At 44.7% G+C, this 539,446-nt stretch overlaps 1 protein-coding gene across 7 annotated transcripts; it reads right to left on the minus strand.

Annotated features, from left to right (window-relative positions):
- Nucleotides 1–82,685: 82,685 nt before the first annotated feature.
- On the minus strand, nt 82,686–437,100 carry LINGO1 (leucine rich repeat and Ig domain containing 1). 7 transcript variants are annotated; one of them, XM_058156706.1, is made up of 5 exons: nt 436,760–437,100; nt 403,449–403,660; nt 328,854–328,897; nt 215,414–215,484; nt 82,686–85,098 (listed from the first exon to the last, which is right to left on the minus strand). In XM_058156706.1, exon 5 carries the CDS (start codon nt 85,084–85,086, stop codon nt 83,242–83,244), a length of 1,845 nt encoding a protein of 614 aa, XP_058012689.1. In that variant the 5' UTR covers nt 85,087–85,098; nt 215,414–215,484; nt 328,854–328,897; nt 403,449–403,660; nt 436,760–437,100; the 3' UTR covers nt 82,686–83,241. The 7 variants fall into 7 exon arrangements, 6 of the variants coding, with proteins under 6 accessions (XP_058012689.1, XP_058012690.1, XP_058012691.1 ...); XM_058156707.1 differs by lacking the exon at nt 403,449–403,660; XM_058156708.1 differs by lacking the exons at nt 328,854–328,897; nt 403,449–403,660; nt 436,760–437,100 and adding an exon at nt 280,441–280,571.
- Nucleotides 437,101–539,446: the final 102,346 nt, after the last annotated feature.

The raw sequence follows: 539,446 nt of genomic DNA on the forward strand, positions 1-539,446 counted from the left end.
CCGCAGCTGGCACGCAGAGCCATAACTTTGGGCACACGAGCGTTACCCTAGCTCAGCTCCAGCATGCATGTGGGTGCTGGCCAGCTGATTTTCGGGCCTTCTGGGCCCACCAGAAGTCAGGAAAAGGGCCGTTTCTGGCCTCCGGAGGGACTCTGGGGGGTGGGGGGGAGGTTGTTTTTGCCCTCCCCAGGCTCCAAGAAAGGCTTTGGAGCCTCGGGAGGGCGAAAAACAGGCCTACCGGTAACCTTTTTGCCGTCGTGTGCCAAAAGCGGGGGAAGTGCGGGGGGGTTGTGCACACATGCGTGGGGGGGATTTAATTACGTGCCCACCCCCCGCACTCTCCTTGTTTTTGGCGTGCAACAGCAAAAAGGTTAGCCATCTCTGCCCTACACCATTTCAGACAAATGATTATCTAGTCTTTTCTTAAAAAACCTCCAGTGTTGGAGCCCCCCACAACTTCTAGTGGCAAGCTGTTCCACTCTTCGATTGATCTCACTGTCAGGAAATTTCTTCTTAATTCCAGGTTGCTTCTCTCCTTGATTAGTTTCCATCCATTGCTTCTTCTCTTGCCTTCTGGTGCTTTGGAAAATAAGTTGACCCCTTCTTCTTTGTGGCAGCCCCTTAAATACTGGAAGACCGCTATCATGTTGTCCCCCCCCAGTCCTCTGGCAGCGTGGAGTTTTTAATTGTTGCGGGGGGCTTTGTGGAATGTTGACATTCTTCTTTCCTCTAGACTAGCCAAACTCAAATCCGTTCTTCATATGTTTTAGTCTCCAGGCCTTTAATCATCTTCGTTGCTCTTCTCTGCATTTTTTCCAAAGTCTCAACAACTTTTTGTAATGTGAGGGCCAAAACTGGATGAAATATTCCAAGTGTGGTCTCACCAAGGCCTTACAAAGTGGCACTAACACTTCAGGTGATTTTGTTTCTACGCCTCTGTTTATATAGCCAAGGATTATATAAGCAGTAGAAAACCACACAACCCATGGCTAATGACCTGGACTTCCTTCTAAAACGGCAACAGAGCTGTCATATTTCATATAAGAAAAGGGAAAAGTTCCACGGGAAGCGAACATATTAAGAAGCACATTTAAATAACGCTATTTAATTTCATGTCAATGAGATCCACCTTTAAATTACACCAGAGTGTTTTTTTCCCCCTAGATCCTGCCTCCAACTTAAAAAAACAAACACACTGCTAAGCTTGAGTAGGGCCGCGCTACAGTGTGCAACTAATAACCAGCCCTATCAAGCTGGTTTCAGGATGGCCATCGGTTGTGTGTGTGTGTGTGTGTCCTGACAATGAGAACAATTAATCAGTGGAACAACTTGCCTCCAAGTTGTGGATACTCCAACACTGGAAGTTTTCAAAAGAGGTGAGACAACGGTTTGTCTGAAATGGTATAGGGCCATGATGGTGAACCTATGGCATGTGTGTCAGAAGTTGTTGTGGTCCGCCAGCAGCTTGCGGACCTGGCAGCAGAGTCAGACAGTGAGGAAGCTGGGGAGGACAATGGGCCAGTCCTGGAGTCAGGGGAAGGCTCAGATGAGGGGTCTGCGTCGGAGGCAGGGACGGGGCCAGGGCCATCTGGGAGCGATGCGCGGACTCCAGAGCCTCCAGAGGCAGATAGCAGAGAGGCAGAGGGACAGGAGGAGCCTGTTCCTAGTGCACACATGCAAAGAGCTGCCAGAAGGCAAGAGCAGCTGAAGCAAAAGGGATGCCTCAGGAGTAAGGCCAGGAGATGATTGGCCCCTCCCATAAGGCTTAAAAGAGCAGCAATGTAGGAAAGCAACGTTGATTTCCGTGCTTCTTGTCACTGTCTCTTGAACTTTGTGGGGTTTTTGCCAAGAAAAGCCTTTGGCAGGTTGCCAAAGACATCAAAGGTTGGTGATAAGGCTGAGGGACTGGTTATTAAGAATTTTGTTTTGGACGAAGCAGAGAATGAATTAATTCTCAGCTGTTTTAATAAAATAAGTTTGTTGAGGACTGAATTGTGTTTAGTAATCACTACTTGGGCCTTGGTCACAACAGAAGTGGCACGCAGAGCCATCTCTCTGGGCACATGAGCTGATGCCCATTGCCTTTCTGGATCCTGACATGCCAGCCAGCCGGTCTTCACCTGCGCAGGAGCACCGTAGAGCAGCCCCCTGGTGCGCATGTGTGCACTGAGAAGATGATCTTTCAGTTTCCGGTGTGCACATGCGTGCTGGCCACCTGGTCTTCCGGTTTCTGGCAAGCATGTGCATGCAAAGAACAGCTGGCCGGTGCGCATGCGCGGGCTGGAAACTAGAAGATCATCTTCCCGGTGCACACATGCGCACCGGGGCGGGGCGGGGCGGGCTGCACATGCAGGGTTCCACATGCGTGCACCCTCCTGTTCGCCAACACTGGTCTAGGGTTTCCTGCTACGAAGCAGGGGTTTGGACTAGCAGACCTCCGAGGTCCCTTCCGACTCTGTTATTCTGTTATTCTATTATTCTCTCTGTGTGTCTGTCGGTCTGTTTAATAGCAGGCTGACTGCTCGCAATTCAATCCAAGGCGAGTTTCTCTATTATACAAAAAAAAAAAAAAGAAAAGAAAAAGAAAAATTTCAGAGCAGAGCCTGGGTGACCCAGATACCGAGTGTGTAAATGAAAGGCTGGATTTTGCTGGTCCTTCAAAGGCCTGTCACGCTCGGGGTGTAGGAGATGCTCGTGCGAAAGCAGGCGTGCCTAGAAACCGAAATGGGGCTGCATTAAAAGATGAAAGAACCCTGAGCCAGCCTGCCAGGACATCTGTAAATGTATGCTGAGGGTTCGGCTGCCTCACTCGCCCGGCTGCCGGATGAAGCGCCGTAAACTAGCCTGATGCATCACTAATCACTTTTTCCTGCTCCTCTCCTGTTTCCTTATTGGAGGTTTCCTCCTTTTTCTTTCTTTTCCTGTCCCTCTTTGCCCAGACATCACCCGGCAATCAGGCCATGAGGGCGACTGCGGCGTTTTCCCGCGACTTAAGATTTAATGGGGCAGCTGCCATGATAGATGCTTTTTAATTTGGATTGTTTCCCCCTCCATACTTCCTGCGGTTGCCAGGAAATGAATGCGTCGGTTTGTAAATGTATTGGTGTAGGGGTGTGGTCAAATTAGGGTGTTGGCTGTGTTGGTACAATTGACCTTCCTTCCTTCCTTCCTTCCTTCCTTCCTTCCTTCCTTCCTTCCTTCCTTCCCTCCTTCCTCCCTCCCTCCCTCCCTCCCTGCTTTCTTTCTTTCTTTCTTTCTTTCTTTCTTTCTTTCTTTCTTTCTTTCTTTCTTTCCTTCCTTCCTTCCTTCCTTCCTTCCTTCCTTCCTTCCTTCCTTCCTTCCTTCCTCCTCCCTCCCTCCCTCCCTCCCTCTCCTGGCCTCCTTTCTCTCCCTCCCTTCTCTCCCTCCCTTCTCTCCCTCCCTTTTTCTCATCTCCCTTCCTCTTCCCCTCCCTTCCTCCTTCCCTCTCCCGACCTTACTACTCTCCCTCCCTTCTCTCCCCCCCTTCTTTCTTCTGTCCTTCCCCTGACAAACTTTTACACCTTAAAAAAACAACAACCCTACAAGAGACAAAGCTTGTAGGGCACTCTTGACTTTTTTGCACCAGACTCCGCGGATACTCCTGAACTGGTCTTGTTTCTTCCTTCGGTGCTGGCGCCCAGTCCTTCCTTACTTCCAAGTCATCTTTTGAAGGCATGAAGAAAACAGAGAAGAGATGGAGACTCAAGGCAACTGAATTGTTCTGTGACCTCTTGACCGCTGTCTTCCCTCTTTTCTGAACTGACGTCCAGGTAGATTGGTGGGGACTTTGTTGACTCCAGTCACTTCAATTTTTATGTTCCAGAAAACCACTTGAACTGCTGAAGCTAGAAAGCCAATGAGATTCCAGTTTGGATGCTGGGATTCCTGTGGATTCATCCCAGCCAGAAGACCATCTTCAATCATAACTCTCACCCGATAAACCATTTCCCCAACATATCAACATCTGCTCTAGCCGAACCTGGGTTGAAGGTCTTTTCAATGTTAAACGTCCTTTGTCCATTTGTCATTTTAATACCACGCACGTGGCCTGCATCGACTATTGGCCAGGGCTGGCGCGTTTGGAAAGACCATCCCGTAAGTCACTCAGACAGGCCTGATGTCCAGGATGAGGCAACGGCTATTAGCTCTGGGTGAAAGGATGGACTTTGGGGAAAAATAAAAATAAATTAAAAGAACTAAATCGGTGGATAATGGCATTTCTTGCAAATAAATGGCCAGAAGCTGCTCTGATGGGCCAGCTGGCCTTCCTTCCTTCCTTCCTTCCTTCCTTCCTTCCTTCCTTCCTTCCTTCCTTCCTTCCTTCCTTCCTTCCTTCCTTCCTTCCTTCCTTTCTCAGATCAGGAGTCTGGAGGTTAAACCGCACAATGAGGGAACAGAGAAGGCCTAACTTAATGGAGAGAAAAAGTGAGGTGTCATAATAGTAACCTTCCAATATTTGAGTGGGGTCAACCTATTCTCCAAACCAACTGAGGGCAATGGGTGGAAGATCACGAAAGAGAAATACAGTCTAGAACTAAGGAGACATTTCCTGCTGGTGAGAACAATTCATCAGCGGAAAAACTTTCCTTCTGAAGTTGTCGGTGCTCCATCACTGGAGGCTTTGAAGAAGACTGGACAGCCATTTGTCTGGAATGACACAGGGTCCTCTTACTTAAGCAGGCGTAGAAGACCTCCAAGGTCCTTCCAGCTCCGTTATTCTGTAATTATGTGGCTGTGAGCATCACTTGGCATACTATTGAGACATTAGAATTTTAGAGAACATTAGAGGCCTTTAGAATGTAGTACACAAGGACTATATAAATCCCATTTCTACAGGTAGGGTGTCCTTTCTTTAGTTCTGTGGTTTGATGGAAAAGCCCAATGATGGGTGAAACTTCATTAATCCTGCTTTCTTTTCTCAGTCACTTAGCAGACAGTGGTTACACAAAATAAATGTTATGATTCAGCTCAGTCCTTCTCTCCCACACACCCAGCCTGCCAAAGCGTCCTGTGAGACTGTGCTGGCTTACACGCTGCATGTTAAATGTTCATTTATTCTAATAAACGATGCCCTTGTGCTCTTTTTTTTTCAGTAGTTCTGGGAGTCATTGATTTAATTATTATTTTTGTAAAAAGAAAATACAATGAAATCTCTCCCTTGTTGGGTTCAAGGGTGCTGATCCTGCAACTGGTTCACCCGAAGAATCTGAGGCCTTTTATTAGCAGTGTTGAAAAGAAAAGCAAGAGAAAAGTGAAAGCCAAAAAAGTACTGGGGAGAAAAATTAATGGCTACATGAAAAAGTATCAGAAGGATATATATGTTCATATTTTTTTCCTATCAAAGGGGAAAAAAAACATATAAAGAACGGTTGCAGGAACTTTGTATGTCTAGTTTAATGAAAAGAAGGACTAGGAGAGACATGATAGCAGCGTTCAGGGGTTGCCACAAAGAAGAGGGAGTCAAGCTATTCTCCAAAGCACCTGAGGGCAGGACAAGAAGCAATGGGTGGAAACTAATCAAGGAGAGAAAATTCCTGACAGTTAGAACAATTAATCAGTGGAACAACTTGCTTCCAGAAGTTGTGAATGCTTCAACACTGGAAGTTTTTAAGAAGATGTTGGATAACCATTTGTCTGAAGTGGTGTCGGGTTTCCTGCCTAAGCAGGGGGTTGGACTAGAAGACCTCCAAGGTCCCTTCCAGCTCTGTTTCTGTTGTTCTGTTGCTGGAATTGGATATGTCTGGTTGCTGGAATTGGGTACATCAAGTTTAATGAAAAGAAGGACTAGGGGAGACATGATAGCAGCCTTCCAGTATTTGAGGGGTTGCCACAAAGAAGAGGGAGTCAAACTATTCTCCAAAGCACCTGAGGGCAGAACAAGAAGCAATGGGTGGAAACTAATCAAGGAGAGAAGCAACTTAGAACTAAGGAGAAATTTCCTGACAGTGAGAACAATTAACCAGGGGAACAACTTGCCTCCAGAAGGTGTGGTTGCTTCCATCACTGGAGGTCCCAAAAGTGGTTTTTCAAGAGGCAACTGGACTTTCTGGTTATTCTTTGAAGACATTTTGCTTCTCATCCAAGAAGCTTCTTCATCTCTAAAGAAGAAGAAGAAGAGCTGAAGAAGCTTCTTGGAGGAGAAGCGAAACGTCTTCAAAGAATAACCAGAAAGTCCAGTTGCCTCTTGAAAAACCACCTTTGGGACAACCGTGACCTGGAGGATTGAGAATCTCCATTGACATCCGTCATTGGAGGTTTTTAAGAATTGGATTGGACAACCATTTGCCTGAAATAGTATCGGATTTCCTGCTGGGAGTAGAAGGCCTCCAAGGTCCCTTCCAACTCTGTTATTATTATGATATTCTGCTAACATCATGAAGGAGAAAAGGTTCTTTGAGTGCAGGCAGGACTCAGTTCTTGGTGGCGTACAAGGACTAAAGGAAAATACCATGATTTAGTTGGGGGAATTCTGGGGGTTGAAGTCCACTCAGCTTAAAATTCACAGAGATTGAGAAATTCTGCACCGAGGGCTTCCTTGCTGAAGCTTACTGCTGAGACGACTAGATGTTTATTTTTCTGCATGGCTGGAAGAAGTCGATGACAACCGAATTAAGACCGATGTGATTATTCTATTTTATTTATCCTGTTTCGATTCTCCCTCTGAGAATCGACAACAACATCTGTTGCGGCGTGAATAGCAAATTGAAAACAACTGGTGTGGATGGGAGGGAACCGCACAAGGGGTGGGATGTTTAGAGGAGATCTAGACATTCTAGAAGAAAGGGTGGAGTGGAGGACAGCAACACCCATCCAGGGTGCCTGTGTTGGAGGATTAAAAAGAGGGGAAATGACTTTCTATAGAATCAGATGAACGTAAACCTACTAAAACTCCTGTCTGTTTGTCTGTTTGTAATTTTCAATTAGCTGAAATTCTGCATTGTAATAGCAATGGCAATAGCATAAGGGACACGTGGCTCAGTGGCTAAGACACTGAGCTTGTCAATGGTGGCGCAACAGGCTAATGCAGCCTATTATTAACAGCAACTGCTTGCAATATTGCAGGTTCAAGTCCCACCAGGCCCAAGGTTGACTCAGCCTTCCATCCTTAATAAGGTAGGTAAAATGAGGACCCAGATTGTTGGGGGCAATAAGTTGACTTTGTATATAGTATACAAATGGATGAAGACTATTGCTTGACATAGTGTAAGCCGCCCTGAGTCTTCGGAGAAGGGCGGGATATAAATGCAAAAAAAATAAAAATTGAAAGGTCGGCAGTTCAGCGGTTCGAATCCCTAGTGCTACGTAACAGGGTGACCTCCCGTTACTTGTCCCAGCTTCTGCCAATGTAGCAGTTTGAAAGCAGGTAAAAAATGCAAGTAGAAAAATACTACTGGTAGGAAGGCAACAGCGTTCCGTGCACCTTTGACATTTAGACATGCCAGTCACATGACCACGGAGACGTCTTCAGACAGCGCTGGCTCTTTGGCTTTGAAACGGAGATGAGCACTGCCCCTTAGAGTCGGGAAGGACTAGCACATATGTGCGAGGGGAACCTTTACCTTTACCTTTAATAGCAATAGCACTAGCAGTTAGACGTATATACCGCTTTACAGTGCTTTTACAGCCCTCTCTAAGTAGTTTACAGAGTCTGCCTCTTGCCCCTAACAATCTAGGTCCTCATTTTACCCACCTCAGAAGGAGTGGGTCAACCTTGAGCCTGATGAGATTCAAACTGCCAAATTTCAGGCAGCCAGCAATCAGTAGAAATAGCCTGCAGTACTGTGTTCTAACCACTGCGCCACCGTGGCTCATAATGCAACAGTTTTTGAGTCACGGTTTCTCAAATGCGCTAACTTAAGAAGAAACCATGCAAAATCTGGAACCCATTTCTCCTGTGGAATTAAAATTTCAAGGATGTTCCGACCAGTTTGTGTTTTGCAAGCCACAGTCCGTGATCATGATTTTTGAACCTCCTGGCCAACTTCCCGTAAGGATAGTCAACAGGGAAGGGCCAGGAAGTTGGAAGTTGGAAGCTGTGCTCATTTCTGCTGCTTTTGACCTGCCCCTGGCCATTCCGTTTATCTCTTCGGGTAAGTAAATATTGGCAAAGGATGACCCGACAGATCAGAGGTTATGTATTACCATCTGAATACTAAACCAGATGAGGTCTATAAAGGGAATAGCCTATCATTTTTATGGTAAATTAGCCGGGTGTTTTTTACCCCAGAAAAGGTCAGCACTGTCCCATTTCCTTCCTTTTTCCCCTGAAATTACCATTTCCCCCTTTTTACATTTTCAGTGCGGTTGCTTATTCCTAAAGATGGAGATTTCCACAATGTAGAATTGGGTGGATTCTCTCACACAGGCAACCAAAACAGATCTTACAGGACCGTGATGGCGAACCTCTGGCATGCGCGTCCGAAGTGGCACACAGAATCATGTCGCCTGGCACGTGCGGCGTCACCCATTCGTCTTCCGAGTTCCTGGCACACATGTTCGCGCGATGATCAGCTGGCCTTGTTACACGCAGCAGTGCCGAAAAGTAGAAGAGCTGGTCTTCCGTTTTCCTGCGTGAGCATGTGCCAGCTGATCGTCGCCTGCACATGTGTGCCAGAAACCCAGAAGAGTAGCTGGCTGAAACCGGAAGTTCGGTAGCTGAAACCAGAAGTTCTTTTTTGGGCGTGCGCATGTGCCCTGGGCAGCTCCTCTTCCGGGTTGTGGCCCAGACGCATGTGGTCCTTTTTCAGCACTCGGTGCCAAAAAGATTCACTATCATTGTTATAGGATGTGGGGAAGTGGAAGATCAGGCTAAGGACATATATAAAACCCCGTGAGGACCTTCAGTGCCAAAAAACTACACCAAAAAATGAGAAAAAGAGGCCAGCGAGTTAAAAAAGCACCTGCTGCAGTCCATGTTGTGAAAACAACATGAAGCTGAAATATCATATAATTAGGTTTTTGCTTGTTGTTTTAAATTGGAAAGGGAGGGAGAGAGGAGGAGGAGGAGAAGGGGGGAGAATTCCGAAGTGACATTGGGCATGAAAGAGGAAAACCTAACAGCTTCAAATATGTGCAAAGATTAGCATAATGGGAAAACTTTATCTCCTTCTATTTGCTGCTGTCTGATGCAGTAGGTTTATTCGGTGGTACCGATTATTATTATTGTTATTTGGTGGTTGTTTCCAGAAAAGGCAGAAGAGTAGCTAGAGAAAGCTAAAATTAATCTCTTGGAGAACCTTCTGGTTTTCTAGCTATCGTACGTCGTTTCTCCTGAGAATGTTCTCACTGCAGTTGTATTCATGGACACCAGCTGTCCCCAAATGAACGTCCTTCAGGACTGGATTGGAATTCCTGATGTGGCTACTTAAGAATTCCATTAATACCCCTTTATAAAACCCAAGTAAGACCACACCTGAAATGTTGCAACCAATTGTGGTCACCAGACTACAAAAAAAGATGTTGAGACTGTGGAAAAAGTTCAGAGAAGAGCAACGAAGATGATCAAAGGCCTGGAGACTAAACCAGATGAAGAACAACGGCTAGTCTAAAGAAAAGAAGAATTAGGGGTGACACGACAGTCATCCCATTGGTTACAACGTTGAGGGCTGGTAAGACCTTAAATCCAAAATGGAAGGTGGCTACCATCTCTCTTTTATTTAATTATAGGGCTGGAGTGACCAATGAATAATGGCAATTTCCCCAGTCTAAACAAGTACTATGGATGGCTAATCAAGGGGAGGAGCTGAGACATTAAATAAATTTACTTATCATGGACAGCTTCAGTTCCAACAGAGAGAAAAAAGAGAGAGAGAGAGAGAAAGAAAGAAAGAAAAGAAAGAAAGAAAAAGAAAAGAAAGAAAGAAAAAGAAAAAGAAAGAAAGAAAGAAAAGAGAGAGAGAGAGAGAGAGAGAGAGAGAGAAAGACATGGGTCTTGACCATCAAAGAAGAGAATGGAACAGTTCATTGGTTTCAACTCAACCAATTTCAGGATGGTTTGCATTTGCCATTGGATGTCTACACTCATCCCAAGGGTTGGCCATCTTCTCCACGTGTCCCTTTCATTTCTTTGGGGTCCAGTTTTAGGGCACACATTGCATGTACATTGCATTTTTTCGAGCTTGTTTACCTCTACTTTTGAGCATGTTGCTGTGTGATCGCAGCTGGAAGCTTCCATCTGTTCGTACCTTCCTCTCCCTGCAGGCCCAGCCCACGATGTCAAAGAAAACCACCGTGGATTTCTGTGAAAAAGGATTTCCAAGGCTCTCCAAAACGAACTTCACTGCGTTTGTCTTTGATCAGAGAACCTGCTCGAAAGCTAACATCTACTCGCGAAAGACGTTCTGAAAGATGAATGCAAATAAAGTATGTGTGTATTTGGGAAATGTAGAATTTAAAGGTCTATGCCTCCTCATTGTGGGAATCTACCTACCAAGTTTTTATTTTGTTGCACTTCTCCCCTTCCCTCCCCTCCCCTCCCCTCCCCTCCCATTCCCTTCTCTTCCCTCTTCTCTGCTCCCTCTTTTCCTCCCTCCCTGTTTTTATTTATTTATTTATTTATTTATATTTCATTTATTTTGTCACAACAGCATATATAAGCATAAGCATGAAACAACTATGCAATATATAAGCATATATATAAGCATAAGTATGTAATAACTATATTAATTGGATACAATCAAAGGGAACATTAGGACAGGAACGGTAGGCACATTGGTGCTCTTATGCACGCCCCTTACAGACCTCTTAGGAATGGGGTGAGGTCAATAGTAAACATTAATAAAATAAAATAAAATAATAATAAAATAATAATAAAATAGTAGTTTCCTCCCTGTCTGGCTGCCTTTCGCCCTCTGTTTCCTCCCTCCCTCCCTCCCTCCCTGTTTTCCTTCCTTCCTTCCTTCCTTCCTTCCTTCCTTCCTTCCTTCCTTCCTTCCTTCCTTCCTTCCTTCCTTCCTTCCGTCCATCCTTCCTTCATTCCCTCCCTCCCTCCCTCCTTCCTTCCTTCCTCCCTCCCTCCCTCTCTCCCTCCCTGTTTTCCTCCCTGCCTGCCTGCTTTCCTCCCTCTGTTTCCTCCCTCCTCCCTCCCTGTTTTCCTTCCTTCCTTCCTTCCTTCCTTCCTTCCTTCCTTCCTTCCTTCCTTCCTTCCTTCCTTCCTTTCTCCTCCTCCTTCCTTCCTTCCTTCATTCCTCCCTCCTCCTTCCTCCTCCTTCCTCCCTCCTCCTCTCCTCCCTCCTGTTTTCCTCCTCCTTCCTTCCTCCTCCCTCCTGTTTTCCTCCTCCTCCTCCCTGTTTTCCTTCCTTCCTTCCTTCCTTCCTTCCTTCCTCCCTCCTCCTCTCCCTCCCTCCCTTCCTTCCGTCCGTCCTTCCTTCCTTCCCTCCCTCCCTCCCTGCATTCTTCCTTCCTTCCTTCCTTCCTTCCTTCCTTCCTTCCTTCCTTCCTTCCTTCCTTCCTCCCTCCCTCCCTCCCTCCTTCCCTCCCTCCCTGTTTTCCTGCCTTTTCTTTTTTAATGGACATCATGTCCTGCATTGAAAGAACGAAGGAGCATCTTCCTTCTCCTTGATGATTCCTTAGGCAGTTTGTCGGAGGACTCAGGTCAATTAGCTTAGAAATAACTTCCGCCTCACCGCTCTCTGATATTTGGCTGTCCCTTATTGGTTTATTTAGCTGTTCTTAAGTGCTTTGACCAAGAGAGAAATTTAGCAATTTAGTAATGAGGGAGATGGCAGCTGATCCATCACAGCTTGGTTTTTAAAGATGGCTTCCAATATTGACTGAATATTGATTCAGGGCCAAATCATACAGGAACAGCATAACATCATACAAAATGAGTTTCACCACAGCGGACTTAGCAGTGTAGCAGACTTGTAAGGGACCTTGGAGGTCTTCTTGTCCAACCCTCTGCTCAGGCAGGAAACTTAGAGAATGACCTCTTTGTATCCTTTATTTCTGTCAAGAAATTGAGGCCACCACATCTCTTGCTAGCTTCACAACAACCCAGTGAGGGTTTTTAGGCTGAGATAGCTGACCTATTTTCCTGAGAATAAGAATTAAACCTAGATTAATCTATGATAACGCACACTTTGGGCGAACAGTTGATTTTTTTTCACAACTGGAAATGGTATCCAACGGTTTACTCAAAACGTTCTCTCCGTCTTCTTCTAGGCCACTCAGATGAGAAGAGCTGAGCTTGGGTTGTGTGTATGATTGCCACGTACCGATGAATTTCTTTACCTTGTCCAAATATTTTTTCCACTTCAGCTATTCCAACCATTATTAAATCTGCTGTTCCAAGGTTTCAGATGGAGATGAGGTTGACAGCTACCTTCAGCTAAGCCAACAAACCTTCCCTGCTCCACCGTGATTTGTCTTCAAATGAGACCGTCTAATTTGGTATGCGGATAACAGAGCATGTGCGCGCGCACCTCCATGCTCACATGCTGGAAAACAGCCCCATAAATCTCAAGTTACCATTAGAATTTCATGGGAACATAGATCTGAAATTTGGAATCTCATTATTCAACCAGGCATTAACTCACATCATTTCAGAGTCCAAAATAAGTTTTATAATTTATAGCAAGTTCAGCGTGAAGGCTCTCCGCTTAACAGATATATACTGGGGAGGAAGATGACGGACCTGTCACTCCAGCGCAGGTGAGTTAAGATGATGAAATAATTGGTAGATTGCCCATAAATTTATCGCGGGAAGCCGGGAAAGAGAGTTGTAACTCGGCTGGCACGGACAGCTGATGATCTGCGGAATCATGTCTCCAGATAGAAGATCTTGAAGGTTTCTGGTACAAGGGAAACATCGTGGCGTGTCTTTAGATCAGGTTGCATTTTACGCTTGTCAAAATTCTGGATGATTTTAGGATTTAGGTAATTGGGGAATGGATTAGTTAGAGACATATGAATCATGACAAACAGCACCGAGCCGCCAAGGTACTGCAGCCACCAAAAAGAGCCAACACAATCTTAGGATGCATTAACAAAGCGATGGAATCAGAAGTTGCCGGTGCTCCATCCCTGGAGGCGTTTAAGCAAAGATTGAAGAAGCATTAGCCTGAAATGATATGACATCTTCTGCTTGAGCAGCCGGTGTTGAAGCTGACCTGACCGAAGCCATTTTGAAGCTTTAGTGTTGGCACCCTGGAGCTGAGGAATGGAGGGGTGGGGGAGAGAAATAGAGAGAGTTGGGGTTTTATAGCCAAAACAAAAGACTTACTCCTGAGAAGCAAGGACATTCCTACAGGTGTCCAGAGAGAATGAGGAGGAGTGAAATTACCAGGCAACTAGACGGCGCCTTGGTTGGACCACGTGACTGATTGTTTAGGAAAGGAGGGGGGGAAACTTGTACTTTTAATTAGGTGAAAACTGTGGGATCCTTCAGAGTTGGTTTTCACCAGAACTGTGCCAATATGATCTATCCAATAAAACGTTTCTTTGAGGAATCTGCCTGCCTTGGAGTTTTGTTTGCTTTATGGGTGTATTACTTGGAACCCTGGCAGCGGGTTGGATTAGAAGACCTCCAAGGTCCCTTCCAACTTTGTTACTCTTTTAATCTGCAGGCTGGGAATGTAGGTTAAGAGACAGTGGATCTGGGGTGAAATGCTCCCAGTTCGGACCGGATCACCCGATCCAGTAGTGATCGTGGTGGTTGGTTAGAGAATTGGTAGCAAAAATCCCTGCCCTCCCCACCCCATGCCTAGCTGAGCCGCGCGATCATCGAGGTTTTTTTTACTTTTAAAAGCATTTTGTCTTCGGCTGAAAAAAGTAAAAAAAAAAAGCCTCTGATGATCGCATGGCTCAGCTGGGATCGTCAGAGTCTTTTAAAGGCATTTTTTCTACAACCTCTTTGAGGTTGTAGAAAAAATGCTTTTAAAAGAAAACAAAAGCCTCTGACTATCAGGCAACTCAGCTGGGATCATCAGAGCCTTTTAACAGCATTTTTTTACAACCTCTTCGGCCAAAGAGGTTGTAGAAAAAATGCTTTTAAAAGTAAAAAAAAAAAAAGTTGGCTACACCCGCCCAGTCACATTACCCCCAACACACACCAAGCCATGCCCGCAGAACCGGTAGTAACAAATTTTACATTTCACCCCTGCAATGGATGTAGACCAACGAATACCACTTCCATGTCCTCCTAACTTCATTCTTCCTTCGCTATCTTATCTTACTTCCTGTTACTTTGAGTCTCCTCCTAATCCATCAGAAAGACCTGCGTCCAGGACCAGCCATCTCTTGCTGGAGAAGATCCCCCCCGAATTTGATGTAGTATCAGTTGCTCCTTGCCTGGCTGTTGCAGCTGCCTCTAAGTCTTTGCCTGTCTCAGCTTCCATTAATATTCTCTCTCCCATTTCATGGGGGTAGCAGATTCTCGTGGCAGAATTAGCCCCATAAATATTCTTTCAGCCTTCCTGGGCTTCGCTGATAGCTTTCTGCTTCTCTACCATCATCCGGTTTTTGTTAACCCAACACGATTCCAGCCAAATGAAAAACAGTATTTCACGACTCTGTAATTTGCCAAGCAGTTGATTATGTGAGGAGGAGCCAGCGCCGAAGAGCTGATTATCTCCAAGAGTGGTTGCCAATAGTTCAGGCAACGTTGAACGGCGTTGCCGCACAACAGAACCTGGCTGAAAGTAGAACGCTGCCTTCTTTGGAGGAAACAGCCACTTCCTTTCCTTGAACGATAAGATGAAGAGTAAGGACACTGTAGGAGTGAAGAACATTAGGACTCACAAATTGGTGGTTTGAAGGCCAGTTTATAGTTCATTGGCTGTGGTCCCACTCCTTGACGTACAGCAGGGGTCCTCAAACTTTTTAAACAGGGGGCCAATTCATGGTCCCACAGACCATTGGGGGGCCCCGGACTGGCTGGGTGGGCGTGGCTAGGTGGTCATGTGACTGGGCGAGCGTGGCTAAGTGGTCATGTGACTGGATGGGCGTGGCCGATGTAGCAGTCCATTAAACAATACGCGCAAATTAAACTTTAATTTGTTAAGCTGGTTAGTGAAGGGATGTGGCTTTCTTGGGATATGTGCGAAGGAATTCTGTTTGTGTGTGTGTGTGTGTGTCTCCCTCCCTCTCTCTTTCTCTCTCTCAGCCTCCATTACCACTCTGCCGCCCAAAAAGTGGCTCAACAGGCTAATGCAGTCTGTTATTAACACACAGCTGCCTGCAAGTACAATTACTGCAGGTTCAAGTCCCACCAGGCCCAAGGTTGACTCAGCCTTCCATCCTTTATAAGGTAGGTAAAATGAGGACCCAGATTGTTGGGGGCAATAAGTTGACTTTGTATATAATATACAAATGGATGAGACTATTGCCTTACACAATGTAAGCCACCTGAGTCGTCGGAGAAGGGCGGGATATAAATTAAAAAAAAAAGAAGTCCGTTTTTGGCCTCCCAAGGCCTCCCCACGTCCTGTTTTTGGCCGCCTCAGCCTACAGAAGGTGGGTGGGGGGCCGGCGGGTAGGTGGGACAGTAGGTGGGGCAGCCTCATGGTCCTGCATGGGCTAGATTATTGGCTTAGATGGGCCATACCCGGCCTGCGAGAATCCCTGATGTAAAAAGCGGCAAGAAGTGTTTTTGCACAAAATTGGAAAGCAGAGAAAATACCCCTGAAAGGGGAAGTTATTAAAAAAAAAATTAAGCTGTGCAGAAATGAACAGATTAACTTTGGTGATTAAAGAAAGGGAGGATTCGGAATATTTTAAGATATGGGATCAATTTTACCATCGGTTAGAAAAAAAAGATATAGATAAGCAAATTGACAGTTATGTAAGAAAATGATAGGATTAGGATATTGTTCTTGTGAAAAAATTGTAATAGATTAAATTGAAGAAAGAAGAAAAAACAAAAAGATGGAGCCATGAAGAAAACACCGAGATGTCACACAGAAGGAATGACTGATGTATTAAATGTTTGTTTGTTTATTAAATAAAAAAATATATTCCAAAAAGAGAGAGAGAGAGAGAGAACCCCTGATGTACAGGGACAAAGAGAACAGACACACCAGAGAGCTTTCCATGGCCATCTCCAGCCAATCTGTTGACAATCCACCAGTAGAATAGAATAGAATAGAATTTTATTGGCCAAGTGTGATTGGACACACAAGGAATTTGTCTTTGGTGCATAGGCTCTCAGTGTACATAAAAGAAAAGATACCTTCATCAAGAATCATAAGGTACAACACTTAATGATAGTCATAGGAATAGAATAGAATAGAATAGAATAGAATAGAATAGAATAGAATTCTTTATTGGCCAAGTTTGATTGGACACACAAGGAATTTGTCTTGGTGCATATGCTCTCAGTGTACATAAAAGAAAAGATACGTTCAAGGTACAACATTTACAACACAATTGATGGTCAATATATCAATATAAATCATAAGGATTGCCAGCAACAAGTTATAGTCATACAGTCATAAGTGGAAAGAGATTGGTGATGGGAACTATGAAACGATTAATAGTAGTGCAGATTCAGTAAATAGTCTGACAGTGTTGATGGAATTATTTGTTTAGCAGAGTGATGGCCTTCGGGAAAAAACTGTCCTTGTGTCCAGTTGTTCTGGTGTGCAGTGCTCTATAGCGTCGTTTTGAGGGTAGGAGTTGAAACAGTTTATGTCCAGGATGCGAGGGATCTGCAAATATTTTCACGGCCCTCTTCTTGATTCGTGCAGTATACAGGTCCTCAATGGAAGGCAGGTTGGTAGCAATTATTTTTTCTGCAGTTCTAATTATCCTCTGAAGTCTGTGTCTGTCTTGTTGGGTTGCAGAACCGAACCAGACAGTTATAGAGGTGCAAATGACAGATTCAGTCCACCACTAGATTGTCTAGTAGCGTAGATAACCAACTAAATTTGACCTGGTATCCATTAGTATTCATTCATTATTTTAATCATGGATTTTTTTAAAAAAGAGAGAGATAGTCAAGCATTAGGTTTTGTTCCATTCCATTGTTGGTGAACTGGAACCAAGGAACATATAACTTAGTCAAGACGAAGACCACAGTTCAGAGTCTTGGAGGGTCTTGGGAGGGAGAGAGAAGAGAATGAGACCATCTTCCTCTCCTCTGAAAACCGAGGCTAAAAACAAACAAACACCCCCCCCCCCAAAAAAAAAACCAAAACATGTTTGTCTGTGTATATGAAATAATATTCTTTCACTGAATATTAAATTACCCATTGCTGTCACTAGATGGCACTGTGCCATGCCATCCGGTAAGAAAAATAAAACATGGCAGCAGATTTAACAGAACTTGACAAGTTATTTTAATCCAATTTTCTATCGTTGACGGTATATGCATAAGCAGAATCTATATGCTCAGAGGCAGTATATCTCTGCAGGCCAGGATAGGCAGACAGGAAATTTAGGCTGTGACAGGAAAGATAAATTGGGCTAAATAGAGTTTAGGCCTGAGCCAATCTTTATCCTCTACCTATCATGCATCAGAAATCGGTTTTCACCATCAGTGGATTTCCTATCACGACTTCTTTGATTTTCCCCTGGTTTTCGGTGGAAAATCATTGCGATGGGCTCTGTTTTTTCCCCCCAGCTCCGGATGGATCCCTCTCCCTCGACGATAGCAGGCGAAGCCATCGGCTGTCAAAGCTTTGACAAAAAGCAGCCATTTGCAACGTGGTCATATCTGTCAATAGCCATTATGGATGTTGTTGTTTGAAACCCCATTAAGCGCAGCAGCGTCGGCTGAACTCCCTTTCTGAAGAGGTTCTCCAGCCAGGCCTTGCGCTAAGGAAAAGGGCCCTTTCACGCTTGCATCACAGGGCAGCGGGAAGACTTCATGCCAGAGACGCCTCCTCGTGGGATTTAGCCTCGGCCGGTTGCGATGGAGAATCGCTGGCACTGTTATCACCCTTCAGGCCTTGGTGCAACTGGAGGGAGCCCGGGGTTCCCTTTGTGATCGTTTAAGGGGGGGCCTTTCAGAAGGAGGCTGCTGCAGGCAGGAGGAATAGGAAGAGTTTGAAAGCCCACCTCCCCTTCAACACGAAGCTGAGGGGCAGGGGGGATTTGAGCAATCTCTGGGTCTGAGGACCCCTTTGGAATTGGCGAGCACACTCACAAAATGGCAAGTCCTTTGCAAGAAGGCAAATTGACCTGCTCTGTGTACAGCTTTTTATGGAGCTGAAAATAAATTTCTGGCACTAAATATAAGCTAGAGATTGGTGCTCTTCTTCGCAGCGTTTCCTTCCTTCCTTCCTTCCTTCCTTCCTTCCTTCCTTCCTTCCTTCCTTCCTTCCTTCCTTCCTTCCTTCCTTCCTTCCTTTCTTCCTTCCTTCCTCCCTCCCTCTTTCTCTCTCTCTCCCTTCCTGCCTTCCTTCCTTCCTCCCTCCCTCCCTCTCTCTCTCTCTTCCTTCCTGCCTTCCTTCCTGCCTTCCTTCCTTCCTTCCTCCCTCTTTCTCTCTCTCTCCCTTCCTGCCTTCCTTCCTGCCTTCCTTCCTGCCTTCCTGCCTTCCTGCCTTCCTCCCTTCCTTCCTCCCTCTTTCTCTCTCTCTCCCTTCCTGCCTTCCTTCCTTCCTTCCTTCCTCCCTCTTTCTCTCTCTCTCCCTCCCTCCCTCCCTCCCTCCCTTCCTTCCTTCCTTCCTTCCTTCCTTCCTTCCTCCCTCTTTCTCTCTCTCTCCCTTCCTGCCTTCCTTCCTTCCTTTCTGCCTGCCTGCCTGCCTTCCTCCCTCCCTCCCTCCCTCCCTCCCTTCCAGCCTTCCTTCCTTCCTTCCTTCCTTCCTTCCTTCCTTCCTTCCTTCCTTCCTTCCTTCCTTCCTTCTTCTTTTTAATTAAAAGAATATTTTACAAAGTCAGCTGAGACAGAAGCCCTGATAGCCACCGAGGGAGATATCTTCCTCCTGAAGTTACATTTAGATCTAATAAATTCTACTCTAAGAGGACCCCAAGGAGCAAAAACAATCTTAGCACCCGGCTCCCTCACTGCTGAGCTGAAAGACTCTCCACCCATCCGGTCAGCTAAGGACCACGTGACCTGTGTCTACTCTTGGACTGGAATGAGCTGGAAGGAAGATTGTGGAAGCAGGCAAAAAATACATGTTGCCAAGCATGCATCTGTGTCCTGGTTAGTTGCGAATGGAGGTAAGGAGAAATGTTGGGTTGATGCAAAGCAACATCCATCTAGGCTTCCAAGCTTCATATCTTGAAGATTTTTCGGCTTCAGCTCCCAGAGTTTCCCATGCTGGCTGAGGGACTCTGGGAGTTGAAGTCCACAAATCTTAAAGTTGCCAAGGTTGGAGACCCCTGTTCTAGGATACAATAGAATTCTTCATTGGCCAAGTGTGATTGGACACACAAGGAATTTGTCTTGCTGCATATGCTCTCAGTGTACATAAAAGAAAAGATGCGTTCATCAAGAATCATAAGGTACAACACTTAATGATAGTCATAGGGTACAAATAAGCAATCAGGAAACAATATCAATATAAATCTTAAGGATACCAGCAACATGGTTACAGTCATACAGTCATAAGTGGGAGGAGATGGGTGATGGGAATGATGAGAAGATTAATAGTAGTGCAGATTCAGTAAATAGTTTGACAGTGTTGAGAGAATTAGTTGTTTAGCAGAGTGATGGCATGGGGTAAAAAAACTGCTCTTGGGTCTAGTTGTTCTGGTGTGCAGTGCTCTGTCGCTTCATTTTGAGGGTAGGAGTTGAAACAGTTTATGTCCAGGATGCGAGGGGTCTAGTGAGAGCAGACAAGATAGAATAGAATAGAATAGAATTTTTATTGGAAATAAAGAATTAGATGGGCTAATTAGAATTAGATGGTGGGATTCCTTTGGTGTAAAATATCTAATTACTCCAACCAGCTAACATCATCAGTTTTTTAACATTTTGGGCATTTAAATTAGTTTTTTAAGGGATGTTTTTAATTATTGTGTGTATTTATATTTTATCTGCCTGTTCACCACCCTGAGTCCTTCGGGAGAAGGGCGGTATACAAATTAAAATATTATTATTATTATTATTATTATTATTATTATTATTATTATTATTATTATTATTATTATTATTATTATTATTGCTAGTGCTATCACTGATGATGTTAGCTAGTTGGGTAATGAAACATCTGCAAGAAAACAACCAAGTTCTGAGAGCACCAAGGACCTCCCATTCCTCTCCCTCCTCCTCCTTGCAAATTCCGCTCTCTTCTAGCACTGATGATGTTACCTACTTTGAGTAATGAAACGTTTGCAAGGAAACAAGCGAGCTCCGAAAACACCAAGGACCCCACAGTCTTCTTTTTCCTCCTCCAAAATTCCACTCACTTCTAGCACTGATGAAGTTGTTGTGGTCTGCCAGCAGCCTGTGGAGCTGGCCGTGGAATCGGACAGTGAAGAGGCTGGGGAGGACAATGGGCCAGTCCTGGACTCTGGGGAGGGCTCTGCATCAGAAGCAGAGACGGGGCCAGGGCCATTTGGGAATGATGTGCGGACACCGGAGCCTCCAGAGACTGATAGTAGTGAGGCAGAGGAACAGGAGGAGCCTGTTCCTAGTGCACGCATGCAAAGAGCTGCCAGAAGGCAAGAGCAGCTGAAGCAAAAAGGACGACTCAGGAGTAAAGCCAGGAGATGATTGACCCCTCCCATAAGGCTTAAAAGAGCAGCAAAGGCTCTTGGGTTCTTTGTAGGAAAGCAACATTGCTACACTGGTACCTAAGGTATCTGGAGGATTTCCTGTTCCTGGTGTCCCGGCTTCATCTTCGGCTGCTGCCTCTGTTTTATCTGCCAGGCTTCCCGTTCTGCTGTTGCAGCTCCAGGCATAATCGATTCGCCCCCTTTCAAATATTTATGAAGCATTGATGGATTTCTCTGAGTCTGAAGCAGTAGCTTTCATGAAATTTGGTTTTATTAGCTGGAAAGTCAATATTTTCCCTGCACTGTCTTCGGATCCGGTGAGTTCCAAGCCACGTCTCCGCATCAGAAGCCGACAGATTTTTGACCGCTTTCCGTTAAAGCCATCCAGGAGATTGTGTCTGAAGAGCTGGAAAGATGCCCTGACGACTGGGGAGGGCCGATGCCTCAGGAGGAGCTGAAAAGAGGCAAAAAAAAAAAAAATGCTAGCCAAAAACCATATAGCAAAAATTAGCTTGGCTTTGAGAGCTTTATAAGTAGAGAGAGAGAGAGAGAGAGAAAAAAAAGAGGTTATTCCAGTGTTTTTTCCCCCCAGCAGGAAATGGAAGGGAAGGAGGGATTTAAAAACTCAGAGATGAATGGACTAATGGGGAGGAGGACACCCCCTTCCTTTGAAGCAGGGTTGGGGGTGGGAATCAAAAAATAACTTTTAAAGAATCCAGAGGCCTCCCACCACATTTGGTGGAAGGGATGAAGGCAGGGGTGGGCTGCGGGGAGTTTGCAGGGGTTCGGGAGAACCTCTAGCTAAGATTCTGTGCAGTTGGGAGAACCCCCAAATCCCATTCCTGGCTGGCCCCACCCACCCTGCTCCTCCCCTCCCAGGACTCCCCACGCGGCCCATTTTGGATACACGGCACATGCGGAGGCTCAGGGAGGACGAAAAATGGGCCTATCGGAAATTTGGGAAGAGGACCTCTGGAACCTGGGGAACCAAGGTGGCAAATATATATGCCTAATTCTCTTCCCTCTTCCGATTTTTTCCACAACAACAATCCTGTGAGGTGGGTTGGGCTGAGAGAGAGGGACTGCCTGAAAGTCACCCAGCCAGCTTTCATGCCTAAGGTGGGACTAGAACTCCCCGTCTCCTGGTGATTGGCCCAAAGTCACCCAATGGCTTTCATGCCTAAGGTGGGACTAGAACTCCCTGTCTCCTGGTGATTGGCCTAAAGTCACTCAGCCAGCTTTCATGCCTAAGGTGGGACTAGAACTTCCCATCTCCTAGTGATTGGCCCAAAGTCACCCAATGGCTTTCATGCCTAAGGTAGGACTAGAACTCCCCGTCTCCTGGTGATTGGCCCAAAGTCACCCAGCCGGCTTTCATTGCCTAAGGCAGGACTAGAACTCCCTGTCTCCTAGTTCACCACTAGACCAAACTGCCTCAAATTGGTTTGTTAGCCTTTTGCTGTTTCTCTGCCTGGCTTTAAAAAGGAAAACTTTTCACCTCTGCCCCCTTCCTCAAAGGAAGCTGAAGCACATAGTTCAATCTTCAATTATGCCAGACCTTCGTAGGGGTAACCGTCCTTTATCATTGATCTCGGATAGATCTCTATCCTTCAAAGAATTTGCCAATATCTCTCAGCTTCTCTCTCACCCAGCACAGCACTTCCCTCCCTGATCTAAGGCTGTAATAAAATCCTTCTTCTTTTTCTTTGTCCAACAACAACTGAGGCCCACTCAAAAATAAGTTGATCTCTTAATTTGGAGGGTTAGTTTTGTTTAGAGACCAGTTTCCTGTCTTGCTTTTCTGTCTGGCTTCAGTTAAGCAAGGTGCAGAAAGTTGATCGACCAAGCGGGAGATTGAGTAGGTGAGAGACCTGCGTGCGAAGGTGCATGAGAAAAAGAAGTGAGCATAGTTTAGAGAATGTTATGCCATGCTTGGGGTTGACTCCATCCCTTGAGTGATGTGAACCAGGGCTCTTTGTACAAGGGCAGCGGTCTTAATTAGTTGGATCCAGGATTAATCAGCTGTTAAAGTTGCTGAGCTTCTCGGATGGGAAAGCTGACAGCCTGGGTTTGAGAGCCAAGTGCTGCGGGATGGGGTGAGCTCCCGTCCCTCGCTGTAGCCGCTGCCCACCTAGCAGTTCAAAAAACAGGCAAATGCGAGTAGATTAATAGGTACCACTTTGGCGGGAAGGTAACAGTGTTCTGTGGGTCTTTGGCATATAGTCGTGCTGGCCACATGAACGGAAAGGGTCTTCGGACAACGCTGGCTCCCTTGGGAAACCTTTACCTTTAGGACTGTAGCTATCCGTGGTTTTTACAAGGGTTGTGTCGGGTGTAAACAAGAGCCACTTGTAAACCAGCTAAATAAACAACTGTTTTCTTCTCTTACCTACATTACAAGGATCTCTCCTGGCTGATCTCCTTTTCCTGGGAACGACCAGATCAGTTTTCATGGATCTTGGGGTTGGTCAAACTTTTATGGCTCAAGGACCTTAAACGAAGCCCACTGTTGAGCCCAACTTCTAGCCTAGCCGGCAGCCTCCCAACAGGTTTCATCCTGGAACACATGAGGTCAAATATATTTCCACAGGGGTGGCCCACTTTGTGACTATCGGCAGCCTCCGTTATGGTCATAACTCGAAGACCACCTCTACTTGATAACAACTGGGAAAAGAGCTCCCTGAAACAGATACTATCACCGTTCCAAGGGTAGGTTCCACTTACCTTTGCTACCGGTCTGCAACGGGAGCAAGGGCTTGCGCACTTCCCTCATGCGCGGCGCTTCTGTGCATGAGCAGAGCGTCCATGACGATGTCCGGGTGGGTTGGCGGAGCCTCCTGTTGCTATTACTATCGGTTCGCAAGATCCGGACCGAACTGGTAGCAACCCACCATTGCACCATTCCCTTTGAGTCTCCATTCCATTTCTATAAGGTCTCCTGCTCGAGCAGGGGGCTGGACTAGAAGACCTCCAAGATCCCTTCACACTCTGTGATTCTGTTATTCCGCTATTCTGTTATTCTATTATTCTGCTATTCTGCTATTCTGTTATTCTGTTATTCTTCTGTCCTTCTATTTTGCTATTTTGCTATTCTGTTATTCTACTATTCTGCTGTTGTGTCTTGCCCGCTCTCAGAGCAGCCGGGGCCTTCTTACCTGCTCCCGAACACTGAGGAATGTATGCCTCCCGGCCCCAGCCCTGACTCCATGCCCAGACAAACTGCAGAAGAAGGAGCATCTCCTGGCCCCAGCCCTGACTCCATGCCCAGGCAAACGGAGCAGCTAGACCCCTCCCCCTCCTCCACAGCATGTGAGCCTGAGGAGGGTTTATTCCCAACAGCTGCTGATTGGTGTGACCCTCGCATCAGAAGGCTGGATAGGCGGAGGCAACAGAAGGAAGGGAGGGGCAGGCCTTAATGAGTGCTGAGTCATGGAGCCACACCCCATGGCCTATATAAAGGATCTGCTTTCTGGCAGTCTCTGAGTCAGGCAAAGTCGAACTTATCTTGCTGAAGTCACTTACTGGTCTCCTGCCTGCTCTGAGGACTTTGCTAGGACTTTGGGCAGAGCTGCAGAGGCAAGCCTGATTCGGATTTCCCTGACCCGGCCGTCAGCGGAGGAGTGGGACACGACATCTGCTATTCCATTATTCCGCTATTTTGCTATTCTGTTATTCTATTATTCTGTTATTCTGTTATTCTGCTATTCTGCTATTCTGTTATTCTGTTATTCTTCTATTCTGCTATTTTGCTATTCTGTTATTCTGTTATTCCACTATTCTGCTATTCCGTTATTCCGCTATTTTGCTATTTTGCTATTCTGTTATTCTGCTATTTTGCTATTCTGTTATTCTGCTATTTTGCTATTCTGCTATTCTGTTATTCTGCTATTCTGTATGAAAGGGTTTCCTTCTTGAGGGGGTTGGGCTAGAAGATCTCCTAGTTCCCCCTTCAAACCCTGTTATTCTATGTTCTGTTTGGCAGGAGAAGTTCTGAAGATTGATTCTATTTTTGGCTTTCCCTCTCATGAAAAGTTTAGCAACGTTTCTGCGATGGAGAAGACAGAGCCACATATGACTCACACATCTCCAGCTCCGTATAAGATTAATTTCACCAGATTGCTGCAACCTAATTGGTACAGTAAGCCTTTTGTGCGGAACTGCTTAGTGGAGTTAGCCATATTTATTCGCCCGGCTTCAGATCAGACAGCTGTCCTGCTTCAGCTCAGAGCAGCGAGTTAAAAGCGCAATGGATGGTCCACTCTTACCCCTCTTCCCTTTTTAATGCCTTCCTTTTTTATTCTATTAAAACGTAGATTGGTGCGCGGAGAACCATTATCCGTTCCCAAGGAACAATGGTTGAGAAAGAGCAACAATAATATTTTACGACTTGTTATAGTTCGCTTTTAACGTTTAATTGGGAAATATAGTTTAATTGCAGAAGGGAAGCCATTGGTAAACCCTGTTTTGTAATTATTTGGCAGCCAAAAAAGGACAGCCAATTTTGGGTGGCATGGGAATGAATTGAGCCTGGTTAGAACTTGGAGGAGTTACCGCTAGGGAATATCAGGACTGGAGGTTGGAAATAAAGAAAAATCTTTTTTTTTTTTTAAAAGGATCTGTTCTCTTGTCAAGAGAAAATAACATGAACATGCCTACCAGGAGACACTAGTTTTTTTAGGAACCAAAAGGCTGCAAGAGAAACAGAAGCTAGTTTAGTTTTCCCACAATGTTCTGCATCTTCTCAAACAATTATCTCCAACTTGGTGGCATCCAGATTTCAACCCTCAGTATCCCCATTCAAGGATGTGCAATGAAAAGACAATTTCTACATATTTTAGAGCAGGGATCTCCAACCTTGGTCCCTTTAAGACTTGTGGACTTCAACTCCCAGAGTTCCTCAGCTGGCTGAGGGACTCTGGGAGTTGAAGTCCACAAGTCTTAAAGGGACCAAGGTTGGAGACCCCGGTTTTAGAGGACTGCCTAGCGCTCTCCTTTTCTCCATTATAAGTGTAGCACCACCAGAGGGTGCTGTTGTAACAACCTCCTCATGCTAACTGATGCAATTCTTCTTGGGGCCAAACTACGTGTTACCCTTTGCAATCCTCTCAAAGCCTGGTTTTTTTTTTGCACCTTGCTCTAATCTCCCGACCAAAAATAAACCAGTATGGAATATATTAATGATAAGTGGAACGACTTGCCTGCAGAAGTTGTGAATGCTCCAACACTGGACATTTTAAAGAAAATGTTGGATAACCATCTGTCTGAGATGGTTAGGGTTTCCTGCCTGGGCAGGGGGTTGGACTAGAAGGCCTCCAAGGTCCCTCCCAACTCGTTGTTGTTGTTGTTGTTGTTGTTGTTGTTGTTGTTGTTGTTATTGTTCCTCTTCCTCTTCCTCTTCCTCCTCCTCCTCCTCCTCCTCTTCTTCTTCTTCTTCTTCTTCTTCTTCTTCTTCTTCTTCTTCTTCTTCTTCTTCTTCTTCTTCTTCTTCTTCTTCTTCTTCTTCTTCTTCTTATTATTATTATTATTATTATTATTATTATTATTATTATTATTATTAACAGATCTGTTTCTCTGAAACAAAACCCTGGAAGAAGATTGTAATGATAATCCCGTTTCCCATTAAGCAGGAAGAACGTGGATTGCTAACTTCAGGAAAATGACCTAATTGTAAGAGCTGTTCCACCGAATAAACTGATCTGGGGATGCGATGGACTCTACAACTTCACCGGAGGTGATTCAATGGAAATTGGACTTCCTTTGGTTGGTCAAGCTGTTATTAGGCTCAAATAATCAGGACCATACACAAGATTGCACCACAGAAGATTTATTCAGATCTATACACAATGATCAATTAAATTTCAACACGAAATTGGCACCAGGTAAGGGTCAACAGAATTCAGGTGGGGTTGGATTTGGAGTGCTTGTGGGAACGCAACGACTCTAAGCTGATGACACCTTTAACTCCGTCCACCAACTCTGCTTGCTCTTCTTCTACATCTGTTGTGATAGATTCATGTCCTGGGCAGGACACTGAATTAAATGCTCTAACATTTAAACCCTCACCCTATCCCTATCCCTAACCCTCACCCTAACGCTCACCCTCACCCTCACACATACCCTCACCCTCACCCTCACCCTAACCCTCACCCTCACCCTCACCCTAACCCTCACCCTCACCCTAACCCTGAAGTAATTTCATTTCACAAGTAGGGCTCCTTCAAGGCTTTCTCTGGTGCCTTATAGCTGCACAATGGATGGTTGGAGGAGACATGCTTGTTGCATTGCTTTGGGTGGAGGTCCCAGTTTCAGAAAAGCCTTCTATGTGTGCAGAGATCTTTAAGTGGAAGCCCAAACCACATATCAATCATCAGATTCTCCGGCACCTAGCAAAATAACTTAATTCAAAAACTTCACGGAAAGAAATTCAAAGCATGCTGCAAATTTGTAGAAGCTCTGGGGATATAGGAAGATAGCTTCTAGCCCAGCATTTCTTCAGTCTCTTTTACAATTGCTGATTTATTTTCTTCTATTCCTGAAGCATGCTGTTTTTGGTCAATTTTGCTTCAATAATAGCCGTGTTTTCCTAATTTCCAATCCCTCCAGCAATTCAAAGGGAAATGGAATATGGTTTTTTTTCACAATACTGATAGCTCTTCATTCCACAAATACAGTATTAATTTGTTATTGCGACCTGCTTCCTCTCTTCTTTTTTTTATTATAAAACTCACATAATAAAACACCAATTTCGGGAGTAATCTTATCATCGGATCGGTGGTTCCTTTGGAAATTATTCTTTTTGTTACAATGCCCTAGATAAAAATAAAGACATTTTTGAAGAACGGAAGGGAGAAAACAAACAAACACACACACACCAGGTGCTTCTTCATAAACCTTTCTCTCTCTCACACACAAAGAAATGACAAGATATGTGAAATATGATTATAAATAGCCAAAGTTGAGGCAAATATTTGTTGGGTTGCTGAGAAACCCCAGGAAATGCTGTTCTCTGACTGGTATTTCGGCACATTAATTGTAGACAAGAACATTAAACATAAATTTGCTGCCTCTTGTTTTAGGAATTCTGGCTGGATGAAAATTGTCGGAGACGTGAGTCCTTCACAGCTTTCATAGACCATCTTGGGAAGAATTGTGGCTCCAGAAGACAACGGGCAGAGAAAAATGAATAATGGTATTTCCTCATTTAGTGTTTTTCTGTCTGTTGGAGAAAACGTCTGGAATATTTCTATCCTGATGCGCACATAAATTCTTCTGTGTCCAAACATGGCCTGTTTCCCCAGTAGGGAAGCGAAAACATTTCTTTTAGCCTTCAATGTTATCTTTTACCTCGTTGAAATGGGCATCTGATCAAAGCCCACCGCTTATAAAGTACTTGGTTGCGTAGGTTTTAATTCTCATTTCTTCGGACTTAATCCTTGCCAGATGATCTTCATCGATAGGAGGATATGCACATTTTAATTCATAATCCTAATTCATTCCTAATCCTGAAAATGTCTCTTTTGGATCTTTGGGTCCTTTATTCTCCTTAAAAAAATGATATCTCATCTCTAACCATTTTCCCCTTTCTCTCAGTTGGCTGAAGGTTCTCTGTTTTCGTCCAATAAACATCAGGAAATAAATCAATATATATATATATATAAAAGCAGGAGTTTATTTTATTTTATGCTTCAAGACATGTTTCAGAGAAAAAAGAATTAAGAATTTATCATCGGCCTTATGAGGGAGCTATGATGAAATGCTGCAGTATTGAGACACAATATTCACACAATAGTTCCCCATCATTGAAAAAAAATTCACAAGCTATCCTACAGAACGTTTAGTTAAACATCATTTTTTAATACGTATTTTTTTCAGTTGGGTGTGGGTGAAAGTAAGCTCGGTTCTTTAAATCTGCAGGAGAATCCTAACCCTCTTGAAAGCTTCTTCTCAGCTCTTGGATAACTCTCCAAAGTAGGCCATTTTTTAAATTATTCCCACTGGTATATTTATAATTCCCACAAAAAGAATTTCTCCAGAATGATTGCGAGAATTGCTTGCAAGATCTTAAGTGAGCCCTTGGTTTCTCCACAATCTTTGGTGACCCCTGGAGTTCTAGTGACTTTCACAGGAGAAGAAGACCTTCAGTGATGTGAAGGATTAAGATGGTTCTTCCTCAGTGGCTGTTTTTAGGAATATTCACTGGTTTTGTTTGTTTGTTTGTTAGTTTTTGCTTTGGTTTGCTCCAGAGGGAAGAGGTGATAGATTGCTGGTAACTTTTTATGTTAGGATGATAAGTTGCTAGAATTACTGTCTGGATGGGACCATTTCTCTCCTCATTGGATGCTCAGATCTCATTCTTCATTTCTGTCATTATGATTCCTTCTCCTTCTCCTCCTTCTCCTCTTTCTCCTTCTCCTTCTCCTTCTCCTTCTCCTTCTCCTTCTCCTTCTCCTTCTCCTTCTCTTTCTCCTTCTCCTTCTCTTTAATAATAATAATAATAATAATAATAATAATAATAATAATAATAATAATAATAATAATAATAATAATAATAATAATAATAATAATAATTTAATTTATAGACCGCCCTTCTCCCGAAGGACTCAGGGCGGTTTACAGCCACTATAAAAACAAAAAACAACATATACAATGCTAAAAACAACCCTTAAAAAAGATATTTTCTGGAAGACTTGGAAACCATTTGTGGACTTTGCGCTTGGAACATTGGACGCTTCAGTACCTGTACCTCGAGAACGTGGATTTTGGCAATCATGAGGATATATCCGAAGACCCAAATCTTCCTTTTATGTATAGCACAAGGGTGTAATAATGTATTTTCTTTTTGTTTGTTGCAAAAAAAATAATAATAATAAAAAAAAAAAACTTATTCAAATGGCCAATTTAAAATACAGTATCAACCCTATAAAATTAAGAATTTAGAACCCATATTTAAAAATTCAAGCCAGTCCAGCAAGGCGGAATAGATAGGTTTTAAGTTCGCGGCGAAAGGTCCTGAGGTCAGGTAGTTGTCGAAGTCCAGGGGGAAGCTCGTTCCACAGGGTAGGAGCCCCCACAGAGAAGGCCCTCCCCCTGGGGGCCGCCAGTTGACATTGCTTGGCTGACGGCACCCTAAGGAGTCCCTCTCTGTGAGAGTGGACCGGTCGCTGGGAGATAGACGATGGCAGTAGACGGTCCCGTAGGTATCCCGGTCCTAAGCCATGAAGCGCTTTAAAGGTAGTAACCAACACCTTGAAGCGCACCCGGAAGACAACAGGCAGCCAGTGCAGTCTGCGCAGGATAGGTGTTACATGGGAGCTCCGAACGGCTCGCTCAATAACCCGTGCAGCCGCATTCTGGACTAACTGGAGTCTCCGGGTGCTCTTCAAGGGGAGCCCCATGTAGAGAGCATTGCAATAGTCCAAGCGAGAAGTAACGAGAGCATGAGTGACCGTGCATAGGGCATCCCGGTCCAGGAAGGGGCGCAACTGGCGGATCAGGCGAACCTGATAGAAAGCTCTCCTGGAGATGGTCGTCAAGTGGTCTTCAAAAGACAACCGCCCATCCAGGAGCATGCCCAAGTTGCGCACCCTCTCCATCGGGGCCAATGACTTGCCCCCAACAGACATCTGAGAAGCTTTCTCCTTCTCTTCTCCTTCTCCTTCTCCTTCTCCCCCCCCCCACCATTGCCTTGGAAAGACAGAGTTTAACACTTATTGGAGGAGAGACAAGGAAGACCAAGGAGGCCCATGGAAAGTCTCAAGTTTTACTGTGGCTCCTGTCTCTATTGCAGAAGGAGAGATTTTCAGCGAATCCTGCTCAGATCCCCAGAGCAATTGACAGAAATATCACAGAAAGAGAATGAGTTGACCAAAGTATTGGTTCCTGTTTTGACTGTGGTTCTAGAAAAAAAAAATTCAATAGGCTGTCTTGGTGACATCCTCAACTTTATCCTTCTAATGGCCGGCACATAAGGCATCGATGGACATTGGATTCTTGGTTCCAGGAATTCTTCCAACCTAGAGCTTTCTAGATAATTGAAGCTACTAGAATCAACCTTGCTAGAGGAGGTTGCTATTTGCGATGAAAGTGGATTTTAGACCTACTCATTCCACATTCCATGTCACCTCTGGTTGGCCCTGAGCTTTGCGATTGGCACAGCCTGGGAATTACATGTCAACAAAGACATATGTTGGGTTGTTTCTTTTCGTGGCCATTCTTTTCTTGTTCACCATCTCAGCTCATCCCCACAGCAGCTGCGCTGACAGCTTGCACTGAGATGCAATGGATGGAAACTATCTGATACATTTATATCTGTCTATTATTAGAGATAATCAAATGGAAACCAGGAGATGGCATCGCCTGAACTGCCAGCTGTCCGTAGTTTCCGTGGGGGGATTTAGTGGAATGTCATGTACTTCCATAAGTATTCCAGAAGACAACCATTTGCTGGATCAAAGCCAGGAGAAGAGGGCTGTTAGGGGCATCTCAACTTCTGGAGACCCTTGTGATAAGTAAGTAAGGCCATTGGTTCATCTTGCGTAATATTATCTGCTCTAATTAGTAGAATCTGGCAGACCTCCTCCCCATTAGTTGCTAAATTGCTAAACATGTTGGCTGAACTCACAAAATATCAAACCAGGATCTCCAACTCTTGGCAACTTGAAGAGCTGTGGACATCAACTCCCAGAATTCCCCAGCTAGCCAGCTGGTCTGGGGAATTTTAGGAATTGAAATCCCCAGGTCTTAAAAGTTGCCAAGGTTGGACACCCCTGATCTAAACCATCCTGGAGTTTAATTGTGTAAACTCATCCAGCTTTTTATTCAACAAACTCAACCGCATATCATGGCTTGGGCTGATGTTCCATTTTTCTAAGCATAGGATAATGAATTGCCTAAGGCTTTCAAACGTCAGAATCTTATCCCAAATCAACATTGGTCAGGATGAAGTAGCCAGGGGCCTCCTGATTGTCCACACACTTCAACCTTCCACATTCAATTCCAAATTTCAGTTCGGGATCTATTCCCAGCGCATTTTTCATCCAGCCCAATCATTTCTGAATCAACACAATTCTTTTTTGATTTTCCTCCCCACCATATTCCCATTTCCCATATTCCCACCATATTCCCATTTTCCTCCCCACCAATATTCCTTCTGCTGCTCCCCTCACCCCACCAAGGTCTCTCCCCTTCTTCCACTTTCCTCAACCCCTTACACCAGGGCTCCGGGGAATGCGAAGCTATGAAATTATTTTGTAAACTCCGATAACATTTTTAATCAGGTCAACGTTGTTACTAGAAAGGAAAGCGATGGAGTTTCCTTATTGTGGTGGTGGTGGTGGGGAAGAGGACTTAAAAGAGAAGAGAGCAACTGTAACCACAACAACAAAAAAATGCATATAAATCCCCATTTATAGGGTGTAAAATGAATCTCCCTCCTGCTGTTTTCCTCTTGAGCATAAGTGACAAAGCTGGCTGTTAAAGACAAAGCTGGCTGTTAAAGAACCATGTAAGGATCTCCCCCTCCCTCCCTCTCTTTCTCCTTCTCTCTCTTTCTCCTTCTCTCTCTTTGTCTCTCTTTGTCTCCCTCCCTCTACCCTCCCTTCCTTCCTCCCTCCCTCTCCCTCTCCCTCTCCCCCTCTCTCTTTCTCTTTCTCTCTTTCTCTTTCTCCCCTCCTTCCCTCTCTTTCTTTCTCTCCCTCTCCCTCCTTCTCTCTCTCCCTCTCTCTCTTTGTCTCTCTCCCTCCCCCCTCTCTTTCCCTCTCCCTCTCCCTCTCTTTCTCTTTTCTCTTTCTCCCTCCTCTCTTTCTCTCTCCTCCCTCTTCCTTCCTCTCTCCCTTTCTCTCTCTCCCTCCCTCTCCCTCTCCCCCTCTCTTTCTCTCTCTCTCTCTCTCTCTTTCTCTCTCTCTCTCTCTCTCATTCCCCCCTCTCTCCCTCCCTCCTCCCTCTCTTTCTCTCTCCCTTCCTCCCTTCCTCTCCCTCCCTCCTTCTCCCCACCCCTTTCCCTCTCGTTTTAAAAAGCACCAGAGAGAAAGGAACAAACGTGCTGATTTAGACCTGAGGAGATCACAGGTATCTCAAATAAATCAGTTTCTAGGTGAGCAGATTTGTGACATCTTTGAAAATGGATTTTAGAGTCTTAGGGACAGCACCATTGGAGAACAGCATGAGGAAAGCGACGTGTGTGGAAACCCACTTTGGTTGGAGAGGGGTCTGCCAAAGGAAAACGGGGCCAAGACCTGATACACACACACACACACACACACACACACACACACACACACACACACTTGAAAAAGAATAGCTTCCATTGGGAAATGTGTGTTTTGAAAGTCAAGGAAAGGTACTCAACAATAAGGAGTACCCAGAAAAACAGTGTTCAAAAGTTTTAATTAATGAGATTTTTTTTGGTTTGAATTTATACCCCGCCTTTCTCCGAAGACTCAGGGCGGCTTACACTGTGTTAAACAATAGTCTTCATCCATTTGTATATTATATACAAAGTCAACTCAACTTTATTGCCCCCAACAATCTGGGTCCTCATTTTACCTACCTTATAAAGGATGGAAGGCTGAGTCAACCTTGGGCCTGGTGGGGCTTGAACCTGCAGTAATTGCAAGCAGCTGTGTTAATAACAGACAGACAGAGTCTGTTGAGCCACCATTTTGCGTTGGGGAAAAAAAATGGGTGTGCTTGTCATCCATCCTAAGGGGAAAGTAGGACAAACAGTTTCATTGAACCAACATATTTGGAGCTGAAGAGTCAGCCTTGGTGCTCTCTAAGCTTTTTGCGACGTTTGAAATTTTCTTGCAAACATATCATTATCAAACTAGATAACATCATTGGTGCGAGAAGGGAGTGGAGTTTGTGGGGGACGAGGAGGAGGAGGAGGAGGAGGAGGACGACTGTGGCATCCTTAGTGTTCTCTGACCTTGGTTATCTTCTTGCAGGCATTTCATCACCCAACTAGGTAACATCATCAGTGTTAGAAGGGAGGGAGGTTTGTGAAGAGGAAGAGTGCAGGAGGAGCAGGATGAGGAGAATTGTGGCCTCCTGGGTGTTCTCTGAGCTTGGTTGTCTTCTTGCAGGCATTTCACCACCCAGCTAGGGAACACCATCAGTGCTAGAAAGGAATGGTGCAAGCCACTGGTATGTAAACAGAAAGCAAGCCCTGCTCCCTCCTAGGACTGATGATGTTCCCTAGTTGGGTCATGAAAGATCTGCAAGAAAACCACCAAGCTCAGAGAACACCAAGGACCCCACATTCCTCCTCCTCATCTTCTTTCTCCTCTTCCTTCACTCTACAAACCCCATGACGGCCGTCTCCAGGAGGGCCTTCCACCAGGTTCGCCTGGTTTGGCAGTTGCGCCCCTTCCTTGATCGGGATGCCTTGTGCACAGTCACTCATGCGCTCGTTACCTCTCGCTTGGATTATTGTAATGCTCTCTACATGGGGCTCCCCCTGAAGTGCACTCGGAGGCTTCAGTTAGTCCAGAATGCAGCTGCGCGGGTGATAGAGGGAGCTCCGCGTAGCTCCCATGTAACACCGCTCCTGCGCAGACTGCACTGGCTACCTGTGGCCTTCTGGGTGCACTTTAAGGTGTTGGTTACGATCTTTAAAGCGCTCCATGGCTTAGGGCCCGGGTACTTACGGGACCGCCTGCTATTACCACATGCCTCCCACCGACCCGTACGCTCTCACAGAGAGGGACTTCTCAGGGTGCCGTCCGCCAAACAATGTCGGCTGGCGGCCCCCAGGGGAAGGGCTCTCTCTGTGGGGGCTCCCACACTCTGGAACGAGCTTCCCCCAGGCTTACGCCAAATACCTGACCTTCGGACTTTCCGCCGCGAACTGAAGACACACCTTTTTATTCGCGTGGGGCTGGCTTGAATTGAATTTTAAATTTTAAATTTTTATTAATTTTAAATGGGGTTTTTAGTGTAAGGTAATTTTTTAAATTCTCAGGCTAATTTAATAAGTTTTTTAAATTGCATTTTAATTGTATTTTGTATTGCTTGTTTTATTCTGCCTGTACACCGCCCTGAGTCCTTCGGGAGAAGGGCGGTATAAAAATCAAATAAATAAAATAAAAATAAATTCCCTCCTGGCATTGATGATGTTACCTAGTTGGGTAATGAATCATCTGCAGGAAAACCACCAAGCTCAGCGGGCACCAAGAACATCACAATTTCATCGTAGGAGGCGAATTTTTAAAAAAAATAAATCTTGGAGAAAGAGAGAAGTCACAGAACAACAAGAACAACAAAAAAAGTGCACTACTTGTCTCCCATATGGGCTATTAACCTCAGGCCCCACCCTGCCTAGTGAGGGTGGCTAACGCTGAACTGCCTAACTGCTTCCATCATATCTTGCTTGATCCTTCAGCCTATTTGCTAAAGCAGATTAGGAGCATTTGGAGGAAACAAATCAATGCCTTTTAAGAAGTTTAAGGGTTCATCAGCCATGGGTTCCATAAACAAGGAAGACAGGACTGGACATCAGGTGCACTCAAAGGCATTAGGGGGGAAATTTATCAAATTTATCCCAGGAAGCTTCCATTTTCTAGGTCACCGGCAGCCAGAACAAGCAGGAGACGTTGAGAAGAAGCTCTGGAGATATCTATCCTTTTTAATGACGACTAGCCTGGATCTGCATTGTTTTGGTTTTCCGCCTGTGCAACATTTATTAAAATGATTCTTTCGAGCTCCTGGTGCCTCTCTGCATCCAGATTACTCACAGAAGGGAGGGAGAAGAAGGTGGACAGAAGAGAATGAAATGTAGATCTATTTCCTAGACATTGGCTCCAAGCCAGCCAAGCTCAGCCTGAGCAGGACTGCAGCAAAAGCAAAAAGACTTATGAGGAAGGATAAGTGTATGGCAAAGCAACAATTTGAGAATTTGAGACAATCACAAACCTGTAGTCTTCAGAAGTTCATAAATCCCTTCAGGGATACTGTGGCTAAGTGCCTGGAGGAACATACTACTGTTGTGGCCTCTCCAGCCACCAGCAGAGCTGGCGGCAGACTCGGAGAATGAGGAGGTTGGGAAGGAACCTAGGCCAGTTCTGGAGTTTGGGGAAGGCTCTGATGGATGCTCTGCATCGGACGCAGAGATAGAGCCAGCTGCCTTTGGAGGATGAGATGAGTGAGGAGGAAGAACGGCTGGGGCCTGTTCCAGATGCACAAATGCGCAGAACAGTTAGGAGAGGAGAACAAAGGAGGACAAGGAGTCGACTCGGGAAGTAAAGCATACGTGGACGCTGAATGGCCCCTCCCTGGCTGGGGAATAAATAAGTGGAAAGGGGAGTGGTGGTTGTAGGAGACAACAGTTCGTATTTCTGAAGATTTTGCTCATTATGTTTCTTGCCACAAAGACTGCTTGTCAGAACTTAATTTGCAGCCTTTCAGCTGGGAGCTTCCAGTCTTGCAATTATCATAAGGAACTGATAAGGTCTGTTACTGCAGTTAACTCCTTGCAGGATCCTTGCCTGGACTTTTCGGTGGGTGAATGCCATTAATTCACAAGAGGTAAATAAAGAGGGTTTTTTTGTGTGTGACAAGGAGTCTGTTTCTTGCTTTTGCGAAGGCTGGGTCAGAACAACCACGGGCAACTAGCTAATTCTGGAGAGGTTGACTACTTCATTCATGATTTGTCCAGTATCCTCCTACGTACACATTGTGGTTCTTTGGAGAGGGTGTTGTTGTGCCTCGTCCTCCCTCCTCTCCTCAGCCGGGCCCCTCCCGTCTCATCCCGGGCCTGCTATCAGACTCGGAGTCTGATAGCAGGCCCGGGATGAGACGGGAGGGGCCCGGCTGAGGAGAGGAGGGAGGACGAGGCACAACAGGTGTATGGCAGGAAGGATGACCTCAAGCCTACACAGCTTGTGAGCTGCTAACCAGCCATATCAGTTAGACATTGTGACTTGCTGTGGTGTTGAGTTACTCTACTGTTTTAGCAAAACCAGATGCACAACCGACCACTGTGGGCTGCATTTCATTTTTCATTAGCCGTAAAGATTGTGGAGCATTAAACATCGCCTTCCCGAAGGAAACAAGAACACTGATTTGTATGGCATATGTGTGCGCTCATTTATAATGCATACACGCTAATTTGTCTCCGCAAGTGGCAACCTTTAGCTGATTTTGTCTGGGCCAGGAAGCTAAGCAGGGCCAGGTCTTTCTCTGAATGTGGCTGAGATACCTCCAGGGTTGTAGACTTGAGTGGCAAATTGAAAGAACATCCCAGAGGAAGGGAATTATCAATTGGTTCCGATGTGTCTCCAAGAAAGCTTCTTGTGAAGAAACCAGGAGTTAAACTGGACTTGAAAGAGATGTTACCTCTACACACCGATTTAGAAGCACTTGAATAATTCGACAGTGAAGTTTGGTACGTCCCACCCAAGCTGTTGTGACTCGTCCTCTCTCCTCTCCTCAGCCGGGCCCCTCCCGTCTCCAACTGGGCCTTTTATCAGACTCCGAGTCTGATAATGAAGATGAAAGGCCTGTCATGACTCCAGCCCCCAGCCCTGGCCCCATGCCCAGAGAGGATTCAAGGAGTGAAAGGAGAAGCCCAATAAACTTCACTCATACAGCGTGTGTTCCTTTGGCTCAGCCTTCAGAGCAGGAAGCCAGTCAGGTGGTGGAATTACCCGGGCCTACTCCCTCTGACCCCTCCCTTTCCCAGACGCTGACAGCAGATCCAGCTGAAGACAATTCAAAGTGGGTGGACCCTCGCTTCTGGAGATCTGAGAGGCGACGCCAGCAGAAGGAAGGGTGGCGTATAAAGGACCTGCTTTTGGCATTCCAACCTTGAGTCAAGCAAAGTCTTATTTAGTTTGCTGATATCGGACCCTATTGCTGAAGTCACAACTTGGACTCCTGCCTGCCCTGATAAACCTCGAAGGTGCTTGGCAAGCTGCAGGGGCTTTGTTGCCAAGTTTGATACGGACTTCCTTGACTCGTTCGTCGGAGTGGGGGTGGGACACGACACAAGCGGAGGAAAGTGGACAGTTGATTTATCGGACTGCTCATCTTGCCGTATTTGCTGACGATAGATAACTTCTTCCTTATCTCTATATACTTTATCAACTGGCCAAGAACTACATGAACATTGTCCCTGAATTCTCCAAAGCTCTTCCTCCAGTCGAGATTATGGATGGGGAGACATTTGGAGGATATTGGAAAGGGATTCCAGAAATGTTGAGAAGAGGCATAAAACAGATGTCAAAATGAGAGGCAATTGTCCCCAGAACTGTTTTTCAGATGCAGATCAGGGGTTAAATCCAGCAGGTTCTGACAGGTTCTAAAGAACCAGTAGCAGAAATTTTGAGCAGTTCGGAGAACCGGCAAATGCCACCTCCGGCTGGCCCCAGGAGTGGGGAAGGAATGGGGATTTTGCAGTATCCTTCCCCCAGGAGTGGGGTGAGAATGGAGATTTTGCAATATCCTTCCCCCTGGAGTGGGAAGGGAAGGGAGATTTTGCAGTATCCTTCCCCTGCCACGCCCCCCCAAGCCACGCCCAGAGAACCAGTGGGGAAAAATTTTGGATTTCACACCCCGCCCCCCATGCAGATCAATTCCTTCCAGCCCTGTCATTCCCCCCAACCTCCCCAGCCCTCCAGTCTGCAAAGAAACCTTCACTATTCATTGCAAGTCAAACAACCCGGTTTCGACTCTAATATTATTCAGAGGGAGAAAAGCAAGAGGCATTCAGAGAGACGGGGCTGCCCTTGTGTAGGGCACAAAGGAGGCAGAGCGTCGGGCAAGAACAGGAAAGTTATCAAACCTTGTCTATAGAGATGAAAAGGGCTTTCAGACAAATAGCTGAAATTACGCCCAATTGCTCCTTTGTCGGATCCCCGTATTGCTAGGCAGGACTTGAAAGAATTCTGTAGGTTCACCCCCCCCCCATTGGACCTGTGCATCACCTTATCGTCTTCTGGGACTAGATCAAGAAGGAGATAATCAGGGTTTATTGGCTTGAGATACATATTCTCGACTATATGCAATTTTCTCTTCCACTTCAAGGCTGAGAACAATTAAGGGGAAATAGAACACATTCATTCAATCCTTACCTGGTTTTGTGTGTGTGTGTGTGTGTGTGTGATCCACTTCTAAGCTTATTTCTTCATTCCATGAGATTTTGAAACCTGACTCATCTGTAAAAGGTTCTTTGGAAATAGCTCGCTTAGCTGCAGACATCACAAAGGCTACAAGAGAATTTATGGCTAGGTAGGGGGTGCCATCATGGGAGAAGGTACCAAGAAAAGGTTGAAGGATCTGCTGGAAAATGGCCTTCTCCATGCGGACTGCCAATGGTTTAATGTTTTATTTATTATTTATTTTATTTGTTTATATTTCTATACCGCCCTTCTCCCGAAGGACTCAGGGCGGTGTACAGCCATGTTAAAACAATTTTTACCAACACTAAAATAATTTAAAATGAAATATTTAAATTTAGGCTGACTCCTTAAAACCCATTTAAAATTCCCAATTAAAACTATCAGGCCAGTCCTGCACGATGAAACAGCCATGTTTTCAGCTCGTGTCGGAAAGTCCTGAGATCAGGGAGTTGGCGAATACCTGGTGGTAATTCGTTCCAGAGGGTTGGGGCCCCCACAGAGAAGGCCCTCCCCCTGGGGGTCACCAGGTGACATTGTCTAGCCGACGGCACCCCGAGGTAGGCCCACTCTATGGGAGCGCACTGGTCACTGGGAGGCCATCGGTCGCAGTAGGTGGTCCCATAAATAGCCAGGTCCCATGCCATGAAGCGTTTTTATTCCTCTGAAATTCCTTCCTTCCTTCCTTCCTTCCTTCCTTCCTTCCTTCCTTCCTTCCTTCCTTCCTTCCTTCCTTCCTTTCCTTTCCTTTCCTTTCCTTTCCTTCTTTCTTTCCTTTCTCCATCACCCAATCACTTCTTTTCTCCATCACTTCTTTTCTCTCCTTCCTTCCTTCCTTCCTTCCTTCCTTCCTTCCTTCCTTCCTTCCTTCCTTCCTTCCTTCCTTCCTTCCTTCCTTCCTTCCCTTTCCTTTCTCCATCACCCAATAAATGCATATCTCTTTCTGATGCTTCCTTTCCGATGCTAGAAACAGTATCTCAGCATCCTGTTTCCTGGCCCAACTTTGTCAAGCACTCTCCAAAATTGCAAGGCCCATCAACTCAGCTCCTAGACAATGGCCCTCACCCTGGAAGCGTTTGTGATGAGAGTCCTCTTGTTGCATCCAATACCTTTGTGGAGAGATTGAATCAATGCTTGAATGACAATGAGGGTTTTCAGCACCATTAGCGAAGAAAGGGGAGATGGCTCTCCATCAAAGACACGGTGGCATCCGCCTTAGTCTAAGTTATTGAAGAGGGTGTGTGTGTGGTGTGTTTCACGTGCGGGAAGAGAGAAGCTTCGAGTCCTGCAGTTTACAGAAACAGAAAAAACTTGGCACCAAAAAGGACCAGGGGCTTTTCTGAAAGGATCCTGAAGTCAATGAAGGATTAAAAAAAGAAGAAGCAACAAAATGAATAGGTTTGTTGGGTTTTATATGCTATGACAGAGCATATAAATGACAGAGCCAGTTGGAAGGTCTGAAGATCTGAAGCCTGGAATCTTCGCCCGTGTCTTACGATTCCTTGTTTACACAAAGGAAGATGGATTGTGGCAAGCGAGGCATCTCAATTAATTACGCAGGGATGTTTCCTAAGCATCGATCCCAAAGGATCATTTCCATGAAGGTGTCTCTCGTAAAACTCACAATGACTGTTATAGAAAAACCTGAATTCCCCTACTGAGGTAAAAGAAGAATAAAGAAGGGGGGGGTGGAGGAGAAGGAGGAAGAAGAGAAGAAGAAGGAGTGTTGGAGGAGGAGGAGGAGAAGGAGGAGAAGAAGGAGGAGGAGGAGTGTTGGGGGAGGAGTAGAAGAAGAAGGAGAAGGAGGAAGAAGAGGAGAAGAAGGAGTGCTGGAGAAGAAGGGGAAAGAGAAGAAGAAGAAGGAAGACAAGGAGAAGGAGGAGTGTTGGAGGAGGAGTAGAAGAAGGAGAAGGAGAAGGAGGAAGGAGAGGGAGAAGAAGAAGAAGAAGGAGAAGAAGAAGGAGGAGTGTAGAAGGAGGAGGAGAAGGACAAGAAGAAGGAGAAGGAGAAGAGGAGAAGAAGGAGCGTTGGAAAAGGAGGAGGAGAAGGAGAAGAAGGCAAGTTGGGGGAGGAGGAGAAGGAGAAGAAGACAAAGGGGAAGGAGAACGAGGAGGAGGAGGAGGAGGAGGAGGTGAAGGAGAAGAAGGAAGAAATGAATTCAGATAAACCGAGAACTAGATCCCAGCAAAACTGCCAGGACTTAGAATAAAGACTAAGGACAAGATCAAGTTGGAGTGGTAAAGAATTACATTTCCCCCTAAGTTCCAGCACTGATGAACTTAATATCTCAGTAGCTCCACCCTCCTTGCTTCAAAGAATCTGAAGCCAAAAGGGAGATGAGAGAAGACAGCAGGGGATGAACATATAGTAAGCCGAAGCCCATATGAGTACATACTAGGACCAAATATCTTTTTGGATGGAGGCCAGGAGGAGTAGGGCCCGTGAGGACCCATGTTGCAGAAAAACCTTCTGGAGAAGGTATGGAGCACCTCAATTAAAGCTGGGATTTTGCTCCAGTAAAGCCCTTGGTTTCTCCCCCATCTTTCCGACCATCACCGAGTGCTTGATTTATGGGGTAATCAATGTTCTTTTGCTTTTTTGGCTCCAGCTTCTAGCCCAGCAAGGTTCTTCTGGAGGAGAAGTGAGTGACAACTGCTTGTTTGCAAAAGGAGCCACTTCAGCTCCACTCCAAGAGGGGAAGGCAGAGGGAAAAGGCAGGCTATTTATAGTTCTCTCTACCTAACAATTTTTTATTAGTCATTCTTCCACCACTACCCTTTGCCCGCAATCCATCTGCTCTTGCTCGCTTCCTTCCCTTTGATGGAAAGGATCTTTCCAGCGGGCCCCCCTTTCCCCAATCTGAAATGGTACAAGCCACAAAGGTTTCTCACAGCTGGGCAGAGCTATTTCTAGGCGGGGTGGGGGGTTGGGGGAGGAACTATGCTTGGCTTTGGGGAGGGGTGCAGAAAGAAAGGGGCGGGGAAGATTCAAAGCTAATTGGATTAACAGAGCCTAGAACTAATCGTACCTATTGTCGCTATAGTTTCACCTCATGTAATAATTGTACCCTTTTGCTAGGTGGGAGAGGGCAATAGTCCTCAATTTATGACCATAGTTGGGACCTGAGTTTCTGTTGCTAAGCAAGATGGTTGTTAAGTGAATCGCGCCCGATTTTATGACCTTTTTCTCACAGCTGTTAACCGAATCATGGCAGTTGTTAAGTGAACCAGGCAGTCGTTAAGACGATCCGCCTTTCTCTGTTGACTTTGCCCGTTGGGAAGGCCACAGGTTGTCTAGTATTGAGCTAAATCTGAATAATCGTAGAATTCAAGGGCTGAAAAGGCCTTGGAGGTCTTCTAGACCCCCAAGGAGACCTTAGACAAACATCGAACCAAAGGTTGTCCAATCTATTCTTGAAAACCTCCAGGGATGGAGCCCCAGTAATCCCAGATTGTTGATTGATTGATTGGTTGGTTGGTTGATTGATTGAACTTCTGTGCCACCCATTGCACTAATACCTTGGGTAGCTTACAATCTAAATGTTTTCTAGCCGTAACACTCTCATTGACTCTCTCTTTCAGCCTAACATAGCAAGCAGGCCTATTCAAAAGACTGAATGGTAGGAGACCCAGGGGTTGGCTGCTGGGGGGTTCGCAGGGGTTCGGGAGAACCTCTAGCTAAGATTTTGTGCAGTTCAGAGAACCCCCCCAAATCCCACTCCTAGCTGGCCCCGCCCACCCTGCCCCACCCCTCCCCTCCTAGAAATCTCCATGCGCCTGTTTTGGAGGTAAGTGCAGGGCGTGCCTCCAGAGCCTGGGGAGGCCATTTTTGTCCTCCCGGAGGCTTGAGGAAAACCTCCAGAGCCCGGGGAGGGCAACCCCCCCCAACCATGGTGCAGGAGACTGACTAGGCCACGTCCACCCAGCAACCGGGCAGAGAACCCCTTGCTAAAATTTTTGAAGCCCACCCCTGAAGAGACCACATGACCTTGAGCTCTTTGGAGAAATATTTACAATTCTAGGAAGGTTTCTGTAAAATAATAATAATAATAATAATAATAATAATAATAATAATAATAATAATAATAATAATAATAATAATAATAATAATAATAGTAAAAGCTGGAAAGCGACTCCGGATAATCCATGAGAGTGAAATGGGACTTGTTAGGCCCAGCGCATGTATATTAAGTCCCTCTATTGAAGATGAAAACAGTCATCTTAGACTATCTCAGGAAGGATATTTCCAATTCTAGCAGCTGGTGGGACAAGACAACTGCCGAAGGAGTGGGAGACATCAATGGATTCTGGGGTGAATTTTATAGGAAGCGATTGTGAGAATTCTGTTCCCATCAGCTCATCTGGAAGGGACCGAAAATGCGAGCCAGTTGCAGTGGGCCTTCCCCCATCAAGTACTCACAACAGTGGGGAAAAATAGCGCGCCAATGAAATTTGCACCCAAACAGCGGCAGCCGTTTAACGAGAGAACTCGGAGAGGAATAATATCCCTGTTTCAAAGCCGGCGTTCAGGAAATCCGCTCATCAGGAAATGAAATCAGAAGGCTTTGCGATAAGAAGGAGATTCTTGGATCATTTGAGTTAATAGTTACACAAGAGAAAACCTTCTTATATTAAGAAAGAGTGAAAGTTTTATTTTTTTTAAAAAAAAGGAATATTCCACCCTGAAGGTCCATTCTGAAGAACTAGCCGGCTAAACGTAGCTGGGAAAGCAGAAAAGATTGAACAGGGTAATAAGAGTAACAGAGTTGGAAGGGACCTTGGAGGTCATCTAGTCCAATCCCCTGCTCAGGCAGGAAACTCAAATGGATATAATGAAAGAAAACAATAGGAGTTTTATTTTTACAATCATGTCAAACAATTCATTCAATGTACAGTTATATACAATTAGTCGGGCCTGCCCAGTCACCCACCCCCCCTTTTTAACACTCCCCTCTTCTACCTTCTTTTACTATCCAAACCTTCCTCTCCTTCTCTTATCTACATCTTCTCCTCCCTCCACCCTACACCTTCCTTCTCCCTCTTCTACCCCTCTTGCTTCCTCTTCTCCTCTTTCCTACCTCCTACTCTCTCTTTTCTCCCTCCCCACTGTTCTAAAATGGTAACTGGGCAGACCCGACCCTACATTAATTATATTTATACATCTTCAATAATCCCTGTACATTAACCATCACTCCATCTCTAGCCTCAACCCCAATTCCCTCCCCTTACCCCCACCCCCACCCCGACTTCCCAGAACAAAATGCAGGGTATCAAAACTAACAATCATAATCTAAAATAATTCCTAAATTATAATCTCTAGTCTCTCCACACTTAATCACACTCTCAATTCCCTCTCCTTCAGAAATATATCTAATACAAAATATTTCCTAAATTTACTCATATGCTATTTGATATTTTTATCTGATACTTATTCTGAATATAATTTTTACTAAAAAAAGAAAGAAAACAATAGGAGTTTTATTTTTACAATCATGTCAAACAATTCATTCAATGTACAGTTATATACAATTAGTCGGGCCTGCCCAGTCACCACCCCTTTTAACACTCCTCTTCTACCTTCTTTACTATCCAAACCTTCCTCTCCTTCTCTTATCTACATCTTCTCCTCCTCCACCCTACACCTTCCTTCTCCTCTTCTACCCCTCTTCCTTCCTCTTCTCCTCTTTCCTACCTCCTACTCTCTTTCTCCTCCCCACTGTTCTAAAATGGTATCTGGGCAGACCCGACCCTACATTAATTATATTTATACATCTTCAATAATCCCTGTACATTAACCATCACTCCATCTCTAGCCTCAACCCCCAATTCCCTCCCCTTACCCCCACCCCCACCCCGACTTCCCAGAACAAAATGCAGGGTATCAAAACTAACAATCATAATCTAAAATAATTCCTAAATTATAATCTCTAGTCTCCACACTTAATCACACTCTCAATTCCTCTCCTTCTCTTATCTACATCTTCTCCTCCTCCACCCTACACCTTCCTTCTCCTCTTCTACCCCTCTTCCTTCCTCTTCTCCTCTTTCCTACCTCCTACTCTCTTTCTCCCTCCCCACTGTTCTAAAATGGTAACTGGGCAGACCCGACCCTACATTAATTATATTTATACATCTTCAATAATCCCTGTACATTAACCATCACTCCATCTCTAGCCTCCACCCCAATTCCCTCCCCTTACCCCCACCCCCACCCCGACTTCCCAGAACAAAATGCAGGGTATCAAAACTAACAATCATAATCTAAAATAATTCCTAAATTATAATCTCTAGTCTCTCCACACTTAATCACACTCTCAATTCCCCTCTCCTTCAGAAATATATCTAATACAAAATATTTCCTAAATTTACTCATATGCTATTTGATATTTTTTATCTGATACTTATTCTGAATATAATTTTTTTACTAAAAAAAAAAAAGAAAGAAAACAATAGGACAGGAACGGTAGGCACGTTTGTGCTCTTATGCACGCCCCTTATGGACCTCTTAGGAATGGGGTGAGGTCAATAGCAGACAGTTTTTGGTTAAAGCTTTGGGGATTTTGGGAAGAGACCACAGAGTCAGGTAGTGTGTTCCAAGTGTTAATAACTCTGTTACAAAAGTCGTATTTTCTGCAATCAAGTTTGAAGCGGTTAACATTAAGTTTAAATCTATTCTTGAAAGCCTCCAGTGTGGGAGCAACCACAACTTCTGAAGGTCCATAAGTCTTTCCACTGGTTGGTTGTTCTCACTATCAGGAAGTTTCTCCTTAATCCCAGGTTGCTTGTCTACTCAGTGAGTTTCCATCCATTGTTTGGCAAATGAAGAACACACGAAAGCGTTTTACTAGGATTCAGACCCACTGAAGGTCAAGTCCCAACTTCAGCCATGAAGGTTTCCCATTGGAGGACGTGGGAACCAACCCTGTAGCTCGGTCTTCCTAGCTACACTAAGTCAGGGCTCTTCAAACTTGGCAACTTTAAGACTTGTGGACTTCAGCTCCCAGAATTCCTCAGCCAGCTTTGCTTTGCTGACTGAGGAACTCTGGGAGTTGAAGTCCACAAGTCTTAAAGTTGCCAAGGTTGGAGACCCCCTGCTCTAAGTGATTGTTGTCAAGATGCAACTGATGCCTTAGCAACATGCAGGAGACATTTACTTCCACAAAAAAACCTTTACTTACTACAAAAAAAGATGTTGAGACTTTGGAAAAGGTTCAGAGAAGAGCAACTAAGATGATCAAAGGCCTGGAGACTAAACAATATGAAGAACGGCTGCAGGTTTTGGGTTTGGCTAGTCTAAAGAAAAGAAGAATTAAGGGTGACATGATAGCAGTCTTCCAGTATTTGAGGAGCTGCCACAAAGACCAGGGGGGGTCAAATTATTCTCCACCAGAGGGCAGGACAAGCAATAATGGATGGAACCTAACCAAAGAGAGAAGCAACCTGGAATTAAGGAGAAGCTTCCTAACAGTGAGGACAATTCACCAGTGGAACAACTTGCCACCAGAAATTATGGGCACTCCATCACTGGAGGTTTTTAAGAAGAAACTGGACAATCACTTATCTGAAATGGTACAGGTTCTCCTGCTTGAGCAGGAAGCAGGACTAGAAGACTTCCAGGGTCCTTTCCAGATTCTATTCTATTCTATTCTATTCTATTCTATTCTATTCTATTCTATTCTATTCTATTCTATTCTATTCTATTCTATTCTTCATTCTTCTATTCTACTATCCTCTATTCTCCTCTCCTCTCCTCTCCTCTATTCTCCTCTCCTCTCCTCTCCTCTCCTCTCCTCTCCTCTCCTCTCCTCTCCTCTCCTCTCCTCTCCTCTCCTCTCCTCTCCTCTCCTCTCCTCTATTCTTCATTCTTCTATTCTACTCTACTCTACCTTAGTCTAGTCTACCCTAGCCTAGCCTACTGTATTCTATTCTATTCTATTCTATTCTATCCTATCCTATCCTATCCTATTCTATTCTATTCTATTCTATTCTATTCTATTCTATTCTATTCTATTCTATTCTATTCTATTCTATTCTATTCTATTCTATTCTATTAAAATGTACTCGGGCAGCTTAGAGAATGAAAAGGAAATGTGACAATTTCTTCTCCTTGAAGTTGTAGAGCTTCATTTGCTTTCCTTCTAAGCGAGGCGGAGGGCCTGGGGCAGTTGCTGGAATCTGGATGTTCGGCTTGCAGTCATAACTGAATCAGAAGCAGGGCCTCCATCTCAATAAACTAATATCCGACATGACTTCCCCTTTCTCGGGGACAATTTACAATTCCTACATAAACCATTTCCCGGCACGGATATTTTTTTTTCTGCCCCAACAATACACCTTCCTGTTCTATTTCCGCACCACCGAAAACCCAAGCAAGCGATTGAAATTCCAATCTGCAAAAATCTCAAGAAGATCGTTTTGCATGTTACGCTTACCGCCAATTATACATACGCAGAGCGGAACGATAATAATAGTTTGAAGAATTCGGGGGCTGGCGATGAGGCAGGGATTCCCATCGGCCATCATTGTGCAAAAGAGGAAGGCAGACGGCAACCGGAGCAGATTCCGTTTTATGAAATACAGGCAGTTGTCCTCGACTTACGGCCACAATGGAGCCCAACCTTTCTGTTGCTAAGTGAGACATCGCTTAAGTGAGTTTCACCCCATTTTACGACCTTTGCTTGTGCCCCAGTCATTCAGTGAATCGCTGCAGGCAAAAGGGTTCAATTATTTTGGGAACAGGAAGTCCTTGGTGGATGTAGGAAAGGATGGATTTAAAACTCCAGATTCTTGGAAGACCTTCCAGCCCTTTCCAGCCTCCCCCTGCTCACTCAGGTATCCGTGGGCATGCTGCTTTGAGCGCCTGTCAAAAATCAGCCTCGTTTGGAAATCAACTTGATTATGCCGCATCTACGGGTTCCTGTTAGCCTCACGGAGCATCTCTTTCCAGCAGTTTTACACAATGTCCACAGGATCAGTGAACCTCGTCAAAGCATGTGCTGAAACACTTAACCCTTTCGTCCCCAGACGATGCATGCGCAATGCCAGCAGCACATGGGGCAGGCTAGAAATAGGCACAAAGATTGAGTGTAGGAAGGGAGATTATATTATATCTGTCTATATCATCTATCTGTCTGTCTGTCCATCATTTATCGATCATCTATGTTCTCTCTCTCTCATCACTCTTTGTCTCTTCTCTCTCTCTCTCTCTCTCTCTCACTATCTCTCTATCTCTCTATCTGCTTATCTCTCTTTCTCTATATTTCTCTCTCTCATTTCTGTCATCTCTATCATCTATCTATCTATTTATCTATCTATCTATCTATCTATCTATCTATCTATCTATCTATCTATCTATCTATCTATCTATCTATCTATCTATCTATCTATCTATCTATCTATCTATCTATCATCTATCTATCATCTCCTACCTACATACATATCTATGATCTCTCTCTCTCTCTCTCTCTCTCCTCGCTCTCTATTTATCTATCTCTCCATCCATCCATTGATCCATCCATCATCTCTCTCTCTTTCTCTCTTTCTTTCTGTCTTTCTCTCTCTCTCTCTCTGTCTGTCTCTCCTTCCTTCCTTCCTTCCTTCCTTCCTTCCTTCCTTCCTTCCTTCCTTCCTTCCTCCCTCCCTCCCTTTCTTTTTCTTTCTTTCTTTCTTTCTTTCTTTCTTTCTTTCTTTCTTTCTTTCTTTCTCTGTCTCTCTCTCTCTCTTCAATTGAGTTCAATTTTTATTATGGTTCCGGAGCAGCACTTTTTGACCATTTTTCACGCTTACAACCATTGCAGCATCCCCCCCCACATGATCATGTGATCAAAACTCAGATGCTTAGCAACTGACTCACATTTATGACGGCCGCAGTGTCCCGGGGACACACGATCCCATTTGCAACCTTCTGATGAGCAAAGTCAACGGAGAAGCCAGATTTCCTTTAACGACCGTGTTGCTAATTTAACAACTGCAGTGACTCACTTAACGACGGTGGCAAGAGAGGTCATAAAATGTGGGCGAACCTCCCTTAGCAACTGTCTCGCTTAGCAGCAGATATCTGGGACTCAGCTGTGGTCGTGCGTCGGGGATTACCTATGATGGATTGTGCCATTCAGCGTATGCTGCTTCTGCCTGCCTGTTGCCTCCCTCACTTACAAAGGAAGATTTCATATAGATTTTATATGAATATATACGGTTTGTTTTCACCCATAAATTAATTTAGAGATGATTCTTCATTCCTCAAGTCAAATAGGATAAAACCACTTTTCTTTACTCACTGAAGCCTTGCATATTTTAAAAGAGGGGCAGAGCGAGACGGAACCGCAACATGTATTAATTAAAAAACAAAAAAACATGTGTCCAATTGAATATGGTTTTTAAATTTGAAACCTTCTTCAGCTCAACACAGCATCCTTAGAAAAATGAAGCAACGGATCGGATAAAAACGCTCTCCCTTGTTATTTGTCTTATATATTAGCAAGGCTCCACAATGATGTGATGGTAATTAAAAAAGAGAGAAAAGTACATCTAACATGATATTTAAAACTTCAAGATGAAGGATGTGATAAAACAAGAAGGCGGTTAAATATTTATCGCAGCCAGGATGGGATTTCCCACCCCCTACTTTCCTTCGGAGGGGGCCGGGGGTGGGGACCCTATATTAAAAAGATTGTACCTGGGGAAGATTTAGTACGATGGGAAGAAATTAAAACCCCCCAACAGGCAATTCTGCCAGCAGGCTATAAAATAACGCATAAGATGAGAATTGGGGTAAAGGACTGGGATCGGTTTGCTGAGACCACTGAAATCTTACAAGGTATAAGATTGTTAGAAAACCAGCCTAGAACAGAGAAGGAATTTCCTGACAATCAGAATAATTAACCAGTGGAACAGCTTGCCACCAGAAGTTGTAGGTGCTTCCTCACTGGAGGTTTCCAAGAAGAAATTGGACAACCATTTGTCTGAAATGGAATACGGTTTCCTGCCGGAATAGTGGGTTGGACTAGAGGACCTCCAAGGTCACCTCCAACTCTGTTGTTCTCTTATTCTGTGTTATTCTCTTAGTCTGTGTTATTCTGTTTGTTATTTTGTTATTCTGTATGAAAGGATCTCCTGCTTCAGCAGAGGGTTGGACTAGAAGACCTCCAAAGCCCCTCCCAACTCTGTCATTCTATAACTCTATATTTTTCTATTATTCTGCATTATTCTGTTTGCTATGCTCGCTATTCTATTGGTTATTCTGTTATTCTGTATGAAAGGGTCTCCTGCTTGAGCAAGAGACCCTTCCAACTCTGTTTTCCTGCTTTCTTTTGTATAGCAAGGCATCGACAGGAGAGGGAAAATGTCCAACAAGAGAAGATAATGGCCAGATTATTGAATGTTTATAGCTGCCATCTTGATTTTTTTTTAAAAAAAAAATTGAGTTTAGTGGCAGCCATTCCCAAGAAAGAGTGGCCAACTCAGGTTGGCCAAGTCTTAATTCTGGATTGATGTTCAACATCTGCTTCACCGCATTGGAACAGACCATTCGAGGCGGCCCCTGAAAATATTCCCAACTTTTCTTGAATGACACCAGCCTTGAGGATTCAATTACCGGGATCCCAAAGATAGATTTGACCCTACCCTGTAATTATAAACATTAGCTGAATCCAAGGAAGGAACAGAGAAGAAGTCTATTCCTTCAAAATCATTGCTGACCTCCGTTCAGCCCTAAGCTGATGTCCTAAGATACCAGGAACAACAGTTAGATAAAGATGTGTGTTCATTCTTAACTTCTTGGGAAGAAGCTGGACCATATGCCCAGGTGGGAATTTTGGGGTGAGGGGAGGAAGAACCTATGGATACATCCATCATTAGGCTGTCTCTCTGTGTTGTTTCTCCTTTGAAAAAGAACTCTGTTTTGTCCCAAACTCTTTGTTATATCAGTTTACAAACTTACAACGTTGAAATGCTAATGTGCTCATCATTGAACACAACCCAGCCTTAATATCCACAGAGCTAAACTGAAATATTGTTTCATTCATCCCTGGGTGAGTGACTTAGACTTGGAATAACTATTGTCACTTTAAATGCACACTAATCGGCATACATTGAAATGAAATTTCGTGCGCATGCAGCTCCGAAAGGGTCACCACCTCCAATATACACTACCTGAATATAGAATAGAATAGAATAACAATAGAATAGAATAACAATAGAAGAGAATAATAATAGAAGAGAAGAGAAGAGAAGAGGATAGCATAGCATAGCATAAGAATAGAAGAGAAGAGAAGAGAAGAGAAGACAAGAGGATAGCATAGCATAGCATAAGAATAGAATAGGATAGGATAGGATAGGATAGGATAGGATAGGATAGAATAGAATAGAATAGAATAGAATAGAATAGAATTCTTTATTGGCCAAGTGTGATTGGACCCACAAGGAATTTGTCTTCTGCATAGGCCGTCAGTGTACATAAAAGAAAAGATACATTCGTCAAGAATCATAAAGTACAACACTTAATGATAATCATATGGTACAAATAAGCAATCAAATCATATTAGGAAACAGTCAATATAAATCATAAGGATACCAGCAACAATATTACAGTCGTACAGTCATAAGTGGAAGGAGATGGGTGATGGGAACGATGAGAAGATTAATAGTAGTGTAGATTTAGTAAATAGTTTGACAGTGTTGAGGGAATTATTTGTTTAGCAGAGTGATGGCATTGGGGAAAAAACTGTTCTTGTGTCTAGTTGTTCTGGTGTGCAGTGCTCTATAGCGTCGTTTTGAGGGTAGGAGTTGAAACAGTTTATGTCCAGGATGCGAGGGGTCTGTAAATATTTTCACAGCCCTCTTTTTGACTCGTGCAGTATATAGGTCCTCAGTGGAAGGCAGGTTGGCATGACAATAATGTGACCAAAAAAATTGACAAAAATATAAGTAAATAAATAACAATGATGTGTATACCAACCTATATTAATGAAACAATACTGGTAGTCCTTGATTTACGATGGTAACTGAACTTGGAATTATGGTTGTAAGTCATTGCGGTCATTAAGTGGATCACCATGTAACCATCACCTGATTTTACAACCTTTTTTGTGGTGGTCGTTAAACAAACAGTGGGGCCGCTCAGCGAATAATTTCAAATAATTTAATTTGAAATTAAATTATTAATTTACTCCCATCGTAAGGGACTGGTCGTTAAACAAGGACTACCTGCATTGAGCCACATGGACTTTGAAAAAAACGGATGAAGTTTTGAAATACTCCTTAGCACTGATTCATCCTATTCTGGAAGTGACCATCAAGGTGATAATTGTCGGCAGTATTTAATTTATGAATTACACAATTAATGAGGCAATCACAGGGAAGCCGCAGAAGGTTCCGGATTTGGATCAAGGTGACTGTCAGGCCTGGAAACCATACTAGGCCTTAGGTTTCCAGACGCTGCCACATTTTTCCTCTGAGGGGAAGAAGGGGAGGTTGAGGGGTATGGTTACATTCTTCAAGCGGTCAAGGTCGGATTGTGTTCACATCTGCAGAAGGAGTGGCAACAAGAGGTTTCGAATAAAGTGGAAGAACGTGGGACCATGTGACCAGCAAAGGGGTTAGGGGGGTGGGACTCTTGGGGTTTGTATAACTGGGAAAAGAATCCGGAAGTTTCAGTTTTGGAATTTCACTCATCGTGTGCCAGTTTCCTCATGCTAGTAAAGAACTCTGAAAGACAATGGCTTCTGAGTTTTTTTTATGCAGAGGAGGTTTTTTTGGAACCTTGACAGTGACTTGGGTTCAAATCCTCTTTGGGTGTGGGAACCATCTCTTTCTCTTTCTTTTCAGGAACAGCAAGGCGTAAATGTAACAACAGCAACTGCAATACACAAACACACAAACACATTTCTGACGTTTTTATCTATTTCTTTCATAGAGGAACTTGACGGATCTGGAATTCTAATTTAACGTTGCATGTTTGTATAATTTCTTTTTTTGCCCGCTCCTCCTGATTTTGAATACAATGGGGGGTTTTGAAGGCTTCACCACCAGTTACACAAAGCGTGAATTTAGTGGCGTTAGCATATTCCGACTGCCTGGCTTTCAAATCCATCAGCCTTTCTTGAAAGGATCCAAAGCATTTGAATATCAAAAGTGAGGTTCAGCCGCCGAGAAGCATTCGGCTGCAATTAGGAACATCTGGCAGCCGTCTTAGAAGGTGGATTTCAAAATAAACATCATTTTTCTCGTCGCCACCCTGCATTTCACCAGGGATGGGGGGATCAAAGGAGAAAAGAGGGGAGACTGTGATGGCTTGAAGGATGTTCCAGGGGGACATCAAGGATGGGATCCATCTGGGTGCTACAAGAAAGTTGACAGCTTCAGGTTGAGTCAGCACAAGCAGAAAGACACGCTGCTTTGGTGTGTCTCTCCACTGTTGTGTAGATTGACACAAGACACATTTTTTTAAAGAAGCCCGACTTCCAGAAACGCTGCCCTTGTTTGTGTTGTGGCGGAATCATTCTTCTCAATAAAGGAAAACGTTAAGAAGGGGGCCTTTCTGCATTTGCAGCAGAAGAAATGAGATCTGCAAGAAACTTTTGGAGTCTGCTGCCTCTCATTAAGAAGTCCCGTTAGTTGCCTAATTAGTCTATGCCGTCCTTCTTCTGGTACTTGAGTCTATCCACCCCTTTCACCCAGGATCTGCTGCACTATTTCTCAACCTTCGCAACTTTAAGACATTTGATCATTTGGATGTCAACTCCCAGAATTCCTCCGCATAATAAGCTTTGCCTTCTGATGTTCCGCTTTGGATGGGATATTCAATAGATAGATAGAGGGATAGATAGATAGGTAGATAGATAGACAGACAGACAGATGATAGATGGATGGATGGATGGGGATGGAGATAGAGATAGATAAAAGATAGATGATAGCTAGCTAGCTAGAAGATAGATACATAGATAGACAGACAGACAGACAGATGATAGATGAATGGATGGATGGATGGTTGGATGGTTGGATGGTTGGATGGTTGGATGGTTGGATGGTTGGATGGTTGGATGGTTTATTTATTTATTTATTTATTAATTAAATTTCTAGACCGCCCTTCTCCCGAAGGACTCAGGGCGGTGTACAGCCTTATTAAAATACATAGATAGACAATAAATTTAAAATAATTTTAAAATGAAATATTTAACCGGCCAATTTAACTAAAAATAGCAAAACCAATTAAAATCAGTACAAAATTTAAAATTTAAAATTTGAAAAACTAAAAAATCTAATCCATGTTGGATGGAGATGGAGATAGATAGACAGATGTAGATTAGATAGATGAAGATAGCTAGATAGATCAAAATAGATAGATCAAGATAAATAATTCAGGATAGATAGATAGATCAAGATAAATAATCAAAGCAATAGATCAAGATAGATAGATCAAGATAGACAGATCAAGATAAATAAATAAATAAATAAAGATAGATAGATCAAAATAGATAGATCAAGATAAATAATTCAGGATAGATAGATAGATCAAGATAAATAATCAAAGCAATAGATCAAGATAGATAGATCAAGATAGACAGATCAAGATAAATAAATAAATAAATAAAGATAGATAGATCAAAATAGATCAAGACAGATAGATCAAGATAGGTAGATCAAGATAAATAATCAAAGCAATAGATCAAGATAGATAGATAGATCAAGATAGACAGATGAAGGCAAATAAATAAATAAAGATAGACCAAGGTAGATAGATCAAGATAAATAATCAAAGCAATAGATCAAGACAGACAGATCAAGATAAATCAATCAATAAATCAAGAGAGTCGGGCTGTTCTCCAAAGCACCTGAGGGTAGAACAAGAAGCAATGGGTGGAAACTGATCAAAGAAAGAAGCAACTTAGAACTAAGGAGAAATTTCCTGACAGTTAGAACAATTAATAAGCGGAACGACTTGCCTGCAGAAGTTGTGAATGCTCCAACACTGGAAATTTTTAAGAAAATGTTGGATAACCATCTGACTGAGATGGTGTAGGGTTTCCTGCCTGGGCAGGGGGTTGGACTAGAAGGCCTCCCTTCCAACTCTGTTGTTATATATATATATAAGATAGATAGATCAAGATAGATCAAGGTAGCATAGCTAGATCAAGATAGATGGATAGATAGTTGAAAGACATTTCTGAACATGCGAGGACTACCAATCCCAGCTGGGGAGTTCTGGGAGTTGAAGTCCATCCATCTTAAAACGGCCAAAGTTGAGAAGCATTGACTTAAAGGCTGATGCCCATCCTTGTATATCCCAGGGATGGAGGATTCAAAGAGGTTGTTGCAACTCTCTTTAGAGATAAGCACATACAGTAGGTTTCACATCAGGCTTTTGTTCTAAGGGATTTATTTCCTCCTTGTGCTGCCCTAGACGTAGGCCCAGACTTTCCTAATTCAAGCAAGCCCCTTCTCCACCCCACATCGCTCACCTTTGGGGAGGTCCCCCACCTCTGGCAACGTGCTCCTTTCCCAAAGCCAGCTCCCATTATGTTATCTGTCACTTTATTGGGGTTTCTGAGCCATTTATTTTTATGTCTATACATCGTAGTTGGCGAGCAGACGTTGGCCTGGGAGCATAAAACTGACAAGACAAGGTACCGGAGTGTGAAGAGTGTCACTGGAGCAGCCGCCTGTGAAATTAACATGATATCGAAAGCGTCAATGTTTATTTACTGGAAATATCTGGATGAAATGCAGGAGGCCGCGAAGGGCAGTGCCGAAAGGGGGAAGCTTGGTGTTTGCAGGAGGGCCAAAGGCCGGTTGGCCTCTAGTCCATCGCTGATGCTTCTGGGCCCACCCAACAACCCAACCTGGGGTTGTATCCTTATTGCAATCTCCGCTTCCTTCGTTGCGGCCGTCGTCCTTCGGAAGGGGAGAGTCGTGTCTCCATGCTCTAGGCAGAAATAGACCGAGAAACATAATCCATCACAAGTTTGCAGATATGGGAGGAAAGAGAGAAGGCCTGCAGCAGGGCGCTCAAAATGTTCTCAGATAGTGGATTTAGAGTCATATAATTAACCAAGTCTGAACAATAGCAATTGCACTTAAGACGTATAGGGATAATCTTCGGTTTATAAGAGTTTGCTTGGTGACCATTTAAAGTTACAAAAGTGACGTAAGACCATCGTTCACAGTTACAACCTTTCCAGCATCCCCTGGATCATGTGATCAAAATTCAGAATGGTCAAGTTGGAGTTGCCCGAAACGCTAAATCCAGTGGTGGGATTCAAGTCATTTAACAACCGGTTCTCTGCCCTAATGATTTCTTCCAACAACCAGTTTGCCAAACTGCTCAGACAGTTAACAACCGGTTCTCCCGAAGTGGTGCGAACTGGCTGAATCCCACCACTGGCTAAACCACAAATGAACCAAGAATAGTTAGCTTAGAGCAGGGGTCTCCAAAGTTGGCATCTTCAAAACTTGTGGACTTCAGATCTCAGAATTCTCCTCCTCCTCCTCCTCCTCCTCCTCCTCCTCCTCCTCCTCCTCCTCCTCCTCCTCCTCCTCCTCCTCCTCCTCCTCCTCCTCCTTCTCCTCCTCCTCTCTGCAAACCTCAGTCCCTTCTAGCACTGATTGTGGGAGCTGGAATCCACAAGTCTTCAAGTTGCCAAGTTTGGAGACCCCTGGCCTGGAGTATTGTCCAACCTGGTTGTTGCAAACAAGGTTGAGTCACAGTGGAATGAATGATACAAACTCCTGACCTTCTCTTGTTGAAACAAATGTGGTTCGGTTAACTGTGGAAAGCATTTGCGAAGCTCTCTTGCCAAGAATGGTTCTTCTCGTGGTTTCCTGGGAGACCACCACTCTACCTCCATAAACTGTTTCAACTATTCTTAACCAGCCCTGGGCTAGGAGCGTAGGCTTCCTGGTTTTCAAATCACTGGCTTCGTTAATAATTCACACTTCCCCCTTAGCTAGTTAAGGAGGTGGCAACTCGTAAAAACATTAATTTGCAACTTTGGAACACTACTATTCCTGATTTAGCCCTTGCTCGGGTATCTTCGATCGATACTGACTTAGCTATTAATTTTAGGCTACTTTACTCTGTGACTGAAGAAATGGAAAGGATTTCTTTGCTGAAATTAACAAATTGCGGCGCTGGGGAACGAAAAGGAGCCTCCATAATAACCATCCTTATATTCCGGGGGAAAAAAAAATATGCCAGCTTTTGTAGAACCATAAAATTAGAGGGAGCAATCATAAGGGGGAGGATATTAGGAAGCGTCAACCTTTATCAAAGTCCAAAGAAAAATATACCCCTGGATAAGTGATGTCCATTACCTGTAAGGTTAAGAAGATAAATTCCAGCAGTGTCAAAAAAAACAAGTTTCTTTTTGCTAGATTCTATTAGAAAAACTCACGAGAACACATGAAATCAAATAACTTCATTGCTCACCGAAACTGGAATACAAACACTGCTGTGTGGAACACCCTTATCCTTGGGATCCAGCAAGCTCCCCTACTTTTAACCTTCTGAAAAGCCGTAAAGGGATTGGCCTTCCCCTACCTCTAGATCCTGGAATTTTGGGTGAGGTTGTTGGAACCTGAGGACTGTATGATCTGATTGTGGGCCAGGCATCTGCTTCTCCTGGTTTTCTTGTTTCTGATCATTGTGAGTTGCATTCTAGAACAGTGATGGTGTTGTGTCTGTGCCCCCCGAGCCGGGCCTCCTGCCAGAAAGTGACTTGGAAAGCAAGGGAGAAGGGCCATCAGGACTTACCCCGGAAGCACCGGCTTCCCTAGCTCAGCTCCAGGAGCCAGAGGCAGGCCAGGTGGAGGAGGTAACGAGGCCTGTGTCCCCTGACTCTTTCCCCCCCAGGCTACGCCTCCAGACCCGGCTGATGGCAATCAGGCCTGGCTGGACCCTAGGTTTCGTAGGCAGGAGAGGCGGGAACAACAGAAGCAGGGGTGGGGCAGGCCTAGGAAGTGCTGAGTCATGGAGCCACACCCCCACAGGATATAAAAGCAGCAAGGGCAAGCAAATCAACTGCTTAACTAGAGCTGAAGTACTGTTTGTTCCTGGTTGACTCATCAAGAGAGATAACAGAGACACTTGGCAGACGCTCGCTAGTTTGCTGCCAGAGCTGATAGTGCCGGCTAATTAAGTCATCGCTCGGACTGAGGCGAGGGGGACAGAACAGACGGCTAACCTTTTTGCCGTTGCGTGCCAAAAGCGGGGGGAGTGCAGAAGGGGGTGTTTGCAGGCAGGCATGCCCAAATCCATAATGCAATGGCCCCGTGCGCACCCTGCCCCCCTTTGCATGCCTGCACGCATGACCCCCCCACGTGACCCCCATCTCCGCACATGCATGCACGACCCCCCACGTGACCCACGCGCATGTGGGTGTGACCACCCATGGCCCATTTTGGGTCTAGTAGGCCTCCTTGAAGCTTCCTGGGAACAAAAATGGGCCACAGGGGAGCACACCACACCACACACACCCCGTGCTCCCCCCCCATGCTCCCCCTGTGCATTGATGTGTGTCTCCTGCATGCACATCACCCCCGTGCCAGAGACCAGAAAGTCAGCTGGCTGGTGGGAGGCGCGCAGGCATGCTCGGTGGAGCTGAGCTGGGCAACAGCTCGCGTGCCCACAGAGAGGGCTCCCTATGCCACCTGTGCCATACATTCTAGGAGATAGCCAGCCATACCAACCTTTTCAGTGAATACATATTTGCACTTCAAGCTCACAACCTGGAAAGTCTGAGATAGATTGAATGTGGTGCACAAGCAGAGTAGCGTAACGCTGACAAGGGCTGATGGGATTGTGGTTGTCTCTCCTGACTTTCGCCCCAGTTCTGGGTAAGGCCATATCATTGCTACCACAAAGAAATGAGGGTTTAGGAAGCCTTTATCAGATAAGACTTTGCTCTCCAAATATCGTGTAGCACCCCAACAGTTGCAACTGCAGGGATCTGGAAAGTGAGACAGAGGAGCGGTTTGCCAGATATTTGGTGCTGCCGCTGTTTCCAGCAGAAATTTAAAAAAACCTAGGATAGGGTTTGGGGGAGGACCACCAAACCGTAGGACTCTGAATGGTGAACTATCTCCAAGAATCTTAAGAGAGAGAGAGAGAGAGAAAAAATCTCTATTACGTCTTAAAAACGGTCTATTTATAAATAACATAGGTATTGAGTTGCTTTGCTTCTCCCTCTCATTAGAGGGATGAGTTGGGAAACAATAAAATAAATTAAACCGGTGGTCACTTCAGGCTATTTGGAGTCTTCCTAAAACCAACTAGATTTTGGTAAGATCCCAGGATGGAAGGACCTGCGTTTTGGGCTAAAAGAACAACAGACTTGGAAGGGACTGCTCAAGCAGGAGACACAGTACTGTTTCAGACACAAATGGCCCTCCAATCTCTTCTTGAAAGTCTCTAGTGACGAAGCACCCACAACTTTTGGTGGCAAGCTGTTCCTCTGATTAATTGTTGTGTCAGGAAATTCCTCCTTAGTTCCAGGTTGCTTCTCTCCTTGATTACTTTCCATCCATTACTTCTTGTCCTGCTTTCAGGTGCTTTAGAGAAAAGGTTGACACCCCCCTCCTCTTCTTTGTGGCAGCTCCTCAAATATTGGAAGAAGCTATCATGTCAGCCCTAGTCCTTCTAGAGGCCAACCTTCCTTCTCCTTGAAGAACGGAGTTTCACTAAACCAGAATCCTCCTCTTCTTCTCCCGCCAGGAAGCGAGAGAACCTCTGCAACGTTGGCCAAAGCCTTCTTGTAACACAGCCCTGGGTTTCTCCTCCCTAAATGCAGTCCCAGAATAAACATAATTAACTCCAAGTCAATATCCTTCATGCAGGGCATGGTTCCTTCCTCAGGCATCTGAATGTCACCCTTGCAATTTTTCCGTCCCAAACATCTCACTCATTTATATTGTCAGGAATTGTTCATAGCAAAGCAAGAGAGAACGCCCCTTTCTGGAGACTGTTCAACCTTGGCATGGCTTTTAATCAACCATCCTAGGGAGAGAGAGAGAGAGAGAGAGAGAGAGGAAAAAAAAACCCACAGCTGTTCTGAGTTATCATGTTGTGCCAGGAAATAATATTTCTTTTCTGTTGCTTTGATCCAGCCTCAATGTTTTTAAGGCACGCATATTCTCCAAACGCCTTCACTACTCTACACATGGAGGGCTTGTGTTGCTCCCGAAATGGGTCCTAGCCTGGTGCCAAAGCCAATAAAGACCATCAAACATGCGTTTTCAGCTTCTTTTACTGGAGTCCTCCATCAAAAGGGTCTCAGCAGCTAAAAGAGCCAAGACCCTGAAGAGGGGGCCTCTGTGGCTCAGACTGCTAATGCAGTCTGTTATTAACAGCAGCTGCCTGCAATTACTGCAGGTTCTAGTCCCACCAGGCCCAAGGTTGACTCAGCCTTCCATCCTTTATAAGGTAAGTAAAATGGGGACCCAGATTGTTGGGGGCAATAAAAGTTGACTTTGTATATAATATATAAATGGATGAGACTATTGCTTAACATAGTGTAAGCCGCCCTGAATCTTCGGAGAAGGGCGGGATATAAATGCAAATTTAAAAAAAAGCCCAAATACAAATTTTATACAGCTATGATTAAGGAAGTTAAACACCCTAAGAATCAATCATAGGTTCCTTGACATGTTTGTTTTGATTGGAATCTTCTACTTTACCCTCCTTCTTCATACATTGCATGTTTATGTTAATAAGCTTTCTTAACAAAGGGGGTATGTCTTTTACAAGTATAGTAAGTTAGAGGTTACCAAAGTTTATAGCAATAGCCCTTAGACTTATATACCGCTTCACAGTGCTTCACAGCCCTCTCTAAGCGGTTTACAAAGTCAGCCTCTTACCCCCAACAATCTGGGTCTTCATTTTACCCACCTTGGAAGGATGGAAGGCTGAGTCAACCTTGAGCCGGTCAGGATTGAACTGCTGGCAGTGGGCACAGTAGCCTGCAATGCTTCATTGTAACCAAGGAGGGAGGAAGGAAGGAAGGAAGGAAGGAAGGAAGGAAGGAAGGAAGGTCGCCATGATGTAAAAAAGATGTTGAGACTCTAGAAAGAGTGCAGAGAAGAGCAACAAAGATGATTAGGGGACTGGAGGCTAAAACATATGAAGAATGGTTGCAGGAACTGGGTATGCCTAGTTTAACGAAAAGAAGGACTAAGGAAGACATGATAGGAGTGTTCCAATATCTCAGGGGTTGCCGCAAAGAAGAGGGAGTCGGGCTGTTCTCCAAAGCACCTGAGGGTAGAACAAGAAGCAATGGGTGGAAACTGATCAAAGAAAGAAGCAACTTAGAACTAAGGAGAAATTTCCTGACAGTTAGAACAATTAATAAGTGGAACGACTTGCCTTCAGAAGTTGTGAATGCTCCAACACTGGAAATTTTTAAGAAAATGTTGGATAACCATCTGACTGAGATGGTGTAGGGTTTCCTGCCTGGGCAGGGGGTTGGACTAGAAGGCCTCCAAGGTCCCTTCCAACTCTGTTGTTATGTTATGTTATAAAGGAAGCCAACCTCGAACTATTGAGAATGTAATTGCCAAACTGGCAATTACATTCAGCAGCCGGCAGTCAGAAGAAGTAGCCTGCAGTACTGCAATCTAACCATTGGCTACCTCGGCTCATGGCTTATATATCTATCTAGCATCCTTTTAACATTTCCTTCTAACTTGAAGCTTTCTTGTTGCTATGCAATGGTGTCCCACCATTCGTTACACTCCCCGCAGTTGCAACTTTCTGCCTTGGCAATTCCTTGAACCAGCTTTCCTAATTCCAACCTGAGACCATCACTCGACTTACGAACACAATTGGGACCAGAATGTCCATGGCTAAGGTGGCATTTGTTCAGTGACTCTATTCAGCGATCCTGACTTCCCTATTGACAGCGGAATTTGAAACGGGAGACCCGGGTGAGAGTAAGCGCTTCCCGATGTCCGTGTCTTAGCACATTCGGACCGCGTGCGTTGCTTCCTGCGCCAATCTGTTGCCCCTGCTGCCTCAGCATTCGCAAGATCTGTAACCAGAGTCGGGGACTTTGCCTGTAAGAAGATTAGATAAATTGCTGGATAGAGCTTTCTGTCACTACTGGGATGTCAAGGAGACTAAAAACCTGTCTTAATCTGAGCCTGACCTTTCTTAAGTTCATCCCACTCAATTGTCCTTGACTTTCAAGAGCTCTCCAGAGGTTTCGGCAGAGGCTTCGCCAACCCATCTGCAACCACGCTGTCAATCTTCTTCCACATGCAGAAGATATTCTCTCCATCTTCCCGATTGGAAAGTATCATATCGCTAAATATACCCAGCTGGGCAGAAAAAGCCACTTGTTTGTTCAGCTTCTCGTCCACCTGTTATTCTCCATCAAGGAATGCATGATGCAGAACTGAATAAGCCCTATCCCTCTTCCAGCAGGGTTTGCCTTGTTCTGAAGTGGCTATCCGTAGGGTTCTTTCATATTTTGAGACCGCACGACACCAAATGACTAAGTGCTTTGGATCAAGCAGTGGAGGAAAATAATTGCCTCCATATTTTTGCCCTGTTGGTGCTTCCTAAAAGTTTGATTGATCACAGTTGGGAATGAAATTTGAGCTAGATGAACTCTTTCTAATCCATCGAGGCAAAACCTTTGGTCCAGATAGCTTGGCATGGTTAATATGAATACAGCTTTAGATAAAGGTCCACGAGAGCTCCTTTGATGTCAGATGGAACCAGGAGACCCATTCAATGTTCCACCAAAGCGTAGGGTTCTTCTCAGATCCTCTTTGAGACTTTCCGTCCAACAGGTAACCACAACTAGCCTGACCTTAAAGTAAGGTTATCTTGTTTCCAACTTTGAGATATTTTGCTTCATAATTCTGGATGATCCAACTCAATTTTAAGGACAGGAGGATCTACCAAGGTATGACAGTTACAAGAACAATAATTCTCACCTCACTGGATGTTTGTCTTCTCATTGAAGCAAATGTAATTCTGAAAAGAGAAATACTCCCAAACTTGGAACGTGAACAAAAACAGATCTGATCATAAAAGACAGAGCAGAATGGGTTGAGGGTAGAAATTCTGTTCCTTTTTTTTTTTAGCAAACATAAGCAGTTTTAATGAATCCAAATTAATTTCACCAATTTGGCCTGAGCAGAACTCACTCTATGAGATATCCTTCCAACATCATTAGACTCAAACCCATCCAAAAGTTTTAGGGAAAATTCACTTAATCACTCTCAGCTCTGTAATTCAAATTTAGCCATTCATGAATTCCTAATCTGCTATTTGTAATTTGTTACCTGAATAATTAAGCAACTTGGGTCTCTTAAGCATAGAGAATATGTTGCCGTGATGTGCTTGTTTGGTTTAAATATTAAAAAATTGGGGAGTGCAAAGCCACAAATCACATATCTTTAAGTCATTAATAAACCACAAATCAAAGAAATTAGGCAGATTCAATCCAACAGGAAACAGTGTTCTCTAACGGTTAAAAAAAAAAGCAAATGCATAGATTTATCACGGGGAAATAATTCTTGAACCCAACTCACTCATCGGGTATAAATGTAAACAAAAAATAAATAAAAAAAAATCTTTAGCCGAATGCTTTTCCAATCTCCTATTTCCCTACCCTAACCTAGAAATAAGGAGAAATTTCCTGACAGCGAGAACCATCAACCCAGGGAACAGAAGTTGCCTTCGGAAATTGTGGGAGCTTCATCACTGGAGGCTTTCAAGAAGAGATTGGACTGCCATCTGTCAGAAATGGTGTAGGGTCTCCTGCTTGGGTGGGGGGGTTGGACTAGATGACCTCCAAGGTCCCTTCCAACTCTTTTACTCTGTAATCTGTAATATCCTTAGCCAATTTCCTCTAACAAAGTAGATCTGAATTGTACTTTGAGAGAAGTCTTACAGCAAGAACAGTTTGAGATCATAACCCATTATCTAGTGCAAGGGTCTCCAACTTTGGCAACTTTAAGCCTGGAGGACTTCAATTCCCAGAATTCCCTGGGAGCTTTGCTGGCTGGGGAATTCTGGGAGTTGAAGTCCTCCAGGCTTAAAGTTGCCAAGGTTGAAGACCCCTGATCTAGTGGGCTGTTGTGTTGTCTCTATCTGGTGTCGTGGTCCACCAGCCGCCTGCGGAGCTGGCAATTGAGTCGGAGAGTGATGAGGCTGAGGAAGAGCATGGGCCAGTCCTGGAGGCTTTCGAAGGCCTGAATGAGGGCTCTGCATTGGAGGCTGAGGTGGGGCCAGGGCCATCGGGGAATGAGGTGCAGACTCCAGAGCCTCCAGAGACTGACAATAGTGAGGCAGAGGAACAGGAGGAGTCTGTTCCTAATGCATGCATGAGAATGAAGTAATTCTCAGCTGCTCTAATAAAGTTTCTTTGTTTTTACATTGACTGAGTTTCCTACTACCTACTTGGGCCTGGGTCACAACGTCTGGGGTCTTCAAGTCCAGGCTGGAGAGCCATTTGTTGAGAAGATGTAGCTCTAGATACTTTGGTGTCAACCAGGGTGAGATTTATTTATTTATTTATTTATTTATTCGATTTTTATACCGCCCTTCTCCCGAAGGACTCAGGGCGGTGTACAGCCAAATAAAAAGCGCAATATATAAATTAAAACAAGACTAAAACAAACATATAACAAAATGGCCAAAAATTTAAAAAAATTTAAAACATTTAAAATAGTTTAAAAACCCTAAAAATATAAATAACCCCAGATTAAAATTTAATTAGGCCAGTCCTGCTTGTTCTACAGGATGTTCTCCAGGACCTCAGGACCGGTGAATCTTGGGCTTCCTCTTCGTCTTCAGCCCAGCCAACGTTTCACTTCCCATGACAAAGATACCAAAATCGATGAACTATGAAGTTGACTTTCTCCCCTCTGTAATGCATTCTTGGAGATAACATGGAAAGCAGTCAGCAGTCAAATGGCCCTGCGTTTGTAGTCGGTTATGAAGCCACAAGTTGGTAACCAGTGGTGTGCAAATCACACATTCCTGAGTACAACCTTGTCGAATCTCTCAGCTTTCTTCCGAACGGGAAGTGTTACTAATACTGTTTTGAAATAATAGCTATTATTACCCACACTTAATTCTCAGTGCCCCGAGGCTGCGTGTACGTATCAAAACAGAGACTTTGAAAACACAAGCCGTACAAAGGGATTAAACAAAGGAGAACATTTACACCATCAAGATCGGCAAAGATTTCACCTGAATTGGAATAAAAGAGAACCAGGTTGGGAGGGTGTCTATGTGTATGTGTGGGAGGGGGAGGGGGAGGGGGAGGATGTCTGTAAGGTACCAGCCAAAATCTTATTCCCAGATTTCGAAGGAAGCTTGGAGGCACAACATTGGATGGTTATTATTAGGTACAATTGATTAATTATGCTTCTGTCAGCAGTGGCTCTGATCTACAAAGGCCTTTAGTTATGCACATTGAGGCTTTGGAAATTTCACATCTCTGCTGCTACATTCACAGACATCATCATCATCATCATCATCATTTAACGATCCCATAATCCCTTGCGGGGTGGAGCCTGGGCAGCTGAATGGAGCTAGCAGTGTTTATTGGCCAGATGCCCTTCCTGACGCCAATGCGGAGTTTTGTTCAGCAGATATAGTCTCATTGTGCCCAGAGAGAGAAATATCTGCCTCTACCTAGGATCGAACTCACAGCCTCCTGATTGTGAGGCGAGGGCTCCACCTCTAGGCCACCGCACCACTCTGCTCCATTCACAGACATCCATCTTGTGAATTCCTACAAATGACACCAATTCCATAATCACTTCATCAATCAATTACATAGAGGAACAGCTGGCCATCGCACATTGCACGCAACGTCAACATGCGTGCAACGGGCAACTGACTGGCGCATGTGTGATCACAGGAACATGGAAGAGGAGCCTGAATTCTTCGCGGGATGGTTTTGCGTGCCGCTTCCGGCACACGTGCTTTGGGTTCGCCAACACTGAACTAGGCCATGCCCACCATGGCCACGCCCACCCAGCAACTGGGTAGAGAACCTCTTGCTAAAATTTGTGAAGCCCACCCCTGGGTGAGAGTTTCATCTCACCACTTTTTATGAGGTCAGCTCCAGGCACCCTTACAAACTCCTCCAAACCCCACATGGGATTCAAAGTGATGGCCAATCCTTCTAGGAGCCTCAGTACTTGTCACCAGCTTCGTTCGGTGGGCCCCAAAACCATCATAGATTGAGTCCTTATTATCATTCTTTTTTTTTTTTTAAAGGAAACAATTTTGAAAAGTCAGCTTTGAAAGCTAAAGAGGAGTGTAATTATTTATGCAGGCTGACAAGGGGTCGCGGGCTGAATGCAGAGGCTCTGCCTTGGTTTTATTTAAAATTGAAATGCCCTAGTTTTCTGCTTTCAATGGGGCTTCCTAGTTTTTTTTTTTTGTGTGTGTGCTGCATTAATTAGTTTAGCTGACTTTGGATCTGGGGAGCATGTGAGAAATACAGGAAAGGTAAGGACCTGGGAATCAGCAACTGCAGCAGGGGAAGGAATGAGTCACCAAAGACGAATGCCCAATGCTGAGGGTGCAAAATGGCAGGACCCGGAATATCAGGAATCATCAAAATGGCAGCCCCAACCCGCCATTTTGATCTTCCGTAGGATTCTGAACTTTGGAACTGCGGGGATGATCGTGTTGAGAAGCAAAAACTTGTTTTGATGGGGTGAACATCTGCCTGGAAATTCATATTTCAATTAGGAATTCACTGTAGATCTAATTAAAAAAAAATAATGGCACCCTCAAGCTGAACTTGACTCCTGAACTTCATGGGCACCATTCAAGCAACAAGATAGAAAAGTTTTATCCTGGAGTTTTAAAAAAATGTTCTGCACTCTGCTAAACAACTCATTCCCATAACACTGTCGAACTATTTTCTAAGACTGTATTGCAGGGGCAGGTTTCAAAACCTGTTGTTACCGGTTTGCTCATGGGCGCATGTGTGTGATGCTTCTGCGCATGCTCAGAAGCATCTGGACAGGTGGGTGGGGCCTCCTGCTGCCACCGCTACCAATTTGCCCGATTCGCCCAATTGGGGCGAACTGGTAGCAACCCACCACTGCTCTATTTATTTATTTATTTATTTATTTATTTCGATTTTTATACCGCCCTTCTCCCGAAGGACTCAGGGCGGTGTACAGCCAAGTAAAAATACTATATAAACATTAAAAGAGATTAAAAAACATATTATAATGTGGCCGAAATATTAAAACAATTTAAAATCTTAAAATATAAATAACCCCAATAAAATTTCAATCCAGTCCCGCTTGAATAAATAGGTGCGTTTTCAGCTCACGGCAAAAAGTCCGAAGATCAGGCACTTGACGTAAACCCGGGGGAAGTTCATTCCAGAGGGTAGGTGCTCCAACAGAGAAGGCCCTTCCCCTGGGGGCCGCCAGCCGACATTGCTTGGCGGACGGCACCCTGAGAAGTCCCTCTCTGTGTGAGCGTACGGGTCGGTGGGAGGCATGTGGTAACAGCAGGCGGTCCCGTAAGTACCTGGGTCCTAAGCCATGGAGTGCTTTAAAGGTGGTAACCAGAATCTTGAAGCGCACCCGAAAGACCACAGGAAGCCAGTGCAAACTGCGCAGGATTGGTGTTACATGGGAGCAACGAGTTTGCTATTCTTCTTCTCATCCTTCCTATTACTATCTCCTTCTACTTATGACTATAACCTTGTTGCTTGTATCTTTACTATTTATATTGTTTTATTTAGTTTCCTAGTATGATTTTGATTGCTTATTCAGTATCCTATGACTATCACTATGTGATGTATCTTATGATTCTTGAGGAATGTATTTTTTCTGTATGCTGAGAGCTTATGCTCTGAAGACAAATTCCTTGCGTGTCCAATCACACTTGGCCAATAAAGAATTCTTAAATAAAGAATTCTTTTTACATTTACATTTACATTCAATTAACCTACCATCTTAGCAGTTACTGTTCTCCCCACCCAATCACTATTCAGGCCCAACTGGGTGGAACTCCTACCGATTTCCCTATTTTTAAATATATTTGCTCATCGAAAAACAAAATGGCCAACAAATCCATGTTCGGTGCACACGTTTCAAAAATACCTTATTTGTGAAATTGGCCTCTAGGTCTACATATATTTCATCTCCCACAACCTGGAAACTTTCAGATTCGGGTTAATGTCAGGATGCCAAGTAACACCCCCAACGAAAGAAAACTCCGAAGCTTGAAGTTCCTCAAAGTTCCATTTTATTAGAGATGTCATACTGGCACATCTGGGAAAACCCGAATCTGAAAGTTTCCAGGTTTTCCTCACCCAAGTGAAAGTCCAAGTCCTGCCCAGCACCCACATGTCCATCACATGGTCCAATCAAAGCCCCATCCCAACTGGAGATGCCTCCGAGTCACACCCTTCCAGGTGCAGGGCTGGATGTCCTTGACTCTTTGAGAAAGGAATGTTGTTATGACTATATGTCACCCATACTCCACACAATCCCCCCCTCCCAGTTTCCCGCAGTAGTAAATGTGGCAGGCCTGAAGATCCAATGAAAAAGATGGCTTCCAGGCCTGACACTCTATAACAAAATGTGGAAAAATGAATAATAAAAAAAATGAAGACCACCTGTTCAGCGTCATTCAAACCATTAACATGAAAATCCATAATGACACAATCGCTAAGCATCTCTGCGAGAGTTACCCAATTAAAGTGATGTGCAGGAGAATTTGGGACAGATCAGAGAAAGGACTTCTTTAGATAACAGACAAAGGAGCTGGCAGGGACAAGACATGGCGATGGCCCCTGGCTCAGACGGTTTGAAAAACAGATTAAATGAATCCAGCGGCGGAAGGGAGATCAATACGCGAGTTTTGCTCCTGATGGCTATCTGTAAATATATGTTCAAAATATGTCAGTTAGGGAACGCAAACGCCAGAATGATGAAGTGTCTTTGAGTCTTTTTGTCATGTTCCAGAAGGATCTCGCTGGACCCGGTTGGAACCAGCATGGTGGTTTATGTGAGATTGTCCTTCTGTTCTACCCTGTTGTGTTCTTGTTTTGTGTGTTTCAAGACTGAAAGTACATCCTCTTCCCCAGGTGTGACCCAGAGAGCAGGAATTCAAGGGGAGTTTCTTTTGCAAGTTCATGATCACAAGCCTTGTGCTCTTAAAAGAGGTAGGGATATTCCACAACAGGGAGAATTTAAGTCAGAAAAATAAGCAAGCCCTTCAGTTTGTTTTTCACAGTTCTTCCAAACTCTTCGAGGTACAAACAGTAAATGAACAGGAACAAAAAACTAGCAAGACACAAGACAATTAACAGATTAACAGAGTTGGAAGGGACCTTGTAGGTCATCTAGCCCAACCACCCCCCCTGCCCTACACCATTTCTGACAAATGGCGGTCCAATCTCTTCCTGAAAGCCTCCAGTGATGAAGCTCCCACAACTTCTGAAGGCAACTTCTGTTCCATGGATTGATTGTTCTCACTGTCAGGAAATTTCTCCTTATTTCTAGGTTGAATCTCTTCTTGCTTAGTTTCCATCCATTATTACTTGTCTGGCCTTCAGGTGCTTTGGAGAATAACTTGACCCCCTCCTCTCTGTGGCAACCCCTCCAATATTGGAACATTGCTATCGTGTCACCCCTAGTCCTTCTTTCCATTAAACTAGCCTTGCCCAGTTCCTGCAAGCGTTCGTCATATGTTTTAGCCTCCGGTCCCCTAATCATCCTGGTTGCTCATCTCTGCACTTTTTTTTCTAGAGTCTCAACATCTTTTTTATAGTGTGGTGACCAAAACTGGATGCAGTATTCTAGGTGTGATCTTACTAAGGCTTTGTAGAGTGGTACCGTATTAGTACCTCATTTGATCTTGACTGTATCCCTCTGTTAATTAGACGATGGAGAAGTTAAAAGTCAAGAGAGGGAGATGAAAGAAGAATGACTGAATCCATTAGATGCTGATTAAAGTTGCTGAAAATCCTTTCTCACTGACCAGATGGGATGGAAGGGGCTTCTCCAGGCTAATTCCTGGAGTGGGCTTGTGACCTCATGGTTAGCTGGCTGACCTGAAGACCCTCTGAAGGAAGAAGGCAGAGAAGTAAATGGGTGGGATTGGTTATCCACCCCCCACCTTTCTCTCCCAATCTGTTTTGATGAAGCTCATAAATACCTCCAAGTCTGGCAGTTGGATTAGTTGCTGAAGACTATGCTTCTTTGCAGGATTAACTACATCCCTATTAATCTTTTTTTTTTTTTGAAAAAAAAATATTGGCTGGATTAATGCAAGCATATTTAACCCAGGCCCTGGTTAACAAACCACAAGTGCTAGATTGAAATGACAGGCAATAGCCCCCCGAGTCAATCTGATGATAGTTTATAGATTGGCCTCTTTACACAGTGTTCTAAGGCTCTTTTGGATTCTGAGGACATGCTAAGTTAAATTATTTGGCCTGGTTTCAGCCCAGCCTGACATGTTCTATGAATCCAGTCTTTGTGCAGTGATTATGTAACATAATGGAAGAATTAGAACACGTGATTTCGTTCAGTTTGCCGATCCATTTACCAGCTTGTACAATGGAGGTTGAAGTAGAGGAAGGAAGGAAGGAAGGAAGGAAGGAAAGGAAAGGAAAGGAAAGAAGGAAGGAAGAAGGAAGGAAGGAAGGAAGGGACGGAGGGGAGGGAATGGAGGGGAAGGAAAGAAGGTCCATTCAGTTCTGTTTTTATTTCTTCAAATTGTTTATTTATGTGTGTTGTGTCTGTGTTTACTGGAGCAGAATATTTCTTCGTCTTACCTCTATCGCATTATAGCCACAGACTCTTTCTTAGAATTTCATACAAAGCATTCAATGCCTGATTCCATTTCCTTTTCTGAAACTTTTCTGAAGAGTGAGAGATTCCTGCCTCTCTACTTCTGACTTGGGGCTGTCATTAGTCTGACATAAAAATAAATGGCAGCTTTAAGCAAAATGGAGCCCGCTCCCTCCTTCTCTCTCTTTGTGATATGAAATGGCTCTCTGCTCCCTCGTCGTCTTTCTTCTGTTCCCACTGTCTGCTTTAATCATGGTAGGGGGAAAAGGAGGGCAGAGGTGGGGAACTCTGCAAAGGAAAGATCACAACGGACCATATTTTGTCATGGATATGATAAATTGACTTTCATCAATTGCTCAGCAATCAAAGATTCAAAAGGTGTAATTTTTAATATCTGGGAAGGTCTGGGGCAGTCCTGCCTATCGTAGGACTACCTAATTTGCAGCTCGTCAAGACAAAAGGAACCATCATAAGAGAGAAAGGTATGCAAACAGAGGAGAAAAACCTGTAAATTGATCCATTTGTGAACTACTATTTGTCTAAGTTAAATTTCAGCACAGCTCAAAGGAAGAGAGGCTCTTTTGCCTGCTCTCTGCAGTTTCACGGTTGGAAGACACAGGAGAAACACAAATGGGGAAAGATCAAGGATGGGTTTCTGTCTTCATTCAAGAGATTTCTCTTCCCCTTTTGAATTCCAGCAAATTAAAGTCCTCCATCATCTGGAGAAGCTGAAAGAAAAGTGGCAAGCAGGAAAGAGGTCCCATTGCTGGAGTATGATGAAGCCCTCTCAACTTCATGAGAAGTTAATGAACTGCCTTGATCTCCCAGAGGAGGGAAGGCTGAAAGTCTGCAGATGGATCTGCTGGAGCAACTCAATACTCAAAGATGGATTGATCATGCATTCCCAGAGACATAGAACATGGAATCGTATGGCTGGAAGGAACCTCAGAGGTCTTCTATTCCAACCCTCTGTTCAAGGCAGGAGACCTTATACCAGTGATGGTGAAGCTTTTTGGCACTGAGTGCCAAAAAGGGAGCGTGCTCGTGCTTGTCAGGGCCACAACCAGGAAGAGGAACTACCCAGTGGGAATGCGCACGCCGGATAAGGTACTTCCAGTTTCCGGTGTGGACAGGCACACTGGCTTGCAGGTCTTCCGGTTACTGCTGCACATGTGCACATGCCGATCAGCTGGCTGGCATGTATGCTCATAATGGAAAATGGAAGACCAGCTCTTCCAGCTGTAGGAATTTAGCACCACCCCCCTCCTAGAAGAATGAAATATTTTAGAAAATATTTAAAAGGCAGAATATATTTCCCTGGATGAGAAATGGAGAAACATGTTTTAAAGACAAAGCAGCTCCCTGCAACTTCCTGCCACCCCCCACCTTTGTCAATGGGCCATTAAAGCCTCAACCAAGCTCACTCATTTCCCCCCACCTTTGTCAATGGGTCAGAGGTAGAAACTCATTCTCCCCACCTTTGTCAATGGCCCATCATCTGCAACATAATAGAACCCATCTAGCAACAGAAACTCACCACATGGCAAGGCTCAGGCAAGCTTGAGGGACAACCTACAATGTTAACTAAGACCCCTAGACCACCTGGGAGTTTGACAGCCAATCAGGATACTCTTCCTGTGCCCCAGAAAGTTCAAAGCTCAGAAAAAGCATAAAACCAGGGAGCACACAGGATCTCAGCCCCTTTTCTGTTCAGGAACTCAAGCCATGTGATCCTGACCACCATTAAACCATCTTTCCAAGCAGCCTCCATGTTTCCAGTGTCTTTGTCCCCACTTGGAACTGAACCCAGATGGATATTTCTTCCAACACAGCTTCCAGCACTGCTGCATGCACAAAAGCCAGCTGATCATCACGTGCGCATGCACACCAGAAACCTGGAGGAGGAGTGGGCGATGCCACGTGTGCAGGGCAACATGGCTTCACATGCCACTTCGGGCACGCATGCCATAGATTCACCATCACGGCCTTGTACCAACCAGATCAAATGGTTGTCCAGACTATCCTGAAAACATCCAAAAATGGAGACCCACAACTGAATTGATGGATTCCGATGGAACAATCCACAAGACAAAATGTTGATAAGACCAACTTCCAAGGCCTACAGATCCAAGTTTATGAGGCAAAATCCCAACCCCCTAAAACTGATGGATATGATGGATAAAATATGATGGAACAAACCCAAATTTTATTTGGAAGCCTCCAAAAAGCCGCTGGAGCCTTTTCTTAAAATTTCTGGAGTGGGCCCCTTTAGTTTTTCTGCCTCTGAGAAGATAATGGTACCAGCTCTCTGATATTTTGTAAATTTCCCTGAAAATTAAAGGGCAGTATAGACGTTTCCTGTTAAAACAATGCCGATCAATTTCCCATTTTCAAAGTTCATTAATTCAGAGTTAGACTAGCAGTACAAGTCAATGCATGTTTGCTTGGAGGCAGCCTTTTCTGAGGTCAGCAAGACTTAACAGTCTCAATAAAAAAATAAATACATTTATAAAAAAATACATTTATATAAAAAATATACATTTAAGATTATATTACCATTTTACCTATTCCATGTGTGTTCACCTACGAGTGTGATTTATGAAATGCTGGGTCTAGGACAGCAATCTGTTTTGATATGAGAGATTGCCTAACTGGTTTAATCATGTATTTCCTTACCAAATGGCTATAATTCTCTAACTCGGTGAACTAATCCTGGACTATTTGAGGCTGCATCAATCCTCTCTCCAGGTTGACTGTGTCATGGACTCAGGGCCCTAAATGAAATCAAATTTAGTTGATCTACCTTCGGGCTTTTTCAAGATGAGAATCCATTACAGAGCCCTGCCATGGTTGAGAAAATAAATTGGTACCACAAACTCTCTTAATTAGCTATTGCTTGGAGCACCCAGAATAGAACTGGCATTGACAGAAGAGAGTATTTGTAGCTCGGGGATGAGCTACAGGGTCCTTGGTGTTCTCTGAGCCTGGTTGTTTTCTTGCAAATATTTCATTACCCAACTAAGTAACATCATCAATACTAGTAGGGAGAGGAGGAGGAGGAGGAGGTGGAGGAGGAGGATTGTGGGGTTCTTGGTGTTCTCTGAGCTTGGTGGCTTTCTTGAAGACATTTCATTACTTTTTTTTTCTTTTTTCTTTTATGTACACTGAGAGCGTATGCACCAAAACAAATTCCTTGTGTGTCCAATCACATTTGGCCAATAAATTCTATTCTATTCTATTCTATTCTATTCTATTCTATTCTATTCTATTCTATTCTATTCTATTCTATTCTATTCTATTCTATTCTAAAGGTCCCTTCCAACTCTGTTATTCTATTCTATTCTATTCTATTCTATTCTATTCTATTCTATTCTATTCTATTCTATTCTATTCTATTCTATTCTATTCTATTCATTACCCAACTAGGGAACATCATCTAGAATGGGAATTTTTGGCTCGAAACAGCCCTTCGCGTTGCCTGTTTCTCCTTAAGGGTTTCGCCTCTGCTTTATTAGCCACAAACTTTTCTCCTCGGCTGGCCCTCCCCCAGTCTTTCTACCTGTCACATTGGCCATGGTCCCTCCGTCCCAGACCCTTCGCCAGGGTCCCTTCGTCAAAGTACAGTTCACGTCAGGTTTTTGGCTGCCCAGGACAATTCGCAGCCAGCCAATCGGTGCAGGGACTCGGGGGCTTTGGGAGTGGAAGAGTGGGGGCTGCAGTTCAGAGGGAGGCTCAGGAGGGCCAACAACACCCCCCACCCTTTGTCCAAAGTGCCTGAGACAAGGGCTGGTTCACATCTCTTTGCCACAAAAGATGGGGAGAGGGGGCTGTAGAGCAGGGGTCTCCAACCTTGGTCCCTTTAAGACTTGTGGACCTCAACTCCCAGCTTTGCTGGCTGAGGGCCTCTGGGAGTTGAAGTCCACAAGTCTTAAAGGGACCAAGGTTGGAGACCCCTGCTGTAGAGTGTGAGGGATCCGTCAGGTGGGGTTTCCAGGGCCTCTCCTTGTGGAAGAGGCGGCTGGGAGGGGGCAAAGGTATTTCACCCCCAACCGGGGCTGCCCTGGTTAGTAACGCTGGGAATGTTAGTAGTAACATTCTCATCGACAGTGCAAACCATTTGTATATAAACAGAGAGCAAAACCATACCCTTGTAGTACTGATGTTGTTATTTGGTTGGGTATTGAAATGAAAGGGCCCCACATGGTGGTGTATTTTCAGCTTCTTAGTGATCTCAACTGACGCTTTCCAATTTTGTCCTTTGATCAGGACTGTCATGCTGTAAAGTCCTTTGGACAAAAGTCCTCTGGAGGTGTAGAGTTGTCTGCTCTACGCAAAAACGAATTAGCTTCTTTAATTACAGTATTAAAAAGGGGGAACTGAAAGTCAATTACAAGAGTCCCGGTCAATTGCCCATATTAATAGCCATCCAGGCAAAAAACATGGATCTTTTGGCTCCTGCTCGTGAGCAGGCAACTGTTTTCACAGTTCTCAGATTATATATATATTTCGAAGTGCCTAAAAGAAAAAAAACAGGAGGAAATTTATAATAAGCTACTTTAGAGCCCTGAATTTGTGCACAGGACGCAATGCAATGTACCAACAAGGCTGTTGGGTTTCTATGGGGGCAGGACGATCCCCAAATCAAGGGGCTTACCCGCACCATTGCAAAAAAAGGGAGATAGTAACAGTCCATGTTGCATCACTCAAGAAAGGGAAACCCACGTTTTGCCAAACAATGGAAGTATCAACAATGTCCGAGCATTGCATTGTGCTGAAATCCATCCGCCAACCACCCATATGCATTTTCTCAAGTACTTTCATGTTTTAAAATAATTCAGGGTGATGATTGTTTGTCCTGGGGAGAGATAGAAAACTGCTGGACTTTGAGAGTCGGGTTAGGGTCAGAGTTTGAAGTAACAGACCCAACGCAATCAAAACTCTGAGGCCTCGATGTTCCTCAAAGTACAGATTTATTAGGCATGTCATACTGGCACATCTGGTGAAAACCCGACTCTGAAAGCCCCGTGGTTTTCCCCGCCCAAATTAAAAGTCAAAGTTCTTTCCCCCAATCCACAAATCCGTCACATGGTCCAATCCAGCCACAGTCCAAACTCCAGGTGATTTCAGTCCATGCCTCCCCAGGTGATGAGAAGGTGGGAATGTCCTTGGTGCCCAGAAGAAAGAATTTTATTTTGGCTACAAGTCCCCAGCTATCTCTACCTCCCTGCTCCTGTTCCCACAACTCTAACCAGCCCTGCTGTGGCAGCCTTGAAGATACTCCAAAAATGGCTTCAGGGTTGACAACAGCGGCCCCAACCTTTTGGGCATCAGGGATCAGTTCTGAGATTTTTCCTTGGGCTGGGGGGTGTGTGTCATGGTTTCACATGCAGCCTGCATCCCGTTTTGCTTGTATGCGTGGCCCAGTTTCTAGCATGCTGTGACCCAGTACTGGTCCACGGACTGGGGGTTGGCGATCCCTAAGCTAGAAGATGCTTTCCTCCCCATTGAGGTCCATTGTTGTCCAACTACAGGATTCTCCATCACTTTTAAGCCTTCCTCTGACTGTTCTCTAAAGGTCCTATACATTCCTTGGGAATCTATCACGGATTGTGAGAAGTCAGGGGGCCACCGTCCATTGGACAGATGGGAGATGATTGCATAGTGAAAGACATGATATTCATACAAAGTGTGTTCAACAAAGTGAGGTTGGGGATTGCCAGGTGCGATGGAGCTTCGGCTATTCTTTACGTGTCTGGCATGTGTGATGGATATTAAAAAAAATGGCTGGAGCTTTGATCATATTGGCGTGGCCATCATGATGCTTATCACCATACCTGTAGGCCTCTTGATAACTAAATAAGTTGTATTTGAAGGATCACCTCTCTCTATTATATCCATCTGGCCCACCAGGGTGGGAAGGTGGGGCATGTTGCAGGTCCCATGGACTGGAGATGTCCATCTGGTGGGGCCACGAAAAAGATGCCTTCTCAATGGTGGCTCCTTCTCTATGGACCATTCTTCCTCTTGAGGCGAGATTGCCTCCCATCTTGTTACTTCTCCAAAAGGTCATGGAAACATGGTTTTGTCAGCAGGCCTGGGGACCACGAATGGAGATGGGACTGATCAAGAGGTTGAATCTATCGGGTTGTGGGCGCCATGGAGTAGGTGGCTAAGTTGATGTTTTTTTGTGCTGTGGATTTTTAATGTAAGTTAGATTGCCTGTGAGTTGGGAAGCCATATCAATGTATTTCATAAATAAGTAAAGTTCAAGAGACCAAGTATGGGGCCGTGGTGAAAGAGTTGAACCAACCTACCTTTGGTTTACGAGAGTCAAGGTAGAGCAATCTTGAGTTTCCTTCTCAGTCTTTCCTGGAAGGAGATGTTTTGCTGATGGTCTTTGCTTACCTTCTCTGATGTCATCTCTGTGCTCCTCTAAAGATGGTGTTAGCTTGCCTGGTTACCAAGGAAGCAGTGATTAAGTCCTAGTGGACCAAACCAGAGCCAGAAGAAAGACCTCAGGAGGCCAGCAACACTCAACGGAAGAGGCTGCAGCCGATCCAAGAGTTCTCTTTGCTGCAAATGAAGCTTCTGATGGTTTTATTGCACACACCATGTGTGATGGTCCTCTACAGGTAGTCCTTGACTTACAACAATGATTAAGCCCAAAATTTGTGAGGCATATGAGCCTCGGTAGTGCAGTGGTTAGAGTGCAGTACTGCAGGCTACTTCTGCTGACTGCTAGCTGACTGCAATTCGGCAGTTCGAATCTCACCAGTCTCAAGGTTGACTCAGCCTTCCATCCTTCCAAGGTGGGTAAAATGGGGACCCAGATTGTTGGGGGCAATAGGCTGACTCTGTAAACCACTTAGGGAGGGCTGTAAAGCACTATGAAGTGGTATATAAGTCTAAGTGCTATTGCTATTGCTGAGTTTCCCCCCATTTTAGAGCCTTTCTTGCCTCAGTGAATCACTGCAATTGTTAGTAACATGGTTGTTAAATGAATCTGGCTTGACTTTGCTGGTCAGAAGGTCACAAAAGAGGAAGACGTGACCTCAGGACTATGCAAAAGTCATAAATACGAACCAGTTGCCAAGCTTCGGAATTTTGTTCATGGGGAATACTGTAATTGTGAAAAATAATCTTAGGTCATTTTTTCCCCCCAGTGCTGTTGTAACTTTGAACAGTCACTCCACAAACTGTGGTAAGTCGAGGACTACCTCCATTTAATGATGAACAGAATGGGTGCAGAGTTGAAAAGAAGCCAAGCTCTGGGACGCTGGCCAACTGTCGTTGGTGGCCACCTGGGCCTTCAGCAGTGATAGGCACCCATGGAAAGAAAGTACCAGCAAAGGGGCCGTGGTAGCTCAGGCTGGTAAGAAGCCTGTTATTAGAACACAGCAGCCTGCAATTACTGCAGGTTCAAGCCCGGCCCGAGGTTGACTCAGCCTTCCATCCTTTATAAGGTAGGTAAAATGAGGACCCAGATTGTTGGGGGGGGCAATAAGTTGACTTTGTAAAAATATACAAATAGAATGAGACTATTGCCTTACACACTGTAAGCCGCCCTGAGTCTTCGGAGAAGGGCGGGATATAAATGTAAACAAAAAAAAAATAAAAAAAATAAAAATAAAAGGATGTTTTTAGGATGTTGGTTGTACAGTGGTGGGATTCCTCCACCCACCTGATCACACCCCAAAAGAGAGTGATCCTTCATGTCTAAATCTTCTATCTTTGGCTTCATCGTTCCAAGAACAACTTCTATTTTAGGATTCTTCTGTCCATTTTTTTTTTAAAAAAACCCACTTCCCCATTTTGTATGCAGAAAATGCCAATATTACGTACCGTTTTCCTGCTCCTGCTTCAACAAAATATGCATTTTTAAAGAAAATCCGCCTGGATGTCTTGTCATGTTGCGATTTATTTGCCCTGATTTCATGGAGAGAGACAGGAATTATCACCTATAGTTCCGCCCGGCTCCCCCAGTCACAGTGAATTTCAGCACAAAAGCATGCTAATGTCCCATCTACACAAATGTTTTTGTTCCTTTTGGTGCATGCGTGCTGTTTATTTATTATTTGCCCTTGTTTGTGCCTATGGAGCAGTTCCGGTGAAATTTCACCGGGAGCAGAACCTGTGGTGCGAAATCAAATTTTCCTAATCTGCTGAAGAAAAGCGACGCAGAAAGAAAAGCGGATATAATTAAAATGCAATATTAATGAAGTGCCAAAAAAGAAAAAAGAAAAAAGGGAAATCATCAAATTGCCACTGGGTTTCAAGCATCGGTTGAACCGGGGCCGGGATAGCTCAGGCAATAGAGAAGCCTGTTATTTAAAACACAGAGCCTGCAATTTCTGCAGGTTCGAGCCCGGCCCAAGGTTGACTCAGCCTTCCACCCTTTATAAGGTAGGTAAAATGAGGACCCAGATTGTTGGGGGGGCAATAAGTTGACTTTGTAAAAATATACAAATAGAATGAGACTATTGCCTTATACACTGTAAGCCGCCCTGAGTCTTCGGAGAAGGGCGGGGTATAAATGTAAACAACAACAAAAAAAAACATCTTTGGGAGAAAATTCTCAATTGGTAAAAATGGGGTTAGAAGGTTTCCAGAAAGATTTTATATTGGCAAGCAACCCTCGACTTGCCGCCATTCATTGAGTGACTGTTCGCAGTTACGACACTGAAAAAAATGACTCACAACCTCTCCTTGCACTTATGACTCTTGTGGCATCCCCAAGATCATGTGGTCAAAATTTGGACACTTTTTGGAAACTGGTATGTATTTACAATGGTTTCAGTGTTGCAGGGTCACAATCTTATAACCAGCTTCCCACCAGCAAGTCAACGGGGAAAGCTGGATTCACCTAACAACTGCATGATTCACTTAACGACTCTGGTGATCTCCTTAACAACCATGGCAAAAAAAAAAAGGCTATGAGATCGGGCAAAAACTCCCTTAGCAACCACTTCGCTTAGCAACGGAGATTCTGCTCCCGGATTGTGATAGCAAATTGATGACCATCTAGACAACTCTTAAGAACTTTGATGGATTCAAACACAAATTACTTGTAATCAATTCAACTCATTAAGGAAAGGGGTATCTATTTGTAATCTAGGCACCTGCGGGAAAGAAAAAAAGAGACAGAAATGGATTTCCCTGAGCAGAATCAATCCATTGCTCTGAGGCAATTTATGACACAAGATCAGTTTTCACTCTGGGGGATGAGAGGTTGCAGTAGCAGAACCAAAAGAGAGCCATGATCTGCAGTTCTGGAGTTGAGAGACCACTTAATGGATAAATGTTAACCCTTCAACCCCCAGAGATGGTATTGCTTGGCTGGAGGAGATCAGAGGAACGGAAAGCTCTCCCCATTTTTCATGACGGCTCAGCGATGTCCATAGGAGATGTGGAATCTAAGACGATGGCCTTCACCATCTGGTCACTGTAGCCATCTTGACCATTTTTTTGAGAGTAGCCATTTGACTTTTACAAAAGCCATCCTGTCTATCCCTAGCCCAAGCTACCAGGTGATAGTAATCTATGTTGTGTCCCCAAAATTTTCAAAACACATTCATTTCGTTCTCCTTGGGAGCAACCTTACCTCAACCAGGCTACTTCCAAATCTACCAGTATATAGAACATTCCTAATTTTTGCCCTTCTGGCTGGGTTCTCCTTCAGCTTCTGCTTTAGGCTGCGTTTCCTACAGGCTCCATTAAGCAAAACACACCCACCCTGACCGAGACACTAAATATAGTCGCCCCCACCTATGACAATTCCTTTGGACTCCCTCCTCAGAAGACGTGAACCCAGGGAAGCTCCTACAGTCCAAGACTCTCTCTAAAGGCACTTTTTTTCTGGGCAACGTCATTTGCTCTTGTAATGCAGAAGCAGCTCACCAGGGAGCAAAATGCACGGAAGGCCAAACTAAATTAAACATACTTCCTGCAAAGGGAGTCAGGCTGGAGAAAAAAATATATATCCTGATTTAGCCTCTTTTGACAGCACCCCAGGGGTGGGCTGCTGGGGGTTCGCAGGGGTTCGGGAGAACCTCTACCTAAGATTCTCTGCAGTTCGGAGAACCCCCAAATCCCACTCCTGGCTGGTCCCACCCATCCTGCCCCACCCCTCCCAGGAGTCTCCATGTGGCCCGTTTTGGATGCAGGTAAGTGCAGGGCATGTGCGGAAGTTTGGGGGGACCAGAAACGGGCCCGTTTCTGGCCTTCAGAACCTGGGGAGGCTGTTTTCGCCCTCCCAGAGGTTCGAGGAAAGCCTCCAGAGCCTGGGGAGGGCAAAAACGTCGCCACTCAGTGGTGCAGGAGGCCGACTAGGCCAAGCCCACCATGTCCACGCCCACCCAGCAACCGGGCAGAAAACCCCTTGCTAACATTTTTTGAAGCCCACTCCTGCAGCCCCCACAATCAGCTCTTCCCCCTAAGGTCACGAGGGTCCTCGGCTACATTTGAATACCAAAATATCCAGAGCTTCCTGGATCCTTTTGAAAGGCGAGCAACGCTGTTTTGCGCCCGGCCGAACGGCTGCTTTTATCAATGGGGAAACGTGCTGAGGAAAACCAACCTTATTTTGTTCCTCTCTGGAACAGGCTGAGTCATTCGCAGCTCGCAAATGCAGAATGGGTGCCTTGAGACTTCCAGGGCCGGAATGGAAAATTCAGGCCAAGCAAGCAAGGTTAATGGAAGCCACAAAAAAGTTCCTCGCTTATTACATTAACATTTCATTTTTTTCCCCCTTCTCCTTTTTTAAAAAGGTCTTTTTTTGTTTAATGGAGGAAGGCGCCATTTCCCCATTAATCTGCACCTGGCAAGCAGAATGAACCGGTATTGGTTCAAAAGAAGGCTGGATGTGTAATTCCATATGATGCTAGTAGGAATTCTAAGAGTTTGCTAACCATTGGAGGTTAGCAATGCTAACTTATGGGGGCATTGATAGAAGAGAATATCTGCAGCTCAGGGATGAATGTGGGGGTCTTTGGTGCTCCCTGAGGTTGGTTGTTTCTTTGCAGATGTTTCATGGCCCAACTAGGTAACATCATCAGTTACTGCAAAAGAGTGAGGTTTGTTCTGAGCAAACGCTGTTCCGTTTTGGCATTGATGATGTTATCTAGCTGGGTCATGGAATGTCTGCAAGAAAACTACCAACCTCAGACAGTACCAAAGACACCCCCCCCCGGACTCAAATAGGATCCCAAATTTATTCTTTGCTGTAGGATATAACTAGAGAAGTTAGTCCCCCAAGCATTGACCAAGCTACCAGTATCCCACCCCATTAATTATGTTAGGTGGGAACCGTTAAAAGTGGAAGATCAGGGACAACTGCAGGTCCAAATACTCTCTCAGCAGATGGGAACATGGCAAGTAGAGCATCTTGAAATCATGGTCTTTAGCATGATGCTATCACCTGAAAAGCTCTCCAAGATCCATAGCAGAGACCATGAAGGTCCAAAGGTAGCTTGGCTATTGCAGATCAGATCAGATCAGATCATTCATTTATTGTTCATTGTTGCCTGTTCAGACTGTGGCTCACCCAGGTCTCAAGTTATGGAGATATTTCTCATCCCTTGTCACCTGGCCCTTTTTAACTGGAAGATCAAAGCTGGAGCTTTGACCACGCAAAGCAGATGTTCTACCACCCTACTACTATTCTCCCCTATGGAATTTAATCTGGTCTGGTGGAATATGGATAGCTTGAAGGTGATCTCCATCATGATGAAGAATTCCTTGATGAGGGAGGAGAAACACCATGGAGAGTAACAATGACAAGGAACCTCTGGTTCTTCCCATGTTGCTGAACCTAGCATCACACAAACCGGAAGTTCCTATTCCTACAGTATCATTTCAAGAAATTTGCCCACTGATATCAGAGGAGGCCCATATATCCAGCTCCCAACATCTCCTGCTATATTGGAGGAAGAGGTTGGGATTCCATCACACCATCTGGAACGCAATTGGTTCCAGGTATTCAATATGGACATATCATCCTTTCTTCTTGGATACCCATACTGTGTCTTAGCAATCAATTCAATTCAAGAAACCCAAATCAAAACCCAATCGTTCAAGAGAAACAGAACACTAATAAATTATATCCCCTTGAGGGGTACATTATATACATATATATCACATCCCCTTGAGGTTCCTTCGTTATTAATAGGTAATCCTTATTTCTATCTGAACTGAGCCACTCTGATCCAGGTTTGAAAGGAAGGACCAAAATAAAAGGAAGCGCACAGATCAAAAAGTCACGATGTTGCATTCCAACTAGCTATAGGAAATAGGTTTTTCTTTTTTATTATTTCAAGTTTTCATAAAAATCCGTAATTATTGAAATCAAAAGTTACAGAGGAAGTATGTAACTTTTTATGGTTTGTTGTTTTGAATTTTTGTTTTTTTTCAGTTTGCTGCTGTCTTTTAAGATCGGCACAGGAGTCCTTCAGAGTTGTGTCCTACAAACAGGGGAAGATTCTGGAGACGTCATCAGAACATTTTCACAAAGGAGGACAAGGAAAAGGAGGAGGAGGAGGAGGAGGAGGAGGAAGTAATGCGGGATTGTGGGGAGAGAAGGAGGGGGCTGGGAGAGCCGAGTGGAGAGAAGAGAGGTTGGCATTTGTGTTGACTGTTTGTAGTCACCGTCATCGTTTGATAAAAAAGAACACTGCCTGTCCTTAGTAGTGGTGTTTCTGTTCTCCGGTTCTTCATCCTCAGATCATTTTCATGTTGAACTTGCGCGGCGCATCAGCAGCGGAACTGATGCCTGCATCGGATTTCCGTGGGACATACTCGATTTCAATATTGTGCTTAGTGTTCCCTTTGCCTCTGCTCCAAAGGAAGAGGAGCACCAGGCAGAAGAGCACGACTCCCAGGAAGGAGATGAAGCCCATGGTGGTGGCAATGATGAGGGTCTTGATGTCGAAGGGGAAAGGCACGGTGGCACGCGTGCTGTTGGCATCGCTCTCGTTCGGCTGGTTGGAGATGAAAGCGAAGGTCTTATTGGGTTGGTGGGGCCAGTCGGGGGAATAACTGCGGACGTGCAGGTGAGCCAGCATGGTGTCGTTGCCTCCAGCATTGCTGGCGATGCATAGGTAGGTGCCATTGTCCTGAATCTGGGCATAGCGTACCTCCAGAGTGCCATCGGGGAAGACGGTGAGCCGCCCGTTGGTTTTGGTCGAGATGAGGTGCTTCCTTGGTGACAGCCACATGATGACCGGAGGTGGGTCTCCATCTGCACGGCAGATGAACTGCACGGTGTGGCCCTCGTCCACAAAGATCTGCTGGGGTTTGCGGTCCCGTATCCGCGACCGGCGACAAATGAAGTAGTTTGGCAGGAGTGCCTCGGAAAAATCCTTGAACTGTTTCCCCTGGACAAATTCAGGAGTCGCGCAGGTAGGTTGCCGCTTATTGAAGTTCAGCCTCCAGCGACGTCGGAAGATCCAGAGAAGTCGGCAGTCACAGGCCAAAGGATTATTATCTATGATAAGGGTTTCCAGATTCCCCACAGAATGGAAGGCTGATTCTTCCAGTGTGTTCAGAAGATTCCCTGAAACGTTCAAGATCCGCAAGTAGTTCAGGCCCCGGAAGGCATATGGTTCCACCACGGAGAGTTGTCCCCCCACCAACTGTATCTCCTGAAGCCTGAGTAGGTCGTGAAGCATGGAGCCTTCGATGCTGACAATGGGGTTGTAGGACAGGTTCAGAAACCTGAGATAGACGAGGTGCCTCAAGGAGACGTAAGGTACTGATGTCAGGTTGCAGTGGGTGATGGACAGAGATGTCAGGTTGAGTCCATACAGGCAGTTGGATGTCATGGTGTCTAGATAGGGCCAATGTGAAATCTCCAGGATCTTAAGTCGATACAGCCTTTTAAAGGAGTAATCCCTGATGGCGTTAATATTCAGGTGGCGCAGCTGTAGCACAATTAAGCCATGCAAGTGAGAAAGGGCTTCCGTTGGGATGGAGGTCAAGTTGCATTTCTCCAAGGTCAGATGTTCTAAACTGTTGAGGCCACTAAAAGCCCGGTGGGAAATATAGACAAGATCATTGTCCCCAACCTCCAAAGACTTGAGGTTGTACAAGTCCTGGAACATATAATCCAGAAGAATCACAATTTTGTTCTCACTAATGTCCAACTTGGTGAGGTTACTGAGTCCCGTAAATACCCCAAGGGGGATAAGTTTGAGCCGGTTGCTCCTAAGACCGAGAGTCCTGAGGTTGAAGAGGTTATTGAAAGCCCCGGGCTCAATGCCACTGATAATATTCTCGTTTAACTCCAACTCCTCCAAGTGAGGAAAATTGACAAACTCATCCTGGTTCAGAGTCTTGATGCGGTTTTTCCCCAAATCCAAGAGCTTGGTCTCGGTAGGGATGCCCTCAGGAACGGTCATGTATCGCTTCCGGTGGCAAGTCACCGAGCGTTCCTGGGCAGAGCAGTCACAGCGGGGTGGACAACCTGTGGCAGAGCCTGAGAGGATGGATCCCAACATCAAGATGAGAATCGGCTGCCAACAGGCCAAGATTGGGCAATACATGCTCCACTTCCCCGCCACCATCCTATCTTTTACCTGCAGAGGAGACAGGAGAGAAGAAAGAAAACAAGGGTGAAAAACCAGGGAGCTTGCTCATGTATTCAATCAATCAATCAATCAATCAATCAATCAAAACAGAGCTGGAAGGGACCTTGGAGGTCTTCTAGTCCAACCCCCTCCTCAAGCAGGAGACCCTACACCATTTCTGACAAATGGCAGTCCACTCTCTTCTTAAAAACCTCCAGTGATGAAGTACCCACAGCTTCTGAAAGAAAGCCATTCCGCTGGTTAATTGGTTCAATACATTAATCCAAAGATTAATTAAATACAAATAGTCCTCAAATTATAAATTCATTTAGCAACCGTTTGAAGACAACAGCCTTGGAAAAAAAGGGACTTACAACCTGTTGGTAAACACCCAGTCTGGCACAGAGGTGGGATCAAGCACAGGGTTATCCTGGAGTCACTGCACAACTGCAAAAAGGCTAAGACCAGCCTTCCCTAACTTTCTTGGAAACACATTTATCTTCTTTAAATCAAAATGAAATCGAATTTAACCATTGTCCCAACCTGAGCCATTCTCGTATTCCACCCCTGTGCGCTGGTTACCAGTACTCACATTAGAAGACAACAAATTCTCACTTGACTATGGTCAAGGGGCCTCTGTGGCTCAGACTGCTAAGACAGTCTGTTATTAACAGCAGCTGCCTGCAATTACTGCAGGTTCTAGTCCCACTAGTCCCAAGGTTGACTAAGCCTTCCATCCTTTATAAGGTAGGTAAAAAGAGGACCCAGATTGTTGGGGGCAATAAGTTGACTTTATATATAAATATACAAATAGAATGAAGACTATTGCTAACATAGTGTAAGCCACCCTGAGTCTTCAGAGAAGGGCGGGATATAAATGCAAATAAAAAAAAAAAAGGATGCTGAAGAAGGCTCTCCTTACTCACCCGGATAATGTGTATCTAATCACACGATTGAAATCCTATAGGCCAGCATGGAAAATTCACTTATCTACCCAGTTTAACTCCGTAATTGCCTGGAGAGAGGACTGGTCCAAGTTACTTTCTTGCAGCATGATCATTAATGATCCCTCTACCAAAACCACCTGCTTGTCAGCCCTGAAAACATTTTGGAAATCTTCAGGGCTCCCATCGCAAGGCCAGTTGCTGCTATGGGAACGTAAGTGGGGAGATAGGGATAACTGGGGGAATTGTAGCCAAAATAACATTCTTTCCCGTGGGAGCCAAGGACGTCCCCACCAGGTCTTTGGAAGAGTGGACCAAAGACAGCCAGAGGGGACTGTCACCTGATTGGACCATGTGATGGACATGTGACCTGGGGGCAAGAACTTTGGGTTTTGATTTGGGTGGGGAAAACCTCGGGCCCTTCAAAGTCAGGTTTTCACCAGCTGTGCCAATATGGCATTCCTAACAAATTCTTACTTTGAGGAAACTCCAGGCCTTGGAATTTTGATTGTGTTAGGTCTGTTACTTGAACTCCTGACACTAACCTGACTGTGCCGAACCTGAGGTTTTCCCCACCCAAATCAAACCCCAAAGTTCATGCCCTTAGGTCCCACATCCATCATTTAATCTGCCTTGCTCTATCTGGGCAAAATTAGATGTGACACCGGGAGACCTGCCTCTGCCTTGTATCAGCGGGGATGGAAAGATTCCCCTTGTTGTGATTGTGGTGCTGATATGCACATTATTAAACATATTGTGTGAGACTGCCCACGGCACGTGTTCTCTGGTTCTTTGGAAGATCTGCACGAAGCAGCACCAGAGGATAGCTGAACTGGACATCCAATTAGGGGGCCACTGCCGTAGCCCCATAGAGATTCTGGATATAATTATGTGGTGTGTGTGTGTGTGTGTGTGTGTGGTTTTACTTCTCTTTGTCATGTTCTCATCATATGTTAAATAACTCGGGGCTGAGAGACTGCTTATGTTCTCCGAGAAACCCTGTTCAGGGATCCTGTTGTGTCTGGTATATCAAATTATCTGGCAGAAGTGATGGCTTTGTCAAGGCTCACAATCCTATGACAGCTCCTTCGCCTTATCGGAGGGATGCTAACACGTGATGCCCTTTGACTTCTGGAGCCTCCATGTTTTATGTCGCTCAAGCTGCTACGAAGGATTGCGTGGTGTTGATATTGCCTATTGTCCCGATTCTGATCTGCAGCCCCAGGAGCCATGTTTATCTCCATTGTGATGTACATGTTCAGCATTCGCTGTGACTATTCCTTTTTATGGCCGGGGACGGGTGGAAGCAGCACGTTCCTGTTTGAGGTTTGGAGGGATGGAGACTGCCGAACACTATTTATGGCTCTTGACTATGTACGTTGCTTTCCTGGTGTCTATGTAGAATTTTTTCCCCTCATTCGAGAGAGATATATGGCTCCTGCTTCAATTTCTGCTGGAGACATGGTCCTGACAGTCCCAAAATACCAAAAAAAACCCTGATGTTCACAGAGAAAATTCTGTATTGGAGACCCTGCATTGTAAAATGTCAGCACACACCATGATCATAGTCCTCTTAAAGCAGGGGTCTCCAACCTTGGTCCCTTTAAGACTTGTGGACTTCAACGCCCAGAGTCCCTCAGCCAGCTTTGTCCACAAGGTTGAAGACCCTGTCTTAAAGAATATACCGTATTTTTCAGAGTATAAGATACACCTTTCCCCCCCTAAAAGGGGGTGAAAATTTGGGTGTGTCTTATACACAGAATGAAGCCCCCCCACCCTTTGGCCTCTGCCTCCCAGCAATTTACCTCCTTGCAGCAAGCAGCAAGAAGAAAAAGCCCATTTCGGCTTCCGCACAGCCTGATTAGCCCAAGTTGATTGTCCTTGGATGGCCTCCCGACTCTCAGCTGTTTCAGGCTGCAGGGATTGCCCGTTGCCTATTTGCTGCGCGGGCCTCTGCTGCTTGCTGCAAGGAGGTAAATTGCTGGGAGCAGATTTTTTTTTTCTTGGGCTAATCAAGCTATGCTGAAAACGAAAATGAAAGTACAGCAGGCTGTTTGCTGTTTGCTGCAACGAGGCAAAATTGCTGGGAGGCAGAGGCAGATTTATTTTTCTTGTTTTCCTCACCAAAAAAGGTAAGTGTGCCTTATAGTTCGGAGCGTCTTATACTCTGAAAAATACGGTAAGCAGTGACGGTCTTAATTCTTCATCCACCCATAAGATCATTGCTCTTATGAAATCAAGTAAAAGCACCTACTCTCTTCTCCCACTGAGTAGCAATGGAGCTATCCAACATCCACGCAAATGATAACTTGATGAGCTATCCCAAATGATAAGGGCATTGATAACTTCCCTCTGAGCTGATATCTTACTGGGTTTTAATTCCCTCAAATAACATCTGGAATACCACTGCCTCTTATCTACCTTACATATCCAAAGAATCAGAGAAGAGGGGGGAAAAAACCCCCCGGTTTCACAAACATCTTTTTCCTCTTGTTGTACTCATTTAGACCTGTCATCTTGCTGATAAGGGGATGTTGTTTTTGCAAGTGGGAGGGGGGAAAAAACAGAGAAGAAAGAACAGGCATTTTTTTTTTTAGGAGAGAAGGAAAGGAGAGGGAAGAAACCCAGCCTCGGACAGGTTAATAAACTTCCTAATGATTCCGAATCAGAACAGCGTAGTAGATACTACTCTAGACTATTTTACACCCTGACAAGTGGAAGGGAGCAGCAGTTGCGCTCTGTTGTTTTTTTGGTGTGTATGTGTGTGCACAGTTCTACACACACTTATAGGAGGGGTGAAATTCAGTTGCCTTCCCTACCAATTCGCAAATATGCCCACGCCGTTATCTGTGCATGCGCAAAGCCTTCTACGCATGCGCAGAGGCTTAACATGTCTCAAAAAAGCGACATCATGATGTCTGTGTGGTTGGGCGGAGCCTCCTGCAGCTGCCACTACCAGTTTCCCCGAACCGTATAGAACCGGCTGAATTCCACCCCTGACATTTATGTGGTCCTCCTCTTGCTAAGAATGATCGTTGTTATGTTCCTTAGGAATCACATCTATTGTAGTCTCTGTGTTGTTGAGAGAGAGAGAGAGAGAGAGAGAGAGACTGAAAGAAAGGAAGAGAGGAAGGAGAAACATCACTTGCCAAGGAAAATAGGGTCATCAAGGTTATCAAGAAGTCTAAGGGGGTCTAATTAAGACGAAATTCAAAGCTCATTATATTGAAGAGAACTTCAATGGATGTTGGAATGAAATGTTTCACCGACAGCTACTTGATGGAGAGCTAATCTTCCTCCACAGGAAGAGGAAGAGCGTACTTGTGATCCCTTGATCTAACAAGACCTCTACTTTTAAAAAGTGATGATTCATCCAACAGGATGATGAATTCCTAGAGTGGACTTCATTTCATTTGAACAGCAGAGGAACATAGTTCTGATTTACACACAGAAAAAGGAGAAAGAGCACAACTACTTCCTAATGCAGGAGAAACCTTCTCCCCACCCCAGTTCTCCTATGCAACACAGGAGCTGAGCCAGGTCTAACTTTGGGGTTGCAGCAGAAGACATCAGCAGGGAAGGTTCTATCAGCTTAACTCCACCAAACGTCCTATTGACCTCTCCAAACCAAAACTGTTGTTCGATCAGGCAGCCCCAGCATGAATGGTGACCTAGCAAGCTCCTTATCCGATTACAAACATCTTTTCTTGATCTACCTACATGAAGGTGGGGAGATGATTGAATGCATTCCATTTGGATCCCAGCTCCAAGTTCCACAGGACGGAACAACAACTGATCACCTCCTTTTAGCGGTCCACAATAGAAAGCATCCTCACTTATTCCATCACGGTATGGCATGCCGGTTTGACAGCCGTGGATAGAAAAACATTACAGAGGGTGGTGAGGACAGCACAAAACATCATGGGCTGTCCCCTGATACCACTAGGCGACATCGCTAGGGCTCGCTGCCTTAGAAGAGTGAGGAAAATTCTCAGGGACGACTCACACCTTGGTCACCACTTCTTCACCCTCCTACCGTTGGGAAGGAGATATAGAAGTATAGTCAGCCACACAAACAGGCTGAAGAACAGTTTTTAATCCGTGGGCTGTCAAACTCCTGAATGCGAAATAACATTATAACTACGTAGTATGATGGACTTGCAGGGCCGACGCAACGTGTAACATGTTCACACAGGTGCAGTAGGACTGGGTGTTTTGTTAATATGATTGATTGGGTTAGGGATTTTCTGTCTTCACTGTGAGTTGTATTGTGTTGGGGGAGGGTGCACTGAGGGAGCTTAACCAATCTCGTTGTCCGTATGTTGTGCGCTGGCAATAAAGATTTGAAATTGAAATTTCCAAGCTCTGAGTAGACCTGGAGAGTCTAAAGGACAACTTTGTGGACCTCTTTAGGGAAAAAGTACAGTAGAAAATCCATATGTGCAAACTGACCCGGTCCCGACGTATACCAGTGCCACTTGGTCGCTTCCTACTTTGATGTGATAACCTTGATGACTTTCATCTCTCCTTATGATAGTGGCCAACAATTTCTTTTCTGTATGCAGGAGCCGTTCCCTTCCTCTCCTTCCTTCTTAATCTTAATTTCCCAAAGTGAACAGATTCATTTCTTTCTGCCTGGTCTTCATGTCTTCCAGATTCTTTATTGTTGGTACTGCTCTTCCCTGATAAGTTCAGTGTCATTAATATATTTGAATATATTTATCCTCAGAAAGCCCTTGGATGGGAGACAAGGGCCACTATCTCATTTTCTTTTATTATCCTGGGCTTCATTTATCTGACAATGCACAAAAACAACATCTCAATACATTTAGATAATGAGATGTTGACGATAAAGACGGGGATTGTTTACAAAATGTGATGTCCTGAAGAGGCAGGTTGTACAAACTGCAATGGAGGTCACCAAGACAGGCTGGGACTATATTCTTCTGGCTCCAATCTCTCTCACCCTTGCTTATATCAAACTAACAGATCAAGAATAACATTGTTCTTGAGATACTTTGAGAGGGACACCTTCCTGCTTTACTCATTTATGCCCTTAGACCAGAGGAATATCTGTAGTTAATTTGTCTTATCCAGAAACTTCAAGATTTTTCCCTTTGAGGAAGGATGGGGCTGCCAACCTTCCTCAGAGGGGGTCACCCAGTGATGAGATTCAGCCAGTTTGCACCACTTCGGGAGAACCGCTTGTTAGCTTTCTGAGCAGTTTGGCAAACTGGTTGTTGGAAGAAATCATTAAGGCAGAGAACCAGTTGTTAAATTACTTGAATCCCACCACTGCGGTCACCCTATTCTCCAAAGTACTGAAGGCAGGAAAAGAAGGAATGGATGGAAACTAATCTAGGAGAGAAGCAATCTAGAACGAAGGAGAAATTTCCTGACAATGAGAACAATGAACCAGTGGAATGGCTTGTATCCCAAAGCTGTGAGTGCTCCATGACTGGAAGTTTTTCAAGAAGAGATTGGACAACCACTTGTCTGAAATAGTATAGAGTCTCCTGCTTGAGCAGGGGTTGGACTAGAAGATCTCCAAGGCCCCTTCCAACTCTATATTGTCACTGATCCTTCTCCTGAATCAAGTTGGTTTCTCCATTAAATGACTAGTCAAATATTATAACTTGATTTCTAATAGTTGGAACACAATCCAATACTGTCACATATTTCATGACACCAAGAATCTCTTTGTGCATTCCAGCTGTTTTGGATGTTGGTTATGACCAACCCGCACCTTCCTGATCCAATGGTTAGGACCCTCCATACCCCAATGGGCTATTTTGATTGTGAGGAACAGCAAAAACACCTTTTCCCATCCCTATTCCACATGTGAACTTCAATCAAATGCTGCTCTGAAAGAACCTGAGCCAAGGCACCCTTGAATGCCATGAGGTTTTGACACCAACTTGGACAATCCAGAATAGATCATTGCTTCCTTAGGTGTGTCCACAAAAGAATTGGGAGATGAATGGAGATCAAGAAACCAGGACAACTGGAAAGAGAGTCACAAAGAGGTTTGTTTTGCTATCTCGTGCAGCTTTCAAACAATTCAGACCAGAAAAGCTGGCTCTGAAGAGCTCCCAAGCAGGCCTGACATCCCGAAGAGCTGCGATGATCAGAAGAGGGCCAGCTGGACCCATCATCTGACTTGATGAATGGCCAATCTCTAAGTTCTCCAAGAATCCCTTTAGATGTCCATTCAAAAACAATGTGATAAAGAGACCGTGCATGGTAGACTTAGCAAGACAGCAACCATATGGCTTGCTTTACAGAAGAAACTCCTCTAACTAAAGGCTTGTCATGGACAGGTATCTCTGTGAAAATATCATTTTTATTTCTTGGATGAGCAACTCACTGCCGCCAAGCTCTCTTCTCAAGCTCAGGGGGCCTCTGACTGCAGATTTCAAGGCTAAATTTGGGTAATAAACCACACAACCCAGCTGTACTCATGTTTTCTGACCTTGGACAGGAAACAGATGAAAAATAAATAGATATAACTTAAAGAATCTTCCCTCAAAGCAAAAGAAGGAAGGAAAACAAGGTCTGGACTCCAGCCTCCTCCCCCAAGCCATCGTCACTATTACCATCAAAAAGACCCCCACATCAAGTTATAACAAATAATAGTTTCTAACTGATGCATGTAGGGACGCGGTGGCTCAGGGGCTAGGACGTTGAGCTTTTCAATCGAAAGGTCGGCAGCTCGGCGGTTCGAATCCCTAGTGCTGCCGTGTAATGGGGTGAGCTCCTGTTACTTTTCCCAGCTTCTGCCAACCTAGCAGTTTCGAAAGCACGTAAAATGCAAGTAGAAAAAATAGAGACCACCTTTGGTGGGAAGGGAAGAGTGTTCCGTGCGCCTTTGGCGTTGAGTCATGCCGGCCACATGTCCATGGAGATGTCTTCGGACAGCGCTGGCTCTTCGGCTTTGAAATGGAGATGAGCACCGCCCCCTAGAGTCAGGAACGACTAGCACGTATGTGCGAGGGGAACCTTTACCTTTACCTAACTGATGCATGTATGCACATAAACACTTGTAAACCTAAATAAGTGGCAGCACACTTTCATGTTTTGGAAATACGTAGCAAGAGAAGAGACTATTTGTAGCATAGGTTGAAATGGGGTCTCTGAGGTTGATTGTTGTTGGGTTTTTTTTTGCAGATGTTTCATTACCCAGCTAGGTAACACCATCAGTTTGGGTAATGAAATGTCTCCAAGAAAACCATGCTCAGAGAGCACCAAGGACCCCACAGTTCAACCCTGAGTTACAAATATGTTCTTCTACCGATAATCAAGTCATTAGATGTTTCATTACCCAAGTAGGTAACATCGTCAGTGCACTCATGACGTTACCTTCTTGGGTAATGAAACATCTGCAAAAAACACCACCAAATTCAGAGCGCACCAAGGCCTCCGGGTAATGTGGTCCTTCACCCACCAAGGAACATTAAATTCCAACACTGGAGTAACGAGTTACGGGACCGCCTGCTGTTACTTCACGCCTCCCACCGACCCGTACGCTCACACAGAGAGGGACTTCTCAGGGTGCCGTCCGCCAAACAATGTCGGCTGGCGGCCCCCAGGGGAAGATCCTTCTCTGTGGGGGCTCCTACTCTTTGGAATGAACTTCCCCCTGGTTTACGCCAAATACCTGACCTTCGGACCTTTCGCCGCGAACTGAAAACACATTTGTTTATTCGCGCGGGGCTTTCTTAAATTCTTAAATTGTTTAGATTTTGAATTTAAATTTTATTTATGTTTTAAATTGGGGTTTTTAGATTTTAAATATTTTAATTTTTCGGCCAATTGTATAATAAGTTTTTTAATTTAGTTTTTAATTGTACATTGTTTACTTTTATCTTGGCTGTACACCGCCCTGAGTCCTTCGGGAGAAGGGCGGTCTAGAAATCTAATAAAATAAATAAATAAATAAATAATAAATAGATGATATTACATAGGGAGACTACCCTCTCTCTACCAATCTCTCTTCAAAGTTATATGGCTGACTGACTCTCCAACTGAACTCCGGATGACTTATGGAATAAAAAGCATAATCAACCTATAATCCCCCCTCAAAAAATAATAATAACAACAACAACAACAACAACAACAACAACAACAACAGGATTGGAATGGACCTTGGAGGTCTTCTAGTCCAACCCCATGGCCAGGCAGGAGACCCTCTACCATTTCAGACAAATGGCTATCCAACATCTTAAAAACTTCCAGTGTTGGAGCATTCACAACTTCTGGAGGCAAGTTGTTCCACTGATTAATTGTTCTGACTGTCAGGAAATTTCTCCTTAGTTCTAAGTTGCTTCTCTCCTTGATTAGTTTCCACCCATTGCTTCTTGTTCTTCTGTCAGGTGCTTTAGAGAATAGTTTGACTCCCTCTTCTTTGTGGCAACCCCTGAGATATTGGAACACTGCTATCATGTCTCCCCTAGTCCTTCTTTTCATTAAACTAGACAAAAACAGTTCCTGCAACCGTTCTTCAAATTTCAGACCATATCTGATGAGCCCATGCCCATCCCAGAATTCCTGTAACTGACACACTGGCCCCAGTCCCTGGCTGAAGATTGAGATCTTCAAGGTCTTCTGAAGGTCCAGTAGATTTAGGGCCATCTGTGAAGGAAAGTTCTTCCAGAAAGAGGTTCCAAAACCAGAAGACGATGTTTCTAAGGATCTGCACTGCTTGAGGGAGAAGAGGTGGAACATATCTACCCGTTTGAATCCCTAGTCTAGGTCTCCTCTGTGAGCAGGGGGTTAGACTAGATCAGGGGTCTCCAACCTTGATCCCTTTAAGACTTGTGGACTTCAACTCCCAGAGTCCCTCAGCTGGCTGAGGAACTCTGGGAGTTGAAGTCCACAAGTCTTAAAGGGACCAAGGTTGGAGACCCCTGGACTAGAAGACCTCCAGTCTTATGATTCTGGAAGAAAGGAAGGAAGGAAGGAAGGAAGGAAGGAAGGAAGGAAGGAAGGAAGGAAGGAAGGAAGGGAGGGATAGATAATGGGTGAAAGCTGGTCAGAGGGAGATCCAACCAGGAATTAAGGAGAAATTTCCTGACAATCACTCAGTGTAACAGCTTGTCTCCTGGAGTTGGGTTCTCCATCACTGGAAGTCTTCAAGAAAAGATTGGAAAGTCATTTGTCCAGGATGGTATAAAGACTCCTGCCTTAGGTAAGGGGCTGGACTAGAAGATCTCCAAGGTCCTTTCCGGCCCGACAATTCTAGGGTCCTCTTTCTACTTAATCTTTGGAATGGAGACGCGTGTGAGACACACTTTATGATCTTGATTTGTCCTCTTCGATCGTTTCAGAAAACACCTTGACTGCAAGTTTTGAAAAAAAAATTCTACCTCTTAATTGCTTCCCAGTTCAGACTTCTGGGACCAAAGGTGAAGCCTGTGTAAGCATCGGTGAACCCTCCATGAAGGAGAAACTATGCTGACAAAGCACAATTGGGGCAGGACTTTGCTATTTATTTTTTTTTAAATGGAGAGAGTGAGAAAAATAGTCCCCAAACAAAGTTTTGGAGTCAGCTAATAAGGGTCTATCATAGATGACCTCTCTGAGGCTCAGCCCTGAACCATCTGCGTCCCTGAAGGATTTCATTTCTGACTTCAGCAGACCGTATGTGGTGGAAGAGCCAAAGAATAAATGAGAAGTGAGTTAGCAAATATGGAAAGAGTGCCGGGATACATCTTAGCTTCCTGTCTCACTACGGGTGGGCAGGTAAAGATGGAATCTCCGGGAAGAACAACCTTAATTTGGTATGTTTTGATTTTCTGCCTGCTCCTTCTGATGTTTGTCCTCTCTGCTGGTTTTCTGAGGAAAGAGCTAGACAGAAGATCTAGAACCTTCCTTCAAAAAGGAATAATTTGGGCAGAGATTGGGAACAAGGTATTGATGATGTTATCTAGTTCAGGGGTCTCCAACCTTGGTCCCTTTAAGACTTGTGGACTTCAACTCCCAGAGTTCCTCAGCCAGCTTTGCTGGCTGAGGGACTCTGGGAGTTGAAGTCCACAAGTCTTAAAGGGTCCAAGGTTGGAGACCCCTGATCTAGTTTGGTAATGAAATATATGCAAGGAAATAACCAAGCCCAGAAAGCACAAAGGATCCCATAGTTCTCCTCCTCCCCCCACTCTCTCCGCCCCCACAGCCTCCTTTCTCTACTAGCACTGATGATGTTATCTAGTTGGGTGAAGAAGCATCTGCAAGAAAACAACCAAGTTCAGTGAGCACCAAGGATCCCACACTGGGAACAAGGCTACACCAGTTATTAAAACAAATAATGCTGGATGGTTCTTATGCTACTTAAAAGATCCATCAGCGAGTTTTGCTAGAGAAATTACATTTTACTGCATATTGTTATGAACCAGCCAAGCTTCCTAGAAGAGGGGAACTTAACCCCCCAAGGTACCCTGGCCATGGTTGATGGCAAAACTGAAAATTAATCTCCGCATCTCCATTTTGGAATACCAATAACGGCCCTTAGGTCTGAACTTTCTGGTGCAGATGTTTGTGGTTATCCCGGTTAAATTAAATTTGATTGAACGTAGCTCTGTTTTGGAGATAAAGACTCCAGGTTTGCAAATAAATATTTAATATCCGTTCCTGCTGCTCCGAGAGACCTCAGGCTCAAGGCTAAGAATTCCTCTCGATAGCTGCAAAGCAGCAAAACAAAAAGAGAAAAAGACTTTCATTTCCAAAAACATTTAAGCCTCTGCTTTCCACACACCATTTATTTGCAGGCTGTGAGGACACCACCGGCTTAACTTGCTTACTGAATTAAGCCACTTTCAACAGACCCACATCAAAAGGATCTTGCTAGGAATCCCTGTTAAAGCTGATTTTCAGTATGGAATGTCTGCTAAATTGACCAGGGCACTGATGAAATGTTTGGAAGTCGAGGAGCCCTTCCTTCCTTCCTTCCTTCCTTCCTTCCTTCCTTCCTTCCTTCCTTCCTTCCTTCCTTCCTTCCTTCCTTCCTTCTTCCCTCCCTCCCTTCTTTTCCCTCCCTTCTTCCCTCCTTTTCTTTTCCTTCTCAATGCCTTTAAAGCTCCCAAATGTATTTGCAGAAATATATTTTAGAGTTTTGGCGCTGGGCTTCGTACCACCTGGACTTTACACATGCTGTGTATTTGTTTTAACCTAAGGAAGAAATGGTATGCTAAGGTCAGAGGGCAGGCGCCACAGATCCAGAAGCTAATGTGCTGGTGTGTGTGTGTGTGTGTTTTTGTGTTATTTGAACCTACTGTGCTTTCAATGGGTCTTTCCTTAAGTCTGGCAACTGTAGGATCGGCTCCCTTTGTAACCCTGGAGAGAAGTCTAAAGCAGTCAGTGGCACCAGATTGATCTTCCAAGATCCCAGGAGGATTGGACCAGATTGGCAGTGGAGATGTTCTCCAATATTTTCTTTCTCTCTTTCTCCCTTCCCTCCCTCTCTCCTCTCTCTCTCCCTCTTTCTGTCTTTCTCTCTCTCTCTCTCTCTCCCTCTCTTTTTCTCTCCCTCCCTCTTCTCTCTCTCTCTCCCCCCCTCTCCCCCCCCTCTCTCTCTGTGTTTGTAGGTACTTGATTATTGGTGTGTGATTGAAGGAGCGTAGGCATGCTTTTTACATCCTCTAACAATACGGTACACCCATTCCTTTCCTCCCCACTCCCCGTGTCTAATCTTTACTTCTTATGAACTCTGCTGAATTGAATTATTCTGTGGATCAATTCCACCCAACAACACAAGCTCCATTTGAATGTGTGTGCATCACTGTCTGTGTGTGTGTTTGTGTGTGTGTGTGGTTTCTTAATTACTTCAGCAATCTTCTGCTGGAACCATAATAAATATTTTACCAGAAGTAATCTGGATGCAAAAATGTCATAAACTGGTTGATTAAGAAACAACCCAAACCTAGGTGGGTTTTCTACAGGCTTTGAATTATGACTCCATTATCCCTGATTCTTGACCGAATTAGTGCCTTTGGGAACATCTTGAGGGCACCAGCTGCCTATTGCTGAAGTAGGTAAAACTGAAACTAAATGCCTTTCACGTTTAAAAAAAAAAAGATGTAAAATATAAATAAGGGCTCCAGATGCTGATATACCAAAAATGAAGATCCCTCTCTCCATATTGCTGTCCACTGTTGGATAAAAGCTGCTTCCATCATGAAGAAAAAATATTTCACTGGTGTTTCAAAACAGGTCATTTGGCGCACTGGGAAAGGGCGGTTAAACCAGTTCATATCAGTTGATCCTTAGTTCCGTGGCTGAACATTTATCTAAAAGAGGCACCCAGATACATGAAATGAATGGTTCAATTCCAATCGGTTCCTGCCTAGTTCTGGATCCTGGTTTATGGGGGTGGTGGGGAATGCAACTGTTCAGCTTCACTTCAAGCTGTTTTCTTCCTGATTAAGAGTTTGAAAAAAAATTTGGGAGATTTTTGTTATTGTATAGGTTGCCTGCGGCGAGAACTCTACATGCACAGAAATACATACATCAATCCCCATAACAGAAGAATGGAGGGGAAAAGTGATGGAGCCAGCAGAAATAATGGCAACATTTAATTAGAGGAAAGAACACATTCAGCTTTGTTTCAACTCAGATACCGCTTCTGGATTTTGTGCTCGACTTAGAACAAAGTAAAGCTGTATCAGACGCAGCTGTTATTAAGTTCAAAATCAGTTTAGTCTCAATCCCTGTACAATCCATTATAATTCCCAAAAGGAAAAATTGTGGCAGGAACTTTATCTTCTTCTTCAGTACATTTTGAATAATCCACCAAATTCTTATCCAAAAGACCTTAATTTTCTTGCAAGTCCACCAAATATGAAAATATGTAGCATCATCACAATCACACCTCCAACATTTCGCTTGGATATTAGGATACATACATGATAATTTTTTGGGATCTAAATGCCATCTATAAAACATCTTATAAAAATTTTCCCTTAAATTCTGTGCTTGTGTAAACTTAACATTTCTAACCCAAATTTTCTCCCATGTTTCCAACATTATTGGTTCCTGAATATTCTGTGCCCATTTTATCATACAATCCTTTACCAAATCCTTTTCCGAATCTATTTCAAGCAACACATTATACAATCTCTTTATATGCTCGTGGGTCTGATTTCTAATTTGCTTTATTAAATTTTCCTCCTTTGCATTATACCAATTTTTTGATCTTCTTTCCATCTAGCACTTATTTGCCCATATTGAAACCAAGTATAATTCCTCCCTTCTTCATTTAATACCTGTAATGATTTTAATTGCAATCTACCTCCTTCAGCATACAAAAGTTCTTTATATGTAATCATTTCCTGTTTCTGTTCTATATTTATATTCTCTATTGCATGTCTAGGGCTCGCCCATATAGGAATCTTATAATCTAATTTATAGGAATATTTATTCCAGACCAAAAGAGCACTTCTCAACACATGATTCTTAAAAGCCCTATCCACTTTTTTCCATAAAATAAGTACGCATGCCATCCATATAACAAGTCATAACCTTCTATATTCAAAATTCTTTCCTCTGTTAAGTTAAACCAGTCACTTATTACTGAGAGGGTTACTGCTTCATAATATAGTTTAAAATTAGGCATTCTTAAACCACCTCTTTCCCGTGAATCCTGTATTATTTTCATTTTAACCCTCGCCTTTTTACCCTGCCATATAAATTTATTAATCCCACTCTGCCAATCTTCCAAATTTTTATCCTTTTTAATTATAGGTATCATCTGGAACAGAAACAAAAATCTAGGTAACACATTCATTTTAATAGCCACAATCCTTCCCAATAGGGATAACTGCAATTTCTTCCAGCCATTCATATCATTCTGAACTTTTTGCCATAGCAAGTCATAATTATTCTTATAAAGTTTCTTGTTCGATGAGCTAATATAGACCCCTAAATATACTGGAAGAAAGAAGAGATACCTACAATAGAAGAATGGATATTGAAAGTTATTAACTTGGCTGAGATGGCTAAAATCTCAGCGTTTTTAAAAGACAATACGCAGGAAAGATATTTAATTGAATGGAAAAAATGGATTGATTATCTACAAAACAGATATCAGATTAAGAAATATCAGATTGCCTTTGAATAATTAGAAAGTTATTTTATCTAATGGGAGGGGTTGGGAGACTAAAAGCTTTGGATGTGGTTATTTGATTGACTTTACCTTGATTGACCCGGAAGCCGGGGTGGGGAGGGGGATGTTTTGTTTTTTTTTTTTTTTGGGAGGGAGGGGGAAAAAAGGGGGAAAATGTTTTTGTTTTTTTTAAAACTCTTTCAATAAAAAAAAAAAAAAAAAAAGCTGTATCAGACGCAGAGACCACTGGTGAGTTGCCCCCGGTTCGGACTGGTTCTATAGAACCGGTAGTAAAACCAGCAGGAGGCTCTGCCCACTGACCCAAATGTCATCAAAACTCTTCTGCACATGCGCGGGCATGATGCGAAGGTAAGTAGAGCCCACCCCTGGCGGAGACCCAAACTCATTGGTAGCCTCACATTGCAATGAACAAGGACATACATGGTTTTGCAGCTACTATGATTGTTGGACGAGCAGGTACAAAAACAGCCAGGGAAGTGACTGAAGCCTGGGAAATGGGGCCCCTTGTCAGTCAACAGGAGTGTTGATTTATCACCAGTTTATCAAGTATTTAGGCAAGGGCACAAGGAAGCAACAGTCAATGACTTATTAGCCAGCCATCAACACCCCAATCAACAACTAAAAAACCCACACCCAACAAGGCATCACACAGGGAATAGTATCAAGCACACTCTGCTGGAGAGAAGTTCCCTGAGGATGAGCTCCAGCACAAGTTCAAAACCTTGGAAGACTAAACCTCTGGTCTCATATTATATTATAATATTATATCATATTATATTATGATATAAACTGTAGTGGCGTAGTGGTTAGAATGCAGTACTGCAGGTTAACTCTACCGACTGCCAGTAGTTGGATTACGACTGGCTCAAAGTTGACTCACCCATCCCTTCTTCTGAGGTGGGTAAAATAAGGACCCAGATTGTTGGGAGCAAGAGGCTGACTCTGTAATCTGGTTAGAGAGGGCTGTAAAGCACTTCGAAGCAGTATAAAAGTCTAAGTGTTATCTTCCTTCCTTCCTTCCTTCCTTCCTTCCTTCCTTCCTTCCTTCCTTCCTTCCTTCCTTCCTTCCTTCCTTCCCTCCCTCCCTCCCAGAGGTTAAAATGCAGTGTTACAGGCTGACTCCGCCCACTGCTAGGAGTTTGATCCTGACTGGCTCAAGATTGACTCAGCCTTCCATCCTTCCGAGATTGGTTAAATGAGGACCCAGATTGTTGGGTGCAAGAGGCTGACTCTATAAACCGCTTAGAGAAGGACTGTAAAGCACTGTGAAGCTATATATAAGCGGTATATAAGTACTATTGCTACAATAACATTAATACAATTCTCTCTATATATCTATATATCTATATCTATATCTATATCTATTTATATATATGAAGAAAGCTGTTTTCTTTCTGCCCTGGTTTGGATCTTGAGCACTATTTTTGGAAACCACTTTCACCCCATTGTCTTCTCTAGCTCAGATGATGACTATCCATCCTATTTTGTTATGCACCTCAGGTACGCACCTCTAGATATTGTGCAATGTTTCACAAGCAATTGGCTAGACAGCTAGGGAAAGGCTGTGGTGAGGAGAGATCTCCTAAATATGAGGAAGGGAGCAGGACAAGGGGAATAAATCAATTTTATGTTGAGGAAAGAGCACGGTGTTCTGAGATAATGTCCTCTCGGCCTTTTGATGTTCTCCATATCTGCGAGACCAAAGCATTCTTTTTCACTGCAGTGCAGACGGGCTCCGTGTTTTCTATCAAGAGCAAAATGAGTTGGGAGAAAGATTTTTTTTTTTTAAAAAAAAGGAAAAACTAAAATTCTTCCAGGTTGCAAAAGGTAGAGAGGGCCGAGGAAGCTGTAGAATCATCTCCCATGAGAAACGCTGGCAGTTTTATCACTTGAGGCAAGTGGTTTAAAAACTAGGTTAGATAAAACGGAGGAGAAGTGATCTAAAAAGGGAACTGGAGGGAGGGGGCATCTTGCCTGCACTGAGGTTGGCTTGAAGCCTAAGCTAGCAGGTGGGCTGAGGAAGATGGGATCTGTGGTCCAACATATCAGGCGGCAACCAATTGTGGTCAGTTGTCTTTATGTTTGACCGGAAGGTCAATAGTGATAGATGCATGCTGTCAGATCAAATCTGTTTCCATGTGGTCCTTGTTGCTCTCTGAGCTTGGTTGCTAAGCTGAGGTTGATGTTGTTATCTAGTTGGGTCATGAAATGTCTGCAAGAAAACAACCAAGCCAGGGGTAAAATGCTGCCAGTTCGGAGCGGATCGGCCGATCCGGTAGCGATGGTAGCAGGTAGTTTGGAGAACCGGTAGCAAAAATCCCTGACACCCCCCCAACCCATGCCCAGCTGAGACACACGTAAAAAAAAGGATCGCGCGCCACAGATGATCATCCCCCCGTACTCTTCTACTTATTGCATGACTCCTTTTGGCATGTACTGTGCGCGCACACCTCACATTTGATGCGTGGTGTGCACTGCGCATGAGCAGCCAGCAAACTTGTAATAAACCGGTTCAGATTTCACCACTGAACAAAGCTCTGAGAGCAACAAGGACCCCACAGTCGTCTTTCTCCTCTCCTCTGCAAACTCCACTTCCTTTCTAGCCTTGATGACGTTACCTAGTTGGGCTATGAAACATCCACAAGAAAACAACCAAGCTCAAAGAGCAACAAGGACCTCACAGCTCAACCCTGAGTTACAAATATTCTCTTCCAGCAAACATATTTCCAGATCCTTTGCACAAAGTAGACATTTACAATTGAGCAGGAGTGGACGTCTTTTGTGTATAGAATGTGCCAATTTAAACTCCACTCCAGGATTTCCAACCTCTCAGGAGCTGCCACAAAGAAGAGGGAGTCCACCTATTCTCCAAAGCAGGGGTCTCCAACTTTGGCAACTTTAAGACTTGTGGACTTCAACTCCCAGAATCCCTCAGCCAACAAGTCTTAAAGTTGCCAAGGTTGGAGACCCCTGCTCCAAAGCATCTGAGGACAGGACAAGAAGCAACGGGTGGAAAGTAAGCAAGGAGAGAACCAAGCTAAAACTAAGGAGAACATTGGAACACTGGAAGTTCTTAAAAAGAGATTGGACAACTATTTGTCTGAAATGATATAGGGCAGTAATGGCCAACCTTTTCGGTTGGCACGCGGTTTGGTTCACGCTACAGATATTGCTTTGCAAACTATATGGGTGGGTTCGTATGGAATGGAATAACTCACCCTGGCCAACACAATACAGCTACCTTGCCATGGTCAATTCACTGTGGCCAACTCAATGCAGCCAACTCACTGCAGAACAACTCCTGGTGGTGCAATTTAACCATTCCATTTAGAAATGTTTTAATTTTTGTCACTTACATTTCATTTTGTCCTTCCTTTGGCACCCTTTTTTTAACAATCTTATTCCACCATTTCTTTGATATTAGTGGAACTCTTATCCCATGGCGAGTTGGACTAGATCTGAGTTCATATCGCATGCTAAGCCCACAACCAAGCAAGCCACATTAGGGGTTCAGCAGCTGTGTGGACCCCATCATTGCTTCAGAAGAAATCTTTTGGATCATCTGAACCAAATCCACGGTTGGAGGTAGACCCTGCATTGACTCAACCCATGATGGCTGATGATCCAGCAAGGGCAGCCAACCAGCATCAAGAGTACTGTTGAACGACTCTTGTTGTCAGATGCTTGTTGAGTCAGAATATATTTTCCTGAAGTTTCCTCTGACTATTTCTAGTCTCACTACAGGGAATAACACAGAACCTTTTTGCTCTTAGGCCAATCTTTCAATTATTTAAAGGCAGCCATCACATCTGCTCACGAAACCTTCTTTGCTCCAGACTAAATGCGCTCAGCTTCTCCACGCTTCTCCATCCAACTGAATTTCAACCTTTCTTTCCATCTAGTTTGCCCAGTTTGGACATGTTTCACTTTTTCTAGGTTTTTCCTAAAACCCAACACACCGTATTTGATTGCCAGATAATCTTCTCGATGACTGACATGGCACTAAAGCATCATGATGGGAATATAGGCGATCCTCAGCATATGACCACAATTGAGCCCACAATTTATGTTGCTAAGCGAGACAGTTGTTCACGAGAATTACAACCTTTCTTGCCACGGTTTCTTAAGTGGATCGCTGTGGTTGTGAAATCACGGGTGTCAATCTGGCTTCCCCGTTGCTTGTTGCAAAAGGTGATCGCACATGACCTTGGGACACTGCAACGGTCATAAATACGAGTCCGTTGCCAGATGTCCGAATTTTGATCACGTGACCATGGGCATGCTGCAACGGTCATAGGTCTGAAAGATAGACAGAAGTCTCTTTTTTTCCAAGGGCTGTTGTAGGGAGTTTGAAAAAGTAGAATATAAAATATAAAAGGAAAAGAAGCTTTTTCCTCTTGTGGCCCGCCAGCGGATATGGCAGCAGGTTTGGACAGTGAGGAGTTTGGGTAGGCCAGTCCTGGAATCTAGGGAAGGCTCTGATGAGGGCTCTGCTTCAGAGGCAGAGAGAGGGCCAGGGCCTTCTGACAGTTGTCACCTGCCTTCGGAGTCAGACATCAGTGAGGCAGAAGAACAGCTGGATGCTGTTCTCACTGCGCATGCACAGTGAGGAGAACGGAACAGCTAAGGAACAAGGGTCGACTCAGGAGTAAAACCACAGGTGGACGGTGAATGGCCCCTCCCATAGGGAATAAAGAGGAAAATGTTGGATAACCATCTGACTGAGATGGTGTAGGGTTTCCTGCCTGGGCAGGGGGTTGGACTAGAAGGCCTCCAAGGTCCCTTCCAACTCTGTTGTTATGTTATGTTAGGAGCGAAGGGGAGGGGAGTTTGCAGGAGTTCATTTGGGTGACGATCCGTTCCTGCATTCTTGCCAAGTGTTGTCTATTACAGTGTGGAGTCTGAAAGATATCGGCCTGGCCACTCTCCAAGCCTGATAAAGGTCGGTAATTGTGAACTATCTTGGAAGACTGTGGGAGAGGAAAGACTTTGCCGGAGAGGAATTCACTGTAAATTAAATAAAAGTGGTTTATCGGGACGAGGACTCGGCTTCGTGCTGCTGGGGAAGCCTAAGTCAGAACATTTTCCCTTCTCTTCTTCAGCGTGTTCTCCCTGAAAGCTGGGTTCCCCTCCCCTTCCTCTGCTTCTGCGAGAATTCACCTGAATCATTAAAAAAAAAAAAGGCCCCAGGGAATATCTAGAGAAAAAGGAGGGGATGAAAGGTGGAACTGGGAAGGAACGGAGTTGACAAGAAACAAGTATGATGGTGATGATAGCTATTCCGCCTTTGTGGTTATTTCCATAAATGTCTTTTCTCAGCCGGGTTGCTATTTGCGTTATCGATTGCTCCATCCATATTTGCTGTTATTGTTCCATTCCGCCATAAAATAGATGGGAGAAAAACAAACTGTGTTCGGCCACATTTGCTTCTGTTCATTCTTGGCACAGAATGCAACTGGTGGAAAAACACCGAATGGAAAACAAGAGATGAGTCGTCTTGTAGCTTTGGATTTAAACGCAGGTTTGCCAGAGGACGTCCGATTCGTTCATTTGGGGAAGAAATATTTCGACCATCCACGACCTGTCCTTTTCTCCAGCGTTGCTGAAAACAGATACTAGCCTCCTGGGTTCATACAGTAAGATAAACCAGTGTTTCTCTAACCTGGGCAGCTGGAAGATGCGTGGACTGGGGAATTCTGGGAGTTGAAGTCTGGGAGTTGAAGTCCACGCATCTTCCAGTGGTCCAGGTCAGTGGTGGGCTTCAACATTTTTTACTACCAGTTTGGTGGGCGTAGCAAGGGAAGGATACTGTAAAATCCCCATTTCCTCCCCATCAGCTGGGACTCGGGAGGCAGAGAATAAATGGGGGCGGGGCCAGTCAGAATTTTTACTACCGGTTCTCCGAACTACTCAAAATTTCCGCTACCGGTTCTCCAGAACTGGTGAGAACCTGCGGAAACCCACCTCTGGTCCAAGTTGGGAAACCCTAAGCGGGTTAATCAAAAATTATAGCGATTACATAACCTGCTAAACCCGTGTTTATGCCAAATGCTGGCTTAACATGATGGTCTGAATGTTGACAATGGCGAAGTTCCTCTGATAAGCTAAACCACAAACCATCAAGTGTAATCTTAGGCTAATCTTAGCTGTTAAAAAAGCTTAACCAAGCAGCCACAGATCCTTCCAGGTATGGCTTAGTGACCATTCAAAGTGACGACTCCAAAAGCTCCATTATGGTTGTACGTCGAGGACTGCCTTAAATCTGGCCATTTCTGAATGGGCTGCCGTTATTCTGAGGCACTTGAAAAGTTCAAGGCTGCCGTTATTCTGAGGCAGAACGGCAAACAACCAAGCCAAGGAGATATTTCTGTATTTCTTGGAAGGGCTGCGCAAATCTATTGTTTCATATATTGTTTTTCTGGTCCTTCAAAGGGGGAGAAGGGTTTGGAAGGTCACCCATCAACTAATTTTGTTCTGGCCTTGACAATTTTGTTAAGCTCTGGACTCTTCAGTTCTATCATGAATCATGTCTGTTTTTTTTCTTTTCTTTTTCTTTCCCGTTTGCATGAAGAATAAACCGAGTCTGTGCCTCTGGGATCAGCATTCAGCAGAAGAGACCAGTACGTGACAAGGATAAAAATCGCTTTAATGCTCATCTCTTTTTTTCCCCTCACCTTTCATCGATTGCTTTGGATGACGTGAGTTTACCACATGGCCAAGTTGCTTTCCCTTTTAGGAATGCCTGCGCTGGATGCTCTCATGTTATTGATGGCATCTTCTCTATGCTTTCTCGCCACCCTAATCATGGTCTTTCCTCCAGGGCTGCTCTGGATTACCAGACCACTGTTCGCCATGGGTGGCTCTCTTGGGAGAAGGTGAAATCAGTCACCAGAACCCATTATGGGCCTCCAAGTACCAATCAAATGACATTTGTGAGGTCCTCGGAGCTCTCCGAACTTAGCTGTTTTCATGCAGATGTTTCATTACCCAGCAAGGTAACACCATCAGTGCTGGAAAGGAGTGGGGTTTGCGGAGTGGAGGAGAAGGAGAAGGGGAGGAGAAGGAGGGAAAGGAAGAGGAGGAAGACTGTTGGGTCCTTAGTGCTCTCCGAGCTTGGTTGTTTTTATGCAGATGTTTCATTACCCAACGAGGGAACATCATCAGCGCTGGAAGGGAACAGAGTTTGCAGAGTGGAGAAGAAGCAGGAGGAGAAGGAGAAAGGGAGGAGAAGAAGGAAAAGGAAGAGGAGGAGGAGGACTGCGGGGCCCTTGGTGCTCTCTGAGCTTGGTTGTCTTCTTGCAGATGTTTCATTACCCAACTTTGTTTTGTTTATATACAGGTAGCTTGCTTGCAGATCAAAACCATAAATCACAAGTTCATTTTTTCCCCTCAATTTTTATGCCCAAAATCTATCGCAGGTTTCCAGTCATTAATAAACATAGATGGTATCTTTTCTCTAATCAAAGAAGTTGATTTATCAATTCCCTTGAGAGCTGTCAATTTCACCAACCATTCCTCCATAGTGTCAAATCTTTGCCTTTCGGCGCACGTAATAATCTCGCTGCAGTAATTATATATTGAAAAGAGCTTGCTCAGTCCTGGGCTTTGCCTAGCTGAGCTCTTTGGCTGCACGTAGACCAACAACACCCAAAACCTCACAGCTTGACGAGAGTAGACAATGTCAAAATACTTCCTTGCAGTGGCCTGATGAAATAATTCCCCATTGGAGAGCAATCCAGTTAAGGTGCTGGTTATGAAATTAACAGTAATTACATGAGAGGGAAAGTGGCTGTTTTGCATATTGATGAAAGTGGGGTGGAGGGAGGGAGGGAGGGAGGGAGGGAGAAACCCTGAAGAACTTCAGGGATGGGGGAAGCCATTCCAAATAAAAAAAGGGAGGAGAACCAGGTTGCTTCTACTTGTCCTGAAGAACTCACACCTGGTAGAAGGGACCACATCACTTAAAGCAAGATGGACTGCAGGTAGTCCTTGGCTTATGACTGCTTCTGTTGCAAGCTGCCTAGAGTCACCTTGTAAGAGCGATGGGTTGGAGACCTCTTCCCCCCCTCTCTATATGTCATATGTCACATACATACATATATACATACATACATACATATGTATGAATGGAAGATAGGTAGATAGGTAAATAGATGATAGATAGATAGATAGATAGATAGATAGATAGATAGATACATAGATAGATACATAGATAGATAGATAGATAAATAGACACACAGGTAGAGATATAGATAGATAGATAGATAGATAGATAGATAGATAGATAGATAGATAGATAGATAGACAGACAGACAAATAGACAGGTAGGTAGAGATAGAGATAGAGATAGATAGACAGGTAGATAGACAGACAAATAGACAGATAGATAGGTAGAGATAGAGAGATGGGTAGATAAACAGATGGATGGACGGAATGTATGTATGTATGTATGTATGTATTTATGTGTGTGCATATACACACACACACACACACACACACACACACACACACACACACACAAATGAATGAGATTTTTAAAAACACGACCTTCAGTTTGTAGCTGAATTAGCACAATTCCCAGCCTCAACTAAGCCCCCCACCCCCGCCCACCCCAGCCTCTGTTTCTGCCAACAGGGAGTGTAAATTTGGTTTTCTCTCAAAAGCCACCAGGGAAACTAATGAGGAAAACACAGCAGAGCGACCGGCAATGAAAAAGAGGAGATGAACAGAGAGAAAAAGGCTGCGGGAGAATACGAATCAGGAGGAAGGAAGAAAAAAAAAGAAAAGAAAAGAAGACATCTTTTGCAAATATCTCTCTACAAATGTGGCCAGATGTCTTTAAAGGTCAAATTTACAATACCCAGGAGTGCAGACAGGGTGTATATATAGAGTTATCAACCGGCAGGCGGGAAGATGGTGAATTAGCACCGTTTTGAACGTAGATCTCCAAGGCTTAAGACCGCAGTGCTGGGTCAGATCGGTTCCTTGTTACTTGGGAAGCTTTAAAAAAGTCTTGGTTGGGGCCAGGATGAAGAACAAACTTTGATATTTTTTTCCCGCCCCCCACCCTTCCCTGACAAGTCATTTAAACTAAATGGAGCTAATAGGATTACTCTGCGCTCATGCATCTAATCCTCTTCTTCTCTGGCTTTCAAATTAGAACATGTTAAGGCAAAGTGCCGGGGTCTTCTCAAAAGTCCCTTATGCAGTGGTGCAATTCAATTTTTTTTTTACTACCGGTTCTGTGGGCGTGGCTTGGTGGGCTTGGTGGGTGTGGCAGGGAAGAGATATTTCAAAATCTCCATTCCCTTCCCAGTCCTGGGGGAAGGATATTGCTAAATCTCCATTCCCTTCCCACTCCTGGGGGAAGGATATTGCAAAATCTCCATTCCCACCCCACTCTGGGGCTGGCCAGCCAGAGGTGGTATTCACCGGTTCTCCGAATTACTCAAAATTTCCGCTACCGGTTCTCCAGAACCTGTCAGAACCTGCTGGATTTCACCCCTGCCCTTGTAGCTTTGGAGAAGCATTTGATTTAATCTTTTTTTCCCCTTTTGATTTATCAGATCGATCAAAGCATGACCATTCCTTGGATTTTCAGATGGCGGGATGGTCCTGAATCTGGCATTGGGATTCCTGGTCAACCTTAATGGGGTTGATCCAGGAGGGAGCGCCTCTTCATAAAGAAACCACAGAGAAAAGAGGTCCTAGATTGGATGGAGCGCTAGAACCATATTCAGCCAAATAGGATTTCAACTTGCCTTCCCAATCAACATGGGAGAATCGGGGACAGAGGAGTGAGGCGTGGGATGTCCCAAAGGTATTTTCTCAAAAGGCAAGTGGCAAACAAAATCCAATTGCCTTTCGAAAAAACACCTTTGGGACCTGGATGACTTAGAGTCTCCATAGGCAAGAGACAGGATCATGACCATTATCCTCTGTATCTAACCCTAAAAAGAGTGATGATCAGCACCTAGAGCAGGGGTCTCCAACCTTGGCAACTTTAAGACTTGTGGACTTCAACTCCCAGAATTCCTCAGCCAGCTTTGCTTTAAGTCCACAAGTCTTAAAGTTGCCATTGGCTGAGGAATTCTGGGAGTTGAAGTCCACAAGTCTTAAAGTTGCCATTGGCTGAGGAATTCTGGGAGTTGAAGTCCACAAGTCTTAAAGTTGCCATTGGCTGAGGAATTCTGGGAGTTGAAGTCCACAAGTCTTAAAGTTGCCATTGGCTGAGGAATTCTGGGAGTTGAAGTCTACAAGTCTTAAAGTTGCCAAGGTTGGAGACCCCTGCTCCAAAGCATCTGAGGACAGGACAAGAAGCAACGGGTGGAAACTAAGCAAGGAGAGAACCAAGCTAAAACTAAGGAGAACATTGGTACACTGGAAGTTCTTAAGAAGAGATTGGACAACCATTTGTCTGAAATGATAGAGGGCGGTGATGGTCAACCTTTTCGGCACCGAGCACTTCGCACGCGGTTTGGTTCACGCAAGGTACCACGCTACAGATATTGCTTTGCAAACTATATGGGTGGGTTCATATGGAATGGGATAACTCACCCTGGCCAACACAACACAGCTTTGCTGGCTGAGGGATTCTGGGAGTTGAAGTCCACAAGTCTTAAAAGTTGCCAAGGTTGGAGACCCCTGCTCTAGAACTCCATCCCGTGGCTTGCACAAACACAACAGCGGAACAACTTGAATTGGCCTCTTTTTCCATGATTAGCAACTTGCCTGGAAAAGAACGCCAAGAAATGCCTGGAAGAGTCTTGCAAGAAGTCAGACCAACATGAACATCGGTGAGGGGGGTCCCTAGGTGGTTTTCTTGCAGATGTTTCATTACCAAACTAGGTAACATCATCAGTGCTAGGAGGGAGTGAGCTTTGGTCCTTTCTAGCACTGGTGATGTTCCCCAATTTGAGAATGAAAAATCTGCAAGAAAACAACCAAACTCAAAGAGTATCAAGACTCCACAGTCTTCCTCCTCCTCCTCCTCCTAAACCCCATTTCCTTTTAGTACTGATGATGCTCCCTAGCTGGAACGTCTAAATGAAAACGTCTGCATGAAAACCACCAAGCTCAGAGAGCACAAAGGACACCACCATAGTTCAACCCTGAGCTATGAATATAAAGGGCCTCTGGTGGCTCACCATACTAAGTCTGTCTGTTATCAACACAGCTGCTTGCAATTACTGCAAGTTCAAGTCCCACCAGGCCCAAGGTTGACTCAGCCTTCCATCCTTTATAAGGTAGGTAAAATGAGGACCCAGATTGTTGGGGGCAATAAAAGTTGACTTTGTATGTAGATATGTAGACAGTATGTAGATATGTAGACAGTGGATGAAGACTATTGCTTAACACAATGTAAGCCGCCCTGAGTCTTCGGAGAAGGGCGGGATAAAAATTCAAATAAATAAATAAATAAAATAAATTCTATATTCTCTTCTAGTTGGACATCATTCAAGATTCAAGACTGAAACTTCTCAAGCCACATCTGGAGAGGTCAAAATTGGATATATTAAAATAATAGCTCCCATTGGTTTTTCTATTTTTTTTCCTTTTTTTATTAAATCAATTTTTATTGACACCCCCCCACACACACACAGTTTATGAACCGAGTATTGGCCATATCATATCTCATACACTTTAACATATCCAAATACATTTTACTCAGTTACAATTTTTGTCAAAATATTCTTTTACCATATTTTAATCACAATCTTAATATTTCTATGCTCATTTATATAAACCACATCTTCTTTTGCCCTCAAGTTCAAATTTCTCCCTTTTCACTAATCTATATTATCTTTTATTGTTTTTAACTAATTCAATTTTTATCCTGATGTATTCAAACGTGTTTGGGGTTGTCTTTCTTCCATTTCATCTTTTTCGTTTTACAGCAATCTTTCTTCCCTTTCTCATTCCTCTCCCTTCCTTCTTTTATCCTTCCTACTTTCTTCTCTACTCTACTCTCCTTCTCTACATCCCCTTCCTTTCCCCCTCCTCCATTCTTCCTTCCACTCTAATTTTCTCTCCTACTCTTATTTCCCTTTCTTTCTTTCTTTCTTTCTTTCTTTCTTTCTTTCTTTCTTTCTTTCTTTCTTTCTGTCTTTCTTTCTTTCCTTCCTTCCTTCCTTCCTTCCTTCCTTCCTTCCTTCCTTCCTTCCTTCCTTCCTTCCTTCCTTCCTTCCTTCTCTCCTCTCCTCTCCTCTCCTCTCCTCTCCTCTCCTCTCCTCTCCTCTTCTCTCCTCTCCCTTTCTTCTGGTTTTTCTATTTTTGATCGCGTGTCTGTTTAACTCAGCACCTAGTAAGCTTTATTCAGAGAGATAAAAAGAAATCATTCATTTGAGGGCCTTTGTGCATTTCAGTTTGCAGCTTTGAATGTCTTAACCAACATCTGCTGGAGTCCTCAGCTCTTTATGGTTACTCATTAACATAGTTACATTTGTAATGTGCTAATATCATTAATATTTTAACTGCTGCTCTTTGATCGTTCTTATTGATTCGCTCTATAACTTCCTTTCTTGGTTTTGTCCTTTTGTACCTTCCTATTTCTTGTTCTGTTTGCTTACCGTAAGCCACAATGATTTAACAGAAAAGCAGAATATAAATATTTAAAGTAAAATAAACCAAACAGCTGAACAGGGCAAACACAGGAGAGGAGCAGTTTGTGTGCAGAGAAGATATTTCCACATTTAATATGGAATGTGGGGTAGAGAGGGAGGGAAACAAGACAGAAAATTTTTAAACAACGACACTCCTGGAACTGTGCAATAAATAATGCCAAGCAATAGAGCAATATTTATCTCAAGTTTGGCAACTTGTAGCTGTTGTCTCAAAGATGCTTTTCCAAAAGGGCAACTTTTGGACTTTTGTTTTTTTTCTCTTTGAAGATGTTTTGCTTCTCATCCAAGAAACTCCTTTAGTTCAGAACTGGCTTCTTGGATGAGAAGCGAAATGTCTTCAAAGAGTAAAAGCAGAAGTCCACTTGCCCTTTGGAGAAGCGTCTTTGGGACAACCATGACCTGGATGATTGAGAATCTCCGTAGACATTGAAGCGATCTCGACTTCAACTCCTAGAATTCCTTAGCCAACCACACCAGCCAAAGATATAAAAGTCAATGGGAATTAAGGTAAAGGTAAAGGTTCCCCTCGCACATATGTGCTAGTCGTCTCTGACTCTAGGGGGCGATGCTCATCTCCGTTTCAAAGCCGAAGAGCAAGCACTGTCCAAAGACATTTCCATGGTCATGTGGCCGGCATGACTCAACGCCAAAGGCGCACGGAATGCTGTTACCTTCCCACCAAAGGTGGTCCCTATTTTTCTACTTGCATTTTTTACCTGCTTTCGAACTGCTAGGTTGGCAGGAAGCTGGGACAAGCTCACCCCATTACATGGCACTAGGGATTAGAACCACTGAACTGCCGACCTTTCGATTGACAAGCTCAGGGTCTTAGCCACTGAGCCAATGGGAATTATGTTTTAATGAATTCAATTTTGATATCTTCAGAAGTAGTTTGAGAAGTTCCAGTCCGAACCTCGGTTAACTGATATCCATATTGGTCCAACATGCTGGCTGGGGAATTCTGGGAGTTGAAGTCCACCCATGTTGGAGTGATCAAGGTTGAGATACATTATATCCAAGGTGGGATGCCTTTATCCTCATCCCCTCCCCCCAAATACTGGATATGGTCCCATGAAGCCCTCACATTCAGTTATCGTTTAGAAGGCGATCAAAATCTGAATTCAATGTTGTTTGTCAAGAAATTGAAATCAAATAGAGATGTTGTCCCTGGCGTTGCTAAGAGATATGACTTTATATGGATTAGAGGGAAAAGATGGATGACCCTCCTGTCTTTTTTCTCTCCGCTATCAGCGTGGACCAATAAGCTGCTTCAAAATGAAACACCATCCTTCCTTGTCATTGATCTATAGGGCTTCATGTATTCTGCGGGTACTAAAGAGAAAACAGTGGCTGTTCTGGCATTTATTAGCATTTATTCAATTATGCAGGTCAGGGAGGCAATTAATGCTCACCTGCCTTGTCACATCAATTGTTCATCTATCCATCCATCTTTAGAGAGCCGGCGCTCACTTTGGAGACAGCCGAGGGCAAAGATGGGACTGAGGCCAGCTCAGGAATGGAAGGAGGGAGAAGGAAACTCAGACCAGGGTCTTTCTTACCAGGAAGAAAGTCAGGCTTCAAGAGAAGCCATTGGTCTTCACGGGGTGCTTGGGATGGAGACCTCATCAGAGCCAAAGTCACGGATTCAAGGTGCATCAACATTCCTGTAGAAAGGGTGCTAAAGGTTTTGCGTTGTTTGCTTTCTCTGCTTCATCATGAGATCTTGGCTTCTCAGCCTCCTTCCATGAGGTCTGGCAAGTTCCTGGTCATCTCATGAAGTTTTGGGAGTGGTTTGGAAGGTACCTCTTGAGACTGAATGGGGGGAAAAAAAATTCTCCCAGAGGGAAATTGCTACCCATTTTCAAACTTATATGCATGATGGTGAGGGTGTTCCAGAACCATTTTAACTGCAAATTCTTCCTTGGTAAAACTACAACATCAGAGCTGGAAGGGACCTTGGAGGTCTTCTAGTCCAACCCACTGCTCAGGCAGGAAACCCCTATTCCATTTCAGACAAATGTTTGTCCAGGTCAGGGGTCAGCAACCTGCGGCTCTGGAGCCGCATGTGGCTCTTTCATCCCTCTGCTGTGGCTCCCTGTCACTGGTTGGCTCCACAATTGATTGGTTAGGGTAGGTAGAGGAAAAAGGACGCCGCACTAGGAGGACTGTCTCTATGGTGGGGGAACTGGACTTCCGTTCGGCTCCAGAATTGAGTGGGGGGCTTCCAGTTAGGACCTTTGTGGCTCTTTGAGTGTTTAAGGTTGCCGACCCCTGGTCCAGGCTCTTCTTAAAAGCCTTCAATGATGGAGCTCCCACAACCTCTGGAGGCAAGCTGTTCCACTGGTTAATTGTTCTCACTGTCAGGAAATTCCTCCTTAATTCTAGGTTGCTTCTCTCCTTGATTAATTTCCATCCATTGCTTCTTGTCCTGCCTTCTGGTGCAACTCAAAAAATACATTTTCCTCCTCCCCACAACCCCTATTTTGGGTTCCTCTCCTCCTTTCTCCATAACAGACTGAAAGGGGAGAAATATCAACTCCAAATAAAATTGAGCTGACAACCTTTTTTCAGGATAATTTATTTATCTCCCCGTCTCCTGGAGAGTGAAACCATTATAACCCCTTCCTCATTCTCCCTCTGCCTCTTCCCTTTTCCCACCCCACCACACTTGGCGACCAAATTTATTCAGTTCTCACATTTATGACAACAACAGCATTCCCACGATCAAAATTCAGGAGCTTGGCAACAGCATGTATTGCCATCCCGAGATCATCTGATTGCTTTTTTCAACTTTCTCAGTCTTTGCTTCCTTATCAAGCAAAGTCAAATGAGGAAACTGGATTCACTTAACAATGGCAGCGATTGGTTTAACAACCGTGGCAAAAAAAAAAAAGTAGTAAAATCAGGCGCCACTCGCTTAACAATCCCTTTGCTTAACAAAGGAAATTCCAGTTCCAGTTGTGTTTGTAAGGTGAGAACTAGTGGCGTTAGTGGATTTAAATCCATCCTTTATTTTCTGCAGATGGCATATGTCAGAGTTTCTCCACCTGGGGGTGAGAAGTGAGCAACGCTAGGAGACATTTCTTTTTGTAGCCATGACAAGTGGCACTTGTTGAAGAAGCACCCAAAAAGAACTGCAGCTGGAAATTTATAAATAAATTTAGACTTTCAGAAAAGAATGATTTCTGAAGCTGAAAAAAATCACAAACTTGCCACTTGAAGATTGCAAGGTACAGCTTTAGTAGCATCTTCCGTTGGGGGAAAATTGTAGCCCACTTCGCTTCGCTTTGTCTCGATCTCTAAGCATAGTTCTAAAGCTTTAAAAAAAAATATCTTATTTCTTGCCGTAACGGTTATCTCTGGGTCCTTAATTCTTAGCCAAGGGAAAGCTTTTGCTAAAATGGGGGAATCAAAACTTGAGGAATTGAGAACATCCTATAACTGTGATGGCAAATCTATGCCACGCGGGCCCAAAGTGGCACATGAAGCCATGTCGCCCGGCACATGTCGCCCGGCCTTGCCTGTTTGTCTTCTGGTTTCTGGTGCTTATGCATGTGTGATGATCAGCTGTCCATCTTGCGTGTGGCAGTGCCGAAAACTGGTGTGCGCATACACGCCAGCCAGCTGATGGTCGGGTGCGCATGTGTGCCAGAAACCAGAAGTTCGGCTTTTCCAGAACGGGATCCCTTTGCACGCGCACGGCAGTGCCAAAAACCAGTTTGTGCTTGTACGCCAGCCAGCTGATAACAGCATGCTAGAACCCGGAAGTTCGGCTTTTCCGGAGCGTGGCCCCGAGGAGCATGCACATTTCTGCGTGATGTTTCTACGTGACCTTTTTGGACCACTTGGTGCTGTAAAGATTCGCCATCACTGTCCTATAAGCTAGGATGATGGTTCCCAACCTTTCTGGCTTGCGTGGCCCAGTTCTGAATGGGTCATGGCCCATTTCTGGGTTGTCGCAGCCAGGGGTGGGGGTGGGGAGTTGTGGATGCCTGAGCTGGGATATCTGAAACTGCCTGCAAGCGGACATCAATAAGGTGAGTTGGTTTTCGCGACATCTTCTGAAATATCTCCTAATCGCTCCCCGAAACTGTAGAGTGATTACAGAGAATTAGGGACCAGCCAAGCTGCATATCTTCTAAATTCCCTTCTTGATTGGTTTCCTCCATTGCTAATCAAGGAGAGAAGCAACCTTAGGATGAATGAGAAATTTCCTGACGGTGAGAACGTTGGTGGAACGTTTTGCCTTCAGAAGTTGTGAGTGCTTGACAATTGTCAAACATGGAATTTATTTTACCAGTGGTTGGAAGAAAGGGAAGGAGATGAAGAATGCACATTTGTATTTTTAAGCAAATTAAATACCCAGACAAAAACGGTGTTCATTAAAGCAGGGGTCTCCAACCTTGGCAATTTTAAGCCTGGAGGACTTCAACTCCCAGAATTCCTCAGCCAGCTTTGCTTCAATTCTGAGAGTTGAAGTCCGCCAGGCTTAAGGTTGCCAAGGTTGGAGACCCCTGCATTAAAGCGCTAAGAAATGTATTTAATAGAAAATCAATAAAAAATAGAAAACGGGGAAAAGAAAAAGAGGGGTCCCAGCCTATAGAATAGAATAGAATAGAATAGAATAGAATAGAATAGAATAGAATAGAATAGAATAGAATAGAATTCTTTATTGGCCAAGTGTGATTGGACACACAAGGAATTTGTCTTGGTGCATATGCTCTCAGTGTACATAAAAGAAAAGATACCTTCATTCATCAAAGTACAACACTTACAACACTTAATGATAGTCATAGGTAAACATAGTCAAGGTATAGCAGCCATGATGGTTACAATCTGTCTGCTTGTTTTTTTTTTTTATGTGTAATGAATATTGTTCATTGCTTGGTTTCCTGTATGCCTTATAATTATATTCCTATGTTGTTCTTGTTAGTTGTGAAGTCGTGTCCGACCCATCACGACCCCATGGACAACGTTCCTCCAGGCCTTCCTGTCCTCTACCATCCTCTGGAGTCCATTTAAACTCATGCCTACTGCTTCAGTGACCTTATTCTTATGTTACTACCAAATAAATATTTCCTTCAGATTAAAAGAAAAGAAAAGAAAAGAAAAGAAAAGAGGAAGTTGTGAGTGCGCCAACACTGGAGGTTTTTAAGAAGAAATTTAATAACTAGAACGGTATAAGGCCGTCAGCCTTGAGTAGGGGGTTGGACTAGAAGGCCTCCAAGGTCCCTTCCTGAATTCTGTTATTCTGTTTTGTTTCTCAGGATAAGTAATGGTTCAGTTGGATTTTTTTTTTTGCTTATGTAACAGCTCTTTTTTTCTCAAGGTCATCTCTCTAATTCGCTGCAGTGATGGAGTATGGGATTCAACTAGTGTGACCCTTCATATATTGCTTTGACAATCTTATCCACTTTGAAGTCCCCAGAGGTGTTAGATTTTGCCAACCTGTCCACGGGACCACAGAAGTAGGGGAAAGATGCTTTAGAACAGTAGTCCTTAAATCGTTTTAACCCCATTAGACCTCTTCTTGGTCTTGTACCATGGCATTACCCCCCCCCTCTCACACACACATAAAACTCTGTTGTTTCACACGAGGGTTTAATCCTCAGCAGTCCCAACCTGGATCCTCGCTTGGCTCACAAACCAAACAATTACAAATTGTTGCATGATCCCCCAGGATCTGCCCCAATTAACCCTGCTGCTTTAGAAGATGAAGAAAAAATAATTGCTACCAACCTGCCTTCCATTGAGGACCTGTATATTGCATGAGGAAAAAAGAGGGCTGTGAAAATATCTACAGACCCCTCGCATCCTGGACAGAAACTGTTTCAACTCCTACTCTCAAAATGACGCTATAGAGCACTGCACACCAGAACAACTAGACGCAAGAACAGTTTTTTCCCGAAGGCCATCGCTCTGCTAAACAAATAATTCCCTCAACACTGTCAAACCATTTACTAAATCTGCACTACTATTAATCTTCTCATCGTTTTCATCACCCATCTCCTTCCACTTATGACTGTATGACTGTAACTTTGTTGCTGGCAATCCTTATGATTTATATTGATATATTGACCATCATTTGTGTTGTAAATATTGTACCTTGATGAACGTATCTTTTCTTTTATGTACACTGAGAGCATATGCACCAAGACAAATTCCTTGTGTGTCCATTCACACTTGGCCAATAAAAAAATAAAAAAATAAAAAATAAATTCTATTCATATGTCACAAACTGAAGAACACCCTAGTGCAACGATGGTTAACCTTTTTGGTGCTGAGTGCCCAAAGCGCATGTATGTGCAAGAACCCCCAAAACGCAATGCGAGAACCCCCCTTGTGCATGCGCCCCACCCGCTCTGTTTTGGCTTCCAGGTTGGTGCAGGATGTGGGTGCGCCGTTTTGGCCCTGGAAAGAACCAACCTGGAAGCCAAAATGGAGTGCGGGGGGGGGAAGGTGCGTGAGCCCCCCCCCCAGTGCCTCGTTTTGGGCCCGGAAACCCTCCTGCACCAACTTGCACTTCCCCATGCATGTGTCCCACCTCCGGTGCATGTGTGCACATCCCCCATCCGTCCCACCCACCCCCGTGCATGCGCGGCAGAGACCTGAAGACCAGCTGGCTGGTGGGAGGTGTGTGTGTATGTGCAGTGGAGCTGGGCTGATGCGACAGCTGGTATGCCCAGAGAAATGGCTCTATGTGCCACCTGTGGCAAGCATGTCATAGGTTCACCATCACGTCCCTAGTGAGTATTATTGAAAAAGGAAAGCCAATGTGTGTTTTTGAGACCTTCCAACCCAATCCAGCAAACCCATCTAGAAACGACTCCGTTCCATAGACGGACTTCTCTCTATGTTGCCTATGTTCCCTCCTGGGGAAAAAATATATCGGATGTGTATCAAACGAACAAACAAAAACCAGGGTCTAGCAGGTTCTGACAGGTTCTGGAGAACCGGCAGCGGAAATTTTAAGCAGTTTGGAGAACCAGCAAATGCCACCTTTGGCTGGCCCCAGAGTGGGGAGGGAATGGAGATTTTGCAGGATCCTTCCCCCAGGAGTGAGGAGGGAATGGAGATTTTGCAGGATCCTTCCCCTGCCACGCCCATCAAGCCACACCCACCAAGCCACACCACACCGAGCAAGCCACGCCCACAGAACTGGTAGTAAAACAATTTGGATTTCACCACTGACAAAAACCCACTGTCTTATGCTGTAAAGGCACTAGTCCTCATGTTTCATTGGATTCCTTGCTGGGTTTTTATATCCTCCACATCTACCTTTTCCCTTTGATACTCTATAGACATTCAGTTAATCAAACTGGCCTTTCTTTTCTCCCTCTCTTGCTGGAATGACTTAAGTTTAGAACTGGAAGCAATAATCTTGCTAGATGGAGGAATATTTGCAACTTGCAATCTATACAGCAGTGCCAAGAAATGGTAACTCCCACTTTATTTTACAAATTAACAGAGTTAATCTTGGGGGTCTTGTAGGTCATCTAGTCCAACCCCCATCTCCACCGAAGCAAGAGATCCTACACCATTTCTGACAGATGACAGTCCAATCTCTTCTTGAAAGCCTCCAGGGATGAAGCTCCCACAACTTCCGAAGGCAACTTCCGTTCCCTGGGTTGATTGAAATTTCTCCTTATTTCTAGGTTGAATCTCTCCTTGATCAGTTTCCATCCATTATTACTTGTCTGGTCTTCCAGGTGCCTTGGAAAAGAGCGTGATCCCTACTTGCAGTACTTACTTCTTACAGTACTTCTGCTTACAGTAGGACAGCCTACTAACTGGAGTAGCTTGCCTTTAGCTTTAGAACATTGGGCTACAAGCAATACCCATGGTATTTTGAATTTCTGTTCCTTCAACCCTTCTCCGCATCGCTTCCATATGCAGTTAGGAAGATCAGTTGCACTCATTGGGAGAATAATGGGGACATCTGTGGAAATGGGGTGGGGGGTGAAGGTCAGAGGATGGCAGCTGCAACAGGACAGTCCCAGCCACTCTCTATGTCAGCCCCTCTTTGCAGAAGTCCCAGGGTGCGAATTTTAAGTCGCTGCCAGGCTCTTCTGCTAGCTGCAGTGTAATCTGAGCTCTGGACGAGTGAGAGAGCGAGCGGTAACAAATCCCGGTAATACAGCTCTAAGTGAAATGAAAGCGTAATGATACGTCAATTTCCATGTTGTAGTACAAGCCTGACACACTGCAAGGTGCGACTCTGAGGTTAATATTCAGGGGTTAGCGGAGAACGCCCGATCTTAAAAGCAAGGCATGTAATGTGCTCGAAATGGAAGTATGTACTCTCTGACCGTTCAGATCGTGTCATGCTGTAGTAACAAGGAGTGCCAGGAAAGAAATTGCATTACAGATCCATTGCAGGGAGACCAGGATGGGGTGAGGGGGGTGAGTGGGGGGGGGCCCGCAAAGCCGCGTTTCTCAGCTTGGGCAGTTTGAAGATGTGTGGACTTCAACTCCCAGAATTCTGGAGTTGAGGGACTCCAGAACAAAGGAAGGAAGTTCTCCAGCAAACAGAAACTGAGCCGTCTCCAAAAACAGCCAACCACCAGGATTTTAATCAGTCGTGGGTTTCAAATCCTACTGGTTTGCTACTGGTTTGCTATCAGTAGTGCATGGCGCTTCTGCGCATGCACAGAGCATTTTTTTTTAGAAAAAAATTATTGGTTTTAAAAACAAACAAAAACAATGGACATTGCTCTACGTCTCTGGTTTCTAACATTTACATGAAGTTCAAGTTACCAAATCAAATATTTCCTCAGTCTATATACAAATTTACATATCTCCTAATTCCTTATATATCAAGTATATACTATATTACTACTACCCCTACAGCTATATACATATTTAATAAATCTATTATACCCTCACAAATACAATCTACGTTGATATATACATTTCCAGACATTCGTTATCTCTTGTTTTTGGCATTCTTCCTTCTCACAAGAATTTACTCCAGACTTCGTAGTACCTTGATTCGCTTTTTGTCTTTGAGTTCTAAAATAAGTCTGTCCATTTCTGCACAGTTGTAAATTTTGCTTATTACTTCTTCTTCTGAACCGAATGCGCAGAGCATTTTTGATGTTAGCTGGGTGGGTGGAGCCTCCTGCTGCCACCATTACTGGTTCACCCGAACTGGGGCGAACTGGGAGCAACCCACCACAGATTTTAATGTGTCTATACCAGGCCTGGGTTGATTCAGATGTCATGGGAAACCATGGCTTCCCAAGGCAAATAAACCATACTGAATGATGATCAAACACAGTTTCCTTTGCTTCTCTTTCTCTTCCATAACTACCCAGGTGGAAGGTTCAAGTCCTGTTTTTTTGAACAAGCCACAGTTCTCTCTGATGTCCATCTTTAAGAGGCACTTGACTGAAATCTTCTGTGCAAAATAGCCCCTTGATTTGAGACCCTGCCTTGTTTCAAATAACTACGGTTTCCTTACGGCTGAAACCCTATCTACTCAGATCGTTCATTGATTAAAAGAGGAAACAACTATCCTGATCTCAAGCAGCAAAAAAGCGGATCAGTTTGGGAAACCTTGATTTCATGTTAGATCCCGAATTGAGGGTCTTACTAAAAAAAAACACAAGAGCTTGCCCTTAGTTTAGGAAACAATGGCTTTAAATATTGAAATATCAGCAGTTAAAGGTAAAGGTTCCCCTCACACATATATGGTAGTCATTCCTGATTCTAGGGGGCGCTGCTCATCTCCGTTTCAAAGCTGAAGAGCCAGCACTGTCCGAAGACGTCTCCGTGATCATGTGGCCAGCATGACTCAACACCAAAAGCACACGGAACGCTGTTCCCTTCCCACCAAAGGTGGTCCCTATTTGTCTACTTGCATTTTTTACAGGCTTTCAAACTGCTAGGTTGGCAGAAGCTGGGACAAGTAACAGGAGCTCAACCCTGTTATGCAGCACTAGGGATTCGAACCGCTGAACTGCTGACCTTTTGATTGACAAGCTCAGAGTCTTAGCCACTGAGCTACCGCATCCCTAGAGTTAGGTGGAAAAAAACCCCAAGAACACAACCAATATAGGATGCATTGCAATTGTTGGCATTATTTTATGGTGCTGTCAATTTTTGGGCTCCGACAGAAGCAGAGATGTGGAAAGAAAGAGTCACAACTGCTCGAGTTATAGTTTAGTTAGACAGAGATCCACAGCTCACCAACCTAGGATGAACTTCTTGGAAGCTAAGCAGGAACAGACCTGATCCAATCAATCAATCAACCAACCAACCAACCAATCTCTATCCTAGAAGGTGACAACGGAAAACTATGGTTGTATCATTGCTATAAAGGATTCAAAAAAGCTTCCATAGCTTGCAGGACTGCTGCGGGGGCAGTTAGGGGAGGAACATTTATTTATTAATTAATCAAAGAATCAATCACATTTTGAACACCACCCATTTCCCAAGAACTCCAGCCTATCTGCAACAATGGCAGACCTCAACCTATACAAGTCACAAGTTTCCTCCAGTTCTCCCTCAAGCCATCCTGAAAATGAACATTGCCCCCTGGGTGAGTCACGCTGATAATCCCTCCACCGCCTCTGGATTCCTGAATGGACGCCTTGGCAGTCAGCGTTGGTGTTGCGATATTATGCCATATGAACCCCTTTATGAAACTGTTTATGAAATTACTTATGTGCAAATATAAGCATGAGCAAGAAATTGCTTATGTGCAAAAATATCAGCATAGGTAAGTCTGGCTAATTGTTATCATGTAAGCAGAAATCTGTTTGATGCCAAGGTTACAAAGATGTTTGCCAGTAAATGTAGCAACACCTATGAGATAGCCACAGAACATTCCTTCTCTGATAAGGTCAGCTTCATAGAGCTTCAAAAGAAGTTTGCTCCTACACACAATTATATGAGATTTATTAGTATGTAGTCAGGATGTCTCAAGATGTATTTCTGTTTGCTGTACCACGTAGGCAAAAAGCAGAGAACAAAGAACCACTTCATGGTAAAACTCCTCCCAAGAATCATGATCTTTCTCCCAAAATCATAGGCTTGTGGATGTGCTTGCAGTCACGTGTTCACGTGTTGAATATATGCTAATATGTAACCTCCCCTGCTTACCTTTTGTAACCACCCATTTTTACCTATACACAATAAAAGAGTTTGTCTCGGGCTAGCTCGGGGCTTGCTCACCCGAGGAGAATTGAACTCGCGTCTTCGTTCTCACTCCGTCCGGTGCGGATTGGCCGGACGATCTCGTGGCGAGCCCGCTGGCCGCGAGAAAAGCCACACGTTGGACCAGCCCAAATTCTCTCTCTCTCTCTCTCTCCTCTGTCACAGCATCTCCAGCCAAAATTCCTACCATTCTTGCGTGAACAGTCATCAAAGCTTTATCCATGTTGAAAGACTTTGCTAGTCGTTGATGGAGCACACAGTGTGGTGAGTCAAACTATTTTTTTTAAAGCATAGTTCTGGTCCTTGTACACAGTCAAGTAGGGAGTATCACTCACACACAGATACACCATTGCTGTTTTCTTAAATCGATGGCCCTTGTCTACACTGTCTTGCTCCTTGAAGCTAAGCTAAAGGCATTTCCATACTTGACTTTCATAATCACTTGAGGAAGGTCAACTGAAGCTCATGAGTAACTGGACTTGCACTAAGCCAGGATTTGGGGCACTAAGCCACAATGAGGTGGGTCTCTACAGCATAGTAAGCCAGAAACTAAAGCCTGTCAAACATAAGTGGCTGGACTTGCACAAGATGTTATAACAAATCATGGTTTAGAAAAGATAAGGCCAAGTTCAATGCATAGTTTGAGCCCATGGCTGAACAGACTCAGGAGCCACCAACCAAGTAGGATTCTGCCCCAACTGGCCCAAAGATCAAGAGGGGGTTTGTTAAGAGTCCCCTGCTTCATATGAAGGAAGCGAGATGTGGGCAGGAAGACCACATCTTCTTAGTATTGGCTCCCACATAGTGGAATATGCTGCCTCAGAGCTGTGTCTGATCCTGACCTTCCTGAACCGAAGATTGAAAGAAAAGGAAAATAGAACAGGAAGATTGAAACTGTGAAATCTGAAAGTAACAAATGGCTGAGAGTTTCAAATGTTTGGAAAGTGAGGGTCAGTAAGAAAGAACAAGGAAGTGAAATGGTGAAGTGTGTATGTCAGTAAGAAGGAAAGTATCGAAAGTGTGGCTAGAGGTGAGTCTGGGGCCCTTTGATTCGAAGGACCTGCTATATCACTGGACCCCATTGCAATGGCTTGTGAATTTGAAATGTACTACTGTACTACTGCCATCATATCTTTTATTCATTACTTATGTTCCAAATTATCAGAAACAATAAAACTTTGATCTTAAAGTAAGGATTATTGCTCGTGGTGTTGTCTTTGTTTCTTTCATTGAAATTTTCTTATGACAGACAATCAAAATGATTTTACTCCAGTGAACTATGACAAAGTAGGACTTTGTGGAAGGCCATCTGGTCATACTATTGTAGATTATTTTATATTATTGAATATTTTATTTTTTCTTATATATCTATATCCTTCATTATCTATCTATCTATCTATCTATCTATCTATCTATCTATCTATCTATCTATCTATCATCTTTCATCTCTCTCTCTCTCTTTCCTTCCTTCCTCCCTCCCGCCCTTCCCATCCATCCATCCTTTTCCTCTCCCCCTCCCTTCTTCCCTCCCTCTCTTTCTTTCTTTCCTTCCTCCCTCCCTCCCTCCCCATCCATCCATCCATCCATCCTTTTCCTCCCTCCCTCTTTCTTTCTTTCTTTCTTTCCTTCCTTCCTTCCTCCCTCCCTCCCTCCCTCCCTCCCTTCCTTCCCATCCATCCATCCATCCATCCATCCATCCATCCATCCATCCATCCTTTTCCTCCCTCCCTCCCTCCATATCTATCTATCTATCTATCTTTCTATCTATCTATCTATCATCTATCTATCTATCCTCCCTCTCCCCTCTTTCTCTCTCACCCCCACCCACCCCCCAACTCTCCCTGGCATCTTTTTTGTGTGGTTTATAAACATTATTAAAGGATAAAAGTTGACGGGGGTGGTGGTGGTTTGTCTTAACTCTTTGTCCAGGATTCTGACAAGTATGTTACCCAATTGAACTGATTTGACACTGGAATAAACCAAGGGCACTTTGATTTCCTTCAACAGTATTATTCCTTCAATAATACAAGAGCAACCAATAGATTTAAACTTAATGTCAACCGCTTTAATCTAGATTGTAGAAAATATGACTTCTGTAACAGAACCATCAGTGCTTGGAATACTTTACCTGACTCTGTGGTCTCTTCCCATAATCCTAAAAGCTTTAACCAAAAACTTTCTACTATTGACCTCACCCCATTCCTAAGAGGACCATAAGGGGCGTGCATAAGCGCACAAATGTGCCTACCGTTCCTGTCCTATTATTTTTCTTTTCTTCTTCCTATATACATATATGCTTATACCTCTTTATATTTACTCATATATGTGTTTATATATTATATAATCTTTTTGTATGATACCTACATATATTGTTATGACAAAATAAATAAATAAATAAACACCTAAACTCCTTTTACCTAAAGATACTTAAACTAGCCTCGCCAATCAAACCACATCCACAAATTGCGGACTACAGCTTCCATCAGTGTCAGTAGGTTAGGGACAATGAGTCCTACGGTCCAGAAAGCGTGATTTATAGTTTCTATCCATCCAACCAGATTAGAGGCAATGGACCTGTAATATACTACATGCAGTGATGAAGCAAGCTTCATAAGCATCTCTCTCAAAACATTGGACTTCATCTGGACTTCTTTTTAGAAGCCAAATACTCAAAGCAAAGCTTTAATCTGCCAGAAAGAAAACCCACATGCTTCAAAGAGTGACATATGATTCAAGACCAGGGGCTATTAGCTTTGAAACCACAACTGGATCATATCCAACAAGGCTTGATCAAAGAGCTGTAATTTGTAGGTTGTGGTCCATCCTTAACACAGGTATTTATAGTAGGGAAAGGAACCAATAGAGCTGAGGGACACTTCTCAGAGGCTTTCACGCTTCCCTGGTCTGGGCCAATCACAGAAAGGGAGAGATGGTCTGATTTCACTTTCTCCAGCTTTTAGATCAGTGTTTCTCAACCTTGGCGACTTGAAGATGAGTGGACTTCAACTCCCAGCATGCAAGTTGGCTGGAGAATTCTGGGTGTTGAAGTCCATCCACCCTCAAGTGGCCCAGGTTGAGAAACACTGCTCTAGATGGTTTGGAATTGTGCCAACGAGCATAAAAGATGGAAGTAATCATTGGGGAAAAAAAAAAAGAATGGGTCAAGAAAAAAGCTGAAACAAGGAACCCTAACATGACCTAAAAAAGATGAGCACGCTTGGAAATCATTGAATCATCTATGTTTGGGAGTGGGGCGTTTTTTTTAAAGGAAAAGATAGAGCATGGCTGGCTGGCATTTGGAACAGAACTGTTCCATATTGTGACCATCTGTCTCCTGTCTCTACAAGAACATCTGGAGAAACTTCCATTCGTCCAGAAGCTCTTTTTCAGAATTCTTGACCAACCTGGGGCATTTCTAGCCTCAACTCTGGTGATGTTACCGAGTTTGGGTCATGAAACATCTGCAAGAAAACAACTAAGCTCAGAGAGCACTAAGGACCCCTCAGCCTCAACTGTCTCCCATCTGCTGGCCTAAAGTCAAGTTATTCTTCTCCATTCATTTTGTCAGGGTTCCAAGTATCACCTCTAATGAAAGAAAATTCCGAAGCTTAAGTTTCCTCAAAGTTCCATTTTATGAGAGATGTCATATTGGCACATCTGGGAAAACCCGAACCTGAAAGCTTCTAGGTTTTCCCCACCCAAAGGAAGTCCAAGTCCCTGCCCATCATCCACATGTCCATCCCATGGTCCAATCAATGCACCATCCCAACTGGAGATGCCTCCCAGTCATGCCACTCCAGGTGCAGGGCAAGATGTCCTTGACTCTCTGAGAAAGGAATGTTATTATGACTATATATCCATACAATCCCCCCTCTCAGTTTCCCACAATAGTAGATGTGGCAGGCCTGAAGGCCCAACACAAAAGATGCCTTCCAGGCCTGACAGTTTTCTGATGTTCTTCATGCTTCGGTTCCTGTTTGGACCGGGTTTTCCTAGATGTACATGATCTTTTTCCCATCTAAGTTTTCCCTGGGCTCCTTGGTTGTATTTGCACAATTCATGTAACTTGGGCCCTAAATTCACCCCTTTTCTGAGTTTCCCTAGGACACCGAACCACAAACAAACCCAACAATCTGGGTTCGGATAGGAAGCTACTGTTGTGACCCAGGCCCATGTAGGCAGTATTAAACGCAATCAGTTCAAAAACAGACTTTATTAGAACAGCTGAGAATTAACTCAATCTCAGCGTAGTCCAAACTAAATCAAAACGAATTCTTCATAACACAATTCTTCCATCTTATCACCAATCTTGGTTTAATTAGGCAAACTGCCAAAGGCTTTTCTTGGCAAAAGTTCAGAAGCAGAAGACGCCGACAAGAAATAAATGCAGCAAGACAAGGAGCAAGTCTATCAACGTTGTTTTCCGACAAAGAGCCCAAGAGCCATTGCTGGTCTTTTAAGCCTTATGGGAGGGGCCAATCATCTCTTGGCTCTACTCCCGAGTTGTCCTCTTTGCTTTAGCTGCTTTTGCCTTCTGGCAGCTCTTCTCATGCGTGCATTAGGAACAGGCTCCTCCTGTTCCTCTGCCTCACTACTGTCAGCTCCGGAGGCTCCGGAGTCCGCACATTACTCCCAAATGGCCCTGGCCCCATCTCTGCCTCCGATGCAGAGCCTTCATCCGGGCCTTTCCCAGCCTCCAGGACTGGCCCACGGTCTTCCTCAGCCTCATCACTGTCCGATTCCGCTGCCAGCTCCGCAGGCTGCCGGCGGACCACAACAGCTAAGAGTCTAACCAAGGTAAACGTGAACCAAGCTTCCCGTGGCTTAAAAAAACCAGCTGAGTTTTTTGCTAAGTTACTGAAGCATGGCTGATCACAGCCCATTGTCATCTTTAGTCTTGTGGTGCATTACTTCTGTTAGATGCATCGAATGTTTTCTTAATTAAAAAGCTGAATACATTTCCTAGGAAAACAAAACAAAAACAAAACAAAAAGCCCAATTTTATATGCATTTTGCTTCCTGCTCTATCAGCACTTCCGTCTGGATTGAGCATCGCTGCCTCATTCCCAAGCCTTAACTTGGTTATCGTGAAGTTTTTAATTCTGGAAATCTTTCTTGTTTATGGCTATATCTCCCAGCGTCCTCTATCTCCCAGCGTCCGGTGCGCTCCCACAGAGAGGGACTCCTCAGGGTGCCGTCAGCCAAACAGTGTCGACTGGCGGCCCCCAGGGGGAGGGCCTTCTCTGTGGGGGCTCCGACCCTGTGGAACGAGCTTCCCCTCGGACTTCGACAACTACCTGACCTTAGGACCTTCCGCCGCGAACTTAAAACCTATTTATTTCATATGGCTGGCCTGGCCTGATTCTTAAATTTTTAAATGTTAATTGTGGGTTTTAAATTGTTGTAATTTGTATGGGTGTAATGTTATTTTAAATTTTTGGCATATTTGAATCAGTTTTTTAAGGGTTGTTTTAATTATGGTGTATATTTCTGTTTTGTATTTTACTTGCCTGTTCACTGCCCTGAGTCCTTCGGGAGAAGGGCGGTATACAAATTAAAACATCATCATTATTATTATTATTATTATTATTATTATTATTATTATTATTATTATTATTATTATTATTATTATTATTATTATTATTATTATTATTATTATGGCTAAAACTGCTTAACCAGTGTTGGTTGGATTCCTGCGTTGAGATCTGATGTGGTTGTATGGAGCAGCAGGGAGAAGATATTTTCAGCTTGTGGGACTGAAAAGACTCGAGTTCAAGTTCTGCCAGGACTTCCACCTGGTTTTTATGGTATCTTAGGTTCTGTTTGTGTGTTTTTAGTGCCTTAGGAAATTGCATGATATTTCTGAGTGGGCGTTTTACAGGGTAGTTAGGAGTGGGGATCAGGGAGAAGATAAAAGATGTCTAAGTGGAGAAATCCTCAGATCCAAAGATTTGATGGCAGGGAGAAATAAAGACTCTTCAAGTTGAACTTGGTTTCTGGGGATGACGTTGTCATAGCTTTCTTGGCAATAATGTGGAGGGAGATTTCCCTTGTCTTCTTCTCCAGCCTAGATCATAAGCTGGAATTTCATGATGGCTGCCCTCCAAGAAAAATACATTATGTGAGATCCTTTGGAGCTGTTTGGAAGTAGAGGGGCAAGCTGTCATAAAATAAATGCAAGTAATATTCAAGTGTAACCCGGTTAATTTTTGGGGGAGATCTACAGAGGTCATCCTAAGTTGATCATGTGCCATTAAGTTGGTGTCAACTCTTAGTGACCAGCTAGAGGGATTTTCTACAGGAGAGAAGCCAACCAACCTGGACCGAACCTGGAGTCTTCCAGTAGTGCTACACTACTCCACCCATCTTGTACCTAGATGAGAAGTAAAGCTTTCAACAGTAATCATGCCTGAAGAAAACATTCTCAGATTGTAGATTAACAACACCAGTTTCCATGGATATAAAGCTGGCCTTCTCATGGTTTGCCTGTGAATGCTCCAATTCAAGCAGCAAACCAGGTTCGTGCATCATCCTAAACCATGGTTTATTTAAGCACAGCTTCCAGGAAAAAACATAGCTGATCAGATGCTAAACCAAAGAAACTCCATTATGGCTTATAAAAAAATGTTTGAATTTAGCCTATAAACTATTATTAGCAGAACATCTTAACTAGGGTTGGAAGCATTCCGAATTTTCAAACTGGTTGTGATTTAAGCTGCTTCTCAGCTTTCTTCTTCTTAGTCCCCAGATAAAATGACCTCCCATCTTCATCTGACAAAAGTTGACAGCCTGAGAATCCGTGGCAAATCGGAGGGAATACAAACAATGATTTGTATTCTATAATTCATAACTTAATTCCTTCTTCACTAATAACTGTGTCCAATAGTACAAAACAACATTCCTTATTCTATCCCTTAAAGGTCCCTCAACTGTGGTTTAGCCTTGATGTCTGAAGCCAAAAATAGGATTTCTGGATACGTCAAGAAAGTTAGCGCTACATTTTATAATGTTATCAGAATGCCCAAATGCTAACATGGGAGTAATGTAACTTTGTGATTCTGAGTGAAAGAATGCTTGTGTGTGTGTGTGTTTTAAATACAACAGGTCAGAAATTCTAACACCAACTGAGTAATAGGCAAGAAATGAACGAGTAGTAATTAGCCCAAACCAATTGATCGATCGTTAAGATTTTCAGGCTAGTTGATCAGTAGAAATGACCACTAACAAAAGGTGTCAATAATCTTTTGGCGGGAATGTTTTAGATCTATCAACACAATTAGAAATAGGCTCCCGTTTTACAGATGGGAAACACTGAGGCTCCAGGCTGTACAGTTTTATCTGACTGGACATTGTGCATAAAAGACTATTTATTGCATTATGGATCTGAAAAAAAGCTCCTGGCTACAGGAAGAGCTTCCATGCTTTAAAGCTCCCCAAACAGCAGAGGCAACCATGCCACGATGCTCCAGTGACACAAAGAGATCTTTCACCAAGCGCATCAATGAACTGCCGTGGGGTTAAGGGGGCACCGAACCAGGTGCGGAAGCTGTTATCACCACCTAGGTGTCTCTCTTTGCAGCTCCTGGCATTCACCATACAAAAAGAAATCCAGGGAGGGGTAAACGCGAAGACCCCGGTCCTTGTCGAACATCTTGGACCAGCAGTACCATTGCTTAAGTCAAGCATCCGATTTAAACCCAGGCTAAATCTCAGCTCCTGATTTTTGCACCAGCCTCCCGTAGTTAGGAGGAACATAAAGACAACCGCTTGGAAATCAAGCAAGCTTCCCGTCTGGAGGCTGGCTGCCACACTGAAAAAGGTACCCCCCCTTTCACTTCTCAAACGGTACCCCTCTACTTCTGGGGGCCCACTTGGCGGTCTCCTCCGGGAGGCCCATCCTATCCAAATCAAGCGGTGCAGTTCTTAAGTCCGCCCCAAAAGTCAATGACTCTCCATCGATTTGTCAAGAAAAAGCAGAAATGTCTTTGAAATGTGACCTACGGGCCTCCTGGAGAAGAGAGAAAGAATCACCCCCTTTTTTGGGGGGGGAGGGAGTTGGGGGGGAGAGGAAAGAGACAGGAAGAAGGGGAGGTTGGATGGAAGATATTTGTGATGGGAAATTAGCTGGCGAAGCAGAAGGGTGGGAAACGAAGAGGGCACAGCCAAGAAACCCCCAAATTTGCTTTTCAGCTCTTGGAAATTGTCCACAATGCCGGTCTCAGCTGATCTCTCCCTCCCTCCCTCTCTCTTTCTCTCCCTCCCCCACCCTTTCTCAGTGAAAGCCCAGCCTGTGCTCCAAAAAAACATGTCCAGACCCCCAATTCCCATTGGCAATTCAGGTCTTTCCATCCAAGAGCTTCTCTCTCTCTCTCTCTCTCTCTCTCTCTCTCACACACACACACACACACACACACCCCGAGGGGGGAGAGAGGGAGAGAGAAAAGCAGGCAAGCCAAAGTGGATCAGCCCGTGGCACAAATACACCCCAGCATGTACACACATACACAGATACCCTGGTTGTGTAAGAACAGAGGCTAAGGGGGCACAGAGCCACAAAGATCCCCCCTTTGGAAGCCAGACAAAGCCCCCCCATCTCCACTTGCAACCCCCCCCCCAAGGATACCCCTCCCCAGGACCCAACCCTTCCCTGAGACACACACAGATCAAAGGCGTCTTCCCTCTCTCTCTCTAGCACAGGCAGGCTTCTTCCAAAGATTAGAACAGGAGGGGAGGGGGTCCAGACAATAAGCACACACCCTTATCACCTTCACGGTGGGTGAAAACACAGGTGGATTGTCCCCTTCTCTCCCTCCCCCACCCCACCCCCGTCCCAGCTCAGAACAACCCACCCCACCGGCGTGCAACCATCCCTGGTACTCACAAACTTCGGAGCAAACGCGCTGCAGGCAGCCAGCTCGAAAAAAAGACACGTTACAGCTCCGGGGTGGGGGGCGAAACCGGCTCCTACTGGAGCGGGAGGGGGGCGGAAACGACACCTCTTTCCTCCCCCCCGCAAAAGGCGTAGAGGACCAAATCTCTAGGAGGGGAGGGGGTCGCGATGCCCCTCCTTCCCTCTCGAGCCTAGCGGCTCTCCTCCGAAGCATCGCCTTCCCAACTGGGATTGGAGCAGCGCCCCCCCCTCGCGCCCTCCCTCCCCCGCCTGCGAAACCCGGCTCAGAAAGGCAACCGTGCCCGGATGCGGGAGGAGGCATTTCCAGCCCCCCCCCTCTGCGCACCCCCCCCCCCCCCCCCCAATAAATCCCGAAGCCTGCAAACGAGCCCCAGCATCCGAAGGCTGGCGGGAGAAGGGTGGGGGTCGGAGGCAGGCGCGGATCAGGAGGGTTGCGCGACCCCCCCCTCAAAACCACACAAGCACCCTGAGAGAGCCGGAGCAGAGTTGCAAACCCCCGTCCCCTCCCCCCCCCTCTCCCGCCGGCGACTCCATACCGAGCATCTCCGCGACGCCGAATCCGGAGGGGAACGGTGGGGGTGGGGTGGTAAAAAGAGGGAGAGGGCGGGGGTCCGTCCGGGGTCTGCAGCCAGGAAGGCGTCCCCCTCCCCAACCTTTCCCCCACCTCCCGCAATAGCAGCCTTCTCCCCCTCCCTCTCCCCCTCCCTCCCTCTCCAGAGACTTCAAATCGAGCATCTCCGAGAATCCGGAGTTGGGAAGGCGCAGGGAATCCGGGACGGGGGATGGTGGAGGGAGGGGAACGGGGTGCAAAAAAAAAAAAAAGGGGGGGGTCCCTCTAGGGTCTGCAAGCCAGGAAGGTATCCCCCTCCCCCCAACAGCAGCGGGACCCCTGCGGCCCACAGCAGCTCCCCCTCCCCCGCCCTAATCTGGAGGGGAGCCGGCTTACCTGCATCTCTCATTCTCGCCGCCCGCCTCGCCCGGAACAGAAACGGCCAGGTGGGTCCCACCCGGCGCCGCCACCGTTCAGCGCAGCGGCGGTGGCAGCAGCATCAGCAGCATCAGCAGCGGCGGCGGCGGGGACGGCGACGGCGGCGGCTCCCCAACCTCCGCCCGCCCGCCCGCCCGCTCCGGCGAGCCAGCCTCCCTCCCGGGCGTTCCCGTCCTCGGGTCGAAGAAGCGCGTCGCCGCTGCCGCCGCCCCTCCTGCCCTCCCGGCTGGGCTTCTGGCTCCTGGGCGCGCCCCCTCCCCACCTCTGCGGGCAGGATCGGGCCCCCGCCTGGCTCCCTCCCGCCCTCGGCCGGCTGCAGCAGCCAAGCCCGGCGCGCCTTCCTCTCTCTCCTCCTCCTCCTCCCCCCGAAGGACAGGTGGGGAGCGAGGCAGGCAGGCAGACAAGCAGGGGCGGGAGCGCGCACGCGGGAGCGGCGGAGGGAGCGCGCACCGAGGCGCGGATTTGGGGGGCGCGCAGAGGGAAATAAAAAAAAAGAAAAGAAAAGAGGGGAGACTCTAACCGGCGCCCGCCTCTCCTCCTTTCCGACTCGCGGAGGAGGAGGTGGGGAGCGGGGAGAAGAGAAGAGGATGCTAAGCGCGAAAGAATAACCAAGATGCAGCCGCGGGAGGGGGCTGCAAATGCCAAGAGGAAGCGGGGTGGGGGGAGAGGAGGAGGAAGAAGGGAGGAAGCGATAGTGGGGAGTTGGGAAGGAGGAAGGAGGAAGGGGGACCCCTGAATCTTGGTGATGGTCGCTTATTGTGGTCTCTATTGAGACGGAGGCAAAAGTGGCATTAGGAATAAACAGGGGGAGGGTGGGAAGCGGGGGAGGGGGCGCGGGGGGCGGGGAGAGGAAGGAATGGGAAGGGAAGGGAGGGGCAGGTTGGCCAAGGAAAGGTGGGCGTGGAGGGTTTTTTGCCCCCTTTGGCGTCTTCAGAGAGCTGGGGAGGGAAGGAAGGAAGGAAGGAAAGAAGGTAAAGAGGGGATGGAAGATGGAAGGAAGGAAAAAAGGGGAGAGAGAAGAGGGAAGGAAAGAAAAAGGGAAAGGAAGGAAGGAAGAGAGGGAGAGAAAGATGAAAGGAAGGAAAAAGGATAAGAGAGGAAGGAAGGAGGGAAGGGCGGGTAGAAGGAAGGAATTTATCTTCACAAACAAAGAAAAGAAAAGGCTTCTGGATTTTCATTGCCTGACATTCTACACCCAGGGTCTTCAAGAAGGGGAGGGGGAAGGTCATTTGTTGAGAATTTCTTCACTTATTCCCACCCACCCAGAAAATAAGATTCCTAAACTGAACCATAAGGAAACTGGCTTTTTTGATGGCCCTGATGTTCTAAAAGGAGGAGGAGCCACCACTGTTGAATGACCACATCCGCTAGGTCATGTTGGGTCAGCTAAGGAGCCACATCTAGCTGATCTTGGTTGACCTGGAAAGCTAGACCCTGATTGATACTTGGACATCACAGTCCTCCAGGACCAGGAAGTCAAAAGTATCCCTGAGAAGAGGCCTGGTCAATTTCTTCCATATCAGGCCAAGAAAACCTCGTGGAGGCAGCTCTGAAGACCTTGAGAGTTGAGTTGGACTCAACATGATTTCACTTCATACCATGACCTAACTTGACCCCACATATTCAGGGCCTTGCAGAACAGTTCACCCGCCTATAAAATCTGCCATGGATTGGTCAATGGGAGAGGGATACCACCAAGATAAGAAGAGGTTGGGGAGGACAAGAAAGAGGAACATGGGCAGCTGATCTTCTGCCCAGTTGCCACCCAGAGTTCCATTGGTTAGATGTGTTTAACAATGATATGTTTAATAAGTCAATGGACAGATCCCTGGCGCCCAGCATTCTTAAATTCATCAGAATAACAGAGTGGGACGGGACCTTGGAGGTCTTCTAGTCCAGCCCCCTGCTCAGGCAGGAGACCCTAGACCATTTCAGACAATCTCTTCTTTAAAAACCATGAAGTGGTGGGTTGCTTAGCATAGAATAGAATGCAGCTAGTCCTCAACATACGATAGTCCATCCTGTGACTGTTCAAAGTCACCACGGCACTGAATGAAGTGACCTATGACCATTCTTCATGGCCACAATCCCGGCGGCATCCCCACGGCCATGCAATCAACATTCCGATGCTCGGTAATCGAGTTACGACTCTTCCAGTGTCCGGGGATCCTGTGATCCCTTTTTCGTGACCCTATGAAGCAGCAAATTGACAGGGGATTTACAGAACAACTTTTGTTACTTCTCTGATTCGTTGAACAAGTTGGCAAGGCAGGTTGTCAAATGGGGCAAAAACTCACCACGAAACAAGTTTAGCTTTCCCTAACTGGAACTGTTCCAGGTGCAATGGATTTTGCAACTCCAGGTAACCTGGGTTTTGGGGAGAAGAAAATTATAAACCGATATCTCCGGAGTGCATTGGATTGGGGACAAAGATGACATGAGAACGGTTCCGGTTGTCCATGAAAACTTCCAGCCCTACCTGGGAACCAGAGCTGGTATCCAGCTGGTTCGGACCGGTTCGGGACAACCGGTAGCGACGACTGGTGGACACGCCCCACCCATCAGCCCGGATGTAATGCTGTCCTATTTAGCCACGTTTTCGAGGCCAGGTGGATGCGCGGAAGGCATGCTCGCAAGCAAAGTGCGCGGAAGGCCGGGCGGGTGTGTGGAAGGCGTGTGCACACTGAGCATCCAGAAGGCTCATCGCCTGCACAGCAGGCATACATGAGTGAAGTGAGAGTGTGTGCGTGTGGGGCGAACAGGTGGCAATAATATGTGAAACCCACCCCTGCTGGGAACTGATCTTATATAGGTGGTCTTCAACTGACAACTATAATCGGGATAGGAACTCCCATCACGAAGCAATGTCATCATTCGGTAAGTCATGTTTGACTTTACAACACCTTTTATCCCCGTTGTTAAGCGAATCCTGCTTCCTCCATCGACTTGTCTTGTCGAAAGCCTCAAAGGAGAAGATTGCAGACGGAGATTTTCCAGATTTTCCCATGAATGGCAGCCATCGCAAAGAACACAATGGTTGCCCAACATCTGAATTTTGATCCATGCGATTGTGGGGGGATGCAGCAACGGTCGTAAGTGCAAGGACCGGTCATAATTTTTCCCCCAGTGCTACCGTAATTTCCAAAAGTCCCTAACTGGACGTTGACAAGTCAAAGGACTGCCTGTAGCCCTCAAGAAACCCTTGAAGAAACCAATCAAGTGTGGCTGTTTTCCTTCGGGTCTGATCCAAGGAGGGAGAGCTTACTTCCCAACGAAGTAAGCTTACTTACCGGATTACTCAGAGTAAGAGGGAGGGCAAAGCAGAAGAGCTGAAAAAGCCCAAGGAAAGGGAACACAGGTTGCCAACTGCATCAACTGACGTTTCCTGCCATCGGAGAAAATATTTAAACACCAATCTTCACTTTGAAAATGGTGCTCAGGTGAAGTCCTTGACATTGAGTTAAAAGCCTTGTCATTATGCAGCGGCTGGTATTGTTCATATGACTTGATATCTGTTAATTGGTTGGGGTGATACTTCGTTTGACTTCCGATCCGTTTTCAGACAGCTGCAGTTCAGCGAATGTCATCTGATATATTTATTTATGGGCCGTATTTTTAAACACCCCTGTAAATTGCCTCAGCGGGAGACAGCACCTGCCTGATCTTGTTTGGCCCCGAAAGTAGGTGAAGGCTTGAGCCTGGAGAGGGCCTCAGCGGAAATCCCTGGGGGTTGTAAGAACAGGAAGTTGAAAAATATTTGGGGAGACCACAATGGTGAACCGCTTAGTACCATTGCCGAAACGACAATATGGTGTCCATGAAGTGGATAAAGGCAAAGAAAACAAAATGCACAGGTACCGTATATGTGGCACCTTGCTCAATAGTAACAACTGTGAGCGGGATCTTGGAGTCCTAGTGGACAACCATTTAGATATGAGCCAGCGGTGTGCAGCAGCTGCCAAAAAAACCAACACAATTCTGGGCTGCATAAACAGAGGGATAGAATCAAGATCACGTGAAGGCCTCTGGTGGCGCAACAGGCTAATGCAGCCTATTATTAACATCAACTGCTTGCAATATTGCAGGTTCAAGTCCCACCAGACCCAAGGTTGACTCAGCCTTCCATCCTTTATAAGGCAGGTAAAATTGAGGACCCAGATTGTTGGGGGGCAATAAGTTGACTTTGTATATAATTATACAAATGGATGAAGACTATTGCCTGACATAGTGTAAGCCGCCCTGAGTCTTCGGAGAAGGGCGGGATATAAACCCCCCCCCAAAAAAAAGTGTTAGTGCCACTTTATAAGGCCTTGGTAAGGCCACACTTGGAATATTGCATCCAGTTTTGGTCGCCACAATGTAAAAAAGATGTTGAGACTCTAGAAAGAGTGCAGAGAAGAGCAACGAAGATGATTCGGGGACTGCAGGCTAAAAGATATGAAGAACGGTTGCAGGTACTCGGTATGTCTAGTTTAATGAAAAGAAGGACTAGGGGAGACATGATAGCAGCGTTCCAATATCTCAGGGGTTGCCACAAAGAAAAGGGAGCCAAGCTATTCTGCAAAGCACCTGAGGGCAGGACAAGAAGCAATGGGTGGAAACTAATCAAGGAGAGAAGCAACCTAGAGCTAAGGAGAAATTTCCTGAGAGTTAGAACAATTAATCAACTTGCCTCCAGAAGTGGTGAATGCTCCAACTTTAGAAATTTTTAAGAAGAGAACCATTTGTCTGAAGTGGTGTAGGGTTTCCTGCCTGGGCAGAGGGTTGGACTAGAAGACCTCCAAAGTCCCTTCCAACTCTGTTGTTGTTGTTGTTGTTATTATTATTATTAAGCCACATGGACTATTGATTATACTTCTTTCATGGACTGGGTTCTAACCATCATCTGTTTCTAGAGGAAGTTGATGATGGGGTCAAAATAATCAGTTTATGGAATAACAGAATAACATGAGGGTTGCCAATGGTCCTTGGAGGTCTTCTCATTCAACCGCCTGCTCAGGCAGGAAATCCTAGACCATTTGAGACAAATCTCTTCTTGAAAACCTCCAGCGTTGGAGCACCCACAACTTCTAGAACCAAGCTATTCCACCGATTAATTGTTCTCACTGTCAGGAAATTCCTCCTTATTTCTAGGTTGGTTTTCTCCTTGATTGGTTTCTATCCATTGCTTCTTGACCTGCCCTCAGGTGCATGTAGATTCTACAGATTCTACAGATTAACAGAGTTGGAAAGAACCTTGTAGGTCATCTAGTCCAACCCAAGCAGGAGACCCTACACCATTTCTGACAAATGGCAGTCCAGTCTCTTCTTGAAAGCCTCCAGTGATGAAGTTCCCTCAACTTCCGAAGGCAGCTTCTGTTCCACTGGTTGATTGTTCTCACTGTCAGGAAATTCCTCCTTATTTCTAGGTTGAATCTCTCCTTGATCAATTTCCGTCCATTGTTCCTTGTCTGGCCTTCGGTTGCCTTGGAAAATAGCTTGACACCTTCCTCTCTGTGGCAGCCCCTCAAAAAGAAATAGAGAGGCAAACTTAGTAACACAGCTAGTTGGCTTGTAGCAGCTTTCACTCCTTGGGTCTCTGACCCATCCTCCTCTGTTGCTTCTAGATATGTTAGGACAACCAACCCATCTTTGTCCCAAGACTTCTGGAGGATGCCAAGTGGGCAAAGATTGATTGAAACGTTTAGGAATTCTTCTGCTTCTTGTAAACACAAGAGATTTGTTCCCATGCCTTGTTTTATAACTTAACACTGAATTTAGGGGCCTCAGGAAATAGTCTCCTCCTGGCCACTACTACTACTACTTCTTCTTCTTCTTCTTCTTCTTCTTCTTCTTCTTCTTCTTCTTCTTCTTCTTCTTCTTCTTCTTCTTCTTCTTCTTCTTCTTCTTCTTCTTCTTCTTCTTCTTCTTCTTCTTCTTCTTCTTCTTCTCCTCCTCCTCCTTCTCCTTCCTTTCTCCCCGGTTCCAGGCTTGTCGACAAGCGAAGCCAAGATCAAAGCCTAAGGCGGACGATCTCTGAATTCCCCATATGGCTGAGACAAAAAAGGGGAGGGGGGAGGGAGAAATGAAAAGGGGGAGGGCTGTAGCTGATGCGCCTTGCAAAGAGAACACGCTATTCCCACCATGCGCCGCCTGGTTGAAATGCAGACCAGGCCAGTCTGCTCCAAATGGTAATCAGGTTGTCTGCTTGCCATGTGGATTGTGTTCTGCTGGGGCCCAAGCCAACCAGAACGCAAAAGCTGGCTCGGTTTGCAAAGCAGGTGGTCGTGGACGAAAACCGCGAGACCTACAACAGGGTGGTGCGACGGGTGTGCGTGCGGCTCTGTCCTAGCTGATGAAGCTGTTGCAGATCGGCAGGTCAACCCTGCCCTCGGGTAACCTTTCCATCCATGTGTGTGTGTGAGTTTCATTGCTGGTCGGAAACAACCAGGAGTGAAATCCAGCAGGTTCTGACAGGTTCTGGAGAACCGGTAGCGGAAATTTTGAGCAGTTCGGAGAACCAGCAAATACCACCTCTGGCTGGCCTCAGGAGTGGGGTGGGAATGGAGACTTTGCAATATCCTTCCCCCAGGAGTGGGGAGGTGCTCATTGCTGGAAGTAGTTGATGAGGTAAGAAGACCTCATTCCCCCATACTTACTTCTGGTTTTGATATTGTTTTAAAATTTAAAACGGTGCCCTTTTAATATTTCAATTCCATTTGTCTCTTTGCAAGCCGTGAGCCGTCTAGAGTCCCCTGATGGGGGAGATGGGAGGCATAAAAATGTAAACAAACAAACAAACAAACATTCTGCTTTCCTCATCTGGTTCTTGACTCCCTTCCCGATACCAGTTGAAGTTTTTTTTTAAAAAAATAAATAAGATGAGCTTGTCTTTTCGATCATGATTTCAACCATCATGGAGGCATCCATCTGTTTTTCTCAAAAACAGCATGGAAGCGATTTGCTCTTTCATTTCTTTGGGAAGAGTTTTTGGTTTCTTCATCCAACCTCATATCCCACCCCCCCTGTGGATTTTTGGGTAGCCTCCAGGAGTGAAATCCAGCAGGTTCTGACAGGTTCTGGAGAACCGGTAGCGGAAATTTTGAGCAGTTCGGAGAACCAGCAAATACCACCTCTGGCTGGCCTCAGGAGTGGGGTGGGAATGGAGATTTTGCAATATCCTTTCTCTGCCACGGCCACCAAGTCACACCCACCAAGCCCACCAAGCCACGCCCACAGAACCAATAGTAAAAAAATGAGAATTCCACCACTGGTAGCCTTTCAGAGACAGAATCACTGTGGCTGAGCCCTTTCAGCTTCCCGTCAAGACCAGTCAGATGCTGTTCCTAAGTGAAGTCTCCCCACCTCTATTTTCAAAACATGCATGGGCTCACAACATGGATTTCATGCCTTCTCTGGTTCATCTAACGCCACTTTCCCCCAAACTCCGTGGTCTCCAAGTATGTCCCACCACAACTCCCAGCATCCTCAACCACGCTGTCCAGGGATTATGGGAGCTTTAATCTGGCCCATTGGACAAGTCTTAACCTATGAAAAAAAGAAAGAAAGAAAGACAAGATCGGAAGGAACAGTGATAATCCCACCTCCTTCCAAAATCTCAGATTTGGAGATCTGTTTCTGGGCATGTAGTAAACACTTGGCTCTTAAGATGTGGAGAGTGTACAAAGGGTGCAGAGAAGAGCAACAAAGATGATTAGGAGGCTGGGGACTAAAACATGTGAAGGACAGTTTCAGGAATTGGGTATGTCTACTGTCAGGGTTCCAAGGAACACCCCCAACGAAATAAAGCTCTGAGGCTTGAGGTTCCTCAAAGTTCCAATTTATTAGAGATGTCATGTTGGCACAGCTGGGAAAACCCGAAACTGAAAGCTTCCAGGTTTTCTACACCCAGTTGACAGTTCACAGCCCTGCCCCACACCCACAAGTTCATCACATTGTCCAATCAACTCTTCACACTCTTCAGGCAGTCTCCATCAGACGTTGGATGTCCTTGAATATGGAATGTTGTTATGACTAACTTTCTACCACTCCAACAACAACCCCCTCCCAACTTCCCCAGCTAAAATATGTGGCAGTTAAGAAGCAAAAAGAAAATTGCCTTCCAAAACTGACATCTACTTTAATGAAAAGAAGAGGGGGTCAAGCTATTCTCCAAAGCACCTGAGGGCAGGAGAAGAAGCAACGGATGGAAACTAATCAAGGAGAGAAGCAACTTGGAACTAAGGATGAATTTGCTGACAGTGAGAACAATCAACCAGTGGAACAAGTTTCCTCCAGATGTTGTGGGTGATTGGACAACCATTTGTCTGGAATAGTGTAGCGTTTCCTGCTTGAGCAAAGGGTTGGTCTCCCAAAGGTGCTTTTTCAAAAACTTTTCTTCACTCAGAACTAAAGAAGCTTGTTGGATGAGAAGTGAAACCCCTTCAAGGAAAAAATTCCAGTTGCCTTTTGAAAAAGCATCTTTGGAACAACCATGACCTGGATGACTATCTCCATAGACATCTAGTTCAACTCCCTGCCCCAATAGGACACCCCATACCATTTCAGAGATTGTCCAGGTTCTTTCTTAAAGGCCTCTAGTGATGGGGCACTCACAACTTCTGGAGGGCAGCTGTTCCACTGATTAATTTGTTGAACTGAAATTGTCAGGAAATTTCTCCTTTGTTCTAGGTTGCTTCTCTCCTTGATTAGTTTCCATCCATTGTTTCCTGTCTTGCCTTCCGGTGCTTTGGAAAATTGGTTGACCCCCTCCGTTGGGAAGACCCCCTATGCCAAGAGGCCTGGAGAAGTGCTGAGAGTTGAAATCGAAGATCTGGAGAGCAGCCGCTTGACTTCATCCACCGTAGAAAAATCCTTTCAAAATTTTGAAGAACCTAGGATGGCCTTCGTGTTCTCAGCCTGGGCTCAGAACATCAAATGATGCCCATTTAGAGATGCCTCATTTAGCCCATCATTTCAGCTTCCCACAGATATTCCCACCTAGATATTCCCACAGATATTCCCACCTAGATATTCCCACAGATATTCCCACCTAGATATTTCACCCCACCAATAGAAAAATTCAGTTCATTGTGGTCATTTCCCAGCAGGACGTATTCAAGGCTGTCTCAAATTGGAAGTTCGCTACAACCGTAATGACTAATTATCATTGACAAATCTATCCAGTATGAATGTGTTTCTTCTCTTCTTTTTTTTTCCACATCTATTTTCTTGGAACTTGATGTACCTCAGCATAAGGGCTATTCTCAATTCCATGGCTACATAATTGATTCCAAGATTTGAAGCTGCTGGACCATTTTCTTGCTAGCTAATCTCTCCATGATCCCTGGTTGCCAATAGACTCCAGTCGTCAACGAGCAAACAATGTCAAGATGTTCTAAAGTGAGGCCTCCTACCATGCTGTCTTCTAGACAGCTGCTAAAATGACAACCCAGAGGCTATTTCCTTGCCTGTGACCAATTGTGATTTCTCAGATATAAGAGGACTAACATTTTTGGCACAAAATATTAGATTCGATACCCAGGAAATTTTAGGTAGATCTGAAAGTTCTAGTGATGATTGGCAGAGAAGAAGATGGACTGATGACACGAGTCCCCATACAGCAACTTCCTATAGATCCGATAACCATCACAGAACTGTGGGGAATCTCAGTATGGGTTCAGATCACCCCATTGCACATCATGGACATGTGAGACTGAAAGTGATGGTGGTCAGATGTTCTTGGAATGGCCTTCTAGAACCCCAAGAAATGACGGTCTTTGCAAAGTGGGGTCAGAAAGGTGAAAGATGACAGGTGCAATGGGATGAACACCCCGATACAATTACCATCTTGACTTTTTTGCCCATATCCTGTGGGGATGCTCCTATGGGGTATTGTGGCCCACCGGTGGCCAGCAGAGCTGGCAGCAGAGTCAGACAATGAGGAGGTTGGGGAGGAACTTGGGCTAGTCCTGGTGGCTGGGGAAAGCTCAGACGAGGGCTCTGCATCAGAGGCAGAGAGGGGGCCAAGGCCATCTGATAGTTATGTGCAGCCTCTGGAGTCTGTGAGCAGTGAGGCCGAAGAACAGCGGGAGCCTGTTCCCAATGTGCGCATGTGCAGAGCTACCAGACGACAAGAACAATTAAGAAAACAGGGTCGACTTGGGAGTAAGGCTTGGAAATGATTGGCCCCTCCCATAAGATATAAAAGAAGAGCGAACAGGATGTGAGCTTTTGCAGGAAGCAATTAGTTCATCTGGCTGATTCAAGTTTTGAAAATTCTGTCCGTGACTCTGTGCCAAGTTTGGCCTTGCCCTGCATCTGGAAATTAGCTCTCTGGCAGCGTTCCAGGTAAGATAGGTGGGTGTTGATAACCTTCCTCTGAAAGACCGTTTATCAAGCCTTGTGGACTATAAATGAAAGTAATTTACAGGTGTATAAATCAAAGAAGTTTTGCGGGACTAACATTGTGCTTTATACTTTCTAAGGAAGCCTAGGTCAGAACACGGGGAGCTCTATTGGCCAGCGATTTGGTTGGCACCAAACTGTGGGAAACGTAGATGATACAAGGGGTTGCATTTCTGTGTTGGTCAGAATACCTTGAGTGTCGTTACTATGACCATCGATATTCTTTTGCTGGGAGGCGGTGAGAACATGTGAATGAGAGTCTCAGAGCAAGCGTACAGGGGGGAAAAACTGAGGATGAACATCAAACCCTCCGTCCAGTGTGGATGTGACGGTCGGCCTCCCAAGGAATGACGCTTGGATCAGCAGCCGTATCACCAAGTTGAAAGTTTTGAGTCAATCCCACCATTGGGTTTTGTGTCTATTGTTCAGTAGATCAGTTCTGGGCAGCTGTCGACCATGGGCTTGTCTTGGTCTTTTCCCAGACAGATTGTTGGCAGCTGAAAATCATTAATACTTCAGGGAAGAGAAGGAAGAGCTGGGGATTTGATCAAGATAACGAAAAGGGCGTTGTTGTTTTTTGAGAGTGGGGAGGGGAGGGGAAGCAAAATGCCAGAGCATCTGTGTGTATTTGTCATTTAGAAACATGTTGGAGAGTGGGAGGGGAGAAAAAGGGGGGAATCGAAGACAGGAGGGGTTGAAACGAGGCGGGGGCGTGTTGGGGAGCACAGCATTTGGAAGCAAAGGAGGGGAGAACGGCTATTCTGGGATGCCTCAAAAGGCACGGGGTCAACTCACTCTAGCTGAACAGATTTTTTTTTTTTTTGCACCCACGAAGGGGAAAAAAAGAAGAAGAAGAAAAGATTAAAAAACAACAACGAAAGAAGAAGAATTAAAGCCCTCGGGAAGGAATGGAGAAAAAAAATGTAATTGAAAAAGAAACAACTTTCCACCCCTCCCTCCAAGGCCTTCAACAGATTTTTTTTCTAGTTGGGTTGGGATCTGTTGCGTGGAATTGGGATCCAAGAAATCGGAGCGAGGTGGTGCTCCTGTTTTGGGTGCAAGAAATGTCAGGATTCACCCACAGCGGAAGCTTTGAAAGCAGCTCAGAACGGGCAACATGGAGGCTAGATTCTTCTCCTATCAATACACATGGCTAGTCTGACAAGCAACCTCACTGAGTCCCTCTTCCTCCAAAGCCAGGAAGAATCCTAAGTTGGTCTGGAGCAGGGATGTCAAGCTCCGTTTCATTGAGGGCCGCATCCGGGTTGGGTTTGACTTCAGGAGGCCAGGCAGGGGTGGGATTCAGCCGGTTCGTTCGTACTGGTTCAGGCGAACCGGTAGTTGTGACCTGTGGGTGGGTCTACCCATCCACCCACCCACCCACCTGCCCCGGCACTATGCTGTCCTATTTAGCTGCATTTTTTTAGATGAGCGCAAGCGTACAAACACACATGTGAGCAAAGCGCATGCACCAAAGGCCGCGTATATGCGCAGAAAGCACACATGCAAGTCACATTTTCAGTGCTGGGGCGAACCGGTTGTTCAATGATGCAAAGCCCACCTCAGAGGCCAGGGTGCGTGTGGCTGGGGTGGGCATGGATGGAGTGGGTGTGGCCAGCTCAAAGATGTGACTCATTGAGGCTCCATTTTTGGCTCCAATGGCCTCCTGCAGCCCTCAGCCAGCAAAAACCGAGCCTGGGAGGGCCACAGGCAGCCTCCCCAAGCCCTGTTTTTGCTGAGAGAGGGCTGCAGGAGGCTGTCATGGCCAAAAACGGAGCCTGGAGCCATGTGTGGCCCTCCTGAGCTCCATTTTCACTGGCAGAGGCACCACGGGCTGGTCCTTCACTGTTTGCAGGGTGGCCCCTCAGGTCAGATCTAGGCACCCTGTGGGCTGGATCCAGCCCATGGGCCTTGTGTTTCACACCCTTGGTCTAGAAGCAAGACTGAGAGTCTGGTAGACATTAAACGCAAAGAAGTCAAAAGGAAGCATTGGCATGTTCCACTAATACCTTCACCCACGGAAACCTAATTCATCCACTTAGGTCACTATTTCTTCATGACCTTCCCAGCGGTTTAGACCGACGGTCCCCAACCTTTCCAGCTCTGTGTGAACTTGTGGTGGCAGCGGGTTGGTGGGAGAGGGAATGGATTTGCAAATGCAGTTTTGTGTGTGTGTCTATGAAGAGTCTCAGACATCCAGGTCAAGGTTGTCCCAAAGCTACTTTTTCTGGAGGCAACTGGACTTCCTTGTTATTTTTTGAAGACATTTCGCTTCCCATCCAAGAAGCTTCTCCAGCTCTGACTGGATAGAGGGGAAGGGAAGGATTTACATTCCTTGCAGTCAGCTGGTCATTTGCATTCTTTCCGGAGAGCCCTTGAGGCCACTTGGAGGTTTATCTTGGTCCTCAGGGTCATCTGAGTAGTGCAAATAAGTGTGGAGCCTTCTTGGAACTGCTGAAAAGATTGTGTTGTAGACTGGAGGTAGCTGGTGTGTGTGTGTGTGTGTGTGTGTGTGTGTGTGTGTTTTTATTTACATTTATATCCTGCCCTTCTCCAAAGACTCAGGGCGGCTTACATTGTGTAAGGCAATAGTCTCATCCTATTTGTATATTTATATACAAAGTCAACTTATTGCTCCCCCAACAATCTGGGTCCTCATTTTACCTACCTTATAAAGGATGGAAGGCTGAGTCAACCTTGAGCCTGGTGGGACTCGAGCCTGCAGTAATTGCAGGCAGCTGTGTTTTAATAACAGGCTTCTTACAGCCTGAGCCACACCGTGTATGTGTGTATATATGCTCCCCTGCTGTTTGCATGGCCCAGTTCCCATTTTAAAATAGTATCTATTGAAGTTCCAACATTTAAAACACAGTACAAAAGTACAACATAGAAAGAAAAGAAAAACAGAAAAAACAACAACATAACAAAATTTTTCCACTAATAACAGCTTTTCTCTATTGGTATCTATATTTAAAAAAAACACCCAGTTCCCAATGGGCCATGGCACAGCACCAGGCTGCAGACTGGGAGTTGGGGACCCTCGGTTTCGACCTAGAAGGACCTAGGACAGTGATAACTAACCTTTTTGGCACTGAGTGCCCAGAGCGCGTATGTGCGCATACCCATAATGCAATGTGTGTGCGCCCCCATGTGTGCCCCCCACGTATTTGTGTGCACTCCTATGTGCAAACCCTCCTTGTGCATGTGTGTGTGACCCCCATGTGCACCCAGGCCTGCACATATATGCAGTGGTGGGATTCAAGAAATTTAACAACCGGTTCTCTGCCCTAATGATTTCTTCCAACAACCAGTTCATCAAACTGCTCAGAAAGTGAACAACCGGTTCTCCTGAAGTGGTGCGAACTGGCTGAATCCCACCACTGCATATACGTGTGACTTCCCCACGTGCACCCCGCTGCCATGCATGGGCATGCATCTCACGCATGTGCCCCGTCTGCCGTGCATGCACATCGGAGACCCAAAAACCAGCTGGCCAGTGGGAGGCAGTTGTGCATGCATGGTGGAGCTGAGCTGGGGCGATGGCTCGTGTGCCCGCAGAGAGGGCTCTGCATGCCACCTGTGGCACACGTGCTGTAGGTTCTCCATCACGGACCTAGGACATCAGAAGATCTTAGAAGTCTTCTAATGCAATTCCAGCCTTGAGGCAGGAGACCCAGAGCCGGAGCATCTCCAGCAACCAGCCTCATCCCCAGATGAGGAACCTCTGAGTGTCTCTTCTAGGCCAGCCATGCAAGGAAAAACAAAAACGCAGGAAGTTGTCCAGCGGGAAACATGACCCCTCCTTCAGCAGGCTACTTTTAGCCTTGTTCCCGCCTCGTTTGGATTATGCTGAGATAGCTGGCCCAACAGCCAGGCTGATTGCTGAGCTCTTGGCATGAGATGTCAAAGTGGTGAGGCCTGGCTCACATCGCCTGGGAAAAGGCCCTGGAGGAAACCAAGCTCGGGAGATGCTGGCTTAAGGCACCTGCGCCTTGCCCTGCTGCGCCGCTCGCTCGGCAGGTGAGTGTCAACATTAGCAGCAGCAGCAGCTAGCTTTCACTGAGTGAGTCAGAGGGACGGCCGTCAGCATCTACTCACAAGGAAAGCTCTCCTCCTCCTCCTCCTTTCCTTTTTTTTTTTTAAAGGCAAACATTTTCTGTAGAGAAATGGACTTGGAAAACTGGTGTGTTCCTTTTTATCCATTCCCTCTGGTGCATTGCCTTTCCAGCAGCTGTCTTGACTCATCTCTTCTCTTTGGGCAAAGTTGCTGATGGTGTTATCTCCTCTGGCTTTGTGGTCCAGACTGTTAAGGATCCTGACTCATCCAGCGACCCGTAGCAACCGATGGTTGATGATGAAGGGCTGTTTTTTCCCCAGTCGTATTCCTCCAATTTGCCAGAGTGGAGTGGCAGGGGATGTTATGGGTCAACTCTCTTAAGGAGGTCCATCCAGTGGCTTCTCCGTGGTAGCCCCCTCCCTGTGGAACATCGTCCCAGCAGAGATAGGATTGGCCCAGTGGTGAAATGAGAACTGGTTTAGTACTGGTTCGCTGGCTGCGCATGCGGGAAGCAGGTGACGGGCATTGGTGGGCATGGGTGGTGGTGGGGGATTTTTGCTACCGTCACTACCGGATCGGCCAAACTTTCATCCCTGGATTGAGGTTGATGATGGAGAGAGAGATATGAATGAATGGAAGGATTGGATAGATCTGATAGCTACCATAGATAGTTACATAGCTAGATAGAGCTATCTAGCTAGGTAGCTAGGTAACTAGCTGGATGGATGGATGGATAGACGGATGGATTGGCGGATGGATGGGCAGACAGATAGGAGACAGAGAAATAGAGATATGATGGAGAAAGACAGACAGAGATAGGTGGATAGATAGATGGATGATAGATAGCTACATAGCTACATAAATAGATAGAGCTATCTAGCTATTTAGCTGTCTAGCTGTCTAGCTAGGTAACTAGGTAGCTAGGTGGATGGATGGACAGACAGATAGATAGAGAGAGAGGAGATAAAGAGAGCTATGATAGAGATAGATAGATAGTTAGATATAGATAGATAGATAGATAGATAGATAGATAGATAGATAGATAGATAGATAGATAGATATAGAGTTAGATAGAGATATTTGTATTCTTCTAGGATGCCCAGTGGCTGCTTCCTCAAAGAAACCAGCCCTGCCTTTGTAAGCTCCATTTTGCTTGCCTAGATTTAGTGACCAACCCCCCCCACCCCGCCCAGTGCTCCTGGCATCTCCATTCTCCCCCCTCCCTCGACACACATACATCAAAAATCCTGCTGAGCTTTGAAAAGGGGCTCCGCTGGCAAGAGATGGAGAGGTTTTTAATTACTCTCATTATTGCTCAGTAATCCTTTCTTCTTTCCCATTTTCACACATTTCTTCTAACAAGCTGAACTAAAGAGAAATTTCGGGGGAGGGGAGTGGAAACGATCAAGTCTCAGGGGGAAAAAAATGCTTTTTGTTGCTTTGATCAGGGACCAGCAGAAGCTCTTGGATCACTCTTGGTCCAGCTTGAAGATGGGCGGACTTCAACTCCCAGAATTCCCCAGCCAACAATGGAATTCTGGGAGTTGTAGTCCGCCCATCTTCCAGTTGGCAAGGTTGAGAAACACTGCTTTGGATTTTAAACCTTTGCCCAAGGCGTCTCTGAGACTTTTCCCCTTCATGGTCCTTTGAGTTGTCTCTCATTTTGAGAACATCCCCAAAGTCTGCAACAACCTTTCATAGTCTTCTACAGTCTCTCTGCTCATCCCCACAGCCTCTTTGGATTCCCCCAGAAGAGGCTAACGACAGATACGGTTTTCTCCCTTTTGCAAACGATGAGTAACTCATTGCTTGGCCCCCCAAAACATTGCTCATCGCCGACACCCTTTCCAACTCCCTCTGGGTTAGCGTTCCAACGTCTTCGCAGAGATGCACTTGAGAATGATTCACCGTCGCCGAAGACAAGACTGTGGAAGGGGTAGCAAGTCCACCCACTCTTCCGTTGAATAGTGGCCACGGGGAAGAAAATTCCAAATGTGTGAAAACGCTACCCACTGCCTGGGGAGGCAACAGATAAAGTCAATGTCCATTTAAGGCTGTGCGTTGAATTAGAGAAATGCCACCCTTGTATTGCTCAAGAAGGGAGCAGAGTACGTGTGGCTGGTAGGTAACATGAAACAATAGAGATAGTTGTTGACTTACAACCACAATTGGACTATACTTTCAGTTGCCAATTCCGTGCCCAATTTTACAATCTTTTTTTGGCCACAGTTATTAAGCAAAGCACTGCAGTTGTTAAATGGATCCTGCAGTCTTGCCGTCAAACAATACCTGGATTAGGGCATTGTTGACTTCTTGACTGTTAGTTTACTATTAATCTTGGTGATAATCTCTGCTTACGTGGACATTGATTGCTCGTGAGGAGATATTCTGGTCTTTTGTTACTTTTTTGGCTTTTTGATTGTCTCTTTTTTTTGTTTGTTTACATTTATATCCCGTCCTTCTCCGAAGACTCAGGGCGGCTTACAATGTATAAGGCAATAGTCTCATTCTATTTGTATATTTTTTTTACAAAGTCAACTTATTGCCCCCCCAACAATCTGGGTCCTCATTTTACCTACCTTATAAAGCAGGGGTGCCCAAACTTGGCCCCTTGAAGAGCTGTGGACTTCAACTCCCAGAATTCCCCAACCAGCATGAGCTATAAATATGAGCAAGTTGCTGGCTGGGGAATTCTGGGAGTTGAAGTCCACAGCTCTTCAAGGGGCCAAGTTTGGCCATCCCTGTTATAAAGGATGGAAGGCTGAGTCAACCTTGGGCTGGGCTTGAACCTGCAGTAATTGCAGGCTGCTGTGTTCTAATAACAGGCTTCTAACAGCCTGAGCTATTACGGCCTAATCAATGAACTACCAACTCAGACAAACAAGCTAACAGTAAACAACAGCCTGATCAAGGAAGTCCCACAAACACCAACAGGGAAAGCCATTTGTATATAAACGGAGAGCAAACCCACTCCTTTCCAGCACTGATGATGTTACCTAGCTGAGTAATGAAACATCTGCAACGAAACAATGAAGCTCAGAGAGCACCAAGGATCCTATAGAAAGAGAAGCTCAGATAAGCGTGGATTAACACCAGACAAACAGTCAAGCAGAAAACAATACTCTAATCAAGGAACTAGCAAAGAAAAAAACTATACTCCTACCAACACTGCAAGTTGAAGCAATTGTATATAAACAGAGAACCCTTCTAGCACTGATGATGTTACCTAGTACAGTAGTGAAATATCGGCAAGAAAACAACCAAGTTCAGAGAGCACCAAGGCCCTCACAGTCCTCTTCTTACTTCTCCTCCTCAGCCTTCACTCCATAAACACATTCCCTCCTAGTATTGAAGATGTCACCTTGTTGGGTCATGAAACATCTGCCAGAAAACCAACTTCAGAGAGCACCAAGGACCCCACAGAAAGAGAAACCAAGATAAGCATGGGTTAGCACCAGACAAACAAATAAGCAGAAAACAATCAAGAAAAAAATATATCCCACATTCTCACCAATTCTGCCAGGACAAGCAATTGTATATAAACAGAGACCAAACCCCACTCCCTTCTAGCACTGATCACGTTCCCTAGTTGGGTCATGAAACGTCTGCAAGAAAACCATCAAGCTCGGAGAGCACCAAGGACCCCCACAGACCAAGAACTCCTTCTGTAGAACTCCTGATCATCCAAATTTTTTCACACGTCTTTCTTTTGAGCCATAGTGGCGCATTGTTAGAGTGCAGTACTGCAGGCTACTTCTGCTGACTGCCGGCTGCCTGCAATCTCACCAGGCAGGCTCAAGGTGGACTCAGCCTTCCATCCTTCTGAGGTGGCTAAAATGAGGACTCAGAATTGTTGGGGGCAAGAGGCTGACTCTATAAACCGTTTAGAGAGGGCTGGAAAGCTCTGTGAAGCGGTATATAAGTCTAAGTGCTATTGCTATTTTAACGTCCCTCAGTAATGTTCTTTACAGGATCTGAATTTCAGTGCCAATCCATTGTAAACCTGCTGCTCCTGTCTGCCCTATCCTCTCTTCCTTCCCCCTCCAAGTTTGCGAGTGACAAGTACTCTTCCGAGAAGGATTAAAAGCAGAGAGTAAGAATCATATAAAACTGCTGGTAATTATGTGCAAAAGGACCCTCCATAATTTATAAAGGTAGAGAATATAAACATTTCCGTGCCTGATTCATATTAATTCATTTTGGAGGGTTAATATCCACATCGTGCCCTTCATTGACGGGAGCACACCGCCTTCCATCAATAATTGAATATATAAAAGAGAAGGGAAGGTTTCTTGTAAACATCTTGTTAGCAAAACGCTAACAAAAGGGAAGTTGGTTAGCTCTGTTAGTTTTCACCTCTCGCTCCTCACCCTAAACAAAGAGACGGAACAGCCTGCAGTGAAAACATGCGTCTGGCAGAAAAAATCTCCATTTTTCTCTATTATTCTTTGATATAAATATAGATACACATTATTCAAAGATTTTCCAAAGATAATGTGAACCCGTTTCTGGTTCCAAACATATTATTGCACCAAGTTTTCCTTAGTCAATGTACAATGAGGACTAGAAACCTGCATATGAGTCCTGAAATCACGACATCAACTCCATCCAGTGCCTAAGTCTGAATGACCATGGGGATTCTTAGACTACTGAAACAAGAAAAAAACAAACAAACTGGTGACAATGCGTTCCTATTTCTGGGTCCAAATACGCGATTACATCGAGTTTTCCTTGGCAGTGTACAATGAGGACTAGAAACCTGCATTTGAGATGGAGTCCTGAAATCACGTGACATAAACTCCATCCAGTCTTTAAGTGTTAAAGATCGTGGGGATTCCTAGACCACCAAAAAAAGAAGAAGCTGGTGACAACGTGTTTCTATTTCTGTGTTGGGGCCTATCAGTCGCCGGCCCTTCCAGTAGCTGAATCAGAGGAGGAGGAGGAGGAGGAGGAGGAGGTGTGGGAGTCAGGATCAGCATCAAGGCAACCTGAAATCTCCAAGGGGGAAGAGGGAATGGAGCTGGCAGAGAGAGAGACAGAGGGGGAGCCTGGGCCATCCATCAGCCCCCAGATGGAGAGTCAACATTCCCCAGGTCTGGAGGTGGCTGATGAGGAAGAGGAGGAACAGCTGGGTCCAGTGCCTGACGCGTGGATGTGCAGAAGGCAGAGGAGAGGAGAGCAGTGGAAATCTATGGGCCGGTCCTTGGGACAGAAGAGCCACCGCTGCTAGTGAAGCCCCACCCTAGTTCTGGGGATAAAAGGCAGGGGGCAGAAATGAATAGATGTGGCAGACAACTACTCATCTCCCTGCCAGATGGATTTGTTAGCCTGCGGTGAGAGAGAAGCTTTTTGCCGGGGCTGCCGGCGCTCCTAATAAAGGAATCTTTGATTTAACTACAGAGCGTTTGTTGTGTTTGGGGAGCTGGGTCAGAATATTCCGGTTCCAAAAAACACGATTACATCAAATTTCCCTTGGTCAGTGTACAGTGAGGACTAGAAACCTGCGTTTGAGTTTTGAAATCACGTGCTGTAGCCACCATTCCGTGCCTAGCTTTGAATGACCGTGGGGAATTCCCAGGCCGGAAAACCCATGCAGGGCTGCTCAAAGGATTTGAGATTCAACAGCTCCACTGTCTATTAGAATAAATCTCCTTCTGGGCCATCTCTCCTACAGCAGCTGGCAGGAAATAAAGCTGTCATCGGACTGTGTTTATACTTTCATTGAGTTATTTGAGAAAACAGACCAAGGGAATCGCCGACACTTTGGACCATTTGCCTGAGACCCTCCGTGGACAGACCGCTGTCTCCTGCAGTCAATTTGTCCTCCTGTGTTTGCTTCAATAATTCAGCACCTAAGTAAATATGCCTCCGTGGAGCATTTATTTCCAAACTGAAGAATTGTCGGTATCTAAGTTAGGCACTTGGTGCTGTGCAAAGGCCCTGGGAGGAAATAGAATAGAATAGAATAGAATAGAATAACAATAACAGAGTTGGAAGGGACCTTGGAGATCTTCTAGTCCAACCCCCTGCTTAGGCAGGAAACCCTACACCACTTCAGACAAATGGTTATCCAACATCTTCTTAAAAACTTCCAGTGTTGAAGCATTCACAATTTCTGGAGGCAAGTTGTTCCACTGATTAATTGTTCTAACTGTCAGGAATTTTCTCTCCTTGATTAGTTTCCACCCATTGCTTCTTGTCCTGCCCTCAGGTGCTTTGGAGAATAGCTTGACTCCCTCTTCTTTGGGGCAGCCCCTGAGATATTGGAACGCTGCTATCATGTCTCTCCTAGTCCTTCTTTTCATTAAACTAGACATACAAAGTTCCTGCAACCATTCTTTATATGTTTTAGCCTGCAGTCCCCTAATCGTCTTTGTTGCTCTTCTCTGCACTCTTTCTAGAGTCTCCACAACTTTTTTACATTGTGGCAACCAAAACTTGATGTAGTATTCCAAGTGTGGCCTTACCAAGGCCTTATAAAGTGGTATTCACACTTTACGTGATCTTGATTCTATCCCTCTGTTTATGCAGCCTAGAACTGTGTTGCCTTTTTTGACAGCTGCTGCACACGGCTGGCTCTTATTTAAATGGTTGTCCACTAAGACTCCAAGATCCCTCTCACAGTTACTACTATTGAGCAAAGTACCACATACTGTACCAGTGCAAATCATGGTTTATAGAACCTAGTCGTTCTGTAAACTAGGAACCTAACCTGTGTGTGGATGTATTTAATAAATTATGGCTCATTAAATATGCCAATTAGCATGACTTCAGAAGTTTTTAAGGATCTCAGTGAGAGATTGTAAGCTTTTATTGATTGTTGACATGTATGACGGGAGAGGAATTAAGATAGAATATTTTTTCAGAACATATGAGAATCAATTTAGTGTAGGGGTTAAACCCACCAGGCTAGAAGCCAGGCGACTGTGAATTCTAGTTCTGCCTTAGATATGAAAGCTGGCTGGATGACTTTGGGCCAATCAACAGGAGACAGTGAGGGTTTTTTTAAATTTGAATTTATATCCCGCCCTTCTCTGAAGACTCAGGGCGGCTTACACTATGTCAAGCAATAGTCTTCATTCTATTTGTATATTATATATAAAGTCAACTTATTGCCCCCAACAATCTGGGTCCTCATTTTACCTACCTTATAAAGGATGGAAGGCTGAGTCAACCTTGGGCCTGGTGGGACTTGAACCTGCAGTAATTGCAGGCAGTTGCTGTTAATAACAGACTGCATTAGCAGTCTGGGCCACAGAGGCTCAGTTTTAGTCCTGCCTTAAGTACAGAGCCCACAGCTTGACCTTGGGCTAGCCATTCTCTCTCAACTGTAGGAAATAGGCAATGGCAAACCAGTTGCAAAAAGTCTTGCCAAGAACACTGCAAAGACTAATTGAGTCACCAGGACTCAAGACTTTCTTAAACAAACAAAGCAGACAGATATTTTTTTCCAGATTATATTTTTGAATTGTGTTTGGTTTGCTTTCGGGATAACACAAACTACATTCAGGTTTGTTTTGAAGTCTAGTTCTGTGCCTAACTGGCAGATATATTTCCCAAATTACTTTGGATGTTGTCAAAATATACCAAAAATAAGAGCAGGCTGTTTATTATCCAGAGGAATGGAGAAGAAATCTATTTGGTTAACACGAACTGATCGAATTCGCACTTCCCAGGCCAATAGATAAACGTAATTATATTTTGATACCCTGCTTTTGTTAGTTTTCCAGTACAGTTCTCCAATTCATTAAGTTCCCTATCAAAAACACCCAGATAACATTTCATGGCTTCTGAGCAAGTTTTGTGGCACATTTTTGTCCCATTAGAGGTTTTTTCTTCTTCTTAACTTTCAAAAAGTTTTGTTTCTGCAAAACTTGGTTTCTATTCCAGTTGATCAAGGCTGGTTTTAAACGAGGAGGAAGCGGTGTTTGAATGCCAGAAGCACCACCTAAGCACTGGGTATAAATGGAATGTTGTACAAATACACCAATTTTTTTTTTTGCTGATATATGTGCAGAAATATCAAATAGGAATGTTTAAAATGTCTCAATTTCTCTTTAAAGTTTCTAAAGTCACTACCACTGTCTCTTTCTCTTTCTCCCTGTCTCCTGATATCTATCTATCTATCTATCTATCTATCTATCTATCTATCTATCTATCTATCTATCTATCTATCTATCTATCTATCTATCTATCTATCTAATACCAGTGGTGGGTTTTAATTTTTTTTACTACTGGTTCTGTGGGTGTGGCTTGGTGGGTGTGGCATGGGAAGGATACTGTAAAATCTCCATTCCCACCCCACTCCAAGGGAAGGATACTGCAAAATCCCCATTTCCTTCCGATCATCTGGGATTTGGGAGGCAGAGAATAGATGGGAGCGGGGCCAATCAGAATTTTTACTACCAGTTCTCTGAACTACTCAAAATTTCCACTACCAGTTCTCCAGAATTGGTCAGAACCTGTTGAAACCCACCTCTGATATATATACAGTATGTATGCCACCTTTATTTTTTTACATATAACTCAAGGTGTCATACATATTCAACACACCTTCCTCCAGACTATGTATCTGGTTTTCCATATACTAACAGCAACTAGAATTGCATTTGGACGTTGAGATTCCGTCAGAAGGGAATGAAATTAAGAAAATATTAGAATGCGCAGAAATGGATAGTTTAATGCTCACTATTAAGGATAAAGAAGAAACTGAATATTTTTTGATATGGGATACCAGGTACCAGTTTTCCAGAACCTGTCAGAACCTGCTGGATTTTACCCTTGATCCAGACGCTACCAGCGTTTTCCCATTGATATTTTCCCACCCTTCCTTTCCATCCTTCTGAAACCTCCCAGCCTACAAAAAATTCTGCAGGAAGATTTTCTGAATCATCTTCCCCTCTGCCCTGAAGATGGCCAGTCTCGGGTTGGGTGAACCCCCCAACTCAAATCTTCTTGCTTCCTGACTTGGCTAAGGCGGAGACCATCCCTGCGTTTGGCCACCAAAACATTGTGCCCTGTTTTTGTTTGTTTGTTTGTTTAAGCCCATGTTTCTCAACCGTGGCAACTTTAAGCTGTATGGACTTCAGCTCCCAGAATTCTGGGAGTTGCAGTCCATACAGCTGAAAGCTACCAAGGTTGAGAAACACACAAGCTTCAAGTCATTTCCTCTGCCAGGAATCTTGAGAGTGAAAGCGGAGCGCAGCGGCTGCCATCAAAGCAGAGAAAAGGGGAAGGTGAACAGCCTATCTTGTTATGACAATTAAGATGAAAAAGGGTGACACCTGCAGCATCCGTTCATTTTTCCTCTCTCTCTTTTAAAGTGAAGCCTTCATCTGAAAGAGCATTTTAAACAGATGGATTTCTCCCAAAATTGCACAATCCGTCAAGGGCCTGTCCGTTAGTTAAATGCTGGCACGGGGCAAGCGAAATGTAAACACCGTTGCAGCTTCTGGGGGGGGAAAAATCAAAGCCCATTAGATGATGATGTTCTTCTTCTTTTTCCTCTTCCTCCTTCTTTTCTCCTTCTTTTCTCCTCCTTCTTTCTTCCGTCTTCCTCCTCCTTCCTTTCTCCTTCTTCTTTCTTCCACCCTTCATCTTTCATCTTTCTTCCTTCTCTTCTTTTCTCATTCTCTTTCCTTCTTTCCTTTCCTTCCTTCCTTCCCTTCCTTCCTCCTCCTTTCTTCTCATCCTCCTTCTTTTTCCCCTTTTTTCTTTCTTCCTTCATCCTCCTTCCTTCGCCTCTTCTTTTCTCCTTCTTCCTTTTCCCCCTTCCTTCCTTTCCTCCTCCTCCTCCTCTTCCTCCTCCTCCTCCTCCACCACCATCGAGCAGGACCAGGGCAGTGCCAGATCATACCAGGTCAACCAGTTGACCAGTTGTGCTCTACCAGTTGACCTTTCACCCTTGGCTAACCCAGCCTGCTGCTCCCATTTGTCTCCGCTTGAAAACGCCACGTGTTTGGCAAAGCCAGGGAGCCAACGTCTGAATCTCAGCTTGTAAGTCTGGCCTTCGTCTTCTCTCGCTTTGAATGCAAATCCCTTAGGATGTCCCCTGGTGGAAGAATCTAACGTCAGCACCAGCAACTTGTGTGTGTCCCCCCCCCTAGAGAGAGTGCAGGGCAGAACAACCGGCAAATAACTGGCAGTTAATTAAAGGGCTGGAAAGCCGCAGAGAAGCGGAAAGACGGTGCGGTCCATAAATAGTCTTCCACGTTGCTTTCCTTTCCTTGCTCCGAAACAGGGACCACACTGGGACAGCATTTGCATGGATTCTGGGCACCGGTTCATGGGGGTGTGTTTAAGCCAACTGGAATGCACAGACGGTGGGTAATGTGGCTTGTCGGTTTGCCTCTTTGGGGATGATTTCCCAAGTCTCCCGTGATATCCTCTTTACTCTTCTGCCATAAGCCAAGATTTGGTAGGCGGGAGTACTATTGGAAGCCCCACAATGGAGCATCTCAACTGAGTTAAGAAAGCACAAATGGTCTGCACCTTTCGTTTGTGTGTGGTCTGTGTGTCAAATCACGTACTCCAATGTTTGGGGCCATGGGTGGCCAAAGTATTCTACCTGAGAAGCCACGATGAAGATCTGGCCTTCATTTGAACAACAGTGCTCACTCCTGTGGAAACTCTGGAGCTAATCAGGGAGATATCCAGGGGTATCATGGAGAGATGCTCAGGAATTTACGGGGCTTGGAGCAAGTGGTACCTTCGAATGTCCTCTTTCTTGATATGTGAGGAAAGTTCTCCTGAACTTTGTGCAGATTAGCTTTTGGGGAAAAATGGATCCAGTCTCTTAGAACAATTAATCAGTGGAACAACTTGCCTCCAGAAGTTGTAAATGCTCCACTGCTGGAAGATTTTAAGAAGATGTTGGATAACCATTTATCTGAAGTAGTGTAGGGTTTCCTGCCTAAGCAGGGGGTTGAACTAGAAGACCTCCAAGGTCCCTTCCAACTCTGTTATTGTTATTCTATTCTCTCTTCCATACAACCTTGCTGATCTACATATCATATCAACATCATCACAGGATTAGTGAAGACATGTCAAATGTCTTGCCATGGAGAAACCCAGCTCTGGAGCCTTTTCTCTTGGAGATGATCCAAGAGATGGTCCACCTCCTCCCTTCCATGTTGAGGAACCAACAGGACAATAGATTCTTCTCTATCATTCTTTGGGGAAGACGACTAGGCCAAAGCTGTAGGACCTACAGGGAGATACCCTCACAGTTGTGCTCAAAGAAAAGAACATCTTTGGGAGTGAGCTTTGTAAAACAGAATGCCCAAGAAGCTGTTACTGCTACCACATCTCCAGCTGTTTTTACACTGTGTCCAACACTCTGGGGTTGGACCTTTGAAACTTGATAGTCTCTACTACAAATGGAAGCAATATAGTGCAAGCAACAAACCCTCAACCAATTTCTTGTTGCTAATATTTTGAAGGGTCCCAGAGGACTTTAGATTGCATGTGATTCTGGGGGCATTGATAAGAAAGCCAACTCCCTACCGCAAGTTTATTTTCACCTCCGTTTGTACAAGAGGTGTCTATTGTTGTTATTTGTGTAAATCTAGCATTAGAGAAGTCAAGGTATCATTAATATGAATTCATTAGCCAGCAGGCTTCCATATCTGAGGTTCTGCTCTCCCCTCTTAGATCCCATAAACTCATGGAAATAGGTTTTTTAATCATTGCCTAGCAGAGCTCTAAACACACGAACAGTTAATTATAATGGCAGCCAATTGCCTTTTTGATTCCTTCACTGTTGAAATCATTAGTAATTATCAAATTACATTCAAGCAACCAACTTGCCTCAAGGGGTCAGTCTGTTAGCAAGCCTAGGGAAATGATGGGAATGTGTAGGTGGGAGAGAATATAAATATAAATGAAGATTGACAAGAAGATGATGGAAATTGACAGGAGGAGATGCATGGCCTGGACTGAGGGGTTGCTTGCCCCAAGAATCTGCTACTTAATGATTATTGTCTGCACAAAGATGGAAAGGCTCAGCGATGTTCACAGCGGAGGATTGGTTAGCAAAGATGATGGAAGATGCTGAGATGGTTCAACTGACATCTCTGAGCAGAGAAAAGACAATGTCTATTGCTGACATCAGTCAATGACGGACTTTTTATGGGAAGCAAAAAAAAATGTATTAACTTCATATTTATTGTTCTGATAATTAGATTAGATTATACAAAGAAGCCAACTATGTTGTAGCCACAGAGTAAGAGGTAAGTGTCAGCATTCCAGAAAAAACCCCAACTCTAAGTAAAAACTCCGAAGCAAGCATTTTTCAAAGTTCTATTTACTAGGATGGGTCAACTGGCACATCTGGAAAAACCCAAATCTGAGAGGTCCAGGTTTTCCCTCACTAAATCAAAAAACCCCAAAACCACCCCCTGAGTCCTCAGTCGATCACATGCTCCAATCATCATCTGTCCCATCTCGAGACAGCACTCCGACCACACCTCCTCCAGATGCAGGATCAGCCTGACCTTGACCAACACGAAGAATGCTATTATGTCTAAAGACAACCCCTCTACTAAATCCCACCCCCTTCTACTTTCCCACACAAGAGAAGAAAGTGGCAGCATGGAAGCTTCTGGCCTAATATGGCTTCCATAGCTGACAGTAAGTATATAATTGTACTGATACTCAGGAGACACAATCACCCAAGGCTGACCAAACACAGGAACCATCTGGAGTAACCAGACGATGTAGAGCAGGGGTCCCCAACCTTAGTAACTTTAAGGCTTATGGACTTTAACTCCCAGAGTTCCTCACCCAGCTTTCCTTGCTGGGGGACTCGGGGAGTTGAAGCCCCCAAACCTTAAAGTTACTAAGGTTGGAGACCCCTGATGTAGAGCAGAGGTCTTCAAACTTGGCAGTTTTAAGACTTGTGGACTTCAACTCCCAGAATTCTCCATTCAGTTATGCTCCAGCCAGCTATTCATCAACCAGTTACGCTGGCTGGAGAATTCTGGGAGTTGAAGTCCACAAGTCTTAAAGCTGCCAAGTTTGAAGACCTCTGATGTAGAGCTTCTAAGCCCTTGGACTTGGAAAGTAGAGAGCAGAGCAGAGTGAAGAAGCTCTTTGAGGCTCCTTGCCAAACAAGGGAATAACTTTTTAAAATTAAAATTAAATTTAATGAAAGACTTCTGTCTGATTTCAGAGGCAGCCCTGATCCCTGTTCCTCTGTTAGAAACAACTATCTGATCTCTTGCTGTCATGTGTTATTCTTGGAATTTCTGCTCCCGAAACTCTGACCACAGAGTGGTTGACAGTTCTGACTTGTCTCTCTGAATTTGGGACTGGATTTGAATTCTCTTCTGCAGGGTCCCTACAGAAAGCGAAAATAGCCAGGCCGGCTTTCTTTCCCACAGGCTCTGTTCTGATTTACATGCCTTTCCTTGCCTGCTGTTATCTACTCTGCCTTGAGTAAATTGCCGTTCTCACCCAGCAAGGGAGACCGTGTGAGTTGAAAACCTGAAACGGGACATATGTCGTCGTGAAAGATGCAGAAGTTTCATCGTTCATCCCATTGCAATATTTGGCACTCAATAAACTTGATCCCCTGTCTCTCAAGGGCACGCCTTCCAAATTCCAGATTCAACAGGTGTCTGAAGCACAAATGCGAACACAAATGATGTCACTGAGCCACCAAGCTCAGAAAGTACCAATGATCACACAGTCTTCCTCCTCTTCCATTCCAGAAACCTCATCCCCATCTAACACTGATATTGTTACCAACTTGGGTAATGAGACGTCTGCAAGAAAACAATCAAGCTTAGACATCACCAAGGACTTCACAGTTCTCCTCCTCCACTCCAGAAACCCCACTCTCTTCTAGCACTGATATTGTTACCAAGTTGGGTAATGAGATGTTTGCAAGAAAACAAGCAAGCTCAGAGAGCACCAAGGACCCCACAGTTCCCCTCCCCCCCTCCTCCTCCTCCTCCTTTTCTCCAGAAACCTCACTCCATTCTAACACCGATATTGTTACCAAGTTGGGTAATGAGACGTCTGTTGGAAAACAACCAGGCTCAGAGAGCACAAAGGACCCCACAGATAGCAGGAGTTTATTTGGCAAGAGCTGTAAGGAAAATAGAAATTTACACTTGAGTTTACAAATAACCTGACATTCTATAGGTCAATCTGGAGAAACAAGGATAGCATGCACAAGCATTTAAAGCAAAATGTTGACACACTTCCCACTGGCGAATTTAAGGGGGAGCAGTTCCCAAAGGAAAAGCCGGTTATTACTGTGAATCTAGACAGGTATACAGGTGTCTATTGGCAGAGGGCAAAGGAGATCAGTGACATCACTCATGTCATGATGTTGACACACGTGTCCTTCATATTTCTGCTGAATAAATCAATAAAATTGAAAAGAAATTGAAAAGAAAGTGTATACATAAATAGAAAATCGGGGCTACTCGGATACCATTTTGGAAAATACTGAATTGAAAATAAATACAACAATGGAGAGAGGATGGAAAGAGGAGTGGAGGGTTAGATGGGAGGGGAGAAGAGAGGAAAGAGAGAGAGGAACAGAAGAAAGGGAAAAGGAGAGGAAGAAAGGGAGGGGAAACAAGAGTAGCAGAGAAGGTTAGAAAGGGAGGAAGGAAGGAAGGAAGGAAGGAAGGAAGGAAGGAAGGAAGGAAGGAAGGAAGGAAGGAAGGAAGGAAGGAAGGAAGGAAGGAAGGAAGGAAGGAAGGAAGGAAGGAAGGAAGGAAGGAAAGAGGAGAGGGAGAAGGATTGTTGTAAAATAAGGAGCTGGAATGGTAGAAGAGAAATCCTGAGTATACTTAAATTTTTTAGGTTGAAGAATGAACTAATACGAAAGTTAAAAGAGAATATGTATGATTAACAATGGATAAGAGACTGTACATTTAAGATGTATTTATAAGAAATAAAAATTTTTTTTTTCAAAAAAAAATATCTATATGACTGACCCCATCAGCTGGGACTTGATTTTCACCTTAAAATTCAGCTTCAAGACAGTGGGATTAACACAAACCCAGATTAGTAAATCTGTCCTGTTCAGATTAGAAATCTGTAAATTTGTTTTCTTGTTTTATAATCATTGGGTTCTTATAAAATCGGCTTACTCCATAAAATATTTTTTTTTATTCCTGTCTGACAGCAGGGAAACAACTATTTTGTAAAATTACCCAATTTGGTTTCCATTGAGTTTTTTCCTTAACCTAGTAAATACCTACTTGGGTAGACACTTTTTCTAATGAATGTATTTTTGTAGTAATTTTTCTCCAAAGACAAGCAATTTCCTTAACATAATGGCGTTTCCCTCCTCCACTTCCTCCTCCTCCTCCTCCACTTCATGTGATATTTCATCAATCCACACGTTTGTGTGAGTTTCTTTACCCACACCGATAATTCAATGCGCCCTGCGTCCCCTGCTTGTGTGCATAACCCTCTGCACTCTGCCTGCTTTTGGCACGCAATGGTACGGTGGGCCCAGTAGGCCCATTTTTCACTCTCCCAGGCTCCAAAGGCTTTCTAGGAGTCTGGGAGGCGCAGCTTTCCCCCACCCGGAGGTCCTCCAGATGCCAGAAACGGCCCGTTTGCCAACTTCCTTCCGGTCCTACTGGAAGTTGGCAAAAGCGGGCCTGACCTCTGGAGGACTTCCGTGGTGGTGGGTGGGTGGGAAGGCTGTTTCACCTCCCCAGGCTCCAAAGGCTTTCTAGGAGCCTGGGAGAGTGAAAAGGCCTTCCCACCACCTCCTGAGGCCCTCCAGATGTTGGAAATGGCCTGTTTCCTGACTTCCAGGGAACCAGAAATCCCATTTTTCGCTCTCCCCAGGCTCCAAAGGCTTTCTTGGAGCCTGGGGAGGGTGGAAAAGGCCTTCCCCATCCCCCTGGGGGCTCTCCGGAGTCCAGAAACAGCCTGTTACCCAACTTCTGGAGGCCCCAAAAATCAGCTGGCTGGTGTGCACATGCGTGCTGGAGCTGAACTAGGGCAACGCTCACATGCCCACCGATATTATTATTATTATTTATTATTATTTATTGAATTTCTAGACCGCCCTTCTCCCGAAGGACTCAGGGCAGTGTACAGGCATTTAAAACACATAAATACAATGTAAGAAATATAAAACAGTTAAAAACTTATTCTAAACGCCTATTAATTTAAAATTAAAATAATTAAAATCTAAAACCCCAATTTAAAACCAGTAATTTAAAATTTAAAATTTAGCTCAGCCCTGCACAATTAAATAAATGTGTTTTAAGCCCGCGGAAGGTCCGGAGGTCCAGCTGGCGGAGACCGGGGGTAGTTCATTCCAAAGAGTAGGAGCCCCCATAGAAGGATCTTCCCTGGGGCCGCCAGCCGACATTGTTAGGCGGACGGCACCCTGAGAAGTCCCTCTCTGTGAGAGCGCACGGGTCGGTGAGAGATATTCGGTAGCAGTAGGCGGTCCCGTAAGTACCCGGGCCCTAAGCCATGGAGCGCTTTAAAGGTGGTCACCAGCACCTTGAAGCGCACCCGAAAGCCACAGGTAGCCAGTGCAGCCTGCAGGATGGGTGTTATCACGGGAGCCACGGGGCTCCATCTATCACCCGCGCAGCCGCATTCTGGACTAACTGCAGCCTCGGATGCCCTTCAAGGGAGCCCCATGTAGAGAGCATTGCAGTAATCCAGGCGGCGTCACGAGTGCGTGAGTGACCGTGCATAGGGCATCCCGGTCCAGAAAGGCGCAACTGGCGTACCAGGCGAACCTGGTAGAACGCTCTCCTGGAGCGGCCGTCAAATGATCTTCTAGAGACAGCCGTTCATCCAGGAGGACGCCTAAGTTGCGGACCCTTTCCATCGGGGCCAATGACTCGCCACCGATGGTCAGCGGTTAGCTGACTGTACCGGGATGCCGGCATCCACAGCCACTCTGTCTTGGAGGGATTGAGCTTGAGCCTATTTCTCCCCATCCAGACCCGTCGGCCTCCAGGCACCGGGACAGCACTTGAAAGCCGTTGGGGTGGTCCGGTGTGAAAAGCCACAGCTGGGTGTCATCCGCATACAGCTGGTACTTCACACCGAAACCACTGATGATCTCACCCAGCGGCTTCATGTAGATGTTGAACAGGAGGCGAGAGGATCGACCCCGCGGCACCCACAAGTGAGGCGCCCGGGCCGACCTCTGCCCCCGTCAACACCGACTGCGACCGGTCGGAGAGATAGGAGGAGAACCACCGATAAACGGTGCCTCCCACTCCCAATCCCTCCAACCGGGCGCAGCAGGATACCATGGTCGATGGTATCGAAAGCCGCTGAGAGGTCTAATAGGACCAGGGCAGAGGAGCAACCCCTATCCCTGGCCCTCCAGAGATCATCCTGCGACCAAAGCCGTCTCCGTGCTGTAGCGGGCGAAAACCGGACTGGAACGGGTCTAGATAGACAGTTTCATCCAGGTGCAAGGGAAATTGATATGCCACCATACTCTCTACAACCTTAGCGCGAGCGGGTTGGAGACGACGATAATTACCTAAAACAGCCGGGTCCAGGGACGGCTTCTTAAGGAGGGGCCTCACCACCGCCTCTTTCAAGGCAGGCGGGAAGACACCCTCCACCAAAGAAGCGGTCGTAATCGCCTGGAGCCAGCCTCGTGTCACCTCTCGAGTGGCCAGCACCAGCCAAGAGGGGCACGGGTCCAGTAAACACGTGGTGGCATTCAACCTACCCAACAACCTGTCCATGTCCTCGGGAGCCACAGGGTCAAACTCATCCCAAACAATGTCACCAAGACCGCCCTCGAGCATCTCACCCGCATCACCGCAATCTTGGTCCAGACCATCCCGAAGCTGAACGATTTTATCGTATAGATAACCGTTAAACTCCTCAGCACGTCCCTGCAACGGGTCGTCCCGCTCCCCCTGGTGTAGGAGGGAGCGAGTCACCCAAAACAGGGCGGCTGGGCGGTTATCTGCCGATGCAATGAGGGAGGCGTAGCTACGCCTCGCTTCCTCAATGCCACTAGGTAAGTCCTAGTATAGGACTTCACTAGTGTCCGATCAGCTTCGAACGGCTAGACCTCCAGGAACTCTCTAGGCGTCTTCTCCGGCGTTTCATCCTCTCAGCTCCTCGGAGAACCAAGGAGCCGGTTGGGACCTGCGCCGGGTCAGAGGCCGCAAAGGCACGACACGGTCTAAGGCCCCGCGCGGCCCGTTCCCAGGCCGCAACAAGTTCCTCAGCCGAGCCGTGAGCCAGACCCTCAGGAAATGGCCCAAGCTCCGTCCGGAACCCATCCGGGTCCATCAGGCGCCTGGGGCGGAACCAACGATCGGCTCCGCCTCCCTGCGGTGGTGAATGGCGGTCAGAAAGTCCAGGCGAAGAAGAGTGATCTGACCATGACAAAGGTTCAATGACTATTTCCTTTAAGTCCAGATCTCTCAACCACTGACTAGAGAGAAAATCAAATCCAGAGTGCCACCCCAATGTGAGTAGGGCCATCAACTACTTGAGTCAGGTCCAAGGCCGTCATGGAAGCCATGAACTCCCGAGCTGCCGTCGATGGCGAGCGGAAGATGGCAGTTAAAGTCCCCCATGACTAAAAGTCTGGGGGTCTCAACTGCCACCCCAGCCAGCATCTCCAGAAGCTCGGGCAGGGCGGCTGTCACGCAGCAAGGAGCCAGGTACGTGATCAGCAAACCCATCTGACACCTACGACCCCATCTCACAAAGAGGAATTCGCACCCGGCAATCTGAGGTACAGTGGTCTCCCCCGGCTCTAGACTCTCTCTAATCACAACCGCCACCCCCCCACCCCTACCCTGGGCCCTCGGCTGATGGAACGCACGGAAACCCGGTGGGCACATCTCAATAAGGGGCACGCCCCCTTCAGTGCCCAACCAGGTCTCCGTAATGCCCATAAGGTCCGGAACCCCCTGTATAAGATCACAGACAAGGGGCTTTGTTCACCACGGACCGGGCATTGCACAACATCAACCGAGGCCCGAGCTCTGAGGATCCTGACCATCCGAGGCAGGAAAAGTCAAGGGTCGGAGGCGTGATCGCTTTCAGACATCGAGCACGCGCTCCCGGAACTTGATATGACCTCGCCCGCCATACCTGCCTCTCCCACTTACCGTGTCAATAGAACCACCCTCACAGATAGGAACACACCTCCCCTAACCTCCGAACCTGGCAGAGAAAGACAATGTCTATTGCTGACATCAGTCAATGACGGACTTTTATGGGAAGCAAAAAAATGTATTAACTTCATATTTATTGTTCTGATAATTAGATTAGATTATACAAAGAAGCCAACTATGTTGTAGCCACAGAGTAAGAGGTAAGTGTCAGCATTCCAGAAACCTCATCCCCATCTAACACTGATATTGTTACCAAGTTGGGTAATGAGACGTCTGCAAGAAAACAATCAAGCTTAGACATCACCAAGGACTTCACAGTTCTCCTCCTCCACCCAGAAACCCCACTCTCTTCTAGCACTGATATTGTTACCAAGTTGGGTAATGAGATGTTTGCAAGAAAACAATCAAGCTTAGACATCACCAAGGACTTCACAGTTCTCCTCCTCCACCCAGAAACCCCACTCTCTTCTAGCACTGATATTGTTACCAACTTGGGTAATGAGACGTCTGCAAGAAAACAATCAAGCTTAGACATCACCAAGGACTTCACAGTTCTCCTCCTCCTTTTCTCCAGAAACCTCATCCCCATCTAACACTGATATTGTTACCAACTTGGGTAATGAGACGTCTGCAAGAAAACAATCAAGCTTAGACATCACCAAGGACTTCACAGTTCTCCTCCTCCACCCAGAAACCCCACTCTCTTCTAGCACTGATATTGTTACCAAGTTGGGTAATGAGATGTTTGCAAGAAAACAATCAAGCTTAGACATCACCAAGGACTTCACAGTTCTCCTCCTCCACCCAGAAACCCCACTCTCTTCTAGCACTGATATTGTTACCAACTTGGGTAATGAGACGTCTGCAAGAAAACAATCAAGCTTAGACATCACCAAGGACTTCACAGTTCTCCTCCTCCACCCAGAAACCCCACTCTCTTCTAGCACTGATATTGTTACCAAGTTGGGTAATGAGATGTTTGCAAGAAAACAATCAAGCTTAGACATCACCAAGGACTTCACAGTTCTCCTCCTCCACCCAGAAACCCCACTCTCTTCTAGCACTGATATTGTTACCAACTTGGGTAATGAGACGTCTGCAAGAAAACAATCAAGCTTAGACATCACCAAGGACTTCACAGTTCTCCTCCTCCACCCAGAAACCCCACTCTCTTCTAGCACTGATATTGTTACCAACTTGGGTAATGAGACGTCTGCAAGAAAACAATCAAGCTTAGACATCACCAAGGACTTCACAGTTCTCCTCCTCCTTTTCTCCAGAAACCTCATCCCCATCTAACACTGATATTGTTACCAACTTGGGTAATGAGACGTCTGCAAGAAAACAATCAAGCTTAGACATCACCAAGGACTTCACAGTTCTCCTCCTCCACCCAGAAACCCCACTCTCTTCTAGCACTGATATTGTTACCAACTTGGGTAATGAGACGTCTGCAAGAAAACAATCAAGCTTAGACATCACCAAGGACTTCACAGTTCTCCTCCTCCACCCAGAAACCCCACTCTCTTCTAGCACTGATATTGTTACCAACTTGGGTAATGAGACGTCTGCAAGAAAACAATCAAGCTTAGACATCACCAAGGACTTCACAGTTCTCCTCCTCCACCCAGAAACCCCACTCTCTTCTAGCACTGATATTGTTACCAAGTTGGGTAATGAGACGTCTGCAAGAAAACAATCAAGCTTAGACATCACCAAGGACTTCACAGTTCTCCTCCTCCACCCAGAAACCCCACTCTCTTCTAGCACTGATATTGTTACCAAGTTGGGTAATGAGATGTTTGCAAGAAAACAATCAAGCTTAGACATCACCAAGGACTTCACAGTTCTCCTCCTCCTTTTCTCCAGAAACCTCATCCCCATCTAACACTGATATTGTTACCAAGTTGGGTAATGAGATGTTTGCAAGAAAACAATCAAGCTTAGACATCACCAAGGACTTCACAGTTCTCCTCCTCCTTTTCTCCAGAAACCTCATCCCCATCTAACACTGATATTGTTACCAACTTGGGTAATGAGACGTCTGCAAGAAAACAATCAAGCTTAGACATCACCAAGGACTTCACAGTTCTCCTCCTCCACCCAGAAACCCCACTCTCTTCTAGCACTGATATTGTTACCAAGTTGGGTAATGAGATGTTTGCAAGAAAACAATCAAGCTTAGACATCACCAAGGACTTCACAGTTCTCCTCCTCCTCCTTTTCTCCAGAAACCTCATCCCCATCTAACACTGATATTGTTACCAACTTGGGTAATGAGACGTCTGCAAGAAAACAATCAAGCTTAGACATCACCAAGGACTTCACAGTTCTCCTCCTCCTTTTCTCCAGAAACCTCATCCCCATCTAACACTGATATTGTTACCAAGTTGGGTAATGAGATGTTTGCAAGAAAACAATCAAGCTTAGACATCACCAAGGACTTCACAGTTCTCCTCCTCCACCCAGAAACCCCACTCTCTTCTAGCACTGATATTGTTACCAACTTGGGTAATGAGATGTTTGCAAGAAAACAATCAAGCTTAGACATCACCAAGGACTTCACAGTTCTCCTCCTCCACCCAGAAACCCCACTCTCTTCTAGCACTGATATTGTTACCAAGTTGGGTAATGAGACGTCTGCAAGAAAACAATCAAGCTTAGACATCACCAAGGACTTCACAGTTCTCCTCCTCCACCCAGAAACCCCACTCTCTTCTAGCACTGATATTGTTACCAACTTGGGTAATGAGATGTTTGCAAGAAAACAAGCAAGCTCAGAGAGCACCAAGGACCCCACAGATAGCAGGAGTTTATTTGGCAAGAGCTGTAAGGAAAATAGAAATTTACACTTGAGTTTACAAATAACCTGACATTCTATAGGTCAATCTGGAGAAACAAGGATAGCATGCACAAGCATTTAAAGCAAAATGTTGACACACTTCCCACTGGCGAATTTAAGGGGGAGCAGTTCCCAAAGGAAAAGCCGGTTATTACTGTGAATCTAGACAGGTATACAGGTGTCTATTGGCAGAGGGCAAAGGAGATCAGTGACATCACTCATGTCATGATGTTGACACACGTGTCCTTCATATTTCTGCTGAATAAATCAGTAAAATTGAAAAGAAATTGAAAAGAAAGTGTATACATAAATAGAAAATCGGGGCTACTCGGATACCATTTTGGAAAATACTGAATTGAAAATAAATACAACAATGGAGAGAGGATGGAAAGAGGGTTAGATGGGAGGGGAGAAGAGAGGAAAGAGAGAGAGGAACAGAAGAAAGGGAAAAGGAGAGGAAGAAAGGGAGGGGAAACAAGAGTAGCAGAGAAGGTTAGAAAGGGAGGAAGAAGCGAGAGTGGGGGAAAGGAAGAGGAAGGAGAGAAGGGGAAGGACAGGAGGAAAGAAGAAAGTGGAAGAGGATAGAAGAAGGGAGGGAAGGGAAAGAGAGGAGAGGGAGAAGGATTATTGTAAAATAAGGGAGCTGGAATGGTAGAAGAGAAATCCTGAGTATACTTAAATTTTTTAGGTTGAAGAATGAACTAATACGAAAGTTAAAAGAGAATATGTATGATTAACAATGGATAAGAGACTGTACATTTAAGATGTATTTATAAGAAATAAATTTTTTTTTTCAAAAAAAAAAATCTATATGACTGACCCCATCAGCTGGGACTTGATTTTCACCTTAAAATTCAGCTTCAAGACAGTGGGATTAACACAAACCCAGATTAGTAAATCTGTCCTGTTCAGATTAGAAATCTGTAAATTTGTTTTCTTGTTTTATAATCATTGGGTTCTTATAAAATCGGCTTACTCCATAAAATATTTTTTTTATTCCTGTCTGACAGCAGGGAAACAACTATTTTGTAAAATTACCCAATTTGGTTTCCATTGAGTTTTTTCCTTAACCTAGTAAATACCTACTTGGGTAGACACTTTTTCTAATGAATGTATTTTTGTAGTAATTTTTCTCCAAAGACAAGCAATTTCCTTAACATAATGGCGTTTCCCTCCTCCACTTCATGTGATATTTCATCAATCCACACGTTTGTGTGAGTTTCTTTACCCACACCGATAATTCAATGCGCCCTGCGTCCCCTGCTTGTGTGCATAACCCTCTGCACTCTGCCTGCTTTTGGCACGCAATGGTACGGTGGGCCCAGTAGGCCCATTTTTCACTCTCCCCAGGCTCCAGGGCCTTTCAGGCCCTCCAGATTTTGGAAATGGCCTGTTTCCTGACTTCCAGGGAACCAGAAGTCCCATTTTTCGCTCTACCCAGGCTCCAAAGGCTTTCTAGGAGCCTGGGGAGAGTGAAAAAGGCCTTCCCCATCCCCCTGGAGGCTCTCCGGAGTCCAGAAACAGCCTGTTACCCAACTTCTGGAGGCCCCAAAAATCAGCTGGCTGGTGTGCACATGCGTGCTGGAGCTGAACTAGGGCAACGCTCACATGCCCACCGATATTATTATTATTATTTATTATTATTTATTGAATTTCTAGACCGCCCTTCTCCCGAAGGACTCAGGGCAGTGTACAGCCAGGCTAAAAACATACACAATATACAATATTAAAAAACTAAATTAAGAAACTTATTACACAATTGGCCGAGAAATTAAAATAATTAAAATCTAAAAACCCCAATTTAAAATATAAATAGAATTTAAAATTTAAAAACTAAACAGTTTAAAAAGTTTAAGCTAGCCCCGCGCGAATAAACAAATATGTTTTCAATTCGCGGCGAAAGGTCCGAAGGTCAGGTATTTGGCGTAAACCAGGGGGAAGTTCATTCCAAAGAGTAGGAGCCCCCACAGAGAAGGATCTTCCCCTGGGGGCCGCCAGCCGACATTGTTAGGCGGACGGCACCCTGAGAAGTCCCTCTCTGTGAGAGTGTACGGGACGGTGGGAGGCATGAGGTAACAGCAGGCGGTCCCGTAAGTACCCGGGCCCTAAGCCATGGAGCGCTTTAAAGGTGGTATGCCTCCCAATGACCTGTGCGCTCCCACAGAGTGGGCCTTCTCAGGGTGCCGTCGACCAAACAATGTCGGTTGGCGGCCCCCAGGGGGAGAGCCTTCTCTGTGGCAGCACCGGCCCTTTGGAATGAGTTGCCTCCGGGGTTACGCCAACTCCCCGACCACCGGACCTTCAACCAGGAACTGAAGACTTTATTATTTCGTCGGGCGGGACTAGCCTAAGTGTATTTTAAGTGTTTTTTAATTGTAATTTTAAGGGGTTTTATGTCGGTCTAAGACCATTTTAGTCGATTGGCCTGCTAAATATTTGTTTTTAAATTCTTTTTAAATTTGTTATTCTCTGTATTTTAATATGGCTGTAAACCGCCCTGAGTCCTTCGGGAGAAGGGTGGTATAGAAATTAAATTATAAATAAATAAATAAATAAATAAATGGCATAGGTTTGCCATCATGGCCCTAGAAAATAAGTCAGTTCTTTCTTCTTTGTTGTGGCCCTTCCACTACTGATAGTCAGTTATCATGAATTACTTCATTGTGTCTAATTCTTATCCCTTCTCCATTACTCTTTCTCAAAGAACTTGGCTAGAATTGTCTACTAACGATACCAATCAATTATCAACTTTTGGGAATCAATTTTTTTTACTACTGGTTCTGTGGGCATAGCTTGGTGGGCGTGGCTTGGTGGGCATGGCAGGGGAATGTTAATGCAAAATCCGCCTTTCTTCCTGATCAGCTGGGACTCGGGAGGTAGAGAATAGAGGGGGGCGGGGCCAGTCAGAATTTTTACTACCGGTTCTCCGAACTACTCAAAATTTCCGCTACCAGTTCTCCAGAACTGGTCAGAACCTGCTGAAACCCACCTCTGAGCCATACCCATTACTTTAACTGTTCTGGAGGACCTCTGATTCATCTGGGACATACCATTCAAAATCTTGTTTTTGATTTTCTACTTGGCTTCCGATTAGATCCAATGAATCTCATGGGGGATTGGGAGATCATTCGCAGAGAGCTTTGCATCCATCTTCTCCAACATGTTTTCTAGCGTTTGTGGGGAAATAAAGAAATAAAAATAAAAACCCAAATCGGCGGCATCCCATTCAAAACTGCAGAGAGCAGCCCAAGCAATTTGCCAGAAGTCAACTATGACTTGAAGGCACCAAAATAAGTATTGTCAATAGTGGATGGATGGATCACGGTTATGACTTAGAAGAAAGCAGCTTCTTCCATTCAAATTCAAGACCAGCGGCAATGTACTATAAAAGGAGAGAATGAATGCATGCATCTGGGAACTGTTGAATAATCCATTTGCAAATTGTTGGCAAATGGATGTTGCATGAGATCAGATTCTTGTAGTTCAGTTCAGGACAATGGTTACCCTGGAGGTAGTATGCAGTTCTTAAAGGCCTTACGAATCAGATCAAGGTCTACCGCTACAGATCAAGTGTCTCCTGAAAGTACACAGAGAAACAGAGAGGTCGCAAAAGTCTACTCACTCTTTTTGAGGACTTGGGGAGAAAAACGCATTCAAAATTAAATAACCCAACAAGCTTGGTTAATAAGAACCTCAACCGCCAACATCTAATTATAATGCCACTAGATCTGTCTGAAATGTCCAGCTGCCCACATGAAGTTTCACAAGCTAAACGTAGTGCTAGGACTTCTCATCCAGCCTGGAGGGTGGCTGGAGGAGCTATTGGCAATTTCGGGAGATCAACCAAGCGGTCCTTTGAAGGCATGCAGATGTCTTTACAGCTGCCCCCAAAGATCAAAAGAAAGACTAGGGGAGACATGATAGCAGTGTTCTAATATCTCAGGGGCTCTTACAAAGACAAGAAGCAACAGATGGAAACTAATCAAGGAGAGAAGCAACCTAGAACTAAGGAGAAATTTCCTGACAGTGAGAACAATTAACCAGTGGCATGCCTTCAGAAGTTTTGGGGGCTTCAACACTGAAGGTTTTTAAGAAAAGACTGAAATGGTATATAGGGTCTTCTGTTTGAGCATGGGGTTGGAATAGAAGACCCCCAAGGTCCCTTCCAACTCCATTCTTCGATCTACTTCGAAGCAGGTGAGGATCCCAGGACTAAGCAGGATGAGGCCCTACCATGTCTGAGTCTGTTCTTAATGCCGTATCGTTCAAGGCAAAGCAGGTGAGACAGTCCAGCCTTAGATTTCCAATCAAAAGCTCGAGGCATGCTTCATTAGAAAAACATCAGCGGCCTTTCCTGATGTGAAAAAGATAATTATTTCTCCCTCGTTGGAAGTGATTGAATTTCGCTGTTGGTCATGCCCAAATAAAGGGTCTTTGGCAGAGAAACGCGTGGGTGGTAGAGGAACCAGCCTCTTCCTAACCAGTATCATTTTTCTATGCGTTGGGTGGGTTGAGTGGTGGGTTTCAATTTTTTTTTACCTCCGGTTCTGTGGGTGTGGCTTGGTGGGCATGGCATGGCTTGGTGGGTGTGGCAGGGGAAGGACACTGTAAAATTTATTTATTTATTTATTTATTTATTTATTTATTTATTTATTTATTTATTTATCATATTTATATACCGCCCTATCTCCCTAGGGACTCAGGGCGGTTCACAGGCAAATAAAAATACATATAAATACAGAATAAAATAACAGTTAAAAAGCTTATTCTACGTGGCCCAATTTTTTTAAAAAACCATATAAATAATAAAACCCATTAAAACCAATATAAAATTTAAAATCTACTCCAGTCCTGCACAAATAAATAGATGTGTTTTAAGCTCGCGGCGGAAGGTTCGGAGGTCCGGAAGTTGACGAAGTCCTGGGGGGAGTTCGTTCCAGAGGGACAAATATCCATTCCCATCCCACTCCAGGGGAAGGATACTGTAAAATCTCCTTTAGGAATGGAAGGATTTATAATATATATCAGGGGTCTCCAGCCTTGGTCCCTTTGTGGACTTCAACTCCCAGAATTCCCAGCTTTGCTGGCTGAGGGACTCTGGGAGTTGAAGTCCACAAGTCTTAAAGGGACCAAGGTTGGAGACCCCTGTTCTAGTCTTCTTGACAGAGAAGTGAGTCTACCTTTGCTCTGATTTAGGGTGTTTTTTTTCCTAGCTTCCCAATCTAGCCTGCACACTGGGAACAATTCAGGTTTCTCTTCTGATTATTTGACAGTCCTATGAACTCCAGGCTTGTTTTAAGCATGTGCACCTATTCCTTTGTCTCTGTGTGGGAAGACTGCACGGTTAATTTGGGCTTATTTGCCATAAGATTTTGACGTTCTTCTAAGTCCACAAAGCTCCCCACTGAGCTGCGAACATCTGCTAGGCTTGCTGTCAAGAACATTAAGCAATCTATAGGGGGTCTGTCAACATGTTATTTTTTTTATTTTTTATTTATTTTCCCCCCCTAATTTTGCCCACAAAAAAATCTTGGAACGCTCTTTTCAGCCTCCAGGAAGTGACTTTAGTTCATGAATGTACAGCTGCCTCTTCACACCAAAATGTCACAGTGTGGTGTTTTTTCCCCCCTCCCCAGGAATACGGAAATTGAAATCCTTAGTCAAACCAGTAATTTGCTTATCTGCAGCGAATTTCAGATAGATTTTTTTTTGGATACAATGTGATAGTGTCATGGTTCTGTGGCATGCTATTTATTTACGGGATTCGTGTTCTGCCTTTTCTGGTGAGCTCAAGACAACGTGACTCCAGGACCCACTACAAATCTTGTAGCCATTTTATTCCCACAACAACTAAGCTAAGTTGAACAGAAAGTACCTTGGAGTACTCATCTCAACGATCTAAGTGCCAGAGCTCACTGTAACACCATTGCCAAAAAGGCATTAAGAGTTGTTAACCTAATCTTGAAAAGCTTCTTCTCCGGTAATATTGTACTGCAAACTAGGGCATACAAAACCTTTGCTGGACCAATTCTTGAATACAGCTCATCTGCCTAGAATCCACACTGTATATTGGACATTAATACAATCGAACGGGTCCAGAGGTATTTCACAAGAAGAGTCCTCCACTCCTCTGCTTGCAACAAAATACCTTATGCCACCAGGCTTGAAATTTTGGACTTAGACAACTTAAAACAATACCGCCTTCGGTACACAAGATTATCTGCTTTGTAGTCAGTGACTACTTCAGCTTCAACTGCAATAATAGATGAGCACACAATAGATACAAACTTAAGGTAAACTGCTCCAAACTCGATTGTAGAAAATACGACTTCGGCAACAGAGTGGTCAATGCCTGGAATCAGAGGTGGTATTCAGCAGGTTCTGACCAGTTCTGGAGAATCGGTAGCGGAAATTTTGAGTAGTTTGGAGAACTGGCAAATAACACCTCTGACTGGCCCCACCCCCATCTATTCTCTGCCTCTCGAGTCTCAGCTGATTGGGAGGAAATGGGGATTTTGCAGTAACCTTCCCCTGGACTGAGGTGGGAATGGAGATTTTACAGTATCCTTTCCCTGCCACGCCCACCAAGCCATGCCATGCCCATCAAGCCACACTCACAGAACTGGTAGTAAAAATTTTTGAAACCCACCACTGCCTGGAATGTACTACCTGACTCCTTTGGGGGTTTCCTCCCCAAACCCCCATAACTTTAACACTCCATTCCTAAGATGTCCGTAAAGGGAGCATGCATAAGCACAACAGTGTGCCTTCCGTCCCTCTCCTACTGTCCTCATTTATTTGTATCCATTTCCTGTAGTCATAATCATGCTTATACTTATATCTGTTATGTTATAGATGTTTGACAAACTAAATAAATGAAATAATTTTTTTAAAAAAAAGAGAAAGAGAGGAAGATACTGAACGGCCCAAATTCACCCAGTGAGCCTCATGGTTGTATGGAGGCTTGTACCTGGGTCTTTCCGTGCCCAAAATATTAACCCCTAAAGATCTCCTGTGTGATGGTTATTCAGTACTTAAATGGAGGTTCTTTCTTCACAACCCTGCTTGGATTCTGCAGAGCTACAGCAGAAACGAGAAAAGAAATGAGAGGTTTAAATTACAGGGGAGAAAAAAAGCAAGCTCCTTCCCAGCTTGATGGAGGGCAAATCCACGCCTTTGAACAGGCTCGATTCTTGTATGCGATACAATATTCATTCTGAATTTTGCCAGGTCAAAAATGCGTCGCTCCAGCTGAATTCACGCAGAAGAGGCTAAAATAAAATGTCATCTCATTGGCCAGGTGAGTCTTTTCGAGCGTATCAATACTAAGACCCCTTTTAGGGTTTCAGCTGTGATGGAAATTGTGCTTCTGATTTTTCTAAAAACGACGGTTAGAAGTCACGGAAAGCTGCTTTAGTAAATCACCTGTGGGCGACCCCTGCTTGTTTAGGGTGGGATTCTGAGCAGGAAAATGCTAGGTGCTCAAAGGTGAAACAACCCTTCGCACAGGCTTTGCACAGCATCCTTTGGTTTCCGCTTCTCATTAATTTTTTTTTTTTAAATCAAAATTATATAACACAGGGCTATATTTTGCCCCGCTATTCTCATTCTTCTGGATGAAAAGAATTCTGTCTTTTTCTTCTTCTTCCCTTCCTCCGAGAAGTTGGCAGTTAGTCCTCAGCGAATGGTCACAGTTGGGAAGAGAATTTCCATGGCTAAGCAAAGCAGCTGAGGAGCGAGTCGCACCTGATTTTGTGACCCATTTTTGCCACGGTTGTTAAGTGAATCCCTGCAATTGTTACATGAATGGCGTGATGTGAATGTTTAGGGAGATTCTCCGTCATTCAAGTCCTGGTTGTCTCAAAGCTGCTTTTCCAAAAGGCAACTGGACCTTTTTTTAAAAGGTTTTTTTTCCCCCCATGAAAAGGTTTCGTTTTTCATCCGAGAAGCTTCTTTAGTTTCCCCATGAATCATGTGGTTCTTAAGCCTACCTGCCCAGCATCGCCTCTAGATGGGGAGCACATAAATCTAATCAATCAATCAATCAATCCATCCATCAATCAAAATGAATCTCAAGAATTTTTTCCCATTGATCGTGCTTCTCGGAAGCTGGCTGAGAGGATTGCAAATAGTGATCACGTGATCCTGGGATGCTGCAAACCATCACAAATACATGACGGTGATGCCATGTGTCCGAATTTTGATCACGTGACTCTGGGGATAGCAATAGCAAGAGCACGTAGACTTATATACCACTTAACAGTGCTTTACAGTCCCTCTCTAAGCGGTTTATAGAGTCAGCATATCACCCCCCCAACAATCTGGCTCCTCATTTGACCCACCTCAGATGGATGGAAGGCTGAGTCAACCTTGAGCCAGTCAGGATCGAACTGCTGGCAGTGGGCAGAGTTAGCCAGCAATACTGTCTTCTAACCACTGTGCCAACAGAGCTCTTGATAGAGAGAGAAAGAGAGTGTGTATGGGGATTATAGACAGACAGAAGAGAGAGAGAAATGATAGATAGATAAATGATAGATAGATAGATAGATAGAAGGTAGATAGATAGAGATGGATGATAGCAGTAACACTTAGACTTATATACTGCTTCACAGTGCTTTTACAGCCCTCTCTAAGCTGTTTACAGAGTCAGCCTCTTGCCCCCAACAATCTGGGTCCTCAATTTACCCACCTTGGAAGGAGGGAAGGCTCAAGTCAACCTTGAGCCTGGTGAGGCTAAAACTCCTGACTGTGGGCAGAGTTAGCCTGCAATACTGCATTCTAACCACTGGGAGGGAAGGAAGGAAGGAAGGAAGGAAGGAAGGAAGGAAGGAAGGAAGGAAGGAAAGAAGGAAGGAAAGAAGGAAGGAAGGAAGGAAGCTTCTTGTCCTGCCTTCAGGTGCTTTGGAGAACAAGTTGACCCTCCTCTTCTTTGTGGCAGCCCCTGAGATATTGGAACACTGCTATCCTGTCTCCCCTAGTCCTTCTTTTCATTAAACTTGACGTACCCAATTCCAGCAACAGAATAACAGAAACAGAGCTGGAAGGGACTCTGGAGTTCTTCTAGTCCAACCCCCTGCTTAGGCAGGAAACCCTACACCACTTCAGACAAATGATTATCCAACCTCTTCTTAAAAACTTCCAGTGTTGGAACATTCACAACTTCCGGAGGCAAGTTGTTCCATTGATTAATTGTTCTAACTGTCAGGAAATTTCTCCTTAGTTCTAAGTTGCTTCTCTCCTTGCTTAGTTTCCACCCGTTGCTTCTTGTCCTGCCCTCAGGTGCTTTGGAGAATAGCTTGACTCCCTCTTCTTTGTGGCAACCCCTGAGATATTGGAAGACTGCTATCATGTCACCCCTAGTCTTTCTTTTCATTAAACTAGACATGTCCAATCCCCAAAAACATTCTTCATATGCTTTAGCCTCCAGTCCCTTAATCATTGCAACTCATTTTTGCTAAAAAAAATATATTATTGCATTTGGCCCCAAGAAGCATCCAACTTGCTAGATCTAGAAAAGCATTTGTTTAGCTTTATGTTAGATTTATTTATCATGCACAACTTGTCACCATTTGAAAAGTACTCTTCTCAGGCTGTTCTTCCTACAGATGAAATCTGACAAGTGGGAGACACTGCAAATGTCACTCTTAACAAGACGCCGCGTATGTGGTATGGATCTTGTGGTTGTGTTAGATCATTATTTCTGGAGATGCCCTTTGTATTCAAAGAAGAAAGAGAGAAAATGGCAGATCATTGGGAGTTAAAGTTAATATGCTGGGCAAGTTAAGAGAAGACAATCTGGGTTTTTCCCTTGCCTTTTGTCCTTGGTGATCAGTTCATTGAAGGGACCAATGAATCCTAGTTCTATCAAAACAAGGAAATTACCAAAGAACATCCTGCTATTAAATTAAAAGGCAGCCATTCTGAGTTTTTGTACAGGGGAAAAAAATCTTGAATGCAAAGAAATGTACAAACATAGAACAGAAGTCTCCAAATTAAATGTTTCCTCCTATAATCCCTGGAAGCTTATTGCTGTTAGAGCAAAGGAGCACAGCTGGAAGGTTGTGTGTTTCCTCCAATTCTTAAATAAATCCCCTGGATGTTTCCAAGGGCTGGCGTTAATCTGGAATTTTTAATGTGACAGAAGGAGAAGTTATTAAACAGAGGGGAAGGAATAATATCAGCCGAGTGTAATTCATTTCGATTCTTTTCCATTTGAACTTTGAAAGTGGGTCAAGAGGGAACATTTCGCCTGGCTCTGCCTGCTTAGGGGAGGGCAAAACTCTGCAGAAATTTTTCAGGACCCTCCGCTTCCGTTGGAGATGCAGCGGTTTTGACCTGTGCAGAATACAGAATAACAGAGTTGGAAGAGACCTTGGAGGTCTTCTAGTCCAACCCCCTGCTCAAGTAGGAGACCCTAGACCTGTGATGGCGAACCTATGGAGCCATACTGGTGGGCTTGTGAGTGTTGCCCTAGTTCAGCTCTGGCACGCATGCCCACGTTGGCCAGTTGATTTTCGGACCTTCCAGGCCCACAGGAAGTCAGCAAACAGTCTGTTTTTGGCCTCTAGAAGGCCTCTGGGGGGTGGGGAAGGCCGTTCTAGCCCTCCCCAGGCTCCTAGAAAGGCTTTGGAGCCTGGGGAGAATGAAAAACAGGCCTACCGGGCCCACAATGCCATCACGTGCCGAAAGTGTGGGGGGGTCACGCGTGCATGTGGGGTAAGGTGGGGTGCATTGAATTATGGGTGTGGGCATGCCCGTGTGTGACTGCCCCAGCACTCCCACCACTTTTGGCATGTGACAGCAAAAAGATTTGCCATCACTGCCCTATTTCAGACAAATGCTTGTCCCATCTCTTCTTAAGAACCTCCGTCTTCGGGAGGCAAGCTGTTCCGCTGAGAAGTTTCTGTAAGTCTCAGAAGAACCTTTTGAGAATCACAGGACATTGGGGCACTGCAACCGTTGTAAAAACACCTGAATCACAATCCCACGACTGTGGGGTGGCTGAGATGGTCATAAGTATGAGGACATGTCATAAGACACTTTTTTCCAACAGCACTGTCACTTTGAACAGTTGCTAAATGAATGATTGTACAGTGGTACTTTGGTAGGTAGGAAAGCGAGGGCAAATCTAGACAGCTTACTAAAAAGCAGAGACATCACCCTGCCAACAAAAGTGCGTATAGTCAAGGCTATGATTTTCCCAGTTGCAATGTCTGGCTGTGAAAGTTGGATCATAAGGAAGGCTGAGCACCAAAGAATTGAGGCCTTTGAACTCTGGTGCTGGAGAAGACTCCTGCGAGTCCCTTGGACTGCAAGGTGATCAAACTGGTCGGTCCTAGAGGAGATCAACCATGACTGCTCTCTAGAAGGCCAGATCCTGAAGATGAAACTCAAATATTTTGGCCACCATGAGAAGGAAGGACTCACTGGAGAAGAGCCGAATGCTGGGAAGGATTGAGGGCACAAGAAGAAGGGGACAACAGAGAACAAGGTGGCTGGATGGAATCACTGAAGCAGTCGGCGTGAGCTTAAATGGACTGTGGAACCACTGTAAATCGAGACATACCTGAATATTTCAGCCATATCAACAAACCTTGAAATAAAGGTAGATTACAGTCCAGCACTAGGGGACTCTGGGGGCAGCTTCCCACAAGACTGGGATTTGTAGCTCAGATTAACTTAGACGAGCGCTTAACTTAGTAAAAGTCAGCTTCTTAAATTAAAAGAATGAGGCTTACTGAGAAAACCCAAAAGTCTGAATTATAGGATCACAGAACTGGAAGAAGACATTTGGGTCATTGGTTAAATTGCTTTGTTCCTTCCATTTACATCAAGCTCCACTTCTGGAGACTCTCCTTGACAGGTGGGTATCAGTTTCCGCTTGAAACAAATCCTACAGCTCAACTCCTCAGCTATTCTTAGAAAGGAGGTTTTTCTTACTGTGCAAATAGGATCTGCCCTCCTGTCACTCAAGGCCATTATTTTGGATGCCCGAGATTGTGTGATGATGGAGAACTGGTTGCTGCCTTTTTCTGTTAGATGCCTTTGAGGAGTTGAAAGGTACAACTACAATCGCATCCCGTCTTTCCCTTCTTCTGTCCTCAGACTTAATTTCTAATACTCGATGCCTTTGGTTAGTTTTTATGGAAACCTCTCCTGGTTTTTTCTGAATCCTCTTGAAAATGTCGACCTGTTCTCCAGAGCACCTGAAGGGCAGGACAAGAAGGAAGGGATGGCAACTTGTCAAGGAGAGGAAGCAACCTAGAACTAAGGAGGATTTTCCTGACACGTGAGAACAATCAACCAGTGGAATGATTTGCTTCCAGAACTTGTGGGTGCCCCAGCCCTGGAGGTTTTCAAGATGAATTTGGACAGCCGTTTGCTGAAATGATATAGGGCAGTGATGGCTAACCTTTTTGCCATCGCGTGCCAGGAGGGGGAGGGATCTGGGGGGGTCACGAGCATGCCCACACCCATAATTCTATGTGGCTTGCCCCTACGCATGCACACGCAATACCATCACTCCCTCCGCTCCTGACATGCGATGGCCCATTAGGCCCGTTTTTCTCTCTCACCTGAGTCCAGAGCCTTTCTAGGAGTCTGGGGAGGGCGAAAACGGCTTTCCCCCCCACCCCCGGAGGTCCTCCAGATGCCAGAAACGGCCCGTTTGCCAACTTCCTTCCGGTCCTACTGGAAGTTGGCAAACGGGCCGTTTTTGACCTCTGGAGGACTTCCGGGGTGGGTGGGGAAGGCTGTTTTCACCCTCCCCAGGCTCCTAGAGAGGCTCTGGAGCCAGGCGAGAGAGAAAAATGGGCCTTCCCCACCACCTCCCTGAGGCCCTCCAGAGGCAGGAAACAGCCTGTTTCTCTACTTCTGGTGGGTCCAGAAGGCCTGAAAATCAGCAGGCCAGCATGCACATGCGCGCCGGAGTTGAGCTCGCGTGCCCACTGATATGGCTACGCATGCTACCTGTGGCCATAGGTTCGCCATCACGGATATAGGAATTCCAGGCTGAACAGGGAAGGGATTGGACTAGAAGGCCTCCAAGGTCTCTTTCAGCTCTATTATTCGGTAATTCAGTTACATATTTGAACGCCCCATGTAAGGCTCTAGTTTTACTTAGGCCTTATGCAATCAATCCGCCCTTAGCATCATTTCAGATGCAAATTTTGGGGTTGTGGGAAGCAACATTCCTTGCAAAGACCAACCTTCTACCTGTCGTGTCCCACTCCTCCGCTGACAGCTGGGTCAGGGAAATCCGAATCAGGTGTGCCTCTGCAGCTCTGCCCAAAGTCCTAGCAAAGTTCTCAAGGCAGGCAGGAGACCAGAAAGTGATTTCAGCAAGATAAGGTAGACTTTGCCTGACTCAGAGAATGCCAGAAAGCAGATCCTTTATATAGGCCATGGGGTGTGGCTCCATGACTCAGCACTTATCCCGGCCTGCCCCTCCCTTCCTTCTGTTGACGCCGCTTATCAATTCTCCTGAAGCGAGGGTCACTCCAGTCTGCAGCTGTTGGTAATTGACCTTCCTCAGGCTCACATGCTGTGGGGAAGGGGGAGGGGTCTAGTTGTTCCATTTGCCTGGGCATGGAGCCAGGGCTGGGGGCTGGAGGCGCTTCTTCTTCCTCAGCCTGTCTGGGCATGGAGCCAGGGCTGGGGCCGGGAGGCATGCTAGGACATTCCTCAGCGTTCGGAAGCAGATAAGAAGGCCCCGGCTGCGGGGAAAGCGGACGAGGCACAACACTACCCTGAAGACCAATATGGTTTGGAAAAGGGTTCTGCTTATTTTTTTCCCATTTTTTTTTGACTTATTGAAAAAAGATTAAAATACGAAACACCAATATATATATATATATATTTTAAAAATCCCCCCCTCAAAAAAAGACTAACCCCCCCCAAAAAAGTGTCCTGTATAACCTCCAGACAGGGCAGGACACATTCAAAGAAATAGCTCTTCCCCTCAAGCGGCAACACACTCTTTGCTAACAATTGCTATTTATACATCTGTCAAGCTTCTTGCTTGCTTTTGAGACAGCCCAGCCTGGAATTATATATATTTTTTATTTTGAATTCAAAGCCCGTCCCAGTTTTGTGTCTTGATCTTTTTTTTCTCCTCTGCCTCTTTTTTCCCTTTCCTTTCCTTTCCTTTCCTTTCCTTTTTCTTTTCTTTTTTCCTTTTAAAAGAAGTTTTGCTGTTCCCCCTCGAAGCACAAAAATCCACGTCCCAAAAATGCAGGGCCCAGAATAGAGGGGAAGATCAACATATTTGGATGTGTGATTTCACAGTTAGGACGTGGATAGCTTTCAGTAGCAAACGGCTGTCCATCAATTATGCTCCTTGTGCATTCGTCTGTGATAGAACAGAACAAAACCTGACTTATTAAACGGGGGCCGGGGGGGGAGGGGGAAAAGAGAGGATGGAAGGCCCGGAGAAGTTAAAAGGAGTTGAACACGCCACTGGCTTTCTTCTCTTTCGCTCAATATTTTCTGGCAATGGAAGCTGATCAAGATGTTTGTCTCCAGACGAGAGACAACCAATTTTTCCCTCCACCCCTGGATAAATGTTGGATTCATCATTATAAAGAGGGTTCAACAAAAAGAGGGCTGTGCAAATATCTACAGACCCCTCACATCCTGGACATAAACTGTTTCAACTGCTACCCTCAAAACGACACTACAGAGCACTGCACACCAGAACAACTAGGCACAAGGATAGCTTCTTCCCCCAACGCCATCACTCTGCTAAACAAATAATTCCCTCAGCACTGTCAAACTATTCACTAAGGCTGAAGTACTATTAATCTTCTCATAGTTCCTATCACCCATCTCCTTCCACTTATGAATGCATGACTGTAACTTTGTTGCTGGTATCCTTACAATTTTTATTGACTGTTTCCTAATATGATTTGATTGCTTATTTTTACCCTATCACTATCATTAAGTGTTGTATCTTATGATTCTTAACGAGTGTATCTTGTCTTTTTATGTACACTGAGAGCATATGCACCAAGACAAATTCCTTGTGTGTCCAATCACATTTGGCCAATAAAAAAATCGATTCTATTCTATTCTATTCTATTCTATTCTAGTCTAGTCTAGTCTAGTCTAGTCTAGTTAGTCTAGTCTAGTCTAGTCTAGTCTAGTCTTCTATATTCTATTCTTCATTCTTCTACTCTACTCTACTCTACTCTACTCTACTCTACTCTATTGTACTCTACTGCACTGCACTGCACTGCACTCTATTCTACTCTACTCTATTGTACTCTACTGCACTGCACTGCACTCTACTCTACTCTACTCTACTCTACTCTACTCTACTCTACTCTATTCTATTTTATTCTATTCTACTAAAACAATGTAACCAATTCAACTGCAGTGCATCATATAACAATTAAGAAGGGAACGCAAGCAACAATATCCTTCATGTAGTCCTTCAGCTAGGCCTTCTCGCCCAAGGTGTAAAAGAGCAGGCTCAAATGATCTTACTTTGGACATGTCCTGCAAAGACCCAGCTGCCTAGAGAAGGGTCTCAATGCTGGGAAGAAAGGAAAGGTCCCAAAAATGCTTTTTCCAAAATATAACTGGACTTGCAGCCACTTTGTTGAGGGTGGGATTTGACACCACCTGTCTCCTATCTGCAGACCCAAGAAGTTCTACACGAAGTTTACACTCCAATTCAAGTGACTCTGAGGACACAAATAAACCCTCAAGTGGCAGAAAAACAGCCCCCCAAAATGGCCTGAAAATGGCCTAGAACAAGGGGTCACCAACCTTGGCAACTTTAAGCCTGGCGGACTTCAACTCCCAGAATTCCCCAGCCAGCTTTGCTGGCTGGGGCATTCTGGGAGTTGAAGTCCGCCAGGCTTAAAGTTGCCAAGGTTGGAGACCCCTGGTCTAGAAAAAATAGGGCCGTGGTAGCTCAGGCTGGTAAGAAGCCTGTTATTAGAACACAGCAGCCTGCAATTACTGCAGGTTCAAGCCCGGCCCAAGGTTGCCTCAGCCTTCCATCCTTTATAAGGTAGGTAAAATGAGGACCCAGATTGTTGGTGGGGCAATAAGTTGACTTTGTAAATATACAAATAGAATGAGACTATTGCCTTATACACTGTAAGCCGCCCTGAGTCTTCAGAGAAGGGCGGGATATAAATGTAAATAAAAAAAAAATGCTAAAAAGGTCCAAAAAACAGGCATGTGCATGCCGGCCAGCTGGTCTTTGGGTTTCCGGCACTGTAGCGCCAGCACATCACACGCACACATGCACATTCCTGTTTTGGCACTCGATGCCGAAAAGGTTCGTCATCCCTGGTCTAGATGCTTCATGGCACATGGCTCCTGTTCTACTAAAATACAGTTCTATTTACTCTGTCTTTTCCGTGGCACTCATTTCTTTAGGCTTCGAGACAGTTCAAAAGGGCGCCGAGAACAAGCCAGAATAGACAGCGGAAGAACGCAGATAAAATGAGCTATTAGAGGAAAACTCTCCCAGGAGAAGAGACAAAATGCGATTTTGAAGCCGTTGATGTGATTATGCTCGCTGGCCTTTCCCAGTTATGCAGGTAACTTAATCAAGGCCACGGAGTCACCGTTCTATCAAGTGGCCTCAAGATGAAAGTGTAGAGATGCCAGGAGTCTGGATGAAGTTTGTGTTTGGGGGAAAAAATCTGCTTGGTTCCCCGAACTGGAGAAATGTTCCTTTAAAATGCGGCTGGTTATGTAGCACAGGCAACTCACCTGACTGAAATGTTGGATAACCATTTGTCTGAAATGGTGTAGGGTTTCCTGCCTGGGCAGGGGGTTGGACTAGAAGACCTCCAAGGTCCCTTCCAACTCTGTTGTTGTTATTGTTGTTGTTGTTGTTATTATAATAATAATAACTACTGACTGGGATTTACAGGCAGTCTTTGATTTTTTTTTCAATCGCTCGTTGAGCGACCATTCAAAGTTACAATGGTCCTGAATTTACAACTGGTCCTCACACTTATGACTGCTGTAGTCACGCGATCAAAATTCAGTGTTTGGCAACTTGGAATGGATTCGTGATGGTTTTTAGCTTTCCAGGGTCACGCGATCATCACTTGTGACCTTCCCAGCTGGCTTTGGGCCAGCAAAGTCAATGGGGGAAGCCGGATTCGCGTAATGACCATGTGATTCACTTAACAACTGTACTGACTGCTTAACAATTGCGGCAAGAAAGGTTGTAACACTGGGCTTGAGTCTGTTTACAACTATCTTGTGGAGAAGGATGAGGATGAGAAGAAGGAGGAGAAGGAGACGAAAAGGAGAAGGAGGAGGAGGAAGAAAGAAAAAGGAGGAGGAGGAGGAGAAGAAAAGAAGGAGGAGGAGGAGAATGAGGAGGAGGAGAATGAGAAGGAGGAGGAGAAGAAGAGGAGGAGGAGGAGGAGGAGGAGGAGGAGGAGGAGAAGAAGTAGTAGTAGTAGTAGTAGTAGTAGTAGTAGTAGTAGTAGTAATAGTAGTATAATCTGATGCAGATCTGCTCCTTACTTTCTGGTGGACATGCTTACAGCCTTGTTGTTCCCTCTTCCCACATTTCTGCCACGTTGTCATTTTTCCATCTCGTGGCTGGGTTATGAGCTTTACAGCCATTGTCTTGGATGGGAGCAGCTCTGGTACTTCAAGGGATGCCAAGGACATATTTCTTTCCTGACAATTTTGTAGATCTTCTGCTGTATGAAACTGACACTACAATTATTGGGTTTTACAGCTTCCCCTCATCTTTATTCAAAGGAAACATAGACAGTTTTGCTGGGGCTCCACAATGCGAGAGAGAGAAAGAGAGAGAGAGAGAGAGAGAGAGAGAGAAGAAGAGAGAGAGAGGGAGAGGGAGAGAGAGAGAGAGAGAGAGGGGAAGAGAGAGGGAGAGAGAGGGAGAGGGAGAGGGAGAGGCTAGATGTAGATATTCCGTACACAATGCCAGCTATTGTGTAGAACAGGGCTAAGGATGGACATACACACACACCATATTATCTATCTATCTATCTATCTATCTATCTATCTATCTATCTATCTATCTATCTATCTATCTATCTATCTATCTATCTATCTATCTATCTATCTATCTATCTATCTATCTATCATCAATCTGTCATCTATCTATATTTACTGTATATCTATATCATCCATCCGTCCATCTATCTTCTCTCATCATGTCTGTCTATCATCTATCTACCTACCTATCCAATCTCTATCTCCCTCCCTCCCTTCCTCCCCCCCCCTCTCTCACACACACCCCATTTGCATCTGTCTAACCCACAGCTCTGGGAATTCCTAGCACTCTGCCATACAAATCCTTACCTGGGTCTGATTCTGCTTAGCTTTCTAAGATCAGCCAACTCTAGCTAGGTGCTGCCACCAGCTGTAGGCTGAAGGTAAAACCTCCCCTCCTCCCGCCAATCAAACTTGATTCACGTGAATTCCTGACAACTTCATAAAGACATCCATCTATGGCCACAATATACAGTCCTTTGTCGCTAGGGAGATATTTTTTTGCTGGCAAAATAATGAGGATCCACCACTGCAGGAGGCAAGCTATTCCACTGACTAATTGTTCACACCATCGGGACATTTCTCTTGGGTTCTTGGTAGGATCTCCCTATGAGGAGCTTCTACCCGTTTCTTCTTCTCCTGCCTTCAGGGGCTTTTGAGAATAAATTGCCCTCCTTCTGCCCTGTGACAGTCCTTCAAGTAGAATAGAATAGAATAGAATTTTTTCTTGGCCAAGTGTGATTGGACACACAAGGAATTTGTCTTAGTGCATATGCTCTCAATGTACATAAAGGAAAAGATACATTCATCAAGGATTCTAAGGTACAACACTTAATGATACTCATAGGGTACAATTAAGCAATCGGGAAACAATCAATATCAGTATAAATCGTAAGGATACCAGCAACAAAGTTACAGTCATAAGTGGAAAGAGATGGAAGTATTGGAAGACTACTACCACGTCACCCCTAATCTTGATCTTCGTTGGGCTAAACATACCTAGATTAACAGAGTTGGGAGGGACCTTGTAGGTCATCTAGCCTGAGACCCCGCCCAAGCAGGAGACCCTGCACTATTTCTGACAAATGGCAGTCTAATCTCTTCTTGAAAGCCTCCAGTGATGAAGTTCCCACAACTTCTGAAGGCAACCTCTGTTCCACTGGTTGATTGCTCTCACTGTCAGAAAATTTCTCCTTATTTCTAGGTTGAATTTCTCCTTGTTTAGGTTCTATCCATTGTTCCTTGTCTGGCCTTCAGATGCTTTGGAAAATAGGTTGACTCCTCCTTCTCTGTGGCAGCCCCTCAAATATTGGAAGGCTTCCATCCTGTCTCCCCTGGTCCTTCTCTTCACTAGATTAGCCAGGCCCAGTTCCTGCAACTGTTCATTCTATGTTTTAGCCTCCAGCCCCCTAATCATCTTGGTTGCTCTTCTCTGCACTCTTTCCAGAGTCTCAATATCTTTTTTTATAGTGTGGTAACCAAAAGTGGACGCAGAATTCTAGGTGTGGTCTTACTAAGGCTTTATAAAGTGGTGTTAGTACCTCCCTTGATCTTGACTATATCCCTCTATTAACGCCCCTTAGGATTGTGTTGGCTTTTTTGGCTGCCGCTGCACCCTGCTTGCTCATATTGAATTGGTTGTCTACTAAGACTCCGGAATCCCTCTCACAGTTACCTTGTTTCCTTCTCCCTTCATCATACTCACAGCTTGCACACCCAGAGAAGTGGACGACTAGAGTGGCTTCAAATGGGGCCGCACACGCCTTGCATACAAAGCTAAACCTCATGCCGGGAGCCCATCAAGTTGCCCAGCTGGACCAAGACTTATCTGCTGCCTCTCTCTGCTCTTACTTACATGTTGACTTTATGGATCATAGCTAGTCGAGGGTGACTTGGTCCGGGCTGTTGGGGGGTTAATTGCACATTAAGCATCTGCTGGTGTGCCAGTGAAACTGCCTTAGTTTTGGGCAATTAATGCTACCTGAGTTTGCCCATCAGAAGGTTTTATGCTGGGATCCACAGGTAACCGAGAAGTCAGGGGGAAAAATGGCTTGCCGGTGTCTTTCCCGCATTAGGGCAGTCGCTGCTGACAATAGAATGCAGATGTAGAAGATGGAAATTGCTTCCTAGCTGGCACATCTGAGAAATGCATTTGCTTGGCAGGGGTGAAATAAAGAGCAGCGGAGAGTCGTGCAAAGTAGTTTCATTAGAAGTCTGGCTAAGAATGAAATTTTGCTGGCTGAAGTCAACGGCGTCTCTGGAATACAGCCTAGTGCTGACCTCAGATTCCTAGAAGGTTCAGGATGGGGAGCATGGGGCCAAGGGAGGATTTGGAGACCTGGAAGAAGAACATCCTGAAAGAGTTGCTGGTGTCTTCTCCTCTGGGTTCAAAGGCAGCCTTTCTTGTTTTCCTCCCAGGGTAGAATAATGATCAGATTCCCTGGTCAAATAATTGGGTCACCAAGTCCAGTGGTTACTTTCCCCTTTGCTTGATGGCAGGGTTATTCGGAACAAGGATGGGCCCCTTAGCTTGCTAAAAGGATCTTCCTTAGTCAACACTTATACTGTGTGTTAAGATAGCTGGTTTTCTTCCCTGTCTTGTAGCACACGACACCCACCTCCCAGACTCTAGCTTTTCATAAGAGCTGCCGTGGGTGTGGTTGGAGTCGGCGCACCAAACAAATCTCCTTGTAATTTTGGACATGATATTTAGTCGATCCTTCCTGCCTCCTTGTTGGCAAACTGCCAGCTAAGCTGGAAGGAGGAGTTAAGCAAGGGCCTAGTTTGGAATCCTTGCACAGCCACAAGCAGCATAATGTTGTGACCCAGGCCCAAGTAGGCAGTAGGAAACTCAGGCAGTGAAAAAACAAACAAACTTTATTCGAACAGCTGAGAATTACTTCATTCCCAGCGTCGTTCAACTCAAATTAAAGCAACTTCCTCCCAACACAAATTCCTCAGTCCTATCGCAAACCTTGGTCCAATTAGGCAAACTGCCAAAGGCCTTTCTTGGCAAACATTCAGAAGACACCGATACAAAAATAAATGCAAGAAGATGAAGCTACCAACGTTGTTTTCCAACAAAGACCAAACACCGTTGTTGGTCTTTTTCAAGCCTTATGGGAGGGGCCAATCATCTCTTGGCCCTACTCCCGAGTCGTCCTCCAGTTTGAGCTGCTCTTGCCTTCTGGCAGCTCTTCTCATGCGTGCATTAGGAACAGGCTCCTCCTGTTCCTCTGCCTCACTACTATCAGTCTCTGGAGGCTCTGGAGTCTGCACCTCACTCCCTGATGGCCCTGGCCCCACCTCAGCCTCAGACTCCGTTGCCAGCTCCGCAGGCTGCTGGAGGACCACAACATGTAAGTTTGAACTCCTCCAAGATCCATGAAGCTTTATCTGGCCATTCCCAGGGAAAGGCAAGCAATCTGAGTAGATTCTTGTAACACAGACAATAGGTAATAAGGTTACTGATTTTCATTATTCGCAAACTGGCTCTAGTTGCTGGCACTGGATGCCCGTTGCCCGCATGAAACCAGCAGCAAAACACTGCTCAACCAAGAAACAACAGCCGTTGGGGACCAACGTCCTACTGGAAGAGTTGGTCTTAGAAAGACTTCTTCCTGTCATACCGCCTGCCGTAGCAGCGATGACACCTGCTCGGCTACAAATCATTTCCAAGGCTGGCACTTGTCTCTGGCGCCGAGATTGAAAAGGCAGGACAAAAGGGGAGAGTGTTCATTTGACAGGAGTCCAACATTTGGAGACATTTCAGCAAGGCTTGGCCAGATGCTTGGGAGCAGGGCTCTGTGGCGCTTTTTGTCCCTGCGCTGGGGCATCTGCATGCGATATGGAGAACAAATGGAACAAAAAACCAAAACAAAACAAAACCCCGATTGAACAAAGCTGTTCTCGGCCTCTCTCTCTTCTGCCTCCCCTCTGCATTTGAACAATCCCAGGAAACAAAGGAGATAAAAAGAGCTTTTCCTGCCTGTTTTTTGTGCAGAACGATAGAAGTGAGAAGACAACAAGAAAAATGGCAACATGGGCATCATTGGTAGGGAGGCAGGGTAGACTTGTAGGAATACAGATTACAATCGGGACCAGAACCAATGTGGTCATTAAGTGAGCCATTATACAATTCTACAGAGGAATTATTGACTCTGTCATCTGCACCTCTATAACTGTCTAGTTATAGAGATGCAACCCAACAAGACAAACACAGACTTCAGAGGATACTGCATGAGTCAAAAAGAGGGCTAGGAAAATACCTAAAGACCCCTTGCGTCCTGGACATAAACTGTTTCAACTCCTACCTTCAAAACGACGCTACGGAGCATTGCACACCAGAACAACTAGACACAAAAACAGTTTCTTCCCGATGCCATCACTCTGCTAAACAAATAATTCCCTCAACACTATAAACTATTTACTAAGTCTGCACTACTATTACTATTAGTCTTCTCATCATTCCGATCACCCATCTCCTCCCACTTATGACTGTATGATTGTAACCTTGTTGCTGGTATCCTTACGATTTATATTGACTGTTTCCCTATGACTATCATTAAGTGTTGTACTCTATGATTCTTGACGAATGTATCTTTTCTTTTATGTACTCCGAGGGCATCCGCACCAAGACAAATTCCTTGTGTGTCCAATCACATTTGGCAATAAAGAATTCTCTTCTCTTCTCTTCTCTTCTCTTCTCTTCTCTTCTCTTCTCTTCTCTTCTCTTCTCTTCTCTTCTCTTCTCTTCTCTTCTCTTCTCTTCTCTCCTCTCCTCTCCTCTCCTCTCCTCTTCCTTTCTCTTCCCTTCCCTTCCCTTCCTTTTTTTTGCACTATTGTCAAATGAATAACTATTGTCGTTAAATGAACCACATGGTTATTAAGCGAATCTGGCTCCCCCACACTGGCTTTCCTCGGAAGCTCTCAGGTAAGGCTGCAACAGCCATCACATAAAACTCCGAGATGCCTCAATTGTTATAAATCCATGCTGGTTGCCATGTCCCTAAATTGTGGTCACATGACTGTAGGGAAGTTGTGATGGTCATAAGGCCAAAGACTAGTCATAAATCACCTTCTTAGGGCTGGGATTCTCAATCGAGCCTGGTATTTCTTAACAGTCTCCGAGTAATAACCAGACTGCACCCTGCTCAGCTTTGCCCGTTCAAGCCAAGACAGACGAGTCCTTTGATAAATTGGGTTTCTTTTATTTATAGAGCCCCATTTGCCACCGCCTTCCTCTTTCTTGTCAAACCTTCGCGCGCAAATTGGGCGCAGAAGTTTCAGTCTGACATCAAAGATGGCTTCCCGAGTTAAAGAGAATCGTTGAGTAAGAAGCATCCGTTTGATTGTTCTATCGTATGGGGCATTTTGCTCCCACCATGTTAGCAGTATAAGTACACTGGCCCTGGCTCAGAGGAAATACCTCATTAGCTGACACGGTACTGAACTTCATCCGCCGTTATCACCCCCTTAACAAGGAAATTGGGTTTCGATGAAGAGCAATGCCTCAATCGGGATGAGAAACCCTGGGTATAAAGCAGTGGTGAAATCCAATTTTCCCCCTACTGTGGGTGTGGCTTCGTAGGTGTGGCTTGGTGGGCGTAGCTTGGTGGCAGTGGTAAAATTCAATTTTTTTTACTACTGGTTCTGTGGTGGGTGTGGTGTGGCTTGGTGGGCATGGCAGGGGAAGGATACTTCCTAGATCTTTAAGTATCTTGGTTAGACGTGTCATGTTGAGTAGTCCTGATGATGGTTGATGTGAAAATTTGGGGACTGTCCTCTCTGGTTAGGTTTCAACGAAAGGAATATTTGCTGTGACAAGGCCTTCCCGGTTGTACGAACAATCCACAAAGTCCTGGGCTCACTTGCTCCTCACTTTTTAAATGCAACTGTCAACCCTGAAGTTGGCCAAACTGTGGCCATTTTCTTTTTGGTAGTTTTCTCTAGGGAGGTTTCTCTTCTCACGGCTTCAGGTCTGGCTCAACCTTGGAGCAAAGACACAGGACCAATTCTATCCTCTTTTCTTTCTGAGTCACACCTCTATCTTCCTTCCAAATTTCCCATCACCTGGTCCCAATCCTGAGCTGGAAAACACGGTAGACCTTCTAAAGAAGGACTCAGCTTCCATGCATCCAGGGTAGCCTGAGACCTGTATGAAGTGGAAGGACGGGTGTTGCTCAGATATTCCCAGCCAAGGTAGCACAGCCCTCAAATGTTCTCAGGCACAATTTATTATTTCCCTCTACCTGCAGATTGGGAAAAAAAATCCCCGCTTTAATGATAATTGCACAGCCTCCGTATTTAGAGAAAGCAGCTAATCCCCCACTACCTGGTGTGTGAAGCTATAAATATGGATTCAGTGTGTTTGTGTGTGTGTGTGTGTGTGTGTGTGTGGCTGCGGTGTGCTCCCAATTCTCTTAGGCAGCGTGAAACTTAATCTAAGGAGGTGATTGCAGCACAGACGGCCTGTGGAATGCCAAAAAGGTCCGGCCCTTGGACAGATTCACCGCAAGGGCCCTCAGAGGAATTTTTGAGCGCCGAATGATACAATTTGATCCTTAAATGAGAGATCTGGATACGATTGTGACCTCTGAGGAGGCTACTCATTTGCAGCTTTCCATTCTGTAGATTAACTTGGACTCCTGCCTGGACCTTCCTAACCTCACCCCTCATGCTAGCCACGCAGGCAGAACACGTATGTTTTCGGAGCTTTGAAGGACATAAAGCTAGCCATAATGCTGTCCCTCGCCTGCTTGTGTACAAGAAAGAAATACCGGAAATTCTCAACCTACGACCACAATGGAGCCCGATATTTCTGTTGCTAAGCGAGGCAGTTGTGAAGTGAGCCTTGCCCTCACTTTTTATGACCTTTCTTGCTACCGTTGTTAAGTGAAGCGCTGCTGGTTTTTTTTTTTTTATTTGCATTTGTATCCCGCCCTTCTCCGAAGACTCAGGGCGGCTTACAATGTGTTAAGCAATAGTCTTCATCCATTTTTGTATCTTATATACAAAGTCAACTTATTGCCCCCAACAATCTGGGTCCTCATTTTACTTACCTTATAAAGCAGTGTTTTCAAAGTCTTTTGTTTTGATAACCAGAGTTCCTCAGCCAGCTTTGCTGGCTGAGGGACTCTGGGAGTTGAAGTCCAAAAGTCTTAAAGGGACCAAGTTTGGACACCCCTGTTATAAAGGATGGAAGGCTGAGTCAACCTTGGGCCTGGTGGGACTAGAACCTGCAGTAATTTCAGGCAGCTGCTGTTAATAACAGACTGCATTAGCAGTCTGAGCCACAGAGGCCCCTGTGTTCTTATGTCAGTAACATGTTTGTGAAGAGAATATGGCTTTCCCATTGGCTTTGCTTGTCAGAGGTTCGCAAGAGGAGATCACGTGACCTCAGGACGTGGCAACCATCATAAATATGAACCAGTTGCCCAGCGTCTGTGTGTTGATCATGGGAACACAGGGATGCTACAACGGTCATAAGTGTGAGGTCATAAGTCACTTTTTTTTAGTGCCGTTGTTGTTGTGACCCAGACCCGAGCAGGTAGCAACAAATGCAATCCTTAGTAAAAATACACTTTATTCAAACAGCTGGGAATTAATTCATTCCCAGCACCGGGTAACTCGAAACAAAACAAAGGCTTCACCAACAAACAAACATTCTTCAGTTATCACAAACCTGAGTTCAAGTTTGGATAACTTCCAAGGTCCTTTCTGATAAATGTCCAGAGCAGAGAACAGAGCAAAGAGCACAGCTGCAATGTTGCTTTCTGGCAAACTGAGACACCGATGCTGGTCTCCTTTTAAACCTTACGGGAGGGGCCAATTATCTCTTGGCCTTACTCCCGAGGTGACCTCTCTGCTTAAGCTGCTCCTGCCTTCTGGCAGCTCGCCTCATTTGTGCATTAGGAACAGGCTCGTCGCAGTCCGATTCTGCCAACAGCTCCCCAGACTGCTGACAGATCACAACAGTTGTAACTTTGAATAGTCATTAAACAAAGTGTTGTAAGTCGAAGTATCACTGAGTAGCAATGGAACTAGGCTCTCTGTGTGTTTGTGTGTGCGTTTACACGCACAAGCTCACCCCCGCTGGACTGCCTATCTATACTTTTTATTCTTTTGGCTATTCTGGTCTTCCTCGTCTGTATCTCATCAAAGAAGATGGATCAGTTTCATTTTTCATTTCATCTTTTTCAATAAAATGTCATCTTCCTTCTATCCTGTCCAGGCCAAATGCAATAAATACAGTTATTTCCAGCCCAGGAAGGATTCAGCATGTCGCTGGTAAGGACTCCATTAAAAGACAGAAAAAGGACAATGGGGGGGGGGGGGTCACTTGAGGTCAACTTTGAAAAACCGGCTGCAAAGATGGAGACCCAGGCTAGATTTTTATTTTTCCCAGAGTGATGCAAATCACGAAACTCGGTTTTATTTTCCCACGCACATCGGAAGGTTTGGAGTTTAGAGTGGTGCGGTGACCTCGCCTCACAATCAGGAGGCGGTGAGTTCGATCCTAGGTAGAGGCAGATATTTCTCTCTCTGGGCATGTTGAGAATATATCTGTTGAATATAACTCCGCATTGGCAACAAGAAGGGCATCCGGCCATTAAAACACTCTGCTAGCTCCACTCCGTTGCCTCAACTCCATCCCGCAAGGGATTATGGGGTCATTAAATAATAAAAAAACAACAAAATACCTTATCCCACCGGACTTGAAATCCTAGGCTTAGAAAACTTGGAACTCCGTCGCCTTCGACAAGACCTAAGTTTAACTCATAGAATCACTATTGCAATGTCCTTCCTGTTAAAGACTACTTCAGCTTTAATTGCAATAATACAAGAGCAACCAATAGATTTAAACTTAATGTTAACCGCTTTAAACTAGATTGCAGAAAATATGACTTCTGTAACAGAATCATCAGAGCTTGGAATACTTTACCTGACTCTGTGGTCTCTTCCCATAATCCCAAAAGCTTTAACCAAAAACTTTCTAATATTGACCTCACCCCATTCCTAAGAGGACCATAAGGGGCGTGCATAAGAGCACAAACGTGCCTACCGTTCCTGTCCTATTGTTTTTCTTCTTCTTCTTATATATATATATATATATGCTTATTCCTCCTAATATTTACTCATATATATGTTTAAACACTATATAATCTTTTTGTATGATACTTATATATATCGTTGTGACAAAATAAATAAAATAAATAAAAATAAAAATAAATGAAGAAGAAGAAGATGACGATTGGAAGGTTCGGAGTTTCCAACCCTGTTGCACAGGCCAGCATTGTGTGGCACCTCCAGGGCAAACACATTTGTTATCTTTTGTGGATCACGGTTCGGTTGATCAAAAGCACGTGATGAATTGAGCTGGTGGCGGATTGAAACGTAAACCATTTTCAATTTCTTAGCTGTTATGTTGCCTCCAGGACTCTCTGCTTGCTTCCCAAATTTGCATTTTTGACAACTCAATGCTTTTCTGTCACGTTGACTAAATGTGGACGAACCTTATTAGCATTCAGCAACGTCTCCCGTTTCCTTCAGTTCTTTTGGAGTCAGAATGAGTCATATTTTTGGGGCCTTGCTTTGCAATCTCTTCCTCGGTTTAAAGAATTTAATCTCAGGACAGGAGTGGGCAAGGATGGCGCCTTTATGACCTGTGGATGATGGTGAAGTTGGTTTGATAGATCCAGAAAGTTCTGAGGCCTCTAATTTTTCTCAAGGAGGCCTCCAAAAATGGAGTGGTTTTGCTTGGAGACATCTACCATTCTTCTTCTTCTTCGTGTGCCATATCCATCATCGGGCATTGGCGATCATGTTGGCGGTCAGCGTTTCAGAAAACCCCTCCTGCAGAAAAGACTCCGAAACCAATATCTTTCAAAGTTCTTTTACTAGCATAGGTAAACTGACACAGTTGGAGGAAAACCGAAACTGGGAATTCCGGTTCATCTCTCAGTAATACAAACCCCCAAAATCTCCACCCTCATGACCCCTCTGCCGGTCACGTGCTCTAATCCTCAACCGTTCCATGTCGAAGCATCACTCCGGCCACTCCTTCTCCAGATGCGAACCCAGCCTGACCTTGACCGGCAGGAAAAAGATGTTGTTATGTCTAATCATCCCTTGCACTACCACCCTCCTCCCCTCCTTTCCCACAGAGGAGAACTGTGGCAGCGCATGGAAGCCTTCGGCTTAGTATGGCTTCCAAAGCTGACATTGGCCATCCTATTTTTATCAACAGCAGTACGAAAAAGTGCTGTTGAGTTTTGTCCAAACCGGTACCTTAGATTTTGAAGCCATGATGTTGTTGTGCCTCGTCCTCCCTCCTCTCCTCAGCCGGGCCCCTCCCGTCTCCTCCCGGGCCTGCTATCAGATTTGGAGTCTGATAATGGCCTGTCATGCCTCCAGCCCCCAGCCCTGGCCCCATGCCCGGACAGGATGTCAGGAATGAACAAAGCTCACTCCTACAGCGTGTGAGCAGGGAGCCAGCCACGTGCTGGAATTACCGGCAGCAGATCCAGTGGGAGAGAATTCACAGTGGGAGGATCTCCGCTTCCGGAGATCTGAGAGGCGACGTCAGCAGAAGGAAGGGAGGGGCAGGCCTGGATAAGTGCTGAGTCATGGAGCCACACCCCACAGCCTATATAAAGGACCAGCTTGAGTCAAGCAACTTTGAGTCAAGCAAAGTCTCATTTAGTTTGCTGAAGTCACACCTTGGATTCCTGCCTGCCCTGAGAAATCTGAAAGGAATTTGGCAAAGCTGCCGAGGCTTCGTGGCCATGCTTGATACAGACTTCCTAGACCCGGTCGTCAGAGGGGGAGTGGGACACGACAGATGTTCTTCTTTTGCCTGCACCTCGTTTGCCTTCAATCTTCCCCTGGAGGATTAAGTGAAGGATGCTGTATTTTTTCCGAGTGTCTGAAATATTCTAACTTTCGCTTTTGAATGGTTTTGATGGTTTCCCTCGGCTTTCCCAGGAGGCTTATCACCTCCTCATTTATGATTTGGATTCTGACACCTGCCATGGCACCTGCCATTTTCAAACTTCTTCTAACCGGCTCTTCTTTGGTAGTTTTGAGTGGGAAGCTAGCTAGCCTTGGTTCCTTCCTTAAAACCCACACACTTAGAAAGTGGAGCTACAATCCACGTCAGCAAACGTTCTGCTGGGAAGTGGTAGCTGGAGTTAAATTTTACAGGCTAGTGGAGACAGGAGGTTTTTACTACCTTTTATCCCCAAGCTGTTAAATATGTATGGAAGTGGCCATACCAAAGATGTACTTAAATCACTGCCGAAGTGGAATTTTAAATTCCCCTCTTCCCCCACCCCCCACTTTAACGATGGAATGTATTTTTTTCCTCCATATCTCCAGGTGATAGATACCTCCCAAGAGACGTTAGAAGAAACGTTTGACTTTGAAGTATCCTCCTTTGTTGTGGAATTTTGCACATGCCACACAAAACGCTGCTCTTGTTTGGAACCCAGCTCAAAGGCAAGGCAGGTCATGAGAACCCCTTCCCTGTTATGGTTCAACCTGTCCAGGAACAAAGCGCAGTGCCAGGAAGTAGCGGCCAGCTGGCTTGTGGGTCAAGAAGGGTTGGCAGACGAAGAAAACAGGTGAAATCCAAGGGTAGGATTCTTTCTTGCCCTTGTCTTAAATGGCAAACTTACAAGGTTTGCCATTTAAAACACTGGAAATTTTTAAGAAAATGTTGGATAGCCATTTGTCTGAAATGGTGTAGGGTTTCCTGCCTGGGCAGGGGGTTGGACTAGAAGACCTCCAAGGTCCCTTCCAACCCTGTTATTATGTTATGTTAAGGTGAACCAGGGGTGGGCTCCTGGGGGTTCGGCAGGGTTCGGGCAATCCTCTAGGCAAGGATCGCCAGGGTTCAGCGAACCCCCAAATGCCACCTCTGGCTGGCCACGCCCACCCACCCCTCCCCTCCCAGGAGTCTCCACGTGGCCTGTTCATTATTCCAGGTAAGTGCAGGGGCTGCACAGAGGATCTGGGAGGGCAAAAAACAGGCCAGAAGTCTGGAATTGGGTCTGTTTCCAGCCTCCAGAGGGCCTCCAGACCCTGGGGGAAGCAGTTTTTGCCCTCCCGGAGGCTCAAGAAAAGCCTCCAGAGGCTGGGGAGGGTGAAAAATGCCCCCTCCGCCCGCCGCCATGGTGCAGGCAGCCGACTAGGTCACGCCCACCGTGGCCACGCCCACCCAGCAACAGGGCAGCGAACCCGTTGCTGTAGGATCTGAAGCCCCACCCCTCAGGTGAATCCTTGTACAACTCTGCCCAGAGCCAACTCATGGGACCATCCACGCAAGAGGAGAGACCCAGGAGTGCCACTGAAGGCAAGTCCATCCAGGAAAACAACAACAACAACAACAGCTTTTCAGAAGAGAAGAAGTTTGGGAAACCGGTCTACTAATCTCCAAGCCACCCGCCATTAGAACAGATTTGTCCTCACCGGCACACCTACACACTCCTTGGCATTCAGCTGCGTTTGGACTAGCTGGATTGTTAAATGGGACGCCCACACATCCTGTGCCACCTCCCTGCTTGGTATCTGCCAGCATTTGTTACACGGCGTCCTTCCATTCACACTCGCTACGGCACACGCCTCCCCCCTTGTGCTCAGCCCCAGAAACACGGCTCTCCTTTCTACCTATAATAGTTCACTGGATCGAGCAGATTTAGAATCGAGGAGATCTGGGGACGTCTATGGAGATTCTCAGCCCTCCAGGTCCTGGTTGTCCCGAAGGTGCTTTTTCAAGAGGCAACTGGACTTTCTCGTTTTTTCTTTGAAGACATTTCGCTTCTCATCCCCAGAAGCTCCTTCTGTTCTCTAGCTTCAAGACTAGCTCACTTAAGAACTGAAGAAGCTTCTCGGATGAGACGCGAAACCTCTTCAAGGAAAAAACCAAGAAAGTCCAGTTGCCTCTTGGAAAAAGCATCTTTGGGATGAACACCCTTAGAATGGTGCGGGAGTATTAATGGATTTCCAGAAAAACTGGACAAGACAGGAACCATTTGCACTTCAGTTTGAGATGCAGACACAACACAACAGCCTGCACCTGTGTCCAACACTGAAGGGACCCAGGATAGAAAACATCCTGCAGCCAAGAAGGCTCTACACCCATTTGCACTACTCAGGTGACCCTGAGGATACTGACAAACCTCCAAGTGGCCTCAACGGCTCTCTAAAACAGTGGTCTCCAACCTTGGCAACTTTAAGCCTGGAGGACTTCAACTCCCAGAATTCCCCAGCCAGCAAAGCTGGCTGGGGAATTCTGGGAGATGAAGTCCTCCAGGCTTAAAGTTGCCAAGGTTGGAGACCCCTGCTCTAAAAGGATGCAAATGACCAGCTGTCTACAAGGAGTATAAATCCTTCCCTTCCTCGCCATCCAGTCAGAGCTGAAGAAGCTTCTCAGATGAGAAGCGAAACATCTTTAAAAGAAAAAAAAAACAAGAAAATCCAGTTGCTTCTTGAAAAAAGCAGTTCACTTACAACAGTTCATTTAGTGACTGAAGTTACAACATTACTGAAAAAAGTGACTTCTGGCTGACTTTCACACTTACAACCATGACAGCATTTCCCCCCCACCCGTGGTGTTCAAAATTTAAATGCTTGGCAGCTGACTCATACTTGTGACGGTCACAGCATCCTCAAGGGTCATGTAATCCCCTTTTGTGACTTTCTGACAAATTGCTCCACTGATTAATTGTTCTCACTGTCAGGAAATTTCTCCTTAGTTCTAAGTTGCTTCTCTCCTTGATTAGTTTTCACCCGTTGCTTCTTCTCCTGCCTTCAGGTGCTTTGGAGAATAGCTTGACTCCCTCTTCTTTGGGGCAGCCCCCGAGATATTGGAAGATTGCTAACATGTCACCCTCTAGTCCTTAACTCAGAATAAGAGTTGGAAGGGACCTTGGAGATCTTCCAGTCCAGCCCCCTGCTCAAGCAGGAGACCCTTTACCATTTTGGACCAATAGTGTCCAATATCTTTTTGATAACCTGCAGTGATAGAGCACCCACAACTTCTGGTGGCAAGCTGTTCCACTGGTTAATTGTCCTCACTGTCAGGAAATTTCTCCTTAATTCCAGGTTGCTTCTCTCCTTGATGAGTTTCCACCCATTGCTTCTTGTCCTGCCCTCAGGTGCTTTGGAGAATAGCTTGACTCCCTCTTCTTTGTGGCAGCCACTCAAATATTGGAACACTGCTATCATGTCTCCCCTAGTCCTTCTTTTCATTAAACTTGACGTACCCAATTCCAACAACCAGACATATCCAATTCCAGCAACAGAACAACAGAAACAGAGCTGGAAGGGGCCTTGGAGGTCTTCTAGTCCAACCCCCTGCTTAGGCAGGAAACCCTACACCACTTCAGACAAATGGTTATCCAACCTCTTCTTAAAAACTTCCAGTGTTGGAGGATTCACAACTTCTGGAGGCAAGTTGTTCCACTGATTAATTGTTCTCACTGTCAGGAAATTTCTCCTTAGTTCTAGGTTGCTTCTCTCCGTTATGAGTTTTCACCCATTGCTTCTTGTTCTACCCTCAGGTGCTTTGGAGAATAGTTTGACTCCCTCTTTTTTGTGGCAGCCCCTGAGATATTGGAAGACTGCTATCATGTCCCCCCTAGTCCTTCTTTTCATTAAACTAGACCTACCCAATTCCAGCATCCGTTCTTCATATGTTTTACATGGTTTATATGGTTCTTCAATGTAACGAAAAATCTCTCCAATTCTGTGGTCTGGCAACTCGGAAGTATTCAATATTCATTGCATGCGATTCTCTGTTTCTTTCTTAGAAACAATTTTTAAACCGAGAGGCCCGCAGGGAAAATATATTTAAAATGGTCTTCTTAAACCATTTAAGTCGCAGGGATTTTTCTCCCAGAAATGTGTTCATGCTGTTTATCAATATTCACAGAAATATTAATATCGCGCCGTTCGGTTATTGTCTCAGGGCAAAAGACACCCGAAATGACACATGTAGATTTTTATCCCCATTGGTTTCTGCCCAATTTCCTCCTCTGTAATCTTAGGGAAGCAGAGGGAATTTAAAAAAATAAATAAAATAAGAATAAAAATGCTTATGCACCAACACTTTTGCTGGAACTCCTTTCAAACAGAGAGAAAACACTTCGTAATTTTTTGAATATTTTTTCAGAATATTTACTTTTGTAATTTCCCCCCTCCCCTGTTTTTCTGTTTGGTGTGGCTTAGCGCCTAGCAGTGCGTAGGGCTGTCAAAAAAAGCAGGAGGAGAGAAGGAAGAGGAAGAGGAAGATTTCGGTCTCACCAATTAATTACAATTACGTACCAAATTATAAGTGATCCCACCCACCCACCCTCCCTCCCTCCCTCCTACTCTTCTTCCCTGCCAAACACACTCCAAAGTAGACCAGGGAGAAAGGTCTACTAAAAAAAGGAACAGGAGAAAAGAAGGAAGAAAGTGCATTATTTTGTCAGCGAAAATCCCTTGTGCGGAGGCTGAATTATATTTAATGCACAGAAACCGGCATTATGCAAAAAGCACAGAGGGGGAAAAATAAAATAAAATAACCATTGCAGCCTGACCCAGAGCCATTGGGCTCCTCCTGTTATTAATCCTGAGTGACTTCAATTAGCTGCAAAATAGCTCTGAATACAGAGGGCAAAGAGGTTCTGCCTGGATGATGGGAGATTACGGTTAATCTGCCCTTGTGGTTTCCAGGAGCAGTTAAACAACTTCCCAGAGGATTCTGCCTCGAGCAGGAAAATCAAGATGGACTCCGGAGACTCCTTAAAGGAGGAACACATCGACTCTGGCAGGAAGTTTTGTGGCTAAGGTGGAGGGTCATCCTGAGGTAGCAGTGTGCAGTTATGGCCTCCTCCTCCTCCTCCTCCTCCTCCTCCTCCTCCTCCTCCTCCTCCTCCTCCTCCTCCTCCTCCTCCTCCTCCTCCTCCTCCTCCTTCTTCTCCTCCTCCTCTTCCTCCTCCTCCTCCTCCCTTTCTCCTCCTCCTCCTCTATCTCCTTCTTCTCCTTCTCTTCCTTCTCCCTTTCCCTCTTCTTCTTCCTACTCCTCCCTCTTGTCCTCCTCCTCCTCCTCCCCCTCCACATCTATCTCCTTCTTCTCCCTCTCCTTCTCTCTCCTCCTCCTCCTCCTTCCTCTTCTCTTCCTCTTCCTTCTCTTCCTCCTGCTCCTCCTCATCTATCACCTCCTCCCCTTCCTCCTCCTCCTCTTCCCCCCTCCTCCCCCCCTTCCTTTTTGAACGGTCACTGAAAAGAGGCCATCAGTAGCCACAGCCTACCTGTCCTCCACTCTTCGAGCACTAATGGAAGGGAGGGGAAAAAACTCCGCTTCTGGTTTTGGATAGCAGGGCTTGGGAAAGAGACAGGTGGGAGAATCCCTGGGTTTATATGAACCACCATGGCGGTTTATGGACAGGAAGGGCTGGAGGAACATTGTCCAACGTTCTCGATGTGTCAGACACGACTTCACGACTAACAACAACAACCACATAAATCACTGTAGGAAGTTAGCACTCACCCCTCTCCTAGAAGAATGAAATTTTGGAGGATATTAAATAGGGCAGAGTATTGTGTTTCCCCCTGGATGAGAAATGGAGAAACCTGTTTTAAAGACAAAGCAGCTTCCTGCCTCCTCACACCTTTGTCAATGGGCCATTAAGGCCTCAGCCAAGCTCACTCATTCCCCCCACTTTTGTCAATGGACCATCATCTGCAACACAATAGGATCCATCTAGCAACAGAAACTCACCACATGGCAAGGCTCAAGCAAGCTTAAGAGACAACCTACAAAGTTAGCCAAGATCCTTAGACCACCTGGGAGTTTGACAACCAGTCAGGGTACATTTGTTATACAGGAACAAGAAACACCAAGGTGGAGCCCCACAGAGAGTATAAACTCAAGCACTCAGCATGTTGTTCTTCCCTTCTTCTCTTCTTCTCCTTTCCTCTCTGGTTCTTCACCCAACACCTTGAAACATGTGATCACCTTTTCTACTCGGGAACGCAAGCCATGTGCTCCTGTTCAGGAACTCAAGCTATGTGATTCCTGTCCACCATTAAACCATCTTTCCAAGCAGTCTCCATGTTTCCAGTGTCTTTCCCCCCACTTGGAACTGAACCCAGATGGACGTTTCTTCCAACACCACCCTGGCCCGTTTCCCATATGACATGAAACCCAGAGTAGTGTGGTGACCTCAAAGCCTTCTTGAAGGAAACAAGGATTCCGATCAGTAAACAAGGTTCTTAAAAATACCAAAAGCACACCTTCCCCGCCTCCCTCACACTCTTAAGTGATTCAAGGAAGGTGTTAGGAAAGTCACTCTCCCTGCCGAGATGTCAGATTGACACCATTTGCTGGAGAAGACCGGAGCAAAGCACATCAAGAATCCCTCGTGTGTGCTTCTCTTTGCTCTCGGGCTACACATTAAAAGCTTTTCAATTGGCCGCTGAGATCCTTTGATGTGCATCTTCTAATTCTCGCCCGAGTTCCCTCGCTTTGCTGCCTTCATACACGCCTGAAATGGCTCTTCAAAATGCCGAGGTGGCCCTGCCCCCTCCAGGCTCAACCATGGCATAGAGGACCTTCCGAGGCCACCTGGACGTGCCCGGAAGACTCCTCTACTGGGCACATGAGCGAAGTACTTCTCCAAAAGGTCAATGCCTCAACGCTCCCCTTCGAAACTCAGCCTTCCCATCAAGGCTTTGGGGAAACCCTTCCATCAGAGACAATGCTGTCTTCTCATCCCTCCCTTCTCTTGCATCTTTGGTGCTAATTAGTAGATTGTGAACCTCTGGGGAGCGAGAATGTGCTGCGGTATCTCCCAGGGATTTATGTTTACATTCTTTGCAAAGAGTCCCATTCACAGATAACTGCTACTATTAATTGAACTGCCGCATGTTTGAATGCACAGCCGAACACCAATTGCATCTACTATCTGCAGGCCTGGGGAAGTGAAGGAATGCTATTCCATGCCTGCCATTAAATAAGCCTGCCCTAATTTGCAAGGTCCCAATCAATGGATGGGTCAGGAGGCAGCTGTTTGTCAGAAAAGCCATCCCTGCTTTTAAAGGGAAGAGGATGGGGATTCCTGGTTTTGTTATGCTTTGACGCTATCTTGTTGTGATGGCAATCCTCATTGAGGTCAATCACTCTGCATGCCTCCCTTAGCTTGGATAACGCTCCAGCTGACATTGAAGAAAGGAAGGTGAAAAAGGAAAAGAAAGAAAAGAAAGAAGAGGGAGGGAGACGGGAAGAGGAAAAAGGAAGAGAAGGGGAGGATAGGATAGGATAGGAAAGGAAAGAAAGAGGAGAAAGATGGAAGAGAAGGGCAGGAAGAAAGGAAAGAAAGAAAGGAGGAAGTATAGACGGAAGGGAAGAGAGGGGAAGGAAGGGAAGGGAAGGGAGTGGGGGCGGAGGTGGAGAAGGAGGGAAAGAAGGAAGGAAAGAAAGAAGGGAGGAGAAGGAAGGAAGGAAGGAGGAAGGATAGACAGAAGGGAAGAGAGGGGAAGGAAGGGAGGGGAAGGGAAGGGAGTTGGGGGGAGGTGGAGGAAAAGAAGGAAGGAAGGAAAGAAGGAAGGAGGAGAAGGAAGGAAGAAAGGAGGAAGGATAGATGGAAGGGAAGAGAGGGAAAGGAAAGGAGTGGGGCTGGTGGTGGAGAAGGAGAAGGTAGGAAAGAAGAAGAAACATCAGAGATGTTGGCTCCAAGCCAACTGCCTGAGATTCTCGAGGGTTCCCCCAAAGGAGCTCTAATGCCTTTGCTGGATTGAACTTGTTTAAATGCCTCAATATTAACTCTCATTCAACAGTTCCTCCTTCAGCCCCAGGAGAGATGGAACCGAAGGCACGTGCGCTTCCTTTTTTTTTTTTTTAACCCTCCTTTCTTTTTCTTTCTTTCTTTCGAATTGCTGGCTTCAGAATTCTCCACTTGATGATTTCTCTCTTGTAAGAGGCCCCGCTTCCCCGTTTGACAGAAAGACCCCAAGTGGATTGCCCTGGGCCTGGGGGACATTTATTGCATAAGATAGGAGCCATGCTGATTTTGCAAGCCTCGCCTGAATCTCTGATCCCTGGAGTCGAGGGAGGGAGTCTAAACAGCCCTCCACTTATTTATATCCTAGCCAAAAAACAACCACCACCCTCTGGCCCGAATTTGCATTTGGTTCTTTGCTGGTCCCCCTGCTTGGGGTAATAGTAGAATTCCTATTTAATCCTCTTTGTTTTAAACATTTGGGATTATTATTTTTTTTTCTTTTAATCCTTTTATGTCATCGTAAGCGGCCTGGAGTTGAAAGTGAAAGTGTGGTGGCCAGCATAAAAAAAATTAATAAATAAGTACATAAAATAAGGAAATAATCCATCAGAGACACTCTCTTTTCCAGGTGCTCCAATTGAACCAATAAATGGGGAAGGGCAGAATTCACTAAGCCAATGTCTCAACTGATTGGGGAAGAAGAAGAAGCAGGAGGAGGAAGAAGAAGAAGGAGAAGAAGGAGGAGGAGGAGGAGGAGGAGGAGGAGGAGAAGGGGAAGAGGAAGAGGAAGAGGAGGAGGAGGAAGAGGAAGAAGAGGAGGAAGAAGAGAAGAAGAAGAAGAAAAGAAGAGGAGGAGGAGGAGAGGAAGAGGAGGAAGAGGAGGGGAAAAGGAGGAAGAGGAAGAGGAGGCAGAGAAGAAGAAGAGAAGAGGAGGAGGAGGAGGAGAGAAGAAGAGGAAGAGGAGGAAGAGGAGGAAGAGGAAGAAGAGAAGAAGAAGAGGAGAAGGAGGAAGAAAGAGGAGGAGGAAGAAGAAAGAGGAGGAGGAGGAAGAAGAAGAAGAAGAGGAAGAGGAAGAGGAAGAGGAAGAAGAGAAGAAGACGAATGGGTGGCTATGACATCCTAGCTTTTCCAAGCTGTTCTTCCCAGCACGGCTGGCTTTCCAAATGCCTTTTTTTTTTAATTCTGCTTTTTCTGTTCCCCCCACTCACCGTTTTTTTTTTGTGGTTTTTTTTGGGGGGGGGGAGCTTTCCTTCTGCCTGAGCTGCCGTCCTTCTCCTCTCGCCCACTCGCCCAAACCCCCATGCTGCTATTGTCCGGGATGACATTAATAAGCTCTCTGAAAACAATGCAATTATGAAAGATGCCTTTGTGGCGGCGGAATTACTAATTATTGCTCAGATAAATGGCGATATCATTGATGACATGCAATACGATCGCTGCCTTTGTTCCCGTTTGTTTTATTTGGGGATGAAAAGAGCAGCCGCCTGGCGCTCCGGTGGGAGCTGGAAGGCGTCCTTTTGGCAGGCGCCCCCGAGAAGGCTACGATAAGGCCTGGCAATTATTCTGATGCTCCCAGAAAGTCTCTGGAAAACTGAGGCTCTTGGTGAATTCACTTTTAGAAAATAAAATAAAATAAAAATTTAAAAGGCCCGTCAGCTTTGCCTCCTTTGCAGGGATGGCTCACGGAAAGAATATGAACAACGGCCAAGAAGATTGCCAAGACTTCTTAGTCGATCTGAAAAAGCCTTTGCCCACCAAGGAAACGCCGAGATTGTTTTGAGAGTTGCTCCTTGGGGAAAGCTTGCTAGGTAAGGAGATGGAGTTAAGCAACCCTACGGGGAAACTCTGCAGTAATGTGTTTGTTTTCATTTCTTCTATTTTCCCTCCTTCCTTCCTTCCTTCCTTCCTTCCTTCCTTCCTTCCTTCCTTCCTTCCTTCCTTCCTTCCTTCCTTCCTTCCTTCCTTCCTTCCCTCCCTCCCTCCCTCCCTCCCTCTCTCCATCCTTCCTTCCTTCCTTCCTTCCCTCCCTCTCTCCATCCTTCCTTCCTTCCCTCCCTCCGTCCCTCCCTCCCCCTCCCTCCCTCCCTCCCTCCCTCCCTCCCTCCCTCCCTCCCAGCGGTTAAAATGTAGCATTGCAGGCTTACTCTGCCCACTGCCAGCAGTTCGACAATAACTGGCTCAAGGTTGACTCAGCCTTCCATCTTTCTGAGGTGGGTAAAACGAGGACCCAGATTGTTGGGGACAAGACTCTGTAAACCGCTTAGAGGGGGCTGTAAAAGCACTGTGAAGTGGTATATAAGTCTAAATGCTATTGCTATTGCTATTCCTTCCTTCCTTCCTTCCTTCCTTCCTTCCTTCCTTCCTTCCTTCCTTCCTCCCTTCCTTCCTCGCTCCCTTCTCTCCCTCCTCCCTCCCACTCCCTATTTCTCATCTCTCATTCCTTCCCCTCCCTCCCTCCCTCCATCCCCTCCCTGTTTCTCATCTCTCTTTCCTTCCCCTTCCCCTTCCTTCCTTTCTTCTTTGAACACATTCGACAGGGTGGCTGCTTAGAACTGCAACTGCAAATTTACCACTTTGCAAATACTCTGCGGAAATTCACTGGAGCGGAGCAGAATCCTTGCCAGTTTGCATGTTTGCAAACCTTCTTTCTCACCTTACAGCCTCTTCTACATATGCAACATTTTACCTTTGTCCTGGGAATAACCTATAAGGATGCTTTGAGTGAGTGAGTGTGTGTGTGTGTGTGTGTGTGTGTGTGTGTGTGTGTGTGTGTGTGTCTGGGAGGTTATGTGCATGCAGCAAACCTGTCCTTAAAGCTGTGTGTACAGTAGTCCTCGAATTATGGCCAAAACTGTACCCAGAACTAAATGCTACAGTGGTTAGGTGAATTGCACCTGGTTTTACTACCTCTTTTGCCGTGGCTGTTAAGCAATCATTGCTTAACATCAAGTGAAACTTGACTTCCCTTGTTATCTTGACTTGTGGGAAGCCCCCTGGAAAGTCATTTTTTTAAAAGCACCATTGTAACTTCAAATGGTTGCTAAATGAAGATTGCAAATCAGGGACTACTTGCATTAAGATTGAGGGATGCTTTACAGAAGATGGATGTGTTCCTTTAGCCGTGGGGCTGCTACTTTTCTGAACTTTTCACTTAAAGAGAGGAGTGTGGGACATAAAAGGTGGACTGTCTCATTGGTATCATTAGATGAGAGAATCCAATCCTGTGTCCAATCTTGGCGACTTTATGACTTTATGACCAGTGGGTTGCTACTGGTTTGCCACGGCTCAAGCGAACTGGTAGTAGTGGCAGTGGGAGGCTCCACCCACCTGCCCGGACATCATTAAATACGCTCTGTGCATGCGCAGAAGCTTCTGTGCTGGCACAGAAGTGGCGCACGCACGCAAACCGATAGCAAAGTTAAGTGAAACCCACCACTGTTGGGGACGTCAACTCCCTGAATTCCTCAGCCAGCCACAGGGAATTCTGGGAGTTGAAGACCACAAGTCTTCAAATCTCCAAGGTTGGATACTCCTGGAACCAGAGTGAACGTGCGTCTAGGAAGCCTCTTTTCAATTCAAGAACGAAGAAATCTATTTTGTTCATCGGCCCAATCTCAAGACCTCTGGATGTAGGATCTCGTCCTCCATCCGGATGGGAACGACAGAAGAAAACAGGGACATCAAAGCAACACCTAAAATCCGTACATCATTCATCCCACTTCCCACGCCAGGGAACACCTGCTGTACAAATACGCGCACCCTCCTCCCTTTGCCACACTGTCATGTGCGAACCAAGCTGCTAATGAGCTCAGAAACACAAAGACACTCGAATTAACATGGTTGAACGGAGACACCCTTGCCCAGTTATGGAGCCTCCCAGATTTTTTTTCACGTTGGGAGGGCAGCCGATGAATTCTTGAACCCAACACTATTTTTTCTCTTCAATTAACAAGGTCAAAGAGCAGCCATTCACCCATGCGGTCTTTTTCGAAGAGGCAGAACGCCTTAAATATTTCATAGAAAGCAATTCCCCACCCCGTCAGAAAGCTTTCCTTTCCTTTTTAAGGAAGACATCTCCTCCCCACCCCCTTTTGTTCATGTCAGGATGTAATTAAGCACGAAAGATCGGAGTGCATAACAAAAAGACTCAAGAACCCCATGACTTCGCTGGCTTCCTCCAACCAACCAACCAACCACCTCTTTCTCCTCATTTAACATTAACACACCACCCTTGGGTGAACACAGAGCTGTCAAGATGGGATCTCATGCCCCACTTGGTCACGGAGAGAAGAAGAAGGAAAAAAAAAAAAGAAGCCACTTCAGATTACATCCAGATTACATCCAGTTTTGTAGACCATAAACCTTGGAGAGCCGGAACAGATCTTGAAGGTCTTTTAGTCCAACCCTCTGCTTGAGCAGGAGACCCTATACCTTTCTGGACAAATGGTTGTCCACGCTGTTCCTCTGATTAATTGTTCTCCCTGTCAGGAAATTTCTCCTCTCTATCTCATCTCATCTCATCTCATCTCATCTCATCTCATCTCATCTCATCTCATCTCATCTCATCTCATCTCATCTCATCTCATCTCCTTCTCTCTCTCTCTCTCTCTCTCTCTCTCATCCATGAATCCATCCATCCAATCATCTATCATCCATCATCCATCATCCATCTATCTATCTATTTATCTATCTATCTGTCTGTCTGTTTCTCTCTCTCTCTCGCTATCCTAGTTTAATCTAATCTAATCTAATCTAATCTAATCTAATCTAATCTAATCTAATCTAATCTAATCTAATCTAATCTAATCTAATCTAATCTAATCTAATCTAATCTATCCACTCATCTGTCTCTCTTTCTCCTAGAAATCTCTATCAGAGCCACATTAAGTGATCGTGTAGCATCGGTCTCCGTCCAATTTTACTTCCCATGAAATCCCTTCTTTCAATTTTGCTGCCAAAGGAGAGAATGACCCTTTCAGCAGATACTTTTAAAACAATCGTCAGCCCATAGGCAGTTTCTGGGACTAGACGGAGAATTCTGCCTCCCATTGATTTCTCTCTTCTTTCCCACTTGCAGAGCGCTCTGAAAATGAAGTTATTGGTGGATGTAATCTTTTCTCTACCTGACAATTTATGCCGTTGGTTCTCCAGGAAAGTGCTGACCTCTGCATTGACAGGCCATCCCTGGATAGACATGTTTCTATAAATAAACCTGCTTTCTTTTCCTCCGACTGAAGGGATAAAGCTTTTGATTATTTTGACTTGCGTGGCTCTTTCTCTCTCCCAGCCTTCTCTGACTGGCTGGCTTAAAACTACACAAAACCCTCCCCTGATTTAGATCCAGCATCCATCTTATTTTGTCTTTGGTTTTAGCAACGGGAAACCTGCCTCTAAAACAGTCCAAGCTGGTATGACAATCGTCACAGATGTTTGCACAATGCAGGAAATCAGCCGTGCCGAAATGAGAGCCTTTTAGACTTGTTAGGATTACAGCTTCCAGAATTTCAAAGCCAACGCACCCGAGAAGTTTCAAGGGGGACCCGACTGCAGTGAGCAGCACCACACTGTGGTTTGCTTAACTATAGTTTATATCAGTGGTAAAATGTAAAATTTGTTACTACTGGTTCTGTGGGCATGGCTTGGGGGGGGGGGTAACATGACTGGGTCGACGTGGCCAACTTTTTTTTTTTTTAACTTTTAAAAGCATTTTTTTCTACAACCTCTTCGGCCAAAGAGATTGTAAAAAAATGCTTTTAAAAGGCTCTGACGATCCCAGCTGAGTTGCCTGATCATCAGAAGCTTAAAAGCATTTTTTGTTTTGCCTTTAAAAGAAAAAAAGTCTCTGACGATCAGGCAACTCAGCTGGGATCATCAGAGCCTTTTAAAATCATTTTTAACAACTTCTTTGGCCAAAGAGTTTGTAAAAAATGCCTTTAAAAGGCTCTGACAATCTCAGCTGAGCCACGCGATCATCAGAGGCTTTTTTTTTTACTTTTAAAAACATTTTTTCGGCCGAAGAAAAAATGCTTTTAAAAGTAAAAAAAAACCCTCTGATGATCGCACGGCTCAGCTAGGCATGGTGGGGGGCAGGGATTTTTGCTACCGGTTCTCCGAACCACCCACTGCCATTGCTACTGGATTGGGCGATCCGGTCTGAACCAGGAGCATTTCACCCCTGGTTTATATACCATTCAACCCCTGTTGGCTGAATTCAAACAGCCGTCAGAGGGTCATTCCCCTCACAGCAATCCTAAACAGATCTGGCTAAGATATTGCATGAACAAGGCCATTTTCTCAACTTTTAATTCCTGTCCTGTATCTTTTTCTCCAAGTAGGAGGCAAACGTATTTACATGATCGTGTTAAGGTCAGACTTCCACTAATTTGGAGTACCATTGACTTATGTTTCCTAAGTCTGATTTTGGAAAATCATAAAGGAAAACCTCGAAGGAGCCCTACTTGTGAAACAATTTTTTTTCAGGTGTGGTTCTTAAACCCACTGAACGGATCACAGAATTACATACCAAGAGTTTGAAGGTATCACGAGGAGCATTTAATCCAGTGTCCTGCCCAGGACATGAATCTATCACTACAGATGTGGAAGAAGAGCAAGCAGAGTTGGTGGACGGAGTTAAGGGTATCCTCAGTTTAGAGTCGTTGCGTTCCCACAAATGATCCCAGTCCGAAATCTCTTGAATTCTGTTGACTCTTAAAGGTAAAGGTAAAGGTTCCCCTTGCACATATGTGCTAGGTGTTCCCAACTCTAGGGGGCAGTGCTCATCTCCGTTTCAAAGCCGAAGAGCCAGCGCTGTCTGAAGACTTCTCCGTGGTCATGTGGCCGGCGTGACTCAACGCCAAAGGCTCACGGAACGCTGTTACCTTCCCACCAAAGGTGGTCCCTATTTTTCTACTTGCATTTTTTCCATGCTTTCGAACTGCTAGGTTAGCAGAAGCTGGGACAAGTAACAGGAGCTCACCCTGTTACGCAGCACTAGGGACTCAAACTGCCAACCTTTTGATCAACAAGCTCAGCGTCTTCGCCACTAAGCCACCACATCCCTGATGGTTGACTCTTATCTAGCACCCATTTAGTGCTGACCATTAGCTGACTAGATTCTTGTGCATGAGAAATCAACCAGCTTAATTAGAACCCAGTGAAGAGTCCTGATTCTTTGTGCCTGATACATACAGTTGCATTCTAGTGCAAAGGCTTCCCTAGAGCCCCCCACCCGACCGACAGCCAGAGAAAGGGATGCTGGAATCATCCTGATAGAGTTTTTTTTTCCCCCATTAAAAAACTAAATTTTGTTCTGCACTGAAACCTCTCTTTGTTCCCTCCAGAGAGCTGTCAAGCTGGGGAAATTGCCGGAGAATAGCCAGCTCTGATGTTTGCCGTCTCACACACTGCCTTATCAAACTGACAGTTCACAAATTTTAATCTAGGATTCTGAACATACAGTAAGTACAAGCTGGAACCTGCTCCTGTCTATTCTGAGTGTCCTGGAGAGAGGGAGAGAGGGAGGGGAAGGGAGAGGGGAGAGAGGGAGTGAGAGCGAGGGGGGAGAGAGAGAGTTGGAGGGAGGGGGGAGGCAGAGGGATGGAGAGGGGAGAGGAGGAGGGAGAGAGGAGGAGGAGGGAGAGAGAGGAGGAGGGAGAGAGAGGGGAGGGAGGGAGGAAGAGAGACGAGAGAGAGAGGGAGTGGGAGGGAGGGGAGGGAAGGGAGAGGGGAGAGAAAGAGAGGGAGAGGAGAGAGAGAGGGAGGGAGGGAGGGGGAGGGAGGGGGAGAGGGAGGGAGGGATATATATGTATGTATACACACACACACACGTATGCAGGCTGGAAAAAAAGGGGCCAATGATTGTCACAGCAAGAAGGACGAAATGCAAGAGTAGACACTAGAAAAATCTACAGCCTGACACATCCAGGGTCATCCAATCTACCCTCTGAATGCTACACTTCGGCGGCCTTTTGTTGGAAGTTTCTCCTTTTAGAAAATAATAATATGAGCCAACAGATTTAAGTCCTAACCTCTAGGGCAGTCTTTCTCAATGGGGCAACTTTAAGATGGGTGGACTTCAACCGTGAGAAGCAGACTTTTTCCTCAGGTACAAGATTTTAGATAAAGAAATATGGGACTTTGGAACGAGTAGAAGGCCATCAAGTTATTTTTCCATGCTGAGCAGAAGAATCTAAAATCAAGCGACCTCCAGGTCAACTGTGTCAATGAACACCCATAGAGACATCATGCTCCAATGTGCAATAGAAAATTTTCACTTGGCCAAACCTTGGTTGGTCTATTTTCATTGTTCAGATACTCCCCACAGATTTCATGTTGTTGCTGGAAGAAATACAGGCAAGCTCATACTCTGGACTTCAACCATAACAGAATGGTTATCTCCATTTCTTAGGAGACTTCTCAACTCACCTAAGCAAGTGTAGGATGACCAGTTTCCAGAGATGCAGTGCTGATCTTCCCCTCGCTGGTCCAATCATGCACTGGAAATGAAAAGAAGAAGACATTTTGAGATCGGCTGCCTCACAGAGAATTACATCCTTCAGGAGTGACTTGGGACCCATCGCTCATTCAGGCCAAGCCACCTCCTAAGATTATGGTTATGGGGCTTCAGTAGAAATACCTCTTTGGGTCCATCACCTTGATTGTCCGAGAGAAAAAGGCAAGCTATCAACCAAATGTATGGAGTAAGTCTGGTGATGTAAGGGTCTGTGAGAATGGCCTTGGGAGGCAGGAGGGAGGGAGCGGAAAACAGGACAACCAGCATTGAAAAGGTGTCATTGACCACAGAAAGGTGGGGGGAACATTTCAGAAGAGACCCTCCCTAGTTTTCTGAAGAGTAAAAGGGAAGAGGTAAGAAATATTATGTTATGTTAATGTAACCTTACAATAGGAATAGAGTTAGTGGAGTGGAGTGGAGTGGAGTGGAGTGGAGTGGAGTAGAATAGAGTAGAGTAGAGTAGAGTAGAGTAGAGTAGAGTAGAGTAGAGTAGAGTAGAGTAGAGTAGAGTAGAGTAGAGTAGAGTAGAGCAGAGTAAGGCAGACGAAAGAGAGGCAGAGCCTAAGGTGGAGTCAAGAGAGGAAGCATCCTAGAATTGTTACATTCCCATAAGCTATCCAAGTCCAACACCTTTTGAATTTTGTTAACTCTTACTTAATGCTGATTTCATTTTGGCCATTAGTTGATTCTTGTAAATAGCCATGAGCAATAAATCAGCTTAACTAGAACTTATTGTGTGGTCTTGATTCTCATCCCTGACATGTTAATGCACATAGTTGTTCTTCTTATACAATCAACTTTGCAGGAGCTAACAGGTAAGCAAGCAGTTGACTAAGATTACGACTTAGCAAAGAACAAACAGACATTGAAAACTGTAGCAAAGCTTTAGCCTTTGCGAATTCTCATACAAGAAACGGCCAGCAGGGCATCTGGTGCCAGGTTTGAACCAGCATCAATTGTCACACCGATGACAAGAATAATTGAATACCTCCAGCGCAAGGCTATTAAGCCAACATCAACCAACGCTTTATATAATCCTATATAAAAGGATGCAGAAGAGAAGAGAACAGTTGAGGAGGAATATAATTGGAAACACAGCTTGAGAAAACCTTGCTGGCACGTGGAAGAAACATGCCAGCTTTAGTTCTCAGACAGATGGCATCAGCCTGGAGATTTCATACACAGGTGACAAAAAGTTCCAGGCCTAACCACTCACATTTTCATTGGCATATTTCAGTTTTGGGCAGAGGGCCAAGCTTTTCAAAGGATCATCCAAGCCTAGATCTACCCTGATAAGGAATGAAGTTGTATCATGGTTGCCTAGATCTCATGGTTATTTGTCCCGGCTTCTGCCAACCTAGCAGTTTGAAAGCACATAAAAAAAACAAACATGACCCGATATTGTTACAAGGTAATGCTTTACCAAGGGATGCAGTGGCTAAAATGCTGAATTTGTTGATCGAAAGGTCGGCAGTTCAACAGTTCAAATCCCTAGTATCCCCACGCATAATGGGGTGAGCTCCCGTTCCTTGTCCCAACTTTTGCCAACCTAGCAGTTCGAAAGCAGGTAAAAAATGCAAGTAGGAAAATAGGGACCACCTTTGGTGGGAAGGTGACAGAGTTCCGTGCGCCTTTGGCATTCAGTCATGCCAGCCACATGACCACGGAGACATCTTCGGACAGCACTGGCTCTTCGGCTTTGAAATGGAGATGAGCACCGCCCCCTAGAGTCAGGAATGACTAGCACATCTGTGCGAGGGGAACCTTTACCACAGTTATACTTGGAGTGGTTCTTCTCAACCGTGATAACTTCAAAATCTGTGAACTTCAACTCCCAGAATTCCCCAGCCAACATGGGATCACCTCATCCCTTGAGATGAAACAAGTCCCTAAATCCCAAAGATTGGAGAAAGGATTGTCAGATTAAAGAACATGATTCCTTTAATCATGGGCCACCCAGAATGATTTCACAGAAACTCTTTTTTTTCTTGGAAGGACCCCCTCAGAAGACACAGATATTTCTTGCAACTGAAGGAGAATTGGTAGGGAAAATAAAGCCGGTAATTGTCCTCCTGCCAAGCCTGGGTTTGCTTGCTATGCCCCGGGGGACAAAGACATGGGTCAAATCCTGAAGTTCTCCAGAAGGTTCTTCAGAAGTTGAAGTTAGGAAACTCTGCCCTGTGGAAGCATCTCCTAGCTTAGGGGTCTACAAACTTGGCTCTTTTAAGCTTTGCTGGCTGAGGAACTCTGGGAGTTGAAGTCCACAAGTCTTAAAAGAGCCAAGTTTGCAGACCCCTGTCCTAGCTGTCCATCAAATGGCTATCACATTTCATTCCACCTCAATCCCATTCACAAAGATGGAATGCCTGAAATCAGCGTTGTAGCACCCAACCCTTTCTGGATGCTGTTTTCCTTGCTTGGATTGGCAGGGAAGTGACAGCTTCAAGCCAACTCTTGCCTTCCCGTCAGCCTTCCACATGTGGGTAAGTGGATGGCTTTAACTCCCAGCAATCTTTACCCAAGGAAGGCACTTAATGCAGTATCATTAAGTCATTGCTTCCCCTTCTTTTCCGATAAACCAGAAAGACGGAGATGAATCCCTGCTTACAGTGATAGGTGCATTCTCCTGCCCTCTAATCTCATTCCCATTCAGCAGTTGCAGCCTGCTTCACAATGCATTAATGAACAGAGTTTCATAGACCAGGTGCAGAACTGGGATGGAGCAAGCCAGCAACACATCTCTAGACGAGCCAAAGCTGGTCTGAAGAGAGTTGAACAGAAGTGACATCTCCCCAGCTACATCCCGTCCATACATTTCAGGAAAGCCTTAAGAGGTCAATAAATTAAGCTTGGTTTTGGGTAACTTCTTGGAATCTACATGGAAGTGGTTGGTCATGGTCTTCAAAAAACCCGTCCATGATGCTTCTTGATGTTCTAGTCCAGCCCATTGGCCTGGGATTCTCAGGGGATGTCCCATTTATGGACTGACTTGACCCAGTCCTCTTTAGCTTCAGTCATCAGCCGTGGTCAGCTGAAGCATGAAAGAGGAACCTAATCTACATATATAAAAGCCAAATACCACTCACTCATCATGAAATCTCCAGAACCGTAAAGCCTACAAACTTGAAATTTGGCACACATGTTCCTCTTGGCTTCTAGGTGCTCACTAAGGAAGAATTTTTCTAAATGACTATCAGATCATTAGTATTTCATATACAGTATTATATTCACATTCTCTGATGCTAAGGAGCTGGACATTCTACTCCCCCTCCCCACCTGAAAAGAACTCTGTTCCAACTGCCAGTTGCCTTATATTAACACCTTCTGATGCTACCCCTCCGCTAAACTGGGTGTGGGCATGGCCAATGCGTGACGCATCCAGCCTGCGGGCTGGGACATTCTATAACCCTCCCCCTCTGTTCCAGTTGACTTATATTAACACGCCCTGATGCCACGGAGTTATGCATTCTACATTAAGTTTCAGGATTTCAGTGTCAGTTTATCACGCCCAATCACATAGTTTCATAGTGAAGCACAGGTTTCCAGTTAGTCATGTATAAACTCTTTCCTCATGAGGAATCTAGAATCCCTTGAGATGAATCAAGTCACCCAAAGTCACAAAGATTGAAGAAATGCCCATCTAGATTCAAGGGAATCTAGAAACGCTACCATCTGCATTCCCTAAGGAAAAATAATTTTTTAAAATTTAGAGGGGGACTTTCCTACACCTCAAGAAGATTCTTCAGGAATATTTTTCCCAAGATCAGGGAACAGAATTTTTTTTATTGACCAAGTGTGATTGGACACACAAGGAATTTGTCTTGGTGCATATGCTCTCAGTGCACATAAAAGAAAAGATACATTCATCAAGGTACAACACTTACAACAGTTAATGATAGTCACAGAGTACAAGTTTAACTAAGCAATCAGGAAACAATCAATATAGAATCTCTGGTCCGCTTCAAGGTCTCCAGGAATAGAGAACTTGTTACTCATTGTCCTTATTTTCTTAAAACTCCCATCTTCACTGGGTTGGGTTTCATTACACATCCATCCATCACATTACAAGAGCTTAGATCCATAGACAAAAATAGTAAAAAAAAAAATAGTGTGTCAATTTTAACACTAAAGTTCTTAACTTTAGAATCCTCTCTCTGTATTTAAGTGATATCACAACATCCAGGGTGTTTGCACCATCTAGTGTCCAACTGTCCAAGAAGGCTGGGAGATCAATCCTGGAGGGAAGAGGGACATCTTATCTTATCCCACTGTCCCCTCCCTTCCCACTCAGGATCTGTGGAGGATTTACAGAGAAGAGCCACAGAAGGATAACTTAAAAATAAAAATAAACTATGGTGGATTGTTTCTTTATAAAACGACCAAACGACCATTTATTTATAGCTTCTCAACACCTTAGAGGCTTTCTCTCCTGGGTGTTTTATCCCAAGGTACACAACATGATGTGCAATCATTTGGAGTTTTGTTCAGGCTGTGTGAGTGTTTGCTGAACAGAAGACACACACACACACCTCTTCTTTCTCTGCCTGACATATGTCCTCTCCAATTCTTTTCTCACATTCCACTAATTTTGTCTCCCTGGGGGAGGGACCCAGTTTAGCAGCTGGTTTGGGGGCTGTGTACCCTTCCTTTTGGAGAACTTCTGTTCCAGATCCAAAGGGTGGAAGCATTAGAATGAGTGGAGGGGCAGGGGATTTTTTTGTGGGGGGGAGGGACGATGAGTTGAATCTCATCTTTCCACTTAAGTCTCTGATGGCAGAGAAGTGAGCAACCCCCTCTCAAAATCCCCAATTTACCCACTTACAGCTGAAATATTGTATTGTAAGGTAGTGGAGAAAAGATGACAATAAATTGTTCCTTCCTTCCTTCCTTCCTTCCTTCCTTCCTTCCTTCCTTCCTTCCTTCCTTCCTTCCTTCCTTCCTTCCTTCCTTCTTCCCTCTCTCCCCCTCCCTCCATTTTCTTTCTTTCCTTCCTTCCTCCCTTGTTGAAGTTTTACTTGGCTTTACAATGTGCCATTTTTAAGAAGTCTGGTGGGAATTATATAATCATTTGCATAGAATATTATAATCATTTGTCGAGGGGGTGGATCAAGGTGGGTACAAGGATGACCAATTTTGCTGTCCCCAAAAGTCCATGGCATGAGGCCAAATGGTAAAGAGGGCTAGGGAAGGTTGACTCCATCTGCAGGAAACCATCTGGTGATGTTATGATAACACCAGAGCATCTGGCCAAAGCTGTCGGCCTGGCTTTGGCTTTGAAGTGGGACTAATTGTGGGGATTTCAATTGGAGACTCACACCTATCTTGAACCATGGACACTGGGGATGTCAAACTATGTACTTGGGGGCATTCATGATCTACCTTCTATGGATTGTCCACTTGCTACCTGGCCATCGATCTTCATCATGGTGCTGTCCCTGCTTGTGGAACCACCATAGGTCATCACCTGGAAGCCATCCCTAGGAGTTTACAAGAAAAGATTGAAAAGCTACTTGTCTAGGATGGAATGAAGATCCCTGAAGGAGGTTGGACTAGTAGACCTCCAAAGTCCTTTTCAGTACTAGGATTCTACATTACGTTAAGCAGCTAGAACTCCTATTTTATAGAGATAAGTGAAACCACAACAGATTTTCTTCATTTCCCTTTCCCCCCCACCTTTATATGTGCTCTGACTCATTGCCACATCCGTTTTTGATGACTGTTCTCTTTTTTTAGAAAGGGAACACAAAAGTTAAGATGTCGTTCCGTGATCATTTTCCCCAGTGGACACATTATGGGGCTTTCTTTGTCCTAATGTCACCATCTTTCATGTATTCTTCCTAATATCCACTTTTTAAAAGCCATTCTCACCAGCACAATGTGTTTTAGTGCGCCTTTCCCTTAGCATATGGGTCTTAAAAAAAATCATTAAGGCTGTAAGTCGGTGAAAATAAGAAGCTGAGAAAAGGAGCACATTACAAATTGGTACATTTTTAGAGAGGACAAATGTTTGGATCGAGTGGTAATTTCTCATCCAGATTTATTATTTTCCAGGCCCTTACGCTAGTCAATCCCCCCCCCACCCCATTTCTACCACTTTTAAAGTGAGCAAAAGCATTTCTGAGTTCGTTACCTTTTCCAAGTCAACCGAAATAACAACAGAATTCCTAGGTAGTTCTTAGCTGTATCCTTTCTCTTGCAGTGACCCTGGGTGGGACAATTTCCCAGTCTGAAGGCAGGAAAGCTGTTCCTTCTACGGTTAGAAACACCCTCCAAAGAAACTTGTAAAACATTCCAAAGGGTTCTAGAGCAGGGGTCTCCAACCTTGGCAACTTTAAGACTCCCAGAGTTGAAGTCCACAAGTCTTAAAGTTGCCAAGGTTGGAGACCCCTGCTCTAGAGCAAAGTTTCTTAAACTTGACCACATGAAGATGGGTGGACTTCAACTCCCAGAATTCCACAGCCAGCCATGCTGAAATCTACTCATCTTCAATGTCTATGGAGAGTCTTATTGATCTGGGTCATGGTTGTCCCAAGGGTGTTTGTTTTCAAGAGGCAACTGGACTTCCTTGAAGACGTTTTGCTTCTCAACCAAGAAGCTTCTTCAGCTCTGAAGAAGCTTCTTGGCTGAGAAGACTGAAAGATTGAAAGACTTAGTTGAGAATACTGAAACTGAAGAAGCTTCTTGGTTGGGAAGCGAAACGTCTTCAAAGAAAAACAAACAAAGTCCAGTTGCCTCTTGAAAAAAAAAACCATGACCTGGATGACTGAGAATTTCCATAGATGTTGAAAATGAGCAGACTTGAACTCTCAGAATTGGCTGGGGAATTCTGGGAGTTGAAGTCCACCCATCTTCAAGTGGCCAAAGTTGAGAAATACTGTTCTAGAGAATGAAGAGGGGGAAAAAAAACAACCACCAGAAATCTGTTCGGCAGGAACGTCAATTGCTCGGGAAATTGGGAGACAGACTTAGCTTTGGCATCTGGTTCTTTGTGTTTAGCTGCTCTGACAATCCATCTGATGGAGAGAAGTAGGACGGCAATGTTTTACATCAATCATCTTGCGTGAGTCGTGATTGGCATCCCGTATGACGTTCCTCATCAGAGAAATGAATCCTGGCGCTTCAGAGATTTGGCAAGGGAGGGCTGTCAAGCTTAAGTGTTCTCCAGCAAGAAGGGTGCATGAAGAAAGCAACTGCTCGTAAGCAATGAGGCTTTCTCTCCGGAGCAACAACTCACACCAGCTCCTTCACAGTCTGGAGGATTCTCAAATCTCACCCCATGAACATCTTTTGAATGAAACCAACAAGGGCTCTGTGACAGAGACACCACTTCTAAGGAAAACACCCACCCATTCATTACATGCAGTGGTGGAATCTGAAATGGTTTACTACCGGTTCGCTGCTGCGCATGTGCGCTGCTTGTGCGCATGTGTAGTGTGCACTACGCACTAAATGAAAACACGCCAAAAAGAGACATAGAGTAAATAGAACAGCGTGGGGTGTGTGTGTTTGATCAGCTGTGGCGTGCAATCTTTTTTTTTTTACTTTTAAAAGCATTTTTTTTACAACCTATTCGGCCAAATAGATTGTAAAAAAAATGCTTTTAAAAGTAAAAAAAAAAAAGGCTCTGAGAAGCTAAACACAAAGAACCAGCTCAGCAGTGATTGTCAGAGACTTTTTTGTTTAACCTTTTAAAAGCATTTTTTAAAAGAAGAGGCAAGCGGGGAAGCGGGCGGCTGGGCATTGGGTGGGCATGGGCGGGGTGTGGGGCAGGGATTTTTGCTACTGGTTCTCTGAACCATCCGCTGCTATCGCTACCAGATTGGCTGATCCGGTTTGAACCAGGAGCATTTCACCCCTGATAACATGGCAGGGAGGAGTCTGGGGGGGGTTTTTTGGGAGGGAGGAGCACTTTGCTGCTGTGATGGCACTTTGGGAGACTTTGGGACAAAGGCAGACTGCTTAGGGCATAGTTAGATAAGAGAAGGCATATCCCTCGGCTGCACAATGGGTGGGGCAGGAAAAACAGAAGGGACCTTCCCTAAATTCTCAGGCTGTAAAGGAGATGGAGGAAGATTTGTACTTTCAGACTTGCAAGAATGATGTCAACCTTCATAGGTAGACCAGAAAAGAAACACAACCAAATTCTACTTTATTGTAACTCTACTTTGACAGAATCTTGCTATCTCTGAAAGTATGAAATCTCCCACCGTCTCCTCTACAGCTCAAGAAACTAGGGAAGGTCCCTCTTAACCAGGGGTGGTATTCACTTCCCTTTGCTACTGGTTTTCAAACGTGAGCATGCACACTCTCGCTTTGCTTGCATGCACCACCTCCGCGCATGAGGAGGGCCTTCCAGGCGTGCGCAGAGTGTCAAAAACATGGATAAATAGGACCTGATTATGTCAAGGCGGTGGGCAGAACTACCCGCAGCTGCTACTATTGGTTCACCTGAACTGGATGCAACTGGCTGAATACCACTAACCACCCACTACCCAGCTGAAGGTTATGCTGCCCTTTATTTGTCCATTCTCTAGGCCAGGGGTCTCCAACCTTGGTCCCTTTAAGACTTGTGGACGTCAACTCCCAGAGCAAAACTGGCTGAGGAACTCTGGGAGTTGAAGTCCACAAGTCTTAAAGGGACCAAGGTTGGAGACTCCTGCTCTGGCCAGCACCTCTTTGCCTGTCTCCCAAAATCCTTCCCACAAGCCATGCAGATGCCATCTATAAGTCATTTGAATTTGTGCAGTCCAAATTAGATTCTATTGCTCTTTTGCTGTTCTCCCTGTCTCTGGAAATCTCTGGAGAATATCTAAATTTTCAAGCCCTTTTTTAAAATGTGCATTGCATAAAAAAATAAGAGGAGAGGAAAGGAGAGGAAAGGAGAGGAGAAGGTTAGGTTAGGTTAGGTTAAGTACGGTCAGGTAAGATAAGATAGATGATACGATAAATAAAATAAATAAAAATGAAATAAAATGAAATAAACCAGCTTGATGAAAAGGAAGGACATGACTAGAGATATCAGCAGAAGACCAACTATGCTAATTTGTGTATGTGTGGGGGGGGGGTTGTTACTTGCAATTTACAAGCAATCCGGAATCCAGTATGGATCATTTAGTGACCTCCTGTGTTTTCATTGCTGAACTCAGTCATCAAGGACCACCCTAAAAGTTTCTGGCAAAGAAGAGGAGAGGCTTATGATAAAAGCTTTTGCCTTGATGTTATTATCAGGAAGTGACAAGATAATAACCCTGGTTAAAAGTATGAGAAACAGCCCCAACTGAAAGTTAAACATGCATAAAGCACCTGATCCCAGACGGAATGGCTGTTAATATTTTATAACAGAGCTCAGCCATAAGAGGTAATGAATTAATGCTTATAGACTAGGAACCAGCCCAAACTCCCGGAAAAGAAACAGTATCCTAGCGACAGCCGAAGCAAATAAGGATCCCTCCACTGTCTTTTTATACGGGGCCTGTAAGATTACCAAATACTTGTAAAATATTTACTACCATTTTGGCAAACAAAGCTAAAAGCAAAGAGCTTCTAATTACACAGACCGAGATTCAGTTTGGGGTTTTCGTCAATCTGAAATTGCACAGAGGTGGTAGACGAATAATAGAATAGAATAGAATAGAATAGAATAGAATAGAATAGAATTTTTATTGGCCAAGTGTGATTGGACACACAAGGAATTTGTCTTGGTGCATATGCTCTCAGTGTACATAAAAGAAAAGATACGTTCATCAAGGTACAACATTTACAACACAATTGATGATCAATATATCAATGTAAATCATAAGGATTGCCAGCAACAAGTTATAGTCATACAGTCATAAGTGGAAAGAGATTGGTGATGGGAACTATGAAACGATTAATAGTAGTGCAGATTCAGTAAATAGTCTGACAGTGTTGAGGGAATTATTTGTTTAGCAGAGTGATGGCCTTCGGGAAAAAAGTGTTCTTGTGTCTAGTTGTTCTGGTGTGCAGTGCTCTATAGCGTCGTTTTGAGGGTAGGAGTTGAAACAGTTTATGTCCAGGATGCGAGGGATCTGCAAATATTTTCACGGCCCTCTTCTTGATTCGTGCAGTATACAGGTCCTCAATGGAAGGCAAGTTGGTAGCAATTATTTTTTCTGCAGTTCTAATTATCCTCTGAAGTCTGTGTCTTTCTTGTTGGGTTGCAGAACCGAACCAGACAGTTATAGAGGTGCAAATGACAGACTCAATAATTCCTCTGTAGAATTGGATCAGCAGCTCCTTGGGCAGTTTGAGCTTACTGAGTTGGCGCAGAAAGAACATTCTTTGTTGTCCTTTTTTAATGAAAATCCATCTTCCCACGTGGGATCCAAGCACAACCTTATTCAAGAGGGTTCAAAAAGCAACAAAGCTTATTCCCATCGGTTGTCCATTGGACAGAAGAGAATGACATCATCTGTAGAAGATGACCCAGCTGAGCCCAAGGGAGGAGGTATCAAATGCATCATAAATCAGGAGTCCCTGCACTGCTTTGAGTTCCTGTGGTGGGAAGCAAAGTTTTGGCAAGGTTGAAAAAAACCACAAGCAAGAAACTCCTGGGCTTAACTGGAGAAAAGACAGGGAGCAAAGGTGGAGCAGAAGAACTGCCCCTTTCTCAACGCCCCTCCCCAGCTCTCTCATTGTTTTGCTGTTAATGAATGAATGGGAGAGCTAATTGCTGCGTGAAACTCCTCATTACTTGAGAATTCCCATTAAGACAATTTAATTACTGTGCAGTTCGGGCCACTCCCACTTGTCTCATTAGATCAAGACTGGGATGAACGGGGACGATGAGGAGGCAGAGAAAATAACGATGGGAAAAGAAGAAGGAAGTATGATGCATAGAAGGTTACAACAAGATGCTCAGGTTGGTGGAATTGGAGAAAGGGAGGTGAAGAGGAGCATACTTCTTGGAAGCTAAGAGATAAATGACCCACTTGATTAAAGCTCAACTCTTCTAAACTTCACCATTGTTTCATGAACTTACATTTGCTCCTCCAGGTTGACCAATTACGATGTTGGAGGCATCCATTGGTTGTCATAAAAAAAGAATCAACTCATGTTTTTAACAGACATTAGGGGCTGTTCATGCTTAGCGTGAATGTAATCACTAATCATGTCTGATCTCAAAAAAGAATGCAGGGTCAGACCTGGTCGGTACTTGAATGAGAGAGTTGAAAAGGAACTTGAAGGTCTTCAACTCCAAGGCCAGACAAGGAATAATGGATGGAAACTGACCAAGGAGAGATTCAACCTAGAAATGAGGAGGAACTTTCTGACAGTGAGAACCATCAACCAATGGAACAGAAGTTGCCTTCGGAAGTTGTAGGAGGTTCATCACTTGAGGCTTTCAAGAAAAGATTGGACTGCCATTTGTCAGAAATGGTGTAGGGTCTCCTTCTTGGGCAGGGGGTTAAGGGGTCATCAACCTTTTGGACCTCAGGACCACTAAATTAATAATTTAAATCCCGTGGACCACTAATGAGATTTTTTTAAAAAAATGAATAGTATTTAGTGCAATATAAAAAAATGCAAATAATTTTTCTGCAGACTGCCAAAATTTTCTCACTGATCACCAGTGGTCCATGGACCACTGGTTGGTGATCGCTGGACTAAATGACCTATAAGGTCCCTTCCAACTCTGTTAATCTATTCTGTATCTATTCTATTAATTCCCATCCCGAGACAGGAATCTTTACACCATCCCAGCCAAAATTTGTCCAATCTTTTCTTGAAAACCTCCAGCGATGGAGCACCCACAACCCCGGGGAAGGAAGGTGTCCCATCGTTCCACTAGATCACTAGGTAAGAGTAGAAGCTGAGCTGGGAAGCCAACAACAACTACAACATGCCTTACCCAGAAAGGCTTGGATGAAAACCATTAGGTATGTTCCTGAAATCACCAGAAGCTCAGATTGATTTGAAGGGAAACTTTCTGTACTTCTTTCTGATTTCCATACCTTGCCTGGCCTGACTTGGATGTGATGTGATGTGGTCCAAAGAACTGATGCAATCGCTTTCAGTATCTTCACTCTCACTTTGGACTGGAGAAGAGTTGACAAAGAGAACAAGTCAGATGAAGGGATGGAATGCACCAGACTAGGAACTGGGAGACTTGAGATCTGGATCAGCTAGGTCAGGGGTCTCCAAACCTGGCAACTTTAGGGAGTTGTGGACTTCAAATCCCAAAATTCCCCAACCAGCCATGCTTGAAATTGCCAAGTCTGGAGACTCCCCACTCCCCGACCTTCTGTAAGGCCATTCCTTCTCTCTCAGTCCTAGGAAGAAGACGACGACAAGGGTCAATCACTTCCAAAAATCTTGCCAAGAAATCTGCAGGGGGGTTATCCAGGCAATTACCAGGAGTCAAGACCAGTGGTGAAATCCAATTTTTTTTACTACCCGTTCTATGGGAGTGGCTTGGTGGGCGTAGTGTGGCTTGGTGGGTGTGGCAGGGGAAGGATGCTGCAAAATCCCTATTCCCTGCCCACTCCTGGGGGAAGGATATTGCAAAATCTCCATTCCCACCCCACTCTGGAGCCAGCCAGAGGTGGTATTTGAGTAGTTTGGAGAACTACTCAAAATTTCCACTACCGGTTCTCCAGAACCTGCTAGATTTCACCCTGGTCAAGACTGATATGAAAACACACACACACACACACACACACACACACACACACACACACACGCACGCACGCACGCACGCACACACACACAATTACAAGCATCTCCCAGTTCCATGCCATCTTCAAAAGCATCCCTCCTTTCCCTCCAAGTCCATCTCAGAATTACTGAAGCATTTTCCTCTCTCTTGGAGCTTCCAAATCAATTTAGCTTCCTCCTGACCTTCCTTCACACATCTGCATGCACACACACACACACACACACACACACACACACACACACACACACCATCCTTTTCCCCCTCCCCCCTCCCTTGCGCATGAAGTTTTGGGCTAGAGAAAACAGAGTCTTAATCTCTTCTGTGCAATCTCACTTCGCTCTGATGGCCTCGACGGATAAAAAGGCTTCCTTGCATAAAGCCAAGCGGGACTCACAATGGGGTGTGATTCTGGTTACAAAGGCTTGCAGGAATTAGGGCCGGAGAAATCTCCGCAGGCAGGGAGAAAGTGGGCAGCTCTTTTGAAAGAAGAAGAAACCGTGGCAAAATAGCACGTCCTGTTTAGCCCCAGGATGCCTCCAAATGAACAATTTGGCATTTCGGCCTCCACAACAGATAGTGAGAATGTCATGGCCGGTGAACACGGTTCTACTATTACTATTATTTTAAAATTCGATTTATATACTTACATCCCGAGTAAAGATGTTCAAAGCCACCCACAACAGAAAGAAAATGAAACAAACAAAAAAAAAAGTCAGGAATAGAATAGAATAGAATAGAATAGAATAGAATTTTATTGGCCAAGTGTGATTGGACACACAAGGAATTTGTCTTGGTGCATATGCTCTCAGTGTACATAAAAGAAAAGATACGTTCATCTTTTCTTTTATTTCTTTTCTTTTCTTTCAAAATGCGGTGTCCCTATTGTTTCTTGAAATATCTAGCAGATTTTAGAATCAAGTATTTCCTTTTAGAATCAAGTAAAGCCAAAAATTTTTGGCACGGGATAAGAGGAGATACTAATGCAAAATATAGAAGCAAAACTGGAATTCTTTTTGCTGGGTATTATTGAGGGCAAATACAACAAGAATACAATTTACCTAATGTTACACATTCTAACAGCAGCAAGATTAGCTTTTGCACAAAAATGGAAAAACAAAGAAGTGTTAGCTAAAATATTAATTTCTGGAGAAATGGACAGACTGACCTTGGAACTTAAAGATAAGAGGGAATCAGAGTATTATGAAATCTGGAACAAATTTTACTATTGGCTGGAAAGGAGGAAAAATGCTGGGATATAGGACCATTGACGAGTAAAATGCTTGGAAGTTTTTACGTTAATTTGTAGATACGACTGAATTAGATATTGAAATAATCTATATGGATGAAAGTGTTGTGGTCCACTAGCAGCCTGCAGAGCTGGCAATGGAATCAGACAGCGATGAGGCTGAGGAAGAACATGGGCCAGTCCTGGAGGCTGGGGAAGGCCTCGATAAGGGCTCTGCGTTGGAGGCAGAGATGGGGCCAGGGCCATCTGGGAGTGATGTGTGGACTCTGCCATCACTCCGCTTTGCTCCGCCATTGCTACTGGATTGCCAAACTACCAGCCACAATTGCTACCGGATCGCGCGAGCCGGTCCGATCTGGGAGCATTTCACCCCTGGTTTGAGCTGTACATAAAGTGATCCTCTACCTTTCTAAGTTGTTCCTCCCCACTTTTCCATAAATAAAGAGATCTTAATTTACTTTTCTGACTTGGATTCTATCATGCCACACTGGGCTAATTGTTCTTGTCGTTGTTAACGATTAACGCTTCTAGCTGACTGACAAAAAAACCAACCAACCTTTTTCATCTACTAAGGACAGATGGGTGGAGACCCCTCTGGCCCCTGGATCAAGGCTCAGTGGTGTTCAACTTGTAACTAACATTCTGATAAGCAAAGGAACTAGGAAGTTGCATCTTTTCTTTCTGAAGTGAGCTATTTCTTTGTCCTTTTCTCTTCTGTTCCTACGTGGAGGTTGGTCCTTTGCTAAATAAATGTTTCTCATCAGGTTGCAAAGCAATTAACTTGCAGAGGAAGAATTTGCATAGACTGAAGAGCGAGTCAATTGTTTTGTTCATTCCTTTGCTGGAAAAGAACTTAGAGCCAGAGGTCGGCGCCGAGCCGGTCTGTTGAATAGGAAGCAGGACAAAAAAAAAGGTAGGAGGTGACTCGAATAAGCTGGGAAAGGGTCTTTGTGGGGGAGGGGGGAAATGTGATTCAAATGGAATCCATTTATGCAAATAAACACATTTTCATTCGGATCACAGAATCCCACCTCCCCCTACCAGGTGAAAATTTGTTTATTCAGACAGTCATAAAACACCCTGGAATATGTCCTTGCATGCTGACGGTATGGTTTCATGACTGGTTTGTCAGTATATTTCCTAGTTTGTACTTGGGTGGGAGATAGCCAGAAAACCCCAAATTGTAGGAGAGACTACAAATTAAAAATGATAGAAAAATATTTGTAGCTCGGGTGGTAGATGTTGGTGGTGTTGTGGTCCGCCAGCAGTCTACAGAGCTGGCAATGGAGTCGGACAGTGATGAGGCTGAGGAAGAGAGTGGGCCAGTCCTGGAGGCAGAGGAAGGCCCGGATGAGGGCTCTGCGTTGGAGGCTGAGGTGGGGCCAAGGCCATCGAGAGTGAGGTGCTGACTCCAGAGCCTCCAGAGACTGATAGTAGTGAGGCAGAGGAACAGGAGGAGCCTGTTATGTATTTGGACTTTAGGAGGGAAGTTTGGGCGGGAACAAGCACGTTGCTGATTGGCTGATGCCTCAGCCAAAATAGTATTTAAAGAGGGGTTTTTGCCTGTTGGCTTTTGCTGGGTCACAATAAACTAAAGAGCTGTTGTCACTTGTATCGTCTCCTGCCTCTTCATTGCCCAAACATAACAGATCCTGTTCCTAATGCACGCATGAGAAGAGCTGCCAGAAGGCAAGAGCAGCTCAAGCAAAGAGGACGACTCGGGAGTAGGGCCAAGAGATGATTGGCCCCTCCCATAAGACTTAAAAGACCAGCAACGGCATTTGATCTCTTTGCTGGAAAACAACGTTGGTAGCTTCATCTTCTTGCATTTATTTTTGTATTGGTGACTTCTGAACGTTTGCCAAGAAAGGCCTTTAACAGTTTGCCTAATTGGACCAAGGTTTGCGATAGGACTGAGGAATTTGTGTTGGAAGGAATTTGCTTTAATATAGTTGAAGTGCGCTGGGAATGAAGTAATTCTCAGCTGTTTGAATAAAGTTTGTTTGTTTTTACACTGACTGAGTTTCCTACTACCTACTTGGGTCTGGGTCACAAAAGGTGGTGGTTTTTTACTCCAGGTTTGCTATTTAGGTTCCAAACATTTTGACACCAGGCTAGGTGATATTTTCAGTGGGATATTTGTTGGAAGCACCCAGTTCTTCAACGCTTTTATTGCTCTCATGTGGTCATGTAGTTGGTGAGTTGTGTGACCAGCTGGTCATGCCGTGTGACCTGCCTGTGACCCGACAGGACATGTGGCATGATAGGTCACACCCAATGACTGATCAGTCCCATGTGTCAAAGTTCCAAGTAACATACACGTAGCAAACAAAAGGTAATTCCTCAAAGAATAAGTTTATCGGATATGTCATATTGGCACAGGCTGGTGAAAACCGACTCTGATTATTCCCGCGGTTTTCACCTAATTAAAAGTGAAAAAAAAGTCTTTATATGAAGAAATCTATAGCAGGGGTCTCCAACCTTGGTCCCTTTAAGACTTGTGGACTTCAACTCCCAGAGTCCCTCAGCCAGCAAAGTTGGCTGAGGAACTCTGGAGTTGAAGTCCACAAATCTTAAAGGGATCAAGGTTGGAGACCCCTGATCTATAGAAACAAAATCAGTACAAAATGTTCTATCAGTGGCACTTAGCCCCAACAAGACTTGGAAAAATGTACCCCAACCTAAACCCTAACTGCTGAAAATGTGAAAAAGAACAAGGTACCTTTTTTCATCTATGGTGGCTTAGCCCAGAAATCAAAAAACACTGGATTAAAATACAAAAATGGTGAAATGAAATTACACATTGCCGAATAGAATTGAAGCCTCAACTGTTTCTTCTGGGAATCATTAAGGGAAAAATATCCTAAAAAGATTAAATATTTGATCATTCATATTATTACAGCAGTGAGCATTGTACTCACACAAGCCTGGAAAATGCCCACTACACCGACAGATTGTGTAATAATCTGGAAAATTTTTGAGTGTACAGAAATGGACAAATTTACTATAGAATTAAATAAAAAGGAAGACTTGGAATATTATTCAACCTGGGAAAACTGGTCTCGATGGAAAATAAAAATAGGAAATATATCGATCAAAATAAGACATAAATTGTGTTTACATATATTTGATCATGGTTTTCCCAGTTGCAATGTATGGCTGTGAAAGTTGGACCATAAGGAAGGCTGAGCGCCAAAGAATTGAGGCCTTTGAACTCTGGTGCTGAAGAAGACTCCTGCGAGTCCCTTGGACTGCAAGGCGATCCAACTGGTCAATCCTAGGGGAGATCAACCCTGACTGCTCTTTTGAAGGCCAGATCCTGAAGATGAAACTCAAATACTTTGGCCACCTAATGAGAAGGAAGGACTCCCTGGAGAAGAGCCTAATGCTGGGAAAGATTGAGGGCAAAAGAAGAAGGGGATGACAGAGAACGAGGTGGCTGGATGGAGTCACTGAAGCAGTAGGCATGGGCTTAAATGGACTCCAGAGGATGGTAGAGGATAGGAAGGCCTGGAGGAATGTTGTCCATGGGGTCACAATGGGTTGGACATGACTTCGCAACTAACAACAACAAATATTTGATCAAGAAGGAATATCTGAGAATCTATGAATACAGCTAAGATTTGTGTACTGTTGGAACGACGTTGAATTGTACAACTATCATGGATGTATTTTTGTTACAGATGTATTTGTATTAGCATTTTAATATTTTAAATTTTAATAAAGGTTTTTTGAAAATTAAAAAAAAGTAAAATTTTGTCACTTTTCCAAAACAACCCGTCCCATAGCCCAATCAGGATACAGTCCAGTTGGTAGGTGACTCCAATCCCCTCCTTCCAAACACCTGCAGGAATTTATTTATTTATTTATTTATTTATTTATTTATTTATTTATTTATTTATTTATTTATTTATTTATTTATTTCGATTTTTATACCGCCCTTCTCCTGAAGGACTCAGGGCGGTGTACAGCCAAGTAAAAATACAGTATATACAGATTAAAAGAAATTAAAAGAAAACATATTATATTGTGGCCGAAAATTTAAAACAATTTAAAATCTTAAAATCTAAATAACCCCAATAAAATTTTAATCCAGTCCCGCTTGAATAAATAGGTGCGTTTTCAGCTCACGGCGAAAAGTCCGAAGATCAGGCACTTGATGTAAACCAGGGGGAAGTTCATTCCAAAGCATAGGAGCTCCAACAGAGAAGGCCCTTCCCCTGGGGGCCGCCAACCGACATTGCTTGGCGGACGGCACCCTGAGAAGGCCCTCTCTGTGTGAGCATACGGGTCGGTGGGAGGCAAAAGGTAACAGCAGGCGGTCCCGTAAGTACCCTTGGTTCCCAAGAGAATGTCCTTGGTTCCCAAGAGAAAGTATTTTGTTTTGACTATAAAACTCCAACTACCGCTATTCACCCCTCTCTGTCCCTCTTCTCCAGTGTATCAGCGGTGAAGTCTCAAAAAGGTCTCAGTCAAGCCAGCTTCAGGGCTGACACCATGACCCACCAACCACACAACCACATGGGAGCAATGAAAGCGGTGAAGAACCGAAACAATACACTTCAATCACAGTCTCACGGAAGATGTCACCTAGCCTGGTGACGAAACATTCGGAAGCTAAACCGCAATCTTGGAGAACGAACCACCACCAACAGAGACTACACAATTAAGGGGGAAAACAATTAAATTGACCTAAGGCAAATTTCACTTTCATCCAATCGCCCTAGAAAATCATGAGCGTTGCCTAGTCATCATAGGAAGCCATCTTATTCAGAAAGAGAGATCTGGTGAATCCTTTGTAAGACGGTCAATTTAACATCCGTTGCAGAGAAAGTCCAAAAAAATCAAGATGGCGCCTGTAACTATGCCACAGAAGTCCCGCCCCTTTTGTACAGCCTTTCCGTGGGAAAAAGGGGTGTGGCTTTGGCCAGGCAGCTGCAATGGGCAGCTCGACTTTTCTGATTCCCTGCAGATGCCCTTGCACGTTTAATTTCAAACAAAGTATTTCGCGTGATTACTTACCAGATGCGCCTTTAACAATTTTCTCTGCCTGTTGCCTTAAAATTTATATTAAAAAATGGGCGATCACTTTTTAGAAGCCTCTGGGGACCATTATTATGGCTGTCCGAGCTCACATCCCACAACCTGAGCTGTCAGGGTTGCAGGTTAGGCCTGCTGTAAAAATCACAATCTTCCATAAAAATGAAAATAAAATGAAAATGCTGTTTATTGGTTGGGATTTTTATTCTCCTCCCTCCCTCCCTCCCTTCTCATTTCCTTTCCTTTTCCTTTTGTTTAGATCCCTGCTGAAAATAACTTCAGTAATCATCTGGGGGTAAGGAGCCCACATGTTGCTTTTTACATTTTCAAGGTTACTTCTCATTAGAGGGACCAACTAGGCTGATTAACACAACACACAATAAAGAACAAAACCCCAAAGACAAGTAAACATTATGTTTGGAAAGGTTTGAGAAGTAGATTAGAGGGATTTTAGCAACCTATCCGCTGAGGTTACTAAGAAAGAGGTGGAAATAATGTCAGGCTTCATTAGATAATCTCCCTTCCAGATGCCTTGGACAGCAGATCCCATAATTCCCAGCCAGGCTTGGGCTCTCCCACTGAGATCCTCCTACAAGGATCTGGGGAATGAGTAAGAATTTAATGGTATTTTATGGGTATTTATCATAATATAGGCATTTTATAAAAAGTAGGCATAACTGCCCAGAATCACTGGGAATTGGACAGCATATAAATCTAATTTAATAATGAAAATAGAACGACAGTGGAAAAAGAAATGGGAATAGGTGCCTTGGGTGCAATCCCAAAACATCTGGAGCACCACTTGAATACCACTGGCATTGACAAAATCACCGTCAGTAAATTGCAAAAGGCAGCTGTACTTGGAACAACTTACATCCTGCGATTATAACTCTAACAACATCAATCAACCACATCCTTGAGAAGGACTCGGTAGGTGGACAAAAACGCCCAGTCCAGTGTAAAATCTGTCTGACTGGGTGACCCAACATAATAATAATCCCAAAACATCTGGATCACCATTCAAGCACTATTGGCATTGATAAAATCTCTGTCAGTCAATTGCAAAAGGCAGCTTGACTTGGAACAGCTTACATCCTACGATGAGATCCCTAACATCATCAAACACCTGCCTGTCGCAGGTCCTTGGGAAGGATTTGATAGGTGAACAAAATTGCCAATTTTGGTCTAAACATCTGTCTGACTGTGCGACCAAACATAATGCCTTCGTTGGACCCTGTTAGGAACTGACCAGTCTCTGCATACAGTATTATAATAAACCAACAGATGGATAAAACCATTTAATGCTGCTTAATTTTCATTCACATGCTCGCTCTCTCTCTCTCTCTCTCTCTGTCTCTGTCTCTCTCCCTCTCTCTCTCTCTCTCTCTCTTGCCTTAAGCCTAGAGATGTTAGACCTCCTAGCCAATTCAGAAGAGAAACATGGAGATTTTCCAATGTCTCAAATTCTATGTTGCAAGAGGAACAGGGCAATTTTAGAAACAGAATAACAGAATTGGAAGGGACCTTGGGGGTCTTCTAGTCCAGTCTCCTGCTCATTGCAGGAGACCCTGGGCCATTTTAGGCAAATGGCTTTCCCGTCTCTTCTTAAACCCACCCCAGTGGTAGAGCGCCCACAACTTCTGGAGGGCAAGTTGTCCCACGGAATCTATTCTATTCTATTCTATTCTATTCTATTCTATTCTATTCTATTCTATTCTATTCTATTCTATTCTATTCTATTCTAGTCTAGTCTAGTCTAGTCTAGTCTAGTCTATTCTATTCTATTCTATTCTATTTATTTCGATTTCTATTCTTATTCTTATTCTATTCTATTCCTATTATTTCTATTTCTATTTCTATTTCTATTCTTATTCTTATTCTTATTCTATTCTATTCCTATTATTTCTATTCTTATTCTTATTCTTATTCTTATTCTTATTCTTATTCTTATTCTAGTCTAGTCTAGTCTAGTCTAGTCTAGTCTAGTCTAGTCTTTTCTATTCTATTCTATTCTAGTCTAGTCTAGTCTAGTCTTTTCTATTCTATTCTATACTATTCTATTCTAGTCTATTCTAGTCTAGTCTAGTCTAGTCTAGTCTTTTCTATTCTATTCTATTCTATTTCTATTTATTTCTATTTCTATTCTTATTCTTATTCTATTCTATTCTATTCCTATTATTTCTATTTCTATTCTTATTCTTATTCTATTCTATTCCTATTATTTCTATTCTTATTCTTACTCTATTCTATTCTATTCTATTCTATTCTATTCTATTCTATTCTATTCTATTCTTATTCTTATTCTTATTCTTATTCTTATTCTTATTCTTATTCTTATTCTTATTCTTATTCTTTTCTATTCTATTCTATTCTCACTGTCAGGAAATTCCTCTGAATTTCTAGGTTGGATCTCTCCTTGATTAGAAAACTCAACTTTAGAGAGAAAACCTTCCCACGACCTAGCCTGCTTCTTCGTGAATTCAGAATAGAGTCCCTGTAAAATCCGCCGATTTACAGCCTAACCCTGGCAGGTTTCAAAGTATACAATATCCAAAATAATCTTCGTCAAACAGCCTCCGCCGTCGACCGTTTTCTGGGTCCCAATTACAATCACTTGCCAGAGCCCGACTGGATTCAGTAAAATAATAGATGGCGGGCAACTTTATTTGTGAAGCGTTATAAATCTCACCAAATTCATCATGGTGGATTTACTACAGCTGGGAGGGAAAAAAATCCTATGGAGAATAGCAAGCATTTCTTGTCGCTAGATGGAATAAATCTGCCCAGGAGCCGAAATTGTTTAAGCAAAGATCGTTGGCTTTTGAATATTTGGGGAAGAAGAAAAAAAGGGAAGAGGATAATGTATCTAGTCAAGGTCAAAGCTATAATTCTCTTCTATTAAAAAAGGGAGGAGAGCAATTTCGCTTTGGGAAGTCTAGCCTAAGAAAGCTAAACAGTTTGGAACAGGAAAAGGTTAGCGCTAGAGGTAGACCTCTTCTTATGACTGGTTGCTTAGCAACTGTTTCAAGTTATGCCACACATACACAAAAGGGACCTGTATTTCAAGTTCCAATGGCTGCCACCACCACCCTCCCCACAATCACGTGATTGTGATATACAACATCTTCATAAAATGTTGGAAATTGGTGTTGACTTCCGGTTTCTAGCAAAAAACACGCTTGGCGGACAAGAGGTTGACTTAACGACCGTGTCTTTCACTTAATGAGTGTGGATTCACATACCAGCTTTTGCAAAAAAATGTCGTAAAATCAGATCGGTCCACGCGACAACTCACTTATCCTGACTTGACTTATGACCGTAATTCTGGGCTCAATAGTAGTCATATGTCAAGGACTTACCAGCTCTCCTCAAACGGTCTGCTTATCTCAACTAAAGAGCTCCATCTAACAGGGAGTTAGGTCTCCATTTTTGAGATGCACTCAGTGAGTTTGTAAATGAATAAAAATAGTGGAAAGGGGGAAGGCAGAAGATAAACTGCACTCCAGATGATGACCAAAAAAGAGAGAAAAATGAAGTCTTCATTTCAAAGATAGGATCTAGGCTTACTTAAGACAGAACTTCTGGAACTCTATTATTATTATTATTATTATTATTATTATTATTATTATTATTATTATTATTATTATTATTATTATTATTATTATTATTATTATTATTATTATTATTATGGAGTCACTACCTGACTCCATAGTCTCTACTCAAAATCCCAAAATCTTCAACCAAAAACTGTCTACTATTGACCTCACCCCATTCCTAAGAGGACTATAAGGGTCGTGCATAAGAGCACAATAGTGCCTACCGTTCCTGTCCTATTGTTCCCTTCATTATATCAAATTAATATTATTGATGCATATTTTTTTACTTATATATTTTCTTCAATACATGTTGTTCTATCTATGACAATTGTTTGTGTATACTGTTGTGACAAAATAAAATAAAATAAAAAAAATTCAACAGTGTTAATACCACTTTATAATGCCTTGGTAAGGCCACACGTGGAATACTGCATTCAGTTTTGGTCGCTATGATGTAAAAAAGGTGTGGAGACTCTAGAAAGAGTGCAGAGAAGAGCAACCAAGATGATTAGGGGACTGGAGGCTAAAACATATGAAGAACGGTTGCAGGAACTGGGTATGTCTAGTTTAATGAAAAGAAGGACTAGGAGAGACAGGATAGCAGTCTTCCAATATCTCAGGAGTTGCCACAAAGAAGAGGAAGGTCAACTTATTCTCCAAAGCACCTGAAGGCAGGACAAGAAGCAATGGGTAGAAACTAATCAAGGAGAGAAGCAACTTAGAACTAAGGAGAAATTTCCTGACAGTTAGAACAATTAATCAGTGGAACAACTTGCCTCCAGAAGTTGTGAATGCTCCAACACTGGAAGTTTTTAAGAAGTTGTTGGATAACCATTTGTCTGAAATGGTGTAGGGTTTCCTGCCTAAGCAGGGGGTTGGACTAGAAGGCCTCCAAGGTCCCTTCCACCTCTGTTATTCTATTCTATTCTATTCTATTCTATTCTATTCTATTCTATTCTATTCTATTCTATTCTATTCTATTCCTTAAACAAGGCACAATTAACTTAAACCACACTGTTTGCCAGGGGTCTACTAATAGGATAACTTGATCTGGAAGCCAACCTAGTGTTTTCTTTTTCTTTTTTTTTTTGTTTACATTTATACCCCGCCCTTCTCCGAAGACTCAGGGCGGCTTACAGTGTATAAGGCAATAGTCTCATTCTATTTGTATATTTTTACAAAGTCAACTTATTGCCCCCCCAACAATCTGGGTTCTTCCCTTCTTCATGCAAGGATTGGTCTGCCATTTGAGAAAATGGACATTGACTACATGAAATTATGGTCAGGTATGCAAATGGCCTTAAAATGAGCTTTTGATATCTTTCTACTAGTAATACACATTTCTCTCCATGTTCGAGGACAAAAGGATTGATCACCAAAATTAATTGGTGTCTGAAGGACTCAAGAAACATTTTATCCTCAGAGACCTCCCATCTAGGTCCCGAGATCACAAATGTGTGAGCAACACATCCTCTCGGCCAGGTCCTCTTGTGGGTTCTAATTTGACAATTCTAGATGTGTTTTTCCCCCCTTCAGACTTCATTTTTTACTCTTTCTCCCCCATTCTCCAACTTCCTAGAATCTTGTTTTCTTTGTCAAAAAAAGAGAGAGATGCTTCTGTTTTTTTTATCTGCAAAGCACAGCGTCACTCTTTCGGTAGCATTTTTGAGGTCATCTTATTGTAGCAAAGTAGTAGAGTCTGATTATTTTACTCATTTCTTTTGGGTACAGGCCTCAATGCTATCCGAGCGCCTCTTTCCTTGCCAGAAGGAATTCCTTTGGGATGTGGCTGAGATGTGCAAAGCCACAGAGGCTGCCAAACAGGGAACACTTGAGAACCGCTCCTTCCCGTTGGGTATTCATCACCAAGATAACTGCAAAAAACGGGCATTCCATCTAGGAAAGCTTCGCTTAACATTCCTTCCGCCGGGGATTTAAAGAATTATTCTCTATCAAGCGTAGAAAAGTTTAAGCAACCAGAAGTCTGACTGAAATCAGCCGGATTTTCTACACCGCTTTAAGAAATGCCCCCAGAAGGATGCGATCGATTTCCCGCATGAGTTTGAAAGTTCTGATTGGATCGGATTGGTTGGCCTTTGGAGATTAATTCAGACGTTCGAATAGGCTCAAAGGGATTCAGGGAGTCCAATGCTCCTTACTGGATCCGGGATTTGGGGCAGTGGTGGGTTGCCCCTGGTTCGCAAGAACTGGTAGTAAAACCAGCGGGAGGCTCCGCCCACTGACCCAAACACCATCAAAACGCTTCTGCACGTGCACAGGCATGATGTGAACCGGTAGTAAAGGTAAGTATAACCCACCCCTGATTTGGGGAAGGACTGAGCAACAGAAAGGTGCTTTCCAGAGTACTATGGGAAGGGAGGGAGGGAGGGAGATAGAGAGAGAGAAGGAGGATGGAAGGAAGGAAGGAAGGAAGGAAAAAGAAGGAGGGAGGAAAGAAGGAAGGAAGGAAGGAAGATGAAGGGAGATATGGAAGGAGGGAGAGAGGCGGGGTGGAAGGAAGGAAGGACGATGAAGGGAGATAAGGAGGGAGGAGGAAGGGAGGGAGATGGAGGATGGAAGGAAGGAAGGAAGGAGAGGGAGGGAGAGGAAAGAAGGAAGATGAAGGAAGAGAGAGAGGGAGAGAGGAGGATGGAAAGAAAGAAGGAAGGAAGGAAAGAGAGGGAGGGAGGAAATAAGGAATGAAGGAAGATGAAGATAGGGAGGGAGGGAGGGAGGAAAAAAGGGAATATGAAGGGAAGGAGGGAGGGACGGAGGAAGGAAGGGAGGGAGGGAGGGAGGAATGGTGGGCTTTGATGTTTCAATTCCATTGCAGCTAAATGGCAAATAAGTTAGCTCAGCTCCCCCCCCTCCTCGCTGTCACTCTTGTGGGATTAGAAAAACCAGAAGCTGTCTTGATACACCATCCTGGGCATGGAGCTGCCTGCCGAAAAGGAAGCATATCTTTGAGCACCAGGTAGTCAAAGCGTGCAATTTCTCACCGCTGCTTCAAATTTAGATAACTTTGGAAGGCGACTTGTTAATTTGCGGAAGACACGGCTGTCAGCGGTTGCTAATGATGATCGCCATGAATTACTTCCCCCAACGGAGGTGGGATTCCTTTGCAATAATGCAAGCGGGAGATAGGGTTTCATTGTTGAGTCCGGCTTGAAGGCTTTCTGGGCCTTTGACCTTGGATTTGGTAGGAAGGAGCTGGATGAACCAGGCGGCACCTTTCCTATAGACTGTGGATCAGCAATTAAGTTCAAAAACAGCCATTTCCCATGCAATGCATCGCTTCCCCTTTCTGTCCCTCTTAAAAATGCACTCTTAAAGGCGATGACTTTTGGAGACGCTCCAAAAAGAGATTGAGCGGGGCTGCTATCATACAGAGCAGTGGATTTCATGCCTGCTATTTGCCTAGACTTCCACTGTCTATTCATTTGTAAAACCAAGTAAATATTACACTAAACGTCTCCGGTGCATTGTCTGACATTGTCTCAAGAACATCTGGTGCCAATAAAAAGCGTATATTCCTGACATTTTTCTTTCCGTTTTTTTCCCCTTCGCATTAGAAACTCCATATTCTAGCTGCCCGAGATGGTATTTTGTTCTTGCGATGACTTACAATTCTTTTGGGAGGGTTTTTTTTGGGGGGGGTGGTTAGAAAAGCATCCTGCGAAAGGCAAAAGGCTTAAAAAGGAACGTCGGAAAACACAGGATTTGAAATGTGACACAGATGCAGAAAGTAGCAAAAACTAGCTCTTGTGTCCATGGTCTCCTTAGTGACCGGCATGCACAAACCTCTCACGCAAATGCACAAGCTACAAATGTCAGGGTGAAGGGAGCTACGGATGGAGAACTTGCGTTGGTTTCCAGATGTTCCTCCTGAGCTGTTAGAAGGGAAGCCGTTTGCTAGCTCAGAAGGGACCCTCCCTAGCTTCTCAGGCTGTAAAAGAGACAGTGGGAGAGTTGTACTTTCAGTCTTGCAAGATGGATGTCAGCTTTCCTTGATAGACCAGACAGGAAATGTCCAGATGAGCTAAATTTTACTTTATTATATGGCTACATTAACAGAATTCTGCAAGTCTGAAGGTACAAATATCCACCATCTCTTTTACAGCTTAAGAAGCTAGGGAGGGTTTCTTCTGACTCTCTTTCTCTACCTGTTATGCAGCTGTGGGCTATGCCCTCTCTTATCTGATTATTCACTAAATCTACATTAACAAAATCTTGCAAGTCTGAAAGTACAAATCTCCACCATCTCTTTTACAGCTTAAGAAGCTAGGGTGGGTTTCTTCTGAGTCTCTGAGTCTCTTTCTCCATCTGTTATTCAGCTCTGTGCCCTCTTTTATCTAATTGTTCCCTAGGCAGCATTTCCTGGACCTATCTTTCAAGGTCTTTCACATGTTATTTCTGGGGGGTGATCTGGGGCCAATCACTGTCTCTCAGCCCAGCCTTCCTTTAAGGTGTCTTTTTTGGTGGGGGGAGGGAAATATGCACACTGTCTTGAGCTCCTGAATAAAAGGTGAGACATAAATCAAATATATGTATAGGACTATGATGGTGAACCTTTTTGGCACCATCTGCCGAAAAGGGAGAGTGTGTGCGCTCACCTGGGCTGAAACCCAGAATAGGAGCTGCCCAGGGTGCATATGCCTGCCTGACAATGAACTTCCAGTTTCCGGTGTATGTATGCGCACCGCCCAGCTAGTCTTCCGGGTTTATGGCACACATGCACATGCGATGATCAGCTGGCCGGCATGCATGATCATGCAGGAAAACGGAAGACCAGCTCTTCCAGTTTCTGGCACTGCCGCATGCACGAAGGCCAGCTGATCGTTGCGCGTTCATGCACCAGAAACCCAGAATAGGAACAGGCGACAGCACGTGTGCCAGGCGACATGGCTCCGCATGCCACTTTGGGCACACATGCCATAGGTTTGCCATCATGGGTATAGAAGGACTGACATGCAAAAAAGAAGAAGAACTTACATCTGGGCTACACTTTGGCTTTGTTGACCAGCTCTCTAATAAAGCTCTCCTAGGTGTGAGTTTGTGTGTTTTCCCAAGTCTGAAAAGTGCCAGTTTCATGGTGGGTGAGTTGGTGTAAGGCATCTGCACCAGTGGCCACAATAGCGAAGCCTTTGACTTTCCAGGCTCCAGTGCTCAACAATGACACCAGTCACCAAGGACTGCTGGGTACAATGTTAATTATATCAAAATTACCCTGATAGGAGCAGCTAACAGGATGTCGACTCACTCATTTCCCATGCAACCAATGCAGGAAAGAGAAAGAAGAAAACAGCAGGGAGGAAGGATAAAAAAGCTCTAAAACCACGATGAGAATGGCATCAAAACTCAAACTCGATTGCGGCGCTGTGGACTCCATCCCAGATTTAGGGGACAGACACAAGAGACTAAACTGTCAACTAGCAATCTGCATTTTGGCTTAGCAAAATGAACTCAGCTGGCACCAAAGGACTGGAGCAACTGAAACATCTTAGCAACATACATACAATTCTGCCACCAACTGATGGATTGTCTGATTGCTAGGATCATCTGACACACACACACACACCCCAACCACGTTTGCATGTTTATTGCTTGCATCCTTGGCACAGTTTCCAGACCAAAATGTAAAAATCACCCAGGGGATTGAATCCAAGCAGGGTAGACGGATCCAGAACCAGAAAGGGGAGCCCAAGTGGTGAGAAGGCTTGCTAACAAGTTTTGAAACCCTGATGGGTTACCATGGCAAATTGGTTTTTCTGGCACAGTTTCGCGGCAAAGCAGGCTGGATCCCTGTGCCCATTTGGCATCCATTCCTGCCCTTTCCTCCCTGTACAATTAATCATCTCCTCTGTTAATGATGATTAATAGTTGGAAAACGCTCCCTTCTTAATGGCAGAGTCTGGGACTTTTCTAAACTCTAATCGCCCAGCAACCTTTGCTCTTGTTCAGAGATGGAGGTACTAAAACAGGAGTGAAATCTACTTACCTTCCCTACTGGTTCGGAAGTGCGTGCCATCGTCACGTCCATTTTTCGACCCTCTGCGCATGCACAAAGCCTTCTGCTCATGTGCAGAGGATCAAAAACGGGTTACTTCCTGGTTAAAACCTGGAAGTAATGACATCCGGAAGGTTGGGTGGAGCCTTGCACTGCTGCCGCTAACAGTTCGCATCAGCTGGACAGAACTGGCAGGATTTCACCACTGTACTAAAATGAAATTTCATGGGTTGGATCAGAGGTGGGTTCCAACAGGTTCTGACCAGTTCTGGAGAACCGGTAGCGGAAATTTTGAGTAGTTCAGAGAACCGGTACTAAAAATTCTGACTGGCCCCGCCTGCATCTAGTTTCTGCCTCCCGAGTCCCAGCTGATTGGAAGGAAATGGGGAATTTGCAGTAACCTTCCTCTGGAGTGGGGTGGGAATGGAGATTTTACAGTATCCTTCCCCTGTCGCACCCACCAAGCCACACCCACAGAACCGGTAGTAAAAAAATTTAAAACCCACCACTGGGCTGGATCCAATTAACTTAGAGTAGAACCATTCCATTGAACTGGATTTAAGATGTGGGCCACTAACTAGCTCTACCCTAAAAAGCAAAACACAACATAGGTAAACCATCAATTGGACAACTGAGCTTCCATTTTTGTTTTCCTTTTTTGCTCAAATCTAATAGCGCAGAGGCCTAAATATGGGTGTCCTTGAAATCCACCCATGCGGACTGAGGAATTCAGGGAGTTGACGTCTATCTATGATGACTGGGAAATTCTGGGACTCTAAGTCCACACTTGCTAAAGTTGTTAAGGTTGAGGAAAACCGGGCCAGGGTAATTTCTTCTCCCAAATAAAAGAAGATGTTATGGGGATGGTGTCAGGTCCGAAGAACCAAGAACGACATGTGGACTTACTTCTAAATAGTTTCTTTATCATTGCTTGCCTATAGACAGAATCTTGCCAGACTAAAGCGACTAGCTGCATAAGTTATACTCTGTGAACTGCTAGGGAGACTCCACCTTTGTCCCCTTCCTGCCTGCCAGATATTTCAAGCTCTGCTGCCTCTTTGCCCTCTGAGAAGCACCCCCTCTCTTTTGGGACTGCAGACTCCATCACCCCCCACCCCCCATAGAAGGACTAGTGTTGACTTTTCCATCATGCACTGTACTTGATCCACTGAATCATTATTTCCGTATACCTGATAACCGTCAGTGCAGTGATTCACTTAAAAACCATGGCAAGAGAAGTTGTAAAATGGGGCAAAACTCACTTCACAAATGTCTCGCTTAGCCAGAGAAAATTTGGGCTCGATTGTGGTCGTAAGTCAAGGACTACCCGTATCACCCAAACTTTCAGCGTACCACAATACATCATGCCATTTCCTGCTGGCAAACAGTGGTCATGGCATTTTTTTCTTCCCCCTTTGCACTTTTTCTTCTTAAAATGCTTACTCTCAAAAAGCTTCTGAGTCCAATAAATCATTATGAAGTAACCACACTCGGTTCTCTTTTGCTCACCCTTATATGCGACACAATTAAGCATTCGCTCTCACGCATCTCTCTCTCTCCCACTGCCAATTCTGGCTTTAGTCATTCTAAATATTGCCTCAGTATCTTCCAAGTCCTCCATCATATTGTCAAGACCTACCGCTGGTGCAGGCACCCTAGGCTAAGATAATCAACAAATGTCACCTCCCAAGGACCAGCCTCACCAAGCAGCTGGAGTCTTTCCAGTAACACAGATGGTGTCAAGGTTTTAAAATGGTGCCTTTGACATCAGGATCCTTCACAAAAGCCTGGGCATCAGGAAGTAGGGCAGACTCCATAGCGATGGAAGGCAAGAGACAAAGTTGAACTGGCTTTGCCTTTCGGCACAAGGAATAAGCTGGGAACCATTGCTGTTTGTGCACCATGGCTCTACATTTATGCTTGAGGCTATTGTAATTATTAGGGGACAGCATTGTTACAATAGCCAGGAGACCACAAGGCTAATGCAGAGTAGGTGGTTTAGTTTGCCAAGGGACCAGCCTTGTTATAGGAAATGCTTGTGCACTTCTCAAGGTGCTCCACATGCACAAAGCCAGCTTGCCCTCATTCCTGAAGTGTCACCCAAGGCCACCTCCCTTCATGACACTGCCTTGCAAACAGGCATTGCAACTGGGAAGGTTCAGATCCATCAGGGCTCTGACTGCCTGCACAGAGCACCACTTGTCTCCCTACCTATCTACCTACTTGCATAGGACATTCTTCCAACTGTTGGGTGGGCAGAAGCTGAGGTGAGTGACAGGAGCTCATCTTGCCACCCAGTGCTTGGCCTCAAACTGCTGGAGCTGAGACCATCTCCAGCATCATGAATTCACTGAGCCACCACACCCCAGGCTAATGGTTGTTGTGAGTAGTCAACTGGTAGGGTCTTATGTCTTCATGACTCTTAACAGAGTATGAATAGAGAGATCTCTTTCCTAAAAACCAAGGAGCTGATGCCACTCCAAATTAAGCATCAACAGTTCAAAGGTGATGCTTGTTTCTTTCCTGGAGAAATTTAATACAATTTCCCTTCTTGTAATAACATTTCTCCAGAACATGCTTCATTAGGCATGAATGTCTTTGACCTTTTCAGTGTTCTGCAATCGGATTGGCCAGCCAGCCAGCCTCAAGACCACTCAGCAGCTAATTACCCTGTGGGGACTGAGAGAAAGTGGACAGCCAATCAAAATATAGAATATTGAAAAGGTCAGCCTGGGCGATACGGCGGTATAATTCATTCCATTTTGAAGACATTGGGACGTTATATTTCCAGTGGTAGCTATTATTTTCTTGGCCAGATGAGGAAAAATAAAACTCAGCATAACGTTTCTCCTTGAAATGATTTGCATATACAGGATAATTTCTCATAGCTCTGGTGGGGAAAATGTCAGCAGTGTAGAACAGGGGGTACTACAAGCTTACTACATATCGCAGAGTGCTATAATGCTCCGCTCTTGGATGGGAAAGGAAGTGTTGATCTCAAAAAAGAGAGCCACATTCTGTCCTCTCCTCTCGTCATGCTCTACCTGCTCTTCAGAATCTGCAGCCTCCTGGGCTTCTCACCTTTCAGATGGAGGACCACAAGTGAAAGGTGGCACAGAGCCAGGTTTCAAATTAGGATGTAAAAGCCGACCGAATCTGCAGAAGACCGAAGAGATGATTCACTGGAAAGAAAATCACAAAGAGAAGGTCCGACAAACTCTACCCAAGGAATCTGTAATAGACAGGAAAATGGGATCAGGAAACAAAAATCTCTTTTCAAAGGGAACTGAGCTCTCACTGGGGTGCATAAATTGGAAGAACCTGTTTTGTATGGGGGAACTGAAAGCCAACATCACAAAACGGCATCGACGGGAGTTACGAACCCATGGTCAGCTTCTCGTGATGACACACATCTTCCCCAGAAACCCATTTTAATGAAATAGTTCCATTTTTGGAAAGAAATAATAGTTTTATAGATTGGAAACAGAGAGCAGGAAAGTTTTTGGTAGCAAGAAATAACTGTCTATGGAGATTTGTGGGCAACTGGACTTCGTTTTTATTTTGAAGATGTTTTGCTTCTCATCCAATAAGTTTGTTCAATCCTGAAAAAAGGACCTTTGGGACAAGAAATGGTAACATTTCTTGAAACTCAACGGTTTTATTTCAAGGTGTTTGTTCTTGGAACACAATGTGAGATGGATGACCTGCATTGTTTTCTATTGATATTAGGTATTGACATGGTGGGTCTTTAGGGCAGAATAGAAAAACCCTTAAAATAGTGGTCCATACAAAGAAGAGCTGCTGATGTACTGGGTTGAGTAAGCCCAGCATTGTTCATCCATCATAATATCTCAAGAAGGTAACATTGTGAGACACAATCTCTAACTTACTCTACTGCTCAGGTTGGTTCTCAATATTTCTCTTTCTCAGTAATTTGCCTTCTATTGTAAGACATTGATCCAACTCTGGATTGCTTTGATTGTTCTCCTCTATGCCTTTTCCAAGACTTTGAATTGTAGGGTTTAAAATCCCAAGCTCTATGCAGGAATCAAATCAAAACATTTGAAGCAGATGACTGTCCAACCTCTTGTTATCAAAAAAACAACCCCAATAAAGGAAAACAGGAGACAGCAACACAAACAATAAATCTTGCTTTTAACATTCAGAGGTTTATTTCATGAGCAATTTGGAACATAAACAGACATCACAGCAAAGCAATTCCACGACAAAACTGACATTATTAATTAATTGCAACGGGGTCCAATGACACATGGTTCATGTAGCTCTTTGGGGCCTACTAGCCTTCTGAGGAAGGAACGCGGTGGCTCAGGGGCTAAGACGCTGAGCTCGTCAATCAAAAGGTTGGCAGTTCAGCGGTTCGAATCCTAGTACCGCGTAATGGGGTGAGCTCCTGTTTCTTGTCCCATCTTCTGCCAACCTAGCACTTCGAAAGCACTTAAAAAAATGCAAGTAGAAAAATAGGGACCACCTTTGGTGGGAAGGTAACAGCATTCTGTGCGCCTTTGGCGTTGAGTCATGCCGGCCACATGACCATGGAGACGTCCTTGGACAGCGCTGGCTCTTCAGCTTTGAAACGGAGATGAGCACCGCCCCCTAGAGTCGGGAACGACTAGCACATCTGTGCGAGGGGAACCTTTACCTTTATCCTTCTGAGACTTATGGACCCTGGTAGTCCATAGGCTATTTGTCTGTTTCTCACACTCTACATGAATAGATAAAAAATGGGCCGTAGCCTGTGCCTCAGGATCTTTGAATCCACTGGTCAAACTTCTTTAACTGGTAAGAGACTTTTTTTCTAACATTCCACTGACATCTCTGCCTTCCTGGCCTAAAATAACTAAATTATTTATTTAGTATCCTGCACTCTCAAATGAGAGAGAACAGGTCTTCATTTTTTTATTTTTTTTTACTACAGTACATGACCTCCATTGAGATGCTCCAAAACTGCTATCATATCTCAACTTAGTCATCGTTTCTCAAAATATATCCATCTCTCTTCATGGGAAATGGTTTCTTGTCTCCTTCTCCTTCTTGGTGCTTTCCTCTGAAGTGTTCCAATTATTCTAAAGCCTTAAAGTGCGATGGAAAGAATTGGGGAAGTACTTGAAGTGAACTTTGACCTGTACAGCAGGAAGTGGAATGGTTTTTTCCCCCCATGACTTCAAAATCACACATTCTTCGAGATAACACAACTATGCTTTTTTGGAGCCAATTATGTTTCCACCAGTTTCAGGTGGAGATCCAAATGTCATGTTTGCTTTGTTGAATGCTTTTCTGAAGTTAAGATATATTATGTTTACAGCCTTCCCACAATCTATTAAGGATATTGCCATATACTGTTTAGAGAGAGAGATGCATACAAATATATACATACACACTAAGAAAGGAAACAGGTTTAATTTCATCTTTTTTCAAAATTAAATCTTCAACATTTGACAGGTTTTCATAAAAATGAAGAAAGCTCTATCTATCTATCTATATAAAAGCGAAACTCACTCACACATTAATCACGAAATCTCCAGAACTGTAAAGCCTACAAACTTAAAATTTGCCACGTATGTTCCTCTTGGCTTCTAGGTGCCCACTAAGAAAGGATTTTTCAAAATGACCATCAGGGCTGTTGAGTTCAGCATGTTTCCCTGGTGACAACTGACGTGATGCTTCTGATTGGCTGGTTCACGGCGCGGGAGTTTCCGGGTCTCCCATTGGTTGAAATGTTCTGACAGCTGGTATAAAAGGGCTGTCAGCTGTGTTACGTTTGCCGGCATTGTTCTATGGTTGCCTTAGTTGTGAGTTTAATAAAAGCATACTGTTAGAAGCCTGGTTGCCTCAATCATTACTTCCTTTCTGTCATGGAATAGAGCAAGGACATTAGTATTTCCTATATTATTATTAACACGCTCTGATGCTAAGGAGTTATACTCCCCCTCCCCACCTGAAAAGAAATCTGTTCCAAATGCAAAACACAAGCAGAGGAGTTTCACTTTCAGTTTTACTTTCACAGCAGCAAGCAGCTTTACTACAGAACAGTTGAGTTAAGCCATGCCCAGCCTCCTTCCTGTCTCCTTGCTCACACAGCAAATACTGTTTGAGTTTCCAAACACCCCTCAACTCTCTCACACACTGACAGAATGCTAGCCAGATGAATACCGATGGATGCTGCGGGCTGGGACATTCTACTCCCATTCCCACTCTGTTCCAACTGCCAGTTGCATTATATTAACACACTCTGATGCTACGGAGTTCCACATTCTACTTTAAGTTTCAGGTTGCAAGTGTCAATTTATCAAGGCCAAGCACATAGTTTCGTAGCGAAGCACGGGTGTCCAGCTAGTACTCCGTAACAGAGGTCTTCAAACTTGGCAGCTTTAAGATTTGTGGAGAATTCTGGGAGTTGAAGTCCACAAGTCTTAAAGCTGCCACGTTTGAAGACCTCTGCTCTATAACATCAGGGATATTTTAGTGAACCAATCAGAACTGAGGCCTGCCAAATGGTAATTGTTTTGGGGACACCATAAATGGTCATGTTCCAATTTTCACCCACTTCCCCAGCTCTTTAAGAGTCCAGTCAAGTTTTAGTTTTGGTCCTACCTCTGTTGTGTCATACCAGGTAACAATAGTCTGCTATAATAGAAATAAATGGACATCAGGTTGTGGACATTTCCCTGTAGTTGCACGTGTTTATCATTCCTAACTGATGGGAAATAAATTAATTTAAAAGGAGGAGAATGTCATTGTGCAACAGAGCCGGTTATAACAGTATTCAATTAACTTGGTATTGATCCGAATAAAATTAAATCTGGGGAGGGAAAATTGTAGAAGCGCCGCTAACGAAGTGCAAAAAAAGATGGGCACAAAAGAGGACATTTGATTGGCAATTTCTTCATTTAAATTTGATTTTCTCCTTGACTCCATTCCTCAGTTGCTCGGGTCGATTAACAATGACAGTAAGAATAACAATAACAATAAAACATCACTCTTTCTTTTTTAAAAAAAAAATCATGTTGATTTAACCTCTGGCACAGAGCTCCATGCAAAATTGAATAGCCTCAGTGATAATTGATACATCTTGGAATTGACATCCTCACATCCTAAAGTTGCCAAGGTTGAGAAATTCTGTGTTGTAGTCTGCCGGTGGCCTGTGGAGCTGGCAGCTGAGTCGGACAGTGAGGAGTTTGGGGAGGAATATGGGCTAGTCCTGGAGTCTGGGGAAGGTTTGGACGAGGGCTCTGCATCAGAGGCAAAGAGGGAGCCAGGGCCATCTGGAAGTTATGTGCTGTTTCTGGAGCCTCCGGAATTGGACCCCAGCAAGGCAGAGGAACAGGGGGAACCTGTTCCCAGTGCACGCATGCGCAGAGCTGCCAGAAGGCAAGAACAGTTAAGACAAAAGGGACAACTCAGGAGTAGGGCTTGGAGATGATTGGCCCCTCCCATAAGACATAAAGGAGGAGCAAAAGCACATGAGCCTTTGCAGGAAGCAACTTTGTTCATGCTGGTCGGTTTAAATTCTGAAGCTCCGTTTTTGACTCTGTGCTCCGTGTGACCTTGCAAAGCTAATTGCCAGTTAGGTCTTTGGCAGCGTGTCAAGGGAGATAAAGGTGGGCGCTTATTAGCCTTATCCCGAAGGACTGTGGCAGACTTCAGTTGGACTCTTTACAAACTATTTGTGACTCATTACGGGCTGTGAATGAACATAATTCACCGCCGTTGAAATAAAAAGTGGGGTTTTTGGGACTAATCATGTGCTTTTTACTGTCTCAGGAAGCCTAGGTCAAAACAGTCTGCTTAAAGGGGACTTTGTGGTGCAGGATGGTGGAATCACAAAAATACAAACTCTGGGAAGCACCACTGCTGATGGCCAGAATGAGAAGACCTCCAAGGCCCCTTCCAGCCTTATGACTCCAAGACTTTGAACTGTGCCTAAGGAATTTTCTTAGCAAGGTTTCTGGATTTCCCTCACTTTCTTCTTCCTAGGGCTGAGAGAGAAGGACTGGCTCAAGGTCAACCAGTTGGCTTCATGCCCAAGTCAAGACTAGAAGTCATTGTCTCCTGGTGACTGGCCCAAAGTCACCCAGCTGGCTTTCATATCTAAGGGCAAAACTAGAATTCACAACCTCTTACTGATTGACCCAAAGTCACCCAGCCAGCTTTCATGCCTAAGGCGAGGCCAAAGCTCAGCATCTCCTGATTTCTAGCTTGATGCCTTCATCACAACACCACCCAATTGGCTCCATTAACCTATCAAACAACTACTGACCAGTAAACATTATATCTAAAGTTTCAATCCATGAGCTATTTTGCTTTCCTTGCATGGAAGTGTCCCCTGCTGAACGTCCTCCTTTGAGCAATATAAAAAGGACTCGCTTGCAATTTGCAGAAGGGATGATCGAAATACAACTCGTGTTAAAGGATAAACTTTGCTGCCCTCTTTTTTTTGGCACATCGCAATCTGTAGCATCAAAGCAAAACTGTACGGTTCAGAGCTGTTCCTCTAGTCAGAAGAGACCTTTCACCCATGCGCGGCTCGGCACCAAAAAGCTACATCCCCTTCCGTTTCTATAAACTTCTGGTTTCAAGGCCAAAAAATAAAAATAAAGAATAGAAACGGAGCCATCTGTCATTGAAATTGTTCTGTTCTTTCACTTAGAATCACGAACAACCATAAAAAAGATTCAAGAAAAGTAGCTATATCAAACATTGGCTAGAGAAATGTGCTTTCCTCTGCCTCTGGGTAGGCAAGAAGGTTGCTGTTTGCCTGCCTTTGTAAAGTAGCCGAGAGAATATTTGCACCCAAATCACGCATCAACTCGCCACAGCCAATTTACTGGGGGACAACTCACTGCAGGACAAGAGTTACACGACTACAGTATCAAAGAAATGATGGAATAAAATCATTAAAAGACGGATGCAAAAGGAGGGACAGAATGAAATGTGGATGGCAAAAATTAAAACAATGTCTTATTTTTTAAAAAATGATTAAATTTAAATGTTAAATCTTCCTGTAGCAAGCTGGATGCGGCAAGTTGTCCCGCTCTGCGAAGAAAAGGCCTACCACAAACGTTGAGGAAACAGGGGTGCAAAGGAGCATACTCCAATTTTAGTCACACCTATTTTAGGGATAGAGATGCGGCGGCTCAGTGGCTAAAATGCTGAGCTTGTCGATCGAAAGGTCGGCAGTTCAGCGGTTCGAATCCCTAGTGCGGTGTAATGGGGTGAGCTCCTGTTAATTGTCCCAGCTTCTGCCAACCTAGCAGTTCGAAAGCAGGTAAAAAATGCAAGTAGAAAAATAGGGACCACCTTTGGTGGGAAGGTAACAGCGTTCCGTGCGCCTTTGGCGTTGAGTCATGCCGGCCACATGAGCACAAAGACTTCTTCAGACAATGCTGGCTCTTTGGCTTTGAAACGGAGATGAGCACCGCCCCCTAGAGTCGGGAAGGACTAGCACATATGTGCGAGGGGAACATTTACCTTTACCTTATTTTAAAGATGCAAAATGGGGTGGGGGGAAGAGACATTAAGCAGCGTTTGCCCTTCTGGTTGGGAGCCCACCTCCTGCAGCGGCTGTTTTGACAGTCCCAATTCAATGGCTCGTAGGATATCTCTGCCTTGTTAAAGGTAATTACGGTTCTCCCTGTATAATGAGATGGTTTTTAAAGGCCATTCAAAAGAAATTTTCCATAATGAGGTTAAGGGTTTTATGGTGTTATACATCATGGGAGCTGGTAATTGGTTGGATCCAGGAAGGAGCGTCCTGATGGAGGAGGGAAAAAAACCCAGGAACTCTCCCGGGCTTCCCAGGATGAGCTCTGGATTTCCCTTCCTCGAGGGAAAGAGAAAGAAAAGACAGCCATAATGGGGAAAAAGGAGAAAAACCATGGAAAATGAGAGTTTCTCAAGGGCTTCTAACAATTCTCAGCAGTGTAAGGCTTTATTCGATATATGCCAGCTCTCTCCGACGCTGCGTTTTGTTCTTTCAAAGACATCCCCTCCAAAAGATACAAATTTATGCGTCAGCGTTTTATTTTAACATTTCAACAGGCACCAAAGTGCTGAACTTGCTGTCTGGCCTACAGGGAGTCCTCAATTTACGAACATTTGTTTAATGACTGTTTGGAACTGCGCTGAAAAAAAGGGGCTGACCCCCCCACCCCCAGTCCTTCCAATCAACTCTCTGGGTGCCTCCAGATTTGCTAGCAGGAAAGGTGACGAAGGGCCAGGTTTTATTTCCAGAGGCAGCAGAACACACAATTTGGCAGTGACTAACTTGGACAGATGATAGGAGAGGTGGAAAAGGGAGAGGAGGGAGACGAGGGAGAGGAGGAGGGGAGGAGAAGGAAGAGGAGGGGAGGAGGAGGAGAAGGAAGAGGTAGAGGTAGAGGAGGAAGAGGAGGGGAGGAGGAGGAGGGGAGGAAGAGGAGAAGGAAGAGGGAGAGGTAGAGGAGGAAGAGGAGGAGGAGAGGAGGAGGAAGAGGAGGGGAGGAGGAGAAGAAGGAAGAGGGAGAGGAGGAAGAGGAGATCACAAAAGAGAGAAAAGCCTTTCTGCAAAATGTTATAATTGTTCAATCTTTCACCTGGAGGTGACAAGAAGCATCTCAGCTGGCAAATCTTGTGTGATCTACCTGGCATTCTTAAACCTGCTCTTCCTGCAATGGGACAAGAATTCCTGGTTGATCTTGGGAAATACTGCATCCAATTTTGGTCACCACACTATAAAAAAGTTGTTGAGACTCTAGAAAAGATGCAGAGAAGAGCAACCAAGATGATGAGGGGACTGGAGGCTCAAACACATGAAGAACGGTTGCAGGAACTGGGCCTGGCTAGTCTAGTGAAGAGAAGGACCAGGGGAGACATAATAGCAGCTTTCCAATATTTGAGGGGCTGCCACAGAGAGGAAGGGGTCAAGCTATTTTCTAAAGCACCTGAAGGCCAGACAAGGAATAACAGGTGGAAAAACTGATCAAGGAGAGATTCAACCTGGAAACAAGGAGAAATTTTCTGACCGTGAGAACAATCAACCAATGGAACAGAAGTTGCCTTCAAGAAGTTGTGGGAGCTTCATCACTGGAAGCTTTCAAGAAGAGACTGGACTGCCATTTGTCAGAAATGGTGTAGGGTCTCCTGCTTGGGCGGGGGGTTAGACTAGATGACCTACAAGGTCCCCTCCAACTCTGTTAATCTCTATAACTGGAGAGAGGAGATCTTCCCTCAACTAGACCTTTGTTTTTCTAGAACGGAATGTGCCCTTTGGCTCTGCTAATTCAATCACCTGCCAAATAGTCCAGGCATTAACTTTTGGTTCTCTACGGTTTAAATTGGGAGCCGTCTAAATGTTCGCAATTAAAATTTCAACGAACATGAAAAAGGAGATGCAGCTGGGAATAATTTCACAACCTCCCCCATCTCTTTATATACTGTATACTATACCAGCTCGGCCGCCACTGATTGGCAGAAAGAGATGGGAGGAGGAGGAGAAGAGGATATTTCCTTTCAATGTCACCCATGTTTCTGCTCCAGGCTCACCGTTGCCAGATCTCATTAGTCGCGAAAGAGAATTCTGTAAACGTTCCAGCCAGTTTCAAGCAGATGATGGATTCGTGTGTGAGCTGCTGCCTCTCTATTGGAACTTCTCCGCCACGGCACTCAACATGGTTCACAGCTATAAGCAGTGGCTTGCAATTTTAATAATGCTAATATAAAATGCTAATAATAGAGCATGATGATCAATATTCATGGAGATTGGCAGTGTATCAGAGGCTTTAACAACCCGTAATGTGACATTGAAGAAGGAGTGAAGCTCTTACAGCCCATTTTCACAATGTGGTGTATCCCATAAAAGCATAATTCGCCATATATAGGCAGTCTTCGACGGTTACTGACCGTTCAAAGTTACAACTAAAGAAAAGTGAGTCGTGACCATTTTTCGCACTTACGACCGTTGTCACAGCCCCGTGGCCATGTGATCAAAATGCAGACGTTTGGCAAATGACCCCTATTTATGATGTGTAATGATCTTTTGCGATCTTCTGACAAGCAAAGTCCATGGGGAAGCCAGGTTGACCTAACCGTGTGTGTCCCTAACTGAACAACTACACTTAATAGCTGTGGCTAGGCAAGTTGTAAAATGTGGCAAAATTCCCTTAACAAAAGTCTCACTTAGCAACAAGAAATTTGGGGCTCCCTTGTGGTCGTAAGTTAAGGACTACCTGTTATTTATGCACTGGGAAAGGAGAAATGTTTCTCCTGTTTTGGGTTTAATGTAGAAGGACAGTCTCAACATAGAATAGAATAGAATAGAATAGAATAGAATAGAATAGAATGGAATGGAATGGAATGGAATGGAATGGAATGGAATGGAATGGAATGGAATGGAATGGAATGGAATGGAATGGAATGGAATGGAATGGAATGGAATGGAATAGAATAGAATAGAATAGAATAGAATAGAATAGAATTTTTTATTGGCCAAGTGTGATTGGAAACACAAGGAATTTGTCTTGGTGAATACGCTCTCAGTGTACATAAAATAAATGTCCAGAAAGAAGAACATTGAACTGAGAAGGTGTCAGATAAATCCGGGAGAAGACACCGTTTATAAATAATTGGCACTCTACTAGACCACATGTTTATTTCAAAGATTTTGATCTTTCCACAATGAACCTCAAGTGAGAGTTTCATGACAGTTGGGGAGTCTTGGACAGGAAACTGTATTTTTTAAAGACAATCAGACATTCCGAACCCTGCAAAACAATCCTGAGAGATCCAAGAAGGAAGAAGTAAAATATATATCTAGACCAGTGGTGGGATTCAGCCAGTTCGCACCACTTCGGGAGAACTGGTTATTAACTTTCTGAACAGTTTGGTGAACTGGTTGTTGGAAGAAACCATTAGGGAGGAGAACCGGTCGTTAAATTACTTGAATCTCACCACTGATCTAGACCCAGGCAACACTGCTCTAAAGTCATGTCAAAGGAATGTACTAAAACTCTATACTAAAGGAATATGCTAAATATACTAAAGCTGCAGCAATCAATGATTGAAAAGGCCGAAATGATAGGAAAAGCAGGACCTTCTGATAATTTATGGTGGCCCTGCCTAGTTTCACAGAGCTATTGAATTTCACAATGTGGCATAATTCATTCAGTAGACCCTACAACTGTACTGAAAGGAAGAAAGGAAGAAAAGAAGGAAGGAAGGAAGAAAGGAAGAATTCATTCCTTCTTTTTGCTTCATAGTGATGGTGTCTCCAGAACAGGTCTGCAGCTGAAGAATTTAAGCTATAAAGGCAGCTAAATTAATTCTGGGCCGAAAGGAAAGTGAATGCATGCCAAATATGTAGGTCAATCCCAAGACAGCCGTCACCCACTGAGCCAACGTAAGTATCCTTTATGAGCGCATAGAGAGATTGTGTGAATGGTCGTGAGTACCCTTTTTCTCTAAACGCCTTACCTTGCTCTATGGTGGGATTAGCTGAATGCAGTTGGCCATTGAGCAATGGAATCCATTTTTTAAAAAAATATATATATAGCTCAAGTCTGATGCATTAGAATAAGAAAAGGGAGAATGTGGAGGTGTTGTGCTTCACTACCCGGTGTGTTTCTACAAGCCAAAGAGCTCTAGGGTTTCCTGCCTAAGCAAGGGGTTGGACCAGAAGACCTCCAAGGTCCCTTCCAACTCTGTTATTCTATTCTATTCTATTCTATTCTATTCTATTCCATTCCATTCCATTCCATTCCAAAATTCCAAAATTCCATTCCATTCCATTCTAGTACAGTGAAGGTTTGCACACTCTTCTTTTAATACAATGTGGACAATCTCACTTATAATTGCTTAAAAAGCCTAGTTCTAGCAGAAAAGAGAACTTGCTTTAAAAAAAAAAAGGTTAAGCACCTTAATTAAGAACTTTATTAGATGCTATTACAGAAATGGCTCCGGGCAAGCCTCTAATTTTTAGATTTATTTTTTTTAAAAAAGAAAGTCTTCTTGAAGCTGCCTACGAAGAGCAAAATCTCATTCGAGTTGAACTCCATTCGTGGGAAACTCAGTCCATATTATTTTCATGGTCAAAGTACAGCAGACCTCGGCTTAATGGCTGCAGTTGGGACCAGAATTTCTCTTGATGAGCAAGAAGGCTATTAAGTAAAGGGCACCCGTTTTTATGACCTTTTTCTGCCAGGGTTGTTAAGTGAATCACAAGGTTGTTGTGCTTCCCCCGTTGACTTTCCTTGTCAGAAGCTACCTGGGTCAGCAACCTGCAGCTCTGGAGCCGCATGTGGCTCTTTCATTCCTCTGCTGTGGCTCCCTCTCACCCGTCAGCTCCACAATTGATAGAGCTTTCCATTAGGGCAGGTAGAGGAAAAAGGATACCATGCTAGGAGGTGACTCTATGGTGGGAGAATCGGACTTCCGGTCAGCTTCAGAATTGAATGGGGAGGTTTCCGGTTAGGACCTTTGCAGCTCTTTGAGTGTTTAAGATTGCCGACCCCTGCTCTAAATATAGCATTTCAGCTTCTCCCCATAAACATGGAAGGGCCACACCAAGGCATTACTCAAGAGCAAAAGGGAACACCTAAATAGCTTCTCAGATCTAGGAGAAGGAGCAGCGGGAGGAGAAATGGCCCAGATTATTCCTGTTCACTCAAGAGCTCCTCCCATGGAACAGTGACATGGCGAGGTTTCCATTAAAGAGTTTAATAGGAGAATGTAGGTTAATAATATTAATCATCAGACATGTTCTGGTCTTTTGTTAACCACAATTCCGCCTGCCCGCTCTTTTGATACCAGGGTCTGGGTGCCAATATAATTGATAGAATCCAAAATGTTTATTTTCCCTGTGTATTTATTCCTTATGATATATAATTACTATTATTAACACACATACAAAGAATGTAATTAGATCTTATCAAGAGATCTAACTGCCTACGATGAGCGAATTCGCCCCTCCTGTAGAATTTTTTTTTAAAAAAAAACAACACTTCGCGTTCATGAGAGCTAAGACCAAAAAAGAAGGAAACAAAATGTAAGAGTGGATGTGTTCTTTTGGCAACATTCACACAATGTAAGTGCTGAGAATCGTACTTCAACAATATCTGAACAGCCATCAACTTTCCTTACAAGAATATAAGATTATTGCTTCGCTATGAAAACATTTATTGTAGGAGAAGAGAAGGCAGAAGTAAGAGGGTGGAGTTAAGTCAGTCATTTGTTTAGAATTCTTATATTGCCACAAATGATCTAAGCCCAAGCTCTTTTGAATTCCATTGAATTCCATTGACTCTTATCTGGTTATTCTGACCTAGGCTTCCTGAGAAAGCATAGATCACAATCTTTTATTGTCCCCAAAACCTCTTTTATTGAGACGGCTGTGAATTATGGTCATTCACGGCCCGTAATGATTCACAAACAGTCTGTGAAGATTCTGACAGATCTCTGCTCGAATTGACACAGTCTTTCAGGGTAACCCACCTTTATCTCCCTTGAAATGCTGTCAGAGACCTAACTGCCAATTAGTTTTGTAAGACCAAATGGAGCACAGAGTCAAACGGATTTCTTAGCGCTTGAATTGACTATATCAACTAATTGCTTCCTGCAAAGGCTCATGTTTGTTTGCTCCTCTTTTATGTCTTATGGGAGGGGCCAATCATCTCCAAGCCTTACTCCCGAGTTGCCCTTTTTTTCTTAATTGTTCTTGCCTTCTGGCAGCTCTGTGCATGTGTGCACTGGGAACAGTCTCACACTGTTCTTCTGCCTCGCTGATGTCAGATTCCAGAGGCTCCGGAGGCAGCGCATAACTCCCAGATGGCCCTGGCCCCCTCTCTGACTCCGATGCAGAGCCCTTGTCTGAGCCTTCCCAGACTCCAGGACTGGCCCATGTTCCTCCCCAACCTCCTCACTGTCCAAATCTGCTGCCAGGCCACAACACTGGTACCAATTCAGTGTTGAATTTCAGTTGACCAGATTCTCGTGTATAAGTTTAAATTGATTCTTCTATGATCCTGATTCTTTGTGCCTGGCACTGATCTACTCACAGCCGATCACATGTTCAAGATTTGTCTTTCTTCCAATGTCGTGAATCCAAGAATCCCACCCCTTTAAAGGCCCTTCAAAGGCAATGTGCTGGTGGACAGCGGGCTGTCAAAATCCCATTTCTAGAAAGTGATAGGAAGCTGAGCTACATCCATTTGCTTGGCCAAACCAAAGAAGTCCTCTTATCGCCGCTTATTTTGTAACAGGAGCTACCAAAATAGATCAGAAGGATATATCAATGTATATTTTATTGCTCAGAGCTTCAGGCAGGCAGGGAACGAGGCTAAGATGCCAAAGAAGCTAATGAGGATGGTTTTGAAAAGAGAGGACCTGCCAGGTAGACTGACACATCGGTGAGTTGGGTTGAACTCCAATACACACCTGCAACAGCCACCTCGCTGAACAAAAGGCAGCTCGAGGGATCAGGAAATGGGACACTGTCAGCCCAAGGCAAGAGCTGCAAACGTCACAATGGGGGAAAAGATGGGTTGTTTTCATTCCTGGGTTTTGCTCTAAATTCAGTTTTAGCTGGGACCAATTCTGGAACACGGATGATAGCTTTCAGTTATTACAGGTGTTCTCGACTTACAACCTATGGGTGGGAAAGTTGGGCCTTGAAAAAGCAAGACAGGAAGAAATTCGACTGGTCTGAGCTGGGGTGCTGGAGAAGGCTCCTGCCTAAGAGCAACCAAGAGGATTAGGGCACTGGAGGCTAAAACATATGAAGAACGGTTGCAGGAACTGGGTATGTCTAGTTTAATGAAAAGAAGGACTAGGGGAGACATGATAGCAGTCTTCAAATATCTCAGGGGCTGCCACAAAGAAGAGGCAGTCAACCTATTCTCCAAAGCACCTGAGGGCAGGATAAGAAGCAACGGGTGGAAACTCATCAAGGAGAGAAGCAACCTAGAACTAAGGAGAAATTTCTTGGCAGTTAGAACAATTAACCAGTGGAACAACTTGTCTCTAGAAGTTGTGAATGCTCCAACACTGGAAGTTTTTAAGAAGAGATTGGACAACCATTTGTCTGAAGTGGTGTAGGGTTTCCTGCCTGAGCAGGGGGTTGGACTAGAAGACCTCCAAGGTCCCTTCCAACTCTGTTGTTGTTGTTGTTATAATTATATTCCTTGGACAACAGAGGTGACCAACAGGCAAGTACTGGAGCGCGTAACCCCAGATGGGTCACTGGAAGGAGGAAAAAATCACAAAATTGTGTCTCATTTACTTCGGCCATGTAATGTGGGGGAATTCACTGGAGAAAGCAATTCAGTTGGGAAGAGTTTGCGGTAAAAGGAAACGAGGACACCAACAAACAGGGTGGCTGGACACCCTCAAAGCTGACACCAGCTTTGACCGTAGAACAACTCAAGTAGTGCAAGATCAGAAGATGCGAAGAGACTATGGCAAGGCGGTGGTTAAGCCCAATTTTGTATCATTTTTTGGGAGGGCCATGGTTGTTAAGTGGATCACTGCAATTAAGTGAATCACACAGTTCTTCAGTGAAATCTGGCTTCCCCCATTGACTCTGACTTCAACTCTGAAGTTGGCCAAACTGTGGCCATTTTCTTTTGGCAGTTTTCTCTAGGGAGGTTTTTCTTCTCACAGTTTCAGAGCTGACACAGCCTGGAGCAAAGGGGCTAGGGAGGGAGATGTAGAGTTAGCTGGGGTGTTGTAGCCTAAATAAAATTCTTTCCCCTGGGAATCAGGGATGTTGAGGCAGGTGTCTGCAGGGTGGAGACTGAGGTCACCTAGCAACTGGGCTGTATTCTGATGGACTATGGAGACTCTGGGGGGAAGTGACAGAGTTTTGCTTTTAATTGGGGGGAAAACTGGCGCCAACTTAGAGCCGGTTTTCCATCAGTGCCAATTTGATATGTCCAAATAAAAATGTTCTTTGAGAAATTTGCCTGCCTTGGAGTTCTTATCGAACAGGATGTATTACTTGGAACCGTGACACGCTGCTTGTTGGAAGCTGGTTGGGATGTTTGCAAATGGACCCTGCAACCGTCATAAATACATGCCGGTTGCCAAGTGCCTGAATTTTGATCATATGACCATAAGAATGCTCTAACAGTCATAAGTCTGAGGACCGGCCATCGGTCGCTTTTTTCAGTTCTTCAGTCACAAAATGAATGTTGTAAACCGAGGACAATCTGTTCAAAGGGACAACGGCAATTGATTATCTTCTCAGGACCGAATGAACCAAAGACCTCAAGAATATAAGGGAAAAATGCTGGAGTTCAACATGGCAATTTGAGTTTTAACTTCAGAATAAAATTGGAATCTGCGCGGCTGCGGAGCAATCGTTTGATGTACTCCATATCTTTATTTCTTGAAGCTCTCCTTTATTCTCTCCCTTCTCCTATCAAGAAAAACCTGAAGCTGGCTTTTATTTCCCCCCCACCCGCAAAAAATGGCAAAGGAGGGAGACTTCAAATGATGTATGGGTACGAGGGTTTAACATTTGTATGACTTAGATGGTAACACGTCGGCATTCCGCACATGTGATATTTGGAATATAAACGTTTATACCTGCAGTCCCCCCAAATGTTTGGGCTATCTAATCAGTAACAGGAGACACAGTGACCTAAATTGTATCTAAGATGGAATACCTGCATTAAACCTTGCTGAGACAGAGATTGGGAGCAACGGTATGATAGATCTTCAGGTAGATATAAATGTTATCGGGCAGAGAAAATATGCCAGCCCAAATAAATGAAAGGAAGATAATGAACTCACACTTCATCTCGCTAAAAATGTGGAACAGGAGGGCAGGGGCCATTTTTCTAGGGGCAGGAGATGAGAGGGGCTCGGTCTGATGCCCCCTCCCAATCCTCGGGGGGAGGGGGGCATAAATCTTTCATGCCCCTGCTCCCACCCCCAGACAATGAGGTCTGGAGAGAGAGAGAGAGAGGGAGGGAGAGAAGGAAAGAGGGAGAGAGAGAGAGGGAGAGAGGGAAGGAGGGAGGGAGAGAGGGAGGAGGAGGAGAGAGGAGGGAGAGAGAGAGGAGAGGAGAGAGGGAGCGAGGGAGAGAGAGGGAGGAAAGGAGGGAGAGAGAGGGAGGGAGAGAGAGAGGGAGGAAAGGAGGGAGAGAGAGAGAGAATTAAATTTTTCATGAGACCATGGTCAATCCTGCTGATCCTTTTCAGCTGATTTTCCCAGGTCTGCTTTTGGCACCGGCTCACTTCCTCCTGCAAATGATGGATGGGCTTAGGAGCAGCCAAACCTCTGAGCAAGTCCAAGTTAATGTGATTAATAAATAAACAAAAATAAAAGCACTCATAGAGGAGAATGTCTGCAGCTCAGAGGTTGAACGGCAGGGTCCTTGGTGCTCTCTGCGTCATGCAGAATACAGAATAACAGAGTTGGAAGGGACCTTGCAGGTCTTCTAGTCCAACCCCCTGCTCAAGCAGGAAACCCTCTACTATTTTGGACAAATGGCTGTCCAGTCTCTTCTTAAAAGCCTCCAGTGATGGAGCGCCCACAACTTCTGAAGATGATGTTATCTGGTTGGGTAATGAAACCTCTGCAAGAAAACCACCAAGCTCAGAGAAACACCACAGAAAGATAAGCAGGGATTAAAACCAGACAAACAATCAAACAGAAGACAATACCTCAATCAAGGAACTACCCAGTCAACCAGTCAACAACAGTCCAATCAAGGAAGCACCACCAAGAACAAGCCCTCCAACACTAACAGGGCAAACCACTAGCACATAAACAGAGAGCCAACCTCACTCTCTTCTGATGACGTTACCTAGTTTACTCATGAAATGTCTGCAAGAAAACAACCAAGCTCAGACAGTACCGAGGACAGCACAGTTCCAATCTGTCTGTCCCTAGGAAGGACTATGAATTTTGTCCAATTGGTTTCAGAAAACGGAGAAGATGATTCTGTTTCACAATTCACAAAATACAAGGCAGACCCCAGTTCACAGGCTTTAAAGGCAACATCCCAGCCAGAGCAAAAGGCCAGTATTGAATTGCAACATATTTCTGTAGGACAGTCAACAAGGAAACACTATGAATCAATAGCAAAGCAATCCCCTGGCCATTACTTTTTTTTTTTTTGGCTTGCGAGTTCTCCATGTTCTTATTAGCTTTCTTGAGTGTCTTTGCCCCGACCTATCAGCATTTGACGTGACTGTTGTGATCCAGGCCCCAATAGGTAGTAGGACACTCGGTCAGTGTAAAAACAAACAAACTTTATTCAAACAGCAGAGAATTACTTCATTGCCAGCGCAGTTCAACTAAATTAAAGCAAATTCCTCCCAACACAAATTCCTCAGTCCTATCGCAAACCTTGGTCCAATTAGGCAAACTGCCAAAGGCCTTTCTTGGCAAACGTTCAGAAAACACCGATAGAAAAATAAATGCAAGAAGACAAAGCTACCAACGTTGTTTTCCGGCAAAGCCCAAAGGCCATTGCTGGTCTGTTTTAAGTCTTATGGGAGGGGCCAATCATCTCTTGGTCCTACTCCCGAGTCGTCCTCTTTGCTTGAGCTGCTCTTGCCTTCTGGCAGCTCTTCTCATGCATGCATTAGGGACAGGCTCCTCCTGTTCTTCTGCCTCACTACTGTCCGTCTCTGGAGGCTCTGGAGTCTGCACCTCACTCCCCGATGGCCCCGGCCCCACCTCAACCTCTGTCGCAGAGCCCTCATCTGGGCCTTCCCCAGCCTCCAGGACTGGCCCACGCTCTTCCTCAGCCTCATCGATTGCCAGCTCCGCAGGCTGCTGGCGGACCACAACAGTGACTCAGATGTTCTTCTAATGCTTTAGAAACTTTGGGATTCCTCTGCTTCTGTTGGATGGGTTTTCCCCGATGCCAAGAGACGGCTTGAGCTTCCCTCCATTTCCAAGGGAGACAAGAGAACTGCTCATCCATCTCATCCCATCTTACATTTTGAAGAACGTTGAAACATGTTCCACATCAAAAAAGAGAGCTGGGCTATCAGCTCTTGAGCAAATGCCACCATCTGCTATTGTCAGAGAAGTTTATGGGCCTGTCTTATCTCATTCTGAAAGTTTATGAGAGCCAAGATGACATCACCGACCAAGCTCCCTGCAAAATGATGCGTCTCTATCCACAGCGATATTTGACAGCATCTCAAGGTGCCTAAAGGTCTTTTAAGATAACAGACAAAAGTTTTTTTTTTTTTCAGATTTGCCTCAGTCCAACAGCTTTAGAACCTCCCGTGGTCTTGTGAGGGAGGATTTATATTTGAGAGAAGGTGAGAGAAAAATCCATGTATTCACCACAAAATGGAAAATGATTAGAATACAAGTCTGGTCATTGGCAAGCAAAATGAATCATGTAACAGGCAAAGATCTCTGCATAATTTTATTTCTATTGATAATTTGCTTTATGGTCTTTCTTTTGTCTGGATGTTGAAGACACAACCCATAAAATCTTACAAAGGCTGTTTTGTTCATGTTTTTGCTCCAAGAAAGAATCCATGTTAAAAGCTGTCCAGGGTCTGCTGGAGCCATCAAGCAATTAAGAGACCATCAGTTCTCCAGGCGTTCTCAAATGACTTTCTCCGTTAGAAAATTAATGTCTTAACTATGAGATGGTTCTATCTTCATGGCTGTTACTTTGTATGGTAGGTTGATCTGAGAGATCGTGACTGGATCAGTTATCCAATGGGTTCCACTGTTGAGGGAGGACATGAATCTGGATTTCCAGATCCTCCTTCAACACCGAAAAAGCTATGACCCAGTGGCTCTTGGGCTATGGTGGGTCTCCACACAGTGGCCAGGAGTCTTCCTTTTCCTCATTAGATGCTGTCCCAACTCTAACAAGAAAACTAGAGATGGGTTGTCTTTCAGGAATGTCCAAAGATTACAGCCATGGTGGGTTTCAAAATTTTTCGGTACCGGTTCTGTGGGTGTGGCTTGCTGGGTGTGACAGGGGAAGGATACTGTCACATTCCTCCATTCCTACCCCACTCCAGGGGAAGGTTACTGCAAAATCCCCATTTCCTCCCGATCAGCTGGGAATTGAGAGACAGAGAATAGATGGGGCCAGTCAGAATTTTTACTACCGGTTCTCCGAACTAGTCAAAATTTCTACTACCGGTTCTCCAGAACTGGTCAGAACCTGCTGAAACCTAACTCTGGATCACACCAAGATCACACCAAGAGGAGCTAGCAGTGTGGGCGGGGGGGATTGGCTGGAATGATATTCCTGGAGAGAGCAATGGTGTAATCCCACCTTTTCATTTTAGGGTAGAGGAGGTTGACGTTCGGTCTGACAGCCCCCCATTTCTACCTCTCAAAATGCCCATCAGAGCAAGGCATTCTGGGAGATCTAAAACAGCGGCCATCAGCCAGCCTAGTTGGGACAGCTGGTTTTCCTCCGGATGAAGCTTACCAAGGAAGTAAAGCAGGCTTGAAGTAGCTTTCATAAAGTAAGCGCGGTGTTCAAAATCACAGCCAATTTGAAAGAATGAAAGATCACCATGCTGGCTTTCCCCTGTTCCCTCCTTTCAGTTCACGTTCAAGATGGATCCCGCTGAATGCCAGGGTGGTTTATCCCTAACTTTGTTGTTTGTGCGTTCCTGGGAATGTTGTGTTTCTCTGAGCCTGTTCACACATGTCTTGAGACGCAGACAAGGGAAGCACACATGACTCATTTTGGAAAAGATGCAAGAAAAAAGAATGACTGTAGGTTGTTTTGGGTTGTTGTTTTTGTTTTTGAAAAGCTGGGGTGCTTGTAACAATCGAGATGCTAAGAAAGCTTCATTTTCACTGTCCTTGGAGAGTCTGCTGTGCTCCCTTTTTGCTGTTAAAATTCATGTTGCACAGAATGACAAGTGTTAGTTACTATGATTGACAGAGGAGCCACAGAACTGTTACTGGAGACAAAGCAAAGGGGGGAAAAAATTAATCCATTGATGGGAAGGTGAACAAGACCAAGGGTTGAATGTGCTCCTGCAACCACCACCACCACCACCACCTCCTCCTCCTCCTCCTCCTCCTCCTCCTCCTCCTCCTCCTCCTCCTCCTCCTCCTCCCTCTCCTCCCTGTCTCTCTCTCTCATTCTCCATGCCCAAAAACAGACATAAGCAATCACTTCCTCCTTTCCATCTCAAATCCCTGCAACCAGCAAAACAACTTATTTGCATTTTTATTTGCAGTTGTAACTCAACTCTTCATCCGGTGTGCTTTACTGGCCTTAATTTAATTGGAATTTGAAGATTATTTGAAGCAGCAACAATAAGAATTTGCCGGTAATCTGTTCCATGAGAATATTTTGTATTTATATTTCCTTATGACGTAGGTTTAATTGCTGATGGCTTCCAGTGGGAATAACTTGACAAATCTCTGAGAAATTTGACACGGCCTGATTGATCTTCCTCTCTCTTGTAAAACCAGATCATCAAAATAGAAATGCCTTTGCAGATTATTATGGTCTGTCTGGAGGCAAGCTGAATTTTTGATACTGCTTGTGATACACTAGGACTACAGACACTGCCTTTCCACGGTCATCTTAATATTTCAACAACAACATATTAGTGCAAGCAGCCCACTGTCTTGCGTGAAGAAATACCTTTGGGGGAGAATTCTTGGGGGGGCCTCGGTTCCATCCCTGAGGAGAGGGAATTAATGTATTAGCAGAAGCTCCTGAGAATATCATGGACCAGCAAGGAAATAAATCAATACCTCATTGAACAAATCAATCCAGATTTCTCACTTGGGATACCAATGATCAAATTATCTTTCTTTGTACACATTATGCAAAGACCCAGCTCTCTGGAAAGGTAGAAAGCAGAAGGAAAGAGAGGAAGAGAGCAACCAGCAGCAAGCAGATAGACTCAATTACAGTGTTGATGTCTGGACTCTTGGAAGATCTGAAGGACCTGGTTGGAGACAGAGCATCCCAGAGAAAACCTATCTATGTGGTTGTCCCAAAAGTGCTTTCCCAAAAGGCAACTGGACTTTCTTGTTTTGTTTTTTCCCTTGAAAACATTTTGCTTCTCAAGCAAGAAGCTTCTTTGATTCTGGAAGAAGCTTCTTGGAGGAGAAGTGAAACGTTTTCAAGGAAAACATTGGGCACTATCGAACAAAATGAAATTCAGTGGTGAAAAAAGTAAGGTTCTACATTTAGGCAAGAAAACCAAAATGCACAGGTACCGTATATGTGGTCCCTCTCTCAAGAGCAGTAACTGTGAGAGGGATCTTGGAGTCCTAGTGGACAACCATTTAAATATGAGCCAGTCGTGTGCAGCAGCTGCCAAAAAAGCCAACACAGTCCTAGGCTGCATAAACAGAGTGATCACATGAAGTATTAATACCACTTTATAATGCCTTGGAAGGCCACACTTGGAATACTGCATCCAGTTTTGGTCACCACGATGTAAAAAAGATGTGGAGACTCTAGAAAGAGTGCAGAGAAGAGCAACCAAGATGATTAGGGGACTGGAGGCTAAAACATATGAAGAACCATTGTAGGAACTGGGTCTAGTTTAATGACAAGAAGGACTAGGGGAGACATGATAGCAGTGTTCCAATATCTCAGGGGCTGCCACAAAGAAGAGGGAGTCAAGCTATTCTCCAAAGCACCTGAAGGCAGGACAAGAAGCAATGGGTGGAAACTCATCAAGGAGAGAAGCAACTTAGAACTAAGGAGGAATTTCCTGACAGTTAGAACAATTAATCAGTGGAACAACCTGCCTCCAGAAGTTGTGGGTGCTCCAACACTGGAAGTCTTAAAAACTTAAGAAGAGATTGGACAACCATTTATCTGAAATGGTGTAGGGTTTCCTGCCCGAGCAGGGGGTTGGACTAGAAGACCTCCAAGGTCCCTTCCAACTCTTATTCTATTCTATTCTATTCTATTCTATTCTATTCTATTCTATTCTATTCTATTCTATTCTATTCTATTCTATTCTACTCTACTCTACTCTACTCTACTCCTTATTCTACTCCTCTCCTCTCCTCTCCTCTCCTCTCCTCTCCTCTCCTCTCCTCTCCTCTCCTCTCCTCTCCTCTCCTTTCCTCTCCTCTCCTCTATTCCATTCCATTCCATTCCATTCCATTCCATTCCATTCCATTCCATTCCATCCTTTTAAAAAATCAAGAAAGTTCAGTTGCCTTTTGGAAAAGAACCTTTGGGACAACCATGACCTGGATGACTGAGAATCTCCCCAGATATCTATGTGGTTGCTAAGAATCAACACTGACTTGATGCCATGTAATCAATCAATCGATCAATCGATCAATCAATCAATCAATCAATTGGAGGTAAATTGCAAACCTGGAGAATCAGAGACCTGATCTCCTATCTAGGTTTTCTAGGATCATTCCTATTCCTAAGGACAGCCGCAGAGTCAGAAGCAAAGTGCCTTCAGCCAGCACCGATCTTTTCCCTCTATTTAATTTAAGGAACAAACAATACACACACATCTGCACACAAAAATCCTTCGCCCGGTACACTTGTATTTCTGTATGTCTTAGGTCTAATTGTTGCTGCTCGGAATATTCACATTTACCGAAACGTGGCAAACCATCTGCAGATGGTGATCAAAACCTTTGCATTGCTATCTGCTCTGGTGTTTATTTTTATTTTTTTCCCCCAGAGGATTTGATACAGGAATTCCTTGAGTAACCTCTAAGAAGAGGCTGGAAACGACTGACAGAACAGGAGACAGAAAGAAAGAAAGAGACAGAAATGGCGATGAAGGTGTCCAGATGGCATTTCCCCCATCACTTTAGTGGGTTGGCACAGAAATGGATAACTTTGAAAAAGTCGGTAGCTTTGAGGAGAGCTCAGTCAGTTTACTGGCATTTTATTTTTGTTAATAAAAGGAATATGTCGAAAGAATCAAGATATGGATTTTGGCATTCATATTTATGGGATACCATGCAGTGGTGAAAGCCAATTTTTTTTTACTAACAGTTCTGTGGGCGTGGCTTGGTGGGTGTGGCTTGGTGGGCATGGCAGGGGAAGGATACTGCAAAATCCCCATTCCCTCCCCACTCCAGGGGGAAGGATACTGCAAAATCCCCATTCCCACCCCAATCCTGGGGGAAGGATATTGCAAAATCTCCATTCCCACCCCACTCTGGGGGAAGGATACTGCAAAATCCCCATTCCCTCCTCACTCCTGGAGGAAGGATACTTCAAAATCTACATTCCCACCCCACTCCTGGGGGAAGGATACTGCAAAATCCCCATTCCCTCCTCACTCCTGGGGGAAGGATACTGCAAAATCCCCATTCCCACCCCACTCCAGGGGAAGATTACTGCAAAATCTCCATTGCCACCCCACTCTGGGGCCAGCCAGAGGTGGTATTTGCCAGTTCTCCGAACTACTCAAAATTTCCGCAGCCGGTTCTCCAGAACCAGTCAGAACCTGCTGGATTTCACCCCTGCTACCATGTTTCTACGTAGGCTTTAAGAAGCCCCATTGTTGAAAGTCTTAAGATGAACATAAGAATTATCAACTCAGAAGTTTTACTTCTTCTGCCATTATGGTCATAATAAATCAATTTAAAATAGATGAAAATGCTGATAATTGGAAATGGGGATGACACTTTGATATACTTCATGAGATGGGACATGAAAGCTCCTGTTTTGAGTGGAATTGATCTTGGCACTAAATTAAAGCATAATTTGCCGCAACTGTTTTGCTCCTTACAGCATCTCCTTATGTAATAAAGATTATTAATTTGGATGAAATGAGCACCACTGTATCTACAAAGCAAACATAAGTTTATGACTACCCATTGAGAAGAATTATCGACTAGACTCTATTTACACTGCATGACATGGAGGAAGATTTGAGTCGTAATTTTAGCATCCTGCAGAAAAAACAGCATCGGAGAAGGCCTTCTCGGAAACAAAGAGAAACAGAGAAATTGGACATGTCTAGTTTAATGAAAAGAAGGACGAGAGGAGACATGATAGCAGCCTTCCAATATCTCAGGGGTTGCTGCAAAGAAGAGAGAGTCAAACTATTCTCCAAAGCACCTGAGGGCAGGACAAGAAACAATGGGTGGAAACTCATCAAGGAGAGGAGCAACCTAGAACTAAGGAGGAATTTCCTGACAGTGAGAACAATAAATCAACGACTTGCCTCCAGAAATTGTGAATGCTCCAACACTGGAAGTTTTTAAGAAGAGATTGGATAACCATTTGTCTGAAGTGGTGTAGGGTTTCGTGCCTAAGCAGGGGGTTGGACTAGAAGAACCTCCAAGGTCCCTTCCAACTCTGATTTGATTTGATTTGATTCTATTTCTATTCTTCATTACTCTACTCTACTCTACTCTACTCTACTCTACTCTACTCTACTCTACTCTACTCTACTCTGAACTGTGGCAGTTTAATGTCACTGTGGATGATCTTTATCTACATACCAAAACATCAAAATATTTTTTTAAAAATCTGGGTAGAATGAGGACCCAGAGTGTTGGGGGCAATAACCGCTTAGAGAGGGCTGTAAAGCACTGTAAAGTGGTATATAAATCTAAATTCTATTCCTTCCTTCCTTCCTTCTGTAGGAATTTAGCACCCACCCCCTTCCTAGAAGAATGAAATATTTTAGAAAATATTTAAAAAGGCAGAATATATTTCCCTGGATGAAAAATGGAGAAACATGTTTTAAAGACAAAGCAGCTCCCTGCAACTTCCTGCCACCCCCCACCTTTGTCAATGGGCCATCATCTGCATCATAATAGAACCCATCTAGCAACTGAAACTCACCACATGGCACCTGGGAAGATTACATCAGCCAGCAAGGCTAGCTAAGACCCCCACCCCCTGGGAGTCTGACAGCCAATCAGGGTACTCTTCTTGTGCCCCAGAAAGTTCAAAGCTCAGAAAAAGCATAAAGCCAGGGAGCACACAGGATCTCATCCCCTTTTCTGTTCAGGAACTCAAGCCATGTGATCCTGATCACCATTAAACCATCTTTCCAAGCAGCCTCCATGTTTCCAGTGTCTTTGTCCCCACTTGGAACTGAACCCAGATGGATACTTCTTCTTACACTTCCTTCCTTCCTTCCTTCCTTCCTTCCTTCCTTCCTTCCTTCCTTCCTTCCTTCCTTCCCAGTGGTTAGAATGCAGTATTGCAGGCTAACTCTACCTACTGCCAACAGCTTGATCCTGAATGGCTCAAGGTTGACTCAGCCTTCTGTCCTTCCGAGGTCAGTAAAATGAGGACCCAGATTGTTGGTTGGAAGAGGCTGACTCTGTAAACTGCTTAGAGAGATTTCCTTCCTTCCTTCCCAGTGGTTACAATGCAGCATTGTAGGTTAATTCTGCCCTCTGCCAGCAGTTTGATCCTGAATGGCTCAAGGTGGACTCAGCCTTCCAGCCTTCCGAGGTGGGTAAAACGAGGACCCAGATTGTTGGGGGCAAGAGGCTGACTCTGTAAACTGCTTAGAGAGGACTGTAAAGCACTGTGAAGCGGTATATAAGTCTAAGTGCTATTGTAAGTGCTACTGCTATCTTATAATAAAGATAGAACTAATATTGTGTTTGTAGTCTCCCACAAAGGGCTGACATCGCAATTCTGAAAGCATTTCTATCCTCCCCCCCCCCCCACTTTTACTTTTCAGAAAACTAGGGAGGGTCTCTTCTGAGAAGCTTCCCACATCCTCCCTCTTTCTGTGGGACTTCAGTAGCATGACAGTTGCTCAATCAGTTGTGGTTCTTCCTCCTGTCACCCAAGGTCATTCTCACAGACCATTCCAGGTAAAGGCAATGTATATTTCTTTAGAATTTAGAAAAGTGTTAAATATTCTCATTGAATTCTCTGGGGATTTTGCTGGAAGTCTGGTGTCCTTGGTGTTAGAGGCAAAAAAAAAACCCCATCCCTTTCATCTCTTTGTTTTATCCACGCAGGCCTTTTAAACAATGAATTTGATGTTCCTGTGACATTCATTCTTTCTGTTGCTTTCTTTTTTCTTTTAAATTACGGCTTTGAACTGCTAATGAAGCCTATTTTCTACCGCCAGAGAAAGGAGATTTTGGAAAACGTTTCATTTTAGCCTTTTGGAAGTTTGGCGGAGGGGTAGGTGGGTTGGATCCCATGGCTGTTCGTTTTCTTTTCTTTCTTTTTTTTTGCAATTATTATCTTGTACTTTTAATATCACAGTAGCATGTTTTACACCTTTCATGGTAAGCGTCTTTAGGAAGGTTTACCTCAGAGTAGATGCACACCAGGGCTGGTACGGTAAATTACCTTGTGCGAATGAATGAAGGTGCATTTTATACCTCCTTTTTAATTGTTGCTTTTGAGAATTTCATCCCAGATAATGGATGGCGTAACTTATTGCACAGGATTAAGTGATATTTATTGAGAACGATCCACGTGAACAATTTGTGTTAATTGGTGTTTATTGAGAATGATAAAAGTCTCCTGACTTAATCACTTCCAAGTTATTGTATATTAATGTTGGGCCTTAGTTTATGCAGGACTCTTAACTCAGGTAGGGGAAACCATCTCAGTGTGTGTGTGTGTTAATTTCAGACCCAAACATGGTCTAACACCCCTATGTTATGGGACTAATATCTTGCAGAGCAAACAGAGCTGAGTAGCGTAGAGGGGTACTGATCCTGTGTTCCAGTTCTTGGAACAAAGACAAAACCCTAGACTAACCCTGCAATGATGAGGCTTATCTGGGCATGCCATCTCTGTCTCCACTTCCATTCTAAAACCCCATCAGCTGCTTGCAGAGAAGATCATTCCATTCCATTCCACTCCACTCCACTCCACACTCCACACTGCACTCCACTCTCCAGTCCACTCTACTCTACTCCACTCCACTCCACTCCACTCCATTCCACACTCCACACTTCACACTCCACACTCCAATCTCCACTCCACTCCACTCTCCACTCGACTCCACACTCCACTTCATTCCATTACACTCCATTCCATTCCATTCCATTCTCCACTCCACTCTCCACTCTACTCCACTCCACTCCACTCCACTCCACTCCACTCACTCCACTCCACTCCATTCCACACTCCACACTCCACACTTCACACTCCACACTCCAATCTCCACTCCACTCCACTCTCCACTCGACTCCACACTCCACTTCATTCCATTCCATTCCATTCCATTCTCCACTCCATTTTCTTTTAAATTACGGCTTTGAACTGCTAATGAAGCCTATTTTCTACCGCCAGAGAAAGGAGATTTTGGAAAACGTTTCATTTTAGCCTTTTGGAAGTTTGGCGGAGGGGTAGGTGGGTTGGATCCCATGGCTGTTCGTTTTCTTTCTTTCTTTTTTTTTTTTTTACATTTATACCCCGCCCTTCTCCGAAGACTCAGGGCGGCTTACAGTGTATAAGGCAATAGTCTCATTCTATTTGTATATTTTTACAAAGTCAACTTATTGCCCCCCCAACCATCTGGGTCCTCATTTTACCTACCTTATAAAGGATGGAAGGCTGAGTCAACCTTGGGCCGGGCTTGAACCTGCAGTAATTGCAGGCTATTGTGTTCTAATAACAGGCTGTAACAGCCTGAGCTATTCCGACCCTTCTCCAACGGTCTTGCTAAGGAGCTTCTGAAAAACTTGTGCTTGGAAATGATGACTTTCAGGTTGAGACAGCTGTCAAAGGAGGCTTACAGATGCTTGACTGTATCTGTGTCGGTGCCCAAATCTAACAATGATGACCAGATGTGGGGATACAAAAATCTTGGGAACTCAGGTTCAAATCTCAGCCTAGGCATCCTATTTTGATGGACAAGAGTCTTCTGGTTGAAGGGCTTCTCCATGAGTGGTCAACCCATGCCCCCTTGATGAGGGTGGGCTACAACTCCTAGTATTCAGAACTACCGTAGTTTTCGGAGTATAAGACACACTGGAGTATAAGACAAACCTTAGTTTTTGGGGAGGAAAATAAGAAAAATGTTTATTGGCAGGTACATTGGCCTCCTGGAATACCCCCAATCAGCTGTTCCCAGAGGTGAATTTTAGCAACTGGTTTCTTGGTTATGAGCTCTGTGCCTTGCTTTTTTTTTTTTTTGCAATTATTATCTTGTACTTTTAATATCACAGTAGCATGTTTTACACCTTTCATTGTAAGCGTCTTTAGGAAGGTTTACCTCAGAGTAGACGCACACCAGGGCTGGTAGGGTAAATTACCTTGTGCGAATGAATGAAGGTGCATTTTATGCCTCCTTTTTAATTGTTGCTTTTGAGAATTTCATCCCAGATAATGGATGGCGTAACTTATTGCACAGGATTAAGTGATATTTATTGAGAACGATCCACGTGAACAATTTGTGTTAACTGGTGTTTATTGAGAATGATAAAAGTCTCCTGACTTAATCACTTCCAAGTTATTGTATATTAATGTTGGGCCTTAGTTTATGCAGGACTCTTAACTCAGGTAGGGGAAACCATCTCAGTTAGTTGTGTGTGTGTGTGTTAATTTTAGACCCAAACATGGTCTAACACCCCTATGTTATGGGACTAATATCTTGCAGAGCAAACAGAGCTGAGTAGTGTAGAGGGGTACTGATCCTGTGTTCCAGTTCTTGGAACAAAGACAAAACCCTAGACTAGCCCTGCAATGATGAGGCTTATCTGGGCATGCCATCTCTGTCTCCACTTCCATTCTAAAACCCCATCAGCTGCTTGCAGAGAAGATCATTCCATTCCATTCCACTCCACTCCACTCCACACTCCACACTGCACTCCACTCTCCAGTCCACTCTACTCTACTCCACTCCACTCCACTCCACTCCATTCCACTCCATTCCATTCCACACTCCACACTTCACACTCCACACTCCAATCTCCACTCCACTCTCCACTCGACTCCACACTCCACTTCATTCCATTCCATTCCATTCCATTCCATTCCATTCCATTCCATTCTCCACTCCATTCCACACTCACTCTCTACTCCACTCCACTCCACTCCACTCCACTCCACTCCACTCCACTCCACTCCACTCCATTCCACACTCCACACTTCACACTCCACACTCCAATCTCCACTCCACTCCACTCTCCACTCGACTCCACACTCCACTTCATTCCATTCCATTCCATTCCATTCTCCACTCCATTCCACACTCACTCTCTACTCCACTCCACTCCACTCCACTCCACTCCACTCCACTCCACTCTCCACTCTCTACTCCCACTAAGTATGAACCCCTGAAAGCCTTTCTCCTTCTACTAACAATATCTTCAATATTTTGGATTGAGAACTTTGAAGGACCATTTTTGCCCACCGTCAACATCCCTGCCATGTTCTGGTAGAAGATGCATGTTTTCAAACTAGAATCGCCGTCCATCCAGAGACTTTCCACAAAGTACGGATGTTTTACAGAGCGAGAACCTCTTCGATCTACAGACCTTCCGTCTTTCCCGCTGGCTTTATTTATTTATTAATTTATTTTGCCTCGCCGAGACCGGCCTCTGAAGCAAGCTATTGCCTTCTAGCTATAGCAGGAACATCCCTGAAGATGTTTGCTTGACTTGTAATGAATAAGTAATCAGACCCGGGGACAATGCATCACAAGTCACATCCTGACAGCTCAGTACGACTTTCTCTAAGCTCTCAGATCTGCCCATTCGCCTTTCTGCAAACATTAAGTGATGGGGCTTGACTGGTAGCGGCTGAGATATCTCTAGGCACAGACGTCGCCTGTGGACATGTTTTGTACTCCTGGGCAGCCCAACCAGCGCAGATAATTTCAAGAAGGAAAAGCAAGAAAGTAAAGAAAAGATCTAAACACTGCCTAACCTGTGGAATTGCATTCAGGTCTATTCGGATACAGGTAAAGGCAAAGGTTCCCCTCGCACATATGTGCTAGTTGTTCCCGACTCTAGGGGGCGGTGCTCATCTCTGTTTCAAAGCCGTAGAGCCAGCGCTGTCCGAAGACGTCTCCGTGGTCATGTGGCCGGCATGACTCAATGCCAAAGGTGCCCGGAATGCTGTTCCCTTCCCACCAAAGGTGGTCCCTATTTTTTCTACTTGCATTTTTTATCTGCTTTCGAAGGGCTAGGTTGGCAGAAACTGGGACAAGGAACAGGAGCTCACCCCGTTACGCGGCGCCAGGGATTTGAACCGTTGAGCTGCCGACCCTTCAATTGACAAGCTCAGCGTCTCTTACCCACTAAGCCACCGCATCCCTTCAGATATAACTCTGGCTGAATTCAGGATCTTGGCCTGAATTTGGTTGGACTGACGTGATTAAAAATTTATTCCCGCGTTGTTAAAGATTCAGGACACTGTTTTGTCAACAGTTTGTCAACCCCCTTCATTTTCAATGGGGAAAAAAAAAATCCCCATCTGCTTCCTTACCAGATCACAGGAAGGATGGAAGATAGGAATATATTGGTTCTGAATGGGAAGTAGTTTAGTTGCTGGGATTCTTGCAAACCACAACTTTTTATTCTTCTTTTTTTTTTTTTTTACATTTATATCCCGCCCTTCTCCGAAGACTCAGGGCGGCTTACAGTGTATAAGGCAATAGTCTCATTCTATTTGTATATTTTTACAAAGTCAATTTATTGCCCCCCCAACAATCCGGGTCCTCATTTTACCTACCTTATAAAGGATGGAAGGCTGAGTCAACCTTGGGCCGGGCTTGAACCTGCAGTAATTGCAGGCTATTGTGTTCTTAATAACAGGCTTTACCAGCCTGAGCTATTCCGGCCCTTCTCCAACGGTCTTGCTAAGGAGCTTCTGAAAAACTTGTGCTTGGAAATGATGACTTTCAGGTTGAGACAGCTGTCAAAGGAGGCTTACAGATGCTTGACTGTATCTGTGTCGGTGCCCAAATCTAACAATGATGACCAGATGTGGGGATACAAAAATCTTGGGAACTCAGGTTCAAATCTCAGCCTAGGCATCCTATTTTGATGGACAAGAGTCTTCTGGTTGAAGGGCTTCTCCATGAGTGGTCAATCCATGCCCCCTTGATGAGGGTGGGCTACAACTCCTAGTATTCAGAATTACCGTAGTTTTCGCAGTATAAGACACACTGGAGTATAAGACAAACATTAGTTTTTGGGGAGGAAAATAAGAAAAATGTTGATTGGCAGGTACATTGGCCTCCTGGAATACCCCCAATCAGCTGTTCCCAGAGGTGAATTTTAGCAACTGGTTCCTTGGTTATGAGCTCTGTGCCTTGCTTTTTTTTTTTTTTTTTTGCTTTTTTTTCTGCCTCCGGAAGCCTGCGAAACAGAGCTTCAGAAAAAAAGCCTCTGAAGCTCCGTTTGGGTTTTTTTTTCTAAGCTCCATGAAGCTCCGTTTGGGGCTTTTTTTCTGAAGCTCTGTTTGGGGCTTTTTTTCCTGAGGCTCAGTTTCTGATGCTTTTTTCAGCCTCTGAAACCTCTGTTTGAGAGGTTTGTGGGGGGCTACATTCATTTTTTTGGAGCATAAGACACACCCAGATTTTCACTGTCTTTTTCAGGGGAAAAAAGTGTGTCTTATGCTCTAAAAAAATACGGTACTATGGCAAATTTTGATGGATGTTGGAATTTATTGACTCAGAATAAAAACAACAAAAAGAGAAATGGGATGCGGTGATATTACAGTCAAGTTATGTGCTCAGAAGGTTTATGGATCACCTGCTTAGTTCCTTCCTCGCTATTGTCCATGGAGATCCTCAATAATCCAGGTCATGGTTGTCCCAAAGGTGTTTTTTCAAAAGGCAACTGAACTTGTTTTTCCTTGAAGACATTTCGCTTCTAAGAAGCTTGTGCTATAAACAGGAGATAAGAGGTGTCATATCCCACCCCCTCTGGCAGAAGAGTCAAAGAGGCCATTTACATTAAGAATAGAATAGATTTTTTTTAAATTGCCGAAGTGTGATTGGACCTGCCAACCTGGCAAAGGCTTTTCTTGGCAAAAACCCCACAAAGTTCAAGAGACGCTGACAAGAAGCAATGGAATTCAACGTTGCTTTTCCACAAAGAACCCAATGGCTCGTTGCTGCTCTTTTAAGCCTTATGGGAGGGGCCAATCATCTTCTGGCCTTACTCCTGAGTTGTCCCTTTTGCTTTAGCTGCTCTTGCCTTCTGGCAGCTCTTCGCATGCATGCACTAGGCTCCTCCTGTTCCTCTGCCTCTCTACTGTCCGCCTCTGGAGGCTCCGGAGTCCAGATGGCCCTGGCCCCATCCCTGCTTCCGACACAGAGCCCTCATCCGGGCCTTCCCCTGACTCCAGGACTGGCCCATTGTCCTCTCCAGCCTCCTCACTGTCCAACTCTGCTGCTGGCGGACCACAACAGAAGTGACACATCTTCAAAGAAAAACAAAATCCAATTGCTTTTTGACCAAGCTTTCTCACTTTTGGGAGATATCTTGTATTTCTACTCAAATTGATTATTTTTCTCATGGCATCTTACTCATATTGTACACTGTTCTATGAGCTTTTGATGTCTCCTTCATATTCTCCTTTTGCACTGCATCTTCTCTTTCTCTGCCAGTAGGTATGTTCCATTCCTAACCCACCACCATCAACAGCTGGATCTCAATCTTGGACTTTTTATTTATTACCTATAGTAACCAGGTTATTTTAAATTCTTAAAGATCATTTTCATGCAAGTCTTGGCATTTCTCTCTCTCACCTGACTGAACATTCATTGATGACCTACATATTCATTTCAGTAATCACTGAGAAATCGCATCCAGACACAATAAAATAACAAGTGCCGTTGCTCTGTACATGATATATTGCTATTAATTCACTAGTTCTCATGAAATCCCCCCCCCAATTCTTTGAGGAAATATAGATATTTTCCAGGTTGGAAGACACCCTAGTAAACAATCATATAAAACTTGGCCTTATAGCATTAGCAGTAAATATGTATTTTTTTTTTAAACAAAGAGATATCTTGTGTTGACTCAAGGACCTTCTGCATAATTCAGCTACTGAACAATAACACAACTCCTTACCTAAAGAATAAAAAAAGCTGCAAAAAACAGGGCTGTAAAAGAAGACTAGATATGTCTTCAGATGCAATTAATGCTATTGATTTATTGTAAACGCAAGTGCAGAGAATGTGTCTTCCAGATCAAATTGCTTGGATTGAAAGTCTCTAATCTTGCTGCTGTCTCCACTGACCCACAAACGCAAGGGCACAACCCTCAGACGAAGCAACCAAGAGCCCAGGGAGAAATTGTGAGTTTGCACTACGAAAGACACAGCCTTCTTCCCCAACCATCTAATGTAAGCATGCATAAACAGATGGCTCCACTATGTTAAAGCTTTTTTTTTTACAGCCTTCCAGCTTCTGCTTCCTTCTGATAATAAACATTTTTCTGGCTTGCCTCCTGAAGGAATGAAGGGGATGCTGTAGCTTTGTGTAATTGTAAATCTTCTAAACTATCTACTTACCAGATACTTTGGTGGAGAAAAATGCCCTGGTTTTTAATGGCTGATTTGCATCCTGCAGTATTCAGATTAGTCTCTGAAATGTAGAGTTTTGCTTGCTTGTTTCCGGGTCTTTGGAGAAAGAGAGAACACCATGGGTCTGGGATCCGTTCCAATGAACGCTGGGACCAGGGCTATAGAAAATGTAGACTGTAAAAGTTGTAGAGGTCAACCCTTTCACAGCTAGAGCGCAAGATAGGAGCTTTGAATAATTTGTTTATCTCTCCTGGACCATGTCAAGGGTTCCTCTTCCATGTCAAGCAAAGACCAAGTAAGCAGATGCTTCCGGGAAGATTACATAAGCATCAACAAGATTGTGGTGAAAGTTTTCTAGTGTAGCTTCCTAGTCATTGCTCTGTACAGCGTATGGCCTCTGATTTTGGAGACAGCAAGGTGTTTTGGAGACTGGAACTTTTGATGGACCCAATTCTTCATGAGTTTGGATGGCAGCAAAAGTTTAACTACACAATCTTTGCTTTGATACTGTTGCTAAAGGAAGGAAATCCACCAACATCCAAGATAGATGTTAATCCATCTATGTTGAGTTGGCTTGAAAGTCATACAGATAGTCCTTGTTTAATGACATCTTGTTCAGCAACCATTCAAACTTATGGGTCGCTGAACAAGGAGAACTTATAACCAGTCCTCCAATTCTGACCATCGCAGTACCTCAACAGTCATGTGACTGCAATCCGGGCATTTGGCAACTGGTCCAAAACTCCAACCTTCACAGCATCCCACAGTCACGTGATCGCATTTTGCGACATTCCCCCTTGGCCTTCCACAAGAAAAGTCAATGGGGAAGCCACATGTTGCAATCATGTGAGGCCCTCATTGAATTGCTGTGGCTAAGTGGCATGGTTATGTGATGTTGTTTTTATGTCTGTGTCACTTAATGATGGACATTTTGATCCTGATGACCCTCATTAAGTGAGGACCGTCTGTATCAGGGGTGGGTTCTACTTATCTTTACTACCAGTTCGCATCGTGACCACCGATGCGCGCTCACTCTGCTTGCACACGTGCATGCTCTTCTGCACATGCGCAGAAGAGTTTTGATGCCGTTTGGGTCAGTGGGCGGAACCTCCTGCTGATTTTACTACTGGTTCTATAGAATCAGTCCGAACCAGGGTCAACCCACAACTGGTCTGTATGATCAGTGTTTGGAAGGGTGCTGTTCTGTTTCCCTCCCCCAATACTTCCAACAAAGAGTCAGTCAAAGGCCTTCTTTTCTAATTTATTTACATAGATAAATGTTCTGGCCAGGTCTACCCACGGGCCTGCCAAGTCTCTGGAGATAACGAGGAAATTATAGATAAGGCCAGAATTACTCACAAATATATTCTTCCCTCCATTGATACAGTTTGCCCGCACAAATTCACTGCTTTGTCTAAGACAAAAAACCAGGAAGTTCCGCCTCCTTTTTATAGTCTCTGCAGATGTCACTGCTTGACCATCATTCTTTGGCTTTGTCCCAACGCTTCCTCTGCTGCGCGCGCCGGTCACGTCTGTGCAGTCTTGCATCACTCCAAAACTGTTCTTGGGGCGTTGCCAAATCAGAAGAAGGCCCGGAAGAATCAGGCCTTGCCGGCCCCTTCTCCTCCCTTTGGGTGGGTGCCAGGGAGGGAGAGGGCCCAAGAGAAGCAGGCCTTGCCAGGTCTTCTCCCTCACTTTCTGAATCATCCGAGTCCAGGAGTCCGGGTCCAGGAACCTGGGTCACAACAGGTACATTTGAAGACCAGATGGGCCAGACCCAAAATGGAGGAACGAGATGGCTTGGGAATTCTGGGGATTGAAGTCCACACATCTTCAAGTTGCCAAGGTTGAGAAACAATGCCTTGAAATGAAAGAAGAAAGAGGAACCGAACACCCCAGTGTTGTATTGTGAATCATCTTTGCCCCCAACCTCATTATTATCTGCCAAGTGATGTAGGGGCAGATATGAAGGAGAAGGAAGAAGAAGAAGAATGATTCCCTTGTGGAATCATCCATTCTATAAGGGCAGCTACCCGAACCGGGATATATTAAAAAAATTAAAAATGCAGATTAAAATCGACAACAAAGGACAGGCTAAAATCATTTAGGAGCCTGGAGGAAGAGATGCATCTTGTAACTTGGCTAAATACCGACAGGTTGGCCAACAAACCCAGCTCCCAAGTGAGCCTTTTCCACAGCTTGGGAGCCAAGCAGGAGGAGGTCTCCTTAGAATAGAATAGAATAGAATAGAATAGAATAGAATAGAATAGAATAGAATAGAATAGAATAGAATAGAATAGAATAGAATAGAATTTTTTACTGGCCAAGTGTGATTGGACACACAAGGAATTTGTCTTTGGTGCATATGCTCTCAGTGTACATAAAAGAAAAGATACCTTCATCAAGGATCATAAGGTACAACACTTAATGATAGTCATGTGATAGTTCATGATAGTTTGTGCTAGAAAGATGGATTTCCGACCGGAGGGCCCACTTCCCACCCGTCTTTTCTGCTGGAGAGAAGTCAAAGGTGAAAGCAGCTGCAAATTTCATTAGGTGCTCAGAGATCAGGAAGAAATTATAAATTTCATCACCAGGGAAAGATGTCACCAGCTGTTTTAGCTGTCAAGTCAAGTTGAGTCAGTTCCGAATACACCTTTATGTTTCCCGTCCCTTCCGTCTCTCTCTCTCTCTCTCTCTCTCTCTCTCTCTCTCTCTCTCTCTCTCTTCCTTTCCTCCCTGCTATTGTTAGTACTGTGTTTTCCAAACCCCAAATTAAAGATTCATGCATGAGATTGCATAGATAACTCTTTTGCCCAGTTCAAAGCAATAACAATGGCAGAATGTAAATCGGGCCGGCTGGCTACGATTCAGCTGGAATGAGCAACTTGGCATTAATAAGCAAGACAGGCTGGCGGGAAGGGACTTACAGACTACAATTCCTTGTCATTATGCATTTCTGGGCACCACCCAAAGCATTTTTCAATGTGGAGAAGACAAATGCAAATTCCCGCCGAAGGACCACTGATTCAAGGGACCACAAAGCTCCTGTTCTTCAAAGCAAGGAAGGTTATGTGATCCAGGGTTCAGTTGTTTGCAAAACCCCCAAAATTTTAACCTAAGTCTGTCAACTGTTGACATCACCCCATTCCTAAGAGGTCTGTAAGGGGCGTGCATAAGAGCATGAGCGTGCCTACTGTCCTTGTCCTAATGTTCCCTTTAATTGTATTCACTTTATGTATTCAATTCATGCTTATATATATTATCTAATACATACTTGTCAAATAAATAAATAAATAAATAAATAAATAAATAAATAAATAAATAAATAAATAAATAAAAATTATCTAGATGGTTTCCTGCATTGCCCTGAGTTGAAAAGAAAAACAAGGACCGGTAAGACATTGTCTCCTTCTACAAGCTTTTTACTTGCTGGTTTTAACTCTTAATTATAATTAATAATTTTACTTCTTGTGCCTGGCTTAATTGCGGCTTTTAACGTCGTGCTTTTAAATGTTGTTGTTTTGTTGCTCTTGTAATCACCGAGGAGACTTTGTCGTAGGAGGGGAAAAGTACAAAATCAATGTTTGCTCCAGCCTCAGAGAAGAGTAAGACCCACCTCCTTAACAACACAAGGGCCCACTCAGCAAAGATCAGCTGCTTTCTGTCAAGGGCATGTTGTTTCTTTCATTAGTTTGCATTGATCCAGGGATATTTATAAGGCTCCTATCACCTTGTCACACCAGCACAAAGTCTTGTTTGAAGATAGCCATTAAACCAAGAATCGTAGCAGCCTCCCCAATTATTATTCTGCGGTTTGGTATTACCAAAGTAGCCCAGACCTGTCTTGGAGTCCGTTAATCAAACATCAGCACTTCATTAATGAAGTCTTCCAAATCCATTCAAAAACCTACTTCCCAATTCTGGCAATAGATGAATGAATGAATGAATGAATGAATGAATGAATGAATGAATGAATGAATGAATGAATGAATGGAGGCGAAGATCAAAGTCTGCAGAATAAGTCACAGTTGCTTCCCCGATACAGATACTGGCTACAGGATCCTTAAGACCTGGGCTTAAGGTGAACAGAGGATTCCAGATGAGGAGAAAGGGGGTAATTGTTTTTCATAGAACAATGAAATCTTTGTGCCTTCGTCAAGCCCCAACCCAGCTGGGCAAGATCAAGGAAGCAAAATTTTGGTACGATGTCACTCGTCATCTTGACATCTCTTGGTGTCAATACAGAATCTTGGAAGCTGCAAAGGAACCATTTCTCCCTCTCCGTTATTAGCCAGTTCCTTGAAGGAGAGATTCGGAATGAGCTGAAATGTTTCTTCCTAGGTTTATTGCCACCTGTGGTGGAATGTAGCCTGGATTCCCAGAAGGGAGGGGCTGCATTCCAGAGGAATAATAGAGATAGCAAAGTTTAGATTGGTTGGGTGGAAGAGCTTCAGATTAACTCCTTCTTAGAAGTTCTCAGAATATAGATTCGGTGATTGCAAGGAGCTTGCTTCCGTTTGGAAAAGATTTTGTTTATAGGTGAGGAACTGCAGTGGTCCGCCAGCAGCCTGCAGAGCTGGCAACGGAGTCGGATAGCGATGAGGCAGAGGTGGGGCCAGGGCCATTGAGGAGTGATGTGTAGACTCCAGAGCCTCCAGAGACTGATAGTAGTGAGGCAGAGGAACAGGAGGAGCCTGTTCCTAATGCACGCAGGAGAAGAGCTTCCAGAAGGCAAGAGCAGCTCAAGCAAAGAGGACGACTCGGGAATAGGGCCAAGAGATGATTGGCCCCTCCCATAAGGCTTAAAACAGACAAGCAATGGCGTTTGGGCTTTGCCGAAAACAACGTTGGTAGCTTCGTCTTCTTGCATTTATTTTTGTATCGGTGTCTTCTGAATGTTTGCCAAGAAAGGCCTTTGGCAGTTTGCCTAATTGGACCAAGGTTGGTGATAGGACTGAGGAATTTGTTTTGGGAGGAATTTGCTTTAATTTAGTTGGACTACGCTGGGAATGAAGTAATTTGCAGCTGTTCGAATAAAGTTTGTTTTTTCACTGACTGAGTTTCCTACTACCTACTGGGGCCTGGGTCACAACATGAACTGCTTAGATGTAACTGCTTAGAAATAGGTCTTCCTTGGTTTTGGAGCCTGACAATTGCCATTTGAGATAATTTGCAAAGAGATCCAGTTTTCCTTCATGCTTTATATCTCTTCTCCTTTCGATTTCTTTTCTAGGCTCCTCACAGCCTCTCATGAAGATGAAGATGAATAAAAAGCGGAAGAATTAATGCTTCATCCTCACGGAGAACAAATGGGTAGAAATTTAATGGGTGCATAGACACCCATTATGGAATAATTCCTGCCATGTTGATAAAAAATATCTCCAGCAAAAGGGACTGGCTTGGTTCAGTTCATAGAAGATATTAAGGTTGGCTGGGGAATTCTGGGAGTTGAAGTCCGCCCCTCTTAAAGCTGCCAACTTTGAAAAACTTGGCATTAAACCTCAACTTAGGTTTACTCACAATGATTGCATTCCTATAATGTCTCGGAAGAAATGAATATAGTATTTTGCAGTGGTGAAATCCAATTTTTTTTTACTGTGGGTGTGTTTTGGTGGGCATGGTATGTCTTGGTGGGTGTGGCAGGGGAAGGATATTGCAAAATCTCCATTCCCTCCCCACTCCTGGGGGAAAGATATTGCAAAATCTCCATTCCCTCCCCACTCCTGGGGGAAAGATATTGCAAAATCTCCATTCCCTCCCCACTCTGGGGCCAGCCAGAGGTGGCATTTGTCGGTTCTCTGAACTGCTCAAAATTTCCGCTACCGGTTCTCCAGAACCTGCTGGATTTCACCCCTGGTATTTTGGCTTAACCCAATGCAAGATGCTAGGAGAGACTGACTAATTGAGTGTGTGGATTGTGTCACCTGTAGTAAAAACAGTCTATTTGAACTAAAAAAAATTACAGGATAATCTTTCAGGATACCTCGAAACATGTAACGCTTTTGAGAATTCAAAGATGCTAGGAAACAGACGGAGACCTTAAAGACAACTGTATGTTTATGCCATTAAAAAGAATTCCATGCATGAAAACGTCCCATTTCAGAGTGACTAACTCGCAACATCACAGCTTCTTGCTGTTCTCCTCCAGGGAGCATTAACTGATCAATGAATGTATATGCCATAAAATGACTTTCCCATGTTTGCCCCCTCCTCTTCCTCCACCATTCACGTCTCTCCTCTGCTCCACTAGGTGGCAGGCTTTGAAATGCAAACCCAGGAAGGCGATTAGACAAACCTGGGCTATCACAGAATCTTTGTTTAAAAGAGCCACTTTGGGGAGCATTGAACACACAGCTGTTTGTGGCTAAGGACAGCAATGACAAACAAACCATGCCCGACCCAACAGGGAATGGCTCTCAAAGCTTTCGTGTCTGAAGGTCTTAATAGCAATAGCACTTAGACTTATTTACTGCTTCGTAGTGCTTCACAGCCCTCTTTAAGCGGTTTACAGAGTCAGCCTCTTGCCCCCAACAATCTGGGTCCTCGTTTTACCGACCTCGGAAGGAGGGAAGGCCGAGTCAACCTTGACCCAGTCAGGATTGAACTCCTGGCAGTGGGCAGAGTTAGCCTGCAATACTGCATTCTAACCACTGGAAAGGAAAGAAAGGGAGGGGGGAGAGGGAGAGGGAGGGAGGACGGAAGGAAGGAAGAGCACTTAAGATTTCACAGGGCTTTCCAGCCCTCTCTAAGCGGTTGACAGAGTCAGCCTCTTGCCCCCAACAATCTGGGTCCTCATTTTACCCACCTCGGAAGGATGGAAGGCCGAGTCTACCTTGAGCCGGTGAGATTCCATCTGCTGAACTGCAGCTAGCAAGTAAGCTGAAGTAGCCTGCAGTACTGCACTCTAACCACTGCGCCACCTCGGCTCTCCTTAAAAGAAAGGGTGCCAAAACCAATTCACACAAAATGAACCCTACTGTTATCTCTCTGATTCAGTCCGATGGAAGAGGAATGGCTTTGGAAGCTTTTTTCCAAAGGAAAAGAGAATTTTTGGAGATGTTCTAATGGTGAATGATGGTCTTTCTGCTCTTATTTTGTAGCACGTTGGCCAAGGAGAAGGTGCAGACATCCTGCCTGTTTATTATGCCATTATCTCTTTATGGATTTTTCTTTGGCTTCTCACACTTTTGGCCAAACTAAGAGAAGAAGTCAAGAGGAATTCTCCCTGGATCTTCTGGGCAGCCCATGCTTCTATCACCAACAGAGGAGATTCCTACCATTAAGAAATGGTTGGAGATGTTCTCCTTCCCCTGGAGACGTTTGCAGAAATGGGGCTCCCAATTTGTCATCCCTCAAGTCTGCGGGGAGATCACATAGGCCATTTATAGGTGATCTTTGACTTATGACCCTAATGGAGCCTGCCCATTATGGTTATAAGTCATGATGGTCATGAACCAGTCTTGTGTTGACCAACCTGATTTTATGACCATTACTTTCTAGAGACCATTAAGTGAATACAGCCTTTGCTATTGGCTGGTTTTGCTGAAAACAAGAAATAAATTCTGGCTTTCAATAAAAAATGTCATAAAATTGGGTCGTGTGATGTGGGGGAGGGCAGTCATTGGAACTTTGAAAGTGGATTGTGAATACCGCTGGGGAGGCCCATCATACATTTGACTTGTCTTAAGTCAAGGACTCTGAGTATTCCATCCTTAGACAACCGGGTATTGAGACTACAAGTCCCAGGATTCTCAGGGCCTGTTCCCGTGACCATGTTCTGTCTCTGCAGCTGGTGGATGGAAGGCAGCGGGTGGAGGGTTAACTCTTGGCCAGGAGAGCAGAAAATGAGATTCCAGTTATTAGTTGATTTATTGCCCTTTCCTCCATCTGCATTCAGGACTCGGAAGAAAATGTTCCACTCCAGAGCATTAAGCATTTTCAAAAGAGCAGGAACATTAAAAATTGAAATCATAAAATAGACATGTAAATATAGTGGAGGTAAACGGGGTGAGCGAGGCAGCCAGCCGGCCAGCCAGCCAATCCCATCACCTCGGTGTCATCTTAGGGACTCCATGGTGAATCTAATTTGGAATCTCTTACCCGGATAGAAATGGAGAAGAAGGACAGGCCACTGGCTGGTCCATCAAGCTTCATATTGTCCACTCGACTGGCCGTTTGTCTTGGGAATCTCCTACATTTGGTAAGACCACACTTGGAATACTGCATCCAGTTTTGGTCACCACGATATAAAAAAGATGTGGAGACTCTAGAAAGAGTGCAGAGAAGAGCAACAAAGATGATTAGGGGACTAAAATGTACAAAGAACAGTTGCAAGAATTGGGTATGTCTAGTCTAAAGAAAAGATGAATTAGGGCTGACATGATAGCAGTCTTCCAATATCTCAGGGGCTGCCACAAAGAAGAGGGAGTCAAGCTATTTTCCAAAGCACCTGAGGGTAGAACAAGAAGCAATGGGTGGAAACTAATCAAGGAGAGAAGCAACCTAGAACTAAGGAGAAATTTCCTGACAGTAAGAACAATCAATCAGTGCAACGGCTTGCCTTCAGAAGTTGAGGGTGCCAACACTGGTGGTTTTCAAGAAGGGATTGGACGATTTGACATGGTATAGGGTCTCCTACTTGAGCAGGAGATTGGATTAGAAGACCTCCAAGGTCTCTTCCAACTCTGTTAGTCTGTTTTGTTACGTTTTATGGATGCTCTCCTAATTTCTTGGCTGATTATTGGGAGCTGCCCTGCGTTGCAGGGAGTTGGGTAGAATACATGTTTCATAAACTTATCTTTGTTATCCTGGTTGCTGTCGTTAGTTTTTTCATCTTCTTTATTTTCTCCTAAGAGCCCTTTGAGGTCAACCCTCTTGTGGCTCTCGAGTGAAAGCACACTGGTCAACAAAGACTTGGTCGAAAGCCTGGAGGATAGAAGGGAGAAAGAGGCTTCTACTGTGTCCAAGTCTTCTTCATCTTCTTCGGTAGCATCTTTTCATGACCTCTTGCTGAAAAGAAGCATTGGAGGACACATGGCAGTCATACTTTTCTCAGCAAAGTGATCTCTTCTAGCCCTTTGGCCACGTTGCTTTCACTGGGGTGTCGATTTGTGTTTGTTTGTCTGCTTGTCTGCTTGTTTGTTTGTTTGTTTGCTTGCTTGATTATTTATTATTTATTAATTAATTAATTATTTGTCAAACATGAACAAGATAGGTATGAACATAAACATAAACAAAGAAGTAAGTACAGATAAATGGGGGCAGTAGGACAGGGACGGTAGGCAGGTGGGTGCTTATGCACACCCCATTTACGGATCTCTTAGGAATGGGGTGAAATCCACGGTAGACAGTTTGAGGGCTTGAGGATGCAACCAAGGAGTTGGGTAGAGCGTTCCAGGCGTTGACCACTCGGTTGCTGAAGTCGTATTTTCTGCAGTCGAGTTTGGAGCGGTTTACCTTGAGTTTGTATCGATTGTTTGCCCCAATATTGTTGAGGTTGAAGCTGAAGAAGTCGCTGATAGGCAAGATATTGTAGCAGACCATCTTGTGTACTATGCTTAAATCAGACCGCAGGCGGTGCAGTTCCAGATTGTCCAAGCCCAGAATTTCAAGCCTGGTGGCATAAGGGATTCTACTGTGAGCAGCGGAGTGGAGGATTCTTCTCATGAAATACCTCTGGACCCCCTCAGTTGTGTTAAGGTCTGATATACAGTGTGGGTTCCAGGCAGATGAGCTGTATTCAAGAATTGGTCTGGGAATTGTTGGTGTCTATCCAGCAGAGAGATGGATTGTAGACCTCTGTCCATGTTAGATTCCACTTTCCCAGGGGTTAGGATAGAAGCCAGATAAGAGAGATGGACAGGGAATTTCATGCAGGATGGATTTCCAGAGTGGCCGATGAGAGAAGTAGTTTCAAGGAGAAACAGGCACAAAAGTTGGGAATAGTTGAAGTGTTTTTTTTCTGAAAATGAAGGAGGGGCAGTTTTTTCCTTGGCCTTTTTCATTTCAGCCCGTCCTAGATTTTGGGCTGAATATCCCAAATCTGGAATTTTCGTGGCTCAGCGGTACAATACAGGTAGTCCTCAACTTACAACGGTTCATTTAGTGACCATTTGAAGTTACAACGGCACGGAAAGAAATGACTTATTTTTCATACTTATAATAATAATAATAATAATAATATTTTAATTTGTATACCGCCCTTCTCCCGAAGGACTCAGGGCGGTGAACAGGCAGATAAAATATAAATACACACAATAATTTAAAACAACCCTTAAAAAACTGATTTAAATGCCCAAAACGTTAAAAACATACTCCCCTGTAAAATAACACAATTTTAAAAACCCATCTAATAAAAATAAAAATCAGGCTAGTCCAGCCATATGAAATAAATAAGTTTTAAGTCCGGGGGGAAAGGTCCTAAGGTCAGGTAATTGTGGAAGTCCGAGGGGAAGTTCGTCCCACAGGGTCGGAGCCCCCACAGAGAAGGCCCTCCCCCTGGGGGCCGCCAGTCGACACTGTTTGGCTGACGGCACCCTGAGGAGTCCCTCTGTGGGAGCGTACCGGACGATGGGAGATAGAAGCCGGCAGTAGGCGGTCCCGTAGATAGCCCGGTCCTAAGCCATGGAGCTCTTTAAAGGTGGTAACCAATACCTTGAAGCGCACCGAAAACAACAGGTAGCCAGTGCAGTCTGCGCAGGATAGGTGTTATGTGGGAGCCCGAGACGCCCTCAATAACCCGCAGCCGCATTCTGAACTAGCTGAAGTCTCCGGTGCTCTTCAAGGGAGCCCCATGTAGAGAGCATTGCAGTAGTCCAGGCGAGAGGTAACAAGGGCATGAGTGACTGTGCATAAGGCATCCCGTCCAGGAAGGGCCGCAACTGGCGGATCAGGCGAACCTGATAAAATGCTCTCCTGGAGACGGTCGCCAAATGGTCTTCAAAGGACAACCGCCATCCAGGAGCACGCCCAAGTTGCACCTTCTCCATCGGGCCAATGATTCACCCCGACAGACAGCCGCATCTGCAGCTGACTGTACCGAGGTGCCGCATCCACAGCCACTCCGCCTTGGAGGGATTAAGTTTGAGCCTGTTCCTCCCCATCCAGACCCGCACGGCTTCCAGACACCGGGACAACACTGACAGCTTCACTGGGGTGGCCTGGGTGGAAAAGTACAGCTGGGTGTCATCAGCGCACAGTTGGTATCTCACCCCAAAGCCACTGATGATCTCACCCAGCGGCTTCATATAGATGTTGAACAGGAGGGTGAGAGAATCGACCCCTGCGGCACCCCACACATGAGGCACCTTGGAGTCGATCTCTGCCCTCCTGTCAACACCGTCTGCGTCCGATCAGAGAGGTAGGAGGAGAACCACCGATAAACGGTGCCTCCCACTCCCAACCCCTCCAACCGGCGCAGCAGGATACCATGGTCGATGGTATCAAAAGCCGCTGAGAGGTCTAATAGGACCAGGGCAGAGGAGTAACCCCTATCCCTGGCCCTCCAGAGATCATCCACCAGCGACCAAAGCTGTCTCCGTACTGTATCCGGGCCGGAAGCCGGACTGGAACGGGTCTAGATAGACAGCTTCATCCAGGTACTGGGGTAGCTGACATGCCACCACACTCTCTACAACCTTCGCCGTAAAGCGAAGATTGGAGACTGGCCGGTAGTTCCCTAAAACAGCTGGGTCCAGGGAAGGCTTCTTGAGGAGGGGTCTCACCACAGCCTCTTTCAAGGCCGCGGGAAGACCTCCAAGGTCCCTTCCAACTCTGTTGGTCTGTTTTGTTACGTTTTATGGATGCTCTCCTAATTTCTTGGCTGATTATTGGGAGCTGCCCTGCGGCGCAGGGAGTTGGGTAGAATTCATGTTTCATAAACTTATCTTTGTTATCCTGGTTGCTGTCGTTAGTTTTTTCATCTTCTTTATTTTCTCCTAAGAGCCCTTTGAGGTCAACCCTCTTGTGGCTCTCGAGTGAAAGCACACTGGCAACAAAGACTTGGTCGAAAGCCTGGAGGATAGAAGGGAGAAAGAAGCTTCTACTGTGTCCAAGTCTTCTTCATCTTCTTCGGTAGCATCTTTTCATGACCTCTTGCTGAAAAGAAGCATTTGAGGACACATGGCAGTCATACTTTTCTCAGCAAAGTGATTTCTTCTAGCCCTTTGGCCACGTTGCTTTCACTGGGGTGTCAATTTGTGTTTGTTTGTCTGCTTGTCTGCTTGTTTGTTTGTTTGTTTGCTTGCTTGATTATTTATTATTTATTAATTTATTATTTATTTGTCAAACATGTACAAGATAGCAGGTATAGGTATGAACATAAACATAAACAAAGTAAATACAGATAAATGGGGGCAGTAGGACAGGGACGGTAGGCAGGCGGGTGTGCTTATGCACACCCCGTTTATGGACCTCTTAGGAATGGGGTGAAGACCACGGTAGACAGTTTGAGGGCTTGAGGATGCAACCAAGGAGTTGGGTAGAGCGTTCCAGGCGTTGACCACTCGGTTGCTGAAGTCGTATTTTCTGCAGTCGAGTTTGGAGCGGTTTACCTTGAGTTTGTATCGATTGTTTGCCCCAATATTGTTGAGGTTGAAGCTGAAGAAGTCGCTGATAGGCAAGATATTGTAGCAGACCATCTTGTGTACTATGCTTAAATCAGACCGCAGGCGGTGCAGTTCCAGATTGTCCAAGCCCAGAATTTCAAGCCTGGTGGCATAAGGGATTCTACTGTGAGCAGCGGAGTGGAGGATTCTTCTCATGAAATACCTCTGGACCCCCTCAATTGTGTTAAGGTCTGATATACAGTGTGGGTTCCAGGCAGATGAGCTGTATTCCAGAATTGGTCTGGGAATTGTTGGTGTCTATCCAGCAGAGAGATGGATTGTAGACCTCTGTCCATGTTAGATTCCACTTTCCCAGGGGTTAGGATAGAAGCCAGATAAGAGAGATGGACAGGGAATTTCAGGCAGAATGGATTTCCAGAGTGGCCGATGAGAGAAGTAGTTTCAAGGAGAAACAGGCACAAAAATTGGGAATAGTTGAAGTGTTTTTTTTCTGAAAATGAAGGAGGGGCAGTTTTTTCCTTGGCCTTTTTCATTTCAGCCCGTCCTAGATTTGGGCTGAATATCCCAAATCTGGAATTTTCGTGGCTCAGCGGTACAATACAGGTAGTCCTCAACTTACAACAGTTCATTTAGTGACCATTTGAAGTTACAACGGCACGGAAAGAAATGACTTATTTTTCATACTTATGACCGTTGCAGCATTCCCCATGGTGATCAGAATTCAAACGCTTGGCAACCGACTATATTTATGATGGCTGGAGTGTCCCAGGGTCACGTGATCCCCTTTTGTGACCTTCTGAGAAGCAAAGTCAATGGGGAAGCCCGATTCACTTGGCAAATGTGTGACTAACTTACCAACAATAACATGGGGGCCAAACTCACTTAATGAATGTTTTCTTAGCAACAGAAATTTTGGGCTCGGATGTGGCTCTAAGTCAAGAACTATCTACAGAAGGTTCATAACTGCACGGGGGCAGCTCACTTAAGAACCAGGTTGCTTAACCACAAAAACTGTAGTCGTAGGTTTGCAACGAAGGCAGCGCTCATCAAACAAATTGCATCTATTCGACTCCCAGGAAAAGCAGAATTTGTTCTGTTAGATTTAGATTCTCTCTTTCTGCCTAATGAAGCAGATGGATGCCCAAATATTCCCTCCCCCATCCCCCCCCCACAAAGTAATTCTGTGGGAGGAGCAGGCTGAGTTATTGGCCTCAAATCACCCTGAGAGCTTGCAAGATCGGAGGTGGACTCCAGCCTGGGTCTCAACAGTCCTTGGCCAATAACTTAAGCACTTTACTACCCTGGAAATTGGAATAAATAAAAACTCAAATGCCATCTGATTTAATACACCAATAACATTGATTTATTATTTCAAGTTCCATCTAGCAGTCGGAGAACTCTGCGACATAAAAAAACAGATGAAGCCACTTTGAGACGTGTTTTCAGAGGCAGTAGAATGTCATCAGGCCCTGAAATGGTACTAGATCTCCTTCCCCTAGAGGTGGGCTAAGAGGGGATGGCTGGCCCAAAGTCGCCCAGGTGGTTTTCATGACTAGTACTAGAACTCACTGTCTCCTAAGGATTAGTCCAAAGTCACCCAGTTGCCTTTCGTGCCTATGGTAGAACTAGAACTCACCAGGCTTAGGGCCTGGGTACTTACGGGACCGCCTGCTGTTACCGCATGCCTCCCACCGACCCGTACGCTCTCACAGAGAGGGACTTCTCAGGGTGCCGTCCGCCAAACAATGTCGGCTGGCGACCCCCAGGGGAAGGTCCTTCTCTATGGGGGCTCCCACACTCTGGAACGAGCTTCCCCCGGGTTTACGCCAAATACCGGACCTTGGACCTTCGCATGAACTGAAGACATATCTTTTCATTCGCAGGGGCTAACAAGTTTTATCGATTTTAAATTTCTTATTACTAATTTTAAATGGGGTTTTAGTTTTTTATATATTTTAAAGTTTTTAGGCTGATTATAATAAGTTTTTTAACTTGCATTTTAAATTGTATATTGTATTGTGCGTTTTTTACTTTTGCCTGTGCACCGCCCTGAGTCCTTTGGGAGAAGGGCGGTATAAAAATCAAATAAATAATAATAATAATAATAATCTCCTGGTGATTGGTCTAAAGTCACCCAGCTGATTTTTGGGCCTTAGACAGAACTAGAATTCATCATCTCCTGGTGATTGGTCCAAAGTCACCCAGTTGGCTTTCATGCCTAAGGCGGAACTAGAACTCACCATCTCCTTGGTCCAAAATCACCCAGTTGGCTTTTGTGCCTAAGGTGGAACTAGAACTCACCATCTCCTGGTGGTTGGTCCAAAGTCACTCAAGCAGCTTTCATGACTAAGGCAGGACTAGAACTCACCATCTCTTAGTTTCTAACCTGGTTGTCTTCATCACCAGACTAAATTGACATTTTTGGTCATAATCTCCAGATTTCAAACAAAATTGTCTATCCAAGCAAACTAAATTAAACTGCTTCTCTTCCATCCCATACCTGAACAAAACTTCCATGGTTTCCCCACCGTTGGGTCACTTAGAAAGTGAACTCCAAAAAGACCCCAGGCCTTGAATGAATACAGCAATCATGGCAATAATCAGCCATACAATTTCTGCAATTGTGGCTGTTGGATAAGAAAAAAAAAACCCCAACAACAACCAATGTTCTCCTCACTCAGCCCCCTAATTGGCCAATTCACATCTTGCGTGATTGTGAATGTGTATCGGGCGGTGTTGAGCATGGGAAGGGGAAGATCCTTCAGATGACCCAGGTCTTCAAAGATGTCCAGGGAAGGCAATCTTAGGAAAGATACTGATGAGTGCAAGCCAGCTTCCAACGACCACCTAACCATTGTAATTACAAGCTTAGTGTCTAATCACAGCTATAATGTTTGTAACAAGTACCATATAATGAGTAATGGAGTTGCTGAAAGGTTTTCTAATTACTTTGGTATGCAAATCACTCGAAAACACCTAGCATTGTTTGGAAGTAACTGTTCTAATTTTCTTATGCAGACCATCAGCAATCTTCTTTAAAGCTGACCATGTCAGGCCCCACAAACCAAGAATGACGTGTGGAATTACCGCTAAATAGTTTCTTTATGGTTATTTGCCTACAGATGAAATCTTGCCGGAGGAAAACCACTTCCTGCATAATTATAGATATACTTTGTGAACTGCTAGGATAGGGCCACCTTCTCTCTCTTCCTTCCTACCAGACATTCCAAGGTTGGCTGTGTCTTTGCCCTTTGGGAAGCCGCCTCTCCCTTTTGGGACTCGACACCACATTCCACCACTGACCACCAAGTATAGATGAACAGATGAACTGATGATGTTACCTAGCTGGTTAATCAAACATCTGCAAGGAAACCACCAAGCTCAGAGAGCACCAAGGACCCCATAGAATGAGTCAGCATTTCTGTCGTGCATCCACTTAAGTCCAATATATTCTGCAAAGGGTTCAATGATCTTGAGAAATCTAGAACGTTTCATTGGGGGGGAGGGAGTCCCCATGGGCAGGCATTGCTCTAGAACGGATGTCTTAAAACTGATCCAGGCAGCACCTTGAAATAGCTACAATCAATGTTTCCACAGTGATGGAATTGAATTATTGGACCCTTTGCTAAAAGCTGAAGTGGAAAGACGATTTGCTCTTGAGTTGTGGACATGGTGTCTTGAGTCATGGATGCGGTGGGTCAGTGGCTAAGATGCTGAGCTTGTCAATCGAAAGATCGGCAGTCCAGTGGTTCAAATCCCTAGTGCTGCATAATGGGGGTGAGCTCCCGTTCCTTGTCCCAGCTTCTGCCAACCTAGCAGTTCGAAAGCACGTAAAAAATTCTTACAGAAAAACAGGGACCACCTTTGGTGGGAAGGGAACAGCGTTCCGTGCACCTTTGGTGTTGAGTCATGCTGGCCACATGACCATGGAGACGTCTTCGGACAGCGCTGTCTCTCAGGCTTTGAAACAGAGATGAGCACCACCCCCTAGAGTCGGGAACGACTAGCACGTATGTGCGAGGGGAACCTTTACCTTTAGAGACATCAAATATCTCTAAGTCTCACAAGCAGCTTTTGGTGTTCTTTCTGGTCTACATGAGCACAAATCCAAAGATGATTCCTGGCTGGCAAGCCATCATTGGCTCATGCAGATTAAGACTGATTAAGGGGCCATTGTCCCTGGAGCGGAATGAAAAGAGCTGGAGCTTAAGATGCAAGGCTTCAGAAGAAGAGGTCGCTATCACAGTGGGATAAAGAGTTTTGGATGTTTGAGACTCTAAAGATAACCAGTGAGCTCCTTGGTTGCCAGGAACACAATGAGAATGGAAGGCTAAATGAGGCTTTGCAATGCTCATTTTCTATGCAACGAATGTTTGATTCTGTCTAATCTCACAAGCTACCCCATCGCTTTCTTTAATTAAAAGCACACTTGTGGTTATTTGGTCTGAATTGTCAACTCTGGATTCCCAAAACTCTCCAGAATGTGAAAGAAAGAAAGAAAGAAAGAAAGAAAGAAAGAAAGAAAGAAAGGGGGAAGGGGAAGGGGAAAGGAGAGGAGAGGAGAGGAGAGGAAAGGAAAGGAAAGGAAAGGAAAGGAAAGGAAAGGAAAGGAAAGGAAAGGAAAGGAAAGGAAAGGAAGTTTGGAAGAGGTCTTAAAGATCTTCTATTTCAATCCCCTGCTCAAGCAGAAGACTCTATACCATTTTGGGCAACTGTCTTCTTAAAATTCTCCAGTGATAGAGAAGGAAGGAAGGAAAGAAGGGAGGGAGGAAGGGAGACAGACAGACAGACAGACAGATGTTGGCTGAATTGCTGGTCTCCCCAAAATGGGTTCTGACCATAACCAATTCTTAACTAGGTGACTCAGCAGCTAAGACACTGAGCTTGTCGATTGGAAGGATTGGCAGTTTGGTTGTTCGAATCCCTAGTACAGATCTCCTGCGTCAGCAGAGGGTTGGATTAGATGACCTTCAAAGTCCCTTCTGACTCTGTTACTGTTAAAGAGAGATTCTGTATGAAGCCAACTTAGGGAGCTGTCCCACTCGCAATGTCCCAACTTCTGTTAAAAAAGAAATGCCAAACTTTCAGCCCTCTTATCAACTTCAGCCAATTTCTGCTGGGCCCCTGGTCTTGGAGGTGAGCTCCCACCAGGACAACAACCTGCAAGGATTACCTTTTATTCTGCCAGCGATGAGAAGAAATCTGAACAGGCAGAGGGAATTTCGTGCAGCAAAAAAAGTTGAGCACTGATTCATCAGTTTGCAAATTGTCCGTAATGGATAATATAATGTGCAATAGAACTTGCAAAATTCCATCCCTTCAAAGTAGTTAGACGCTGACCTGAACCATCTTCATTGCTGCCCACTGGATAACCCTGGGACCACCCAGAAATCAACCTTTGTCAATCAAGGCTCCTTCCAACTGACTAATTACTGCAAAAAGAACCCCAGCATTCTGTTAAATTACTGCAATTCCCTCTCCTCACTTCATACGAAAAGGAATTAAAACCAATTGCTAGCCTCCCACGTACGTTTTCAGATGAGGAAGTGTACGAGTTGATCTGCTGGAAAATCTGGCCAGTTGCTGAAAGGAAGAGTTGCAAAGCCGACCAGCCATCATTTTTCTGATCCTAATTATGATCCTAAGTTGAGGGCCACCTGTCAGTGATTGGAGTAGAGAACAGGTTCCTGATAACTCATTGAATGCAGCAGAATAGCAGAATAACGGAATTGGAAGGGACCTTGGAGATCTTCTAGTCCAACCCCCTGCCCAAGCAGCAGATCCTATGTCAGCGTTCCAGAAAAAACCTCAACTCTAAGTAAAAACTCCAAAGCAAGCATCTTTCAAAGTTCTATTTACTAGGATAGATAAACTGGCACATCTGGGAAAACCTGAATCTGAGAGTTCTGGGTTTTCCCTCAGTAATTCAAAACCCCTAAACCCATCCCCTGACTCCTCAGTCGATCACATGCTCCAATCACCATCTGTCCCATCTCGAGACAGCACTCCGGCCACTCCTCCTCCAGATGCAGGATCAGCCTGACCTTGACTGACAGGAAGAATGAGATTATGTCTAAAGACAAGCCCTCTACTAAATCCCCCCTCCCACATATGAGAAAGTGGCAGCTTCTGGCCTAATATGGCTTCCGAAGCTGACACCCTGCACCACTTCAGACAAATAGTTGTCCAATCTCTTCTTAAAATCCTTCAGTGATGGAGCATCCACAACTTCTGGAGGCAAACCGTTCCACTGGTTAACTGTTCTCACTGTCTGGAAATTCCTCCTTAGTTCTAGGTTGCTTCTCTCCTTTTATTATTATTATTATTATTTATTGAATTTCTAGACCGCCCTTCTCCCGAAAGACTCAGGGCGGTGTACAGCCAGGCTAAAAAGCATACATAATATACAATTTAAAAAACTAAATTAAGAAACTTATTACACAACTGGCCGAGAAATTAAAATATTTAAAATCTAAAAAAAACCCAATTTAAAACATAAATAGAATTTAAAATTTAAAAACTAAACAGTTTAAAAAGCTTAAGCCAGCCCCGCGCGAATAAACAAATATGTTTTCAATTCGCGGCGAAAGGTCCGAAGGTCAGGTATTTGGCGTAAACCAGGGGGAAGTTCATTCCAAAGAGTAGGAGCCCCCACAGAGAAGGATCTTCCCCTGGGGGCCACCAGCCGACATTGTTTGGCGGACGGCACCCTGAGAAGTCCCTCTCTGTGAGAGCGTCCTTGATTAGTTTCCATCCGTTGCTTCTTGTCCTGCTTTCAGGTGCTTTGGAGCAGGGGTCTCCAACCTTGGCAACTTTAAGACTTGTGGACTTCAACTCCCAGAATCCCTCAGCCAGCAAAGCTAGCAATTCGAAAATGAGTTAATTTCTCATTTCACTCGAAGCCTGCCTACTTTTGCTACTGAGCCAATGGAGTCGTCAAGATGGATCGGACATGACTTCGCAACTAACAACAACAATCTCCACCAGTGGTGGACACCACCATCAGAAATCTGTCACAAAGACAATCTGTCATTTGACCCAAAACAGCCAGTCATCCCTATCTATTGAAGCATAGAATCTACAATAATAGGGTTGGAAGGGACCCTGGAAGTCTTCAAGTCCAACCCACTGCACAAGCAGGAGACCCTATACCATTCCAGACAAATGGTTGCCTAATCTCTTCTTAAAATCCTCCAGTGTTGGAGCATCCACAACTTCTGGAGGCAAGTCGTTCCACTGATTAATTATTTTCACTGTTGGGAAATTTCTCCCGAATTCTAGGTTGGATCCCTCCTTGAGAAGTTTCCATCCATTGCTTCTTGTCCTGCTTTATGGAAACCTTTCCCCACTAGCTTAACTCTTACCACCAGCTGTTCAGAAGCACCTGCACCCAGCTTGAAAGGCACAACTCAGAGGGAATGTAAGAGGAATTTATTTAACAAGAATGAATGCGGAACGTGTCCCTCAGAGACCTCTGCAAAAATTAATGTGATCATCCCTGTTCTCCTATTTTAATTAATGTGCTCCCGAGACTCAGCCGAGAGCCTCCTCACACTGCAGGCCCCCATAATAACACACGCGTGCTTCTCCCTCTTTCTGAGGGCTGTGGATTTATGTTCTCAGTGCCTGAATGAAACAAGGGCATTGCTACCACCACCACACCTCCTGTATCAACACATAACGCCAAGCGCAACCACTGGGAGAAACCCGGCCAAACTACTCATGGGCCACCGGCTCCTGTTGGTCCCAGACCGACTTCACCCAAACTACGCCTCTGAGACAATAAAGGAACCCCAACCAACTGCACCAGGTCCTTTAGCATCAGAGACCTGGTGTTTACAAAAAACTTTGCTGAAGGACCTCTATGACTACTGGGAACAATAGATAGATAAGGCAACAGGACCCAGGTTGTACGTAGTTAAACTAGACGATGGGCAACTATGGAGGCAGCACATAGACCAACTAGGTAGCCACATCTGATCTAACAAAGAACCCCCAGAACTAATCAATGATGATCTAAAGTATAATCCTTGTTTAGCAGACTCAAGCCCAAAGGAAGCGGAGTACGCACCTGAAGAACCGGGAATCCAGTGATGTTCCTGCAGTGAACCCATAGAATCCAAGGCTCCATCCAGAGAATTCCAGGACCTTCCATGGGTAGACTAGGAGGTGACAGCAAGCACTACCTCTCAGGCCGCTGCCGCCACACCTACTGAGCTGTGCAGGTCTGGAAGGACCTGTAAACACACCGCCTACTTGCGCAACTATATATGCAGAGTGGATTATTCCAACTAAGAGGGGAGGGGTGTTAGATACTGACAGCCTGATAGTTTTCCCTCTGGTCCATCGTTTGAGCGGGAAGAATACACAAACGTGATTGGCTGAACTCCCTGACAGCTCCCTATATAAGGGCAGGCTGTCAGAGAGGCAGGCTGCTGGATTGTAGACAGTTGTCGAATAAAGAGCTGTTGTCTGAAACCTGTGTCTAGTCTTTCCACTCCCACAATCTAACAGGGAAGAAGGAGAGAGAGAAAACCCCCAAGATATTTCATGCACCTCATGCTTTTTGATCTCTTCAGCCAATCTTGGTTTCCCCCTCCCCGCCGGAAACCTTAAAGGGTAATCCCATTTAACTCCTAATTCCTGCTATATGAGATTATAAATTAATCCTTGGAGCTAGAAGGCTAAGTGTCAGCAGAGTTGATTACTTCTCTTTTTCCCTTATGCAGGGAAGGAAGGACAGTTAACCCTCTCCTTACATTTTCATCCAGCCGAGCAAAAGACAGGAAGATCCCTTTGGGAAAGACGAAATGAGAGCTGGCATTTACCCTGGATTAAGAAAAACTAAAGTCCAGCTTCCATGTCAAGACGATTACCCCAGGGTTTTTAGCTTCTTGGAGTGATCCCAACCACCAATGTAGCATGCATGATATCAATATGATCCTAACAACCAATCACTGTTAGCCATACTACTATCCGTGACTAGAACCTAATTATTATTTTTTTAGGACAAATTTTTTTTCCCCATAATAGTTCCCACAATTTGACCAGTGTACAATACAATCACTTATACAACAATCGATCCTATACTCAAATTATGCTCAATCCGGGCTACTCGACCGCCACTCCCTTAATCCTTTCTACCCTTCTCATCCTTCTTCTACTTTCCCCACCATCCTTCTCGCTTTTCTACTTCCCCTCCTCTTTCCACTTCTCACTGCCATCCTTTCTAACCCTCTATCTTCTCCTCCTTCTTCTCCTCCTATCCTTTCTTCTCCCTCCCTTCTTTCCTACCTACCTACCTACCTACTTTCTTCCTTCTTTACTCCTCTTTCCTTACCCTTTCCCTTCGGGAGTGGTTCCCTTCGGGAGTGGTTACCGAGCAGCCCCGACTTTACACCATTCCAACTTGTTTAATTCTACCCTTATTTCTGTACAATGGCAATCAATCAACTTATAATCTTCCCCTTCCCCCCCCCCATTTCTCCCCCAAGACTTCCCAGAACAGAATACACCTGTAATAGAACCTAATCTTGACATCCCAGAATAATTTTAAGGAAGGGTTAATCCCTGACAGCTGTAGGAAACATCCCTTTTCCAAGCCAATGGAGACCTAGACCACTGGTCTCAACTTGTTACATTTGAGATTCTCCTGGGAAGAAAATGAAAAAGCAGATTTTTTTCATTCATGAAAAAAACAACTTGTGGCAGGCAATTCCTAGTGCTTTCTTCAGCTTGGCAAAGTCCTAATAATCATACATCACGAATCGTGCGCTAATGACCTTTGGAACAGCAGAAAAGCAGGAGGTCTTGATGTGAGGAGGACAGCTTCTTCAAGCCATCGTTGACGGAGAATCAATAAATAAGCCAAGTCAGGATTTTTTTCCGTAACCTTCACAGCAAGGACCGTGCATTAAGAGAGAACGCATAATTACCTGTATAAATTGTAACAAGTGGGAGGCTTCTAAGCTGTCAATAAATCTTGATTCTTATGAACCTCGCTCCCGTGCATTCAAGATTGACTGCAGCCAGTCTTAATTGCAAGGAGCAGCTGGGTCACAGGCAATGTGGCTTCCTGAATGAGGAATAAGGTGGGGCGTTTGAAAGATCTTGACCTCTGATGCTAGCCACCCAACAACCTTGGGCCACGGAAGAGAGTCAGTAGCAGGGTACAACGGTGGGGAGGTTGAGCAGCAATTATCTGGCCAGGAGTAGATTCGGATTCAAGGGATATGACTCCACTTTAATATTTGATGAAGGCATGATGGTTGATGGTTGATGCTGTCATTCAGCCAGAAGTTAGCAGCTCGGAAGCTAGAGGACAAAGGTAAAAGGTAAAGGTTCCCCTCACACATATGTGCTAGTCGTTCCCAACTCTAGGGGACGGTGCTCATCTCTGTTTCAAAGCCAAAGAGCCAGCGCTGTCTTAAGATGTCTCCGTGGTCATGTGGCCGGCATGACTAAATGCCAAAGGCGCACAGAACGCTGTTACCTTCCCACCAAAGATGGTCCCTGTTTTTCTACTTGCATTTTTTATGTGCTTTCGAACTGCTAGGTTGGCAGAAGCTGGGAGCTCACCCCGTTACGCGGTAGCACTAGGGATTCGAACTGCTGAACTGCCAATCTTTGCACACCAGCCAGCTGGTCTTTGGGTTTCTACAGCTCCGGCATGCATGAAGATCAGCTGACTGGTGTGCATGTGCACCAGTGGTGAAATCCAATTTTTTTTATTACCGGTTCTGTGGGCGTGGCTTGGTGGGCATGGTGTGGCCTGGTGGCCGTAGCAGGGGAAGGATACTCCAAAATCTCCATTCCCATCCCACTTCTGGGGGAAGGATATTGCAAAATCTGCATTCCCACCCCGCTCTGGGGCCAGCCAGAGGTGGCATTTGCCGGTTCTCTGAACTACTCAAAATTTCCACTACTGGTTCTCCAGAACCAGCTGGATTTCACCCCTGCTGTGCGCGCCAGAAACCAGAAGACCAGCTACCGATGATGTGCGTGCCCCTAGAGAGGACTCTGCATGCCACCTCTGGCACATGTGCCACAGGTTCGCCATCACGGCCCTGTACTATTTTAGACCATTGGCTGTCCAGTCTCACCTTAAAAACCTCCAGTAATGGAGCACCCGCATAGCTTTTGATATTTCTCTGCTGTTTTGCAACCATTCTCGGGAGTGACCGAGAGAGAGAGAAGAGTCTGGCATTGCATCCCCCCACCCACGCACCTTCTTTGGCACACAGAGCATGCTCAGACCTCAGAAGATGGGCAAAAGAAGGGGTTAATTGGGGAGCAGCCTGGTCTCCAGACCTGTTGATAAATTAGCCCAGGGATCCAGGCATTTCACGCAGCTGCTTTTTCCTCTGCCACCTATGACAATGTGATTAATTTTCTCTGCCAATTAAGCTCATTTATCATCGCCACGTGATTCCACTTGTAGCCTGCAGGAAGGCAAGGCAAGGAGACCGGGAGAAAGGGAAGGAGGGAAGATGGCAGAGAAGGAAACTGAGGCCAGAAAGCGGGAGGGGGGAAGGTGGGGGGGTTAAGTGACCAGAAGGGAGCGAAACTCAAGCCCACCGTATGTTTCCAGCCATGGATTCTGTTAAGGAGGTGAAAAACCATCTGTTGAGGGTGGTGGAATTTAGATGCCTGCGCTGAATGGAAGCTTAGACTCGGGTTGCAGCCCCCATTCTGATATGGGGGCAAATCTTCTGGTAGACAATAATGATGCTGGGCTGACAGTTTCTCCTGCAACCTCTTCCCTTTTGGATACCGTATTTTTTGGAGTATAAGACGCACCGGAGTATAAGACGCACCTTAGTTTTTGGGGAGGAAAATAAGAAAAAAGCTGATTGGCAGGTGGATGGGCCTCCTGGAATACCCCCCAATTGGCTGTTCCTAGAGGTGAATTTTAGCAACAGGTTCCTTGGTTGTGAGCTCTGTGCCTGGCTTTTTTTGGCTTTTTTTTCCTGCCTCTGAAACTCTGTTTTAGAAAAAAAAAAATTCTGCCTCTGAAAGCCTCCGAAACAGAGCTTCAGAAAAAAAAGCCTCTGAAGCTCTATTTATTTTATTTATTTATTTATTCATCGTAACAATATATACAAGTATAACATAAAGGATTATATAATATATAAACATATATATGAGGAGAAACAAGGTACTATAAACACATATATATATAGGGGAAGAAACAATAGGACAGGAACGGTAGGCACATTTGTGCTCTTATGCACGCCCCTTAGAGTCCTCTTAGGAAAGTGGTGAGGTCAACCGTGGATAGATTTAGAGTAAAACTTTTGGGGTTATGAGAAGAAACCACAGAGTCAGGTAATGCATTCCAAGCATATATAATTCTGTTACAGAAATCGTGTTTTCTGCAATCTAAACTGGAGCGGTTGACATTGAGTTTAAATCTGTTGGTAGCTCTTGTGATATTGTTATTGAAACTAAAAAAGTCATTAACAGGAAGGACATTACAACGGATGATTTTATGAGCTAAACCCAGGTCCTGTCGAAGGCGACGAAGTTCCAAGTTTTCTAGACCCAGGATATCAAGTCTGGTGGAATAAGGTATTTTATTGGTTTCGGAGGAGTGGAGAACTCTTCTTGTAAAATATCTTTGGACATGCTCAACTGTGTTGATATCAGATATATGGTATGGGTTCCAAACAGGAGAGCAGTAATAGAGAGAGCAGCTCTGTTTGAGGCTTTTTTTCTGAAGCTCTATTTGGGGGCTTTTTTTCTGAAGCTCCATTTGGGGCTTTTTTTTCCTGAAACTCCATTCAGAATATAAGACGCACCCAGATTTTCACCCTCTTTTTTTGGGGGGGGGGAAGTGCATCTTATACTCTGAAAAATTTGGTAGTCCTCAACTTACAACAGTTCATTCAGGGACAATCTGAAGTTACAACAGCACTGAAAATAACAGCTAGCTTTTGGTAGGGGTCCGTTCTTTGAGCTTGCTGTTTAACTCCCGGACGTTTCGTTAACCAAACTAGGTAACATCTTCAGTGGGGTTTTCGGCTGACAGATCTTGTTTGTTTATATAGGTAGGGGTGGGCTGCTGGGGGTCTCTAGCTAAGATTCTGTGCAGTTTGGAGAACCCCCCCCCCAAATTCCACTCCTGGCTGGCCCCGCCCATCCCACCCAGCCCCTCCCAGGAGTCCCTATGTGGCCTGTTTTGCATGCACGTAAGTGCAGGGCATGTGCGGAGGCTCGGGGAGGGTGAAAAACAGGCCTACCGGAAGATCGCTCCGGAGCCTGTGGAGGTCATTTTCACCCTCCTGGAAACTCGAGAAAAGCCTCCACAGCCCACGGAGGGCAAAATTGCCCCCCCACACCATGGGGAAGGAGGTTGACGTGGCCACGCCCACCATGGCCACACCCACCCAGCAACCGGGCAGACAATCCCTAGCTAAAAAAAATTTAAATTTTTCTTTTCTTTCTCTCTCTCTCTGACTCTCTCTGTCTTTCTCTTTCTCTATGTGTGTCTGTCTTTCTCTCTCTGACTCTTTCTTTCTTTCTCTCTCTCTGTGTCTGTCTTTCTCTCTCTCTCTCTCTCTCTCTCTGTCTTTCTCTCTGTGAGTCTTTCTCTCTGTATGTCTTTCTCTCTCTCTTCCTCTCTGTCTTTCTCTGTCTTTCTCTCTCTCTCTCTCTCTTTCTGTGTGTGTGTGTGTGTATGTAGTGTATTCAGAGAGCTCAGGGCTACAAACCCATTCCAGAAAGCACACTAATATATTGTATTAGCCATGCCTGCGAGTCTCTCTTAAAAGCATTCTAGTACATCCAAGGCTCCAGGCTCCTTTCTATTCATTAATTCAAGAACTTGTTTGCTGCCATCAATTTGTTAAAAGAGAAAAGGGTGGGAGGGTATGTGTGTGCGTGTGTGTGGAGGGGGTGGATGGAAATGACATAATGTGCTGACCGGTTGGAAAGCAGAAGCCCTGAGGTTCTAGGAATCCATTTATATAATGGACGCCAACTGCATGAGAGAGCTCGTGACCAAAGGGTCACTCTTGAATATACCTCCCAAAGAACCGGCAGGCACAATCTCAGCTGCCTTCGTCTGCTCTCTAAAAATTAAAAAGCTGCAATGAAGAACAAGCCCTTTGGCCATGAGATGTTAGAGACTTTTAATTTGGGGCACAGAGGTCCTTATGTTCACCTTTTTTAAAAAAAATAGCACAAACAATGGAGGAGAAGCAAAACATCTTAGAAGAGGGGCCTCTGTGGCTCAGACTGGTAAGACAGTCTGTTATTAACACAGCTGCTTGCAATTACTGCAGGTTCTAGTCCCACCAGGCCCAAGGTTGACTCAGCCTTCCATCCTTTATAAGGTAGGTAAAATGAGGACCCAGATTGTTGGGGGCAATAAGTTGACTTTGTATATAAATATACAAATAGGATGAAGACTATTGCTTGACATAGTGTAAGCCGCCCTGAGTCTTCGGAGAAGGGCGGGATATAAATGCAAATAAAAAAAAGGAAAAAAAAAGAAAAACCAGAAAGTCCAGTTGCCTCTTGAAAAAACCCCTTTGGGACAACCATGACCTGGATGATGGAGAATCTCCAATGACTTAGATAACATGGACCTATCTTGCCTATCAGCCAACATCTCAAGTGAGAGGATGTTTTCCAGGATGGGTGATCTGTTGACACCTTCATCGCTCACGTCTGGTGCTGACTTGGTCTAACATTTCATTCTCCTTAACATGAACCTTCCCTGTTGGACTTCCCTTATTGCTAATCGAGGGGTAGCTTATGGCTAGCCCCTTACCTCACTTTCCAGCTTGTTGGAAGCACCATGTTCACTCACTGCCCTGGTATAACTTAGGCACCATCAACTTGTACAGATCAACATCTGGGCCTGATACACATCAGAACAAGTCACACTGGTGGAAAGCTCTGATTTATGTCAGCTAAAAGATGAGCATGGGATGAAAGCCACAGGGGTTACTGGAATGTACCTTGTAGCGCAGGGGTGAAATGCTACTGTTTCGGACCAGTTTGCCTGAACCGGTAGTAATAAAAGCTACCGGTTCGTGCAAACTGGTAGTAAAAAAAAAATGCTACCGGTAAGACGAACTGGTATTTCTGACGATCAGCTGTGCCGCGCAATTTATATTCACTAGAAAGAGGGAAATCCTGCTTTCTAGAGAATCTAAATCATGCAGCACATCTGCCCCCCCTCGCTGTTCTACTTACCTTAGAAAAGGCTTCTTAAGCCTCCTTTTTCAGTGCTGCGCGGTAGCACCTGTGGTGCGCATGTGCACGAAGAGCACATTTGGCGCACACCGTGCATACATGCACACAGCGAATCAGTAGCAAAGCGAGCCAGTAGCAGATCTCGGAGCATTTCACCCCTGTTGTAGCCCTTGAATGAAGCTTCTAGTGGAGGAGACTCCATGTGACTTGAGTGTCTCAAGAACCTTTTGGAAATGTCTTCGGGAAAAGTGTTCTTCCAAGTCATAAAACAAGCCAAGCCAACTCATTTTATTTTGGAAAACAGCCTTGAAAAATCTTCTGCACATAAGCTAGGGGTAAGTTTATCTTCTGAGCTGGTCCAACACCGAGGAGATGGAAGTCAACCAACCATCTCTACTCAGAAGGCTAGCAAACATTGGAAAAAGGCTTTAAGCCTTCTTTTTCAATGCTGCGCGGTAGCACCTGTGGTGCGCATATGCACGAAGAGCACATTTGGCGCACACCGTGCATACATGCACACAGCGAATCAGTAGCAAAGCGAGCCAGTAGCAGATCTCGGAGCATTTCACCCCTGTTGTAGCCCTTGAATGAAGCTTCTAGTGGAGGAGACTCCATGTGACTTGAATGTCTCAAGAACCTTTTGGAAATGTCTTCGGGAAAAGTGTTCTTCCAAGTCATAAAACAAGCCAAGCCAACTCATTTTATTTTGGAAAACAGCCTTGAAAAATCTTCTGCACATAAGCTAGGGGTAAGTTTATCTTCTGAGCTGGTCCAACACCGAGGAGATGGAAGTCAACCAACCATCTCTACTCAGAAGGCTAGCAAACATTGGAAAAAGGCTTTCCCAAAAAATTGGATCTAAAAGCAAGATCAGGTTGAATCATAGACAGCGCGTTATTGTTTTCATGCAGGGAAGTGTTTAAAACTGGGAAGCATTCTTAGGAAATAGGAACAGATGGGGTTTATGTATTATGGATTAAAAGTGCAGGAACCCTCATGCTTATCCTATTGTCTTCTGAGATCTTCCAAAGACTGCCAAGCAAGGCAAAAAAATTATGTTGCCCTTCGTGAATTAATTCATGTCCTACTTGATGAAGTAGCAAAATAATTAGTGAGAAAACTAACCTAGCTTTGGCCAACAGGCTTCATTTATTACAGCTACTATTATTTTTTTAATTGTCTTTCCACTTTGCCCCCCTATTCATTGCCTGTAATAACTGTATTAGCCGTTCGGCTGATGTAATGAATAATAGCACTGAGGCCTCTTTCAGGAAATCGACTGTTTCCAATATTTGCACATTTAGGTGAAACCCTCCTCCTTTGTGATCTTGCTAGCAATGGATGTGAAAAGAGGAAGGAGGGAGGAAGCAAGGAAAGAGAGAAAAAGAGAGGAGAGGAAGGAGGGAGGGAGGGAGGGAGGGAGGAGAAAAAGGAAAGAGGAAGGGAGGGAGGAGAGAAAAGAAAGAAGGAATGAAGGGCGAGAAGAATGATGGAGAGAGGGAGGGAAGCAAGGAAGGAGAGAAAGAGAGGAGATGGAGGAAGGAGGGCGGAGAAAAAGGAATGAGGGACGGTGGGGAGAGAAAGGAGGGAGGAAACAAAGGAAAGAGGAAGGAAGGAAGGAAGGAAGGAAGGAAGGAAGGAAGGAAGGAAGGAAGGAAGGAAGGCTCTTCAGAATTATATAACTGGTCAGGCTAAAATACAGTTGGTTACTTGAGGTTCAGTATGTCCTGAGAATCCCCGGATACTGTTTGCCTTGCTCCCTCCCATTCATGGCACACGGGTGGCAAGACTTTTGCCATCAGCTAAGGGCACCCGGGATGTTGAAGAAGTGAGACTTCTACACATGTCCGCTTCTCCTTTCCAGTATATTGTCAGTCATTTGCAACACCCCTCCCCCAACTCTACAGTGATAGTGCTGACATACGATGCTCCATGTGCCACATTGAGTTGCTTTAAATGCCAACAGTTGGCACATGTTGGGGAAGGAGAGAATCAGGATGAGGGGAGGCGGGAGGAGAATTTAACTCTTTGAAGTCCTGATCAAAACAATTTCTTCTCCTAAATCTATTCTCGGTCTTGAGACCAGCAGAAACATTTCTTCTGTATTCAAGTTGATTCAAGAGACAGAGAGAAGAGGGTGAAAGGTCGTTTTTGGAAAGCAAATGCTGAAAACCTATCTCTTTCCTTCCTTCCTTCCTTCCTCCCTCCCTCTCTTCCTTCCTCCCTCTCCCTCCTTCTCTCCCCTTCCTTTTCTCTCCTCCCTTCCTTCCTCCTTCCCTCCCTCCTTCCCTCCCTCCCTCCTTGGTGAGCATGGCAGGGGAAGGATACTGCAAAATCTCCATTCCCTTCCCACTCTGGGGCCAGCCAGAGGTGGTATTTACAGGTTCTCCAAACTACTCAAAATTTCCGCTACGGGTTCTCCAGAACCTGTCGGAACCTACCAAATAGCACCCCTGCCTTAAGGTAAGATGGGCGGCCTACAAATTAAATCCATCGATTGATTGATCAGTCAGTCAATCAATCACGTGGTTGCAATCCTTAGAAAGCAGGTTAGCGATGAATGCCAGGATGCTCGCACCCACTCCCATCCACACAACCTTGCCAGCTTAATCACTAAACAAGGACAAAGGACACCACGCCATCCCTGCCCCCTCCACCCAATTCCCCTTCTCCTTCACCAACAAATCTGCAAGCCAGGGCTTTTCCTGCAAGCCAAAGAAGAAAAGGCAGGACAGGTTTTTTGGCTGTGTGAACTGTCGGCTTCCCACCATGTTTTTCCGCAGCATGCCACGCCGAGGAGGGTGGGCAGCCATTCTACGGAAACGTGGAGGCAGTTGGTGGGCATGGTATTTTCACTCCTAGCAGCAACCACAACCTGTTTGCAAAAGAGAAGAGCTGGTGGGGAGGGGGCGGGAAGAGGACCCCCCCCACCTTTTTCCTGTTTTCCCTCCAAAGGTAATCTGAGCTGTCACAAGATTGACAGCACCGCCATCTGTTTGAGGCAGAAATCCTCTTTCCCAGTGTGAAAAGTGCTGCAGATTGGGCTTCATCCCACCCAGCCAATTGTGTGCGTGTGTGTGTGGGATTCATGCCCGAAGAACATCTCAAACCCACCATTTCTGGTGTATTATTATTATTATTATTATTAACTTCATTAAACGTGAAACTCAGTCAACTGAACATTCAAAAATGTCTCACAAATACGATTGACTGGTGCTAATGGTGGATACTGCCAGCGTCCTAGGTAACAACCAAGGACCTTCTTAAAATATATGATGTTTTGTCCCAGTTGCTCTAGACTTGCATGCCCTGGTTCCCCAGCAGGAACAAATGAGTCCCGTAGCCCATTTTTCAGCAGATGTCCAGGAGCCATAGCATCTGAGGTAGTCCTTGTTGACCTGGGCGACAACCGATCCGGTATGGAATTTTGTTGATTTCTTCTCATCATTGGTGATGGTAGGTGCCTGGGTTGGTTCACGGTGGCTGAGCCACTACCGATCTGAAGACCGGCATTCCCATAACCATAGGGACCGCATCCAATGGCCATCCAGGCCCAGCCACAGGTTGTTGTTGTTAGAGAGGCTCTGGAGGCTGGGGACAGCAAAAAAACATCACTTGCTGTCCAACCGGAAGTTAGGGAACATGCCGTTTCTGGCCTCTGGAGGGCCTAGGGGGGTGGGGAAGGCTGTTTTTGCCCTCCCCAGAGTCCTAGAGAGGCTCTGGAGCCAGGTGAGAGAGAAAAACAGGCATTCCTCACCACCCTCAGGTCCTCCGGAGGCAGGAAACAGCCTGTTCCCCTACTTGTGCTGGGCCCAGAAAGCCCGAAAATCAGCTGGCCGGCGAGCGCATGCGCGCCGGAACTGAGCTCATGTGCCCACTGATATGGCTACGTGTGCCACCTGTAGAACCATCATGGTTCTAAACGGTTGCCTTCACGCAAGAGGCCAAGCTAGGCTACTTTGAAATAGGCTTTGCTGAGTGAGCCCTAGACTCAAGCATGAGACAAGTTAAATGCCAAGAAACCTTGCGGGAAGCCACCAGGAGAGCAGATGGTCCCCATCATGCTGAGGATGTTCTGACAGAGATTGGGTGAGAGAATTAAAAGGGGAAGCGTTCAAAAGTTTGGCCTGACTTTTAGAGAGGTTGGTGAGGGTGAGTTGAAATAGACTGGGTGTTGTGCCTTGCCCGCCTTCCTCTCTGCAGCCAGGCCCCTCCCATCTCCTGCTATCTGAGCCAGAGTCTGATAGTGAAGACGAATGGTCTGGCATGCCTCCAGCCCCCAGCCCTGGCACCATGCCCAGACAGACTGAGCAAACAAACCTCCCTCCGATAGCATGTCAGCAGGAAGCCAGCCACGAGCTAGAATTGCCGGCAGCTGAGGAGGAAGACGAAAAGTGGACAGATCCCCGCTTCCGGAGAATGGAGAGGTGATGTCAGCAAAAGGAAGGGAGGGGCAGGCCTGGATAAGTGCTGAGTCATGGAGCCACACCCCATGGCCTATATAAAGGATCTGCTTTTTGGCATTCCTTGAGTCAAACAAAGTCTCATCTGGTTTGCTGAAGTCACACCTTGGATTCCTGCCTGCCCTGAGAACTCTGAAAGGAATTTGGCAAAGCTGCAGAGGCTTCGTGGCCACGCTTGATACAGACTTCCCAGACCCGGCCGTCAGAGGAGGAGTGGGACACGACATCGGGTGGGCTAAATTCAGAGGAAGCTTCACACTCTTAATTCTCCTTCTTTTTAGTAGAAAGAAAAGCAAAGGGGGAATTTCAGGAGGACAATTTCAAGGTCTCAGGACTTTCCAGAACAGGAGGAAAGAGACACGTCATGGCCTGCTCTTTACTGCGCCATCATGGGTGGCTGTGAGTCACAAGCTAAAGTAAAGTCACACACAATTTCGCAGGGGAATTGAAACGGTGTGTGAGAAAGACCTTGAGAACAGGGGCAAAGAGATGCTGTGGAGGGAACGGTCAGATAAGAGGCAGCAGAGACCATGGCTGCATAATGGGCAGACAAAGAAACTCAGAAAGGAGCTTCTCTAACTTAATCAGACTGGAGGTTCAGATTTCCAAGATTCTATTAAGGTAGCCTTATAATAAAATGAAATTAGCTCACCTGGATGTTTTCTATCTGGTCTACACAGGAAGATTGGCGTCAGTCTAGCAAGTCTAAAAATACAAATCTCCCATCATTTCCTTTACAATCTGGGGCCCGAACATTGGACACTATCTAACAAAATAAAATTCAATGGTGAAAAAGAAAAATAAGGTTCTACAGGCAAGGGAAACAAAATGCACAGGTAAGTGGTACCTTGCTCAATAGTAGTAACTGGGAGAGGGATCTTGGAGTCCTAGGGGATGATCGCTTAAATATGAGCCAGCCGTGTGCAGCAGCTGCCAAAAAAGCCAACACACTTCTAGACTGTATCAACAGAGGGATAGAATCAAGATCACGTTAAGTGTTAATACCACTTTACAAGGCCTTGGTAAGGCCACACTTGAAATACTGCATCCAGTTTTGGTCGCCACGATGTAAAAAACATGTGGAGACTCTAGAAAGAATGCAGAGAAGAGCAACAAAGAGGATTAAGGGACTGGAGGCTAAAACATATGAAGAACAGTTGCAGGAATGGGATATGTCTAGCTTAATGAAAAGAAGGATTAGGGGAGACATGATAGCAGTGTTCCAATATCTCAGGGGTTGCCACAAAGAAGAGAGAGTCAAACTATTCTCCAAAGCATCTGAAGGTAGAACAAGAAGCAATGGATGGAAACTAATCAAGGAGGGAATCAACCTAGAACTAAGGAGAAATTTCCTGACAGTGAGAACAATTAATCAGTAGAACAACTTGCCTTCAGAAGTTGTGAATGTTCTAACACTGGAAGTTTTTAAGATGATGTTGGATAACCATTGTCTGAAGTGATGTAGGGTTTCCTGCCTAAGAAGGGGGTTGGACTAGAAGACCTCCAAGATCCCTTCCAACTCTGTTATTCTAAATCTAAGAAACCAGGGCGGGTCCCTTCTCTACCCATTATACAGCCATGGGCTATGCCCCCTCTTATCTGACCATTTTCTTGGCAGGATCACTTTGCCCCCTTTCTCAAACTTTCTCACATATCATCACAGGTGTCCACAGGGGGAGGTGGGTGGGCAGGTATCGTAGCATCCTGATGTCAAAACGTATGACCTCTATTCTGGTGTTAGATGTCGGGATGCATGTATGAAAAGGCAGAGTTTCATGCTTGAAGACCAGAAGATGGCATTTCCCACCTCCTAGTGCTTGATGCAGGACTCCTACCAACAATGTCCACAGGTGGTGGTGGTGGAGGAGGAGGAGGAGGAGGAGAAGGAGAAGGAGAAGGAGAAGGAGAAGGAGAAGGAGAAGGAGAAGAAGAAGAAGAAGAAGAAGAAGAAGAAGAAAAGAAGAAGAAGAAGAAGAAGAAGAAGAAGAAGAAGAAGAAGAGGAGGAGGAGGAGGAGGAGGAGGAGGAGGAGGAGGAGGAGGAGGAGGAGGAGGAGGAGGAGGAGGAGAAGAAGAAGAACAACAAGAAGAAGAAAACAAGAACAAGAAGAGGAGGAGGAAGAGGAGAAGAAGAAGAAGAAGAAGAAGAAGAAAAAGAAGAAGAAGAAATAGGGGGGAGGAGGAGGAGGAGGAGGAGGAGGAGGAGGAAGAAGAAGAAGAAGAAGAAGAAGAAGAAGAAGAAGAAGAAGAAGAAGAAGAACAAGAACAAGAACAAGAAGAAGAAGAAGAAGAAGAAGAAGAAGAAGAACAAGAACAAGAACAAGAAGAAGAACAAGAAGAGGAGGAGGAGGAGGAAAAGGAGGAGGACGATGACGATGACGATGACAATGACACTAAATTTATTTGGACTCTGGGCAGTGAAATAGTATGACGATGCCCTCAAAGCCCTTCTTTCATTTTATGGTTTGCTTCTGCTGCTGCTGACTTTGTTCATCTGCTCTTTCTTCTAAGCCATCCTTCATCTTTTTCTGCCCTCTTCAGATACCCACTCACACGGTTTCCCATCGGCTAGAACACCCATTTGATTTCTTTTAACAGTAATGCTAAAAATCTCTCTGTCAAACTAAATTCTGAAGTCTAATCTTTTAACGAAGCTTTTTTGTGGAAAGCTCCGCTTTTTGGGCTGTAATTAGTGAGGGTGAGAGACCCTGGGCTTCACTCGCAAATGATGGCTTATTTGCTCGCGGCGCACTCTGTAATTGTATATTTTGCGTCGGGAAGGGTGAATAAAATCCAAAATCAGTGTCTAGATGGTCTCTATTGAGCGCCAAAAGCAGCACACTAAGGTTTCAGAGGCTGTCCTTCAGACGAGACATTCCCAATAGCTTCAGGCAATTCCTTTGAATAAATCAGCTTTATCAAGTTAAAAGAGATCAGTCCTTTAAGAGTGATGGAGTGGACAGATATGGAGGCTAGGGAGGCAAAGTGGTTAATATGCTAGACCAGGAACAGGAAAACAAGTCTTCCACCCGCCTAACCCCAACTGTAACCGTAGTCCCAACCCAAGTCCCAACCCCAACCCTAACTGTAATCCTTGTCCCAGTCCCAACGCTACCATAACCCTAGTCCCAACTCTAGCTCTAACCCTAGTCCCAGTCCTAACTCAAACCCCAACCTTAACCATAACCCCAACCCTAACTGTAACCTTAGTCTCAACGTAACTCTAACCCCAACCCTAGTCCCAGTCCTAACCCCAACCCCAACCCTAACCCCAACCCCAACCCTGACCCTAACCCCAACCTCAACCCCAACCCTGACCGTAAACCTAGTCCCAGTCCCAGTCCCAAACCTAACCTTAACCCTAACCCCAACCCTGATCGTAACCCTAGTCCCAGTATCAACCCTAACTGTAACCCTAATCCTAACCCTGCTTCCAAACAAGAACATACAGAGGGGTCTTGAATATGGCTCAGAGGATCCTCTCTGGTTTGAGTTTGTAATATTTCCATAGGTGCCCATCTTCAACTATTCCCTGAGGGTGAGCAAATAAAAAAATTTAAGCTGTGTTTCTCAACCTTGACAACTTTAAGATGGGCAGACTTCAACTCCCAGAAAATCCCTGGATGTCTTTGTCACAATTCAACCTATCTCACTGGCTTTCTCTGATGGGGAAAACTGGAGCTTCTGGATGGTAAGGTGGAGTAGAACTCTAACACATACATGGGAAAGTTTCTTCCATGGTTTATTAATTGTCATCATCAACGAGAAGGACCATTTGAGTTTATTTTCTAGCTTGGAAAGTGAATTGGATGGAAGAGTTCATCATCACCTAGCTTGGTTGACCTCCATAACTGTAAGTTCAGTTATTTCTGGAAGTTGAATGTAATATTAATTATCTGGCCTGTTTTTTGAAAGATAAGAGTTTTATTCCTACATATGGTGAAACTAAACCTAGGAAGGAAGGAAAACCACATGAGTAGTGAGAGTTCACAAGGGTTACTTTCTGTCTGGTGTACTGTTTTATTCACACAAACGAGTACACCAAAGAGAACCTTAAGGGAACTATGTTCATCGCTTCTTAAAATTGGAACTATCTTAATTGTACCTTGCCTTTGAACAGCAGTTCATCAATGTACAGGTCACTTGTAGACTGGGGGGATGGGGGAACGAGGAGAAATACCTTCACAAAGCCAGAAACCAGATCAAAGAGCTTATGAGCCAAGATGTCAACACACTCTTAGTTAAACCCGAGTAAATATAACAACAGAAGCACACAGCAAAAGCAACAAAGAATCTTGCGGCACCTTGAAGATAGGGGATTGTATTTTGTGGAAGCTTAGCCTAAATAAAAACAAGCCTTTTGATACCGCAAGACCCTGTTGTTGACATTGCCGTCTATTAACATGGCTTTGAAAAGCTCTCAAAAGGAATAGAAGGAACAACAATGGATTTTTTAATGGGAAGAAAGCCACGCATCTTGAATTTTACACCCCGGTTATGAAAAGGCATTGATAAATCGAGGAAATCCAGAGAAGGCTACCGGGTGGGAGAAAGAACTGGAAATCAGATCCTGTGTGGAATGGTGAAAAGATCTGGGTAGATTCAGCTTGTAGAAGAGAAATGTAAGCAGGGACGAGATGGCTAACTTGAAAGATCTGATGGTTTAACCCACTGTAGAGGACTTGGACTGCTCGCTTACTCCAGAGACTAAGACCAGAACTCATGGTGGTGACACCTCAAGGATGTATTGTGAGCTAGGCCCAAGTAGTGATTACCAGACACAATCAATCCTAAACAAACATATTTTATTAGAACAGCTGAGTATTACTTCATTCTCAACTTAGTCCAAATTTTCCAAAACAAAGTCCTTCAGAAAAAATCCTTCGGCCTTATCACAAACCTTTGTCTTCTTTGGCACCCTGCTAAAGGCTTTTCTTGGCAAGAACCCCATAAAGTTCAGAAACAGGAGACAAGAAACAATTGCAACGTTGCTTTCCTTCAAAGAACCCAAGAGCCGTTACTGCTCTTTTAAGCCTTATGGGAGGGGCCAATCATCTCCTGGCCTTACTCCTGAGTCGTCCTTTTTGCTTTAGCTGCTCTTGCCTTCTGGCAGCTCTTTGCATGCATGCACTAGGAACAGGCTCCTCCTGTTCCTCTGCCTCTCTGCTGTCCGCCTCTGGAGGCTTTAGAGTCCGCACATCACTCCCAGATGGCCCTGGCCCCATCTCTGCCTCCGACGCAGAGCCCTCATCTGGGCCTTCCCCTGACTCCAGGACTGGCCCATGTTCTTCCTCAGCCTCCTCACTGTCTGACTCCGCTGCCAACTCCGCAGGCTGCTGGTGGACCACAACAGGATGGAGATATGGATGAGACATGAAGAAGAACAACAAGAACAGTCAACCAGTGGGACAGCTTACCACATGGAATGGTTTCATCATCTTCACCAAAGGTTTTTAAATACAGCTTGGATAGTCCTCTAATGGGGATAGTGCAGTGAATCTGGCAGTGAGCAGGGAGTTGGACTTGGTGACCTCTTGGGTCTTTTTGATTCTATTATTCCGTGATCAATTCTATGATCCTATGATTGACTCTATGGTTGAATCTGTGATCTCATAATTGATTCTATGGTTGAGTCTATGATCCTATGATTGACTCTATGGTTGAGTCTATGATCTCATAATTGATTCTATGGTTGAGTCTATGATCCTATGATTGACTCTATGGTTGAGTCTATGATCCTATGATTGACTCTATGGTTGAGTCTATGATCTCATAATTGATTCTATGGTTGAGTCTATGATCCTATGATTGATTCTATGCTTCTGTGATTCTTTCCGTGGTTCTGCAATTCAGTCTACAATTCTATGATTTATTCTATGGTTCTATTACTCGTTTTATGATTCCGTTATTCCTTCTAGATTCTATAATCTTACTAGGAGTTTAAGGAGATATTTTTTCAGCCAAGAGAGGCATATTTGTTCCAAGATGTGGCAGCCTTTAACTCCATTGAATGTCCTTCATTTCCTGGAACAGTTCCACCAGAGGTCAGATCTGCAGGTGTGCGATGCACTCAGGGGGCCAAGTTCTTTCTATTAGATATCTTAATATGGAATTGAACTTCTGGCTTTCATCGCCTACTTACAAAAAATGTAACAGCCACAGAATGCTTTTATGCTTCTGGCAACAGTAGGGTCAAAATGATCTGCCCTGCAATCAGAGATGAATTACCACCACCACCCCCCAAAAAAAACAAAGAAAGAAAGAAAGAAGGATTTGTAATGCCCTCCTCACTTTCCTGGTTTATTGCGAGAAGATGAACTCGAGATAGAGATAACACAACAAGGAGCTGTTTCCAAACAAGAACGTACAGAGAGTTCTTGAATACAGCTCAGAGGATCCTATCTGATTTGGGTCTGTAACATTTCCATAGCTGCCCATCTTCAAATCTTCCCTGAGATGAGAAAAGAAAATCTTGAAAGCAGCGTTTCTCAGCCATGGCAATTTTAAGATGTGTGGACTTCAACTCCTAGAATTTCTCAGTCAACCATGCCGGCTGGGGAATTCTGGAAGTTGAAGTCCCACCCATTTTAAAACTCAAACAAGGTTGAGAACTTCTGCTTTAAAGTACAAAGGATCTCAATTAAGAAAAGATTTCAGTAGTATCTGATTCTGTGTGTGTGTGAGTGTGTGTGTGTGTGTGATGTTCATCTCTGTTTCTTGGCCAAGGGAGGCAGCATTGTCCGAAGACAATTTCAGTGATCCTGTGATCAGCGTGACTATACTCCAAAGACTCACGGAATGCTGTTTCCTTCCCACCAAAGTGGTACCTATTCATCTACTTGCATTTGCATGCTTTTGAATTGCTAGGTTGGCAGAAGCTGGAGCAAGATACGGGAGCTCACCCCATCTCATGCGGTGCTCGGGTCTCCAACTGGGGCTGTCAGCTTTCCAGTTGACAAGCTTTCCAGTTGCCCTTCCCCTGTCTGTTTTTCCACCATTAAAAACCTTCCTCCCTTTGACGTCTACAGAGGCAAAAATGTGAGGAATGGTCCCATTGCCCCGATTTGGGCCCCCAGGAGGACTATCAGCAGGAGAAAGATGGTGCTATCCATAACTATTTAGTCCTGCTTTTTTTCCCCAAAGCTCTTCACCCAAGCATTTTCAGATGCTTCCTCTGTCAGGGATCATTTAGCCTGGGGGGCTGTGATGCAGCCGAACAGCTGGTCCTATAATTGGAATTTAGGTGTTTAATCTCATGGTGACAATTCATAATAGAAGCAACTTCCTTAATGCTGAAAGATGAAAGGGTGCCTAGCTGTGCGGCTCCAAAAAATGGAAAACGAAGAGACGAAACTCAGATAAATTGCAGAGAGCGAGGGTCTCATTCATTTTAAGGGATGAGAAAAAGAAGGGCATTAGGATGTTTGTTTTGGGGGGGGGAGCAGATGGCCTGCTACCTCATTTTCTCAGGGCCGGGGTCCTTCTCATGTGGCCTTTGCTGGGCCTTGGTCCTATAGAGAATCAGGGAGATGGCCTTGAGAGAAACAGGTAAGAGGGCTGAAAGATTTCATACGTCCTAGGACAGAGGTCAACCTTGGCAACTTTAAAACTTGCAGACTTCAACTCCCAGAGTTGAAGTCCACAAGTCTTAAAGTTGCCAGGGTTGGAGACCCCTGTCCTAGGAAACAAGATCATATTTGGAAGACCTACAGGTGGGTTCCTGTCTATGGAGATTCTCCGTCATCCAGGTCCTGGTTGTCCCAAAGGTGCTTTTTCAAGAGGCAACTGGACTTTCTGGTTTTTCTTAGAAAACGTTTTGCTTCTCATCCAAGAAGCTTCTTTGAAGAGAAAAACATCTACAAAGAAAAACCAGAAAGTCCAGTTGCCTCTTGAAAAAGCACCTTTGGTACAGGTAGGTCCCTTCCGGATCTACTGGGATCTAAGAAGGATTAAGTATGTAAGAAGTACCTAAGAAGGGACCCGGTGGCTCAGTGGCTAAGACACTGAGTTTGTCGATCGACAGGTCGGCAGTTCAGCGGTTGGAATCCCTAGTGCCGCATAATGGAGTGAGCTCCCGTTCCTTGTCCCAGCTTCTGCCAACCTAGCAGTTCGAAAGCATGTAAAAACTGCAAGTAGAAAAATAGGGACCACCTTTGATGGGAAGGGAACAGCGTTCTGTGCACCTTTGGCGTTTGGTCATGCCAGCCACATGATCATGGAGACATCTTCTGACAACGCTGGCTCTTTGGCTTTGAAATGGAGATGAGCACCGCCCCCTAGAGTCTGGAACGACTAGCACATATGTTTGGGGGGAACCTTTACAAACCTAAGAAGGATTGGGACCAGCCCTTTGGTACGGCCCAGATCAGGAAGCAGACCCCATAGGAAAACTAGAAGTATAATCTGTAGTACAGGGAGGCCTTGACAAATAAACCATTTGTTTTACAATTGTTCAGAGTTATGATGCTGCCGAACAAAATGACTTATGACCAGTCCTTGAACTTACGACCATCACAGCATCCCTGTGGTGACATGATTGTTATTCAGGTATTTGGCAACTGCCATTTGCAACGTTTCTAGCAGGCTCCTAACAAAGGGAAAGCCAGATTCACTTAAGGACCATGACGATTTGCTTAACAATTGTGGCAAAAAAAAAAGAGGTTGTAAAATGGGGTGTGACTCACACAGTGACTGCATTACTTTGTGATGGAAATTCTGGGCCCAACTGTTGTCGTAAATCAAGAATTACCTGTAACAGAAGCTTGTAAGACTGATGGCGCTACACTTCCCCTCCCTCATATGTCCCAGTGAATATCCCAGCCCAGATCTTGCTAGAGATCAGCAATTTCTTTGTTTATGGTCAGCATTTCACACTTCTGCTAATTATCCCCAGATATTATTCATTATGTGTGTCTCATAAAAGCCAGCACTCAGCATCTAAGTCTCTTCAATCCACCAACTCTGTGTTGCTACTTCTTTAAACTGTCCAGGGAGAACTGAACAAGTTGTATTCCCCCATCCATGCACTAAAACCCCCTGGATAATTTAGAGCCAGTCGATATCACATAGCCCAATACCACAGGGACATTTTTTTTTATTTTTTATTTATTTACATTTATACCCCGCCCTTCTCCGAAGACTCAGGGCGGCTTACAGTGTATAAGGCAATAGTCTCATTCTGTTTGTATATTTTTACAAAGTCAACTTATTGCCCCCCCAACAATCTGGGTCCTCATTTTACCTACCTTATAAAGGATGGAAGGCTGAGTCAACCTTGGGCCGGGCTCGAACCTGCAGTAATTGCAGGCTTTGTGTTCTTAATAACAGGCTTTACCAGCCTGCGCTATTCACCGGCACATTACTTGGGAACAAGTTGAAAGGGGAGGAGGAGGAGATGCTATAGGACCGTGATGGCGAACCTATGGCACGCGTGCCAAAGGTGGCACACAGAGCCCCCCCTATGTGGGCATATGTGCCGTCGCCAGCTGCTTTTTTGGTTTCCGGCGCATGCAAGCGCGCCAGCCACCTGGCCACGCTGGAGCACAAGAATCCCTAAGACCAGCACATGCATTTTATTTTATTTATTTTATTTTATTTGCATTTATATCCCGCCCTTCTCCAAAGACTCAGGGCGGCTTACACTATGTCATGCATGCACCAGAAACCCAAAGACCAGGTGGCCGGAACACGCATGTGCATCAGCCAGCTGGTCTTTGTGTTTCTGGCGCTCTGGCGTGCGTGCATGTGCATTCTGGTTTGGGAACTCGATGCTGAAAAGGTTCACCATCACAGCTATAGGAGACTGTAGGAGATGACCAGGCTGAGCTCAAGGGAGGGAGGGGTCAAACGTCATGAGTCCCTTTGTACCCACAAGAGATCTAAGTCCATCCCGTCTTGAATTCCTTCTAGTCTTACCTCCCGCTAATTTCCCTCGGCTGTTAGTAATTCAGATTCTTGTAGAGAACTCACAATAAATCTTTACACCTGTTTGAACTGCCTGGCTCTCCTGATTTTCCAGGTGCTTGACAGAGTTGCTTTTTAGATGGCTGAAAGAAAGGTGGACAACAGATCTGATGAATCAGCTGAGCTTGATGGCTAAAGGCCATAGTAAAATGAGTGGAACTGAATGAATGGAGCAACAGAAGAGTATTTTCAAGATCATCTCAGAATGAAAGATTTGCTCTATAACTTGCTTGACCAGAACTAGGTAGAACTCAAGCTTTTTCATGCCCCATGATGCCATGAGTCACTTAGACCTCCATCCCTGCAAGAAAGTTCAGTAGCCAAATTCACCAAAGTCCAGGAGGCTAGAAGGGAAGATGGCCACCGCAAGGAGGAGGTCAACCAAGCTCCTCTTCATTTCAGAGTTTGCCATCAACGCGAAAGAAGATGGGGGCACTTAACAAGCAAATCTCTCATCTGCTTCTAACAGGCTTTCAGCATAAGGCTCGCTGACAGCTAATCTCTGGATCCACTTAAAAGATCAGATGGAGGCGAGACTGGTGCTAGAGAGAGAGGTGGACATGGCTCTCACTATCATTTCCATCTGGGCTTGGTGCCAACAGCAGCAGCAAAGAAGATCTTTGTTGCCAGCTGTGGCAGCCTTGTTACTCCTCCTCCTCAAATCTCTTTCCTGAGACCGGGATGGCAAATAACAAGGATTCCCATCTTGTGTTTATTTGCACATTATGGGCATTTACATTTAGGTAGGTTGTGAGTTTAGCTGGTCTGCTTTCCAAACAAATTTCCAGCCCCCTGCTAGGATTGAACAGCATTTATGGCCTTTCCACCAGATCAGCTCTAGGATTGTCTTCAAGTTTCTTTCCCCGTCGATTTGTCCCTCCAAACACAACTAGGAGGAACTGAGCATGGTCATCTATCTGATTCCATTCACTCTCCTATGTTGTGTGTGCTCCCATCCAGGGACTGGGGAAAATGTAGAAAACACAGTGATGAGGCACCAAAAGTGGTTAAGGAAGTAAGACTCAGAGGGAGAAGCACGCTAGCATTTCATCACAAGAAGATTTAACTAATCTAACATTCTACAATGACCTTTCCGTTCCAAAATGACTTAAGGATCATCTCAGATGGAGCAAGCGAATCCAGATTTTGCAGAGTCTAGATCTTACAGATATTTATTGAGAACTCACCTCCCACCATTCAATAGTTGAGAAAAATTACACAACATTCAAGAAGCTTCCACTAATAGTCCTGAATTAATCCTCCTTTGAATGTGGCGGGAATTGTTCTGATGTAGTTGTCCACCCCTGTCTCAAGCACAACCACAGCCAAGAACTGCTCTGTCTACCATCATGCAAAAATATCTAGCAATCATCTGGCAGAATTTCCTAATTTAACATAGTCACACAATTGGAAATCTATCCATGACACTGAGCTGGACTGAGCTGCAATATTGCTTAAGGACGGGAGGGGGAAAGGATCCCATGTTGCCTAGAATGAGTCAACATGCTTTGATTTCTAACTCTGTGACTGTGTGTTGCACGACACGAACTTTGCTCACTTGGTTACTTTATGGTTCAATGTACTGTAGTGTGCAAACCCAGAAAAAAAATGGGTTAAAGGCAACAATCAGGTTCAGCAATGCTGTCAACACGGAGCCAGTCCTCCCCAGTAATGGACCATGGGTTCTATCATCCATTTCTCTGCTTTCCCAGTTCCACATAACCAATTTCTTCATCACTGAAAGCATAGAGCATCGCCTTGCAATCTGTGATGGGCAAAGATCATGTCAGAAGCTGATTCTTGAATGGCTCAGTTCATGCAAGAAGAGAGAAACTGAAATAACACCAAGGAGCGTGAAAATGGGGGAAATAAGTTCAAAATGAAAAGAAATACTGGTGGTTGGTTGGGGTTTTTTTGGGGTTTTTTTGGTTTGGAAGACCTTTGTACTGCATTGTACATGTCCCCTAAGGCAGTGTCTCTGAACCCCAGCAAGTTTAAGCTTTCTGGCTGGGGAATTTTGTGAGTTGGACTCCACACATGTTAAAGTTGCTGAAGTTGAGAAACACTGCCCAAGGGCACTTCTTCTAGTGCAAATGCCCAGCACGGCACATTCTTCTTGACCTCACCTGTGGAAGCCTGTGGAGTGAAGGCAACCTTGCAATTGAGAAGGTTTGGAGTTTTGTGGATGTCAACCACAGATGTGGCTTTGCGATAGCAAGCTGGGAAAATAATTGAATTCATGTCATGCTCAGATGTTTTCTATAATACTGAATGTCCAGGAATGAGCAAAAGACCACAGTGAAAATCATCTGTGCAAAATCCATGGCGGAATCAATTACAGACCAAGGGGAGACATGATCGGGCAAGTTACATCAAATAGATTATCGGTGAGAAAGAGGGAAGGAAGGAAGGAGAAGGAAGGAAAGAAGGAAGGAAGGAAGGAAGGAAGAAGGAAGGAAAGAAGGAAGGAAGGAAGGAGCAGGAAGGAAGGAAGGAAAAGAGAAAGGAAGGAGGAAGGAAAGAAGGAGAAGGAAGGAAAGGAAGGAAGGTAGGAAGGAAGGAAAGAGAAGGAAGGAGGGAGGGAGGGAAGGAAGGAGGGAGGGAGGGAAGGAAGGAAGGAAGGAAGGAAGGAAGGAAGGAAGGAAGGAAGGAAGGAAGGAAGGAAGGAAGCCATCTCCCTTCTTTGCTCTTTGACAAAAGCAAATTACTTATGAAGGTAGTAAGAAAATACTTAATGCCAACTCCTTAGCCTTCCTTCAACAAATCCCACTTAGAGCAACATTTGCAATCCTCTTGATTATTAACCGATTTCTTCTAGGCAAGAAATGAAGGACTAAAGGCCCCTCCATGAAAATGACGGATGACTACAGGGGCATGAAGAGACGTCTGTTTGATCATTCCTCTGCAGGCAAGGGGAGACCTTGAGATCACCCACAAGTGCTCCAGACACTCTTTCCAGTCAATAGATCTTTCATCATCATCTTCTCAGCCCGAGAACCAGAAATTTTATTTCCCCACTGTTGATTTCAGTGGGTCCTCTGTAACAAACTCTCTGTAGTCAAAATTTGGGGATCCATCAGCAAACACTGTTCATCTGTCACTTCACTTTTCCACCCCGGGCCACCCCAGTGAAGCTGTCGAAGTGTTGTCCCGGTGTCTGGAAGCCGTACGGGTCTGGATGGGGAGGAACAGGCTCAAACTTAATCCCTCCAAGACGGAGTGGCTGTGGATGCCGGCACCTCGGTACAGTCAGCTGCAGATGCGGCTGTCTGTCGGGGGTGAATCATTGGCCCCGATGGAGAAGGTACGCAACTTGGGCGTGCTCCTGGATGGCCGGTTGTCCTTTGAAGACCATTTGGCGACCGTCTCCAGGAGAGCATTTTATCAGGTTCGCCTGATCCGCCAGTTGCGGCCCTTCCTGGACCGGGATGCCTTATGCACAGTCACTCATGCCCTTGTTAGCTCGCCTGACTACTGCAATGCTCTCTACATGGGGCTCCCTTGAAGAGCACCGGAGACTTCAGCTAGTTCAGAACGCTGCGCTGGTTATTGAGGGAGCGCCTCGGAGCTCCCACATAACACCTATCCTGCGCAGACTGCACTGGCTACCTGTTGTTTTCGGGTGCGCTTCAAGGTATTGGTTACCACCTTTAAAGCGCCCATGGCTTAGGACCGGCTATCTACGGGACCGCCTACTGCCGGCTTCTATCTCCCATCGTCCGCACGCTCCCACAGAGAGGGACTCTCAGGGTGCCGTCAGCCAAACAGTGTCGACTGGCGGCCCCAGGGGAGGGCCTTCTGTGGGAGCTCCGACCCTGTGGAACGAACTTCCCCTCGGACTTCGACAATTACCTGACCTTAGGACCTTTCGCCGCGAACTTAAAACTTATTTATTTCATATGGCTGGACTAGCCTGATTTTTATTTTTATTGGATGGGTTTTTAAAATTGTGTTATTTTATAGGGGAGTATGTTTTTTAATGTTTTGGGCATTTAAATTAGTTTTTTAAGGGTTGTTTTTAAATTATTGTGTGTATTTATATTTTATCTGCCTGTTCACCGCCCTGAGTCCTTCGGGAGAAGGGCGGTATACAAATTAAAATATTATTATTATTATTATTATTATTACTTCTAAACCGATTCTTTGTATCAATCCTTGAATTGATTAGACCGGTAAGAAATTTTATCTCCTTTTTTTGTTTTTCCTTCTCCTCCCAAACACCCATGGATTTATAAAATCCTGAAATAAAACAATTATTTCCTGGATGTAGCTGGACCAATAAGGACACCTCAGAAAACATTCTGTACCAACAGTAAGAATCTTCTCCTACTTCTGAATCAACATGGTTTATTTTGTTATTTATTAGGGTTTTTTTAAAAAAAGAAAAAAGAACAAGTCTTTAATTTGTAGGTTATCTGAGCCCTGTGGGATGGATGAGCTTGTATTGGAGGCCAGGAAATTAAAGGTTTGGGCAACCTCTGCTCCACCTCATCACACATCACTGATTTTTCTATTACACTGTTTTTCAGTGGTTTAGCATTTCTACCTTGCTGGAGGCATTAATTCTGAGAGAAGCCGACCTAATGCAGTGGGAGCATACGTATGGGAAGGCTCTTTTTTGCATCCACAATGTACTTTGCTGCCAATAAAACATCCTAGCTGACTTTCCTCCTCCTCCTTCTTCTGAAGACTACAATTCCCTTTTGTTACATCCACAAACATCTCCTCTGCTTTCCACAATTCATCGTTCTTTTGTCAGGAAAAATATATATATACAAGTGCAACACAGGGCAGATTGATTCATCACTACCTTAAAATATGAATAATGCCCTTTTAAACATAAATAAATACAAGGTCGGTCTACGGGAATGATAGATGGGATGTTGACTTGAAAAGAAGGAAAAGGGGGAGCTTTCTTTTCCTGCCTCCATTGACATGAAGAAGTCAGACGAGACCACAGGCTGGGGACTCCAACGTTGCTACCTTCTGCCTTTCTATGTCAGTCCTGCGTTCCCACCTCAGATACCAATCCTTTTATCGGGAAGAGAATTGTTGTGTTTGGAGGAGCACGTTGAAATTCCCGCACAAATCGCACCTGTGGGTGCGAAACGGACAACTCTGTATGTCCTTAGTTCGGACGGGAAGTGGAAGCTATCAGAGGAATGTCTTGAGTATGAGTTGGATGGAAATTGGACAATTGTGCAGCACTTCAGTACCATAGACAGTTCCTACCGAGTTCTCCTAGCAATCCTAATATCCCATCCCAACTCATCCCATCCCCCTCTACTCCCCTCCACTCCTGTCAGAGCGTTTACAGCGTGGCTTACTATTTTGAGGAGCAAAATACAGGACACAAAGGTTTTGTCATTACAAACAGCGATTTATATACAAGTCATAAATATATAGACACACGTGCTAAGCAAAGCCAGTCAGTCACTCTTCTGTATATAGACGCCTATATATAAACCGCTGCTTGTAATGACAAAATCTCTGTGTACTGAGTATTTTACTCCTGGGTTGTCTCACAATAGTAGTCATGCTGTAAACACTCTGACAACTCCATTCCATTCCACTCCACTCCACTCCATTCCAATTGCAATAATTCTAATTCTGATTCTGATTCTATTCTAATTTTATTGCAGCAGGAGCTTGAGGCCACTTTAAGTGAGACAGATTTTCCAGTTGGTCGTCTTCTACAAAATCAGTGCCCCGACTTTTTATAAGGCTCCCTGTGTCTTTTTTTTTTTTTCAGGGTAATGCAACGCAAACAGATCCAGTACGAAATAGCCAGTGGCTCAGGGATTATTTAGCCACTCTAAAATTGTTCGATTTTGGCAATGTTGAACTACCAACAACCATTACTTTGTGTAATCAGTGCGGAATCCCCCATATGCTGTGGTCCTTCATAACAAGCCAGATTTGGTCCACTAGTATTGCCTGCATGAGAAAATATCTCTTTATTTTATTATCATTTAGATGGTCCTGTTTTAGTTTAGTTCATTGCCTTTACTTAGTAACAGAAGATTTCTTAAGACCCTTGGGGGTCACCGTATAATATCTGATGAGCCGCAGCTCAGAGCTGCCAGACCATGAAAGTTTGTTTTAATCTACCTGCTGTTTTACTAAAATAAGCAATGGATCTCCACAGGGGTGCAACATAGACACAACACTCTATCTTTTATCTTATAAAATGGAGAGACTTACCAGGAACAGCAGTCCGGCCAAGGTCTTCTGTGTCGACAAGAGTCCTGCAAAAGAACAAGAGATGCAACAATAGGTAAAGAAGTTTGCAGAAGAGCAAAATAACTCAGCTCAACCCAAACTTTTAGGAAATTTCCATGCACCTCAACAATTACATCCAAGGCTGTTCATAAGAGGCATTGGATTGTAATCATTTATGGGGAAGGATAGACTTATCAATAGTTATCTGTCTTGGTATAGAAACACCAGGAAAAGGCCAAGGGAGCAGGCTACCTAAGAGGAATTTCTGAGGAGTCACAATATGCCAGCCCTACAACCCCAAACTTCTGCTTGGAGACTTCCTCATTCAATCACTGTAGGGTGGTAAGTTGGTCAGTCCATCCATCCATCCATTCATCCCAAAGGTGATTTTTCCAAAAGGCAACTGGATTTTCTTGGGTTTTTCCTTGAAAACATTTTGCTTCTCATCCAAGAAGCTTCTGAACTGAAGAATGAAGACGTTTCTTGGATGAGAAGTGAAACATGTTCAAGGAAAAGCACAGGAAAGTCCACATGCCTTTTGAAAAAGCTCCTTTGGGCGAACCATGACCTGGATGATTGAGACTCTCCATCCATCCATCCATCCCAAATGGGTTCACCATCAGATACCATTGGACTATTTTGCTTGGAGCCTTGCTTCTACAAACATCATTTATCAACATCAGCTGATGTTGCTTATGATGCCAATTAGTACCCAAGGACAGAACAGGACTAGCCATCCTAAGAAAAGGGGGAATTATACGGTGGGCAACCTGCTTCTTCCAAATTTTTGCTGCATTTATTCTTTGCTTTTGCACTCCATTTCCCGCTTCTAATTAAAGAGTCTGATTCATGATCTATGTCAAGCACCAAGAAAGCTTATTACTTCACATCATATCCATCACCTCTGGGCTACTCCATTTTAATCCTTTCTCCTAGTCAAAAAATTACCAGTTGCTGGAAGCAGAAGTTCACTAATGAAGGGCATTTCTCCCCTACAATTGTTATCCTCCAACCAGTTATTAATGGGGAATAGAAAAGATTTGAATGTGGTTGGAAGAAATGACTGGACAGAGATTGGAACTCAAACCAGAATTATTCCTATCAGGAATTATACAAGAAGATCTAAGTAAAGGGTTAACATATTTAATATTGCATATCATAACAGCGGCCAGAATAGTTTATGCCCAACAGTGGAAGAGTGAAAACATACCTAAAGAAAGGGAAATAATAAAGAAAATACTTGACTGTGCGGAATGTGATAGACTGATGCTAGAACTGAAAAATAAAGGAGAGACAGAATACTATGAGATTCGGAATAGATTTTATCAATGGTTAGACTTAAAATATATAGACTATAAACTTTATTACGGTCATCGACCACCAATAGACATACAATAAATTAAAAATAATAGTGACATTAATGGTAAATCATAACATCCCTGTTATGAAAATACATGATCTCCAACTGTTGGGGTCACTCCCTAATTTACATGTGTGGAGAGCCAATAAGTATGTGAGTAAATGTATTTTTCCAAAAATTGTTTCAGATATCTCCAAAAAATTGGCACAAGTTGATATCTATAATTCTGTAACCAATTTTGTTTTCTGTGGCCATTGCAGCGACACAGAATTTTGCTATCTCTCTAGTAAGGGGAGAATATATATTGACCTACATACATACTCTGTATAACTCACAGATATATCTGATATCTGTGAGATATCTTCGACTTCTGCTTTACCACATATACATACCTGTTCTGCTATTGGCGTTCTTTTATACCTACCCTGGAGAAGCGCTGAGGGGAGAATATTAAATCTGGCTCTGAAGAAAGCTATTCTTTATTTTGGGAACACCAGATCATTTAGATATCTTGCTGATTCCCACACACCCTGCTTGATTCTGTCCCTACTGTGGAAAGGAAACCTATTTAGTTCTTCTTGGAACTCCATGTCCTTCATTCTATCAATTACTACTTGCTTTGCTTTGTCAAAGGTGAGGGACATTAAGAATACTGATGAGAGCCCATAAGAGCCCAGCTTGTGATCTATCGTCTATTTCCAGGGGGAGGAGAAATTGTCAGTCAGTACTAGCGGGGACAGTCCCTCTGGAAAGAAATGAATTTTTAGCCAATAAATGATCATCATCTTCCTCCTTACCTGAATTTGAGGCATACCTGTCTCAATTCTTAGCTGCGTGTTTGGAGTTCCTTTGGGTGCAGCTAAGATGGCTTGCAGGAATTTGGTTTGTATGGTTTCTAGCAAGTTTTTCTTTGCAAATGGTTAGACTTAAGGAATAGAAGTTGGGACGAGTAAGAACAAGGAGGCATAGATTGAAACAAAAGGCAATATATGTACCATGTTTCCCCGAAAATAAGACCCTGTCTTATATTTTTTTGAACCTTGAAATGAGCACTTGGCCTTATTTTTGGGGAGGTCTTATTATTTTGGGGCATGTGGAGCAAGATGGGGCTTCTCTTGCCATCTTATCTGATTTCCAACTCTGTGTTTAAATATTTTCGGGGAGGGCTTATTTTGGGGGGAGGCTTATTTTAGCGCCAATTGGGCTTATTATCAGGGGATATCTTATTTTCGGGAAACAGGGTAATATAGTATATAAGTATAAGCATGTATAAGAGGTTAAGTATGTGTATGTAATTAGCAAGCAGTAATGTATATTGAATACATAAGAGACTTGTATTATACTTTATACAGCAGAGATATCGCCACGACGGTTCCACCAAATACAATTTTTTTCCAAAAAAAATAAAGGTTTTTAAAATAAATTTTAAAATCTTGATTCTCCCAAACATCTAGATCACTGGTCTCTTTGAAACCTTCCTAAACTCCCAGATGAATCCATCAGTCAGATTCCCTCGTTTCTACCTTCAATCATTTTTAACCGCAAGTTGTTTCCATAATGATTCTGTAGACATTTGTGAAGTTTGCTTGGTTCTTTATTTCTTTAAAAAGGGAGGGGGAAAAACCCAACCCAATTCTCACCATCCCTGGAAGGGCTATCAATCTGCTCTACCAGCAGTTTTCTATAACTTCTTTGCTCCTCATCTTTGACTCCTCTTATCTCTTCCCGACAGGGAATCCAAGAGGAAAACAAGACCGCACCAAGACAGAAGCGCCAAGGGAAGGTGTTGTAATCATCTAAGCACTAGCAAATCAACTGTTTTGTGTTTTGTGTTCTCTCTCCCTACCCAAATCGCTTGCCCTTTCCCTTCCTTCTAGGACTGGGAGCTATACAATTTGTTAAGATTGATCGCCCACCAAAACAGAAGAAATAAACTCAATATAATTAACTCAGCCTTTCCGCCTGCTGGGAGAGAGAATTTTTCTTTTCTTTTTTTTTTAAAGAAAGAATGCAAAAGAGGCAAAATAAAGCTATTCGGAGCCTTTGACCGCGTTTCTCTTTCCTGTGAAGAAATAACCCCTTTTGCACCACCATGTGGTGAGAGACCCCGTACGGAGATAGAGCCCTTGTGGGTCTTTCTCTCCCCATATACCTGCTGCTTTGATTTCAGATACCATGGACAACATTCAGAAGGAGAACATGGGGCTTGTACAACCTGTGTTTCCCAAATTTGCACAGCTGGAGAGCAGCAGGGCTGGGAAGTGGCTCACCAGGCTAATGCAGCAACACACAGCTGCCTGCAATTACAATTACTGCAGGTTCGAGTCCCACCAGGCCCAAGGTTGACTCAGCCTTCCATCCTTTATAAGGTAGGTAAAATGAGGACCCAGATTGTTGGGAGGGCAATAAGTTGACTTTGTATATAAATATACAAATAGGATGAGACTATTGCCTTACACGATGTAAGCCGCCCTGAGTCTTCGGAGAAGGGCGGGGTATAAATTCAAATAATAAAAAAAAGCAGAGGTTAGAACAGGGTGACCTTCATCTGGATCAGCTGTAAGAAGGACTCTCCACTGAGGCTTGACCTGCATCAAAGATGCTGGTCTTTCTCATGGTTGAGAACCTGAGAACCTGTGTGGACTACAGATTTCATCCCTCGGGTAGAGATTAGACCTTTTCTTTCTTAAAGGGAAAAATGCTTGCAGAATCTCAGGGAATCCATATCAACTTTTACCTCTGGAATCCAGCCAGTGGTGGGATTCAAGTCATTTAACAACCAGTTCTCTGCCTTAATGATTTCTTCCAAAAACCAGTTTGCCAAACTGCTCAGAAAGTTAACAACCGGTTCTCCCGAAGTGGTGCGAACTGGCTGAATCCCACCACTGATTCCAGCTCTTGGCACTATGTCAAGAGCCTACTGTGGCCCTTGAACTGATGGCGATCACACATCTCTACCTTATTGATGCCCTTGGCAGATGCACCATGCTTCAACTGGCATGAAGCATGCTTAGCAAACAGCTGTTAAATAATAATAATAATAATAATAATAATAATAACAACAACAACAACAATAACAACAACAACAACAACAAGGACTACACTAAAAGGCAAAAGAATACCCCATTCTCACTTCACTCTCCTCCCAAGGTGCCAATTTACATAACTCTATATGCTAATCTATGCAAAGGAACAACGCAGCATCTGGAGAATTATAAATATCGCTAAAGCCTCTTCTTCTTCTTCCTCTTTCTCTGCCGTGTATGTAACACCACGTGAAATTTATAGGACTTCTGTGGAGGCTCTCATAGGTGTCTCCTGTGAGGCTGTGAGGCTCATTTGTGTCAGAATATAAAGCAGCTCTGCACCATTACAACATTGGCGCACAACGTATCCACATGCACAAAGACAGCCAGGAGCAAGATGTAGTCAGACAACCAGTTGCCCAAAGAATCAACTCAAAATATTTTTTGGTACTTCTTGGTGGTATTAGCAGCAACGAGCTTGGTTTGTTGGGTGTGGGTTGTTAAAGAGTTCATAATAATAATAACAACAACAACAATAAAAACAACAACAACAACAATAATAATATCAGGAGATGCCAGAGTCGAAGAAAAAAAACTGGAAAAAGATCACGAAATATCGCAACCTGGCCATTGAAACTACACGGCTATGGATGAAACATGTAACAGTGATACCCATTGTTATTGGGGCACTTGGTACCATGTCCAAGAATTTTATATGATACATCAACAAATTGCAGCTTCCTGCAAAAACACCAGCAGAACTGCAAAAAAACTGCACTACTTGGAACATCGTAAATCTTAAGAAGGTACTTGGTTGATATCTAGGACGCTGGCAGCAACCCGTCTCAACCATCAGCACCAGTCAATGGTATTTGTGGTGCATTTTTGAATGTTCAGTTGACTGAGTTTCATGTTTAATGAATAAAGTAAACCATCATCATCATCATCATCATCATCATCATCATCATCATCATCTGATCTGGGGAAATTCATGGAATTATTTTGGATCCACAGATTAGGTGATCTTTGGAGAACCGTTTTGTTTGAACACAGCTTTCGCACACTGAATGGCCTTGTTAGCCTGTTGTGTCTTGCCCGCTCTCACAGCAGCTGGGGCCTTCTTATCTGCTCCCGAACATGGAGGAATGTATGCCTCCCGGCCCCAGTCCTGGCTCCATGCCCAGACAAGCTGAAGAGGAGGGGGCACCTCCCGGCCCCAGCCCTGGCTCCATGCCCAGGCAAACGGAGCAGCTAGACCCCTCCCCCTCCTCCACAGCATGTGAGCCTGAGGAAAGTTTATTTCCAACAGCTGCTGATTGGAGTGACCCTCGCATCAGAAGACTGGATAGGCGGAAGCAACAGAAGGAAGGGAGGGGCAGGCCTTAATGAGTGCTGAGTCATGGAGCCACACCCCATGGCCTATATAAAGGATTTGCTTTCTGGCAGTCTCTGAGTCAGGCAAAGTCGAACTTATCTTGCTGAAGTCACTTACTGGTCTCCTGCCTGCTCTGAGGACTTTGCTAGGACTTTGGGCAGAGCTGCGGAGGCAAGCCTGATTTGGATTTCCCTGACCCGGCTGTTAGCGGAGGAGTGGGACACGACATAGCCCCTTCCAAAAAAGGCAACGAAAATCCAGCGAATGTTAATCCTACATCAACCACCTTTAGCCTGCTGTAGAAATGCACCTGTGAGATCTCAACCTCCACCGATGAAACATGCTTATATCGACATAAAACTGAAAGGTTTCTGAAAGCATCTGGCCACATTTGCTCGCTTCGGGCTTTTATTGCAAAAATGGACAACCTGATCCTAGAATCATAAGCATCCCACTCAACTTCCCAGCCCCAGGAGCAAATTGAAATTATGGGGGGCAGAAAGCCATTAATTTTACATTGAAGGAGGAGATTCCTTGTCAAAGAACAAAATCTTTCAGAAGGATCTAAGATTAGCTTCTAGACATCCTTCAGGAAATGGTTGGTTACCGGCATTTAGACAGCTACGAAACTGCTGTTTACATTTTTACTACCAATGTCTTGAAGGGAAGACTAAAATTGGCAAGAGTTTGCCTCATAAGCTGCCCTTATGTCTGTTAAAGGTAAAGGTAAAGGCTCCCCTTGCACATACATGCTAGTCGTTCCCACCTCTAGAGGGCGTTGCTCATCTCTATTTCAAAGCCTAAGAGCCAGTGCTGTCCGAAGACATCTCCATGGTCATGTGGCCGGCATGACTCAATGCCAAAGGCGCATGGAACGCTGTCACCTTCCCACCAAAGGTGGTCCCTATTTTTCTACTTGCATTTTTTACCTGCTTTTGAACTGCTAAGTTGGCAGAAGCTGGTACAAGGAACGGGAGCTCACCCTGTTACGCAGCACTAGGGATTCGAACCGCTGAACGGCTGACCTTTTAATCAACAAACTCAACGTCTTACCCACTAAGCACCGCGTCCCTTTATGTCTGTTAGTTGCCTCTAATGCAGTGGTGAAATTCAGCCGGTTCTATCTGGCTCAAGCGAACTGGTAGCCACAGCAGCAGGAGGCTCCACCCACCTGCCCGGACATCATCAAGTCCTGTTTTTGGCCCTCTGCGCATACGCAGAAGGCTCTGCACAGGTGTGGAGGAGATGTGTACGCTCACATTTGCAAACCAGTAGCAAAGGTAAGTGAATTTCACCCCTGCTCTAATGGCTGCAGGAACATGAATTCTGAGAAAATTTTAAAATAAAGAAACATATGACTGGAAACCAGTGAAAAAAATTAAGCATGTCCTTCTCGGCTGATCACGTTCTTTGTCATGAGGATGGAACCAAACTGGCAAACCCCAATTTTGTCCTGCTCTTCTAATTTATGCGGCAAGAGTACAATAAGTGGTCTATTGAACAAGCTAAAGGTCAAACTAATAGAGACAAAACGAGCATTATTTGTTCAGGTTAACCTGTCCCAATCTTCCCCAAGCAGATGTCCTTCCCATCTGTTGCATTTCAATCCTCATCATTCCCAACCCTCCGTTTCCCCCAACTTGGCATTCTGTGGGTGTATTAAACCACGGCTCCCATCATCCCCAGCCATGCTGCCTGGGAATTATGGTGGGCGAAGGTCAACGCCTAGGAAGATGGCTGAGTTTGGATAAGCTGTAAATAGGTTATGCTTTAGTTGTTTAATGTCACAACTGATACCCATGTTCACCGATACCTGAACAAAGAACAGGTGGTGAGCTGAAAGATCAGAAACCAGAAAATTGAGAAAGAGTGGAACAAGATAAGCATTCCGGCAAATGTTCTCCTAGGGCTGAAGGACATAAAGCAATTTTGGAAGGAGGAAGGGAGAGAGAGAAATGTGGATGTGAGCTGATAGCAAAGTTCTTCATAGCAATGAAAGGATGCTGTGGACCTCCAAGAATTTCATAGTTCCTTTCTTTGAAGGCGTTTGAAAAGATTATAGCATTACAGGTGGTCCTGGACTTAACAATAGTTTGCTTAGCGCCCGTTCAAATTTACAACGGCACTATCCATGGAGATTCTCAAGTCATCTAGGTTGTCCCAAAGGTGTTTTTTCAAGAGGCAACTGGACTTTCCGGTTTTTTCTTTGAAGGCATTTCGTTTCTCATCCAAGAAGCTTCTTCAGCTCTGAAGAACAAGGAAATCCAGCTGCCTCTCTAAAAAGCACCTTTGGGATTATAACAGCACTGAAAAAAAAAAAAGATTTATGACCAGTTTTCACACTTATGACCATTGCAGTATCCCTATGATCACATGATCTAACTTCAGATGCTGGACAACTGACTCACATTTATGATGGTTGCCATGTCCCGGGGGGTCATGTGATCCCCTTTTGTGATGTCTGCATGCGCAGAAGCAAACGCAAGTGTCGTGTCCCACTCCTCTGCTGACGGCTGGGTCAGGGAAATCCGAATCAGGCTTGCCTCTGCAGCTCTGCCCAAAGTCCTAGCAAAGTCCTTAGAGCAGGCAGGAGACCAGTAAGTGACTTCAGCAAGATAAGTTCGACTTTGCCTGACTCAGAGACTGCCAGAAAGCAGATCCTTTATATAGGCCATGGGGTGTGGCTCCATGACTCAGCACTCATTAAGGCCTGCCCCTCCCTTCCTTCTGTTGCCTCCGCCTATCCAATCTTCTGATGCGAGGGTCACTCCAATCAGCTGTTGGAAGTAAACTTTCCTCAGGCTCACATGCTGTGGAGGAGGGGAGGGTCTAGCTGTCTGCTTGCCTGGGCATGGAGCCAGGGCTGGGGCCGGGGGATGCTCCCTCCTCTGCAGCCTGCTTGGGCATGGAGCCAGGGCTGGGGCCGGGGGATGCTCCCTCCTCTGCAGCTTGTCTGGGCATGGAGCCAGGACTGGGGCCGGGAGGCATACATTCCTCCGTGTTCGGGAGAAAATAAACAGACCCTGGCTGCGGTGAGAGCGGACAAGACACAACAGCAAGTGTGCAAGCAAAGCGACAGCAGGCGTGTGATCCCGCTGCGAACCGGTAGTAAAAGTTAAGTAGAACCCACCTCTGCCCATCTTCCAAGTTTTTTGGAAATTTGTCCCAGTGAGAATACAGTTCCGACCTTTTAAAAATAAGCATAAATAGTGTCCTCTCCAGGCTGTTAAAAAATGAAAGTTGCTTTTTCCCCCATGTGGTAAGGTCAGTTATTTGCTGGGCAAACAGCATGAATGAAAGCTGATGGGCAAAGCAGAATCAAGATCGGGTCTGTGGTAGAATCTGATTTAAATCCATGCTACACACAAGAGTTATCCTATTTTTTTAAAAAACACCCGTTTCAATTTAACTCAGTTTAAATTGGGATTCAATGTAATCCCAATTTAACTGGCGGAAATGCCGGCAGCCCTCAATTTATGACCACAATTTATGTTGCTAAGTGAAACATTTGTTAGGTGAGTTCTGCCCCATTTTATGACTTTTCCTGCCATCTTTTGTTAAGCAAATCACAGCCGTTGTTAAATTAGTAACACCATTGTTAAGGGAACCTGGCTTCCCCATTGAATTTGCTTGTCAAAAAGGAGCTTGTTCCTAGTGCACACATGCGAAGGGCTGCAAGAAAGCAAGAGCAGCTGAAGAAAAAAGGACGACTCGGGAGTAAGGCCAGAAGATGATTGGCCCCTCCCATAAGGCTTAAAAGAGTAGCAACGAGCAGTTGGGTTCTTTATAGGAAAGCAACATTGATTTCCATGGTTCTTGTCAGCATCTCTTGAACTTTGTGGGGTTTTTGTCAAGAAAAGCCTTTGGCAGGTTGCCAAAGACATCAAAGGTTGATGATAAGGCCAAAGGATTGGTTATTAAGAATTTTGTTTTGGACAAAGCTGAGAATGAATTAATTCTCAGCTGTTTTAATAAAATAAGTTTGTTGAGGACTGACTTGTGTTTAGTAATCACTACTTGGGCCTTGGTCACAACAGAAGGTTTTATGGATGGTAGCTCCCATAATGCATGGTAGCTTCTGACATCTGGATGGCAGGAACACTGTCAGGATATAACATCATTCAGTGTTGAACTCAACAGCTGGCAGCTAGCAAGCGGCCATAAGAAATATTGGACGCTATTTGAAAGCAAATGTTTATAGGTGCATGAGATGCTTTCCAGGCTGCTAAAACATTCCTAGAAACTTCCCATCGTTGGGAATTTTCACGGTGTCCTACTTATTCATTGCAATTGCTTCAGATTATACTATATTATACTTCTGGCACAAAGTGCATTTTGAAGCCCCTCTTAAAGGCATGAAGCTTGCAGGCTAGAAAATGTTGTCCTGAGTCAGCGCTTTCTGAAATTAGACTGAAATCCAAGAAGCGATATTGAAATCTAGGCCACAAACAAACGCAGAGATTTTCTCCAGGAAGAAATGTAGACTGTTGTCCTATCTTAAGACACGGATGATCTATGAGACAGGATTGGCTCATTTTTCTCTGATACATGTTCTGACGGACTTGTAGGCAACCTACAATTTCTCCCCCATCATTGGAGGCCCCAGGGATTGGAGAATTATGAGAATTTTGTCTTCTGTAAATCCTGCTCTGAGTAGCACTAAGACAAAAACAAAATATTCAGGATATATAGAATACAATAACAGAGTTGGAAGGGGCCTTGGGGATCTTCTAGTCCAGCCCCCTGCTCAGGCAGGAAATCCTACACCACTTCAGACAAATGGTTATCCAACATCTTCTTAAAAGCTTCCAGTGTTGGAGCACTCACAACTTCTGCAGGCAAGTTGTTCCACTGATTAATTGTTCTAACTGTCAGGAAATTCCTCCTTAGTTCTAAGTTGCTTCTCTCCTTGATTAGTTCCCACCCATTGCTTCTTGTCCTGCTTTCAGGTGCTTTGGAGAATAGCTTGACTCTCTCTTCTTTGTGGCAACCCCTGAGATATTGGAACACTGCTATCATGTCACCCCAGTCCTTTTCCTTAAACTAGACATACCCAATTCTAGCAACTGTTCTTCATATGCTTTAGCCTCCAGCACCCTAATCATCTTTGTTGCTCTTCTCTACACTCTTTCTAGAGTCTTAATTAGACATACTGTACTAGGAGAAGACATGGATTTCTGTAGTAAATGACTGATCTATTGCTTTGGGCTGGCACCAATCAAGGAGAATACTAATTTCTTTGATTGGTGGTTAGTTGGTTAATAGTCATGTTCAAAGTTGTGTTGTTATACATCTGGCAGAGCCTTTCTGCTCCATCACTCAGGTTCTCAGGTTCCACCATATTTTCATGGCACGTGCTAGAAGCAGTGATGGAGAACTTCTATTTCGAACAATCATCTTTGTTTTTCAATCTTGGAGGTTGAAGAATGTTGTAGGAATTGTTTTCTAGCTGGTCAAAAACTTATTAAAGCTTATTCAAGTTATTTACTTATGGAATTTAAATCCTTTGGATAAATTAGAAGAGTCCACGCTGCTAGGAATGATGGGTTCATGGAAATACCATTCCTTCAGAGCACCTTGGTAGAATCTATTCCGGAGATGACGTGGACCAGCAGAATACGGACATCTCACTAAAGTTTGCAGGCAAACAATTTAAATCCATGAGACACCTCTTGAATTCCATCTTGTAGGATGATAGATGAGCTAAGCATTCTGGTTAACGGTGAACCCAAGACACAGTAGGAAAATGTCTACCCAATTTCTCTGCCTTGAATGTGCTGGATAATTGTGAATGATAATATAACAGCATCTATAGAAGTGCTCTCTCTCGCTCTCTCTCTCTCTCTCTCTGTGTGTGTGTGTCTTTTTCCCTCTGTCTTTCTTTTTCTCTCTGTCTCTCTATCTCTGTGTGTCTTTCTCTCTCTTTCTATCTCTCTGACTTTCTCCCTCCCTCCATCCCTCTCTCTCTCTCTTTCTTTCTCTCTCTCTGTCTTTCTCTTTCTTTCTCTCTCTGTCTCACTCTCTCTCTCTGTCTGTCTCTCTCTCTCCCTCTCTGTCTCTCTCTCTCTCTCTGTGTCTTTCTCCCTCTATTTTCTTTCTCTCTCTCTCTCTATCTCTCTGTGTCTTTCTCTCTCTTTCTCTCTCTCTCTCTTTCTCCCTCCCTCCCTCCCTCCCTCTCTCTCTCTCTCTGTCTTTCTCTGTCTTTCTCTTTCTTTCTCTCTCTGTCTCACTCTCTGTCTCTGTCTCTCTCTCTGTTTTTCTCTCTGTGTGTGTCTTTCTCTCCCTCTCTCCCTCCCTCTCTGTCTTTCTTTCTCTCTCTCTCTCTCTGTATGTGTGTGTGTGTGTGTCTCTGTCTCTCTTCAGTGGAATTCTACACCATTCATTCTTCCCTTCCCTTACTTGCACCACTGGAAGATCTCAAGATCATCACTATTATACCGAGACGCAACAAAGGAAGCAGAAAATAAAGCATTTACTGAAAAGGGTAGAGAAATTATTTTCCCCTTCAAGTTGCCTAAGAGTTGACAAGTCTTTATTCTGCCTCTTAACAGGATAATCAGTGGGCGTATCAGCTGATCAAGAACGGAAGAGAAGCACAGGGGGGCGGGGGGGCGGGGAGAAACAGAAAGGAAATACAAGCCAAATCAGAGCCTGCCTCAATGGAAAACAAATGCAAGCCGATGAAGGAATTAATTATATTACGGTTAGGCAGGAGAAAAGCAGCTGAATAGTGAATGAAAGTCAACGGCACGCTGATGGAATACTCTTAGTGACAGGTTGTCTCAAGCCTACACCGGTTCAGAGAATGCATTTTCTCGCTAGTATTGCTGCACCCAAGATCAGGGGAGCAGCAGCAACAAAGAGAACCAAGCAAGAACCAATCCATGACACCCTCTCAACAGGCAGGTGCCCTCAAGCCCACCGACTCAGATCTGGGAACCAACTTTATGGCAAGGACAAACATTCTTCAGGGTGCACAGGAACAAAACCAAATTAAAAGATGGAGGAAGGCAACCATCGAGCAAGGAATAATATTAAAAGAGGATCTGACTGAAGGATCAGGCCTCTCTTACAGCACTTGGAGGACCTTGAGTAGGTTGAGGGTTGGAGTGCCTAAGTGTAAAACCATTATGCTCAAGTGGAGGATTTTAGCAGATAACAGCACCTTGAGTGAATGTGGAGCGACACACAGTCAAGTCCATCTGCTGGTATGTCAGCTACTACCAGAAACGTGTACCAATAATGACTTATTTTTGCCTAACAACAAAGCCAGGAAGGTAGCTTCATCTGGGTAGTTTAAAGTTTGATGTAGACAAGAAGGAGAAGGAGAAGGTGGAAAAGAAGGAGGAGGAGGAGGAGGAGAAGGAGGAGGAGGAGGAGGAGAAGGAGGAGGAGGAGGAAGGGTAAAAAGAAAGAAAAGGGTTTAGCTTTGCTTCCTGCATTTCTGAGAGAGGAGGAGGAGGGGAGAAGGGAAGGGAGGAAGGAAGGAACGAGAGAAGGGGAGGAGGAAGAAGAAGACTGAAAAGTTGGCTTGTCTGCCAATCCTCGGACAGGAGGCCTCCCGTGTTCTCTCTTCTTTCTTTCTTGAGCTTCTTACTTAACATGTTGGACATTGAAAGATTTCTGCCCACTGAGCTTCATGGTGGTGCAATTGATTAACATTACATCAGAGGCAAACTGGATTACTGTTGTAAGACAGATATTCATTCACTTTGACCCTGAAAGGCCAAAGGATACTGCCAAACATAAACAATGGCTCCAAGCTAGCCAGTGGGCTCTGGGCTAGATCAATATCCACAAAACTCAAGATACAAAATTCTGACATGCATCTGGGGGAAACACGGACCCCCGTTGCTCCTTCTGTTTCAAAAATTGATTCAGAATCAATTTGAAGCGTGAGCACAGCCTTCCCTAAGTATTTCTCTGCATTGGATTGTCATTGGAACTGGGGGAAAAAACCCATCATCTCCTTGGCTGATCTAATACAATTTAGGGCTAGGTCTACAGGTCCAAGGTAAAAAAGGAATGTGGTGGCTCAGTGGCTAAGATGCTAAGCTTGTCGATCGAAAGGTTGGCAGTTCAGCGGTTCAAATCCCTAGCATCGCGTAACTGGGTGAGCTCCCGTTACTTGTCCCAGCTTCTGCCAACCTAGCAGTTCAAAAGCACATAAAAAAAATGCGAGTAGAAAAATAGGGACCCCCTTTGGTGGGAAGATAACAGCGTTCTGTGCTCCTTTGGCATTTAGTCATGCTGGCCACATGACCACGGAGACGTCTTCGGACAGCGCTGGCTCTTCGGCTTTGAAACGGAGATGAGCACTGCCCCCTAGAGTCAGGAACGACTAGCACGCATGTGCGAGGGGAACCTTTACCTTTACTATAGGTGCAAAGTATCCCAGCCCATCCTAGGATGGTTGGTGTGGAAGTGAAATTCGAAGCCCTTCCATGTAGGCTGTTGGAGGACTCAGAGAAAAGCAAGAACGCAAAGAAGGAGGAGAAATAAAGGGGAAGGAATTTATGTACCATCCTTTGAAAGGGTGGAAGATGTCCAGCTGGAGTCAAGAGGTGAGATGAAGGCTCAACCCTGCTCCCTCCCATCCTTCCTTGACATTACTGTAATGCTGAGTGTTCTGGCCCAGCTTCGCATTTTCTAAAGAACTTCTCTCTAGCTGAACCAAAAAAATTTTCTGCCAGCTCAGCAAGCTATCTGGTGTGCATTTTATTCACCTCTGAGCTTCACAGAGCTACAGCATCTTTTTAAAGTCCCATTTCCCGATACATTTACATACGCTCTAATGTAGTGAAAAAGAAATTGGTTCAATTCTTGAGCACAGCCAATGTTTATATATTAAATTTACTGGCCTCCCGTCTTCCACATCTGGGTGTCCAATGTCCAATGTTTTGTGATCACCAAGATCTGAGCTGGCACTCAAACAATGGAAAGACCTTTCATGGAACTGCCCAATAACCCAATAATCCAAGTGGCTCATGACAGGAGTTATATCAATAGAAAAGATTCCTTATCAAGGAACTACAAAGAAGAAAATAATACTTCCACCTACACTGGCAGGACAAACCAAAGCCCACATTCCCTTCTAGCACTGATGATGTTACCTAGTTGGGTCATGAAATATCTGCAAGAAAACTGCCAAGCTCAGAGAGCACCAAGGGCTCCACAGAAGAAGAGACCCTGATAAGCAGGGATTAACACCAGACAAACAATCAAGCAGAAAATACTATCCCACACAAGGAACTAGCAACTCAGGAAAACCACAATATATTGTTCAATATTATTCATATTGACTGTATGACTGTAACTTTGTTGCTTATAGCCTTATGATTTATATTGATATTGATTGTTTCCTGATTGCTTATTTGTACCCTTTGACTATCGTAGGGTACAAATAAGTACTCTATTTGTACCCTCTGACTATCATTAAGTGTTGTACCTTATGATTCTCGATGAATGTATCTTTTCTTTTATATACACTGAGAGCACATGCACCAAGACAAATTCCTTGTGTGTCCAATCATACTTGGCCAATAAAAAAATTCTATTCTATTCTATTCTATTCTATTCTATTCTATTCTATTCTATTCTATTCTATTCTATTCTATTCTATTCTCAGAAATTCTTGTCTAAAGCCACACTGATTCTTCCATTAAAGATGCTCCTTTTAACCAATTGCTTAGCCAGAAGAATTGGCTTCCAGTTTGATTTTTTTTTTATTAAAAAAAAAAGGGGGGGGTTAACAAGGGAGAACCATTAGAGAAATATTTTCCTGAGATTGATTCTGTCACACTTGAGTTTTTGCTAAATACCATAATGGTTTTCTGCATGAAAGCCCGCACGGCTAATAATATCGTTGACAATAAACAGTTGAAAAACTTTGTTCGGGAGGGCAAAGATCAAACAAGACAGCAAGTAACATGATTCTATAAACGGAAAGTTAAGCGTGAGCGATTTGATGGTCATGGCCGTGTTTGCTTGGCAACAACGAGGAAGGAATTTGCTGATGATGTCTTCTACGGGGATTGGTTTAAAATCTGTTTCTGGAGGATAAACTCAAGCTGGAGAAGCAATGTGCAGCCTCAGAGAGGATGGGACTTGAGGGGTTGGCCAGAGGGAGATGGGTAGCATCCAATTCTAATGAATAACCACATCACCGGACACTAGGAAGGGATGCATTCGGATCATGCAAATGTGGCCACCATCCTAAATTTTGGGGTCCTTGTTGGACATTTCTATATAGGTCAGGGGTCGACAACCTTAAAAACTCAAAGAGCCACAAGAGTCTTAACCAGAAGCCCTCTGTTCAATTCTGGAGCCGACCGGAAATCCGATTCCCCCTTCCTCCTAGCGCAGTGTCCTTTTTCCTCTACCTGTCCTAACTGAAATCTGACTGGAAAACCTGCCCCTTCCCATAGAGTCTCTTCCTGGTGTGCCATGCTTTTCCTTCCCATAACCAGAAGCTCCTCTCAAAATTGTGGCGGTGACCGGGAGCCACAGCAGAGGGATGAAAGAGCCACAGGCGGCTCCGGAGCTGCAGGTTGCTGACCCCTGATATAGGTAGACCTTGACTTATAACTGTTGGGCACAAGAAACCAGGAACAGGACCAGAGTTCCAAAGAACTATGATTATTTTGTGCTACCTATATATGAGAATCTAATTTACAAAGGACCAAGAATTCATGGGGAAGGCTGGATCAGTTCAAGAGGTTATTTATTATAAAGGGGTTCTTAACAGAGGTGAAATGCTATTGGATCGGACCGGATCGCAGGATCCGGTAGCAATCGTGGCCAGTAATTTGGTGATCCGATAGCACTGGCAGAACAAAGCTCTGCCCACCCGCCCGTTTTTTTACCTTTTGCGCATGCACAGAAGGTTTTGCACATGTGCAGGTTTTCCACATGCGCAGAAGGTCTGTGGCGCATGCACTTCTGAGCCTGTAAGGAAGGTAAGTAGATTTCACCTCTGGATTCTTATGGCCCTCTTTTTTTAAAAAAGTCAAGTTCACTTGATTATTTTTTAAGCTTTGGTTTTGCTTCCTGGTTATCTTTACTCAAGGCACTCAGTCTCCTAATTGCACAGTTCCAACATCTGTTTGCACAAAGTTCAAAGGAAAACAAACGACAAAGAATGCACATATTTTAAGAGCTAAGTACGTCTGTGTATTATAGGGAGCTGGGTAGCATTCCTTTTCCTTGTACCTTCTCCAAGTTTCTCTCACACACACACCCTAAGAAGAAAAAAAAAATGACCATTTTGATCTTTAGAGCTCGGTGGCCTTGCCCGAATCATAAGATGGTAACAATGCATAAAATGCCAACATCCCAGTTTGCAAATACCAGGTCCTTACGGTGTGAAATGCCAGTTCCTTTAATGCGCAAACACCCCGAATGAAATGTCACCCTCTCCAAAGTGCAAAATCCTCAGCTCCAGTAAACGGCTGGAGTTGGAAGAGACCACACAACAGCAATGAGGCATGGAAAGACTAAATGTCTTTGCTGAGACACCAACAAAACAGGAGCATCAGCAAAACAGGAGCTGAGTTGAGGAGCATAGTCAGAGGGTCTGAAACAACATTTCTCTTGCTAAGCAGGTTTAAGCTTGGACTCTTTCCAGGTTGGGGGTCCTTTCAAGAGACCATGGCTGCCACCTTGAATCTCCCATAGTAGAAACAGGCTCAAGAGAAACAGGCTCAAGCTCAATCCCTCCAAGACAGAGTGGCTGTGGATGCCGGCATCTCGGTACAGTCAGCTGAGTCCTCGGCTGACTGTTGGGGGCGAGTCATTGGCCCCGATGGAAGGGGTGCGCAACTTGGGCGTCCTCCTGGATGAACGGCTGTCTTTTGAAGATCATTTGATGGCCGTCTCCAGGAGAGCTTTTTACCAGGTTCGCCTGGTGCGCCAGTTGCGCCCCTTTCTAGACCGGGATGCCCTATGCACGGTCACTCACGCCCTCGTGACGTCTCGCCTGGATTACTGCAATGCTCTCTACATGGGGCTCCCCTTGAAGGGCATCCGGAGGCTGCAGTTAGTTCAGAATGCGGCTGCGCGGGTTATAGAGGGAGCCCCTCGTGGCTCCCGTATGACACCAATCCTGCGCAGGCTGCACTGGCTACCTGTGGCCTTCCGGGTGCGCTTCAAGGTTTTGGTAACCACCTTCAAAGCGCTCCATGGCATAGGGCCGGGTTATTTACGGGACCGCCTACTGCTACCGAATACCTCTCACCGACCCGTGCGCTCTCACAGAGAGGGACTCCTCAGGGTGCCGTCAGCTAGGCAGTGTCGCCTGGCGACGCCCAGGAAGGGCCTTCTGTGGGGGCTCCCACCTCTGGAACGAACTCCCCAGGACTCACAACTTCCGGACCTCCGAACCTTCCGTCGCGAGCTCAAGACACATTTATTCATCTGTGCAGGACTGGCTTAGATTTTAAATTTATAGGGGTTTTAAATTGGTTTTAATATTTATATTTCTATTTTTAATAATTGGGCATTAGAATAAGTTTTTTAATGATTATTTTAATTTGTATATAAATGTTTTATATGCCTGTGAACCGCCCTGAGTCCTTCGGGAGATAGGGCGGTATACAAATATGAATAATAAATAAATAAATAAATAAATAAATAAGTGGGACCCGTTAATCTTTATCTAGCATCAGTTTGGTTTGGCCATCAGTAAATCATAGTCTCATGTATAGGTGGCATGAAATAACCTCATAGTACTTTTAGTAGTACTCTCTTCCTGTTCCTGGCTTCTTTCACCGGTCATAAGTCGAGGCCTACTTAGATAAATAAAGTCGTCTTCACGTAGAGTTCAGCTTCTGGTGATGGGATGGACACATCCATGCCATCCATTTTGGATGGCTTCTGGGATGATGCTACAAGTTGATGATTTACAAAATCTCAGCTGAAATTATTTGGATTTTTCTGCTGTTTCTGATTCAAGTATTGAAAGTAGAAGATTCCATTCCTCTCCAGAGCTCTGCCAGACTCATTTTTTTCCCCCAACTGAGATCCATAATTCCATGGGTCAATTATTTTTAGAAAGGTTACGATTTCGCAAATCTCCAAACGGACTTCAGCTTGAACCCCTCACTCCACCTCACCCCAAAAAGGTACAGTCGTAAGAGAGCAACTATCTTCATTCTTGCTTAGTTATGGAGACCACAACAACTTAGATGAATAAACCTCCTTAAACTGGTCTCATCAAAAGCCACCTCAACTTTTTCTTCCTTTCATCAGAACATCTGAAGTCCAATGGGTTGCTTCAACCCAATGAAGATTTTCTAAATCCTTTTGGGTCTTCTGGCAAGCCCAAATCATACCTCTGCCTGGTATTTTCCTCTCTCTTCCTCATTGTCATGGAGACCACAACTTAGTAGGAAATGGTTCTACATTTTTCTGTCCTCTCACTGTCTTCAACCCATCTTGAAAGTCTTGCTTCCTGGCAATGCACAAACACACCATACATGTGTTTAGGATACAGTCAGAGGAACTAAGGACTGTAACTAACTTTTTTTCCCATTACTATGCCAACGTTAGATAAATGACATAGATGCATTATGAAATCAAAGGTTTCAATGTCATTCTTTCTCCACAGGACTTTTTGAGAATGACAGGTCCGTGAAGGCTGTTTGACACCTGTAACTCAAAGGTTTCTCACATTTCACCAAGTGACATTTTCCCGGGATTCTCTCTGAGAAACTATGACAAGTTAAGCCAATATGGGTTTGTGGTAAATACCGGCTGTCAGAAGCACACCTGTCAGGCTTCACACCTGAGCACAACAGCAAATCACAGCTCTCCAAATACATATCCTCTAATTTGGCTCTCACCTAGATTTGGTGGAATATATCTCAGCTGGGTTTGAATCACTGTAACGGAGGCCAATTCCAAATGACAGAACGTCAGATACCATCACCGATTCTCCACTTTGGGGGTAGAGAAATCACAACCAGATGTATCAATGTTGCACAATCTTGGCTCCTTTTTTCCATCATTTCATAAGAGAGACTCGGCTGATTATCTGATGGTCTTAGAGGCAGCTGATGAAATGGCTCACAAAGCTACTCTCTACAGAATTAGTTCCTGTCTCACCAGATCCAGGTCTTATTTTCTCACTTCTTATAATACCCTTGATACAGAAATAATGATGGGTGATTAGATGCTGAGCCAAACCAGCAGACTATTCACTCAACCTGGCAAGCTTTCTATAATCAAGAGTAAACCCCAGACTGCTTTCGTATTGCTTGCCTTCTACTATTATTTGTCCAATATGCTAAGTTAGACTCCAGCAAAAAGGAGTTATTGTGGTTCAGTGTGTAATAGATGTATCAGTGTGTAATAGGAACTCTACAATTGTTTAAGCAAATGCCATAGGTAAGGTCACTGCATTAAACCATCACATGGTTTTTATCTGGCCTAGAATATTTCTGTGTTTGATCAAATCAAGTATGGGCTTTTTTCTGTGAATCTAGCTATGGAATCGTAGAGTTGGAAATACCACTAAGTCTAAACTTCTGCTCAGTTAAGATGTCCAAGCTAAAGCTTATGATCGCAATAGCACTTAGACTTATATACCGCTTTACAATGCTTTACAACTCTCTCTAAGCGGTTTACAGAGTCAGCCTCTTGCTCACAACATTTTGGGTCCTCTTTTTGCCCTCGGAAGGAGGGAAGGCTGAGTCAACCTTGAGCCTGGTGAGATTCAAGCTGCCAAATTGCAGGCAGCTGGCAGTCAGCAGAAGTAGCCTGCAGAACTGCACTCTAACCACTGCGCCACTGTGGCTAGACATGGTGAGATCCTTAGCAGGTTCTTTTTGAATAGATCCAGTGAAGAAGAGGGCCTTCCTTCCTTTAGTAATTGTAAAAGAAGAATGTGGGAAGTGGACTTAAGCGAGTCATCAGCTCAGTATCATTACATTCCCATAAATGTTTCCAAGTCCAAGCTGCCTTGAATTCCTGGCACCAATTGCACATTGAACTTTAGTTGGCCAGATTCTTGCCGATAGGCTTGAGCAATAAATCTTCTGAACTGCAACTTAACATAGGGTCCTGATCCTTTGCATCCGATGGTAATTGATCCCAAGGTCAATCTGCTCTTACTATTAGGACAATGTTGCAGCTGGAGTCTGCTTAGTCCATTAGCCGATGTCCCACAGTCTGGGATAAAAGGCAAGTCGTGTTCTTCTTCTGTGCAATCTCACATTAAATATTCTAAAAGGGCTATTATCTCTCCCATCAGCTTTCTCTTCTCAGGACTAAAAACACCCACTCCCTTTGATCTCTCCTCATAGAAGTTCCAATAGTGAAGCCAACTCTATAGTCAATTCTTCCCGTGCATGTCTCCAGAGAAAGATCTTTCTTGACTAGGGAAGTAAGTAACGCATGAAGGAAAAGAATAGAAAGGGAAGAAATTAGTTTGTGGACCTCACCCTTAGCTAGAAAGGGTCTCCTTGGGTATGTTAAGAACTTCATGTCCTGTGTGGGGCTTCTTTCAAGCGCCAGAGAAATCAGGAGATTCAGGCAGTTCAAATGAGCATAAAGATTTATTGCAAGCTTAAGCTCTCTACAAGAATATGGCCAACTAACAATCAAGGGAAATGAGCAGGAGATAAGAAAGGCATTCAGAGTGGGCTGGATTTAGATCTCTTTATATATTTACAGTAAAAATATATTTATGTTTATAAATATATTTATAAATATTTATATATTTATGTAAAAATATTTATTTATTTATTAAATTTTTATACCGCTCTTCTCTCGAAGGACTCAGGGCGGTTTACAGCCATAATAAAAACAACAGCAAAATACACATAAAAACATGATTAAAAAACTTATTATACAAATGGCAGAATTAAAACAATTAAAAATAAAACCCCAATTTATAAAATATTAAAACGTTAAAACTAATTAAAATCCTATTAAAATCCTATGCCAGTCCTGCGTGAACAAACAAATAGGTCTTCAACTCTCGGCGGAAAGTCCTTCTGTGTCCAATCACACTTGGCCAATAAAAAATTATATTCTATTCTATTCTATTTTTGTGGGCATGCAGGGACTCATGACTGATGACATATTTGACCCTTCCTCCCTTGGGCTCAGCCTAGTCATCTCCTACAGTTTCCAGACACGAACTTGCTAGGTGGTCACGTGACTGGGTGGGCGTGGCCAACTCGATGTCACTAACGTCAAGGGGCACCTCGCCAGCCACTCCTCACCTGCCCACCCAGGCGCCTTACGGCTCCAACAGAAAGCAGGAGCTAAGCAGCCACCATGTTGTTGCAGCTAAGCAGCCACCACGAGAAAGAGTTGGCAAAACAGCTGGCTCAGTTCAAATTGGATCTGACCAAGAAGGAGGCTCAGCAGAAGCAACTCACTGAGGACTATGAGCTTAGGCTTTCCAAGCAGAGGGAAGACCTGCGGGAGTGCAAGGCCAGGTACCGGCGCCTGGAGGATGAGTAGGCTGAGATGGTCTGCCAGTTCTAAGTCATGATACAGTCCCACTGGAACGAGGCCCTCTGGCTCTTTGCCACCAGCCGTGCTTCCCCCCAGCCTTCACACCAGGAGGTTGAAGCAGATCCCAAGTCGGAATTTCTCCCCCCACTCTTTCAACCAGCACAAAAAGACCCCGAAGGGGGAGACTCTCTGCAGCAACACAAGCGTTCATTGCACGTATCCGGCCCAGGGACCGTAGTTTGAGGACTCCTGATTTAGTGCAATATAAAAAATGCAAATAATTTTTCTGCAGATCACCAACATTTTCTCATGGACCACCAGTTGGTGACCACTGATTTAGAATATCTGACTTATCAAAATAGCTGGGCATTGAGAAGAACCCGGGAAGAGGTCAGATAAAGGCAAGAGGAGCCGAGCACTTTCAGCAAAGCAACGCTGAGGGAGAAAGGGAAATGTTCTAATTGTCTATCCTTCCACTTCTTGGCTCTTCAGCTGCGTTTATCCGCTCCCTGGGGAAGACACATTCCACCAAAATACAATTAAATACTAATATTATTCCTGCCTCATTCACAGTGATAAAGAAACCCATGGCACACGCCAACGCAGTGCTTTGCTTTGCAATTGAAAATATTTAATGATGCTGGCCTTGGGAAGCCGAAGGGGGAACAATATACGATTACAGGAAAGGAAGGGTTACGCCGAGTGGGGAAGCCTCAGTTTCCCCAGGAAGGCAGGAAGGAAAGGAAGGAAGGAAAGGTGGGAACAGGAGAAAGGTTGGTGGGCTTCAAATTTTTTTACTACTGGTTCTGTGGGTGTGGCTTGGTGGGCATGACGTGGCTTGGTGGGCGTGGCTTGGTGGGCGTGGCAGGGGAAGGGTACTCTAAAATCTCCATTCCCTCCCCACTCCAGGGGAAAGTTACTACAAAATCCCCATTTCCTCCCCATCAGCTGGGACTTGGGAGGCAGAGAACAGATGGAGGCAGGGCCAGGCAGAATTTTTACTACCGGTTCTCCGAACTACTCAAAATTTCCGTTACCGGTTCTCCAGAACTGGTCAGAACCTGCTGAAACCCACCTCTGATGTGAGGCAGGAGAACCACAAGTCAACCCAGATTCCTTTGGGGCCAGTCCCTCTCTCTCCCAGCCCAAAAGGGGTGTGCATAAGAGCACCGACGTGCCTACCATTCCTGTCCTAATGTTCCCTTTGATTGTATACAGTTTCATATAGTTATTATATATTTATGGTTATATATATGCTTATATATCGTATAGTTATTTCATGCTTATGCTTATATATAATGTTGTGACAAATAAATAAATAAAATAAACAAATAAAAATAAAAAAACCCTCCCCACAGGTTGTTGTTGTGAGGAATAACAGAGTCGGAGGGAGGGAGGGAAGCAATAGCATTTAGATTTATATACCACTTTCCAGTGCTTTACAGCCCTCTCTGAGAAGTTTACAGAGTCAGCCTCTTGCCCCCAACAATCTGGGTCCTCATTTTACCCACCTCGGAAGGACGGAAGGCTGAGTCCACCTTGAGCCTGGTGGGATTTGAACTGCCAAATTGCAGTCAGCCGGCAGTCAGCAGAGGTAGTCTGCAGTATTGCACTCTAACCACTGCACCACCATGCTGGAAGGAAGGGAGGGAGGGAGGGAGGGAGGAATCTTAGTGAAAATCTCTCTAGTTCCTTTTCCCAAAATCTTCCGCATTAGAATGGGTAAAACAAAGATTTGATCTTAAGATTGCAAAGCCCATGTGATCTCAAAATAGGAAGTTTCCATGCTATAACTTTGTGGGGGGTTTTTTTACAGCTTTTTGCAATTTTGCAGTTTTTCTAGGAAAGAGACATTCCTGCTGCAAATGATTTTTCAGGCAGCCAAAAATTCAAATTGGCAGGAAGTTTTTCTATAGGCGTTCACTGCTCGGTTTCAAGTATCTCTGCTTAGCAATGGATGCCTCTCATTCCAAATTCACCCATTTAAATCCGTCCAATCTCACGGCAGCAGGCTACACTTCTTCCCTATCTCTGCTGAAGCACCAATATTTTGCGTCCTTTTTCGTCTTGCCCTGTGCCTCTGAGCCACCAAAGAGCAAACAAAGTCGGGGAGGAAAACCCATTAATCCTCATTAACGGAGTAAGAAACCATGGCATAGATAGTGTTTTTAATTATACAGAAAGCATAGCTGGGACACGGTGCAAAACCATTCCCAAGACTGATGTGAATAATAATGGCCACTTCAATAAATAACCAAGGAATCTGTTCTCTCTGAGTTAGGCTAGGTTTTAAAAGAACCAGGAACTGGCTAAAGCAAGGCATGAAACCACATTAGCATCTGTGGAATTCTTGTTTTAAAAAACAACAACATAAAGATTGCTCCAGTATTATTCTGGAGATGAGAGAGGGGGGGAGAGAATTGGATGGATATATGTAGATAGAGAGATGATAGAGAGAAAGGCAGACAGATAAGATAGATAGTTGGATGGGTATATGGAAATAGATGGTAGACAGAGAGAAAGACAAGACGGATAGACAGATGATAGTTGGATGGATATATGGAGATGATGATGGTAGGCAAGATAGATAGATAGATAGATAGATAGATAGATAGATAGATAGATAGATAGATAGATAGATAGATAGATAGATAGATAGATAGATAGATAATTGGATGGATATATGTAGTTAGATGATTGACAGACAGAGAGAAAGACAGACAGATAAATAAGATAGATAGATAGATGATAGTTGGAAGGATATATGGAGATAGATAGATAGATGATGATAGATAGATAGATAGATAGATAGATAGATAGATAGATAGATAGATAGATAGATATTTGGATGGATATATGTAGTTAGATGATTGACAGACAGAGAGAAAGACAGACAGATAAATAAGATAGATAGTTGGATGGATATATGGAGATAGATAGATAGATGATGATAGATAGATAGATAGATAGATAGATAGATAGATAGATAGATAGATAGATAGATAATTGGATGGATATACATAGTTAGATGATTGACAGACAGAGAGAAAGACAGACAGACAAATAAGATCGATAGATAGACAGATGATAGTTGGAAGGATATATGGAGATAGATAGATAGATGATGATAGATAGATAGATAGATAGATAGATAGATAGATAGATAGATAGATAGATAGATAGACAGATAACTTGCCATCCTCCCTCAATGATTGTGCTTCCTGAATTTTATGCACAAAAAACGTCTGGATGAATTCCAACATTAACAAGCCTGCAGATGGAAGCAGATTGGCTTGCCACTCGCAAAGTGCCCCTTCGCGCAAAATGCCACCGTCCTCCATTCAGACAAGAGATGGCACAATTCAAGCCAAGCCGGTAACGCAGCTGTGGGCGATTGAGAAAATCGCCCATTTGCATTGGCTTTGTTTTGTGGTGGTGGTGTTGTTTTTTCCTCGCATTGCCCAGAGTGCCATCAATGGAAAGGAAGGAACAGGAGCTGAACTTCTGCTCTGCATTATCTCTCTTGCCAACGACCACAAGGAGACCAATCGATGGTTCGCTAAACACCGGTGGAGGCTGGCAGAGCCGAGCAAGGAAAATATGATTCCCCCCCCCACCAGCTGTAACTCTTTGAAGCAGGTGAAGGGGTCAATCCAGCTGGTGGTCTGGCCTCCTTTGACCCCACCAATTGCAACCCCAGAGATGGGAGCTTTGGCTTAGACTTCCTCCAGGGAAAAGCAGCCCGGCCTCATTTAATGCAGGCTGGGTTTTGCTTAATGTCGCTTCTATCAAAACATAACCCTGATAGCAGGAAATTATACAGTCACAATTGGACAGACATGCGAAGAAGAATTCTGGGTAAAACACAACAGCATATACTGAAGGATTGAGATTATAAATTTTAATTTTTTCCCCATCTATTTTCTACTTTTAGTAAATCCCAAAGGTGGCTTTTTCAAAGGCAACTGGACTTTCTTTTTTTGTACCCTAGGACTATCATTAAGTGTTAAATTTGTACCCTATGACTATCATTAAGTGTTGTACCTTATGATTCTTGATGAACATATCTTTCTTTTATGTACGCTGAGAGCATATGCACCAAGACAAATTCCTTGTGTGTCCAATCACACTTGGCCAAGAAAAAATTCAATTCTATTCTATTCTATTCTATTCTATTCTATTCTATTCTATTCTATTCTATTCTATTCTATTCTATTCTATTCATTTTCTTATTGTAGGATGTGGTGTGTTTTTTTTTTTGCCATAGCTTGTATATTTTATGAATATTCAACCTTGTTTCCCAGCCCCAAACCAAAATCTGGATATATGGTGCCCTAATTCGAAGAACCATGTTTCTTGTTGCATCGTACAATCTCTTCAATGTTGGAGAGATTTGCATTTGTTGCAAATCCTTTGTATGTTCTGCCACCAATGAAAAAAAAAATGCACGCATGTCTTCAACAAATGCCTCTCTTGGTGCCATTACAAACAGCATCAAGCTGTTTGTTGCTTCATCTACCAATAGCACTTTTTATAGGCTTGTAATGTTTGCGGAGAGCAAATATGTCACGGTTTCCCTGTAAGATATTTACAGGGCTGCTAATTCCCGTGACACTTAATGGAATTTGAGTCGACTGTGCATCAGTCTCAGTCCAGGGTTACTGGAAAGCTTAAGGCCCCACTTAAAGCAGGGAGAGAGCTGGCATTTTGATTTCCTGCATGCAGTAATAGTGGGAAGGGAAAAAAAAAACCCAATTAAAACCAGTGTGGGTTGAATACTTCAACTTTTCATTTCCTGTATCTTAATATATATTCTCTCTCGGCACAGGAAGAATTCCGTACAAGTGGGGGGTCACCGAGAACTAATTTTGCTCTCATTCCGCATTCACGAGACGGTAACGGTCTCAGAGCTTATCAACCAAATTAGCTTGTGCAGGAATCTCAAAAGCGAGACAGGGAGAAAGAAAAAAAAACAACCCACATATGTCACACTTCTGCAACCGAATGCTCCCAAAAGAAGGTGGAAGAGAAAGACAAATAAAACAATTGCAGGAAGGATGACTCAGAAAGAGGGGAGTTCCCCCTTTAAACCCAACTCTTTGTTTTGCTAACAAGGGATGACAAGATACAGATCTGACCATCCAGACAATATCTGTGAATTTTCAGAGATACGGCAACAGATCCATGAGAGGGGGGGGGGGGGAACGGTAGGAACTTGGCTAACATAGATAAAAAGTCGCGCTATTTCAGCCTTGTTGGGTAAACCAGATAGGAATCATGACCAGATGAGCTAATTCCGCTTTATTGTAAAGCCACGTTGATGGAATCTTGAAAATCTGAAAATACAGTTCTCCCCACCCCCCTTTACAGACAGAGCAACTAGGTAGGATCTCTTCTGAGCTACTTGCCCTGCCTATTACTCACCTGTGGACCGTGTGGCCTCTTATCTACTGTTCCCTTGTCAACGTCTCCCACGGTCTTTCCCAGGTGCCATATCATGCTAGTCCTCCCACCCCAATGTTCCCCACTTCTAAACAAGGAAACTTGGGAAGATCTCAGGGTGCTGGGGCAGGGGATGAAGAGAAAGAGAGAGAGGGGGGGTACCAAAGGGGCTTTTTAAGAGACAACTGGGCTTCCTTTGTTTTTCCTTGAAGATGTTCCGTTTCTTATCCAAGAAGCTTCTTCAGTTCTGACTGAATGGTAGGGAAGGATTTATATTCCTTGCAGTCATCTGGTCATTAGTACTCTTCCTGAGAGTTATTGAGGTTCCTTGGAGGTTGGTCTGTGCCCTCAGGGTCACCTGAATAGTGCAAATGGGTGTAGAACCTTTTTGGAACTTTGAAAGGACTGTAAACAGGAGATAGGTGGTGTTGTATCCCTCTCTCTCCCCTGAGAGAGGGCTGTTCAAATCCTTGCGTTCCCCACCATTCAGTCAGAAGTGATGAAGCTTCCTGTGGATGAGAAGGGAAACGTCTTCGAGGAAAAACAAACTCCAGTTGCCTCTTGAAAAAGCACCTTTGGGACAACCATGACCTGGATGATGGAGAACCCGCATAGACCTTTCATTTAAAGATAGTTGTGTCTAGGGCTGTTGCTATTTTGTGGGGTGCTGCTTGGAATGGACAATCCAAAGTTTATATCACCTTCATCCCAAAGGAACCCAAAGACATCCAGTTGCCAGGGACTCAACTTCCCTACAACTTCTTGTTGTAAACAGGAGATAGGTGGTGTCGTATCCCTCCCTCTCCTCTGAGAGAGGGCTGTTCAAATCCTTGCTTTCCCCACCATTCAGTCAGAAGTGATGAAGCTTCCTGCGGATGAGAAGGGAAACGTCTTCAAGGAAAAAAACAAACTCCTTGAGAAAGCACCTTTGGGACAACCATCTCCTGCATGATGGAGAATCTCCACACACAGAAAGAGAGGGAGATATTCAGAGAAGGCATCCAAAATCAAGCACCAGTGACTTTCCAGAGCAGGAGTCTCCAACCTTGGCAACTTGAAGACTTGTAGACTTCAACTCCCAGAATTCCTCAGCCAGCAAAGCTGAAGTCCACAAGTCTTCAAGTTGCCAAGGTTGGAGACCCCTGTTCCAGAGACTGCCCTGCCTTTTCTCTAAGGTGTAATAGGGTGAAATGAAATGACAACAACAGCAGCAGCAACAGTCGCATTCATAAGGCTCCTGCAGCGTGCAATAAGACCAAGGCTCTTCTGGAAATAGCATTCCAGTCCCTGGGGAACCATCTCTGCGGACATCACGTCTTCTGCAGGTCCCAGGCAGAACCTCCCTCTGAAAAACAAACGGAATGTCTCCCGGCCACCCGATAACATTGGAAGCGAAGCAGGCGAAATGAAATGCAACTAATAATTAAGACAGCGTGTTTGAAGAAAAACACAATCTCCGTTCAGAGGGATTCGCTGGCACAACAGTAATTAACGTCTCATTAACATTCACCTAATTAAGCAGCTTATGAAAGTGGAGGGGCTTTGTTGTTACATCTCGCACATTGCTCCTCTTCAGCTTCAGTGGGTACAGCTGTGTTTAGGCATGGAAATTAACCCTTTCCTGCTGGGAGGGCGCCCCCTCCTCCTCCATCCCTCCATCCATCACCTGGATTTCGAGAAGTTGGTACTCACTCGGCAAGGCAGACACCTTAGGAAGGATGTAGATGTGCAGGTGGCACCAAGAATGTCAAAAAGACAAGAGCTGTAGCAAAGATATAGGGTGGGAATGGAATTGAGATTCCCCCTCCCGACATCAGTTTTCTCGTACCACCCCTCCCTGTTGGCTTTTGATGCAGCCCAGTGTCCAGCTGAGAGAAAACTGCTGGATGGAACTAGCCTCAGCAGGAAGAAAAGAGACTGAGGAGGGAAAATTAACACATAAATCTGACATATCTTTGAAGGGGGACTGGAGATACTGTCTACTTTTTCAATCATAAACAATTCAAATTTTTCCCCCAAAACATAGAGTGTTTGCATGTGGAGTTCTGAATGGAGAAGGATGGACAGCTATCGCTGTGAAAGAGAATATTTGGAGTTCCCTCTTGAATTGTGGGGTCCTTGTTGCTCTCTGAGTTTGTTTGGTTTCTTGCAGACATTTCATGACCCAACTAGGGAACAAGATCAGTGCCAAAAGGGAGTGTGCAGGAAGGAGGGGGAGGAGGAGGGGGAGGAGGAGAACACTGATAATGATGATGATTGTGAGGTCTTTGCTGCTCTCTGAACTTGACTGTTTTCTTGTAGAAGTTTCATGACCCAACTAGGGAATAATATCAGTGCTAGAAGAAAGTGAGGTATGCAGGGGGGAGGAGGAGGAGGAGGACTGTGGGGTCCTTGTTGCTTTCTGAGCTTAGTTGTTTTCTTGCAGACTTTTCATTACCCAACTTGGTAGCATCATCAGTGCTAGAAGGGAGTGGGGAGCAGAGCAGTGAAATCCATGTTGTTGTGGTGGAGGTGGTGGTGGTAGTTTCCCAGGACATTCAAATGGGTCTTCCTATTCTGATCTAGGCTTCCTTAGAAAGCATAAAACACAGTCCCGGCAAACCTCTTTTATTCATACAGCTGTGAATTATTGTCATTCACAGTCTGAAAGGCTTCACGGTCTTTCAGGTGAATGTTTTTAAACACCCACCTTACCTCCCTTGGAATGCTGCCAGAGAACTGATTGTCAGATGCAGGGCAAGGCCAAACTTGGCACAGAGTCAAACAGAGCTTTTCAAAGCTTGAAATGACCAGATGAACTAACTGCTTCCTGCAAAAGCTCATGTCCTGTTCGCTCCTCTTTTATGTCTTATGGGAGGGGCCAATCATCTCCAAGCCTTACTCCCAAGTCGACCCTGTTTTCTTAATTGTTCTTGTCTTCTGGCAGCTCTGCGCATGCGCACACAGGGAACAGGCTCCCGCTGTTCTTCTGCCTCGCTGATGTCAGACTCCAGAGGCTCCGGAGGCAGCAAAGAATTACCAAGTGGCTTTGGCCCCCTCTCTGCCTCTGACTCAGAGCCCTCATCCGAGCCTTCCCCAGACTCCAGGGCTGGCCCATGTTCCTCCCCAACCTCCTCACTGTCCGAATCTCCTGCCAGTTCTGCTGGACACTGGCTGGCCACAACACTTCCCTGAAGAACATCAGCCTGAAAAAGCCCACCTCCCCAACAACACGGAGGCACTCACACAGCTGCTCTGAGGATCAAGCCAAGCCCCCTCTACATCTGCACAGCAGATATGGCCTTATTTATGTATTTCTGAAATAGAGAAATAGCTTGGCAATTCTGCTTCTTTCCTGCTCCAATCACACGCAGGGTTTTGCAGTAAACTACTCTTGCAAGGAGTAGTTGGATCCAGAAAACTGATCAGGCAGTCGAAAGACAAACAAGAATGTCAGAGTATTCTTGAAACATATTTTTTTTCCCCTGCGCATGTTCCTACAAGGCAATTAGCTTTGGCTCTTGAGCAGGCACCCTTTAGATTGCTTTACACTGCAAACAAGTACGGAACGTATAAGAGAAATTGTGCTTAGCTAGGAACATATTAGACAATTACGAGTCAGACACCTCTGCTTTCTGAGCGTGAAAATGGCAAACACAATATTACTGCTTAGAAGGAAGGGAAGAATCTAGAGCGAGGCCCAATAGGATGGACCTGTGGCTGGAGAAATGAGTCCATAGTCCAGAATGTTCCTCGGGATGGTTTGGCAGAAGGTTTAGGAGGAAAAGGAGCTAGCTCTGTATCGATTTTTCCAGGAAATGGCTGACTGTCATAAGAACAGGATTATCATTATGTGGGATGGTTGCGGCTGTGCCCCAGGAGAATTCTAAATTAACTGTTGGGACATCTAAAAATAGTGGAAGCCAATCAGAAGACAAACCTTACTTGACTGTGATCCTATAACTACAATCAGTGGTGAATAGCTAAAGTAAGCAACTTTATTGTTCTCGACCTATATTACAGGAATCTCCCCAGCTTGCTTGATTTATCTGGAAAAGAGCAGATAAGGCTTCATGGAACTTGAGCCGGGGTCTCCAAACTTGGCACCTTTTAAGACTTGTGGACTTCAATTCCCAGAATTCCTCATGCTGGCTGAGGAATTCTGGGAGTTGAAGTCCACAAGTCTTACAGTTGCCAAGGTTGGAGACCCCTGATCTTGAGGAAAGCATATGCGTCTTGTGGCTGCGCAACGACACTAAGCTAGACTTGGTGGCTTTCTTGCAGAGGTTTCGTTACCAAGCTAATTAACACCAGCAGCACTGATGGCGTTACCTAGTTTGGCAACGAAACGCCTGCAAGAAAACCACCAAGCTCAGAGAGCAACAAGGACCCCACAGTTCAACCCTGAGCTACAAATATACTCTTCCACTTTTCCCAGCTTTGTGTTGAGATCGGAGTCAAGGAAAGCCACCCAGTTCTAGCCAGAGACTAATATAATCCCATAACCAATCTTCTCTCTCTTCCACCCTTCCTTTCAGCCTGTGAGGTCCTATAAGCGTTAACCCCGGGAGAGTCCAATTGAAACGAATGGCTGTCGTGTTTGTCAGAATATTGCACACAAAGCTTTTAACACTTGCTGACTGTGGGGTGTTGTATCAGCAAAGCCGTGGCCCATATATCAGGCTCCAGGAGTCAATGTGTGTGGGGGGGGAGTCACCATCACTTTTTATTTATTTTTGTGTAAACAGAGGGGAGAAATGAGTTCCCACGTTTATAGCTAATGCTCAGAATTGACGTATAACTTTGCAGCCCCATTCAGAGGCCAGGAAAAATTCATGACCCAGCCTTTCAGGAGAAATCAATAAAAATACACCCGAGTGTGATATACACATGCAATTTATTCCTGGCAAGGCTAGCTTCTCTCTTGGATAAGCTACTATAGCCTGCTAAGGATGGGAGGGGGAAAACGCCTGAGCTTGTATTCCAAGGTGAATTTATCCAATGCATCTCCCTTAGATTAATGAAATAAATTAAAGAGAAGTACTGGATGCAAATTCAAAGTTTAACCCGAAATAACCAGAGGGGTCATATGTTGTTGTTGTTGTTTTTTTTAAAAACCCAACCCTGTTGAATTGGAAGATATAAAATCTCAACACACTGACTATGCATGCTCAAAAGACTCTTGTAATCTTCTAGAAGCCAATCAGAGTTGGCTAGACGGGAAATGCTGTTTGATTCGTGAATTATGATCTTGTCAAATTCATTGGCCGGTTGTAATTCATCTACCGCAAGGAATGTGAAACTCAAGACCCCACGGGCCGGATCCGGAATTCGAATTCCAAAAGGTTGGAAATTGTAGAGAATATTCATAACTCGGGTTGTAGAGGAAGTCAGAAGCTTATAAGCCTAGCTTGCTGCTTGGCTCCCTGGACATTTCGTTACCGAGCTAGGTAACATCTTCAGTGGGATTTGCAGTGAAGTGTCTTAATTTTTTACTTCACCAAAACTGAAGATGTTACCTAGTTTGGTAATGAAATGTCAGGGCGCCAAGCAGCAAGCTCGGACAGCAAAACTTCTGCCCTCATGTACGAGCCAAGCTATGAATATTCTCTACAATTTCTCACCTTTTCTCAGCCCCACCCCCAACTCTCTGCAAAATCACTGCTCATCTCCTGGCCTTGGTGACATGGAGGGGACAGTAAGACATGTGCTCCTGAGTGTGGCAAGAAATCTGGACGTTTCCTGCAGCATTGTGCATTTGCATTCTCCTTGAGTTTGCAGAGTGACCTATTTTCTCAAGCGGTGAGAGCAAGAGAAGTGGTGGCAGCATCTGCATAGGCTCTTTCTAAGTGTCTGGGTTTCCGGTTCACCCCTCTACCACCACGCCCAGACCCAGACACAATTCCCTTCCTCCCCGCTTCTGTCTGAGAAGGAAAACGGACAATGCAGCTGGCTTGCACAACTGGGCAGAGAAGTGACGATCGGAATATCAAGGAAGGTAGAGCAGAAGAGAAACGATGTTGGAGCAATCAATTATTTTAGCCCTTTTTCTCCTGCCCGGATAGACCTCCCTTAATGGAGCAAGGGGAGAAACATTCAAAGCAAATCTGTAGCAGAGAATAATCTATCAGTCATCTTTCTCGGTGTCTTAATACCAGGTGGAATTCGGTGCTAAAAGGCAGGCAGGCAGGCAAAAATGGAGGCCTTTCAAGGTCTCACTGCCTTTGATGGGGAAAAGAGCTGGCCGGGTGGATTCCTAAACCCTCCTTCTCTTGATTGTGATTTGGTAGCATGTCATGACAGATGGGGATATCTATCACTACATTGATCAGCTAATGTGCAACCAGCTTAAACTTCTCCACAGTAGTGGAGTTTCTATCCTGGACCTTAAAACCCAGAAGACAAGAACTGGGGAAAGAAAATCCATGAATTCAGTCCCCAGGTTAGGAGGAACCAACTTCACCCACCCTTCCAAAGCTAGCACATCCCACAGATATTGGATCCCATGGGTTAGAGATGTACATCTGGTGGGACCATGGAAAAAGACCTTCTCATTGGTGGCCCCTTCTCTATGGAATATCATTCCTCTCCAGGTACGATTCATTCCCACTCTGTTGCTTTTCCAAAAGGTCCTGGAGATGCCGTTTTATGTCAGTGGGCCTGGGGACCATGAATGGAGAGAGAGAGCTGATCAAGGGGTTGAGTTGATAATGTTACAGCTGCCATGGGGTGGACTGGATTTTTTTTTTATGTTGTGCATTTTTAATGTTGTAAGCTGACCTATGAGCGAATTGGGTGGCTGTCTAAATTTGTTCAGTAATGAAAAGTGAATGTTAGCTGACCAACTTGACAACAAACACCATTACAAATCTGCATTTGGTGGTCATTGAATTGAAAAGGACATTTATGAAACATGACTGTTTTGATACTAATGTCCTAAAATGTACATTATTAATGCATACATTCAATTTCAGAATTTCTCTCTCTCTCTCTCTCTCTCTCTCTCTCTCTCTCTCTCTCCTTACCTACCTATCTATCTGGGGAAATTTCTGGAGGTATGCTCCATGAAGATTTTTAAATCCTCTATTGCAGTCTGGAGCAATAACACTGAGAAAATGCTTAACCTCTTTCTCATTGTGGAAGATCTCTGTATCTGCGAGTGAAGGGCGACAAGAATCCATCAAAGCATGGCTTGCCTTGAGTGGCATGCCAGAATGTCTCCCTGTATCTACAGGACAGCATCTCTCCACTGCGGCCACGGTGATTATTGTTGTTGCTGCATTTTAATGCAACCAATTAAGTGCTGTGTGTGCCATTTGATTGCTTGCAGCTCTGAGGCCTGAAGGGTCCCCTTGCTGTGATTGGTTTGAGCTGGAGATTACTCCGAGGGCACATAGGACAATAGTGACGGTCCCTCCACTTCCAAATCAACCTTAATTACAAAAATGGCAGGCCACCAGATGCAGGTGAGCTCTCCCTCGGCTTTTGAAAGGCTGATTTGGAGACCACACATGAAAATGAAATAACCTGTGTAAAGAGTTTTCCAGAGTGGGGGGGGGGGAATCCCAGGAGCTGTACAGAAAACAGAGGAACTGTCCAATAAGGGAAAGGAGGCATGGTCAGGACCATGGATAGCTCCATAGACTAGTAGAACTTTAAAGGTAAAGGTAAAAAGTTCCCCTCGCACATACGTGCTAGTCTAGTCGTTCCCGACTCTAGGGGGCGGTGCTCATCTCCATTTCAAAGCTGAAGAGCCAGCACTGTCCAAAGACGTCTCCGTGGTCATGTGGCCGGCATGACTCAACGCCAAAGGAGCACGGAACGCTGTTACCTTCCCACCAAAAGTGGTCCCTATTTTTTCTACTTGCATTTTTATGTGCTTTCGAAATTGCTAGGCTGGCAGAAGCTGGGACTAGTAACAGGAGCTCACCCCATTACACAGCAGCACTAGGGATTCGAACCGCCGAACTGCCGACCTTCTGATCGACAAGCTCAGCTGTCTTAGCCCCTGAGCCACTGCGTCCCACTAGTAGACCTTTAGAACAGGAGAAATCATAGAACTTAGAATCATAGGGTTGGGTGGGACCTTGGAGGTCTTCAAGCAAAAGACCTTATACCATTCCAGACAAATGGATGTCCTTTTGAATCCTCAGTGGTCATTCAGTCCAACCTTATATTGAGCAACATTGCTCAATATAAAAACAACAAATTGAGAAATAGCTGCAGGCATACACAATACACCAACTTTTGTTGACATATCTCCTGCATGTTAAATGAAAAATGTAGTGCTTTTTTGTTTATTCATTGGATATGTATCTTGTCTTTCTTTCAGAAGCTCATAGCATCTCTTCATTCCCTTCTCTTAATATTTTTCCCTATGTTACCAACCCAGTGAAGGAGACAGAGAGATAGTAAGCCTACAAAATCACATGACAAGTTTCCAGTGAAGGTGGACTTGACCTGAATATCCCTACTCTTAATTCAACACCTTAATTACTGCGGCCAATGTCTACAATGATCTTCCTCAACTTCATGGTCTGCTCTGAACTCATTCCCAACATGAGATAATGTTGAAAGCCACTGGTGCTTTTGAACTATAGTTCTGGAGAAGACTCCAGAAGATGTCGTGAGTAGCTATCAGACCAATGGAATCAATCCATTTGATAAAATATAACCAGATTCATATTTTGGATACATTGTGCAAAGACCCAACTCTCTTGAAAAGTCCATCATGGTGGGAAAAGCAGAAGGAAAAAAGCATGATCAACAGCAAGGTGGATGGATTGAATTGTACAAGCAACGGATGAAGCGTTTGAAGACCTGAAGAGCCAGGATGGAGATAAATGATCATGGAGAAGGAACCTCTATGTGGTTGCCTGAGAATTAATACCACTTGCTGGCACTGGTCGATCAATCAAATCTTGTGGAAAATCTAGAATTCAACTGCCATGTTAAGCACCTTGCACTAAGTGTGCAAGAATGCTGAGAATTTTCTTGAACTCCCCCACTCATCCATTTTTGATTTCCCATCAGCCAAAGCCAAGTCTTCAAGCTGAACATAAAGCAGTGAAAAAGAAGAAAGAGACATTCACGCTAATTGTTTATAGAAAATCCATGGTGGAAAGTATCCGTTTGTACTTTGTAAACCTGGGACTTTGGAGAGAGATAATTGCTGTAAAGTTACTGAAGCCGAACAAAGCAATGACCAAACTTAGCAAAAGAATGTGCAGAGGGATCCTAACTTATTATAATTGGGCCTATGGCAAAGCAATGAGGGTGAGGCGACTCAAAGCCCAGGGAAGACTAGCAAAGGAACGGAGAATAGAGGAAGAAGCACACTTGTAGACATCTTGTACCATAAATGGTGCTTCTGCCCAGGTGTCCAGAAACCCAGGAAAAAGCATTTGCAAACATCAATTGATAATGAGGGTGTGGGAAAAAACTCTCTCTTGAAGGTGCCAAGATTTTTGAATGGACCCTAAGAAATCCTTCTGACATTTGTGTAGTTCTTGAATTTGCCCAGCTGTTAAGACTTGGCAGGGAGGAAAATCCACCTCTGGCTACACCATCAACAAAGAGATCAATCAATCGATCATCTGAAGGCACTTCATGATCCACCAAAGAGGGTGAAATATGGAGAAGTAAGAGACAGACGTGGACATCTCAAAGAAAGCATGAAACAATGTCTCTCAACCTTAAGAACCTGAAGAAGGGTGGACTTCAGTCTGGGCAACTTGAAGAAGAATGGAAGGCTACAAGTTGCCATGGTTGAAAAGCAGTGCACTAAACCTGTGCAATGCTGTAGCAGAAGGTAAAAGGGCCTTCATCCAACAATGAAGTGTCAGTTTTGTCCATCTCCTACTCTTCAAATTCTTACCACTCCAGTGTGCCTGGAGACATATGTCCAAGCTCAGGATGTGGATTGGTGCATATCTAGTCCAATACTACAGCTCAGTTCCTCGCAACATCCTCGCAAACCATCCCATCAAGCATTGTCTGCGAATTGTTTTAAGATGCATACACACAGCTCTAGTGCTCCTTCAGATTTTGAATTCAGAATCCTCCAGTCTGTGTATCACAGAAGGCCACGTACGTAGCTCCTCCACTGCCTTTTCTCTATGTATTTTTCATTATCATATGCTTTATTGAAACTTAATGAGCCTTACTTTTTCTCCAAGATGCGCTGATTTCATAGACATTTTTTCTAAACAGTTTTTTTAAAAAAAAACTATGTTGGAAAAGAACAGTGACCTGGAGTAGAAGGTAGATGTAGAAGTTAACTCCTCCTAGAAGGTTTGTCTTTTGCAAGGAGATACAGTACCAGACAGGCTAATGGTGTCGTGTCCCACCCTCCACTCCGACGAACGAGTCAAGGAAGTCCGTGACAAACTTGGCAACGAAGCCTCTGCAGCTTGCCAAGTTCCTTTGAGGTTTATCAGGGCAGGCAGGAGTCCAAGTTGTGACTTCAGCGATAGGGTCCGGTACCAGCAAACTCAATAAGACTTTGCTTGACTCAAGGTTGGAATGCCAAAAGCAGGTCCTTTATATAGGCTGTGGGGTGTGGCTCCATGACTCAGCATTTATCCAGGCCTGCCTCACCCCTCCTTCTGCTGGTGTCGCCTCTCAGATCTCTGGAAGCGAGGGTCCTCCTACTCTGAATTGTCTTCAGCTGGATCTGCTGGCAGCTTCTGGGAAAGGGAGGAGTCAGAGGGAGTAGGGCTGAGTAATTCCAGCACCTAGCTGCTTTCCTGCTCTGACAGCTGAGCCAAAGGAACACACGCTGTATGAGTGAGGTTTATCGGGCCTGTCCTCCCACTCCTGGAATCCTCTCCAGGCATGGGGCCAGGGCCGGGGTCTGGAGGCATGACAGGCCGTTCATCTTCATTATCAGACTTGGAGTCTGATAAAAGGCCCGGTTGGAGACGGGAGGGGCCCAGCTGAGGAGAGGAGGGAGGACGAGTCACAACAAATGGTCTGTCCATGATTTTAGGAAAACAAAGAGTGGAAAATTCATAACTTGAAACCGTTTACAAAATGCACACCCCATTATAAAATTAACCTGAATGTCCTCCCACTGCTACCAAGCAGCCCAATCAAATCAGCTATCTAGCATGCAGGGAGTCCTTGACTTATGACCACAATTGAGCCCAACATTTCCATAGCTAAGCAAGGCAGCTGTCGAATTGCACCCCATTTTTTGCCATGATTGTTAAGCAAACAGTTGTTAAATGACTTATGAAGTCATTAATCAGTTCTGGGTTCTCCCGTTGACCTTGCTTGTTGGAAGCTGGCTGGGAAGGTACCAGTGGTGATCAAATGACCACAAGACAAGACAACTGTCATAAGTACATGCCAGTTTCCAAGCACTCAGATTTCAATCGTGTGACCAGGGGGATGCTGCAAGAGTTGTTAAGTAGGAAACCAGTCATAAGTCACTGTTGTTGCTGTAATTTTGAACAGTCACTGAATGAATGGTTGTAAGTCAAGGACTATCTGTATTATAATATGGGAGCTTAGGACTCAACCAGACCTCTCTAGAAGACATAAAAATCTACTTTCTTTCCTTTCCCTTCCATCTCTTAAAAGTTGCCCGAGACTTCATAATTGAAACCGAAAGGATTCAGTGTTATTTTTTTTTTTGTCACTGTTGAAACATTCATTTATTTTACTGAATAAATCAGTTAGATTCACACTCTGTTCATTGAGTTCTTAATTCACCACCTCTAATTAAATTAAGTAGCCACACTGGGAGAGAAACTCAATTACTGGAAAGGAACCGTGTAAACTCACTAGAGTTGCTTCAAATTCCTGGGGAATAGAACAATTGATTTAACACCAAGGGTGCCGTCTGGAGGAAAATTTTGGCTGGAGCGTTTTGCATAGCTTCCCAGCAGTTAAGGCCCCACTGTCACTAGGAAGATTTAGTTCTCTGTAAATACGCATAGAATTAGGATTAATTCATTCCTAAACCCAACAACGCCTATCGTTTGGGACATCCAATTTCAGACTAGCTATGGATGTTTTCTCGGAATCAAAGTCCGTAAGAAGAGCCGATGTGATTTTCAAAACTAGTGCATGGAATTGAGAGTGAATCACGGCGTTAACTATTAAAAATTTAAGCCTATTTGATGGATGAATTTTCTCTCCTGAAAATAAGTTAATATACATCTGCGGCAAATAGCTAACAGTTTGCCATTGCAGCTTCATAGAAGATGGATAAAACCATTCAAGCTCATGGTTAAAGGACTGATTTTATGAGTATCTTTGAACTTTAGCTAAGAACAACTCAATCCCGTTCTTGCTTGGAATTTAAGAAGCTGATGCAGAATTAATAGCACCCTTAATGTCTTTAGTTCAATAATGCCTCTTCTGATCGGTAATTGTTCTCCAAGGATTCAAAAGAAGACCTCTCCAAATAGTTCCATCTGAGCTTCTTTTCAATCCAGGACCATCAAATTCTATGCTCAGAGAAAACAGTCTTTCTCCAAGAGAATGTAACGTTTTCTTAACCATTCATTGTACAATTTAGCCTCCAGACCTCTCATCATATGCATTGCTCTTCTCTGCTTTCTTTCTAGAGTCTCAGCATTTTGGAATACTGCATCCAGTTTTGGTCACTAGGATGTAAAAACGAAGTTCAGACTCTAGAAGAATGCAGAGAAGAGCAACAAAGATGATCAGGGGACTGGAGGATAAAACATATAAAGAGCAGTTGCTGGAATTGGGTATGTCTAGTTTGATGAAATAAGGACTAGGGGAGACATGAAAGCAATCTTCCAATATCTCAGGGGCTACCACAAAGAGGGAGTCAAGCTATTCTCCAGAGCACCTGAAGGCAGGACAAGAAGCAATGGTTGGAAACTCATCAAGGAGAAAAGCAACCTAGAACTAAGGAGAAATTTTCTGACAGTGAGAACAATGAATCAGTGAAACAACTTGCCTCCAGAAATTGTGAATGCTCCAATATTGGAAGTTTTTAAGATGTTGGACAACCATTTATCTAAAAATGATATAGGGTTTCCTGCTTGAGCAGGGGATTAGACTAGTAGATCACCAAGGTTCCTTCCAACTCTGTTATCCTATCCTATCCTATCCTATCCTATCCTATCCTATCCTATCCTATCCTATCCTATCCTATCCTATCCATCTTTTTTGTACAATGGTGACGAGGATTGGGTGCAGTCTTCCAAATATGGTTTCACCTCACCTGTTTATGATGGACGTTCCACAACCCCAGATAAGCTAAATTTAGCTATCAGACCATCAATTGTGTTGTAAATGTTGTACCTTGACGAAGGTATCTTTTCTTTTATGTACACTGAGAGCATATGCACCAAGACAAATTCCTTGTGTGTCCAATCACACTTGGCCAATAAAGAATTCTATTTTATTCTATTCTATTCTATTCTCTATATTTCTGATTTTTAAATAACTTCAGAATGTCAATGCTCTCTGGAGAAGAGGGTGCCCTAATTCCCTCCTCTCTCCATAGCCCATGAATCAGGCTTGGCTAAAACACCGAGAAGTCCACCTTCTGCTGGCCTGAACTAATCTAAACTGGCAGCCAGCTAAAATACCACCCTCCCTTCCCAGTGGCCTAGGCACATATCAGCCACATCTCCAGGGAACTGTCAAACTCCATTGTGATGCTTGCAGTGATATCCTGCAGACCGGGCCGATGAATGATTTAAGCGTTTGCTTCAAAACAGAAAGAGAGATGAATGTCGTTAGAGAAGTACCTGCTGCTGGCGTGAGGCTCAAGAAGGGCTTTGATATCCCATGGATCTGGGGGCTCTTGAGCTAAAGGTCAGGATCAGAACTGCAAATGCACAGCAAAATGGGAAAATGAGTGGTGTGTAGAAAGCCAGAGAAATGCAGGGTAATTACTGCGGGGGATGGTGGGGAGAATAGCAAAATACAAGAATTGGAAGGGATCTTGGAGATCTTCTAGTCCAACTCTCTGCTCATGTAGGAGACTCTTATACCATTCTGGACAAACAGCTGTCCAATTAGGAGACTGGAGGCTAAAACATTTGAAGAACGGTTGCAGGAATCGGACATGTCTAGTTTAATGAAAAGAAAGGCTGGTGGGGGGGACATGATAGCAGTGTTCCAATATTTGAGTGGCTGCCACAAAGAAGAGGTGGTCAACTGATTCACCAAAGCCCCTGAAGGCAGGACAAGAAATAGTCGATGGAAACTAATCAAGGAGAGAAGCAACCTAGAACTAAGGAGAAATTTCCTGATAGAAAGAACAATTAATCAGTGGAACAACTTGCCTCCGGTGGGTCATCACTGGATGCTTTTAAGAAGAGATTGGACAATGATTTGTCTGAAATGGTATATAGGGTCTCCTGCTTAAGCAGGGGGTTGGACTAGAAGACCTCCAAGGTCCTTTCCAACTTTATTATTTGGTTACTTCTTCTTAAGAACTCGTGTGTTATTCTTCATGTTTATGCCAGCGGATTCCATGCCCTCTTCAAGATGAAACCGTGGCTCTTGGGTCATCTAACATGGCATAGATACAAAGGGGTTCATCCCAGCTTTGGCAACTGGCCTTAACAAAGTCTCTCCCCATTCCAATTCTTAATAGCCTTCAATTGAAAAAATCTGGCTTCCCACACTCAGCGTCTTCTCCCAGATTTCCTCTTCATCCCCTCCTGTGGTAGCAGCTGGCTTAATTAAAAAGAGGAAATGGAACCCAAGTCATCTTAAAGATGCAAACTGAAATGAAACAGGCGTCTTTTCCCCTTGACCTCTTCAGAAGTAGAAGAAGAAAAAATGGATACCTAGCCGAACTAAAACTCTCAGGCATTGGGGCCAATTAGTAGGCTGCATTAATTACGCCATTTAAAGGAGAGGAAAGACAAGCAAAAGGACAGAGCTAAAATCGTTTCCTCCCCTGTGGGCGCCAGTTCAAATCCAGAGACGCCAGTTCCAGGCTAATGAAAGTTCTTCCAAGTTCCAACATATGCTAATAGCACCTGGACTGCCAACAACAAGCAGAAGATGCTTCAAGGAACTTCTGACTTTCCCCGCTCTTTCTCAGAAAACTTCTTCAAAGCTTTAGCCAACTTTCAGGAGCCTGGAGAGAGGCTACTCATTAAAATAACAGCATTCTGCAAAAGAAAAGAGGGGCAGGGGGAAAGGTAAGAGTCGTGTCTGATGGGGGCAAGTCGCTCTCCTCTTCCACCTGGTGTCCTGAAGATGCTCAGATGCTTCAAGAAGAACATCAGAGACCCTGAAGAGCTGATTCTAGTCTACACTGTGAAAGCGCAGACACCAAACAGCTTGACCTTGGTGAGCCACCTCTTCCCTTTGCAGGAATTTATTGCTGACATTGATTCACAGTTACATTATACTTCCTCCGAGCAAGAAACGGAGGAAATCCAATAAGCAATAAACTCTTTGAAACACAATAGAATTGGACATTCGCAGGTGGGGATGAAATACAGAGGGCAGAAGCTGTTTAGATCCGTACAGCTACTGTACACCTTGACTGCCTTCCGTAGTGAACACCCGGCTGTGATTTTTACGACGACAAAAAAAGGGGGTTGGGGATGGGAGAGAGGGGAGTTGAGACACATAGGGAAGCGTTCTGTCGGTGGTGCTGAATTTGACTGTGTCAAATTTACATTTTATTTAAAGTCCCAAAGATGCTCTTTCAAAAGGCAACTGGTCTTTATTTTTTTCCTTGAAGACGTTTCGCTTCTCAACCAAGATGTTTCTTCAGTTCTGACTGAATGGTTGCAGTCATCTGGTCGTTAGCACTCTTCCTGAGAGTTGTTGAAGGTTGATCTGTGCCCTCAGGGTCACCTGAATAGTGAAAATGGATGTGGAACCTTTTTTGGAGCTGTGAAAGGACTGTGTTGTAAACAGGAAGTAGGTTGTGTTGTATCCTTCCCCTTCTGTTGAGAGAGGGCTGTTCAAATCCTTCCGTTCCCCATCATTCAGTCAGAATTGGAGAAGCTTCTTGGGTGAGAAGCGAAACAACTTCAAGGCAAAAAAAAGTCCAGGTGCCTCTTGAAAAAGCATCTTTGGGACAACCGTGACCTGGATGATGGAGAATCTCCTTGGACTTTTCATTTAAAGATAGCTTTGTTTAGGCCATCTATTTTGTGGGGTGCTGCTAGAATTTGGGTTGGACAACCCAAATTTTATATCACCTTCATCCCAAAGGAACCCAAAGAAATCCAGTTGCCATGACTCAGCTTCTAGCCAACTCTATCTGAATGACCGAGAATCTTCATCGTCATTCTTAAGAAACGGACTGAGTCCTTATTTCCACCAACCTGCTAGATCAGGGGTCTGCAAACTTGGCTCTTTTAAGACTTGTAGACTTCAACTCCCAGAATTCCTCAGCCAGCTGGGAGTTGAAGTCCACAAGTCTTAAAAGAGCCAAGTTTGCAGACCCCTGTGCTAGGTCATTCTGTATTCAAAGACCCCAAGAAGCAAATACATATTTTTTGTGTGTGTCTTTGTTGGCTAGTTAATTTTCACAGGCAGGGTTGAAAGCCATGAGCTTTATGACATCTTCTCTCTCTCTCTCTCTCTCTCTCTCTCTCTCTCTCTCTCTCTCTCTCCAGCCCCTATCCCATTGCTATTTGCTTTTCACAGAAATTTAAATTCATCATTTTCAGAAATTAGGGGGCAGGTCACTTGGATTTAGCTCAGGGGTCACCCCATTTCAACCCCAGCTCCAAACAATGAGAACCCTGGTGACTGAAGCACAATCACTCTTTGAAACCACAACACATTGTGTAAATGGCAAAGGGCGGGTTTGAAGAACTATATTCCCTCTTTTTATCCGAAGGAAGCACAAGACTTAGTGTCTCTAAAACCGCCAATGCACAGAGACGGATTTTCTGATCTGAGCGTTCTTTGGTTGAATATAAAATATCCACACCACAACCAGCATGAGAATCGAATGGGTTTATTATTCTCCTCCTTTTCTCCCCTAAACTAATCCAAAGAGGTTCTTACTTTCTTACTTACTTGTTTACTTACTTATTCATTCATTCATTCATTCATTCATTTATCTGTCAACAAGAACAAGGAAACAAGTAACAGTATAGACATAGACATGGACACATGAAAAAAATTGACACATAAAAAAAGGATATAAATAGGCAAAACATAGCCATAAACACATAGAATGATTACATATAATTTGGGACAGTAGGATAGGCAGGGTAGGCACACTGGTGTACTTATGCACGCCTCCTTAGGGAAATATGAAAGGTCCACGGTAGACAGTTTAAGGTAAAATGTATGGGGATTAGAGAGACTAACAACAGGATCAGGTAGAGTGTTCCAGACATTTACTACTCTATTGCAGAAGTCATATTTCCTACAATTAAGATTAGAGCGAATTACATTGAGTTTAAATCTATTGATAGCCCTTGTGTTATTATGGTTGAAATTAAAGTACTCATATACAGGTAGAACGTTTTGGTAAATAATCTTATGAACTAAGCATCGGTCAGAATGTAGATGATGTAGTTCGAGATTATCTAGACCTAAAACTTCAAGCCTGGTGGTACAGGGAATTTTATTTCGAGCAGAAGATGCGATTACTCTTCTAGTAAAATATCTCACCCACAACTGTGACCTGGAGGATGTTTTGACCCAGCGCTCGTGCCACAAATCTTCAAATTTGACCTGAGAAAATGTTGCAGGCCACAACGTTGAACTTGTATTTAAGTTAAGGAAAAAGAGCGGCTGGTTTAGAATGTGCCTTTTTATTTATTTGTTTTAAGGGGCCAGAAAGCTTCTGAATCCATAAGGGATCCATAACATAAGACTAAGGGAGGAAAGGAAAGTGTCAATTCCTTCAGTCATCTTCTCCTTCATCATATATGTCATCCTCAAGACTGAGACGTCTCTTTTCAGGTTCTGAACAATACTTCAGAGCACACACTCACCAAAAAAAAAAAAAAATTCCACTACACAACTTGACATTTCTCTTATTTTCAGTCCGTGTATAGGTTGTTTGTTTTAAGAAATATTTCCTTTGTAAAATGTCCATGTTTTCTTTTCAGATTCCACCTACGGGCAAAAAGAGTTGGGGGAGACTTTCTCAACTTGATCTCCTGCACAAGCACCAATTTCTAATCTTCCCTATTTTGGCACCCATCAAAATAAGGAGCTAAATCAGCAGAAGAGAAGGACTCAAAACATAGAATAGAATAGAATAGAATTATTGGCCAAGTGTGATTGGACACACAAGGAATTTGTCTTGGTGCATATGCTCTCAGTGTACATAAAAGAAAAGATACGTTCATCAAGGTACAACATTTACAACACAATTGATGGTCAATATATCAATATAAATCATAAGGATTGCCAGCAACAAGTTATAGTCATACAGTCATAAGTGGAAAGAGATGGGTGATGAGAACGATGAGAAGATTAATAGTAGTGCAGATTTAGTAAATAGTTTGACAGTGCTGAGGGAATTATTTGTTTAGCAGAGTGATGGCCTTTGGGAAAAAACTGTTCTTGTGTCTAGTTGTTCTGGTGTGCAGTGCTCTATAGCGTCATGTCCAAGTTGCTGTACGGAGAGGATGGGTGGGTGGGTGGGTGGATGGACGGATAGGTGAATGGATGGACAGATGAACAGATGGGTAGGGGGGTGGGGGGGATGGATGGATGGATGGATGGATGGATGGATGGATGGACGGGTGGATATTGTAGATAGATAGATAGATAGATAGATAGATAGATAGATAGATAGATAGATAGATAGATAGATAGATAGATAGATAGATATTGTATGGACACTGAAATGTTCAAGCCAGATTTAAGCTCCCCAATGTTCACTGTTTTATTATTATTATTACATTTATTGACCATCTGTCTTACCACAGGCTAATATTGAAATTTTCACGCACTTACTCTCAACAAGCTATGCCTAGCACAACAGACTTCATTCAATTGCTATTAAGCTCAGTAATTGCCTTGTTCTCTCAAAGTGGTCAAAGCCAAAATGAGTTTCAGAATGAGAATCGGAGCCTCAAGTTCCTAGATATCGTAAGAAATGTTACACTCATAATTAAATGTTCCTTGCAGTGCGCATCACAAAGTGTCCCAGTTGGCTACCGTTTTGCTGAAGTATGAAACATCTGCATCAGAATTCAATGGTTCAACTGCTGAGTCCAATCGCAGCCCAACAATTGTCCATCTGAACACTCTCTTCGTTGATAGATGCCTGCTGCATATGTTCCTTAACCTACTTTTCACTGCTTAGCTGCAATGTTTGTGCACCAGGAACAGCTGCAAATAGAGGAAGAGAGGAGTTGGAAGATGGTGGCAATGTGATTCCCAGCTGCAGAAGAAATAGAGAAGTAAACTGGCAGGAGCTAGGTAGACACCCGGAGGTGCTAGTCCTCAAGTTTGCAAGGAAGAAATTGTGGCAATCATGTAGGAGATTGGTGAGTGTGAAAATGTTCTTCTGAGCAAAAGAGGTGTAGCAGAGCTTTCTTGGTGAAGAAGCTGGAAAATATATCCCTTGGTCTTGACACGACCTGATTATGAAAGCATCCGACCAAGTATGTAGGCTACCGTTTTCATTTTGAGTGAGGGGGGATGAAGATCAAAACAAAACCTGATTTGGGGGTTTATTTTTCAGGCAATGTCAACCTACAAGTGGGATCTTTGCAATTGAACCATTGATGAAGAGCATCAACCCATGGATTATTATTGATCTCTTTGCCCTGAAGTTCTCTGACTCTCAGAAGAAAGGCCATCTCAAGTCAAGCACAGCCCACCAAGACCTCCACATTGTCTGGGCCTCTTTCCTGCAGAAGTACATCCTCAATTCACACACTCCACTATGATTACCTCCAAAGCATCATGGGAAATCCAATCTACTGGACCTCCAAGTGGCACTTAAGCTGCATCATATAAGATGCCATCTATGAAGTGGAAAGGCTCGGAATCCACAAGTGGAATTCGTCTTTCTTTTAAGTGGGGATAAATGATGGTGCTCTATGGAAGAGCAAGACCCTGGCCTATCTATCCCAGCTTCGTCCATTCCGATGGAGAGAAGACTCATTCTCTTCATTTCCTAGCTGATCTTTGTAACTAAAGAGTCAACTGATGAAACTTGAGTTTCTCTGCTAAGCAGGTGATGACTCATTAAGTTGTGGCCCTCCTGATATAGCTAACCCTTCTCAAGCAAAAGTGGAGGTTAGAAGACTGGCTAGTAATCCTGATTTGGCTCACAGCTACCAATGCCTCACTCTTCTGATCTAGGATTCCTTGGAAATTAAACAGGACAAACGTAGTCCCGGCAAACCTCTTTAATTCATAGGGCTGCAAATTACTTTCATTTACAGTCCGCAAGGCTTGATAAACAGTCTTTCAGAGGAAGGTTATCAACATCCACCTATTTCATGTGGAACGCTGCCAGAGAGCTAATTGCCAGAAGCAGGACAAGGCCAAACTTGGCACAGAGTCACAAACAGAAGGTTCAAATCTTGAATTGGCCGGATGAACTAATTGCTTCCTGCAAAAGCTCACCTCCCGTTTGCTTCTCTTTTATTTCTTATGGGAGGGGCCAATCATCTCCAAACCTTACTCCCAAGTTGACCCCATTTCCTTAATTGTTCCTGTCTCCTGGGAGCTCTGCGCATACACACCCTGGGAACAGGCTCACGCTGTCCTTCTGCCTCGCTGATGTCAGACTCCAGAGGCAGCAAGGAACTACCAGATGGCCTTGGCCCCTTCTCTGCCCCTGACTCAGAGCCCTCATCCAAGCCTTCCCCAGACTCCAGAACTGGCCCACGTTCCTCTCCAACCTCCTCACTGTCTGACTCTGCTGCCAGCTCTGCTGGCTGCTGGCGGGCCACAACATTCACTTTCTCCTCCTTTACATTTTTTTCATATAAAAATCCACTGGTAGTGATTCTGAAGAACTTTCTATGCTCAGATCTGTGAAGGAGGAGACTTTCAATGGGAAGCGGTGGTCAAAATATGATCCAAAGCTGCTAAATTCTTGGTGTCCTCCAGCATTGTCCATGTTGCTGGTGCTGTTAGGAGTTGGAATGCAGCCACCCCCATGAAAACCACAGCCTCTCTACTCCACCTTACCAGTTTGGGTGAAATAGATTATCCAGGAGCAAGTAAATTAGCAAGTCCAAAGATAGATCGCATTCTTCTCCAATCTGGGATTACCTCTTTGCATAGCACTACATGATAATTTGCCTACCATCACTCCATCATTAAGAACCTGTGCAGTCATGAGTAGCTATGGAAAAGCCTCTGGTGGTACTACCTGTTACTCTTCCCTAACCCATATCTTATCTGCAGAGGTTGATTTAGACCCATTCTGAGCAATTCCATAATTGCACAATATTAGCATATTATTTTTGCTTCCTGAGCACCAGCTTTTCTTCTTTAAACTGACACTTCAACTCTGCCAAATGATGCTACATCCATCTGCCTCCACACCTATCTTCTCATTCCTTATTTCACAGGTACATACATATATATATATATATATGAAAACATATTTGGGTCTTTTCCCGTGTAAGGTTGAAAATATCTATGCAACGTTTCGACGAAGTCCCACTCGTCATCTTCAGGCTGTTGCTTTCGGCTTCGTGCTTGTGCGAGCAAAGCATGGTCGGAGCTGCTGTCTCTCTATAAATACTGGTGGGGAGGTGTGGAGTTCTGGCTTTGTTGCTGTACGCGGGTTGGTTGGCTGTGTTGTTACATCTTGATTGGTTGATGGAATTGATGTTTGCAGATTAGTCAGCTGTTTCTTCCTTTTAACTGCTAGTGGGGTTTGAACTGATTGGGTGGGAGCTTGGCTGTGCTCTGATTGGCTGGGGTGTGTCCTGTGTTGGTGGGGGCTTGGTTGTGCTCAGTCTAGTCTGTGCTGCAGGGGATTTGAGCTGGTGAGCTGCATAGCTGTTGTTTGGCTTTGTGGTCGTGCTACATCTTCATAGTGGGTGTCAGTCTGCTGCATGAATGGATTGGAGGGTTTGAAATGGCTAATGTTGCAGCTGCGGTCTGGCTTCTGGTCCTTGGTCGTGCTTCATGATCAGTGTGGGTTTGGGTCTGCTTTCTGGGTGGATGTGCGGTGGTGACATCCTGTGTGTGTGTGGTCCTACATATATATATATATATATATATATATATATATATATATATATATATATATATATATATATATATATATATATATATATATATATATATATATATATATATATATATATATATATATATATATATATATATATTTGTTTTCTGAGGTTTTCACGGGTGTTTGTATATAGGTCTTTGGTTGTTCGGGTTTTCTCCGTGTAAAATTGGAAGTGTCTTGGCGGCGTTTCGATGAAGTCTCATTCGTCATCTTCAGGCTTCAACCGTGCTTCTGGGAGCAATGTGTGATCGCAGCTGTTTCTTCCTTTTAACTGCTAGTGGGGTTTGAACTGATTGGGTGGGAGCTTGGCTGTGCTCTGATTGGATGGGGTTTTCTGTGCTCTGATTGGCTGGGGTGTGTCCTGTGTTGGTGGGGGCTTGGTTGTGCTCAGTCTAGTCTGTGCTGCAGGGGATTTGAGCTGGTGAGCTGCATAGCTGTTGTTTGGCTTTGTGGTCGTGCTACATCTTCATAGTGGGTGTCAGTCTGCTGCATGAATGGATTGGAGGGTTTGAAATGGCTAATGTTGCAGCTGCGGTCTGGCTTCTGGTCCTTGGTCGTGCTTCATGATCAGTGTGGGTTTGGGTCTGCTTTCTGGGTGGATGTGCTGTGGTGACATCCTGTGTGGACCTTGTGAGTGTGGGTCTGGTGTCATTCCTCGTGTTAGGGACTCGTTTGTCAATAAAGGCGGGTTTCCAAATGGCTGGTAGGCGGGAGGTGTCATCTCGTTTGTTCATGCTGTGTGGGCGTTTTTCTATCTCAATGGCTTCTCTGATTATTCTGTTGTTAAAGTGTTCAGTTTTGGCGATAGTTCTGGTCTTTTAAAGTCAATATCATGTCCTGTGACTTTAAAGTGTTGGACCAGGAAGAAGTTAGTTCCTCTTTTTGAATGAGTTCTTGTGTTCTTCAATGCGTGCACTTATTCTTCTGTTGGTTTGTCCAATGTATGTGGTGGGGCAGGCGGTGCATGGGATTTCATATACTCCTTGATTTTCTAACTCAATTTTGTCTTTGGGGTTTCTTAGGATGGTGGATATTTTTCTGTTTGTGCAGAATGCTGTCTTGATGTTGTGTTTGTGGAGGATCTTGCTGATTCTGTCTGTGGTGCCTTTTATATATGGGAGGAGGGCTGTGCCGTTTTCTTGTTCTCTGTCTTGGATTTTAGTGGGGGGTTCTTTTTGGATTAGCTTGGTAATCTTATTTCTTTGGAATCCATTGGATGTTAGTACGTTAGTGAGAGTGTCTAGTTCGGGTTTTAGGTGTTGTTCATCAGCTAAGCATTAGGTGTTGTTCATCAGCTAAGCATCTCCAGAACAAAATGCTTAGCTGATGAACAACACCTAAAACCCGAACTAGACACTCTCACTAACGTACTAACATCCAATGGATTCCAAAGAAATAAGATTACCAAGCTAATCCAAAAAGAACCCCCACTAAAATCCAAGACAGAGAACAAGAAAACGGCACAGCCCTCCTCCCATATATAAAAGGCACCACAGACAGAATCAGCAAGATCCTCCACAAACACAACATCAAGACAGCATTCTGCACAAACAGAAAAATATCCACCATCCTAAGAAACCCCAAAGACAAAATTGAGTTAGAAAATCAAGGAGTATATGAAATCCCATGCACCGCCTGCCCCACCACATACATTGGACAAACCAACAGAAGAATAAGTGCACGATTGAAGAACACAAGAACTCATTCAAAAAGAGGAACCAACTTCTTCCCTGGTCCAACACTTTAAAGTCACAGGACATGATATTGACTTTAAAAAGACCAGAACTATCGCCAAAACTGAACACTTTAACAACAGAATAATCAGAGAAGCCATTGAGATAGAAAAACGCCCACACAGCATGAACAAACGAGATGACACCTCCCGCCTACCAGCCATTTGAAAACCCGCCCTTATTGACAAACGAGTCCCTAACACGAGGAATGACACCAGACCAACACTCACAAGGTCCACACAGGATGTCACCACCACACATCCACCCAGAAAGCAGACCCAAACCCACACTGATCATGAAGCACGACCAAGGACCAGAAGCCAGACCGCAGCTGCAACATTAGCCATTTCAAACCCCTCCAATCCATTCATGCAGCAGACTGACACCCACTATGAAGATGTAGCACGACCACAAAGCCAAACAACAGCTATGCAGCTCACCAGCTCAAATACACCTGCAGGACAGACAAGAACGAACACAACCAGGCCCCCACCAACACAGGACACACCCCAGCCAATCAGAGCACAGAAAACCCCATCCAATCAGAGCACAGCCAAGCTCCCACCCAATCACTTCAAACCCACCCTAGCAGTTAAAAGGAAGAAACACCTGCCATCACACATTGATCCCAGAAGCACGAAGCTGAAGCCTGAAGATGACGAATGAGACTTCGTCGAAACGTCGCCAAGACACTTCCAATTTTACACGGAGAAAACCCAACAACCAAAGACCTATATATATATATATATATATATATATATATATATATATATATATATATATATATATATATATATATATATATATATATATATACACGTGGTGGCTCAGTGGATAAGACGGTGAGCTTGTTGATCAAAAGGTTGGCAGCTCAGCGGTTCGAATCCCGAGTGCCGCATAATAGGGTGAGCTCCCGTTACTTCTCCCAGCTTCTGCCAACCTAGCAGTAAAAAATGCAAGTAGGAAAATAGGGACCACCTTTGGTGGGAAGGTAACAACTATTCTTCTTTCTTTATCCCAGGAAATGGCACAAGGTGATTCTGATCAAGCTTATTTTGTGCTAATCCCCTTCCATTCACTACGGGCAGAAAACAACTTGAGGGAAGATATCTCTCCTGCTGACTTCACCACCCACGTTCTTTCCAATTTCAGATGGTGCCTGTGCTGCCCCTCCCCCAAACACACATGGCGTTAAGTGTTCCCAGAGCCAAGAACAAACAGTCAGTGAGAAGACGTGCCGAATATAATTTTTGTCTTCCACATGGCTCTTCCTTTCTTTGGTAGATTATGTATTCCACAGACATTATCTTAAGCATTTGGCTTGAAAAATTGCTATTATTGACAGTCTGGTATCCTGGAGATAAAGGTCCACAAGGTACCTGTTGGATCTGGAACAATATTCTGCCTGTCCACTTAGACCCATCTAGATTGGACTTTGCATTTCACAGCCCTACTTTAATATGCACAAAGAGAGGATTGAAAGAAAGAGAGGGATGCAACTGAGAAGTAAGGAGAAATTTTCTGACGGCGAGAACAAATAATCAATGGGATCATGGCCTCCTGGTGTCGAGGGTGCTCTAGCACTGGAGGTTTTCAAAAATAAACTGGGCAACCATTGGACTAGGATGTCTTCTGTCTTGAGCAGAGGTTGGATGAGAAGATCTCCAAGGTGACTTCCAGTTCTGTGTTCTGTTTTATAAAACTAAGTCCTGATTTAAGGAATGCAGGTGGGATAACATGCTTTCCACAACACATAGATCACTCAAGATGGCCTGGTCATTACTAGAAGCTTCACATGAAATTTCTTTCTGCTTCCTTTGAGGAATGCTCCTCCATGCTTAAATGATGTTTCAGGCGTGATCTTTTGGGTCCCTGGCTTCTTGAGTTTTATTGCCAGGTGCTCTTTAAAATAGAATAGAATAGAATAGAATAGAATAGAATAGAATAGAATAGAATAGAATAGAATAGAATAGAATAGAATAGAATAGAATAGAATAGAATAGAACAGAGGAGTGGAGTGGAGTGGAGTGGAGTGGAATGGAATGGAATGGAATGGAATGGAATGGAAGAGAAGAGAAGAGAAGAGAAGAGAAGAGAAGAGAAGAGAATACAATAAAAGAGAACAGAACAGAACAGAACAGAACAGAACAGAGGAGTGGAGTGGAGTGGAGTGGAGTGGAATGGAATGGAATGGAATGGAATGGAATGGAATGGAATAGAATAGAATAGAATAGAATAGAATAGAATAGAATAGAATAGAATAGAATAGAATAGAATAGAATAGGAGTGGAGTGGAGTGGAATGGAATGGAATGGAATGGAATGGAATAGAATAGAATAGAATAGAATAGAATAGAATAGAATAGAATAGAATAGAATAGAATAGGAGTGGAGTGGAATGGAATGGAATGGAATGGAATAGAATAGAAGAGAATACAATAGAAGAGAATAGAAGAGAATAGAATAGAATAGAATAGAACAGAGGAGTGGAATAGAATAGAATAGAATAGAATAGAATAGAATAGAATAGAATAGAATAGAATAGAATAGAATAGAATAGAATAGAATAGAATAGAATGAATTAGGAATAGAATAGAATAGAATAGAATAGAATAGGAGTGGAATGGAATGGAATGGAATGGAATGGAATGGAATGGAATGGAATGGAGGCTTTCAAGAAGAGACCGGAGTGCCATCTGTCAGAATTGTGTACAGTCTCCTGCTTGGCTGGGGAGTTATACTAGATGACCTACAAGGTCCCTTCTAACACTGTTATTCTGTTATTCTTATTATTAGATCACATTATACGTTTGGATATGCCAGTAGGTCACAGCACCAATTCAATCTTGGTTGATCTAAAAAGCTAAATCGAATTATCCTTCCTCACTACCTGGATGGGAGTCCATCTGCAAACCAGGATTAAAAACTGAATGAATCCAAAAGTTTCTAGAGGAGCTGAATCTCATCCAAGAAGACGGAATTGCTAAATCACATTGGTATCTTGCCAAGAAGACAGTGTGGACATCTCCACATGGTCACCAAGATTGAAGCTCAATTGAAAGCAGCTCTTTTTATGTTTCTGCATGTTTCTGTGGTCTGGTTTTTTTGTTTTTTTGTTAAGGTGTTGATTTGTTCTCCTGTTCTTAAACACAGTAACTAAGGAAACCTACATTTATAGACAGCATTGGGTGATAAATGCTACTAATAAAAGCAAACCCTTCAAAATGTATTGTTTAAGATACTTCAAAGAGCTTTGCAAGGGCAGAAGGAGAAGTGCAAGGGAAGACAAAGGCTAGGAGAGGAATTAGTGGAGGACAATCTGTTTGAACTAGAGATGCCAGATGAAGATTTCTCCATCTGGATCTTGCGACAATTATAATTACTAACTTTCTTCACTGAGAAGCACCAATTTATGCTTATTCTCCGAACACGGAAATTGTGAGGATGGTGCTGTAGATTCAGACATAAAGGCATGGCTGAAAAGCAGAACACACCTTTTCTCAGAGAAAGACTGCAAAGCCAGGGCAAGGAGTCAAGCGGGGAATTAAATTAGAATCTTTGTATAGTCACAAAAGACAACGTCCAACCTCTCTTGAATGCCATCAAACCTTATCTAGTTTTGACCATGGTGCAAATTGTTAGTCTGAGAAGATTCTTGTGCATAGATTTGAACAACAAAGCAGTAAATTGAACCCTCCACAGATAGACCTGGTTGTTTGCGCCCGATGCTCTTTAAATAGACAATCGCGTTGCAACAATTGCAGCCTCTCCTGCCCAAAGAGAAATTGACAGATAGGCTGTAGATTACCCAGGGCCATTAGGAGACAAACAGCATTGCCCACATAGATGCTAATTTGCTAAATGACTGCTTATGTAAAACACAAAGCGAGGAGAGGATCGGACATCAAGATATGACAAAGCTTTCCCCAAACCAATTTAGGCCCAGCCAAATCTCGAGCAAGGGATGATAAGCCATCTCTAAGTGGAAAATATCTCATATCGCGCTGCTGGTTTATGCAATTCATTCGCCTGCTGCAAACTCATTTGCTTGCGGTCTTTCAAAAAATGATGTTCTTATGGTGTTTTTCTCCCATATTTGGGATAAGATCTGAGCTGTGTCTAATGCCAAACAAGAAGAAGCGAGCTTCAATCTGCCTGCTCAACTTGGTGTCCTCTCAACAGCTAGGATTGCACGTCCCAGAATTCACAGTGTGCCCAGCAGCTTGGAGTACCATGACCCCTACCTTGTCCGAAAGTAACTTTTTAAAAGGTTCTCTACTGGGAAGGAAGAAAATGACCTAGAATGGGGATTGAGACCTTGTGGTCCCCCCCACCCCAAATTGCAGGAACCTCAGCTCCCAGCATTGCTCTACACGGGTTGCAACTGGAAGTTTCAGTTCAACAATATCTGGAAGAACTTATATTTATCATCGTTTGGCTTATTTATGGAGAAGTGGAATCTTCTTGGCCATTAAACAAAAAAGAAGAGAGCCTGAAGACCTCACCACAGAGTGGAAGTCATCTACAGCAGATGAGTGGGAAGGAAGCGAGACTTTCAGACTAAATTGGGAGCTTTTCTTGGAGGCTCTTCGGTTGGCAATAGAACCCTGGATAACTTAACTCCTTGAACAAGACTTGCCTTTCATACTCATAATGAGGTCCAAATTACTGGTTCAACACAGAAGGATCTCACAGAAGCATCTCTAAGAAGTGGGAGGAAGCAGTCTTTTGTCCATGGCAACTACAGCAGATGGGAGGAATACGTTGCCAATTTCTTAAAGAGATTTCATTACGTATTTTTCTTTAAAAGGGAAATTCTCTTCCGAGATGTGATGAGTGTCATATTCAGATCCATTAAAGAAAATATATGTATATCTTTTCTGAAGTTGGTGGTGTGAAGCCACTCACAGGAGAAAGAGACAGCTTCCTGCCTGATCAGAAAATGTACAAAACAGGATTTGACAGAATGAAACTTTGGTTTCCCCCAAATCATATTTTTCTGACGTGATTTGTCTGCTCCAACCATTCATCCTGCCTGCATTCCAGAATGTCAAAAATGTACTTTAGACATTCTTGTTGAGGCTCAAAGCATCTTTCTGTGACTCAGAAATAGCAACCTTGTGTACCAGAAGGCTATAAATCCAAATATATTATGAATAGCTGGAGTAGATGGGAACTGAAGACAATAAGTATGGAAGGTGGTAATCATTGGAGTTTAACTCCTATGAGATAGACATGCTGGTTTAGGGAAAGCTTTATTACCTTCCCTACTCAAGGTTCTGAGAAGCAAGCATGGTTTTTTTTCAGACTATGGTATTCACGCAACCATTCTAACTCATCCACTAAAATTTGCTTTCTTGAATCCCAGCAAATCAGCCATCAACAGGCATACAGAGATAAACAATATCTACATACCATTCAAAAGAGTCAATCAAAAAGCCAACAAGGAAACAAAGTGAAACGTCACCTAGTTCATGAGTTAACCTTGGTTAAGAAGGAAAACTTAACATAAGCCAATGGTTAAGATCCTCGACCAAGAGAAAAGAATTTGATATTCAACAAAAGCTCATAAAATTGAAGGTGAATGGTGCCATTTAATAACCAACATCTTACTTTGCCTTCAAAAACTTTTGGCATTGCAATATTGTAATTTCTATTCTAGCGCAACCCCCATCAATGTCCTCCTTTAGACATTCTGTAGAATAATCTTTGTCATCGTGCCAGCAGCCCATTGATAGAAAAGACAATTCCTAGATACCAGAAAGACAAGATCTGTTCTGTGATGTTCCTATTAATTTGCTCTCTACACCTGTGGTTTGCAAGTTTCTTTGTTAAAGCGCTAATGTTCTTTCTTTTTTGTTAACAAAACAACAAAAAACAGCTCTTTTCATGATTAATTCTTTTTCTATGCCGTGGGAAGCTCAAAGCTCTTGGTTAATGGATGCTGGTGATTGAACTGAGCAGCATAAAGAATTGCAACTCAGGTGGTGATGTTCATTTTTTAATAAGTGAAGGGATCTGTAAATTGATAGAGGAATTAGATAGGAGTGGGCGAAGGCATGGCCTGACCTGACCCCTTCCCATAAAACAATTTGAATAGAGCTACGACCTAAGCTCCCGTGTCTAAGGTTTTGCTATAATTGGGCCATATCTTTATTAATACTTCTAACTTTCTCGACGGATCAAGTCAAACACTTCTGAGAATATTTCCGAAGGGCACGATTTGTCGCATTTCCACAACAAATCAGGGGTGAAATGCTCCCACGCGATCCAGTAGCCATGGGGGCGGATCGTTCAGAGAACTGGTAGCAAAAATCACTGCGGCCCCCCCGCCCACACCTTGCTGTTCCTCTTCTCTGTCCCTGAAGCTCTCGGTGGGGATATAGCTGCAAACGGCCTTAAATGACTGCCGCAGCACTTCAAAGGGCCGCACTACAGCTGATCAGTGCTGTAGGCGGCTAGTAGACTGGTGCCTCTATTTTTAAAGAAGGTAGACTGGTGCCTCCCAAAAAAAGGCAATTAGTAGACCAGTGCCTCTATTTTTAAAGAAGGTAGACTGGTGCACTTCCAAGTTTTGTATACTTTATTATTTTTATTATTTATTATTATTGGCCATGCCCATTCAGTCACCTGACCACCAAGCCACGCCCACCAATTAAGCCACGCCCTCAGAACCTGTAGGGAAAATTTTTAGATTTCACCCCTGCAACAAAGATTGTGAAATGTGATATTGGTCCATTATTGATCGGCCCAACCTGAATCTCAATGTCTCCATTGTTAAAACTTCTGCTATTTTTTTTTAAATAGATGGGAATAGCAATAGATTGATTACAATCTTCAATGTGTGTATATATACAACACAGACACAAAGCAATCACACATTGCTCCCAGAAGCACGAAGCTGAAGCTTGAAGATGACGAATGAGACTTCATTGAAACGTCGCCAAGACACTTCCAATTTTACGCGGGAGAAAACCCGAATAACCAAAGACCTACAACCAAAGACCTACATACAACACACAGTGTATACATTTTTTAATGCAAACTTTTAAACAAGAAGATCAAAACTAAGGCAAACTACTAGAAAGTAAGGAAGAAAAAAAGAAAAGAGGGCAAGAAAAGAAAAAAAAACTCTGAAGAAAAACAGAAAAAGAAGAAAAGAGAAAGAAAGAATTCCTTCCGATGTTCTTCACAGCGGTTATAAAGTAATTTATAGTTTAACCTTTCTCTTTAAAGTTACACTGTATTCCTCTTTTTTCTATAATCTATTTTATCCAATACCCAAAATCATAGATCACAAGTTCTTCTTTTTCATTTTCACCCCAAAACTCCATAAGAAATGTCCATTCACCAATAAATGTAGATAAAGTCAAGATTGATCATAGTCTTTGTATACAAGGGGGGGTAGTATCTATCAACTGGGGCAAGGAAGGACATCCCATTCCACAGCACTTCCTCCTTCCATTTGCCAACAAGGCTTGAGATCAAGTGTCTAGTCACATAGAAATATTCAGTGACTTAGATTAGAACCTGATTATCCCCAAATCTTATATCCCAAAGGTGCTTTTTCAAGAGGCAACTGGACTTTCTGGTTTTTTCTTTGAAGATGTTTCACTTCTCATCCACGAAGCTTCTTCAGCTCTGACTGGATGGTGAGGAATGGAAGGATTTATATTCCTTCCAGACAGCTGGTCATTTGCAGACAGCTGGTCATGCAAGGAGTATAAATCTGTGCCTTCAAAGAAAAACCGGAAAGTCCAGTTGCCTCTTGGAAAAAGTACTTTTGTGACAACCGTGGCCTGGATGAGAATTTCCATAGACCCCAAATCTTATAACCCACCAGGTTGCTGGGTACTCTAGGAATGCAATCATCCTTAGCTTACAACACAAACCATGTTTAACAAAACCATAATTAGAAGTGGGTAATGTAGCCAAAGAACATGAGGCAAACTCAGAAGAAGACAGAGAGATAACATCAAAGACATGCTGCAACAAGTAACAATGGTTGAGGCCACCAGAAGTGCAAGAACTAGAAAGCTGCATCTCTCTTAACATCTGAAATAGTAAAGGAGAAGAAAGGGAGGAGGAGGAGGAGGTGGCGGTGGTGGAATCCAGTGGTGGGATCCTCCCAGTTTAACAACCGGTTTGGTGATTGCACGATTTGCATGCTGCGCGCGTGTGCAGTTTCCAGAAATATTCATTTCCTGGTTTCTTCGGAGGAGTAACACAGCTGATTCGCACAGCAATCTGCTCTATCGTGCCCATCAGTGAGAAGATAAAGATCGGAAAATAGCTCAGGTGGGCGGGTGGGCCCATCTGAATGTTGGGGAGAACCGGTTCGCTCCCAGCTGATTGCTGGAGCTACCGGTTCACCCAAACCGGTCTGAACCAGTAGAATCCCACCCCGGTGGTATCCTTGACTAGAAATTCCAACGATACTTTCTAGGAAGCAATCTCAGGATGACAATTGAGGAAGTTCCCAATGCCTCATCGTGATTGTACTCTCTAATTAGACATGTGATACAGGGATGGGGTTAGTTAATTAATTAAATTTATCTCCTCTTTGTATTGATGAAACAGTCAATAAGCCATTTACTCCTGCTTTATTTTATTTTATTTTATTTATTAAATGTCTACATGGCCCATCTCACCTAAGTGACACTCTGTGGTAGATGACAACAACCAGTTTTCAGTATTTCCCTTCTGATCATCTGCAGCAGTGATTTGCATTTGAGTCCTACACGTTTTGTGGAGTCAAATTTCTCCTCCTTCCTTCATCCTTGTTTCCAAGCTGGCATACATGAGGATGAAAGCATTAACTCTTCTCCCCCATCCCTCAAAGGAGGGGGGAAATGTGGAGACCAACTGCTGTTGTAAGAGACTGAGCGCCGCGGAGCATCTGTTATTCAGAAAAAGGGAAAAATCATGAACAAAAATAGCATTTACGGATGAAGTTCTAAAGCATTTAAAGCCAATCTATCAACCCGCATAAAGAGAAGCCAGAATCAGCAAGGAGAAAGAGGAAACGGGGGTTGTCAGTAGTATTGTAAATATGCATGTGGCTTTTATGTCTCTCTCAACAACAGTCATGGAATATGCAACTTGACAGTTGCAGGAATAAACAATACGGAATTGTTGGTTGCAAATTGGAGATGGGTTGGACAAATGGATGGGTTGCGATGCAACTGTTGTGACCAAGGCCCAAGTAGTGATTACTAAACGCAATTCAGTCCTCAACAAACTTATTTTATTAAAACAGCTGAGCATTAATTCATTCTCAGCTTAGTCCAAAACAGGAAAGCAAAGCTGCCTCAACTATTTATGGATCTAGATGGACCAGAAAAAGAATTATTATTTTTTTGGTATGATGTCTCTGATGGGACATCAGAGTACATGCATTGAGGTGTTACAGCCACCCAGCCCACCATGTCTACTCTTCTATTTCAAACGGGGCTTTTTTACTCCTATTTCTGAGTCACACCTACCGTATTTCCCTAAAAATAAGACCAGGTCTTATATAATTTTTTTCTCCAAAAGACGCATTACGGCTTATTTTCTGGTTAGGTCTTATTTGGTGGGGGGGAAATACGGTACTAAATGCATCTATCTGGCTGACAATCTTAACTGGGGCTTATTTTTGAGGTAGGGCTTCTATTACGAGCATCTGGAAAAATCACGCTAGGACTTATTTTCTGGTTGGGTCTTATTTTCAGGGAAACAGGATAGCTTTCTGCAAATGTCTAGTTGTATGAATGGGGCAAGTCCCTGATCCCTGGAAACACCCTTGCCTACAATGTTCAGACTTCGAGATCTCTCACGAAAGGGTACAACTTGATCCTCACCAAGCTGGGAGAGAAATCTATTTAATAAGCTCACAATAGCAGTCTAAATATTGAAAAAGGCTGCCACGCAAACGATGGAAAATAATCCTCTCTTTTCCGTCACGGGGGAAGCAACGAGAAATGATATATTTGAACAGCAAGGAAAAAAAATGGATTTTGTTTAAGCCAGTGAGTAAAACAAAGATTGTGTGGCTGGTTTTTTCCAGTATCCACAGACCTAACTCTCTCGTATCACATTGTAAATCTGAATAAAAATCTCCCTTCTTCCCGACCTCCAATTGCTGACACCTTATTCGTAGGCAACAATTTTTTTTTATGTTATGGATTTCACCTAAAGGGTCCTTGGTGCGCTCTGAGTTTGGTTGACTTCTTGCAGATGTTTCATTACCCAAACTAGGTGACATCATCAGCATGGATGAAACATCTGCAAGAAAACAAAGCAAAGAGCATCAAGGACTTCTCCTTTCAACCTTGGACCAGGGGTGAACTGCTCCCAGATCGGACTAGATCGTGTGATCTGGTAGCAATCGTGGCCGGTGGTTTGGCGATCCGGTAGCACCCACCCGGGTGTCATTACATACTGGTTTTAACCAGGTGGTTTGGCGATCCGGTAGCACCCACCCGGGTGTCATTACATACTGGTTTTAACCAGGAAGTAATGTGTTTTTTACCCTCTGCGCATGCACAGAAGGTTTTGCGCATGTGCAGAAGGTATGGACATGCATGTGATGCGCACATGCGCACTTCCAAACTGGTAAAGAAGGTAAGTAGATTTCACTCCTGCCTTGGACCACAAATATTCTCCTTTATTGGGATTTCACTTATTGGAAAATTTGCAGGTAGTTCTCGACTTATTCCCATCAATTGAGCCTCGCCAAGAATTAACAGAATGATCTCTAGGTCGACCCTGAAGCGAACCTGGCTGGGGCCATCTTTGAGGCTTCAGGGTTGCCACTAGGTGGGAGGGGGAAGAGAAATAGTTAGCTGGGGTTTTGCAGTCAAAATAAAAACTTTTCCTGTGGGAACCAAGGTCATTCCAACAGGTGGCTGGGAGAGGAGGAGCACAGTAACCAAGCAACTGACCAGCACCTCGATTGGACCATGTGACTTGGAGAAGAGGAAAAACTTTCTCTTTTAATTAGGTGAAAACCATGGGAACTTTCGGAGTCGGTTTTCACCAGTTGTGCCAATATGATATATCCAATAAAATTGTTCTTTGAGGAATCTGCCTGCCTCGGAGTTCTGCTTTCTATGGGTGCCTTCCTTGGAACGCTGACACTCTATTTATGCCAACCAATTATGAAACAAAACTTATCAATCTTGAATACAGAAGCAACCCCGAGAAGAGGACCCTGCGAAAATCTATCGGCGTGATTTGATTCCAATATGACCGATCAAAGGAGGGAATCAATTCAAAGCATCAAAGCAAATTAGATGGCCCTGAATTGATACTCTCTCCACGTGCTAGGTTTGAAATCCATCTGGAAAGCCCGACTGAATTTCTCCAAATTGTCCATTTGATTTGACCATCCAATGACGCCGATTTTCTGAACGGCATTGGCAATTCAGATCCAGTCTTGTCCAATTCACCCCGGCTTCACAGATAAGCTTTATACTGCTGCTAAAACCCAGGCACAGATGGGGAAGTTTAATTTACAGTGCAAGAAACTCCAATGCACAATATTGACAGAGTCCCACGTAGCACGCAGTAATTAATGACAAAAATCCCCCCTGCGCCATAAACTGCCGCTTCATGCTGAAAAGATGAAAATGTTCTCATTTTTTTCCTCCGTGTGAACAGGCGGTTGGGAAATCTCATGATGACTGGGTTACGTCACAAGGCTGCTACAACTGGCATCGGGGAGAGAAACTGAGGCTCTGCCAAAGCAAGATATTGGGCAGGGAGATCAGGAGTTAGCTCTAAGGTAGAGAAACAGGGTTCACCTTACCTGTCCGTCCAACTGTAGGAGAAAAGCAGGCAGAACTGTGGAGGCGGAGTTAAGTGAGTTGCTAGTCTAGAATTGTTACGTTCCCACAAGCGGTCCAAGTCCAACCCTCTTTGAATTCCGTTGTCCTTTATCTGGCACCAATTTAACATTGGACTTTAGTTAACCAGATTCTTGTGTACAGCTTGAGCAATCAATCTTCTGAATTGCAGCTTAACATATAGTCCCGGTCCTTTGCCCCTGACACCGACTATGGATTGCTGCTAAGACCAAGTCAAGCAAAGGGAAGGAACTTGCCTACACAACCGAGTCAAAATATTTGGCCAGATCAATATTTTGCCAGGGGTGCACCACTTCAAACTACAGCATAGTATAACTGCCTGGGGGATTCTGGGAGCTGGGCCACTCACCATAGAGCTGTTGAGGTTGGGAAACATGGGGTCTTTTCTGTGGGAATCCAGAAGACCTTCTACTGAACCAAGTGTCCTTCCTAATTACAGCTGAGCCAGAGGTGGGTTCCAACAGGTTCTGACCAGTTCTGGAAAACCGGTAGTGGAAATTTTGAGTAGTTCAGAGAACCGGTAGTAAAAATTCTGACTGGCCACGCCCCCATCTATTCTCTGCCTCCTGATCGGGAGGAAATGGGGATTTTGCAGTAACCTTCCCCTGGAGTGGGGAAGGGTTAGCAAGGGTTTGCAAGTTGTTCCACTGATTAATTGTTCTAACTGTCAGGAAATTTATCCTTAGTTCTAGGTTGCTCCTCTCCTTGATTAGTTTCTACCCATTGCTTCTTGTCCTGCCCTCAGGTGCTTTGGAGAATAGCTTGACTCCCTCTTCTTTGGGGCAGCCCCTGGGATATTGGAAGACTGCTATCAAGATGCCTCTCCCCAGAGGCCGATGATGAATTTAAAAAATGAACTTTTAATTTAGAGGGTAAACTTAGATTTTATCATCCGCTGTGTCCCATTTGTGATTCAGCGACAATAAAGACCCAACTGTCTAAGGGAGTCCGTTCCGTTTTATAACGTTACGTAGCAAAAAGGTATGACTAACAGCAGCAGGTTAGGGTTTTTGTAGCATCGTCTGCTGTTCCATGACACAACCCGGCCTATAAATTATTTGGCGGTTTTATGATTAAGCCAGTCACAAATAGGAAGATTTAATGTTATTACAGAAGAGAGAATTAATGGCGTTATTAGAAGCATAAATCTGAACTGAGGACTCCCTTCCTTCTCTCTGTCATTTTCAAAGAGGTTCTACAAGGTATATTTTTTTTCCACAGCTCGATGGGGCTTTCTGGAAATTCAGAAGAGGTCCATGGGCCGTCACACCAAAATTGGGCTTCAATCAACTTAAGGAGAAGAACATGAGGATCTGATTGAAGTTGAGTCAGGAGAGCATGCTAATACCAGTAGTCCTGCTGGATCAAATGTATTCCAAGTGGCCAGCAATACACCTCATGGTGACCCACTAGACACAGAATTCAGGTTGGTATTTTCCCCAGCTGTGCTCCTGTCCAGCTGAAGTAGTGGCCAAAATTGTGGAAACTCTTTGGGAAAAGTGTATTTTCTAAAACTAGCTAATAATACCACCTTTTTTTTTTAGTAGTACCATAGAATTATATATCAATGGAGAGATAATTTAATCAAGAATGTAATGCAGTAACTTTTATGAAGGATTTGATATTAGAATAGCAGTTACAATATAAAGAAGAAAAGTGAAACACATAGAAAAAACGAGATATACAAAAATGATCCCAGTGTCAGTTAATACTTAGCTGGGTAACCTTTAGCATGAATGACAGCCTTACAATGTCTTCCCATGGAGTGAGCCAAGTTTTTTAATTCTGCAGATGTTATAATGTGAAACCAAGATTGAATGATTTCTTCTATTAACTGGGCTTGATTGCTGGGTCACTTCTGACCAGTGGTGGGTTTCAGATTTTTTTTACTACCGGTTCTGTGGGCGTGGCATGGTGGGCGTGCCTTGGTAGGTGTGGGAGGGGAAGGATACTGTAAAATCTCCATTCCCACCACTCCAGGGGAAGGATACTGCAAAATCCCCATTTCTTCCTGATCAGCTGGGACTTGGGAGGCAGAGAATAGATGGGGGCAGGGCCAGTCAGAATTTTTACTATTGGTTCTCCGAACTACTCAAAATTTCTGCTACCGGTTCTCCAGAACTCGTCAGAACCTGCTGAAACCCACCTCTGCTTCTGACTAGCAATTTTCTTTAGTCGGCTCCATAGATTTTCAGTTAGGTTAAGGTCTGGGCTATTCCCAGGCCATTCCAACAGTGGGATATGATGACCTTGAAATGCCAAAAAAAAAAAAAGTGTTATTAGCCATCAAACCTCAAAAATACACTTTTCCCAAAAGGTTTCCACAATTCTGGCCACTACTGTAGTATGTAGACATGGGCTGCTTCTGTGTCCGGAGGCAGCACTGAGTCACCAAGGGTAACAAGAAGATAAATGGGGTCTCCTACATCTATTCCTGAGAAGACCTGGTGTGTTTCATGAACATATTTGAACTCCAAGAATCTAATTTGGAGAACCCGCTGTTATTTAAGACAAAACGTTGTTCCTACACCAACAGGCACTTGAGAAATCAGCACCAAATTATAATTTCCCATCTTCCTCCTTAATTGAGCTCCTCACCTTTCTGCTCACAGTAATACAGGGAACTAATTTAATTTCACTACCACTCAGTATATTCATATACAGTGCTACAGTGCAATGAGTACCAAAAACGATGAGTACCAAACAAATTTTTTCCCATAAGGAATAATGTAGGGCGTCACAAAGCAGCCAGCACTGCCAACTCCTAGCTTGTGTGTTGAGTACTAAATGAACAGTGAGTACCAGGACAAAATATTCAGGTCAAAATGCGGTGAGTTCGAAATTTGATGAGTTTCAAAGCTGTTGAGTACCAAGATACCACTGTAAATTAAATTAAACCAAATTTAATTTTTGCTTGGCTTACCCATTTTTCTTGGGTTTGGTACCTTGAAAAGCCACTCAATGTTTGTAGAAATGAAAAAAAAAAGGGTAGGGTTTTCTCCCCCAGTTTAGATCTGTAAAAGTCTTAAGGAAACCTGATTGGTCACGAATAAATCTTTTTGCTATAAATGGCAAAGAAAGCACATATTAATGGCTCTCATTTACTCCCCAAAACTCCCACTCGTTGCTGTAAATGGAAATCCAGCTGGAATTAAGATGCCTGAAACCTAGGCTATCAATCAGCTTATTAAACAAAGAATCTGTAATGTTGCTTTTTCTCCTCATTGTTCACGTGTGTTGTGAATTATACCTTTGTAAATAAATTATTAGGATACCTAGCTCTGCCTTCTTTTTTTTTTATCCTACCGAGATTCTATGAAGTTTATGCATTCATCAAGGATTATAGCAGGACCTCATTAGCGTAAATTAATGTAGAGCTTAGCAGCTACTTGTTTATTAGCTAAATGTTTGTTATAAATTAAATTGCTGGTCCTTTAGGTCCTAATTCCCATCAGATTTGCATTTCAGATGTTTGGTGAAGAATTTAGCTGCATTGCTGTAGCCACTTAATCATCCCTTGAGTGATCAGAAGTTATGACCATCATTGACAAAAAAACAATGGACACAATTTAAAAAGTGCACACTCCAAAAAGTTCAGTACAAAATTTGCTTATTCATAAAATAATTGTATGTTTATATCTACATATCCACATACATACATACATAAATACACATATACACATACAGTATATACACATATACATACACACAGTCAGTGTTTCTCGGTGACTTTAAGATGGGTGGACTTCAACTCCCAGAATTCCTCTGCCTCTGAGGTTGACAGATACTCTTCTTAGGTTCTGCTCATCCTAATAGTAGTTTATGGAAAGTAGCAAACAACGAACTCACAGGCTTTTCAACCTTTTGAATGGGTAGAGCATTAGATGCAGCTAAATAATATGGAAATAGTTGTGGCATTGACATAGGCCAGATTGGAAGGCATTCTCACATCATTACCCATCATTAATCCAAAAAGACCTTAATCCATCATCCAAAAAGACCTTGATCATCTAACCACTTGGTCTAAAACTTGGCAACTCCAGATCTCAACCAGCAAATGCTCAGTCTTACATATTGGAAAAAAGAACCCAAACACTAAGTACATACTTGATGGACATTACCTTACAGGTGACCCCCATCCCGTTAAAGACCTTGGAGTTTTCATGTCAAATGATCTAAGTGTCAAAGCCCACTGTAACTACATAGCAAAAAAGGCTCTAAGAGTTGTAAACCTAATCCTGCGTAGCTTCTTTTCCAAAAACACCACACTACTAACCAGAGCATATAAAACATTTGCTAGACCAATTCTAGAATACAGCTCGCCTGTTTGGAACCCTCACCACATCTCTGACATCAATACAATTGAGCGAGTCCAGAAATATTTTACAAGAAGAGTTCTCCATTCCTCTGAAAACAACAAAATACCTTATCCCACCAGACTTGAAATCCTAGGCTTAGAAAACTTGGAACTCCGTCGCCTTCGACAAGACCTAAGTTTAACTCACAGAATCATCTATTGTAATGTCCTTCCTGTCAAAGACTACTTCAGCTTTAATTGCAATAATACTAGAGCAACCGATAGATTTAAACTTAATGTCAACCGCTTTAATCTAGATTGCAGAAAATATGACTTCTGCAACAGAATCATCAGTGCTTGGAATACTTTACCTGACTCTGTGGTCTCTTCCCATAATCCTAAAAGCTTTAACCAAAAACTTTCTACTATTGACCTCACCCCATTCCTAAGAGGACCATAAGGGGCGTGCATAAGCGCACAAACGTGCCTACCGTTCCTGTCCTATTGTTTTTTTTTCCTTTCTTTTCTTCTTCCTATATATATATATTGATGCTTATACCTCCTAATATTTACTCATATATATGTTTATATACTATATAATCCTTTTTATATGATGTTGTGACAAAAATAAATAAATTAATTAATTAATTAATAATATCTATGGTTGAAGAGTGAGTTGTGTTTCTCCAACATACTACACTTGGTGAGCATTATTCCTCTTTTCATGTTTGGTGTCTTAGCCTTTTGTGCAAACTCAGTTTGTTTGGTTCTTTCATGGTTTGCTGTACTCTTCAAACCCTGATAATGGTTAGTTTAGCATCCAGGTTAATTGTGTTGTCGGAATGCTCCCACCGACGTTAAAAGCTAGCACATCTTTCAATATTGCAATATATTTTTTAAAAAAATCAAAAGGTGCCCAAGAAGAAAACAAAAGGTGCTCTGTTGGAAACATCCTTCTTGAGCAACATTCTGATTTTCTCAAGGTAAAAGAGCAGAAAACCCAGTAATGAAGGTGTGTGAAGAAAAGAAAACGTAAAGTTCCCAGCGGAAAACTTCAAATTATAGTTTATTATGCGGAAAAAAAGACCCACCGTGCTTAGTTACAAATGCAACTACTTGCAAACTCCCCACTGAGGGGAAAACTGCATAATACAGGATCTTGATTGCACCCGTTTCCAGCCTTCCATTGTGTATAAAACTAAGCTAGTCAGCTTAGGGAGACCTAAAAGCCTTTTTCCTCCGTTCTCCCAGGGTAAGTTTATACTGGCATTAAAATTCCAATATATTACAGGAGGTAGATCAACCTTGGTAGCTTTGCAGTTGTGAGCCATGGGGTCTAGTGTTTCTCAACCTTGGCCACTTCAAGAAAGGGTGGACTTCAATTCCCAGAATTCCCCCGCCAGCACAGCTGACTGGGGAATTCTGGGAGTTGAAGTCCACCCTAGTTAAAATGGACAAAGGCTGAGAAACAGTGGCCCATTTCTGGCCAAGGTTGAGAAATGGTGAACTCAATGAATGGTCATTAAGCCATTCATTGAGTTCCCGGTGGCGCAGTGGTTAGAGTGCAGTACTGCAGGCAACTTCTGCTGCCTGCCGACTGCCTGCAATTTGGCAGTTCGAATCTCACCAGGCTCAAGGTTGACTCAGCCTTCCCTCCTTCCGAGGTTGGTAAAATGAGAACCCAGATTGTTGGGGGCAAGAGGCTGATTCTGTAAACTGTTTAGAGATGGCTGGAAAGCACTATGAAGCGGTACTGTATATAAGTCTAAGCGCTATTGCTAAGTGGTTTGCCACAAAGAAGAGGGGGGTCAACCTATTCTCCAAAGCACCTGAAGGCAGGACAAGAAACAATGGATGGAAACTAATCAAGGAGAGAAGTAACCTAGAACTAAGGAGAAATTTCCTGACAGTGAGAACAATTAATAAGTGAAACAACTTGCCTGAAGAAGTTGTGAATGCTCCATCACTGGAAGTTTTTAAGAAGAGATTGGACAACCATTTATCTGAAGTGGTGTAGGGTTTCCTGCTTGAACAAGGGGTTGGACTAGAAGATCTCCAGCGTCCCTTCCAACTATGTTATTGTGTTATTCTGCTTTTTTGCAGCCACTTCAGTTAAGATCAAGGTTACTCCCTAAAAATACCTCTCTGGATTTTGCTTCATTAATCTCTGTTCAGAGGGCCTTTCTCTTTCTCCATTTTCCCCTTTAAATATCCTTCTTTCTTTCACCTTATTACCCTTTCCAGCTTCTACGGTACCTGTCCCCCCTCCCAAAAAAATGTAGCTCAGCAGCTATGACTGGATCTGCAACTAGCTAATCAAACATAATTCCTGCCTGCTTTGCAAAAGAGGAAAGGAAATGGAGCATCCTAGGAAAAAGGGTTTGCGTTGCCAGATTCATCAGCTAAAGCATATGATTCCAAAAGACCAGGCAAAGTGATTTAAAAGTTAATTTGTTAATGGTTGGTCTAGATAAAATCACAGCACCCAAGAGGCGAAGTTGGCAGAGGGTTTAACAAGGTAGTCATGGGATTTTATTTAAAAAATCATTTGTCTGGAAGACCTAGAGATAATTCTTGGGGAAAAACCAGAGGTGGATTTCAGCAGGTTCTGACCAGTTCTGGAGAACTGGTAGCAAAAAATTTGAGTAGTTTGGAGAACCGGTAGTAAAAATTCTGACTGGCCCCGTCCCCATCTATTCTCTGCCTCCCAAGTCCCAGCTGATGGGGAGGAAATGGGGATTTTGCAGTAACCTTCCCCTGGAGTGGGGAGGGAATGGAGATTTTACAGTATCCTTCCCCTGCCATGCCCACCAAGCAATGCCCACAGAACCGGTAGTAAAAAAATTTTGAAACCCACCATTGGGAAAAATGATGCTGTTTCAAAAGAGGAATTATCAAGATTTGGGTGTTTCTAGAAATCAAGGTTTGGACTAGAACAAATTGCATTCAGGCACCTGATCCAGAAAGGAGGGTACAACTATCAAGTGCAGAAAAATCAGGAGTCCAGGCAGTTCGAATGAATTTATACGTTTATGTGTGCTAAAGCTCTCTACAAAAATCTGAACTACTAACGGTCAAAGCAAAATGGTGATAGATAAGAGTCAGTGGAAGACAAGGAGAGTTGAACTTAAGATCTCTGGTGGGCGTGAAGGGACTCAGGACTGATGACACACTTGACCTCTCACTCAGGCTGAGCCTGGTCATCTCCTGGTCATACAGCCAGCATGGCTATATGCTAAAGGTACCCAAAACATTGTGACCTTGCTACCAAAGTGGTACCTATTGATCTACTTGCATCTTTGCATGCTTCTGAATGGCTAGGTAGGCAGGAGCTGGAGCAAGTAACAGGAGCTCACCCCATCACGTGGCACTCGGGTCTTGAACTCAGGCCGTTGGTTTTCCAGCGGGCGAGCCCAGTATCTTAGCACTGTAACTCCGTCTATCATAGCAGACCCCAGTTTATTGTCTGGGAGACCTGAATCAACACCTTTGAAATACCACTCGTCTACTCACTGCAACCCCCAGGCCATAAAGAAGCGTTTAAACTTCTTTGGGAAAATGATAGGCACTTACTCTCTCTCCAGGAGTTCTAGTGAACCAAATCAAGAAATTGCCTCTTTAGCTGAAGTGAAAAATCACTGCACAGGAGGCTTCGGCAATGAAGAGTCCAGGCAACACGGAAAATTGAACTATCGTGCACTCCGAGGGAAATTGTTTGGGGAGTGGGGTGGGGAAAGATGGGAACTTGGGAAGAAAGCCCAGTCCAGGGTGGCAATGCACTTCCAAGGAGGTAATGGGGTTTACCCCTTCGTGGATTACTGCCTTGTCGTGGCGAAGAGGCTTGCGTAGCTCAATGAAGCAATGAGCTATGCCATGCAGGGACACCCAAGATGGACAGGTCATAGCAGAGAGTTCTGACAAAACGTGATCCCCTGGAGAAGGAAATGGCAACCCACTCCAGTATCTTTGCCATGAAAACCCCATGGACAGTACAAAAAGGAAAAAGGATATGATGCCGGAAGATGAGCCCCTCAGGTCGGAAGGTGTCTAATATGCTACTGGGGAAGAGCGGAAGGCTAGTACTAGTAGTGCCAGAAAGAGTGACGTGACTGGGCCAAAGCCGAAATGATGCTCAGCTGTGGATGCATCTGGTGGTGAAAGGAAAGCCTCCATAGGAACCTGGAATATAAGGTCCATGAATCAAGGCAAGCTGGACGTGGTCAAACAAGAGCTTAAATGGACTCCAGAGGATGGTAGAGGACAGGAAGGCCTGGGGTCACGATGGATCAGACATGATTTCTCAACTGACAACAACAACAAATTGGTTTTGTTTGCTTGTTTGTTTAGGCAAGGTGAAAAGCCACCAGAGAATAACTTCTGCCTCTCCTAGGTCCTTGGGAAGGGCCTGATGGGTGGACAAAAATGCCAAATCCAGTCTAAACATCTGGCTGGCTGACCGCAACCGACCACAATAATGAGAGAGCAGGAAAGAAAATCAGCCAATACGAACAACAGAGCACAAGTAAGGTTTTGTGTTCGGACAGGTGTCGCTTTCCAACAACCCCATGCTAATGATCTGCCTCTCGCCCAGAAGGTCTGTCAACCCCTCCTTCCCCCATCTCTGCCCCCATGGCTGAAGGAAACCTCCAGCTTCTGACTGCAGGAAGGAAAATAAGGGGGGGGAAAAACCGTGGTATTTATTTTGGGAAATCTCCAGGGTTTTATTAAGATGAATTCTAGAAGCTCAGGAAAAAAAATGGAGTATCAAGAGAGCTGAACCAGTGGCTGCAACGTTTCAAGTCTACCCACCTCATTTAAGCCTTGTTAAGAATCTCAAAAGTGGGAGAGAAATTGGCTTGGCAAAGGCAGTGCTTGCCTTGCAGAAAGAGATCCGGGACGTGTTCGGGGGGGAGGGGAAGGGGGAGGAAGCTAAGTCGTGCAAGTTGATCTCACACGCACATACACGCACACAAATACACACACTAGAATTTCTTGCAGCATCTGCCTCTGAACAGGCTTCAAAAGAGTTGGCCGGGGCTGATTTGGGAAGAAACCAGCCCCGATTTGCAGCTCAGAAATAAATAAAATTCAAATGCATTTAAAAATGAGTGTTTGGAGGGAGGGAGGGAGGGAGGGAGGGAGGAAGGAAGGAAGGAGATTGATGGAGGGAGAGAAGGAAGGAAGGAAGGAAGGAAGGAAGGAAGGAAGGAAGGAGATTGATGGATGGAGAGAAGGAAGGAAGGAAGGAAGGAAGGAAGGAAGGAAGGAAGGAAGGAAGGAAGGAAGGAAGGAAGGAAGGAAGGAAGGAGATTGATGGATGGAGAGAAGGAAGGAAGGAAGGAAGGAAGGAGATTGATGGATGGAGAGAAGGAAGGAAGGAAGGAAGGAAGGAAGGAAGGAAGGAAGGAAGGAAGGAGATTGATGGAGGGAGAGAAGGAAGGAAGGAAGGAAGGAAGGAAGGAAGGAAGGAAGGAAGGAAGGAAGGAAGGAAGGAAGGAAGGAAGGAAGGAAGGAAGGAAGGAAGGAAATACATTCTGAAATATACATCCAAAACTTCTCCCAAAGGTGCTTTTTCCAAAAGGCAACTGATCGTACTTGGTGTTTTTTTCCTTTGAAACTATTTCACTTCTCATCCAAGAAGCTTCTTCAGTTCTGACTGTTCTAACCATGTTCTAAGTGTTGAACTGAACTGAAGGAGCTTCTTGCATGAGAAGTGAAACATTTTCAAGTAAAAAACAACAACAGCAAGAAAGTCCAGTTGCCTTTTGGAAAAGCACCTTTGGGACAACCATGACCTGGATGAGGGAGAATCTCCACAGACATCCAAATGTTGGGTCCGGTGTGCAGAGTTAATTCACACATACTTGGTAAAGCTTGCAGGACAAATGAAATGTATGTACCCAGCAAACAGGAAGGCAGGATGTCCCAGGATGACTTCTCCAAGGAAAAGGGATGTTTGGGTTCCTAATGAAAATGTTCTCTTCATTTGAAGCAAGGAGAGAGCCATATTTTCATCCTCCACTGGTCAACCCAACTGTGATTGATCCAACTATGGCAGAGTCTGTGAAGTCAACATATAGTCTTCAAATCTCTTAAGGCGGTGAGTGGTGGGTTTTCTGCAAGACTCCATGCCAAGCGCCTTGTTGAACAGACCACACCAAAGTACCAAGATTTGTCCAAAATGACAACAAGGAGGCCTCTTTGGGCAACGGCGAAATGCAGAAGTGAGCCCTACTTCTACAACCATTGCACAACCTTGTAGGTTCACTTTAACCTGTATTCAGGGTTCACACAACACACAGTCCAAATACTTATGTATCATTTCGAGCAGCTCTTCCTGATCTAACGCCATTTGGGTAGATCAACCTACACTTTCCATCCAGTGCACAGTGAAATCTTTCTTTCATAACCTAGGATGGTAGCATACCATTTGCACTATCAAATTCCTCATCTAGACCTTGATGAAGACACATTGACAAGAAAAACAACCAACCATCTAGGGAGGATGAATAGATACCCATCAAATTAGGAAAACCTCTACACTCCAAAGAATGGTTGATGATACAACGGATTGACATGAAAGAAGATTACCCATTATTTTTTAATTTGCACTTTTCGTTTTTAAACATTTGGGGGTTTTTTGCATTCTTGGATTTGGAGAACCAATCAAATAAATCTTCATGCTTGCCCCAAATTTTACTCGGTTACATCTGAGCTTCTCAGATTTTGGCTGGCATCATGACTCCTCTAACACAAAGAGTTAGATGTTACTTTGTTTTGCTTTTTTTAATAAAGATCTTAGGAAGCAGAAAGCAATGACCTGTTAAAAAATTACTAGGCTCTTTATGAATGTTGACTTTCACTTGTTGTTGAAAGTAACCTGAATGAGTAAATTCCTACCTTAGTAGAATCCCAGGAACTTGAAGGTTGCCAATTTTTTTTTAGAGTGGTCCAAAATTACAGACTTTCCTTTCCCACAAGACGTTGGAGACTAATAAGGTCTCTCGTGAGAATGTAGGTTCAGTAGAAGCGCTGAGTTTGGAGGAAAAGCAGGTTTATTCCCTTGTGAGGCAAATTACAGGAGTCGCTTCTGAGCTCCCAGGTGCAAGAAACTGGAACGAGAGGGAGAAAAGGGGGGGGGAATTAAAAGAGGAACCAAGACCTTGCTAATTAACTGCTGTAGACTTAACCAATAATCAAAACCACATATGCAAAATTATCTTTTCCTGTTGCAGAAAAGAAGTATATTCCATGCCATGCCTTCAGAGGTGAGCAAATAAGAAAAGGTGGGGCTAAGAAACCTGGAGAAGGAGGAAGCCTGTCCTAAATCTAATCAAGATTAAACTGCAAATAAACCATGAAATAGAGGCATTTGCAATCCTTGGTTGCTTTGCTTTTTCATATCTCATAATAACTAAGATAATTAGAGCTCTCGGGCAGTTGCAGAAATGATAGCTGATCAATCAACTGATAAAAGAGAATCAATTTAGTCTGCAGAGAAGGATGCATGTGGGGGGGGAATGTGTTTTGAGCAGGGAAAAGGTCACTCTGACTTTGAAGATCGCGCAGAAATTTCCCAAGTTTATTTTCAATCAGGAGCAAAAGACCAGCTCCGCACATGAAGGTTCAATTAAGCTGGTTTATTGCCAAAAGCATCTGTACAGGAATCTTTTCAACTATCAGTGGGCACCTACTTAGAGTTAAATAAGGATCAATGGCACTCATGGAGTGTTGGATTTAGTTCATTTGTGATTACCTAGAGATTCTAGGCTTATTCCTCTTTTGACTCCTCCCCGCAGGTTCTGCCACTCTTTCTCCTGCATCTTGGAATTAGATATTTCCTCTTATTTGGGTTGCGTTAAATGCATCACACACACACACACACACAAAACCATTCACGGTTGCATGGAAAGCTCTACATAAGATGAAGATTTGTGGAAGCTCGGTATATGAAGTATACATTATCTACATATCTCTCTGCACAAGAGAACGTACCAAGTAATGGGAGACATAAAATTTCCAGCATTTTTAAAATGAAAACATGCCAAAATAGATGAAAACATGCAGTTCTTTAGATGAGTAGAAAATAACTCAATGTAGTTGATTCCCGGATCTAACTAACTTTGCTCTTAAGGGCAAAAAAATCCCAAAGTTTTAATTGGAGGCCCAAAACGTGAATACTGAACAGCCCATAGCGTTCTCCCATTGGCAGAAAGAATTAACCCCAAGTCATAGAATACAGAATAACAGAGTTGGAAGGGACCTAGGAGGTCTTCTAGTCCAACCCCAACCCCAACCCCCAACCCCGCTTAAGCAGGAAATACTACACCATTCCATATAATCCAATGCCTGCAAAACAACTTCATACTGTTGACAATTATGATGGGTGCAGACCAGTGGTGGGTTGCCCCCGGTTCGGACCGGTTCTATAGAACCGGTAGTAAAACCAGTGGGAGGCTCCGCCCACTGACCCAAACGTCATCCAAACTCTTCTGTACATGCGCAGAAGAGCGCACACGGGAGCACGATGCGAACCGGTAATAAAGGTAAGTAGAACCCACCCCTGGTGCAGACAACGTGAAATTGAACGCAAGTTTATCAGTCTAATTGCTCAACAGCTATGACCAAAAATGTTCCATTTTGGAGAATGGCCAAGCAGAGTAAAGAGAGACAGAGGATGGAACACCGGTTAAGGCTCCTATGATGGAGGAGTCATTCGGAGGTGCCTGTCAGAAGATGGCTTTTTGCAGATAAAACTCTACCAGCTAAAGGTCTGAGAGATAACGTTATAGGCTACCTTTGTTTCAAAAAGGTCAGCCTCGGACATCCAACTCAAGTGAGAGATAAAAATGCATATTTAACCAAATAACTGGTTGCCAGAACAACGGAAGAAATGAATGCCATGCAACGGCATGACCCAAGATAGGATTTGACCCATCCTTCATGACACCAGAAGAAATAAAGACGCTCAGGAGAAGCGCTTTTCTGAATTCAGATGGAGATTTATCCTGGCTTCCTCCATTGCACAGAGGTGGCTTCCCTTAACTGTTGCTTCTTCAATAAACTACAACAGATTGGGCTAACAGGATGCACCAAACACACTGTGTGCAGTGGGTTTAAGTCAGCCAAATACATGCTGGCGTAACTGTTCTGTCTCCTTCCACACTTCAGACCCACGAGCTGGCTTTCAGCCAGTGGATTCACGGCTCTTATCAGTCCTGGCAGAGAAATCACAGCTGCCTGCCAAAGTTCAAACAAATGACTCACGTAGCAAGACTTTCAGCTCTTTTTGAAACGGTTCAGCTAAACTTTTGCTTCCCATGGAGTGAGAGCAGTCCCAAAGCTTCTTATATATCCTGTGGGGTGGGGCTCCTGCCCCACCCTTCCCTTTGATGACGCTGCCTCTCTAATCTTCTGAAGCGCGGATCAAGCCAAGCTTTATTATTATCAGCTGGGTCTGAAGGCATAGCCTGGGGAAGGGAGGAATCAGGGGATGACAGCCTCATTACGTCCTCCGACTGGTCTGGTTCTGGCTCCCGGAGCCAAGCCAAAGGAATCGGTGCTCCCGAGGTAAGCCTTACCGGCCCTTCCCCCTCACTTTCGGAGTCACTTTCGGGCATGGGGCTAGGTTCGGGGGCTGGAGTCACAACAGTAACCAACTGCACACAGCCAGCTGTAGAGTTCAGCCCAGCCTTTCCAGAGATTCAAAAGATACATAATATGGGTCCAAGGGACCCATAACCAACTTCTGATTCCAGATTAGCTGTTCACTATCTGATTGTTCTAGTCTTTTCCTCCCTCCTAAACCAAGGAAACAAGGAACGGCCTGGGTTAAGTTCACTGTTGTCCTCGATTGGCAAACAGGGAGAAGAGGAGAGAAAAGGAGAGGAGAGAGCAGAGACAAAGAGAGGAGGGGAGGGGGAGGAGAGAAGAGGAGGAAGGGGAAGGAGGAGAAAGGAGGAGAGGAAAGAAAAGGAGAGAAAAGGAGAGGAGACAAAGAGGGAGGGGAGGGAGGGGAGGAGACGAGAGGAGAGGAGAGGAGGAAGGGAAGAGGAGGAGAAAGGGAAGGAGGAGAGAGGAAGGGAGGGGAGGAGACAAAAGAAGAGGAGACAACAGAGGCAAAGAGAGGAGAGGAGAGGAGGAAGGGGAAGAGGAGGAGGAGGAGAAAGGGGAAGGAGGAGAGAGGAGGCGAGGAGAGGAGAGAAAAGGAGAGGAGACAGCAGGCACAAAGAGAGGAGAGGAGAGGAGGGGAGGGGAGCAGAGGGGAGTAGAGGGGAAAGGGGAAGTTAGAGGGAACAGAGAATTTCTAACAGGATCTCTGAAAGATTTTTCTCCCAATACTTGGTTTCTGTTGAGTTATTTCCAGTACTATGAAATGATGAGAAATTCTTTCGGTCTCATTTCTGTTTCTTTTTTGTCAAACAACAACTGGTCAGCATTAGCTAACTTCTCTATAATCCTGGCCTGGCGGAGACCACCAGCAAAGCATATCAGCCCAAACACTAACTTACATCAAGTTTTGGCCATCCCAGAAGACCAAGGACCGGTCTGAATTATTGAACAGACCCAACCGACAAACACTGTCAAACTTCGGAAGCAAATCTCACAAACCAACCGAAATACCGAATCTGCAATCCCCGTCTCCTTTATTTCCACCATCCGCGGCAGTCTTGGCGGGCTGCAGGAGCCTCTTATTATTGAAAGTCCCATCTCCAGTCCAAGCACGCCGCCTTGATCGCTTCTCCGTGCCCTGGATCCGTCAAAGCGAGCCATTGGCCATGGAAGTCTTCGCCACCTTGGTTGTTTTTCTCTTTGCAACAGGACAGCCAAGCTCGCTTTTGTATTAATGGAGTCAGATCACTCCGGCCTTGAGCTTTCCAACAAAGCTCAAATCCCTGCCCCCCTGCCACCATTGTGCGGGGAATGAGGCCATTTATAATCATTCTGCAAGATACCGTTCCTCGTCTCCCCGCCCTTCGCTTTGCCTGGTGGCTGCCAAGAAACCGGTTCCCTGCTAGCAATCTGAAATCCTTCACTTCCAATGACAACTTGGTATTAAGAGTCAAGACTTTCGCAGATGTAAAGGCGGGGAGGCCCGTTTTGTGAGTTTTTTTTAATGCACACGGCTTACGATGCCATTCAAAACTCCCCAGAATGTAGAAAACACTCATCCTTAAGCTTTCCTCTTGTACAAAATGTACGGTTCATAAAGAGACAAGTTTGAGGGGATTCGAGAACGTCGAGCGAAAATAAGAGTGTTATTTTATGCATTTGCATAAGAGGATGGGAGGTTCGGTTTTCCCGCAGATGGCCCGAGGTTGAGAAGCAGCGGTAAAGTCTCACAACGAAGGAACTGAAAGAGGCATCAAGGAAATTGAAGAAAGTTGTGGGCAAATCAAGGGCAGAAGAACTTTGAAAAAATGAGGTGGGGGGAGGGATCAGGTTGAGAAAAGGTAACATAGATCAGGGGTCTCCACCCTTGGCAACTTTAAGACTTGTGGACTTCGATTCCCCAAATTCGTCAGCCAGCTTTGCTTTCCTCAGCCAGCTTTGCAGAATTCTGGGAGTTGAAGTCCAGAAGTCTTAAAGTTGCCAAGGTTGGAGACCCCTGATATAGAGGGCGATGTCTAGTAATATTAAGCTCTGGAAGTTGAGAGAGCTGATCTCAGATCTGGTTTTTATTGTTAGGTTGCCAGCAATGCATTTCAAACTCTACACTTCAATTTGCCTTTTTTTTTTTTTAATGGTGATGCCATCTGGTGCAATCCTTGTCTAATTATCTTGTAACCACACCATGGCTTAGACTTCGGCAGGTGTGATGATATCAATGAAGCCACAGCATTTAACCTAGGCCAATAGAAGACTCCTCTAATTGTGAGAAGTTTCACTTGTCTCTAGAACAGGGGTCTCCAACCTTGGCAACTTTAAGACTTGTGGACTTCAACTCTCAGAAGTCCACAAGTCATAAAGTTGCCAAGGTTGGAGATCCCTGTTCTAGAAGGAAGAAAGGATCAACTGGAGCAACCACAGGGGCAAGGAGAAGCGGGAATCAACCTAATCTTTGGAGCAATTAGCTCCACTGGTTTCAGTGTTGGGGAAGCCAAGATGCTCAATGCTTCGGGAAGACCTACCTTAAGACACCTCTATTCCTGGTGTGACAAGTGCTAATTTCACACCTTCTTAAAAGATTCACTCATTGAAGACTGTCATGACACATCCTTGAAGCTCTGGCTTCTTCAGCGCACAGCTGCATTTAATTAACCTGATAACTACCCACCGTTGCTTCCTATTTGTAGAGCATTGTACACCCCCCAAATGGAAGGAGAAGAACAGGGAAAGGGGGCTCCCCAGAAAGTGGGGGATGAGGACAGGTTCCTTCAATTATTCACTTCCCCCTCTTCTGTCGTTAAGCTGAGATGGTGCGCAAACTGCATTCCCTCAATGCAGTCTGCAAACATGGTTACAGAAAAGACGGCCGAGGGTTACATATTAAGCATGCAATTAATAAAAGATTTTTGGAAAAGCCTTCAAGAGTAGGAGCTTTGTTCTGAAAGACGGAAATAACCAGAAATGAGTTTCACGCTGCTGAGGACTCGCTCTGCACTGCTCCCAGGGATATTCAGCACCATGGAGAAGAACCAACCCCGCATGAAGGCAGTTTGAGGATCAATCAATGGGAAGTTGCCAGACCTGCCCTAAGATTAAGAAATTTTGGGGGAAGATAAAAAACTGGCTGGATGAAATAACAGGGCAGAAAATAGGAAAAAAACCCAGAACTATTCTTATTGGGCATTCTGGAAGGGAAAATGGAAAAAAAATATACAATCTATCATATTACGCACATTGAGGGCATGTAGAAAGAACTGTGATAGCACAGAATTGGAAACATCCGGATATCCCACCGGATCAAATTATAATAAAAAAAATATATGAATGTGCAGAAAAGGATAGATTATTGATGGAAATGAAGGACAGGGAAGATACTGAGTATTATCAAATATGGAATAGATGGTATTCCTGGCTGGAGAGTTAGCATAAAACTTAAGGGAGATTTTTGTCATGAGACTGAATTCTGAATAGAGATTAAGATAATGTAAATAATAATGTTGGTTTATAGGGATACTTAGAAGTAGAATGTCTATATAGAGGTTAAATAGGATAGAGATACCGATGTAGGAAAAGCTGTTATAAGTAATGTAATTTTGATGCGTTTGTTTTTGTGTGTTTTATATATATATATATTGGTTTTTGTGTATTGTGTTTTTTTTTGTATTGTGTATTTTAACTTTTGGAAATTCAATAAATATTTTTTTTAAATGGGAAGTTCCTGGAACCAACATGGATGGTTTTTTTTTAAAAAAAAACCCTTTCTTTTGAACCCGCTTCCCCATCTTGAACGGTCCTTCTAAATGCCGATGGGAAGTGAAATGAAACAAGGTTCATATTTCCAACCATTGCAAACTTGAGGTGTGAGAAAGAGTTCCAAGAAATAGAAATAGCAGTGTAGACTCCCTTAAAACTGGCCAAAGGTGGAGCACAATCACAAAAGGCTTGAAAATTCTCCCCAACGCAAAGTGAAGGAGGAGCTTGACTGATTCACTGGAGGAGGGAGTCGTGTCATCAAGGGAGCCACCATGGAGAAGGCCCTGTGCCGTGAACCCAACGTATAGGCAGATATATCTAATAGCCTTCCATACTTTGCTACTGAGACGGACAAAGACAAAGCAAGGGATCTCTTGAACCTCCAACTGGGAGACCCTAGTTGACTGTGGAGTCCTCAACATGGAGATCTTTGAAAATGAATTTCTAACCTTTTTTTTTTTTTCATATATGTCAGGAAGGGATAAAACAGATATAGCTGGGACCAGAATTTGCATTGCTAAGCAAGAGGGGTTATTAAGTGAGCCATCCCTGATTTTTTGCCCTGGTTCTTAAGTCAACCACTGCATTGTTCAAGTAAATCACATGGTCTTTAAATGAAGCCAGCTCGCCCCATTGATTTTGCTTGTCGGACAAAATCAAGGGCCTCTGGTGGCTCAGCAGACTAAAGCAGTCTGTTATTAACACAGCTGCTTGCAATTATTGCAGGTTCAAGTCCCACCAGGCCCAAGGTTGACTCAGCCTTCCATCCTTTATAAGGTAGGTAAAATGAGGACGCAGATTGTTGGGGGCAATAAAGTTGACTTTGTATATAATATACAAATGGATGAAGACTATTGCTTGACATAGTGTAAGCCGCCCTGAGTCTTCGGAGAAGGGCGGGATATAAATGCAAATTTTAAAAAAAATGACAGTCACATGACCAATGGATGTGTCCTAAACCATACATGCCGGTTGCCAAGTTCCCAAATTTTGATCATGTGACCCTGAGGCTACTGCAACAGTTGTAAGCACAAGGATCTGTTGTAAGTCACTTTTTTCAGGGCTGTCGTAACTTCGAACTATCACTAAAAACATGGTTGTAAGTCAAGGACCACCTGTATTGAAAAGCAAGTTGTCCTTCATATGGGAGTTCCCCAAGCTTTCCGGGTTGATGGCCTAGAGTGGGGGGAGGGGGGAGAGCAGATGGTTTTGTGGAAGGAACAGGTGTGCCTGCGCGAACACCCATTGCTCACACAGCAACCGCCTCCGACGTTCGTGCGAAGGGGATGCAAGTGCCCACATAAGAGGGGCACTTGCATGTGGGGCCATGAGTGCCGGCGACTCATACAACCCGGTAGCCAATAGGTGGGGGATAGGTTGGGGACCTCTGCTTTACAACATTTCAACATGAATCCAACACCCCTATCCTTATTCACACACACACACACACACACACACACACACACACACACACACCAATCCGACATCTTTCCAGGCCCGCCGGTCTTGAGTAGACCACTCTCTTTGTCAGTCCAATTTTTGGGGGCCGACTGTTACTACAGAGATGACGCAAAACTAGGAAAGCCACCCAAAAAGAGGAGGGAGAAGCAGAGACGCCTGGTAGGTGTTAGGTGGTCTCCAGAGCCACATCGTCGCGCAGTGTAGAAGCAGAGCATAACTAATACAGATTCCTTTTATCATCTGCCATAGATTGGTCTCGATAGAGGACACACCATTAACTAAGCGCTCTGCGGGACTCCTAATTTCCGCAGAAATAGGATTTCCCCAGCCGTTAAAGCCGAACGTCGGCCACCATCAAACCTGCTGATTTCATTAAGAGACGCCATCTGCATCGAGAAACCGAACAAAAGGGCGATATCGAACAATGCCATTAGCTGGCATTTATCCTGGCCCGAAAACAGGCTATTGTTCTGGAGGCAAGGCATAATTTAATCTACATAAGGGAGAAGAATGCCGATGGTTTTTTTCTTATTCTACTTGCCATCATGGGTCAGGTAAATGGGAGGAATGCAAATTTCTTGTCCTGTTTTGTTCTATCAACTCCCAGCCCTCTTTTCGGAGTTGGCTAGTACGGGGAAGGAGAAAAAAAATATCTCAAGTTGCTTTCCGCCGGTTCTCATTTAATCTGGCGAAAGATCATTTGCTTTACATAGTCTCAGACGGGCAGGAAACGGGAGAGAAGGGACCGTTCTCCTGGTTCGATTGTGACGTTCTTGAAGTTCTTTTAGCCAAGCGGCCACCGGAAGATGGATGAGGATGCTTTCACTTCCATTCTCTGTTCTGACCTAGCCTTCCTTAGAAAGTAAACAGCACAAACTTAGTCCCGGCAAACCTCTATAATTCAAACGGCTGTCAATTATTGTCATTCCCAGTCCAAAAGGCTTTCCAGACAGTCTTTCAGGGGAGTGTTTATAAACACCCACCTTATCTCCCTTGGAATGCTGCCAGAGAACTAATTGCCCCATACAGGGCAAGGCCAAACTTAGCACAGAGTCAAACAGAGCTTTTCTAGAGCTGTTACCGACCAGATGAACTAATTGCTTCCTGGAAAAGCTCGCCTCCCATTTGCTTCTTTTTTTATATCTTATGGGAGGAGCCAATCATCTCCAAGCCTTATTCCCAAGTTGACCCTATTTTCTTAATTGTTCGTGTCTTCTGGAAGCTCTGCTCATGCGCACACTGGGAACAGGCTCCCGCTGTTCTTTTGCCTCGCTGATGTTGGACTCCGGAGGCTCCAGAAGCAGCAAAGAACTATCAGATGGCCTTGGCTCCCTCTCTGCCTCCAACTCAGAGCCCTCGTCCGAGCCTTCCCCAGCCCTCCAGGACAGGCCCACATTCCTCCCCAACCCTCTCACTGTCTAACTCTGCTGCCAGCTCTGCAGGCCACAACATTCTCCAAGTTTTTTTCTCCAAGATTTGGTGCTTCCTTGGCTCCCTTAAGGAAAAGTTCGGGAAGGAAATCCTGCCCTGAGAACTTTTTCAGTTGTGGTGCTTTTCTTAAGAGCTCAGGATGGGGGAACCTGCCCTTTCGTTCTCCAGGAAGCCTTTAGGGAATGAGTCCACTTTATTGGTTTAAGAAGATTTATGCAGCCACCCCACTCTTGTGATATCACTGCCCACAGGATGTGGAAATTCACGACCTAGTTAGAAGTAGCAGTTATGGCAATTAAATCAGAAGATGCATTTAGAAGAAAAGAAGAGAAGAACTGGGGGAAAAAATCTTGATGACGCTACATATTTTCACATTTGGTGGACTTGTAAGGACATAAAGGCCTTTTGGATAAAAATTTGGTGGATTTTACAAAATGTTTTGAAAAAGAAGATAAAGTTCCTGCCGCAATTTTTCTTGTTGGGAATTATTACGGATTGTACAGTAATTGAGACTAAATTGATTTTAAACCTAATAACAGCAGCAAGACTATTAATAGGACAATACTGGAAGAAAAAAGAAGTACCTACAATAGAAGAATGGATATTGAAGGTTGCCAATTTGGCTGAGATGGCGAAGATATCAGCCTTTTTGAAAGACAATACGCAAGAAAGATACTTAAAGGAATGGAAAAAATGGATTGACTATATTCAACGTAGATATCAGACTAAGAGTTATCAGACTGTTTTTGAATGATTATGATGTATTATTCTTGATTGTTTTTGGGGGAAGTTAGGAATTGATGATTGTAGGGGTATAATTAAGTTGGGATGAAAATTTTTTAGCATATGTTTGTTTTATTTTTAACTATACCTTGTGCCCGTTCCGGGAAGTCGGGGGGGGAGGGGGGTTGTGAAGGGAGGGGAGAGGAGGGGGGGGAAAGGGGGAAAAAATTTGTAAAACTTTTTGAATAAAAAAAAAAAAAGAACTGGGGGAAAAAATCTTGTCAGATTTCAAAATAAAAAAATACACATAACATCCTACACAGAGATATGTAGAACTCAAGAGTACTGAAGTCTTAAATATTTCAGTTGGATTTCCTTTTCCTAGAGCACTGCTTCTCAACTTGGCCAATTGAAGATGTATGGACTTCACCTCCCAGAGTTCCCCTGCCAGTCATGTGTGTGGACTTCAACTCCCAGAATTCTCTTGCCAACCATGCTGGCAGGGGAATTCTGGGAGTTGATGCCCACAAATCTTCAAGCAGCCAAGGTTGAGAATTGCTGTCCTACACTAATACGAAAGTTGGTGGGAACTAGGGCAGTTACTTCTCAAGGGGTAAAATTGATTGTTTCCTGATTGCTTATTTGTGCCCTATGACTGTCATTAAGTGTTGTACCTTAGAATTCTTGATGAACGTATCTTGTCTTTTATGTACACTGAGAGCCTATGCACCAAGGCAAATTCCTTGTGTGTCCGATCATACTTGGCCAATAAAAAAAATTCTGTTCTGTTCTATCCTATCCTATCCTATCCTATCCTATCCTATCCTATCCTATCCTATCCTATCCTATCCTATCCTATCCTATCCTATCCTTCCTTCCCTCCCTCCCTCCCTCCCTTCCTTCCTTCCCTCAACACTGTCAAACTATTTAATAAATCTGCACTACTATTAAACTTCTCATCGTTCCCATCGCTCATCTCCTCCCACTTATGACTGTATGACTGTAACTTTGTTGCTGGTATCCTTACGATTTATATTGACTGTTTCCTGATTGCTTATTTGTTCCCTATGACTATCATTAAGTGTTGTACCTTAGAATTCTTGATGAACATATCTTGTCTTTTATGTACACTGAGAGCCTATGCACCAAAGACAAATGCCTTGTGTGTCCAATCACACTTGGCCAATCAAAAGTTCTGTTCTATTCTATTCTATTGAGATGAATGTCATTTCTGCGTGCAATTTGCCTCCAGTTCCTATCTGCTCCTTGATTTTATGTAGGTGCCGTGTTTTCTTATCATTTTTTTTTTGAGTCAATCCAACCAGTTAGAAATCACTCGGGAACCAAATGATTCTTTCCTTACAAGACTACAAAGCCATCCCCAAGTCGGCACCAGAGAAGCCAGCCTCCCCCCCTCAACCTGACTCCCTGATGATGTCACGTCCGCAGAACTGGACACCACTGGAGCAATTCCGAGGAAGGGTCTTGACAAGGGGCAGAGATGCATCCGTGGCAAAGGGGCTGGTTTTATGGGGAGCAAAATCCTTTTGTTTGGAAAATGCCTCTCAGCTCAACCCTGGTGCAAAGCTCCATCACTGCTTTTCATCAAATCTCTGCCTGGCTATCTATGATGCCTGGGTTTGTTTTCCAGCCTCGCCTCTCTTTTTCCTCATCTATTCAGCATCCTTCACAAATCTTCAAAATGATAGCTCCAATTTCCAGACTGTCTCTATTTCGAGAGGTTGTAATTTGAGTTTGTTTTTGATGATAGTACCAAGATCTATTCAACTCTCCGGGTGCTACTGTAGACCGCCCTCCCCATCTCTCTCTTTCTCTCTCCCTCCTCTTTCTCTTTCTCTTCCTCTCCCTCCTTCCCCCCTCCCTCCTTCCTTCTCTTTCTCTCCCTCTCCCTCCCTCCCTCTCCCTCCCTCTCTTCTCTCTCCCTTTCTCTTTCCTCTCTCCTCTCTCCTCCTCCCTCCCCTCCCTCTCCCTCCTCCCTCTCTTTCTTTCTCTCCTCTCTCCCTCCCTCTCTTTCTCTCCCTCCCCTCCCTCCTCCCTCCCTTTCTCATTCTCTTTCTTTCTCTCTCTCTCTTGCCTCTCCTCCCTCTTTCTCTCCTCTCTCCACTCCCTCTCTCTCCCTCCCTTTCTCTTTCTCTTTCTCTCCTCCATCCTCCTCCTCTCCTCTCCCTCTCCCCTCTCCCCTTCCCCTCCCTCTCTCTTTCTTTCCTCCTCTCTCTCTCCTCCCTCCCCTCCCTTTCTCCCTCTATCTCTCTCTCTCTATCACACACGTAGTCCTCAACTTACAGCAATTCATTTAGTGACTGTTCAAAGTTATAACAGCACTGAAAAAAGGGAAGCGACTGTTTTTTCACACTTAACAACCGTTGCAGCCTCCCCAGGGTCACGCCATCAAAATTCAGGCACTTGGCAATAGACTCATATTTATGACGGTTGCCGCGTCCCAAGGTAATTTGATCCCTTTTGGTGACCTTCCTCTCCGGAGGCTTTTAAGAAGGGACTGGACAACCATTTGTCTGAAATGGTATGGGTGGGGGGGCTGGTCTCCTACTTGAGCAGGGGGTCGGACTAGAAGACCTCCAAGGTCCCTTCCAAGTCTACTTTATTCTGTTCTCAAGGATTAGGGGAAGGGTCAAGCAAACCTTTCACAAAATCCACAGAACGGAGCCTGTGCTCCAGCTTTTGCTTCCAGGAGCAAGGAAATGAGAGTGAGATTCTGGGCCATAACGGATGCGTTCCCCCATCACGTCTTGTCCTCCCCTGGGAGAAAAGATCTCCAGCATTAGCTCATTGACTCCGGTTTGGTCTCCAAACCATTTTTCGAATGTTTTATGACTCCTCGTTACTGCCGATGTCTGCCTGCAACAGGCTTTTCCTTGGGTTGGAGTCACACAGCTCAAGGAAGGCATCAGTATAAATTAAGAGGGAAGCCGGTGGGAGTCTCATTTGTATTCTGGTCCAGCGGTCTCAGCCTTCAGCGTGGCTAGGAAGAACAGAGGGAAGCTTCGCCGAGGAGGCCTGAAGAATATTTCACTCCGATTCCAATTTATTTCCCATTATTAATGCTTCTGAAAGCTGAGCCTCTCCTAGAAGCAAAAAAACAGCACATCCAGAAGGACTGCTGGGCTCGACTCTAATCTCATTAGCCAGCTTAGACAACAGGGCTCAGGATTCAATTTGGAAGAAGTTATATGAAAACTTAAGAGGAACCAGTCCTGATTCCCATCTGAATGAGACGTACATATCTCCGTTTGATGGGGGTTTTTTTGCCAGAGAACCAGGAGGAACAAGCTTCTCGGGTATGCTGGAGGAATCTTGGTCCTGCTTTAGCATTCATACTCATGTGTCTGTTCTGCCCTTTATGGATCCAGAATTCCCTGGTGGGATAGATGCTTTTGTGAGTGGGAAGTCCCCAGTTCAATCTTCAGCATCTCCAGATTGGGCTAAAGAAGTTGCTATGGTCCGCCAGCTGCCTGTGGAGCTAGCAACGGAGTCAGACAGCGATGAGGCTGAGGAAGAACAGGGGCCAGTCCTGGAGGCTGGGAAAGGCCCGGATGAGGGCTCTGCATTGGAGGCAGAGGTGGGGCCAGGGCCATCAAGGAGTGAGGTACAGACTCCGGAGCCTCCAGAGGCTGACAGTAGTGAGGCAGAGGAACAGGAGGAGCCTGTTCCTAATGCACGCATGAGAAGAGCTTCCAGAAGGCAAGAGCAGCACCAGCAAAGAAGATGACTCGAGAATAGGGCCAAGAGATGATTGGCCCCTCCCATAAGACTTAAAAGACCAGCAACAGCATTTGGGCTCTTTGCCGGAAAACAACATTGATAGCTTTGTCTTGCTGCATTTGTTTCTTATCGGCATCTTCTGCTTTTGAACTTTTGCCTAGAAAGGCCATTGGCAGTCTGCCTAATTAAGACCAAGGTTGGTGATAAGACTGAGGAATTTGTGTTGGGAGGAATTTGCTTCGAGTTAGTTTGGACTACGCTGAGAATGAATTAATTCTCAGCTGTTCTAATAAAGTTTTTTTTGTTTTTAAGCTAATTGCATCTACTATTACCTACTTGGGCTTGGGTCACAACAGAAGTGTGAACTGAAACTTTGGGAGAGGTCCTATTGGATCAAAGATGAGAAACGGTCCAAGAGCTATTGGCATTTTGTGGGAGAAATCCATACCACTTGTTTCATGTTGTCCAATGAGTGCTCCCTTGAAAGAGAAGACCAGAAACAGAAGCAAGAGTTCTTAGAAGACCTCTCTACCATATGCTACTGATCTCCCTGACAAAGCTTTCATGAACCTTTAAGGAAATCTGATATGCCTCAGATAATCATCAGCATGTTTACTCAGGCACCTAAGCATCCTTTTCCCACCCTGAAAAAGATGATAACCATTATTTAGCAAACCAGGATTTGTAGAACAAGGTGCAATGGCTGGGCTCACACGGGACATCCTAAGCCATGCCAGATAAACTGTATTTGTGGCTTAGCCTATGATGGATGGATGGATGGAAGGGAGGGAGGGAGGGAGGGAGGAAGAAAGGAAGGAAGGAAGGAAGGAAGGAAGGAAGGAAGGAAGAAAAGAAGGAAGGAAGGAAGGAAGGAAGGAAGGAAGGAAAGAAGGAAGGAAGGAAGGAAGGAAGGAAGGAAGGAAGGAAGGAAGGAAGGAAGGAATTTCTGGCACATTGTTGCTAGAGATAGATCCAGTTTCCTGGAAATACGTAGACATTATGTCCCCCAAATCCCATGTTGGCTGGAGAACAGGGCCAGCTGAATTCCACACACATACCTGGAAGATATCCAGGATGAGAAAAGTTGCTGGGTTGTTTCAAAAACTGAAGGAAAGAGCACATCGCTAATTCACCCCTTGTTTCTAGGCTTCCTATCAGTATTTTCTCAGGCGCTCCCACCAAGCAATGGATAAGTTGGTCTTTGCCAACTTGGGTGTCTTCCAAGTATGTTGGACTGAGCTCCACAGAGTCCCCAGCCAGCTTGGCCAAAAACCATGGAGGGATTATGGGAATAGACATCCCTCAAATCCAGAAGGTTTTGGGATGATGAAGGCTGATGAAGACTTTCAAGCAAATCCAGAAGCATCCTTCTGTTCGTTGAGAACAGACCGCAACCAAGCAAGAAAAAAGTCAAATGTCAGTTGTTGAAAAATATTTCATTACCCAAGCAGGCATACACACATTTCTCAAAGAACAATAGGATTTCTATTAAAATTCACTGCTGATCATAATTTCAGGCTCAACATGTCCTCATGAATAACCATCTCTGCTAAGAAGATGACACCGGAGACGCCAAGAGATTAGAGAATCTGCAGTTTGGCCTGGATAAATACGGTGTTTTACCAACATGTCTTGCCATGATTTTTTATTGCAGTGATTCTTGACCTTGGCAACTTTCACCTGTGTGGCTTTTAATGCCCAGAATTACTCAACCAGATGTGATTTGAAGGCCACACAGCTTTAAATTGCCAAACGCTACTTTAGTGGCCCAGGGAGAATGGTAGAAAAAAGAGGAGGGAGGGAGGGAGGGAGGGAGAGAGAGAGAGAGAGAGAGAAAAAGAAAGAAAGAAAGAAAGAAAGAAAGAAAGAAAGGAGGGAGGGAGGGAGGGAGGGAGGGAGAAAGGAAAGAAGGAAGGAAGGAAGGAAGGAAGGAAGGAAGGAAGGAAGGAAGGAAAGAAAGAAAGAAAGAAAGAAAGAAAGAAAGAAAGAAAGAAAGAAAGAAAGAAAGAAAGCCAATCAGAAGCGTGCACCCATGCTGAGTCTGCTACTGCTGCTGTTCCTCAAACTCTAAAAGGTTATAGCAAATAATATGATGGGATAGATTTTCCCCATAATGTGAAGAAAATTGCTTTTTACCAACTATCTGGCAGTTCCAAAGCAATTACACTTTGGGGGAGAGCTGAGAAGGCGAGAGAGAATACCTGAGTGCTGTGCATATATATATATATTTGGCCCGTTGTTGTTAATGTGGAAACCAAGTAATAGTAGAAAATGCCTCTAAAAGCAGCAATTTCAGGTATCAGACATGTGAGTATTAAATATTTACTTCTTGCAAAAGAGATGGCATGTGCCGGGAACTGGACAATATTGCTAAACAGTTTTATAGGCAACAGGATCTTGTTAGCATCTCTGACCTGGTCAAGGTGGGCCATCATCATCCAGGTTGGACTTCTCCAGTTCCATTTGACTCTCCTTCCCACCCCATGGTCCTCCTGCTCTGAAGCCCTCTGGATTAACTTTGGCATTGGTCTTCTTCCGACACAAACAAAGCTATTTGTTGCTTGTTGTAGCAGTGGCTTGGTAGAACTGAGCAATGGCTTTCTACAAACGAAGTCTACCACGGAACAAGCCACAGCAGGCTTACCAAAGTTCGTACCAAATCGGAGCCATGAATTTGTGGCTTAGAAGCCAGAGTGCCAGGGCAGCAGCCTCTGAAACAAGGCATAATAATACCCACCTGTTGAAGGTGTGATTGTGTCACAGTGTCACCGTGCTCCATACAAGTTCATTGGTCACATCAATTGGAGGAGGGTGTCATCACCCATCGTTCTTTGCCATCCCATGGACACCCATGTTCCTTGATGTACGCAACACACACCAGTGTAGATGCCCTTTACTTTTGAGGTTGATGAACACATTTGGCAGGTTCTCTTGACAAAATAGTTGCCATCTTGCAGACAATGCCTAGTCAACAGCCATCTCCTCACCATCTCATCTGGCCCTTAGATTCAGCACCCCAACATCCTTCTCTCTTTTCTTGAAGATCAGCGTGGACACTTCTCTAAATCAAAGGGCTGGGTTTCTGAAGGTATCATTCCCCTTTCAGAATACACCTCTGAGCTCCAGGTAGATCTCGGAGGCATGGTTAGAAATACCCAACTATCCTGCAGACTACTTCAGCTGACTGCTAGCTGCACTTCAAATCTCACCGGCTCAAGGTAGACTCAGCCTTCCATCCTTCTGAGGTGGGTAAAATGAGGACCCAGATTGTTGGGGGCTATAAGCTGACTCTGTAAACTGCTTAGAGAGGGCTGTCAAGCACTGTGAAGCGGTATATAAGTCTAAGGACTATTGCTATTGCTATCTTTTCTTCTTCTTCATCGTGATGGAGGAGGTGAGCTTGGCCTTTCATTGATGACCTGGAGCAGAATGTATCCTGAAGAAGAGGCAGGACCAAGACATCAACAAAATTGTTTTGGCATCCCTTACTTTTGGCAATTGATTACAGGGACAGGAACTAAACCTGAGCAGGTCCATGGATCTTTCCTTGTGTGGCCTTCGACACTTCCTTTTCTAACTCCAGCGAGAAATGTTCGGAAGATGTCACCAGCCATCCCAGATTTTTCACAGCAGCCCAATACAGCCTTGTGGACTCAGCTTACACAAACCATCAATAAAACATGGCTTATAAACAATGATCTGGGTTCCATACAGAGCACAAGGAAGCACGCTGTCTTTCTTCGTCTGCCCCTCCAGCCAGCAGCCTCGGTCGATGGGTTGACTTGCTTTCATTACCAAAGACTCATCCACATTCTGGATTCCTGTTGGACACAGCCAAAGAAGTTTGATTGATTTTGCTGCTAATATCAACCTGGACATCCCGTTTATCAGCTCTGAAGCCTTTTCCAAGAATTTGTGCCTCCTCGTTTCTCAAGACACTGCTGGGGGCTGGCAGGGGGGTGGGGGAAGAAAGGCCAACCCCAACTTGCGAAGGATCCTCCTTTAAAACAATCATTGTCCTGCTATTATTATTGACTCTTGCAAAGTGAAATTGAAGCATGAAGTAGATTTGCGCCCTAGATAATATCCTTTATCAGACGAGCTATTTAGGGCAAAGCAAAAGGCAACCAAGCCAAGAATCTGTAGAGGCAACGCTGAAAATCCATCACAAGGCAACTAGGAGAATTGACACTAATCACCCCCATTTCTTTAGGGACCTTCGAGTGCCCCTCTTAACCATGCCAGGATAAATGGGATTAATTTTATTGATCGGCAAAAGTTACATTGCAGAGACAAAGCAATCAGATGAGTTCCACGCTCCTGAACCGAGGAAGGGGGCTCCATTTTTCATTCGGGGAGGTAGAAATGGAGAAGACCAAATCCCTTCCATAAAGAGTTTCATTAAAAGTTTCAGGGAGAGCAGTCACTCAATTTGGAGATCCGATTATTTATTTATTTATTATGTTGGTAGGGTTGCCCATCTCATGGAGATGTCCCTCCCAGCCTCCTCCTTCCAAATGTTGGACTTTGGGGCCTTGTGTGTCCTCACAAGGGATGAATTCCTTGGAAATCTGCCGCAATTTTTGGTACGCAGTTCATAGCAGCTGCCTTCAAGGCCTTTCATCAAAGTGTTGGCCTGGCTTGGAATTTGAACCTCGATCTCTGCACAATCAGCAGCAGTCCTTGGCTTGATCCGCATCATTCCTCATGATTGAAGTTGCCCATTTCATGGATTTTCTGTTGTTATCTGCATCTTTGCTCTCCCTCTTGAGCATCTCACTAGCCAATCTCCCCTCTTCCAAACCTCTTTCTGCCTTTGTATCCTGCAGTTAAAGCCTTCAACCTACATGCCCTTACTGTGCCTTCTCATCCCCTGCTCTCCCACTGGTCTCACCATCAGAATTAACAGAATAACAGAACAAACAGAATAAACAGAATAACAGAATAACAAAAGAATAACAATAACAGAATAACAATAGAATAGCAGAATAACAGAATAACAGCAGAGTAACAGAATTAACAGACTAATAGAATAACAAAATAACAAAATTGGAAGGAAACTTGGAGGTAGTTCGACCCCCTGCTCAAGCAGGAGACCCTATCCCCCTGATGCCAAACCTATGGCACGCATGCCCAAAGTGGCACATGAAGCATGTCGCCCAGCACGCGCGGCCTTGACTGTTTGTCTTCTGGGTTTCTGGTGCGCAGGTGCGCACGACAATCAGCTGTCCTTTGCATGCACAGCAGTGCCGAAAACCAGTGTGCACATCTGCGCCGACCCGCTGATCGTCAGGTGCACATGTGCACCAGAACCTGGAGGTTCGGCTTTTCCGGAGCATGATCCTTTAGCCCATGTAGCAGTGCTGAAAACCGTCCTGTGTGTGTACACTGGCCAGCTGTTCGTCAGGCGTGCATGCGCATTAGAACCCAGAAATTTGACTTTTCCGCAGTGTGACTCCAACTAGCGCATGTTCACATGTTTCCGCACGACCTTTTTGGCACTCAGTGCCCTATACGATCTCCAGTGAAGTGGCTATCTGGTCTCTTCTTGAAAACTTCCAGTGTTGGAGCATTTACAACTTCTGGTGGCAAGTTGTTCCACTGATTAATTGTTCTCACTGTCAGGAAATTCCTCCTTAGTTCTAGGTTGCTTCTCTCCTTGATTAGTTTCCATCTGTTGGGTTTTTTTTTTCTTTGCCTTCTGGGGCTCTGGAAAATAGGTTGTCCCCAGTGGTGGGATTCAAATAATTTAACAACCGGTTCTCTGTCCTAATGATTTCTTCCAACTACCAGTTCACCAAACTGCTCAAAAAGTTAACAACCAGTTCTCCCGAAGTGGTGCGAACTGGCTGAATCCCACCACAGGTTGTCCCCCACTTCTTTGTGGCAGCCCCTCAAATATTGGAAGACTGCTATAATAGAATCTGAAGGCCGTCTCCGGAGTCAAACTTTTTAAATTTAAGATCTAACATCCTCTCTTCCCTGTTTTTCTCCAATCCTATCTCTTCCTATCCGTGATAGGAATCCTATCTACTGATAGGTTTGTTGTTACAGAAATGGCTAGCATATCGTATATTATTATGTAAAAATAAATAAGTTATGGTTGTATGTATACCGAGAGCTTATGCACCAGAGACAAATTCCTTGTGTGTCCAGTCACATTTGGCCAATAAAAAATTCTATTCTATTCTATTGTTGTGATCCGCCAGCAGCCTGCGGAGCTGGCAGCGGAGTCGGACAGTGAGGAGGCTAAAGAGGAACAAGGGCCTAGATCAGGGGTCAGCAACCTGCTACTCTGGAGCCGCATGTGGCTCTTTCACCCCTCGGCTGCGGCTTCCTGTCACTCAAAATATGCGTCACAGCCACCAATGTGCAACACCCGCCGGCACGCAATTTATTGAGCTTTTCAACCCCTGGTAGGTCAACCATGGATAAATCCAAGAAAAGGAAAGTTTCAGAAGAACTACATATGCTAGTTTTGTGGCCGCTCAAGAAATAGTCAGGCATGGGAAAGATTTTGTGGCTTCTGGTGTTTTCTTTTCTGTCGGAAACGGGTCCAAATGGCTCTTTTAGTGTTTAAGGTTGCCGACCCCTGGCCTAGGTCACAACATGTATTCTGTCCTGTCCTGTTATTACCTTATTCTACTGAGCTAAAAGGAGTCAAACATCAACATTTTTCTTTTTTCTTTTCCCCTGCTTTTTCCTCTTCCCCTTTTCCTTCCCTGTTTTCTCATCATTTTCTGTATTTTATATGCTGATAAAGTAATAAAAATACCATCCCTGGTGTTTGTTTTCCTTCTCCCTTCAGGACGGCCATCATTAGAGAATCGTTTATCCAGCCAATTTTATCCATTGTTGAGCAAAAATTCGACACTGTATATTATTCATCTTTTAGAAAAGGATTATCTGCCCGGCAATCATTTGTAACCATGAATCATACAGCGTGACGGATGAGAGAAAGAGACAGCAAAAAGCAGGCGTTGTACAAGATCAAAGTTAGAGAACAAAAACACCGCATTCTCCATCTCACTTTTTCAGGTCTCGGTGTAAGATCTTTTAAGACCTTTGAAACATCGACTTTCAACTGAATGAATGCAACAAAGCCACGTTGGCTGTGACCAGGTCAGAAATGAGAGCTTATGGCCCACATCATATGAATGTGAAATTACTTTTGGGTCATGGAAAGAAAGAACAGAACATGCCACAGTTTAAACCTGGAAAGAGAAGAGGAATTAAACCAGGGGTGAAATCTAAAAAAATTCCCTACCGGTTCTGTGGGCATGGCTTAATTGGTGGGTGTGGCTTGGTGGTCAGGTGACCCAGTGGGCGTGGCTTGGTGGTCAGGTGACTGAATGGGCATGGCCAATAATAATAAATAATAAAGTATACAAAACTTGGGAGCGCACCGGTCTACCTTCTTTAAAAATAGAGGCACCGGTCTACTAATTGCCTTTTTTTGGGAGGCACCGGTCTACCTTCTTTAAAAATAGAGGCACCGGTCTACTAATTGCCTTTTTTTTGGAGCACACTGGTCAACCTTCTTTAAAAATAGAGGCACTGGTCTACTAGCCGCCTACAGCGCTGATCAGCTGTAGTGCGGTCCTTTGAAGTGCCGTGGCAGTCATTTAAGGCCATTTGCAGCTATATCATCACCGAGAGCTTCAGGGACAGAGAAGAGGAACAGCGAGGCATGGGAGGTCGGGGAGGAGATCAGGGATTTTTGCTACCAGTTCTCTGAACTACCCGCCCCCATCACTACCAGATCGCACAATCTGGTCCGAACCGGGAGCATTTCACCCCTGAATTAAACCAGCTACAGGGATAATTCAGTATTTGGACAGAAAGCCATTGATACGGACCTTGGATTGGATTCAGTTTAAGGACATGAAACTGAAGAGAGGCTTTGAAGTAGAAGTTGCTGCTTTCAACAGGTTGGTGCCTCCACAGGTTGGTGTCTCCTGAACAGAGTTGAGGCTTTTCCTCAGCGCACACAGTAGTTACACAATCCCAGGAAATGTGGGTTTGAGTTAAGGAGGTGCCAACCCTCTCTTCACCCCTGGGAAGACACAGCAATTGTGTAAGCCCCACAAAGTTGCAGTTTTTTAAAAGCTGCATGGATGCTTAAGTGTGCTCTGGAGCACCTTTCCACGTTTGGATCCAAACACAGCAAATTCCTGGTTCATGGAACTCAACAGCTCCTTGGAAACCTTTGCTAGATTCATCGTGATTGGGCCATTCATTCTTCTTGGTGATCTCCCTTTTTTCTCTACCCTTGGCAGATACTGCCTGGTGGTATCCAGTCCGCCTTTCCACTGAGAACACATAGACATCTTCTTGAAATTAGAGATAACACAAATATCTGGTGGGAGGCAGGACAAGAAGTAAAAGGATGCTCCATTGGGACAGAAATTGTCTCTATTCCATGCCCTGGTGACCAAGAGCTACTATTAGTTCTGGTAGGTCCCAGAAAACCATGCCAAAATTATGAACCCAAAAGAGGAGGTGACAAGGTCATCCTTGTTTGATTCAAGCCCCAATGGATCTGGGTTTCTGACAACTTTAGAAGGCTCGGTATGTATCAATGCCATCTGCACAATAGATGCCATTCACAATTCACTCCTATCGAACTGTAAATAGAAGCGTGGAAAAAGATGTGGGATGAAGCATGAGAAGACTTTTGAAGAAGAATTTTGACCGCGTGATCATGGGGATGCTGCAATGTACACAAAGTGTGACAAATTGAAGGCCAGTCAAGGAACAATGGATGAAAACTGAAAAAGGAGAGATTCAACCTGGAATTAAGGAGAAATTTCCTGACAGTGAGAATAATCAACCGATGGAACAGAAGCTGCCTTCGTAAGTTGTGGGAGCTTCACCACTGGAAGCCTTCAAGAAGAGACTGGGCTGCCATTTGTCAGAAATGGTGTAGGGTCTCCTGCTTGGGTAGGGAGGTTAGATTATTTATTTATTTATTTATTTATTTATTTATTTATTCGCATTTTTATACCGCCCTATCTCCCTAGGGACTCAGGGTGCTTTACAGCCAAATAAAAATACATATAAATACAGAGTAAAACCACAATTAAAAAACTTATTAGATAAGGCCGAATATTTAAAATAGAAATACAAATATTAAAACCCCGTTAAAAACCAAATTCAAAATTTAAAAAATCTAGTCCAGTCCTGCACAAATAAATAGATGTGTCTTAAGCTCTAGACGGAAGATTAGATGACCTACAAGGTACCTAACTCCATAGGTTTGCCTGATAAACATTTGGCTTTGGCTGCTGATTAGAAAAAATTAATACAGGGGAAATATTTAGAAACCTGAATATCACAAAATGATGAACTCTGAGATTCGGCTTTTCTAGTTCTTCCATGCCTCCTCCGTGGAAGGGGAGAAATACTCAGTTGCCAGTTTCCTAAGATTGTTTTGGAGGACATCTAAGAAATCTCCCAGGAGACCAAGGGAATCGTTGAGGAAGCAAATATTTTCCCTTGTAAAACAGGAAGAGTCTCGTGTCAAGCCAGCTCTAAAAATGCGTCCGTTCCCAGGAGGGAGAAGAAAAAGTCCAGAAAAGGTCACACACATGAATGTATCAATGAGTTGAACTTAGACAAATTTTACATTCCAAGGTGGCATTAGGAAGAAAATACTTTCCGGTGAGGTTATGATCCAAAAGGTCTTCAGCATTTTGCTTCTTGAGAAGTAGGAAACCAGGCAAAAAGGATTAAGGAGCAGACAGTTTGAAGCTCTTTAGACCTCATGATTTCCACCCAATCACTGATATTCATTTTTTCATCATTCTTTGGGGAACAACTAGGAAAAAAAATCTCAGCTGAACCATGGGATGAAGCCCCCAACATAGATCCTCCTTCATTGGAAGGAATGAAGGTTCTGCTTCTTGCCGCCTGGCCCAGGTTTTGCCACGTGGTTCAGAAATAACTCAGTGTTATTTCTCTTCCCATATCACAAAAACATCAAGAGAAAGCCAATTTTTTTATTATCTGAACTATAATAATAACAACAACAACAACAACAACAACAACAGAGTTGGAAGGGACCTTGGAGGTCTTCTAGTCCAACTCTCTGCCCAGGCAGGAAACCCTACACCATTTTTTAAAATTTGAATTTATATCCCGCCCTTCTCCGAAGACTCAGGACGGCTTACACTGTGTTAAGCAATAGTCTTCATCCATTTGTATATTATATACAAAGTCAACTTTTATTGCCCCCAACAATCTGGGTCCTCATTTTACCTACCTTATAAAGGATGGAAGGCTGAGTCAACCTTGGGCCTGGTGGGACTTGAACTTGCAGTAATTGCAAGCAGCTGTGTTAATAACAGACAGACTTAGTCTGCTGAGCCACCAGAGGCCCCATTTCAGACAAATGGTTATTTAGAGAGAGATCTTGATGCGACATCAGATTTCAGTTGCAATCAGCAGCAAGATTTTGGGGTCCTTGGTGTTTCCTTGCTCTTCTCTGAACTTGGTTGTTTTCTTGCAGATGTTTCATGACCCAGCAAAAGTTGACCCCAGGATTAATACCAGACCAACAATCAATCAGGAAACAATAATCCCAATCAAGGAACTACCAACTCAAACAAACAATCAGGCAGTAAACAACAGCCCAATCAAAGAACTATCAAGAAGAAAACAACACACCCACCAACAATAAGCAGGCAAAGCCACTGTAAATAAACAGAGCACAAACTCCACTCCCTTCTAGAACTGATGACGTTACCTGCCTGGGTAATGAAAAGCCTGCAAGAAAACAACCAGGTTCAGGGACTATCATGGAGAACATCAAGGGAGGCCAGAATTCAACCCCTGAAATACGAATATTCTCTTCTTATCAGAAGCAAACAACTGTAAACATTATCTGCTTGGAGGCACATCTCACAAAATTCCATAAGGTTTCCTCATTCCTAGGTTTGGGTCCAGAGCATGGGCATGACCAACCCTTGGTATTCCTGAAGTCAAGAGAAGAATCAAAGAGAAGAAAAGCTGGAGTTAACCATCAAGAAACAACTATCTTTTGTGCTGCGTTATTTGCGCTCAGCTTGCTGGCTCAGCCCCGCTCCCAGATTCTAATTTGGAAACTCTAAAATTACATTTTGGAGCAGGGAGAGGTGCCATGCATTGCCCTTTTGGGGGAGGCTTATTTTATCACAGCTGCAATTTGTTTGTGCGCACGGGCACACATGCTCTCGGATTCAGGCAATGAACAAACAAGGAATGAGGCCGATCCAGGCTGGAATGCAGTCGGAAAGGGAAGGTGGTTTAAAGATTGTTTTGCACCAGGGGTTTTGCTCCGTTGATCACAGCAGGTTGTGCAAATTTATCCCAGGACTAGCTCACGTTTTTGCACTCTAGGGATAACAAGAGATAAGTCTATTCCCTTTTTGTCATCACAAGGATGGCATCTTCTCACAATTGACCTCCTGATAGCCCCCCAATATGCCAGGGCTTCCGAAATCTTGATTTATCCCGGATTCATTTCTCCCGATAAATATATTTTACTCTCCTTGGTAGCGGTGGTGCAAAATTACTCCATTCATTTCCATGACACTCTGCTGAGTTAGCCCCCTTGCTCTTTTTATCCGTAACTGCTGTTTTTCGGCTATCATTTATTCTCCCTGTCATTGGTTCCCATTTCTCTGATGCTGTTTTTATATCGTATCTGATGGTTTACGGTTCCACCTGTTTATCGACTGAGCTGTCCGTCCATCTTGGCGTCCAGGTTTTGTGGTGTGCCAAGAGGAATTCCTTCTACTCTGGCTCTGTCTGTCTCGTGGGATCCCTCCATTAGAATCGTGTATCCAAGGTTAAACGTAACCCTAGAAACTTGATGCTTCTTTGCTTTAGGATTTTAACCAAAGACTGAGATGCCCAAAGGGCTGTAGATCAAGAAATGGTTATAAAGTGAACATGAGAATATATATAAGGAGGACCGGAGATCAAGAAATCAAAAGAACAAAGGTTTCAGCTTTCAATGAGATTTCAGTGGCATTTGTTTGCCATCCGAGCCTTCAGCTATTAACAAATCATTTCCTACTGAAAAATACGAAGGGGGCATCAAAAACGGTGACATTAAAACAAACAGAAAGCAATTCCCCTGGGATCTGGTTTCACCCATGCATTAAACCACAGTTTGATTGACCTAGCCAAAACAAATCACACTGTTGTGACCTAGGCCCAAGTAGTTATTACCAGACACAATCAGTCCTAAACGAATATATTTTATTAGAACAGCTGAGAATTACTTCATTCTCAGCTTAGTCCAAATTAAGTCCAAAACAAAGTCCTTCAGAAAAAGTCCTTCGGCCTTATCACAAACTTTTGTCTTCTTTGGCACCCTGCCAAAGGCTTTTTTGGCAAAGCCCCATGAAGTTCAGAAACAAGAGATGCCAACTAGAAACAATTGTAACTACGTTGCTTTCCTACAAAGAGCCCAAGAGTGGTCGCTGCTCTTTTAAGCCTTATGAGAGGGGGCAATCATCTCCTGGCCTTACTCCCCAGTCGTCCTTTTTGCTTTAGCTACTCTTGCCTTCTGGCAGCTCTTTGCATACGTACACTAGGAACAGGCTCCTCCTGTTCCTCTGCCTCTCTGCTGTCGCCTCCGGAGGCTCCAGAGTCCACGCATCGCTCCCAGATGGCCCTGGTCCCGTCTCTGCCTCCAACACAGAGCCCTCGTCTGGGTCTTCCCCTGACTCCAGGAGTGACACATGGTCCCACCCCCGGCCTGCTCACTGTCCGACTCTGCTGCCAGCTCTGAGGGCTGCTGGTGGACCACAACACATATGAGGTTAGCCACAATGAGAGAATGCCAGTCTCTGCCAGTGCATTTGCAGCAGGCATCCTCAAATAACAATAATAATAATAAAAAAAGCTGATACAGGATTGCCATATGGAATATTAAACCGCAATTCAGCAGGAGGTACAGCTGCCACTTGAACAAATTATTAGTAGCAGTAGCAGCATATCCCACTATATATTTTAATCAGATCACTGGTGCAAAAATTCCTCTGTTCACCCAGCATCTGTTTGGTGAAATAGTCCCTTGTCGGTAAGGCATGTATATCACCAATACGTGTAGCTCAGGATTGAACTTGGACGTTTCATTATCCATTAGCCCTTGTCATTACCCACCAGTAGCACTGATGGTGTTACCTAGTTGGGTAATAAAACATCTGTAAGAAAACTACCAAGCTCAGAGATCACCAAGGGCCTCACAGTCTTCCTCTTCCTCTTCCTCCTCCCCTCCTCCTCCTCCTCCCACTCCTCCTCCTCCTTCCTGTCAACCCAACTGCCTTCTAGCACTGATGATGTTACTTTGTTGGGTAATGAAACACCTGCAAGGAAACCACCAAGCTCAGAGACCACCAAGGGCCTCTCACGTATCTTACTCTGACCCTACTTGTTGCAATTTTCCCCCAATAATATTTCTTATCAACGTACCTATTTCCACTTCTGTTCTCTAACAAACACAACATCGCAAAACATCGTCTCTCAAAGCGGACATCTCAAAGCATTTATTTCATCCTAATATATCCAGGCTTCTGAAGCACGAAGGTAGCTTTATTTTTTAACAACAACAACTTCAACGCACCTTACAAACTTCGTAGGAATACATCACACCAAGGAGACAGGAGTTTGTTCAAATTGTATCACAGATTAAAAAAAAATCCTCAACTATCCTTGGCTGGGATCACCTCCCTAGGTAGATCAACAGGGGAGAAAGATACCTGGAGACATGGCAGCTGGAACACCAGCTGTGACCCAGAAGGAAAATGTAGCACCCTTCCTTCCTCTTTTAAAAGTAGGTCCCCATCACAATTAGTGGATTTCCTTCAGACTTAAACAGCATCAATTGCTGGACATTGTGGACCTTTGTGAGCCATGCACACCCTTCCTTAACAGAATGGACCGGTATTTTTTCAACCTGGAGCGATTTTAAGATGGGATGAACTTCAAGTCCAGGAATTTCCCAGTCCACATGTTTGAGATATGTAGATTTCAACTCGCAGAATTTCCCCAGCCAGGCATGGGAAAATTTTACGAGTTGAAGTCCACACATTTGAAAGTTGCCCAGAAGAATGGAGCAGAAAGACCACAACTTGCATTCTCACATATATTTGGAAGTCCATCCCAACCCATCAATTGAACACCCTGGTTAGAAGTACCGGAATAAGAAACAGAAAAATGAAGAAATAGGTTTTGCCTCGCTCAGCGCACATGTTTTACCCGTCCCGTCGCAGCAAAAATGAACCCACTTAGCTTTTAGATCCATATCCACCTGGGATTCCCAGCTACGTGTTTAAACATGGAATTTCCATGTTTCTGATCCATCGCTGAGACCAGCTAGCTGAGCAACGGACCGCAGGGAATGGATGGAGAAACAGATGTTCCCTGCCGATCAACCGCCTGCTCAGAAAAGAGCTGGAAGGCACTTTGGGAATTTTTGTGTTTCCAACGGCAGAGTTCCAAAACAGGAGATAAAATTGCATCCCTCCTCTGCCCAGACAGCTGGATCCAAAACAGCTTCAAGCTAGTTGGGTTTAGTGGTTCAGATGCTGGCCCAGAAACTAGGAGTCCATGAGTTCTAGCCCAGTCTTAGCCATAAATCCCAGGTGGGTGATTTTGAGCCAATCACCAGGAAACTGTGAGTTCTAGTCCCGCCTTATCTATGCAAGACATCTGGGTGATTTTGAGCCAATCACAGGAGTCCATGAGTTCTGGGTGAGGCATCAAATCCATCAAGGAGGCTGTCTCAAAAAGTGGCCGTCCTCCCACTCCTCCTCCTCCTTTCCCCCCTCCCCTCCCATAAAAGCACGAAAGTTTGAGATCTGACCTTCAGACTGAAGGCCAGCGGCTAACCAAGTTCAGACCTGGTTAGTAGCAAGTAACAGGATACAACCGTGAGCCACTTCCATAACGTGTCCAAGAAAACTCAATGGCTGCATCCATTGAGCTCATCCATATACCAGCTGAACATGAAGGAGATTTTATACAGTTTATGAAAAATCAGTGGAGAGACCAAGGTCGCTGCACAGGGAAGGGTTATTTTCAGAAAAGAGGGCAGGGATTAAAATCCATCCCATCCCAAGGAGCTCATCAGTTGGAGGTTGGACAAGCCGCATAAAAGATGGATGAGTTCATTTTTATTTCTCCTAATGCCGTCTGACACTTGACTTTTAAATAGCCATCTTCCTCCAAAAGAAATTAGAAAATCAAAGCAGTTGGCTGACTATTTGCGCTGGCCCTGACGGAGACCTCCACCAAAGGTCGGAGGGAGAAACGAAGAGCAAAGCACCTAAAACTATCGTTCACGGCAATGAAATGCACCTACGGAAGAAAAAAGTAGCAGTGTCAACGTTTATTTTTTTAAAAGGAATGACATCAGGAAAATCCAGCAAGGAGCCTTGGGAAAGGGAAAGCCGGTTTTCTGCCGGTTAATGAGCCACGCAAGCTACACAAACTTTGCAAGCCTAGGTACAATCCAGAAAATAATTTTGCCCCACCTATAAAGGTAGACTATTCCTTTTCTGGAAGCTCTTCTTCTCCTTCCAGCCAAATCCAGACCCATTTTGGTCTGGGGTACGTTATTTAGCGATTCATGCTGGACATCATCTGTTTCCACTCTTTCCCTCGGGATGGCGCTATGGGGCATTGTATGCCAAAGCAACTAGACACACATGCCATCCCTCTGCTGAATTTAATTCATTAATTCACCGGAATTGTTATTTATCCTTATCTTCTTTACGTCCCCTTTTATTGCTAATATTATTATTCTGTTGCTTTGAATGTACGCTGAGCACTTTTCTGCTAGAGACGAAATCCTGGTGTGTCCAATCACACTTGACCAAATAAAATATTCCATTCAGTTCAGGTTTTTTTGATTTTCCCAGAGCGTCTCTTATCTCTTTCTTAACCAAACCTATACCCAAAGCACACCTATACCCACAACCTGGGATCCACCCCTTTATACAGATAAACCTTGATTTATGACCATTTTATTTAATGATGGTTGAAAGTCACAATCGCACTGACAAAAAAACTGATTTTATAACCGGTTCCCGCACTTACGGCCGTCATAGACTTTCTCAAGGTCTCATGATCTAAATTCAGAGGCTTGACAACTGGCATGTACCTGTGTTTCCCCAAAAATAAGACCTGGTCTTATATTAATTTTTGCGCCAAAAGACACATTAAGGCTTATTTTCCGGTTAGGTCTTATTTTCTAGGAAATACGGTACTCAGTGCATTCATCTGGCTGATGATCTTAACTGGGGTTTATTTTTGGGGTAGGGTTTATGTTACAAGCTTTCTAAAATATCATGCTAGGACTTATTTTCCGGGTTTTTTTTTAAATTTGCATTTATATCCCGTCCTTCTCCGAAGACTCAGGGCGGCTTACACTATGTCAGCAATAGTCTTCATCCTATTTGTATATTTATATACAAAGTCAACTTATTGCCCCCCCCAACAATCTGGGTCCTCATTTTACCTACCTTATAAAGGATGGAAGGCTGAGTCAGCCGTGGGCCTGATGGGACTTGAACCTTCAGTAATTACAAGCAGTTGTGTTAATAACAGACTGTCTTACCAGTCTGAGCCACAGAGGCCCGGTTGGGTCTTATTTTCCGGGAAACATGGCAGTTATGAGAGTTGTAGCATCCCAAGGTCATGCGAACTCCATTGGTGGCTTTCCCAGCCAGCTTTCAAGCAGCTAAGTCAAAGGAGGGGAGGGGAGGGGTGGGGAAGGGGGGACGTCTGATTTGCTAAATAACCACAAGACAGTTTGTAAAATTGGCCATGGCTCACTTAACAACCACCTCACTTAGCATCCGAGGTTCCATTCTTGATGGTAGTCATAAGTCACCTTATATCTCATTTTCAAATGACTCTCCCGTGGGGCGTTTGAGAAAGCATGTACGCATGCTCAGAGTAAGCCTAATCGCCAACTTCACACCATTTTGGCAAGGTAACATCAAGGCAAAGGAGGACAGGAAGAAGAGGTTTACAGTAGAAAAAGGGGGAGGGGTCCCATTCCTCCAAAATTCCTGGAGAATCGCTACAGTTTCTGGTTAGCACTGATGGTGTTACTTAGCTGGGTAACGAAACATCTGCAAAAAAACAGTCAAGCTCAGAGAACACCAAGGACCCTACAGTCGTTCTCCTCCTCCTCCTCCTCCTCCTCCTCCTGCTCCTCCTCTCCATTCCAGCACTGATGACATTACCTAGCTGGGTGATGAAATGTCCACCAGAAAACAACCAAGCAGAGAGCATCAAGGACTGCACAATCCAAATTTCTCCTCCTCCTCCTCCTCCTCTCCATTCCAGCACTGATGACATTACCTAGCTGGGTGATGAAATGTCCACCAGAAAACAACCAAGCAGAGAGCATCAATGACTCCACAATCCAAATTTCTCCTCCTCCTCCTCCTCCTTCCTCCACTCCCTTCTAGCACTGATGACATTACCTAGCTGGGTGATGAAATGTCCACCAGAAAACAACCAAGCAGAGAGCATCAATGACTCCACAATCCAAATTTCTCCTCCTCCTCCTCCTCCTTCCTCCACTCCCTTCTAGCACTGATGACATGACCTAGCTGGGTCATGAAATGTCTGCCTGGGAAAACAGCCAAGCTCAGAGAGCACCAAGGATCCCTGCGTTTCATGATTAATTCTCTGATTTTTCCTGACCCTGTAAGAACTCACAGCCCAGCAACTTCCTCCTGCTTTTTAAACCATCCTTTTTACACCTGGCACGCAAGGCAGAAATATGTATTTTTTTTAAAAAAAAATGAAATAACATTTGACCTGGTTACACCCACCTCCTTTCTCTCCATCCCGGACCCCCTCTTGCATTTCTAAGACTGCCCACCAGCAGCGCAGAATCGAGGCTAAAAAAAAATATCCATCCCTAATAATGGAATCAAATCCCTGGTTTGAAGAGGCTCCGTGTCTCACCTGATCCAGGAATTCATTATCCAAGTGATCAAAAGCACACACTGCTTTTTCTTTTCTTTTTTTAAAAAATCACAATTCCTTGTTTCACCTTACGATACACACACACCTACGCACAGCTGCCACACAACCAGGGCAGGTAGCATCTTGCTAGCCAGGCAGGTGCAGAATCTTTTGCAAAGACCCTCTTTTTTCTTACTCCCTGGGGTCAAAATCCTTGGGGGAAAGCGGTTGCCTTAAGACGCCGGCAGCTCAGGTCTGAAACGGGTCAAACCCAAATCCCGGTTTTCTGAAGCGGATTCGATCCAGGATTTTTGACTTTTGCTTCCTCCAAGCCAGTTCCTGCGGGTGTGTGTGTCAAAATCGCCTCTCATTTCCTCTTCCACCATCACCCCCCCCCCCGTCGCCCTTCCTCTTGTCTACTTGCCCGGCTCAGCGCCGGACAGACCCCACGCGTGCAAAGACCGCCAGCCGCACCTGCGAAGCTCGGCTCTCGGGTTAACCTTGGCTGGTCGCGCGGTGCCCAAACCTTTCCGGGCAGCCTCTAACCCGCGGCGTCTCTCTCGTGTGAACACGGCCAGAGTGTGAGCTTGCCAATCACGCTTTCCCCGCAAGAAAGGGGGGGGGAGAGCGCGGCGGGGGGGGGGGGTGTTTGAAAGGCGAAAAAAGCGTGAGAAACCGAGCAGGCTAGAGGAGGAAAAGTGTTCCTCGCCCCCCGATCCCCCCACCCCCGAAAAAAATGTCGTCTTCCTAAGGAACTCTTCGGAATAATAACAACAGCCACGACTATCCTGTGATCAACGAAGGCAAGAGTGTTCCGGGGCATGGCCCGAGCGCCTTCCCATTTGGAAGGGGGGGCAAGGCAAGCCTTTCAGATTAGGGCATGGAGAGGAGGGCGACACGCCAAGAAACAGCCCCCTCCCCCTCCCGGGCTGCTACGCCCACCACTCCCAGCCCCGCAGCCCGGCCAAGACTCAACCCTCCGGGTTGAGACTCACCCTCAGCGTCCCACCGACCCCCCCCCCTTTAAAAAATCTCGCCTTCTTAAGGAACTCTTAGGAAAAACCACAGCCACGATCCCATTGTCAAAAAAGCCAAGAGTGTTCCGGGGCATACCCCGAGCGTCTTCCCCATTTGGAAGGGAGGCAAGGCAAGCCTTCCAGATTAGGGCATGGGGGGATACCCCCAAAACCGACCCCCATTCCCCGGGTTGACCCCTCTCCCATCTCGGGCAAGGTGCCCTCCCGAGCGAGACTCACTCTCCGCGTCCCACCGACCCCTCCCCCCCCCTTTAAAAAATCTCGCCTTCGCAGGGAACTCAAGAAAAAACAAAAGCCACGACCCCCGTTGTCAAAAAAGCCAAGAGTGTTCCGGGGCATACCCCGAGCGCCTTCCCCATTTGGAAAGGGAAGGGGTACACCCTCCCAAAGCCGAGCCCCCTTTTCTGGCTCAACCGTCTAGCCTTCCAGCCCCCGCCCCCCCATTCCGGCCAAGGTGCCCTCCGGAGCGAGACTCACCCTTCGCGTCCTGCCCGGCCCGGGAGCCAGAGGCCGCCAGCGCCCGCCCCGGCATCCAATCTCTCCGCTGCTCCGGGAGAGAGTCTCCGCCGGCCGGCCGGCCAGCCAGCTCGCCCGCCCCGGCGTCCAGCGGCGCTCAGTCCCGCGGGCGGCGAGCGAGAAGAAGCGGCGGCGGCGGCGGCTGGGAAGGAGCGCGCATTCTCCCGGCGCCTGCCCGCCTCGCCTGCCTGCCTGCCTCGCCTGGCTGCGGCGGCGGCGGCGCCCGAGAGATGCGCGGGGCGGCGGAGGCGGCTGCCGCGCTTCCCCTCTGCTCCTCCTCCTCCTCCTCCTCCTGCCGCCGCCGCCGCCGCCAGCCCAGCCCGCGTCTGGCCGCTCCTTGGGGCTCCCCGGGCGGCCGCGCGAGGCAGAGGCGCGCCAGCTGCGGATGACATCAGCTGGGAGGGAGGCCAGCGCCGGGCTGGACTGCACCGGCTCCCCCCGCCGGCGGGAGGGACAAGGAGCCGCCCAAGACGCCCCGGACAGCAGGAGGAGGAGGAGGAGGAGGAAGGTTTCCCAGCCCATCCCCCCACCCCCAGCCGAGGACTGGACAGCTCCAACTTCCTCCAGCACCACTCGGTCCTTTGAAGTGGCCCCCTCTAAGCAGATTAGGGCGGGAGGGGGGGAAAGAGTGATGGGTTGCTTGAAACTCATCCTTGGACTTGGCCAAGAGTAAAACACTGGAAGATTTGAACCCGGGACTACTTGCTCCTCGGGGCTTCTTCTTGGCAGAAGTTTCTTTTCTAGAACTTCCTCCGTCCCTTCTCTTTTTCTTTCTTTCCTTCCTTGCCTCCCTCCTTTCCATTCCCATCTCCTTCCTTCCTTCCTTCCTTTTCTTCCTTCCTTCCTTCCTTTTCTTCCTTCCTTCCTTCCTTCCTTCCTTCCTTCCTTCCTTCCTTCCTTCCTTCCTTCCTTCCTACAGTTCCTACAGATAAGGAACTGTACGGTCTTCCCCACTGCTTCCTTCCCATTTTCCCTTTATCTCTCCTCTTTCCACCCACCTTTTATTTTCCCTCACTCTCCCTTTCTCTCCTTCCTTCCTTCCTTCCTTCCTTCCTTCCTTCCTTCCTTCCTTCCTTCCTTCCTTCCTTCCTTCCCTCCTGGTCCTGATCCTCGGAGTGGGGGGGAGGGGCTGCAGGTTCTGGGCCTCCGAGAACCCTTCACTTCTGGACAGCAGCAGCATAAAGGTAATGAACTCCCAAAGGGTTTGCTTTTGTTAGCCTGGGTCCTTAAGACCAGAGCCTCCCTACTCAGGAGCAGCGTACCCGCAAGAGCCAAACCCTAATGTCTACAGGCCACCTGGGCGTTTCACTGAAGCAACTACTGCATTCCAGGAGAGTTGGAGAAGGATTGCTCTCCAAATGTTCCCCAATCTGGGGTGTGGTCCTCCCACCTCTGTGGACCTCCCAGCCATCAAGCTCATCGCGGGGGTTAGGAGTTTGGAGATCAGAAATGCACAATCTGGGAAGAGACCCCATATTGCCTTTCAGAACATCCCCCCCCCAGTGCACCCCATTGCACACATTTGTACTCTCCGTGCACACTTGCACGTCTTGGAAGTAGTCGGTTATTTTGGGGGTGTTTTGTGTGAAACCTCTTTGCCTTTTGAAGTACATTTCTAAAGGTTCCGGGAAATTCCTGTTCCGTTTGGATTATTATTATTATTATTATTTTTAATTCTGAATGCAAAGAGCGTAGGATTTGCAAGGAATCTTAAACTTGGATCCCTTGATATGCAACGCAGGAATTCTCCCCTTGACTTTCCTTCAACTCCAGGTCGAACCCTCTGACTGAAGGGCGCGGCAGCCCCAAAGATACCTTGATGAAGGTATCTTTTCTTTTATGTACACTGAGAGCAGATGCACCAAGACAAATTCCTTGTGTGTCCAATCACACTTGGCCAATAAAAAAAAAATTCTAAAACGCCAGCAAGAGAGAAATGTTGTGGGGGGAGGGATCCCCTCATTGGGCTTTCCAGCCACCTCCCTCTTCCAGCAGTGGGGCTACCTCCTCCCTTCTGCCTGGCTTATGAGCACCCCCTTTCTCTTCCCATCTCCCCGAAACAGGGTTCTGAACCCTGAAGAGGGCCTAGCCAAGGACGCCCAGCCCCGGCTGCACTCTGCCATGCCAGGGAGGGGGGCAGAGGGTCCCCCTTCATGCTTGGATGGCTGCTAATAACTTGAGTTCTCCAGCTTCGTTTCCAGCCTAGATAAGGGGTGTGTGTGTGTGTGTGTGTGTGTGTGTGTGTGTGTGTGTGTGTGTTTTGCTATGCCAGAAGAGAGCCTCCCCTCCTATCCACGCCCCTCCCTCCTCAATCAAGCTCTGGTTAGCCTCCAAATCCAATTACGGCTCATTATGCAGTGGAACCTGGCCTCTTATCGAGGGACCCACAGCAGGCGGGCGGGCGGGTGTTCATTTCTGGGGGTAGCCAACCTGCAAATTGCTCCCATGGGCAAAGAGGGACGGACTTCGGGGCTGCCTGGGATACGGTTCTGCATCCCAAGATAAGGAACTGTACGGTCTTCCCCACTGCTTCCTTCCCATTTTCCCTTCTTCTCTCCTCTTTCCACCGTCTTTCCTTTTCCCTCACTCTCCCTTTCTCTTCTTCCTTCCTTCCTTCCTTCCTTCCTTCCTTCCTTCCTTCCTTCCTTCCTTCCTTCCTTCCTTTCTTCCTTCCTTCCCTCCCTCCCTCCTTCCTTCCATCCCTTCCTTCCCTCCAATCCCCTTCCTTCCTCCCTCCCTCCCTCCCTCCTCACTTCCTTCCCTTCCTTCCCTCTCTCTCTCCCCCTCCTTCCTTCCCTCTCTCCCTCCTCCCCCCTCCCATCCCTTCCTTCCTTCCTTCCCTCCCTCCTCCCTTCCATCCCTTCCTTCTTTCCATCTCTTTCTCCCTCCCATCCCTTCCTTCCTTCCTTCCTTCCCTCCCTCCTCCCTCCTCCCTTCCATCCCTTCCTTCCCTTCCTTCCCTTCCTTCCATCTCTCCCTCCCTCCCTCCTTCCTTCCGAATAGCCATTGTCCAGAATGCTCTCTAGGGTCTCTTGCTTGTGGAGGGAGCTGGACTAGATGACCTCCAAGGTCCCTTCCAGCTCTATTATTCTGTTATTAAGTCTTAAAGTTGCCAGGCTTGGAGAGCCCTGATGAAGGCGCCTTGCTGCCCTGCGCTCAGCTGGAAGGCTGGTGGCTCTGTTGCTTCCCCTCTTCACCCACCTCAGCTGCAAACGTGATTTGGGGAGAGGCCATCAGACAATGCAGAGTTGACAGGTGTGGGTGGGGGGGGAGTTGTGCGGAGGGGGCTCCAGTTATCCTTCAAACGCCAAATGGAAAGGTTTGGCTGCGACAACATAGGCAGGAGAGGGTAGCAGATGGATTACAAGCGCTCTTGTGTATCTCCCAGCAGAAAGAGGAGCTGAGAGGCTGATCTTGCGGACCATAAATAGCTCCTGATAGGGTGAGGAGGCAGCCTTTGCTGCATGATTTGAGGTTTATTCCAGGAGGTTTATGGGGCAGGCGAGTGTCACAGGCCATCAGGTACAAAATAAAAATAAAGTGGAGAGCTTATCTCATCTGGCTGGGTTCAGGAAGGGATGGATAACCGGGGAAGCAGCAGAATGAGAGCGGAAATGCTGAATATGGAGAAGGAAGGACTGAAGAAGCGAAGCAACTAATCTCCAGCAATGGATCTCAATCTAGACTTGCTCTTCTTATTTATTCTTCATTTAAATCGTGGGGGCGGGGCATCCAATCTTGAAAACTTTAAGTCCCGTGGACTTCAACTCCCAGAATTCCCCCAGCCAGCCTGGGAGTTGAAGTCCACAGGGATTAAAACGGCCAAGGTTGGATGCTCCTGATTTAGAGGGGCTTATTGATCTTTCCTCAACGATCTCAAAGCAAAAATCGCCCCTTATTTTACTCTCGGAGTAACTGGAGAGTAACTAGAGTCATTCTCTGAGCTGTGCAGCCAGGTGGATCTTCATTGTCCCTGCCGGTATCTTAATTTTGTCTCTAGATTTTTTTATTTTTTTTAAAAAAGTCATTGTTCAGCCAGCTCTCCAGCTAAGAGGCTGGCTCTATCGATTTTTCGGCATTTTTATTTTCACCTTTAATGGTAACTAAATAGTTCTACATCATCTCGAACAACTGGGTCAATCTTTGCATCTTCATACATTCGAGGGATCCACAAAGTTCATCAAAATGCAAATCAGTATTGATCCGTATTGCTGTCCATATATTCAGCGGAATTTAACAAGCCGTGAATTCCATGCGGCTTTTCCCTACAACCAAGTCTTTGCAGGAAACTCATTTTGCGCTTCAGATTAACAGAGTTGGAAGGGACCTTGTAGGTCATCTAGTCCAGCCCCGCCCCCCAAGCAGGAGACCCTGCACTATTTCTGACCAATGGCAGTCCAGTCTCTTCTTGAAAGGCTCAAGTGATGAAGCTCCCACAACTTCCGAAGGCAACTTCTGTTCCCTGAGTTGATGGTTCTCACTGTCAGAAAATTCTTTCTTATTTCTAGGTTGAATCTCTCCTTGATCAGTTTCCTTCTTCCTTTCTTCTTTTCTTTCCTTTTCTCCCTTCTCTCTCTTCTTCTTCCTTTTGCCCTTCCTTCCATCCAATCTTTTTTCCTTTTCTCTCTTCTTCATTCCTCTGCCCTCCCTCTCTTTCTCCTTTCTCCTTCCTCCTTTCCTCTTTTCTTCCCTTTTTTCTCTCCTCCCTTCTCCCCTGCTCCTCCCTCCCTCCCTCCCTCCCTCCCTCCCTTCCTTCCTTCATCCTTCTCCATAGCAATTAGTAGAGCTCGCATGCCATTTTCCATCAGCCATCCTGCAAAAATGCCAAGGATCCACTGCTTCATTCTCTTTCTGCCCTTCCACCATCCACCATCCTCTTCCTGTCTTGGCTGGCTATGACGGCTGATGCCCCCCTTCCCCTTGGTCCCGAAAGTCAGGAGCCCAGCTGATTTTTATGAAACCTTGATTTGACATGGCAGACGGGAAAGAGGAAAGCCGATGGGTTCTGTTTGAACTTTCCCCATTTCCATTCTGCGAACCCCGCTTAGCCATTTATCTTTGAAGTTTAGCATCTTAAAAGCATCGCTGAAAGAAAATATGCCCACGAACAGCCGCGTTTCATCCCGAGGCACCGCGAGGCAATCCGCCTCTATGAAAAACTTGGGAGAGATAAAATGATGCTTTATCTTCGGCTTTAAGGCTGAGCTACGGTTGTCCTGCCACAAGGAAGGAAAATCATTAACTGATATTGCAACGGGGGGGGGGTGCGTTGCGTGAGAGCGAATCACATATCAAAGTGCCGCCAAGGAAACGCATTAGAGAAAACGAACCTCGTCTGCCAACCTGCCTGCAAACATGGACTGTGTCCCCCACATTGCTCTAACCATGATTTACATAACCATGACCTAATGGGGCATACCCGAGATAAGGGTGGGCTGCTGGGGGTTCGGGAGAACCTCTAGCTAAGATTCTGTGCGCTCCTGGCTGGCCCCACCCTCCACCACCCTCCCAGGAGTCCCCACACAGCCCGTTTTGGATGCAGGTAAGCACAGGGCGCATGTGGACGCCCGCCTGCAGAGGGCCTCTGGAGCCTGGGGAGGGCATTTTCACCCTCCCGGAAGCTCAAGGAAAGCCTCCAGAGCCCAGGGAGGGAGGGTAAAAACCTGGGGCAGACTCCTAGGTGTGCAAAACATGGCTTGGCCAGAATCCTGGGTGTGCAAAAGACAGCTCAGCCAGAAGCCTGGGTGTGCAAAATGTGGAACCCACACCACATTTCTGACATCAATACAACTGAACGTGTCCGGAAATATTTTACAAGAAATGTTCTCCACTCCTCTGAATACAACAAAATACCTGATGCCACCAGACTTGAAATCCTGGGTTTAGAAAACTTAGAACTCCACCGCCTTCGACAGGACCTGAGTTTAACTCATAGAATCATCTATTGCAACGTCCTTCCTGTTGAAGACTACTTCAGCTTCAATCACAACAATACAAGAGCAAACAATAGATTTAAGCTTAATGTTAACCACTCAAGTCTTGATTGCAGAAAATATGACTTCAGTAACAGAATTGTTAATACTTGGAACACACTACCTGATTCTGTGGTCTCTTCCCAAAATCCCCAAAGCTTCAACCAAAAACTGTCTACCATTGACCTCACCCCATTCCTAAGAGGTCTGTAAGGGGCGTGCATAAGAGCACCAATGTGCCTATCGTTCCTGCCCTAATGTTCCCTTTGATTGTATCCAATTAACTGTGTGACAAAATAAAATTTAAAAAAAAAACACAGCTTGGGCAGAATCCCGAGTGTGCAAAAGACAGCTTGGGCAGACTTCTAGGTGTACAAAACACGGCTTGGGCAGATTCCTAGGTGTACAAAACACGGCTTGGGCACAATCCTGAGTGTGCAAAAGACAGCTTGGGCAGTGAAATCCTATCTTTGTAAGGAGTAAAATTAAAGCAGAACCAGCATCCTTATGAGAGATAATTTACACTTTTTTTTTTTGCTCTTCCTCTCTTTTTCTTCGAGAAAACTTCCTTGCTTCAGAGGGAGCCAGCCAGCCAGCCTCCCATTTTCCCATTCATAACTCCACCTGACACAACCCAGCAAAAATCAATTCATACTTATAAAGAGAATGCCAAAACAAATTACTTTTTGAAGCTTCCAATGAGGTTTTCCCCTTCTTCCATTGACTCCTGCTGGGGTGATGAGTCTTCCATCGTAAATTAACTTATTCTGGACTCCAAGAGATAGAGAAGAGACCTCGAAGGTCAGTCGGCTTCATTCATACCAGAGAAGGAGTGGGTGGGTATCCCTCTGTTTTGTCCTCCTCTTTTCCCACCTGCAATGCATGAAGACACATTAAAATTTGTGCAGCGGAGAAAAATGCTGGAGGTTTTTTTTTTGAGAGCAAGTTAAATCTCTCTCTCTTTTTAAAAAAAATGCCTGTGAAATTCTCATGGGAGTGAATGTGAGATTCTTGTTCTTATTTAATTATAGAATGGTTGAGAGGATGCTTGGCTCCCTCCGAGTGTGTGTAAGAGAAAAAGAGAATATCTTTCCCGTTATCATCTTTTCTTTTGCTTCCAACTCGGTGCTTTTCAGAGTGGCCGACTGGGAAAAGAGGCGAGGGTTAGGGATCTCCATGTGGTCTCCTTTCCCCTTTGCGAACAACCTCCAGGGACCGTCAACGGAAGTTGTTTCTTCTGCAGTTCTTTTGGTATTCAAACAATAGCAAGATGAATAAACCTTAGCAGATGTGGGGGGGGAAATACCACAATTCCAGATTTTTCAGAGATTTAGCAATTGGGAGGAAGTGATATTTTTCGGTCATCAGAAAATGCCATCTTTTTTTCTTCTTTGGATGAAAATTCTTGGACAGGTTTGTTCAGACAATGAAAGTATAGTTTTCCCTCATTAAAGACTGATAAAGTTGAATGTCCTGGCAAATAGATGGGGAAGAAATGGAGGTAGAGACAGATTTTATTTTCCTGGGCTCCAAGATCACCGCAGATGGGGACTGCAGCCAAGGAATTAAAAGACGCTTGCTCCTGGGTAGGAAAGCTATGGCAAATCTAGACAGTGTACTAAAAAGCAGAGACATCACCCTGCCAACAAAAGTGCGTCTAGTCAAGGTGATGGTTTTTCCAGTTGCAATGTATGACTGTGAAAGTTGGGCTATAAGGAAGGCTGAGTGCCAAAGAATTGAGGCCTTTGAACTCTGGTGCTGGAGAAGACTCCTGCGATTCCTTTGGACTGCAAGGCGATCCAACCGGTCAGTCCTAGAGGAGATCAACCCTGACTGCTCTCTAGAAGGCCAGATCCTGAAGAGGAAACTTAAATACTTGGGGCACCTAATGAGAAGGAAGGACTCTCTGGAGAAGAGCCTAATGCTGGGAATGATGGAGGGCAAAAGAAGAAGGGGACGGCAGAGAACGAGGTGGCTGGATGGAGTCACTGAAGCGTGAGATTAAATGGACTCCAGAGGATGGTAGAGGACAGGAAGGCCTGGAGGAACGTTGTCCATGGGGTTGCGATGGGTCGGACACGACTTCGCAACCAACAACAACAAAGTTGCATGAACTTGGAATGTAGTTCTTTTATGTTGGGCTTTTAATGTCTTTGCTTCTTTAATTTTTTCCCTTTGCGAACAACCTCCAGGGACCGTCAACGGAAGTTGTTTCTTCTGCAGTTCTTTTGGTATTCAAACAATAGCAAGATGAATAAACCTTAGCAGATGTGGGGGGGGGGAAATACCACAATTCCAGATTTTTCAGAGATTTAGCAATTGGGAGGAAGTGATATTTTTCGGTCATCAGAAAATGCCACCTTTTTTTCTTCTTTGGATGAAAATTCTTGGACGGGTTTGTTCAGACAATGAAAGTATAGTTTTCCCTCATTAAAGACTGATAAAGTTGCATGTCCTGGCGAATAGATGGGGAAGAAATGGAGGTAGAGACAGATTTTATTTTCCTGGGCTCCAAGATCACCGCAGATGGGGACTGCAGCCAAGGAATTAAAAGACGCTTGCTCCTGGGGAGGAAAGCTATGGCAAATCTAGACAGCGTACTAAAAAGCAGAGACATCACCCTGCCAACAAAAGTGCGTATAGTCAAGGCTATGGTTTTTCCAGTTGCAATGTATGACTGTGAAAGTTGGACCATAAGGAAGGCTGAGCGCCAAAGAATTGAGGCCTTTGGACTCTGGTGCTGGAGAAGACTCCTGCGAGTCCCTTGGACTGCAAAGCGATCAAACCGGTCAGTCCTAGAGGAGATCAACCCTGACTGCTCTCTAGAAGGCCAGATCCTGAAGAGGAAACTTAAATACTTGGGGCACCTAATGAGAAGGAAGGACTCCCGGGAGAAAAGCCTAATGCTGGGAATGATGGAGGGCAAAAGAAGAAGGGGAGGACAGAGAATGAGGTGTCTGGATGGAGTCACTGAAGCGTGAGATTAAATGGACTCCAGAGGATGGTAGAGGACAGGAAGGCCTGGATGAACGTTGTCCATGGGGTCGCGATGGGTCGGACACGACTTCGCAACCAACAACAACAAAGTTGCATGAACTTGGAATGTAGTTCTTTTATGTTGGGCTTTTAATGTCTTTGCTTCTTTAATTTTTTCCCCTTTTTGTTTTCAAATGGTTTGTTTTTATTTTAAGTATATCTGTCGTAAAGTGGATTAATTTAACAAAAAATTCAATTATTTTTTTTTTTAAAGAAAGTAGTTCCTTATCCCTATTTTGAAGGTTGCAGGGTATTTACCAACAAAATCAGAATGCTTAGACGCCCTCGTCTTGAAAATATTCTTGATTTCCAGATGAAAACGGAGTTGCTGATGGTAGATTGTTTTGCCTGACAATCTCGGCCAGAATCAAGGCTCAAGAGCAAGCATATTTCAGGAACAAAAGCTGGGGCGTAAAAATGAATATCCTCTCTTTTTCCTTTTACAACCAACGTAGCTGTTGATGTCTCTCTTTAGGTGAAACCCTGTGATTTAGCACCATTACGAGTGGTGAAATCCAGGAGTTCGCAGGGCGCAATTCCAAATGTAAAACACGCATTTGATTCCATTTTGCACATTGGAGAAGAGAGGGGTTTGTCGGTAAATAAACTCGCCAGGTTGCAACCTCATTTCTCTCTCTTTCAACCGCGTGCGTCTTGATTGTATTCAATTTTTGTAACTGTTATGAATAAACCTGTTTTTGAGTTTCCTGAACAAACAGGAGGAGCATTCAGTTTTGGTCTCCACACTACAAAAAAGATGTTGAGACTCTAGAAAAGGTGCAGAGAAGAGCAAGCAAGATGATGAGGGGACTGGAGGCTCAAACATACATGCATGAACAGTTGCAGGAACTGGGCCTGGCTACTCTAGCGAAGAGAAGGACCAGGGGAGACATGATAGCAGTGTCCCAATATTTGAGGTATTGCCACAGAGAGGAAGGGGTCAAGCTATTCTCCAAAGCAACGGAAGGCCAGACAAGGAAGAATGGATGGAAGCTGATCAAGGAGAGATTCAACCTGGAAATAAGGAGAATTTTTTCTGACAGGGAGAAGAATCAACCCATGGAACAGAAGTTGCCTTCAGAAGTTGTGGGAGCTTCATCACTGAAAGCTTTCAAGAAGGGACTGGACTGCCATCTGTCAGAAATGGTGCAGGGTCTCCTGCTTGGGCGGCAGGGGGTGGGGTTGGATTAGATGACTTACAAGGTCCCTTCCAACTCTGTTATTCTGGTATAATCTGTCCTGGTGGGAAGGATTAGATTACCAGAATTGAAAGGAATCTTGTAGGTCATCTAGTCCAACCCCCAGCCCAAGCAGGAGACCCTACACCATTTCTGACAGAGGGCAGTCCAGTCTCTTCTTGAAAGTCTCCAGGGATGAAGCTCCCACGACTTCCGAAGGCAGCTTCTGTTCCATGGGTGGATTATTCTCACTGTCAGGAAAGTTCTCCTTATTTCCAGGTTGAATCTCTCCTTGATCAGTTTCCATCCCTTATTCCTTATCTGGCCTTCGGGGGCTTTGGAAGATAGCTTGACCCCCTCCTCTCTGCGGCAGCCCCTCAAGTATTGGGACCCTGCTATCATGTCTTCATCACTGGAGGCTTTCAAGAAGAGACTGGACTGCCATCTGTCAGAAATGACGTAGGGTCTCCTGCTTGGGCGGGGGGGGGGGGGTGGACTAGATGACCTACAAGGTCCCTTCCAACTCTGTTAAACTGTAGGGAAGATGTGTTGCCGCTTTTCAAAATGTTGCAAACTTTTTTTTTTTTTACCCTGTCGTGTGTCAATGGGGAAGCTGGAAGGGAAGGTCGCAAGTCGTGGTCCCATGACATCTCACTCAACGACCGCATGGTTGGTCGTATGTCCAGGACTAACTGTAAGGGAAGGGAGAGAGAGCTCAAACTTTTCCTGCAAATTAGTTTTTGTCGAAAACTGGTGAACTTTCTTGAGGTATTTTAAGAAACACTGGAACACGCCGGATGTCTTTTAAGGAGTCACCTGTTTTCATCTGTTCCTTCTCCCTTGGAATTGAGGTTTTATTATTCTATTCCAAAGTCAGAGAGAATGCCTGGAGGCGAGCAAGTCCGATGCCATATTCTCCTCCTCCTTCTCCTTTTTCTTGACTATATTCTGCTGTAATGTTAAAAAATGTATTTTTTTTTTAAAAAAAAAATTCAGGTGCCTCCGATGCCACTGACGGGGTGTGTGTTCTAGGATGTGACCTTGAATAAAACGCAAGGGTTCTTGTTTCTTATTCTTAGAAATGTGCACAATGATCCTCCTTATTTATTTGATTTATTTATCAAATTTACAGGGCTACCCTTGGGGGTAACTCTTCAGGGCGTACACCAGATGATCCAATAAGGGAGCTGGAAGCAGAGGTGAAATCCAGCAAGTTCTGACAGGTTCTGGAGAACCGGTAGCGGAAATTTTGAGTAGTTCGGAGAACCAACAAATACCACCTCTGGCTGGCTTCAGGAGTGGGATGGGAATGGAGATTTTGCAGTATCCTTCCCCTGGAGTGGGGAGGGAATGGAGATTTTGCAGTATCCTTCCTCTGGAGTGGGGTGGGAATGGAGATTTTGCAGTATCCTTCCCCCAGGAGGGGGGAGGGAATGGAGATTTTGCAGTATCCTCCCCCTGGAGTGGGGTGGGAATGGAGATTTTGCAGTATCCTTCCTCTGGAGTGGGGTGGGAATGGGGATTTTGCAGTATCCTTCCCCCCAGGAGTGGGATGGGAATGGAGATTTTACAGTATCCTTCCCCTGGAGTGGGGTGGGAATGGGGATTTTGCAGTATCCTTCCCCCAGGAGGGGGGAGGGAATGGAGATTTTGCAATATCCTTACCCCAGGAGTGGGGTGTGAATGAGATTTTGCAGTATCCTTCCCCTGGAGTGGGGTGGGAATGGGGATTTTGCAGTATCCTTCCCCTGGAGTGGGGTGGGAATGGAGATTTTGCAATATCTTTTCCCCAGGAGTGGGGTGGGAATGGGGATTTTGCAATATCCTTTCCCTGCCACGCCCACAAAACCACGCCCACCAAGCCACACCCACAGAACCGATAGTAAAAAAAAAATGAATTTCACCGCTGGCTGGCAGCCATGTCTGTCACTAACCCAGAGTTTCTCAATCTTGAAGATGGGTGGACTTCAACTTCCAGAATTCCCCAGCCAGCCTGCTGGGAGTTGAAGCCCACCCCCTTCAAGGGGCCAAGGTTGAGAAACACTGTTCTAACCCAATCCAACCCTCTGCACTCCACACAAGGAGGCGCTTCCCAAAGTATAAATCAGATCATCCAACTCAGGAGCTTTCAGTCCTACCGACCTCAACCATTGTGTCTTTCGAACTGACCTCATTCCATCTTAGCACTGATGATGTTACCTAGTTGGGTCATGAAATGTCTGCAAGAAAACAACCCAGCACAAAGGACTCTACAGACCTTGCTAAGGACAGGATTCACACAATAAATCAATAATATCTGATTTCCAGGTATTTGCAACTCCATATTTGGCCAGTTCCTTTTCTCTCACTGCTGAAATTCTGCAGGACCTTCTTCCAGGAGCTAGCAAGCCGTTTCCCCATTTCTTTGCCCTTTCTGGGATCAGAAAACATTTGCAACGACTGTCAGCTTGCAGGTGCTCTTAGCAAAGGTTAAGCATAGTTCAGAGTGAACTACACAGCCGCAGGCCAAACGGAGAAGCTAACACAGGCTCTCGTTAATTGGTCCAATAATTTAGTTTGATTTTTAATGAACTTGGTCAGACTCTGGGTGAACTGGGACAATTAAGGCAATGTCAAAGTTATCAAAAGGGCAGAGTCTAAGCATCTTCCAGCCATCAGAACAGAGATCTGAGGACATCCAAGGTCAATTCGCTAATTTCCACCCAGCTCTTCAGTTCTGCAATGGAGCCCAGGAGAAGCTTCTTCGGAATTGAGCAAGGCTGCAAGTTCAAAGGAAGGACGTTTTTTTGACTTCATGTGACTTTCCAGGTTCCTTGTGTTAGACAGCCCCGATTTTCCAGTGGGGGAGCAGCAGGCCGATTGAAGGATGCAACCATTCCTGAATCCCGATTCCATGATAGTTGTGCAAATCTATCTCTGATTTAAGGGACTGGAGGCTAAAACCTACGATAAATGGTTGCAGGAACTGGGCATGGCTAGTCTGGTAGAAGAGAAGGACCAGGGGAGACAGGATAGCATCTTCCAGTATTTGAGGGGCTGCCACAGAGAGGAGGGGGCCAAATGTTTTCCAAATCCTCTGAAGGCCAGACAAGGAATAATGGATGGAAACTGATCAAGGAGAGACTCAACCTGGAATTAAGGAGAAATTTCCTGACAGTGAGAACAATCCACCCTTGGAACAGAAGTTGCCTTCAGAAGTTGTGGGAGCTTCATCCCTGGAGACTTTCAAGAAGAGACCGGACTGCCCTCTGTCAGAAATGGTGCAGGGTCTTCTGCTTGGGCTGGGGGTTGGACTAGATGACCTACAAAGTCCCTTCCAATTCTGGTAATCTAATCCTTCCTACCAGGACAGATTATATCAGAATAACAGAATTGATTGAATAGACTCCGTTACTAAAGTGATGGATACACTGTAGGAAGGCTTGAAGGACCAGGATGGAGACAGGTTGTCCCAAAGAATTTCTACCTATGTGTCTATGGAGATTCTCAATCATCCAAGTTATGGTTGTCTCAAAGGTGCTTCATCAAAAGGCAACTGGACTTTTTGGGGGGGGTTTCCGTTCTAAAGAAGTTTCTTGGATAAGAAGCAAAATGTCTCCAAGGAAAAACAAAATCCAGTTGCCTTTTGGAAAAGCACCTCTGGGCTCTACCAACGTGGTCTGTCAAGTTGATGCCACCTTGATTGCGTACAATCTATCAGTCAATGGATATCTGTAGATCAATACATATGGATGGGAACAAGCAGTCCTTAACCTATGACCTCAATTGGGACCAGAACTTCCATCATTAAGTGTCTATGGAGATTCTCAGCCATCCAGGTCGTGGTTGTCCCAAGGGTGGGCTTTAAAATTTTTAGCAAGGGGTTCTCTGCCAGGTTGCTGGGTAGGCGTGGCCATGGTGGACGTGGCCTAGTCGGCCTCCTGCACCATGGTAGGGGGGACCTTTTTGCCCTCCCCATGCTCCAGAGGGGTTCCTCAAGCCTCTGCAAGGGCAAAAACGGCCTCCCCAGGCTCTGGAGGACCTCTGGAGGCTGGAAACGGACTTCCAGTAGGCCCGTTTTTTACCCTCCCTGAGCCTCCACATGCCCTGCACTTACCTGCATCCAAAACAGGCTACGTGGGGTCTCCTGCGAGGAGCAAGGAGGGATGGGCGGGGCCAGCCAGGAGTGGGATTTGGGGGTTCTCCAAACTGCTCAGAATCTTAGCTAGAGGTTCTCCCGAACCCCTGCGAACCTCCAGCGGCCCACCCCTGGGTTGCCCCAGAGGTTCTGTTTTGTTTTTCAAGAGGCAACTGGGCTTCCTCCCATCGTTAAAGGGCGTCGCACCCAATTTTTGAACCCATCAAATCATCTTCCTTCCGTGAGCTGAAGGTGGGCTCGGTGGGTGGGAAACCTGAAGAACGGCGCTCCCTCTATATCTGGAAGGGCACAGCTGGAGAAAACTATTCTATTTAACAGAAGGAAGAATCCAAAGTCCCTCTTCAGTGCGCTTGTTATTTTTTCTTTATATCTCTGAACATTTCTTTCATTTGTCACAACCACTCGGCATAAAGAAACAGTGATTGCTTTTTTTTTCTTTTTTCTTTTTACCCTTGTGGTTCTTTGTTGCCTCGTGCTTTATGTAGTAGGCAGGGGAAGGCTGGGCTATCATGCAAATAAATACAGAAGTAATGAATTGTGTGGATGCAAAGGAGAGGGGGGCTGTCTCTCTGGGTGTATTGAGTTAAAATAACCCTCGCGGGTTGTCATTCGCCAAACAACATCAATCAAATCCGAGTATTCCAAATCAGATTGGGAGTCAATAGAGCTCTCTTCGGTTAGAGACTGAGATCCTCCCCCCCTTCACTCTCCCTCTCTCTGTCTCTCCCCCCCCCCCTCATGTTTCTGATTCTGTAGATCAGTGTTCTGACCTAGGCTTCCTTAGAAAATATAAAGCACAATCTTAGTCCTGGCAAAACCTCTTTTATTTACACGGCTGTGAATTATCGTCATTCACAGTCCGCAAGGCTTCACAGACAGTCTTTCAGGGGAGTGTTTATAAACACCCACCTTATCTCCCTTGGAATGCTGCCAGAGAACTAATTGTCAGATGCAGGGCAAGGCCAAACTTGGCACAGAGTCAAACAGAACTTTTCAAAGCTTGAACCGACCAGATGAACTAATTGCTTCCTGCAAAAGCTCACATCCCATTCGCTTCTCTTTTATGTCTTATGGGAGGGGCCAATCATCTCCAAGCCTTATTTCCAAGTCGACCCTTTTTTCTTAGTTGTCCTTGTCTTCTGGCAGCTCTACGCATGCACACACTGGGAACAGGCTCCCGCTGTTCTTCTGCCTCGCTGATGTCAGACTCCGGAGGCAGCACCTAACTATCAGATGGCCTTGGCTCCCCCTCTGCCTCCGATGCAGAGCCCTCATCTGAGTTTTCCCCAGCCTCCAGGACTGGCTTAAGTTCCTCCTCAACCTCCTCACTGTCTGACTCTGCTGCCAGCTCTGCTGGCTGTCGGTGGGCCACAACAATCAGACGGTGGGTGATTTAATCCTCTTTGCACAAAATCTGGAGTACCTGAAGTCATGATTAGCCCAGTAAGGTAATCTAGGCAAGAAGCCCAATCAAGACTACTAGCTCAGTCTTTTTTCTAAGGTTACATGAACAGAATCTTGCAAGACTGAAAGTATCTCTCCTCCCCTGAAAAACTAAGGAGGATGGTGCCCCTGTACGGCTCTCCTGTGGGCTGAGAGATCTCTTACTCACTAGTGGTTCTGTGGTTCTCCTTCCAGCCTCTCAGGGTCCCTTCTACAGACCGCTGGCTGGTCCGTATAAATTGTTTATCAGGAGAGCTTGCCTCCAAGGAATGAAGTCCAACTTAAGGACATCTGCTCTGGCTTTCATCCTGTGTGAAAGGGAACTCTGGAAAAAGATCTGTGAAACTTTATTCTCCTTCTCCTTCTCTTCCTCTCTCAGAATGCAGGAAGCAAAGCTAAACCCTTTTCTTTCTGTTACTCTTCCTTCTCCTCCTCCACCACCACCACTTCTTTCTTTCTTTCTTTCTTTCTTTCCTTCCTTCCTTCCTTCCTTCCCTCCTCCTTCTTCTTCTTCTTCTTCTTCTTCTTCTTCTTCTTCTTCTTCTTCTTCTTCTTCTTCTTCTTCTTCTTCTTCTTCTTCTTCTTGTCTTCCTCCTCCTCTTCCTCCTCCTCTTCTTCCACTCCTTTTTCTTCTCCTCCTCCTCCTCCTTCTTCTTCCTCTCTCCTTCCTTCTCCCTCCTTCTCCCTCCCTTTGCTACCCATATGGGTCTGGCTTATAGCCAGTTAAATCCTGCTTCCTCCTGCCCTCCCCCTCCCCCACAACTTCCTTCCTTGCCTGCTGGTCCCTCTTTCTCACTCCCTGCTTTATATGCAAAGGCAATGAGTCAGAGCAGCCTAGTGGAGAAGCAAAATGATTGTGTCAACTTGAAAGAGAACAATAAGTCGCCTTCAATGTACAATCCAAGGTTTAACAAATTGGGAGGAGGGAGGGGAGGCGCCAGAGGCGTGAAGAGCACAGATGTGTCATGCTGCAGCCTGAGAAACTAGGGAGGAAGGGCGGGGCAGCCCAGCTGGTCAGGGGAGAGCCAAAAAAAAGGGACCTGATGGAACCAAGCCATGATAGAAGCAGCTTAGCTGATGGTTTAGGATGAGATTCCTTGGCAACAGATTCATGGCTTGTTGTTATTTCCAATTTCACTGCAAATGGGAGGGAGAGAAGGAAGGAAGGAAGGAACTCTGAAGAATTGAAGAAGCTTCTTGGATGAGAAGCAAAATGTTTTCAAAGAAAAATAAAACCACAAAAGTCCAGCTGTCTTTTGGGGGGGAAAAAAGCATCTTTGGGACAACCTAGAATTCTGCATCCAGTCTTGGTCACCACACTATAAAAAAACATGTTGAGACTCTAGAAAAAGTGCAGAGAAGAGCAGCCAGGATGATGAGGGGACTGTAATAGTAACAGAGTTGGAAGGGACATTGAAGAAGAAGAAGAATAGAATTTATTGGCCAAGTGTGATTGGACACACAAGGAATTTGTTTTGGTGCAGATGCTCTCAGTGTACATAGAAGAAAAAAGGAAAAAAATACCTTCATCAAAGGCATGGAGGTCATCTCATACCTTTGGAGGTCATCTAGACGACTGGCTGTTCTTCTCTGCACTTTTTCTAGAGTCTCAACATGTTTTTTATATACGATGAACGGTTTTGTTTTGTTTTATTTGCATTTATATCCCGGCCTTCTCTGAAGATTCAGGGCACCTTATACTATGTCAAGCAATAGTCTTCATTCATTTGTATATTATATAAATGTCAACTTATTGCCCCCAACAATCTGGGTCCTCATTTTACCTACCTTATAAAGGATGGAAGGCTGAGTCAACCTTGGGCCTGGTGGGACTTGAACCTGCAGTAATTGCAAGCAGCTGCTGTTAATAACAGACAGAGTTAATCTGCTGAGCCACCAGAGGCCCAGGAACTGGTTGCAGGAACTGGGCCTGGCTAGTCTAGTGAAGAGAAGGACCAGGGGAGACAGGATAGCCCTGGTCCAGTATTTGAGGGGCTGACGCAGAAAGGAGGGGGAGGGCAAGCTGTTTTCCAAAGCACCGAAGGCCAGACAAGGAATAATGGATGGAAACTGACCAAGGAGAGATTCAACCTAGAAATGAGGAAGTATTTTCTGACAGTGAGGACAACCAACCCATGGAACAGAAGTTGCCTTCGGAAGTTGTGGGAGCGTCATCACTTCATCACTGGAGGATTTCAAGAAGAGGCTGGACTGCCATCTGTCAAAAATGGTATAGGGTCTCCTGCTTGGGTGGGGGGAGGGGGTTGGACTAGATCAGGGATCTCCAACCTTGGTCCAAGCTTTGCTGGCTGAGGAACTCTGGAAGTTGAAGTCCACAAGTCTTAAAGTGACCAAGGTTGGAGACCCCTAGACTAGATGACCTACAAGGTCCCTTCCAACTCTGTTAATCTGATCTGATCTGACACAACCATACCTGGATGACTGAGGATCTCCAGAAAACATGACATTGTGGATGGGCCAAGCACAGCACCACTTTGGTTCCTTGGTCCAACCCTTCCTACCATTCTAAAGCCTTCCAACGTTCCCCCAGAAGACTGGGAATGTTCAGGAAGCCAGGTATTTTTAAAACATCCATTCATCCTGCGGTGGGGATCAAGACCATAATAACACCTCCTCTCCTTCGACCTGCAATGCTATTGATGCTTCTTGCATCATTCTTTTTAAAGCCCGTTGCAAACAAAAAAACAAAAAATGCTACCAATTCTACCTTTCGCTTCCCGTGGCGGCTGTCCTAATTAGCAGAACCGAAATGGTGTGAAGTGTGTGTAGGAGTTGTGTAAGGTTAGGTAAGAAGTCAAATGGCTAATTACTTGGCTTATATAGCACCTTTTGCTCGAAACTGGAATTTAACACTGGTTGTGGTTTCCGTCCCTTCCCTCCTCTCTCCTCCAGTGGAGCCCCAGCGATTAAATACAGTATATGGAGACTTTCAGCTGGTAATAGAATTATTTTTGAAGGAAGTGTAATGTATCACCCACTCTCTCTTGCACACTTGGTCACACAGAGTAGGATCAATTGAAATGGAAATCACCCAAGGGCAGGGGCAAAGGATTAGCAAGAGGACTTCAAGCATTTCTCCGAGGAGAAGACATCGTGTCAGGTTTAAGTGGATTGGCTAACCTTGTAGAAAATCCTATTTCCTCTCTGATGATTGGAAATGCAATGCCACAGTTTCACACAAAAAAAAAAAAAGCAAGCCAGGATGATAAGAATAAGAGCCTCAGGTAAGGAGTCAGGTAGGATGGAGATTAAGCTCAAGATCTGGAGATACAACAGGTTCCCCCACCCTGGTTCTGAGAGGCAGCTTAATCTCTTGGGATACCTTTGTTTAATTGCCACTAATGTTAAACTGCAAGAGATTATATTGTAGCTAGGTTCACCTACGATGCTAAAAATCTGAGCCATGGCTGTTGAAATAATGCAGCTTCCTTTGGGGAGACATCATAAATCACGGCTTACAAATCAAGTGCTAAGCCTATATGTCACATGAGCTTTGATTGCGAAAGATGGTCATAGATGCAGATTCTAGTGTCAGTTTGGGAGCATCCATGAGAAGGGGGCAGCTGTTCCCCCCCCCAAAAAAAAGTCAAAATGGCTGGGGAATGCTAGGAATTGACATTTGCCCATCTTTTTTTTTTATTGAAAAAGTTTTAGAAACATATTTTTTTTCAACAATTATCCCCCCCATCTCCCTCTGCCCTCCACCCTCTGCCCTCCACCCTTCCCCCCCCCCACCTTCTCGAGACTTCCCAGAGCAAAATACAGGGTATTACATCTAACAATCATAAGCTAAAACACAACAATAAACCATCACCCATAACTTCTCCTTTCCCCTTTGCAACCTTAACTCCCCTTTCCCATTTAAACAAATACACTAATACAGTACAATTCCTACAATCACTCATAAGCTATTTGATACTTTTTAGTCTGATATTTGTTTTGAATATAATCAATCCAACTTTTCCATTCCAATATATATCTTTCTTGTGAATAGAAATTTAATATAATATAACAACAGAGTTGGAAGGGACCTTGGAGGCCTTCTAGTCCAACCCCCTGCCCAGGCAGGAAACCCTACACCATCTCAGTCAGATGGTTATCCAACATTTTCTTAAAAATTTCCAGTGTTGGAGCATTCACAACTTCTGCAGGCAAGTCGTTCCACTGATTAATTGTTCTAACTGTCAGGAAATTTCTCCTTAGTTCTAAGTTGCTTCTTTCCTTGATGAGTTTCCACCCATTGCTTCTTGTTCTACCCTCAGGTGCTTTGGAGAACAGCCTGACTCCCTCTTTTTTGTGGCAACCCCTGAGATATTGGAAGACAGCTATCATGTCACCCTTAAGATTGCCCATCTTAAAAGTTGCTGAGATGGAGAAATAACAATCTAATTCATTTCCCTTGTTGGAACGCTCCATTCTTGGTTCAGAAAACTCCCTCAGTTCGGAAGGAGTCCATCTTGATGCCAAACAGATTGTACCACCCTAATATTCTTGTAGGGAGTTGACATTTATAGACACCTGAGCCTTCAAACTGGTCCCGTTTTCTGGAGCAACCAAGAACGAACCAAGTCCTTGTCCAACTTGGATGAGAAGCTAAACGTCTTCAAAAGAAAAAACAAGAAAGTCCAGTTGCCTCCTGAAAAGCATCTTTGGGACAACCAGGACCTCAATGACTGAGAATCTCTACAGACTTTGAACCAAGTCCTTCCACAGAATGAACCTTTCAATGTTTGAAGATGGCTTTGTAGACAAGGTTTACCCAATTCCTTCATCTTCCACAACAGATCTCCAGAACCTCACTAGATTCTCTGTGTCTCCTTTGTTCCCATCATTGTTCTGTTATTTCCTGCACACTCGGGAATATCTATCGAATACCACCAAAATAATCAAAATGGTGACCTCCAATGGTGAGCTCAAATCTCCAGCTGCTTTTCTCCACATCATGTTGTATGTGTGATACATGTAAACATCAGGCAGCGCTTCCATTTCACTATCCTGGTCAATCTCTTGACTTTTGTTGGCAGCATCTCACAGACTTTTTCCTACCTGCATTATAGCAAATTAGGTAAATGTCAGCCTCATAAACCAACTCACTGGAGCAGGGAATCCTCTCAGTTTGAGGGTCTCCAAAGAGATGAAAAACACCGGTGAAAATGCACCAATTAGTGTACAAAGAAAATAGAATAGAAAACCCAGTGGATCATGCAGCTCCTAATAACCAAAAAAATAAATAAATTACCCTTTTCTGAATGAGAAGAGTGCGGTTTGCAGAAAGATTCGGCGTGCAATCTACGTGTGTGTTTGTGGAAGTACCAAGAAGGGTGGATTGAACGTGCTTAAGCATGAAGGGGAATCTGCTTTGTCCCCTTCATGCGTTGGGACTATGATTTCAGGAATGTTGGAAGAAAGGTCCGTCTGGGTTCAGTTCCAAGCAGGGAGAAAGACACTGGAAACATGGAAGGACGGTTTAATGGTGAAGCAGAACCACCAAGCACGTGTGGTTCTGGGTAGCTGACCACATGGAGGAGAGAGAGAAAGATTTATACCCTCTCTTGGGCCTTGCCTTTGAGCTTCCTGTTCCTGTGCAAGAAATGTATCCTATTGGTTATCAGACTCCCAGGAGGTCTTAGCTAACTTTGTAGGTTGTCTTGAGTCTCAGGCTTGGTTGACTCTTGCTGGGTGATGCAATGAAGGGGCTTTGGGCAATTCCTATTATGGCTGAAGGCTAATCCTACCTTTGCTGGATCTTGGGTGAAGGTATTTGCTTATGAATAGATCTAGCCATCTCTTTATCTCTTAAGTGCTGACATCTGCTGTGGGCTATTGAGGAGGGGGGGAGCTATTAAGAGTGACTCTGCTTCCTGCCTCAAAAAAAAAACATGTTTGTCCATTTCTCATCCAGGGAAATATAATATTCTGCTTTTTAAATATTTCCTAGACCATGATGACGAACCTATGGCCCATGTACCAGAGGTGGCACGCAGAGCCCTGTCTGTGGGCATGCGCACCATCGCCAGCTGCTCTTCTGGTTTCTGGTGTGCACATGCACACCGACCAGCTGGTCTTCGTGGATGCTGGAGCGCTGGAAAACAGCTCGAAAAAGACCTGAAAACGGCCCAAAAAACCGCCCAAAACAGCCTGAAAAACCGCCCCAAAACAGCCTGTAAAACTGCCCAAAACAGCCTGAAAATGGCCCGAAAAATGACCTGAAAATGGCCTGAAAAACAGCCAAAAACCAGCCTGAAAACCAGCCTGAAAAACGGCCTGAAAATGGCCCAAAAAAACAGCCTGAAAACAGCCCTAAAAATGGCCTGAAAATGGCCTGAAAAATGACCTGAAAATGGCCCAAAAACAGCCTGAAAACAGGCCTAAAAATGGCCTGAAAATAGCCCAAAAAAACAGCCTGAAAACAGCCCTAAAATGGCCTGAAAATGGCCTGAAAAATGACCTGGAAACGGCCCCAATACAGCCTGAAAAACAGTCCCAAAAACGACCTGAAAAATGGCCTGAAAATGGCCTGAAAAACAGCCAAAAAACAGCCTGAAAAACAGCCTGAAAATGGCCCAAAAAACAGCCTGAAAACAGCCCTAAAAATGGCCCGAAAATGGCCTGAAAAATGGCCTGAAAACGGCCCAAAAAAGCCTGAAAAACATCCCCAAAAATGCCCAAAAAATAGCCTGAAAACAGCCAGAAAAAACGCCCTGAAAATGGCCCAAAAAATGACCTGAAAACAGCCCCAATACAGCCTGAAAAACAGTCCCAAAAACGACCTGAAAAATGGCCTGAAAATGGCCTGAAAAACAGCCAAAAACAGCCTGAAAACAGCCCTAAAAATGGCCTGAAAATGGTCTGAAAAATGACCTGAAAATGGCCCAAAAACAGCCTGAAAAACAGCCCCCAAAATGCCCAAAAAATAGCCTGAAAAACAGCCAAAAAAATCGCCCTGAAAATGGCCCAAAAAATGACCTGAAAATGGTGCGAAAAATGGCCTGAAAATGGCATAAAAAATGGCCTGAAAACAGCCCAGAAAACTGCCAAAAAAGGGCCAAAAAATAGGCATGTGCACGCCAGCCAGCTGGTCTTTGGGTTTCCGGTGCTGCGATGCACACACACACCTTCGTGCACACGCATTCCGGTTTGTGCACTCGGTGCTGAAAAGGTTCGCCATCCCTGTCCTAGACTCTTTCATTCTTCCAGGAGGAGGCTGGGTGCTGACTTTCTGCGGGGAGGCTCAAAATTAAAATTGTGACAAGCAGCAGGGCTGTGCGCACACACTCCGTGGAAGGCTTCAGTTCAAAGCCGAAGGAATCAAAGCATCCCTTTGAATCAGAAGCGTTGGGTTCTAATTTTCCAAACAATTCAGTCAGTCAAGGCATTGTAAAGTTGGCTTCAAAGGCAGCAAATGAAATTCAACTTCGTTTGGAAACACATCACCGGAGTCAATGAAAATTATTTTGGTTTAGTTTTGCTGATTTATTCCTCAAGTTGGCAAGGCCACCAACCTCTGCAAGGAAACCCCACCCACTTCTATTACCAGTTAATTTTTTTCCTCTTGCCCCCCCCCCATGCCCCCCCCCCGAAAGAAGCCCTGCAATGCAAGAAGCCCATCGTTTATGCAGAGGAAGAAGAGATAAAAGTGTCTTTTTTACATCAAAGGAGGTTCTTCTTGATTGTGCTAAAACAACTCAAGATCAAACGACATCAGGAGGTGGAGGAAATTGACAATTATTATCCCAAAGTATAATTGAAAGTCCTATAAACATATCAGAAATATTAATCCCTAAACTGTGCAGCTGCCTGCAAGGAGTACAAATCCTTCCATTCCCCACCATCCAGTCACAGCTGAAGAAGCTTCTGGGATGAGAAGTGAAATGTCTTCAAAGAAAAACCAGAAAGTCCAGTTGCCTCTTGGGGTGGGGGGTAAGGCACTTTTGGGACAACCGTGACCTGGATGACTGAGAATCTATACAGACTTTTAGCTCTACAATTTGGGATGAACACCCTTGGAATGGTCTGGGAGTAGGGATGGCTTTTCAGAGGAGAAATTGCAGACTGCAGGAACCAGAAGCATCACGCAAGTGACCCTGAGGACACAGATAAACCTCCAAGGGCTTCAAGCCCCTCTAAAAGGATGCAATTGACCAGCTGTCTGCAAGGAGTATAAATCCTCCCATTCCCCACCATCCAATCAGAGCTGAAGAAGCTTCTTGGATGAGAAGCAAAACATCTTCAAAAGAAAAAAACAGAAAGTCCAGCTGCCTCTTGGAAAAAACATCTTTGGGACTGTAGGAAGTTAGCACCCACCCCCCTCCTAGAAGAATGAAATATTTTAGAAAATATTAAAAAGGCAGAATATATTTCCCTGGATGAGAAATGGAGAAACATGTTTTAAAGACAAAGCAGCTTCCTGACTCCCTCCACCTTTGTCAATGGGCCAGAGGCAGAAACTCATTCTCCCACCTTTGTCAATGGGACCATCATCTGCAACACAATAGGACCCATCTAGCAACAGAAACTCACCACATGGCACCTGGGAAGATTACATCAGCCAGCAAGGCTAGCTAAAACCCCCACCCCGTGGAGGTCTGACAACCAATCAGGATACTCTTCCTGTGCTCCAGGAAGTTCAAACCTCAGAGAAAGCATAAAACCAAGGCGCGCTCAGCATCTCAGCCCCTTTTCTATTCAGGAACTCAAACCATGTGATCTTGTCCTCCATTAAACCATCTTTCCAAGCAGTCACCATGTTTCCAGTGTCTTTTTCCCCACTTGGAACTGAACCCAGATGGATGTTTCTTCCAACAGGACAACCATGACCTGGGTAACTGAGAATCTCCGTAGACATTAATCCCTAAATGCTTCAGGAGGAGCATAAAGAAATGTCCAGCTCCTTTAACTGAAAACCAGCCAAAAACAGATAAAAAGGAATGTTGAATTTTACAGCCGTACCTAAATAAGATTGTTTTCTAAAGCGCAAAACTCATTTTAAAAAAACCAAGGATGGTAGGTAAACCATTATGGAATACAGACAAAGAGGTAATAACCAACACACCGAAGCTTGTTTTAATAAAGAAACACCACAATAAACCATTTACAGTAGATTACAAAAAATAAAACCTCATTACAATAATATCATAGAGTCGCCATAAAACATTTCCAATGGCTCCCTTCTAAAGGAAGGTACACTGTACGGTAGTATTTTTCCCCCTCTCTTCCTCTCTCTACGTCTAATGCCTTCAGCCAGCACATTTTCCTGTAAGACCAGCCCCATAATGAGATCTGCACAGATGGTGGGGAGCTTCCGTTTTGACCCAACCTGCTGCATGCAGCTCCAGTTGGCTGACGCTCACGCCTTCCTAACAATTTCAATAGGAGGATGAAAGTAACACATCCTTAATCAACTGTCAAACTCCAGCCTGTCTTCTGAAATACAAAGCCTGCCAAAGTCTGGAGATCAAGATGATTTAAGTTCCTGTGAAATCCTCAAAGCTTCATCTGGGTCCAGATTCCTGGAGAGACCTACTATTACGGCCTGGCTAATCGGGATCAGAAAATGCTTAGCACAGAATAACAGACTTAAAAGGGACCTGAATAGAATAGAATAGAATAGAATAGAATAGAATAGAATAGAATAGAATAGAATAGAATAGAATAGAATAACAGAGTTGGAAGGGACCTTTAGAATAGAATAGAATAGAATAGAATAGAATAGAATAGAATAGAATAGAATAGAATAGAATAGAATAGAATAGAATAACAGAGTTGGAAAGGACCTTTAGAATAGAATAGAATAGAATAGAATAGAATAGAATAGAATAGAATAGAATAGAATAGAATAGAATAGAATAGAATAGAATAACAGAGTTGGAAGGAACCTTGGAGGTCTTCTAGTCCAACCCCCTGCCCAGGCAGGAAACCCTACACCACTTGCAGACAAACGATTATCCAACATCTTCTTAAAAACTTCCAGTGTTGGAGCATTCACAACTTCTGGAGGCAAGTTGTTCCACTGATTAATTGTTCTCACTGTCAGGAAATTTCTCCTTAGCTCTAGATTGCTTCACTCCTTGTTTAGTTTCCATCCGTTGTTTCTTGTCTTGCTTTATAGTCAAGCCTTCTTGCCCTGCATTGTCATGGAGGGGTGCGGAAGCTTTTGAAGGTCCATTGATGGAGATTCATGAAAAGGAGAGGAATAAAGAGACCTTTTCCACTCAGCTCTAAAAAAGAAATGTGTGCTGATTAAAAAAAACAAAAAAACAGGATTAGAGAAAGCGCAAAAAGAAAGAAGTAATTGAGATGACTCAAGACTTATTTTGGGCTCTGATTGAGGGAGCTGCCTATTTATGGTCCATGGGGTCATCACCAGGAGATGACTTGGCAACAAAGCAACCACAAGAGTCTGCCTTGTTTTGAGGTTGGCACGTCTCAGCCTGTCTTTTTGTACCGTCTCAAGTAGGAACTTGTCAGATTGGTGGAAGCAAAACATCTTCAAAGAAAAACAGAAAGTCCAGCTGCCTCTTGGAAAAAACATCTTTGGGACTGTAGGAAGTTAGCACCCACCCCCCTCATAGAAGAATGAAATATTTTAGAAAATATTAAAAAGGCAGAATATATTTCCCTGGATGAGAAATGGAGAAACATGTTTTAAGGACAGAGCAGCTTCCTGCCTCCCCCACCCCACCTTTGTCAATGGGCCAGAGGCAGAAACTCATTCTCTCACCTTTGTCAATGGGACCATCATCTGCAACACAATAGGTCCCATCTAGCAACAGAAACTCACCACATGGCACCTGGGAAGATTACATCAGCCAGCAAGGCTAGCTAAAACCCCCACCCCGTGGAGGTCTGACAACCAATCAGGATACTCTTCCTGTGCCCCAGGAAGTTCAAACCTCAGAGAAAGCATAAAACCAAGGCGCGCTCAGCATCTCAGCCCCTTTTCTGTTCAGGAACTCAAACCATGTGATCTTGTCCTCCATTAAACCATCTTTCCAAGCAGTCACCATGTTTCCAGTGTCTTTTTCCCCACTTGGAACTGAACCCAGATGGATGTTTCTTCCAACAGGACAACCATGACCTGGGTAACTGAGAATCTCCGTAGACATTAATCCCTAAATGCTTCAGGAGGAGCATAAAGAAATGTCCAGCTCCTTTAACTGAAAACCAGCCAAAAACAGATAAAAAGGAATGTTGAATTTTACAGCCGTACCTAAATAAGATTGTTTTCTAAAGCGCAAAACTCATTTTAAAAAAACCAAGGATGGTAGGTAACCCATTATGGAATACAGACAAAGAGGTAATAACCAACACACCGAAGCTTGTTTTAATAAAGAAACACCACAATAAACCATTTACAGTAGATTACAAAAAATAAAACCTCATTACAATAATATCATAGAGTCGCCATAAAACATTTCCAATGGCTCCCTTCTAAAGGAAGGTACACTGTACGGTAGTATTTTTTCCCCCTCTCTTCCTCTCTCCACGTCTAATGCCTTCAGCCAGCACATTTTCCTGTAAGACCAGCCCCATAATGAGATCTGCACAGATGGTGGGGAGCTTCCGTTTTGACCCAACCTGCTGCATGCAGCTCCAGTTGGCTGACGCTCACGCCTTCCTAACAATTTCAATAGGAGGATGAAAGTAACACATCCTTAATCAACTGTCAAACTCCAGCCTGTCTTCTGAAATACAAAGCCTGCCAAAGTCTGGAGATCAAGATGATTTAAGTTCCTGTGAAATCCTCAAAGCTTCATCTGGGTCCAGATTCCTGGAGAGACCTACTATTACGGCCTGGCTAATCGGGATCAGAAAATGCTTAGCACAGAATAACAGACTTAAAAGGGACCTGAATAGAATAGAATAGAATAGAATAGAATAGAATAGAATAGAATAGAATAGAATAGAATAGAATAGAATAGAATAACAGAGTTGGAAGGAACCTTTAGAATAGAATAGAATAGAATAGAATAGAATAGAATAGAATAGAATAGAATAGAATAGAATAGAATAGAATAGAATAACAGAGTTGGAAGGGACCTTTAGAATAGAATAGAATAGAATAGAATAGAATAGAATAGAATAGAATAGAATAGAATAGAATAGAATAGAATAGAATAACAGAGTTGGAAGGGACCTTGGAGGTCTTCTAGTCCAACCCCCTGCCCAGGCAGGAAACCCTACACCACTTCAGACAAATGGTTATCCAACATCTTCTTTAAAATTTCCAGTGTTGGAGCATTCACAACTTCTGGAGGCAAGTTGTTCCACTGATTAATTGTTCTCACTGTCAGGAAATTTCTCCTTAGCTCTAGATTGCTTCACTCCTTGTTTAGTTTCCATCCGTTGTTTCTTGTCTTGCTTTATAGTCAAGCCTTCTTGCCCTGCATTGTCATGGAGGGGTGCGGAAGCTTTTGAAGGTCCATTGATGGAGATTCATGAAAAGGAGAGGAATAAAGAGACCTTTTCCACTCAGCTCTAAAAAAGAAATGTGTGCTGATTAAAAAAAACAAAAAACCAGGAGTAGAGAAAGCGCAAAAAGAAAGAAGTAAATGGGACGACTCAAGACTTATTTTGGGCTCTGATTGAGGGAGCTGCCTATTTATGGTCCATGGGGTCATCACCAGGAGATGACTTGGCAACAAAGCAACCACAAGAGTCTGCCTTGTTTTGAGGTTGGCACGTCTCAGCCTGTCTTTTTGTACCGTCTCAAGTAGGAACTTGTCAGATTGGTGGAAGCATTTTCTCCTTTTTTTTCCCCCATCCTGTAAATGAAAGTCTAATTACACGAGGGTTGCAGGCGAAGGTAAGAGCGAGGAATGGACCTTCTGATTTCTCTCTTTGCTCAAAGTGATTAGCTTTTTTCTCCACTGGCCATCGCTCTCTTATTAATGGGCGGTCAATTTCATTTCAGCACCCTTTTCCACGAACAGTGAATCCAAGCAGAGCTGGTCTACCTTTGCGTGCTATACTTGGGGGTGGAGATACAGTAGATCCTTAACAACGGAGGCAAAACACACACGTTGGCACTCACTAAGGAGGTTTCGGCTGTGTTGTCTTCTCTAATCTCCCTAAACACACCAGCCAAATGAGCACTAATTTACCAATCAGGTGTTAGCTTCTTCGGTTAACTTCCCATCACCTGCCTTCAGTTGATGGCAGAAGTCTTAAGAGAACCACGCTGAGAAAAATCGATAAAATACAGTACCAACAGATTAACTCTAAAGGATTTGACTGAAACTAGCTGGTGTTAAACAAACAAAGCTCTTAATTTGGTAGAAAAGCAAACCGTAAGCATAGCGATAGATAACAAAGCCCAACAACTATCCTTAACAAAAAAAAAAAGCTTCTAGAACTAAGAATGCCTGCATTTCGTTCTCCTGCTAGGGAAGCCTTCCCAGCACAGTTTAATTCTTGATTTGATGTTTGTTGTGATTGTCCATTATTGCTGATCTTCATCCAGTGGTAAGAACTTCCTTGCTGGAGTAGGTCAGGGGATCTATCCTACTTCCCAGAATGGTGAACAAAGACATTTTGATCAGGGATGGGATTCAAAAATTCTAGCAACTAGTTCTCTGCCCGGTTGCTGGGTGGGCGTGGCCATGGTGGGTGTGGCCTATTCCTGCACCCTCTCCCCAAGCTCTGGAGGCTTTCCTCAAGCTTTCGGGAGGGTGAAAACAGCTTCACCCAGGCTCCAGAGACCCTCCAGAGGCTGGAAACGGGCCTGTTTCAGAACTTCCAGAACTTCCAGGAGGCCCGTTTTTTGCCCTCTCAGAGCCTCCGCACGGGCCCTGCACTTACCTGGCATCCAAAACAGGCTGCATAGAGACTCCTGGGAGGAGAGGGGCAGGGTGGGCAGGACCAACCAATCCTTGCAACTACCGGTTCAGCGAACCAGATGTAAAATTACCATCCGGTTCGCTCAAACTGGTCTGAACCAGCTGAATCCCTCCCCTGATTCTGATAGAAACACATGAGTAGGAAGTGTCCCAGACATATCCAACGAGTGGGGCACGTCTCATTGTCAGTTGTGGCTTATCTATTGTCGCTTGAGATATTAAACTTGCTACTACTACATTTTGGGAAGGGATCATCTATGATCGTTGGGAAATGGCTGCGGTGGGGAAAGTGGAGATGGGATGAATATGTTGCTACCGGAAACAGCAGCTCCCCAAGTAAAAGTCAGGTGGCCAAGGAGATATTTTATGTGGAATGCAAGTGGGAACTCAAATAATATATTAAAATGTCCTTGCTTGGGGGGAGAAGGGGAATTTCTCCACGCTGAATTCCTCGCTTTCACATAAAAGTCAGTCCAGTTGACAAAAAAAAAAATTCAGCCATGTGGGACTTGAGGAGTCTGTGAAAGTTCTACAAAAGGTAGTAGCAGATGCAGTCTCCAAGGACATTGGCCCAGGGGTAGCACGTGGAAACCAACAATAACAAAAATCAATACCCCTGTCTCTCACGGTATAACAATTATCTGTATTTCATGTCACTTGATATGGAGGTTGACCTCACTGTTGCTTTTTAATCTTGACAGAAAAGGAGATTGAGAATCGCCGAGTAAATAAACAGGGTATCTGGCTGAGATTGTCTGGGGAGGACAATCAAACCTCCTGCTGCTCCTCAGAAGCAACCAGGTTCCTCAGAGACACAGCCGATGCCAAGAGAGGGATTTGTGAGGCAGGAGTCGGTGCTCTTTGGCTCCTGTTATCCATACGTCTATTTAGCAGATGCCTCTGATCATCACGCTATCAAGATTGAAAAACTGAAAAGAAGCCCCTTTCCCTCAGGTGGAAACCTCCACCGACTCTCCTTTGATGAACCTCAAATTAGTTCCCGGCTCAGCAGGACCCCACGATAATCGTGTCCTTTTCTCTCCCCTGTTTATGGCTGTGTTGGCTCCAGCTGTTATGCTTCCTTCCATGCCACAGGTTCTACATTACCTTTCAGGTAAAGATGCTATATTTTCACCTGATTTCCCTCAGGGCTCCTGAGCTGATGGTCCCTAGAGCTCTGCCTTCACATTTCCACTTCTGGGTTTATCCTGAAACCTTGTGAGGAACAATGAATGCAGTGATTCTTAAGATAAGGCATCATTAGAGAAGCTTCTGGGTTCATACTTCCTTCCTTCATTTTGGAGACTTCTGAGCTGTTACACATGGACTTTTTCCCCAAATCATTTGTTAGAGAGCCATCTTACCTTTCTTCCTGGGTTTCAAGGTGACTTAAACTGCACTCCATTTTTTCCTCATCCCTTGGGGTAAACTTGGTAGAGAAGGAGGGACTGACACACACACACACACCCTAAAACCATCCTAAGTGCTTCTAGAGTTGAGGATGGGTTTCGATTTGACCATCACTTTAACCACTACATTACTCTGCCTGTCCACATCTCCAAAGTACAACATTAGGAACACTTAAAAATCCTCATGTGGTCAACTCCTAATCTGTGAAGTCCCAGATTTCTGCCAACTTTCTGAAATTCTTCTTCTTTTTCTTCCTGAGCCTAACCTTGAATAAATTGCTATTTATAAGCTAAGCTAGCAATTTACTTGGCCCCGTTTCCTAAGCTTCCCCCAAGCTCTTACTACGGGTAAGGAGTTACTTCATTTTATTTAAATAATTAAAGATGCCAATTGAACGTTGTTGCTTTAATTAGTTCCCATCGAATTATTTTCCCCTCCTTCCTTTTCTTTTAAAAATACCTTTATCCACCTTTTTTTTTTTTTGGCATATGTTTTCAGTCTATTTTAACCATCTCAGTCACCCTTTTTGCTTTGTTTCCTTCTAAGGGTTAAGTAAACACAGTCTCTTCATCTTGTGCCCTCAGGTCGGTAGCCTCCCTGGTGCCACCATGGCAATGCAAAATTAACCAAGTCTCTTTAGAGACTCCCTGCTCCGGCTGGTTAACCGTTAATTGCCAAGAATCCTTGCTAGGATCATTAAAGACATACCGTTGGATTGATTTGGAATAGTAAGTCATATGTTCCTGAGGACAAGATCAGATGTGAGACATTAAAAAGCAGAAACTATTATGGTCTCTGGGCATTAAGGTTGGTAGGGTGTTGCGTGTTGTTGTTTTGCATCTTTAAAAACCATTTTCCCTCTCTGGGCTTTGTGTCCCTTTCAAAAAGGAGATGGCCTTTGTTTACATCAGGTGGATGGCTACCTTGTAGATGCGATTATCTTACTTAGTAACTTAGCTGGATGCAGGCATTTGCCTAAAGCCCCATGCTCTTCTCTTATCCCAACCCAGTGTTTCTCAACCTTTGGCAATTTTACGACGTGTGGACTTCAACTCCCAGAATTCCCCAGCCAGATGATTGGGGAATTCTGGGAGCTGAAGTCCACACATTGTAAAGTTGCCAAAGTTGAGAAACATTGTTCTAGTCTGAATAGCTATAAAGACCACGAAAGGCCAGAGAACATCCTTGAACATCCTGTCCAAATATATGATTTCTCTTCAATTCATAAGCTATCTGGTCTTGGAGTTCCCCTCAACAGGGAATGAGAATAATGACCCAAAAGAACGAGTAAATCAGCTTGAAATTCAAACTTGGCCAGCAGCTCAAAAGAATTTATGTTTTGCTCAAGATGTCTTCCAAATCGGAGCGGTGAAAATTGCAGGCCAAATCCTTCTATGTTCATTTGGATGTCTGGCTCCTCTTTTCAATTATGGTACCTGTACTCTGAGAAGCATCCTCCTCCTTCTCCAGGAGGTTTCCTGAAGATCTATAGAACTTTGAAGAGCCGGGCCTATAAGCTGTCAGCCTTCAGGAAGACAATCAGCGATGTCCAGCTTTGGCAACTTTAAGACCTATGGACTTCAACTCCCATAATTCCTCAGCCAGCCAAATCTTGGCAAGATTGGACAACCTTGTCCTAAACATTGAGATGGATTGCCTTGGCTTGCATGTGACATCCCTAACCATCAGTCTTTTAAAAAAATGGCTACCAACCTGCCTTCCATGGAGGACCTGTATACTGCATGAGTCAAAAAGAGGGCTGTGAAAATATTTACAGACCCCTCACATCCTGGACATAAACTTCTTCAACTCCTACCCTCAAAACGATGCTACAGAGCACTGCACACCAGAACAACTAGACACAAGACACAGTTTCTTCCTGAACGCCCTCACCCTGCTAAACAACTAATTCCCTCAACACTGTCAAACTATTTACTAAATCTGCACTACTATTAATCTTCTCATCATTCCCATCACCCATCTCCTTCCACTTATGACTATATGACTGTAACTTTGTTGCTTGTATCCTTACGATTTATATTGATATTGATTGTTTCCTGATTGCTTATTTGTACCCTATGACTATCATTAAGTGTTGTACCTTAGAATTCTTGATGAACGTATCTTTTCTTTTATGTACACTGAGAGCATATGCACCAAAGACAAATTCCTTGTGTGTGCAATCATACTTGGCCAATAAAAATTCTATTCTATTCTATTCTATTCTATTCTATTCTATTCTATTCTATTCTATTCTATTCTAATAAACCATAAACTTGGATCGAGCCCTCTTCAACATTTCATTTTCAGTCCTCGCTCCTGGCACCTTCCCCATGCTCCATCCCTCCTTCTGCATGTAGCTTTTTGCTTCACCTTTCCTCCTGCAACAGTTTTCCACCATCGTAACACCATCACATCAAGGAGAGGTTGTTCTTCTCACCGTTGCCTCTGCCAGGCCTGCTGTGTGCCCACCCCTTGCTCCCCCCCTTCAGCCTCCTGAAATGAAAAAAGCGGCCCATGAGTTAATTAAACAACGTCTTTTGCTTGTAAAAGGAGATCGAAGGCATTATGCATGAGAACACAGCAAAGGCCGGCACCAGGAGAAAAAGTATTTATCTCATTAACATGCATCCGAGGTATGTCCTCATTCCATTTTAATGTTCTGTGCGCAAAGAGTAACGAAAGGACAGGAGCCAAACTGGCAGAGATGCTCAACTTGGGTCCGTTGGGTTTGCAGAGGCAGACGGACGATGATCTGGGCTAATGTTAGGACACAATGCCTCCTTCTCTCTTCCTCTCCCTCTTTCTCCCCGTTCTGCCAAGTGAGAAGCATTCCAGCTTTGGCCAGAAGTCTGAACTGATTACCCACCAAGGGCTCCTGAAATGATGCTGAAGCCGAACTTGGGTTTTGACTCGTGAATTGTTTGTGCCTGAGTTTCAAGGCAGCCAGATGTACCGGGTCTGTTATGACAAGCCTCCTCTCTCAAGGACTGTGGTACATCAAGATGAATCTGCTGGAGCCTGCCTGGTGAAAGGGAATTTAAACAAGGAGTGCATAAGCCCAGAGTCCAAAATGCACCTGTGGCTGCCTTCACACAGTTTAATCTAGTTCTGGAACAAACCCATCTTCTGCATTTGTCCCAGTTCACTCCACCAGAATCTCATGCTGACCTGTTGAGACTCTAGAAAAAGTGCAGAGAAGAGCAACAAAGATGATTAGGGGACTGGAGGCTAAAACATACAAATAACGGTTGCAGGAACTGGGTATGTCTAGTTTGTTGAAAAGAAGGACTGGGTGGAATATGATAGCAGTCTTCCAATATCTCAGGGGTTGCCACAAAGAAGAGGGAGTTGGGCTGTTCTCCAAAGCACCTGAAGACAGGACAAGAAACAATGGGGGGGGGAAACTAATCAAGGAGAGAAGCAACTTAGAACTAAGAAGAAATTTCCTGACAGTTAGAACAATTAATCAGTGGAACAACTTGCATCCAGAAGTTGTGAATGCTCCATCATTGGAGGTTTTTAAGAAGAGATTGGACAACCATTTCTCTGAAGTGGTGTAGGGTTTCCTGCCTAAGCAGGGGGTTGGACTAGAAGACCTCCAAGGTCCTTTCCAACTCTGTTATTCTACTCTAGTCTATATACGAAGTAGGTTTACGCAAGGTTCTAAGCACATCTTAAACTAACACCAACGAAGCATACCATGTTGGGTAAATGCATCTGATCAGTCTTTAAATGAATTGTTCCTATTCAGTTTGTGTTGTATGAATACAGGCGTTCTTTGATATTCCTACCATTTTTTTCTGCCTGAATATATCTTCCCTCTCTCTCAGTCTTCAGATTAAAAGGAAGGGATTTATCTATTCACCTTTAGATACATCCCATCTCATAGAGATAGGAAGACATCCCTAAAGGTTTGTCCTTTTCATTAGGATGGGGAAATTAGGCTAAGGACTTTATAAAATTAGGCCGAGGTCACCTGTGAGAGACAGGTTTTCCATCCTCAGTTGAGAAGGAAATTATATGGTCAGTAAAGGTTCGATGGGAAGCCCTTCTTTTAAGTGTAGAAGAGTCTAGGCTGACTCTCTCACATCTCCAGGGGGTTCAAAACAACCATCTGAAATTGAGTAGTTACTTCCAGGTAGAGATGATGGTGGCTTGGTTTGACTCTGTAGAATGTTCCTGGTCTCCAGAAATGACAAAAAGCCAAAAAAATGAGTCAGAGGGAGAGGCACCTGACCCAAAGCCCTTCCCCAGATCCTATCTTTAAGTATTTATCTTTAGCCTGTTCCATGCTGGAGAAGACCCCTGCGAGTCCCTTGGACTGCAAGGCGATCAAACTGGACAGTCTTCGAGGAGATCAACCCTGACTGCTCTTTAGAAGGCCAGATCCTGAAGATGAAACTGAAATACTTTGGCCACCTAATGAGAAGGAAGGACTCACTGGAGAAGAACTTAATGTTGGGAACAATTGAGGGCAAATGAAGAAGGGGATGACAGAGAAGAAGGTGGCTGGATGGAGTCACTAAAGCAGTAGGTGGGAGCTTAAATGGACTCCAGAGGATGGTAGAGGACAGGAAGGCCTGGAGGAACATTGTCCATGGGGTCCTGATGGGTCGGACATGACTTCACAACTAACAACAACAACAGAACTTCTGATGACCTTCAGTGCTAATGGGAAGATGAAACATGAATCCCTGCATCACTTCTAGCCCTCTGCAATCGAGTTACAACTACCCCTACTGGCAACTGAATTATTTTAGGAGAGTCAGCAATGCTCTCTGGTGTATTTTTCTCCTGCTGATTGCAATCAGAGCTGCATCAGCTTCTCACGTGCCTTCTTTCTGTTCTTTGGTAGATGCCAAAGCAGTGAACCAGATCTGCAATCAGAAAGCGAGCAAGAACTAAGCACAAGCATAAATGAGATCCAGCGATCAAGAAAGGCCACATCGATTACCCTAAAAGACTGCAGAGGAAGGGGAAAAAACAGCCAAGTGCCATAGATGTGGTGTGTGATCCACTGATGGTAAGCGGTATCAATTTGTCTCTCCAGGAGATCTCCTCCTAGCCCCCAATTTCCTGGAATGCAAGGCGTTGCCTTAGTCACTTTAACGCTGTGGGGTTTGCATAAATTTGAGGCTTTGCAAATGTTGCTACATCTCTTCAGCCTGGACTTGGTTGGAACCTCTCAGTGGATCATAGGATAAGCTCCTAACTAGAACAGAGCTCTCCAAACTTGCAACTTTTAAGACTTGTGGACAGTGGTGGAATCCAATTTTTTTTTACTACTACTGTGGGTGTGGCTTGGTGGCAGGGGTGAAATGTAAAATTTGTTACTACTGGTTCTGTGGATGTGGTTTGGTGTGTGTGGGGGTAATATGACTGGGTGGGTGGGGCCAACTTTTTTTTTTCTTTTAAAAGCATTTTTTTCAGCCGGAGAAAAAATGCTTTTAAAAGTTAAAAAAAAGCCTCTAATGACCGCGCAGCTCAACTGGGCATGGGGAGGGGGATCAGGGATTTTTGCTACCAGTTCTCCAAACTACCTGCCACCATCGCTACCAGATTGGGCAATCCGGTCCAAACCGGGAGCATGGCTTAGGGCCTGGGTACTTACGGGACCGCCTGCTGTTACCACATGCCTCCCACCGACCCGTACGCTCACACAGAGAGGGACTCCTTAGGGTGCCGTCCGCCAAGCAATGTCGGCTGGCGGCGCCCAGGGGAAGAGCCTTCTCTGTGGGGGCTCCTAGTCTCTGGAACGAACTTCCCCCTGGCTTGCGCCAATTGCCTGACCTTCGGACCTTTCGCCGCGAGCTGAAGACGTATTTATTTACTTGCGCGGGGTTGGCTTAAATTTTAAATTCTAAATTTTAACTTTTTGGATGTATTTTAATGGGTTTTAAATTTTTAATATGTTTTAAATTTTTGGCCAATTTTATAATAAGTTTTTTAACTGTTTATTTTAAATTGTATTTGTTACTGTTTTTATTTCTGGCTGTACACCGCCCTGAGTCCTTCGGGAGAAGGGTGGTATAAAAATCTAATAAATAATAATAATAATAATAATTTCACCCCTGCTTGGTGGGCATGTTGTGGCTTGGTGGGTGTGGCAGGGGAAGGATACTGCAAAATCCCCATTTCCTCCCGATCAGCTGGGAGGCAGAGAATAGATGGAGGTGGGGCCAGTCAGAATTTTTACTACCAGTTCTCCGAATTACTCAAAATTTCTGCTACCGGTTCTCCAGAACTGCTCGGAACCTGCTGAAACCCACCTCTGCCCCAGGCAAAGAAAAGTTATAATGGGAAATTTCTTGAGCTGTTTCTCTCTTCCTCTGCATCTAAAATACGGACACTGCTAGAAGATACTTCATGACAAAAGTTGCTCACCTGAGCTAGCTTTAAGATAAACGTAGCCAGGTGATGCAAGTTCATTGGTTAGCAACTTGCTTTGTCAACAGTTGTTTAGGCCTCTAGCTGATTTTCCTTTGTGGTGTTGGTTAAACGGTTATTCAACGTGGGTTCGTGGGACGTCTTCTTCAGCGGGAAGGAAATTACTTCTCATGGAGGATGGCGGCTGGAAGCAATCTGAGGATCTCAGCATGGGAGAAATGCGCCAGAATTTCAGACAAATAAAAGCCACTTTTTAATCCATGACATTTTGGCGGCGCATGGCCTGCTCCGGAGAGCTTCTCTGGAGTCCAACAACTGAAATGTCAGCTTGGAAAATGAAGCATATCTTATACAAATGCCACAAGTCTGCAGTGCAAATTCGTTCCCCCTGTTTTATCCAGGATGTAGATTGGAAAGTTATCAGCTGCCTGCCAGGATGAGGTGACCAAAACACAGCTAGTCCCTGACTTACGACAATATCGGGATCACATTTGCTAAGTGAGGCGATTGTTAAGGGAGCCGGGTTTGATTTTACGAACCTTTTTGCTACCGTTGTGCTGTGAATCGCTGCAGTTCTTAAGCGAGTCTTGTGGTTGTTAAGCAGGGGTGAAATGCTCCCGGTTCGGACCGGATCGTCTGATCCGGTAGCGATGGCGACGGGTGGTTCGGAGAACCGGTAGCAAAAATCCCTGGCCACCCCGCATGCTCAGCTGAGCTGCGCGATCATCAGAGGTTTCTTTTTTTACTTTTAAAAGCATTTTTTCTTCGGCCGAAAGCCTCTGATGATCGCGCAGCTCAGCTGGGATCATCAGAGGCTTTTAAAAGCATTTTTTTACAACCTCTTCAGCCGAAGAGGTTGTAGAAAAAAATGCTTTCAAAAGTTAAAAAAAAAAAAAGTTGGCCACGCCCAGCCAGTTACATTACTCCCCTCCACCAAGCCACGCCCACAGAACCGGTAGTAACAAATTTTACATTTCACCCCTGTTGTTAAGCGGTCCCTTCCAAGTGTGTTATTGTGCATTAAAGGGTCTCTGAGCAGGGGGTTGGATTAGAAGACCTCCAAGGTCCCTTTCAACAGGGGGTTGGACTAGAAGACCTCTAAGCTCCCTGCCAATTCTGTCGATCTGTTAAACCCAAGTCGTCCTGGCTGGGGAATTCTGGGAGTCGAAGTCCCTCTCAACTTAAAAGTTGTCAGGTTTGAGAAATCTTGGACTCGTTGATCCAAAGTCTCCTTTCCTGCGGCCAGATGTTGTTTCTCCTCAGCTGGGAATCTCTTCTCTTTTCACATGACTTCAGCGCAAAACCGACTCCTTGTAAGCTTGCTGGCAAATCTGCTTCCTAGCCCAGCGCTCCGGTAATTGCTTTGCAAATGAAATGTTCCTTAAGCGAGGCAAGAACAGTGTTAGAAAAATCATTTCTGCACAAGTAAACAAACACAAAGCCCGGCCTTTTAATCTAGCCCCATGTGTGCTGCAGGAGGGAGGGAAGGAAAGGAAGAGGGAGGGAGGAAGAACAGCGTAGTTGCATGAGCATCGCATTAAACCCCGGTACATGCCAGCGGAAGGTGTGTTACATCTGTAAGAGTGAAAGGCACCTCCATTTGCAATGCTTCATTAAAACCGGAGGGCTGGTTTTATTTTCATTTCCTGTGTTTTTAAAAAAAAGAGAGAGAGAGAGAGACAGGCATTTTGGAGAAATATAGATAGTCCCTCCCTTACAACAGTTCATTTAGTGACCGTTCCGAGTCACAACAAAAAGCGACTTACAACCATTTTTTAACCCTTGAGATCATTGCAACCTTCCCTTAGTTATGGGATCAGAAATTCAGACGCTTGGCAATTGACTCGTATTTATGAAGGTTGCAATGTCCTGGGGCTTTTATTTATTTTATTTTATTTATTTTATTTATTTTATTAGATTTTTATACCACCCTTCTCCCGAAGGACTCAGGGCGGTGTACAGCCGAAATAAAATACAGAATATATACAATTAAAAGAAATTAAAAGAAGCTATTAATAAACGGCCGATAATTTAAAAAATTTAAAAATTTAAAATCACTAAAACCCCAATTTAAAATCAACTATTTATGCCAGTCCTGCTTGAGTGAATAAATATGTTTTTAGCTCACGACGAAAGGTCCGAAGATCAGGCACTTGACATAAGCCAGGGGGGAGTTCGTTCCAGAGCGTCGGTGCTCCCACAGAGAAGGCCCTACCCCTGGGGGCCGCCAGCCGACATTGTTTGGCGGACGGCACCCTGAGAAGGCCCTCTCTGTGAGAGCGTACGGGTCAGTGGGAGGCATAGGGTTGCAGCAGGCGGTCTCGTAAGCCATGGAGCGCTTTAAAGGTGGTAACCAGAATCTTGAAGCGCACCCGAAAGACCACAGGAAGCCAGTGCAGACTGCGGAGCAGTGGTGTTACGTGGGAGCCACGAGCGGCTCCCATTACTACTCGCGCAGCTGCATTCTGGACTAACTGCAGCCTCCGGGTGCACCTCAAGGGCAGCCCCATGTAGAGAGCATTGCAATAATCCAGCCGAGACGTAACCAGAGCGTGAGTGACCGTGCATAAGGCATCCCGGTCAAGGAAGGGACGCAACTGGCGAACCAAGCGGACTTGGTAAAAGGCCCTCCTGGTGACGGCCGCCAGATGTTCATCAAAGGACAGCCGACCATTTTGGGATTGCGTTTCACAAACTTCTGACCAAAAAAAAGTCAACGGGGGACTCACATTCACTTAAAAACCAGGTGACTGAATTAACAACTGCAGTGATTCACTTAACAACTCTGGAAAGAAAAATGGAGGAAAACTCACTTGAACAAAGGTCTTACTTAGTGACAGAAACGTTGGGCTCAATTCTGGTCGTACGTTGAGGACTACCTGTGATATTCTCCTTGTAAATAACCCTCCTCATTTTTAGGATGGTCTTTCAGAGGCAAATTTTAATCTTTAATCACGGGATGGTGGGTTTCCCAAGAAGTTCAGTCAAAGTGACAATTTGCTTCTGTTCCTTCTCTTTTTGTTTTTTTCCCTCATGTGGCTTCTGACATGTGATTCCACGGGAGCGACCGGCGCTTTCAATTTAGTTAACACAAGTCTAGAGATTTCTGCTGCTTGCTTCTCCTTATTGGCATTTGACCTGCATTTCAGATTGGTTTCTGACCCAAATAACCTGGTTGCTAGCTGGATTTTCTTTTCAGATAGAGGTGGAATAAGTTGCTGTTTTTTCAGACGGACTCCTTCCAGACATTTTTCCCACCCCGTAGTGGGTGGACGTTGGTGGAGCCCTTGTTTTTTCATGGATCACGTGACCCCAATATCCAAAACATGGCAGTCAAGTGCAACCATTATCTAATATGTTCAGATCAGTTGAGACATTCACTCACAATTAATCAATGGAACGGTTTCGTGCCCTGGGCATGGGAGTGACTGGCATCTACAGAAGTGACTGCAATTTGAAAGACATTCTCTTTAACGAGTTCGAAGATGTCTTCAAGGACTGCCTGGGCAAGTACAAGGGACCCCTATTTCCTTCAACTTAGACCCCAGGTAGCCCCATTAGGCTTAAGGCGAGGAGAGTCCTTTGCCCTAAAACCAAAAATCGATAAGGAGCTGGACAAGCTCATAAATCAGGGATTTTGGTGCCAGTCGATCACGCAAAGTGGGAGCGTAATCGTCACCCCATCAAACCGGACGGGTCAATTAGAATTTGCGCTGACTACAAGGCGGCTTAACAAAGCCTTACAGAAAAGCGCTTACCCGGTTCCGTGGTGCAACACTTATTGCACTCTTTGGGGCAAGGGCAAGTCTTTGCAAAGTTAGACTTGGCCCAAGCCTACCAACAACTGCCAGTGAGCGCCCGCACAGCTGAAGCCCAAGCGATTGTGACGCACAGGGGGCATTCAAGTGCACCGATTGCAATTTGGGGTTAGTGTGGCACCAGGGCTGTTCCAAAACCTGATGGAGCGACTACTGCAAGGGCTCCCAGGGTAGTTCCCTACTTGATGATGTCCTAATTTCAGGGAAAACATGGAGGAATTGGGGAGGCGTTAAGAAAGGTCTTGAGCATTTTCCGGACAGCGGATTAAAAGTCAAGACAAATAAATGCCAGATAGAATTCGAATCGGTCGATTTCTTGGGCTACGGATAGACAAGAAAGGAATTCACCCTACTGAGAGCAAGGTTAAGGCAATTAGGAAGGCTCCAGCGCCCAAAAACAAAGCAGAGCTGCAGGCATTCCTGGGATTGGTTAATTTTCTGCGGTCTTTTTAAAGAACAAAGCAACCGTTCTTGGAACCGCTGCATAGGCTCTTAGGGAAAAATACTGTTTGGTCTTGGGGAAAGTCAGAAAATAGGGCTTTTGAAGCAGTAAAGAACCTGCTCTCAAGTGATAGCCTGCTCATCCAATATCACGACTGACTACCCCAAGTGCTGGTTTGCGAGGCCTCCTCTTATGGGTTGTGGGCTGTACTCAGCCATAGACTTCCAAACGGCACAGAAGCCCCTATAGCGTTCTACTCTAGAACGATGTCCTCCCAGAGAGGAACTACAGCCAATTAGACAAAGAAGCACTAGCTATTGTATCAGGGGTCAAAAAATTCCATGAGTATGTCTTTGGGCGGAATTTTGAAATCGTGACTGACCACAGACCGCTACTAGGATTACTGGCTGGCGACCGCCCAACGCCTGTGGCACTTTCGCCACGCTTGACCCGATGGACTATATTTTAGCCGCTTATTCATACAAGCTGCAGCATCGACCGGGAAAGAAGTGGGGCATGCAGGCGCGTTGAGCCGATGCCCACTGCCAGGCGACCGAAGACCCCACTCCGGGGACACCCATCCTCCTTATTGACTCGTTGGACTCTGGCCCAGTCACATCAAAGGAAGTGGCTCGGGCATCATGCGGGACATTGTGTTAAGGACTGTACTCGGTTGGGTACAGAGAGGGTGGCCCGCTGCGCGAGCAGTTCAAAGAATTTGTTAAGAAGCGAGATGAGCTCTCGGCTCAAGGGGTGCCTGTTATGGGGTGATCGTGTAATAATTCCTGTTAAGTTAAGGGGCAAGGTATTGGACCTCCTCCACGAGGTCACCCAGGCATCGTAAGGATGAAGGGTTAGCTAGAAGCTATGTATGGTGGCCACTCATGGATGCAGAGATTGCTGAGAGGGTAGGAAATGCCAAGCTTGCCAAGAGTCCAGACCGCTACCCCAACAGCCCCAGTCAGAGAATGGGAAAAGCCCCAAGGGCCTTGGTCAAGAATCCACATTGACTTTGCTGGCCCTTTCACGGCCAAACGTTCCTAGTGGTGGTGGGCGCATTTCCAAATGGTTGGAGATCATACTCATGAAGTCCACCACGGCCGAGGCAGTAATCGCAACACTCGCCACCTATTCGCAACTCACGGGTTGCGGACACTCTGGTGTCCGACAATGAGCCCAATTCACGGCAGCCCAGTTTGAAGAGTACCTGGCAGAGGAAGGCATCCGACATGCCCTCTCTGCGCCTTTCCACCCTCGTCGAATGGCCTTGCAGGCGTTCCGTCCGGGCGCTAAGGAGGCGTGTCAGGCTCAAGCCAGGTGACTGGCAAACAAAATAGACTTTCCTAGCCGTCCAGCACAGAACCCCAAGCACAGCCACTGGGAAAAGCCCAGCCGAATTGCTAATGGGACGGAAACTCCGGTGCCCACTTGACCGTTTGAACCCCATTACACACCCGAGGGTTACAAGGGGAACTAGAAAAGACAAGGAAATGAGCATAGGCGACGGGTGTGGGCCGAAACTATGGGGCGGCCCGAGTTGGGTCGCAGGACAAGTAACAAGATAACAGGCCCAAAATCGTCGTGGTAGAGCTACCAGACAACCGAGTGTGGCGGCGCCACATAGATCAGTTAAGGAAGCGAATAACTGACCAAACCAAACCAATAGAGACAGGTAATGACCAATACCACTTTGAATCCACAGCTGACAATGACCGGGAGGCGCAAGACTTAGCTGAGGTCCCAGAGTTCCAGCGACGCCATCAGGTCCCGAGGAAGCAGCAGGAAAATTCCAAAATTAATCCAAGGCGGATGGCCAAGAAAAAGTCGGCCAATAATCCGGGCCCGATGGCTCAGAGAAAGAGCTGGGAGGAGAAAACAGCCCCTCGACCAGCTCAAACACCACCAGAACTGAACCGCAGGTCAGAAAGAACTAGGAGGCGCCCAGGTTATTTGCGTGACTCGTGAAAAATAACATGTAAATAAATATGTAAATAGAGACAAAGTGTTTTCTGGGAGGAGGAGTGTTATGTATTAACAGTTGTACCTTTAAATATTTGAGCGGAAATCAACACGTTGCTGATTGGGCGAAACCTCCTGCAGAACTGTATAAAAGGAGAGGTTTTTCCCCTAGCCTGTTGCTGGGTTCACCCTATATTAAAGAGCTGTTGTCACTACCCTGGTCTCCAGCCTCGTTACTTCCCGAACTTAACAGTCCGAAGATCAGGCACTTGACGTAAGCCAGGGGGGAGTTCGTTCCAGAGCGTCGGTGCTCCCACAGAGAAGGTCCTACCCCTGGGAGCCGCCAGCCGACATTGTTTGGCGGACGGCACCCTGAGAAGGCCCTCTCTGTGAGAGCGTACGGGTCGGTGGGAGGCATAGGGTTGCAGCAGGCGGTCTCGTAAGTACCCGGGTCCTAAGCCGTGGAGCGCTTTAAAGGTGGTAACCAGAATCTTAAAGCGCACCTGAAAGATCACAGGAAGCCAGTGCAGACTGCGGAGCAGTGGTGTTACGTGGGAGCCACGAGCGGCTCCCATTACTACTCGCGCAGCTGCATTCTGGACTAACTGCAGCCTCCGGGTGCACCTCAAGGGCAGCCCCATGTAGAGAGCATTGCAATAATCCAGCCGAGACGTAACCAGAGCGTGAGTGACCGTGCATAAGGCATCCCGGTCAAGGAAGGGACGCAACTGGCGAACCAAGAGGACTTGGTAAAAAGCCCTCCTGGTGACGGCCGCCAGATGTTCATCAAAGGACAGCCGACCATTTTGGGATTGCGTTTCACAAACTTCTGACCAAAAAAAAGTCAACGGGGGAGTCACATTCACTTAAAAACCAGGTGACTGAATTAACAACTGCAGTGATTCACTTAACAACTCTGGAAAGAAAAATGGAGGAAAACTCACTTGAACAAAGGTCTTACTTAGTGACAGAAACATTGGGCTCAATTCTGGTCGTACGTTGAGGACTACCTGTGATATTCTCCTTGTAAATAACCCTCCTCATTTTTAGGATGGTCTTTCAGAGGCAAATTTAGTCACGGGATGGTGGGTTTCCCAAGAAGTTCAATCAAAGTGACAATTTGCTTCTGTTCCTTCTCTTTTTGTTTTTTTCCCTCATGTGGCTTCTGACATGTGATTCCACGGGAGCGACCGGCGCTTTCAATTTAGTTAACACAAGTCTAGAGATTTCTGCTGCTTGCTTCTCCTTATTGGCATTTGACCTGCATTTCAGATTGGTTTCTGACCCAAATAACCTGGTTGCTAGCTGGATTTTCTTTTCAGATAGAGGTGGAATAAGTTGCTGTTTTTTCAGACGGACTCCTTCCAGACATTTTTCCCACCCCGTAGTGGGTGGACGTTGGTGGAGCCCTTGTTTTTTCATGGATCACGTGACCCCAATATCCAAAACATGGCAGTCAAGTGCAACCATTATCTAATATGTTCAGATCAGTTGAGACATTCACTCACAATTAATCAATGGAACGGCTTCAGGGGTGGGATTCAGCTGGTTCAGACCGGTTCAGGTGAACCGGATGCTAATTTTACATCTGGTTCACCAGAACCTGTAGTTGCAAGGACTGTCTGGCCCTGCCCGCTTCGCCCCTCCCAGGAGTCTCCACAAAGCCCGTTTTGGATGCCAGATAAGTGCAGGGCCTGCATAGAGGCTCTGTGAGGGCGAAAAACAGGCCTCCCAGGAGTCCAGAAATGGGCCCATTTCCAGCCTCTGGAGAACCTCTGGAGCCTGGGGGAGGCTGTTTTTGCCCTCCCAGAGGCTCGAGGAAAACCTCCGGAGCCTGAGGAGGGCAAAAAACAGGGCTACTAGAAATACCGGAAGTCCAGAAATGGGCTCGTTTCTGGCCTCCGGAGGGCCGCCCCCCCCCCACTGTGGTGCAGGAGGCTGAGTGGGCCATGCCCCCATGTCCATGCCCACCCAGGAACCAGATAAAGAACTGGTTGCTAAAATTTTTCAATCCCATCCCTGAAGGGCTTGCTGTCAGATGTTGTGAGTGCTCCATCACCGGAGGTTTTGAAGAAAAAATTGGACGACCACTTGTCTGAAATGGTCGAGGGTCTCCTGCTTGAGTGGGAGTTGTACTAGAAGACCTCCAAGGTCCCTTCCAACTCTGTTATTCTTTTCAGTTCTGTTAAGTGATGGGGCCAATGGGATAGGAACACTCTTGTGAACAGGCTAAGAAGGTCCTCATTGTTCATCAGATTCCTATCATTGTTCATCAGATTCCTATCAGGGTGATTATCTAATCATTCATGATGATCACCTGATCGTCCATGATGGCTTCACATGTTCCAGGTTCCCTCATTGATTAGGTTCCTTCTAGGACGGAGAATGAAAGAGAAATAAACCATAAGATCAAGATCTCCAGTGATTGGGTAGCAACAGTAGCTACTATACTTTTCACAGACGAGCATTAAAGAGCAGTGAGGACATATTTCAGTCCCAAACTACTTCAGAAGAACATTCAATACAGGCTTAGTTAACTTTGTCTAGAAGAATGAGAAATTCCAGTGACTTCACGGGGTGCTGAAGTGTGCGCTTGTTCGCTGTTATTATATCTTATGATTGTTTGTTTTGGGATTGCCTAAAATAGCATCCATAAAATAACATATATTAAAGGAAACAGCCCTTGCTCTCAAGATAACAGCTTAAGGGATACAGATTGTCAGGCGCGTTGGAAATGAGACCCTGCAAATTTTGCTCGCATTAAGGCTCTATAAAAAGACCTGAATAAGTGGATCTTCTGCCCTTACAAGGAGTTCTTTCTTCCTGGCATTAACAAACAATCATCCGAATGTTGGTTAGGTAGGGAAATTTTTGTTGGGAGACCTGAAGAACCAAGAGAGGGACAGATCACCCTTAGGCTGGGTTACTCCAGCTTCACTTTCCCTAGGGAGAGCTTGGTTGAACTGTGTATCAGGTCAGCCCTGTTCTGACCTAGGCTTCCTTAGAAAGTATACAGCACAATCTTAGTCCCGGCAAATCTCTTTAATTCATATGGCTGTGAATTATTGTCATTCCCAGTTCAAAAGGCTTTCCAAACAGTCTTTCAGGGGAGTGTTTATAAACACCCAACTTATCTCCCTTGGAATGCTGCCAGAGAACTAATTGCCACATGCAGAGCAAGGCCAAACTTGGCACAGAGTCAAAAAGAGCTTTTCCAGAGCTGTTACTGACCAGATGAACTAATTGCTCCCTGCAAAAGCTAATGTCCCCTTTGCTTTTATGTATTATGGGAGGGGCCAATCATCTCCAAGCCTTACTCCCAAGTTGACCCTGTTTTCTTAATTTTCCCTGTCTTCTGGCAGCTCTGCACATGGGAACAGGCTCCCGCTGTTCTTCTGCCTCGCTGATGTCAGACTCCAGAGGCTCCAGAGGCAGCAAAGAACTACCAGATGGCCTTGGCTCTTTCTCTGCCTCTGACTCAGAGCCTTCCCTGACTCCAGGACTGGCCATGTTCCTCCCCAACCTCCTCACTGTTCAACTCTGCTGCCAGCTCTACTGGCCACTGGCAGGCCTCAACAAGCCCTTAGAATCTGTTCAGCACTAGTAATCACTTTAGTTACTTGTTTCATTTCTATAGCCATCTGTCTCAAGAAGGGTCTGAAATCCTATGCATCCTTTTCTGTAAATTTGCTTTTCAGCAGCCTCTACCGCTTATCCATCTAGCTCTCTTCAGGCTCTCAAGGCTAAACTTCTGCAAAAAAAAAAAATCCTTGATGGCACTCAAAGGAGCTGCCAACCGATCGATGGAACTAGATACAATCTACCACCTGGTCAAGTGCCTGATTCAAACTGTACACAATGAGGCAGGCCAATCAAAATAGAACTGGCATTATTCCCAACCACCAATCAACCGATACCTCCCAAGGAGCTCTCAACACCAACCAACCTCACGCAATTAAAATTCCACACGGAATATAAAAGCCACAAGGAGTCCTTCTTTCTGATCGGTTGCTTTGAGGAAGGCTTGCAGGGAGGAACATCTGCCAAATGTCAGTTGGTCTCCTGTAGAGCAGGGGTCTCCAACCTTGGCAACTTTAAGACTTGTGGACTTCAACTCCCAGAATTCCTCAGCCAGCTTTGCTGGTTGAGGATTTCTGGGAGTTGAAGTCCACAAGTCTTAAAGTTGACAAGGTTGGAGACCCCTGCTGTAGAGTATGAGGGAGATGATCTCAACAGAAGCCTTAGAACAGGGGTGTCCAAACTTGGTCCCTTTAAGACTTGTGGACTTCAACTCCCAGAGTTCCTCAGCCAGCTTTGCTGGTTGAGGAATTCTGGGAGTTGAAGTCCACAAGTCTTAAAGTTGCCAAGGTTGGAGACCCCTGCTGTAGAGTATGAGGGAGATGATCTCAACAGAAGCCTTAGAAGCTCCAAACAGAACTGTGGAGAAATGGCTGGAGATTGTTCAACTGTTGTCAATCAATGTCCCGATATAGCAGGAATGGGCAACTACATCAACTTTAGAACCTGTGTGGACTCATGGCTGGCTCAAGAATTCTGGGAGTTGAAGTCCATTGGTCATGAAGTTGCAAAAGTTGGACACCCTTGATTTAGATCGTTTATAGATCTTTCCCCAGGGATCTCAAGGCAACCTGCCTAGAGCTTGCTCCTTATTTTTCTCTCAGTGCAACCAATTTTGGTCACCAGAGGACAAAAAATATGTTGAGACTTTAGAAAAAGTTCAGAGAAGAGCAACGAAGATAATCAAAGGCCTGGAGACCAAACCAGATGAAGAATGGCTTCAGGTTTTGGGGTTGGCTAGTCTAAAGAAAAGAAGAATTAGGGGTGACATGATAGCAGTCTTCCAATATCTCAGGGGTTGCCACAAAGAAGAGGGAGTCAAACTATTCTCCAAAGCACTTGAGGGTAGAACAAGAAGCAATGGGTGGAAACTGATCAAGGAGAGAAGCAACTTAGAACTAAGGAGAAATTTCCTGACAGAACAATTAATCAGTGGAACAATTTGCCTCCAGAAATTGTGAATGCTCCAACACTGGAAGTTTTTAAGAAGGGACTAGACAGTCACTTATCTGAAATGGTATAGGTTCTCCTGCTTGAGCAGGGGGCTGGACTAGAAGACCTCCAAGGTCCCTTCCAACTCTGTTGTTGTTGTTGTTGTTGCTGTTTTTTGTTTTTTTTTTGTTTACATTTATACCCCGCCCTTCTCCGAAGACTCAGGGCGGCTTACAATGTATAAGGCAATAGTCTCATTCTATTTGTATATTTTTTTTTACAAAGTCAACTTATTGCCCCCCCAACAATCTGGGTCCTCATTTTACCTACCTTATAAAGGGTAGAAGGCTGAGTCAACCTTGGGCCGGGCTCGAACCTGCAGAAATTGCAGGCTCTGTGTTCTAATAACAGGCTTCTCTACTGCCCGAGCTATCCCAGCCCTGTTGTTATAACATAACCAAAGCATTAGAAGATTAATTATGGAAAGGTCCAACCATTATATTCTTTTAACAACCCCATAATCCCTTGCAGGGTGGAGCTGAGTGTTTGAATGGCCGGATGCCCTTCCTGTTGCCAATGTGGAGTTTTGTTCAGCAGATAGATTCTCATTGTGCCCAGAGAGAGAGAAGTTACTCTTCTTCTTGGCAGTGGCACGGGATTGGATTTACTGCTGCTGTTGTGTTTGGTGGCATCTCTTTCCATCACGGCTTAGCCTTTCTGGCCGCTCACATTGCCCAGCTGTGGGAGGTTGCCGAGTGCTGGAGAAGCGATTGTCCAAGCAAGTCGGATATCGACCTTCATTCTTCGGCTCTTGTGACTTCAATACACGCCACAGCAACACATTCGCGCCATGCAAATTCCTCTGAAATTCTCTTCTGGTTTGAAAACAACTTCAAAAATAATTTTTCTTGAAATAAGAATTGGGGTTTTTAAAAAATGCAATGGAATTCTTCCGCACAGCACTAATCTGAAAATCCTCTTAAAACACAGTTTCTTTTATGTGACTCACAAGTGGATAATGTAGCAATATAAAAAATGCAAGGATCTGAGGAACGTTCCTCAAAATAAAAGCTCGCCTCCTAAGGCTATTAAGCCGAGGGAAAAAAACAGGCAACGGGCGAAAGAGGAACATTGTGTAAAGTTCCTTCTCAGATGTTCAGAAGTAAACAGCTCGAGATTAGAGTTTGTCCATGGCCAAAATAAGACATGAGTAGAAATTGAGTCCTTTACACAAAAGAAAAGGGGCGCGTGCAGGGGTGAAATCCAGCAGGTTCTGACAGGTTCTGGAGAACCGGTAACAGAAATTTTGAGCAGTTCGGAGAACCAGCAAATACCACCTCTGGCTGGCCCCAGAGTGGGGTGGGAATGGAGATTTTGCAGTATTCTTCCCCTAGGAGTGGGGAGGGAATGGAGATTTTGCAGTATCCTTCCCCTAGAGTGGGGAGGGAATGGGGATTTTGCAACATCCTTCCCCTGCCACGCCCACCAAGCCACGCCCACAGAACCAATGGTAAAAAAAAATTGAATTTCACCACTTGGCACATGGCACCGGGCAAGTGGGAAAGAATTGCAAAGATTTGGAACAGGTAGTCCTCAACTTCCGACAGTTTCTTTAGTGACCTTTGGAAGTTGCAACAGCACTGAAAAAAAGTGACTCGTGACCATTTTTCACACCGCAGCGTCCCCCGAGGTCACGTGATCAAAATCCAGACACTTGGCAATTATCTCGTATTTATGACGTTGCAATGTCCTAGGGCAGGCGTCTGCAAACTTGGCTCTTTTAAGACTTGTGGACTGAGGACTCCCAGAGATCCTCAGCCAGCAGGAACTCTGGGAGCTGAAGTCCACAAGTCTTAAAAGAGCCAAGTTTGCAGACCCCTGCCCTAGGATCACGTGATCGCCTCTTGCGACCGTCTGGCAGAGCAGAAGTCCATAGGGAAGCCAGAGTCAATTAACCAACGTGGGACTAACTTAACAACTGCCACAATTTGCTTAATGACAGCGGCAAGAAGGGTCGTAAAATGGAGCAAAACTCACCGAACCAATGCCTCGCTTAGCAACAGAAATTTTAGGCTCCGTTGTGGTCGCAAGTGGAGAACTACCTATACTTCAATTCCAGGATAAATAGAGCTCGCATTTCGTATCCAGCTTTTCCTATAATTCTTTCGTAATGGATTCATAACTTTCCCGTAACAAAGCAATTTGGTTGTTGTGTTCTTAAAAAAAAACAAAAAAACCCACATCTGAAGGAGGATTTGTCGTTGTTGTTGTTACTGTTGTCATTCTCCCAGGTCCCAGCCTAGCATTTGATAAAATGGGTAATCAGTTGGGATAGCTTCTGCTACTCTCTCCGTAGATTCATTTCAACTCACTCGTAAATGCCCAACTTCTCTCTTTTAATAAATCCTTTTTCTTATATGGTCCTGTCTACACGATTGTGCAAAACATGAGGATGCCTTGATTAACAGAATATAAATGGGTGGATTTCTTTGCTACCTTGACAAAGTAGAGTAAATTTATCTCTCTCCCCCCCCTCTCTCCCTCCCTCCCTCCCTCTCTGTGTTTTTGTGTGTGATTTGCACACCAAACCCATAACCTTGGGTGTCTGGCGAAGCTTTCTCCCTAGCTGGCATTTGCAGCTGGTGTCTTTGCTACACCATCCATCATAGTCAAGCCTTCTTGACCATTTCAGCCCCTAGCTCTTCCACATGATAAGTGGCCCTTAAATTGCTCCACCAATTTTGTGTTATGGCTGGTCCTTGCTCTCTTGCACATGTGTGAAATTGCTTTTTCTCACACGCAAACACGCAGAGGGAGTCCTTGTGACAACCTTGCCCTAGAGGGCACCCATGGCTCTAAAGTTCAATAGACTAGACTAGAAAATAACAGAGTTGGAAGGGACCTTGGAGGTCTTCTAGTCCAACCCCCTGCTTAGGCAGGAAACCCTATGCCATTTTAGACAAATGTGTTGTCCAATCTCTTCTTAAAAACTTCCAGTGTTGGAGCACCTATAACTTCTGGAGGCAGGCAGTTCCATGGATGAATTGTTCTCGTTGGCAGGAAATCTCTAGTTCCAGTTCAGTAACAGAGTTGGAAGGGACCTTGGAGGTCATATAGTCCAACCCCCTGCAACCCACTGCCAACCTTTCTGATCGACAAGCTCAGTGTCTTAGCCACTGAGCCACCTAGTCAGGTGTCCTTAGTTAGGTAGTTTAGTTAGTTAGGTTTATTTTATTTATTTTATTTTATTTTATTAAATTTTTATACCGCCCTTCTCCCGAAGGACTCAGGGCGGTGTACAGCCAGAAATAAAATACAAGATATATACAATTAAAATGAATTAAAATTAGCAATTACTAAACGGCTGATAGTTAAAAATGAATTTAAAATTTAAAATATTAATAAACCCCAATATAAAATCAAACTATTATGCCAGTCCCGCTTGGATAAATAAATATGTTTTTAGCTCACGACGGAAGGTCCGAAGATCAGGCACTTGACGTAGGCCAGGGGGGAGTTCATTCCAGAGCGTCGATGCTCCCACAGAGAAGGCCCTACTCCTGGGGGCCGCCAGCCGACATTGTTTGACGGACGGCACCCTGAGGAGGCCCTCTCTGTGAGAGCGTACGGGTCGGTGGGAGGCATAAGGTAACAGCAGGCGGTCTCGTAAGTACCTAAGGTTTCCTTAGGTCTAAGTTGCTTCTCTCCTTGATTAGTTTCCATCCATTGCTTCTTGTCCTGCCCTCAGGTGCTTTGGAGCAGGGATCACCAACCTTGGCAACTTTAAGCCTGGAGGACTTCAACTCCCAGAATTCCTCAGCCAATGGCAACTTTAAGACTTGTGGACTTCAACTCCCAGAATTCCTCAGCCAAAGGCAACTTTAAGACTTGTGGACTTCAACTCCCAGAATTCCTCAGCCAAAGGCAACTTTAAGACTTGTGGACTTCAACTCCCAGAATTCCTCAGCCAATGGCAACTTTAAGACTTGTGGACTTCAACTCCCAGAATTCCTCAGCCAAAGGCAACTTTAAGACTTGTGGACTTCAACTCCCAGAATTCCTCAGCCAAAGGCAACTTTAAGACTTGTGGACTTCAACTCCCAGAATTCCTCAGCCAAAGGCAACTTTAAGACTTGTGGACTTCAACTCCCAGAATTCCCCAGCCAGAGTCACTACACAACTGTGTTACTAGCTTAAGAACTACAGTGGTTCCCTTAAGGAATCTGGCAAGCAAGGTCGTAAAATGAGACAACACTCGCTGGAAAAAATGTCTCACTCAGCAACAGAAATTTCTGCCTCAACTGTGGTCGTAAAGTTGAGGATTACCTGTATTTCAGTCTCAGTTCCTGTTGTGACCCAGGCCCAAGTAGGTAGTAGGAAACTCAGTCAGTGAAAAAACAAATTTTATTCGAACAGCTGAGAATTACTTCATTCCCAGAGTAGTTCAACTAAATTAAAGCAAATTCCTCCCAAATTCCTCAGTCCTATCACCAACCTTGGTCCAATTAGGCAAACTGCCAAAGGCCTTTCTTGGCAAACGTTCAGAAGACACCGATACAAAATAAATGCAACAAGACGAAGCTATCAACATTGTTTTCCGGCAAAGAGCCCAAACGCTGTTGCTGGTCTTTTTTTAGGCCTTATGGGAGGGGCCAATTATCTCTTGGCCCTACTCCCAAGTCGTCCTCTTTCCTTGAGCTGCTCTTGCCTTCTGGCAGCTCTTCTCATGCGTGCATTAGGAACAGGCTCCTCCTGTTCCTCTGCCTCACTACTATCAGTCTCTGGAGGCTCCGGAGTCTGCACATCACTCCCCGATGGCCCTGGCCCCACCTCTGCCTCCGATGCAGAGCCCTCATCTGGGCCTTCCCCAGCCTCCAGGTCTGGCCCACACTCTTCCTCAGCCTCATCACTGTCCGATTTCATTGCCAGCTCTGCAGGCTGCTGGCGGACCACAACAGTTCCTCCAGGAGAATCCCTGCCTCCGTGCTGAACCCTTGCCGTCTCAGACATTCCCAAAATAAAATAAAAATCCCTGGACAGAATAAATGATTCCCTGCCCTTCAATATCATCACTCCTTTCTTGGGTTCTCCCCCCCCCTTTTTTTTTTTTTCTTTGCGAATGAGATCTGGTTTTGGTCCTCCCTCCCTCCGGAGTCGTGGCTGCCTTCATAATCCCTCCAACTGCACAGAAACCTTCAAAATACACCTTGACATTTCACTCAGACTGAAAATTGAGCAGCAAGTTAGTGGTCTGTGGCAGATTCACCACCATCCCCTTTCCCACCCCCTCTTCCCACGAGACCCTTTCATCACATAAATAAAATTGTTGCTTCTCCGTGGTTCCCTTAGATCTTTCATCTGGGCTAAGAAGCGAAAGTCCCTTGAGGGGAGGAGGGGAAAATAACCATCCTGCTTTTGATGAAATTCAAGGTTGGCCAGGCAAATTAATCTAGTCCTGAACAAGTAGTTCACCTCCTTGGGGAAGCCCCTTCTCGAGGCTGGCTCTTTGCTTTCTGATCCGGAGGCTGTCTTGACGACAAAGCAGGGGGATAGAATGGGAAGTTGGGAATCTGGATGCGGCAGATTCCGCTCCAAATTTAAGAGGCCTTCGGCTTCGGTTAGCATTTTCATGGCAAGGTATCCGTGGTGGGTTGCTCCCTGCTCTGTCCGGTTCTTGCGAACCGGTAAGTAAAAGCAGCGAGAGCAGGGGTGAAATCCAGCAGGTTCTGACAGGTTCTGGAAAACCGGGAGCGGAAATTTTGAGCAGTTCGGAGAACCGGTAGCGGAAAATTTGTGTTCAGAGCAGCAGTGAAATTCAATTTTTTTTACTACCGGTTCTGTGGACGTGGCTTGGTGGGTGTGGTGTGGCTTAGTGGGCATGGCTTGGTGGGCATGGCAGGGAAAGGATACTGCAAAATCCCCACTCCCACCCCACTCTGGGGCCAGCCAGAGGTGGTATTTGCCAGTTCTCCGAAGTACTCGAAAATTTCCGCTACCGGTTCTCCAGAACCTGTCAGAACTGCTGGATTTCACCCCTGGTTCAGAGAACTGGCAAATACCATCTCTGGCTGGCCCCAGAGTGGGGTGGGAATGGAGATTTTGCAGTATCCTTCCCCTGCCACGCCCATCAAGCCACGTCCACAGAACCAATAGTAAAAAAAAATTGGATTTCCCCACTGAGCGGGAAGCTCCGCCCACCCGCCCGGATGTCATAATTGATGATCTACGCATGCGCAGAAGCTTCTATGCATGGGCAGAAGCATGCAAGTGAAGCAAGCATGCACGCCCGTTCCCGTTAGGAACCGGTAGAAAAGGTAAGTAGAACCCGCCTCTGCAAGGTGTACAACCTACCCTACAACCACAATCCTAAAGGCGTTTCTTCCAAAAGGCAACTGGACTTTCTGGTTTTTGTTTTGTTTTTTTCATTTTCCTTGAATAGGTTTCACTTCTCATCCAAGAAGCTTCTTCAGTTCTTGGTAAATTCACTTCTTCAGAACTGAAGAAGCTTCCTGGATGAAAAGCGAAATGTTTTCAAGGGGGGAAAAAAAATCAAGGTAGTCCAATTGCCTTTTGGAAAAGCACCTTTAGGGCAACCATGATTGAGTATCTCGACAGACCAATCCCAATGGATATGAAGGTTGAGACAACCAAAGGAGAAACATAGGATAATGGGCTTGGAAGGGACTTTGGAGGTTTTCTAGTCTGACCCTCTCCCTATGGCAGGAAACCCTAATACCATTCTGGAAAAAATGGCTGTCCAATCGCTTCTGGAATGCCTCCAGTGATGCAGCTTCCACAACTTCTGGAGGCAAGCCGTTCCACTGATTAATTGTTCTCACTGTCAGAAATGTTCCTGACTCTAGGTTGCTTCTCTCTTTAATGTCCTTCCACCCATTGCTTCTTGTCCAGCCCCCCCCAAGTGTCTTGGAATTACAGAATTAGGGAATAACAGAGTTGGAAGGGATCTTTGAGGTCTTCTAGTCCATGCCAGGAGATCCTATGACATTCGCGACAAACAGCCGTCCAAACTCTTCTTGAACACCTCTAGTGATGGGGCACCCATTACTGATCGACTCTGGAATCACTCTTGAAACAGTTGTGACCCAATCCGGTCCAGGAAGAGAGTCCTTCAGCATTCACTGCATTGTTTCCAGACCAATATTCTGGTGCTGCTTTCCAAAACAGCTTCTCAAAATTATTTGCACCATTCTACAAGATACACAAAGCAGGTTCTATTCGTGTAGGATACGCGGCAGTGGTGAGATTCAAATAATTTAACAACCAGTTCTCTGCCCTAATGACCAGCTGGGTAGGCATGGCTCAGTGGTCATGTGACCGTGTGGGCGTGGTCACTCACATCAATGGGCGCTTCGCCTTAGCTGTTACAATGTACTAAGGGTTAACCAGAGAGGCAGTTTCTGTAAACAGGGCAATAAAGATTAGGCTAGAAACACCACCAGAATGTTCCTTCCTGCCTTCCTTACAGGATTAGCCCTGCAAAGTGGAAAAAAACAAAATAAGATTTCTTCCAACAACTGGTTCTCCGAACTGCTTCGAAAGTAAACAACCGGTTCTCCCGAATAGGTGCGAACCGGCTGAATCCCACCACTGATATGTGGGTCATCCACCCTTATCTTGTTTTTTATTTTCTTATGAAGAATTTGATTTCTGCAAAGAATTAGGCAGCTCCCATGAATCTTAAATCACCCTAAGCTGGGCTGTTAATTCCTCAGCCTCATCTGTTTATCTACTTGCTCTCTATCTATTAAATGCATCTGCCAAAATCCGCCTTCCGTTCCCTCCAGAGATCCCTCTAGCGAGCCAAACGTAGCTGCCCAAACTCATGTGAGATTTCCAGCTAATTTATAAAAGTGTAATAAAAAAAAAAACACCCATGGTTTTCAAAATAATTCCAAAGAAGGCAGCTGTAAGGCCGTCTCAAGGCAGCTGTAGCCTTCCTTGTGCCTTGGTTCGAAAACCAACCACATCGGGCTGTGAATTGGCAGTCGTCGTTGTGTCGTCCTTTGAATGCACACCAAAGCCGGATTTGGCAGAGCTCAACTTGGTTTCCAAAGCCGGAGAGACGAATGTGCCAACCAAACATCTCGACAAGATCAGAAGTGAAGAAGAGGACATGCCAGGCCGTTTTGAAAACTGACCTGCTGGTCCCATTCAACAGATGAGACATTCAGCTTGAATTTGTTCCCAGTGTTTCATGCAGCAGATTCTTATTTTACTCCGTCGGCAGGCTCGGAGCTGAGATTTCAGGTAGGCAAGGAAGAAATGAGATCTGAACTCTGACTCCAGAGCTAGTCAGACAGATAATTAATTTTGGGCTCCTAATTGAATGAAGTTCTGCAGTGGAGGAATATTTGAAAATAGCCACGCTTACTCTAAGGTGCTTGCATAGGGAATATACTGTACATTGTTTCATTGCAGAAATACACCATATATGCCTTCTTAAATCTGTGTTCGCACGACAGCTTTGCTCAAAATACAGTACAGGAAGCTGAGCAGTAAAAAAAATGCCCATTTGGGAGAATGGATTCAGACTTAAGACCACGAGATTCATTTAACAACTGTCATAAAAAATTGTGGAAAGAGAAGGAATAGAATAGAATAGAATAGAATAGAATAGAATAGAATAGAATAGAATAGAATAGAATAGAATAGAATCTTTTCTTGGCCAAGTGTGATTGGACACACAAGGAATTTGTCTTGGTGCACATGCTCTCAGAGTACATAAAAGAAAAGTTCATCAACAATTCTAAAGTACAACACTTAATGATAGTCATAGGGTACAAATAATGTGGGTTCTTAGCAACCACAGTTTTTTTAATTATTATTATTATTTGAATTTATATCCCACCCTTCTCCGAAGACTCAGGGCGGCTTACATTGTATTAAGCAATAGTCTTCATCCATTTGTATATATATATATATACAAAGTCAACTTATTGCTCCCAACAATCTGAGTCCTCATTTTACCTACCTTATAAAGGATGGAAGGCTGAGTCAACCTTGGGCCTGGTGGGACTTGAAGCTGTGTTAATAACAGACTGCTTAGTCTGTTGAGCCACCAGAGGCCATAAGTGACTTATGACCAGAATTCTGGTCCCAGTTAGGGTAATAAGTCAAGGAGTACCTATAAGTGGCTTAATGCAATGTTTCTCAACCTTGATCGCATGAACTTCAACTCCCAGGATTCCCCAGGTGGCATGGGGAACTCTGGGAGCTGAAGTCCACACGTCTTGAAGTGGCCAAGATTGACAAACACTGGTTTAATGTAATATCCTGATTTCTATTAGTTGTTAATCTAAGAAAATAGATGTTGCTTTGCTTAGAGCATTGCACAACCCTTGCAATCGTGTGTCTGTGCCAGTGATGGATTTCAAAAATTTTACTACCGGTTCTGTGGGTGTGGCTTGGTTGGCATGGCAGGGGAAGGTTACTGCAAAATCCCCATTTCCTCCCGATCAGCTGGGACTTGGGAGGCAGAGAATAGATGGGAACAGGGACAGTCAGAATTTTTACTACCGGTTCTCCAAACTACTCAAAATTTCGGCTACCGGTTCTCCAGAACTGGTCAGAACCTGCTAACACCTACCTCTGGTCTGTGCATAGGTGTAGATAAAATGCAACCAATATGACAGTCTGATGCTGCTGGCTGGGGATGTTGGACATCATAGTCGAATACATCCAGAACATACTGAGTTGAAGAAGGGGTGAAATTCACTTAACTTCTCTACCGGTTCACAAATGTGCACGTGCCGTCATCCGCGCATGCGCAAAGCCTTCTGTGCATGCGCAGAGGCTTAAAATGTTGCAAAAAAATGATGTCATGACATCCACGCGGGTGGGCGGAGCCTCCCGCAGCTGCCCCAATGATTCACCCAAGCCGGATATAACCAGCTGAATTTCACCCCTGAATTGAAGGAAAGCAGGTCCCTTAATAGAGAGCTAGAATTATTAGCGGTTTAGTCTGATATAATTTTCTTTTCTTCAGGGGAAAATGATGTCAACTCCACCAAGATAAATGAAAGTTATAAGACCAACTATAGACATGATGGATGCGTTTCCAAACAACTGAGAAATTAATGGCTAAATAATGAAGAAAAGAAGAGCTCAACAACATTTTTAAAAATGCATCCCCCCCCCAACTCCTCCCTCAAAGAATGAAAGTCACAGGCAAGCAAGAAGCAGAACTTTATATATATTCATTTCCCTGAAGGCCATCCATAAAGTTAAGAAGCATCTTTTCTGGTTTCCCAAGAAGAAATTCTGCTTCCTTAGCCAGTTTGTGGGTTGTCAGAAGAGTCCTCCCAAACATACACACACACACACTCTGCCTCTCACCATTTTCATCCCGGGGGATAGTCTGATTGCATCTGATTAATGCCTGAGGATATGGTGGCTCAGTGGCTAAGAGACTGAGCTTGTCGATCGAAAGGTCGGCAGTTCAGCGGTTCGAATCTGCATAACGGGGTGAGCTCCCGTGACTTGTCCCAGCTTCTGACAACCTAGCACTTCGAAAGCACGTAAAAAAAATGCAAGTAGAAAAATAGGGATCACCTTTGGTGGGAAGGGAACAGCGTTCTGTGCTCCTTTGGCGTTGAGTCATGCAGGCCACATGACCACAGAGATGTCTTCGGACAGCACTGGCTCTTTATCTTTGAAACGGAGATGAGCACCGCCCCCTAGAGTTGGGAACGACTAGCACTTATCATCGGAGGCTTTTTTATTATTATTATTTTTAAAAGCATTTTTTCGGCCGAAGCAGGGATTTTTGTATCTGGTTCTCCGAACCACCCGCTGCCATCGCTACCGGATCAGGTGATCCGGTCCAAACCTGGAGCATTTCATCCCTGGGCTGAGGCACGAAAGGCCGTAAAATGGGGCAAAACTCACTTAACTCAGACTACAACTACCTGTATTTCATACCTGCCTTCAGAATTTATTTATTTATTTATTGATCAAATTTATATACCGCCCTATCTCCCGAAGGACTCAGGGCGGTGTACAGGCATTTAAAAAACATATAAATACAATATAAAAACAATTAAAAAACTTATTCTAAAAAGCCCGTTAATTTAGAATTAAAAATATAGAATAAAACCCAATTTAAAACCAGTAATTTAAAATCTAGCTCAGTCCTGCACAGTTAAATAAATATGTTTTAAGCCAGCGGAAGGTCCGGAGGTCCAGCTGGCGAAGTCCGGGGTAGTTCATTCCAGAGGTGGGGCCCCACAGAAGGCCCTTCCTGGGTGTCGCCAGGCGACATTGCCGCTGGCGGCACCCTGAGAGACCCTCTCTGTGAGGCGCGGGTCGGTGAGAGATATTCGGTAGCAGTAGGCGGTCCCGTAAGTAACCCGGCCCAATGCCATGGGCGCTTTAAAGGTGGTCACCAGCACCTTGAAGCGCACCCGAAAGCCACAGGTAGCCAGTGCAGTCTGCGCAGGATGGGTGTTATCACGGGAGCCACGAGGGCTCCAGCTATCACCAGCGCAGCCGCATTCTGGACTAACTGCAGCCTCGGATGCCCTTCAAGGGAGCCCCATGTAGAGAGCATTGCAGTAATCCAGGCGAGGCGTCACGAGTGCGTGGTGACCGTGCATAGGGCATCCCGGTCCAGAAAGGCGCAACTGGCGTACCAGGCGAACCTGGTAGAACGCTCTCCTGGAGGCGGCCGTCAAATGATCTTCTAAAGACAGCCGTTCATCCAGGAGGGCGCCTAAGTTGCGGACCCTTTCCATCGGGGCCAATGACTCGCCACCGATGGTCAGCCGGATTTAGCTGACTGTGCGGGATGCGGCATCCACAGCCACTCTGTCTTGGAGGATTGAGCTTGAGCCTGTTTCTCCCCATCCAGACCCGTCGGCCTCAGGCACCGGGACAGCGCTTCGAGAGCTTCGTTGGGGTGTTCCGGTGTAGAAAAGTACAGCTGGGTGTCATCCGCATACAGCTGGTACTTCACACCAAAACCACTGATGATCTCACCCAGCGGCTTCATGTAGATGTTAAACAGAAGGGGTGAGAGGATCGACCCCTGCGGCACCCCACAACTGAGGCGCCTCGGGGGCCACCTCTGGTCCCCCGTCAACACCGACTGCGACGGTCGGAGAGATAGGAGGAGAACCACCGATAAACGGTGCCTCCCACTCCCAATCCCTCCAACCGGCGCAGCAGGATACCATGGTCGATGGTATCGAAGGCCGCTGAGAGGTCTAATAGGACCAGGGCAGAGGAGCAACCCCTATCCCTGGCCCTCCAGAGATCATCCACCAACGCGACCAAAGCCGTCTCCGTGAGAGCTTCATCACTGGAGGCTTTCAAGAAGAGATTGGACTGCCATTTGTCAGAAATGGTGTAGGGTCTCCTGCTTGGGGTGGGGGGTTGGGCTAGATGTCTTCCAAGGTCCCTTCCAACTCTGTTAATCAGTTAATATGAAGTTGTCCTCCATCCGTGATTGCTGGTAGTAACAGGGTTTGCGTTCCTCCCTTAAAAGAAGATAAGCGATGCTGGAGATATATTAGTCACATCAATATATCCGTTTGTTTGTTTCTCAAACTGATGCGGCCACCCAAAGTGTTACTCCTGTATAAACATCCATGTGGAAGGAAAGGAAGAGCTGAGCTTTTGAACTAAAGCCCGGCTGATGCCCGTCTACAGGACGGGCATCTGGATAAAAATACATCCCCACCAGGTTCAGCAAAGCTTTGCTTTCATCTAAATCTCTCAACAGATCAAGAAGATCTTCTCCCCACCCAGCTGGCTCTTTGTCCATTTCCAGCGGCTTTCAGCAGGTTGAGTTAAGCCTGGGTTTCCATCAGCAACAGCTTGTAGTAGTAATTCACATCGCCCAATTAGCCCTACATCCCTTAACATTTTTACTAATAGGAGTCATCTCATTCAGCTAAGGAAGGAAGGTGGGTGGGGGCTCCCCAAGAACCTTGATAAAGAAGAAATTGTGGCAGAATTGCAGACTCCCATCAAAAGTGCTAATGGGACTGTCACTGACCACCTCAACACCTGAGAAAGCTCATCTCGTTCAGCAAGCTCCAAGAAGGGGTCTAGGACAGGGGTGTCAAACTGGATTTTTTCAACGGCTGGATCAGCACTGTACTTCTCTGCAGGCTGATCAGGGAGGGGCCGAGATGGAACAGATGCCTCCTGCAGAACTTTGCTGGCCAAAACTGGACACAGGGGGTGGGCACGGTCCCCCCAAGCCCCATTTTGGCTGCCAGAGGCATCACGGACCAGTCCTTTGAGGGCCAGATTTAAGCACCGCATGGGTCGGATACGGCCCTCAGGCCTTGAGCTTGACAACCCTGGTCTAGGACCACAGCCAACTTGCCATGGGACAAGAGTTACACTAATATCAAAGAAATGGTGGAATAGAATCATTAAAGAAAGGATGCAAAAGGAGGGACAGAATGAAATGTGGATGACAAAAATTAAAATGTTTTTTAATTATCTCAAATAATTACATTGAATTGTTGAATTGTCTTGCAGTGAGTTATTCCATGGTGAGTTGGCCATGGTGAGTTATCCCACGGGGAGTTAGCTATGGCGAGTTGACTGCAGCAAACTGGCCATGACAAGTTGACTGTGGTGAGCTGGCCATGGTGAGTTGGCCATGACAAGTTGACTGCAGTTAGGTGGCTGTGGTGAATTGGCCATGACAAGTTGGCCATGGTGAATTGGCCACAACATGTTGACTGCAGTGAGATGGCTGTGATGAGTTTGCCATGACATGTTGACCGCAGTGAGATGGCTGTGGTGAATTGGCCATGACATGTTGACCGCAGTGAGATTGCTGTGGTGAGTTGGCCATGACAAGTTGACCGCAGTGAGATGGCTGTGATGAGTTGGCCATGACAAGTTGACCGCAGTGAGATGGCTGTGATGAGTTGGCCATGACAAATTGGCCATGGTGAATTGGCCACAACAAGTTGACCGCAGTAAGATGGCTGTGGTGAGTTGGCTGTGGCAAACTGGCCATGACAAGTTGACAACACCACCACCCCAGTTGGCCCACGGAATACTGATCTGGCCCTCGAAAAAATCCAGTTGGCCATGGCCAGATGGCTGCGGCAAGTTGTCCCATTCCATCAAGGTGGCCATCTTTGTGGGTATTTTCTTGCTTCTGCTTTGTGGTTGGCTTTGGTGGCTCTTTCTAGGGTCAATGAATTCTGCAAACATTCTGCAAACATTCCAAGCCAACATGTCGGGCAGAAATTCCAGAAATGGTGCTTCCATTTGAAGGATGACAAATTGAGGAAGAGGCTCAACATGCTGTATCTGGATAGACCACCCTCAATCCTGCTTTATTCTGCATTTTAATTTTAAAAGCTCTCGAGGACGATCCAAAGGGAATCAGCTTCCCAAACGCAGCAGGATTCACTGTTCGAGTCAACACGTATAAAATTGTACTTGCAAAAACGCTTTAATCTACTAAAGCCCGCAATCTGGTATTGTCGTGGTTTTTTAATGCACTGCACGGAGAAGGCTTGAGTAAATAAAATGCTTCAAACCAGGAGTGAAATCTACTTACCTTCCTTACTGGCTCTGAAGTCCACACGCCCCACGCGCCACATCTGCGTGCAGACAGGTAAAAACCACATTAGTGCTTGGTTAAAACCTGGAAGTAATGACACCCAGGCAGCGGATCTTTCCAGTGGTTCGGCAATCGCTACCGGATCGCGAGATCCGGTCAGAACCGGGAGCATTTCACCCCTGGTTCAAACCCCTCACCTGGCAGTTTTCGATCTGCAGAAAGCAGTCCAAAATGACTTGCTACCAGCCATCCCCATTTTGCTACAACACGTGCCTTCTTCTTCTCTCAGCTCATCCATCTTCCCAACAACGAACAAACAATTTCGCAGGGAATAAATCCTCATTTTATTTTATTCCTTCTAGAAGAAGGAGGTGGGAAGGGTGGAATTGCAAAGCCCAACTCCCTCACCCAGGCTTTTAATCAACACCCATGGCTCTGAAATGAACAATGGCTCAATTCCGGTCTCCAAAGGCATCCGTTATCTGTCGGCATTTTCAGAGTCTCACATGGAGGTTGGCAGGTGGCAATGGAGGAGGAGACGGAAGGCAGAAGACCTCTCATTTGATTTGCTGTCAGCTCATCCGATGAACAAAACAATCATTTAATACGTTGCATTCCAACAAAGCAAAACTAAGAAATGAAGTATCTGAGACATACCTTCTCATGATGGTCATAGCTCAAAGCTTCATAAGGTTCTGTTGGGATAACCATGGACTTCTTTTCGGCCCCTAAGCAGAACTGAAAGATGTTCTTCTTCTTTTGTAGAACACCAAGGACCAGGTGATCGCTGAGCCATGGTGGGTGGAAGCAGATACTGAAGACTTAAATTGGGTGGAATATCTGTAGAAGGAAAGAAGAAATAGGAGTATGGAATAGGGTTTCCTGCCTGAGCAGGGGGTTGGATTAGAAGACCTCCAAGGTCCCTTCCAACTCTGTTATTCTATTCTAAATGTCACACTTTTTAAACCTTGATGACATTTTCCCTCAACCATCCTTTTGTGTAGATTTCAATAGGGGCCTTGAAAAATGCAGAATTGAGAAAAAAATTAGATGAAGACAACTTTGGTCAAGAGAATTGAGATGTTGATAGGCTTTCAATTGTAAGAAAGAAATTCTTAGAACAGCTTAAAGGTAAAGGTTCCCCTCACACATATGTGCTAGCCATTCCCGACTCTAGGGGGCGGTGCTCATCTCTGTTTCAAAGCCGAAGAGCCAGCGCTGTCCGAAGACGTCTCTGTGGTCATGCGGCTGGCATGACTCAACGCCAAAGGCGCACAGAACGCTGTTCTTTTCCCACCAAAGGTGGTCCCTATTTTTCTACTTGCATTTTTTACCTGCTTTCGAAGTGCTAGGTTGGCAGAAGCTGGGACAAGTAATGGGAGCTCACCCCGTTACGCAGCGCCAGGGATTCAAACCGCTGAACTGCCAAACTTTTGATTGACAAGCGCAGCGTCTTAGCCACTGAGCGGCTTAACGTCATGGAAGAACCCAGTCTCAGAAGGAACTTGTCACCTTTGGCCACAATTTTGGACCAATAATGGACAGTAAGCCGGTTTGGATTTCTTCCAGCCCTCCAACAACTTTACCTCAAGAAGTATCCCAAGGGATGCCCCGCAAGAGCTTGGTGAACACTTTTTAAAGGAGAGATTCTTTGACTTATTCCTACCGTATTCGTGATCATTATAATCCATCCACTATAATTTCTCACTCAGAGAAATTAGTATGTGGTAAGCAGTCATTGTAAGCTCTACAGTGCATTTTTCACCTGAGGTAGATATTAGGAATTGTGCCACATGCAAACCCTGATAATGAGGGTGAAGCCAAGGGGACCTTCCCTTTACCAGAAGATCTCATCTGTCCCTTCTCCTAAACCAGGGGTCCCCAAATTTGGTAGCTTTAAGACTTGTGGACTTCAGCTCCCAGAATTCTCCAGCCAGCTGGCTGGAGAATTCTGGGAGTTGAAGTCCACAAGTCTTAAAGCTGCCAAGTTTGAAGGCCTCTGTCCTAAGCAGTTGAGAAATTGGCTTGACCTCTGTGGGGCAACCCTTTAAGGGAGGACAATTAATTTCACCCTTTCTTTTATTGCAAAGTTCCACTCTCTAGTAAGCTAAAAGGTTTTTTCCCCCTTTCCCCCCCCCCCACTTCCAGATGGTGGCTGAACAATCATGCAAGACAAAAGAGATAATTAAATATGCGACTGAGGGTGCTACTCCTGGAGTCTGACTCAGCTGTAAAATGTGTGTAATTACCAGCATGGAGAAAGTTTTTCACCCACAACATGTTGATGTTCCCAAAGCAATTTAGAGAGAGAAGCTAAAGGATGCGCACACCAGAGGAAGTCGTGATATTATAGAGGGAGAGAGATCGCCCGAAGGGGCTATTTAAGCTATCAGAACTAACCTTTTGTTCACTGCAGGGATTCACATTAAAGGATCTCCAGCAGGAAGTGGCTGTCCAGCTTCTATCCAAACATGTCTAGTGAAGGAGAACCCGCAACCTTGCTGTGTCATTAGGTCCACTGTCATTCCCGTTCCTACTGTAGGAATTCTTTTCTAACATTCTGTCTGTGGGGTCCTTGGAGCTCTCTGAGCTTGGTTTTTTTTTTCCCCTTGCAAACGTTTCATTCACCAATTAGCTAACATCATCAGTGCTAGAAGGGAGTGGAGTTTGTGGAGTGGAGGAGGAGGAGGAGGAGGAGGAGAAGGAATGAGGAGGAGGAGGAGGAGGAGGAGGAGGAGGAGGAGGAGGAGGAGGAGGAGGAGAAGGAGGAGGAGGACGATGACAACAACAACAACTTTGGGGTCCTTGGTGCTCTCTGAGCTTGGTTTTTTTTTCTTCTTGCAGATGTTTCATTCGCCAACTAGCTAACATTATCAGTGTTAGAAGGCAGTGGGATTTGTGTAGTGGACAAGGTGGAGGAGCAGGAGGAGGAGGAGGAGGAGGAGGAGGAGGACTGTGGGGTCCTTGGTGCTCTCTGAACTTCATTGTTTTCTTGCAGATGTTTCATTACCCTAACCCTAATCCTAACCCAACATCCTGCTCATCTTATTACCTTTCTTGATATGTGTTTCACTTGGACGTAAGTTGTGATGCCCAGAACAGGATGCAGTGCAACAGGTGAGGACGGTCCAACCAAGAATAGCATAGAACTTTTCTACGGATGTATCCTAATGTTAGGGGGGGAGGTCTTTTCCACCTTTTTTTTTCTAGGCCTTCTATCACATGGCTCCATTTGGTGGGATGAGAAATGATGGCAGATAGGATGAAAGCTGTTATCCCAAGTCATCTGTACAGTAGTGTAGGAAGTTAGCACCCAGCCCTCTCCTAGAAGAATGAGATATTTTGGGAAATATTAAAAAGGCAGAATATATTTCCCAGGATGAAAAATGGAGAAACATGTAGCTCCCACCTTCCTGCCTCCCCCCTCTCTACCTTTGCCAATGGACCATCATCTGCAACACAATAGGACCCATCTAGCAAGAGAAACTCACCACATGGCACCTGGGAAGATTACATCAGCCAGCAAGGCTAGCTAAGAACCCCCCACCCCCTGGGAGTCTGACAACCAATCAGGATACTCTTCCTGTGCCCCAGAAAGTTCAAAGCTCAGAGAGGGCATAAAACCAAGGCGGCGCTCAGCATCTCAGCCCTTTTCTGTTCAGGAACTTAAACCATGTGATCCTGTCCTCCATTAAACCATCTTTCCAAGCAGTCACCATGTTTCCTTTGTCTTTTTCCTTACTTGGACCTGAACCCAGATGGGCATTTCTTCCAACAGGAGTGAATTGAAAGCCACTGTGTCGTGTGTCAGAATGCTGTTCTCTAAATACCCAATCAACTTTATTGGGGTGACCTTTCAGGTGTTGATAAGCCACAATTCCCAGCATCCCTTAATAAGGTTGGGCAACTGGACTGCTGGGAGTTATAATTGAGCAACATCTGGAGGTCCAAATATCATCCAACGTGATGACATTGGGACAGAATTAGCATCGGACACAGGATAGAGAAGGTGGCGTTGGCTGATACCTCCTTTCCTAGATTATCTATGGCATGAGTGATGTCGGCCCCATCTTCTCCCCCAAATCACATATTAAATTACAACCCCCTGTTATTGTTTCTTTGCCAGTTACCATTGGTCAGGGAGCAAATGGAACGAGGAAATGGGTTTTTTAACCTTAGAATCCCGTAAACAGTATACGACAAATGAAAACATTAAAAAAAAAGGAGCCATAAAGTTTACAACGTAAAATGAGCAATCTCAATCTACAGCCATCGCGAGGAAGGGATGGACCACGGACCATTAAGTGAAATGGCCCCCAGAACACCTCAGCCCATTTTCTGCTGCTGCTGCTAATGAAATTTATATCTCTCCATTTGCATCGTTAGTGCCAAGAAAGCTACGATGTGATTGTAAACTTCTCCTGGGTTGTGGTTGGTAGCAAAGAGGTTACTTCTCTTTCTCTCTCCCCACCCCTTCCTACCATTTCTCCTTCCTTCCTTCCTCCCTTCCTTCCTTCCTTCCTCCCTCCCTCCCTCCTTCTTCATTCCTTCCTTCCTACCATTTCTTTTTCCTTTCTTTTTCCTTCCTTCCTTCCTTCCTTCCTTCTTTCCTTCCTTCCTTCCTTCCCCTTCCCTTTCTATCATTTCTCCTTCCTTCCTTTCTTCCTACCTACCATTTTTCTTCCTTCCTTCCTGCTTCCTTTCTATCATTTTATGTTCCTTCCTTCCTCCTTCCTTCCTTCTTTCCTTCCTTCTTTCCTACCATTTCTCCTTCCCTCCTTTCTCCTTCCTTCCTTCCCCCTCCCTTTCTATCATTTCTCCTTCCTTCTTTTCCCTCTTCCTTTCTATCATTTCACCTTCCTTCCTTCCTTCCTTCCTTCCTGCCTGCCTGCCTGCCTGCCTGCCTGCCTGCCTGCCTGCATTCATTCCTTTTTAACACCAGTCAGCAGGACTGCAACAGTGGTTATCTCCTGGAGAAAACTAAGGAATATTTTCAGGCCTTTTAATGAAATAGAAATTGCCATCCAATTGCCTAAACCCAGAATCTGCCCACATCTAGGATCTCCAAAAATAATTACTGCTTCTTTCCTCTTTCTCATCCAGTGAGTCGAGAACTGGAGGGAAGGGTCGAGAGGCAGGCTCACCCACACGCACACTTCCATATCAAAATTTCCCTTCCTACTGGCATCCAAGCGGTGCTTTCACATCTATATACTTGTTCGTGTGGGATCTCTTCTTGATCTTGTTAATGAAAAGGCTGTGGTGGAGTGTAGCCTGGATTCCCAGAAGGGAGAGACGGAGGGAGGACATTCCAGAGGACCAAGAAACAGTGAAGTTTAGATAGTTTGGTTGGGAGAAAGAGAGTTAAGATGCCACCTCCCTGGAAGTTCCCAGAGTATGTCCTTAATGATGCGAGTAGTTGTTTTAATTTGGCAAGATTCTGTCTGTAGGTGAAGAACAATAAAGGAAATTGCTTAGAAATAACTCTGGCATGTGTTTCTTGGGTTTTGATGCCTGGCAGGGAAGTCAATAAGCATTGTGCCATAAGACAACAGCACCTCACTTCTTCATGATGGCCAAGAAAACAGCATGGGTTTGACTTCAACTTGAAGGAGAGTTTACTTTTCATCCTGGATAGGTGAATCTTAGCCTACCTACTTGTAATCAACAGTGCCAGATTGGTGCTTCTAATCCTAATGCTAGAAGTTAGCAGTAAAGCAACTGGATCCAATCCTATCTTTGCAAGAATCCACATTAAGGCCGCAGTGACAGATGGCGCTCAGCTTGTTCTTGAAGACATGCGAGGAACATCTCCACCTCATTGGTTCTACTCTCAAGCTGAAATCTTTGCTAACAGTCAAACTTGGGCTGCGTTCTTCTGGTACTTAAAATGCTCATTTGGGGTCATGAGCTCTGGAGATGATGGAGATGATGGATCACGACCTTCTTCTGTTTGCCATCCATTTGCATATTCGGAAGATATGTGTGCAGCAGCTGACAAAAAAAGCCAACATAGTTCTAGGCTGCATCAAGATCACGTGAAGTATTAATACCACTTTATAAGGCCTTGGTAAGGCCACTCTTGGGATAGGGCATCCAGTTTTGGTTGCCATGATGTAAAACAAGATGTTGAGACTCTAGAAAGATTGCAGAGAAGAGCAACAAAGATGATTAGGGGACTGGAGGCTAAAACATATGAAGAACGGTTGCAGGAACTGGGTATGTCTAGTTTAATAAAAAGAAGGACTAGGGGAGACATGATAGCAGTCTTCCAATATCTCAGGGGCTGCCACAAAGAAGAGGGAGTCAACCTATTCTCCAAAGCACCTGAGGGCGGGACAAGAAGCAATGGGTGGAAACTAATCAAGGAGAGAAGCAACCTAGAACTAAGGAGAAATTTCTTGGCAGTTAGAACAATTAACCAGTGGAACAACTTGCCTCCAGAAGTTGTAAATGGGGGTTGGATGAGACCTCCAAGGTCCCTTCCAACTCTGTTATTCTAAATCAGGCGTCTCTGACCTTGGTCCCTTTAAGACTTGTGGACTTCAACTTCCAGAGTCCCTCAGCCAGCAAAACTGAAGTCCACAAGTCTTAAAGGGACCAAGGTTGGAGACCCCTGTTCTAAATGACATGCCCATGGATAAACCTACAGCAGTCAGCTAAGCACCCTCCAGTTCCTTCAGTCTGCTCCTATAGAACTGAGATTTTAGCATAATCTAAGGATTCAGAAGCTCAGAACTCATTTCAACTTCACTGAATCTTTGAAGGAAGACTCGGGCTGAGGATATGATCCATGAAGCATGAGATATCATCTCCAGTGATTTTGAATCTTCAATTGTAACACAAACCCCCCTATCTGGTTCTTCATTAAGCTAACCTACTCTGTTTTATTGAATAATTCACTGCGTTTGGAAAACATGTCAGAATTTTTTTTAAAAAAAACACGTGGGTTCTAAGATCCACTACTAGGTTCACTTAATTTGCTAAACCAAAACTAAATAAACAGTCTTATGGATTAGTGCAATCCTTTACAAGGAAGTGCATTCTCTACCAGGCATTGATCGCATTTTTAAATCCAAGATTTTACTGGAGTCTTTTAGGGAAAACGCAGATTTCCCTGGTGCAATTAATCCATAATTCTTAAAGAAGATGACAACACATAGGAGCCATTGGAAAACATTTAGTCCTGTTGTAGAAGCACTCTCTGCATGAATCAAGAAGAGGGCCTTGAAAATATTTACAGATCCCTCACATCCAGGACATAAACTGTTTCAACTCCTACCCTCAAAACAACGCTATAGAGCACTGCACACCAGAACAACTAGACACCAGAACAGTTTTTTCCCAAAGGCCATCACTCTGCTAAACAAATAATTCCCTCAACACTGTCAAACTATTTACTAAATCTGCACTACTATTAATCTTCTCATCATTCCCATCACCCATCTCCTTCCACTTATGACTGTATGACTGTAACTTGTTGCTGGCAATCTTTATGATTTATATTGATATATTGACCATCAATTGTGTTGTAAATGTTGTACCTTGATGAACGTATCTTTTCTTTTATGTACACTGAGAGCATATGCACCAAGACAAATTCCTTGTGTGTCCAATCACACTTGGCCAATAAAAATTCTATTCTATTCTATTCTATTCTATTCTATTCTATTCTATTGACTTGTAACTGCCTGCTAAACTCAAATTCTGGTGTTTGCCTCTGTGGGTAAAAAGTCACTTTCAGATAAGGAAGCAAGATCAACAGCTTCGAGGGTCCCAATCAGGGATGAAATGTTCCCAGTTCAGACCGGATCGTCCAATCCGGTAGCGATGGCGGCGGGTGGTTTGGAGAACCTATAGCAAAAATCCCTGCCACCCACCCGCCCCCATGCCCAGCTGAACCACGCGATCATCAGAAGTTTTTTTTTGTTGTTGTTGTTGTTGTTTACTTTTAAAAGCATTTTTTCTTCGGCCGAAACTAATCAAGGAGAGAAGCAAGCTAGAACTAAGGAGAAATTTCCTGACAGTGAGAACCATTTGTCTGAAGTAGTGTAGGGTTTCCTGCCTAGGCAGGGGGTTGGACTAGAAAACCTCCAAGGTCCCTTTCAACTCTGTTGTTCTATTCTAAACCCTTAACAGCCCATTTACTCGAAGATAATACTCTTCCTGATTATTCCATTCCATGAAACTGGCTGATAGGCAGGAATTGCAGCAAAAAAAGAGAGATTTGCTTATAATTAATCTAAATGTTACTCTTTGGAGGCTCAAGGAGATGTTACTTACTCCCAAGAACTGTCTCCTTTTAACCCCAGGATGACTTAATAAATAACTTGAACTCATAAAACACACACACACACACACATTGTCGCTTCTGGGCATTGTATGTATTGCGAGTTTGTTGGTGTTAATTCTCAGCGATGGGTCCAAAAACAATGCAATTAAAGAGATTTCATTCATAATGCAGGAGATGGTAGCAAAGGGTTTCCGATATCAACGATGCCCTATGGCAGAGCGATAGAAAAACACACTCTGATCTGTTGGTATTTATACTTGGTTGAGCTTCTAACTTTTTTTTTTTAAAGACTGATAACATCACCATAATAATAGCTAGATAATGATTGGAGCCCTCCAAATGTATTCTTCTCAGGATAAAATTCTGATTCTATTGAGGAGTGAAAATTCTCCTCTGCATTAAATTACGCCTTTTTTTTCCCCCCCAGCATCTCAATCTCTTCAGTGCACAAACAGATGTCTCTGGATGCTCAAAGTAAGACATCAAGGCTGTCTTTATGTTCTTTATCTTTTGCCTTAAGCATGAAGAAAGATAAAATCATAGGGCTGGAAGGAACCTTGGAGGCAGGGGTGAAATCCAGCAGGTTCTGACAGGTTCTGGAGAACCGGTAGCGGAAATTCTGAGCCGTTCGGAGAACCGGCAAATACCACCTCTGGTTGGAGATTTTGCAATATCCTTCCCCCAGGAGTGGGAAGGGAATGGAGATTTTACAGTATCTGTCCCCTGCCATGCCGACCAAGGCATGCCCATCAAGCCACACCACGCCCAACAAGCCACGCCCACAGAACCGTTAGTAAAAAATTTCGATTTCACCACTGCTTGGAGGTCTTCTAGTCCAATCCCCCCACCGTCGGGGGATTGTTTCAGTAAATAATATTCCCAACCAAGGAATTGTCAAACAAGCTAACAATAACTAGCCTAAATTAAAACACCTCTGAGACCCTTCCCACAAACACTGACAGGGCAAGCCACTAGACTATAAAACAACAGCAAATCTCACTCCTCACTAGCACTGATGAGATAACCTAGTTTGGGAAGTGAAAAGTCTGCAAGAAAATAACTAAGCTCAGAGAGCCCCAGGGACCCTCAAAGATTAGAAGGAAACTCATCTAGTGCTGTAAAACCTCTTGATCCAAGGGTTCCTAATAGCTGAAAAGTACGTGCGCAGAGCATATTTGATGACGTCCAGGTGGGTGGGAGGAGCCTCCCACCACCGCTGCTACCAGTTCCACCGAACTGGTGTGAGCTGGTAGCAACCCACCACCGATGTCATTAAAGGCACCAATCATGGGTTTAGCATGATGGCTGATCCTTCATCTCCCCAGCAATAAACCCAGCTGAGACCACTGTCTTGAAGCCTCCATACGAGAAGCCACTGTCTGGAGAACTTGTGGGCGATCTCTAGTCCTCCCCTTGTCCAGAGAGGATCAAAGAGTCCTTTCTACTCCCAGCTCTTCATTCCACTCCATTTTTAGCTGAACCATCTTCAGTTCACCATTTCTTGCCTCTTGTTGCAAATACGGTGTTTCCCTGATATGAAACACGACACTTACGTTGGTCTGCAGGCAGCGTATCATAACTGAGAAGAAATGGGAGGCTTGGTTTTAAATTTCAGAAAAGGAAATCCTTGGAGTTCAACTGAAAGAAGTAACGTGTTTCGTATGCAAATTGCGGACGTGTTCCCGGGGTGTGGATGCTACGCGGAGCCAAATGAGAAGAAAACATTGCTTAATTTAGGAGAAGGCCCAAGGTTTACAGAAGCTGAGTTTACCCAGGGCATTAAGCCATAGCAGGGTTGTTTGGCTTTGACATAACCAGCCAAGTGTGCCTTATGCAATAATCATAGCTCAACCCGTCATAACTTCATGCCATTTTCTGAGGAGAAACCCCCGAGGATTAGAGGCGCATCAGATGTGTGTAAAAGAAATTGCTGCTGTTTCTTTCTCTCTCCCTGAGCACGTTTTAATTTCGTGGTATCTTGTTCAGCGGTTCATGCTCTCCATCGGACTGCAAATGAGCTAGTCCCTAATGGGATGAAATTCACACCTCAGGAGAAGGTGAGGATTTGAGTACAAAAAGAGGTCAAAGAAGAGATGAACTATCCTATGGTTAATTTAATGCGCTGCCTCCCTCCTCCTCCTCCTTCCGCTTAGGATAATATCCTATTCAGCGTTTTTGAAAAAAGGCAACGAGACGAGAATGAAGCGCTTGGCCCAGTTCGGCCCGAATTGTGTCCGCCTGCCGTTCTCTGAGGAGAGGCAGCCGATCTTATGGGTTTGGTTGGACAAGGATGGCAGAGGAGGGGTTTCTATGGCAACAGCAGGGAAGGCAGAGCACGGAAAAGTAGGCTTGGGGGCTAACGGAGAATTAGGTCAGAAAATAACTTTATATGCAACGTTGCCCGGAGTGGGCCTCTGAGGAAGGCTGCAGAAAGGCAACGACTTCACCTTCCAACCAGATTGCTATGGAAACTACCTGTGGACACAGCTTCGGAAAGACATGCCCCATTGGTGCAACTCTTCCGGGGCCATAGGCAAGCAATTCGAGCAATTCTCATGACTTGCCTGTCTGTGCCAAAGGCAGACTTGATCGTGCCATGATCTGTCATCTCGATCCCTCGACCAAGCTCCTGCCCTCCGGAAGTATGGGAATCATGGTTCTGGAACGCCGTGGTGTAGTAAACAACTGGGAATTGTGATCTGAACATTTTTGGAGGACACTAGCTTGGTTGAAAGCGGTCTTTCTCAACCTTTAAAGGTTGAGAAACACTGGTTTCGTTTGAACTTTGGGGTTGCATGGTATCATGTCACTTGGAAGGTAGTAATTCACACCGGTCTTAACGTTCCCTGTACTAAGAAAAGACAACGAACCCATAATGAGAAAGCAGGGTTAGATCTGTTCTTCTCAAAGGTATATTGATATCCCATCCAGTGATAAGTGAAAAATTCCATTCTTTGATCCCAGTGTTGGTTAGCATTCTTGGTTTACAGAGAGACCATGGTTTCTCTTCAATGTAGAGAAGCTGTTTATCTTGAATGCAGAGAAATCAGGGATGAAAGAGTTCTGTAGCAGGGGTCTCCAACCTTAGCAACTTTAAGACTTGTGGACTTCAACTCCCAGAGTTCCTCAGCCAGCAAAGCTGACTGAGGAACTCTGGGAGTTGAAGTCCGCAAGTCTTAAAATTGCCAAGGTTGGAGACCCCTGTTCTGTAGGATCCTGTATGGTGGGACTTCTCCATTCTGCTTTCCATTTCTGTGCTATTGAGGTATTAAAACTTTCTGCTCAAATATTTTTTCTTTTTTTTTTAAAAAAAAAATCAGATTTGCATTTGGCAACCAGCATTATCGCTTTCTTGTTTTGACACTTCTCAACCGACGCAGCTATTTTGAATTATATTTTTCATGCTGATATGCTGAGGCTAGGGAAAGCTAAACCAAATGAATGAATAAAACTCTGGGGCAGAAGATGATTTTTTTAAAAACACACACACACACAGAGAGAGAGAGAGGCTGGTGTTCCCCCTGCCAGCGGCTGAATTCTGTCGGGTTTGCTCCCAACAGTCTCACTTTGCTTCAAAAACCTTATTTCCATCGTTGAAAGATTTTTGCGCAAATGCAAACCCCTGTTCAGACTTGAGAAAGTGTAGCTGGGGGGCAACGTAAGGCGCGTATTTCGTTCAAAGAGAGCGTTGGCCACCCATCCACCACCCACGCCTGGCATCAATGTTTCTTATTCATAGAAAAAGAATAGCAGCTGATAGCATCCTTTGTTTACGCTGCACTAAAAGTGCCATGCTAAGCCGCAAATCTGATTAATACCAGCATATAAATAAATCCAGTGCCAATAACTAAGGAGATCAAGCCTAGAGGGAACAGAACTGGGAATGGAAGGTAGGACAGAGGAGAGACAAGAAAGAAGCAAATCCTGTAAGTCCCAAAGGGGCTTTTTCTGGAGGCTTTTACTGGACTTTTCTTGTTTTTTTCTTCTGAAGACGTTTCGCTTCTCATCCAAGAAGCTTCTTCAGCTCTGAAGCGAAACATCTTCAAAAGGAAAAAAAAAACGAGAAAGTCCAGTTGCCTCCAGAAAAAGCACCTTTGGGACAACCATGACCTGGATGACTGAGGATCTCTACTGACCTTTAGCTATACAATTTGGGATGGACACCTTTTGAATGGTGTGGGAGTAGGGATGGATTTTCGGGGTGGGTGGGTGGGATTGCAGACTGCAGGAACCAGGAGCTCTACTCAGGTGACCCTGAGGACACAGATGAACCTCCCATTGCTTCAAGACTCTCAAAAAGGACGGAAATGACCAGCTGTCTGCAAGGAATATAAATCTTTCCATTCCCCACTATTCTGTCAAGGCTGAAGAAGCTTCTTGGATGAGAATATTCTGATTGATTGATTGATTGATCTCTGAAGCCTCACCTGAGCAAATCTCTGCCTACTGGTGCCTCAGCAGATAACTCCAGAGAGACCCTGAGCGGTTCCCTCACCATGTTCTCCGCTGCGTGCCAGATGTCAGGGAAAAGTCCCACAGATGTTCCTGGTGGCTAAAATCTACAGTTTTGCAGAGGCTGCTCACCTCCTCTTCGCCCCGAGGTCAAGAGCAATGCATTTTAAGCCAACCCTGAGAGGCGGAAACTCCAGCAGGCCCAGCCTTTGCTCTCATTGGAAAGCGTCTCATTTCAAAGAGAAAGAGATGCACCAGTACCGTATATGTGGTACCTTGCTCAATAGTAGTACCTGTGAGAGGGATCTTGGAGTCCTAGTGGATAACCATCTAGATATGAGCCAGCAGTGTGCAGCAGCTGTTAAAAAAGCCAACACAGTTCTGGGCTGCATAAACAGAGGGATAGAATCAAGATCACGTGAAGTGCTAGTACCACTTTATAATGCCTTGGTAAGGCCACACTTGGAATATTGCATCCAGTTTTGGTCGCCACGATGTAAAAAAGATGTTGAGACTCTAGAAAGAGTGCAGAGAAGAGCAACAAAGATGATTAGGGGACTGGAGGATAAAACATATGAAGAACGGTTGCAGGAACTGGGCATGTCTAGTTTAACAAAAAGAAGGACTAGGGGAGACATGATAGCTGTGTTCCAATATCTCAGGGCTGCCACAAAGAAGAGGGAGTCGGGCTGTTCTCCAAAGCACCTGAGGGTAGAACAAGAAGCAATGGGTGGAAACTGATCAAAGAAAGAAGCAACTTAGAACTAAGGAGAAATTTCCTGACAGTTAGAACAATTAATAAGTGGAACGACTTGCCTTCAGAAGTTGTGAATGCTCCAACACTGGAAATTTTTAAGAAAATGTTGGATAACCATCTGACTGAGATGGTGTAGGGTTTCCTGCCTGGGCAGGGGGTTGGACTAGAAGGCCTCCAAGGTCCCTTCCAACTCTGATGTTATGTTATGTTAAGATCCATCTGTGAGCATCACCAGGCCGAAGTAATCTGGGATGAATGAAGTGACTCTCACTCAGCCGAATTTTAAATTTGTGGCCGGCTTCATTCTTGAGAGTTTCATTCCACAGTTCGACCTTCTGGACTGTCTTATCGATGGTTTTCCAATTCAGCCTCGGCCGGCATCAGAAAGAAGCATGTGTGATATTTTAGAATATGTAGTTGCCTCGTTGAGACCTCTAGCACAGGGCTCTCCAACCTTGGTCCCTTTAAGACTTGTGGACTTCAACTCCCAGAGTCCCTCAGCCAGCAAAGCTGGCTGAGGAACTCTGGGAGTTGAAGTCCACAAGTCTTAAAGGGACCAAGGTTGGAGAGCCCTGCTCTTGCAGATCCAATCCATCCCTGCCTCTTCTGCTCTGCTGCCACAGGGAGTCCACGGCTTACACATTTTCTCCTGCTAAGCGAGACTGTTAACGTTAATTTTGCCCCATTTTGCCACCTTTTTTTTTTTTGCCTCCGTCATTAAGTGGGTCATCGCTGCAGATGTTATGTTAGTCAGAAGGTCACAAAAGGGGATCACGTGACTCAGGGGATGCTGCCCCCGTCATAAAGATGAGTCAGTTGCCAAGCCTCTGAATTTTGATCGTGTGAACACAGGGAGGCTGCAACTGTCCGTAAGTGTGAAAAAAGGTTATGAGTCCATTTCTCCGGTGCCCAGTGTAACTTTGAGCGGTCACTAAATGAACTGTTGTAAGTCAAGGACTACCTGTATTTTTCTGGTTTTATCTATCTATCTATCATCTATCTGTCATCTATCTCTCTTCCACATTTCTGAACCGCCTTTCTCCCTCAAGGAGGTAACTCTGCATGGTGTGACATATATAGACATATATAGATTCTGCTGCTTAGATACCAGTGTGAACATGTAAAATCCCACCAAAATAAATAGGAGGAGGGGAGAGAAACAACAGACAGACAGAGACAGATAGAGATATAGAGATAGATAGATAGATAGATAGATAGATAGATAGATAGATAGATAGATAGATAGATAGATAGATAGATGATAGATAGATAGATAGATAGATAGATAGATAGATAGATAGATAGATAGTAGATAGGTAAATAGATGATGGATGGATGGATGGATGGATGGATGGATGGATGGATGGATGGATGGAGATAGATAGATGGATGGATGGATGGATGGATGGATGGATGGATGGATGGATAGATAGATAGATAGATAGATAGATAGATAGATAGATAGATAGATAGATAGATAGATAGATAGATGATAGATATAGAGATAAATGATAGAGATGATATAGATTAGATAGATGATTGATAGATGATAGGTAGATGATAGATTATGATAGAGAGAGAGAGAGAGAGAGAGATAAATGATAGAGAGAGAGATGATATAGATTAGATAGATGATAGATGATAGATGATAGGTAGATGATAGATTATGAGATAGATAGATAGATAGATAGATAGATAGATAGATAGATAGATAGATAGATAGATAGATAGATAGATAGATAGATAGATAGATGATAGATAGTAGATAGGTAGATAGATGATGGATGGATGGATGGATAGATAGATAGATAGACAGAGAGAGAGAGAGAAATGATAGAGAGAGAGAGAGATGATATAGATTAGATAGATGATAGATAGATAGATGATAGGTAGATGATAGATAGATGATAGATAGATAGATAGATAGATAGATAGATAGATAGATAGATAGATAGATAGAGATAGATAGATAGAGATAAATGAGAGAGAGGGGGAGGGAGATATGAGAGAGAGAGAGAGAGAGAGAGAGAGAGAGAGAATCAGTGTAGCTGCCCTTTCAGGAGGACACCATGACACCAAAGCAAACCACAAATAAATCATCTCTCCTGGAATTTAAAAACAAACAAACAGACCCAGCTTGCTGGTTTGCTGATTGATCGCTTGATCGATTAATTAGACTTCTACCCACCTCAATCAAATGACTCTCAGTCGTACACAATATAGTCATCAAATACAGTATATCATCCACAGTATAAATGTGTTTGTTTGTTTTTTTAAAAAAAAAGATAAATGCAAAAGAGAAGACATGAAAACATCCCCAGCAACTATCGAGAAAATGACATTAATCTGGGCTGAAGCTATCTGAGCAGCGTAAAAAAAAAGTTAGCAATACTGCAATTACACTGGAGCGTTATTGTGGCGGAAAGCTTCCTCCTGAGGAGCCGGTTACATAGGGACTAAATCGGGAAGGAGATTTATTTTCTTCCTTTTTTAAATGTAATTTTAAACCACTAAGAACAGGCACCAAGATAAATGCTGGAGAAGAAGCTTGATCATCTCTCTCCAAAGCCTATAAGGAAATATAATATTTCTAACAGAATTTCAAGATCTTTGAGATAAGGAGAAATTTCCTGACAGGGAGACCAATCAACCGACGGAACAGAAGTTGCCTTCGGAAGTTGTGGGAGCTTCATCACTGGAGGCTTTCAAGAAGAGACAGGACTGCCCTCTGTCAGAAATGATATGATGGGGTCTCCTGCATGGGCGGGGGTGGGACTAGATGACCTACAAGGTCCCTTCCAACTCTGTTAATCTGTTAATAACAAGACAGTCCAGTTGCCTCTTGAAAAAAAGCACCTTTGGGACAACCAGGGCCTGGATGACTGAGAATCTCCATAGACGTCATTCATTGAATAACTGAGTATCCTGACAACCCTCCTAGCCATATATGTCTGCATTCTCATGGCATGACAAACTCAACTTTAACCATCTCGAGTAGCTAAAGGGCAACCCATTTGTGCTTAACACCTGGATAAATGCTGGGCTGGGCTGGATCTTCAGAAGGTTTGACTTCCCTCTGGGACTGTGTGTGTGTGTCTCCATTCGGTTAGTTGTTAACTACAATGTGTCATGTCCAGCCCACTCCTAGCCCCCAGGAGCAAAATTACTTATTGATTTTCGAAAGACCTATCTCTTATTCCACTCTGGAATCGGCTGCTGCATATAAATATCAGACAAGCTACAGGGCCGGAGAATGAAACCAGCAAGCAAATATAAAAAAAAACAGGAGGGAGTAAACATAGATCGTCCTCGACATGCGACCACAATCGTGACCAGACGTTGCTAAGCAAGGCAGTTGTTAAGGGAGCTGGAGCCTCATGCGCACTGCATTTTGGGGGTTCACATGTGCAAGAGCTTTGGGCACTCGGTCCAGAAAAGGTTAGCCATCCCTGGTACAGGGTCTCCTGCTTGAGCAGGGGGTTGGATTAGAAGACCTCCTAGGTCCCGTCCAGCTCTGTTATTCTGTTATTTATTCGTGGGGGCGAACAGCAGATGGAAGTCAACCACATATCTATGATAACTGACGAAGAATGGGAGACTGGCCAAAGGAGAGCCATTTGCACTGAAACTCAAAATCACAGTATGTGTTCAGCCAATTAAATACTTCTGCTGGGCTATAAGACAAAAACGAGCCATTTAGTGCTCTTAATTTCTCCTTGCATCCTGCTAACTCGCACCGACTTTCTTTATTGTAGGAAAGGCGCCTCAACTGTTAAAACCTATTTTGCGGGATGGGAGGGGGGGGCTCTCTTTAAGGGTTCCTCAATTTTCCTGTGGTGCTGTCCGACTTGAGCACCAGAGATTACATTTTATTGGCATTTAGAAGGACTTATTTATTATTATTAGTAGTAGTATTAGTATTAGTATTAGTATTAGTATTAGTATTAGTATTAGTATTAGTATTACGAGTTCCTTAGTGAACCAGTATTTTCAAAACATTTTGCCCAGGGGAGAGAGAGAGAAAGAGAGAGAGGGAGAGAGAGAGGGAGAGAGCAAGCAGCGAGGGAGCGAGCTAAGGAAGGAAGGAAAAAAAGAAGGAAGGATGGAGAGAGGGAGAGAGGGAGGGAGGGAGGGAGGGAGGAAAATTCAAGCTGCCTGATAAGACATTTTCAAGAGAGGTGGAAAATCTCTCTCCACCTTTGTCAAACAGTCTCTAAAAGAGGGAGGGAGGGAGGGAGGGAGAGAGGGAAGGAAGGAAGGAAGGAAGGAAGGAAGGAAGGAAGGAAGGAAGGAAGGAAGGAAGGAAGGAAGGAAGGAAGGAAGGAAGGAAGGAAGGAAGGGCTTGGGCAATTACTATGCCATCTTTTTAGCCCTGAAATAAACGTGAGATATTTTGAAATTAAAGAATTGGCAATCGGTAAAACCAGCCCTTTTCATTCTGCTGCGACGTCTCACGTGATACCCCCCCTCCCCCGAAAATGATTTCATTAAGCAGAGCAGTTCCTCCTGCTCTTCCAAAGCATCGCTTCGAGTCCTTAGATCCAGGGAAGGATTTGCATTTGATTATCTATTACTCCTTTCAAATCGAGGGCTTCTAGTCTTGACTCCTTCATTTAGACGGTTACTCCAGCTAAACCAGGGAGGAGGAGGCAGGTATTTCCAAGCATTCACAAATCGACTCCACACTGTCATAAACCCTTAAAAGGAACAAGCAAAGAGGAGACTCCAGTCAGTCCATTATCCTTGAAATCAAGTAAATTACGCGATTCTATTTACTGATAAGTCGCCCAAGTCAGGCAGAGAAATTGTCTGGAAACCATCCAAAGAACCAGGAGCCAAACAAATGCAAAAAGATAGGTTTCAGGGACCAGGAAGGTGGGAAGGTAACGGAAGATCAATAAATGTCAACCCATTAAATTGTTTGTCATTGTGAAGAGCCCCCGATTGCAATGTTTTTGCACTGAATGGAGAAGCAACTCGCCTGTGGGCATAGTAGCGCCTTGTAATTACGAGGTTGTGGAAAGATCCTTTTTTGCTATTAAGTCTCATACTTCCACCTGGCACTTTCAAGAGTCTTCGGTTTCTAAAACCATCTTTATCAACCACCTTTGCTTGGCTCACCTTCTGGAAGCTGCACCCTCTGTTGGCGTCGATCGGGGGTGGGTTCTACTCAGTGGTGGGATTCAGCCAGTTCGCACCACTTCGGGAGAACCGGTTGTTAACTTTCTGAGCAGTTTGGTGAACTGGTTGTTGGAAGAAATCATTAGGGCAGAGAACCAGTTGTTAAATTATTTGAATCCCACCACTGGTTCTACTTACCTTTACTGCTGGTTCGCCTCGCGCCCACACATCGCAGACCACTTTTGATGGCGTTCGGGTCAGTGGGCAGAGCCTCCCGCCGGTTTTATTACCAGTTCTATAGAACCGGGAGGGGAGGCAACCCACTACTGCTCTCCATCCTAATGTACTTCTCCCTTTTTCAGAGGGGGAATTCTCCTATCCTATGGAGACGTGGTGGTATCAGGGGTGGGCTGCTGGGGGTTCGGGAGAACCTCCAGCTAAGATTCTGTGCAGTTCAGAGAACCCCCCAAATCCCACTCCTGGCTGGCCCCGCCCCGCCCACCCCGCCCCACCCCTCCCAGGAGTCCCCACGCAGCCCATTTTGGATGCAGGTAAGTGCAGGGTGCATGTGGAGGCTCGGGCCTTCTGGAAGTTCAGGAAGGCCCATTTCCAGCCTCCAGGGGGCCTCTAGAGCCTGAAAAGACTTTTTTCGCCCTACTGGAGGCTCAAGGAAAGCCTCTGGAGCCTGGGGAGGGCAACCCACCCCTACCCCCTCTGCCACGGTGCAGGAGGCCAACATGGCCACACTCACCATGGCCACGCCCACCCAACAAACGGGCAGAGAACCCCTTTCTAAAATTTTGGAAGCCCACCCCTGGGTGGTACGTGAGAAAGACCTTGAGGAGCGAAGAGATGCTGCTTAAGAAACAATCCAGCAAAAGTACTTTTTTTTTCTTCTTCTTTGAGCAGAGTCCTCAATTTTGGCTGAAATGGCAACATTGACTGCTCTGCTCAAAGGAAAAAGGAAGGAAGGAAGGAAGGAAGGAAGGAAGGAAGGAAGGAAGGAAGGAAGGAAGGAAGGAAGGAAGGAAGGAAGAAAGGAAGGAAGGAAGGAAGATAGCAATAGCACTTAAGACCTGTATACCGCTTCATAGTGCTTTTAAAGCCCTCTCTAAGCGGTTTACAGAGTCAGCATATTTGCCCCCAACAATCTGGGTCCTCATTTTACCCACCTCAGAAGGACGGAAGGTTGGGTCAACCTTGAGCCAGTGAGATTTGAACTGCTGCACTACAGCTAGCAGTCAGCTGAAGTAGCCTGCAGTACTGCACTCTAACCACTGCGCCACCTCAGCTCTTATCTGACTGTTCCCTCGGCAGCATTTCTTTGATCCATTCCCTCAGATCTTTCTCACATACCGTTGTTACATCAGGACAACGTAGTAAGGACCAGGCCTAACGTTTGATCTTTTGCCCAATCAGAAATGCCAGCTTGCATTTGCCCGCCTGCTTGTGCGCAGACATTTTTTCTGGCACTTCCGCTAGCTGCCTAAGAGAGATGGAAGCGGTTTTCTTCTTGCATCCATGGTCATATAGAAAAGAATCGTCAGCTCCTTGGAACGCTGGATGTGCAACAGAAAACAAAGCAACTCAACCACTTTGATTCGTGTTTAGAAGAAATGGGATATTCCCTTGTAAAAGAGCTCAGAAGCGATGCTTTGCAGATGCCTTCAAACAGAAGTTCCCCTTTGAAGTTCTGCACACGGCTCTGATCCCTCCCATCTCATGCTGCCATCTTTTAACATCAATCGTCACCCCAAAAGACAATCGTGCAGAGCCCAATTTGCATCAGTGGTTTTCTAAGTAGTGCAAAATTCTTAGAATGCGGAGAATAAATGATGGGCCGTGGTAGATAAAAACTCTACTGAACCTTTTTAACAATATGGATTTGTTAATGATTGCAAAATCTCTAAGTCTGATGGATGGATGGATGGATGGATGGATGGATGGATAACAGACACATTCCTGAATAAAGTATGCATTCTAGATCAGTGGTGGTGAACCTTTTAGGCACAGATTGCCCAAACTGGAAGGTGCGTGTGTGAGCGTGTGCCAGAGCACCGGAAACCCGACGACTAGCTGGCCAGCGTGCATGTGCGCCTTGGAAACCCAACGACCAGCTGGCTAAGTTGGGGCGATGGCCCACGTGCCCATAGAGAGGGCTCTGTGTGCCACCTCTGGCACTCGTACCTTAGGTTCGCCATCACAATTCTAAATCATGGGTTCTCAACCCTGGCAGCTTGAAGATATGTGGACCAACTCCCAGAATTCCCCAGGCTGTGACACCTGTCTTGTGGGCCCTACATTGACTGCTTGTTAGCTTCTAGGTTCTATATAAAGTGCTGGTCTTAACCTATCGAGCCCCCTTTATGGCTTGTCACCTGAACTAAACTACCTCTCCCTGCATAAGTTGGCTTCGTTGTTAGAATCCTGCTGGGAGAAGCAGCTGGATGGCTGCTCTTTTAAGATTTAAACAGGTGAGAAGATCACCCTTGCCCATCGATCACCACGGGAAGGCAGCTGTGACAACCCAGCGCATTACCAGCAAGCGGGCCAGAACCCAGCTGTAACATGGCAGAAGAGTTGGCTCTCCTCATTTAGGTTTGATCGATGCCCTACTAAATCTCACAGCTCGATGGCTGGAAAGAGTTGCCTTCTGACTTTTTTTCAGGGAGGAAAAGACTTTCCATCACCCACCGAAGGTCAGCACCAGTCAATAGATAACTTTGTTTTAAGAAGGAAACAAGAAGGAAATTTAAGTTTCAGGTCATTCGCATGCGGCAGGCAGGTCCATCCAAAGGCTTGGATTCAATTCAGTTCCTGAATTATGATTCTGCAGCATCGTACATTTCAGGAGGCTGGAGGAAACTTAACACATTGTTGGACTTCTTGTGATCCCCACTTCCGAAACAGAGTTTTCCATATCTCTGGACACTTGCTATTCGTTTTCCTCTCTGCTTTTCTTTACCAGATGTGTTACATAGGTAATATCTAGCCACCCCAAAAGAAGGGGGGAGCCAATAATCTTCATTTGATCAAATGAATGTCTGTTTCTGAGCGTTGACCTACTAGAATGGAATGGAATGGAATGGAATGGAATGGAATGGGAGGGGAGGGGAGGGGAAGGGAAGGGAAGGGAAGGGAAGGGAAGAGAAGAGAAGAGAAGAGAAGAGAAGAGAAGAGAAGAGAAGAGAAGAGAAGAGAAGAGAATTCTTTATTGGCCAAGTGTGGAATTTGTCTTGGTGCATACACTCTCAGAGTACATAAAAGAAAAGATACGTTCATCAAGAAGCATAAGGTACAAAACTTAACGATAGTCATAGGATACAAATAAGCAATCAGGAAACAATATCAATATAAATTGTAAGGATACAAGCAACATGGTTACAGTCATACAGTCATAAGTGGAAGGAGATGGGCGATGGAAATGATGAGAAGATTAATAGTAGTGCAGACTTAGTAAATAGTTTGACAGTGTTGAGGGAATTATTTGTTTAGCAGAGTGATGGCGGTTGGGAAAAAATTGTCCTTGTGTCTAGTTGTTCTGGTGTGCAGTGCTTTATAGCGTTGTTTTGAGGGTAGGAGTTAAAACAGTTTATGTCCAGGATGTGAGACATAATGTGTCTCACATAATATGTGAGACATACTACAGCAGTGCACAGGAAAAGAGGCGTACGCCAGAAAAAAAGTTCCCCCAAATGGATCACAGCGTAATAACTTTATCCTTTTTAGTGTTTTAGCAATGCAAAAAAATTTTCAGGGGAGGCAGGGAATCGGAGGAGATACAAGCAGGTATGCTTGGCCCACCTTTGGAATGTGTTTTATTAATGTGCTTAATTCAAACACATGGGACAGAGGAGAACGCAGAGAAACATGAATGCAGAAAGAGTGAGGTGATCAAAGGGCTGAAATTGAGAACATTCCTTCCAGGGTGGAGCTGGGTTTCCAGCTGCAAAGATCCTGAATGCTCTTCCCTGCCATCACTCCATATTAACCAGCCGTCAAGCTTAAAGGATGTCCATTCTACTGTAAGATTCAAACACAGTTTGTCCTAATAAGGAAATTCAGATGTTCAATCTGAAGAAAAGAAGACTTGGGAGAGACACAGAATAACAGAGTTGGAAGAGACCTTGAAGGTCTTCTAGTCCAACCACTGCTCAAGCAGGAAACCCTATGCTATTTCAGACTAATGGTTTACGATGACCATTTATAATATGACCTTTGTGATCATATTACAAGCAACTGCGTTCTCTTTGCGGATGATGTAGAACTATTCAATACCACTGACAATGCTGCTGCTCTACAAAAAGACCTTGACTATGTGTCAGAAGGATCAAACAGTTGGCAGCTCCAAATCTCAACCAACAAATGCTCTGTCTTACACACTGGCAAAAAAAATCAGAACACAAAATACAAGCTGGACGGATACGACCTGACAGATGACCCTCATTCTGTCAGAGACCTTGGAGTACTCATCTCAAATGATCTAAGTGCCAGAGCTCACTGTAACAGCATTGCTAAAAAAGCATTAAGAATTGTTAACCTAATCTTGCGTAGCTTCTTCTCCAATAATATTGAACTGTAAACTAGGGCATAAAAACCTTTGTCAGACCAATTCTCGAATACAGCTCATCTGTCTGGAACCCGCACTGCATATCGGACATTAATACAATCGAGCGAGTCCAGAGATATTTCACAAGAAAAGTCCTCCTCTCCTCTCTCACCACAAAATACTTTATGCCACCAGACTCCAAATTTTGGGCTTAGACAACTTAGAACTTCTCTGTCTTTGGTCTGACCTCAGCATAGTACATAAAATCATCTGCTACAATGTCCTACCAACCAATGAATACTTCAGCTTCAACCAAAACAATACAAGAGCACACAATAGATACAAACTCATGGTAAACCGATCCAAACTAGACTGCAGAAAATACGACTTGAGCAACAGAGTGGTCAGTGCCTGGAATGGACTACCTGACTCTGTGGTTTCTTCCCCAAATCCCCAAAACTTTAACCTTAGACTGTCTACTGTAGACCTCACCCCATTCCTAAGAGGTCTGTAAGGGGCGTGCATAAGCGCACCAGCGTGCCTACCGTCCCTGTCCTCATGTTTTCTTTTATTCGTATCCTTTACAGGTATTTATAATTATGTTTATTTACACTTGTATCTGTCATAAAATACATGCTTGGCGAAATAAATAAAATAAATAAATAAAAATAATGATTGTCCAATCTCTTCTTAAAAGCCTCCAGTGATGGAGCATCCACAACTTCTGGAGGCAAGCCGTTCCACTGGTTAATTGTTCTCACTGTCAGGAATTTTTTCCTTAGTTCTAGGTTGCTTCTCTCCTTGAAGATGGCCAAGAATTATTTCCCAAGACCCAGAAACCCCGGTCAGAAATACCAGGTATGATTTGCAGCTGCCTAGATTTCATTAAAATATCTCTTGAACAATGAAACAGTCTACTGATGGAGGTTGTGGGTCCCCCATCTCCAGAGGTTTTTAATAAGAGGCTGGGGAACCACTTCTTGAAGCAAGTTGAATTGGTGTTCCTGCACATTGCTGAGGGTTGGACTAGGTGATCCTTGTAGCTTCTCCAAATTTTATAGTTGTATGATTAATAGAACCACATGGGCTTCCATTTTCAATAGATACGAATGGGTTTTAAAAGTCCAGATTTGTTCCTAATTTCTGGAAGATCAATGCAGGAAGAGCCAGAATGTAAAGTAGGAATTATATCCATCCTGTATTTTTTTTTCAGAAGAATTAAATTCTAGGATGCTACCTAGATACCTAACACTACCTGCTCGATTAAAATGAAATTCACCCACACATAAAAATGTTGAGAGGATCTCTCCTAATTACCAACATTTGTTCTGGCAGCTGCTCACAGGGCCTTAGGCTACTCTTCAGACTATTTCCTGGTTCCTTCTGCCCTTGCAGATAAATTAGTTAGAGGCTGCCAATATTGCTCACCCATGGCATAAATCTCACCAAAGAAATATTCTGGGTTTCACAAGCATCACTAGGAAAAAACAGCAGGCCTCTGGAGTGTGAGGCTTATAAAAATAAAGACAGTAGAATTCTTTCTTTCTTTCCTTCCTTCCTTCCTTCCTTTTCTCCTCCTCCTCTTCTTCTTCTCTTCTTCCTCTTCCTCTTCTTCTCTTCTTCTTCCTCCTCCTCTTCTTCTTCTTCTCTTCTTCCTCTTCCTCTTTCTCCTCTTCCTCTTCTTCGTCTCTTCCTCCTCCTCCTCCTCCTCCTCCTCCTCCTCCTCCTCCTCCTCTTCTTCTTCTTCTTCTTCTTCTTCTTCTTCTTCTTCTTCCTCCTCCTCTTCTTCTTCTCTTCCTCCTCCTCCTCCTCCTCCTCCTGTTCCTCTTCTGCTTCTTCTATTTCTTCTATTTCTTCTTCCTCTTCTTCTTCCTCTTCCTCTTCTTTCCTCCTCCTCCTCCTCCTCCTCCTCCTCCTCCTCCTCCTCTTCTTCTTCTTCTTCTTCTTCTTCTTCCCAAGCATTGCTCTTCCCTAATTAGGGTTCAATCAGTTCAGTTGGGACCATAAGAAATCTGCTGTGGTGGCAGCTGTTATCATAACGAAAAAACATAACCGGAAAAACACCGATAAGCAGTAGGCAGTTATTACATTTATATTAACCAATAACCGAGGAGGCTTTTTCCAGCTTCATAACGGTCTTGCAAAAAGAAGCATTTTACGGCCTGGTTAAATTTCAAGGGATCTGACATCCTTCAAGAGGGAGCTGAGCTTTAATCCATTTAGCAATGTTGCCCCATCACACTTAACCATCAATTGCTCTCCCGAGAAGGAAGGAGAGACGAATCAGGAATCAGACGAATGGAACTTCCCTGTCCAATCTCGAGTGTCAGAAACAGATTGTCCAGGTATCCTCCAAGTGCTTCAATCTTTCTGAGTCTCTGGTCTCAGCATGGGATGCCTTACAAGACTTCTTCTCGACTGTTTTAGATCTGACAGCACGTAATTGGCCGTCTCCGATTATTTCTGGGCCGTGGCATGACTACTTGACAGCTTGTGAAATCACAGATGGGCTCTGACAGTTGAAAGGAGCCTACAGCACTCAAATTGCAAATATGTGAGGCTCCGGTTTTGTTTGGTTTTGGGTTTTTTTCCTCCTATGGGGGAAAGGGGGGAAACGAAATAAGCAAACTACCCGAAGCAGTTCAACTGGATTGTTTGGCAAATATGGGACGTTTATATTGATTTCAAGTTCTTAATCACACCTGCAGAGAGAGGGAGAGAAGAAAGGGAAATGTCATGTTGTCAAGACAATGCCTGAGTCCAAACTTTGGCTGGGTGTAGAAATCCAAAAGAATGCTATTTTCTTGAGAAATACATCGTCGTTCAAGGTTTGCCTTCAGAACCTCTGCCGGGGTGAAATCCAGCAGGTTCTGGAGAACCGGTAGCGGAACATTTGAGCAGTTCGGAGAACTGGCAAATACCACTTCCGGCTGGCTCCAAAGTGAGGTAGGAATGGGGATTTTGCAATATCCTTTCCCTGCCACACCCACCAAGCCACACCACACCCACCAAACCATGCCCACAGAACCGGTAGTGAAAAAATTTTAATTTCACCGCTGACCTCCACACTTCTGTAGGATAAATTTTATTCTTAAGAAATTGATATAATGCAGAGGTGTCAAACTCAAGGCCCGGGCGTCGGATCCAGCCCATGGGGTGCTTAGATTCAGCCCCCGGGGTCGCCCTGAAAACAGCGAAGGGCCAGCCCACCGTGGCTTAAAAACCATTGATATGGCTGTGGCATATCCGAGTTTTCTCTGAGGAGTTAGACCAAAGCATATCTCAGAATAGGTGGTAGAACTCCATTCAGCCAGAAAACTTGAGTTTTGACCCAGATCTCAGATTTGAAAAACAAACACATATTCCTGTTACCCTGGCTCTGGAAACCAGAAAAAAGCACTTCATTTTCAGATCTGGGCTTTCCCTGAGAAGTTAGCCCAAGCCATATTCGGAGCCAGGGGAACATGTGTTTTTCAAATCTGAGCTCTGGGTCAAAACTCACGTTTTCTGGCTGAATTGAGTTCTACCACCAATTCTGAGATATGGCTTCCTCTGGACCGGCCCGTAGTGGCCAACGAAAATGGAGCTTGAGAGGCTGTGGGAAGCCCTCCCGAGCTCCGTTTTCGCTGGCAGAGGATTGCAGGAGGCCATCGCAGCTGGAAGCAGAGCTTGGGAGCCCGTTTTCACTGGCAGAGCGCTCAGGCCACCCCAGGCGCCCCTGACATGAGTGATGTCGAGCTGGCCACACACCCTTTGGCCACACACACACACACCCCAAGGTCAAAGACAACCCTGATCATTGAGCCCTCAATGAAATCAAGTTTGACAGCCCGGATCTAACGCACGAGTGGAATTTGCTTTCAGTAACTTAAGAGTCCATAAAGAGAGTAGGAGCTCACTTTGGGGGTAGGAAAGAGGGAAGGAAAGGAGAGCAACAGGAATTTTGGGCTCCGTTGTGGTCGTAAGTCGAGGATTCCCTCTATTGTTCCCACCGAGTGTTTACTAGAAGCACAGCCAACGGTTGTAATGGCACCCTCTTGCTCGGTTGACCCTGTTAAAACAGTTGCTCAGAGAGATGGTTTATTACACACCTGGTAAATACTTGCTATTGGAGTTTAATTCAATTAGCGCCGTTTGCAGTCAATCAAATAGAGAAGGGGGCTATTACTGAGGAACATATATGACAATATAACTAACACGGAGGGAATTGGGAGCATTTCCCCCAATCGGTATTATCTGTGAGTTTTCTCCTATTGATCTGTGTGTGTACTGTGTGTACTTCAGGGCTATTGAAAACAGAGCCCAGCGGAAGGATTAACCAGGCAGTTTTCAAATCTTTGACAGGCCTTTTACAGTTCCAGCTTTCTCATATTTCGTTTCTACTGTTCCCTTTATTCCTATATTTTCACTCAATTACCTGCCGGGGTCTTCCAAGGAGAATAACCATTTGGTCCTCCTCCCCTTTCCTTTCCTTTGGATTTTTATTTATCATTTCATTTATCTATTTTTGCCCTCTTAAAAACCAATTCTACGGGTCACGCGCAATCAAAGCGAGAGAGAGCTATAATTCTACCATCTAGCCACGCAATCACGAAATAGACATGGTAGGTTAGAAGTTTAATAGCTGCTAGCAAACAAAAGATTGGGTGTGAGGGAGAGGGGAATAAAATAGGCTGCATTTGGCCGAATTTTGGGAGAGAGAAAGAATGACACTGCTCATCAAAATCACAATCTGTGATTGCTTTGGGATGGGTGAGAAAAGAACTTGGCATGGATTTATTTATTTTTATTTTTTTTGGAAGCACACAAAGTTCCATTTATGGATGGTTGCAATTTGCCGCAAAAATAATAATTCTTGAGCACGCGTTAGGTTTTTCCTGAGGATAGGAGAACGTATTGCTGATGGAAGTCTGCAAACTATGAATTCCAATATAAGAGGATCTTCCTGTCTAGCAACAGCTTTCACAAAGCTGACCAGTCAAGTTCTGATCTGAATTTTCCAGAAGCTTCTAAACAGAGACAGAGACAGAGAGACAGAGAGAGAGAGAGAGAGAGAGAGAGAGGTTCCCTGAAGATGGGCTCCAGCATGAAGCCTAAAGCTTAGAAGAATAAAATTTTGGTCCCGGTGACCGACTTTGGATCCTGCAACATTGTCCTGGACCATGAATATGTGCCTTTATTCGTAAGTGATTTTTGTTCAGAGCAGAAATCAGGAAAGAGGTATTTTTTTTTTATTTGCATTTATATCCCGCCCTTCTCCGAAGACTCAGGGCGGCTTACACTATGTTAGTGTAGGAATTTAGCACCCACCCCCCTCCTAGAAGAATGAAATATTTTAGAAAATATTTTAAAAGGCAGAATATATTTCCCTGGATGAGAAATGGAGAAACATGTTTTAAAGACAAAGCAACTCCCTGCAACTTCCTCCCACCCCTCACCTTTGTCAATGGGCAATTAAGGCTTCAGCCAAGCTCACACAATCCCCCCACCTTTGTTAATGGACCATCATTTGCAACACAATAGAACAGAAACTCACACATGGCACCTGGGAAGATTACATCAGCCAGCAAGGCCAGCTAAGACCCCCACCCCCTGGGAGTCTGACAACCAATCAGGATACTCTTCCTGTGCCCCAGAAAGTTCAAAGCTCAGAAAAAGCATAAAACCAGGGAGCGCACAGGATCTCAGCCCTTTTCTGTTCAGGAACTCAAGCCATGTGATCCTGACCACCATTAAACCATCTTTCCAAGCAGCCTCCATGTTTCCAGTGTCTTTGTCCCCACTTGGAACTGAACCTAGATGGATATTTCTTCCAACATTAGCAATAGTCTTCATCCTATTTCACCCTAATTCTAATTCAATCCTAATTCACCCATTCCTCCGATTCTGGATTGACGCAACGACAGAATAAGCCTGTCCTTAGCACGTGAGGCCTCCTTTTTTAATTCAGCATCTTCCCTCAGCTTCGGAAGGAATGGTTGTGAAACGATTCTGTCTGTCAACAGCAGACGGGGGACATCAATGGCCAAAGCATCACCTTGGCATGCTTCAACAAGCTCTCGAGGTGAGGCATCGAAAGGACAGGCATCTGACAGCTCTTACAAACACTTGGCACCTCTTTTCACATTGTCAAGGGCCTGAAAGAAATCATTTAAGTGATATCTGTTTGTTCTGCCTTAGCGACCTCGCTTCTCATTTTTTCCAATCAGGCCGTTTCTGCTGTTATTCCATCATGCTCAACCGGTCTGGCTCCCATTCGCAGCCAGAGGTGTTTTGCTGCAAAGGTACTGCGCCAAGGGCCTCCGAAGTTGCTCATTTGCACATGATGCTTGCATAGATGTGCTGTAGCCCTGCAAGCATAAGCAAATTGAAAAACCAAGAGGCGGTCAGAATGGATTGCTCGGAGAATCGTCGCTGGGAACGGATGGAGACATTAAGTTCCTGGTCCTCACAGTGACTGCAGAAACACAGATTGGGGAGACCTCAAGTTGCAGCAAAAAATAAAAGGCAAGATTTCTCCGGGGGAGGTTCCTCGCTTCTCTTATCCAGAATCTGGACTCAAAATATGATGGTGCCCCCAAATGGGGAGTTTCAAAAATTTTTTACTACCGGTTCTGTGGGCGTGGCTTGGTGAGCGTGGCAGGGTAAGGATACTGCAAAATCCCCATTTCCTCCCGATCAGCTGGGACTCGGGAGGCAGAGACTAGATGGGGGCGGGGCCAGTCAGAATTTTTACTACCGGTTCTGTGGGTGTGGCATGGTGGGCATGGCATGACTTGGTAGGCATGGCAGGGGAAGGATACTATAAAATCCCCATTCCCTCCCCACTCCAGGGGAAGGTTACTGCAAAATCCCCATTTCCTCCCAATCAGCTGGGACTCGGGAGGCAGAGACTAGATGGGGGCGGGGCCAGTCAGAATTTTTACTACCGGTTCTCCAAACTACTCAAAATTTCCGCTACCGGTTCTCTAGAACTGGTCAGAACCTGCTGAAACCCACCTCTGGTCCTCATTCTGAATTTGGAGATTCCATGGAAATGTTATCTTGTTCGATGGAGGAAAGGTTTTATTCATTATTGTTATGGTGGATGATGACACAACCAGCCAGATGTTTACACTGCATTTGGCTTTTTTTTTTTTTTTGTCCATCTATTGAATCCTTCCCAACACCTGGGATAGGCAGAAGTTGTCATTCAAAGGTCTCATCGCAGGATGTAAGTCAAGCTGCCTTTTGCAATTGAGTGGTGGGGATTTTGTTGATGCCAATGATATTCACCTGGTGCTCCAGATGTTTTGGAATTGTACCAAGGTGTCTATTACTACTGATACTATTTTTTTCCCTTTCTTTTGTCATAGTCATTTCACTTTTATTTATTTATCTATTGTATATTTGTTCTATTTGCAGATCTTCATATTTTGGGATTTCCCTCCTCCCGCAGTTTCTTTCTCTTCTCCTGTCTCCAGATACTGCCACATGCACTAACCAGACTTTTTTGTCTTTCTTAGCAACAATTGTTATTATTATTATTGCATTTAATTCACTCCTGTTGAAGAGACTCCTCGGTGGGAATGGCAAGATCATTTTGCTTCCGATCCAGGACACGTTTTGCTCATTTCTAAGCCCCTTTTTATTTGGTTTGCAATTTTGTTTTTCATTAAAACTCCCTCTTGCAAACCTGCCAGTCTAGCCTCTTCATTAAACGTCCACTTTTATATGCATCGCATCCCCGAATTCAAATTCTTCAAATTGGATGCCTTTTCGATGCCTTTATTTTTAGCCGGGATTGGCAGAAATGCAAACCTTGAAAGATTGGGGGGACTGGTGTGCAATTCTGCAAGCTCAAATGAAGCTGGCCGGGTTTTTTTGTTTTTTGTTTTTAAATTGCCCCTGGCACAAAACCCAGAAGCAGGTCAACTTCTGAAAGACACGATTCTAACCACCTACAGATGTTAGAGCAGGAGACCGTAGATAACATCTCGACCATGTTGGTCTTGCGGGGAGAAGGCCTCAGGAATAAATATGCCAATACTCTAGAAAATTCCCATTTTCAGCCTTAGCTTCATGCTTTCTCTCCTGTCTGCTTTGCCTTCTATTGTAGGACATCCAAAGATTTGGGAGGGGGGGGTTTGCAGAGGACACATTCATTCCGTAGTGAAATCTGAACCGGTTTACTACGCATGCACAGTGCACACCACGCACCAAATGCAAGTTGTGCACACGCAACACACAATGCATGCCAAAAGGAGGCATGGGGTAAGTAGAACAGCGCATGGGGGGGGGGGTGACCAGCTGTGGCGCAGGATCTTCTTTTTTTTTTACTTCTTTTTATTCTGCTGAATAGGTTGTAAAAAAGGCTTTTAAAAGTAAAAAAAAAAAGGCTCTGACAATCCCATGGCTCAGCTAGGATCGTCAGAGCCTTTTTTTTTTTTACCTTTTAAAAGCATTTTTAAAAGAAGCAGCAAGGCTCAGAGAACATGGAGGATCCTTTACTCTTGAGTCCTGGCTCCTCCCATGGAGCATTGTAACCAATTAACTCCTGCAAGTTCTCGGGTTTTTTTGCAGCTCCTTCCACCAGAAAGAAGATTGCAGTTGGGTTTTTAAAACACCTGGCTGAGTGCCTCCAGCAACTTACCAGCAGTAATTCTGTGCCACCCCCTTCCCGATTCTTGGAATCTACAATCTTTTTGTTTTTGCGTTCTTGCAAAAGAAGAGCAAGAGGGAGACAAACCGATAATTAAGTTTCTTTCGAAAGCATCCTTGCATCTGGACATCCATTGTCATGAACAAGCTTATCAGAAGCCGTTCCTTGATCTCCAAGCAGCCTCCATGTTTTTAATTGCTAATTATAATTATTATTAGCATGATTACAGGATCCTTTGTTTCTCCATTACACATTCGGAACAATCCCGAGGAAAACACAGCAACAGAAAGGAGTCCTCAGAATTAGTGTTTAGTTGTGCGACTGAACAGGCAGCAGGAATAGGAGCGCCGGATATTGTAAATTTTGTCCCAAGAAAGTCCAAGAAGGGAACACATATGGTCAAGACATCTAAGTTTGGGTGGAAAGTATAAATTAATATAGGCCAGTTTTATGCCAAGACTGTCACTTCCTTTCTAGGTTAATGCATTTCTTCTATTTTTGGCAACAGCCTGCAAAAGATAAGCTTTCCATTAGAGTAGTAAGCACATCACGAAGAAACCCATCTTATTCCATGTAGCCTTCTCTGCTCCTCAAACATCACCTCCAGCCAACATTTCTAGACCCAGTCTTCTTCTCTCCAGAGGAGAGAATTGAAAACGTCTGGATGGTCACCAGATGTCAGCAAAGGAATATCTAAAGCTAGGTTGGGTTGTGTTATTTTTTCCCCATATTTCCATGTGTCCTTTCAACTCATGTGCGTCCAAGTGGCCTCATCTCTGGGCCTCCATAAATAGCTTCATTAATGCTGTGTCACTTTGCATGATGGTTGCTCCTCCTACTTTCACTCTGCATGATGGTTCTCCTCCTACATTTGTTTTGCATCATGGTTTCTCCTATGTTCGTTTTGCATGGTGGGTCTTCTCCTACTTTCACTTTGCGTGGTGGTTCTTGTTCTACTTTGCATGGTGGTTTCTCCTCCTACTTTCACTTTGCGTGGTGGTTCTTGTTCTACTTTCACTTTGCATGATGGTTTCTCCTCCTGCTTTCGCTTTGCATGATGGTTTCTCCTCCTACTTTTGCTTTGCATGGTGGTTTCTCCTCCTCTTTTCTCTTTGCATGGTGGTTCTTCTCCTACTTTCACTCTGAATGGTGATTCTCTTCCTACTTTCAGAGCAATTCTGGTTGCTAGGTCAGACTTTCCTCTCTTGCCCCAATCATTCAAAGGCTCTAAAGCATTATGGGAAATGAAACAAGACAGAAATGCTGGGGCCAGACAAGCCTTCCATACCCCAAGGGAGGACCTTCTAGAATCCAAGAGAAGGTATGTGCTGGGCAAGAGGAGATGTTGTTCTCCATGTTCCTGCTTGGAGTAGACCCTGGTGGCTTCCTCCCCAATGGGCAGCTGACTAATGACAATGACACAGCCACGATAAAATGTTCTGGCAATGAGATTTTTTTGGCTGTCACTGCACTCTGGAAATAGCTTTATTTCTACCTACTGCCAGCTGATGGGTCTCCCCAAAGACTCGATGAGTTCCAGCAGAGCTGAGATGGCAGAGCCTCTTCTGGAGAGGACAGGGCAAGCATGACTTTGGAAGGTCTCTGGGGCGAGGAAGCTGCCAGCCTGAGTGACACTTTTAATATTACACTTATTATCGGTGGCACATCAAGGGCAGTTCGAGTCCGGCTGTTTTCTGGACCGTTTCCATCCTATATGTTGCCAGTCGTCCCACCTGATGGGTGTCCGGCATCAGCCAGGTTTTGTTTTCATGAAAGGAGAGAAAGGGCATCCCTATTTCCAGAAGAACCAGCCCATTTTCATTTCTTCCATATATAGGGTAGTTCTCGACTTAGGACCACAGTTGATCGCAGGCTTCCTGTTACTAAGCGAGACAGTTAAGGGAATCACTGCAGTTGTTAATGGCAATAGCACTTAGACTTATATACCGCTTTACACTGCTTTACAGCCCTCCTTTGGGTCCTCATTCTACCTACCTCGATGGAAGCCTGAGTCAACCTTGAGCCATTCAGGGTCAAATTGCTGGCAGTAGGCAGAGTTAGCCTGCAATGCTGCATTCTAACTACTAGGAAGGAAGGAAGGAAGGAAGGAAGGAAGGAAGGAAGGAAGGAAGGAAGGAAGGAAGGAAGGAAGGAAAAAAATAGCAATAGCCCTTAAACTTATATATCGCTTTACAGGGCTTTACAATCCTCTCTAAGCGGTTTACAGAGTCAGCCTCTTGCCCCCAACAATCTGGGTCCTCATTTTACCCACCTCGGAAGGCTGGAAGACTGAGTCAACCCTGAGCCTGATGAGATTCGAACTGCCAAATTTCAGGCAGCCGGCAGTCAGCAGAAGTAGCCTGCAGTACTGCACTCTAACCACTGCGCCACCATGGCTCATAATTTAAGTTAAGAACATGGTTGTGACTTCCCCATTGACTTTGCTTGTCAGAAGGTCACAAAAGATGATCCTGACCCCAGGACACCAAATCGTCATAAATATGCGTATGAATTTTGATCATGTGACCATGGGGATGCTGCAACGGTCATAAATTTGAAAAAATGGTCATTATTTTTCAGTGCCGTTGTGGCTTTGAACGGTCTGTAAATTGACCGTTTTAAGTCAAGGACTATCTGTATTTCTCTTTCAACCAGGTCTCCAAATCATCAATGTATTTCTTCTCAGGGAGCTGCAAAAGACCATGCAATTCTTCATTAGAAAATCTTTTATTAGTGTATTAAATTTATTGGCCACCCATCTTCCCACCGGTAACTCTGGGCGGCCTGCACTATTAAAAGGATAACGCTATACAAAAGTTATATGCAATGAGACTAAAATATTTTAAATATATAAATGCTCAACCCTAACTATAAGATGAGGAGTGAGGGAGTGAGTAGGATGAGTAGGGAGGGAAACTGTTACTTGTTTGAGAGAGTTGTTTTTAAAAACTCATTTCTGGATCAAGTTGGATTTAATTAGATGTATATAAGAGAAATTGGCATTGAAAAAAAAAACACATGCTAGAAGCAGCAATGAGATGAACTCAGTTTAAAGTAATAGATTAATTATCAAATCAATTGAACGGAGTACATTGGATGTAGCTCCATTGCAAAATGTGTGACTTAAGATAGGGGTCTCCAACCTGGGCGACTTTCAGTCTGGCGGACTTCAACTCCCAGAATCCCCCAGCCAGCAAAGCTGGCTGGGGGATTCTGGGAGTTGAAGTCCGCCAGGCTGAAAGTTGCTCAGGTTGGAGACCTCTGATTTAAGATACCTACTTAGCTCACACGGTACAGAAATATAACAGACAAAACAGATTAAGAAATATATAAATTGCAGGAAAGTCACCTTGTGGTAAGATGAGCAGCAAACAAACAAACATAAATTTGAGCCTCTGGTGGCTCAACAGGCTAATGCAGCCTGTTATTAACAGCAACTGCTTGCAATATTGCAGGTTCAAGTCCCACCAGGCCCAAGGTTGACTCAGCCTTCCATCCTTTATAAGGTAGGTAAAATGAGGACCCAGATTGTTGGGGGACAATAAGTTGACTTTGTATATAGTATACAAAATGGATGAAGACTATTGCCTGACATAGTGTAAGCCGCCCTGAGTCTTTGGAGAAGGGTGGGATATAAATGCAAATAAAATAAATAAATAAATAAAATAAATTCTCGGCTCTTTTAATAAAATAAGTTTGTTGAGAACTGAATTGTGTTTAGTGATCACTACTTGGGCCTTGGTCACAACAAGTGACAGATACACTGTGGGAAGACTTAAAGGACCTGGATGGAGGTTCCTTGAGCCACCATGCTCCTTTCAATTCCATAAATTGAGAATATTTCCATTGGTGCCTATTAAAAAGAAAATAACTAGCAAAATGGAACATCCGTCAGTGGGTTTTCTTTTCTTTTTTTTATTTGCATTTATATCCCGCCCTTCTCTGAAGACTCAGGGCGGCTTACACTATGTCAAGCAATAGTCTTCATCCATTTGTATATTATATACAAAGTCAACTTATTGCCCCCAACAATCTGGGTCCTCATTTTACCTACCTTATAAAGGATGGAAGGCTGAGTCAACCTTGGGCCTGGTGGGACTAGAACCTGCAGTAATTGCAAGCAGCTGTGTTAATAACAGACTGTCTTACCAGCCTGAGCCACCAGAGGCCCCTCTTAACATCTCCCTTCTTAACATCCCCTTCTTAACATCTCCGTCACCCCTGAACCAAGTTTTCCCGTCAAAGCAGAGTTGGAGTACAATGGGGTGAACTTTCAACCCACGAGCCCTCAAATTGGTCAGAGCGGAGAAATTGAGCATGCAGACAGTAAGCTGGCTTTCTGTATAACCTTTTCCAAGAAGCCATTCAGATGAGGCCTGGATCCCATCACCCACCTTCCAAGGCTGGACCGCTCCCCGTCTAACTAATTTCCCCCACCGCCTTGATGAATAGCTCTGTCAACAGAGTGACAACTTTCTAATCTGCTGGAAGACAGATGGGCTCCCTCTGAGGAGAGGGAAAACTCACCAATGAAGCTTGAACGGGACCGAGAAGAAACAATGAGGTGGAGAATTGGGCTGGGTGGTGGGGAAGAGAGAGAGATGGGGAGGGGTGGAATGATGGGGTGTTTTCTGAGATTCTCACAAACCCTAAGCGTTCTACTTTCAGTTAAAACTCAGGTGTTGTTTAAAGATGGGCCGTTGAAGAAGGTGGAAACTGAGCTGGTAATCTGAACATCTGCTAGGAGATATATCCTCCCTTTTGTGGCTTCTCCTTCCGTCTTCCACCTGCCCACAATCACAGGCGCAGAGAAACAGCCGCACGCGCCCTGCCACCGGATCACTGGCTACTCCTCTGTGTCAGAAGATGCAGATAAACAGTCGCATTTCAGATGATGAATTCTAGCTGGTCGCTTTATCCACTGTGCTGGCTTGTCTGGTCTGGTGCCTAAAATAGTTAAGCAGTTTTGAAAAATGAGGAAGATTCTCAGGGTTCTTCCAAGGTCTTCAGCTCCACAGTTGCCAAGGGGTTGTGTGTAATGAATGGACGAGGAGGAGGAAGGGGGAAGGGAAGGAAATGAGAGGGAGGGAGGGAGGGAGGCAGGAAGGAAGGAAATGGGAATGAGAGGCAGGCAGGGAGGAAGGAAGGAAGGAAGGAAAGAAGGAAGGAAGGAAATGGGAATGAGAAGCAGGGAGGGAGGGAATGAGAGGGAGGGAGGGAGGGAGGGAGGGAGGGAGGAAGGAAGGAAGGAAGGAAGGAAGGAAGGAAGGAAGGAAGGAAGGAAGGAAATGGGAATGAGAAGCAGGGAGGGAGGGAATGAGAGGGAGGGAGGGAGGGAAAAGGAAGGAAGGAAGCAAGGAAGGTAGGAAGCAAGGAAGGAAGGAAGGAAATGGGAATGAGAAGCAGGGAGGGAGGGAATGAGAGGGAGGGAGGGAGGAGGAAGGAAGGAAATGGGAATGAGAAGCAGGGAGGGAGGGAATGAGAGGGAGGGAGGAGGAGGGAGGAGGAGGAAGGAAGGAAGGAAGGAAGGAAGGAAGGAAGGAAGGAAGGAAGGAAGGAAGGAAAGGGGAAGGAGAAGCAGGGAGGGAGGGAAGGAGAGGGAGGGAGGGAGGGAGGGAGGAAGGAAGGAAGGAAATGGGAATGAGAAGCAGGGAGGGAGGGAATGAGAGGGAGGGAGGGAGGGAGGGAGGAAGGAAGGAAGGAAGGAAGGAAGGAAGGAAGGAAGGAAGGAAGGAAATGGGAATGAGAAGCAGGGAGGGAGGGAGGGAGGGAGGGAGGCAGGAAGGAAGGAAAGAAGGAAGGAAGGAAATGGGAATGAGAAGCAGGGAGGAGGAATGAGAGGAGGGAGGGAGGAAGGAAGGAAGGAAGGAAGGAAGGAAGGAAGGAAGGAAGGAAGGAAGGAAGGAAATGGGAATGAGAAGCAGGGAGGGAGGGAATGAGAGGGAGGGAGGGAGGGAGGAAGGAAGGAAGGAAATGGGAATGAGAAGCAGGGAGGGAGGGAATGAGAGGGAGGGAGGGAGGGAGGGAGGGAGGAAGGAAGGAAGGAAGGAAGGAAGGAAGGAAATGGGAATGAGAAGCAGGGAGGAGGAGGAGGAGGAGGAGGAGGCAGGAAGGAAGGAAGGAAGGAAATGGGAATGAGAAGCAGGGAGGGAGGGAGGGAGGGAGGGAGGGAGGAAGGAAGGAAGGAAAGAAGGAAGGAAGGGAGGGAGAGAGGAAGGAAGGAAGGAAATGGGAATGGAAATGAGACGGAGGGAGGGAGGGAGGGAGGGAGGAGAAAGGGAAAGGGAAGAAATTGAGATTTCTGGGAGTTGAAGTCCATCCATCATAAAGTTTCTACAGCTGAGCAAAGCTACATTAGAAGAATCCTGGTGGACAAAAACCAACTAAATCCAACGAATCCGACCCAGATGCATCCCCTGAACCCGGCTATCCAATCCTGGCATCCGAATATCTTGGACTAGGCATTGTAGGAAGCCTGGTTGAATGCAGAATCGGAATCCCGTCCACCAGGCTTGACCGCCAGCGCTGTTCTCCTTCAGAGCCACGTCCACGGCCCAATGGAGGATTATATGCAGAAGATACTAGACTTGATAGCCGCATCCTCCAAATTTTAATCTGTGAGACCGAAATCAAATTCTGGGTAGCAACCCGTTTTCCCTCCCCAAATGATAAGCCTATTTATCATTCTGATTCATTTTTAAAGTCTAGCTTTTCATAGCTGATGCTTTACCGTATTCCGATTCTTTTTTCCCTCCTGCGTTCTTCCTGTTTTTTGGCAGGAACAGCTTCCCTGCAGATCCAGATGTGCAGATAATAAGGCCCAGTTTGTACCTGTTGATGTTGGCAATTAAGCAAAGGCTGACAACAAGTATGTCATAATAACCCACCAAAGTTCCCACATCACAGCCAGGGCCCTTCTAATTACTACTAAATCAACCGCTGATCCAAACCTTTTTTTGCACGGCGTGTTATTTTTACCCTGTCCCCGTTCAGTTTGAGTGGCTTTTGATGTCTTTTCCCCCCTCAAGGAGAAGAAGAATTCTGCAAGGCTGAAGAAATTTTCGGAGTCGAGGAGAGAAAAAGGAGGTTTCAAGCCAAGGGAAACGAGGAACACTGTTCAGCCATACCTCCAGTGAGTCCTGAGTCCATCCATTAGAAAGTCCATGTGAAGTGAGATCAAACAGCTCGCAATCCCTCTGCCTTAATGTATCACTAATTAATGAGCGCCGGGATATACATTACCTAATTTCTAGGATTCTGCAATCTAACTCTTTTTTTTTTCCCCTTTAACTTGATTAATGAGATCTTGTGTGCTTGGTTTTGTAGGACCACCCATCCTCAAGGTCCTTCTCACGGGTAGAAGAAACGTCCTTCAAAGGCGAGGCTTGCAGTACGCATTCCTATCTCCAGAACTCAACCGTTTTAAGGAGAGTTTGGATAACAATTAGCATGAAATGGTCTAGGGCAAGTGATGGCTAACCTTTATGCCATCACGTGCCATCACGGGGGGAGTCGCGCATGTGCGCGCCCACACCCATAATTCTATGCGCCCCGCCCTCCACCCCGCCCCCGCGCTTCCCCCACCTTTGGCACGGTGGGCCTGATAGGCCTGTTTTTCGCTCT

The sequence above is a fragment of the Ahaetulla prasina genome, chromosome 13 (assembly GCF_028640845.1).
Source record: "Ahaetulla prasina isolate Xishuangbanna chromosome 13, ASM2864084v1, whole genome shotgun sequence".
In the NCBI taxonomy this organism is placed as follows: domain Eukaryota; kingdom Metazoa; phylum Chordata; class Lepidosauria; order Squamata; family Colubridae; genus Ahaetulla; species Ahaetulla prasina.